The 419,864-nt window shown below is 49.8% G+C and overlaps 4 protein-coding genes across 12 annotated transcripts; 3 read left to right on the forward strand and 1 right to left on the reverse strand.

Annotated features, from left to right (window-relative positions):
* The first annotated feature begins 32,897 nt into the window (after positions 1–32,897).
* On the forward strand, positions 32,898–72,096 carry IL4R (interleukin 4 receptor). 2 transcript variants are annotated; one of them, XM_087417177.1, is made up of 11 exons: positions 32,898–32,994; positions 48,877–49,314; positions 52,538–52,619; positions 54,393–54,531; positions 56,092–56,243; positions 57,269–57,420; positions 62,061–62,217; positions 65,153–65,252; positions 67,142–67,220; positions 68,648–68,697; positions 69,504–72,096. In XM_087417177.1, exons 3-11 carry the CDS (start codon positions 52,556–52,558, stop codon positions 71,041–71,043), a joined length of 2,433 nt encoding a protein of 810 aa, XP_087273303.1. In that variant the 5' UTR covers positions 32,898–32,994; positions 48,877–49,314; positions 52,538–52,555; the 3' UTR covers positions 71,044–72,096. The 2 variants fall into 2 exon arrangements, with proteins under 2 accessions (XP_087273303.1, XP_087273301.1); XM_087417175.1 differs by lacking the exon at positions 48,877–49,314.
* A 32,233-nt stretch (positions 72,097–104,329) lies between these two features.
* Positions 104,330–140,265, forward strand: IL21R (interleukin 21 receptor). The gene is made up of 9 exons (XM_087417186.1): positions 104,330–104,888; positions 125,642–125,705; positions 128,559–128,661; positions 131,036–131,235; positions 133,847–133,992; positions 134,997–135,174; positions 135,637–135,736; positions 136,831–136,915; positions 138,655–140,265. Exons 2-9 carry the CDS (start codon positions 125,657–125,659, stop codon positions 139,417–139,419), a joined length of 1,626 nt encoding a protein of 541 aa, XP_087273312.1. The 5' UTR covers positions 104,330–104,888; positions 125,642–125,656; the 3' UTR covers positions 139,420–140,265.
* A 1,271-nt stretch (positions 140,266–141,536) lies between these two features.
* Positions 141,537–226,983, reverse strand: GTF3C1 (general transcription factor IIIC subunit 1). 2 transcript variants are annotated; one of them, XM_087417178.1, is made up of 38 exons: positions 226,726–226,983; positions 224,043–224,252; positions 219,298–219,474; positions 218,521–218,664; positions 215,908–216,004; positions 211,943–212,066; positions 197,198–197,365; positions 195,453–195,568; positions 194,024–194,339; positions 193,195–193,412; positions 190,392–190,528; positions 188,862–189,015; positions 186,005–186,108; positions 185,007–185,191; positions 183,373–183,651; positions 182,972–183,117; positions 181,599–181,696; positions 180,991–181,087; positions 180,696–180,873; positions 177,727–177,877; positions 177,176–177,311; positions 176,642–176,723; positions 176,322–176,510; positions 174,163–174,320; positions 172,089–172,231; positions 169,873–169,954; positions 167,685–167,797; positions 165,345–165,407; positions 164,504–164,597; positions 158,125–158,297; positions 155,777–156,064; positions 154,752–155,011; positions 153,277–153,557; positions 151,209–151,761; positions 150,392–150,443; positions 149,254–149,446; positions 148,037–148,233; positions 141,537–143,562 (listed from the first exon to the last, which is right to left on the reverse strand). In XM_087417178.1, exons 1-38 carry the CDS (start codon positions 226,944–226,946, stop codon positions 143,559–143,561), a joined length of 6,381 nt encoding a protein of 2,126 aa, XP_087273304.1. In that variant the 5' UTR covers positions 226,947–226,983; the 3' UTR covers positions 141,537–143,558. The 2 variants fall into 2 exon arrangements, with proteins under 2 accessions (XP_087273304.1, XP_004439572.2); XM_004439515.3 differs by lacking the exon at positions 141,537–143,562 and having other exon boundaries at positions 147,024–148,233.
* Positions 226,984–227,074: 91 nt separating this feature from the next.
* KATNIP (katanin interacting protein) lies at positions 227,075–418,595 on the forward strand. 7 transcript variants are annotated; one of them, XM_087417181.1, is made up of 29 exons: positions 227,076–227,235; positions 247,441–247,496; positions 278,225–278,301; positions 286,052–286,221; positions 288,049–288,146; positions 299,823–299,954; positions 304,728–304,856; positions 323,766–324,033; positions 330,508–330,639; positions 341,946–342,124; positions 343,127–343,192; positions 344,719–344,825; positions 346,435–346,537; positions 350,256–350,471; positions 362,072–362,209; positions 378,613–379,492; positions 386,028–386,747; positions 387,555–387,760; positions 390,243–390,321; positions 396,699–396,876; positions 401,250–401,415; positions 404,616–404,773; positions 406,891–406,955; positions 408,213–408,323; positions 409,997–410,136; positions 412,068–412,169; positions 412,716–412,876; positions 412,985–413,073; positions 413,700–418,593. In XM_087417181.1, the coding sequence occupies exons 1-29, from the start codon at positions 227,229–227,231 to the stop codon at positions 413,756–413,758; spliced, it is 4,992 nt and encodes a 1,663-aa protein (XP_087273307.1). In that variant the 5' UTR covers positions 227,076–227,228; the 3' UTR covers positions 413,759–418,593. The 7 variants fall into 7 exon arrangements, with proteins under 7 accessions (XP_014650075.1, XP_087273307.1, XP_087273310.1 ...); XM_014794587.2 differs by having other exon boundaries at positions 227,077–227,235; positions 386,025–386,747; positions 413,700–418,592; XM_014794589.2 differs by lacking the exon at positions 304,728–304,856 and having other exon boundaries at positions 227,075–227,235; positions 386,025–386,747; positions 413,700–418,595.
* The last annotated feature ends 1,269 nt before the right edge of the window (positions 418,596–419,864 follow it).

Raw genomic sequence — 419,864 nt, forward strand, 5'->3', positions numbered from 1 at the left:
GATAGCGACCATAGACGCTATCAGAGAGGAAGTGATGGGATCAGGTTTGTCTTTTAGAAAAAGAACATCAGCACCTACGTTCTTTTCAAACATACTTGTTTTTTTTTTTTTATTTTATTTATTCATTTTTTCCCCTAAAGCCCTAGTAGATAGTTGTATGTCATAGTTGCACATCCTTCTAGTTGCTGTGTGTGGGACTCGGCCTCAGCATGGCCGGAGAAGCGGTGCGTCGGTGCGCGCCCGGGATCTGAACCCGGGCCGCCAGCAGCAGAGCGCGCGCACTTAACCACTAAGCCACAGGGCCGGCCCATCAAACATACTTGAAACATTTACAGAAATTGACTATGTACTGGCCACAAAGGAAGCCTCAGTGAATTCCAAAGAATCTATAGACCACTGTCACGAACTGCAACGAAGTAAAATTAAAAGTCAACAACAAAAAGAGAGCCAAAAGGAAACCCATACAACTCACAGAATACAACTTAAATTAGTAACTGCAGTTGCTTCTAAGGAGGGGCCAGGAAGACAGTATGATTTGTTTTTTATCATGTACATCTATTACTTATGAAAAATAAAAAAAATTAAAAGCATACATTTGAGTCTTATTTCTTAAGCTAGGTGTTCATTATTTTAATTTTAGATCTTTTTTATGTTAAAAGATTTTACAATACATTTTTAAAAGAAAAAGAACATACATTTTGGAAACTGAAAAATACGTACGCATGAAAAAGAAAACCAATATAGAAATTACAAAATATTTAGAAATGAATGACAATAAAAGCCTGCCATAACAAAACTTGTGGGATCCAACCAAAACAATAACCAGAGGGGAATTTATAGCCTGAAGTGTACCTATTACAAAATAAGAAAACAAAATTTAAGTGTTCAATTTAAGATGTAGAAAAATAACTAAATAAGCCCAGAGAAAACAGAAGGAAGGAAATAACAATAAAGCAAAAAGCAGAGATAAGTAAAATGAAAAACGAAAGAAAATGGAAACCTAAAGTTGGTGTTCTGTTAAAGACTAATAAAACAGACAAATTTTATTTGATCAAGAAAATGACACAAACAATATTATGAATGGCAAAGGAAACATACCAGAATAAAAATGTTAGAAAGCATAAGAGTATACTAGGAACAACTTTATGCCAATACCTTTGAAAACCTACATAAAAGGGATAATTTTTGACAAAAATACATATAAAACTTGGCCCAAGAAGAAAAGTAGACAGATATCCATCAATGAGATTGAAAAGGTAGCAGAACTTCTTCTGCTCCAGCTCCCCAAATGCCTAGGCCAAGACAGTTTTACTGGAGTGATACACACAAAAAATGCAAAACCCAAAAAAACAAAACTATATCATGCAAACTGCACGGGAATATGAACAAGACAGAGAAATCCAACACATTCTATGAAACTATTCTAATCTTGATACCAAAACGAGAACAGCAGAATTAAAGAAAATGCCAAGTCTGTCTATATCACAAACGGATGCAAAAATTGAGTCTCCCAGGGGATCAAAAGACTGTAACTTCCAGAAGAGGACATTCAAATGGCTAAAAAAATGTGTGGAAAGCTGTTCGACCTCACTGTTAGTTGGAAATAAAAACAAGACACCAATTTTCCCCATAAGAATGACAAAATGTTGCCAAGGGGGCCGGGAGACCTGTATTCCTACATGTATATGGTGGAGTAGTAACTATTACAGCCGCTCTGGAGAGCATTTTAGTGTTATCAAAATTGAAAAAGCTCATCTAGCAATTCCACTTCTAGGAATTTAACTGGAGAAAACCTTCCTCGTGCTCTTGAGATCTGCTGCAACAGTGTTGGCAATACAGGAAAAAATGAAAACATCCTAAACATCCATTAATAAGGAAATGAAAAAGCAAAATATTCATTTACAATGGACAATCATATAACATTAAAAGGGATGAATTAACTCACAAATATCTACATGGATGAATCTTAAAAGCATAGAGTGGAGTGGAAAAAAGCAAGATACAAATATGATGCAGCAGAATTACCATTTATCCAAAATTGAAGACATGCAAAATAGCAATATTTTATATTTCCAATAGATAAATATATGCACATAGAAGTATTTCCTTTTTAAAGTTGGAAATATTGTCACAAAACTCAAACTCAAGGACCTCTAGAAGGGGGCAGGAGGGTTGGAATGGGATCAGAGGGTAAAAAAGTCTTCATGTTTATCTGTGGTGTTCTAATTTTAAATTAAAATAATAAAACTATATGTTTATAGAGTGTGTACTTTTTCAAATACTAACTTTAAAAAAGGGGATAGTGTTAAAATGTTAACAGTGGCTAATGTTGGATGGTGGGAAAATGGATGACTGTCATCTTTTTCACTTTCATTTTCCTGAATTTTTAAAAATTTTTAATAAGAGTGAAAATATGAAAAAGAATGAAAACCATATTTTTAATTTTTTAAAAAGTATATGGCAATAAATGGAGAAGAGAGTGAAAAGGGGAAGATTCGAGATCAGGTTTTGCCACAGCCCAGGTCAAACCCTTTCCATTTTTTCATAATAGTCCTCTGTGGCATCTATATACTCACACAATTTTTGGATTCATTACAGTTGAAGTTTGATCCGGTGGAGGCGATGGGTATGAGTTGGTGGAGCAGAAAAGGAAAGTGATTCCCCTCTACTCATCCCTCATCTTACAGAGCCCAAAGGTCAACTTTAAAAACGGTTCCTGTTTCAAGTCCGGGGAAGGCTCAGACATGGGACTGAGAAATATGCACACTGCTAGAGGCAGTGTAGACTGTTCAGTCTTTCTCAAGGGCAATTGGCTGTGCTCATCAAGAACCTAGACATGTCATGTTCTTTGACCTCATAATTCCACTTCTGGTAATCTATCCGAGGAAATGATCAGAGATGCACACAAAGGTTAATGTACAAAGAAGTGCATCATAGCCTTAATTCTATCAGAGAAAAATGGCAAAAACTTAATGTCTCCAAATAGTTAAAAAGCAGAATGGTTGGAACAAGTAAAAATTCTGCAGAATATTATGTAGCCTAAAAATCATGTTTTCAAAGAATACTTGAGGTAAAAAAAAAAAAACAACAGAATGCAGAATATTTTAAGAGAGAGAGAAAACTAGAGGAATATATACCAAAATATTATCGGTGGATATCCCTGATTGGGGAGATTATAGGTCAATTTTCTTCTTGTCATTTTCGTATCTTTTCCACCTTTTCTCCAAAAGCATGTCATTTTATAATCATAAGAAATATTACTTTTCAAAATAAATTGAGTCTGTGTGATCATAAAGATTTTAGATATAATGAAATTGATACTATATAAAATTGAGTTATAGTTACAGCCATATTTATCCAGCATCATCAGAGAATTGTTATACATCAGCGAATTTTCCATTTAACTAGATAATCCCTTTAAGCACTAATATTTTAAAACATTTTTCTATTTTCTGAATAATTCTAAAATATATACTTATCTGCCATCTTAAGCAAACAATGACTTTTCTTGATGAGTACAGGGAGATCTTCGAGGACAAATATTACATCTAGGGCTTTTTGCCTTTAAACAAAACACCCCAAGACTATCTCAAGTTTTTAACTATAGCATCAGCTTTTCATAGTATTTCCATTCTTCCCTCTGTCAAGCTACCAGCAGTCCTAATCTCTTCTTATAATTGCCTTCTTTTAGTGCCTCCTGCCTGTGCAAACAAATGGGGAGCCTTGTTGGAAAAGTGGCAAAAAAAAAATAAGCTAAAAATCAGTACAGCGCACACGTTTTAGTGTGTAGAATTTGTTACACCTATTTTCACTTCTCAGGCCTCTGTTTTGCCTGCTTCTGTGTACACAACTACTTTCTAAAGAGATAGTGAAGTTACCAGAAAAGTGATTTCCAGATAAGATACAAGGTCATGGTGATTTCCTAACCGACTTAAAGAACACTGATCGAAGGTTGAATTCACGGCAACTTGATCCAACCCCAACATTCATTGTGGTCCCAAGGAGGCCTTTTAAGAGCTCTTGAATTGCAGTAGCTATTCTTAGCACACAAGGAGCATCCTACAGTTGCTCTTCCCAGGGTGGTCCGTGGACTAGCAGCATTGGTATCACCTGGGAGATTGACAGGCCTCTAACAAGATGAGTCTGGGGCCCCACCGTGACCTACTAGAACAGAATCTGCATTTTAACAAGACCCCCAAGTGAATCACATGCATGTGTAAGCTTGAGAATCACTGACTTAGAACACACTTAAATTTATTCATACATCCCATGTCCCATGCCCTTAAATGTTATTCCAATAAAAACATTTTCTCTCTCTTTCTCTCATTGGGGGCAGGTTGTAAATCATTTTCACTTCACGTATGTTCCTTTTAAAACAGACAAAAATAGAGAATTCCCTCTTCTCCATGGTTCTTCTTCATTGGTCCAGCAGCTTCCCAGGACACTTTTTTTTCTGATCTGAAAATTATTAATTCCCCTGAGAACAAAAGACAAATAGTTCCAAACTGCAACTTCTCCCTCTGTCTACTATACGATGTTAAATATCAGGATTGGGAGTGCAGTGGGAAGATGACAAAATTAAAACTCTACATGTAGTGTCTGTCACGAATGAAGAGCTCAGTGAATATTATCATTCTGATGTTTCAAAAGTATTTTACTCTTTTGCATTTAATAAAGTTTTTTGAAGTTATGACAACCAATTATATGATTGAAAACATATATACATATATATTTGTATATATATATACGTGTATATGATGCCATCATCATAAAAATAGAGGTGCAATCATATTTTTAAATTTCTTTTAATTAAAACTCACTTGAAAATAGCTTTGGAAACCAAGGTAAAACAGCAAGTATCTATTTGACTCATCAAATTTTTCATTTTCATTCCGTTTTTGCATTCATCCTAACCAATAATTACCAAGAGCCTTATAAGTGTGCGGTAGTGTGATAGCAAGCAATGATGAATCTTAACACACCCTAGAGTCAGGCTGCTCTCAGCCGATAAAAAAAGTAAGATAGATGGACATTAGTAAGTGTAATCAAAGAAGAAACTGCTAAGTTCTGAGAATTTATCAGTTATGCTATTTTAGGTGCAAGAAAATGACTCTGGGTAATTTAAGCAAGAAAAAGTTTACAGGTAGGATATTGGGTATATATTATTCAGGATAGGCTCAGTTACGGTGCTGTAACAAACATCCTCCAAATCGTTATTTCTAGGTCATGTGACATATCCTGTGTGGGTCAGCAGAGGCTCTGCTCTGCACTCACTCAGGGACTCAGACTGGCAGAGGGTCCAGGATCTTGTAGCCATGTCACCTGACACATGAAGCCTCCTTGGTGACCAGGCAGGGTCTCTAGAGATTGGAGGTTTGCAAGGGGCTTTTTACTGCCTCAGCCTGAAAGTGACATGTGTCATTTCTACTCTAATGTCATCAGTCAGAACTGGTCACATGGTTTGCCCCAACTTCGGGGGGCTGGGAAATGTAAGGGGACAAATGGAATAAGGGGTGAGCTTACCATCTCTGCTACAGGGGGCTTCAGAGATGCAAAGGAAAGGTGAAGCATCAGCTCTTGCTCTGAACAGGATCAGAGCAGCTTGGGAGACCCGCCCAGCAGGAGCTGATGGAGATGTGGTCAGAGGTCAGCCATTTGCAGTGCCATCTCCCATCTCAGGAGTTGCACTGGAGGGACAGGACAGCTGATTGGCCCAGTCTGGTTTTAGGTCCCACCCAGGTCAGAGGTAAGTGGACAACTTGATTGACAGTTCCACCAAAAGGGAGAGGGACCATTCATCCAAACAAAATTAGTGTGCTGTTACAACAGAAAGGGAGGGAATGCAGGTGGGCAAAGACACAGACCCGCTCCAGAGCTGGGAAAATACCCAAGGATTCAGAGTTGACAGAATGGAGGTTTATAGAAGAGGTGGCTTTCAAGATGAGTCTTTTTTATTTCTTGAGGAAGATCAGCCCTGAGCTAACATCCATGCTAATCCTCCTCTTTTTGCTGAGGAAGACCGGCTCTGAGCTAACATCTATTGCCAATCCTCCTCCTTTTTTTCCCCAAAGCCCCAGTAGATAGTTGTATGTCATAGCTGCACATCCTTCTAGTTGCTGTATGTGGGACGCGGCCTCAGCATGGCCGGACAAGTGGTGTGTCGGTGCGCACCCAGGATCTGAACCCGGGCCGCCAGTAGTGGAGCACATGCACTTAACCGCTAGGCCACAGGGCCGGCCCCTCAAGATGAGTCTTGAAGGGTGGGATAAATTTGAAGAGAAGGAAAGCTAGTCTAAGCTGAAAGGGCAATATAAGCAAAGTGGGGACACAGAGGAGTCATCTGCAAGGAAGAGAAGACTAGTTGAGTTTGACTAGAAGAAGTAGTTTCAGTTAGTTTTCCCCCAATGTACCCAGCTTGTCTTTGCTCCCCATGGCGTCAGCTCAGAGGACACAAGCAGGAGGGGCCAGCTGGAATGGCTCAGCCTGCAGCAGGAGTTGGGGCCTGGGCCGCCGTGCTGGCTGAGATTCTCGCTTCTCCTCCCCTGTGGTTAGCTCACACTTCCTCATGGCACAGGGGCCTTGGCGCGGTTGGACCGCTCACCCCGCGGCTTATGGCTCCTGAGGGTGCAAAAGCCACGTCTGCTGGGTCGTCCTGGCCCAGACTGGCACAGCATCAGCCTGTCTGCATTCTAGGAGTCAGACTACTCCACAGGACCAGTGCAGATTCGGAGTGGGAGGGGGCTGTGCAAGATGATGAATCCTGGAGGACGGGGTTAATTGGGGCCATCTTGGGAGCTCAGCCACCGTGGAGGACATGCCTGCACTTGGGCTTCCTACCCACAAGCTCCAGCGAGAGGTATGTGGTGGGCAGTGGGCAATGTTGGAGGAAAGAGAAGTTGAGGGCTATGTTGTACAGCCTAAAGAGTTTAAACTTCTAAAACAGAAAGGAAAATGATGGTAGTGTGTATGGGGGGATGGGCAGAGGTCTTTTGCTTCATGGGCCTCTTTCCAGATTTCCCCCGGATGTCTTACTGGCCAGAACTGAATCACATCAGCACCCCTCCTGCAAAGCAGCCTGGGAAAGTGAGAATCTGTTAAAGGGAATGGGCTTGCTGGCTTCAGTCAATCACGATTCATTCTCCAGGCGTGGGCCACTGCAGCCTGAACGCCGTGGGAGGGCAGAAGGGGTACAATGGTCCTGGGTAGGCTTTAACAGAGGCTGCCACCAGCAACAAAAAGCAGGGAAGGACGTTACTTTAGTTCAGGTGAGAGGGAGTTAGGGCCTAGACTAGGGCAGAAGCAGCAGGGAAAGCAAAATAGGCCAGATGTGAAAATGAATACAGAAGTGGAGTGGACAGACTATGGTGGCTCATGGCCGTCTTTCATGAGAGAGGGGGGGAAAGAAAGAGAGACAGAGAGGGAAACCAAAGATGACAACATCGTTTCCAGCTTGCTTAACTGGATGACATTATTAATGGAGACTGAGAACACAGAAGGGGAAGCAAGGTTGGAGAAAGATAATGACCTTGGTCTTGGGCATTTGGAGTTTGAGGGGTCTGGGAGATAGCTAGGGGGAAATGGCCACAAGGTGTGGGTCGTGAAACACTAGGACATGGGAGGACCGGCAGGGCCAGTGTAGAGACTGGGAATTATCAACAATGAGCCGTAGTCAGAACCGTGCTATCGATTTATGTCTCAGCTTGTACAAGGTCTGAAAGAGTGCACATCTAAATACTCAGAGAGGTTCCTTCTGGGAAGAGGGATTGGGCAGAGGAGGTTAGATCCAGGGGAAAATGTTCACTGACTTGACATACTTAAATATTGTTGAAGCTTTGATAATAAACATGTGTCCAATACGGAAAAGGTAATTTATAAATGAGCTGAACAAGAAGGAGAATGCTCCAGGGAAAACAAGAGGACGAGGTGAATGATTCCATTTAGAGGAGGATGAAAGGTAAGAGAAAAGGTGATCAGAGAGTCAGTACTGAATCTTGTAAATCAACGCACGAGAACATTTCATGAAGAATGAGCGTCTGCAGAGGTGGAGGAGACTGGATGAGAACTGGAGAAAAAAGCCTTTGTGTGTATGAAGCTGTCGTGTTGACCCTGGAAAGTGCAGTAAGTATGGAGATGAAATATGGTCATAAACACAGAGATATGGTGACAGAAGGAGAGAACACAGCAGCTCATGAAAGCATCGGGGCAGAGATATGGTATTTCTTGGCTCCAGGAGAGCAATCATATCCTTAAAATGTATTATCTGACCACTCCTCACTTTTCAGCTTGTTTCTGACCTGCCATGGGACCAGCAAACAAGAAGTGTGAAGTCTTACATGCACCTGTACAAGGAACACACAGTTATTCCTGCAACATCCTGCACCACCATGGGACCGGTAGTTGTTGTGGTAAAAATATGTCGTGCATGTATCTTTCCCACGAAATTTTTTCTAGCCACAAAATTCACTAGAAACAAGAGAAGCCTAACCTCTGCCCGCCTTTTCTCAGCAACAGAGAGACAGAGCCTCTGATACAAGAGAATGAATAACGTACCACAACTAGGTTAGAAACACCGGGGAAACAAGGTCAAGATGATATGCACTGGTTTCAGACTGAACCCCATGTTGCAGCTTAGATTACAGGATACCCCAGATTAAGTGAACGAGGCTGTGTGATAAGACCGAGCAAAAACAAAGCCTGAGGATTTTGGATTATTCACTTGTGAGTGATCGCTTCCAGCACTTTCTTGTCGTGTGTTCACTTGCTTTCCTATGGACACACCGAAGAACAGCCCATGAGGCCAATGCACGCACTGGTGGCCAACAAGCGTTACCCATCTACGACCTCAGCTGGCAGCCAGCTCTTGTGTTAACGTGAGTCTGGGAGGGAGAGTGAGGGCTGGACAGTAGGGGCGCTCATCAAAAGCCCACTTCCTGGGACTTTGGAGTCCAAGATTTCCATCCTGGCATTGCCACTTTCTTTCAATAGTTACTGAGTATAAATTTTTATAATAATGTATTCAATGGAGTACTCTCAGCTGCTAATACCAGAATGCCCGACTAAAAGTGGCCTTCATAATAAGGACATTTTATATCTAATTTAACAAAGTGTTCTAAGGTAGGAGGTGCCAGAGTTGGGGCAGCAACTCAACAATGTCATAAAGGCCCCTGACCCTCCCATCTTTCTGCTCTGCCATCTTCAGCATGTTGACGTTCATCCTTAGCTCTGCCCTCATGATCACAACATGGCTGCCAAGCACCACCTCCCTCCATGACAACGTCCAAATTCTCTATCTCTCTGTCTTTTTATCAGAGAAAAAAATCTTTCTCAGAAGCCTCTTGCACACTTCCATTCAAGTCCTATTGCCCAAGACTGGGTCACATGCCCATGGCCAGCAAGGCTGTGAAGGTGAGTACTTTGCATTTTCAGACTCTATAGTGGAAAAAAGGAGCTGAGGATGACTGTTGGGTAGACAACCAAACATCCACTGCAAGTAACAATAATGAGAATAAAAAGTAATAATAGCAGATAATATATATATATTTTGTGTGTGTGAGGAAGATTAGCCCTGAGCTAACATCCATGCCAATCTCCTCTTTTTGCTGAGGAAGACTGGCCCTGGGCTAACTTCCGTGCCCATCTTCCTCTACTTTATATGGGACGCCACCACAACATGGCTTGACAAGCGGTGCGTCGGTGCACGCCCAGGATCCGAATCTGCGAACCCCGGACCGCCACAGCGGAGTGCGCACACTTAACCGCTATGCCACCAGGCTGGCCCCCATAGCAGCTAATATTAATTGAGTCATTGGTACGTGTCAGATACTGTTCTAAGGGATTAACATGCATTAGCTTGGTTCATCCTAACCATACTGCTACGAGATTGATATTATCGCTGTCCCCAATTTACAGGCAAGGAAACTGAGGCTCAGAGATGTTTAAAAACTTGCACACAATTAGAAAGCCCACCCTTGGCCTTTTGGACACCAAAGTCAGTAAGATAGTCCTTGGCCTCAAAAACCTCATAGATCAGAGGAAGGCCCAGGCAGAGAAATAAATCACTGCCACGTGGTGAGGTAAGTGCTAATTGATGTGTAGCAGAGTGTGAGTTAGTAAGAAACCGGCTGGCCTTGGCATCCCTTGCCCCCTCCTCTAGGCAAGCGAGACCAACATTGTGTTTCCAAGGAAGCCTCCCAGGGAGGAAGGGACCAGAGAGAAGTGCCCTGGAAGACGGGCAGACGCAGGCGCCTCGGGAGGGGGAGGGTTCCCTAAACTGGAAGGGGGGGTGGGGGTATTTTGAGGTTGTGGGACAATGCCATGCTGCCTCATGGTGCCCAGGGAGGTGACAAGACCCCAGTGGGAATGACTGCGAGATGCTATAAAGGGAGGCTGCACCCAGCCACTGCTCGGTGGTGCCTTTTGCAGATCAGAGCTTAGAGGGCTCTTCATAAGCGTCTGTACTGCATATGCTCTGTTTCACCCTGGAGGCAGGGAGAGACTCCAGCAACCACTGAGAATAATTTATTATCCTCTGGGGCATGAGGACTTGGCATCAGACTTAATTTTATTTGGAACAACAAATTCCTATGGCATTTCGTACATCCAGAGAGAAAGCCAGCCTGACTTTACAACTGCATGCACAGATAGGTGGAAATGCAGGTAAAGGAATCACTGCCTCTGTCATAAAAAGAAGCAATCCAGGGAAGTCTCTACAGATGAGGTGCAGCTTAAGCAGGGTACTGAAGGATGAATAGGAGTTCACCAATGGGACAAGAGAGAGAAAAGGTCTATGCAAAGGCAGAGAGGTATGAAAGACACTGCTCCTTCTCAGAACTGTGAGTATCCTGAGCATTGGGTAAATGGCACAGGAGTCAGGAGATGAGGCTGGTAAAGAGGACACTGAGGTTTTATCCTGAGCTCCAAGACCATGGGTAGGTAAGTCCCATATGCAGAAATAAGTCTGAATTGCAGACTTAAGACTGCAGAAATGAGTCTGAATGAGAGGCTTCCAAACTTGCACTTTTAAGTAGCAGAACATTTCTTATTCATGAACCCCTTTATAATTTGAAATTAACTGTAACTCCAATATATAAATCAGATATAATAGAGATAAGTTTTTCCCGGACCACAGTGGGATGCAGGAAACATGATTTTACTATTAAATTAAATTAAGCCTGACTCTGTGTGCCCAGTGACAAGGCTGGTGGGAAAGCTGATCTCTGCCATAACGGGAGGACCCGCTCCCATCCAGAGTCGAGTGAAAATCCCAGGTATGACCCAGAGGCTCGAGGAGGGCCGGCAGTTTTCACCCACACAGACGATTTCAAGAATGTCAACTGTCCTCTGCTGTCACCCCAAGCTGGCTCCATGATGCCGGACACAGGATTCTTTCCCTAGTCCAGCGCCCCTGGGGACACCAGACAGCTATTTCCCTCTGGGCTAGGCACAGCTCCAGCGACTCCTCAGAACCTTCCACTAGCCCTGGTCCCAGGGCAGGGAACCCGCCCAGCTCAGCCCACTTCTGGAGGCGCGATCTCCCCAGGCTCTCTTAGTTCAAGTTCAAGTGCCTAACATGGCCTAAAGCGGTGTTTTTTCAAACTGAAGGTCATGGCCCATCAATAGCTTGTATAATCAATTTACTAGGTCATGACCTGTAATGCTTTAATTATTATATTTATGATTTATTATTGCTTAAGACTTGAAGAGCGAAATGATTCATTATTTTTAATTTAATTAATTGTTTGTTTGCGTTATGCCTACATTTATTTATTTTTATCAACCAACCTAACATCTTTTTGATATTTTTTGCCAAACAACTGATTACGAACATGTTCAAATATACCAAAAGGTTGAAAGAATTGTATGGCAAATTCGTATATTCCCACCATCTAGAGTCTACCATTAATATATATTTTTTAATTTTTTAGATTAAGGTATAATTTACATACAGTAAGAGTCACCCTTTTTAGTGCACAGTTCTACGAATTTTGACGAACAGTCGAGTAGCCACTACCACAGCCACAGAACACGATATAGAACAGTTCCTTCAATCCAAAAAGTTCTCCCCTGTGTCTTTGTATTGCCCCTTCTGCCAACCCTGGCTCCTGGCAACCCCTGGTCTATTTTCTCTAGCTATAATTGGTCATGTAAATATGAGTCATACAATATGTTACATTTTGAGTCTGGCTTCTTTCATAATGCACAGGGTATTGGAGATTTTTCCACAGTGTTGTGTGTATCAAAAGATTGTTTCATTTGGTTGCTGAATAGTATCCCATCTTGTGGAGGTAACAAGGTTTGTTTATCCATTCACCAGCTGAGGGACATCTGGGTTGTTTCTATTTTTGGCAATTACAAATAAAGTCACCGTCAACATTTGCAGACAGACTTTTGCGGGAACCTAAGTGTTCATTTCTCTAGGGTAAATCCTAGGAGTAGAAAAGTGGGTAGTGTGGTAAAACATATGTTTTATGTTTATAAGAAACTGCCAAACTGTTTCCCAAATGACTATATCATGCTTGCACTCTCACGAGCGATCTATGAGAATTTCTGCTGTTTCCATCCACACCATCACTTGGTATTGTTGGTATATTTTCTAAATTTTAGCCATTCTCATATGTGTGTCGAGGTATCTCATTGTGGTTTTTATTTGCATTTCCCTAATGACTAACAATGTTGGGCATCTTTTCATGTGCTGATTTGCTCTGTCTATATTTGTTGCTGAAATGTCTGTTCAAATCTTTTGCCCATTTTTAAAAATTGATTTTTCTTACCACTGAGTTTTGAGAGTTCTTGATATATTCTGGATACAAGTCCTTTATCAGATATTTAATTTGCAAATATTTCCTCACAGTCTGTGGCTTGTCTTTTTATTTCCTTAATAGTGTCTTTTGAAGAGCAGAAATGTTTAATTTTGGGGAAGTGCAATTTATCCTTTTTTTCATTTATATCTACATTAACATTTTTGAACAACTCTATTGAGATATAATTCATAAACCACAAATTCACTCATTTAAAGTGCACAACTCAGGGGCCGGCCTGGTGGCGCAAGCGGTTAAGTGCGCATGCTCCGCTGCAGCGGCCCGGGGTTCACCAGTTCGGATCCCGGGCGCGCACCGACGCACTGCTTGTCAAGCCATGCTGTGGCGGCGTCCCATATAAAGTGAAGGAAGATGGGCACGGATGTTAGCCCAGGGCCAGTCTTCCTCAGCAAAAAAAGAGGAGAATTGGCAGATGTTAGCTCAGGGCAGATCTTCCTCACACACACACAAAAAAAGTGTACAACTCAGTGACTTTAGTATATTCACAGAGCTGTGCAACCTTCACCACAATCAATTTTAGAATATTTTCATCACTCCAAGAAGAAACCCTGCAGCCCTTGACCGCCAGTCTCCTACTCTCTGTGCCCATTTTCAGCCCTGGGCAACACTAACCTACTTTCTGTCTCTATAGATTTGTCCACTGTGGACATTTCATATCAATAGAATCACACAACATGGGATCCTTTGTGGCTGGCTTCTTTCACTTAGCAGGATGTTTTCAAGGTTCATCCATGGTGTAGCATGTATCAGGACTTCATTCCTTTTTATTCCCAAATAATATTCCCTTGTATGGATATACCCCATTTTATTCCTCCACCATCAGTTGATGGACATTTGGCTCGTTTCCACCTTTTCACTATTATGAATAATGCTGCTATGAACACTGTACAAGTTTTTATATGAACACATTTTCATTTCTCTTGGTTACAGTCATGAGTCATTTAATGACAGGGATACATTCTGAGAAATGTATCATTAGGCGATTTTGTGGTTGTGCAAATATCATAGAGCATACTTACACAAACCTAGATGGTATAGCCTACTACACATGTAGGCTATATGGTACTAATCTTATGGTACATGATTATGTATAACTATTGTATATGCGGTCCATCATTGACACGAACGTTATTACGTGGAGCATGACTGTATATACCTAGGAGTGGAATTGCTGGATCATATGGTAACTATGTTTACTCACTTGAGGAACTACCAGACTGTTTCCCAAAGTGGCTGCACCGTTTTATATCCCCACCCACAGTGTATGAGGGTTCTAATTTCTCAACATCCTCACTAACACTTGTATTGTCTGTCTTTTTGGTAATAGCCACCCTAGGGGGTGTGAAGTGGTATCTCAATGAGTTGTATTTCTCTGATGATGTTGAGCATCTTTTCACGTGCTTGTTGGCCACTTGTATATCTTCTTTGGAGAAAAATGTCTATTCAGATCCTTTACCTATTTTAAAATTGGATCATTTGTGTTGTTATAACTGAATTGTAATCATTGTTTACATATTCTAGATACAAGTCCTTTATCAGATATCTGATTTGCAAAAATTTTCTTCCATTCTGTGGATTGTCTTTTCACTTTCTGGATGGTGTCCTTTAAAGTGCAAAAGCTTTTCAATTTGATGATGTCAAGTTTATCTATTTTTTTCTTTTGTTGTTTGTGCTTTGGTGTCATAGCTAAGAAACCATTGTCTAATCCAAGGTCAGGAAGATTTACGCCTATGTTTTCTTCTAAGAGTTTTATAGTTTAGCTCTTACATTTAGGTCTTTGATCCATTTTGAGTTATTTTGCATATGGTGTGAGGTAGGGGGTCTAAATTCATTCTTTTGCATGTGGACATCCAGTTATCCCAGCACCATTTATTGAAAAAGGCTGGTCTTTCCTCATTGAATTGTTTTGACATGCATCAACATTTTATTATATTTGCTCTATCACATATCTGTCAATCTTTCCATTCCTCTATCCATCCACCAATCTATCTTATTTTTTGATGCATTTCAAAAAGTGAGGTGCAGACACCAGAATACTTCCTCCTAACACTTCAGCATGCATATCATCAACGACCGTTCAGTATTCGGCCAAAATTATTTTCTTTTTGATGTAAAATTTACATACAATGAAATGCACAAATCTTAAGTGTGCTATTCGACAAGTTTTGACAAATGCATTCACCTATGCAATGCAAATCCTTTATCAAGATATAGAACATCAACACCACCCCAGCAAGTTCCCTCCCATGGATTTATTTTTATGTGTTTATTTTTGACAAATGCATGTGCCCACGTAACCACCGCCCCAGTCAAGATATAGAACATATCCATCTCCCAAGAAAGTTCTCTTTCATTTCTTTGCAGTTAATCTTGCCTCACCCTGTCCACACCCCAGGCAACCACTGGTCTCATTTCTACCACTATAGATTAGTTAGAATTTCATATAAATGAAATCATATATTTACTATTTTGTGATCAGCTTATTTTGCCCCTGACCAATATTTTAAAAACAAAATAGAACAGAATAGAAAATACCAGACTGAACGGCAAGTGGCAGGGTGAAATACTGCTTTGTTGATCTTTGTTTCAGACATACACGTATAGACGTGTGTGTATGTGTGTGTGTGATTGTACCGTGCCAAAATAGAAAATGCTTTTCTTACTGTGCACTGTAACAAAAACCATTTAAAAGCTTCTGTTCTCCTGGATCAGGACCCTGTGTTCCTTTTCTATTTGTTTTCTCACTCCCCTTTTCCCTTCAGCTTCCCTGATCTATATCAATTACCCCAGTGATTCTTCTCACCTTCATCCCTTTGCAAATTCTGTTCCTTCCCTGAGGTCACTCTCCCCACCTTGTCCCACTCACTCTCAAACTGGAGAACTCCTACTCGTCCATCAGATGCCTGCCTGGTTGGCCCTTCCTCTAGAAAACCTTCTCTGTTCCCATGCTTCCCTCTAAGAACTGGTAGCATGTTGTACCCCAATTACTTGGTCACTCTCTCTTCCAGCTGACCACAAGCTCCTTGGGGACAGATGTCTTGTTCACCTTTGCAGTCTCTAGCTCCTAGGATACGATGACACATAATAGGCATCCATAAACATTCATTGAATGAACCCCAGAGTTCTGGGTGACAGGGTTTTAAATAAACCAGCCTGATTCTTTCCCAAGGCTCCATTCCTGCTTATTTTATTGTCCCAAATGACTCTGATTTCTTAACCACCATGTTTTATGACCTCCTTCAATTGCCCCGAGACCTCAGCCTTCATTCTTCTCTCTCCACACCCAATACTAGTCCTTTCCATTGTTGTTACTTCCTCCCAGACCAGCTGAGGCAAACAACTGTCATTACGAGGCTGACATTAAATCCTTATCTCTATGGCCTTTGCCTCCACACCTTCCCCCATCTTGCCAAAGTGACATTAGTTCTGTGACTCTGGATATGGGAGGAGGTGTGTATGACGTGTGTGCACTTGCGCATGGAGAGATGTTCACCAAAATGTTACCAGTGGCTACCTCTGAGATTTCAGATGATTTCCACTTAACTCTTTATGCTTTTCTGTATGGTTTCAACTTTCTGATTAAGAACTGCATCAATTACCTACTGCTGCAGTAGGTGCTGCCACAAGACCTCTGTGGGCTACAACAATAAGCATTTATTGCTTCCGCTCAGTGGTTGGCCAGGAAGCTCTGCTGATCTTGGCTGGGCTCTTTCATGTCTGAGCATTGGCTGGCCGTTGGCTGACCTAGACTTGCCTCAGCCGGGACAGTTGAGGCATCTCTGCTCCACATTATCTCATCCTGTGGGTGAGCTCAGCCCAGAGACACCCTCGTGGTGATGGCAGACGTGCAAATAAGTCCAATTATGGAAGCTAATTTTAAGCTTCTGTCCCCATCACATCTGCTAACACCCCATTGTCCAAAACAAGTCATGTGGCTGAGCTCAGAGTCCAAGTGACAGACGCTTATAAGTTACATGGCAAGGAGTGTGGATATAGGGAGGGGTAAAGAATCAGGGCCATCACTGCAATCTCCTACAAAATCTCCATCATTGCAATCTCCTATCTTCATATTCAGAAAGAGCAGAAAGGTGGCTTCAAGCAAGCTGGCTACCAGAGCTCAGCCCTATATCCTCCAGGTGGTATAGGTGAGAGACACCTGTAGAAAGGGCAGGCGACTATCTCAGACCTCATTGGCTCTGATGGGTCGCATGCCCATCTCTGACTGAATCACAAGGCCCAGGGACCGCAGTGTTCTGACTGGCCACTTCTGAGTCACCGGCCCACTTTGGGAGCTGGGACGGAGTCAGTTCCACCTGATTTATATGGACCGAGAGCTGGGGAGGGTGGTTCATCTGAGGAATATCAAGGAAGCTCCCAGAGGGGCCTGACTTAGACCAGACAGTCCCAGAAGTCCCTGGGCCATGTTGTTTACGTGTGAGGTGACCCCAGAAGGTGCCGTGAGAATGGGGAAGCGAAAGGGGGAAGGAAGGAAGCCAGCGCAGGTTCACGAGCAGGTTAGTGCTGGGGGCCTGGGGCTCAGTCTCTCTGGACCTCTGGGAGACGGATGAACGTGCCTCAGAGTTGTCCCCCCGACATTCCCTGAGAGGAGAGGAGACTGGGGTATTTATCTGCCGATTCCAATCGTCATTGGCTGAGGGCTGCTCCTGTGGGCAGTAACTCTCTGGCACTTCTGCATCCCCTCTGCACAGGTTAACCAGGCTCCTGTGGCCAGAGAATGCCTGGGGCAGAGTCGCGGGTGCTTGCAGAAGAAGTTGGGAGCAGTAAGTGCTGACAGGATGGGGGGGACGGGGGGGGAGGGACAGACAGCATCTACTACAGGGAAAAACACGTCACAACGCTAAAAAACTGTTAGGACATTGGCTCATTTTGGTCTGGGTCCTGCCCTTGAGGCAAGGAAGCCCAGAAGTGCAGCCTCCAGACAGAAATCCCAGAGAGGAAGTACAGCAGAGTGGGTAAGGGCACAACTGTGGAGTTGGGGAGATACGGGGTGCGGTCCGCTTTTGCCACTTACTAGCAGTGAGACCTCGGGCAAGTTACTTAATCTCTCTGAACCTCAATTTCCTCATCTATAAAATGGGAATATACAGGGTTCTTTGAAGATTAAATGAGACGATTGATATATGGCACTGGGCACGTGGTAAGTTTCTAAGAAAGGAGAGCTACAGGGCTCAGTCCAGTCTGGAGCAATGACAGTTCTCAAGAGGTATGTCCCAGTGTACTGAGACAAGGAGAAGGGAGAACTGAGCCAGGGGTAAACTGAGTTAAAGACCAAAGACTTGGATGGCACTAAAGGACCAGCAAAGGATGTCACCAAGGACCAGCAGCACTGATGGTGCCAGAGGCTGTGAGAAGACCCAGGAATAAAATCTGGACCCAGGAGGCCACTCCATCTGGGAAATGTACTCTGGGAATGCAGGGCACCTGTTGCCATGTCCCTTGTTCAGAGAATCGGGTGCTATACTGCCTGCTGTCTTCCTGCAAGACAGCCAGCAGGCAGCATTAGGGTACCATCCTGTTGACAGCTTTGCCATGGTGCATTCCTACTCCCTTCCATTGGAAATGGAACCAGTACAAATATTTCCTCACCACAGGTTGAGCATGCAGTTCAGCATGGCAAGAGTTAAGATTAAAAATCCAACAAACTGGCTTGAAGAAATAACCAAAATATCCAGGGTAAGATTCTTCTGGCTTCAGGCCTGGCTGGATCCAGGAGCTCAGACAGCGACCTTGGGACCTAGTTTCACTCTCTCTTTCTCCATCTCCTGACTCCATTCTGTGGGTTTCCATTTATAGAAAGGCCATCTCCTGGTGGTGGTATAAGATGGCACCCAACAGTAATGAAGTTAGAATCCCACATCTTCCACACTTAAATCCAGTACAAAAGGGTGTAAGTGCTTTTGTACCAGCAGTCCCACAGAAAGTCTTGAGGTTCACCCTAATTGGACAGGCTGAGGGTGCTTAGGTCACATGCTTGCCCCTGACCAAGCTCTGTGGCCCTCTAGCCACATGGCCAGTGGAACTGAGTGCACTGACTAACTTAGGCCTGGGCCACACGCTCCAATCCTAGGCTGGCATGGAGCCTCATGCAGATATGTGGATGGAGGGACGTGTAGAGTGGGTAAGTCCCCAGAGGCAAAGCAGGGCTGTTGCCTGGCAACAAAGGGACAAGTGTGTGTGGGTGTCAAACCACCCACATCCACTACAAACATATCCACAGTCCCCATAGCTTCGGCCAACTAGCTGAAGAGGCAGAGCCACGCCGGCTGACAGGTGGTATCCTGCGGACAGGAGAGGCTGCTCTGGGAAAACCTCATAGAAAAGCATCTGACGTGGAGCCCCTTTGTGCCAAGAGCTGGTTTCCATGTTCCTTAACTGTCTAGGCTTCAGCTCCTTCTCGGCCACTTCCTGCTGGGCAGTCGTGGGTGACCCACTGAACCTGTCTAGGTCTCAGCCACCTCAACCATCCCACTGTTCATGCAATCATTCATTCATTCATTCACTCACTCGCCCTCTGTGGGTGCTGTGGGTACGAGACAGCTGTTCACGGCTATCTCAGTACCTAGCATAGTACCCAACACATAGTAGGTGCTCAATAAACACTGGTTCAAGGAATAAATGCACAGGACAGACAAAGCCACAGCCCGCAAAGAGCTCGCTGTCTAAGAGAGAAAACAAGCACAAAATTACAGTGCGCCCATTGCACCCATCCAGGGACCCTGGATACAGAGGATGGGGCCTGTTTGGGAAGCTCGAGAATTCTCCACTGAGGAGACACTGGGCCTCTCGAAGAAGAGGGTGGTTCCACGGGCTGAGGAAAGGAGGAAGGGCACAGCCAGCCCAGCGAACAGTGTGAACAACAGCACAGAGCTGGAGGGGGGAAACTCATGTTATTAATCACTTACCATGGCCGGAAATGTTATATTTACCTTTACTCTCTTGGAGAGGATTGAATTTATCCACAGTGAAATAGGATGCTGCCTCTTGGCGTGCCTAGCATCCTTCTGCCTCTTGCTGTCCCCTCTGCTGGGCTTCTGCTCTCACTTGGATTATTGTGACACCCGTCAGCTGGTCACCAGCTGTGTCTCTCTCAAGTTCATCATCCAAGCAGCTGCCAGAGGGACTGTTCTAAAACCCAACGTTGAGCCTCTCGTGCCTTGGTTTGGAATCCTTCCACGTTCCACATCACTCGAGGCTGGGGTTCAAGACCATTTGTAATATGGCCCCAAGCTGCATCGCTTGCCCCACCCTGGCACTCCCCCAGATATGCTTGTATGCCTCCAACCGTCCTCGTGCTGCTCCTTACGCCTCGGATGCCCGTGTTCCCTTCCGCCTCGTCAGCACGCTGCCCTCCCTTCACCTGCAGCTCCCTCCTCTTCCCGATGCCCTCAGAACCCACTGCAGAGGCCTCCCTCCTTGGTAATCCCCATGCTTCCTGTTTGTATAGTGTTATGCCCGGATAACAGTCTGGTTGTGTTCAATTTGACAACTATTTCTTGAGCCCTCACTGCTATGAGCTACAGATCACCCTTGGGGGAAGAGAAATGAGACAAGTAAGGCTGGGTCTCCACCTTTGGGGAGCCCACTGGCTGGTGGGAGAATCTTCTGAGAGCACTGTGGTCAAATTACCTTTTATAGGTTGGAAGCCTATTTCCTTTAACCCAGTAGTTCTAACCTGGGGGCCATTCCCCCTCAGGGGATACTTGGCAAAGTCTGGAGATATTTTGGTTGTCACACTACAGAGATGCTTCTAGAATCTAGTGGGTAGAGGCTAAGGATACTGCTAAACATTGTATGGTGCACAAGACAGCACCTCATGACAAAGAATTATCCAGCTCAAAATGTCAATAGTGCTGAGGTTGAAAAACTCTGGTTTAACCTTTAAGCAAGAGAGTCAGCTCTGTGAACTCCGAGAGCTGACTCAGTGGTGGCCTGGAGGAAGGCAGCCCTGGAGACCAGTGCAGTTCAGGACTTTATTTCCTTTCTCCTAGGAAATCAGTGACATAAGCAGGAGTCTTTTGATCTTCACCTAGAAACACTAAGCGCTGTGTACATTCCTCCCAGATGGCAAATCATACATATCGCAACAAGCAAAGTGAGCGCGTAATGTCTGTTAGGTTCCTGGGTGAAGATTCCTCTCCTGAGAAAGGGTGCTCACTCAGCACTCACCAGCAATGGGATCTTGAGCAAGTTACTTACCCTCTCTGTGCATGTTTCCTCATCTGTAAAATGGACCTAGTAAGAGTAACTACTTCCTAGAGTTTTTGTAAGGATTAATTAATACATGACAGGAGCCTACAACAGGGTCTGGTACATTGTGCCATACTGCTATGTAAGTGTTAGATCTTAACATCATCCTATTACCACCACCACAACCACCACCATCAGCATCCCCATCATCATCATCATCAACATCATCATCCCTATCACCATCATCATGATCAATATCATCATCCCTACCACCATCATCATCATCACCACCACCACCAACATCATCAACCTCGTTATCCCCACCACCACCATCATCATCATCACCACCACCACCACCACCACCAACATCGTTATCTCTACCACCATCATCATTATCAACATCATCACTAGCACCATCGTATCATCATCATCATCATTTCCGTTTAGAGACAGGCTGTTTATTGCACCTGCCTTCCCTGAGGTATGATTGGATGTCATTCTGTGCCAAGGGTGGTAGCAAAAGGGATCGACCCTCAATCCCTTTGACACAGTCTCCTGGCTATGTCCAGAGAGTTTGGCTCAGGGTTGTTGGCAATCCCTCTGTCTTCACCTGCCAAAACCAAGTGCGCCTGCCAATTTGGAGGTCCTAGATGGCGCCAACTCTTGAAATAAGCCCACTGGGTCTGTTCTGTTAAACTGCAAAATAACAAAAAGCCAAGCAACAGAAGCATAAACAGAAGTTAACATTTCTCCTATTCCATGGAGTCTGGAGGTTGGCCCCGGCTGATGTGGTTCAGGTGCTCAAAGACGTCAGGGCTCCCATGTCTGGAAAATTCTTCTCACCTTACAAGAATTCCAGATGTTGGCTATCACTGGAGTTGGCTCAGTAGTTCACAGATGTCAGGGCTCCCACACCGCAGTTGTCTTGGCCTTCCCTCGTGGGGGCAAGAAGGCCCGTGTTCACAGCAGGAAGACCCCTTCTATCAGGAATGCTCACATCTCCCCAGAAGCACCCACACACAGACTTCCATTTGTGCTTCTCTGGCAGAACTGGGTCTCTCAGCCACCCCCAGAACAAGGGAGGCTGAGCAAGCTGGAATAGGATTGTCATGATTGGCTGAGACAAATCATGATCATCACCTTGCGCTGGGAACATTGCTGCCCCAGATGAAGTCTTCCATTGGCAAGGAAGAACACAGGAGGTGAGTATTGTGGGCACACAGCACTTCAAGGTACTGTGGCTGAAAAAACTATCCCCAGACTTACTGGCATTTATGTTGCTCATGAATCTGTAATCTGGCAGGGCTCAGTGGGGACAGCTTGTCTCTGCTCTGCATGGCATCAGGTTAAAACAACAGTGACATTTATTTTGCTCATGATTTTGCAATTTGGTCAGAGTTCAGTGGGCTCAACTCTTCTCTGTTCCCCTTGATGTCAGCTGGGAGGACTCTGGAGCTGGGGGCTGGAACCATCTGAACGCTCACTCACTCACATCTGGGCCTGGGCTGGAAAGTCTCAAACAGCCAGGGTTCCTTGGGCTTCTCTCTCCATCTCCACGTGGACTCTCAAGGTGCTCTCTCCAGCATGGTGGCTTCAGGGTAGCTGGACTTCTCATATGTCAGCTGGAGGATCCCAAGGTGTGAATGGAGAGAGAGAGAATTCCTGGTGAAAGCTGTATCTCCTTTTTTAATCTAGCCTTAGAAGTCACTGCAGCATTTGTACCACATTCTGTTCATTAGAAGATAGCTACCGAGGCCAGGCCACAATGTAGAAGAGGGGAATTAGACTCCCTCTTTTTGTGGCAGGTAAATCACTGGGTGTGTTTTAACAGTTAACTGTGTCTGCCACATCCACCAACCATTGACAGACAGCTAGAAATACAATGGACTGTAAAGCGTTATGTTGGATGGAGAATTAGGGAGTGGTTGAAAAATTACTTGAAATACCTCTCTCTCTTCAGATACTGAAACTTATATCTCTTTGACTTTAGAAGAATCAGGTTTTATTCAGAAAAGGAAGTAATTCATCATTTGAGAGGCAGAACTCCCCTGTCACAGTTAGTTCCCTGCCCATGTTCCATCAGCCTTGCCATCTCCATGCAAATGCCTGACTTCCAACCTCCAGCACCAGCAGCTCTCGGCCGGAGGGCTTGTCTCCTGGGGTTGTTGGAGCCTGCTCTGCTCCCCCTCCAGGTCCCTGTTCCCACACAGCCTGCCTGGAGGTGCTGGGATAATAACCACTTCCACCGCAGCAGCCCTGACCAGTGACTGAGAGAAGTAGGTGTATAAATACCCCAGCTCTCTCCCCTTGTGGGATAACTCTCAGGTGCATGTTCTCCACTGTGTCCCAGAGTTCCCCAGCAGAGGTGAGGCCCACTTGACTACAGGAGTTACCTGCTCGATGATGCAAACTGTATTAACTCTTTCCCTTCCTAGTCTTACCTCCCCATACCTCTCCTGGATTTCCAGGGATAACTGACTAAACAAGCTGCTTGCATTAGAATCCTAGTCTCAGAGTCTGCTTCTGGGGGAAACCAAACTAAGGCAACCAGGTTTAAAACTTGGAAGACAGGGCTTCCAGTGTCAGCTCTGACATGTAAAGAGCATGGAACGCATCACTCCCATACTCACAACACAGGAAAACAACAAGACAAAGCAGCTGTTAGGACCAGACTCAGATATGACATGCATTTGGGATTATCAGATAGGGAATTAAAAATAACTACAGTTACCATGTTAAGGGACCTAATGGGAAAAGTAGACAACACACAAGCAGAGAAACTAACTCTAAGAAAAAATCAAAAGGAAATGCTAGGGGAAAATACATCATAACAGGTATGAAGAATGCACACATCAGTTGACTGGACACAGCCCAGTGAGCTTGAAGATATGTCAATATGAACTTCCCAGACTGAAATGCAAAGAGAAAAAGAATGAAAAAAAAAAAAAGGAACAAAATATCCAAGAACCGTGGGACAATTACAAAAGGTCTTGCATATGCATAATGGGAAAAGCAGGAGGAGAAGAAAATGAGACAGGAACAGAAGAAATATTTGAAGTAATAATGGCTGAGAATTTTCCAAATTAACAACAAACACCAAATAACGGATCCAGGAATCTCAAAGAACATCAAGTAGGATAAATGCCAAAAAAATCAATACCTAGGCATACCATACCATACACCAAAGACAGAAAACCAAAGACAAAGAGAAAATCTTGAAAGGAGCCAGACTGGAAACAAAAAAAAACACCTTACCTGTAGAGAAACAGACTTCCTGTCAAAAAACATTCAAGCAAGACAAGAATGGAGTAAAATATTTAAAGCATTGAAAGAAAAAATCACCAACCTAGAATTCTGTATCCAGTGAAACTATCCTTCAAAAGTTAAGGAGAAATAAAGACTTTCTCAGACAAACAAAAACCAAGGGAATCTGTTGCCAATAGCCTGCCTTCCAAGAAATGTTAAAAGAACTTAGTCAGAGAGAAGGAAAATAATGTCAGAAACTCAGATCTACATAAAGAGGAGTGTCAGAGAAGGCATATATTAAGGTAAAATAAAAATTAAACTGTAAAAAATTCTTAACTGGCCTAATGAATAACTGTTTGTTCAAAGTAATAGTAGTATTGGGCGATTATAACATGGAGAAGTGAAATGAATGGCAGCAATGTTATAGGGTGTGGGAGGGAGGAATTGGGACTACTCTGTTACGAGGGACCTGCACTACACGTGACACAACACAGTATTAACTGAAAGTGGATTTAGATTAGGTTGTCAATATATATTGCAAACTCTATGACAACCACTAAAACTTTTTTTAAAGAAATATAATTGATATGCTAGAAGAGGAGAGAAAATCGAATCACATAAAGTGCTTAATTAAGGCCAGAGAAAGCAGAAAATGACAATTTTTTTTAAAAGAAGAAACAGAAAAGCAAGTGCCGTGAACAGAAAACAGTTACCAACATAGTAAATATTAGCCCAATTATATCAATAATCACCTTAAATGTGAATGGTCTAAATACACAAACTAAAAGACACAGACTGTCAGCGTGGATTAAAAAAACAAGACCCAACTATATTTTGTTTATGAAAAATCCATTTTAAATACAAAGATGCATTTAGATGAAAAAGGGATGGAGAAAGATATACCATGCTACCACTAATCAAAGGAAAGCTGAAGTAGCTTTATTAATTTCAGATAAAATAGACATCAGAACAAGGAATATTAGCAGGGATAAAGATGGGCATTACATAATGATAAAGCGTCAGTTCTCCAAGAAGACGTAACTATCCTTAATGTGTATGTGCCTAACAACAGAGTGTCAAAATACATGAGGCAAAAACCAGTATAATTGTAAGGATAAATAGACAAATCTACTATTATTTGTTTAATAATATTATAGGGTAATAATAATATTGGAAGTTGGAGACTTCAACACTTCTCTTTCAGTAGCTGACAGATCAAACAAGCAGAAAATCAGTAAGGATATAGTTAAAGTGAACAGCTAACTGAATCTAATTGACACATAGAACACTTCATCAAACAGCATATTCTTCTCAAGCTCATTTGTAACATTCACCAAGACAGCCCACGTTCAGGGTCACAAAACAAATCTTAACAAATATAAAACATTAGAATACATACAAAGTATGGTCTTAGTCCACAATGGAATTAAACCAGAAATCAATAACAGAAAGATAGCTGGAAAATCCCAAAATATTTGGAGATGAAAAAGCACACTTCTATCTAACACATGAATCAAAGAAGAAATCACAAGAGAAATTTAAAAAATATTTTTAACTAAATGAAAATAAAAACGTAACTCATTAAAATTTGTGAGGTGTAGTGAAAGAAGTGGTTAGAGGGAAATTTATAACATTGAATGCAGATATTAGAAAGGAAGAAAGTTCTAAAATCAATCATCTAAGTTTCCGCCTAGGAGATTAGGAAGAGAAAAGCAATATGACCCTAAGATAAGCAGAAGAAAATAAAAAATTATAAAATTAGAGCAGAAATCAATGAAATTGAAACTAGAAAATTAATGAAGCCAAAAGTTAGTTCTTTGAAAAGATCAATGAAATTGATAAATCTCTACACAGGCTAACCAACAAAAAACAAGAAAAATAGAGAGGAGACACAAATTAATAATACCAGAAATGAAGCAAGGGTTATTACTACTGATTCTATGCATATAAAAAGGATAATAAAGGAATATTATAAATAATTCTATGCCCACAAATTTGATAACTTAGATGAAATAGACCAATTCCTTTTTTTTTTTGGGGGGGGGGGGTGAGGAAGATTGTCCCTGAGCTAATATCTGTGCCAATCTTCCTCTATTTTGTGTATGGGACACTGCCACAGCATGGCTAATGAGCAATGTGTAGGTCCATGCTGGGGATCCGAACTGGTGAACCCTGGGCCACTGAGGCAGAGCGCACGAACTTAACCACTACACCACTGGGCTGGCCCAGACCAATTCTTTGAAAGACACAAACCAACTCTAACAAAGGAGAAATAAAGAATCTGAATATGGTTATATCTATTAAAGAAATTGAATCAATGATTAACAAAAAAAAAAAAAAAAGAAAGAAAGTACCAGGTCCAGATGGTTCCAATGATGAAGTCCACCAAATATTTAAGGAAGAAATTATACCAATTTTCTACAATCTCTTCCAGAAAATAGAAGCAGAAGGAATACTTCTTAACTCATTCTATGAGGCCAGTATTACCCTAATACCAAAACCAAATAAAGACATTACAAGAAAAGGAAACTGCACTCATATCTCTCATGAACATAGGTGCAAAAATTCTCAACAAAATATTAGCAAATCAAATCCAATAATGTATGAAAAGAATTATACCCTACAACCAAGCAGAATGTATTCCAGCTATGTAAGGCTGGTTCAACATTCACAAGTTAATTAATGCAATCCATCACATCAACAGGTTAAAGAAGAAAAACCACATCCTCATATCAATAAATGTAGAAAAAGCATTTGACAAAATCCAACATCCACAAAAAACCTACAGCTTACAATATACGTATGGTGAGAAGCTAGATGCTTTCTCCTTAAAGATCAAGAACACGGCAATGATGCCCCCTCTCACCACTCAACCAGTCAACATCGAACTAGATGTCCTAGATAATACAATAAGACAAGGAAAAGAAAATAAAGGATAAACAGATTGAGAAGGAAGAAACAAAACTGTTTTTGTTTGTAGATGACGTTATTGTCTATTTAGAAATTCCCAAGGAGTCAACAAAAAAAAATCTGGCACTAAGTGTTTGTAACAAAGTTGCAGCATACAAGGTTAATATAGAAGAGTCAACTGCTTTCTTAAGTACCAGCAATGAACAATTGGAATTTGAAATTAAAAATACAATACTATTGGTGCTGGCTCGGTGGTATAGCGATTAAGTGCACGCGCTCTGCTGCAGCAGCCCGGGGTTCAGATCCCAGGTGCGCACCAACTCAACTCACTGCTTATCAAGCCACGCTATGGCGGCGTCCCATGTAAAGTAGAGGGAGATGGACACAGATGTTAGCCCAGGGCCAATCTTCCTCAGCAAAAAGAGGAGGATTGGCATCGGATGTTAGCTCAGGGCTAATCTTCCTCACCAAAAAAATTAAAAAAACACAACACTATTTACATTAGCACCAAAAAACCCAACAACACTTAAGTATAAATCTAACAAAATATATACAGGATCTACATGAAGAAAACTATTATACTGGGATGAAAGAAACCAAAGATCTAAATAAACAGAAAGATATTCTAGGTTTTCATGAATAGATATACTCAATATTGTTAAGATGCCAATTTTTCCCAACTTGATCTGTAGAGTCAACACAATCCCAATCAAGTCTCAGTAAGTTAATTTGTGAATATCGACAAACTGAAGTTTATATGGAAAGACAAATGACCCAAAATAGCCAACACAATACTGAAGAAGAAGAACAAAGTTGAAGGACTACACCCAACTGCAAGACTTATGATAAAGCTGTAGTGGGCCGGCCCCGTGGCTTAGCGGTTAAGTGCGCGCGCTCTGCTGCTGGCGGCCCGGGTTCGGATCCCAGGCGCGCACCGATGCACCGCTTCTCCGGCCATGCTGAGGCCGCGTCCCACATACAGCAACTAGAAGGATGTGCAGCTATGACATACAACTATCTACTGGGGCTTTGGGGGGAAAAAATAAATAAATAGAATTTTTAAAAAAGCTGTAGTAATCCAGACAGTGTGGTATTGGTGAAAGAATAGACAAATAGATCAATAGAACAGAATAAAGAGCTCAGAAAAAGACTCATAAATATAGTTGAATGATCTTTGACAAAGGAGTAAAGGTAATTCAATGGAGAAAGGATAGTCTTTTCAACGAATGGTGCTAAAACAACTGGACACCCATTTACAAAAAAAAAAAAAAAGAAAGAAAACAAGAATCTAGACACAGACCTTCTACCTTTCATAAAAAATAAGTCAAAATGGATCACAAACCTAAATGTACAATGCAAAACTATAAAAATTCCAAAAGATACTATAGGAGAAAATCTAGGATCTAGGTTTGGCAATGAGTTCTTAGATACAACCAAAAGCATGATCTATGAAAGAAAAAATTTGATAACTTGCACTTTATTAAAATTAAATACTTCTGCTTTGCAAAAAACACTGTCAAGAGAATGAAAAGAAAAGCCACAGACTTGGAGAAAACATTTGCAAAACACATATCCAATAAAGGACTTGTATCCAAATATACAAAGAATTCTAAAAACTCAACAATAAGAAAACAAAACACCCAATTTAAAAATGGGCAAGATTTCAACAGACAAAAAAGAAGACATACAGATAGCAAATTAGCAGATGAAAAGATGCTCAACGTAATATGTCTTTAAGGGAATCGCAAATTGAAACAATGAGATACGATTACACATCTACTAGACTGGCTAAGATCCAAAAAACTGACAACACCAAATGCTGACAAGGATGCAGAGCAACAGAAACTCTCATTCATTGCTGGTGGGAATGCAAAATGGTACAGCCACTTCGGAAGAAAGCTTGGCACCTTCTTACAAAGCTAAATGTAGTCTCACCATGTGATCTAGCAATCATACTTTGCAGTATTTACCAAAGGAGTTGAAAACCTATGTCTACACAAAAACCTGCACACGAGTGTTTATAGCAGCTTTTGTTCACAATTGCCAAAACTGAAAGCAACCAGGGAGTCCTTCAATAGGTGAATGGGTAAATAAACTGTGGTACCTCCAAACAATGGAATATTATTCATTGCAAAAAGAAATGAGCTATCATGCCACAAAAAAACATGGAGGAACCTTAAAAGCATATTACCAAGTGAAAGAAAGCAGTCTTAAGAGGATATATACTGTCTGATTCCAATGAAAAGAAAGAGTGAAACTTAATGTAAACTGTGGACTTTAGTTAACAAGAATGTATTACATACCAGTTCACAAATTGCAACAAATGTACCACATTAATGCAAGATGTTAATAATAGGGGAACTTGTATGCAGGGGAGGGGGGTTTATGGGAGCTCTCTGTACTATCAATTTTTCTGTAAATCTCCAACTGTTCTAAAAATTTTTAAGTAATTTTTATTAATTTTTTCAATCCTGGAAGATAGGCTTGAAAACAAGTAAGTGTGTTGTGAGGTCACGTATGGAGGCAATGCTTGGGAAACCCCTGGGTTGTGAGCCTGAGTTTTATTATTTGAGGGCCTCCAGGTCCCGCCTGGCGCAGAGCAGTTGCCGACAGAGTTTGGACGGCTTGGGCAGGAACTTGAACAGTGGAATGTACACGAGATGACACACTTCACATTTATTACCTCTCTGGGGCCTCAGGACAATGCCCTGTTTTCTTTAACTTTTATGTTGACATAATTTCAGACTTCCAGAAAAGTTGCAAGAAAAGCACATAGAATTCCCGTATTCACTTCCTCCAGATTTCCCAAATGTCCTCACATCTGACCACATCTGCTCTATCCTTTCCTGTCTTCAGCGCTATTTTCAACCCTATTTTACAACTAAGCAAACAGGCTGACGGCCCAGGCTCTGACTGGGCTTCTCTCTCATCTTTTTTTTTTTTTTAATTTAATTTTATTTATTTTTCTCTCCAAAGCCCCAGTAGATAGTTGTATGTCATAGCTGCACATCCTTCTAGTTGCTGTACGTGGGACGCGGCTCCAGCATGGCCGGAGAAGTGGTGCGTCGGTGTGCACCCGGGACCCGAACCCGGGCCGCCAGCAGCGGAGCGCGCGCACTTAACCGCTAAGCCACGGGGCCGGCCCTGGGCTTCTTTCTCATCTTTGTTCCAGTAAGAACAACAGTGACCATGAACTGAGCGCCTAGTCTGTGCCAGGTGTTGTTCCAAGCCCTTTTCGTGGATGTCCTCATTCACCCTCACACGGCCCCACGAGGCGGGGGTCTATCACATCCCCACTTTGCAGATGTGGAGGCTGAGGCACAGTGAGCCAGCCACAGTCAGTAAGTAGCAAAGCTGGTCTGCAGAGGCAGGCGGTCCCGGGGCAAGTGATGAAAGTGTGAAGAATGACTTAAAGATGCAGAAAACAGGGTGGGAGCCCAGTCTGGAGGCCAGGAGGGCAGACAGCCCAGGCCACACATTCCCCAAGCGTGACTTCTGCTGTCATCTCCAGATGAGACTGGGCGCAAACTCAGAGACACCAAGACGGCGCAAAGGAAGGTTTCGTCTTGACAAGGGGAAGCTTGTGGCATTAATTCTAAACTGCCCCGGTTCAAACACCAACTGTGTGTGGGTGTGTGAGGGAGTGTGAGTGTGTAAGGGAGTGGTGCGTGTGCAAGTCTATGAGTTTGAGTCCGTGTGTGTGGGTGTGAATGTGTGAGTACATGAGTGTCAATGTGTTTGGGCAGGCGAGGATATGAATATGAGTGAGCGGGTGGATGTGTGTGGGTGAGTGTGAATGTGGGTGAGCTTTTCCAGGCAGGAACAAACCTTTCTTAGCGAAGCAACCCGCTGCAGCCGCCCGGCGTGGCTTTGTGGAATTCATGTCATATGCAGAATTCCCATCTGACCTGTTGGAATTCACACCTTGTCTGGACAATTCCTACTCCCTTTTGGAGCCCAAGCTTCTGGGTCCTTCCTGAGACCTGTCCCCATGTCGGCCTGTGCTCCCTCTCACAGCGTTCATTACACTCAATTGCTTGTGTCCATTTACTGTCAGGGCCCCAACCAGACCCCCAGGGCTAGGAAAGCGGGGCCTGGGGCTGTCTGTCTCTCACTCTCTACAGCCCCCGGCTCAGGACCTGGCGCATGGAGGCATAAATAAACAGATGCTGAATAACTGTAGGTTTTCCATCCCCCATGCTACACTGACCTCCAAGTGTTTGCTCACGTTGCCCCCTCCACCGCCTATCCCCTTTTCCCCACTGACCCTTGGAGGCACCGCCAGAGGCCGCCTCCTCCAGGAAGCCATCCCTGACTCCTGGGGACTGAGTCCACGGTACTGTCATGTACTTGAGGGTCGGTAGCTGTCTTGCCCGCTTGGTTGTAAGGTCTCAGAGGGCAGGGCCCATGTCTGTTTCGTGTCTTCATATCTGCGTCCTCACCACTGTCACAGGGTTGGGCGCACAGCAGGGCCAAGAAAGAGTGAGTGAGTGAAGAATAATGAAAGGTAATTGAAGCGCTGCGTCCCCTCCCCTAGGAAGCCAAGCCTTACCTGCCACAGGCCTGGTTGCTTCCCTGGCTCACCCTCCTCTGCAGCAACACTATTGGGCTGTCCTTGGCTCCTAGGAGTTTGCCTCCACTCTCAGAGGCTCCTCGAGGGCAAGGTGGGGTCAAATTACTCTCCCGGTCCCCAGCACCGCCCAGCCTAAGTCTGCACATCTCCTACCTCGCCTCTTTCTGCTCTGCCCTCCTCAAGGCTGTCCAGCCAACCTGGCTGTCAGGCAACGCCTCAAACACGCCAAGTCGGTCCCCATCCCAGGGCCTTTGCCATTTGCTGTTCTCACTCCCTAAACTAGTCTTCTCCCACATCCTCTGCAGGTTCTCAGCTCAAATGTCTCTTCAGGGAAACCTTCCAACCACCAGCCCCACTGGCCTAACAGGCCCCTCTCTGTTTTACTCTCTTCTTGGAACCTCTGGTTACCTGAAATACTTTATTCCTTCGGTAGGTTTCCCTACCTTCTGGCTGCATGAAGGGCTTTCATGGTGTCCAGTGGTTAGTGGTCTACGAAGCCTGGGTTCCAATGCCACATCTGCTGCGTGATTCTGAGCAACTTTCCCCCCAGAGGTTCTGTGCCTCAGTTTCCCCGTCGGTAAAATGGGCGATAGTAATATAGTTCCCGCAGAGGGGAGTCGTGAGGATTAAATGAGTCAATAGATGCTGTGCCTTAGAACAGGGCCGTCAGATTGTATTAGTCTTTGGTTGAAGAGTTGCTATCAACATTTTCTGGAGCCTAGCATCGAGTAGGCGCTCAGCAAACACTTGTGGAGGGACCGAGCACACTGGCATTTATCAGCAGCTGGGCTGCTGGGGAACGGGAGAAGGATTAAAGTTGCCAACCCATCAGCCCCAAACGCACTTGCCCCCTGCAGAGCGAGGCCAAGGGCCCGGGGGGCGAGGCGGGGGGGCCGGCCCAAGCGCAGTCGGGGAGGCTCTGTCCGGCGCCGGGCTTTTATGCGGAGAGCGAGGGGAACCACTGCGACCGTCTCCGCGGGGAGCCAGCGAGGCGGGGAGCCGGGGTCGCCCGCAGGACAGGACTGCGGCCGGGCCGCGGAGGGCGCCCGCGGCGGGGGACGGGGCGTGGCGAGGGGCGGTGCATGCAAATCGGGGCGCGGGGCGGGGCGGGCGCAGGAAGCCGGGGCGGGCTGGGCCCCGCGCCCAGGAAAACCCCCGCGCGGCGCGGCTGGGCCTGGCTCCCCGGGGTCCCCACTTCCCGCTCCGGCGCTGGACGGCGAATGGGCCAGGGGCGCGCAGGTAGGACCCGGGGCCGCGCGGATCGGAGGCGGGGGGTCGCCCCGGGCACGCCGCGGGCGCCCGGGAAGGGCTGGGCCGCCGGGGGGACCCCGGGACCGCCCCGACCCGCACGGGGAGCAGCGGCCGGCTCGGGCCGTGTCACCGGCGGGCAGCCGGGGCGCGGAGCTGGGAGGCCGGCCCCTGGTGATCAGACCCCCGGCGCGCCCTCGACACTCGTGCCGTGCCGGAGAGGTCAGCGGGGACGGCCTCTGAGGGACTTGGGGACGTCGTGAGCGTGGGCAAGGCAGTCTGGGGCCCCCTGTCTGGGCAATCCCCCCTGCCCCGCGCACAGGAAGTTGGTGAGGATTAGGGGGAGAGGAAGGGTGGGGAAAGTTCTGAAAACTGACAAGTTGGATACTCGGTGAAGGGGTCTGGGGAAACAAGACCCTTTCGCCCTTTGGTCTCCTCGTCTGAATATCGGATGGACCCAATAATAGCGATCGTTTACTGGGACATATTTTGGGAGGCTCGGTCCTGAAAAACATTGAAGGTATTCTGAGTTAAATCTCAAAATAACCTCTCTGGTCGGTGCTGTGTATGTATTGTGGCCATTTGGCAGACGGGGACGCCGAGGCATAGGCAGCTTAAATAACTGGAAGGTTCGGAGCAGGATTCGAACCCAGGCAGTCTGATGCCAGAGCCGCTGCCCTCCATCTGTCAACAGTGTTTGTCAAACTCCCCCCATAAACTAATGCTCCAAGGACTTTGATTAAAATGCAGATTCCCAGGCCCCCTTTCGTGAGAGTCAGATTTAATAAACCCAGGAATCTCTTCTTCTTCCCTTTTTTTTTTAAAAAACAAAATTTATATTTCTTACAATCAGGAGACACTGGGGGCCAGCAAACTCGGTGGCCGCTGCTGGACTCACAGAGTGCCCCAGGCCAGCACTAATCCTGCTTGAGTCCCAGTGTCTGCCCTTCCCCAGCCCTCTGCCAGGTGTGGTCCGCTGCAGCTCCTCCCCTATGGGTGGCCTTTCAGGAGCCAGGGCATTTGCTGGGACATCAGCATCTTTAGTAAAATCCTACAGTCCAGTGGAGAAACTGAGGCTCGAGTGTGCATTTGGCCAGGGTGTCCCGCACAGTCAGGGGATTCCGGAGTCCTGCAGAGAATTCAGCTAGCCCGACCTGTGCTGTCAGATGAGGATGCGCAGGTGTGGAATAGGAGGTGACTTGCGCCGGCCGTTCGTCCACTCAGTGGCCCTCACTGGCTCCTCCTGGGTGCTGCTCCAGTGTTGTTCGGGGCGCTGGTGTTGCCCTCAAGGAGCTCTCCATCCTCGGGGAGTTCTGAGGAGGGAAGAAGCACAATTGGGGGTGATCAGCTCTTCACCGGGCAGCGGGACAGGCTTCACGGAGCTGGCATCTCTGAGCAGCCTTAGGAGTAGAGGAGCCTGGCAGATGGAGGATGGGAGGGAAGTGCATGCTGAGCAGTGGGAACAGCATGGATGAAGGCTGGGAGCTGTGAAAGGGTGCTGCTTGTGGCGCCTGGGGACGGGGGAGAAACTGGAAAGGTGGGCCTGGAAGGTCTTGAATGCTGTCCTGAGGAGCTGGGCTAGTGTATTTCAACTTTGCCTAAGCCATAGAATCACAATGCGGATTCCTGGGCCTCACCCTGGACCTCTGGAGGGAGGCTATGGGAAGGCAGCATGGAGGGAAAACCACTGGTGGGTTGGCTTGGTTACAACACACCCAGTTACCAGCACATCTGGGATGACCTGAGAATTTCCAGATTCCAGGCAGTGACTCAGTAACTGGTAGGTTTTGTACGACACAGTCCCAGGTTTGCAGAAAGCCCAGGCCGGGTGGGGAGGCTGTCCTCTAAGGCATTCAGTTTCCTGAGGCTCAGATTTAGAAAAGGAGCTGAACCGATGTGTCAGACAAGTGAGAAGAAAGAAGCTTTCCTGGACCTCCTTCCCTTCCTATGCCACCCCCCACCCCCAGGATGGAGGAGAGACTGTGGGATCCAACCACCCAAGGCCCTCAGCCGCCCTTGATGGCACCTAGGAGGGGGCAGGAACAGGAGCCCCCGGGTGCTTTGCTTCCTCACGTTGGTAACACTGGGCTTTCTTGAGGGTTAACAACATCATGTTTTGTAAGATACCTAACATAATTTCCACCCCATGGTCTGTCCGCGTTAAATGTTCCTGTCTGTTCTCACCCATGGAGAAATAGAGCTTGGAGGTTAAGAGCATGGGCTCTGGAGCCAGGTCGCCAGGTTAGATGCTGGCTTTGCTACTTCCCGTGTAACTAACTTCTCCGGACCTCAGTTTCTCCCTTTGTGAAATTGTAGTGACTGCTTTATGCCATTGCGGTGATGACTGAATGAATTAATGAGTGTCAGGTGTACAGAACAGTGCCTGGTACGGAGTGAGCCCTGTGTTGGTTAACTAAGTAAATGAGCCCCATTGGGTGGGATTTAGTCTCCCCATTTTGCAGGCGAGGAAACGGAGACGCAGAGATGCGTGCAGTGGCCTTGCCTGAGGTCCCACATCTAGGAGTGACAGAGGGAGGGATCTGACCCTGCTTTCCTTCCCAGCCTGTGTTCTCCCCACTGTGCCAGTTTGCTGGGGTGACCAACAGGGACATCTTTCCCAGCATTCCCTGTGGCTGGCTCTGTGGAGACGTGCCCAGTCATGTTCAGCCAGACTTCGCTTGGCTAGGCTGGAAGAGAGGCCCACGGCTTGCCTGGATGTTGTATGAACTTGCCCGTGTAAGAGCGTGGATCGGAGAACCCCAGCGGAGGCTGGAGGGCCCTGCGGGGCCAGGCAGTCCAGCATCAGATGGGCCGGCTCTTCCTGCATCATCAGATGGGCTGTATCCCCGATGCTCTCTGTGGGACTTCCAGCAAGTCATTCTGCTTCTCTGAGCCTAAGGCAGCAAGAAGGGCACAGGCTTGGAGACAGGGGCCCCAGGTTCAAATCTGGGAAAAGCTTGCTGCTTCCTATCTGTGTGATCTGGAGGAAGTTGCTTAACCCCTCTGAGCCTCAGTTTGCTTGTCAGTTAAATGGGTATTGGGGGGCGGTGTTCATGAGATACTTTTTACGGACACCTTGCCCGCGTCTCAGTGATTGCTGTTTCTCTTGTCACTGAGGACAGAGTCACCTCTCCGTACACAGCACCTGGCTGCCTCATCCACTGAGCACCTGTGTGTGCCGGGCACTGCGCCAGGTGCTCTGATGGAGCGCGGAACAAAGTCCTCGCTCCCCTGGAGTTCCAATTGCTGGTTGAGAAGACAGGCACAGAAGCAAGCAAACAAACATATTCGGCTACGCCCCTTTTCTATAATTTTGAAATCCACAAGTTCTGGAAACCGAAAATGTTTTCCTAACTCAGTTGGAAGGGAGACCTGCTGTGACCGGAATGTGAGGCTCGAACGTGAGGCTCTTTGGAGGCTCTGTCCTCCTCGGCGTGGACGCTCCTGTGTGTCCCCGCAGAGGTGTTCATGTGACACGCTGCTCTGGACCCGTGGGCGCGGACTGGTTCTGTCCGGCCGTGTCTTATAAAAGATGACCTTTCCTGGACCCCCTCCCCTACCTACGCCCCCCACCCCCACCCCCAGGATGGAGGAGAGAGTGTGGGATCTAACCGCCCACGGCCCTCAGCCGCCCTCGATGGCACCTAGGAGGGGGCAGGGACATGAGCCCCCAGGTGCTTTGCTTCCTCACGTTGGTAACACTGGGCTTTCTTGAGGGTTAACGAGAGATTCTGACCCTGAAACCGGCCTGGCCCGGATTTCACACGGGGGAAGGCGGGCCCTCGGGGTCGGGTCGGGTAGGGAGGTGCTGGAGGAGGAGTGGGGCGGGGGACGGTCGAGTCGGGGAGCCTCGCTGTGGGGGCGTTTACAAAGACAAGGGGCGGAGGCTGGAAGCGTGTGCCCGTGGAGGGAACTGCAGAGCGTGTGGAGGAGGTCTCGTCCACCCCCAGCCCCACGTCCGGGCCGCCGCCGTCCCCGGCCCTGCGCGCTCTGTTCTGTCTAAGTGTGCGCATCTCCACCTTCCAAGAAGCCACGCTGCCTCGGAGGTTTCGGGTCTGTCTCCGCCTGACTCATTCTCACTCTGGGCCCCCACACGGCCTCGTCACGTCCTCGAGGTCGCTGAAATCCAGGGTCTTTGCCAAAGCAGCCCGGGCGCTGGGACTCCGACGCTGGGGACCATCACCAGCTGGGCAGCCTCAGAGGCCCCCCGCTTCCTCCTCCAGCGAGAGAGGGAGGAAGTGGTCGGGGGAGGGAGAGGAGCTTGGCCCTAGAGGGTTTGGTGGAACAGGTTTCCTGAGCGGAGGGGTGTCCTTCTGAGGAGCGCGTTTATAAAGGAATCAACAGAGGCGCACGTCTTGAGTGCCAGCACTGGGCTCACTATTTATACTCACTCAGCAAACATGCCAGGGGCTGGGGACATGGCAGTGAATAGCACAGAAGAGAGTGTCCTGGTAGAGCTGATGGTCTAGTGGGGGAGGTGCCTCTGAGGAGGTGACTTTTGAGTTAAGACCTGAAGTAAAAAAACATTGGCTATCCGGGAAAGAGTGATCCCAGCAGAGGGAACAGCAAGTGCAAAGGCCCTGAGGTGGGAATGAGCTTGGTGGGTTTGACTCACAACAAGGAAGCTGATGTGGTTGGATGGAACTGAGCAAGGCGGAGAGGGCCGGGCACAGAGATCAGGGAGGTAAACAGAAGCCAGACACCTGCATTATCTCATTGGACTTGTAGAATAACCCTGCAAAGAAGGAACTACTCGTATTCATGTTTTACCGATGAAGAAACAGGCACAGAAGGTTCTGCCTTTTCAAAAGAGGAAACAGAACTTCTCTGGAGAGGAGAGATGCCAGATCTCTGGGCCTGCAGCCCTCTAAGCCTGCAGAGCCACAGAACTCCTGACAGTTTCCCTCTAATGATGGAGCACAGTCCTTCCAGAAGCCAGATTTCCACACTTGGACAGCTTTAACCTCTTTCCTGCGGTTTAGCCAAATTAGCTTTCCAGGAGCTTTTACTTTCTGGCTCCGGTCTGTCCCTTGGACGTAGTAACCATCTCCTTCCAACTGCAGCCCAATAGTTCTTGCAGTCATTCTTCCTGACTTGGGGAATTGTCAAGAATTCAATCTGGCTTTGGACATGATCCGATTGGTCAGAGTCCCACATAAAACCCATTGCCTCCCCCAGAGCCTGCCTAGTCGGAGAGGAGGGAGACTATCATCTCCTTGGATGTGGAGCCAATACCTCTATTGATGAAACCTGCAGTCATATTTCTTAGTGGCCACATCCCACATGGGTCTCATATTGGACTTGTCAACTAAAACCTCCAGATCTCTCTTCTACCTGAGCTGGTGTCAGTCAGAGTTTCTTCCATTCTGAGATTCCTTGTTTCAGGCTAACTATTGTTCTCAGTCTTTCTTGTTTTCTAATAAATCTACTTCAGGGTATAATTTTTTTTCTGAGTACTGCTTTGGCTTTATTTCACAGGTCTTGTTACACAATGTCGTTCACTGCTAAAATAGTTTATAATTTCCTTTTTGATTAAAAGTGTTATATGCTTTAAAAAGTTTTTAAGGTGAATATAATTTTTTAAAGTTATCTTTTTATTGTTGATTTCTAAGTTTATTGCATTGTGGTCAATATTTGTGGCTTCTGTGATATCAACAGTGGAGAATTTGTTGAGATCTTTGTCGGGTTTTCTGGTCAATTTTTCTATATGTTCATCTTGTATTTGAAAAGATGTATATTTTCTGTTGGGTGTAAAGTTCTAGAAATGTATCTATTAGATCAAGCTTGCTAGTTATATCGTTTACCTTCTCTGGTTTTTATGTGTTTTTCTCCATCTGATTGATTTCCTACTATGATGGAGGATCTGTTCGTTTCTCCTTGGCCTTCTCTTCTTTCTTAAAGAGTTTTTGAAGCTGTGTGGTTGGGAGCATGTGAATAGGATGGATGATGAAAAGAAGGGTTCATGATGTTTATACCTTCTTGGTGAATTGCTCCTTTTATCCGTACAAAGTAGCGACCTGTCTCTCTCTTAATACTTTGATGTCTTGAATTCTATTTTATTCTGTATTAATATCCCTATACCTATTATCTTCCTTTGCATTTTTCTTGACTAATTTTCCAATTCTTTATTTTCTTTTCTTCCACCTAAAATTGTAGGACTTTTCTCTAACCCAGTCTGGTAGCCAGATGAGTTTAAAAAAAAACAACAACTCGCATCTCAGTCTCGGTTCTGCAACCCTCTTGTGTGGTAACCTTGAGCAATCATTTTCCCTGTTTGCGCCTCGAATTTCTCATCCATTACATGGGGTTATGATTCGCTTTGCCCTTCTCTGGGGTTTTGTGAAAATAACAATGATAGTGAATATGGAAGGCATTGCAAGCATCCCTGTACGGATGTTAGTCACTGGGTGTACATATTAGCTCGAATTCCAGGCAGCCGGAATGGCATGTGCAAAGGCCCGGAGGTGGGAAAGCACCCATGATGAGGCGACTGATGACTGCAATTTGACCACCGTTGGTTGGCTGCCTCCTCTGTTCACAGTGAAACATGAGTAAGACAGAGTCCGTGGCCTGGAGGAACTTTCAGTATGGAAAGGGGGAGAAATGAGAGACACAGCTCACTATTCCCAAATATGTTGGGACAGAGGGACAGGCGGAGCCGTGAGGGGGGCTGAGGAGGGAGCAGGGCTTGAGCAGGAATATCCTGAGGGGTGGCATAGGAGGAGAACCCCGAGAGGCAGGGCAGACAGCCCAAGTGAAGTGCGTAAGTGGGGCTGTCTGGCGTGTTTAGGGTCGGCTGGGCGGGGCTGGAGAGTGCAGGGTTTGCAAAGACTGCTTTTGGTCCCCTCGCCCTCCCCCTCTGAGGAGGGAGGCAGTGGGGCTTGTAGAATTCTTGGAGTCCTCACTGACGCAGGATGCTGCTCAGCCACAAGAGCAGGCGATGGGGTGTCTCCAGCCCTGCTCCCTTCTCATCACCGTGACAACCGCATCCCGTCAGGAGCACGAGGTAACAGGGACAGAGGGAGGGAACGGGTGAGAAGCAGCCTTACCCCTTGGGGGTGCTTGGGGAGGGTGCAGGGTCTCACCTGTTGCTCCCTTCCTCTTCTTGGTGTCTCCCGGCATCTCAGGTCACCCACCCACCCAGGGGGACACAGCTGGTGATCGTAAGCCCAAGAAGGACCACAAATATGGGATGAGGTTTTAAAAAAACGGAACTGTTTCCCAGCATTTAAAAATCAGGGTGACACGCAGAAACATCTGGATCTCCAGATATGAAAAGTCAAAAGACCTAGCAAGGCCCAGGCTTTCACTTTCATGTGGCAAAGAGCAGCTGAAGCGGAGTGGCGGCTGCAGGGGCGGGCCGGCGCTCCCCCTCGCCCCTCTCTGCTCACTGAGGGCGCACACTTGAGTTCTCTTGGATGTCTGCGTTGACTCTGCGGAGTGGCCGTGAGGGGCGGCTGTGAGCTGTCCCAGCAGCAGTGGGTGCCCTGTTGCTGGAGGGGGGAGGCAGGGGGTAGATGGCCCCTCATAAGGGCCCAGGGGACCTGAAGTGTCCTCGCAGTGGACTAAGGGTCTCTGGGGTCCTCCCAGCCCTGAGGATCCATGGTTCTAAGATCTTTGCTGATGCACCCCAACAGCCTAGATTGCTCACTCCACCCTCTGCCTTCCCTCTCATCCATCTTTCTTTTCTTTTCCTTTTTTTTTTAAAACAGTTTTTTTTTATTTATTTATTTTTCTGTGAGGGAGATCAGCCCTGAGCTATCATCCGTGCTAATCCTCCTCTTTTTGCTGAGGAAGACCAGCTCTGAGCTAACATCTATTGCCAATCCTCCTCCTTTTTTCCCCCAAAGCCCCAGTAGATAGTTGTATGTCATAGTTGCACATCCTTCTAGTTGCTTCTTTTCCTTTTTATTGCAACATACGTGCAGACAAGTGCACGGCTTCTTGCATTTTCACAAAGTGAACACGTGTATTACCTAATCAAGGCATGACCAGCCCCCCACAAGTTTCCCTCCTGCCCCCCCAAGGACGCTGTCCTGACTTCTAACCCCAGGATCGGTGGGTCTCCTTTTGAACTTTATATGAATGGAATCAGCGTTGTCCTTCTGAGCCCAGCCTCCGTCATTCAGCTTGTCCTGTGGGACCTGTCCGTTCTGTTGTGGCAGCCGTCATGGCCTCAGGATGTCAGAGTGTCTACTTGGAGGCGAACTTTTGCCACCTGCTCTGTCAACTCTGTCCCACTCTCTTCCACCCAGCGCTGGTCTCTGCCTCCTCACAACCATGCTGAGAGGGAAGGGGTCCTGCCCTCACTTCACAGATGAGGAGACTGAGGCTCTGAGAGGACCCCAGCTTGCCAAGTTCTCCCAGCCGGTCAAGGTGGGGCCCGTACACTGAGGCCCAGAGTTATGCTTCCGTGTCTTAGATGCTCTGGGATCCCTGCCCTCGTGAGTGGCCCGCCAGGTCTGTGTGTCCCCGACCGTGCCAGGAATGATGTGGGGTGAGACACAGGCAGAACTGGAGGGAGAGCACCTCCCCCCATGCCTGTCTGCAGAGAGTGAGCAGGCAGCTCTTATCTGTGCTGTTGTGTCCCCGGCTTTGGGTTTGCCCAGAGGGCAAAGTCCTGGTCACTGTTGAGACAAGTTCACTGGTGAGGGCGAGGCAAACAGGGATGGACGCCAAGGTCTAGCTCGATCACTTCCTGCCTCGTCACTGCGGGTGATTTCTGGACCCCTCTGAGCCTCAGTTTCCCCTTTGTGCAGGGGGCGTGTTTGGCCACATTGTCCACACGGGGCTTGCCAGGAGGAGCAAACAGAGAGGCATATAAAAGGAGCAAGTTTATGACAACCTCCTTTATGCCAGGTGCTGTACCGCGGACTCCAGAGCCGGAAGGTCCAGATTCAAGTCCTGGCTCCACCAATTACTAGCTGTGCATCCTTGGGCAGGTTCCTGAACCTCTCTGGGCCTCAGTGTCCCCATGTCTCCAATGGGGATGATAATAACTGCACCTGCCGTGTTCCTTGGGTCTCTGTCAGGGTTAAAAGAGTTGGTGAGGGTCAAGTACAAAGCAGAGTCTGGTGCAGCTGAGACTGAGGCTGGTCTGTTTGGGGGCGGGGGTGGTGGGACCCATGGGCAGAAGGGCCCAGGACATGGTTTCTATTGGCTGGAGGAACTGGGGACACGCGGGGGCAATGATGGTGACCTCTGCGGACCTCAGGAAGGAGGCCCACTGAGCCAGTGCCGGTCACTAAGACGGCCCAAATCTAATCAGCATTCTGGGGCCAGACGTCGTGCGTCTGCTGCTCAGGGCAGAGAGAAGTAATCGTGGTAATGCCCCAATTACCAGTGCTCTGGAGGTCAGCTCCCCGGGGTGGCTGTGGTCAGTGCCTGCATTAGGGTATTTAAGGAGACTCTGAGGCAGAATTGGTCATTGTTTATCCAGCAGGGAGAGGTGGAAAATTCCAGTTCTTGGGGCTGTATCCCTGCCTCCCTCAGGGGCGGCTGACACAGCCAGGGGGGTTGTTCATTCATTCTTCCATTCGGCAGGTATCTGTGGACCGTGCACATGTGGCAGGCACTGTGCTAGGCTCTGGGGCTACCGCCGTGGACGGGGTGGACACGGCCTCTGGCCTCGCGGGGGCTGGCGTGCGGGTGGGGCACTGGGACAGCGAGCGGGACCCGTGCGTGTGATGTGCTGCAAGGAGTAAGTGCTGGGCAGAGAAGTAAGACGAGGAGGGCTGCAGAGTGACGGAGGGGGGCGGCTGCTCCATGGGGGCGTCTGGATGCCGGTCCCTCAGGCTCAGCCTCCTCCTCAGCCTCCGGTCCCTTCCGCAGGTGGGCGTGGCTCCCAGGACCCCAGATGGAGTTGCCTGGGTGCCTCCCCAGGGGCCCCTTTGGTCACTTGGACTTAGTGTGTCCGAAGCCAACACAGATGTCCACATTGCCATGAAGTGGCCATTGGCACAAGATGCCAGCCTGTCCCTGCGATGGTGCCCCTCCAGGGCCTCTGGCCCAGCCGTGTCCCATGAAGGACTCTGGTCCTCTCCTGTCGCTCTCAGACAAGGCCTTGTCTTATCTGCACACCCCCTCCGGGCTTCACCCACAGCTGATGACCCTCAAAGTCTGTCTGCTGCCTGAGGCTTCCTTCTGAGCTCCGGGCGCGCGTGCTCTTCCCCAGCAGGCCGTCTTGTCGCAGGGAGGGGCACCACCCAGTGCCCCCCCTCCGAGCTCCCCGCCAAGTCCTGCCACGTCCGCCTCCCAGACAGGGCTGGAGTCTGCCCCTCCAGCTCCAACAGCACCTCTCTTCTTTCCCCTGTGCTGTGCGGTCGCCTCCTGACCCGGCCTCCTCCATCTCATCCCTGCGGTCGCTCTCCCCACAGTTGGAGTGGGCTTTCTGGAAAGCAGCTCCTCTCCTGCTGATTAGCCTTCAGTGGCTCCCCATTGCCCTGGGGACGGAGTCTGAATCGCTTACCATGCCTGGTAGACAGCGTCATCTTGTGGCCCTGCCGGCCTCTCCTCCCCATCGCTGCAGCCAAGGCCTCCCCTTGTAGGGTCAGAGATGGGCTGTGCCGTTCACTCACTCTTCACTCGTCCCTTCCCTGCATCCTCCGTCTCTGAAGATCCTTCAGAGTCTGTAAAGTGGGTTTAGTGATTGTGCTCATCTCACAGGGAGGACTTAAGCATCTAGAACAGTGCGTGGCACTTAGGAAGCACTGTCTAAGTGTGAAAATAAGAAGAGAGGAAAGCACGAGAGATCGTTTATTGAGTGTCCGCGCCGTGCCGGGCGTTCTGGTCACAGAGGATGGGACACGTCCCCTGCCTCTTGGAGCCCTCACCGCCTCCCATGGGACATTCCTCCTCCCTCTCCACACACTGCCCCTCGCTGCCCGAAGGATTCTCGTTCATCCCCCGGGGAGACTTGACCCTGTAGGACCGCAGTGTGGCTGTTCCCCGCCCCTCGTCACAGACGGCGGCCTCCGCACAGCCTCTTTCAGATCCGAGGATGCTGTTCCCGGGCCCCTCGCCGCCTCTTCTCACACGGGCCCCTCACAGTCCGTGCCCTCTTGGTAAATGGCAGCTCCATCTTTCAGTGGCTCAGACCAAAAGCCTGGAGGCCTTCTTGACCCCCTATTCTTTTTCTCTCACCACCCCCCAAAATCCATTCTGCCAGCAAATCTTGTTGGCTCTACCTTCAAAACAGATCTGGAATCCAGCCAGTTCTTCTCGCTCCTTCCCTCCGACCCTGCACGAGCCCCGCACCTGTTGCCTGGACCAGTCCGGGCGCCTCCTCACTGGTCCCTGCTTCTGCCCTTGACCCCATGGGCCAGAGGGATCCTTTGAAAAGTCTCGTTATGCCACTTCTGTGCCCCAAGCCCTCCAGTAACTTCCCTTCTCACTCAAATATCTGTTAAAGGAAGGAAGGAAGGAAGGAAGGAATGGCCTTTTTCGCCTCTGCAGTAGCTGGCACATAGTAGGTCCTCAGGAAACACCCGCACCGAGAACACAGGAGCGCATGAGCGAGGGCTGAGCACACAGTAGGTGTACAGGGAGCCTGGTGGGCTGGTTGGCTGCGGGGGCTGATTATTGCTACTGGTGGTGGCAGGACCAGCCTGCGATCACCCACCCCTCCCCTCGCTGAGCTGGGGTGGGGCGGGCAGGCAGCACCCAGGCCATTTTGGGGCCCTGGCCTGGCTGCCTCACCCTTCTGGGCGGGGCTGCTGACGTGGCGGCTGGTTCTGGGAACCCCAGCCTGGCGGCAGTTCTGGGAAAGCTGCCCTCCTGGGGAGAAGAGTGTCCCTGGGCTGCTGCCAGACCGGCCCAGCTGTCTGGAGGAAGCTCCAGGCTGGCTTAAGGTTGGGGAGTTTAGGGGTCAGCGGCTCCCAGGGGAGGCCACCGCAGCCCTTGCCCTTGTGGCTTCCCCTCGTCTCGCCTCTTGTCACGGGACGGGCTGTGTCCAGTCTGCAGATCCAGTCCCCCTGCCCCCTTCCAGGCGGTTTGCAGCCGAGAGAGGGCAGAGGAGCAGGAGGCCCGTGCACCCCGCGGGCTCAGGAGGCCCGCTTCCTTGCTGCCAGACCGCCACTGGCTTCTGACCTTTCCAGACACCCCACTCATCTACCCCAAATAAGAAGAGTGAGTCCCGCGTGTCTCCCCGCCCGCAGGACTGTTTCCCACTCCCAGTGCTTCTGCTCTCTCCCTGCTCCGGCCTTCATTCGCTTTGCCACTTCCGACTCCTGACCGTGGACTTGCCCTCTCTGGGCTTTAATTTTCATCTTTGGCAAGAACACCACATCCCAGGGTGGCGGGCACGGCATCCACGGTGGTTAGGTGCGTGGACTCTGGAGTGAGACTGCCTGGGTTCGAATCTTCTCTCTGTGACCACAAGCAAGTGCTCCGACCTCTCTGAGCCTCAGTCTCCTCATCTGTCAAATGGGGGTTTTAATGGCACCTGCCTCAGAGTTGTTGTGAGAACTGAATTGATTCCCGTGTTGTGAGCACTTAGAAGAATGCCAGGTGCCTGATAATCTCTACATACGTGTAGCAATTATTATGGGCAAAAGCTTGGTACATACTCCATGTTAAAAAATAGATTATTGAATTTGTTATTGTTGAATTTTAGCCAATCATTCATTTAATAGGCATTTATGGAGCAAATACTATGTATGTGTCGGGCACTGTTAGGCACACAGCAGACATAGAGCTCTGCCTTCCTTGCATTCTCTTGGGGGGGGCGGGGAGAAGACAAACAGTGCATATATAGACAAAGAAACAGTTTAAATTTTACACGTTCTCTTTTACACCCCTGACTTCATGAACCAGCAGCGGTGAGAGTGGCTATTTCATATCTTGCGGACACAGACTACTTCTTTGGCGAACCAATTATGTCCTTTGCCTATTTTTCTTAAAGCAATGTTTTTCTTATTGATTTGTAAGATCTCTTTATATATTAAGGCCATTAACCCTCTGTAATGTAGATTGCTGCCTTTTTCTACCTCTTCCTTTGGCTTGCTTGCTTTTTTTTTTTTTTATGGCCTGTTTTGATCTGGGGAAGTTGAAAACATTTCTGCAGTCAAATCTTTCTATCTTTGCCATCTACATCCTGAAATAAAATAAACATTCACACATGTAACCTCAGTGATAAGATTAGAGATGGTGATAAGTATATGATAGAAATAAACAGGTGCTGTGATAAGTCACAGGGAGCCCTCATTAGATGGCGTTTCCGGGTGTAAAGGCTGCGAGGGAGGAAGGGGCCGGGGTGTGTCAGGGTGCTAAGGGGCCAGTGGGACCCACGGCTTGTGGGGGAGGGAGGGTGAGATGAGTGGCAGAGGCTTGTTTTTTTTTGTTGTTCTTGTGTTTTTTTGCATTTTCTTAAACTTTTAATTTTAAGATAATTGCAGGCTCACATGCAGTTGTAAGGAATAATGGGGAGAGATCCCCTATACCCTCAGTTTCCCCCAAGGGTAACGCCTTACAAAACTAAAGTACACATCACAACCAGGATATTGACAGTGATACGTGCCGCTGGTCCTGTTCCATTGCCTGTGTGATACTTGGACTTGTGCGTGTGTGTGTGTCCGTGTACTTAGTTCTGTGCAGTTTCATCGCGTGCACAGGTTGTCTCCACCACTGCAGGCAGACAGAACAGTCCTGTCCTCACAAGGATCCCGTGTTGCCCTTTTATAGCCACACCTCCCTCCCTGCCCGCCCCCCTTCTCCCCTGCAACCACTAACCCGTTCTCCATTTCCATAATTTTGTCATTGCAAGAATGTTGCGTAACTAGAGTCACACAGTGTGCGCCCTCTTGGATTGGCTGTTTTATTCGGGGGCTTGGATTTTATTCTGAGTCAGAGATGCTCCTCTCCGATGGGCCGTGAACCCCGGCGATCTCTGGCCCCCCAGTGAAGATGCCCTTCAGGAGCGTGAGCAAGCAGCTCATGGGCTGGATTCCAATTTTTAAATGTCTGGTGCAGCGTGGAGAAGAGATGGGGGGATACGTTTGCAGCGACTGGTAACTGCCCCCCAGGCTCCCCCTCATCCGTCATTCTCTCAGCCCTGGACGGGGTTTTGGAAAATCTTGCCACGACCCTGTTCGGAGACCCTCAAAGACTGCTCATCCCCTGCCTTTGACCTGGAGTCCTTACTTGGGCTTCGGGGATCTGTGAACCCCAAAAATGGAATGCAAAATTAAACGTGTGCACTTTTCTAGAAAGAGGGTTTGGGGTTTGCATCAGATGTTCAGACAGGTCAGTGACCTCCAGAACATTCAGGACTCTGGCTTCTAGACACACATGTGGTTAAGAGTCGAGGCCCTGGAGCCTGACTGCACCTGTTCAAATCCCAGGACTGTCACCACTCTGCAGCCTCAGGCAAGTCACTTAACTTTTCTGTGTCTTGGTTCCCTCATCTGAAAGTGGGGAATACAATAGTACATACTTCGTAGGGCTGTTTTGAGTATTGAATAAATTAATATATGTGAAATGTTTAGAAGGAGACTTGGCATGTGGCCAATATTGTATGTTTGTTAAGTGAAGGATGAGGATGCAGGATGTAGGAGGGCAGAACCTGTCAGGCAGAGACCTTCTAGGCCCTCTGGGGTTTTGGGGTCTTCTCTGTGTTGGTTGTCATCTTCTCAACAAGCCGCAGATCAGCAGTATTTCTTCCAAAGTGATGCACAGGTGTGGTTGGGCACCATCACCTCCCTTGTCCTAGCTCTCACATCTCTGGTAATGCGACTTCAGCTGACTTTTTGGTTTTTTTTAAGCTGCTGCTTCACCTGTGGCTCATGGGGAGTTTGCAGACAGTAAAAAAAGCCCTGGGTCTTTGCTGCTGCTCAGTCAGGCTGTGCAGTCCTGTGTTTGGACAACTGATGTTTGCCATTGACAAGCAGGATGGCCAGCTCTTCCTGGCTCATTTCATTTGATCTGTCGGGTTCAGTTTGTGGTTCTAGGAGGAGAAGTCGAGGAAGTTGATACATTGGAATGTACCTTGGGCTCAGAAGCCAGCACACCTGCATTCTGACTCTAGCTCTGCCCTCTCGCCAGCTATGGGACCTGATGGTCAGGTTATTTCATCTCTCTGGCCTCTGCGGGGAAACCCCATCCAGAGGGTTCTTGGGCAGATTCAGTAAGGTAATGCTTCTAAGGCACGTAGCAAAGTCTCGAGCCCAACGTGAGTAACTGACAAGCAGGATTTTGTTTACGCAGATCCTTGGCTCAACATAAGGAGGCTGTTTTCAGTGGTCAGGCTCTGCTCAACCACGGCCTGGGGGTGAGCGCCCCGTCTGTGGCAGGGTACAAGCAGAACCTGGATGGCAACGTGTCAGAGACGGGATATTTGCAGGGCGTCCCTGTGCCGTTGGAAGTTGAGCCAGGCAGGCGACCCCTGAGACCCCTCCCAAGTCCAACATGTCAGGAATCCCGTGACTGAGGGTGCAAACCTGAAATGATTTCCTCTTGCCACATGCCTGCCCCTGATCACCTGGGAATTATTCTTTTTCATTCCTCTACTTGTCTGCACCTTGTCCTCCATTCCCTGTGATGTTCAGGGAGGCCTTTTCTCTCGCTGTGTCTCTGCCGCGGTTTCCCCTGCAATGCAGCACCCACACACCCCTGTGAAGCCAGCTAGAGTGTCTGTGGGTGTGCACGTGCACAGATGCACGTCAATGTGCCCTCTGAAACAGATCAAAGATGACATCCCCGACTGCCGTGGACGTGATGTTTTAGTATACCCTGTGGGGTTGCTGGACTCGTCCACCCTCCTTTCGAGGACTTTACCACGATAGCCCCTCTGCTCTGTGACCTTGGACATGCATCTTGACCTGTTTCTCTTTGTTCAAAATTGGGGCTAAAGCGACACCTTTGCCTTTTCTGCCACAGGATGCTGTGGGCATCTGTGAACTTGTGAGAGGGAAAGTGACTGGGACTTTGCAGAAGAAACCGACGTCATGGACCCACCAGCCCACGCCCGCCCGTCCTTCCTTGATCTTCACTAGACTCGCAGCAAGGAAGGCGCCTTGGGGCTTCAAGTGGATATTGAGTCTCCTCCTAGGGAGAGCTTTCCAGCCCTGTGCAGGGCCTGTTAGGGGCCCCACATCACATCCAAAATGACTTTATGCGACAAACGTACTGAGCACGTGGGACGCGCCCGGCGTTGCTGTGGGAACGAGAAACTCGGCCGTGAACAGGACACACACCAGCTACCAGCCTGACGGACAACTGAGAAGAGCCCACTTCTCCACCATCCTTGCCCTCTGCCCCCGGGGGACTTTTTGAAGAGGACAGGCCAGTTCCTTTAGAGACCGCCCCTCAGTTTAGGTTTGTCGACGTTTCCACGTGATTTGGGCATTGGGGGCAGGAACACCAGAGAAGCAGTGTTGTGTTCTTCTCAGGGCATTGGTTTCAGAAAGCCTGTGACCTTGATGTATCCCATTCCTGACGATGTTAACTCTGACCACTTGGTTAAGGAGGGTGTCGGCCAGGTTTCTGTATCATAAAGTTAATTAGTAAGTATTTTGACTCATTAATTGATGGATAATTAATACGAGTTTTGTGGGGATACTCAGAGGCCGCCGTGGTGGAAGGGAGCTGCCCCCCACTTAGCGATCTTTTTCTCTGTAGACTCCTGGACCCCTATTTTAACGGCAAGGGTTACCGTTGGTTACTATAGTATTTGTTGTGATGCTCCAATTTGCCTATTTTGGCCAGAGGGCACCTGTCAGGCTGGTTCCTGTGTCTTTGTGACGTGTTCCCCTCATTCTTGGAGCGCTCCCCTACTTTCTGGCACAACAAGAACTGCAGGCGTCTTTTGTACTTTCCTGCTCCTGGAGTGAGTCATTTCTGCGAGGATCCCTGGTTCCTTTCAGTGCAGAATTGTGTTTAGAAGCCAAGACCCGGGTGCTGGGGCGGCATGCTAATCAGATGCAGTGCATGGTCCCGACCTGGATCCTGGACTTATAAGGGCATCATTGAGGCCATCAGCAAAATGGAAGTCGGGTCTGTGGATTAGAAGGCAGTAATGCATCATTGGTAATTTCCTGATTTTGATGATCGTATTGTGGTTATGCAGGAGAGTGTCCTCGTTTTTCTGAAATATACACTGGAGTATTAAGGGGTAATTTATCCACGATGAATAAATTAGAGAGAGACTGAGAGAGAGGGAATATGAATGGAAGGACCGCAAGAGGAAAGTCTGGAGGCAGGATGAGTTCGGTGTGTTTGGAGAGCAGCAGGAAGTGAAGACGTGCGGGTGGCAGCAGCTCCGTGCACAGGTGCTGGGCCAGGTGGGGAGGGAGGCAGGCTTGGCTGGGCAGGACCTTCCAGTGGGACGAAGTCACTGGAGAGCTTCCAGCAGGGGTGTGGGCTTCTGACGCGGCATTACGCCCTTACCGCGCTCCGCACACCGTGCAGGGTGCTTTAGGTACCCGCCGCCTGTCCTCCGCGGTGCACCTGTGAGGGCGATCTTGGTGTCATTCCCGCGTTGCAGGTGGAGGAGGCCAAGCAATGAAAGATAGAGTAACTGTCTTACCAGCACTTGGATACTCAGTAGCCAAAGGAGGCCTGGACGCTGCTTTTCCGAATATGACCCCAAGATAGAGACCCCAGCGGGGACAGGGCGAGGGGGGCGCTGTCAGCATTGCCAGGGGTGTATGCCTCGGGACACTGCTTCTTAGAGGGCATTTGGCCTTATATGCCAGGAGTGTGGGGGGAGAGTGGACGCTCTCTGACCCCGTGGGAGTCTGCTCCTGAGCATTTTCCTTAATGATAATCACTGGTGACATTACTCGAGTCGTTACAGTGTTCAGGCCACTGTTTGGGGACTCTACGTGTGTTAGCTCAGTTGATCCTCACAACACCCCAGCAAGATGGGGCTGTTAGCCCCACTTTGCAGATTGGGAAACTGAGGCACAGGGGGTGAAGCAGCTTGCTCAGGACTCACAAGGAGTAAGTGGCAGAGCAGGTGTTTAAAGTTAGGGGACAATCAGAGAAATGTGTAGGATGGCTCTCCAAGGACAGGTGCATAAACCGAGCTGTGTGTAATAACAGAGTAATAAAAGTAATAAATCCGGGCTAAAATCCAGTGGTAGGCACACAGTGGAAGACTATTAATTTCATGCTTTGGATCTAAATTGAGTGGCATGGAATGACATTAATGGTATAATAAGTTTAAAATTTAAGTTTTAGTATGGAGAGGGTGCTGCTATTTTGGTAAATAAAATTCGTATTTATCTCCTTATTTTTATGGAAATAAATCTGGAAGAATAGATTCCAGTGTGTAAGTGGGCCTTGATTTTAGGGGGATTTGAATTGTGTTTTCTTTCTGGATGTCTGTACCTTCTAATGTGTATTCCTCAGTCGCATTATGGGATGTCGTTAACACAATAGGAGCGGTGCACGATTCCATTTATAGAAACTGCAAAACAGCAAAAGTAGCCTGTGGGATTAGAAGTCAGGGTGGCGGGGTAAGGAGGGAGGGGAACAATAATAACGCCGTGTGACAAACAAGCATGAAACCTCAGGGGCGTACAGCAGGTGACACTTATTTCGCTCTAGTTTTGGGGGGCAGTTTACATGGGCTTAGCTGATCTCGCTGGGCTCGCTCCTGCATCTGTGGTCAGCCTCGGGTGGGCCACACAGCCCTGCTGATCTTGCACAAGCTCAGTCGCATGATGGGGGTGGGGTGGCTGCCTGCTGCCTGCTGCAGAATGAGGTTGCTGGGGCTGTTGCACGTCCCCATCCTCCAGCAGGCGAGCCCAGTGTTCTCAAGGTGGTGGTCATGCAAACGCAGGCTCTGCCTGCATCACTTTTGCTAATGTTCTGCTGGCAAAGCTAGTCTCTGTGGCAAACCTGGTCTCTTGAGCCAGAGACCAAGGGGGGAGGCAGGGAGAATGCCCTGGCCGGAGTGGTGGTGGTGGGGGCACTGCAAGGTTACATGGGTACAAGAGGAGTGAAGAATCAGGGCCATTAATGTGGTAGGTCTAACACACTCAACAGCATCATTTTATACTGCATTGCGTAGGTACAGCATCGTTTATTTAACCAGCTCTGTACGGCTGGACCATTAGATTAGCATTTCCGAAGAACATTTCAAGGAATTGTAAATCCTTCAGGGGATTAATTGGGGTTTTGACACACACACACACACACGCAGAAACTTGAAGGTTGGGTATGGAAATGAATTTGGTAAGCATTGGGTTAAATGAAGAAAAATAAATTTCTTTACTGCAGGACTTATCAGAACCTTTACACACAAATGTGCGTTATGAACTTCCGAAAGTCTGAGGGGTTGCTCACACTTAGCAGGCCATGGGATTTTTTTCCAGAAGCGTCTCTTGGGACAGGTGTTCTTGGCTCTCACTCTGGGCTTTGTGCATTTGGGTTGTGTTTCGTGGTTATAAACAGCTCTGGTGAACATGGAGTGCTCATTGTTGGCCGGGGGAGGATTGTATCTGGAGGAGATGAGCCCTACAAGCTGCACTTGGGGTGACGGGGATGGTAGGAACCCTGGGTCCCACTAACTCGGCTCACTTTCTCTCGGCAGGTGCCGTTGGATCTCCCAATGGGGCGGCTCTGCTCTGGGCTCGCGCTCCCCATGAGCTGCCTGCTCCTGGTCTGGGCGGCAGGTAAGCCAGCACCTCTCCTTCCTTCAGTCATTCAGCAAATGTGCGTTGCTTGTGTCCGCACCAGGCTCCCGGGATAATCCGTGAACAAAATGATGGCCCCTGGCCTTGAGGAGATTAGACTCTAATGGGAGGGGGCGGCCAATGACAGATGCTCCTAATTATGAGTAAATTCTAAAGACTGTTGGAAGATGATGGAAAAGACCGTGTAGAACCCGGTAGGGAGGAGTGGGGAGGCTGGGTAGAGTGGGAGGATTGCAATCGAAAATACGATGCTCAGGGAAGTCCTCACTGAGTGACAGTTGAGCAAAGACTCGAAGGAAGTGGGGAGCCATGCAGATATCAGGGTGGGGGGAGGATCTCAGTGGAGGCCCTGGGGCGAGAGGCTGCCTGGAGCGTTGGAGGGACTGAAGGAGGCCGGTGTGGTGGAGGCGGGGAGCAGGAGGAGGAAAGGGATGAAGTCAGAGGAGTAACAGGGTGGCCAAGTCAAGAAGGACTTTGCGGGTTTGGGCAGAGGATCCGTCTGGCGGTGCGCACGAGGGTGGAAGCCGGGGGCCAGGGAGGAGGCGCCATGGTGAGCCAGGGGGGCTTGGACCAGCAGAGGAGATGAGAGGGGATGGGCTTCTGCATCCATCTGGAAGGTAGATTTGAAAACACTGGAACGGAGGTGAGAGAGAGGTGTCAAGGATGACTCCTGAGTGACTGGGAAGGAGGCGGTTGTCATTTCTGAGAGGCAAAGGAGCGTGTGTTTTGGGGGCCAGGGAATCGGAGTTAGTTTTGGACATGAGGTGAGTTTAATATATTTATTAAATATCTAAGAGTCTCCTTGATATGGTAGGTCCTGTATCCAGCGACCAAATGCAAATGGATGCCAGTGGTGGTGGGGTCCGGCGCTGAGGTGCGGGTGGTCTGGAGCTAAAACGGCTCTCAGAGGATTTGGCAAATTCAGTATACATCCCGCCCGGTTCCAGTCCTAGCTCTGCCTCTGCCTGGCTGGAAGGAGTACCCCAGCCTCTCATCCCGCCCTTCAATATTGGCCGAACCCAACAGGAAGCCAGAGGACGAGGGGTCAGCATCCTGAGCACAGAGAGGGGTGGGGAATAGGTGGGGGCAGGGAGTGGGCAGGTGAATAGCAGCGCCTGCCCCACTCCCACCTCCGCAGGGCAGACACATGTCGTGGAACAGCACCCCTTAGACTATCACCATTTTTCCTTTCATTTTCCTTTCGTTTGCCTCAGATGAGGGTACATTTGGTCCATCCCCACTGACGGACCCTGCACCCCAGGGTATTTCTTCAGCCTCAGGAGTCACCCCAGTGCCAGCTGGGGAGCTCCAGGAGCTGTGGGCCCGACCCCACTCTGTGAGGGCCGGGGACTGTGGTTTCCTTGTTTATGGTGGGCCCCTTGGTCTTGTCTGGGCTGATTTACCGGCCTCCCAGAAGATGTGGAGAGGTGCCAATTCAGCTCCACCTGTCCTGTCTGTTGTCAAATGCTTAGCTTGGGTGGAAGTCTCCTCATTCCTGAATGAATGGGAGGAAAAAAAAAAATAAAACTGGCCCAGCCCTCTGTAACTTCTGCCTCATAATGGTATGCAAATGGTGATGCAAGTAATTAGCATTAGTAATTAGAAAACGTGTTGGAGATACTGACGACCTCTCCCAGAAAAGCCATTCGCATCCCGAGCAGCGGAAAGCTTTGTTCCTTTGCGGCTGGTTTCCGACGTGTCCCTCTTGTTTGTGGGGCTCCGGCTGCTCAGAGTGCTCCTGTGTCTCCCCAGGGAGCGTTAAGGTCCTGCATCTGCCCGTCTGCTTCTCCGACTACATCCACACCTCCACCTGTGAGTGGGAGATGGACGGTCCCACCAACTGCAGTGCCCAGCTCCGCCTGTCCTACAAGCTGAATGACGAGAACTATGAGTAAGCCTGGGCCGGGGGCGGGGGGCGGGGGGGGGTGTCCGGGGAAACTGTGCCCCGAGGGTTTGCCCCAGGAGTTCCCCTGGTCTGGGTGGCGCCCTGCAGTGCGTGATGCTAATGCAGTTTGCTGGGGCTCCCTGGCACAGGGTCAGAGGCGAGGCGCCCTGGGGCGCTGCGTATGTAGGAGACCACGAGTATGTCACAGTGCCCCGAGCACACTGTCCCCGAGGTGTGTGGCATGTGGATGTGGATGGAATATTGCACTAGACCAGCAGTTCTCAAATTTTTGGTTTCAGGACTCTTTTGCATACTTAAAAATTAGTGAGGATCCCAAAAGCTTTTGTCTAGGTAGCTTATATCTATCAATATTTACCCTCTTAGAAATTAAAACAGAAATTTTAAATCGGAACAGCACACAAGCCCACGTTCAACAAGCCGTCAGAGCAGTGACCTTGTCACGCGTCATGTAGCCTTTGGAAAACTCCGCTGTACTCTTGTGAGAGAGAGAGTGAAATGGCAAATAATGTCTTAGGATTATTTTGAACATAGTTTGACCTAGCGGCCCCTGGACCACACTTTGAGAACTGCTGGGCCAGACCATTGTTTGGGGGTACAGTGTTAGTGGTGGAGTTCACTGTGATGTGGGCGGACCATGGAACGTGGGGTACATTGTTCCAGGTGGGTCACTGGGATAATCGATGGCACACGAGGTGCTGTTACAGGTGGTGATCGTGGGTACATATTCGGGTACACGAGCGTACACACTGGGATAGACAGCACACCAGAATATAGGGTACACTGACAGAGGTGGCATTCCAGCATATACTAAGGTGGATGGGCTGTGCTTCTGCATGTGGTACATTGGCCTAGACCAAGGATCCCCAAACTATGGCTCTTGGGCCACATCCGGCCCACTACCTGTTTTTATAAATAAAGTTTTATTAGCACACAGCCATGCCCATTCGTTTATGTACTCTCTGTGGCTGGCTGCTTTGGTGCTACATCAGAAGAGTTATGTAGTTGGGACAGAAATGGTATGGCCCTCAAAACCCAAAATATTTACTATCTGTCCCTTTACAGAAAATGTTTGCCAGCCCATGGGACGCAGGGTTGACTGTTTTTGGCGGCGTATTAGGATTATGCTGTGGTGCACAGGGCGTGTGCCTACAGGCAGCATGCAAATCATGCCATAGTTTGCTGTACCCTGGGATAAATGTGCCACCCAGAGGTACGCTGGGACAGACACACAGGTCCTGATCAATTCTTTAATGCCACGGGTTCTTCCCTTTCACTGGCTTTCCGGGATGAGCTGAGTCCCGGGAGCAGGGCTGCAGCCCAGGGCATATAAGAGTCCATGGTGGATGTGGGAGGGGCGTGGCCAGCAGGGAAGGCGGTCCTCGTCCACTGTCCCACCACACCCTGGACACTCTGCCCCCAAGTGTCCAGATCTGGTCCTTGAGGCAGGGTGACCAGGAAGCTGGAAGAGCGTGTGGCTCCTTGAGGCATGTCCCCGGGACCCCTGTGGGTCGCCTGACCAGACTAACACAGCACCTGTCTCGGCAGCAACCTCACGTGTGTCCCCGAGAACAAAGAAGGCGCGGTGTGTGTGTGCAGTATGCTGATGGACAGCATAGTCAACGAGGACATCTATCAGCTGGACCTGTGGGCGGGGAAGCAGCCACTGTGGAGCAGTTCCTTCATGCCGGGCAAGCGTGGTGAGCGGGCAGGGCGGGGCGCAGGTGTTCCCGCAGCCGGCTGGGCTCGGGGGCAGGGGGTGGGCTCCACTGGGGGGAGGGGGGTCCAAGCAGCCTTCTACCTATTCCCAAACCTGGTGGAGTTCTTGCTGCTTTCTGGGGCGCAGTCCTCTCATCTTTGAAATGGGGTTGGGCTCAGCAGTATATCAGGCTCCCTTCAGTAGACAGTCTGGACCACGGAAGGCTGACATTATCCTGGTACCCAGAGTCCCCACAGGAATTCCCCATGAACTTGCTGGGGTGTAGTGACAGGAGTTGAAAACAACGTTTATTGCTGTGTGACCTTGGGCAAGTCACATTACCTCTCTGAGCCTCAGTTTCGAGAAGAGAGTTATTATTCCCATTTTGCAGTTGAATCAACTGTAGTACAGAGAAGGCAAGTAACCTGCCTAAGGTCACACAGCTCCTAAGTAGCAGGTGCAGCATTCTCGCAGAGCTCACATCTTCGCCCCACCATCAGCAGTTCCTGAAGGGCATACTCATCCCGCTGGTGGTCGGGGAGTTATTTAAATCGACCCACGAACGAATTCATGAATGAAAATAATTTTTACATGTGTATGTTGATTTTAATGCAGATTATGTACCTGTGATCCCAAGGATACGATGGCTTAAAAAGAGACTAAGTTTTAAAACACATGAATCAAAATAAAGAAAAATCCTTAGTAAATAATATAATATACAGGTATGGCCACAAGTGTGAAGGATGAGAGGAAAGAAGCCGGAGTTTGGGTTACTTTGGCTTCTGCATTTTGCATTCACTGAGGAGGGTAGTTAATAATCGCTAACGTGCTTAAGATGAATTTTAGCAACCTAAGTGTCAGTGTTGTGATTGTAATTCTCTGTTATGACTCTAAATCTATGTGGTACCCATACATGTCCTGTGGATGTGGTGTTGGCTGACAATCCCAATGCCCCGGGGTCTGCAGGCCGGGTGGGCCGCCTCCTCCGCCCAGCCGAGCCCCTCACCAGGCATTGCTTCTCCGCAGTGAAGCCCAGGGCGCCCAGAAACCTCATGGTTCACGCCAACGTCTCCCATACGTGGCTGCTGACGTGGAGCAACCCGTACCCTTTGGAGAATTACCTGTACTCTGAGCTCACCTACCTGGTCAACATCTCCAATGAAGATGACCCCGCGGATGTGAGTGGCTCCCCAGGGGGTTTCTGCACCACCTCTTGGGCCTACGTCGAGGGAGAGACTCAGCCCTGGGCCAGAGCCCTGGCTTCTACCCTGCCTCTGTGCAGGGCCCTGATTCCCAGTGTGCAGAGAAGGGGCGTTATTTCTGGGCCCTGCCCCTCATGTGTAAAGGAGAGGTCTGGGCCAGCTCTGTGTTTCCCTGAGACTTGAGGTGGTACCTCCAACAGCCACTTAAGTCACCAAGTTCCAGAGTGAGACAGTTCTTCCTCGTGGGCTCCCCCTACCCTGACTGGTCATGAGAGGTGTCTCAGCTGAGCTGGTCGGTTTACTAACCCCAGATGATGTTTAACAGAGAGAGGAGACTGCAGGCTCAGAGCCTCCCCCAGGAAACAAGTTCAGCTGTAATGTAACATCGTTGCTTGGTTCCTGGTTCCCGTTGCATTTACTGTTATGCGATACTCAGGGCACCTGATGCTTACTTTCCAGTCAAAGCAGTGACAGCAGGTTCCTTTTTATTTATTTATTTTTTTAATTAATTTTTTTTTTTTTGAGGAAGATTAGCCCTGAGCTAACATCTGTTGCCAATCCTCCTCTTTTTGCTGAGGAAGACTGGCCCTGGGCTAACGTCTGTGCCCATCCTCCTCTACTTTATATGGGACGCTGCCACAGCATGGCTTGACAAGTGGTGCGTTGGTCTGCGCCCGGGATCCGAACTCGCGAACCCCGGCCCGCCGAAGCGAAGTGTGCGAACTTAACCATTGCGCCACCAGGCCAGCCCCAGGTTCCTTTTTAAATAAATGTATTGACATTTTAAAAAAGAGTGCTGATTGACAGGAGACTCTCAAGTAAGTCATAGCAGGGCAGTCCATAAGGGCTGGCTTGGCCCCCTCTATTTTAGTTGCAGGTGGGGGTAGAGATCATTCCCCCCCACCATGTTCTCCCCTCAGACATTCCCGTTGGGGGAACATTGGAACACCGTGTCCCTGTGTCCTACAGAGCTGGGTTCCAGTACGTGCCCTGCCATGTGCCCACTATGTGACCTTGAGCATGTCGCTTAACTTCCTTGTACCTCTGTTTCCTCAGCTGTAACGGGGTAACAGGAGTAGCTGCCCCTCGGGCCTGTTGAGAGCGCAGGGTGTGACAGAGACACGCACCCCTGCCTGGCACAGAGAACGTCGCCAACGTCCTCCTCCTCTCTCCTGAGGCCCGCAGGCCTCAGAAAGCCCATCCGCCTCGCCCCCACGCCCTGGTCTGTAACTTGCTCGCTCAGAGTCATCAAGGGCCTGCTCTGAGCTGTGTCGTGTCCTGGGACCCAGGCTGCCTGGCCTCGGCCACCGGGGAGCAGGCCCCAGACGTCTTAAGCTCCCACCTCAGCCTCTGTCGCTGCCCCCTCTCTTCCTGGCCACCAGAGGAGGTGTGGGTGTCGATTTACATCTCTCAGGTGTGGTTTCCCCCTGGCGCTGGGCCAGGACGTGGGGTTTGGGACAGGAAGTGGGCAGCCAGGCTGACAGAGCGGAGGCTCGAGGCGGCTGGGGAGAGCAGGGTGGCACAAACGCCAAGGCAAGAGGCAGGTTCGGTTTTGTCGATAAATCTCTCTCCCGTGTCAGGGCCCGTGCAGGGCTTGGTTCAGGGGATAGGCTGGAGGGAAGAGAGGGGTATGAGCCGTGGGGTCCAAAGAAGTGGTATTTGTGTGTGTCATGGCTGGATCCAGGTTCCAGGCATCTCCAGCCCTTGGCCCTGCTGTATTCTGTGCTGGCTTCATTTAGGCGGGCTTTTCCCTCAGGTCGTGGCCGATATGCCCACTAGCAGCTCCGGGCCTACATCCCAAAGCCGCAGGGGGAAAAGTTTTTCTTTCCAGGTAGTCCCAGTAAAAGTCCTGGGGCCAGGGCTCAGTTGCTGGCTTGCGTCACGAGCCAGTCTCTGAACTGGTCGCAGGCTGTGGGCAGGGGAGAGGGTGCAGGTGCGGTGCTCTGATTGGCACCTCTAGAGCGGCAGGTGGGGTCAGCTCATCTCAAACCAGATGGGCTGAGAATGAGGGAGGGGGGCTCCCCAGAGGGAACTCTGAGGAAGAGGCGGCAGGGACGGGGCTGGCGGAAGCACAGCCAGGTTTAGGACCTAGTGCTGAACTCCAGCCAGTGGATAGCATGGGTCAGTGTGCCCGGGCTGTGGCTCACTGGTCGTGTGGGTGCTCGGGGCTGGCCCAGGCAGAGGGAACTACATGAGCAAAGGCTTGGAGGTATGAAAATTCATGGCATATCTGAGGATTATGGGGATGTGGGAATGTGTGCAGTGAAAAAGCAAAAACTGAGGCCACAAGTCTATTCAGGGTCATGAGTGCCACGCTCCTGATGGTTATGTTTACCATTTCTCATGTGCCCACTATGTGCCAGGCATGGCATATATTATCACCCGTGGTTGTGAGAGCCCTGCGGGTAGGAAGGTGTTCGTCTCTCCGTTTTAGTGATGAGGACGCTGAGGCTTGGAGAGGTGGAATGCTCGCCCAGGGTCCCACAGCTGAACATGGCAGAGCTGGGATTTGAACTCCAGAGCCTGTGTTGTTTCCTCCCCTGGATCTTTCTCAGCGGTCTCCCGAACACCTGGCCTTTTGGTTAAAAAACAAGCAAACTGACAGAAGTTCCTGGCAAGCTCTGACTTCTCTTCTTTTCCTTAGTAAAACATTTCCCAGTCTCCTGCTCCAGTCCAGGGTATGTGATTCCTTTGGTGAACTAGGTCCAGCTCTTGCTTCCTGCTTACCCATATTTGGAAAGAAAGGAAGACAGAAAGTGCGAGTGTCCTCTGCCTGCCCTGGTCTCCCCCCGCAGCTCCCGCCCCATCCTCAGCTCCGCTGGAAGCCCCAGCTGCCCTCCACTTCTCCGGCAACCTCGTTGTGCAGACCTCCCCTCAGCTCTCTTGACACCATTTCCCCAAACAAGCTTCCAACCCGCAAACAGAAGCGGAGCTGCCAGGAGCTGGGAAGGGGCCGCTGGGGCCAAAGGAGGAGGGAGGGCTGCACAGGGACGGACCCTGCTGGGGGAGGAGCACCAGGCAGAGGATTCAGGCCAGTCTTACCTTCTGTCAGAATCAATCTGGAACACAAATTTTACTTCATTTTTTATTTTTTAAAGTTTTTTTTATAAAAGTAATATTGACATACAGTAAAAAATTCAGATGGTACGAAAGGACTTAGATAGGGAATATGTTTCTCCCTCAACCCTAACGTCCAATCCCTCTTCCAGATGTTGACCTCTGCTCCCATCTCTTGCCAGGAGGGAAAGGAAGGCCAGGCTAGAGCAGGCAGAGGCCTTGGAGGCAGGCGTGTCCTTCCAGAGAGTGTGTGCCTATACAAGCAAACGTGTGTTCATGTTGGTGCTACACAATACACGATACAATAGAAAAGTAATCACTGTGTTACTTTTCTCTTGCTACATAATAACATTACCACAAAGGTAGCTGCTTTGAATGGCACACACTTATTGTCCCACAGTTCCTGGGGGTCAGGAGTCTGGGCACAGTTTAGCTGAGTCCTCTCCTTAGCATCTCACAAGGCTGCAATCAGGAGTCAGCCGGGGCTGCGGTCTCACCTGAGGCTCAACTGGGGAAAGGTCATGTCCAAGCTCTGGTGATGTTGGCAGCATTCAGTTTCTTATGGGCTGTTGGACTGAGAGCCTCAGGTTCTCGCTGGCCTTTGGTGGGAGGCCGCCCTCACTTCCTTTCTGGTGGCCTTCTCAAGGCCAGCAAAAGAGAGAGTCTCTTAGGAAGCTGGAATTACAGTCTGACCTGGAGTCATCACATGTGTGTAATCCCTATGCACCTGTGACCTTTGCCATGTTCTCTTGCTTAGGAACAAGTCACAGGGCCCGCCCACACTCAATAAGAGGGGGTTACACAAGGTGGGGTCACGGGGCCATCTCAGAGTCTGTCTGCCACCGTCACTGCCTGCTCCCTTTTTTTTTTTTTTAACATAAAAGGCAGCAGACAGCACACACTAATCTTCATGTTACCTTTTCCACCCAACAACAGATCCTGGAAGTCCCTTGCCCTGGGGACTAGGTTGGATGGGGCTGAGATTCTAGGCCAGTGAGTTTGGGCCTGACTGTGGAGGCTCGAGAGAGCTCATGAAGGAAAGAGAGGGACGCGGTGACCCTATCTGTGCTTCAGAAAGGTCACTCTCGTGCTCCGCGCATGCCAGGCCCTGTCCTAGGTGCTCACCTGTATTAGCCCCTTTCATCATCACAGCAACCCCGGGAGGTAGGCACTCTTATTATCGCCGTTTTACAGAAAGGACATTGAGGTGCAGAGAGGTTACGTCACTTCCCTAAGGTCACGCAGCCAGAAAGTGGCAGTAGGGTGTCTTATCTTCGTTTTACAGATGAGGAAACTAAAACTCAGAAAGGTTGCTCCGGTCCTGTCACGTGGCTGATCAGTGGGGGAGCCAGAGGGAAGGCTGATCCCCTGCCCCATCTCGCTCAACTCTGGTCACAGTAGTGGAGGCGGCACCATAGGCCTGAGTGGAGGGAATAACCAAATACCCAGGCTGGTGGCTCTTAAACCCTGCGGGGTCATCTCAGGACGGCAGCCAGGGTGGGAGCTGGTACTCCCCTCCCCCATAGCTGGTGTGCTCATGTCTCCCTTTCCTCTACCAGTTCAAAATCTATGACGTGACCTACCTGGATCCCGTCCTCCGCATCGCAGCCAGCACCCTGAAGTCTGGGGCTACCTACAGCGCACGGGTGAAGGCCTTGGCTCAGAGCTACAACGGCACCTGGAGTGAGTGGACCCCCAGCGTCAAGTGGCGTAACTGTGAGTATCTCTCGGTTAGAATCTCTGCTCCCCATTTTTACTCTGTGGACAGACACTTCCCAGGGCTGAGCCTCTGGGTCTCCGTATCCTAAGATGCCTCTAACTGCGGGTAACAGAATGACCAGCTGACACGGTGTACCAGTCAGGGTCGGCAGGGTAGGCTATAGTAACAAATAAGCCCACAAGTTCTGTGGCTTAATACTGTAGAAATGTATTTCCTGCTCCAGTAACAGTCCAACGTGAATGTTGCTGGTTTGTGAGTGGTTTTCCTCCCTGTGGAAATTTGGGCACTGGGGCTCTGTCCATCATGTGGCGCCATCATTCTCTAGGGCAAAGATTCTTAACCTTTTTGTATCCTAGACCCCCTTGTGGCAGTCTGGTGAAGCCTGTGGATCCCCATCTCAGAATGTTTTTAAATGCATAAAATAAAATACATAAGATTACAAGGGAACTAATTTTATTGAAATGTGGTTATAAAAATATTTTTAAATATATTTGTTATCTGGGAATATATGCTTCTTTATTAACACTAAAAACAAGATCTAGTGGTAGTTCTCATAAATACTATAATTTCAGAGTAGGTGAGCATAAATGCTGTTTCATGATACTGCAGCTGGAATGCAATACGAGAATAGCTGTGATTTCTATTGGGGGCTGAGGGGCTGATGCTATTGCTATGGTTTGCTCCCTGCATTCCTAGTGGGAGGAAATGCAAGGTGGCAGAGGTCAGTGAAAATAAAGTCATTTCTTTCCCATTCAAGTTCCCAGACCCCTGAACTCTCTCTGCAGCCTTGTTGGAGGTCCGTGGACCCCAAATTAAGATCCCTGCTGTAGGGCCCTGCCATCGTCGGCCTCCAGCCAGCAGAAGGGGAGCGAGAGCAGGGAGACCACACCTGCTTCTTAAAAGCCTGAGCCCAGAAGTGACACACATCACTTTCTCTGGAGTTCCATTGGTGAAACTGATAACGCGCAGACACATGGCTGCAAGGGATTCTGGGACATGTAGTCCCTCTCTTGGTAGCTGCACCCCCCCAAACAATCTTTACAACTCTATCACACATGGCTTTTACAATAAAAATATTAAATTATCTCACATGACATGAAGTCTTACAGGTGGGCCTTCCCAGCTTTACACAGCAGCTCAGTGATGTCACCCAGAGTCTTGTCTTTTTTCTCCACCATCTTTAGCATGGTGGCATTTTATCCTTAGACTTGTCACCTCCTGGCCCCAAGTTGGCTGCTGCACACACCCTCATGCCCCAGGGCCCAAAGGAAAGGAAAGACTGCCACGAGAGAGTGCACCTCCCGAATCTTTCTCTTTTATCATGAAGCAAAAATCTTTCCGGAAGCTTCCCTAGCAGACTTCCCCTTGTGTCTCATTGGCCAGGACTGCCACGTGGCCTCTCCTAATGGCAAGGGAGGCTGGGAACTCAAAAGTCTGGAGAGGGGAATAGAGTAATCATGAGTGGCCAGACCTCAGGGTGGGCACGTTGCTGCCTGGCAAGGAGGAAGGGGAGGTGACTGGTGGGTAGGGGCGGCTGCCCCCATCTGTACGATGGGGAGGAGTAAGGGCTGCCGTGAGCATTCAGTGGAAGAAGGATTCTTCAGTGTGCTGGACACAGTGGCGGTTGGCAGTCACCCTGACCCAGCCTGCGACATGTCCCTCTCAACATTGCTCATTTGTCCCATAGATATCTCTTGACCCGTCTGTCTCCCGCTCTGGGCTGGGGCTCACAGGTAGGGTCCACTCTGTCTGCGTCTCCAGTGCCCAGCACAGGGCTGGGCGCACAGTGAGGGCTGGGGAACGTGTTGTTGAACTGATCTGATTCTACCATTGACCTGGGGAAGGGAAGAGAAGCAGCTTGTATGGAACAGATACCACGTGCTGGACGTGCATTCATTGTCTCCACCATATTTACTGAGCTCCTACTGTGTGCTTAGCCCTGTGCCAGACATTGGGGAATCAGCGGTGAACTAGACGAACATCTCTCCTCTCATGGAACTGACGTTCTGGAGGGGGAGACAGAAAGTAAACGAGTAAACAAACAAATCAATCAGTGAGATGGAGATCTGGAAGACAGTCAGCCTGGGAATAAAATAGAGCAGCGTCAGGGGATGGAGTGATGGGAGGGGCGACAGTAGAGAGGGTGTGGGGAAAACTTTTTGGAGCGGGTGACAGGGAGGCGAATGAGGAGAAGGGGCCAGCTGTGCGAAGATGAGAACAGCAAATGCTTACGGACGTGCGGGCGCTGTCCCGCGTGCAGTGTCTGTAAATCGTGTAATCCTCACAGCAGCCCTACGAGATGACCCCATGGTACAGATGAGGAAGCCGGGGCACAGAGAGGGTGAGGGACTTGTCCGGGGTCACCAGCAAGGATATGACAGAGTCGGGCTTGGAACTCAGGTCGCCCAGCTCCAGGGGCCCTGCACATGACCTCTGTGCTTCAGGAGAGAGGGAGCAGCAGGTTCAAGAGCCTCAGGTAGGGCCGGCCCTGTGGCTTGGTGGTTAAGTGCGCGCGCTGCGATGCTGGCGGCCCGGGTTCGGATCCCGGGTGCGCATCGAGGCACCACTTCTCTGTTCATCCTGAGGCCGAGTCCCACATGCAGCAACTAGAAGGATGTGCAGCTACGACACACAACTATCCACTGGGGCTTTGGGGGGAAAAAATAAAATAAATAAAATCTTTAAAAAAAAAAAAAAAAAAAAAAGAGCCTCAGGTGGCGCTGAGCTTTGGAGGAGCAAGGGACAAGGAGTATGATGAGGGCTCAGCGCAAGAGGGGGAGAGTAAGAGGGGATGCGGCAGGGGGGCTTGGTGGCCGCCAGACCACACAGGGTGTCAGAGGACACTCTCCTGAGGCCTCGGTCCCAGCTCTGGGAAATGGAGACCAGCGTACGTAGCCCGACGCAGGCTCACAGCTTCCCTCCTGCTTGCAGACTACCAGCAGCCCTTGGAGCAGCGCCTCCCGCTTGGCGTCAGCATCTCCTGCATTGTCATCCTGGCCGTCTGCCTGTCCTGCTATTTCAGCATCATCAAGTGAGTCCCGCGTTCCGCACGGGATGCCGCCGAGCGAGCCCCTCTGGGGTGTGGGGCGGGCGAGAGTTCTCCTTCTGATCTGTCGGCTTGCAGTCCTTTCGTCCAACAAGAAATATTTATTGAGCAGCTACTGTGCACGAGGCACTGAGGCAACAGCTGAGAACAAGACCGACCAGGACCCTGTGCTCCTTGTGGGCAGACAGAGGTGCCAGGCCAACCAATACCGACGACCGTTTTCCATGCTCTGAAGGAGATGTGCCAGGGCGAGGGGAGCTATGTTCTGGGGTGCTGTTTTGGATCGCGAGGCAATATTTGAGCTGAGACCTAGCTGGGGGAATGAGCTGGCCAGGGGAAGAGCTAGGAAAGGACCTTCCTTTGGCGGAAGGACATCCCCCTGGGTGTCCAGGGTACAGTCCAGAGGCTTGGGGGCACATGGCCATAGACAGAGGAATTCTACACTACTGCCCTGATGGAGTCAGGAGTCCTGGGTTCGGATCCTGGCCTTGGTCTGGGTTCGGATCCCGGAAGTCGGTAGCTGTGTGACCGACAGGTTGCTGAACCTCCGTCAGCCGTGGATCCCTCCTTTGCAGGTTGAGAGTAACGGGGAGAACATATCTCGTCAGTCCTAAGAGTCCTAAGAGAGTCCTGGTCACGGTGGGTGGAGGTAGAAGGAGCCTTGCTTCCAGTGAGTTCGAGCACTTGGAATTGTGGAGTCTTAGAGGCTCAGGCCTCCCATCTCTGAAATGGGACTAGCAAGTCCCAGCTCCCCACATGAGGATTGGCGATGGCCGAGGATTGACGTGGGCGTGTGTCCCGCACTTTGCCGTGCACACAGTAGGTGTCAGGGAATGAAGTTGCCCTCTCCACGTCTTGTTGCTGATGCCTCTGAGCGACCCTCCTCTGAGCCTCAGTTTCCCCCTCACCTGTCCCTCTCCCACCCCACTCCCTATGTTGCAGCCCTCCAGCCTCCTTGCTGTTCCTTGAATGCACCAAGCAGGTTCTTCCCTCGGAGCTTTTGCGCTTGCTGTGCCCCTGCCTCAGAAGCCCTTTCCCTCCTCCACCACCTTCAGTTGCTGTTCAGAGGTCACCTCCTCCGAGAGGCCTTCCTGGATCACACTCTCCATTCCTCTCTATTCCCTAATCTTCTTTATTTTTATGCGTGATACTTATTGCCATGAATGAATGATGTCATATAAGCATTTCTATATCTGCTTGTCTGTCTCCCTCTTCTAGAAGGTCACATCTGCGAGGGCAGGGTTTTTGTCTGTCTTGTTCACTGTAGTGTCCCCGAGGCCTGGCACAGTGAGTGGTACATTGTAGGTGCTCAATAAATGCGTGTCAACTGAGTGGAGCAGGCAGAGGCTCATCCAGAGATGATCGGAGAACCTTTCCTCCCAGCCTGACGCTCTCTGGCTCCAGGCAGACCCAGGGAGAGAGAAGGAAGCTGTTTCCTCCTGGGTTCCCTCAGCTTCTCTGGCCACCCCAGGCCCCTGTCTGGTACCGTGCCCTCCGCTGCTCCAGAGAGAGGGGAATTGACAGGGAAACCCAGAAGTCTCTTTCTGCAGCTTGAGTCTCTCTTAAGTCCCTGGGGCTTGTTCCCACTGAGGACAGAGGTGACCACGGTAGGAACTCCATTCTGGGCAGCAGAATGCTGGAGCGTGACCCTGGCTCTTCTGCCTGCCAGCTGTCACTTTACCTCTCTGGACCTCAGTCTCCTCATCTGTAGGAGGGGTTAGCAGTAGAAGCTGCTGTGGAGTTAGGGAGACATCCAGAAACAACCAGCATGGTCTCTGACCTCTAATAAGTATTGGCGACCATGATGATTTTTATGGGAGGAGCATCAACCTGTCAATGATTGAAGACCAACACCTTTTCCTTTCCTTTTTCAGGATTAAGAAAGAATGGTGGGACCAGATTCCCAACCCAGCCCACAGCCCCCTCGTGGCTATTGTCATCCAGGATCCTCAGGTAGGAGAGTCGGTGGGTTAGGACGCTTTGGCCTGCGCGTGTCAGGAAATATGATTCAGATGTCTGGGATGTTAAGGACATTCATTGGCTTTTGGAATTGCGCGTGAGAAGTCAGGACGGTTTCAGGGTAGGTTGATTCAGCAGCTTAATGTCGTCACTAGGAGCCCAGAGGCCTTCACTCCCCTCCCCTCCGCTTCCATGGCTATTCTTTCAGCCTGGGGTTCCTCTGGGGTTGGTCTCTTGGTTTTTTTCCCTCCCTTGGGAGGAGATCATCTCCTGGAGGGATGCCTGGACCAGAACAGGAGGCCAAAAGGAGAGGAAGAGGGGACAGGCTTCCTGTGTCTTCCTCTTGAGAGCAGGAAACTGTCCAGAAACACCAGCAGATCTCTCCTCAGTTCTCTTTGGTCTGAATTGCTCTACATGCCCTTTTCCCAGACCTATAAAAGAGTGAGAATACCTTGAGACCAGCCAGGTGGTCCCCCCGGAGCTAGGGGTGGGGTCAGCTTCCCCAACTCGATGGCCACGTGGGGTTGCCTGAGTAGTATCAGGGTTCCCTAGGAAGGAGGGAAGGGGAAAACAGGCCCTGTCTAGAACAGAAGGTCTGAGGTCCTCCGTTCTCCAGGGACCCTATGGCAGGGTCTGGAGTCCAGTGGGGCTGGCCCTGAGCCCCGGCTCTGCCCCTTACCTGCAGCATGGACTTGAGCAAGTTGCTTAACTTCTCCAAGTCTCAGTTTCCTATGTGGGTTAAAGTAGCGTTTACCTAGCAGGGCTGATGCTGGAATTCACTGAGACAATATGTGTAAAGCGTATATTACAGGGTCCTGCACATGGTAAGTGCTGTTTATGTGTCAGCTAGTTTTGCCGTGTAACAAATCGCCCTGAAATTTAGAGGGTGAAAACCACCATCATTTATGTAGCTCTTGCTGCTGCAGGTCGGCAGTTTGGACTCAGGGCGGTGGTGTGGGTAGAGGGATCCTGGGCTGGGCTGGGCAGACCGTGGCCGGGCCTGTCCCCAGTGGCCTCACTCGCAGCTCTGGCAGTTGCTGCCTCTCACCTGGGGCAGTGGAGGTGACTAAGCCAAGTGCCTCTCATCCTCCAGCAGGCTGGCCCCATTGGCGCAGTGTCACTTCCACCACGTTCTGTGGGTCAAAGCCAGTCACGTGGCCAGGCCAGATTCAAGGGTGGGGGGAGCATCAGAGTACTGTGGCCATTTTTGCCATCAGCCACAGCAACGCGGTATTAGGGCAGTCTCTTTCGTTCTCAGGACACTGAGGCTCGGAGAGCTAAAGTGACCTGATGGGACCTCAGACCTGGTGACGTCAAGGCTCACAGTCTCTCTGCAGCAAACACTGACTGCGCGCTGCTGTCCGCCGGGCTGGGCTGGAGGGCCACTCGGCTCTGTTTCATGGGCTGCCTCTGTGTTCTAGGTGCCACTGTGGGGGAAGCGGACCCGAGGCGAGGAACCAGCCAAGTGCCCGTACGTATATGCACTTAGGTCGTAGCCCACGTGGATTTGGAAGGTGGTGGAACTGGGGCAGTGGGCCCCACCTGGAGTGTGGAGTCAGAAACCCACCTCCACGTCTGCCTTCTCTTTCTCGGCATTCAGCACTTGTCCTGTGATGCTGGGCTTCGAGGGGTGGCAGGAGGAGGGGTGGTGTAGGTAGGTGGGCTGCTGGCTGGGCCCCCTGAGGTTCAGTGCCTGAGCGGGGCTGATAGAGTTTACAACCAGCACAGCTGTGCCAGTTGTTAAAATGCTGACGTAATTGCATACTGGTTCGCAAATGGCCACTATCCTCAACCCTTGAGTATCCTACCATCATCCTGGCCTCCTTAACTCCTCCCTCAGGTCCTCCTGGACTACCCACAATCCAGTAACTAAAGGGTCTATTCTCAGCACAGCAGGGGACTCAGGACGCTGCCCCAGCCCTAGGACTCCACAGCCATTCTAATTGGTCATGACTTATGCTGTGGCCTTGATAAGTATTTTAAATATCATCCTTGACAGACTTTTCCTTATTCAATAGACTGAGTTTGTATTAGGTGATAGGTTATGCGCCAGGCTCCAGAAATCCCAAAGTAAGACACAGGGCCTGCCTTCAAGGAGTTCCCACTCCAGTAGTGAAGATAGACTGATAGATTATTGAATATAAAGTCAGGAGGCATGTCTGCAGTAGATAGATAGATATCAGTGCAGGGCGATTTCAAGCTGGGCTTTGAAGGATGAATAGGAGTTTTCTAAGTGGAGAAACTGAACCCTGACCAAACTTGTCTTTGCTTTTGCAGACGCTGGAAGACTTGTCTTACCAAGCTCCTGCCCTGTTTACTGGAGCACAGCCTAGAAAAGGATGAGGATTCCTCCAAGGCTGCCAGAAATGGGCCTTTTCAGGGTCCCGGAAAGTCAGCATGGCACCCTGTGGAGATCAGCAAGACGATCCTCTGGCCAGAGAGCATCAGCGTGGTGCGGTGTGTGGAGCTGTTTGAGGCCCAGGTGGCAAGTGAGGAGGAGGACATGGAGGAAGATAGAAGGAGCTTCTGCCCATCGCCTGAGAGCAGCGGGGGCAGCTTTCAGGGGGGCAGGGAGGGCATCACAGCCCGGCTGACAGAGAGCCTGTTTCTGGACCTTCTCGGGGGTGAGAGTGCCGGCTTGGGGGAGTCCCGCCTTCTTCCACCTTCCGGAAGTGCTCAGATACCCCAGGCCGAGTTCTCAAGTGCATCGTCCCAGGGCAAGGAGCAGCCTTCTAACCCGGAGTCGAATCCTCCCGCGACTCTGACCCAGAGCCCAGCCGGCCTGGCTTCCATGGAGGCGTCTGCTGCCACGGCAGACAACCCCGCTTACCGTAGCTTCAGCAACTTCCTGAGCCCGTCCCCCGGTCCTGGAGAGCTTGACTCCCAGCCACAGCTGGCCGAACACCTGGGGGACGTGGACCCCAACACCCCCCCGCCCCCCCAGCCCTCTGAACCACCCCCTGCGCTCCAGCCTGAGCCGGAAACCTGGGAGCAGATCCTCCGCCAGAGCGTCCTCCAGCACGGGGTGGCCCCGGCCCCCACCCCGGCCCCCACCGGCGGCTATCGGGAGTTTGTGCAGGCGGTGAAACGGCGCAGTGGCCAGGATGGTGGGGCGGCGGGCTTCGGCCCTTCTCGAGAAGCTGGGTACAAGGCCTTCTCCGGCCTGCTGGCTGGTGGTGCCGTCTGCCCAGGGGCGTCTGGGGTTGAGGCCAGCAGCGGGGAGGGGGGCTACAGGCCCTTTCAGAGCCTCACTCCTGGTGGCCCTGGGGCCGCTGCCCCAGGCCCCATGCCCCTGTTCACCTTTGGACTGGATGTGGAGCCACCTCCCAGCCCTCAGAACTCACGCCTCCCCAGCAGCTCCCCAGACTGCCCTGGTCTGGAGCCCGTGGGGAAGGGGGAGGACAGACAGAAACCCCCGCTCTCCCCGGAGCAGGCCACAGACTCCCTCGGGGACGACCTGGGCAGTGGCATTGTCTACTCAGCCCTCACCTGCCACCTGTGCGGCCACCTAAAGCAGTGTCACGGCCAGGAGGAGCGTGGCGAGGCCCACGTCGTGGCCAGCCCCTGCTGTGGCTGCTGCTGTGGAGACAGGTCCTCGCCGCCAGTGAGCCCCCTGAGGGCCCTGGACCCCCCGCCAGGTGGGGTTCCCCTGGAGGCCAGCCTTTCTCCGGCCTCCCTGGCACCCTTGGGGGTCTCAGAGGAGCATAAATCCTCACTGTTCTTCCAGCCTGCTCCCAGCAGTGCTCAGAGCTCAAGCCAGAGCCCCAAAATGGCAGCCCTGCTCTCCACAGGGCCCCCGTGCATGAGCACTTCCTAGGTGCGTGCCCTCTGGTTGCTGAGGCCGGCAGGTGAGGACTGGGCCTTACCCATGCCTGCGAAACGCCTCCCCCTGGAAGGCAGCGGGCTGCCAGAGAAAGACTCGGAGAACCGTGGTATGAAGCTGTGAGGCTGTCCCATCTGGGGCTACAGAGACCTGACCCCCCCTGCTCCCGACCTTGGCCTGAGCTCACCACTTCCCGCCAGGGTGGAGAGCGCTGGGCAGCCACGCCCACAGCAGGCGCCTGTGGGGGTCGGGAGGTCCCTGGGCACCTGGGCTTGTGAACGAGCCATTGGCCACTTCATCGGTCCACAGCTTCTCCAACGTGCTGTCCCTGTCGTCCCTGCCCAGTGCGCACTTTGTCCACCTTATACTCTGGTACCCATTTCTGGCCCCATCCCAGGATTAGCTGCCGCCGTCTCACTGGATTAGACACTGAGCCTAGAAACTGATCACGCTAACGGGGGAAGGACTCAGGAGGCCTTGGGAAACTGATGGGAAACTGAGGTCCCGGAAGGGTGGCTATTTGCCCAGAGGTGCCCATTCATTCAGCAGAGCTTCATTAGGTTGCACCTAGGAGGCAGGATCTGGGCAGGATCAGGGGTGCTTAACCAAGTGGGGGTAACAGAGAAGGACACGAAACATTGTGATTAGCACGTCATGACAATCTGCTGTCAGGTCCCCACACAACTGTAAGGCTGGGGGCTCCTTTTAGGTATGGGATCCCCAGAGTGAACCTGCCCAGCTACCTTGGGGCTGGTCCGTGCCCCCGGGGATACCGTTGCTGGCAGCCACAGAGACCAGAGAGCGTGGCTCACATCCCGTGACCCGGCTGAGCGGGGCATTCCAGACAGCGGACCAGCACGTTTCGCCGGCACGTTGGCCCAGACCTCAGGTCGAGGAACACTTGTTTGTGTGCGTCTCAAAGATTGTTTTGTCTCCTGGTATTTGTGTTTGCTGAGGAGGGTGGAACGGGAGGGGGTGGAGTTTTGTGTGAATGAAGGTTCTTTCTCTCCTTTTGTTTTTCCATTTATTAAACAAACACACTGCTGGGTTCTGTTGCGGGCACCTCATCTCTGCTAGCTCATGGAAACCTCCCGTCAAGGGAAGCAGGACCAGGAGGTTAAGGAACTTGCTGTCTCTGGGTTCCCCTGAGACAGGGAATCAAGTGCAGTTAGTTGATTCGGGAGGTGATCCCAGGAAACCCTGCCTGGGAGCGGGGAAGGGAGGCAGGGAAGGGCGGGAGGCAGTAAAGAGCGTTACCAGAGTGCCGGCGTGCACAGCTGACACTCAACCCCCCTAGGAGCTCTGGGACCATGCACAGCGCATGCCTGGAGGTGTCCGCACAGGTGGGGTGCTAGGGTGCCTGTCCACCAGCTCCCCTCTGTCTGGCTGAGGGCTGCTTCCAGGGGCATTAATGCCCTAGCACTTCCCGCTGCTCCAGGAAATAGGCCCTCAGACTGGCAGTTGGAGATGTTGGAGCAGCCTTTGGTGCATCAAGGAGATGCAGCTGTGGCACTGGCAGCAGCTGCTACACTTTGCCGAGCGTCAAGTTAGTTTTCATGCAGCTAGTTCGTGGCAGGCTGGTAGCTGAACCCAGGCAGTGTCTCCATTGCCAGGCTCTCCATAGGTGATCTGTGCTCGACATCCGGGCAGACAGCGTGATGGAGTGGGCCTGAGACAGGCAGGCAGGAGACCTTAAGGTCTTTGTCTGTGATCACTCTGGTCTCTGAGTAGCTGCCCTGACGGCCACACTTGCAAAATGAGGGGCGTGGCTGTTTGAGGTTCCTCCCTGCTCTGCATTCTCCACAGTGCACTAGAAGTGATGGGGAGCTCACTACCTCACATGCAGCCTGATGTTTGCTAGAAGTGCCTCCTTCGTGCTGAGCCCAAATCTATCCCGTTCACTGCTGGGGTCACCCTCTCCACACGATTTTCAGATGGGGAAACAGCGCTAGATAGGAAGAGGGACTTGCCCAAGGTCACACAGTGAATGGCAGAGTACGAACTAGCTCTCTGGACTTTTTCCTTCAAGAGCTCTTTATAATAAAATATAATAATTTAAAATAAAAATAACTATTTATCTAGGGCTAAGCAATCTGCTAAGTGCTATACATCCCCTATGTCGAAGCTCTAGTGGGCAGGTTCAGTTGTTATCCCAATTGTGCAGATGAGGAAGCAGGCCCAGAGAGGTTGGGGTTTAGCTTAGGACCACACAGCTAGGAAGTCCTGGAGCCAGGATTTGAACCCAGGTCTCCCAGCCACCATGGACAGCACGGCACCTACTAAATGTCAGCTCCAATCCACTTTGTCTGGGCATCTCAGAAAATCACATTTTAAAGTTAAGCAGCAAACAGAGAAAATATGTTTGTGGGAGTGGTGGAGAGGTGGGTGGGTCGGAAATCCAACACAGAACTGAGGCTGGACTCACTGTTCTGTCCCCAGGCTCTTAGGAGCAAGAGACCCCAGCTGTCAGCCGAGGCTCACGTTACAGCACTGGCTGGGCTTTGGGAGGCTAGAACGGAGGAGGAGGCAGAGACACCCCCCACCTCTCGCCCCAATGTAAACCCACGCTCCCAGGTTCAGGGAAGCTGGAGAAAGGCCACTGCTCTTGCTTTCCCAACCCCCTTCTCCAGCTTATCACAGGAAGGAGGAGGCAGAGAGGCAGAAAAGACAAAGGAAAAGTTGTCGACACTGAAGGGTGCTATGAAGAAAATAGGGGTCTGAGAGTGGGGAGCTAACAGGGAGGTCTTTAAGGAGGTGACATTTGAGCCGAGCCCTCAGTGACTGGAGGAAGGCAGGACAGACAGAGGAAGAGCTTTCTGGGCAGAGGTTAGAGCAAGTGCAAAGGCCCTGAGGCATGAGGAGTTTGGCATGTTCACAGTTCAGAAAGATCAACTACAGTGCAGTGAGCCAGGGACAGTGGTGGGGAATAAGGTCAGGCAGGATGGGGGCTGGAGTGAGCAATTTACATTTTGGCCTAAATGCACATGAGCCCCAGCCACTGAGAAACACGGTCCAATAGAAACCAGTCTCTCTTCAATCTCCCCAATCCTCAAACCTAAGCCACCCATAAGCAGGAGCCAATGAGAGGAGCCACTGGAAATGTTCCTCCAGTAGGGCTCCCTCCCACCTTGCAGAAGTGGAGGACCAAGGTTCCTCCTGCCAACAGTGGCTGGGGTGGTTGAAATCCTCACTGTTGATATTCTCACTCAGGACTGAATCGACTCCCACCAGGAGTGAGCTGATTCCCATGGGGGAATGGCTGGCTGCCAGGGCCTGTCTTGGAACCTCTTGACAAAAAGGACTTTTTAAAATCTCCTGAAAATCTGGTCCTCAGCCTCCCAGGCACTAGCCTCCAAATTAGGCAAGGAATCCCAAGGCTCTTTGGGGCGTGAAGCCCCAGACCCCTTCTCTGTGTCCCCTTTATCCTTAGCTTTCTCAATTGTAAAACAGGAAGGATAATAAAGCCTGCATCGTAGGGTGGTCCTGAAGACAGTCTCCGTTACCATCATCTCCATCATCCCTTGGGCTTCTTCCAGACGGGCTGGGGCACAGATGACAAGAGTGAGAAGGTACACACAGCCCAGGTATCTAGAACTCTCAGCCCGGCCAGTGCTCTGGCTTCCTCCAAACCTCCCTGGTGAGCCTCTGAGGGCTCCTCTGCTGCCGGCTCATCCCCACGGGGAAGCTCCATAGCCCGAGCCTCCCTCAGGCCCTGTGCTCTCTGGCTTACACCACGTTCTCAAAGTGTGGATCAAAGCTGTACTTTAGATTTGCAGGAAGGGAATCAGAAAAAGAAAGAAACGTTGGTTCAAAGAGCAATTTTAGGACAGGATTTTAAAGCAAGACCAATGTCTAGAACAGCGCTATCCGACAGAACTTTTCTCTATGATGGAAAGGCTTCACGCCGGCCAATACAGTGGGCCAGTGTGACTGAGGATTTTTAAATTGTATCGACTTAATTAACATTTAAATTTAAACCATGTGACTAGCGCTTACAGTATTGGACAGTGTGGGGCTAGATCATTTTAGTGCAACGTACCTTTCTCAACTGCCACAGCGTGGAGGGAGAGGAAAAGACCCCGAAAGATGAGAGAGGAGACTAACACACTGCGCCACGTGTTCGTCCCAAGAGCCATGAAGGGGCGGGGGTCTGGCGGATCAGGTGGGCCCAACTCAGGCCCGCCCACTCAAGCTGGAAGTAGGCGGTGGGTGTGGGCGGAGCGAGATGCTGGCGGCGGGAGTTTCCCAGCGCCCCCCGCGGGGCTGGACCAGACAGCAGGAGGGGCGCCCGAGGTAGCAGCGCGGGAGGGGGCTGGGCGTGGCAGACCCCGGCGGCCTCCAGAGACGTTTATTTCGGGGTCCCTCCGCCCCAACCCCGCACGCCCCCAGCCTCAGTTTTGCAAAGATTTTTCCCGGGAGGCTGGGTGGTGGTTGCTTCCGTTTTAGTTGTTTTTCTGTATTTTAACAAAAACCTGTTTATTGCTTTTCTCTGATTACTAAACTGGCACGTGCCGGCCTTCTCCGATTCAGAGAAAACCTGAAGTTATAGGGAGGAAAGTGAAAGCCACCGGAAACCCCATCCCCCGCCCCAGCACCTGGCGCCATGTGGGCAGTCCCAAAATGAATGTTTGTTTTTGAAGGTGTATCTCTTAACATCCTGTTGAATAACCTTTCTGACATTGTTTTCCCACGAAAGTTATTGATTAAAAAAAAACCCGAGACGTTTTTGAGCCCCCACTGCAATGGAGACATGACCTCACTGGATCCCACGGCAGCCCTATAACGTGTGGGACTTCCTATGATGCACCCTGGCTCCTCACCACGCCTGTCCACCGCTTGCCGGTGTTCTCATACCCTTTTACGGTGAGAACCCTGAGGCTCCGAGAAGCAAGGGCTCTGCCCTCCCCCTGCCTCGGTTTGCACCGGCCTTTGCCATTTTGGAGCTGTGTGACTGTGGGCAAGGCACTTGACCCCTCTGGGCCTCAGTGTCCTCCCCCATGAAAGACAGATAAGTACCCAGCAGCCTCCATGGTGGGGTGAGGAGCAGATGTCACGATGGTGAAGGCCAAGCGGTGCCCAGCTGCTCTTGTGATGAACTCGCCTAAGATACCTGACAGTGGCAGGACAGCCCAGTTCTTCCTCAAAATCCCACCCTTTTCCACGATGTTTATTGACAAGCAGAGGGCAACTGGCCAGCTGAGGGACTGGCTGCCTCAGATTGGCTGGAGGCCAGCTCCTTGGTCCCTGCTGCCCCCTAGGGGCCTGCTCTGGCCCCAGCGCCTGCCTCCCTCGCAGTGGCTCTGGGTCCAGGCCCAGGTCCGGGGCTTGGGAGATCCCCAGCCACCTGACCCGCCCCCCCCCCCGCGCCCCCCCCCCCGCTCTGTTTCACCTCTGCATTTCTCCCCCATCCCCTCCAGCACCTGGCCAAAGGGCCTAACCTAACATACATCAGGACTCAGGGTGCTCCAAGGACCGGCTGTGTTGCTCAGGGCCAGTCCCCTAACTTCTCTGTGCTTGCTTCCTCATCTGTAAAATGGGAATAATGATAGAATGGACCTCATGGAGCTGTCGTTAGAATTAAAGATTTTATTTATTTTATTTTTGCCCCCCAAAGCCCCAGTAGATAGTTGTATGTCATAGCTGCACATCCTTCTAGTTGCTGTATGTGGGACTCGGCCCCAGGATGGACGGAGAAGTGGTGCCTCGATGCGCACCCGGGATCCGAACCCGGGCCACCAGCATTGCAGCGCGCGCACTTAACCACCAAGCCACAGGGCCGGCCCCTGTCGTTAGCATTAAATCTGTTAACACGTCAGGCTTATGTGTAGCGTGCCTGCATACAGTTAATCTTCTTCCTCTTATACTGAATGGGTCTGTGGATGCTGTGGAGGTGAGGGTATAAAACATAATTAAAGGAAATAATGACCCTCTAAATTTAATGTTACTTTATCGCAAGAAGGACAGACTGGAACAATGAAAATCCAAGACAAAAATGGTCCCAATGGCATGATCCCACCAGCTCATGTTTGCATCTGTCCATGTCACATCTGAATGCTGTCCATATCCGGAGTCAGTGTGTGAAGGTTTGCAGAGGTTTCAGTCATGCATTTCTCACCATATATCCATACACATTATACATATATTTTCTCCCTCCTGCACCCTTCTGAGGTCCCCTTCTTGAAATTCTTAATTTTATCTCTGAATTTGTGTTTGGTAAGGGAAGTCCAGTGGGACGATGGTGCATGCACCAAGGGCTTGGAGCCTCAGCTCACACGCGGTCCCTCCTCCCACCAGCTGCCTCCCTCCCTGGCGCAGGTTCTTGGCCACCTGCTCCTCCACTCCTGGCACTTTGGACCCAGCTCAGCATGCCCCTGCCCACCCCCAGCCAGTGGCTGTGCTGCCCTCCGCCCCTGGAGGGAGCCCGGGCACAGACACGGGGCAGGGGCAAGGTCAGCTGTTCACCCCGTGGGGTCTTGGGCAGGAGTGTGGCATTGGCCGTCCCTTCCCCAGGCATGACTGCCGGGGGCCAGAGGCCACAACTCAGCTGAGTCAGCGGGTCGAGCCTCTTGCCCACTCCCATCTGAGTACCAAGAGTCACCATCTTGAATTCTTTATACTTTTGAACAAGAAGACCTGCATTGTCATTTTGCGCTGAGCCCCTCAAATGATGTTGCTGTTCCTGACTTAGGGTCATTCCTTCTCTCCAAAGCTGAGCCCGTCACTCCCTCTGGACCCCAAAACACCATCACTCCCCTGTGTTTTCAGCTGCTTCCTTCTACGGGCTGCTTCCCAGCACCGTGTCTATCTGTTCAAGAATGCTCCATCTGCAAACAACGGAAGGTTGCCACCACCCCGCCTCCTACTTCTCCCTCCCTCTCTCTCCTTCCCACCCCGGCCACCGTTCTCGAAAGCTGTCTCCTCTCTCTCTCCACTTCCTCCCTACACACCCACTCCTCAACCCTCTCTGTGCAGAAGCTGCCTGCACTGCTGCCATGAAAGGGCTCTTGGGGACACCAGTCCCCAAGTCGGGTCTGTTTCAGGCTGTATGTGGCTGCAGCCCCAGCCTCTCCGTGTTCTGACACCTCCGCCTCTCCTGGTTCTCCTGCGGCTGCTGCTTGCGCCTGCGCAGGCTCCTTTCCTAGGGTTTCTCCTCGCCCTCCCTTAAATATTGGGGGGCCTCGGGGCCCATCCCCAGCCCTACACACACACACACTCCACGTGCAATCTCATCCATTTCATCAGAGTTGACTACAGCCTTTACTGAATCTAGGCTGGAGTTTCATGAGGCAGGGGTGTCGCCCAGCACCCAGCACAGTGGGTGGCACATCGAGTGTGCTCAATGAATGTTTGTTGAATGAATGAATGATGTCTTCTAAATATATCTCCCCAGCCCTGATCTCTTGCCTGCACTCCAGGCCCATGTATCTATCTCCATCTCCACATCTCCACCCAGACACGTCACATGTCTTAGCTGGTACACATCACTACCTAATGTGACACATATTATGATTTATTGTGTATATTATTAACTCCTTTATTTCTCATCAAATCTCCCACATCTCCCCCTCTAGAAGGTAGGCTCCATGGGGACAGAGATTTTTGGTTAGTTGGGTCACTGCTGTATCCCAGGGCCTTACAACAGTATGTGGTACCCAGTAGGTGCTCAATAAGTACTTTCTGAACAAATGAATGGCTCTCCACATGGATGTCCCCACATCTCAGACTCACTGTATCCAAAACTGAGCGCTTCATCGTCCTCCTCACACCTCCTTCTTGGTCTTGGTCTCAACGCCCTTGGGCTCCCGTTAGCCAAAAATGTAGGACACATACCCCCGTGGTCACCCGGGTGGGGGACACAAACTCCTTGGGGTTCCTAAGGTGATTTGAGGTGGCACACAGGTGTGGTGTAAAAGGGCATTAAACCAAGAAGCAACTCCTTTTTCAATTGTCTTTCTCTTCTTCTGACCAGCCTTCCACAGGCGACAGCGTCTGGCCAGGCTTGAGAGCTCGGTTTTGGTTTCACTGTTTTTGTGTTTACAGTTCCCTTCTGTTCATGATAAAGGAGGCTGTTTTTTCATTCCTGATGGTGACAATGTTTCTTTTTAAAATAAAGTTACTTAAATAAAACAAGTAAGTCAATATAAAGGAAAAATTTAAGTAAATTAATGATGGAGAAAAAATGTAAATACAGAAGAAACGATTTGTGGCAGTGCGCACGCAGGTGAAAGTTTGGGAGAAGCTGGTCGACGGGCCTGAGTCCAAACCCTTTGCAACCTGGCTCCTGGCTCCCTCCCTGCTCATCTCTTCAGCCCAAACTACTCACTAGACACTGTGACCTGTCACCCCTAGACACCATGACCCAGGCACCCCAAGAATCCATGACCAAGTGTGATATTGTGATTTATAATAAGAAATATATATTTGATCTTCCTCCTTGTTCCTGGCACAGAGCTCTTAAAACCCTTGGGATTTCCTAAGTGATGAGAGCAATAAGCCTCTTTTGTTATGTTAATGAGATGACCTTTGGGAAGCCCCTGGGTCACCTAAGGATGGGGCTGGTTGCCAGGGGAACCAACCTTGTTATGAGAAGGTTGGAACTGCCAGTCCTACCCCTCAACCTCGGGAAGGGAGAAGGGTAGAGGTTCAGTTCAGTCACCAGTGGCCAATGATTTGATCAACATGCCTGTGGAATGAAGCCTCCTGTGGAATGAAGCCTCCGTAAACACCGGAAGGATGGGATTCAGGGAGCTTCCAGGATGGTGAACATTTGGAGGTACTGGGAGAGTGGCTCACCTGGAGAGGGCACAGAAGCTCCGTGCCCCTTCCCCACACCTTGCCCTGTGCGTCTCTTCCATCTGGCTGTTCCTGAGTGATATCCTTTTATAACAAACCAGTAATCTAGTAAGTAAAATGTTTCTCTGAGTTCTGTGAGCTGCTCTAGCAAATTAATCGAACTGAAGGAAGGGGTTGTAGGAACGTCCCATCTATAGCCAGCCAGTTAGAAGCACAGGTGACAGCTTGGACTTGCAAATGGCGTCTGAAGTTGGGGGGGGACAGTCTTGTGGGACTGAGCCCTTAACCTGTGGGAGCTGCTGCTGTCTCCAGGAAGACAGCGTCAGGATTGAGGTAACTGCTTGGTGGTGTGGAAAAAAAACCAACCACACGCTTCAGAATAGGTGTCAGAATCATACCTGGGCACCTCTAGCCAGCATGACCTGGCACCCTTTGACACCATGACCTGTTACCCCTAGACACCATGCCCTGTCGCCCCTAGCCACCGTGACCTGTCACCCCTAGCCACCGTGACCTGGCCACAGTACCCAGACCATACTACGCATCTGCAAAGCCCCAAGCCTTTACCGTGGCCTCCCTTCTCCCAAGCGTGCCCTCCCCAACTGCTCCATCAGCCTCCTCCATCCTCCTGCAGAGGGACTCTGCTTCTGCCCGCCCAGCGTCCCCTCCTCCTTCTGATAACAGTACCTGGTCTTCCTTGGGGACAATCTCTCCCTCCTTCTACTTCAGGCCGTCTCCATGGAACTGATCTCACGCCCCACTTTCCTGTAGGGCACCCGACTCAGGCTTGGCATTCCTTCCCCAGTCTATACAGTGACTGGTCCAGGGGCAAGCGTGTGATTAAAACTGACCAGTGAGAGCCGCCCATGGCTGAGCGGTTAAGAGCACGTGCTCCGCTACTGGCGGCCCGGGTTCGGATCCCGGGCGCGCACCCACGCACCGCTTCTCCGGCCATGCTGAGGCGGCGCCCCACATACAGCAACTAGAAGGATGTGCAGCTATGACATACAACTATCTACTGGGGCTTTGGCGGGAAAAAAAAAGGAGGAGGATTGGCAATAGATGTTAGCTCAGAGCCGGTCTTCCTCAGCAAAAAGAGGAGGATTGGCATGGATGTTAGCTCAGCGCTCATCTTCCTCACACACACACACACACACAGACACACACACACAAACTGACCAATGAGAGCCTTTCCCGGTATGATCATTGGTACCATTAGAAAAAAGGTCTGTCCTTTCCTTTGTGCTTCCAAAGCTGGTAGGTTATAAGCCTGGACTTCTGAGGGCCATTTATTTGTTTATTTATTTTGCTACCAATGAGTCTCACTCAGCCTGTTTGATAATGAAGCCAACACAGAAGAAAGCAGATCCCAGAGGTGGAGCTTTCCAAGCCAAAGAATTCCTTTGAGCACCTTGATCCATCCATACCTGAACTATGTTCTTGAACTAAGAAAAATTTTTTGATGAGCCAGTAAACCCATTTAAAAAAGCTAGTTTTGTCACTTGCAACCACAAGTTTCCTGGTTGAAACAGCTTATTTTTTTTATTGAGCTAGAATTCATATAACATAAAATTCTCCATTTTCATTTAAAATATACAATTTAATGGGTTTTGGTTTATTCACAATGTTGTACACCTATCACCTCTATCTAATTCTGTTACCAATTTCCCCCTACAGAAAAAACCCTGACACATTACCAGTCACTCCTGATCCCCCCCCAACCCCCGTTCCCTGGCAACCACTAATCAAACATCACCTTTCAAGGCCCAGTTACAGTGGGCATTTCTCTGTGAAGCTTTCCCTAAACACAGGGCAGAATTGTTCTCTCTTTTGTGCACATCCTTTTATTATCACTTATTGTAATTGTCCATTTTATTTTTTGTTTCTAATGATGGAATACTTCAAACATACAGAAAATCACCACTCTTGTGTCTCTCCCACTAGACTCCTGGAAGGCAGGGCCTATAATCTATTTCTTCTTGTGTCTCCCAGCCCCCAGCCAAGGGCCTGGCTCAGACGAACTATTCAGCAAAAAGAAACAAAATAAAACAAAACAAGACAAAAAGTGAGCAAGGGCTCACTCAAACATCCCAGCCCTGGGCCGGGCCAAGACATGAAGATACCGGCAAATGTTTGTTGACTGGCTGATTGACTGATAACAGCTTCCACCAGGACAATAGTCTTGCCTTGCTTCTGTGTGAAGAGGCGTGGGGGAATATGCATTAGCTGAACTGATCACTTCCCACACTCTGACATTTAATTAAACCCAAAACTAAACCTACAGCTGGTTGCTGTGTCTGGGTACCCCCTAAAATTTCCCCAAGCCGCACCCATTTCAGATGCTTAGAGGTGGCATAATGGGGAGGCAGAGTGAACCAGCGATTGTGGGCATGTTGACTGAATTCTCCCAGTCTCGGTTGTCCCATCTGTGTGATGGGTTGAAAACAGCAAGGGTCACCTGAGCATTAAGTGTGAAGACTGGTACAGCACTCAACATTGCTGGCTCATTCAAGCTCATTGAAGAAGTCCGGTAAACAGGTTGCTTTTTCTGGGCTAACCAAGAAGTGCATGAGATCGCTAACCGTCGCACATGCTATTTCCTCTGCTTAGAAATAGCTGTTTTCTACCCCTTACTCACTGCCTCACTCCATTACATTTTAGCTTAGATGCCACCTCCTCCAGGAAGTCCTCTGGTTCTGCAGGCCTTGGTTAGGTGCCCTTACCCTGGGCTCCTCAGCACCTGTGCTTCCCCATCAGCACAGGCGGCAGTGGTCTGAGACACCTCGAGGTGCCCGGTGTCCAGCACAGGGGGGTGCTGAGTTAATGAAGGCACAATCAGAACATGCATTGAAGGATGAACAGTGTTTTGTTCTCGTCCCTGGCCCTTCTACCTGGGACTCTTGCGCTGCCCTGGGCACCAAGGCTCTGGCTCCGTCCTCTGTGTGTCCCTGGGAAGAGAGGGTCATGTATCAGTGGTGTGCTGAGGCCGGTCTGCACCAGCTCTGGAGAGCCGACGTGTGCGTCTTTCTCAGCTCTGCGCGCCGTGACATTGCGTTGGTAGCTTGAAATTGGCCGTGGCGGGAGTACTAACACCCAGAAAGCAGCAAACACCACATATAAGGTTTTTGTTTTTTGTTGTTTGATTCTTGGCTTACCAGCACACCACCAGCTGTGATTTGGGGGCCACAAGAATGCTTGTTTTGGTCTGACCGGGGCATGCTTTCCCATCACCAGGTTTTGTGCATGCAGCTCTCTCTGCCTGGACACACCCCACCCCCCACCCCATGCTAACCACAGCTCCCTCATGGCCCGTGGTCTTTTGTAGGACAAGGCTTGAGCTTATTCTTGTCTTTTCCCTGCTGCGCCCAGCCCAGGGTGCAAACTGCAGCTGTCAGTAAATGCTTGTTGACTGACTGACAGACAGTTCTTGGTAAATATTTTTGCGAGTTTGACCTTTCGCCCATGTGAATGCAGGGAAACCACGGCAGCCTGAACTTTCGGTAAAGAGGAGCCTCTTTGAGGAAGGGAGTCTTTGCAGAAACTCACCACAGCTGCCTGGAAGCCAAGTCATTGTAGCCCTTCCTCCCTGTGCGTGCAGCCTCTTGGAAGACCCAGGTGTCTCTGGGCCCTGGCTCCTTAGAATGCAAGATGGGGGAAGAGGAGGCAGCTGGGGACATCGGGGCAGGGGCTCTTGACGGGGTGGGAGGCCCCGGGAGGCCTGGGGGAGAACTGGGGGGCTTGCACACACACGAGCATACGTGGGAGTGTGCATATGTCTGTAAATGCATGTGGCGTGTGTCACTTAGATCGTGGTCTGGGCTCCGGGTTGACGGAGGCTCGGGGACCCTCAGACTACGGGGGTGCTGGAAATGGCACTGATCTCTGTCCCCTGACCCCCGCCCCCCGCCAAGACCCAGGCTGTATTCTGAGGCTCCTGCAGATGGGGAGGTGTGTGCCCGTCTGCACGGGGGGACGGTGCTCGCAGGGACTCTAATGCACGGGCGGGCTCAGCTCGATAACCAGGACCCGTCTGTCTGACAGGACCATTGTCCGTGTGTGTCTCTGCATGCATGTGCCCTGCTAGATTACACGCCCGGGAGCGTGGGAGCTCTCTTCTTCCTCTCTGCCGTATCCCCAGCACAGTGCCTGGCACACAGTGAGTGGCCATGAAGATGTGCTCCTATGCAAGTGTGCACGTGTCCACACACGTGCCGGTGCTTACATGACAACGTGCGTATACCTGTGCTTGTGTGAACTGCGTTGGATGGGGATGCTGCACGCGCTCTATGCAAACGTGTGAACAGGGACGCGCAGGCCTGGGTGGGAACCTGCTTGAAGAGCATGTGTGAGTGAGCGGGGGAGTCCACATGACCACGCGTGATGAGTCTCCTCTACGTGGGGGCCTGTGTCCATGTGCTTGTTGCATGTACACGTGGGGGCATGAGTGAGAGCGTGGCTTCACGTGCACATGTGTGTGCATGTGATGTGCTCATAAGTACACAGGGGTTTGTGTGGCCATTTGCGGGGAAGATTCTTGTGTAGGGGTCAACAGCTCGGGCTCTGGAGCCAACTGTCCAGGCTCGGATTCCGGTCTCATTTCTTCCCATCTGTGTGGCCGTGGACAAGCTACTTCAACTCTTCGTGCCTCAGTTTCTTTATCTGTAAGGTGGGGATAATCACAGCACCCGCCTCCTAGCGCTGTTCTGGGGACTAGATAAGACGCTGGCACCTGACACACAGTGAGTATTTCTATTTGTGTGTTGCACAAGCCTGTATATGCACATCTGTGTCCCAACACGCCCCCCCCCAGCCCTAGGGAGATAAGGAGCCTCTCTGCTGGGCGCCAAGATTTGCCTGTGGGTTATGGGGAGATAATCAGGCTCCTGAGAGTCTGAGATGACTGGGGTTGCAGGTGGGGGAACTGTCTGGACTCGGAGCATCGCAGCCCCTTCTCCTCAGCCGTCCCTCCTCATCCCTCCCGGAGGAGAACTCGGTCTTTCCTGGGTCGCCTGACTCCACCCTCCCACCTGGAGAGGTCATTGTTTGCCAGGCCAGCTCCCTGGGCCCTGGGAGGGTGGGGGTGGGGGTGGGGAGGGTTGGGGGGGATGCAGAAATGAGACCAGGGGTGAGGGGCTCACTCCCAGGATGTGCCCATGGTGAGTCCATCTGGGGGTGGTTCTGGGTGTGCGCATCAGAGGCCCATTAAGCCAGATTCTTCCACAAATGCCCATAGGACTAGAAGAGCCAGGTGCCTTTGAGGAGTCTGAAAGGAAGGAAACGTCGTGCCTCGGAAGAGTCTGAGGAGACTGGCGCCTACCAGGGGGACTGAGGAGGACGAGGGCCTCCCGTCATTCCTGCCCAGGCCCCGGGAGGGGCTGGAGGACAGACAGAAGTGACCACGCAGGCTAATTCAGAGTGTTCGTTCATCCACGTGTTCACTCAAGTCCCATTCCTTGAGTCCCAGCACTGCTGTAGGGCCTGGGGGCTACCAGATGGGTCCCTGCCCTCGTGGAGCTCGAGGTCAGTATACAAACACCAGGAATGCAGCGTGGTTGTGACGGGATGTGGAAGCATGGGCCCAGGGGAGGCACAGCTCGCCCAGATTTGGGGCATCAGGGAGAACTTCCTGTAGGAGGTGACAGCTCCACCAAACTCGGAAGGGCCAGAACTAGTGTTCCAGGAGAGGGCAGGGGAAAGAGTGCCCCAGGAGGAGGGCACAGCACATGCAAAGGCCTGGAGGAAACAGCCTGAGCTGGCGGGAGCACGTAACACGAGGGGGTGAAGGGGGACGCGAAGCAGGATGGAGAAGCAGAGCCGCGTGGGCCGCACGTGGCGTTTGAGACTGAAAGGGCCTTGTCCTGTGTGGGCTGGCCTGAGTCGTGCTAACGGGGAGACTGTCTCCTGAGTGGGGTTGGGGGGCGCGGTGGGGCTGACTGTGGAGAGGAGGGATTGAGCTGGCCATCCAGTCACTCAACAGCAGTTGGTGAGCGCTCACTGGGTGCCCGGCGCTGCCCCAGGGCTGGGGCTCTGCAGGGAACAGAACAGACGCACCCCAGCCCCAGGGAAGCTGAGCGTCTAGAGATGTGCACGCAACCCCAGCACAGTGTCGGGCAGCATTGAGTGCTGTGCAGAACAGGCAGGGTGGGCGAGGGACGGAGGGGACAGCGGTTGCAGGAGAGCAGGCCGGGCCTCGCTGAGCAGGGGACGTTTTGAACTCAGCTTTGCGTGAAGTAAGGGAAGGAGCCATGCAGATATCTGGAGGGGTGGGGAACGGGGAGCCTCCCAGGAGGAGGGAAGAGCCGGTGCAAAGGCCCTGAGGAGGGGACGGTGTGAGAGAGAAGCCACAGGGAGGCCAGCGTGCCTGGGGCGGAGAGCAAGGGGGCAAGAAGGAGATGAATTCTGAGTGGGGGGCCCAGCATGGAGGGCCTTGCTGGCCACAGGGAGGACACTGGATTTATTCTACAGATGATGGGAAGGCTTCGATGGGCTCAGAACATGGAGGTGATGTGATCTGATTGCTGTTTTAAAATGACCACCCTGGCTGCAGGAAGGAGAACGGGATGCTTTTGGCAGAGGAGGCCCGAAGGTAGAAGAGGGAAAACCAAACAGAAGTCGGCTGTAGGGTCCGGGGGAGGGATGCTGTGGCTCGGGGCAGGAAGAGGTGCTGCTGGCATCTGGTGCGTAGAGGCCGGGATGCAGCTCAACATCCCGCCAGGCAGGGGACAGGCCTGCAGCAGAGGATGATCCAGCCCAAATGTCAACAGTGCCGAGGATGAGGAACCCGGCTCACAGCTCTAAAGCAACGTACCTCCACAGCCTCCTCCCAGCCTTCTAGGGCCTTCTCAGAGACCACCTTCAGTAGCCCCTTCCTGAAAGGGAAGTGAGCCGGTGCCGGGGTGGCCGTGGGCAGCCGGCAGCTGTGCTGGCCGCCGGCCCCATGACAGAGGCTGGTTCCTGGAAAACTGAACTTGGCTTCCTTGTGGCTTTTCTTCTCCTTTTCAATCAGCCCAGGCATCTGGGCCCCGGCCCCTCGTCTGCAGACGGTCTCCAAGGGCCCGGCCTGTTCCCAGCCCACTACCCTACTGAGAACCTCTCATGGCTCCCTCCGCCCATGGGTGGGGTCCTGGGCACCATCCTCCCCTCCAGGCTGTGGTCTCCCCACTTCCCTCTTGCTCTCGTGGCCTCCTCTGCCCAGCCCGCCCACACCAGGGCCCTCATTCCCCGAACAGGCAGAGCAGCCACACCCCTGTGTCCCTGGCTTACCAACCACCAACGTGGGGCCGTGTTGACCCTCTGCAGGGGACACTTCCTTCCTCTTTCAATCTGTTCTTATCAGGATGATTTTCCTTCTTTTACTTTCTTCTGTGTTTATTTTGCTGCTCTTTTTCTAACTTTTTGAGAAGGATGTTCAGAACGTTCGTTTTTAGCTTTTCTTCTTTTCTGATTTACAAATTTTAAGGCTACAAATTTTCATCTACGTATCATTTTAGCTGCAGCCCATGAGTTTTGCTGTGTACTTTTCATATATTCAGTTCAAAATGTTTTCTAATTTTTCCAACGTGATTTTCTCCTTGTCCCTTGGGTGATGTAGGAGTGTCTTTCTTGGTTTCCCCACTCAAGTGTTTTGAAAAGTTTTGGAATGGCCTCTCCTTTCTTTTCAACAGGGTGAAGTGCTCTTCATCCTTTGAAGTCCACTTCAAGCGGCCCCTCCTCCGTGAAGCCTTCCCTGGACACTCCCTCCACACCATTCCAGGTGCATAATTGTAGCTGCCTCCTCTCTGTTCCCACGGCACTTCGTACAGACCATCGTTATAGCATTTTCAGGGCACACAGCAATGTATCTGTGAAGACGCTTTCAGTTTCAACTGAAAGACTAATCTCTGGCTGAAACCAAAAGGGAACTTACTGGCTCATTTCACTAAAATGTGCAGCTTTCAGGTGCAGCTGGATCAAGGGGTCCTGATTCTTGATGACTCAATTCACCTCTGAGGTCATTTCCTGTATGTTGGCTCCATTCTGAGGCAAGTTCTCGAATTCTGGCCACGAGACATCTGCAGTAGCTGCAGGTAGCACATCCTCTCTGCTCCTGGTCAGGAGCCTTTGCCCCAGTCATCCCATCAAAAGTGTCATGGAGTCTCATTGGTTCTGACTGGGGCACATACTCCAACCAGGTCAATTCATATGGCCTGGGGAATCCAGTGGACTCGCTCAGGACAGGGTCATGCGCTCCCCCAGGGAAAGGAGAGAGAGTGGAGGAAGGGTGACATCCCAGCAAAGATCAGGATGCAATTTCCAGAAGAGAAAATCAGTGCTGGAAAGACAAAAAAAAAAAAAGGCAATATTACTACTGCTAATAACAACAACTATAAGTCACTCTCACACTCATGCATGCCACTGTCCCAAGTGCTTTACGTTTAGTTCTGTGTGTCCCTTCCCCACTGGACCTGAGACCTTCGAGAGCTAAGAGAAGGTCTGTTCTATTAACAGAAAAACCAGAGGCGGCTGGGGAGGGAGGAGATGGCAATTCCTCCTGGACCCTAGTCAGCCGCCCTCTGCACCTGGAGCCCAGGATCCCTGGGGGGAAGCTGGCAGGGCGCCTGCTCAGGGCGGCTGCTCAGTAACTCTCTGCCTTAGTCAGCCCGGCTGCTGTAACGCAATATACCACAGACCGGGCAGCTTAAACACCAGACACTGACTTCTCACAGTGCTGGAGGCCGAGTCCGGGATGAAGGTGCATTTCCTGTGTCCTCACGTGGCCTTCCTTGGTGCGTGTGGAGAGCCAGAGAGCAGGTGCCCCAGTGTCTCTTCTTATAAGGACCCTGATCCGTCCTTAATGGCTTCCTTGGAGGCCCCGTCTCCATATACAGCCGCCGTGGGGGTCAGGGCTTCAACATGGGAAGTTTGGGGGGACGTGAACATTCAGTCCATAATGCTCTCCTTTCAGGGTAAACCCTCCCACGTCTTTCCAAAAATCAGAGCCGCACAGACACTCAGCATGAAAGGAGCCTTCGTGGCCCTGTGGTCCAACCACACACTCAATCAACCCAACCATGCACCCACATCGGCAGGTGGCCAAGCCTTTGTTTGCATACCACCAGGGACAGGAAGCTCACCTTCTGCTCCAATTAGGCAACCCTGACTGCACTGGTCTGGAGCTAAAGGTCAGCTCCCACGTCTTCCACTCTGAATCTTCTCTTCTTCAAGCTAAATACCTCTGCCTTCTCGTGGTTTTCAGACCCTCTTCACACCCTCTCCTCTCCCCTTCTTAGTTGCCTTTTCTAAATATGCTCCAGTTTGCCAATGCTCTTCAAATGAAGTCCAGAACTAGACATAGACTGCACATGTGGCCACTGCAGTGAGGCTCACCTCCCTCATTCTGGGCACTATACCTCTATTAATGCAGCCTCAGTGAGCTTCAAGTTTCTCTTGGCCATGACACACTCTTGACTTTGGGAAAAGTACCCAAGCACATGTCGCCTCAGTGGTTCTAAGCCTCATACACGTGAAAGAAGTAAAGAACATCGCACTTGTCTTTGGTCAGTGTCTTTGGAAGGACCAGCACTCACGTCTCTATAGATTTTTAATGCCCGCCCTTTTGCTGTGCCCTTTCTGCAGCATGCAGGTGCTTTGTGACCTTCTTTTTTTTTTTATTTCTAAAATGGAAATAGCTTTATCGTTTTTCTCAGATTCTAGAAGGAATATATCACTTAAAAAATCAATAGAGAAAAGTTAAAAATAAAAACAAAAAAGCCCTTGGAACTAGACCGCCCAGATTCACATCCTGACCCCACCACTCACTAGCTCTGTGGCCGGGGCAAGTTGCTCAGTCTCCTGCACTGCTGTTTCCTTGTATCTCAAATGGGGACATAAAATGTGGTGGGGATGGCTTAGCACAGTGCCCGTGAGATGGTAACTTCCTTAAAAATGTAAACAATTTTGTTATTTTTGTTATTAATAATTATTCAGTCAGGATTCTGTTTCTCTGGAGAACTCTGACTAATACAGATAAATCTGTCTTAGCTTCTCAGGCTGTCATAACAAGATACCACAGACTGGGGGCTTAAACGACGGGAGTGTATGTTCCCGAAGCTCTGGAGGCTGAAAGTCTGAGATCGAGACGTCAGCGTGGTCGTTTTCTGGTGAGTCTCTTCCTGCTTGCAGACGGCTGCCCACTTGCTGTGCGCTCACAGGGCAGAGAGCGAGCTCCGGTGTCTCTTCCTCTTCTTATAAGGCCGCAGTCCTGTCAGGTTAGGGCCCCACCCTTATGACCTCATTTGGCTTTAATTACCTCCTAAAGGCCTTATCTCCAGGTGCAGCCACATTGAGGGTTAGGGCTTTGACATATGAATTTGAGGTCGGGGGACACAATTCAGTCCATAGCAGCAATATTAGTATAAGTAGCAGCTGCCGTCTTTGTGCAGCATGACGCTGCACCCCCCCCCCAATTTTGTGATAACCACAGGGATGGGTGGCAGTGACCCAGTCATACCTCACCCCCCTTCCTCTGGCCACAGCGGCTGGTGCAGAGGTTGCCAGGGTGCCCAGGCTGAGCCACCATTGACGCCAGACTGGTGCACAGGTTGGCCTGTGATCCAGTCCAAGCCGATGCAAATAATTCCCCAGGACTTTTCTGGTTGGAGCCTGCGGGAAGAATTCCTTTCCTTTCTGACTGCAGAGCTGGTGAGAGGGGAGTTCAGAGAAAGTCCGCCTGCAGTGGGAGAGGATGTGGCTGGTGCACAGAGAGCTGGAGACCAGAGGCGGGCAGAGACGGACGCGGGGGTGCTCGTCGCATTCTGAGCCCCGACGGTGTGCCCGAGCAGCTCCACCCTTTCTGAGCTCCGGCTTTCTGATGCAATAAATTCCCAGTTTTGCTAAGCTTCCTTGACTTGGTTTTCTACAGCTGCAACTGACATGATCGTGTGACTAATGGGCCCCGAATAATAAAATTTGTTTTGCTTTATTTTCTGGGAGATGACAGAGATTGTGAGCTGCCCACCCAGAGTCAGTTTCTTCCTCCTTCTGGGTAGCAGGCCCTGATAGCCATCTACCCGCCAGTCAGGATTGCATCTACAGCTATATCTTCCTCTGCGTCTGCATCCACATCCGCGTCGAAATCTGTATCTGCGAGTATTAGTTCAGTTGCAGATAAGGGAAATCCAGGCTGGCAGTGGCTAAAATAAGAGAGGTTCCTCCCCCGTGTCACAGTGCGGGGGGAGGTGTCCAGGGCTGAGTGCCCCACAACGTCACCCAGGGACCCAGTCTCCCTCCGCCTTGCTGCTCTGCCACCCCTAGGCTATTGCCCTTGTCTGCGTTGTCGGAGATGACCACCGCCATGCCCATGTTCCCGGCAGCAGGAGAAAGGAAGAGGGAAGAATGGGAGGTCACGCTCTCTCCCTTTATTTATTTTATTTTGTTATTATTATTTTTTAGTGGCTTTAAACAACCATTTTGTCATGACCACGGATTCTGTGGTCAGGAATTTGGACAGGACAGAGCAGGGCTGGGTTGTCTCTGCTCGGTGTGTCTGGGACCTCAGCTGGGGAGATGTGAAGGCTGGGGTGGCTTCACAGCCAAGGACAGGAATCATCTGAAGGCCCACTCGCCCACATGTCTGGCACCTGGGGCGACAAGGACAAAGACAGCTGACTAGAGAACCTACACGTGACTCTCTGCGTGGCTTGGCTTCCCCACAACGTGGCCGCCTCAGGGGGCTTAGTCTTCTTGCGTGGCGGCTCAGGACTCCCAGCAGAAGTGTTCCAGTCGTCTCTTATTTTTAAAAACTTAAAAAAAAAAGACCAACTAGTCAAATATTTTATCACCTATCTATATTTATTTACTTTATATTTAAAATACAAGGCACCTCCGTATAAAGATATGACTCTGAATTTGCACGTGGCTCTTCCGCTCACATAACCTGACTTTCTCCATTGACATAGTACACCTTTTGGTTTTAAATGATATAGGATATGGATTTATTTGTTTTTTTGGTGAGGAAGTTTGGCCCCGAGCTAACATCTGTTGGTGATCTTCTTCTTTTTGCTTGAGGAAGATGGTCTCTGAGCTAACATCCGTGCCAATCTTCCTCTATTTTGTAATTTTATTTATTTATTTTTTTTCCCCCAAAGCCCCAGTAGATAGTTGTATGTCAAAGTTGCACATCCTTCTAGTTGCTGTATGTGGGACGTGGCCTCAGCATGGCCGGAGAAGCGGTGCGTCGGTGCGCGCCCGGGATCCGAACCCGGGCCGCCAGCAGCAGAGCGCACGCACTTAACTGCTAAGCCACGAGGCCGGCCCTCTTCCTCTGTTTTGTATGCGGGATACTGCTGCAGCATGGCTTGATGAGTGGTGTGTAGGTCTGTGCCCTGGATTCCCCAAACCCGTGAACCCTGGGTTGCCAAAGTGGAGCATGTGAACCTAACCACCATGCCACCAGGCTGGCCCCAGGATATCTATTTCTATATCATCTATGTTTATACACAAATTAATTATCCCTTATTAATATCTGCAGGTTATTCAATTTTATGAATGTTTTATAAATTTATTATTAATTTATTAATTCAACCCTTTCTTCGTGGTTTGTTTTAACTTCGTCAGTATTTTTATATGTACCTGGCATAATTTGCTTCACCACTTTGGGTATAAGAATAAGCCCCTTTCTCTTTTTGATAGTTATTCAAGCTGCTTGTGTGACTAGAGGTTGCATTTAGATGCTATAATAGACCAACCACAGTGGCTGAAATACTTAAGGGTTTATCCTGTGTAACGTGAAGTCTGGAGGCATGTACCTGCTGACATTGGCTCACGGCCTGTGATATCAGGGCCGAGTTCTCTGTGATTCTCTCGGTCTTTCCCTTTGGTTCCAAACGGCTGCTTGAGCTCCAGCCATCACAAACACTTTAGGCAGGAGAAAGGAGGAAGGGGGAAAGTTGAAGGACCAAAGGATGCTCTCATAAGCTCCATCTGAACACTCCCATGACTAGCTGCAAGGGAGGCTGGGAAGTGGTCTGTTCGCTGGGCGTATCGCTGTCCAGAATTACACTGTGGCTCAGATATGAGGAAGAAGGGCAGGATGGAAGCTGGGAGACAACCACAGGCCTACGCCCTGTGGCGGGTGCTGGAGCCTCACCCGTCTCCTCTCAGCTCTACGCACCGAGGCCTTCTTTCTGCGAACATCTGCAGCTTTCCGCCTGAGGGCTTGGTTTTGGCTGCAGGTGCACACATTTGGCCAGCTGGACGTGCCAGAGAGTTACGCCCTGGAAGCGGCCCTCTACTAATGACAGATGGTCTTGGTGAGGAAATACCCTAGCCTCTTTGTTCCTCACCCGGGACAATTTGGAGGGACGTCCTACACAGTCTCCCAGAAGCCCTCAGTGGAATTAAGCTCTGGTTCCCACAGCAGTAACCTGCTCCTTAAAGCACCCCCTTGTTTTCTTTCCCTGCCCTGCCTCACTTCCCCTCTCCCCTACAAGTGTTTCCTGGGATCACCTCCCAAATCCACTACTTGAATCTTTGTCGTAGAAATTGCTTCTGGGGGAACTCAACCAAGACTCCCTTCATGCCTCAAACATCAGTCAATGTGACCAATGGCTGGGGGATCTAATCAGCCCAGCAGGAAGCCTGATTTGGGGAAGAGATTTACAAAATTCTAAGACATTCTTATCATCTGCTTGAATGACACACCTATTGGTGCAGAGATGATACAAACCAAGGCGAGTCTTTAAAGCAGGATAATCATATCCCTCCTGTGTTGCTCATAACTGAGGGTACTATTTACTAGTTTTTCCTTTATATTAAGCCATTGCTCTTGAAATAAATCCACTGTATCAGGGTAACTGAGTGAAAAGGGGGTTCCCAGTCTCAGCCACACGTGTGTGCAACCCAGCCCTCCTGCCATGACCCTCTAGATGTCGCCTTCCTTTGCAGGAAGTTCCCAGTGAAACGCCTCCTGCCCTTCCTTGGCTGTGGTCCTCAGCAAACTGTTTGATCCAGCAGAGGAGGCCCACAATGTTGGATCTCAAAAGGGAGTGGGTGACAAAAGAGGTGTCTGAGAGAAATTTTGAAAGATCTAAACAAATGGAGAACTAGTCCATGTGCATGGATCGAAAGACACACTATTTTTAAGATGGCAAGTCTCTCCTAATTGGTCTATAGATTCAATACAATCCTCGTCAAAATCCCAGCAGGTACTTTTCCAGAAATTAACAAGCTAATCCTAAAATTTATATGGAAATGCGAAGGACCCAGAATAGCCACAACAATTCTGAAAAAGCAGAATAAAGTTGGATGACTTTCTCACTTCCCTTTTGAAAACTTACTTGAAGCTACTCTAATCAAGACAGTGTGGTACTGATTGGAATATGGACAGACATAAAGCCATGGAACAGAATAGAGAGTCCAGAAATAAACCCATACATTTACAGTCAATTAATTTTCAAAATAGGTGCCAAGGTAATTCGGCAGGGAAAGGACAATCTTTTCAACATATTATGATGGGACAATTGGATATCCACACTTAAAAAGATAAATTTAGATCATTACCTCACACCATACACAAAAATTGACTTGAAATGGATCATAGTTCTAAACATAAGAACTAAAATGATAAAACTTTTAGAATAAAACATAAAGGAAATCTCCATTACCTTGGGTTAGGCACAGTGTTCTTAGATATGGCACCAAAAGTGCAATTCACAAATGAAAAAAAATTGGTAAATTGAACTTTAATAAAATTTAAAATATAGGGAACTCCAAGGATTGGTCTTTCCATGGAAGCAACCATTAAGCTGGCAAAAAATGTCAGTATCAACTTTTTTGGAACTCTGGAATCTATCAAAACTGTACAGCAACCAGGAGAGTGCTTAATGAAGAAAGAGACTGCTAATCATCAGTAAGAAGGTGTTGTGGCAATTTTTCTTATCCGCCTGCCATCTACCATTCCCCAGCTCAGTGGTGGCTGTGGGAACAGTGGCCTGCATTCTTGGTGCAACTTGCTGGTGCCAGAAAGGGCAATACAGACCTTGTCCTCAAAGAATTGTGGTTGTGCATTTTGATCTGTCTGGTAGCTTCTTGACGGACTGGTTAAGGCATTGCCTTTGCTTTGCCCCCCTTGAAACTCTCTCAGGACTGGAGCTGCTTCCTAGCCAGTGTCTGTTGAAATAATGTAAAGACATATACAACCCAACTAGGGCAAAGGATGATGGACAGAGCAAGCAGTTGGCAGGCCAAAAAGCCTGGGAAGGAGGAGGCTGAGGAGGAAGATACAAGGGCTTTGAAAGGCTTCCACATAACAGGGAATCTGGAGTATGATACATATGCCCAGGGCTGACTGCACACACAGAAAAGATCTGAGAGGAGCCTCGGCTTGCACCTCTGGCTGATCTTCGGGCTCTTCACAAGCAAGCGAAAGCTAAGACAGAGTTGTAGTCAGCCTGGTTAAGCATTGAAGAAGTGCCCCGGCTCAGAGTCAATCTGTAAAGACAGAAAATATTTTTTGTTTTGTTTTCTTTACATTTTGGTTTCACGTGTTTAAGGAAACGTTTATCATATCACCAGCTGACACTGAGAAAATGGAACAGAGACTTCAGCAAACATACATGACAAGAACTACAGTATTTGCAAAAATAGATCAGAAAAATCACTAAACAAATGAATGGCTGCAGCCTACAACAAACAACAAAAGCAAGCCGTGTTGGGGCAGAAGGGCGGGGGAGAATGTGATTTCCAGAGTTATCACATTATAATATTCAAAATGCCCAGTTTTCAACAAAAACTTTTAAGCCATACAAAGAAATAGGAAAGCATGGCCCATTATTAAGGAAAAAAAAAAGAAACTCTCTGAGGTAGTCCAGACACTGGACTCACTAGACAAAAATTTTTAATTTGTTGTCTTAAATATGCTCAAAGAGCTAAAGGAAACCATGGATTAAGAACTAAGGGAAACCAGAATGATGTATGAGCAAGTAGAGAATATCAAGAAAGACAGAAATTATTAAAAAAAAAAACAAATGCAATTCTGGAGCTGAAAAGTAAATACTGAAATAAGAAACTTACCAGAGGGGTTCAACATCAGATTTGAGGCACACAGATGAAAGAATCAGTGACTTGAAGAGGGACAAATTGAAATTATCCAGTTTGAGGTGCATAAAGAAATGAGTGAAGAAAAATGAACAGAGTCTAAGGGACTGTGGGGCACCATTAAGTATATTAACATATGCATTAGGAGAGTCCCAGAAGGACAGGAGAGAAAGAGACAGAAAGAATATTTTAAGAAACAATGGTTAAAAACATCCCAAATTTGATAAAAGATATGAATCTACACATCTAAATAGCTCAGCAAACTTCAACTAGGATAAACGGAAAGAAATCGACATCAGGACACATTATGGGGCTGGCCCAGTGGCATAGTGGTTAAGCTCGTGCTCTCTGCTTTGGCAGCCCGGGGTTCGCAGGTTCGAATCCTGGGTGTGGACCAATGCACTGCACATCAAGCCATACTGTAGCAGCGTCCCACATACAAAACAGAGGAAGATGGGCATGGATGTAGCTCAGAGCCAATCTCCACCCCCAAAAAAGAGGCATTATACTCAAACCGTTGCAAGACAAAGACAGAATGTTGAAAGCAGAAGAGAGAAGTGACTTATCACATAGAAGGGATCCTCAATTAGATTAACAGCCAATTTCTCATCAGAAGCCATAGAGGCCACAAAGCAGTGGGATGACATAATTAAAGTGCTGAAAAAAAAACTGTCAACCAAGAATTCTCTCTCTGGCAAAACTATCTTTCCAAAATGAAGGGGAAATTAAAACATTCCAAGGTAAGTTAGAGTTGAGGGAGTTCATCACTAGTAGACCTGCCCCACAAGAAATGTTAAATGGAGTGTTTCAGGTTGAAATGAAAGGACACTAGGCGGTAACTTAAAGCCATATGAATAAAGAACTCCACTAAGGTAAATACACAAGGAAATACACAAGCCAGTATTGTATTTTTGGTTTATAACTCATCTTTTATCCCCCACAGTATTTAAAAGATAAATGCATAAATAAATGTTAACGGGCACATAATATATAAAGATGTAACTTGTGACAGTAGCAACGTAAAGGAGTTGAGGGACAGAGCTGTATAGGAACAGAGTTTTTGTGTGATATTGAAGCTAAGTTGATATCAATTCAAACTAGATTATTATAAATTTAGTATTTTACTTGTAATCCCCAGAGTAACCACTAAGAAAATAGCTAAAAATAGACAGAAAAGGAAATGAGGATGGAGTCAAAATGACACACTAGAAAACACCAAACACAAAAGAAGGCAGTAATGGAAGAACTGAGTAATAAAAAAAGATATGACATATACAAAACAAATAGCAAAATGGCAGAAGTAAGTCCTTTCTTATCAATAATCACTTTAAATGTAAACGGATTAAACTCAACAGTTAAAACACAGAGATTGGCAGAATGAATAAAAAGCATAATCCAACTATATGCTGTCACTTTATATTTAAAGAGATTCACTTTATATTCAAAGACACAAATAGGTTGAAAGTGAAAAGATGGAAAAGATATTCCATGCAAATCATAACCAGAAGAGAGCTGGAGTAGATATAATAATATCAGTAACATAGGTTTTAAATCAAAATTGTTACAAAAGACAAAGAAGGATATATGTGTTGATAAAAGTGTCAATTCGTCAAGAAAATAATTATAAACATATATGCACTAAACAACACAGCCCCAAAATAATAAATGAAGGGCAAATATTGAGAGAACTGAATGGAGAAATAGACGGTTTTACAATAATAGTTGGAGACTTCAATACTCTACTTTCAATACTGGATAGAACATCTAGATAGGAGACTAATAAGGAAATAGAGGATTTGAACAACACTATAAACCAACTAGAGCTAACAGACCTATATAGAACATGCCACCCAACAACAGCAGTGACTTCCAAGTGCACATGAAACATTCTCCGCGATGGACCATATGTCACCCCACAAAACAAGTCTCAGTAAATTTTAAAAGATTGAAATTCTACTAAGTATCTTTCCTGATCACAATGGAATGAAGCTTGATATCAATGACAGAAGGAAAACTCGGAAATTCACAAATATGTGGAAATTAAACACACACTCATAAACAACCAATGAGTAAAAGAAGAAATAACAAGGGAAATTAGAAAATACTTAGAGACAGATGAAAATGAAAACACAGTATATCAAAATGATGGGATGCAGTGGAAGCAGAGCTAAGAGGGCAATCTGTAGTTGTAAATGCCTTCATTAAAAAATAAGAAAGATCACAAATCAGTAACCTAACCATACATCAAAAGAAACTAGAAAAAGAAGAGCACGTTAAATCCAACACTAGGAGAAGCAAGGAGATAATAAAGATTAGAGTGGAGACAAATGAAATAAAGAATAGAAAAACAATGGAGAGGATCAACAAAAGAGAGAGTTGTTTCTTTGAAAAGATCAGCAAAATTGACAAACCTTTAGCTGGACTAAGCAAAAAAGAGGGGAAAATGCAACTAAAATCAGAAATGGAAATGAGGACATTACTACCAACCTTACAGAAATAAAAAGAATTATAAGAGAATACTATAAACAATTGTATGCCAGCAAACTAGATAACCTAGATGAAATGGACAAATTCCTAGACAGACAGAAATTACCAAAACTGACTCAAGAAGAAATAGAAAATCTAAACAGACATATAAGAAGTAAAGAGTTGAATCAGTGATCAAAAACCTCCTAACAAAGAACAATCCAGAGTCAGATGGCTTCACTGGTAAATTCTACCAAACATTTAAAGAAGAATTAACACCAATCCTTCTCAAACTCTTCCACAAAATAAAATAGGAGGGAACACTTCCTAAATCATTCAATGATACTAAAGCCAGATAAAGACACCAGAAGAAAAGAAAACTGTGGACCAATATCCTTTATGAATATAGATGTAAAATTCTCAACAAAATACCAGCAAACTGACTCCTAAGGCATCTTAAAAGGATTATACACAATGACCACGTAGGATTTATCCCAGGAATGCAAGGGTGGTTCAGCATAAGAAAATTAATCAATGTAGTACACCACATTAATAAAATGAAGGAAAAAAATACATGATCATCTCAATTGAGTCAGAAAAACCATTTGACAAATTTCAGCACCCTTTCATGATAGAAACACTCAGCAAACTAGGAATAGAAAGGTAATCCCTTAACATGATAAAGGCCACATACGAAATACCCATGGCTAACATCACACTCAATGGATGAAAGACTGAAAACTTTCCCCCTGAGATCAGGAACAAGGATGCCCACTTTCACTGCTGCTATTCAACATTGTGCTGAAAGTTTTAGCCAGAGCAATTCAGTAAGAAAAAGAAATAAAAGAAATTGGAAAGGAGGAAGTAAAACTACCTCTATTTATAGTTGACATAATATTATATCTAGAAAATCCTTTAAAAGCCACAAAGAAATTATTAGAGCTAATAAACAAATTAAGCAAAATGACAGGGTACAAGATCAACATGCAAAAATGAGTTGTGTTTCTATACGCTAGCAATGAACAATCCAAAAAGGAAATTAAGAAAACAATTCCATATGCAATAACATCAAAAAGAATAAGATACTTAGGAATAGATTTAACCAAGGAGGTGAAAGACTTATACACTGGAAACTGCAAAACACTGCTGAAATAAGTTAAAGATCTAAATAAATGAAAAAACATCCCATGTTCATGTAATGGAAAAGTTAACATTGTTAAGATCGCAATATTCCTCAAAGCAACTTATTGATTCAATTGCATCCCTATCAGAATCCCAATAGCCTTTTGTTTTTTAAGAAATAAGAAAAGTTGATCTTAAAATTCATATGGACGTGCAAGGGACTCAGAATAGTCAAAACAATCTTTAAAAAGAACAACAAAGTTGGAGGATTCAAACTCCCAATTTCAAAACTTGCTACAAATCTATAGAAATCAAAACAGTGTGGTACTGGCATAAGGATAGAAATAGAGATCAACGGAATGAAATTGAGAGTCAGTAAATAAGTCCATGCATGTATGGTCAATGATTTTCGACAAGGATGCCAAGACAATTCAATGGGGAAAGAATGGTCTCTTTAACAAATGGTGGGACGACTGGATATCTACATTCAAAAGCATGAACTTAGATCCTTATCTCACCACATATACAAAAATTAATATAAAATGGATCAGAGACCTAAATATAAGAGCTAAAGCAATAAAATTCTTAGAAGAAGACATAGGGGTAAATCAATCTTCATGATCTCAGGTTTGGCCATGGATTCTTAGATATGACACAAAAAGCATGAGCAACAAAAGAAAAAAGAGATAAATTGTACTTCATAAAAATTAAAAGCTTTTGTGCATCAAAGGACACTATCAAGAAAGTGAAAAGATGACCCACAGAATGAGAGAAAAGATTTGCAAATCATATATCTGATAAGTGTCTAGTATCCAGAATATATAAAGAACTCTTTCAACTCAATGACAAAATGACAAACAAACTGTGTTAGTCCGTTCAGAGAGCTATAACAAAATACAGCAGACTTAGGTGGTTTATAAACAATGGAAATTTATTTCTCACAATTCTGGAGACTGGGGAGTATAAGATCAAAGCGCTGGCAGATTCGATGTCTGGTGAGAACCCACTTACTGGGTCACAGTCCACTGTGTCCTCACATAGTGGAAGGGGCAAGTTATCTCTCTGGGGTCTCTTTTATAAGGGCACCAATCCCATTCATGAAGGTTCTGCTCTGATGACCTCTCAGAGGCCCCACCTCCTAATACCATCACACTGGCAGTTAGGATTTCAACATATGATTTGGGGACAGGGGGACACAACCATTCAGTCTACAGCACAACCCAATTTAAAAAGGGGCAAAGGACTTGAACAAACATTTCTCCAAAGAAGATATACAAATGACCACCAAGCATATGAAAAGATATTTAACATTGTTTGCCATCAGGGAAATGCAAAGCAAAACCACAATGAGATACCACTTCACAACCACTAGGATGGCTATAGTAAAAAAAAAAAAGGAAAACAACAAGTGTTGGCAAGGACGTGGAGAAATTGGAATTCTCATATACTGCTGGTGGTAACGTAACATGGTATAGCCGCTGTGGAAAACAGTTTGTCAGCTCTTCAATAAGTTAAACATAGAATTACCAGAAGACTTAGCAGTCCACTCCTGGGTAACTACCCAGAAGATTTGAAAACGCACCTCTGCACAAAGATTTGCATGGAAATGTTCGTAGCAGCGTTATTCATAATAAAGACAAAGTGATTACAATCCAGAGGTCCGACAGCTGATGAATGGATAGACCAAAAATGGCATATCCATGCAATGGGATATTATGCAGCAGTAAAAATGAATGGAATACAAGCTACCACAAGGATGACCCTCACACACATTATGCTAAGTAAAAGAAATAGACACAAAGACCACATGTTGTATGATTCAGTTTATATGAAATGCCCAGAAAAAGAAAAAGGAAAAGCAGTAGAGACAGAAAGGAGGTTAGCAGGGCAAGGAGTGGGAATGAAATTCACGGCAAACAGGTATGAGGGATATTTTTGGAAATGTTCCCAAACAAGATTGTGGTGATCTCGTAAGTCAGTCTTGAGTCAGTCAGTCAACTTACTCGAAATCATTGAATTGTATGCTCACAATGGCTGAATTTTATGCTATGTAAATTATACCTCAATAAAACTGTTACAATAAAAATAAAAAAGAGGAAATGAGTTGAAGGAGGAGTTGTCTTAATTATTTTTTTTCCCAGTAGGCCCCTTGGCTGAAATGCAAATTTAACCACTTCCCATTGACCAGCTCTGAATACTGAGGGGTGTTGGGAGGGTGCAGAGAGATCCTATTACACCCTCCTCATGGGACCTTGGGACCCACACTCATGAGACGTGCACAGACCCAAAGGGCCCCCACAAGGACCCTTCCCTCAACACAGATCTATTCTGAGGGGACTCGCGTTCACCCCAATGGACGTGGCAGCTGTTAACTTCCACCTCCAAAAGCATCTCCTTTCTGCACAGGGGGACAGGTGGCCCCTGATAAGTCCCACCCACCCCCTAAGTCCTGGCCCGAGTACCCTTTTGAAAATGTAAACTGGATTAAGCCACTCCTCTGATGGAGACCTCAGATGACTTCCAGTTTCCCTCGGAACCAAATGTGCCCTGCTCGCTGGGTCCCACGAGGTCCCACGTGCTGTGCACGTTGTGTGCCCTCCCGCCTCCTAGCGTTCCCTCGCTTAGTCGCTCGGTTCTGACACACGTTCCTGGAGCCAGTCACACTCCTTCCCACCTCAAGGCCTTCACCTGCGTTTGCCTAAAATGTTTCCCCTGTGGCTGGGTCCTTCTCATCATCCGGTGTGCCCCTAAATGTCACCACCTTGACCTCTCCTCAGTTTTCGATGACACTTAGTACAATTTGCATCGAGTTTGTCCGTCACATCTTTTTGTCTGTCTCTCCCCGCTAGAATACAGGCTCTATGCGGTCTGCCACTGTGTACGTTTCTGTGGGTAACCCCAGTGCATAGCTGGGGGCCTGCTCAGTGTTGGCGGGTAGAGGCAGGAAGGAGAGAATGGATGGGTGGGTGGGTGGGTGGAGAGAGAAGGGGAAGGAGGGAGGAAGGCAGGCAGACTGGAGGGAGGGAGGAGGGGTTGAATGTCCTTGTGTTAACATACATCAGAAGCAGTGAAGTGAGTAATGGAGAACATAAGCTTACGAGCCCAAATGATGAGTTCAAATCCCAGTCTGCGACTCACCAGCTGTGTGACCTTGGACAAGTCATGCAACCTCTCTGAGCCTCAGTTTCCTTACCTGTAAAACAGAGATGATGATGATGATGATAATTGTAACTATCTCCTCGGGTTATTCTGAGGTTTAAGTAAAGTGATGCACCTTCAAAGTCTTTAAAACCCTGGCAGAGAGGAAGCGCTCAGCAAATATTAGCTCTTTTTTAGCCCTTTTTTCTCTTGATCTTTCAACCACCACAAATTTCTGATACACAATATCAGGAAATTCACCCTGAAGATCAAGAGAAAGAAGAAGAGACGCTGGCTTCCTGCCAAGATCTGTTCTCCAGAGAACACGAGGTATTTTGATGGTGGGGAAGAGAATCTCTCCACCAGCAAACATCCTTCAAATCAGCCGTAGGGGAATTTGAACCAAGTTCCTCAAAAACAGCCAGAAAAAGAAAAAAAAAAAAGAAAAAAAATAAATAAGATGCTTTCTCTTTTTCTCTGGAGCAGTCATGTGGGCTAGCTGCAAATTGTTTCCCAAAAATGAGTCAGCTGGGGAGAGATGGCATGTTTGTCTGAGCCGACCAGTGTCATCAAAACAGCCCCATCCGCCCTGATAACATTTCATCCTGGTTTGGGCCTGTTTCCACAGCCTGGTGCAGGCTTAGGAATCAGGTTCAAATCCCAGCCATGACACTTCTTCCCCCCACGGAGCCTCGGTTTCTCCATCTGTAAACTGGAAATAGTTTTGTCTGCCTCCCAAAATTTGTGGGATAAAATGAGATCCTATGGCTGCCTAAAATTTGCAGGATAGTCAGTAATAGTAGCAGCAGCAACAATCTTCTTGCTCTTCTTTTGAGGCTGCGGGGGGTGACTTTGCTGAATTTTATCCTCTGGCTTCATAAGCATATGCTAGAGACATTTGACCCTCTCCTGGGCCCCTGGCTTGTCTGCAAGATGAAAACTCTCTGGAGGATTTCTTTGCTCTATTTTCTTCCTGAGCTCCCGTGTGTTCATGGCTGCCCTCTCCCTCGTGGCCGGTTGTCCCCATTTGAGAGATGGGCAAAGCGAGGCATTCGGAGAGGGGATGGGACATGCCCGAGGGACTCTCTTTTCACGGGCATGGAGACGGGGTCTTGCTCCCTGCAGCACGGCAGCAGAAAGCTGGATCCAAAGGAAAGGGGGGCAGAGGAGGCTGGGAGGGGGTCCCAAGCTGAGACCCCACCTGGGCCAGGCAGGCAGCGTGAATGAGTGAAGCAGGCTAGTTTGCTATGGTGGGCTCACTGCCACTGCCTCTCTGGGGACCTGGGGCAAGGCTCTGGCCCTGGGCCCTCAGGCTTCTCTGGGAGCTGAGAGTTGGACTCGGCCACTGTGGGCCTCCCGGGTCCAGTGATGCCACCTCTGCACCCCTCTGAGCCTCGGTTCCCATGTCTGTGAGAAGCAGCGGCTCAGGGCCACCCTGCCTGCCTCATGGGTCATGACCGTGAGGCCTGTGGGGATGATGTCACCCATCTGCAAGAAGCAGATGTCACCCTGGTAGCCTCAAATGTCTTCCCAGCAGGTGACCTTTGGCAGCGGTGGGCCTGCCAGGGGCCGGGCCCCCTCCCACCTCTTTCTCACTGGCTCCGGGGAGGAGCCAGCTGCTCTGTGGGCGGGGCTGCCTGGAGCCCTCACCACATCCTCCTCTTCCTGCCCACCCTGCACACGCGGCTGGGGCAGGGATGGCAGCCGCCACCTCTCACAGACCCGCCGGCGTCTCTCTGCCCAGTGACCGACAGGCTCGGGGTCTGACTGTCTGCCTGCTTCTCCCTGACTGTGACTGACAGCCACGCGGCTGTCTGCCTGCCTGCCTGTCTGTCTGTCTGTCTGGGTGTCTGCCTGGCTGGCCACCTACCTGTCGTCTGTCTGTCTGCTTGACTGGCCCCCGTCTGCCGTCTGTCCATTGCTGGTGCAGCTGATTGGGCCCGCCCCATAGGCTCTGTCTTCTGTCCGTGTGTGACCTCTCTGGGAGGTGACTGACCGTTGTCTGCGTCCCACTGGCTCCCTCTGTGAAGCCCGCCAGCCCGGAGCCCAACTGCCGACTGTCCAGGTGACAGGTGGTATGCTTGTCTGGTTGGTGACTCAGGGCAGGTGGTAGATTCCCACCCAGACCTCTCCTGTTGTCAGACTCCGTCTCCCACCCCACGCTGAGCCCAGCTGCACCCCTGGGAGCCCAGTCGTTTGCCCCGAGCACAAGGAATGGATTTCTGAGGGAGCAGCTGGAACAGCAGGTAACTCGACTCCAGGCACCGTTCTCTGCAGGGGCCAGGGCGCCTTCTCCACCCAGGAGGGCTCATTCCGTGCCCGAGGTGGGGGGACGCAGAGGGGTCCTGCGCCCTCCTCGCAGGGGAGGAAGTGAGACCAGCAGAGTCGGGGCTGGAGTCTCTGCTTTTCTGTGGGTCTGCAGAAGGCCTGGGGGCATGGAGGCAGGGGCATGACTGAGCTGCCCCCATGAGCTGTCGGTGGAAACCAGCCTCCAAGAGTCGGCGAGCTGGGAGGGAAAGCTGGTTCCAGACCGAACAAGACACGACAGTCCCCGGGGTTCTGGGCAGCCGATCAGGTAGGGACGGGCATGGGTGAGACCGTGTGATGCTTCTAGGGGTCCCATTTGCGGGGGAGGGCATCAACTTTGTGCCAGGTTCTGTGTTTTTTCTCCTTTATTTCATCCAATCCTTCAAAACAGGGGCTGGTGTGCCCACTTCACAGATAAGGAACTCAGGCTCAGAGAGGTAGAGAGATTTTCCCAGGGTGACTCAGCCAGTACGTGGCAGGGCGGGCTGGTGACTCAGGGGCTGGTCCTGCCCTCCACACACCATCTCCTCATCTTGCTCGTGAAAGCACAGGGGACGGGCCCATGGCGAGAGGCAAGCCGGTTCTGTGTGTCGGTGGAGGAGAGGGAGCGCATGAGATGGGGGGAGGCTGAGCCTTGAAGGATGGGTTGAATTTTGATGTGTGAAAAAGAGGGGACAGGAAGGAACAGGCAGACACATTCCTGGCCGAGGAGCCAGGTGAGTGAATGCCTGGAGGGGGAACTTGTGGAAGGAACAGGCAAGCTGCTGTTCAGCGGGAGCAGAGGACCCAGGCAGGCGGGCGTTACAAGTCAGGGGCTGCTCCTGGGCAGACATCTGCATTCCCCTGAGGGGAAGCTCGGGGGTTTTAGAAGCACATGGCGGAGTGGGGAAAACCTGATGAGTTCAAAACCCAGCCACGAAACCTCTTAGCTGGGCGAGCTTGAGCAAGTCTCTGTGCTTCTTCTCGCCTCGTGGAGCCTTGGTTTTCTCATCTGTAAAATGGGGAAGAAGACAGCTCATCCTTGTGGGGCTGGCTGTGAGGGTTGGAGGGCATGAAAATGTGAAAACTGCTGGCCGGAGGCCTGCCCAGGAAGGGAGTTGGTGTCATGAGGAAGCTTGAGCCCGTGGAGGAGCAGGGCCAGTCTCCAAGAGCGGCAGAAGGTCCAGGGACATGCTCGGGCACCTGCAGCCCTGCCCCCTCAGTCCCCTGGGCTCTGGTCCTCCTGGCACCAGCCTTCAGCATGCTGCAGGCACTTGAGGGTCTCCATGATCCCCCAACACCAGATGAGGCTGGTGGCCCCATTCAGCCCATTGCACAGACGAGGAGACTGAGGCTTAGGGGGGAGGACCTCGCCCCAGACCAACTGTGACTGTAAAATGCCGAGCTGAGGTTGGACCCCCAGTCTGTTTGGTGGCAAGGCCACAGCCTGCTGGACAGGATAACGTAAAAGCCAGACTTCTAGTTGTGGGGCACCTTCTGAGAGGGGACGTTGGATCACCCAGAAGGGCGGCCCTCATCACCTGTTCCCTGTGGTGGGTACAGCAGAAGCCCTGGTCCCGCCCACCTGGCACCTGCCAGGGTGTCTGGATCCTTACAGCCCCGCAGTGGAGGAGACTTAGAGCCCCTATGTCAGGAGGTGGGCAAGATCCGGGGCCAGGAGAGGTGGGGCGAACAAGACATGGCTGAGCCCTGGGCTCTGTGGGCTCCCACCTGCCCAGCAAGGAAGAGAAGGGGGCCGGAGCCCCTAAGGGGCTTGTGGGCAGTGGGTGGGGGCGTCTTGGGGGAGGAGGCCAGTTCAAAAGAAGATGGGAAGGGGAGAGCAGGCCACCAGAAGCTTGGGGAGGCACCAACTTCTCTGCAGCATCAGGACCGCCCCAGTGCCGGATAAATAGATGAATGACAGGCAGGAAGGGCCTCCCTTTCTTCCATTGCCAGGGAGGGGAGCCGGTGCCTCCAGAATCCCAGCAGGCGGGAACTCAGCAGGCAGGAATGATGGCTCGTCCCTTCTCCACACAGCTGGGTGGTCTCCGTGGTCAGCTGGGGGACGCGGGCCCTGGCTTACCAACACACTACCCACTGTAATTAGGGGCTTTGGAATCAACCAGACCTGGGTTCAAGTCCCAGCTCCACCAGTTAGTACCTGAGTGACCTCGAGGGAGCCACTTAACCTCTCTGAACTTCAGTTTCCTCATCTGTCATGTGGAAATAAGGATGCCCGTCTCGGGTGTGTTGTGAAGTTTTATCCAACCTGTATTTATTGCATCAAGCACTGTCCTGGGTCCTGCGGATTCCGTGGGGCACAGACAGGCAGAGCCCGAGCGACGACAAGGGGAAAAGAGCTTAGTGGTGGCTCGCAAGAAATAGAAGCTGTTGTGTTTTACTTTAAATATTGCTGGTAATAATCTTCTTGTTATTAGTTAGAACACCGGCACGGCTTCTGGCGTGGACCAAGCCCTCAATAAATGATAGCTCTCATGAGAATTCTACTCCCCCTTTCACAGAGGGGGAAACCGAGGCGCAGAGAGGGGTAGGGGTTTTCTAGGGTCACCCAGGGAGTCATTTACAAGCAGAGGGAAGGACCCTGTGAAGAGAGGGCACAAACACTTCCTCAAGGAGGAGGGTCTTCCCCCCACCATAGCCCCTTCCCCACATGCTTGCCCTCAGTGCCCCCCAAACCTGAGGGGTGGGGGAGGGGGAGCTGGGTGGAGCCCCACCCGCACCCCACAGCTCACAGGTGCCGCCGCCCCCACTCTTCACCCTGGCGCCTGGCCAAAGGGACTTTTTACGACAGCTCAAATGAGAGCTCTGAGTAAACTTGGAACTTCTGAAACGACCTGAGAATATTCCCCAGGGTGTGGGCAGGGGCCCCATGGAGGGCCCCCGAATGGTCAGGGCACCTGCAGCAGGGACCCAGCCAGCTGGAACTACAGCCCCTGGGGAGAATCTGGCCACCCAAATTGTCCCCGGGGAGGTGGGGCAAGTGTACCAGCCTGGCTCCCTGCTCAGGTCCTGGCCCCTCCTTGCCATGTGACCACAGGCAAGGCTCTGGGCCTCTCTGGGCCTCTGTCTCCTCATCTGCCAAGAGGGCTTGATGAGGTAGACTGGGATGGGACCTGCAAACTTTCTCCAGTACGAATCAGTAACACTCAGTCTACTTTCAGAGCCAGGGCAGGCTGGTGGGGGCCTGCCGGGCAAAGAGGGGACGAAGGGCAGGTTGTCAGCTCTGCCCCACCCCCCACCTCTTGACCTCGAGCAGCGGTAGTTTAAAGCATCCTTTCTTTCTCTACCTTACAAACCAGCCAGCCCTGGTCTGGGGGAAATGGAGCTAAAGCGAGGTGTGACTGCAGAAGCTGAGAGAGGCTGCACCGTCTGGGCGAGGTTGACCAGCGTGGTGGAGGTTGCAGGGCAGATAGAGATTGCACAGGCAGGGAGCGGATGCTGGGAGTGGGACGTGCTCCTCAGCTAGGAGAGGTTGCACAGGTTGGGAGAAGTTCTAGTAGGGAAAGGTTGTTCAGGCTAGGACAGGCTGCATGGACAGGTCCATGGCTCTACTGAGAGGGAGAGACTGAGAGGTTCCATGGGCTCAGAGGTTGCACAGTCTGGGAAGGGTCAGGCCCTTCCCCTCATGTTCAGCTCCCACTGACTAAACTATAACCCCAGGATCGTGACACACCTGTCCTCAGACACCCGCAACCCCGCCTCACCACTGGCAACTAACACCATCCACATACCTGCAGTGTGCCTAGCACCTGCCTCACGCTCCCTCAGCCAGGGAGGCCACTGCGCCCATTCCACAGATGAGGAAAACTGAGGCTCAGAGAAAGGAAGAGAAGTGCCCAAGGTCCCACCACGAGTTAGTGGCAGAGCCTCCTTTCTGATCCAGGGCCACTGGGCTGGTTCTTCCCCAGCCTGAAAGCTCCGCTTAGGTAAGAACTCGCTGCGTGACCCCGGGCAACCTGCCGTCCCTCTCTGAAAGTTCCTTGTTACTAATCTGATGACGGCAGTCACGATCACTCAGACCCTGGGAGCTGAGGGTGCTGCCCAGGGCGGGGGGAAGTTCCTGGGGACAGTGACGGTGCTGGTAGGGAAACCAAGACCTCTCAGGGGCTGCCTCAGGACCCGCTCCTGTATGACTGGACACAGCAATTCTGAGCCCCGTTCATTCATTCCCCGTTCTTCCTCAGCTACTTGTTGAGCACCTACTGTGTACCATGGCCTGTTCTATGTACTAGGGGTACTGTGGTGAACAAAACAGGTAAATTTCCCAGCCCCTGGGAGCTTATGCTCCAAGACGGAGACAGGTCACAAACACAAAAACAGGCACATTTACTACAGTAATCCTAATATTACAACTGCTAAGAAGGAGACAAACAAGGGGCTGTGTGGCGCGGGGAACTGCAGAAAGACCCATTTCAGATGGAGTAGTTTGCTTCTTTGAGGAGGCAATATTGAAGCTGCAACCTGAGGACAAGGAAGCAAAGAAGCAAGAGAAAAAGTGTTCTAGGCAGAGGGAATGGCATGTGCAAAGGCCCTGCTGGGGGGGGGGAGGGAGTTGGAGCATTGCAGCTTTTATCCTGATCAAGCACAAAAAGATCCTCAATGCACTGAATTTAAGAAAGAGGAGTCAAAAAGAGTAAGATTTCAGTTTGGAGTGTAGGGTCTACACAGGTTTTACCACTGAGAGTAAGCTTCAGAATCTGTTATGATAGAAAGCGTTCTCTTTCATTTAGTCACTCATGTAACCAATGTTTTGAGTACCTACTGTGTGTCAGGCACTGGTTAGCCACTGGCGATTCAGCAGTAATCAGAAACACACGGCCCCTGCCTAGATATTGCTCAGAATGTTGCTAAAACACCATGAGCAGGGTGCTCTGTGGAGGGATGGACCCCAGAGGAAAGAGTGACTCATGCCCCTTGGAGAGGTCAAAGATTTACAAAGGAGATGACATTTGAGCTGGATTTTGAAGACCGAGTAGGAGGCTGACAGCCAAGGAGGTAGAGAGTTCCGGTGGCTGAAACAGCACGTGTGAAGGTGTAGAAGCCTGAGGAATGGGGATGTGGGTGAAGCCGTCGGGAACCTGGTGTTCCTGGAGTCCAGGATGAATGCCAGGGCAGATCCTGAAAGTTCTTGAATGCTGGGCTGAGGAATTTAGGGTCTTCTCTGAAGGGTAATGGGAGCCACGGAGAGATATAGATGGAGTGATGACTGGGTTGGAGGGGCCACAGCTGGAGGCGGGGAGACCTGGGAGGGGGCAGTAGGAGGGCAGGTGGGCAGGAGTCCTTGAAGACCAGGGATAAACCAGGAGCCCTTTCTTCTGTGTTCCCTCTCGGGAAGTCCCTCAGTCTCGACACTTCTCCTTCTGGCGACTTGTTGGCTCTTGTTTCTGGCATCTCTGGGGAGTCCCTCTGCACCCTCCTCAGTTCTTCTTGGTCCCCGTGGGAAACGGGCCATTTTACTTTCACTACGACCTCGCCTTTCACTTTCAACCCCTCCCCACCTGTCACACTGGAGGCGATGACCAACTTGAGGAACTAAGAGGATCCCATTCCTGAATTATCAGTGAGAGAAAAAGCGTGCAGGGAAACCAAAACTTGGGTTCTTTCCAGTTTGGGGAGGTTGTAGACGATGCTGCTCTGAACTCTCCGGCACATGTCTGCTTGTCCACATGTGTACATTTCTCCTCGGTGCAGGACCTAGAAGGGGAATTGTTGGGTCTCCTGTTAAGCGGAAGCTTTCCAAAGTGGTTGCAACGATTTACACTCCTACCAGAGAACTGAGCAGAGATTGAGAGTTTCAGTTACTCCATATCCTTTCCAGCCCTTGGAACTGTCTTTTTCATTTTGGCCATTCTGGGTTCATGAGACTACACAACCGCTGTGTAGGGTATCAGGGTGTAAATTTGCATTTCCTTGGTGAGTAATGATTTTGAGCACCTTTTGGTATCTTATTGGCCATTTGGATGTCTTCTTCTGTGAAGTGTCTGTTTAAGCTTTTTGTCCATCTTTTAAAAATTGATTTCCATGTTATTTATTTATTATTGTTTTGTAGGCGTTCTTTATATGTTCTGGATACAGATATATATAAATAATATAATATATATAATTTAGGGCCAGCCCCATGGCTTGGTGGTTAAGTGAGTGCGCTCCGATGCTGGTGGCCCGGGTTCGGATCCCGGGCGCGCACCAAGGCACCACTTCTCTGTCCATCCTGAGGCCGAGTCCCACATGCAGCGACTAGAAGGATGTGCAGCTATGGCATACAACTATCTACTGGGGCTTTGGGGGGAAAAAATAAATAAATAAAATCTTTAAAAAAAAAATTTAATATATATAATTTATAAAAAGTTTATAAATTATATATAATTATATAAAAGAAACTTATATATAAATAGATATAGATATAGATAGATATAGATATAATCTCCCATTTCAGTTTCTTTTCCGTTCTCTTAATGGAATATTTTGATGGACAAAACTTCTTAATTTTAATGAGGTCCAATTCATAAGCCTTTTGCTTTATGGCTAGAGCTTTCTATGGGCTGTTTAAAAGGTGTTGTCTGCCCTCAGATCATGAAAATATGATCCCATGTTTTCTTCTAGAGGATTTATTGTTTTGTTCTCACATTTAGGTCTATGATCTATCTGGAATTCATTTTTATGAATGATGTGAAGTAGAGGGTCAAGGTTTATTTTTTTCCATACGAATATCCAATTAATCTACCACCATTTTTTTTAAGCATAATTTCCTCACGGCTTTGCTGTGGTGCCTTTGTTGAAAATCAAGTGGCTATATATGTGAGTCTGTTTCTGGATTCTCTATTCTTTTCCATTGGCCAGTTTGTTTTTCCTTTCAACAATGCCATATTATTCTTCAAGGTTGCCTAAACTATTCTCAGCCCTTTGCATTTCTATATAACTTTTAGAACCAGCTTGTCATTTTCGACCATTTGAACCTTGGCATTGCTTCAAAACTTTGGCTCAATTTGGGGAGAACTGACATCTTTAAAATATTAAGTTTCCCAATCCATGAACATAGTATGTCCCTCCATTTATTTATAGTTTCTTTCATTTATCTTACTACTGTCTTGTCGGTTTCTGTGTAGAGGTCCTGTGCATCTTTCAGGAGAGTTATTCTTGGGTATTTGATTTTTTATGCTAACATAAATTGTATAATTTTTTAAATGTCATGTTTGTTCTTAGTATACAGAAACATGATGGATTTTTTCTCACACTTTATTAACTTTGTTAACACACTTTTTCAAGTTGGAGTTCTAGATGTAGGAAGAAACAGCTTCCAAACCCAGCCCACTTCAACTGGCCACCAGTCGGAGACTTCCTATCTTTGTTTTTGTAACATTTGAAGACCTCTTCCTCTGCTAATCCCATCAGAAAGGGTATTGTGGTGCAAAGAGAGCATCCCAGCCTTGGACTTCATAAACCAGTAGATATGTTTTACCTTCTTAACAATTTTTAAGTGTACAGCACAGAACAGAACAGTATTGTTAACTTTGTGCACATTGGTGTACAACACGTCTCTAAAACTTTTTCATTTTACGTGTTCTATACACATTGAACAACAACTCCCCGTTATTCCTTCCCTCCAGCCCCTGGCAACCATCATTCTACTTTTTTTCTGCTTCTATGAGCTTGATACTTTAGATATGTCATATAAGTAGAATTATGGAGCATTTGTCTTTCAGTGATTGGCTTCTTTCACTTAGCATAATGTTGGATCATATGACAGGATTTCCTTTTTTTAAGGCTAAATGATATTTCATTGTATGTCTATATGACATTTTCTTTATCCATTCATCAGTCAATGAATTTAGGTTGCTTCCACATCTTGACAACTGTAAATAATGCTGCAATAAACATGGATGTGCAAACATCTTTTCGAGATCCTATTTTCAATTCTTTTGCATATATACACAGAAGTGAGACACTGGATTACATGGGAGTTCTATTTTTAATTTTTTGAGGAACTTCTATACTGTTTTTCATAGCATCTGCACCATTTTACATTCCCACCAACTATGCAAGAGATCCAATTTTTCCGCATCCTTGCCAATATAGTAGCCATCCTAACAGGTGTGAAATGATAACTAATTGTGGTTTTGATATGCATTTCCCTGATGATTAGTGATGTTGAGCATCTTTTCATATACCTGTTGGCCATTTGTTTATCTTCTTTGGAGAAATATCTATTCAAGTCCTTTGCCCATTTTTCAATCATGCTATTTGTTTTGTTTTGTACTGAGTTGTAAAAGTTCTTTATATCTTCTGAATACATCCAATATAAGCTTTGCAAATATTTTCTATCATTCCATAGGTTACCTTTTCACTCTGTTGGTTGTTTCCTCTGCTGCACAGAAGTTAATTAATTAATTTAATTAAGTTTGATGTAGTTCTATTTGTCTATGTTTGCTTTTTCTTGTGCTTTAAGTGTCATAGCCAAGAAATAATCTCCAAGGCCAATGTCGTGAAGTTTTCCCCTATGTTTTCTTCTAGTTTTATAGTTTTGGAGCTTACCTTTAGGTCTTTAACTAATTTTGAATCAATTTTTGTATGTGATGTAAGATAAGAGTCCACCTCGACTTTTCTGCATGTGGATATCCAGTTTTCCCAATACCATTTGTTGAAGAGACTATCCTTTCCCCTTTGCATAGTCTTGGCACCCTTGTCAACAGAACGGTTTATTTCTGGGGTCTCTATTCTATTCCATTGGTCTCGATGCCTGTTTTTATGCCAATACGTACTTTGTCTGTCTTTATACCAATACCTACTTTGATTACTGTAGCTTGGTAATATGTTTGAAATCAGTAAGTGTGAGACCTCCAGCTTTGTTCTTTCTCAAGATTGTTTTGGTTATTTGTGATCCTTTGAGATTCCATATGAATTTTAGGATGGTTTTTTCCTATTTCTGCAAAAAATGCCATTGGGATTTTGACAAAGATTGCATTGAATCTGTAGATTGCTTTGGACATTTTAACAATATTAAGTCTGCCAATCCATGAACATGAAATTTCTTTCCATTTATTTGTGTCTTTAATTTCTTTCAGCAATGTTTTATAGGTTTCAGTGTACACGTTTTTTGCCTTCTTGGTTAAATTTATTCCTAGGTATCCTAATCTTTCTAATGCTATTGTAAATGGTATTGTTTTCTTAATTTCCTTTTTGCATTGCTCGTTGTTAGTATATAGATATGCAACTGATTTTTGAGTGTTAATTTTATATCCTGCTGCTTTGCTTAATTTTGTTTATTAGTCTAACAGTTTTTTTTGTGTGTGTAGAATCTTTAGAGTTTTCTATATATAAGATCATGTCATCTGTGTACAGAGATAATACTACTCCTTCCTTTCCAATTTGACTGCCTTTTATTTCTTTCTCTTGCTTAATTTCTCTGGCTAGGACTTCCGGTATTGTGTTAAATAAAAGTGGTGAGAGTGGGCATTCTCGCTATGCTCCTGATCTTAGAGGAAAAGATTTCAGTTTCTTGTCATTTAGCTGTGGGCTTTCATATATGTCTTTTATTATGTCGAGGTAATTTCCTTCTATTCCTAGTTTGCTGAATGTCTTTATCGTGAAAAGGTGTTGAATTTTGTCAAATGCTTTTTCTGTGTCAATTGAAATGATATGTGATTTTTGTTCTTTGTTCTGTTATTGTGTTGTATTTTTTATATGTTGAAACATCCTTACTCCCCAAGGTTAAATCCCACTAAGTCATGGTGTATAATCCTTTTTAATGTGCTATTGAATTCAGTTTGCTAGTATTTTGTTGAGTATTTTTGTGCCCATATTCATCAGAGATATTGGTCTGGAGTTTTCTGTGTCTGTCTTTGGTATCAGGGTAATACTGGCCTCATAAAATGAGTTTGGAAATGTTTTCTTCTCTTCAATTTTTAGGAGAGTTTGAGAAGAACTGGCACTAATTCTTCTTTAAATGTTTGGTAGAATTCTCCAGTGATGTCAATTGGCCCCGAGCTTTTCTTTGTTGGAGATATTTTATTACTGATTCAATCTGCTTACTAGTTATAGGCCTATTCAGATTTTCTATTTCTTCATAATTCAGCCTTGGTAGGTTATATGTTTTTAGGAATTTATACATTTCCTCTACATTATCAAGTTTGTTGGTGTATAATTATTCACAATAGTCTCTTAAAATCCTTTATATTTCTGTGGCATCAGTCGTAATGTCTCCTCTTTCTTTTCTGATTTTAGTTATTTGAGTCTTCTCTCTTTTTTCTTAGTATAGCTAAAGGTTTGTCAATTTTTTTGATCTTTAGAAATACAATAGATTTTTTATATTGATCTCATATTTGGTGTCCTTGTTTAATAATTATTATTCTAATAGTTTATCTGTCGAGTATCTGGACTTGTCTAAATAGTCAATCCTTATATCATTCCAATCCTTATAGTTTTCTAATCTTTTTAAATTTATTTATTTTTCTTGCCGTATTGCATTGACTAGGACTTCCAGTACAAGATATTCTTGTCTTTTTCCTGCCTTCAAGGAAAAAGTGTTCCAAATTTGGCCATTAGGGATAATATTAGCTGCATATATATTGTGTATGCGTGCGTGTGTGTGTGTGTGTGTATTTGTGCTCCTTATCATATTAAGGAAGATTCCTTCTATTCCTGGTTTTCTGAGAGTGTTTAAAAAATCATGAATGGGTGTTGCAATTTATTAAATGTGTTTTCTGAACCTATTAAATCACCATATAAATTTTCTTCATTCTGTTAATGTGATGAAATACGTTACTGATTTTCAAATGTCAAACTAACCTTGCATTTCTGAAATAAACCTTCTGTGATAATGATGTATATCTACTTTTGTGTATAGCATTAGGTTTGATTTGTTAATATTTTGTTTAGAATTTTTGTGGGTCTATTTAGGAGAGAGATTGACCTAAAATTTTACTTTTTTTTAATGTCAAGTTTTGATATCAAGGTTATGTCTTTAATTCCAGTGTTTAGTTCATTTACGTTTAATGAAAGTACTGATGTGTCTGGGATTAAGTCTGCCATCTTGCTATTTGTTTTCCTTTTGACCCATCTATTCTTTGTTTATTTTTTCTTCTTCTTTGTCCCATTTTTTAGAAGAATAAAGTTTTAAAAATTATTATTTTATATTTCCTGTCTATTAGTTTGTTATTACTCTTTCTCTTATAGTTATTTTAGTGCTTATCTTAGAGATTATAACATGCATACTTGATTATTTTGGAATCTACCTTACATTAGTACTTTTATCACTTTCCAGGCCATACAGTGATCTTTAACTTTATTCACCCCTTCTTACCTTTGGGGGATCATGGTCATGTATTTTAATTCTTCATATAGTTTAAATTTCATAAGACATTATTACTATTTTAAGCAATTAATATTCATTTATATTTATAATACTCTCTATTACCTTTCTACAGTACTTTGCTTCCCATCTGGGATTATTTTCCTTTTCCCAGAAAAACTCACTTTAGTATATCTTTTGATGCAGGTCTACCAGTGTCAATTTCTCTCAGCTTTTTTTTTTTTTCTGGTCTGAAAAAATACCTTTATTTTGCCTTCATTTAAAAAAATTTGTAATTCAGATCTAATTCACATACCATAAAATTCACTCCTTTAAAGTGTATAGTTAAGTGGGTTTTAGCATATTCACAAAGTTGTGCAACCATCACCACTATCTAACTGCAGAACATTTTCATCACTCCAAAACAACCCCATGCCCAGTAACAGTCACTGCTTATTCCCCCCTCCCTCCAAAGTTCCAGCCCCTGGAACCACTAATCTACATTTTGTCTCTATGAATTTGCCTATTCTGGACATTTCATATAAACAGAATCATAGTCAAATTTCTTGGTCATGTAGTAACACTATGTTAACACTATATTAACTTTTTGAGAAATTGCAAAACTGTTTTCCATAGCAGCTGCACCACTTTACTTTCCTATCAGCAATGTATAAGAGTTCCAATTTTTCTACATCCTCACCCACACTTCTTATTTTCCTCTTTTTAAAATAGCCATCTAGTGGGTGTGCAGCGGTATCACATTGTGGTCTTTATTTGCATTTCCTTAGTGACTAATGATGATGAGCACCTTTTCATGTCTTTATTGGTCATTAGTATATCTTCTTTGGAGAAATGCTTATTCAAATCTTCTGCACATTTTAAAGTTAGGTTGTTTTTTAGATCTTGAGATGTAAGGGTTCTTTACATATTTTGAATACTAGACCCCTAATACTATGATTTGCATATATTTTTTCCCATTTTGTATATTATCTTTTCACTTTCTCAGTAGTGTCTTTTTTTTTTTTTTTTTTTTTTTTTTTATGGAAGACCACCCCTGAGCTAACATCTGATGCCGAGCCTCCTCTTTTTTTCTTTTTGCTGAGGAAGACGGGCCCTGGGCTAACATCGGTGCCCATCTTCCTCTAGTTTATATGGGATGTCGCCACAGCATGGCTTAACAAGTGGTGCGTCGGTAAGCGCCTGGAATCCGAACCGGCCAACCCGTGCCGCCGCAGTGGAGCACACGCACTTAACCACTTCCGCCACCAGGCCGGCCCCCTGTCAATAGTGTCTTTTGAAAGACAAAAGTTTTAAAATTTGAATAGTCCAATATATCTATTTTTTCTTTGGTTACTTGTGCTTTTGGTGTCATATCTAAGAAACTATTGTCTAATATAAGGTCACGGAGATTTACACCTGTATTTTATTTTAAGAGTTTAATAGTTCTACCTATTACAGCTAGGTCTTTGGTCCATTTTAAATTAATTTTTGTATATGGTGTTAGATAGGAGTCCAATTTTATTCTATTGCATGTGGATATCCAGTTGTTCCAGCACCATTTGTTTTAAAGACTATTCTTTTCTCCCATTGAACTATCTTGGCACCCTTGTCAAATATCAATTGAACATAAATGTATGAGCTTCTTCCTGGACTCTCAATTTGATTCCATTCATCTATATGTCTAAAACATATAAGCCAGTATCCCACTGTGTTAATTAGTGTAACTTTGTAGTAAGCTTTGAAATTGAGAAGTCTGTGTCCTCCAACCTCATTCTTCTTTTTCAAGATTTTTTTGTCTTCTCTCGTCCTTTATATCTCCATATGAATTTTAGGATCAGCTTGTCAATTTCTGCAAAAGAGCCAGCTGGGATTTTGATAGGGATTACTTTGAATCTATAGATCATTTTAGGAGTCATCTTAACAATATTAATTCTCCCCATTCATGAGCATGGTATATCTGTCTATTTATTTACATCCTCTATCTTTCTTTCAACCATGTTTTGTAGTATTCAGTGTACAAGTCTTGTATTGCTATTGTTAAATTCCTATTTTATTCTTTTTGATATTGTTGTAAATGAAATTACTTTCTTAATTTCATTTTCAGATTGTTCATTCTTGGCGTATAAAAATACAACTGATTTTGGGGGGCCAGCCCAGTGGCGCAAGCGATTGAGTGCGCACGCTCCACTGAGGCGGCCTGGGGTTTGCCAGTTTGGATCCTGGGCACGCACTGATGCACCGCTTGGCAAGCCATGCTGTGGTGGCGTCCCATATAAAGTAGAGGAAGATGGGTATGGATGTTAGCCCAGGGCCAGTCTTCCTCAGCAAAAAAGAGGAGGATTGGCATTGGATGTTAGGTCAGAGCTGGTCTTCCTCACACACACACACAAAAAATACAACTTATTTTGTATATTCATCTTGTATCCTGCAATCTTGCTACACTCACTTATTAGTCCTAATAGTTTTTGTTTGGTTGTTTGTTTTGTTTTATTTTGTATCCTTAGGATGTTGTATATATGATATCCTATCATCTGCAAACAGAAACACTTTACTTCTTCCTTTCAAATCTGGATGCCTTTTATTTCTTTTTCTTGACGAATTATCTTGGCTAGAACCTAGTACAATGTTTAACAGAAGTCATGAGAGTGAACATCCTTGTCTTGTTTGTGATATTAGAGGAAAATCTTTCAGTTTTTCATCAAGTATGATGTTAAGTGTGGGATTTTAGTAGACCCTTTTATCATATTGACTTTACCTTCTTTTTTTGAAGGATATTTTTGCTGGGTATAAAATTCTAAGTTAACTTTTAAGTATATCTTTGTCTTTATAGTTTTAAATAGTTTTTCTATGATGTGCCTAGATGTGGTTTTCTTTGTATTTGTCCTTTTTGAGGTTTGCAGAACTTCTTGAATCTGTGATTTACTGTCTTTTGCTAGTTTTGAAAAATTCTTAACCAGTATCTCTATTGTTGCTTCTGAGTTGTTCTCTCGCCTCTCTTTCTTAACTCCAAATACATGTATTTTGGACATTTTCACAAAGTCTCATCTGCTCTTTTCTGTATTTTTTAAACATTTCTCTCTCTGTGTGCTTCAATCTGGGTATTTCTTCTATAGACCAGCCTTCCAGTTCACCAATCCTCTCTTCTGATGTTTCTTTCTTTTTTTTTTTTGTGAGGAAGATCAGCCCTGAGCTAACATCCATGCCAATCCTCCTCTTTTTGCTGAGGAAGACCAGCCCTGAGCTAACATCTATTGCCAATCCTCCTCCTTTTCTCCCCCAAAGCCCCAGTAGATAGTTGTATGTCATAGTTGCACATCCTCCTAGTTGCTGTGTGTGGAACGTGGCCTCAGCATGGCCAGAGAAGCGGTGCATCGGTGCGCCCCCAGGATCTGAACCTGGGCCACGAGTAGTGGAGCATGCACAGTTAACCACTAAGCCACAGGCCAGCCCCTCGTCTGATGTTTCTAATCTGTTGCTAAATCCATCGACTCAGGTCTTATAAATTTCAATTATTGTATTTTTCAGTTCTAGGATTTCTACTTTTAATAATTTTATTTATTTATTATTTTCCCCCCAAAGCCCCAGTAGATAGTTGTATGTCATAGCTGCACATCCTTCCAGTTGCTGCATGTGGGACACGGCCCCAGCATGGCCAGAGAAGCGGTGCATCAGTGCGCGCCTGGGACCTGAACCCCGGGCCGCCAGCAGCGGAGTGCGTGCACTCAATCGCTAAGTCACGGGGCCGGCCCCTAGGATTTCTACTTTTAAGTAGATTCCATATTTCTGGTGGAAGCCTTGAACACACTAATCATAGTTATTTTAAATTGTGTCTGATAATGTCATTTTCTGAATCAACTATGTGTCTGTTTCTATTGTCTTTTTTCCTCTTGGTTTTTGGTCAATTGGTACTGTTTCCTGGTTTGCCTTGTCAAGTTAATTGAATGCTGGACGTGTGAATGAAAAATATAGAAGCTTTGGATGAAGCTAACTTTTTCCAGATAGATTTTAATTTTCTAGCATAAATGTCTAGCAGACATACAGCATATAGGCAGGTCGCCTCAATGCAGTCAAGGCTGAACTATTTCTGATTTTTCCTTCTTCCCAAGGCATAGCCTTTCCTGTATAACTGGGTATTTACCAGGACCCATCTTTCTTGCCAGGCCTTGAACTCCAATTCTTCCCTTAGCATTGTGAAACTGCCAACATCTCTTCTCAGCCTTTTTAGCCTATCACCTATGCTTTCTGCTAGGTTTCTTGGTATGCAACTCATTTGTAATGACCTGACAAATCATTTGAGGGGAAATTGCATGCAGAATTTCGATGCATTTTCCTTCTCTCTGGCACCTTGGCCTCTCAAGTACCATTTCACTTGATTGGTGTCTCATGCTTGCTAACAGTTTTTTCTTGCTTAGTTAGTAGTTGTTCTCGGTAGGAAGGTTAGTCTGACACCAGCTCCTCCATCATAGCCAGAAGTGAAAGTCCCCCTCCATATTTTATCTTACAAACCTAAGATTCACTTATGCTTAAAATGTTAGGAAATAGTCTGAACATACAAAAAGGTATAAAGGATAATATAATCAACATGTATGGTAACTTCACTCAGTTTTACCAAACTATTGAGACCCTGGAATACCCCCCACCATTACGTCGCCTCCTTTTCTACACTATTCAAAGCTTGATGTTGTTCATCATCCCCTTGAATTTCCCTATACTTTCAGGACACATGTATGTTCATCTTAACAATACATAGAGCTGTTGTACATGGTTTTAAGTGTGACATAGAGGGTGTTATTATGCATATGTTCTTCTCTCATTTTTTTTTCACTGTATATTTTGTTTGTAAGAGTCATTTGCTTTGTTGTGTGAAGCTATGATTCATTTTCACATTGAGTGATTACACCACAATTTATCTTTCCATTCTCTCGCTGGTGGGTATTTAGGTTGTTTCCAGTTTTTCAATATTAAAATCAATGCTGTTATAAACATTTCTGCGTATGCTTCTTGCTCACATGGAGTGTAGTAGTGTACACAGGAGTGAAATTGCTGGGTCTTAGGGCAGGCACTTGCTCAGGCTTCTTAGACCATGCCAGACTATTTTCCAGACCAGTCGTATTAACTTACATTTCCACTAGCTGTGAATGAGAGTTCCCATTACACCACGTCCTCAGCAGCATATGATGCTGTCAGACTTTTAGTTTTTGCCAATCTGATAAAATTAAAATGGCATGTCATTGTGGTTTTTATTTGCATTTCTCCGTTGACTGTGAGGTGAAGCACTTTATAGTCTCCACGGCACCTACTTCAATCTGATTTCCTACTCCTAAGCTTCTCCTCTTCCCCAGAACCTCCTGAAATTTTGCCGACTTTTGGTCTGAATTACCACAACCCCAGAAATCATTTCTCAGCACTGGAGCCTGGTGGGTAAACACCACTGCAGGGCTCCATCCATCCAACCCTGTGCTGGAATGCTCCACATGCAATGATGCATTTAGTGCTCACACAAACCTGCAGCAGAGTCATGACCCCCTTCTTACAGATGAGAAAACAGAGAATCAGAGGGGTCAGGAACTTACCCAGGGACACACAGCTGGGGCCTGAAAGACTCCAAGCCAGGCGCTCTTCACTCCTCTGTGCGAGACTGCAGAGGTAGGTGCTGCTGCAGGGGCTCCCATAGCAGGAAGGCCTTTGGGGCACTTCTAGCCTTCGCTCAGGAGGCACAGCTTGTGGTCTGGTGTGCGTCTGGGAAGTAAGTTTCAGTTGCCCTCAAGAGTCAGCCTGAGTGGGGAGACCCATAAAGGGGTAGATTCAGGGCAGGGAGGACGGTGGCACAGGGAGGAGTCCCCACTTGGTGTGCGGGAGCACGGAAGACTTTGTTGTTCAAGGATGATGCTTCCTATAATTGAGTGGTTTGTTTTAGATGATAAATATCGTCATCTGTGGAGATAAGATCCATTCTATGTAGACATTCAGCATCACGGAGCAAAGACTCGGTGGGCCCCCTAGTGAGAGAGCTAGACCCTTTTCAACCTTCTTTCAATCCTCTGATGGTGGAGGAGTGAGACTGTTTGGTCCTAGGATGTCTTAAACGCCTCTCTGACACTCTTTGATCCTGCTTTTTAAACAAAGGCAGACCAGGTCCCCAAGTCCTAAGAGTCCCAGGCAGGGGATAATATCTCCCTAAAAGTCAGCTACTGTCTTCTGTTTTCCTTATATTTAGTTTTTACATTTCATTGTATTTAGTTTTATGGCAAGTTGACTGTTTTGCTTAAGAAACACTTATATAACCTCTACTAAACTCCAGGCACTGTTCCAAATGCTTTACAAATACTGACTAATTTAATTCTCCAGGGGACCCTGTGAGGTAGACGCTGTTATTATTATCTCCATTTTACAGAAGAGGACCCTGAAGCCCAGAAAAGTTAAGCGAACTTCCTGAGGTCACACAGCCTGTAAACAGTGGTGCTGGGATTTGAACTGAGGCAGGCTGGCCCCAAGTCTGTTATAACCACGGTGGTACACACTGCCTCTCCATTTCATACTAGCTGTCTGTTGATGGTAGTGATATTATATTTGCTTTTGAGACATGTTATTGGGGCAAAAACTAGGAGATAAGATAAAGATAAATAGCAAGTAGATAGCACCAGTGTAAACCTTGAAGGCAATAAGTGGCAGGAGTTCTAGAACATTCCAGTGTGGCTTCATGGTGCAAGGATAGAGCAGGTGGGTCAAGAAGGCTGAGTTTAGAGTGATGGGAGGGGGAAAAGGTGGTCAAGGAGAAGACTCAGCATGAGAATTTGCCTCACGCAAAAGCAGAGAGGCATGACAGGGCCTGGGGGTCTGGGGGCTGGTGAGTCATTCAGAGCCACTGGCCAGTAATAGCAAGAATCCAGTATCTTCGTGTAGTATTTCACAGTTCACAGGGCACTGTCATCTCTGCTTTCCCACCGACTCTTCTTAACTGCCAGCTGCAGTGGGCACTGTGGTCCCCATTTTAGAGATGATCACTGAGCTTAGAGAGTAGCAGGGCCAGAGAAGAGCTGTTATGTGCTCCAAGATCTTCTGGCTTCAACTTCTGGGCACTTTGTTCTATTTCACTGTATCAGGTATCTTTGGCAGCAAGCAACAGAAACATAGTTCAACACCGTTGAGCAAAATAGGTGTTTTTTGACTTATGTAAATGAAAAGTCTAGGTATGGACATCCAGTATGGCTGGATCCAGGTCCTCAAATGGTCCCATGGGAACTCTGGATCTGTATTTCTCAGTATTGGCGTCATTCTCACGCAGGCTCTCTCTAAGAGGTGACAAAGAGAGCTACCCACTTCCAGCAGGCACCCAAAAAAGTATCTCTTTACTAGAGTTCTAGAAAAACTCCCAGGCTGCTCTCATTGGCTGTGCCTGGGTTGGTGTCCACCTCTGATCCATTCACCGTGGCCAGGCAGGTGGGGTGCATTACTGGCCAGGCCTGGGTCGGGTGCCCGCCCTATGGAGCAGGGGTTCGAGTCAGCTCCACTCAGACCATATAGGGGCAGCTCCAGTTTGAGGAGCTCTTTATATGAAGGCAAGGGATGCCAGGAAGACAGAAGCAGCAGATGGCTCCTCTCTGTCCCCAGGGGCCTGTGAGTCATTTGTGCAGAGCTGAGGAATTTGGAGGGATGAGGAGCCTTGAATGTGGGCAAAGGATTTTGTGCTTTGTTTATCCTATGGTCGAGATGGACCCGCTGGGGAGGGATGTGGCCAGAGCTGTGCCAGGCCTTGTGCTGGGGTTGGGATCACAGGGCAGACGCGCTAGGGAGTGGCAGATACGGATGGGAGGCTGAGTCCTCAAAGTGTGATGAAGGGCTCCTGCAGGGCTTGGGGCCAAGCGAGATCAGTGTTCCTTAAAGCAGATTGAAGTGGTATTTGCCCCATTATTTTATTTTAATAGTGATGTTATTCATTTTAAAGTGTTTTGGGAAAAAAATACACAATAATGGATATTATTGCTTAGGACGAGGTTGGAGTTAAATTTTTAAGTGAATTCATTTATAGGGAACACATTAAATAAATAACAGTACACATGATCTACAAATATGGCCAACATTTAGAAAGTGAGAAATTTTGGGACCTCTTGGCTAGATCACTCTGGGGCCCCTCCATTTCTGATGCTCTGAGTGCATGTCAATCACGGCTGTTTCTTGAGTGTGTACATGTCAGGGGTCATGCTCAGAGCTTTCTGCAAGTCTCTGCCTTGAATTCTTGCAAGAATCCTGGAAGTGGGCTTTACCATCTCTGCAAGGCTCAGAGAGGGGAAGTGATGGGCCCGGAGCCACATGGCTGGTAATCTGAACCTCTCTGTGCCCTTCCCCACCGCCCGCTTGGTGACTTGTCAGGGAGCTCAGGGGGAGCTCTTGATGGGGCCAGAGCAGGATCTGGGGGAACCCAGGCCTTCCCACGTGGGCTCAGGGATGGTGTCTGGAAGGAACCGTGCGTGTGACTTGGTCCTTGGGTGGGTCATCCCTCTAGGCTCCAGTTCCAGCTACACCCCTGTCCGTGGGGGTGGTCTGGAGAGTCTCCGGGGCCTGGGCGGGTGGACCCACTGGCCTGTGGTTGGCACCTCCCCAGGCAGCCACAGAGCTGGGGGTGTAGCAGGCAAAGTGCCAGCTAGAGCCTGACTTTGCCACGTGATGGGTTGCTCCTCTGCCCAAGGCACCAAAGTCCACTCACCCCAGATGGGCTCATTCTGTTCTCCAAAGACGTCTCTTCTCCATCTCATCCAGAATCGGCAAGTCCAGGTCACCTTCATTTGTTCGAGCCCAAGTTCCCAGTGTGCTCCCTAGTGGGCTAACCTGGGCTTTGGATTGAGTAGGAAGGCTCATTATTGGGCTAACCTTATCTTAGTCTTCAGTAGGGGTCTCCTTTGTGGGCTGATCTTGAATTTGTTATTCAGTAAGAAGCCAATTTATTGGGCTAACGTCAGCACGAGTATTTCACGGGAAGGAGGACTCAAGATTGCTGCTCGTCAAACACCACTTTCCAAAGCAGCTTCCCCTCCCGCCCTCCTCCCCACTCCCTCCTTCTGTTTTAGATGGATAAATGCCCACATTTAATTCCACACACGAAGCTGCTTCAGTAGGCTTGGGAGGGGCAGAGGAGCAGCGAGCTCCTCCCTCTCTGAATTCACCTCTCATTTGTGACTGTTAAGGGCGACAGGAAGAAGGTGGGGGAAGTGGGGAGGGTCCCGAGGGGCAAATCAGCCACATCTAGGGGCAGGAATCCTTAGGAGTGTCCATGGGCTCCTCAAACTCTTGTTTTTCCGAGACAAATCCAGGAATCTGAGGCAAGTCTTCCCAGGAGGGGGTGGGGACCAGAGGGAGGCTGTCCTTTGGTCCCCAGGCCCGGGCCCACCCCTCGCTGTGCGTCTCTTCCAGGCCCCGGGAGTCAGCATGCTTCGTGTCTGGGCCACCCCTTGGATCCTGCTGATGCTCCAGGGTGGTGAGTAGCTGCCCCACCGTCCACAGATGGGGAGGGGCCGGGCTGGCCTGGGGGCTCCAGGGCACGCCTAGAGGCCACAGGGTGGGGGTCTATGGCGTCTGTCCACTGGAGGCCGACACAGGTTGGGTAGCCAGCTCTCCATTAACCAGAACCCCTCCAACCAGAGAGCTCCATTAGCCAGAGCGCTTCACGCGAGTCTCAAGTGGCCCAGCCCACTGGCCTAGGTCTTCACGGCTCAGCAGCGGGATGAGAGACTTCATCCTTCAGATCCACGGCTCTCTGCCTTGGCTGGTTCCCGACGCTCAGAGTGAGGAAGTCCTGCCTTTGGTCTAACCTCAGTTTGTCCTCGTGTAATGACTCTCCTACACATTCTTCAACAATCCCTGGATCCTCAGCAGGCACTGAGGTTCCTCAGAGGGAGGAGACAGGAGGTGCAGACAAAAGTAGCCAAAACCTGGGAAGGTGGCCCCTGGAGGACCAGAAGATGTTGCAGTCAGAGGGAGCGATGTTAGAGACCGAGCTGGGAAAGGCCGGGAGTTAGATTTTGGGGTGCAGCCAGGGCCGGGAGATCCAGGAAGCCTTCCCCAGCAGAGGCTCGAGCCAGGCTGGACGGGGGCAGGGGCCTCGGCCGCCGCTCTGCTGCCTCATCAGCATTTCTCTCCAGTTTTTGCCAAAAGCCCCAGAGCCTCAAATAGCTCCTCCAGGAAACAGATGTCGGGCTCCTTTATTTTCCCTTTCTGAGCGACCAGCATCCCGTCCTGGCTCTGAAGGGCCTTCAGGTCACCCACCATGGTCCGCACCCTGTGGGCACAAATAACAAGCCCCTGCTGTGTCCTGGGCACTGAGCATCATCTATTCCATTCCCCCGACGGTCCCGTGCAGTCCAAGCTGCAGTGACTCCCAGTTCTCATTGAGGAAACCGAGGCTCAGAAAGGATGAGGGACAGGTCCACGGCCACACAGGCGGCCAGTGGCAGAGCTGGGACCCAATTCCTGTGGTCTTAACTGCCTTGCTTTGCTGCTGTTGTGGAGTGAGTGCCCCGTGCAGGCAGCGTGGGCCGCACGGGGTGACATCACTCAGCACCCCACACCCTCCGATCTGGACAGTGTCCCCAGCTTACAAACAGGGGCTCCGGGCAGTCGTGAGTCGTGTCCACTGTTCGTGCCTCTCACTGCCTCCTGCGCTTTGACGTCCCCGGGCAAGGGACGGCCCTGGGGCTCTCGGCCCGGGGATCGGGGTCCTGATCAGGTAACCGGGTTATTACTCCCTCTGGTCCCTGATGCCGCCTCCATGCCAGTTCAGGGGCTGCTGTCCCCTCCCCAGTGTTTCATTCCAAGTTTGGGACACTTGCTGCCCCTGGTGGCCTTGAGCCTAGCAATGAATGGCAGGTCCTCTCGAGTTCTAGAACCCCGAGAGAGAATGACCAGGATATGAACTCCGAGAAGACGCAGCCGCACGGTGGCTCCTGCAGCCCTGGGTTCAGGTCCTGCCACAACCAGTCCTCTATCCTCCCCAGAGTGTCTGAACTAGCCCCTCTGTGCCCACTGACAGGCCCAGTGTTCCTCCCTGAGGGAAACCTCCTCCTAGAGCAGGGCTCATTTCCGCAACTCAGATCCTTGGTAGTGTCTGCCAGAAGAACTGTGTTGAGAAGGATTCTGAGGCCACACCCAAGGGAGAGAGTGCCACGATCGATTAGCAATGTCTGCCACGTGTGTGCGGATGTGAAGAACGAGCACAGACTAGATTCGCCTTTCCTGGGTGAGGGTCTCAGCAGCCCAGACCACGAGAGACAAGAGATGTGGTGCAGTCTCAGAGCCTTGGGGTTCTCATCTATAAAATGGCAATGACAGTGGACTAAAGGATGTTTCCAGCAGCAGTGATCTTGGCTTCGAATCCAGCTTCTGAGCTAGAGTGAGGCCCAGGAAGGGAACACACCACCACCCCCTGGACCTTCATTAGTCAAGGAAAAATAAGGAAAAGCCACTAAAAACGAATCCACTTAAAAAAGGGAACAAATTTCTGGTAAACACTGGGGGGCGGGGGATAGCAGAGTCGGCACTTTATCTTACAAAACAAGACTAAACTAAAACTTCAATTTATTTTATCAAACACTTAAACAAAATTTAGAGTATGATTGTTCCATTATGTTTTTAGAACAAAGAGGGAAGTGATTAAGGTTGCGGGTGAGGGAGCATTCAACCTTCCAACAGAACTGCTGGGCGGGCTACACGCGTGTCACCGGGTGGTTTGGGCAGCGGGATGACACAGACATTTCTGCAAAAGTATTCAGGGCTGCTCCATTTTCTGATGTTTCCCTGCTCCCTGGAAGCGCTCCCGGATTCACTGAGGTCCACGTCCTGTCTTGGACCAGCTGCCTTGGAGCCGAGGGCCCCTCCTTTCCCGTTCCGGGGCATTTTCGACAGAGCTCTCACTGACTTTGTGAAGCCCGACCCCCTCCCGGGATGTGCGGGTTCGCGCTGCATCGAGGGGGGTCGGGACGCACCACGCTGAGAGGGAGACAGGCCAGGAGGGACGCTGACCTGGCCGCTGGACACGAGGCTGGCGGGGAGAGCGCTGAGCAGAGGACTCACTCAGTTTCTTATGCTTCGCATTCCAAGGGTCTGGTCCCATAGCCAGCCTTGAAACTTTGGGGGCTCAAGCAAGGAATTCTCTGGTGGCAAGGACCCCTTTGCCCTAGGCCTACATCTTAGTGGCCTGTGGTCCCCATATTCATCCTGGGCCCTGGACCCCTGCTTCTACTCATCCTCCACCCCTCGAGGGGGTGAGGGAGTGGGGAGCCCCGGAGCCCCAGGCCAGCCCCTCACCAAGACCTCTGTCTCCCTGACCCTCCAGCCTGGGGCTGCTCGGACCTCGTCTGCTACACAGATTACCTCCAGACGGTCACCTGCATCCTGGAGACACGGACCCCCCACCCCGGCACGCTCATCCTCACCTGGTGAGTGGTGAGGCCTCACCAGCCCTGGGGATGCTACTCGGGGTGGGGCGGGACCGTGGGAGCCCGCAGACTGTGTTGGACCTACTGTGTGCCAGGCAGGTGGTTTAGCAATAAAAATGATAGCTGCCACTTCCTGGAGGCTCACTCAGTGATTTCACCAACGGCATTGGGTTTCACCCCAAGAAAGACTGTGAGCTGGCAATCACCGTGCCCTTCTTACGGGACTTGCAGTTGAGAGGCCTCAGGGCAGCTCTGTCCAGCTCCAAAGGCCGTACACTCTCGTCCACACAGGCCTGACTGTGGTTTTGAAACCCCGAGACAGCCAGACTCCCATGTGATTTTTCTGAGTACTTAGTACATGCCAGGCACCCTGCTATGTCACTTCCAGTGCTCACAATTACTACTCTCATTTTACAAATGAGGACACAGGTTAGGAGAAGTTATGCAACTTGTCCAAGGTCACACAGCCAGTGAATGGTGGACCTGGGATTCAAACACAGGCAGCCTGACTCCAAAATCCATGGGCCTGTATTAGTCCATATTATTAAAGAAAAAGTTATTCATGACACTTGTTAGAGAGTGGTGAGGCAGACTTTATTCAGGCCATCATGATAGGTGCGAGGATCACTGCATGGGGTTTTGCAGTTGGGGGAGGGATTGAGATCAACCCCAATTACAACAAGGAAAATTGGGAATTTATAGCCAAGTGACAGGGTGGGGGTCAGTGGGTGGAAAATTACTAGGAGGAAATATCAGGGTGAGGGGGGTTCTGGCTAAAGCAACCTAACAGGATTCTTGCTGAAGGCAGCCGGGTGATCAGGCATCACCTGGGGGATGGGGGGGGATGAGGGACCCGATCAGATATCGAGGGTGGGGGATTCTGGCTAAACTGACTCAGCAGGGTTCTTGCTAAAATTAGACAATGCAGAGACCAGCATGGAAGCCCAAAAGCCAGGGCCTAGTTGAAAAGAGAGCTCAGAGGAGCCTGCGTGGAGTTTGGTCAAGGAGAGACTCCGTCAACATGCTGCTCAGGATAAAGAGTAGCTGGCTTTCATTCAGTCATCATCAATTCATTCATTCATTCATTCGTTCGTTCAGAACACATTGATTAAGCTCCTACTAGACACTTGTAGTCACTGTGGGCTCAGCAGAGCCCAAGACCGACAAGGTCCCGGATGTCCTGGAGCTGACGTACGGCAGTGGGGAACGGCTGGGATACAGACGATAACATGTGAACGAACAACAGGATGCTTTCTGATGTGGATGAGTGCTGTAGAGCACCGGATCCTGGACCATGGGTAGAGAGCGAGTGCCAGGGGGAGGGTCTGTCTTAGCCGGGGGGCCAGGGCAGACCTCTCTGCACGAGAAGCAGGCACCAGTGAGCCGGGGAAGGGTGTTCCAGGCAGAGGGCACTGCACGTGCAAAGGTCCCGAGAGGGGAAGAGCTGGTGAGCATGAGGAATAATGAGGAAGTCCGTGTGCCCGGAGCCGAGTGAGTCAGCATGAGGGAGAATAATAAGCGAAGACGGAGGGAGGTCAGCAGGGGCCAGATTTTATCGTGTGGGTGGTGAGAATCCACTGGAGGGTTTCAGGCATGGGGGTGACGGGGAGTTTTTAAGGTCCCCCTGGCTGCTGTGCAGGAGGGATAGATGGCAGGGAGGGCAGGCAAGGCAGGGACACCACCAGACAGCCATTACAGCAGTCCAGGCCCGAGGCTTGGAGATCGTTTATTCAGCAGAAGTTCCTAGTCCAGCAAATATTTAGCAGAGAACTGAGTCCACACTCATGTTGGCCCTGGAGGGTGGTCATGTTCAGAGTCTGAAGATGTAGGTAGGGAAATAAATATCTGATGGACTCCTATACATACTTCCAAACCCATTATTTCTGCCCAGTGGGAGTTACAAAGCCAGAGCATTTCTCCCAACCCCATACCAGTAGCCTCCTGGGAAGTTCCCCCAGAGCAGGGGATGAGGTTCATTTGGCTCTTATCTTGGCTCTCAGCACAGGCACTTACTAAGTATTCAGTGAGTGTTAGACAGAAGGAGGGCAGGAAAGAGACCTGAAATGCTCAGCCCGCTTCCTCTAGGCCAGTGATCCAGTTGATGAAACTGACAGGGACAGATTTAGTCTCGGTTCAGGCAAGAATGGCCCAAATTTCAAAAGTTGAGAGTTGCTGCCCTAAATGAGGTGGTGAGTTCCTGGTCTCTTGGAGGCATGTAAGCTGAGCCAGGACACAATCCATCAGGGATGCTCCAGGGAGGGCATACCCACCCTGCCTCAAATCCCTCCCGGCCCCAAGATTCTGGGCTTCTGCCCTGGCCCTGTGCCCTAAGCCCCTCGGGCCTCCAGCCATGACCGCTGTTCCGTCCCTGAAGGCAAGACCTGTACGGAGAGCTGGAGGACGAGGTCACCTCCTGCAGCCTCCGCCCGTCCACCCACAATGCCACGCACGCCGAGTACACGTGCCACATGGAGGTGTTCCACTTCATGGCCGACGATGTTTTCACCGTCAACACGACAGACCAGTCCGGCAACCACTCCCAGGAGTGTGGCAGCTTTGTCCTGGCGAAGAGCAGTGAGTACCCCGTGGCCCCCAGGGGCTGGGCCCCGTCTCCCTGGGCCACCAGCCCCCCATCAGAGTTGACCCCTCCTCCGCCCTCACGGCTCCTAGAGTTCTGTGCTTCAGATGCTCTGCTGCTCCCGAAGGTGATGGGGTGACAGCTAGGTTTGGCCTTCCCCAGAGAGGCAGCAGAGGTGTGAGAAGAGGCTGGACGGGCACCCAACACCAGTGCCTGCCTGTGACCTCGGACTGGTTCCCTATTTGTAGAGTGAGGGCCCTTTGAACCCTGACCTTCTGGGATTCTGTCTCCATTACGAGGCGGGTGGGGACAACGAGAGTCACAAGAGAAAAACCTCTCTGAGCTTTCTCCCTTTCCTGAGCTCCAGTGAGGCCCGGAATTTCCCTCCAGGCTGGATGGAGGGGGAGTCCAGGGGCAGGAGGGACGTGGCTGGTGGAAGCCGTTGTCTCTGGGGGTCCAGAACCAGGGCAGGGTGCAGCCTTTAGTGTGTGTGTGTGTGTATGTGTGTGTGAACCCAAGTGGCGTGTCCAGCGAGGGGGTGAGAGGCCGGTGCCCAGAGGCATGCAAACACAGACTGCAAAGAGAGTTCTGCCCCTGGGAAGGCCCAGCCCTGGAGGTTTGGGAGTTTCTGTCCCTGAGTCCCAGCGGTGGGGCAAGCAGATATGAGAGTGTCTGTCATTCACACTCTGGGGGCGCAGGTTTGCACCCCTTTGCTGAGGGGGTGTTGCACCACAGAGGGTGTGAGTGAAGCTTCACACACACCTAGACACACCCAGACTCTCTCACACACACACACTCATAAATACATCTGCAAATGCATGGATGTCCCATCACCGCCTGGCCTAGATAGCACGGACACTGATGCCCACGTTCTCTCTCATACACCTGCACACGCACACACATGCATGCACACAGGCTCACTCAGCCGTTTGGATCCCAGCGTGGCGAGCTCACGGGGCAGGTAGCACCCTTGCCCTTATCCTGCAGGGAGAGCGCAGGGCAGAGAAGGGGCTGCTCCAAGCCACATTTCTCTCTGGCCCCACCCCCAACCCTCCCTGTCAAGGTCCGAGGCCAGGCCTGTGCCCAGATGGGGCAGGAAGCGGTGTTCTGCTCCCCCAGCCCCACCCGGGCCCTTCCTGCTCCTGGCCCCGGGCCTCCCTGGGCTGCGCAGCCCCTGTCCCTGACCTGGGCTCCCCAAACGTCTCCCAAGTTCCTCCCAAATTGGTCCTCACCACCAGCCGAGGCCACACAGGGAAGCGGAGAACCAGGCCTCCAGCGGCCTGGGGAAGAGAGAAGCGCGCTTAGGAACTATCCAGAACAAAAGGACCCATCGCTGAATCAGCAACAATAACACACTGACCGAGGCCCCCACGAACCTCCCCCTTCAGGACACAGTGCAGGGTCGGGAGCAGCTGCAGAGTTCCTTTCTGGAACCCCTGAAAAGTTCATTTGTTGATTTAAAATATTCCTGAGGGCCTACTGTGTGCGGGCTCTGTCCTAGGAGCTACGGGCGCAGCATTGACGGCGGGGGGTGGGGGGGTAGGGACAAAACCTCTGCCCCCAGGAGCTAAGATCCCAGAAAGGGGCGATGGTGAAGAGGACCACAGCGGGAGATGCAGAGAACGTGAGATGGAGGCACACAGAGCAGAGAAGGCGGGTGGGGTGTGGGGCCTGTGCCTTCTCCCTAATGCTAACACAGCACAGTTATTTGGTTCCCTGAAGTGACCTCCTTCTGCTACTTAGTTTCGTTCCTGGGAATCTTCACCCCACACGATAGGAACGGGGGCCCTTTCCAGGAGAGGGAGTGAAGACTCATAACACGTCGTGTCCTGCTCAAGTTCATAAACAAACTTGGGACGGAGCAGAACAAGCGGTTGTGACCTTTGCCTGGGGGTCCCCAGAGGGCGTGGTGTTGTGGCTCTGGCATTTTCCAGAAGATGTCTGTGAGAGGAGAACCGTAGCACCAACCTCACAGGCCACTGCGGGGTGTCAAACTGCTCAGTGCAGAGTGGCCCAGCTGGCACTCACTCGCGGTGGCTTTCATCATTAGCATTAATTAATGATAAATCATCGGCATGAATGCTAATTAGAGTCTTTTGATGTCTCTGGGAAGCTGGAGTTAAAAAAAAATGATGCCATCATTTAGAACAGAAACAGAGAACAAGTGGGTCTGGTTACACGTTGCTTAGAAAGTTTCTGGATTAGTAGCTGACTTGAACATTTGAGAGATTTCCCACAATAATCTGGATTTCCAGGTTGTCGGTTTTTGGCCCTGGCCGCCCTGCTCTGCGTTCCTGCCCGGCCTGTCTGGCGGTGGCCCCCTTCAGACCGGGAGGGCTCTTTATTTCCTCTGTCCCCAAACCTGCTCACCAGCTTCTGTTACCTGCCTGCCCCTGATTTGCAACCCCAATCTAGTCTAAATCTCTCGTTTCTCGGATGAGTAAACTGAGGCCCGGAGACACGGGATCCTCGCCCAGAGTCACGTGGGGTTACCAATCCTGATCCCATCCACGGTGGGTCGGGTGAAGGGGGACTTCCTGTCACTGCGTCCTTGTCAGCTGCTGCAAAATCTCACCCCGTTTTATCTTTCTGGCTTTTTCCTTTAAGTCAAGCCATCTCCCCCTTTCAACGTGACCGTGACCTTCTCGGGACGTTATAACATCTCCTGGAGCTCCAACTACGATTCCTACGCACTCAAGGGCAAGCTCCAGTATGAGCTGCGGTACCGGAGGCGAGGAGAACCCCGGGCTCTGGTGAGGCACGTGGGGAGCAGACGGGAGGGCAGGAGGGGCCGTGCAGAGCGTCCAGGTTGGGGGGTGGGTCTGAGAGACAGGTGAGCTTGTAATTCACAGCCAAGAATGCAAACCAAGGACACACCAAGATGGAAGCTCTCCCTTACACTAGCCCACTCGGCGCTGCCCTCTCCCCTTTTCTCCATGGGGTAGGAGACCCCTTAAAATTCTTTTCTTCCTGTCCTGTTTCCTCCCCTCAGCATGCCAGAGAGGAAGGGATTGGCGCCTCCCCAGATGCCACCTCGAGTCTAGTACAGTCACAATAGAGGAAGTTTCAGAAATGGCCAATCTGGAACCTTCCCACTTTGCTTAGAATGGCCAGTGTTAAAGAGTTCCAGAAGTAAACCAATAACTAAGAAAATCTGATGTTAGAGGGGCCATTGTTTTAAATATGAAGTCTTCTGGAGGTGTCCTTTGTTTAGAGTGTTGGAGAGTTCCCGAATGCCCCACTATTTACAACAGTCTCAGCTGAAGAGTTCTAGAATTATCCATCCTTTAGAATGGCTGCAGTTGAAGATTTTATTAAATGCTGTTGTGTAGACTGTCCCCAGTGGAAGACTTCCAGAAACGCCCACTATTGAGAATGCCCAGTGGTAAAGAATTCCAGACGTGTCCACTGTCTGGGATGCTGCCAGTTCAAGATTCCCAGGAGTGTCCATTGCTGCTTCTGGGACATTCCCCAGCCCAGCAGGGAGGGTCCCCTGCCAGGACTGTGCGTGGGTGAGCTGGGATGAGAGAGAAACAGAACAGAGCACTCATCATAGACAAGGCTGAGGCAGTGCCCATGGCTCTGTGCTGCCCACACTGGGGTGGCCGGAACTCAGGCCTGGGCCTGATTCTTGTGGAGGCAGCAGACTTTCAGGAGAAGCTCAGCCCCGTTCATGGGGGCTGGTAAGGGGTGGTCCTGCTGGAGGCGGAGGCTGGCCTGGCTGATCCTGACCCAGGGCATCCTTCCATGTGCGCAGAGTCCAGGGAGAAAGCTGATCTCGGTGGACTCGAGCAGTGTCTCCCTCCTTCCCTTGGAGTTCCAAGAAGACTCGAGCTACGAGCTGCAGGTGCGGGCAGGGCCCCAGCCCGGGTCCTCCTATGAGGGGACCTGGAGTGAATGGAGTGACCCAGTCATCTTTCAGACCCAGCCGGAAGGTAGGTGTGGAGCTGGGGTGGACACCCCACTCCTTGTACCAAATCTTGTCCTAGTCCGGCCGCCCTGAGCCCTGAGATTTCCCGCACGGCTGAAGGTATCCGCTCGGTCCGCATCCCCGGTTGTAGCCATTCCATGACTCCTATGGAGCCCCTGCTGACCAGGCCCTGCATTGGGTGCCAGGTGCTTCTCCCGGCAGGGCGTTGGATCCTCCTGATAACTCTGTGAAGTGGAGATCATTACCCCCATTTTGCAGATGAGAAAACGGAGGCTCAATGAGATGAAGTCGCTTGCCTGGGTGGGGGTGGGAGCAGGATTTGAACCCAGATCCATCTCACTTCAAGGTACCAGCAGCCTTCCTACCCCTGTCCACTCTACCCTAGACCCACTGCCCACCACACCCTCTCCCCGTGGGCTCTAATAGAGGCTGGTTCGACTTGATCCAGTGTTTGCTTCCTTCGCAGAGAGAAAAGGAGGCTGGCGCACTGACCTGCTGTATCTCCTCCTGATCCTCGTGCCTCCCATCCTTGTCTTCTTAGGCCTGAAGATCCACCTGCCTTGGAGGTAAGGCCAGGGATTCAGGGAGGCAGGGAGGGGGTCCGCCTGGGCCACAGCCCCTGTATGACCCACCTAGGGTTGGGGGACACAGCTGTCATTGTGACAGTGATAGTAACAGTGACGGTGATAATAAACAGCTCCCGTTTGCCACGTGCTGGGCACAACGCAGAGCACTCACTTTACCGTCACAGCAGCCCTATGAGCTGGATACACACCAATTACCTCCATTTGACAAATAGGGAAGCTAAGACACAGAGCCGTCGAGGAACTTGCCCAAAGTCACACAGCTGTGAAATGGAGGAGGTTGCTTTGAAGCCTGTGCTGTTAACAATGACCTCGACTATGATCGTGTCCAGTGAATTTTAAGCTTTGAGTCCCCAGGGGCACGAGGGGTCCCAGGTGGGGGTGAAGGGGTTGGTGTGATAACCCCCGTTCCTTCTGCTTCAACCGGAGGTTTTGCCTTTATCTGTTTATGTGTTGGGTTTCTCCTTAACATTGCCATTGAGAGAAAGAGCGCTGCTGATTAAAAATAAAACGTGAACTCTCCCGGCCTTCATGAGTGCTGCTGGCTGAGGCCAGAATTGCAGCTCCTGTGTGCTGAGCCCCACTAAGTGGCAGGTGCTGGGCAGGGGCTCTGCATACCTGGCTCATCTCGTTCATCTTTATCCAGAGACTGAGGCAAAGACAGAGAAGCTTGAGGGGCGAGAGAATTGCGCTGATAACAGAGATATTGCGAGCACCCTGGTGTCGGGTGCTGGTTCCCTTCCTGGTCCTGCCCACAGCCCTGTGGAGTCTTTGCCCATCCCCTGTTGTAGAGGAGCAAGTCAAGGCTCAGAAGGGGCAGAATTTGCCCTGCACAGCATAGGCAGCCAAGCCCTTAAACTCCGTGCACCTTTGGGAACCTGTGGGCGAGCCTGGCTGCTCCCATTCTACAGATGTGGAAACTGAGGTCCAGGGCAGGGGGTGGGGTGGAAAGGAGGTGTCTGGGCGTGTCTGGGAGGCGCTGAGTCTCTTGCAGGACAAAGTTGGGGAGCGTCTGAGGGGGAGGCCAGGTTGCCCTCTGGGAGGTGTGGGGGCTCACCTCCGTTCTGCCCTCCCAGGCTGTGGAAGAAGGTGTGGGTGCAGGTGCCCAGCCCAGAGAAGTTCTTCCAGCCCCTGTACATGGGCCACAGCGGAGACTTCAAGGTGAGTACCCCCACTCGGTGACGAGCCCCCCGAGCCTCTTAGCCTCTCCCGGAGCCCACCTCCAGCCTCGCATCAGGACCCCAGCCCCTCTACAGGCCCGAGCACCCAGGTCCCAGCCAGGCCTGGGCCAGCCCTCATTCTCTGCGTCTGCAAAGTGCAGGACATAATCCCCGTGGAGCAGGGTTGGCATAAGAATCAAACAAGATCGTGCAGCATTTCTCAACCTACGGAGCCAGACTGGGAGAGGACGTGAGCCAGGTGGTCCCTCGAGCCACAGACTCGCCTCCTTAGAAGCCCTTGATAGGGGGCAGAGAGGGGGTGGGTTCTGGGAAGGATATGGCCCTGCCTGCAAAACACACCAAGCCCCTGCCAAGTCCAACCACCGCCACCACCTGCTGCCACCCACAGGGTTCTCTGTGCCCGACACCCACCCAGGGGCGGGAGGGGCTGCTACAGAGAGGGTGTGGTGACGGCCAGGAGGGGCGGCCCACCTGCTCCAGCCGAGCCTGGAAGTCAGGAAATGTGGACTAGAGCATTGATTGAGCTCCTGCTGTCTGCCTGGCGCTGCGCTGAGCACCGTCTTTCCCCTCCACCCCTTCCATCCTCGCAGCAGCCCCTGCGGGCTGGTTGCTCCCTCGTCCCCAGGGTGCCCACGAGGAGATGAGGCTCAGAGCAGGGAAGTGGCTTTAGTGGGGCTGGGGAGGAGCCTGGACTCCAGCCCACACGGGAAGGACCCTTTCCTCTTTCCTCTGCACCTTCCCTGAAGCTCAAATAGCACATCTATTTTGGTTCATTTTACCAATACTCACATGGCATTTGCTGTGTACCAGGCACTCTGCCGGGAGCTTCATAGATATTAACTCATTTAGTTTAAGTACCTGTGGGTACTACTGTGGAGTGGGTACTACTAGCAGGCCCATTTACAGATGAGGAAACTGAGGCCTAGAGAGGGTAAATAACTGGCTCAAGGCCGCACAGCTAAGTGACTTCAAATCAGTGGTGGTGGCCACTTCAGGGTTCTGAGATGAGCTTGCCAAGGAGGATGGGCCCAAACTGGGCTAGTCTGGTCCTCAGGGATTTTCTCTGCTGATCGGATGGAGCCCCTGTGTAACCCCTGACAGGTGAGGGCACGGGGACCCACTACCTGGGTCCATCATCCCCCCACATCCCAGGCACGTGGGATGCAGAGGCCTTTCCACGCGGCTTCCTAATTCATTTCGTTAATAAACATTGACTGGCACCTCCTGTGTGCCAGGCACTGTGGGAGCCTCTGGGGATCCAGGTGTGACCAGAGAATTGGGCCTCTACCCTGGCCGAGTGTTCCTTCTGGTGGGCACACAAGCAGGAAAATTCTGGGCTTCAAGAAACGTCCTGAAGGAAATAAAACAGGGGATCTGGTGGGGCCTCTGTCACTCAGACCTCAGGCCCTCCTGCCCCCGTGTCCCCACAACTCGGCAGTCTTGGCCCCTGTACCCACACAGACCCCCGGCCATGGAGCCACCGATTGTCTGAGCTGGCAGGCTACTGAGGGCTGTGGCTCCCTGCTACAGGTGGGGAAACTGAGGCCCAGGGAGGAAGGGACAATGGTGGGGACCGTCCCTGATCCCCTCATCTCTTTTTATCTTCTGGCGTCTTTCTCGCTTGCTGTCTCTTTGTCTCGTCTCTCCATCTCTGTCTGTCTGTTGATACCCCGCCTAGCCCCACGCCCAATCCGTGACTCTCCCTGTTCTCTCTCACAGAAATGGGTGGGCTCGCCCGTCACTGCCTCCAGCCTGGAGCTGGGACCCTGGAGCCCAGGGGCGTCCTCGTCCCTGGAGGTGCACAGCTGCTGCCCACCGCAGAGTGCCACCAAGGGGCTGCAGCCCACGTCGCTGCCGGAGCTGGCAGACCTGGTGGAAGCCGACGGGGTGCCCGAGCCAGGGTCCTGGGGCCCAGCGCCCTCCATGGCCAGTAGCTTGGGCTGTTCAGTTTACAGCCAGGAGAGGGACCGGCCGTACGGCCTGGTATCCATCGACACGGTCACCGTGGTGGACGCAGAGGGGACATGTGCCTGGCCCTGCACCTGTGGGGATGACGGCTACCCAGCTCTGAACCTGGATGCCAATCTGGAGCCTGGCCCCAGCACTGAGGACCCGCTCTTGGGCACAGGTGCCACAGTCCTGTCCTGTGGCTGCGTCTCGGCCGGAGGCCCTGCCGGGCTGGGTGGCCCCCTGGGCAGCCTCCTCGACAGGCTAAAGCTGCCCCTTGAAGATGAGGCAGGTTGGGTCCCGGGGCCGCCCTGGGGTGGCGGGCCACCCCAAGAGGTGTCTGACAGCGAGGCGGGCTCGCCCCCAGCCGGCCTGGACATGGACACGTTTGACAGCGGCTTCGCAGGCTCTGACTGCGGCAGCCCTGTGGAGTGTGACTTTGCCAGCCCCAGGGATGAAGGGCCCCCCCGGAGCTACCTCCGCCAGTGGGTGATCATGGCCCCTTCTCCTGCGGGACCCGGATCCCAGGCCAGCTAGTGAGCCGGCTGTGCCACTGTGGGGCCCCTGAGCCTGCTGTTTACCACGTGCAGGTGGGGCTCAGGCGCACACCAGTGTGTCTGCATGTGTGAGCAGCACACGTGCTGGTGGACATGGAGCATGCCCATGGTGATGCCATGTGCCCAAGGCCACCCGTGGGCCTGGCCTCTGAGAGCTACCGTGGCCCGAAGGTGAGCAGCGCATGTGCCTGTGTGCACACGGCGACGGCCTCCCTCCCTTCCAGCCACATGGGTCGCCCCGGGCCACGTGCTGAGAGGCTGGTCCAGCGCTCCCCACAGGGCCTGCTGGGACCTGGGCGCTGCCTGTGACAGACACCAAGCCCAGCCCTCCAGTTCCTGTGCCCCCAGGAGCTGCAAGAAGTCCATGCTGTTCCTTGTCACCTTTCAGGGGGAGGGGAAAGGGATGGAGCAAGCCCACGGTGACCCTAGGGGTGGGAAGATTTTGGGGGACCCCGTGGACCTAGGTCTGAATTCTGACTCTGACACCTCCTGGCTGTGCCACCTTGGGTGAGTCGCTTCCTCTCTCTGGGCTGGGACTTCCTGTCCAGACAGTGGGGATGGCCTGACCTACCTCAGGGAGAAGTCGGCGAGGTCGCCCACATACAGTGTGCAGCCCAGAGCAGACCCTCCATAAACGTCAGCTTCCTTCCTTCCGCGGCCAGGACCGAGGCTCGTGCTGGAGGAGGGCGGGGCGAGAAACCAGCCACAGCCTGGGTGCCCGTGGGCCCTCCCGCCCTGCAGAGGGACACTCGGGGGGTTTCCGGGCTTAAAATCAGTCAGCCTGGCCTCTTAGAGATGGCCCCCACCAACAAGATTTCTTTTTCTGGCTTCTGCTGCCCGTGGTTTAATTCCCTTTCTGCACCCAAGAGATATTTATGAGCACAAACGTGTCGAGCATTGTGCTGGTGCTGCGGACACGGAGGGGAGTGCGACGCCTGTGTGACCCTCCCCTTGGCACCTCTGGGGGTCGGGGGCAGACAGGAGTCTGCAGTAACGGCATAGCCCTCCAGTCCCCCGGCATCTTATCTACACGTCCTGGGGAGTTAGGGGGAAGTCAAGCTCTTGTTGATGATTTCTCAGAGAGCCTGCTGAAATGCAAACTAAGAAGCCGAGAAAACACTTGGTGATGTTCTGAAGGCCCCTTCCTCAACAGCAGTTTTGGACAGGAGCTGGATATAAATGCTACATATTTCAGACAACTCATACTTTTTTTTCTTAAGAAAATAGATTGTTTTCCCCCAAAAGGTATTCACCTTTAGAGGCGGCTTTTCCAAGACCACCAAGCAGGGTTAAGGTGGCAGAGAGCCTGATCTCAGAGCCACCTGGCCCGGAACCGCCCAGAGGCTGGGCTCAGGGCAATGCCTGAAGGAGACAGCTCTGGCTTCTCTCTTCTTTTGCACAGAAGTCAGTCCTGCTGAAGGCTTCTCTGTGACTCCTCTGTAAAATGGATTGGTTGGGAGAGGTCACCGAGAGAACACCTGAGTCCTTGGTGTGGAAAATTCTAGAACATTGATGGTTTTACTAGTGGGACTATTGACTGGGATCATGGTGTATGAGGCTGCGATGGGAGCACGAGCGTGAAACCACAGCTCTGCACCTGTGAGCAGCCCACCATCCCCCAGCGTCACCCTGGAGACACTTGGGCCAAGGTGTGCTGTGGTTTTCACACCTTCTTGGGGGCAACAGGTTCCAGGAGCCACCTGGGCCACAGGCTGCCCGGGGAAGCAGTTCAGCTCTCCAGCACACGGAGCTCTGGGTGGGGGGGAAGGGACACCTGGGAGACTGACTGACGCCAGGCCTGGGGGTTGGACGGGGGCTCTGGCCTGGGCCAGACATGGCTCTTCACAGGCTCTGTCTCTGAAGGGGCTCAGCTCATAAACATGGGTGCAAAATGGAGGCAAGCACTGACCCACTAGGGAGGGTGGATGAGTAGGAGGCGGGCAGATGGATGATGGATGGATCAGTGGGTACACTGGTGGGTGGATGGATGGACAAGTGGATGGATAGACGGATGGTGACAGGTCTGAAGGAAGAAGAGTTGGATGGATGGAGATAAACAGATGCTAGAGATGAAGATGATAGATCAAACATGAGTTCCATGGGGGCAACGACTGTATTTTGTTCACTGCTTTATCCCCAGTCTGACACAGAGTAGGCACTCAGTAAAGCCTGATTTGTAGTGCTTGCTTATTTCCATGGTGTAAACACTTCCACCATGGCCAGTTTCAAGCTACCAACTTGACTCTAAACACAGAGTTGGGAGGAGATGCACACAATCGACTCCTAGCTGGTAGGAGCCAGCCCCAGCACACCACTGACGGGAGCCCAGAGCGGGCATCAGGAGGGGAGCGGAGGGGGTTCCAGGGAGGAGGTGGTGTCTGCTGGACTTTGAAAAATGAATAGGCATTATTAGGTACACCAGCTATTCAGGCAGAAGGAAGAGCCTGAGCAAAGGCCTGGAGATGTGACCAAGCCCTGAGCACCTAGAGGTGTGACCAAGCCCCGAGCACCTAGAGGTGTGACCAAGCCCCAAGCACCTAGAGGTGTAACGAAGCCCTGAGCACCTAGAGGTGTGACCAAGTCCCAAGCACCCAGAGGCATGACCAAGCCCCAAGCACCCAGAGGTGTGACTAAGCCCTGAGCACCTGGAGCTATAACCAAGCCCTGAGCATCTAGAGGTGTGACCAAGCCCTGAGCATCTAGAGGTGTGATCAAACCCCAAGCACCTAGAGGTGTGACCAAGCCCCAAGCACCTAGAGGTGTGACCAAGCCCCAAGCACCTAGAGGTGTGACCAAGCCCCAAGCAACCAGAGGTGTGACCAAGCCCTGAGCATGTAGAAGTGTGACCAAGCCCCAAGCACCCATAGGCGTGACCAAGCCCTGAGCATCTAGAGGTGTGACCAAGCCCCGAGCATCTAGAGGTGTGACCAAGCCCCGAGCACCCAGAGCTGTGACCAAGCCCTGAGCACCTAGAGCTTTGACCAACAAGCCCCAAGCACCCAGAGGTGTGACTAAGCCCTGAGCACCTGGAGGTATAACCAAGCCCTGAGCACCCAGAGATGTAACCAAGCCCCGAGCACCCAGAGATGTGACCGAGCCCTGAGCACCTGGAGGTGGGGAAGGTGGTTCCTTGTCACCCAAAGTCCAGGCCAGAACTGCTAATGACCCACTCTTAAGAGGCAGGAGGATTGATAGCAACACCCTTTCCACAGTTGTCACATTCTGCTCCTGGCCCAGCCATTTACCATCTGCAGGCTCTGAAGGGGCAAGGGTGTCCATTCGACAAACGAAGTGAAGATGCGGAATGGGCAGGTGACTTGCCTGAGGTCACATCTTGGATTAAAGGTCAGAGTTAGAACTTGAACTCTGGTCTCCTGATCCCAAGTCCAGCCCTTCCTCACCTTGCTGTGCTGGAAGGGACATAGGGAAAGAGGTGAGAAACTCCTAGCAAACACCTGTGGGTGTCTGTTGCTTCCGCCTGTGTAGCATCCTGTAGGAGTGGCTGACCCCAGCTCCAGAAGGGGCTACGTGACGCAGGCATGGCCAACAGAGCATTCCATCCCCCTGCCGCAGTACTGGTTCATGGACAGACGCGTGACCTGAGCTGGTCCATGTGCACTTTTGCTGGGATTGCTCAGCTGTAGGGATGGACTAAGCCTGCAGCTGCTGGGAGGCACCAGGAGAGAAGAGCTCGCTTGTGATGAGGCCAACACACAGGAAAGCAGAGCCAGGAGATGGACACATATTCCTGACAATATCTTCTGAGCTCCTGGATCCAGCCATGCCTGAAACTACATTCCTCCTGGACTTTTGAGGTACATGAGTATGGAAGTCATTATGTTGTTCACCAAATATTTCCAACTCTTGGCCTTCTGGTGAGAAGGCTTTCTGGCAGGATTGTACTTACTTGCCCCTTTGTGGTCAGGTGGGGTCACATGACCTGGACTGGCCAATGAGTTGTGAGCAGCAGTGATGAGTCTCAGTTCTGGACCAGAGCTTCTGACTGACAGTTGTGCTGCCCTCTAGAGCGTTGTTGCTCTCTGCCATGGTGACCAGTGATGTTTGAGATGGTGGCTGCTCCATCAGCCTGGGTCCTCGAGTGAGGAGACGCAGAGCAGTTCACCTGTGATGGACAAGTATCATGAGCAAGAGATAAACCCTTTGTTCTAGCCCGCTAAGGTTAGGGGCTGAGTGTTACCCCAGCACAAGCGCCCATCCCGACTGGATCAGCGAGCTGTGAGCTTCCCTTTGTTGCTTAAGTGGGTTTGAGATGGGTTTCTGTCCCTTGCAGTGGAAAGTGTCCAGCATTATTCTCATCTCGCCCCTGCGTTGAGGACTCTCCTCCCATCCTAAGGAAGGACCACAGCCAGAGGGACTAGAGCACCAGCCTCCATCACTTCTCATGAATGACATTGGGCAAGTGGCTCGCTGTCTCTGAGCCTCAGTTTCCTCTTTTGTGAAGTGGGGCAGGAATCAGCCTCTGGGCTCACCCCGGGAGTGAAAAGACAGGATGAGGACAGGAACATTAGATGTGCGTTTGCTTCTTCCTCTGTCTTCACCCTGACTGACCTCCAGGTCAGATGAGGGTCCCAGCCCCTCCCCAATCTCCTCCCCAGAGAATTCAGGAGCGCTTCCAACCAGGATGCCCTGAGGCTTACAACGCCCTCTGCCAGGATTTAAAGAACCCGAGAACTCCAGCTTCCCGACCATTCCCCACCAGTTACAGCGAGGTCTGGGCCTGGGTGCTGTCGGGGTGTCCTGGACAATCTACTTTGGGGAGGAGGGAGATGGTGCAGATCAGACCCAGCCCTTCATTTACCCCTGGGAAATGGAGGCCCAGAGGGGAGTGACTTGCCCAGAGTCACCTGGAGTCTGTGCACCCCACGCCACGTCCTGGGCTCCTTTTGACCTGCTGGAGGGAAAGCCTCTTCCTTCTCTCACCTGGGACGCAGTTTGGCCACTGGCACCAGGGGCAGCACATCCCCTCCACAGCCCATCCCGCTGCAGCCACCCTGGATGCGCCATCAGAAACTCGGGAATGAGCAGTGGCGCAAGCAGTTAAGTGCGCGTGCTCCACTGCGGTGGCCCAGGGTTTGCCGGTTTGGATCCTGGGTGCGCACCGATGCACCGCTTGGCAAGCCACGCTGTGGTGGCATCCCATATAACGTGGAGGAAGATGGGCATGGATGTTAGCCCAGAGCCAGTCTTCCTCAGCAAAAAGAAGAGGATTGGCAGATGTTAGCTCAGGGCTGATCTTCCTCACAAAAAAAAGAAAAGAAACTCGAGAACCGCCTTCCCCGGGAAGACGAAAGGGTGACACGCACTTCCCCTCCGGAAGCCCATTCCACCAAGAGTAAAGGAGGCAGGAGTCCAAATTCTCAGCAAGGTGGGAAATGGGAGAGGGTCCACTACAGCCAAAAAATGTCAACACAGGAAGGGAAAACGAGGGTCAGGTCTTTGCTCAAACGTCACCTTCAAGATAGGACCTGTCCTGGCCCCTACTCACAACTGCAGCCCCCACTCTCCCAGTCTGATTTTGTCCACAGCATTTAGTATGCTCTAACACACGTCTCTTACTTGTTTATCGTATTTACTATCCACCCCAGCAGCACGGGGATTCTGTCTGCTTTAGTCACCGGGCTGTCTCAGAGCCTGAACAGCGCCCGGCCCCCAGCAGACGCTCAACACACGCGAATGAATTGGTCGGTCATCAATGAATGAACGGATCAATCAGTGGCAGAGTTGTGGCTGACAAAGCAGTGGGCAGAGAGGAGGGAGGAGAGCCATCTGCCCCCCAGACCTGGAAACGCCACAGAAGGGGACATGAAGACAAAGCCAGGGGTCTCCCCTGGAGTCGGTAAATGGCGCAGGAGACCCTGCCCCTGAGGCAGCTAGGGGTCTTCCCCACCCCTACCGGCAATAAACTTGGGTTTTTTTTTTTTTTGAGGATGATCGGCCCTGAGCTAACATCTGCCAATCCTCCTTTTTTTTGCTGAGGAAGATTGGCCTTGGGCTAACATCCATGCCCATCTTCCTCTACTTTATATGTGGGACGCTGCCACAGCATGGCTTGCCAAGCGGTGCGTCGGTGCGCGCCCGGGATCCGAACTGGCAAACCCCGGGCCGCTGCAGCAGAGCGCACACCTAACCGCTTGCGCCACCTGGCTGGCCCCGGGAGTTTTTCTTTTAAAAATTGATGGCCCCAGAGAAGAAACCTTTGCATTCTGCAATTTAAGGGGTCTCCCAGCATAATGCTGGCTCCCCACCCCAAAGCAAACCCCATCCCTGGAAAGTGGTGTCGAGGGGGAGGGCTCTGAGGTGGACGGCCTGAGGTGGAACGCGAGCAGATCCACTTACTAGCTTCCAACCTGCAGACACTATTTTACTGCCTTGTGCCTCAGTTTCTTCTTGGATGAAATGGGTATACCGGTCAGACATATTTCCTAGGGTTGTTGTGAGACTAGTTCATACGTGTGAAGCACCAAGGACAGGGTCTGGCGTGTCGCAAGTGCTCAGAAAATGTTATTACTTGATCATCATTTTGGTGGACAAGTGTCCCTCACCTACGTAAAAGTAAGCTTTGACGACTTCAACCTTACACAAGGATGGACAACGAGCTACGGACACCTGGAGACGGAGATGAACCAGCAGGAAACATAGATGTTGGGCTGCTGCTGCCACCTGCTGGTGACACGGGAACGTGGCTGAAGAGTCGGCTGAAGGCGGTGCCCCCCCATTCTGCTGTCCAGGGGGACTCCCCTTACACCTGCCAGGCACTGTGTCAGGCAGCTTACACAGGCGGCCCTCAACAATCGTCACAGCAACCCTCTGTGGTGGGAACATGGTGATGAGGACACGGGGGTGGGGCAGTGGTGACTGGGGGGGCATGTTCCAGACTTAAGTCACAGGCCGTGTTGTCAGATCTCTCCATTTTTCAAGAGTAGAAATCTAGATTTTAGGGGCGGCCCCGTGGCTTAGCGGTTAAGTGTGTGCGCTCCGCTGCTGGCGGCCTGGGTTCGGATCCCAGGCGTGCACCGACGCACCGCTTCTCCGGCTATGCTGAGGCCGCGTCCCACATACAGCAACTAGAAGGTCGTGCAGCTATGACATACAACTATCTACTGGGGCTCGGGGGGAAAAAATTAAAAAAAAAAAAAATCTAGATTTAAAAAAAATGTGAAACCACCAGTTTTTAAAAAATGTTGGCAACTAACTAAAAAAAACGAAATATGCATTAAAGAGAACTTCCACGGACCAAATCCATGCCACAGGCCTTGTGACCGTGGCGGCCTGCCGGCCTGGTACGGGCCATGCCGACCGGCCGTAGGCCCAGCACTGAGCTGGGCGCTGCCTGACAGACCTGCGCGAGCGCCTGTGTCAGGCCAGCGGGGGCTGGCTGAGTCCCCGGGGAGGGGCTGTCAAGGCAGAGCAGGCAGGGGGGCTGCACCTGGGCTGGCAGCGCACGGCGCAGCACCTCCCTCTCCTTCAGTTTTACGGGGAACAGCCTTGCCGGCCTGTCCTGCAGCTGAAAACAAGGCATCTCCTTGGGGATCAAAGATTCTTTAGGAAACACACAAAACTAAATGCTTTTTACTTCACTTTAATTAAAAAATAAATAAATACATGCCAGGGGATTTTTTTTTTTTTTTTTTTTTTAATGAGGAAAGAGGCTGAAAGAACAAAACAAACAAACCCTAAATCTACAGGACTCCTGGTTTCTCGCCAGCAGGAGGGAGCTCCCGTCCCCGCTGGAGGCCTGCCAGGCAGCTTGCCAGGCTAAAAAGGGAACCGGCAGGCTCCACTCTGGGTGGCTCAGTCCCAGCCTCGGGGGTCAGATGTCCTGCCTGGAGAGGAATAAGCCTGTGGGGCCCTTGGTGGTGGGGCACACAGACCCCATTCTGTGACATGTCCCCCACAAGGCCATGCCACTCAGGGGTACTTGGGCTTTCTGGGGAGCCAGGAGTCTGCTGTGGTGGCTGGAATCTGGAATGTGAGGTGTGCACAGATGGGGCAAACCCCAGAGGCCCAGAGCTGGGCCCCTCACTGGCCCACAGACAATGCTGAGGTCCGTACAGAAGGCTTGGGGGCCTGGGCAGGCAGCTCTGTTCCCAAATGGCAGCCACATCTTGGAAGCCTTTAGAGGACAAGCCCATTAGGGCCTCTCAAACGCACCCCAACCCAGGTTCCAGAAAGAACGGCTGGCAGCTCCCCTAAGAGCAGAGAACATGCCTACAGCAACGGCCGAGCGGCCCTGGCAACAAGAGGAGAATGGGTGGGGACCAGAGCCTCCGTGCAGCTGCCCCCCCACAACTCCCAGTGTGACGACGCAGGGTCCCCAGGGCCAGCCTGGGAAAAGCCCGGGAGCAGGCGGGCTGGTGGCCCTCTTCCTAGAGTTCTAGGCTCGAAACCACGGTTGCAGCTGGGGGTTCAAACCAGTCCTGTCCCTGGCACCAGGCAGGTGCAGGGCTCTCTGTGTCCGGACCACACCAGGCTGCACACACAGGCAAAAGGCCCACCCCCAGGGCGTGCGCCGGCCATGGGAGCTGGCGGTGGGAAAGGAGGGTCGTGATGACCACGCGCCTCAGAAGTGGACCCACTTGTTCCAGTTGACCTCGTGGGGGAACACGCGGCCCAGCCGGAGGGTGCAGTCCAGCGTGGGCTCGTAGAACACCGTGGGGCTCTCACTCGGGCTGGAGGGTGCCTCTGCCTCTTCAACTGCAGGCTGAGAGAAGAGCGAGACGGCCGCTGGCTTTCTCAGCACGCGCTTTTTAATGCAGCCAAGGAATTCCAGGCCCTGCAGACACCAGAGACACACAGGTTCACAGGTGCATTTACAGACCACGTCCTCGTACCGGAGCTGCTTCCCAGGGCGAGGAATACCTGGACTCGGCCTTGAGCGGCAAGAGGGAGTTTACTAGGAGGGTTTAGGCAAAAGCCCAGGGCAGGAGAGAGCGGTGTGACCAGCGTTTGTACAGCGGGAGCGTCTAGCAGGGGTCGCAAACTGGCTTCCCACGGGCCAAAACCAGCTTCCAGATGGGGTTGGGTTAGGCCTATATGTGCTTTCAAGTTCTGGAAATTCCACACTGAACTTTAAGCTTCTGAGAGAAGCTGGAGCCCCCGGGCACACGGGGCGGTGGGAGTGCAGGGCGGCAAGCAGACCGAGCTGGGAGCCGTGGACACACCCCAGCTCTTCTCGTCACCCACGAGGGCTCGGCACTCATTTGCCAGCCTGCCCCTGTGGGCCTGTGAGCTCACGACCCCTGGTCAAGAGAAAGTGTCGGAGATGAGACCCTGGGAAGGCCGATCTGTAAGCCTGGCAGCAGCACGGGGCTGGTGAATGATGCAGGGAGGGACAGCCCGGGCCAGGAAGCGAGGGCAGGGGTTGACAGCTGCAGGAGGCTGAGGGAGAACAGTGCTGAGAACCAAGGCTGGGGGCCAACCGTGCTAAGGAGCAGAGAGGCCAGAGGCAGGAGGATGGAAAACAGGCGTGGGGCTCATCGGCTGGGTGTAGCTGCCCCAGAGGGCAGTGGGGCAGACCTCTCTGTGCAGGGCTGAGAAGGGAGGTGACATAAGCAATATGGAGAGACACCTGGCTCTTCTGAGGAGCCTCTCTGTGAGGAGGCCGGTGAGCCAATCTCTGTGTCTGCAGCACCCCTGTTGGTCGAGCCTATATGCAGCGGCCATCGCCTAGAAATCACCGGTGCACCCACCACCCCCAGCCCTCTGAGACTCAAGCCCCGGGCCCAGAAAGAGGGAGCTGTGGTGGGAGCCGGGGAGCCAGTGTGGAGCCCTCCCCAGCCCAGCCTGGCCGCACCTGGAGCAGCTCGAGCACGGCGACGGGCTGCAGGACGCCCTGGTAGTGCTGCAGCAGGCAGCTCTCGGGCACGCCGGGCCTGGTCATGATGTGGTACAGCACAGCCTCCATCATGCCCTTGCACACTGGTGTGTTCAGGTGGCCATCCACGATGCGCCACGGGCGGCCGATGAAGCAGATGCTCTCGCAGGCCCTGCAGGGGTGGCCAGACAGGGGAACGGGGAGACAGCTCGCTCACACGCTCCACAGATAGGACACAGAGGCTCGGGGAGGCCCGGTGTGCCCAGCCAAGGTCACAGGGCTGGGGACCATCTACCTTCTGCTCTTCGACCTCCCCTCTCCCCTCCCACCTGGATAGAGGGATCTCAACTCCAGGGCCCACGAGCACCGGCCGAGGAAAGCCACGCCACGGGGACCTGCTCCGATTCAGCCATAACTGAGGCTGTGATGAGCTAACAGCCCCCACGTGCGCCCACACTGGCAAGGGAGGGAGAAACTTGTAACTTCTGGATTTACCAGCTCTATCTGGGACGCTGGGCCAGTGGCTGCCCCTACCCTCGGGCCAAGCTCCCAGAGGTCTCTGCAGAAGCTCTCCTGTGTCATACGTAGGTGTTCCAGACACACTTTCCTTAGAACAAAGGTTTCTGCTAAAAACTAAACCAGCGACTGGTCTGCCACACAGGGCCCAGGCGTGGCCCAGGCCCTGGACTAGCTGGACATGGCTCTGACTGCCATGATGGGGCCCTGGGAGGGCTGGATCTGAGCCGGGAGCACACAGCCCCACCAAGTGAGGGCGGTGTCCACACGCGGGAGGCCCTCTCACCAGAAAGGCTCCTGTGAAACCCACTGTCCAGACAGACCTAGGCACCGCAGGGTCTGGCACTTCTGGCCCTCGCCCTCCACATGCAAGGAGCACCTGCCTTGTCCTCACAGTGAGGGGGACAACCGAACAGTCCCACACATTTCCAAGCCCCGCTGGCCGAGAACCACTGTGCCGGGCAAACCATCCAACACCGCACCTCTGTGGAAGATCTTCATGTCCTAATTAACCCTGGGTCCCTTCTGGAAACCCTGAGGACAAGCTGCCCACGCTCACCGCCCCCACCCCAGGCCTCCTGCATCTGAACCCCACACTCACCTCTCCCGTGCTGCCTGGGAGAGGCGGCCAGCCACAGAACTCTCGGCAAAACCTGACAGAAGAGGGAAAGGATGTAAGAGACTTGAAGAACAGGTGGGAGCCCACCTCTTCCTCTCCTACTCATTCGACAAGTACTTCTGGGCTCTGGGGATAAAGCAGCGGACAGAAGGACAGCATTCCACTCCTCACGGACCTTCCACCCTCGAGTGGTGGGGCCACGGAGGCCGAAGCCAGCACACCCAGAACAAAACCAAGACAGAGAGCGGTGTGCAAGTGTGGGGTGCTTGTTCCAGGGCCCAAGGAACCCCCACACCAGGGGAAGTGAGTGAGCATCTCACCTTCCATCCAGAAGCCCCCACATAGTTGTGTGTGTAAAACTCCTGGGCAAAAACTCCCCAGAGAAAACAAAAACGCCTTTAGAAACCACAGGAGGCGGCATGCTGAGACCAGAAGGCAGGGTTTACACGGGAGGAGAGAAACATGGCAGGGCTCAGTCAGTGCACGTCTGCCAGTCCTGACACAAGGCGAGCCCCCTATTCCTGCCGCTGCTTCCTTCCGCCGGACACGCCAGCAAACACTGCCCTCCAGGACCACCGCTAGTGTCTGCGCTTGTAATGCACAGATCTGCGTAGCAGTGTCTGAAGCCTCCTGCTCTCGAGTGGAAACACTTAATGTAAACTGGCAAGATCCACCCCTCAGGGTTAGGCTATGAAGAGCTGAAGGCCCCTTCTGTGGCCAGTGGCAGGTTCCCAGTCTCAGAGGAAGGTGTGAGGCCCGGGGACAGAGAATGGGCAGGGTGGCGGACAAGGTTCCATACCTCTGGCGTCTTCAGAGCCCTCTGGAAGCTGGGCCTGACAGCTCAGCTGCTCTTGGCCAGGGGAGCTGGGGACCGCGATGCCCTCTTGGTCCTCCTGCCCAGCCTCCACTGCTCCTGGGGGAGGCTCCCTTGCACCTGTGTCTTCAGGAGCTACGGGGAGAGCAGGTGCCTGGGTTTCTGGCCCCTCTTCTGCTCTGGGCCCGGGGCTGGGGGCCAAGCGCACATCCTGGAGCATGGGCCTCTTTGCGGGGGGATTCTGGGTACTCTCGGAGTCAGTCCCCCCGCTCTGACTGGCTGCATCAGTGCTGGCCCAGCTGGCACGCCTCTTGGTGCTCCGGGGGCCCTGAGGAGGTGGTGCCTGCCTCTCAGCAAGGCCGTCCTTGCTGGAAGGCCCCTCCAGGGGTCTAGCCTGAGGGTCTTCTCTTTGAGCATCAGTGTCCTCCTCGCCTTTTAGCTGCACCGAGTGCAGGAGCCAGGGCTGGGCAGAGGCCATGGTCACCAGGCGAGCGGTGTTGCCGCCGACTTCCAGCACCTGGTTTCGCTCCAAAAGGTCCTAGGAAAAGGAGGAGACACACCGGGTCTGGGCGGGACCACAGGAGTATGCGGGTTTGCTTCCCCTGCCTGATGTGTTTAAGCGTCCTGAGCAACGGGCAAGCCCAGCTCCCTCGACAACTCGAGGATGAGGCCTGGCTTCCAGCCCCGGGTGGGCCACCAGCTGGCGGTGTGGCCCTGGACAGTCCTGTCCCTCTCTAGCATCAGTTTGCCTACATGGAAAATAAGCCAGATGTATAAACTTCTTGGAACCAGGGCTGCGCCCTCGAAGCTGACATGACTTCATGAGTCTCCTGCCCAGCGAGCATCCCCCACAGCGCTCAACACCCCACTGCTATCAAGGCTCTCTGCAAACGCCATCCTTATTCCCACACAAGCTACGACTCCTGCCCTCAGATCCATGCCACATCCTGCTTCCAATGTCCTCGTTCTTTCTTTTTTCTGGTGAGGAAGACTGGCCCTGAGCTAACATCTGTGCCAATCTTCCTCTATTTTGTATGCAGAATGCTGCCACAGCGTGGCTTGATGAGCGATGTGTAGGTCCGCACCCAGGATCTGAACCCACAAACCTCGGGCCACCGAAGCAGAGCACATGAACCCAACCACTATGTCACCGGGCTGGCCCCTCAATGTCCTTGTTCTTATCTAGGAGCTGCGCCAACTCTGGTGGCACATGGGTTCACCATCATTTTCTGTTTATTTTTATATTAAAAAACCCACAAGTCAGGGTTCAAGGAAATTGCCTGGAACCAGGACTCACATCCTGATTGTGTGGTTCTGGGGAGGGTTTGCTGTGGGCACTCGCCCTCTGGGGCTCTGGGCCAGGCACCAGGGAATAGAGGGAGCTGCTGGACCCGTCGCCTCTTGACAGTCAGTGGGATCTGCGGCCTGGGCTCCAGCCCTGTCCCTCGCTGAGGCTTGGCTCGCCTCCCAGGGCTCCAGCTGCACTGAGAGTTTTACGAACCATCAAACACCACGTGAACGGCAGTCGTCACCCCCAATGACTTCCTGCCCTCCTAAGGACTCGTCTGATAACCACAAACGCTGGCCTCCCTTCTCTTTCCCCGTGAACACTGCCAGGCAGCGTCTCCACAACATCACTAACACCTGACGCGCATCCTACTGCCTCTAACTAGAGACACGCGGCACAGGAGGGCAGGCCAGGGCCCCAGGCGCTCGACTTAACAGGTCCGTAGCTGTTCCATTCTTTAGGTTCTGGGTCAGGGATGCAAATGCCCAAGCAGGTGAAGTGGTGAGTGAAGGGGGCGGGACAGCCCTATTTGGCTCCGGCCCATTGCACTGAAGGAATAGGGCCCAGCGTGGCGAGACCGTCTCACATTCAGGAGAAGCTGGGTTTTAGCCAAAACCTCCCCTTTTTAAATGTTGACAACGAATTCATTTTTTTTTTTTTAATTATACTGTATGTCCCAAACCAAGCCCATCTGCTGTGTGCCTCTGGCCTGTGAACTGCAGCTTCCGCTGCAGCCACTGCAGGCCACCTGCGAGCAAGGCTCACCTGGACGTAGTCCGTGAAGGTTCTGCTGCGCTCGCCGTCCGTCCTCTCAAAGGCGGGGAACCGTCTGCGCAGCTCCACCCTGTCCACCCCGAAGCACCCCGCCGCTGCAATGGCGCCCTGGACCTCCAAGGCGGCGGCCACGTCTCCAGGCGTGTACCCAGACAACTCCACCTGGTGGGCAAACTCCTCCAGGCTGCAGGCGCCCTCTCGGCTGCTGATCAGCCTGGTGAAGGTGGTGGGGAGGCAGGAGGCTCCCACTGTCAGCTCCTCTAGAGAAGCGGCTGTGAGGACAAGAGGCCCAGAATCAGCCCTGACAGGAGCCCCCCAGACCAGTGCACTGGTGACCCCGAGGCGGGACATGCTCCAGTGCCAACTCACTGCTCCCCAAACAGCAGGCGGTCACCTTCCGGGTGGACACGGTTGGGCCCCTGACTGCAGCCAACTGGGCTGCATTCCCCAGGGCCAGTATGATTCTCCCACTCAAGACTCAAAGGGAAGGGCTCAGAGGCGGGGCTGGGGTCCGAAAACCGTAACCCCAGAGCTCTGGGAGGTCCTCAACTCGGCCTGCCCCGGGCACACCCTTCCTGACGCTCCCGTGTTCACTGCTCCTCAGACCCTGTGAGGCACCCACAAACTCCTGCTTTTGCTTACACTGGCCAGGGCTGGCTTCTGTGGTCCCTGTAATGGTGTCTCTGCTCAGACCACAGTCTTAGGTCATCACTACATTTTGCTCGGGTCAAGAGCCAGACAGAGCACAGAACACTAACGGTGGTCATAGCCGAGGACACGCCATCCACCTCGACTTGTAAAGACAGAGGTGATCAGACAGAGGCAGGAAAGGGGTGGGATGGAGGAAGAGAAGTGCAGGGAAGGGAAGGGGCCTGATGACCTCATTGTATGCAGCGGAGGAGAGACTGCCTAAAACGGAAGGTACGGGAAATGGAGCATTAGGGAAGTTATAGTTTCAAAGGTGATCAATACAAGAACTAAAAAAAGTGTAAAAATTGGAAGTAAAGGAGGTGAGAGAGAATGAATGTAAGCTGAATACTCATCTTTCATAGCAAGAAGTCAAAAGATAATACTTAAAAATGTCATAAAAGGGCATAAATCAGTTAGGGAGGGACAGGCATGAAAAGGCTGTCCCCGGAGAGCCGGCGGGGTGTGGGGGCGGTGAGGGCCTGCTGCTTTTCCCTACCCACCCCCACCTGCCTGCCAACACTGCACGGCTGACTGACGAACAGGAAAAGGATGCCGCGATAAGCTGGACCACGGAGCGCGAGCACGGCAGGGGGCTCCCCAGGCGAGTGGGCACTCGGGAGGCCCCTGGGGATGTGCGTCCTCCAGCTGGCTGCCAAGGAGGGGAGTGTTTTTCCTTGCTTCTGTTTTAGCCCCGACCAGCTGTGGCTCCTGCACTCGGCCTGCAGAGCAGGAGGCGAGCATCAGGGTCAGGGCGCAGGGCAGCGGGGCAGACTCACCAGCAGGCCCGAGCCTGGTGGGCGCGGGGCTGCGGCGGAGCCCGAACTTGACCTGGCAGGAGTTGACCACGATGCTGTCGTTGGGGTTGAGGTTGCGGGTGCTCACGATGCCGGGCGCGCAGTAGCCCCTCATCAGCAGGTAGTTGGTGTGGGACGCCTGGCGGGCTTTCACCTCGATGCCCCGGCGCTTGCCCCCTGAGCCTTCGTCCAAGTCTTCCTCTTCGTCCTCGTCCTCTTCCAGGGCCCCGTCCTTCCCCAGGCTAGGAGAGGAAAACTGACTGAGATGACTGAGCACAGGCCGAGCCTCTGCGCTCCACTGCCCCTTCCAGTGCACACCATCTCCCTCAGAGAGGACCCTCTGCGATTCGGCCTGAGCCATGGCCTGCGGTCACTACGGACACTCCCCTGGCACCTGGCTGTGAAGGTCAGCATGGACTGCTGCAGATTCATCTCCTTCATCCACCTTCCATACACCACACTCACCTGTTCACATATCTGTGTCTTTGCACGGGCTGTTCCTTTTGCCTGGAAACCCTTCCTAGTCTCTGTCCAAAAAATACCTACGCTTCCACTAAACCCCAGTTCAGCTACTATGCCCTCAAGGAAGTTTGCCACTCCTACCTTCTCTGGTTACCCCTCCTTGCCACACTGCACCACGTCCTTCTCTTTGGCACAGCCAAGTCACTCCCTCCCCTGCTCCCCCAGCACCGGAGGCACCAGCGGAAGGAATTGTACTGGACATGGTACTGGAATCCCTCGTTCACAGATGTTGAGGGCCCGTCCCGGGAGCTCCCCAAAGGCTCTGCTTACACCCTGCTGTCTTTGTAAAGCAAATGCCCGCACAGTGCCAGACACAACACCGAGAAACTCAGCACGTGATTGTTGAATGAATAAAGACGAGACGACTGAGTAAATGAAATTACAGCCGTTGAGAGGAAACGATGATGTCTGAAACTCCCAGCTGCACTCAGAGGAGAGTGCTCGGCGTCTGACATGGGAGTGGCTGCTGACCGCATGGCTCTCACCTCTTAATGACCTCATTCTCCACCATTGAACTGTCCACCACTACGATCTGCTCAGGGATCCTGACATCCACGGAAATAAGGCCCAAAGAGAAGAGGGTCAGGGCGGCTGCACAGTGTCCTCCAGGGCCGTCCAAAGAAAATGCCACCAGGTCACTTGGGGAGTCATTATTATCCTGGTCTTTGAAGGAAAAATTATCAAGCTGGTCGAACTTGCCGGCAGCCCGGATCCTGTCGAAGAACTGGAATGATTCTGTGCAGACGGTGCTCGGAAATCGCCATGTGAAAATCCTACACAGACAAAGAGAAGGTGAGGGCCTTTCTGAGGACAGGTGTAAGGAGCCTTCATCTGCAGGGGCTACGGACTCCTCAAACCACGACAGTCAAAACTGAACACACCAGTGTCTCCTTCCAGCCCGCGTGACAGCGCTGCCCTTCAGCCTCACTGTATGCATCTTCCCCTCACCCAAGCAGAGGCAAGATCTTGTTATCTAACTCTACGCCTTGCAGGCTCTCACTATAAACAGGTGCTGAATTGGGGAAGATGAATGTCCTTTTTTAATAATAATCTTTACACAAAGCCAGCCCTGAACCCCTACAGAGATGGGAGGACGTGTGTGCTCAATCTCACTGTCTCCATAGGCAACTGCAGAGACTCAAGCCCTCACCTCTGTCCAAAAGTCTAACTTTCCAGGACCCTGCAGCAACAGAGACAGAGGGACCCAAGAGGTCAGAGAGAGGGACCCAAAAGGTCTTCCTCATCTGCTGACCTCCCCCGCGTGGCTCACAGGCGAGGATGCCACAGTCAGAGAAGTGGCTTGAGGTCGAATGGCCTTGTTGGACTTGGACCCATGTCTTCTGCTTCCCAGGCCAGGGCTCTTTTTACTATACCAGCCGCTTCCCAGGAAGGCAAAAGAGACTGAGGGTCACTCGGGATGGGCGTTTAGGAAAGGAGCAAGTGTGCGGAGTCAAGGGCAAAGAGATGGATAAGAGAAACCAAACAATACTCATTCTGTTATCTCTGTTTCTGAATGCAGCCTCCATGCAGGCCTGAGGGCTGGTAAAGAGGTCAGCATGGAGAACGGGAAGCCGGCCAGGGCTGTCAAGGAGAAACGCCTGGGGATATTATAACAGATCTTCTCCGTGTGGTTAAGGAGGCTGGTGGTACAAAATGTCAGACTTGCAACAAAGACCAGCCACGCCTGCTGCTGGCGTGAGGCCACGCTGCGAGGGGCGTTCCTTTCACGAGTGGCCCCAGGAAGGCGATTCTCAACATTCCAAACCACGCTCAGACTCCCATGTGCTGCAAACTGAGTCTGAAAAATCCGTGACGGCTTCACAAGGACGTGTGTGAGCATGAGCCTGCAAGACAGGCACTTGTTGCAGCTCCGAGCTGAGAGGATTAGAGGCTGAGGTGGTGCCCAACGGGGAGGGTGCACTTTTAACTGGACCACTTATTTTTATTTATTTTTTTTTTAAAGATTTTATTTATTTTATTTTTTCCCCCCAAAGCCCCAGTAGATAGTTGTATGTCATAGCTGCACATCCTTCTAGTTGCTGTATGTGGGACTCGGCCTCAGGATGGACGGAGAAGTGGTGCCTCGATGCGCACCCGGGATCCGAACCCGGGCCACCAGCATTGCAGCGCGCGCACTTAACCGCCAAGCCATAGGGCCGGCCCTGGACCACTTATTAAATTAGAAACCTAGGGCCGGCCCCATGGCTTAGCGGTTAAGTGCGCGCGCTCTGCTACTGGCGGCCCGGGTTCAGATCCCGGGCGCCCACCGAGGCACCGCTTCTCCAGCCATGCTGAGGCTGCGTCCCACATACAGCAACTAGAAGGATGTGCAACTATGACGACGTACAACGATCTACTGGGGCTTTGGGGAGAAAAAAAAAAAAGGAGGAGGATTGGCAATAGATGTTAGCTCAGAGCCGGTCTCCGTCAGCAAAAAAAGAGCAGGATTAGCATGGATGTTAGCTCAGGGCTGATCTTCCTCAAAAAAAAAAAAAAAAAAAGGTGGAAAAAAAGAAACCTATTTTACCCGATTTGACAGGAAAAGGGAAACAAACTACCTGCAAAAATGGTAAATGCCCCAATGCAGAACACCTCAAGCATTAACCTTATTCCCACATGAGGAAGGACAGGTGTTGACAAGGAAACAAGTTCCCAAAGGCTGCACCTCTCACCCGAGGTCACAGGAGACCCAGCCTTGCACTCTCTGATGACAGATGTCTGGTTCATTCTACTCACGTGTGCCACTCTTCGCAGAGCGGGCCTGGCTCACCCCCTGACCTGGGGTTCCTACCTTTCCCCAGCCCAGGCCCAGGCCTCCTGGGTGGGTGCTCACCTGTAGTAGGTCTGGGACAACTGGTAGGACATTGGCACAAAGGGCAGAGCCCGGTTTTTCTTTGGGCCCAGCATGTGGTTAACCCGGCGCCGGTTGACCAAGCTCCTTTTCTGGTACTCCATGAAGGCCTTCACGAGAATCTGGTCCTTATACTCCTGGTACAAGCGGAAAGTCTGCAACACAGCAAGTTGTGGGTGAGCAAGGTTCTCCAGCCGGCTGGGGGAAACAGCCAGAATGTGTGGATTCTGAAGCTACAGCTGATCATCTATGGAGGAAGTAACTGATACAGGACGAGGAGCGGGAAGGCCAGAGCAGACACCTGGGGGTCTGATGGGGGAGAGCCTGGAGGAAGCCAGCAATCCCGTCAACCTTCACCCCTACCGTCGCATCACACCTGAGACCACAGGGAAGGACAGGCAACTGGAGGGAAAGGAAGGCTCTGCCCCATGCCTTCTTTTTTGGATGTGAAGACAACAGGAGTCAATGCAGAATCATCTCTGGTACCACCGTCTCTCTCTCTAACCCCTTGCCCAATCCATCACTATGTCTGGTTGGCTCTCCTTCAAATTAAGTTCCCAAATGCATCTGGTTCATGCTGTCTACACTGCCACCATCTAGTCCACACCACCATCGTTTCTCACCGTAGCCTCCAGCTAACTGCTCTCCCTGCTTCTACACTGCCACCTGTCCCCAACCCTTGACCATTCGCCACAGCAGCCAAAGTAATCCTCTTATGCCTAAATCATACCACAAGTTCCTTCCCCACCTCAAAATCCCATGGCTGCCCTCCACAGGGAGAACATTCAGCCCTTACTATGCCCGACAAGGACCCCTGTGAGCAGTACCTTGCCCACCACACTGGCCTCGCCTCCTACAAGTGCACCCCTGGCTCAGCCCGCTCTGGCCTCATTGGCCTTCTCACTTTTCTTTTCTTTTTTTTTTGGTGAGGAAGATCAGCCCTGAGCTAACATCTGTCACCAATCCTCCTCTTTTTGCTGAGGAAGACTGGCCCTGGGCTAACATCCACGCCCATCTTCCTCCACTTTATATGGGACACCACCACAGCATGGCTTGGCTACGCCACCGGGCGGGCCCCGTTCTCATTTTTCTTGAAAAAGCCACAGCCTTCCTTCCCACCTCCTCGCGGCCTCTGCATATGCCACTCCCATTTCTTGGAAAGCACCTCCCCCAGATCTTTGCAAGGCTGACTCCTTCTCAACATTCAGCTCTCAGCTCAAATATTTCCCCTCAAAAAACAAATCCTTCCCATCCTACTCCTCTGCGGTCAACTGTACACATTATCCTGTTTTATTCTCTCCATAGCGACTGTCTCCACCTGAAATGATCTCATTTGTTTATTTGCTGTCTATCTCTCCCACAGGAGTGGGAGTCCCATGAGAACAGAACTTTTACTGCTGCCACAGTAAGTACAGCCTGGTACCCAGCCTGGAGCAGGTGTGGAGGGTGGGTCTGGGGCCCCGCCGCAGAGGCTCCTCCTGCTGGCCACGCCACCACGGCTCCATGGCCCATGATTTGGACCTTTCCCAGAGGAAGAGCAGCCCACAGGACTGCAGGACCAGAGGGGTCTCTGTTACTCCAGTTTTCTGAAAAGAGTTGGCTCAACCAACCAACCAACAGTTAGTGAATGTCTAGAATACGCCAGCCTCTGAGCAAGTTTCTGCTACACTGTCTCCTCAAAAGCACTGGCCAACAAAAACCACAGTCACGGGCTAAGAATTTTAGGCTTAGAAGGTTCTCTGCGACACTGACCCCAGGACCTCTGAGTGACAGAGGAGACAGGCTCACAGATTTTAGGTGATCTTCCGAGGCCTCACTGCTGGGCAGGGGTGGGACCAAGAAGAGAACAAGGCCTCGTCCTCCACTGTGCCACTGCAGAGGGACAGGAGGGACTGCGAGCCAAAGCGGTGGTCAGTCAAGGTCCTGGGGCAGCACCATGTTCTCCCAGAGCTGGAGATGGGGGTCTGGGCACACATTGCGTCTCGTCGGTCCGAGGCCTGCACACCACCCTTGATTTCTCCAGACAGAACTTCTACATCAGTCCTGGGGGCACAGACTATCAGGCCTGACAGGGGAACACTCATGGCACAGACAGAAAGAAGCGGGGAGCAGTCGTATGTCATCATTGCTTCCCCCCAAGTGGAAGTGGAAGCTGGGATCCAGCTTCTTGTGAAACGCCTTCTGTGACCTGCTCTTCTCCTCCACGTGAAGACGGTTACAGGATGGACATAGCCCCAGACAACTGCTGACGTGCAAGAGGAGCACCCAGTCCATCCACAGTGAGTGGGGGAACGTGGTCCAGCCCGTCAGATTTCCCAGAGGCTAGGCTGTCACAGACCCAGTGCACCATGGCCGCCTGGGATGCTCATGACTTCCCTGCAGTGTGCTTCTTGGAAGCCTGGGGCTGCAAGGGAGCCTAGGGGGTCCTGAATGACCTCTGACCTCATCCCTAATGGCCTTCCAGTCATCACTGCCAGACTGGAGGGAGTCACTGAAGAAGCTCCCTGCTTCCTGCTGTGGGCCAGGTGGCCTTGCTGCACGCAACTTCCCACTCCCCTAGGGGACAGGGAGAGTGATGAGCCCTGTGGCACCATCCACCAGAGCCTGGACGCCACGTGGAAATGGAGCTGAAGGAAAAGCAGTGGCATGAGGCAGGGGACAAGGCCCCGGCTGCGATGCAGGGACCTGGCTTTTGTCATTAACTTTGGGCCTGGGATTCCTCGTGTGATGGGTGGTTGAACTGACCCCTGAGGTCCTGTCCAGCTCTAACCCCTGCTGGGCAGGAGAGCTGAAAGGTCTACTCTACAGCCACGTAGAAAGTTGAAAATTTAAATTTTTATGTGCAATGTTGGGAGTAAATTAAAGTTTTTTTTTTCTTTTTAAACAAGCGTGGGCCCAACCAAACATCCAGTAGTCAGACTGTGAGCTGGCTATTCGGGACTTCTGCCCGACTACCCTTGTTCTCTGCCTGTTCAGGCTCAGACAAGGCTTTACTCTTCATCTGTAAACTGCCGGGGTGGCAGAGGGGGCATGGCACTGTGACCAGCCTCCCTCTCTGAAAGGCATACACTTGAAGTGAGTCAGCGGGTTAAAGTGCTACATGGCAAAGGTATATCAAGAACGGATGACGGGACTCTCTGACACAATGCACCTCATGGTGATGGACTAAAACAAGACATGTGGTCTACTTTCATTCTTTTGCATGTGGCTGTCCAGTTTTCCCAGCACCATTTATTGAAGAGACTTTCCCCATTGTATGTTCCTGGCTTCTTTGTTGAAGATTAGCTGTCCATAGACGTGTGGTTTTATTTCTGGGCTCTCGATTCTGTTCCATGGATCTGTGTGTGTTTTCCTGCCAGTACCTAGCTGTTTTGATTACTATAGCTTTGTAGTATATTTTGAAATCAGGGAGTATGATACCTCCAGATTTGTTCTTTTTTTTTGAGTAAGATTAGGCCTGAGCTAACATCTGTGAGGAAGACTGGCCCTAGGCTAACATCCGTGCCCATCTTCCTCTACTTTATACGGGACACCGCCACAGCATGGCTCAATAAGTGGTGCGTAGGTCCACACCCAAGATCCAAACCCGCGAACCCCAGGCAGCTGAAGCAGGGCATGTGAACTTAACCACTATGCCACTGGGCTGGCCCCCAGATTTGTTCTTTTTACTCAGGATTGCTTTGGCTATTTGGAGTCTTTCATTGTTCCATAAATTTTAGGACTCTTTGTTCTATTTATGTGAAAAATGTCTTTGGGATTCTGATTGGGATTGCACTGAATCTGTAGATTGCTTTAGGTAGTATGGACATTTTAACTATGTTAATTCTTCCAATCCATGAGCACAGAGTATCTTTCCATTTCTTCATGTCTTCTTCAATTTCTTTCAATAATGTCTTATAGTTTTCAGTGTACAGGTCTTTCACCTCCTTGGTTAAATTTACTCCTAGGTATTTTATTCTTTTTGTTGCCATTGTAAATGGGATTGTATTCTTGATTTCTCTTTTTGATAGTTTGTTGTTGGTGTATAGAAACACAATTGATTTTTGTATGTTGATTTTATACCTCTATGTTCATTGCAGCATATTCACAATAGCCAAGATGTGGAAGCCACCTACGTGCCCATCAGTGGATGAGTGGATAAAGAAGCTGTGGTACACACACACACACATACACACACACACAATGGAATACTACTCAGCCATAAAAAAAAGATGAAATCTTGTCATTTGTGACAGCATGGATGGACCTTGAGGAAATTATTCTAAGTGAAATAAGTCAGATGGAGAAAGACAATTTCCGCATGACTTCACTCATAGGTGGAAGAGAAACAAACACATAGATACAGAGAACAGACTGGTAGTTACCAGAGGAGAAAGGGGCTGAGGGAGGGTAAAAGGGGTGAAGGAGCACATCTGTATGGTGACAGGTGGCAACTAGACTTTTGGTGGTGAACATGATGCAGTCTATACAGAAGTCAAAAAACAATGATGTACAGCTGAAATTTATATAATGTTATAAACCAATGTGACCTCAATAAAAAAAATTTTTAAAAAGTGATAGAGTTAACACTCAGTCTTGGGTTTGCAGAGGCCTGGCCACTGCTGCAAAACCACTTGGCCTAAGGCGATGCTCTGAAGCACTATGTTTAAACCTGGCCACTTGTTATCCTTAAATAGTTTCATTTCGGGGTCAGCCCTGTGGCGTAGCGGTTAACTGCGTGCGCTCTGCTGCTGGCAGCCCAGGTTCAGATCCCGGGCGCACACCGACGCACCGCTTGTCAGGCCATGCTGTGGCAGCGTCCGATGTAGAGTGGAGAAAGATGGGCACAGATGTTAGCTCAGGGCTGGTCTTCCTCAGCAAAAAGAGGAGGCTTGGCCTGGATGTTAGCTCAGGGCTGATCTTCCTCACAAAAAATAAAAAATAAAACTTAAAAAAAAAAAAAAAAAAATAGTTCCATTTCCCTCAGCCCCCCTCAACTCCCCTGTGGCCAAAGTAACAAGTACCCGCCTAGGAAATATTTGTCATACCCAAGCTGAGTCTACACCATTGTTTCCCCAAGGTGGTCCATGGAGCCTTCATCAGAACCCTGGGGATGGGCAGCACGCACTCGTCAGGGTCCCAGGCCCTCTATTCTTGACTGCAATCTCTGGGGGCGGGGCCTGGCATCCACGTGCTAAAGAGCTCTCTAGCTGACTCCCAGGCATCACAAGTAAACAGACCAGTGGGATTAGAAATAACACCAGCCATTGTTTAATTTTTTTTTTCTTAGGTTCCAAACTGGGTTGATTTGGCAATGTAAGCCATGGGAGCTAAGTTTTAGGTTTACAGATTAAACAGAAAAGCAGACAGGTTCTACTTGGAATACACTTGTGTGATTTTATACTAAAAACGAGGGGGCTGGCCCCGTGGCTTAGCGGTTAAGTGCACGTGCTCCACTACTGGCGGCCCGGGTTCAGATCCCGGGTGCACACCGATGCACCGCTTCTCCGGCCATGCTGAGGCCATGTCCCACATACAGCAACTAGAAGCACGTGCAACTATGACATACAACTATCTACTGGGGCTCTGGGCTGGTAAAAAAAATGGAGGAGGATTGGCAATAGATGTTAGCTCAGAGCCGGTCTTCCTCAGCAAAAAAGAGGAGGATTAGCATGGATGTTAGCTCAGAGCTGATCTTCCTCACAAAAAAAAAAAAAAAAAAGAAAAATGAGGGAAGCCCTGGCTTGGGGAGCAGGGAGCAGGTCCCTCTTAGGACTTCCCTGCTGGGGCCTTGGAGCCACATGGACTCAGGTTTGATGAATGAGCTGCGTGATCTTGGGCACATGTTTTATCATTTCTTTGAACCTCAAGTTTCCATATTTGTAAGAGTATTAATACCACCCCCTTCTCAGGCTCAAGGTAGAATTAAACGAGATTTGCCTTCCCGTTTCATCCTCATTCAACCACAACAGAGCAGCATTATAGTTCTAATCAGTTCTCAGGAGATAGATAAGACTCATTGCCTGCAGAAGGCAGCTTTCCATGTGGTGATCCCTAACAATCAGAACACTTTGATACTTGTAAGTTAGAACTTGAAAAGTTCTGCTGTATAGCTCAATACAGTCTCAGTTCTTCTGTCACGTCTCAGTTCCTCTTCTGCCTCATTTTCTGTCTTAAACATGAGCCTCAGAACCTCAGCACTGGGAGGGATTTTGGAGGGCCCTGGACCTTGCACCCACACTTCAAAGATGAAAGGAGTGAGGGCCCCCTGACACTCCACAGCTGAGAAGAGATGAGCAAAACCTCACACAGCACCGGGCTCTGAAGGGCCCCAAGTCCCGCAGCGCGACCGCGAAGCTGACGCTGGGTCTCTGACACCCACCTGAAACGACTGGCAGGACTTCATCTGACGGTCCGAGAGGGCCAGCGTGCTCTGCATCAGGTTCTGGAGCACGAGAAAGTGGACGTCGTCCACGCTGGAAGAGAGGGGGTGGGGGAGAGCAACATGAGGCCACGGGCTGCAGGCCGCCGCGCATCTTGGGTAGGTTCAGTTCTCCTTAAAACAAAGTTATCAGTCTCACGACAGTGCCATGAGTGCCAAAACTATTCATACACCAAAACAAAATAAACGACGTTTTTTAACTGGTCAGTTTTTGTAGGAAAATAGTTACAGTCTAGTGGGTAAGGGTGTCAAAACCTGGAAACAAGTTTTCATAACAACTGACAAATGTGGTTAGTGCTTTTATTTTCTTTTCATCCAATTTTAAACAAGTCTTTCTTCAAAGAGAATCGGCTTCTCACTGAAATAGAGCTAAAATCAAACTGAGTATTGATTATCCAAGATGGAAAAAAAAAAGCTGAGCTTTCTAACCAGAGTTCTGCTAACAAAGCTCATGGGCTGAGTTCCAACCCTCTCCACCACCTTAAGGCTCCGCCAGTGGTATGCAAGGTTAGGGGCCAGCAGACTTTTCCCGTAAAGGGCCAGACAATAAATAATTTAGTCTTCATGGGCTATATGGTCTCTGCGGCAACCACTCAACTCTGACGTTACAGCAAGAGGGCAGCAGAGGTAAGACACAGAAGGGACATGGCTGTGTTCCAATAAAACTTTATTTACAAAATCAGGTGGCAGGCTAGATGTGGCCCCAGATGACCCCTGTGCTAGGCTGCAGGCAACTCAATTAAGCAGCTGAGGAAAGCACACCCCGTATGTCAGTACTTGCCTACTAAGTTCATCCTCTTTCCTGAGGTGATCTTTTTCGTCTCCAATCGCCAAAACTCGGTATCTATAGAAGAAACAGAAGAGCATGTCAGTGCAACAAGGTAGACCTTCACTAACCAAGCTGCTGCTTGCCCAAGATGCCATTTACGGGCTAAAATGTTGAAAAAAATGTTAACTCACTAAAAATTCAAACATGTTCATGTAAATTAAAATGAGAAAATACCATATTCTGCCCATCAAATGCATATGTTAAAAAAAAATGAGGGTTGAAAAAATGAGAAAATGTTCCTTTACTGGACACTTATGAAGCAACAGGGAAACATGGTAACTGGCAGGGAGCTACTGTTAACTGTTAAGGGGGGAGGACATAAAATTGTGGGCTCATTATGACTAAAAACAAGCACAAGAAAGAAAACTGGAGGAAAACCCCCAAAAGGGAGTAGCTGTGTTAGGTGTTGGGATTGCAGATTACTGCCCCATCTTTTTCTCTGAGCTTCATGTAATGCTGTTTTATTGTGCTCATAACAAGCAAATAAATACAAGAATAAATCGTAGAACTGACTTTTTAAAAAACACGGCCATTTATTTGTAAGACATTGCTTTGGTTTCTATAAAACTAAAGACAAAATTCATCTTTGCAATAGTAAATTCAAAAAAAAGTACCTTTTCAGAGAAACATGTGAACTATTTTTAGTAAACAAGGAAATATTTGGAAACATTTTCTTTTTTGCCTGGCTTGCCAGAATGCTCAAAATCAAATTTAAACTGTTACAACTGAAATTTTTTTCTTCCTTCTAAATGGCTCATGAACTCTCCTCTAAAAATATTTTAACTGTCTTCTTTTAAAACTAAAAGTTGCCCCAGGGCCGGCCCCATGGCTTAGCGGTTAAGTGCACGCGCTCCACTGCTGGCGGCCCGGGTTCGGATCCCGGGCGCACACTGACGCACCGCTTCTCCAGCCATGCTGAGGCCGCGTCCCACATACAGCAACTAGAAGGATGTGCAGCTATGACATACAACTATCTACTGGGGCTTTGGGGAAAAAAACAAATAAATAAAATTATAAAAAAAAAAAAAAAAAAAAAAAGTTGCCCCAGAACTTAACTGAAAATATGTGCGGATGTAAATTACAGACAGGTAAACCGGACCTTTGAAACATTTTTAAGACTGAATGTAAACCATGCCATTTGGGAATTCTGAGGAACAGTTTACTGCAAAACCAAAACCCAAAAAATAGCTAAAGAGTGTCAGATCTGAAAATGACTTCAAATTGCTCCTCAGGCCTGGCACAGCGGGCACTACACAAATTATTTGTTGGATGAATGAAAGAATGAGATCAACTAAAACACAGAGGGCTAACTGCAAAGGTACTGCAGAGGTCACAGATAGAAACTAATCGATGAACGTCATTAGGAAGAATTCAGAAATACAGTGGCTAGAGGGACTGTTTGTTTGTTTGTTTGTTTATTGTGGTAACATTGGTTTATAACATTGTATAAATTTCAGGTGTACATCATTATACTTCTGTTTCTGCATGGATTACATCATGTTCTCATGTTCACCACCCAAATACTAACTACAATCCATCACCACATACATGTGCCTAATTATCTCTCTTTCGCCCTCCTCCCGCCCCTCTTCCCCTCTGGTAACCACCAATCCAATCTCTGTCTCTATGTGTGTGTTTGTTGTTGTTATTATCTACTACTTAATGAGTGAGATCATATGGTATTTGACCTTCTCCTTCTGACTTATTTCACTTTGCATAATACCCTCGATGCCCATCCATGTTGTCCATAGAATGACTTTTTGATGAGGATGGTGAAGAGAAGGGTTTCACGTTTAGATTAAGCAGAGGAAATAGGCCTGGCTTACAGAAATCAAGATTTTAAAATTTTACAAATTCTGTGCTCAAACCCATGTACATTCTTCAAGACATCGAGTGGCTGAGTTGGAAAGAGCTAGGGCTCTGGAGTCAGACCCACCTACGTTCAAATCGTGGCCTGCTGTCCACAAGCACCGTGACCTTGGGCAAGTTCCTTATATCTTGGAGCTTCCTCATATGTCAAATGAGCAATCTTGGCAAAAGCACACCAGCCACCTGAGAAAGCCTGAACTAAGTCAGCAGCAGGGCCCAATGGGAGAGTGAACACGAGTGCCTGGTGGGTATGGGGATGGCAGTGGCCTCCCCATTTTCAAGCTGCCGTGAGAGGAGATGAGGTGGACCAGAGTCAGGAGGGACAGCAGGGTTAGCTGCAAGGCCAAGTGGAACTGCTGACCAGGGCAGACTTTTCCTCTTGTCACGCAAGGACCACACAGAACCTTCCCAGAAAAACCTTACTTGGCAAACAGCTCCTGGAGTGTGTCTGGGATTTCAAGGTTCGGATTCCTTAGGGCTGAACTGAACTTCTCTTTAAGCTTCTCCACAAATTCTTTAAACTCGTTGGCGCAAACCTTTTAACATGAGAGAATGAGATGTTAAGCTCTTTCTTTCCCCGAAGGGAGGTATCGCTAAGAAACATCAAGACACGTCTTGTAACCAGCTCCCGGGGCAGCGAGCTCCCAGGACCTGACTGAGAAGTGCCAACTCCTCTGCCTTCCTGTCTCTGCAGCCCACCAAGTCCATCCGGGAAGGAGACATACGCTCACCGCTCTGCTCAGGGATTTGGAGCACCTGCTGCCAAGCAGGCACCCATACGCCGACGGCCCTCACACCTGTACCGCCAGCTCTCTCTCCAGAGCCCCGGGGGGAGACACAAACATGTCCCACACAGGCCCCAGAATGCCCACCGCACGCCTCCAGTCAGCAGGCCTGGGCTCCCATCACCTCCCTCCTCCCAGGTCTGCTCCTCCCTGGCTCACCCTGTGAGTCCCCCTCCTTCTTCTCCTGCACGGCCACACTCAACCGTGGACCCCAAATCCTCCCCCTCGTCTACACCCGCACTGCGACCCTCCCAGTCCAGACTCAGATCGCAGCGCAGCCTCCTCACTTCCCCACTGCCTCCAGTCTCACACCTGCAATTCACCCTCCACAGTGTGGCCAGCAAACCGACCATGTCACCTGGGGTCCAACACAGAATTCTCGCTCCTCCTCTGCTGCACCTCACTACAGCTGCCCATTACTGCGCCCACAGGCCACCTTCCCTTCTTTCACTGCCTTGGCCTCAGCTGGTGCCTCATCTCTGAGTCTGGGTTCAGTGCCGACACCTTTGAAAAGCCCTCAGAAGTAGATGCTGTGGGGGCCGGCTCCGTGGCTTGGCGGTTGAGTGCGCGTGCTCTGATGCTGGCGGCCCGGGTTCGGATCCCGGGGGCGCCCTGAGGCACCGCTTCTCCGTCCAACGTGAGGCCGAGTCCCACGTACGGCAACTAGAGGGATGTGAACCTATGACATACAACTGTCTACTGGGGCTTTGGGGGGAAAAACTGAATAAATAAAATCTTTAAAAAAAAAAAAAAGAAGTAGATGCTGTGGGTCGCCCACTTTCTTCATCCTGCTCTTTCTTAGTAGCAGAGCCAGCCCCGACTTGGTTTGGGGGAAGCAGGCCCAGCCCCCCAGGATGAGTCAGGTCGGGTCTAAGCTGATGACGGCAAGCTCAGGGGCTTCTAGGAAAGGCTGTTTCCTCTCTGATACAAGGGCCCGGTGGGCCCAGTGGAGCCCCTCTCCCCACTTCTTCCTGCCCTGGGATTCTGCTGTGAAGACCTGAGCTCCAGCAGGCAACTGGCAACCATGAGGTGACTGGCATGAGGATGGACAGGTGACCACCAGGGACTGGGAGTGAAGTGACGGTATGAACCTGGGTCCTTGATGACAGCTCTGCTCTGCTGCAATTGCCTGGGACTGCCTAGCTCCAGGCTGCTTGGCATGTGGGAAATGGAAGCCTTAAGCCCCTGTTAAGTTGTTTTTCTGTCACTTGCATCAAAAGCACTCCTGCTTTCCCTTGGTGACCTCCGTGGGCCTACACTTTCCTCTCAGGGTGACCGTGCTGTTCTGAGGTGCCCATTTACTTCTCTGCCCATCCCTCCGCCCACGGCTCCCGGAGGGAAGGGCTGGATCTCCACTTTGATTGGCCTCGCCTGCTGCAAGTCCCGACACACACAGTGCACACCAGTGTTAGCTCAACGGCAAGGGACGAGTGGACTCTGAGCCAAAGGGAAGAGAAGTCTGGGTCTGAAAGACAGCTTTCTTCCTTGTCAGTTACCGTCCCAGCCCCCCCGGGACAGAAGACTCAGAGAAAACACGTACCCTATCCATAAGCTTTCCAGGAAGTCTAGTTGTCTGTAACTTCTGAAGAGCTACCCTATTTTCTTAACAAAATAGGCCCAAGGCACAGCAGCACTGCAAATTCTACTCGTCTTTAAAAACTGATGTGGGAGCCACAGAACCGATAAGTTGATTTCCCGAAAGAGCAGGAAGAAAAGTCCATGTTTGTGAGGCTGGCAGAGGCACCATGGGACCCAGGGGACCAGACTAGAACCTAGAAACCCCTGCCTTCAGAGCAGGCTGAACTCAACAATTGCACGGGGCCTACCTTCGGGTTGTCATAGTCACATTTTCGACTCATGAAATCTCCAACAAGTGCCTTATCTTGGTACACCTCGGCTAGGCAGACCCTGCAGAGAGAGACCAAAAGAAAGGCTGGGAATTGTAATGATGTCTCGTTCAGAACCATCAGAAGGTTTCTGTTCTAACACTTCCGGCTTTGCCTAACCCTGAGGTAGGATTTACTTATATACCTGTTGGGTATAGCTTTTAAAAATGAAGGATTTGGGGTCAGTGAACCTGATCCAAGCCAGGCCTGTCACTGCTCACACTTTACATGCTGGCTTCTCTGAGCTTCTGTCCTCCACGTGTAAACTGACAACAGTAACGCCCACCTGCCCCTCACAGAGATTTGGTCAGGACCAAACAAGACGACCTATGTGAAAGTAGACTGTAAGTTTAAATATTATCTAGGCACTGGTGTTTATTATTACTGAGAGCTCTAATCTCCTCCAAAGCACTGTTTGTCCACTCCACAACTCCTCATTTCTCTATGACATAAGGAGAGGCTGACCTGGCCAAAAGGACACACAGGGAAAGACAAGTGTTTGCTGGGCTCCTAGGAGCTGGGCACTTCACCCTGCAGAAAGATCTTGCAAGGTAGAGACTGTCATTCCATTTTGTAGCTTGGTGAGAAGAAGGGGACCCTGAGGCCACACATGTGCCGAGGGCCGAGGCAGGTGTGGTTATTATAGGTATTAGCATCCTGTTTACAGGTGAGGAAACAGCCTCCGAGGGGACAGATGCCCTGTTCCAGGTCCCACAGCTCTGAACCGCACGAAGATGGAGCCCCCGGCCTGTTAACCCCGCAGCCCCATGTTCCCCTCCCTGGCTGCTGCGGGACAAGAGGAGGAGCATCAGGCAGGGCCAGGAAGCCCAGCTTCCAGATCTCACTTTACTGCCAACTCACTGTCACCTTGACCAACTCGTGGCCTCTTTCTGGCCTGTTTCCACTCTGAAAAAGGAGTTTGGACTAGGTAATCATAGCCCTTTCAGACAGAAAAGTCTAAGATTCTATGCACAGGGGAAAGTGGCTTCACACAGGAAGGCCCCTTGGTATGTGTAACCCAGTGGTTCTCAACTGGGGTGACTGGGCCCCCCAGGGGACTTCTGAAGACATTTTTGATTGTCACAACGAGGGCGGAGTGTGCTACTGGTTAAACATCCTACAGCACACAGGACAGCCCCCACTACAAAGAATTATCCGGCCCCAGATGTCCATAGTGCCCAGGTTGACAAACTTTGGCTAGAGTCCAGTTTCCTCCACAATCCAAGGCTGGGCCGATTTCTCTCTACAGTCTGGCTGACAGCAGCAGCCCAAGGCTCAGAATCCACCCGGAGACAACCTCTCCTACGGACCCATGGCGTGAACGATCAGTTGGTGGAGGTGGTTCTTCCCGACCCTGCCATGTGTCCCCTCCCGGGCCCACTCTTATGCTGGCAGCTACACCTGGGCACCTCCCTACACCATTTGGATGCTCTCTGGTCCTCCCCACTCAAGCCCAAGCCTGTGGAGGAGTTGTAGGAGCCTGACGAGGCTGACAATGGCTTTATGTCCTAGCCCTGCGAGAAGGAGGGGAGTGGAGCAGCCTCGCTGGCAACAGGCAAACCACAAGGGGATGCTCTGCGACTCCCAGCCAGCTGCCATCCCACACAAACCAGGCCGTGGTCAGGAAAAACGTAGGGAACACCCAGCTCTGCTGAGGACACGGCTGAGTGCGCTTGGTCCAATGACTGCGGTCCTGTCTAGCTTCTTCCTGGAGGGACCTATGTGACAGGCCACCGACACAGAGATCAAGAGCTGCTCTGGAGGGCTAAACACAATAGTGACACTCAGCAGATGCCTCTGCCTCACCACATGCTACAGATGTGACATCCAGTAAGTCATCTAACCCGTTTAGCCTCCGTTTCTTTATCTGTAACAAAGGATAATAGCATCTACTTCACAAGGCTGTTCTCAAGTCCAAACAATACCCTGCGTGTGAAAGTGCCGGAATCAGGCCCAGCCCTCCAAAAACCAAGGACAATCTGACTACCAAACTCCAGCACTTGGACGGACTGTGGGTGTGCCACTGGGCGACTCAGAGTGCCCTCTCTGGATTTACGCTGGGCTCCTAAGTAAACGGGGTGAAAGAAGAGCGAAGAATGAACGAGGAGCACGCAACCACCTTGTCCTGGAGTCACGAAAGTTCAAACAAAGCTTACTTATAGTTCAGATAGGCTTGTGGGTTTTTGACTATGTAGCGAGATCTTCGTCCAACCGAATGCGATGTTTTATCCAAAGACTCTTCAAAGGTTGCGTGCAAAATGTCCCGCACGACCTGCCAGGGGACAAATGGGCCCTTCACCTGGATCAAACAGAGCCAAGACGGACAATCAGTATCCTCAGAGCCCACCTTATGGGTCATTAACATAAAGGAGTGGGGAAAAGACACCCTGTGGAGCCTCTTTCCTCAAAGATACTCAAAACTGTCACCTTACACATGTACTCCATCACATTTACTGGGCACTGACCATGTGCCTGGCACTGAGTGAGGTGCTGGGCAGAGAAGAATAAGGCAAATCCTCTAAGTCCCATGGGAAAAGAGTGCCTTTTGACAAGTCATGGAGGTGCTCAGAGGGTGTCGGGGACTACGGACTGGAAGGGCAATATGATAGGGTAGATTACGAGAATATAAGATGTGTTCAGTTAGAGGGTTTTACAGGCTTCATTATTTTATGTGTGCTCAGAAACATTCTGTGTACTGTCCCTGTAGGTCCTACTAATGGAAACAGAATGCACTACATTAGCAGACTCAGGAGAACGTCACAGTCAACACACACAGGAAGGCAGAGTGGAGATAAGGAAGGGGCTTGATGACAAGATTATTTTCTTATAGCCCCAGAACGAGGTGGCCCAAGAATATGGTGTAAGTTCACGTGAGGAGTGGAGGCTCTGCTGACCCTGACCCGTGCGGGACTCTCCTGGCTTCTCCAGCTACATCAAGGATGGGTGAAGGGAGGCACACTCCTCCCACCATGTTGTGATGAAAAAGCCATTGTAGAGGCAGGGAATGGAAATCGGGGACGGCAACACATCACCTTCAGGTTCTTCTCTGGAGAACGGACTGGGTTGGAATTTAGGAGGGAGTGGAGGGGTGAGGGAATCCGGGAAAATGGTCAAGAAAAGGCATCCAATGAGCCTGCAGGCAAAGAGCATCCGGGGCTCAGGACCTCTAAGTCAGTTTCTCGTGGCTGGTATGGTTGAGAACAGGAAACACAAATGGGGCTCTTAGGAAGCTGCCTCACCGACTCTACTTGGGGTATCACCACCTGGCAGGGGCCCTGGACTGCACGATGGCAGAGCTCATTCTCCTGGGGGCTTCTGTGAACCAGTGTGACCGGACACTTGCCCACCTGGATTGCTCTCCTCATGCCTTGCTGCAAACTGAGACGATGAGAACAGCACAATGTGTGAGAACAGACAGACTAGGAGTCAGTGAAGCTGCTTTGGGAACGTGGTGAGGAGATGAACTCTGGCTTGGGCTGTGGAGCCTTCTTGGAGGCAGTGACATCAGAGGAAAGGGGAAGAGTTTGCTAGACAGGAAGCAAGTCCCTCCCCGCTTGCTGGGGATCCAGAGACACAGGCCGGGAAGACACATGAGTACGGGGACGTGTGGCGCAGAAGGCAGGGGAGAGAACCATGAGAAAGCTGGGGAGCCAGGCCAAGGCCATGTCACCGTTCCACACTGATTCAGTGAATACTGACTGTGTGACCATTGTGTGGCAGGCACCATGCTAGGGGCTGCAGCTATGAAAACAAACAAGAGTCTCTGCCTTGAGGAGCAGCCACTCCAGTGGGCCAAGAGGTGCCAGAAGCAACAGAAGCAGCATGAAAAGTTTATGTCCAAGGGACGGAGAGAGAACACAGTAATTACTTCCATTTGGCAGGATCAATGAAGCCTTTCCAGAGACAATATGCAGTTACTGAAAGATAAATAGGAGTTTTTCAGGCAGATGAGGGGAGGGGGGAACAGGAAAGGGTTAGATTCCTGGTGAAGAGAGAGAATGCTCTGAGCTCTTTTGCCTGCAGCTGGCAAAGCTTGAAATGTCGTAGCTGAAGGCTGGAAAGAAATATACAAAAACGGGAGTGGCATTAATTTGTAGGGTCCTGGGAAATGCCTAGGAAGTGAGATGAGCCTCCCTGTGCAGGTGGGACGGGAAAGAGCTCCCCCGAGAGGGACAAGCCGATCTGCTGGCTGGAGGCTGGGGAGGAGCAGGGGCCCGGTGGGCCGAATACCTTGGTGTTGAGGACGTTGCTGGCAATGCGGCAGAGAATGAGCAGCCCGTCCTCCTGCATGGACCAGGTGACGCGCAGCCGGGTCATCCTCTGCAGGGCGCTCTGGTCGGCCTCGTCGTGGTAACGCAGCTTTTTGCTTTTCTCTTCTGGGAGCTCTTCTAAGAACACCGGGGGAGAGGAAAGGGCGCCTCTAACAACTGGTGTGGAGGTGTCACTCTGAAGAGGGGAAGGGTCCCCACCCCGCTGTTAGATGTGACCAAGGGGATCAGTTATCAGAATCTCATTGTGTTGGAAACCATGTGAACTAACCACAGACTCAGCCCTTCCTGACGGATTTTTTTTACCGCTTTCATCATTTCTCTTTGGTCACATTTCATGGTGACAGCCTGAGCAGCCTGAATGCAGTCTCTTGTTAGCTGTCTGCCAATCTTCGATCCTTCCCACGGTGGCGCTCAGCCCTTTGAAGGTGCCTTGCACAGAAGCTTATGGAGAGTGCTCAGGGCACGTTTGCAAATGAGCGGGCCCCCACCATTCCCCTGCTCTGTGACCTCAGAGACATTGTGCAAACTCTGGGGCAGCGTGGGGACAACAAGGCCCATCCTACAGGGCTGCCTTGAGGATTGAATGAGACTGGGTATAAAACACCTCGTGCAGTGCCTGGTACAAAGTAGCTACTAAATAAACAGTCGCTAACATTATGGAATATTTACTATGTGCCAAGCACTGGTTTAAGCTTTTTACATGTATTATCTCATAATTAAAATAATACTTTGCAACAACTCTATGAGAAGGATACAGTTATCATCCCCATTTTGTAGTTGAGGAATCTGAAACACGGCGAGATAGAGCACCTTGCCAAAAGTCACTCAGCCTAGAAAGCAGCAGACTCAGGATATGAACCCTGAGCTCTTAACCACCGGGTTTTCCGAGGTCTCCTCCCCTCAGGTGAGCTACTGATGGCAGTTTCACAAGGTGGCACCATATGCTATTGCCAATTCCAGAAGACTGTCTGCTTAGCGAGTTTCTCCCAAATTAAGGCAGAAGAAGAGTAGAGCAAGAACACTGGGATTCCAGGTGGCACCATCACCATATTTCACCTTGTAATGAATTCAGGTCTTTGTGAGCCAACTGATCTTATACATATCTGGATGGGCTACACTGAGGGGCCCTTCCAATGACGCAAGGCTATCTGTTGTGAACACCAGCCAAGGGAACCACTGAAAACAGGTTCCAGGGCCGGCCCCGTGGCGTAGCGGTTAAGTGCTCGCACTCTGCTGCTGGCAGCCCGGGTTTGGATCCCGGGCGCGCACTGGTGTACCGCTTGTCAGGCCATGCTGTGGCGGCGTCCCATTTAAAGTGGAGGAAGATGGGCACAGATGTTAGCCCAGGGCCTGTCTTCCTCAGCAAAAAGAGGAGGATTGGCATGGATATTAGCTCAGGGCTGATCTCCCTCACAAAAAAAAAAAAAAAAGAAAAAGAAAAAGAAAACAGGTTCCTGTTGAAACATTCTGTCTTCATCTGAAATAGCTGTAGCTGTCAGATCGTGGTTAAAACACACAGACCACTTAGGGGATATAAAAGTGGTTTAAAACACAGACACTGGTCTCCTCACTGCACTCCTTCACTATAAATACTACCCAGATGAAGAAGCCAAAATGGCAATCTAACAGGCACCACACATGAGGGGTTCATGAGATCTGAAGAGATTCTGTAGGCTTAAATGACTCCCGTCTTTCCTCTAATTTAAAAATACAACATAACTTTGAACTTGGGCCTGATTAGCATAAACGCAGATGTTAAAACGTAAACCAAAAAAATAACAGAATTTTGGCTGGTTGTGATGAGGAATTTACTAAGGATTTTTCAGTTGAGATGAAATTAGAAATTTGAACTAGGGAGGGAGTTACTAAGTAAAAAGCCTCTATGGAATACAAAGACAGAGAAAGCAAGGGAAGCATAGAGGAAGTTCAAGGATCTCTCAGTCTGCCAGCTGGATTTGGAGAATAAAACAGCAATCACAAAGTTAGCACCACAAATCAAGGGAACATGGAACCCCGAGTCTGAGGGCACAGCTCAGGCCTGGCGGCAGGGAGACGGTATATCTCCAAGCTGGACGTGCAAAGACAAGGCCTAGCAAATGCCCACGATCGTGACGGAACCTTTTTTCTTTCTCTTGTTCTTCTTTCCAGGGTCCTTCTTCAGCCGTTTCCGCTTCTGGCTTTTCCCACCCCTCACTCTCCGGTTCCTGTCCAGCGTGGGCTCTCGGCCAACCTCAAACTGCTCTTCCCTGCCAGCATAGAGCTCGGATCCTGCTCTGGCTTCTCCCCAGAGATTCAACCGGCCATTGCCTAGAAATAAGCACAGGAGATGAGCGTTTCAAGATGAGCTCTGTAAGGGCCAGAAGCCAGATTAAACGTGGTGGTGTCGGCCCCGAGCTGGGACCAAGTCTATTTCTGGGGTGAACCCCCAGCACACATACCTCCAGCACCAAGTGGCAACGGGCGCTTGGACAGAAACGTCTGGAGCCTCACTGTGAGCCCGTTCTCTGAGGTGCTGTTCTCCTACAAGACAAGTACATCACCGGAAGGAAGCTCCCACAGACCCCCAGGAGCCCAGAGCGACAATGCACCGAGGCGTGCAAGTCTCTGCGGAAGAAGCTGAGGATGGCTGTGCAGTGACCGCCAGGAAGCTGGCCCAGCACGCCTCAGGGGGTGGGGCTCTCCAGTCCAGCCACTCTCTCATTGCACACGCACTCCCTCTTGTATGACCTCTGTCTCGCAGACTTTCACTCCTTCTTTAACAAGGAATACCTGTTCGCCTCACAGAATTGACAAATAAATAGGCCAGGCAGATACTGAAGGGGCCTGACACACTTGCAAAACATATGGAAGTAAACATTTGCGTCTCTGGTCAATTTTGGTTTGACCAATTCAGAAACCGTGAGCCGGGAGAGAGAGGAGGAGGAGCAGTGAAGGCGATCCCTTGCAGTGGTGGTCTGTGTGTGGATGCCCACCTTTTTGGCGTCGTTGATGATATAGCTGGTCCAGATCCAGTTGCGCTTTATGTGTCCGTAGAAACTGGAATCGAGCCCAGCGGCTCCCAGCCCATCTCCAGGGATCAAGCCTTCATCCACAACATCACGGCTGCCCCTGAGAAACGGGAAATAAACAGTAAAAGAGCCTTCCTCGGGAACTGACAAGAGAGCCCATGGAGTGGGTGGGGGCATTTTTTATAAGTAAATTTTACCTTCCTATAAAAACACCTGACAGGTAGAAGTGAAGAACTTGTCAAAAGCCCAGATTTTTATGTAAAAATCCCAATTTGTGAATTTTGGCAACTAATTCATTTTTTGTTAACAGTATGTTGGGCTAACTAAAATAGGGCTGGAGCCAGATGTGGCCTGTGGCCACTAATTTGCAGCATCTGCACCAGAGACTCTGGTCCTCCGGGTCCAACATCCAAGGCATGACACGGAGGAGCTGGAGTCTGGGACGAGGACCCCCACGGCCTTGCACTGGGCCAGCGTGTCAAGGGATGGGAGCACGTGGAGGGACGGGGACGCACGTGGTGTACTGCATCATGGCGCTCTTGCGCTCCAGAGCGTGCTCCAGAGTGTGCTTGTCGATGGCGCTCTCCTGCTCCTTCTGCAGACTGCCCTCCTCATCACTGCCCTGATCGGGGCTGTTCTTTCTGACACGTGGGTAGCGCACCACACCTAGAAAACCAAACACAAGCTGCACTGGTTGACGCCTCCCTGCTGCAGTCCTGGCAGGCCACGGTGGGCTGCTGGGTGAGAAGAGTGGACTCTGTTCTGTGACTAGACTCCCCCAACCAGAGGAGAGGGTCTGAAACCGGCAGAACCTCTTTGTACAAAATGCCTTTTAACAGGGTGGCTGAGGGAGCAGAAGGAAGAGAGTTAAAACCCTGGTGGGTGAACCCGAGAAGAGTCTGCATGCAGGCTGAACTCTATTAAGAAGGGAAGGCAAGCAGGCACCCGGAGAGCCCAAGAGGCTCGGGGAGTCACGGGCAGAGGAACCTGTGCCTTCCTTCCTGGGGGAAGCCCCTGTGGGTGCCAGCACAGAGGAGCGGGAAGTGACAATGACTGCACTTAGTGGCGGCGGCAGGGGTCAGGGTTGGCAGGGGTCAGAACAGATAGTTCGACACAGCATCACACTTTCCCTGGACTCATTAGGCTCCAGAGCAGCCAGATGTTTCCTGAGTGCCCAAGAAGCGTATTAATTTAGCTGAGAAATTATGTTTAGTTATTCCACAATAAAGAAAATTGCATTTCTTGCAAGAAAACATAAAACACTACTAAAACCATTGCTTGAATAAGGCAAAGGAAGGTTATAATTTGCAGACTATCAAAGACCTCCTCAAAACACACTCAGCTGGAGACTTTGGCCTGGGTGGGGGCGAGGCGCAGTGCGGAGAGCTCACGCCCTGTGGCCCTCAGCTGGAACTTACATAAGACATCTGGTTCAAGCTTTGCCTCAGCCCCAGAAGGCAGCGGTAGTGGTGTTTCCAGTTTAGAAATGAAGAAACTGAGGCTCAGAGGTTACAAAGAGTTTGCCCAAGATCATCCATTTGAGTGGACAATTGAACCTAAGAGGACTTAAGGCAATGCTTCTCATGTGCACCACCAAGCTGACCGCTAGAAATGCAGAATTAACTCGTCCCCAGGTCTGCTGAACCCAGATCTCTGGGCAGGGCCCAGGAATCCACATTTATTTCAGCACGCTCCCAGGTGATGCTGTGCACACTCAGGTTCCGGGAGCCCCTGCTTTAAAGGATGCTCACGTGTTATTTACACAATGCTTTTCCCTAAGTCCTCAGGGCAGAACCCCTCAAATGTTTGCTGAATGAAGGGACAATCAATGCCTGATTAACAGACTCAATAAGCCTTCCACATTTTTGCTCAGGAACACTAAAAGAGATGGAAATTAGCCAGCTGTCAAGCCTGAAAAACTCTGGTGCAGATAATATACTGGTTCGCAAATTTTTATCTAGGTATAAAATGCAGGGGAATTAGGGCACTTTAAAAATCTAAAATGGTAAAAGCCTAGCTCACTACTGAATGCCAGAGGATTCTACGAAACACACTCTTCTAAAATTTGTGTGGACCCATTAAAGGTTCTATACAACTGCTCATTACCCTATTGGCATTAAACAATTCTAAATATACATGGGACTCTTGCTTTGCAAAAATCGAAGTGTAATTCTGATCTTTCAGCTCTGTGACAGGAGGAAGAGAACAGGATTCCTCTCCCAGATGCAAATTGAATGCAGCATCCTTTTTCTCCTGGTAGAAGTGGCAAGAAAAGACCAGATGGAAACTGGCTTAGAGGAAAAAACACTGGACTGGAGATTTTCTAGCCTTCTACAAACCCTCCATTCATTCGATAAACATTTATGGAGTGTCAACTGTGTACCAGGCACTTTGAGACACCCTGGGGATGGAAGCCAAATTTTCTGTGATCAAGGAAATCACAGAATGAAGTCAGACGACTGTAAAGATTCTGGAAAGGCTTTCTCGAAGAGGTGATGGTTGAAGCAGGAGTGGCCATCAGCGAGGTGAACGTGGGTCAGGGGACATTCCAGAGAGGAAAATGACACAAGCAAGGGCCTTACCCAAAAGCCCAAGTCATCCAACCCACTGGCAGGTCTGGTCGGTTCTTTCTCCAAAATACCTTCCAACCCGCCCCTGTCCTTTACTGTCACCAGAGGACCTCTTCTGCACAGTCACAGCCCTTAACTGGACTCCCTGCTTCTATCTTGTGCGCCTCACACCGTTCTCCACATAGCAGCCAGGGTGAGCTTTGAAAGACGTAAGTGACCTTGCTACTCCTTGCCCACAACCATCCAACGGCTTCTCGCTGCTCTTAGAACAAACCCAAACTCTACCATGTCCTGCAAGGGCCCCAGAGTCGGACTCCTGCCTGCTTCTCAGTCTCAGCTGCCACCCTCCCTCCCACCCACGCCGGCCTCTTCTGTTTCTCCACCACCACTCGGGGCCTTTGCACTTGCTGTTCCCCCTGCTGGAATGTTCCTCCCCAGCTCTGGGCACGGCTGGCTCAGCCTCGTCCATTAGAACTCAGCTCAAATGTCTCCTCCTCAGAAAGTCTGCTCCTGACCACCCATTAAAACATCCTTGACTCATCCCCGGTGTATCTCCTCCACAGCACCTATCACACTCTGGATCTCTCTCTGTGCTGTGTGTCTTCTCCACAAGAATGTCAGTCTCACTGCCGCATGGTCAGGCACAGGAAAGGACACAAGGTGTTCAATAAATACCTACTGAATGAACAAATGAAGAAAGACAGAAGTGGAGCTGCTTGGGCTCACTGGGGTGTGGGCTGGGAGTCGCCCCATTTGAAGCCCACCCCTCTCCTTTCTAAGGGAGCCCCGAGGACACTCTAGACCCCTGGGGAGCAGTATGAAAACAGCAAGGTTGGGCGACTTCTAGTCTCTATATTCCAGTCAACCCCCAGAACGGAGGGAAAACACTGAGGTCCAGCAAAGACAGACGATACCTAGCGGGGTATTGAGGCAGACGCACTGCAGATCAAACCAATAGTTTTCCACATCCTGCATTGAGTTCAGGACATACAGACGCCTTTCAAAGGGCCGGCTGCTGTGGGCAAGGTTGTAATGTGGGTCACAGATGGTGGTGTCAACGATGACGGCATTCTTCTTCAAGAAAATAAAGACCTGCAAGAGAGACAATGGATGGGGTGAGGCGAGAACCTCAGAATCAGCAGCGGGTTAGCTGGCTGGAAACTGTGCTGAACAGCAGGACCATCTTCATTTGGCCTTGAAAGACATTACCTGATCTTTATCCTGAAACTTTTCTGTGGGACCAAATTGCAGCAGCCCCATGTAGCACAGCTTCTGAAGGTTCTCCACCACCGAGAAGATGTACCGTCTGCAAAACAGGGGGGAGTGCAGGCTCCAATCACACCACACTCAGCTGTCATTGGGGGTCTGCATCTGGGGCGCGAGGGATGCAACTTGCTCATTCTCCCCTTTCTACCTGCGGGGACCTGGAGGACTGGCTTGGCCTGCTCTATACTGAGCCCCAGAACCACCTTCTCAGCACCCAATGAGGGCAATGGAGCAGGGATCCTACACCGGGGGTTTGGTTTAGAAAGCAAAAGAAACAAAAGGAGAAAACCACTCCGATACTGTAGTCTTTACCAGCAGATTTTACTTTAAAAGAACCTTGAAATCAAGTACTAAAATGTACCAGCCCACACTTCATTTGCCCCTGAGCTTTATTCAGAAGGCTCACAGGTGGCTGCGTTAATGAAAACCGAGTCTTTACAACCCGGAAGGCAGAAACCTTCCCTCTTCCCGGTGAGCGATTATTCGGAACCCTAACTTTAAGGGGCTTGCTGGGACCCGCGGCCACTCTGCGTCAGTTTCAGGGACCTCACCTCTTGTACAGAAGCTGCTGCCGGATAGGCCTGGGGAGAAAGCGGATGAGCGTGTGCTTCTTCAGAGGGTCATTCAGAAACTCCTCGAGGTTGTCCACCTAAGAGGTGATTTTCAGGTTCAGCTCACCCTCAAGGCCAGGGTGAATTGCAAGAACCGTGAAAAAACACTCACCTCTACTTTCTGGGCTATGGTCTCTCTGAAGCTGCCCATCGGCCCCCTGGTGACAAAGCCCCCTCCTTCCTGCCCCCCTACACTTCCCACATCTCTGCCTTCAGTCTCATCACCCCTCCCTTCCAGCCCACCTGCCACACTGCTGGGTGCAATAACTAGGAGCCCTCATATACTGCTGGTGAACATACAAATTGCTAAAACATTTCTGGGGGACAATATAGGAATATATTTATTTATATTTAAAAAAAAGAAGAATGCTCATTCCCTTTGAAGCCAGTGATTCTACTTCTATCCTTACCTTAAAGAAAAAATTTTGGGGTTTCCCTTAAATATGTCTACCAAAAGGTATTCATCAACATGTCATTTAATACAAGAAATTGGAACCTAACAGAGTACTGGTTAAATAAATTAGGGTATGTGCATGAGAAGAAATACTAGGAATTTACTTAATATCAAGTTAAAATTTGATGTGGAAAATACAATATATCGTTCAGTGGAAAGAAAAGATAAAAAGAGCAAATACAGTATAGCCTCAAATTAGTTTTAACAAAAGGCAGATCTCACATACACACGCATGTATGTACACACAAACATGGCACAGGAAAACAGGACCAGAAGAAAATGTACCAAAACCACTAGCAGTGATATCTCTCTAAGTGATGAAGTTATGGATAAGTTCTATGATAATTTCTGTTTTCTTCTTTTTCTGTATTTACCAAATTTCTAAAAACATATTTTACTGTTACACAATAATTATTTGTCTTTCTGTCTATTTGTCTGTCTATTGATTGATCTACCTGAAAGAACAAGTCTTTGAAATATTTCCCTTGACCCACCAACCATCCATCCAATGTATTATCTATCTATCTATTCATCTATCCAGAAGAACAAGTCTTTGAAGTATTTTCCCTTGACTGACCATCCATCCATCCATCCATCCATCCATCCATCCTATCCACCCATCCATCCATCCATCCTATCCACCCATCCATCCATCCTCCATCCATCCTATCCATCACCCATCCATCCATCCTATCCATCCATCCATCCTATCTATCCATCATCCATCCTATCTATTTATGCATCCATCCATCTAAGCAACTGCAAGTCTTGAAGTATTTTCCCTTGACCAGGTGATTGTAGGCCCTCCAGCCTGGAGCTGAAGGACCAGCCCTCATGATAGCCTGGGAGTTGCCAGTACCTTGTAGCTGACTTGCACAATCTGGACAAAGATGGAGAGCGGCAGGCAAAGGAGAAGGTCACTGACGAGAGCCCAGCCGAAGCCAAAGTCCCTGTGGACTGGGAGGGGAGGGATGTAGCGCATCCATGAGGCTTCATCCACGTATACTAGGAGAAAATCAGAGACAGGGGCCCAGTCATGATGGTGATATCATCTCCCAGTAGGTCTTGATTCCCTCTCACCACAAACTCAGGCAACCCTACTTATCAGGCAGGAAGCCCAGAGGTTCAGGAAGTTTGCATTATGTCTTTATTTTGATCAGGGCAGTGTGGGGATTCAGCCAGTTCAGATGATGAGGACAAGGAATCATTGTGATTCTCCCCTGGATCCCACTGTGGCTTGCCTGCCCCGGGGCATCTTACCTGTCTCCGTGGCGAGCTCCACTTCAGCCTCCCGGCTGGCTCCATCTAGGCTGTCCTCGGGTGGGGCATCAGAGGAGGCCTCCAAGTCAACTGCGGAGCAGGGCTGGGCTCCCACCCTGCTCGGCTCCTGCTTTCCCGTTCTCCTCTCACTGCTGAGGCCCAGATTCTCCACTGCGTTGCTGGCAGGGTGCCCGTAGATCAGGTACCACAGGAACATGTGGACCCTCCGGAGGCGAGGCATTTTGGGCAGAAACCCTAGAGAACGCCCAAGTCCAGGAACTGAGGCAAGAAAGGGGAAGGATGGTGCTTGAGAAATCCCAGATTCAACCCAGTTCAATTCATTCAAAAACTATTGAGTGCCACTACATCCCAGCTGCCAAGGAGACAGCAAATGTTCTTACTCTCATGGAAGTTACTTTCTAGTGGGAAAGGACAGACAATAACAAAATACCTAAAATAAGACCTTAGAAGGAAGATGCTAGTGCAGAAAATAAAGCAAGGAGGCAGGGAGGAGGGCTGTAATTCCACACAGAGGCCAGGAAAGACCGCACTGGGGAGAGGCCTTGAGTGAAGTCCTCAAGTCGGTGACGGAGCGGGCCATGCAGATACCTGGGGACGTGCATCCAGGGCAAATGCAAAGTGCTTGAGATGGGTGTGTGCCTGGTACATCTGAGGAAGGGCCAGGAGGCTGGAGTGACGGGGTGCAGGAAGGAAGGAGAGCACAGGAGATGAGCCAGTGTAATGGTGAAGGGAGCCACCATGGAGGGTCTGATAGACCACTGCATAAGGACTCCTGGCTTGATGGGGACTGGGCAAAATATTCCAAAATCTAGGTTCTTTTAAGTAGCTTATTTCTTTGTTGACACCAAGTGTTCCTTGGCTTTCCCAGTGAGGGAGGATAGCTGAGAGACAAAGGAGACACAGGATCAGGGCAGCAAGGACAAGTGACCAGAAGACCCCTCTCCACCGTCACGTGGTGCCCATCTGAGGACCACCCTCGCTGCCTTTCATCTACTCAAGAGCATGTGTTGTTCAGCTGCACACACCCATGCCCGTGTTTCTCCTTCAGTCTGTACTTTCTACTGTGAAACCTTGGGAGAAAAGGCCACACTGCGTGACTGGAACCCTTAGAAAGGGCAGTCACAGAAATGACCTCTCCTGCTTGCAAGCCCCGGGTCTGCTGTGTTCCCTACCAGGACATTTTCTGCTTGACAGCAGTCTGTGCCCTGGTGAGTCACCTTTGCCCTCCTCCATCAACATGCACGTTTATGGCCAGGAGAGGAGCAAAGCACCTCGATTAGAAGGCCCTGCCAGCTGCAATTGCCCTGCACAGGTTTACATGAGAGCGGCTTGCTGGGGGATGAGGGAGGAGGCAACGCTCTTAGAGACCTGACTCTGGGAAAATTCTATGAACACTCAAACTTGTCAATGAAGGCTTGAATCATCCCCGTTTTGCAGATGGGGAAATTGATGCCGGCAGAAGTCATGTGACCAGCCCCCCATGACCCAGCCAATAATTCAGACCCGATTCCCTGACTGCAGGCCAGTGCTCAAATGTAGAACAAGTGACTCAAACATGATCACGCAAACAACAAGTGACAACAATCAGACATCGACAAGAAGCTGCCTTTTACCTACAACAGGCTTATAATTTTTAAGCTGGGTTATGCCCATTTTCTTATCAGCTTTTTTCACCCGTCCACTTTCTGGTTTAGAGGAAGCGTTTGGCTGAGAGTCTTCTGATCCACTCGGACCCTCTTTTCCTTGACTTTCTTCTTCAGCCTCCTCCTGAGGCACTGGAGGCTGGGGCACTTTAACTCTGCAGTCCAAACACGAGAGCAATACTATGATGAGAAACCCGAGGGCTGAGAGAAAGGACAAGGTCTGTCCTCACGAGTCAGATGAAGCCTTCCGGCCCCAGCATTTCAAACTCAACTGCCCACGGGGGCCAGGCAGATAACGTAAACAAAAAAAATGTGTCAGGCCACCAGACATCTGAGGATGGTGGGGACTGTGTTGAACTGGAGAGTGCACTCCCACCTACGGGGCAGCTGCTACCTTGTGAGGAGGAGAGCCCACTATGTGAGGTCCTCGGACACTTGCACAAACGCCAGAAATCAGGAATTTGATGTGAAATTAATCGGCAACTGATTCAAAGTATATGTGGCCTTCGCTTGGTAGGCCACACAAACCAACGTCTGCAAGTCAGATCCAGCCCTCTGGCCACCATGTGGCACCGCTGGTTTAAACTCAGCTAAGAATTTTCTCCCGGCCCTCAGTTTCCTATCAGTCCATGAGGTGATTTAGGAATAAAATTAGAGAAGACCTCAGAAAGGCAACTAGAATCATTCTGAGCTATTATGAGACTGAGCGAGTTTCATACATCACAGGGCCTATGATTTGGAGCAGTCTGTCCACAATTAGAATAGAATTAAAAATGTTAGGATTTTTTTCTTAAAGAATCCAGAAACTGATCCTTGTACAGAGTAGAGGATTGTGAACCACAACCCCAAACCAGCGAATTCACTGATCTCACACTGTATAAGCAAAGGGCTTCTGTGAAAACTGCTTCAGGAGTGAACACGTAGACCCAAGCACTTTCCTGTGGTTCTTATGGGGTGTTGCCACTTGCCTGTTGGCTGTGCTTGAATTGGAGATCCGGAAACGAACCTGCTCGATGGCACTTCTCACGAGAGGGTCGTTCTGGTCCATGGATGGGTGCACTACCAGATCCACCTGCAGAGAGGGGTCAGAGTGTCCCAAAGGGCAGGGGAGGAACTGAGGGAGACTGAGTTCCACAACTTGGTTCCTTGGTGGAACACTGGTTACACCTGTTTTCACTGACATTTCCAAAAGACAGTTCTGAAACTAACGTAAAATGTGTTGCTGAACAGTCTGTGGTTAGTTACTGGCATCTGAACCCCTCAAGTGACCGAGTATTAACGCTCTGCCAGCAGTAACACGCTACTTTGCCCAGGTGAGGCATTCTGGCCTGGACACAGAGGGTCTGCCCTGCAGTACCCGTGCTGGGCTGTCACAGCCCACCGGTCTCTGCTGCTCCCTGGTGGGCCGCTCCCGACGCCCTGTTCCTGCTCTCTGAGAATTTCCCACAGTTGCTCATGAATCCTGAGGGCTTCCATCTGGAAAAGGTGAGCAGTTTTCATTAATCTCCCCTCACTGAGTGCCATCGTGGGAAACCTGCCAGGCGTGCTTCTGAACAAATGGGCAGAGGATTTAGAGCTGCTTTTGTTGTTTTACCTTTTCCAAGGTACTGAAGCTGAACAGTTAGGGTGGTTACCATTCCAGGAGAGATATCTAGGATGACAAATGGAAATAACTTGGTGGAGGTGAGCAGAACGGGTGTGAGTGTGACAGCTGTGCAGTAGAAGGCAAGGCATGCCAGCCTGGGCCCCTGGAGAGCCAGGCTTCTTTTTTGTCTCTGTTACTGGCAGGACAGAGCAAGGTAAGGTTTTCTAAATGTGTAACTCTGGCCAGCAGGCTTCGTGCCAAAAATGGCCTGAGACAGGCCCAGGGAACAGGGAACAGGCAGCAACGCCTGGACAGGGGCTCCACAAGGCCACACTTGGCTCAGTCTCTTCTGCTCCTCATTTGTCAAATGGGGACCCCTCCTCCCTCCACGCCAACTTTTTTTGTGGTTTTATCAGGCTCAAATGAGATACAGTTAGGTAACACCTCAAAGAATTTAAAAGCACGGTGTAAAGACAAAGCATTCCTATTTCCTCATTTCCCACAGCCAAATGGCCCAGCCAACTTCCCAAAGGCCCAACGGACAGGGCCAGATGCAGGAGCAAAGGCAAAGCCTGTGGGCACAGCAACTCCAGCCAACGTGACTCCAATAGATCAGAAGGCTGCCTGCTGGCAGCACGTGCTCTGGGAGCCAGAGACCATGCTGCCGAGAAACTTAAGCCTGTTCTGGAGGCAGGTGTGCACTACTACAGCCCGTGCCGGCTGGACAAACGGGCTGCCATTCAGCGGTACCGCTGCAGTGGTCCCCTGTGGCACGAGGCCCCAGTCCTGGGCACCTTCAGTTTTGAGGCCGTGTGATCCTCAAGGTTTACCTGCGGCACTTTCTCCCCACCCCCAACCCCTGCCTGCTCCCTCCAGTACAGCCTGCTGGACATGGGGCCAAACAGGAGCGGGGACACAGCAGAGACCTCCGCCAGACTGCCCTCTCCACTCCTAGACTGGAGGAGATCTTGCCCTCAGCGACTGCCCTGAGAAGGCTGCATGCCAGGAAGACCTGCTCTGTGAAGATCAACAGAAACCAGAGGGGTTGCTGCTGATGGGTGGGGGCTTTGTTGTTCAGTGAGAGAGACCAGCACAAGGACCTCACACCACTGCTCAAGGGGATGGGAGGGGGGCAAGCTCAAGGGCACTCACAGCACATGTAAAATCTGAGGAGAGCTGCCAACTTGGAATAGTAGAAACTGTTTCTTCCTTTTTTTTTTTTTTTGGTGAGGACGATTGGCCCTGAGCTAACATCTGTGCCAATCTTCCTCTATTTTGTATGTAGGACGCCGCCACAGCACGGCTTGACGAGTGGTGTAGGTCCACACCTGGGATCCAAACCTGTGAACCAGGGCCGCCAAAGTGGAGCATGCCGAACTTAACCACTGTGCCACTGGGCTGGCCCTGAAACTGTGTTTCTTAAGTCGTTTTTTGTACTGCTCTATGTTTTTCAAATTTCAAATGTCTCAAAAAATAAGATAAAGTAAAAAAAAACAGAAATGACCTTGACAGCTTATTAAGAAAACAAAACATCAAAGCAGAGCTTTCTTAAGGCAGAGATTTAAAACATAGAAAAAAACGTCAGGAAATGACAAGTGACTGTCCCCACAGCACCGTTTCCTTTCGGCCCAGTGCTGGCTGGGCTCTCTCAAATTATTCCAACCCTGAAAAATTTATGCCTTAGAATATGTGCTAAGCCGCTGAGCTACAGTTGCTATGGGAATGGCCCCAAACTTTAAATTTTACAGAAACAGATAAATTGAGACAGAAGAGATATATTGTTCCCCATTGGATAACCCCAGCAGCATACTCTAATTGAGTCGCTGCCATCATTTCCTCTGGGATACGTTTCCTCAGCTCTCCACGGAAAATGTTCTTGCTGCTTAGTCTAAATTTTCCACCTTCTAAATGTTGCTTAATTTCTCCCAACACTACTCTGCTGAACTTCAGCGTGCCTCCACCTTCCTTCCTCTCTTTCAAGGCTGGCTACAGGGCTGGACACTTGCCTTGAGCTGTACCTGCTGCTCTAAGATCCAAGCAAGTTATTCCCCTTTTCTGTTTCCAGCTTCCATAGAAAGCTGGGATGATCCCTGTTCCCCAAATTAGGAGGCCTAACAGGAAATTCCGAGTTATTGGCAACAAAGGAACAACCAAGATACAACAAGGACACGAGAAGCCAGACAAGAAAACGTCCAGCAGCATGCGGTTGGCTTTGTGGGCGTCACGAGAGCCAAGGTTACCTTCTTCTTGATGCCATCTTGAATAACCGTAGTCCGAAACAGTCTCAACAGACCCTCCTCCGACAGGTTCCGCACCAAGCGGACAATGGACTTCTTACAGCACTTGGTGGACACGCCCTCTTGCTTCTCCTGATCCATGATCATTTTCTGAATCCTGGGGCATCACAAAATAAGCAGTTAATATTCCCAATCTCATCGTGGAAGGCCTTTCTCAACCCAGGCAACCGAGACACGCCTAATGGTATCCAGTAGAAACTAGGGAAGAATTAAAGTGGGTTTCACCACTGAAAGGTTGACTTCCTGAGATATTAAAGATCATCTCTCTTTGTGATAAATGATTTAGCAAAAGACAAGCCATCATTCACAGCAGCTTCACATTCTGAGCCTTTCACCAGGAACTAAACAGACTACATGATTTGTGACAATGATGGCAGGGAAAGTGAGCACCATGATGGAAATCTGTCTTCGCTAAGTCGCCGTGCTAATTTAACATCCAGCTAAAGAATGTTCCAGTGTACCACTGTCAACACCCACAGATCTGAAGCTCTTCTTGATTCCTCTCTTGACACATCTCACTCTCCAGAGAGTACTGAGACACTATGGTGTTGTTTCTAGATCACCAATCATTGAATGGGAGAGCCAGAGGGGACATTAGGAACACCTGGCCAAATCCCTCACTGCCCAGAGGAGGAGACCGAGGCAGCAGTATCTGAAGATGGTCTCCCATCCCCTAGTTAGGGAACTCACATCCCAGGCTCCAAGGTAAGCTCCTTCTAATTGAGTGGCTCTCACACTGGGTGTCTAGGAAGCCTTGAAGATGCTGCCCAGGAGGTGGTGGTAACAATGGGTTAGAAGGACCAAACCAGAGTTTAGAGCCTGTGCTCCACCCCAAACTCAGAAGTTCTACTTGTGTCTCTTGTGTTTTTGCTTTCATATAAGACATTGTTTAACAAAAGGCTCCATAGGGCTGGCCCCGTGGCTTAGTGGTTAAGTGCGTGCACTCCGCTGCTGGCGGCCCGGGTTCGGATCCCGGGCGCGCACCGACGCACCACTTCTCCGGCCATGCTGAGGCCACGTCCCACATACAGCAACTAGAAGGATGTGCAGCTATGACACACAACTATCTACTTGGGGCTTTGGGGGTAAAAATAAATAAATAAAGTTATAAAAATAAAAGATAAAAAATAACAAAAGGCTCCATAAAGAACCAAAAACAAAGTTTGTAAGTGGATGCTATTATCTGCCTGAGTTTCTTCTCACCTCTTCCTTAGCACCAAGTTTCCAAGGAAGAAGAGAGGCAAATGCACTTTCCCCATGACTTCCACTTCTTGCTCAGTCATTTTCTCCCTGTCTAGTGTACTGATATTCCTCACTGTCTACACTTTCCAAATCACACAAACAAACGGATACTACGAGAATCTATACAGCGGAAGAGAGATTCAAATGCCTCTTGGGCATTTCTGCCGCTTGGGATGACTAACTGGCATGAGATTTAGTCAGTCCAAGACAGAGAGACAGACTACTCCTTACGTGAATAAGCTCTCAATTAAGCGGAGGTTGGTGACAGCTTCTATGATCAGATTCCTGCGTTTCAGCAGTCGGTAAGTTTCATGGGGTTTGTCTTGGCCTGGGCCGTGCTTCCCCGTCTTCTGGGAACCGCCACTCTCCTAGAACAGGGACCAAGAGCACATGAACACCATGGGCTCAGCAAGGTTGGGGGTCAGACACCACTCCTTCAGGTGCACTTTCCCTTTTTATGGAATTTCTACACCCATGTTTCAAGAAGTAAAGTCAAGAGGACTATTTCCCCTACTGGATTCCACCACCCCACAATTTCAGTGCTTTGAAATAGCAAAGACATCTGCCAGCAGAGGATCCTAGAACTTTATGAAGATCAGCTGGTTTCAGAACACAAATTAGAGGCATCTACTGCAGCACCTCCTGAAGATGTAGAAAGCCTTCACTCAATCTCCTCTTGGTTCTTCCACAGTGGAAGGGAAGAAACCAACTTACTGAGAGACTACTCCATGCCAGTCACTCTATTAGGCTTTTTTCATCAAAAACTCTCAAACCACCTTATTATTATGGTTCCCACTTTACAGAAGAGGAAACCAGGGTTCTTGTAGATGATGAACAGGTGAAGTAACCGTCCAGGGTCACAGAGTATGACTGTGCAACAGGATGGGCTTCTGCCTCACGGGCTTCTGCCTCCAAATAGAGGAAGCCCAGGGAAGGCTCTCTGGGAATATAAGATAGAAGCAGAGGCAGGCTTCTGAGTTCGGCACAGGTTGTCCCTAGGTAAATGAGGATGAGTGGGGAGAGAAAGACAATGAGAAGAGAAGAGAGATCAACGCTCTCTCTCTTACTCTTGCCAAAATGCCCACTTCTCTCTTCATGGCTCCTTTCTGTCTTCCAGGAGCTTAAAATGAACTTGTCCATCTGCCCTCGGATCAAGTACGTTAAAGCCCAAATGTGCACCCTGAAGGGAAAGGAAATCCTAACTCTAACATATTTCTCGCAAATCACTTGGCACAAATCAGCGCCACATAGCAGCCCAGGGCCTGTTTTGCTGGACGCCCTCCTCACTTGGAGCAGTGCTGTCACGGAAGGAGGCTACTCGGTGCTGGTGTCAGAACAGCCAGACTCCAGATCACCTCCCTGCTGACTGATGAGCTCCAGGGAGGCACAGTTTCTTTCTTGAAGGGGGAAGGGCTCAAGGGGTGAAAGATGCAAAGAATCGAGAAGGGGCCCAGAAGTGGCAGAAAGACCTTTGTGTCCTCTTGCATGTCAGAGCACACATTTTGGAGGAAAACCATCTGGTTGCTTTCCATAGGGCTGCTGGATAGCAAAGTGCAAACGTGCTTGGCCAAGCACCCTCCAGGTAGTAGTTGATGCCGCTCTTCTCCACAGGTATTTGAAAAGAAGGGCAAGCTTCTGCCATTACTTTGGGAATAGATTTCTAAGAGGAAGAGAAAGAGCTGACCTAGGAAGCAACTGGAAGGAGCTCACTGCTGGAGACATGTGGACCTGATTAGAAGGTGCAAAGGGGGTGGTGGGCCAGAAAGACAGGTAAAACCCTTGAGAACCTGCTGGGCTCTACCCGCCAGCAGGCCCAGGTTCTTCAGTTAGAGACAATACCAATCATGACTTGATATGATATGAGTTGCAGCATCTAAAGAAAAAAGGCCCAGAAGGTTCTAGAAAAACCCACAGAAAACCTTCCCCACCCCACGCCCCATCACTCTTGCTGTACGGATAGTACCAAAGCACAGGCCTCCATACCAGAAAGGGAGAAGCAAGGCAGGGTGGGAACTCCACACATGTGGGTTCTAATCCTGGCTTTGTCATTAACTGAGCAGGCAAGTCACTCAGTCCCTAGGGGCCTCACTCTCCTCCACCCCGACCAGAGCTGACATTTATCTTATAGGGCTGCTGTGAAGCCTGAACAAAACGGCAGCGATAGCGTCAAAAGCCACCCCTGACCACAAGTCTGCTCTGTGCTGGGTGCCTCATCCTCTGACTGTGTTTCTCAAGTGCAGGAGGTGCCCCTGGCAGTATCAGAGGCACTTTCAAGTGACAAAGCACAGCATTACTGAACTGAATCATGTAATGAGAAAGGCGTTCCTGTGTCAATTGTCTTCTAATTACACTGATGAAAGAGTACTGGTTTGATTCTACTGTGTACATAACACTGTGACATACAACAGAATCTGGCCAGGATGTTTTATTATATCTATTTTATGATTACCTTCTTTTTACGGTAAATGATGTTGGCTTTCATTTAAAGTATGATTCCTCAACCTTGGCACTGTTGACATTTTGGGCTGGATAATTCTCTGTTGTGGGTTGTCCTGCCCATTTTAGGATGCTTAACAGCATCCTTGGCCTCTACCTACTAGATGCCAGTAGCACCCTCTCCCCCGAGTCATGACAATCAAAAATGTCTCCAGACATGGCCAAATGTTCCCTGGGGGCAAAACTGGCCCAGAGTGAGAACCACTAATCTAAACTAGCCATACAAATTTTTCCTCCAAAATAAATTTATGTAAAAAGAGTAAGTTGTTGGAAAAGAAAATATTGTGTAAATAACGGTGCAGGTGATTTCTGGCAGGGCATGATTCCTGTGTAACGGTGATAGATAAATGAGCACAGTGTTACTTCCCATGAGCACCTAGCCCACTGCCTGGCACGGAGCAAGCACTCAGCAAGTGGCGCTTTGACTGTTACTGATTTTGTTGTTGTTGTGATTCTTAAGTACCGAACTGATAAGGTTGACATCCACCTGCCACAGGCTCCTTATTAGAGAAAGTGCATTCCCACTGTGAGCACTCACCTTTGGGTTTTCAAGCCTGACCTCTTCGATCACAGCTATGTCACCACTCTTATTCTCCATGCAGCAGGAGCCATAGGACACGCTGGGGTCTGTGGAGCTGTTGGTATCCAGGAGGCTGTCCCTGCTGGCAGAGCTCCGGAAGGCTTTCCCCTCAGCAGCTCCTGGGCAGGATGCCGACTGCTTCTTCAATGGGTGTAGGTTTACGACTTTCCACCCACCTGTGGTGGAGGGCAGGAGTAGAATGAATGAACCATGGCCATGTCAAGGGGGAAACCGACAGGGGCATTTATGCTCGGCAGCCAAACCAGACCCATGCCGGCCAAAGGATTCCATGTGGTCATTTTAAAGACTAGTGTGGTGGGTCAAGCAAGCAGCATGGTGCCCCTCCTCTTAGCGGATTCCAGATTTGCAGATCTGTCTTTGGTACCATCCTTCACGCATTTTTAAAAAGTCTTCTGTAACTAAACTAAAAACCTGCAGGGTTCTTAAATAGATTGTTGGAGGGAAGAGACTAGAGGAAGTTTATGGAATTCCACCCCTTTAATAGTAAAAACACAACAAAACAAACAAAACATTTGCCAAGAATTGACTTGCAAGCAGCCAGGAGACAGACCACATGACTGTCTCCTCAAACTTATGATTATGTGATGCGAGTGACACCAACAGGTCCCAGATTAGGACATACCAAGGAGCTCCTTAGGTGTCTGCTGAACTGAACGGGTGTTTTTACTGAAGATATCCAGGGCAAGGCGGGATCGGCAGCAGCTCAGATTGAGGGCAAGCACCCCCTGCCCGCTCTCCCCCAGCCCGCCCCGAGAGTACCGCCTACCCTTGGCTGGGGTGGAGTGATGAGGCCGAGTCCTGAGACTGAGGCTGGAGGAGGACCTCACATTGCCCCTCGGTCCTCTGCCTCTCCTCTTGCTGCTGCTGCGGCCGCCCTCCTCCTCACTGTCCGACTCGGACAGGAAAGTGTCCTCCCCTTCAGGCAGCAGGGACTCCTCCTGCACGGAGGCCAAGCTCACAGTGGTCAGGAGCTCATTCCGGGCCTTCTCCCTCTCGTACTGCCGGCTGAGGTCGCTCTCTTCTGCAAACACGCAGGAGATGTACTTGGTGGTCCGCTGCCGCCCTTCATCTTCCATGAACCCCTGGAGGGATGAGAGGTGTTTAATCACACTCAAGAGGGTGCTGTAACACAAAGGCACTCAAGCGACCCCTGGGTCTGCAGGGTCTACTTCCTTATCACTCCTGCGCTGACCTGCGTCTCTTCCCTCTCGCTGCCTGGGCCCCAGGTTAGGCCCATCGATGTTCCGTCATGGGTCTTCCTGTCTGTCATCCCTCAAGTCCCACTTCCACAGCCATGTGGGAGGTGGTTTTCTAAACTGCAATCCTGACTGTGTGTCTACTTGACAAGACCGTGAGCTCCTTTAGGGCAGGGCCCTCACTTGGTCTTCCACATGTCCTCAGTGCCTGACACAGCACCAGGCCCACGAGAAATGGTCAGTGAACAGAGTGTTTGCTACGCAGAATTCAACGGTTCATAACTGTTGTCACAGACTAGTGAGTCAGGGCCTGGAGGTCACCAGCTCCATTCAGGCCCTGCCGTGGGGAGTGATGACAGGTCATCACCAATCCATGCCCATTCCATCTTCTAGGACAGGGGAAAGGGGCTCTCCCAGGGCCCTTAATGGCCAAGAGTAACACCTTCTATATAGCACCAGACACCAAGGACAGTGCTAAGGGCTCTGCAATCATTAGCTCGACTATAATACTGCCTTTCAGCAAAATGGCCAAATAGTTGACAAGAAGAAAATGACACACAAAGGGCTGAGACAGCAGGTCTGAGTTCCAAAAGGGGAGTGCCAGACATGCATAGTTAGCCAACCTGATGTCCCTAGGAGCCAAGCAAGTATATAAATGAGAGGGAGGGCCAAATGGGGACCGTGGAACCCTGGAGAGCCCCCACTTTGTCTCAGAGGTGGTGAGATTTTAGCCAGCTTCAGCTGACTGTCCCCCCATGGCAGTGTGCTCCCCATGCTGCCGCATCTCCTGCTGACTTTTCAATGTGGACAACTCATTCCATTTTTAAATTGTGAAAACCACAATGAAGGGGAGACTAGCTATGCCCAGGGGCTGCTTTCAGGCCCCGGACAGCCATCTGCCTCCTTGACAGAGACGGGAGGCCATCTGAGACATTCCTTCATAATCACACTGCGTGCAGGTCCAAAGAAAAGAACTGTGCGGGTGACTCACGGCGTTACCTTGACAATTTTGAATCTCTGAAGAAGGCGACACAGCATTCTTGCTTCCAGTTTCCCCACATTCATGGCCACTCGGATTTCAGCTTGGGAAATTCCTTTCGTGCCTCTGCGCTCAACTGTGTGAAACAATGTACTTGAACCCCAAGCTCCGCAAAGGAGCTGCTCTGCATAAGTCAGTTCCCACCCACCTTTCTTAAGCACAGACATTTCAACGCAGTGAAACCAACAGAATAAAATATATGCCTCCTCTCTCCCTCCCCTCCCAAGAATCTCTGAACACTGCTACTGATGGCTAATTTTTAAGTGCTCACTGTCTGACTCCTCCATGTTAAAACAGTAAATGTCAAGTGATCAACTGCTGATCTGCTAACATTGTTTCTACTCAGCAGCAGGCAGTTAGCCTTTTCACATGAAAGGACTTTTTCAGATAAATGAAATTGACTCTTTTAAAAAGCATCAAAATAATTTTAAATTAAGAACTTTTTTCATGTCCCTGTCTTTCTCGGTAGCCTTGAAGGCATTATGGACACTGATTATCGCATTGTCCTGTTAACAGCTGTCAGCCAGCAGGGGCTACGGCAGGACACAACGCTATCTGGCCCCGTACTAAATGACCAGTGGACAACTGTGCTCTACTACGTGCTCTATCTGGTTTGCTGGCTCCCGCCCTGCCACACGCTGTCATTGCTCGGTGCTATTAGCGTATGTGCCTCTAAGAGGCCCTGTTAAATTTATTGGACTGCTCTGGGACTGGGACTCCAGGAAGGAGCCGGGTGGGGTGGGGTGGGGGTTGCAGGGTGTCCCTCCGGTAAAACACACGAACTACAGGGCGGACTTTGCGGCAAGCGTTGCAGCAAAGCCCTTTGATGGGTCAGAAATATTCCCCCCTTTATTTCCTGCTGCGTCACACGCTTGAGGCTGCCAGGCAAAACCAAGCTGGATAAAGGCGGTTTTGCTGCCTCGGACATGCAGAAAAGTAAACAACAAAATGAAAAGAGGTGACCAGGATGTGCTCTCATATTGAACTAATAACATGCTAAAAGTGGGGATGAAAGGATTAAGGGCAGCTTTTCCCAAACTGTGTTCTGAGGAACCCATTCTGAGAGATATTACGAGTTGATAAAGACTGCCACACAGCCCTCCAAAAACGCTGTGCCAATTCGCCAGTCTAGTTTTGTACCTATTGGCTGAATCAGACCTGCAGCCACCTCACCTCTACTCTGTCCTCCTCCCCACAGGGACCTGCGGCCACACCATCTAGGGCACTGGGTCACTGCTGTCTTACATAGATGTTAGCAGATCTAGGGGAGCAGGGAGGCAGGGGGAGACAGTTTTTCCCCTCTTCATCACTAGAATTTCCAGCCTGCTCTGACTCCAGACCAATTTTAGAAGACAGTAGGGGACTCAAATCTTTAAGTGACAATACTAACAGCTAATTTTTGTGAGTGCTTTCTAAGTGCCAGGCACTACCCCAAATGTTTTAACCCTGTTCCTCAATTAGCCCTTATCACACGTGAGGGTGGACATTGTCCCCATTTTGCAGATGAGGGAACTGAGCCTCAGAGACCTTGTTAAAGTCACACAGCTGGCAGACAAGGGGCAGAGCCAGGATTCAAACTCAGATCTGACCCAAGCCTAACCCCTCAAGGGGACCAGGTGCTTGCCATTGCACTACATTCGCAACAGCAGAGCCCCTTCTAACACGTGGGCAAAACGCTCCTCGACTCAAATGCTCAGGAACCTACTGAGTTCATAGGTCTGCGTGAGCATGTCCCGCTCATACACAACGTCCACCGGAGGCACGGCCTTGGAGATGACCTCCTCATCCTCGTCGTCGTCCTGGTCGTGGTCGTCCTCCACCTTCCGTTTGAATTCCTTCAGCAGCTTGAGGCAGCGCACCATGACGTCGGTCCCTAGGACACAAGCACATGTTCCCAGCCGTGAGAAAACCAGGGCCGTGTGGGAGGAGCTGAGGGTCCTGGCACGACACGGCCGACGTCAGCAGAGACACAGACACACAGAAAGGTCACACACAGCAGCGAGTTCGGAACGTTTAAAACTGCACACCTCGAGGCACAAGACCTGAAAATTTTCTCCAAAAAACTGCTTTTTAATATAATGAGTGAACAAAGAAATGCAAATGACAGGAATAATAAGGTGCCCTGTTAGTGCTATTAAATAAACAGCAGCCTTCTGCTTGAGACAAACTCCATGACAACAGGAAATGTGCCTGTCTTTTCACATCGTCTCCCCAGCACTCAGAACAGAGCCCAGTACACGGTAGGCACGGAAGCAGCATTGCTGAAAGAACGCAAAACATCTTTTTCCTTTTAGGCCAATACCCACCACCGATAAGGTGTGGCAGCAGTGTGCAGACATTCCACACCCTTCCAGAGCCTTTCAGGGGCCCTTTAACCCACTGATTCCAAGTGTGGGACTTTATTCCAAGAAAACAGCTCAAAAAGAGGTGAAAGCTGCCAGTCTAACAGGCCTATACAGCACTCTTGACAGCACTAGCTTTTACGAATAATATAAAACAATGACGACGGGGACAAAGTGGTGGTACAGCGACAAGCCACCACACTCTGGACTAGCACCTCCTTCAGACAATCACACGCGCCTACACTCAACCTACGAAAGCAGGAGGTGGGTAAAAGGACAAGCTGTGCCTACGGCTGGAACCAGAGACAGGCAGAAGAAAGAGCAAACACATCTCGACATGTGATGTGCTAACTCATTTGATCCTGGAGGCATTTTACAGATGAAGAAACCGAGACACAGAGGGGTTAAATAACTTGCCCAGGCTCCCAACAGCTTCTAAGTGACAGGGGCAGAGTTCCTTAAGCAGGGTGACAGGTCTCCAACACGAAAGAGATGATTCTGCAATAAGAAGTTCTATCATATATGACAGTGTGCAGCAGGATGTCTACACCCTACTCCCTAAAACCTACGAATATGTTACCTTCCGTGGTAAAAGGGACTTGTAGGCGTGATTAAGTTAAGGCTTTCTGTTGTGGTGGTGGTGGTCAAGGATTTTGAGATTATCCCGGATTACCTGGGTGGGCCCAGTGTAATATCACAGAGTTCTTAGAAGAGGGACAGAGGTAGGCAAGAGAATCAGAGTGAGAGATTGGAAGATGCTATGTCCCGGCAGTGAAGATAGAGGAAGGCACCATGAGCCAAGGAATGCAGGTGGCCTCTACAAACTGGAAAAGGCCAGGGAATGGATTCTCTCCCAGAGCCTCCAGAAGGAACACAGCCCTGCCAACAGCTTGATTTCAGCCCAGTGAAACCCATTTCAGACTTCTGACCTCCAGAATTATAAAATATTAAATTCGTGTTGTTTTAAATCACTAAGTTTGTAGTAACTGTTATGGTGGGGATACAGACAGTTTCTCCACCAGCTCTCATCAGCAACCGGGGTCAGAATCCTTGGGTACCACCGTAAGGAGGCGTGGCAGTAAAGCTGGTCTCTGCAACTCAGTGCCGCCTGTGCAGGCACTATGGCCACTGAAGGCCTTCCTGTGGGATGAGAAATGCCCACACCAGAGCACCGCAGATCGACGTCCAAGCAAGTTCAGGTCCAAAACCCCAACTCGAACAGGGGATTCTCGTGGGGACAGCACGCGGCCTGCAGGTGACGTTCACAAAAAACAGAGCATCTCGGGGCCCTGAACTCATCAGAGACTTACCCACCAGAGCCCTCCCGGAGGGCAGGCCTGGGGCAACAATCAGCAGAAATGCAGGCAGCCTCGGCAGTCCCCAGGCCCAGCCTGGTGCTGATTCCCTCCATTCCTCACAGCGACAGAAAACCCCCAGTTCATGACTTTTCAACGGAAGAAACAGGAAGCCCGAGGCCCGGCCCAGGCCTCCTCACACCTCGGCTCCCTGCCTGCTGGGGCCTCTCAGCTTCTCCGCAGCTTTGCCCTTTGCTCCTCTCCCTGTTTCTCCCTCCCAGGACGGCAGCCTAAATTTAGCACCCAGGAGGGGGGACATGGGGACGAGGGGACTCTTGGGCCCATCTGTATGCGTGAGAACTATTTCCAGGCTCCAGTGACCAGGACTGGGTTCTCTGTGAGCATTTCCTTCAAGCGGCTGCGGCCAGAGGCACCTGGTGGCCAGCACACCAGCACGCGGCAGAACACTGACCGCCAAACCGTTCCCCACTGGTCCTCCTCTCTGTCCTCTACTCGAGCCCCCTGCCCCACCCCCCTCAATCCCCATCTTACCCCTAAGCTGGTGCTCACAGAGCAACCTGCTGCTCATAACAAAACTACTACCATTCCTCGAATGTAGGCAGGTCCTAGACGCAGATCTAAGCTCTCCACAGCCTTAGGAGGTGGGTGCTACCATCTCCCTTTCACCCTTGAGAACACAAGCAGCTGAGGAATTTGCCCAAACCCCCACCTCTTAGCAAGTGAGGAGCTGGGATTACTGGGATTACTTTGATGACCTATGGCCCCTAATTGAAAGATGTCATGTGACTGAGAACAGTGGGTGACACGGGGCCAGGGACTCTGGCTTCACATGAGTGGTGGCACAATGTAGCACTTAAGGGAGGCAGACTCACAAACTCTTAGCAATGCCCTGACATTACCTCTTCCATTCCTTTTTAACTTCTGTAAGAGGCTAATTAGCCAAGAAAAGATACACAGACAGCCCTCAAAATAAGCACAAGAAGAAGAGGAGAAACGTTACTAGTACACTCCTGGACTCAAAAAGCAACCAAGGAGAAATGCTCTTAGCCTTGGCAGCCTCTGCTCCTCAAGCCTCAGAGATGACTGTTCTCACCTCTACAGCACTTGACGCCTGTCGTTGTCCCCACCCCCCAACCCCCGTCAGAGCCTTCTCCAAATGACAGAGCTGCCTCCTCTGCTGACAGCCAGGACAGACAGACGTTCAGAGGGAGTGTGGGGATAAAACGGGCTCCAGGGGCAGGCAGAAGTGGGTCAATCTCAGCTCTACAAGTTCCCATTTCTGTGACTTTGGGGAAATGACAGTGTGGCTCTGTTTTCCGCTCAGTAAAATGAGATGACAACGTTCTCTACCTCATGGGTCAGTGTTCAGATGACCCGAAATAATGTCTGTACAGAGGCTGGCACAGAGCAATCATTTGACACCAACACCCAGCACTTGTTGTGGGCCAGGCATTGTGCCAGGGGCGTTATAAGAATACACCCATAAAATCTCACAATCCGAGGCTGGCAGGCCCCTGTAGGCCCCATGGTACAGATGCAGAAGCTGAGGCACAGAGAGGTTACGTGACTTGCTCAAAGTGACGGAGCTATGAAGCGGCAGAGCTAGGATCTGAGCCCAGGCTGTCCGAAGCTCTCAATCGGTATAGCAGTTATTCTTCCTGGTATCATCAGCACCTAGCACGGTGCAGAGGCCTGACAAACAGCAGTTGAATTAAAGATAGTTGGTCCCTTCTTGCCAGGTAGGAAAGCCTCATAGCTGGCCTAAGGTCGTGGAAGCCTGGCTCCTAGAGATGTGTGAGAACTCGCCCCTGCTCTGGCTCTGAGCACGGGGTCAGGAAGGCTTCTGGACAGGCAGGTTGTTGGCCTAGGGAGACTGGGGGTGATGCATGAGGACTGAGCTGCTCCCTGCAATCACAGGGGGCACTGTGAGCCTCAGGAATGACAAGGAACTTGTGAACCAGGGGAGGCGAGTCTCTAGCACATCTTGAGCGAGCAGTGGGTGATCTCAAGCATCTGAGGCTGGGCCTAGTATGAGGCTGTTGTGCTTCCAGAAGGCCCGGCATGATTCACTCAGATGGCTGCTGGTGAGGTTTTGGGCCATGGGGTCTGCAGCTCGGCTGGTCCTAGAGCATAGCTGATTTCTCTGCCATGAATCCCAACTGCATGGACTTTCTTCTGTCTCCATAAGACAAGGAAACCTGATCATGTACTCAGATTCTGTCTGTGTCTGATTCTCAACATACTGACCATGGAAACATCTCCCTTTCCCCATGTCATACCATACGCATCTTTACTTTGGAAAACCTTGTGTTAGACAGGCGTGCACAGTGGTTACGAATCTGGACTCTCCCGCCAGAGCTGGTATGTGAACCTGGGTGAGCTGGTTGGCCTCCCTCAGTCTCAACTGTTTTGCCTGTAAACTAGGGCTAATGACAATGTGTAGCCTCATGGGGTTATGGGGAGAACTGTAAGAGGTAAGGGAGGTAAAGGATGGAACACGGCGCAGTCTGTGCCTCATGATCCCAAGAGTTTCACTGGCCCTTTATTGCTTTCCCATAGTTCTAGGGTTTTACCAGACTCAGAATTTCAATTTTTATTATTAAAATTCCTTCAGCTCATACTTGCCTTTTTAAAGGAGCCTGATCCAGACCACAAGTCGGCTAAAGCCAAAGCAGAAGGGGCCAGAGGGAGGCCCCCGCACACCCACGCAGGCGAGTGCAGCCTATCACTCCATCCGAGCTGCCTCCTCGGTTACCCGCAATACCCCTGGAGGAACCGCGGGCCTATTACAGCAACCACTGACCCCTGGGTGCAGGGCTTTCTTTCCAGGGACAAAAGGCAGGAGAGAGATGACCAGCCAGATCACTGCACAGGCTCTCAAGCACATGGAATTTTAGGCATTTTAAAGACACGGCACATGCTAATGGCAGCAGTTCAACACAAAGGAATCACACAGTTCTTTTGTGTCCGAGATCCAGGACAGGCTCCACCTTATGAAGCAAGAATGGCTTAATTTAGACATTCTGGAGACCCAGAAGAGAAGGGAAGGAGTGAATCCTTACTGAGCACCTTGGATGAGCCAGGCACTGTGTTAGGTATTTTCAGAAGCTATTTTACTTAATCATCGCATGGATTCTGCAAGTTATTATTGCCATTTTAAGAAAAAGGAAGCTGAGGTTCAGAAGGATCGAGGGATCTAACGGATGTCTTAGATCTAAAAAGTGGCCTTTCCTCCACACTAGGCTACCTGGCTAGGCTAGAGTTTCAAATTTCTACCAGAAAGCACCGTTCATCATGAAGGAAAACCCAGAGTGGCTGTGAAGTGGAACCAACAGCCTGTGTTTCTCACATTCCCAATGAAAAATCTCATCTGACCTCCTAGCAGAATGGTACTTCTCAATTGCGATCAATCTGAGAAAGAACAAAAGCAAGATGGGAATAAACGAGCACTAGAACAGACTTCCTCTTGAAGAGTCACAAACACAGGGCAAGTTCTACTGGTGAGCCAGGCAGATGTCACATAATTCAGAGTTACTCCCCTCCCCCCACCAACACACACACACACACACACACACACGCACGCACGCGCGCGCTGGGCTGGTCAGCGTTAGGGAGTCATTCAGATGGTCTGGGACTCTGAAATGATAAGCTAGCCAACAGGACAACCTGAGCAGGTTAAGTGCCTCAGTACCTGCAGAGGCCTGAGCAGAGGCTGGAAGCACAGGACTCAGGGCAGCACCCAGAATGATGGAGGTCACCGCAGCCCACGCCCCAGGGCGATGACGTCAGCCCGCCTGGTATGAACCTGCCTCTGCCCCTCCCCAGCTGTATAACCATGGCTGAGACATGACCTCTCTGTGCCTCAGGTTGCTCAGCTGTAAGATGGGGACAGGAACAGTCTCTTCCCCATGGAGTGCTCAGGACAGTGCCTGGCATACAAGTAGCACTCAGGAAGTAGTGCCTGCTACTGCCTGTGCCATCACTACAGCCTTGGAAAAACAGCTCTTGAGGATCAAGTGTCATACCAAGTTGCCCCAGCTGAAAACCTCAGGAGATTGCTTGAGGCCTTTAATTCGGTTTCACAGCCTTGGGGCCACATGAGTAAGACAGGGTCCCTGCCCCTGGAAAGGGTCATGTCTGAGAGAGGCCAGGGAGCGTAGGAGGACGGTGTGCTTAGGCTTCACATGAGCCTGGGTGTGAGTTCTGTCTCCACCATGGGTGACTGCTAACCTCTCTGAGCCTCAGGCTCCTTCTCAATACAACGGAGGCAACTCTAACCGCATGTCCAGTCTGACCCGGGGGTGAGGACTAAATGGTGATGCACGTACAGGGCTCAGCATAATGCCTGAAACAACACCGAATGCTCAGCACACGCCATCTAGCTGGATGCCTACCGAGAAACAAGCTACTACTTCCAGCGCACAGAGCTGGTAAAGGAGAAAGACGCAGGATGGGGCTGGGCAGGGGAAGGTAGTGAGAAGAGGTGACATTTGGGTGGGATATATTCAAGGATACGTAAGAACTGTAACGGCACAAGAGGCCAAGCATTCCAGGCTGAAGGAAGGGCACCAGCAAGGGCACAGAGGTGGCAAAGGCCAGGTCCATTTGGGGAAGTGGGGGTGGGGTGGGGTGAAGAGGAAGGTAGATTGCAGAAGGTTTATATGCCAAGCAAAGGATATTTCCTTTTTTATTTGGTAGGCACGTTTGCCTTTAGTCTATAGGCATGACTCCAAGCTATTTCTGTGCCGGAAACGGAAGACGGCCTGAAGGAGGAGTCCAAATCTTCTCCTACCTCAGGACTCTCCTACCTCAGGAGTGTCCTAGGCTGGCCTCACCTGCAGCCCCCGCCCCTCCCTCAGGCCCCAGGCCCTCGCCAACCCTGCTTCCATTTCCTGTTAGTTCAGCCTAGTCTCTGCGGGAGGCTGCGGAGGGGCCTGACTAACAAAGAGGCTCCAGAGTCACACTTCCTGTGCTCAAACCCAGGCGCCAGCACTCCCCAGCTCTGCGACCTCAGGCCAGAGATTTCTGCTTCGGTTTTCTTACCAGTGAAATGAAGAAAAACAGCAGTACCCGTGTGATGGGGTAGATAAAAGGATCAGAATCAAAGAACTAGCGTTTGGCACAGCATCTGGCATGTTACCTCCGCGGTTCTTCTACCTCTCTCCCCCACCCCCACCCCAAGACTGACCACAAAATGGGATACAAAATGGTGCAATCTCCTCCAGTTCCTTCCTCTTTTTACGCCCTAAGACAAGCCCTGTTTCCTCCCAGGAGAGAGCCTAGAGGGAAGGAAAGGACTGCTCCTCACCAAGGGTGCTCCCCTAAGATGCCTGCGCCCCTTGGAGAGCTGCCTCAGCCCCGTGTGAAGTCACTCTGGGCCAGGAATCTATGCCATTGCAGATTTGACCCCTTTCTCTACTCTTTTAGGTTCTTGCCTTTAATAGTTTTTGCCTAAATATTAAAATGTCCCTTTCTTTTATTTATCTTAATTATTAATGATAGTAATTACTTCTCATTTTTTAGCTAGTGTCCTTTAGTCACCTCTGTTGCTTTTCACTTAAAGAAATCTTGCTTTTTTTTTTGTGAGGAAGATTAGCCCTGAGCAAACACCTGTTGCCAATCCTCCTCCTTTTTCTGAGGAAGATTGGCCCTGGGCTAACATCCATGCCCATCTTCCTCTACTTTATATGTGGGACACCTGCCACAGCATGGCCCGAGAAGTGGTGCATAGGTCTGTGCTCAGGATCCGAACCTGCCAACCCCAGGCTGCCAAAGCGGAGTGCGCGAACTTAACCACTACGCCCCCAGGCCGGCCCCTAAATCTTGCTATTTTTAACTGTTTTCCCCTTATCACCATTGATTTTCTAGGTTTTAAACTCTTCTGACAATTTTTTTTTATTCTTATGTTTATGCTCACCTTTTACCTTTTTTTTTTTTCCTGAGCAAGATTTGCCCTGAGTAACATCTGTTGCCAATCTTCCTCTTTTTGCTTGAGGAAGATTCGTCTTAAGCTAACATCTGTGCCGATTTTCCTCTATTTTGTATGTGGGTCACCGCCACAGCACGGCCAACAAGTGGTGTAGCTCCATGCTCAGGAACCAAACCCAGGCTGCGGAAGCAGAGTGTGCCTAACTTAACCACTAGGCCACAGGGCCAGCCCATCACCCTTTATTTTTTTGTGTTTCTGATTTTCAGTCTTTTTAATTCCAGGTTTCTGGTTTTAAAGCTCTTTTAAACCTTTATATTTACTTTGCATTTTAATCCTTCCTATTGTGGCTCATTTCTCTTTTCTCTTAGCTTGTATACTTTAATCCTACTATAAGTTTTTAAATGTTCCCTTTTGCCATTTTAATGATCTTAATTTAGCTTACTGTACCCTGTTCTGTGTTCCCTGGTTTTATTTTTCATTTTAATTTTTAACAGCTTTATTGAGATATAATTCACATACCATACAATTCACCCATTTAAAGTGTACACCTGAATGGTTTTCTCATATATTCACAGGTATGTGCACCCATCACCAGTTAATTTTAGAACATCTTCATCCCCTCAAACCCTTTACCAATCAGCCCTCTTTGCCTGCCTCCCAGACCTAAGCACTCTCCAATCTATTTCTAGATTCCCTATTGTGGACCTTCCTATAAATGGAATCCTACAGTAATGGCCTGTTGTGATTGGCTTCTCTCTCCATTGAATGGTCTTGGCACTCGGTGGAAATCAGTTGACCACAGACGAGTTTATTTCTGGACTCTCAGTTCTATTGCATTGATGTCTAAGTCTATCCTGTGCCAGTACCACACAGTCTTGACCACTGTTGCTTTGTAGTAAGTTTTCAAATTGGGAAATGTGAGTCTTCCTACTTGATTCTTCTTTTTCAGGATTGTTTTAGCTTTCTGGGTAGTACCTTGCAATTCCATATGTATTTTGGAATCAGCTTGTCAATTTCCACAAAGAAGTCAGCTGGGACTCCAATAGGGATTGTGTTGAATGTGAAGATCGGTTTGGGGAGTATAGCCATCTTAACAATATCAAGTCTTCTGATCCATGAGCAGGGGATGTTTACCCATTTACTCAGACCTTAAGTTTCTGTCAACAATGTTTTATCATTTTCAGAGTATATGCTTTGTATTTCTTTTGTTAAATTTATTCCAAAGTACTTTATTCTTTTTGATGCTGTTGTGAACAGAACTGTTTTCTTAATTTCATTTTTGGATTGTTCATTAAAGTGTATAGGAATACAACTGATTTTTGTATACTGATCTTGTGTCTTGCAATCTTGCTGAATTTGTTTTTTATTGTTTAAGAGTCATGGGGCAACCGCTGTGGAAGAGTCCACATCATAAACAGGGAGGTAGAGATGCTAGAACCCCCCATCCTCTTCAGTGCTGGGTGCACCTTGTCACTGAACCTAGAAAACCTGCTCAAATTGAGACTGCCTCAGTCATTAGCCTCAGGGAGCACGACTTCTGTCAGCTGCTCCCGCTGGGGTCTTTGTCTGAGGGATTGCAAAGTTAAACTTCTACTTCTCTTCCCTTCTGTTCTCAGCACCATTTAGTTAGCACAGAATGACTGGTAAACACTTGAAGAAAATAATCGAAATTTGCAAAACAGATCAGTTCAGGGTGACTGTTTTCATTACCAAGGTTTTTTTTTTTTTTTTTTTTTGCTTTCTGCAAAACAGATCACTGCCGCTTTCTATAATGCATTTGAAATATGCCTAGATCCAAACTCTTTGTTTATAGGCTTTTAGAAGCAACTCATATATCCAGGCACACCTGTAAATTTACTCGAAGTAATACATCATCTTTATTTATTATTTAAGCCTTGTCTACTCCATAATGCCTCAGAGGGAAGGTTTTATGTTAATTTTGCAAACTGGGATGACAAAGCTCAAGGCAAAAAAAAAGACAAACTGTGCATTCATCCCTTGTCTCCTGCACAAGGAGAGTAACTGAAGGGGCACCTAATTAAATTAAATTTGCTAAACATTTACTTAGCACCTACTCTGTTCCAAGCAGACACTGCACAGGCATTAAGGAGAGAAAGTACGAGGTGTGCTGCCACAACCCTTGAGGAGCTCATGACCTAGATGGAAAAAGTCACACAGATAAATAAGGGAGACACAGTGTGACACGGGACATGGACAAGGGAAGCCTAACAATGAGCCTGAGCAGCAGAGGCGGGAATGAGATGAGCCTCCTGAACAGTCAGAATGGGCTCACTGTGTGTGTGTGCGCAACAATCTAAAAATTCTGATTGTCATCGTCTTGGGTGACAATCCCATAAGGAGCCAATAAGGAGCCCAAGCCTCACTACCCTTAGTACCCAGTCTGTGCTCTGAGTCATCCTGACCCTTCTTGTCAAGAGCTTCTCTTCCCAGTACAGGCCTCAAGAAAACTAGGATGACTCACTGTGTGACATGGACACACCTTCAAGGGTCAGGCGGACAACGTGCCAGGTGAAGCCCGCTGTGCGCTACACAGCAGGAAGAAGCAGGGTGTCCTTGGTCAATGGGGAAGGTGGGCTCCATAGAAACAGGGCAGCACCTCTCTGCCCAGCCAATTGCTATTAAAGAAATGCAGCTCAATGTTGCCTAATTTCATTTTTACAAGTGGGAAGGCTGACTTTTTAGGTGAAATTTCTGACTTTTTCTTCCCTTTTTTTTTTTTGTGAGGAAGATCAGCCCTGACCTAACATCTGTCGCTAATCCTCCTCTTTTTGCTGAGGAAGATTGGCCCTGGGCTAACATCCATACCCATCTTCCTCTTCTTTATATGGGACGCTGCCACAGCATGGCTTGACAAGCGGTGCATGGGTGCATGCCTGGGATCCGAACCCAGGCCACCGCAGCGGAACACGTGCACTTAACCACTACACCACTGGGCCGGCCCCTGAAATTTCTGATTTTTAAATACCAGCAACTGGGCCGGCCCCGTGGCTTAGCAGTTAAGTGCACGCGCTCCGCTACTGGCGGCCCGGGTTTGGATCCCGGGCACGCACCGACGCACCGCTTCTCCAGCCATGCTGAGGCTGTGTCCCACATACAGCAACTAGAAGGCTGTGCAGCTATGACATACAGCTATCTACTGGGGCTTTGGGGGAAAAATAAATAAATAAAATTAAAAAAAAAAAAAATTTAAATATCAGCAACTAATTCAATGAAAACAAACACTGTGAGCTAAATAAAATACGCTCCTGATGTGTCCATCACCAGTGTGTGGCCCTGCTCTGTGCACACTGTCTCCTGAAGCCCCACAACACTCTGCAAAGTTGTATTATTATCCCCAGATAATCCTGAGGAAAACACTGAGGTGTAGAGAGGTCAAAACGTGCTGCAGGTCACCCCAACAGGAAGTGAGAGGACAAGAATTCTAACCCGGGGCTGTCTCATATCCAAGTCCACTCCCGGGGACTGTAGTGTCAAGTGGCCTCAAGCCTGGGAGGAGCTCTGCTCCATGGCTGCCTGCCCAGCAAGAAACGTTCTTGAATGCTATTTCCTTCTTAGTTTCTCTTTACTTTAAAATTAAAATTACTCCAGCCTGTTTATTTTTAATGCCTTTCTTCCAATAAATCGGGAAATAAAAATGACTAATAGATCCCCAGGTCATTACTATTTTAAGCATTCAGATAATCATACTTCCAAGTCAAATGCTGGGGAGCCTCTAATAGTCAAGTCCCCAGGACACCCCTCAGTTCCTGGAAACTTTTCTTCCTGCCACAGCACCCAGCAGCCTTTAAGTCGACAGGAAGTTGACTTAACTTGGTTAAGTAAGTCAGCCAAGTTTACCGGCTTCCTGTCGACTTAAAGGCTGATGCCACCCACTCTTTCCCCTGAGGAATTCCAGTCATTCAACCAGTTAACGCACTTACCCAGCACTGAAGGGACTCAAAGACAGGTCACTCTAGGGGGGCGTCCCTACCTCCCAGGTGCTCCTTCCTTTCTTTATACACTTGTCGTATGGTAAGATCTGTGTGTTACCATCTTCTCCACAAGACTTTTCTCAGACACAGGGAAGCCAGACAGGGTGGGCAGTGATTCCATCAGCTAAGTGAGGAAATAAAGTCCCTCAGACCGACGGTTCAGTCACTCAACAAACACAACTGCCCACCTCCTGTGGGCACTGAACTATGTCGTGGGTGCAGTGGTCTGTCCTCATTCAGCACACACTCTCCTGAGCTGTGGTAATGAAGCCAGTCTCCACAGGTTACCTGCTATGCCCACAAAGTCAGGCAAACAGGCCCTAAGCTTTTTTTCTTCTACACCTTTTGGTGTCCCTTGGAGTTTATAACTTCATTCTTTTCCATTTGCTTGGTTTTCTACAGATCTATCACTAATTCACACTCAGACTCTCTGCCAAAGTACAACTTTCCCTAGACACACTCACATGCACTAGGCAACTGATGCTTTGCGTGGACTTCCATCCCCCCTGGAGGCCTCTTCCCTACTCCCATCTGGACGGATTGCTCTTGGAGCCTGTCATCATGATCTCTCTCTCCATCGTCATCTGCCCAAGGTTTTCCTTGTCCTCTCTGCTTCCTGGACCCGATGTTTTCCTGCCTCTTGGCTTAGTCTGTCATTTGATGGTGTCCACCCCCCTGTAGCTTCCTAAAAGGGAACATGGGAGGTGGGAGATGAACTGTTTCAGAAGAAACTGTCCTTCTTCTCACACCTGCTAAAGGTGGAAAAAGAATCCCAGACTGGAAGTCCATTCCCCTCAGAATGTTGACGGCGTTGCTCCAAGGTCTTCCAGTGTCAGGTACTATTGGGAAGTCCGATGTCTCCTCTCTTAGCCCCAGATGTCTGGAGTCTCAGGAATTTGGATCTTGATGTGGTTTCTTTACATTGATCATGCTGGGCACCAGATAGGTCTTTTGATCTAGGACTTATGTCCTTCACACCTGGGAAAATTCCTTGTGTCATTTCCCCTCCTCTCCTCCTATTCCTCTGCACACATTCCCTCTCCCCCTGGGGACCCTACCGTGTGGATGTTGGACCTTTTAAGCTCAACCTCTTCCTTTCAACTTAGCTTTCCTATTTTCCATCTCTTTTGAGTTTCTGTTCTTTCTGGGAAATTTTCTCAACTTTATCTTACTATCTTCCCTTCCACTAAATCTTCTCTTGTGATAGTCATATTCCTTTGATTTCTAAGAGCTCTTTTTTATTTTCTGCATGTCCCTCCTTTACAGCCTCTTTCTCTGATTTCAGGGATACAATATCATCTCTTCTCTCTTTGAGGATTCTTTTATGTTTTCTTCTGCTTCTCACTTTGTTTCTGTTTCCTAAATTTGTTTGTTTCTCTTACATTCATAATAGAGTTCTCAAGTGTTTGGTGAAGCTTTAAAATGCTGCTGCAAAGCCCTGTGTTTTGGCTGTTTTGCAGGGTAGGGAAGAGGGAAGGAGAGGCTGCCATTGTGTGGGCTTCTATGAAGGGTGAGCAGGCAGGGGCCAGCTATTGTGTTGGGAAACCCCCAAGTTTCAGTCTCTAGAGGACTTCTCTTGGACTAGTCAGTTTCTGCAGAAAAGAAGCCTCCAGTCTCTGGCCTAGGGAACTGTACGCCTGGCTGCTAGCATTCTAGGAGCCAAACCGAAAATGTAGCGAGGGGACTGTCACCTTTTAGTGTATGGAGATTGTCACATAACCCCCATTTTCAGCTCAGCACCCTGTCCCCAGCTGGATCTCATGTCTGTGAGTCTAGAAACCCTCCAGCGCATAGCTTCTCTTGAGATAAACCCAGACTTCTGTCTTTGTGCAAAAGGGCTTCTTCCCCGGCTATGCAAAGCAGGGACAGAGACTCAGGGGTGCAACGGTTTTTCACACAGACTATCAAGCAATCCTCTTGTCGCCAGCCCCACCCACACATGTGCTTTCAAAGGTAACTGGAACCTCCAAATTTCTAGTCTATTTCAGGTCTGAGGTGTCAATTCTTGGCTATTGCCCTCACTGGCATTTAGCTTTCGCAGTCTGCTCCGTCAGTTACCATTTGTCCATCCGCCTTTGAGCACCAAATCGTTGCTGATGATGCTCTCTACTGACATTTCCTGTCCTGTTCTCTTTGTACTTGTGGATTTGTTCCTTTTATATCCCTCATCATCACTAAGGAGGATCTGGGGAAAAGTGCAGACAAATGCATATATTCCATCTATCATCTTTTACTGAAAGCTCTGACCCTCAGCTTTTCAAATGACTTTGGCTAATCACAAGGGGGTAAACAGCATGGGATAAAAATCAAGAATTGAGAAAAACAAAGGACTAAGGAAGGTTTTAAAGTTTCACAGTCTATTGCCCTTAGCTTAACTTCTTTCGCAGGGTCAAATCCAACCTCTGCCGCTTACTGATTGCTTAACCTGTGTAAGTCACTTGGCATCTCCTAACTTTAACACTCCTGCGGGTGAAATGGTGACACTACCACCCACCTTGCAGGGCTGGATAAGGAGCTCATACAACATGGCTTAGGCACTTAAGAAATGCTGGCTGAAGACTGAATAGTGGCTCAGCATAAGGAGGAGAAGATGAACTTGTGTTTTGGGACACCATGAATCTGAGATGTTGGCGGGCCACCCACAGAGAGACGTCTGCTGGAAGGTAGCGCAGCTTTCGTTCAGCAAACACTTCCTGAGCACTTTTTATACACAAGGTCCTGAGCCAGGCACTGAGGACTAAGGAGTTGACAAAATACGTGAAACCATCCCACTGCAAGGCAGAACGTGATACGGGAGACAGGCTGGAGCTTAGTGGGGAGAAGTGAGGGCCGTCCGTGCAGCCCAGGGACAGAGGCTGAGAGCGCCCTTACCTTTCTTTGTCTTACAAGGTCCACGTTCAGGGTGAATCTCCTGTAAGGGAAGAGACACCACCTTTGCTAGGCCAGCATTCAGCATGTACTGGTACAGACGCTTAAACGTTCTCTCGCACAGCCCCTGCCAAACAAAACGTACAGGCTACTGTTAGGTAAGAGCAAGGCATCTGAAACTACTCAAGAGCCATGCAGACGAACACAAGCTCAGGATCCGAGTTCACTGATTATCTTGAACGAAGAAACACTGAAGGTCCTGAGAAGGAAAGACCGCTAAGCTATGCTGTCACGGGAACAAGACAAGGTCCAGAGCAATATATAAACGATCCTGCCTTTTGATTACGAGAGGGGGAAAGAGATTTGCCTAAAAGAGATCCTGAAAGACAGGTGAAAATGAGGCAGATGGGGTACAGACAGAAGGAGACTGCCCTGTACACCTTTTCTGGTTTTTTAACCAAGTAAGAGTATTAATTATTAATACACACACACGCCTCTCCCACAGGCAGTGGCAGAAATAGAAAAAAAATTGAATTAAAAAAATTTTTTAATTTAGTCTATCTGTGAAGTTTCAACAAAATGATGATGGGTACATCCACTCTGTCACTCATATTGCTACAAGGTGATACAACCACAATGATAATAAGTACGTCCTAACTGCAGGAGTTACCAAAGAGCAGCCTCCAGTGTGGGCCATATTTTTTCACCTACATGTTTTTTTAAAAAGTAATCTACTTGCCAACACTGTAAAGTGAGAGATTTCATATAAAAATCCAGATTCTTGCTTCCCTTGAAAAACAAGATCTGGCAACAAATCCCAGGACTGCAGTTCCTCCCAGCAGCAGTCAGCAGGAGCGAGGACCAGCTGCTCCCTCCAGATAGCACGCCCGTCTCCAGGGTGCATGGCTTTCATGCTCCCATCAGACCCTTGCACACTGAGGCTGAAGGTCAGTGTCCATTTATCACCATTTTTGTGCTGCTTTTCTCCTTTGGTAGTTAAGAGGAAAGTTAAATTATTTCTTGAATCCATACTGATATCAAAAAATTTTTTTACGCCCGGCCAATGTCACTCATGTATGTCCTGGCCACTGCTGGCCATTGGTTCTGCAGCCCCTGGAAGAGTGAGGCAGTTACCGCTGCCGTAAGTCAGTTATGGCCTGAACAACAGGAGGCACTCAGGACCACGAGTTATTGAGTCCTCTTACACTTTGGGGGAGGGAGAGCGAGTAAATGTCCGTGGGCTGCTGCTGCCACGTATGTGTGATCAGCTCTCAGACTAGCCAGCACTCTAGCCACTGGGCAACAGAACATACGGCTATCATAGAAATACAGATGACTCACATACTGCACATTCAAACCCACTGGCTTGTAAATAGCATCTATGGTTAATCTAGCCATACCCCAGGATCACGGAAAGACCCTCTGGAAACTCATCCATCAAGCCCCTCAACATATGGTCCTAAGCCCTGGACCAACCTAAGCAGGGGAGGAGGATGTAGTCCTTCCTTCTGGGGGGCTGCCATCAAAGACTCGCACAATCTGCCCAGCAATAAGAGAAAGAAGCAATAGGAGACCCCCCTCCTCAAAAAAGACAGCATCTGTATTCACGGCATCAGCCTCATCTATAGGCTAATTATTCACCAAATCCTGCTCAGTCTCTCCGCTCCTATTTCCAGCTGCCAACTGAACGTCCCAGAAGATCTTCATACTCAATAAATCCTAAAATCAGATTTGTCGTGTGCCTCGTCCTCACCCAGACTTGTTCCTCTTTCTGTACTCTCTCCTTCAGTCACATATCCATTCACAAATATTGACTGAGCGTCCACCGTGGGCCAGGCACTGTCCTCGTGGTGGGGGTTTGGCAGTGCTTGCTCTCAGGAGCCTGCCCTCAAGCTCAGTCCACTTCAGGGAGGGGCAATCACTCGAGCCAGATGACAAGACCCCTTCTCCTTTCACCTCTACGGCCTGGCTTCAGTCACTCACCAAGTCCTGCCAGTGTCACCTCCAAAAGAGCTCAAACAATTCAAGCCCCGGTGGTCACCTACCCAGCCTGAGGCAGGAGCACCCACCCTGCTGCCCCACCTCCAATCTCTCTCTTCCGTCCACCAGTTCATTTCCTAAACATTCTTCTCTTCTTGTAACTCTGGCTAAAGACTAAAGTCCCAACTCCTCAGCCTGGCACTCAAGACCATTCGTATCTGGCTCACCTTTTTTTGCATCCACATTTCTTACCACTCCCGCCCAAGCACACTGCCTGCAGGACTACTGCCGACCTCTAAAGCGTCCCATGGACTCCTATGACTCCATGCCTTTGCTCAAGCCATTCTCCTTTGCCTGAAATGCCTTCTCTCCTCTGTCTGCCCCAGGCACACTTACTCTTCAAAGCCCAGCTCAACAGTAACTTGCTCTATAAAGCTTTTCCCAGCTCTCTGAAGAAAGCACCATCTCTCCCTTCACGGAGCTCAGACACATCCTCTAAGTAGCAGTCTAGCCTAAGTGTGTTCACACAAACGTTTGCCCCTCCAATTAGATGGCTCCACGACAGCACGAGACTTGTCACCTTCATTAATTTTTGGCATTGTAGTGCGGAACACAGTTCTGACTCAAACTAGACGCTCATTAAAGTATTTGTTGAATAAATAAACAAAACAGTGTCCTGTAACAGTCAAATCTTATTCCTTAGCTAGTCCACAGTGCTGATATGAGACCAGGCCAGCATGGTGTTCCCACGCCTGAGTGACTCAGTAGGGTGGAGGGTTTCAATCTCCAATGTCTGCATGGGCTTGACAGGCAATATAAGAACAAAGTAGGCAGATATCTGTTTATCTAACATGTAGGAATTTTCTTCATTTCTACTACGGTCTCTCAAGAAGAGGTCGTATCAGCAAACCTTTTATTTTCTACTTTTGATAAAGACTCAGATAAATATTTCTCTTCTACAGCAGTGCCCACGTAATAACAAACGGCACTGACCCTCTGCCTCAGTGTCTGAGAGGTGACAGAAGTAAGGGGTCTGGGGGGAGCTGGCCAGTGCACAGCTATCTCCAGCTAACTGTTGTCATGAGAGACTACAGGCCCAGGCTTGCCAGAGCTTCTGATATTTCAAGGGAAGCTGGAAACCTAGGTTTTTATGTGAATCTCAAATTGTAAAAAATGCTGGGTCAAATTTATTAACAATATACAGGCTAAACCTGACCCAAAAGCCTCGGTTTGTAACCTCTGCTTTAAAGAGACTTGGGCATGCAACGAATCTAGCAATAGGGAAGAGACTCCTTCCCCTCTGCACAACGAAATCAGATGCAGCACAGGGTGAGGGGCAACAAGGATTATTCTGGTGTCTACAATCAGACTCTAAACCACATTCCTCTGGGGACAAATTACTATTATCCAAAACGCTTAACTTTAAATTTTAAGGTTTAATTTCTACTTTAACCTACAGGGCAGTTTTACTTTGCTCCCATTTCCAACGTTGGCTCTCTCCTAACTTCCCCTGAAGACTGTTCAGCTCAGACTGGAAGCAGCGCCACCTCCATGCTTTCTTCCTGTCATGCTCACTGCATCACTGCCCTATTCCTGGGCCCAAAAATGAAGCAGGTCAATAATTGTTTTTCTCTCTATGTTGTCTCACCTCCTTCTCAGTGCAGTCCCTGTCATTTCAGTATAAAACCAGTGGGAACAAAATTACAAGCTCGATTACAAAAGTATTCCACATGAACTTTTATAGCAGGTCCTAGAGCAAACGCCAGAGGACAGTGGAAGGCAGTCAAGAGCAAGAAGGATTTAAATTAAGGACTGAGCACTTTCTCATTCTGTAAAACAAAGGAAAATCCCCCTTGTTTCATGGTTAGGGATAGTCAAGTCCATAAAGGGCTTTCAATTGCAATTAATTTAATCTGCCCTTGACCAAGATCTCCACGCTGTGGTACAGATCAGCTCAGCCCTGCACAGGGGAAGCCCCGGCAGCTCACCAGTTCTTCCCTCAGCTTTCCCAGTGTCTCGATCTGGTTACTCCGTGTGCTCAGCACCACAGAAAGCTTCTCCATGAGGATGTCGTATTTGCTCCTCCTGTGAGAAATACACAAGAGTTCATTTTTTCAAACCTATTGCAGTCGCCTGTTTTTCAAAGATGACAAGGTAAGACTTAAATGACAACATCAAGCTACAGAACCTTGGTCTTAGGTCTCAGAGATTGTCCAGCCCAACTCCTGCACCTTACCGCCAGGACACTGCGCCTCTGAGCATTCCATCATACAGCCAAGGGCATCTGACGAGTGGCAGTGTACAGACTAGACTCTGGCTAAAACTTTAATGATTCTTTAAAATGCCTTACATTTTTATAACACCTTAAAGTTTAGGAAGCACCTTATATATTTCCTTATAAACCACTGGTGAAGAAGGATGGGGACTGTTTCATAAAGAAGTTAATAGGCTTCTCTAAAACTCAGGTCAAGACGTGAACCTGAGTCTTCTGAATCCAGTGCTCTCTTCACTATGTCATGATGCCTCTGCTTCTGAAGCCCTGGTCTCTACTCTGACTTCACTGGTGTGATCAATCCCACCTTCCATCTCATTTTTATTGTGAAATGGATATCATAACAAATGCTTCCAAGCTAATGGCCCCCCAAGGAAGCTACTAAAGAGAGCAAATGGCCCCTTGACTGTGTGTGCCTGGGGGAAACTGGGGGAGGGACGCAGGGAGGAGCCTTGTTGCCAGTGCGGCTGGGGAAGGCGAACCTGGCTTTAACTGCGCACAGGCCTAGGGGCAGGGAGGGCATATGTATGGGATCCAGAGACTGCACCCACTTCTTCATTTTTACCACTTCTCCATTTTTACCACCTCTCAACGCATGAAAGAATAAATGAAGGCACAGGTATTTACCGTGTAGGACCTAGTACCAAGTACCAAGCTGTGTCATGGCCATTTATTTATTTATTTAATTAATTTTTTTAAAGTCAAATTTCCTAATTTATTTTATCTATTAGCATTATTTATTTATTTTTTTTGGTGAGGAAGATTGGCTCTGAGCTAACATCTGTTGCCTATCCCTCTTTTTTTGCTTGAGGAAGACTGCCCCTGAGCTAACATCTGTGCCAATCCTCCTCTGTTTTGTGTGTGGGACGCTGCCACAGTATGGCTTGATGAGCGGTGTGTAGGTCTGAGCCCAAGATCTCAACCCGCAAACCCCAGGCCACCAAAGCAGAGCACACAAACTTAACCATTATGCCACCGGGCCGGCCTCTATGGCCCTTTTATAGAGGAGGAGACAGTGGTTCAGAAAGGTCAAGTGACTTTGCTCACGTAAGGGGCAAAAATTTAAATACAGATCTTGACTTGGTCCATTGTTCTCTCTCCTACCCACAGCTGCTACCTTATGTTTTTTGTAGACCACAGGCTACACACCAGTCATGAGTTTGGTGTAAAGGTATTTAATCAATGGACAGTATGACTAAATAATTAAAATGCAAATTCTTGAAGCATCATTCTAACGTAGTATTTCTGAAACATAGCTTTGAAGACAAATTTGGAGATTTGACAGGAGTACAGTGACATTTTCACTCCTGGAAATCCTTAGTCAACAGTCAGTCTACACAAGTATATCAAGGACTTTCTTTGGGCCAAGCCCTGTGCTATGTAGTGGGCACCGTAAACTTTAAAACTTACACTTAATCCTGAGTGTTCAGCCCACCTCCCTTTTGGAGGGAGTGCCTGGCCACTGCGTAAAGAGCAAGGCCTCTGTCACTCGACCAGGGGAGAACTGCCAAGCTGTTCCCACTGGTCCAGGGAAAGGGTCTGCTCTCTGCCTCTCAACTCTCCACCTCCACCACACAGCACTGTGGGGCAGGCACTGGGGGGGCCTCCCACCTTACTCACCTGAGGGTCATTTATCTTAGGCTCTGCACCAGCTCAACTCTTCCCCACCCTGGTCTCTGCCCCTCCCACAAAGGAGGACATGGAGTGTGAAGTGCAGGCTGAGACCTCTCTGTAGGGTGGTGGGTCATTTCTTTCCCCCATTCCTATGCCAGGTAATTAGTCACTCCCACAGGGAGGATTCGAGTCAGAGACTCACTCCCAGAGATTCCCTGGTCCTCAGAAGGGAATGTGCATATTTCACCACCTTGCTATATTGTTTGGACTACAATACACAGCTAAATAGCAACATCATGCACAGTAATCTTTTAGCACAACTTCACCATCTCAACCATATAGATTGATTATGATGGTTACATGTTGGAAACACATGCCAATTTTAAATTGATACAACTCCATCTCAACTCGGTCACCATAAAAAATCAAATTTGACTTATTTACTTTTATTTTCACACTCTTCCTAGCTTTCACCAAAATGTTAACAGTCTCTATTGCTGTGCTGCAGTTATAGGTATTTTTGCCCTTCTTTTCTGTATAATTTCCAGATTTTCTAAATAAGCATGACTTATTTTCATAATCAGAAATAGACAGAAAGTATTTTTTTAAAAAAGCTATCGTCATATTCTGATTTGGCCTCTATGACTTTTAAAGGCATAACACACATGGCTGAAACACAGACGTAATAAAGTGTTCTGATCTCTGCACACTGTACCTGTCCGCATGAAACCGGTTCAGGAGGAGGAGGATGGAGTGCTGCTGTGCCCCAGTGGGTAATCGGATCACGTGTGACTGCATCGTAATGAGCCCGTTTTTGTTCAAAATTTTCCTATGATAGTGGAGCTTCCCAGCATCAACCCTGCAGAAAAGGAAGAGTGGGCTGTCATTTGGCTTTGCTGGTTGCTCTCACCCCACAATGTGAAGAGCCTCTCACCTGGACATAAATACCAGAGACACACACCTCCTATCCAGCCAATCTCAGAGAGCGGTCGCTATGAGACAACAGCCTTGGAAGGAGCAGCCGTGCCTCAGCCTAAGAGCACGCCCCAGGCCTCCAGGAGAGGCAGAGGGGGAAACGAGGGAGAGGTACGGGAAGTGGAGTGGGAAGGGATGGCTTGGGTGGGAGACAACAGGGGTTAAAGAGGAGGTGATCAGATATGGATCTCTAATCCTGCTGTGGCCAATAACCAGGGTGACCATACACCCTGCTTTGCCAGGTGGTCCCGATTTATGCCCATTGCCTCGGCACCCCTTCTGGTCAGCTCCACCTTCCACTCTCAAATGTCTGGTTTGGACAAGAAATGATAGAGGCACCCAAGGGTCTCCTCAAAAAGAAAGCATTGCACTCCCAATCACCATGGATTGTGGCCTCCTAGGCGGCAGGGATGAGAGGAACGGGAAAGCCAAGCCAGCAGACCCCTGTGTCTGCGGGCAGGGCACAATGATCAGGGAGCCCTATCATTTAAAGCAGAGAAGCAAATAATCCCCTTACTTGAAAGCAGTGCTGTGGAGGTCTCGCTGGAGCTCTCCTTGCCACCGGGACCGGCCTAATCGCTCCAAAATGCAGTAGGAGAAGTCGGGGAGCTTCAGGTCGGGGTCACCCTCCAAGCCTATCAAGGCCCGATACCGCATGTCCTGGGAGGCAACAATGATCAGCTTCTTCCCCCACCTGCAAATCAGAAACAACCACACGAAGAAGAAACTTCAACTGATTTTAAGAAAATAGAAATATGAAAAAGCAGAACCTTGGAGAATCATCATTTTCTGCTGCTTCTGAGAGGTTAAAAGTCCCCCCATTAAGGAGGTTTCAGTCTTAGAACTGCACGGTGCTCAGGGTGAAGAGAGCCCATTTCATCATTTCTTTGCTTAAAGCGCTCCCAGGCCTCGCCAGGCTACTCACCCCAGAACCCAAACGCCCCAGCAGCGCCTGGAATGTCCTACATACCTTCCAGGACTCTGCCCCGACCCATGACGGCCCTGCTGGTCCTGAGACAAGCTGTTTCCTCTGCCCAGCTGCTCTGCCCCCAGGGCTTCAGGTGACAGATTCCTTCTCATCCTTCAGGTCACTGCTCAGACATCAACTCCTCAGGCCTTCCCACAAATACTAACCAGAGTCCCTTCCCCACCTATGAGCATATTCCTCACAGACGTAGCACTCTCTGAAATGGCCATAATTTTTTGTAGACATTCCTGTCTGTCTCCCCTCTTCAAATACCAGCCCCGTAAGAGGGGGCACATCATCGACTTGTTCACCAGGACATCCTCAGTGCCTAGAATAATTTTGGTGCACAGTAAGGGCTCTGTAAACATTTGTTAAGTGAATGAACTGGCCTACTGAACTGGACAAATAAACTTCGGAGTCAAAAGCACTGAACTGTGTAATCAGTGGACCTGCAGCCTGTCGAAGACCAGGCCTCGGGCAAATCATTAGTTCCTCCTACTGACTTGGTGTGCGAAAAATAATGCCTGAAAAAAGGCCAAGGACACTTCCCAGTAAGGCACTTCAAGACACCCTGGCTGAGAATACTGATCTTCCTGCTGAGGACTAATAGTCTGCACCACTTAAGACTGAGACTCCCCCACAGTGCCTTGCCTGCTAACTTAAATGGACACCTCGGGCAGATCGGCCCACTCCATTCACACACTCTCAGGGTCCAAGCCCTGCAGCAGAGATCCCACGAGGGTGTGCTGGCAGAGAACCCATCACTCACTCACTCACTCCTTGGCATCGAGATACACCCACTCGGAAGAGCTCCTTTTCTCGGATGAACGAGTTACCCACGGTCCAACCCCTCCCACCTTGAGCCAGCATCTCCTCTTCCCAGCCTGTTGTTTATAGACACCTGGCACGAGGTCTGTCTTCAGTCACAACACTCAGTCGGACTGTTCTCCTTCCTCCTACCCCACTCAGATGTCTTGGCTTCTCCCACCAAATAGGCAAAAAGAAAAAAGAAGAGGTTGTCTTCCTTTTAACTTAACTGCAGCTTCCTTCACATTGTTTTTGACCTATAATTAGTCTTCCGCAGAGTCACAGAAGTGTGTATAAACCATCTTCAAAAAGAACGTTAGGTTGTGAATACCTGTGAAAGAGAGTCAGTCTACTTTCTGTGTCTGCAGGTCAGAAACTTAGGACCTATGCTCTCCTGTCTCAAAACAGCTCATTAAGTTAAATTGGAAGAGGTCAGTTGGGAAAAGAAAGTTTGAAAAAAGAGGAACTGGTTTGCTGCTTTTTAAATTTACTCAGATTCATTTACTACCTTGTACTATCATAACTCCAAGGTTTCCAATTAGCTGACTCAATGACTCCTGCTAGGCCTAATCTGTTGACTGTGGTCATCAGACAGGTTCTCAAGTACCGATTAAGCACTACACCAAGTATCAGAGATACCAAGATAAATAAAAATGGTGTATACCTTCAAGAAGCTCATGGTCTACCAAAAGAGAAAGACAAGAAAACAAACAATTATGCTGTGGTTCACTAACTGATCTGACAGAGAACAGCTCTGGTGGCCGAGGCCATGAAATGACACATATGAGGAGACCCAATTCAAGCCTATATGTGTGACTAGAGCCTGTGCATAGTAATTAGGGAAAACTCTCACGGGAGGTGATTCTTGAGCTAACAGTAAGCTGGATGGGAGAAGGGGGGCAGGGCAAGGAGGCAGAACCTGTAAGGTTCCAGGTGCTTGAAGCAGCATGCCTGCTCTGGGGGGCGAGTGGTGTGGCACAGCCAGGAAGTCTGGTGTGTGGTAGCAAACTAGGAAGCAGAAGGAAGAAAAGCCCAAGGGGTCAGGGAGAGCCCACATCCTGAATGGCCTTGTGATGCCATGCTGGGAAGTTTAGACTCCATGACATAGGTTGGGGGTTACAACTGCAAACCCAACAGTACAGTCAACCAGTCAACATGCATTTTTAGGAGCCGACTTTGTGCCAGGCACATTGCAGATCCTAGAGGTACAGCTATGAACAAAACAGACAGATCTCCTGTCCTCAAGGAGTTTACAGTCTGGTGAGGAAAGAGTGACATAAATAAATACTTAAGATCAGGGCCGGCTCTGTGGCTTAGCGGTTAAGTGCGCGCGCTCTGATGCTGGCGGCCTGGGTTCGGATCCCGGGCGCGCCCCAAGGCACCACTTCTCCGTCCAGCGCGAGGCCGAGTCCCACGTACAGCAACTAGAAGGATGTGAACCTATGACATACAACTATCTGCTGGGGCTTTGGGGGGAAAAAAATGAATAAATAAAATCTTTAAAAAAAAAAAAAATACTTAAGATCATTTTTGTACCGAAAAGAGTAATATGATGGTGCCTGGGCAACAGGGAACACTTTTTGAGGAGCCAAGTTGAAGGCTGGATGAAGAGAAGGAGGTGGAGACGTGAAGAGCTGAGGCAGAACATTCTAAGCAGAAGGAAGAGCAGGTGTCATTGCCCTGAGACAGAAACGAGACCAACACGTTCAAGCCAGCGCATAGTGTAGTTAGGCAAGTTGAGGGGGCTGAGGCCAGAGAGCTGGGTGGGCAGAGGCCAGGTCCTGAAGAGCCTGAGGGGCCACAGTCAGCAGGGCGGGACATAGCTCATGGCTCCAACCTACATCACCTAGTAAAAATTTGGTCCCAGTGCTGCTAGACCTTGTGATGTTTCAAGAGAAGCTAGAAATCCAGATTTTCAAATAGTAGCAATGACCAAAATTAAAAGCAAACAAAACACCATGCTGGTTAAACAAAGTGTGTCTGTAGGGCAGATGTGGTGAGTTTGAAACCTCTGCCCTGAGGGACCAGGGCACCTTCCATCACAATTCCATCTGAGAAAAAAACCCTCCGTGTAGCGTGGAAAGTTAGAAATAGGAGAGACAGCAAGAAGGGGGGCAGTCAGGAAAGTAATATATTAATTCCAGGCCAAAGCGGGTTTAAGAAAAAGTTAGAAGCTCAAGTCCACAGGACTTGGTGGCCAATTGAACGCAGAAGTCAGGGAGAGAAGGGGCCTAGGAAGAGTCCCAAGTTCATGGCTTTTAGAGCCAGGGGCATGGGAATACCTCTTACCAGATAAAGAAACAAAAGAAGAAAAGAAAAGGAAGAGAAGGCAGGTTTAGGGTGGGAGAGTGACGCTCTAACTTCTGGGCACACTGAATAAGAGCGGGGGAGGTTATTAAAATATCACACATGGCCCTTGGGAGGGGGTCTGGGGACTAGACAGAGCCCTTGGGAGCAGCCAACATTTAAGAGGTGGAAGGAAGTGGGGAAGTCCACAAAGGAGCTGGTGAGGATCAGCTAGGAGAACAGAAAAACAAAGCGGGAAGCCATAGGGACAAAAGCTTCAAGAGTCCCTAACAGTGTAGAGGGGTCAAGGAAATGAAGGGCCTAACAGTGTCCACAGGCGTGTTAATAGGGATTGTAGAGGAGGAGACTTTGGTGAATTGATAAAGGCAGAAATCAGGACTGCACTGGGCAGAGGAGTGGACGGGAGGTGAAGAGGGAGAAAGAGTGAGTATAGCTATTTCTTCCAAGAAGCATGGCTGCAGCAACAGAGAGAAAGCTATAGTTACAGGGGATCCAAGGTCCAGAGAAGGTCCTGTTGTCAGACGGGTGAGTCACACTAATGCACAGAGGAGAAACCACCAGTAGACAGGCAGAAATTGAAAATAAAGGAGAAAGACGAGCTAACCGACAGGGGTGGGAGCTGGGCTGGGGAGGAGGGGAGAAAAGGAGGAAGAGAAGCATCCAGAGCACAGCCCTAGACAGGGCCACTGTTTCTTGTCTCCTCTGCGATGAGGGAGGGGGAAAGAAATGTGGAAAAGTCTGCATGTTGAGGAAGAAGGTGGAAGTCAGGAGAGTTCACTCGGGTAGCTTCTCCCTGCTCTGTAAAGTGGGAATGCAGGTGGGAATGGGGGCAGGGGCTTGAGACCTTCTGGGAAATTGGGACACTGACTGAAGACTCACAAAAGGACTGCTGGGCAGCATAGGGCCCAGCTTGGACAAGAGAACAAAAGGCACCAATCCAAATAACGGCTGCCTGCTCTGCCCCACTGTGCTAGGACTGGACACAAAGGAAAGAGAAAGCAGGCTCCCAAGCAAATTAGCCCCAACAGGAGTGGAGGGAAGAAGGTAGAGGACTGGCTTAGCGCATGGCTGATGCACTCTGACAGACACTGAGGCTGCGGACCAGTCCTGATGCTCTGACTACACCCCTGACTTCTAAGCAGGAAGATACCCATGAGTGTCTGATGGTGCAAATCAGTTACCTGCCAAAGGCTTCCACCATTGTACAACGGGGCTGCAAAGACTTGGTCCTGATGTCATTGGTGATGTTTTTCCTCTCCTTAAAATACCGGCATGAGCCCTGGATGCCATCCTTATTCTCTAAGATCATATGAATGGGGTAGACATCCTCCAAAGGGACCGGGTCCCTCCTGGACTCCAAAATTCCAGTTTCCAAATCGATTTCTTCATACCTAAGGGAGAAAGCACAAATATCAAACCACAACTCAGCTTCAGAAATAATGCACGCTTGACGTGTTCTTCTGACAACCTCTGGCGGAGATCAGAGAAAAGGAGTGAGATCACTCAGTCCTGCCTTACAGGTGCAGATCATCTTGACAAGCAGGGTTCCTGCCTCTCCATCCCAGAGAACAGAGACCTTTCCAGGATCCCCCAAATCCACCCCAGAAGCTGAATGCTGGAACCAGAACCACCTTACTGGCCCAAGTCATGGCCTTCTGGTTTCCCTCCAAATCTGGTGTCTGCATCTCACCTTTGAATCCTCAGTCCTGTCTTTCTCCCCAAACACCAATCCTATGTCTTCAGTTGTCCACCAAACACCTCAAATTCCATGAGATCAAAACCAAAGTATGACTGCCTCTCCCCACCTCCAATAAAGGCCCTCCTTGCGCTTCCTTGGTACCACATTCTCCCAGTTGCCTCCTATCAACTCCATGGCGACATCTTGGACTTGTGTTTCTTCTTCTATCCAGTCAGCCAAGTTTGTCAAGTTTCCTTACAAATCTTGCTCACATCCTGCTCTCGTCTAGTTGACGATAAATCCCATATACACTTTTCAACCCCTTTCTTCCTTGTTCTTTCTGTGACCTCTGTACTACTTAACCCTCCATTCTCAAATCACATCTTCCTCCAGCTTCCAGGTCACCACTCTGGACTTCTGTCCTCTACCTCTCCAGCCATACCTCCCCGGTCTTCTTTAGAAGGCTCTTGGTTCTCTATCCCGCCTTTAAATGTAGGGCCATGTCTAAGGCTTCCAATCACACTACACTCTCAGGGATGATCCTAGCCAACAGCTTTAATTACCAACCATATGGGATGACTCCACATGTCTAGTTCAGTCCCTCACTCTGGCCTGCGTTCTCTTCCATGAAACCAGATGTTTACTAAACAGAATCTCCACTTGCATAACTACAAGGAAACTTGAACTCAGTGTGTCTCAAAGTACATTCAGCGCCTTCCCCAACTCCCCCCAGACTCAACCACCGTGCTGCTCTTGTGTTCCCTACTACAGTGAAGGGCATCAGTATTCACTCAGGTGCCCAAACATGAGGAACCGAAGGGCATCATCCTGGTTCCTACCTTTCCTTATATCCCACATCCAATCAGTCACAAAATCCTCTTGATTCTTCTGCCTCTTGTCTTGATTCCATTTGCTCCTCCTCTTCATTCTTATCCCCACTATGGTAAGCCAAACCATAACTGGTTGTTTGTGACCAGATTACTACAAATCTCTCAACTTCACTCTTTGCCCCCACTCGATGGATTAAAACACCACTGATTACCTCACCAGTCCAATTTGGTTAAGGGCAGGGTGGATTTGTACTTAGACTTCCTGGATTCAAATTCTGGGTTCTGCCCTTGCTAGCTGATGATCTGGAACAAGCCAACGTCTGTGCCTCAATTTTCTCTTCAGGAAAATGGGGATAATACCCATCTCCTAAGGTTGTCGTAAAAATTAAATAACTTGCTATACGTCAGGATCTTAGAACAGTCCCAGCTCACAATAAGCATATATACAAGCGTCGACTACTATTCGTCATTCTCTACCTCCAATTCTACACTTCAACTAAACTTATTTCTCTTCCTTCAAGCTTTCACATTTGCTGTTCTTTGTCCAGAATACTCTGCCAACTGGCCACCTAAATCCAAACTTTAAGTCTTGTTTTGGACACCGTTACCTCTGGGAACCTCTCCTCTTCCTCACAATATGGCTCCAGATGCTGGAGACAGATGGCCTGGGTTCAAATCAACACTCAGTCACTTACAATCTCTATAACTTTGGACAGTTTACTTAATCTCTCTGTGACTCCGTTTCTTCCTTTGCAAAATGGGGAGGATAACAGCACCCACCTCATAGGGTGACTGTGAGTGAGGATCAAGTGAGTTCAACCTCCTGAAGCTCTCAGAACAGGATCTTAGACTAGTACCAGGCCAATAATAAGCACTCAATAAATGCTAGCTATTACTATTATTGCCAAACTTGCTGTTAGGTAGATCTCCAGTTGCGTTAGGCTCTCTAGTCTGGCACTGAATGAATGCTCCATAAAGGTCTGATGAACTCAACCGTCTCCAGTTTTGATCTCAACTGCCTTCCTGCTCTAATCGTATCCTCTACTTTAAAGGAAATATTCTTTGAAGCGCGAAGAATATCCCCCCAGTCCTGCTCACAACCACCCCAAACACACACACGGACTTAATGTGACATAACCAGATGACCCCCAACTCCATTAGACGCCGGGGCTCTGCCAGGCCAGAGGGACCCCAAATCAGCCTTACACTGCGCCGCCCATCAGACTCCCGGGCCTCCCTCGGCTCCACTCCTTTCCCTGGCCCCTCCCGTCAGAACCTGGTCCCCTCCTCCAGGCTCCAGCAGACCCCGGACGTTGCGCCCGCCCGCCCTCCCGCCCGCAGGGCCGGGCCGCTGACCGGTCCTGGAGCTGGAGGTCGGGTCGCTCCCGAGGCTCCTCATAGAAGCTGATGCCCGGGTGCGTGGCAAGGGCCCGCCACAAAAACTCCTGCGTGTGGGGCTCCAAAGGCAGCGGGAAGGGCGGCACCCGCGTCTCCAGACGGCTCCACAGTGCGGGCAGACACAGGCCATCAAGCCCCTCCAGAGCCACCTCGTCCAACAACGACTCCAAGGCGTCCATGACCACTTCAGTTGGCGGCGCCCGGAGCGCCTGCGCGCCACGCCGCCCACGGCCCCGGCCCAGCGCGCCTGCGCACAACGATCGGCAGCCCAGGGAGGCGGGTCGGACCCGGAGATTGGAGGAGGAGTTCCAGCGTGCCGGCGTGACGTATCGCCCTTTGGGGGCGGGCTCAGTCCGTGGAGCTCCACAGCCATTGGTCCGGAACCCCGCAGTAACCAGGGGAACTGCAAACAGTGTAGGGGCCGCTTCCGGTTCGAACACCCGGAACCGCCGCCTCTAGGGATGGACGGTGAGTGTCTGTGGGCCCCTCCGGGAGGTCGGGCGGTTATTCTCTCATCCCTCTTGAGGCCCCTCCGGGCAGAATCCTAGGCCACAGACCCCTGGACCACCACTGCCTGACCCGAGGTGGTGTCCAGTCTGAGGAAAAGGGAGCCTTAGTGGTCCACTATAGGGAGAAGAGGCTGGGGGGAGTGGTCAGTGGTTTGGCCACGGTGCCGAGCTGTGGTCGTGTAGGAACCCGGTACTGGCCGGGGGCTCAGTGAAGGGGTTTAGGGTGGGAAAGGAGAGGTAGAGATGTGAGGAGGGTCTTGTGTGTCTTGGGATGTGGCACTGGTGGGATATGGGAGTTGGTATGGGGGTAAGCGTCATCATGGGGAGTGCGGTCATCAGCTACTGGGAAATGGGACTTGGGGAGGGGAGTGGGGGAGACCAGGGAATACTGTCTTTCTGTGCTTTGATGTTAATAATTAGTACTGTTCCGTGCCAGGAACTCTAATGCTGTCAAGCAACACCTCGTTAAGCTTCCTAACAGCCCTTTGAGGTCAGTGTTGTTATCCCATTTTACAAATGAGGAAACTGAGGCTCAGAGAAGTTAAGTAACTTGCCCCAAATCAAACAGCCAGCAAGTGGCAGAGTGAGTAAGGAACCCAGACACTCTGTCTCTGGAGCTGAATTGTGGAATTTGAGATTTGGAAGAGGTTTTAAGGCCCTTCATTCCACAGGTTGCAGATCTCTGCAGGGGCAAGTCTAGTGGGCTGGATTGGGCTGTGACTGAAGATCAATTCCCCTTCAGGAAGAGAAGCTTCTCAGTCAGCAATAACCGTTTATTTTCCTGGGGCACTTCTCAAAATACCAAGATGGCCAATCAGTCTGCAGGCCAGGTGCAGCCTGTGGGCCACCATTTAGGGGTCCCTGGTTAGAATCATGGAATTGACAATTGGAAGCAATCTAAAAATAGGCTACTCTGACATCTCATTCCCTAGAGGGGAAGACTAATGTCTAGAGAGACTGGTAGGGTCTGTGCCAGAATCCAGATCATTTTTCTCATTTCACCACTGTCCCTCACTTCTGGGGAATTTGTTCCTTTGTAATATCCACTGAATACAGTGTGGAAAAAAAATTTTTTAATTGAACAATCTGTTACTTGCTTAAAAGACATCTTTGCCCTTTGTACTTCAGAGGTACCATAAAATGTCATTTGCCACTTGGCCCTGTGGAAAGGTCAAGGTAATGGTGCCATAGAGCAACAGTTGTCAAATCTTTTTGGTCTCAGGACGCTTTTACGCTCTTACATCAAAAGAGGTTTGTTTATGTCTGTTATATCTGTGCTATTTACCTATCAGAAATTAAAGCTGAGAAAATCGTAAAACATTCATTTATCAATTCATTTAAAAATAAAAATAAGCCCATTATTTCTGAACATAAATAATACTTTTAATGAAAAACAGTTATATTCCTCCCCCAAAAAAATTAGTAGGAAGAGTGGCTTTGTTTTACATTTTCTCAAATCTCTTCGATATCTGGTTTAATAGAAAATAGCTAGACTCTCATTTCTGCTTCAACAACCAAACTGTTGTATTGTTATTTTGGCTGATGTATGTGAAGAAAATTGGGCCTTACACGGATATATAGTTGGAACAAGGAGTATTTTAATTGCCTTTTCAGATAACTGTAGACATTCTTCTTTGATACTATACCAAAACTTAGCGAGTGGTAGTTTCTTGAAGGTTAGTCACAATGTGGCATCTGAAACCATATTAGTGAACTTTTGAACTCTGTTACCTTAAAATCCATTGGTCTATCCTGCCCTTTGATTGGATATTTTACCCATGTATGATTTTATAACATTAGGCATTGGTCATTTGGAAAATGTTAGTTCACTGAGTTATGCAAATCTTCTATGCAATCTATGAAATTGAAAGTTTCATTACACAGTATCAAATGGCATGTCATGACACAATATCAATGAAACCATATTCATTAATATCACCACCTGTCTCATTTTTAAAAAAGAGTTTAAATATTAGAAAGCTATTAAACTCCAGGTAGTGGAAACAAGTAGAAAACGAGTTTTCACTTGAAAGCTTGAATTTTATCATTGGCAACAAATACTGCCAGTTGCTTCCTTGAAGTGAAAGGCTCACTTCTTTCATATTTGAGAAAATGTCTGCCAAATACCGAAGTCTGAATAACTATAGTTTGTCTAATAGTTGTTTATTCAAGTAAAAATGACATTCTGTACAATATGTGGCTAGTTCAGCTGGCAACTCAAAACAATCCCACAGGTGTTTTCTAGGATCACCCATTGTGCTCTGTCTTGTTGCAGAAGGGCTTTAAGTGAACTTCCCATTTTTTCACACAGAGTATTAGGAAGATGCGTACTCACGGGCTGAGATTTAGTAAAATTAATTTTTACTGTTTCATCAGGACCTTCTTAAGTGAAAATGATTTTTTGTTTGTTTTCTTGTGCGTACATGGCAGTAAAGAATATAATGACCACTAGTACAGTTTGGTGCCACTGCCTTGTAGCCACTCAGGCCTACTGTCGCTTTTGCATCATCAGTGCAAATATCAACACAGTGAAAAAGTCTTCGTATTATGATGAAAAGGATTTTGTCCTTGGGAACCCCTCTTCCTCCCAGGATCTGTGGAATACACTTTGAGAAACATTGCTATAGACCATTTTCAAGAAGTCTGCTTGGTCACTTCTAATTGGTATCATCTCAGCACTCCTAGAGCATTGTTATGGCCCAATAGAGGATAACTTTGTTCTCTTTAAGAAAATATTTGCCCTAAGATTAGATTTAGCATTTAAAGGATCCCTTTCTCCATTGCAATTTTTAAAACTGTGATTTACACGCAATTTTATAGGCATATATCTTTTGGGTAAAGTGAAGCATACTTTGATGAATTGTGATTCTAGCCAGCTAGATAAGCCAAGCCTGGCCTTATTAGAAAGGTATTTACTTCCTAAACTCACAAAAGCTTAAATATCTACCAAGTATTGCCAGATTGGATTGTAGTTTGGTTTATTCTGCATGTCCAAATCACCATAGCTTTTCACAACATATTTCCTGGCCCATTGGCTTTGACTTTGGGCAGGTTCTCTCTGGCTCTGCAATGCAACATGGTGTAATGCTTATGGGTTTGGGGGCCATATAACCCTGGATTTGAATCTCAGCCGTGTGCTCTGACCTTTCTGAGCCTCAGTTTTCCTGTCAATAAAACAGAAATGATAACAAAGCTTACCTTGTTTTGCTTGGTAGTCCATTGGTGAATCCATCGTTGTGTATTCAGTGAGATTATGCATGAACACACTTAACACCAAGCCTGGCATATAAAAAGCACTCCTGTATGGTAGCTAATTATCTGCAAATGGACAGACTTCCTCCACACTGTTCCCAGAGAGGGAGGAGGGAATCTGATGAAGCTTTCTACCAAATAATAATCTTGGTAATTAGCTCACTCTTTGTTTAAAAGGAAACCCAACGTTTGACATTTTTATTTACACGAAGGTAAATTGGCAATGTGAGAGTCTTCTGCCTATGAAAATGTTCACCTTTAGCTTAAAGTCGAATTTCCTCCAGTGCTTTTAAAATATTTCTACTCAGTTTTCGAGGAACATAATAATTAGACAAAAGTTCAGCACGTCAATATAATTAGAAAGGATTTTAAAGCTGTTCGTTTGCTTTTGCTCCCCCCAGAGCAAATATTCAACATTTCCCCTGAATATACTGTTCATTTGCTTAACAAACTTTCTCAAAGAATTAATAATGCCAAGATGAAATTTAGCCTAGCTTGTCTAAATAGTCCCAAACTGCGAAACGGGTGACAGTTTGTAAGTTGAATTTGCTGAAAGTTCACTGTCAGCGTGGCTGGTCTCTTCTGTTCTTGTATGGCATTTACCTGGGATCCTGGTGATTGGTCTTTTTAAGCCAAGCGAAAAATAACAATAAAGTAAAACAAAGCAAGCATTCAGCAGGCAAGATAAATGTGTGGTCCATATAGTCTCTGTATTGGTTCTGTTTTCCTTCCTTCTTTGCTCCCATCCTTCTCTCAGATTCATTTCTTTTCTCTCATTATTTTTCAGCACTCATTCCACCATGTCATTTTAGCTTACAAGAATTTGTCACACTATGTTTTGCTTATTTTTCCTTAGGGCATTCATTCAGTGACTCCACAACATTTCAGTGCCTTCTGTGCCCTGAAGTCCAGAGATATCAAGATGAATTAGATTGAATCCAGGTGAATGGCAGATGGGAGTTCATTGTACTATTCTCAAAACTTTTCTATAAAGTTGATTTTTTTTTTTTTTTTTTTTTTTTGCTGGGGAAGATTCACCCTGAGCTAACATCTGTAGCCAGTCTTTCTCTTTTCTTTTTTTTCTCCAAGTCCCAGTACATAGTTGTGTATCCTAGTTGTAAGTCCTTTTAGTTCTTCTATGTGAGCCACCACCACAGCATGGCTACTGACAGACGAGCAGTGTGGTTCTGCATCCAGGAAACAAACCCTGGGCCACCAAAGAGGTGAGAGGGCTGAACTGTAACCACTAGGCCATCAGGGCTGGCTCTAAAGTTGATTTTTTTTTTTTAACATGTAAGTTAATTTTTTTTAACCTTAAAAAATAGAGATGTAGCAAATTTGAAAATGAATTCTTTTTATCAGAGGTTACAAATCGGGAGCCTCTGACCAAATCAGCCCACAGACATGTGTATTTGACCCATAATGTTTTGTTTTTTAAATTTTTGAATTAGTTGTCAACATTTAAAAATTGGGAGATTTCTCGTAAATATCTGATTATGGTATTTTCTTAAAAATATCAGTAAAGTCTGTTAACGTTGAATCACAATTCTGCATGGCAGCAGTTCCCTCACAGCTGGTGCTGAGTGGAGAGGCCCCCTTTGGAAGGGAAGTGCACTTTCCAACTCGCCACAGCACCTACCTCACTGGCTACGCTCATTGTATCTGGTACTGCTGGGCCCCATGGCATTTGAAGTTACAATCCTGCTCTCGTATTAACTTGGACCATTTTGAAAATCCCTGTGGACTTCATTGTGTGCCATACTGTGCTATACTTGTTCTTTTAGTTTTGTTTTTTTTTTTTAATTTTTATTTATTTATTTCTTCCCGCCAAAGCCCCAGTAGATAGTTGTATGTCATAGCTGCACATCCTTCCAGTTGCTGTGTGTGGGACGTGGCCTCAGCGTGGCTGGAGGAGCGGTGCATCTGTGCGCGCCCAGGATCTGAACCCCGGGGCCGCTAACAGCGGAGCGTGCGCACCCAACCGCTAAGCCACGGGGCGGGCCCATTGTTCTTTTAGTTTTAATCTGAAAAAAAAAAAGAGGGAATATATTCTCTGCCCTTAAGAATGTCACAGTCTGGTGAGAAAGCCAGACATAAACAGATCTAAAATCCAACATGGGAGTCCCCAGAAGATCACATTTGTAAAGGTCTTCCCCTTCCTTTTCTGCCCTCTGCCTGCTATTGTAAATAAAGTTTTATTGGAACACAGCTATGCGTATTTGAATACGAATGCATACAAACAGTCTCTGGCTGTTTTCGTGCTTCGGTGGCAGAGTTGACTAGTTGTGACAGAGACCATATGGCCCACAAAGCCAAGAATGTTTACTATCTGGCCCTTCACAGGAAAAGTTTGCTGACTCCTACCATAGATGATCCGATTTAGTTCTTCACAGGGCTCAATATGATAATTACTAGAATTGTGTCCATTTTACACCACACAGCTAGTAGGTAGCAGAAGCAGGACTCAGCTGAATAAAGTCCACACTCTGGTATGTCATCAAAGACTTGTCTCCACCCTGTCCCTGCCAGTGTGGCCAGCTTCTTGCGCCTGGGGAGTGAGTCTGGGGCGAGGCCTGCCCATTAGGCCGCTGGAAGAGTAAACACAGTTTAAAAGACACTGCCCTTGACTACTTTCTCAGCTCCCTCGGGATCTGACCCTGTGGCCGCTCCTCTGTTTCCATGGAGAAGAGGGCTTACAAAGAGCAATGTGGTTGGTTGGAAGGAGCTTGGAGCTGTTTACAGAGCACTTTCTATAAGAATAAGAAAGTATCAGTTGTTCTCAGTGCCACTGGACTGACTACTGATGCCCCATGGGATTTTGAACAGCCTGACACTTGTAGACTTAACAATTGCCCTGTAGATATAGCAACTTTAGTTGGAGAATTTCCCTGGGGAAGCAGCTTCCCTCCCCTGCCCCATCCCTCGGTGAGTCTGCTGATCTCCAGCCTCATCTTTAGACACTCACCCACCCACTCTCATGCCCAGAGGTTTTATACTTGGCTGAATTGGGTCCGTATTTAAAAATAGTGATTTCCCAGGGTCAAGCCCGATGGCGTAGTGGTTAAGTTCACATGCTCCACCTCGGCGGCCCGGGGTTCGAAGTTTTGGGTCCCAGGCACGGACCTATGCACTGCTTATCAAGCCTTGCTGTGGCGGCGTCCCACATATAAAGTAGAGGAAGATAGGCACAGATGTTAACCCAGGGCCAATCTTCTCAGCAAAAAGAGGAGGATTGGCAACAGATATTAGCTCTGGGCTAATCTTCCTCATACGCACAAAAAAATGTAATTTTCCATAAAAACTTGGACTTTTCAGTCTCTTGATAAAAGGGTGCTTTAGCCTGACTGGGCCTGCCTTCCTACACAGCCCTGGTCCTCTAGCACCGAACAGTGGCCACCCCCTTGACCTTGGACATGTGATGATGATTTGACCGAATCTTCTGGCTGGTGGTGCCAGTCATCAAGTGCTCACTTCTTGCATTGAGAATACTGGCCTGACCCTCAGGCATCTGAGATTTCAACCCAGCCCAATCCACACCGGAAAGCTGGCCATCTCTCGAGCACACCATATTCTTTCCCACCTCCCTGCCTTGCCCTTGCTGTGTTCCCTGCCAGCTGTGCCTTTCTTTCAAGTCACCTCCACACTGTAGATTACAGTGACTGCCGTCACCTGCACAGTTAACTCCTCTGCATCACAGGATCCCATAGCCCCTCATGCTTGGTGCAATATCACAGGTTTTGGGCTCCATGCCTTTCTCTCTCTTTGGAGGTAGAGAACCACTCTTGTTCCTTTGTATGCCCAATGCTTGGCCCAAGGACTGGCACAGGGAGATGCCCATGAGTGTTTGCTGGGTTGACTTTGTAACCAGGAAAGAGATGAACTGATTTGTGCCTTGGTGAATTGCTGGCTGGTCTCCATAAAGCAGACAGAGAAAAGAAAGGCCCTTGTAGGTGAGCCTCCAGGCCAGCCTTCCAGAGACCTCGGCTGGTTTCTCTTTCTCTAGTGGACAAGGATGGTTCCCCCAGACACTGTACTTTGGAGTGGTTCATCCCAGTCCTAATAACACACCCTGGCCTAGCTACCTTTACTATACCCCACAGCCTCTGTTTTTCTTCTGTTCTCTCTCTACTTTCAGTTAGCATTCCCATCCTCCCCTCATTGCCAATCCCAGTGAAGTCCCTGTCACTCCCACCTCTCCTCATTCTGGAGCCCGATGATGCCTTGACCACCCTTAGCTGGTGGATTCTCTGGTGACAGCCGTGACTTAATCTGTCCTTCGGGGACAGGCAAGTTACGGATGAATGCAACACCCAGTAGGACGTTGGAGCACCACAGGTGTCTGGTCACCGACCTCAGGACCCCTTCAGGGACCACAACGCTTTTCTAAACTCTGAGTGAACTTGCAGTGCATTGTGTGTGTGTGTGTGTGTGTGTGTGTGTGTGTGTGTTTCCTCTTCAAGGAATCCTAGATGAATTAGATACATTTTATGAACCCACCTAAAATCACTGAAGGTTAGAGCTGGAAGGGACTTGACAGATCTAGTCTAGGGTCCCATTTTGGGGACCCTGATATATCTCAGAACTCTGAGAATCCTGTGCAGGGGTCATAAGTTTAGAAGCCTGCCAGGACCAGGGACCATTATGTATAAATGGCTGCAGTGGCCAGGGTTTATTTCATTATGCTGTTTTGTGTCGGGTTCTTTCAACACCTAAATACACTTTGCATACCTGGGAATTTCATAAAGAAATCTGTTATCTACTCCTTTCTTGAAGCATGTGGCCTCCTCCATATCTCTGTCGTCTATAAAATAGAGATAATAAATATATTCATCTCCTAGGGTGGTTGTGAGAATTAAATGCATTAATAGACGCACATACGTACATATGTAAGTATGTTACCGCACCAGGTCTGTTTTTGCCCGCTGCCCAGAAAGCCAGTCACCGAGACGACGAGATTGCAGAGAGAGAGGGTTTCATCACAAGGCAGCCCAGTGAGGAAAACGGGAGAACAAGTCTCAAATCCGCCTTGCCTCTCTGAAAATAGGGACTCAGGGATATTTATGGAGAAGGTGTTCTGAAATGATTGGAGGTGAGGAGAGATGAGGTAATTGATGATCTGCGCAAGTGTAGTCAGCCTTCAGGCCTCTTTGTAGGACACACGTTCACAGAATGGCGGCATTAGCATGCCCTGAGGGTGGAGTTCCAACCTCTTGTCATCAGAAGGGCCCAGTTGGTGGCCTCAATCCGGCCTGAAGAGGACAAGGGGTTCACTTCCTGAAGAAGTAGCTCAAACACCCATTACCATGGTGACCCAGGCTCCAGGGAGATGTCATCTGTAGGAAACTAGTGGGAGTCAGATAGCATATTGCCCAAACAGCACAGTTAACAATGAGTAAGTTTATCATGCAGATTTAAGTCCTCGCCTTCCATTCTGATAAGTTTCTAGGTGAGGTCATCCCCCACTTCTTCCTGGTACAGGGAAGAAGATACCTTTACAAATGGAGATTTTCTTTACAAATGTAAATGTATCCTATAAAGGGTAGCCAGAACTAAGAATGGGTTTAGCACGACCCACCCAGGTACCCGGAGATATCTATAGTAATGGCCTTTTCTGGGGGCAGGCCTCCCATCCCAAACTCCTTTGGTCAGTTAGTGGGGGTGGGGGTCAAAATGTCATTCAGGCAGAGACATGTTTTGAGTTCGCAAATTCCAATCCCCCATAGTTACTAGCTGTTTAATCATCAATGGCTGTTTGCGGGTTTCAAGTACTTACCATGATGATGATGATTCTCACTTTTGCTGGAGTTGTGGACACATGAACCTTCACTTTCATCTTTGCTATGGGCAAAGATCTCTCAGAACTGCTGATAAATGGCAACTTGGACTTGACCTCAGTGGCAGGGAGACAACTGGGGGTAGGGAACCAGAGGGCACCATACCATTTGGCAGGCCACTGCCCTCAGCTCCTGACCACTGTTGACAGGCGGGAATGCAGGCGCTGTGTTGCCACATCTTTCAGTTTTTCAAAAGAATTCAGAACTCAGGATTTTTAAATGTGAAATCTCCCAAGCTTTAAATTTTGGCTGAAAAAAACCTTTTTTTTTAACATTCGGGAGACCAGACAAACATCTGTGGGCTGGATTCAGCCAGTGAGTGACTTAGGATCTAGTCTGATCACTGTCCTGTATCAGATGTGGAGGCCAAGGCATGGGGAGATAAGTGTCCCTGATGGGCAATCCCGGGGTGGGAGAAGAAGGCCCAGCTCCCTTTCAGTCCAGCACCGCCCCTCCCCCCCCCACCACAAATCTCCCTCCTAAGGAGCCCAAGCAGTGGGAAGTTCTGCCTCTTGCCTCCTTTGAGATGGAGATTTCATTTTAAGCCTGCAGATGGGATCCGTGAAAAACCAGGGCAAAGGATTAGACTCTTGTTTGCTCCTTGTCTTTGTGTTGGTGCTCACATTGGGAGCCTTCCCCATTCTGGAGAGGAGGGGAAGGAGCAGGGCTTGTGGAGTGGATGAAGGGGTTTGAATTCTGAAGGCTCCTCCTACCAGCTGGGTGACCTCAGGGGAAAGAGTTACTTCATCTCAGTGCCTAGACTCTTACACGGTAAAATGGAGATGAATAGTAGGACCTTCCTATAGGGCTGCTGTGAGAATCAGATGAATTCATCCTTCTAAAGCCCTCAGAATGTTGCCCAATACTTAATAGGTTCTCAGTAAAAATTAGCTTTCAGAGGCAGGAACACATTTTGTCTTTAGGATTCCTGGGGATTGTAGACACCATTTCCCATGTTTTCCAAGGTAGTTTGGCAAATCATTTTTTAAGGGAGAGGCAAATACTCAAAAGACACTTTAATTTGGATACATACATGCAGACACACGTTTTCACAAATGCACTGTCTTCACTTGTATTCTGTGGGGAGTTGGGGTATGGATGGAAATGGTTCTGGAGCTTGTATGAGGGATACAGAGGTAGACCAAAGTACATTTTAGCCTGGGAAGCATGTTGTCACCCAAGCCACTGATTAGATTACAGAAATGTGGCATTTGCTTATCTTCACTATTTCAAATGAAAAAAAAAATCAATATTTTCCAATTGTCCCCAATGGTGTATTAAACTTACTTTGTCATATTTCGTTTCACCATCCCAGAAGGAGCTGGGGGAAGGGGTCAGGAAAGCACATTGTGAGAGAAGATGAAGTCCTTGCAGCAGTTTGTAATCATGCCTCCTGTCCCTTCCAGCATTGTCCATTCAGAAATTTGGTCATTCACTCATTCTTCAATTCCAGCATGTCTACTGGTGCCTAGTTCACTCCAGGCACTGCTCCAGGTGTGGAAAATTCCGTGGTAAAAAAGCCAGACAGCAGCCTCTGATTTCATGAAACTGATATTTAGTGGGTGAGACAGACCACAAACACATCATCAAGAAAAAGATCAGATAAGTGCTCTGCAGAAGATTAAAGTAGGGAGGATGGGGGCTAGTCCACTCTGAGGAGGTAGGTCCTTTTAAGCTGAGATCTGATTGATAAGAAGGATCCTGCCTGAGAAGACCAAGGGGATGTGTGAAAGGCATCCAAGGCAGGAAGGAATGTGAGTCCAAGGAGCAGAAGGAAGACTGGGGGGCTGCAAGGGTGTGAGCATGAGCAGGGGGAGAGGGAAACACACTGGCAGGCCAAGCAGGCAAGTGATCTAGTCTTCATTTTAGTTGGCTGCTGTGGGAAAGGCCCAGTAATAGTGGAGGCAGGAGACCTACCAGGTGCCTATCGAAAAGATGACAAAGATGACAGGGCTCACAGAGGGATGATGCAGGGGAAGGGACAGGTTCCGGATGTTTGGGCACCTGAGTTCAATGGAACTCGCTGAGATCCACGAATAGTCAGCTGTTTCTGGGGGAGGGACCCACTAACTGCTAAGTACCTACTATGGGCAGGGCACTGTTCTAATTGTTTTCCATATACTAACTTAACCCTGACAATTGACTGAAATAGCAGTGGGACTATTAGGATTCCCAAACTGGTAATGAGTGGCTGAGCCAGACCGGCTGATCCAGAACCTACCCTCTTAGCCACTGCACAGTGTGGGAGATCAAGATTTGGCCACCCTGAAATCTCTCTCTTTACCTTGATTGTTTTCTCTGAGGGACATTTGACCTCCCCCACTACCTGCCTAAAGAATTTGACATAGTAACTCCTTCCTGGAACAGATCTTCTATCTGATGGCTGTAATATAATGTAAAATAGACGTTACAATAGAAAAGGCATCAACAAGCCCATCTTATGTCTCTCTGGCCACATTCTCTGGATGGCCCTGCAAGGAGTTGCCAGACAATCATTTATATTTATAAGGGAAATCTCCATTTGTAAAGGTATCTCCCTCTCTGTATAGGGAAGAGGGGGGATGACCTCATTTCTAGAAACTTATCAATGTGGAAGGTGAGGCCTTAAATCTGCATAATAACATTACTCTTGTTTATAGTGCTTTAGTGGTAATCTCCTGTAACTGACACCCCCACCCCCAAATCCTCCTTTGTCTTTAGCTGAACATGGTATTTAAGACGAGAATTTCTGCTATTGTGTTGAGAAACGCAGTGTCCCTGCTTTCTCCCATGTATACATGTTATTAAACTTGGTATTATTTTCTCCTGCTAACCTGTCTTGTTAATTATTTGGCCAGCCATAAGAACCTTAAAGAAAAGGGCAGAGGGAGATTCTCCCTCTCTCCCAACAACAGCATTGACCCCAGGCTCTCATTTAATTATGAAGCTGCCAAAAGAATGCATGGCTAAGCATTTGTAAACCAAGCAAATGCTCGTAACAGTGTGCAAGTTATAAGTAACCATTTCTAGCTGCCATCTGCTGTTTAGGTTTGGAAAGGAAAAGAGGATCTTAGCATGACTTGTTTATGTCAGGTAATTTGGCAGTAAACTGGGCCCCGGGAATTTGAGTTACATAGAAAATGCAAAGGAAGAGTGACAGGGACATTGTTTCGGGCTTTCAAAAGACAGACTGACTTAAAGGCCCAGAACCAACCTGGAGGCGCATATGGGGAATTGGAACAGGAAAGTGCGTCCCAGTGCCAACCTGGCTTCCAAACAGTCACGCTCTTTGTCTAATAGATTTCTGTTATTATGATGAGATTTCCTTAAAGAGGTCGTACCCCGACCCCCAAAAGGGGTCCATGGTGTAGCGATAAAGACATAATGAGAGGAGCGTGAGATTTTGCAGTCTTCTGCTTAGTTACCTATTAGGTTGGAAACTAGAAGCCTGTTTTGTTGGGCCTGTACAGAGCTTTTAAAAAATCTCTTGGGGGCCAACCCGGTGGTGTAGAGGTTAAGCTAGCGTGCTCCACTTCGGTGGCCTGGGGTTCACGGGTTGGGATCCCGGGCATGGACCCATTCACTGCTCATCAAGCCATGCTGTGGTGGTGTTCCATACATAAAGTAGAGGAAGATTAGCACAGATGTTAACTCAGGGACAATCTTCCTCAAGCAAAAAAAGGAAGATTGGCAACAGATGTTAGCTCGGGGACAGTCTTCCTCACCAAAAACCACCAACCAAACAAACAAAAAGCAACACTTAGTTACTTATCAACATTTAAAAATTAGAAGCGTCTCATAAAACTGGACTTCTCTGGGGGCCGGCCCAGTGGTGCAAGCGGTAAGTGCGTGTGCTCCACTGCAGCAGCCCGGGGTTCGCCGGTTCGGATTCTGGGCGTGCACCAACGCACCTGCTTGGCAAGCCATGCTGTGGCAGCATCCCGTATAAAGTGGAGGAAGATGTGCATGGATGTTAGTCCAGGGCCAGTCTTCTTCAGCAAAAAGAGGATGATTGGCAGATGTTAGCTCAGGGCTGATCTTCCTCACAAAAAAAAAAGCAAAACTGGACTTCTCTGGAAAAATCTAATCCAACAAAACTGAGGTCACCTTCCTGCGTGGAAACCAGCGGCTAGAGCCAGATCGTGATTCTCCGTTAGGGTGGCGGGTGCTCTCTAGGCTGCCCTGCCCCACGCTGCCACCTTACTCTGCCTCATGTGTCTTTACAAAGGCTGTAGGTGAAAGCCAGGATCAAGGTTCAGGAAGCTGGGATGGGGCTGAAGGTGTGTGGGGGTGGGGGTCGTGATGACAGTGGGCTGGGGTGCTCCCATCCCTGGACTTGATGAAGGGCATGCAGGCAGGCAGGCAGCAGGGTGTAGTGAACACTGGATTAGCAGCCAGACTGGCTGGTTGCTAACCCAAGCTCTTCTCCTTCCTTGCTCTGTGACCTTGGGCAAGTTACTTTGCTTCTCTGAGCCATGTGGCTTTGTTGTTGCACATGATAATGGATCCCAAGAGCTCTGCCCTTGGGAAGAACCTGACAGTGGTAGGTGCTCGGTAAGCACTAGGAAACCACAATTTCCAGACAACCCATCTGGACAAGTTTCAACTTTCCTTTCCTTTCTCATCTTGTCTAGCCATTTCATAAAAACTTTGCCCTCAAATAAATGAGCAGGTCACCAATAGCCTATTGCCTTAGCTAAGAAACTGTCGTTTCAATTTCCAGAAACTATATTTTGTCATCATTTCATTCTTATCTCTCACACATTACACATTGATCTCTTAAAAGAAGGCAGTTTGTCCTCCAAAAATATTGTGTTCTCTTTCTGGCAAGCTTAGGGGTCCCGAGGTTCATGGAGGCTACTCCATCTCCCTCCAACAGACCATCCCTTCTTGGAACTCCGATGGGAAAGTCTACAGCTTTTCTCATTATATTATATTTTTTAAAAATTTGAATCAGCCTTTTGGACATTTAATGTTTTAAGTTTATTTTAGTTTCTTGAATAGGAAATAGATCCAAATAAATGATTCAAAAATAAAAATGATGTAAAAAGTGTAAATTGAGAAGTCACTCTTATGCGTGTGCCTCTGGCTGGTTAGAACCCAATATAAGTGTATAGAACATAGAACCAATGTGAGTATATATTCTTATGTTTTCTCTTTCTTAGAGAAAAGATTGCATACTACATGTACTTTGTGCCCCTTGACTTTTTTACTTAACGCTTGGCTGTCTTATAAGGATAGATAAGCAGCTTGCCCATTCTTTCTTCCAGCTTCATAGTATTCCATTCCATTGTGTGGGTTCACTGTATTTATTCAGCCAGTGCCTACTGATAGACTTATGGGTTATTTATAATATTAGATATTGCAAATTACGATACCGTGAATACCTTGTGCATGCATTTGTTTCCTGTTTGTGGAGGTGTTGCTTCGTGGTAGATTCCTATAAGTGATAGTGCTAGCCCAAAGGGAAAATACATTTGTACTTTTGATGATATTGCCAAAATACCTTCCAAAGGGGCTGTGTCATTTTGTCCTCCTCCCAGGAATGCTCAAAAGTGCCTGCTTCCCCGCTCTTGCCAACAGTATACTGTCAGACCTCTGGATTTTTGCGAGTCTGATAGGTGAGATTAAGTGGTAGCTCAACGGGGTATTTGTCATTTAAATTAAATTACATAGATAATAAAATGAGAGCGAGCCCTCGTGTTTGGACAACAGAAGAAGTAAGCTCATTTTAGTCACCTAGTGGAAGCACCATCACCCAGTGGGGAGAAACAGGTTCTTTGTTCAAAAGTCCTTTGTGGGGCCGGCCCCATCGCTTAGCGGTTAAGTGTGCGCGCTCCGCTGCTGGCGGCCCGGGTTCGGATCCCAGTCGCGCACCGACGCACCGCTTCTCCGGCCATGCTGAGGCCGCATCCCACATACAGCAACTAGAAGGATGTGCAACTATGACATACGACTATCTACTGGGGCTTTGAGGGGGTGGGGAAGGAGGAGGATTGGCAATCTCAGAGCCGGTCTTCCTCAGCAAAAAGAGGAGGATTAGCACGAATGTTAGCTCAGGGCTGATCTTCCTCACACACACACACAAAAAAGTCCTTTGTAATGGGGAGGTCCCTGCACGGGCCCTCTTTGTCTGCAGGATTTCCACTGAGTCACTTTTGTTCCCCAAAGTCCAACCCTGCCTGCCAAGGCTGAGCATTTTACCCGAGGAGATGGCAGTGAGTGTCCAATGCCGAGTCTGCCTTTCCACATTTGGCATTGTATGGCATTTATCCAGCTAGGAGGGAGCTCCATTTTCCTTGACTCTTGAGGAATTATTTTCTTCTAATTCCCTCCTTAATTGCTCTAGGAGTCCAAACTACATTAAAAAGCTACATCACAGAAAGAATTCTTTAAATCAAACTCCCTCTCCAGCACATTCTGGCCTCTTGTCTTTAACTACCTGACTGAGGGGCGGTGTAGCCTAGTGGTTAGGAATGCAGGCTCTGGAGCCAAACTGCCCAGATTCAAATCAAGGCTCTTCTACTTACTAGCTGTGTGATATTGGGCAAATTTCCTAACCTCTGAGTCTCAGTGCCCTCCTCTGACAAGTGGGATAATAACAGTACCTGTTTTGTGACTAAATGAGTTGATAATTGTGTAGTTGGCCTGGAGCTCAGTGACTGGCACCATCACGCTAATGGTGATGACGATAATGATGGTGGTGGTGATGGTGATGATGATGATGGTGGTGGTGGTGAAGACAGCGATGGTGATGCTGGTGATGGTGATGATTATAATGGTGGTGGTGAGGACGGTGATGTTGATGCTGGTGATGGTGATGATGATGGTGGTGGTGATGATGATGATGATGATAATGATGGTGGTGGTGAGGACAGCGATGCTGATGACGGTGATAATGATAGTGATGATGGTGATTAGGAGCACACTGAGCCCTACCACTTACAAGCTACATTTTTGTGACCTTGAGCAAGCAACTCAATCACTCACCCTGTTTGTTTCTCGTTTCTTCATTGGTTTGTACCAATGAGAATAGTACTATCCATCTAAAGCAAATGTCAGCAAAGTACATCCTGTGGGCCTAATCTGGCCTGCTGCCTGTTTGTTTTTGTGAATAAAGTTTAATTGGAACACAGCCACACCCATTCATTTACATATTGTGTGTGGGTGCTTTCACACTACAATGGCAGAGTTGAGTAGTTTGACCAGAGACCTTATGGTCTTTTTTTTCTTTTTTTTTTCTTTTTGGTGAGGAAGAGTTGCCCTGAGCTGACATCTGTTGCCAGTCTTCCTCCTTTTGCTTGAGGAAGGTTGTCACTGAGCTAACATCTGTGCCCATCTTCCTCTGTTTTGCGTGTGGGATGCCGCCACAGCATGCCTTGATGAGCGGTGCGTAGGTCCACGCCCAGGATCCGAACCTGCGACCCCCAGGCCACCGAAGTGGAGTGTGCCAACTTAACCACTATGCCACGAGGCTGGCCCCGACATTATGGTCCTGTGACCTTATGAACTATAAAGTAAAAAATATTTACTATCGGCCCCTTCACAGAAAAAGTTCACTGACCCCTGATGCAGGAGATGAAGCCTGTGCACGGAACTTGGCACATAGCAGGTGTCCGGTACAGTGAAGTTGTATCAACCAAGCATCTAACTCTCGTGAAGTTGGTCCCCGGCTCTTGCCCCCACCCCCATCACTCTCCTCCTACCCCAAGAGGAAAAATAGAGTAATTACAATATGAATAGTTTAATTAGAAATACCATAAAATTATGTTTTGCATATGTATTTTTATCATCTACCATACATTTCCATATGCACCGAGTATTACACATGCATATTAGTCTACAGCAATGGCTATAAAAAGCTGTGTCCTATAGACTGTACTTTACAGGCGGTTTAAGACTCTTTTTCAAGGGTAATTTTAACACTGATTTTCCCTTCTCTGATGACTTCAGAAGCTAACATCCAAGGAAGATGCAACTCCCTTCTAAATGATAGCGATGAATATTATTATCTGCATCTAGAGCAAAGTAAAAGTGAAGTGTCAGAATCTTCTAACCGTTGAAAATAAATCCCAAGTACAGATAAAATCTCTCTGACATCATAAGTGGGAGAATAGTATTATATTTGCAAAAAGTCAGTGCATTCACTTTTTTTTTCTTTTCCCCAGGCACACATCTGTTTTACAAAGTGAAGTACACACGAATCATTTACATTTGGCCTTATTTATTGTTTCATGGCTGAAGCTGGCAGGTCACCTTGCAAAATGCAGAGGAACACCCCCTTAATTTTGCAAGCAGCGTATATTGATATTAATGTTACCTTCCTCCACCTCCCCGAGTTGTTGTGAGAATAAAATGAGGTGTAGGTGGGAAGATACTCAGAGATGCTAAGTGCAGTAGACAGGCGCAGTGTAATCTGGTTCCTTCCGTCCTTGGCGAGAAGGAGCTGTCTCCACATCGAGCTACCTGGAGGAGAGAGGGGCTCAGTGGTGTGAGGACGGGGGCGTTAGATAACAAAGCACATAATTAGAGCGAATTATCTTCATTGGGAAATAAGCAAATTATTTTCCAATTTAATGAATAAGAAGCTTCTAATTAACTCCAGTAGGGAGATTTGCTTTCATATTTTAATAGTTTAGCTCTGTGTTCTTTGTATTAATATTTTGTCTTTATGGCCCACTCTTATGTGTTCTTTTTTACTGTTCTTTATTGGTGTAACAGAATTTTAGAGATGAAAAGCAAACCCAGAGGTGATTCAGCCTAACTCTCATAAAGAAAAAAAATAGGAAGAAAATATGGCGCGGAGAGATCCTGTTGGATCCTGTGACTTATCCAAGGTCCTACAGCGGGTCACCTGTCCATTGGACCGGATCCCCAGGGGTTGTCTGACCAGCACAGGGAGGGCCTCAGCCAGACGCGGGTCTGCCATGTTCACCCCTGACTAGCCCTGCTTCCCTCCTGCTCCTTCCCCTTGCCCTGAGCCCTGCTGGGCCCTGCTGGCATCTTACTTGCCTCAGTGCTGCTTCCACTTCTAGAACACCGTGGTCTGTCAGCACCTCTGGCCTCCAACCTGCTCTGTCCCCTTCCTGCCCCGGGCCCATTTCCTAGCTCCCGTCTCTGCGTTACATGGCCTCCTACCTGGCATGTCATCCTCTCCGGCTGGCCTTTAGGGCCAATTCTCAGTCCCTCGACTGACAGCCAGAGCAGGTGTGGACAAGGGTTTGTGGGAGCCGTCCACCTTAGCTCCTGCCCGAGAGCATCAGGGGGCAGGAGGTCGGGATAAAATTGGCCCAACGATCCAGATCACCTGATCCCTAAATCCTGGGCTCTTTTTTTTTTAATTAGTAAACTTTATTTTTTAGAGCGGTTTTAGGTTTATAGCAAAATTGAGTAGAAGGTACAGAGAGTTCTCGTGTGCCCCCTGTCCCTACACATATACAGCCTCCCCCACCGTCAACATCCTGCACCATGGTGGTACATTTTCCTGGGCTTTTTTTCACCGTTAAATCCTAACTTCTTTGTCTAAAGGCAAAAAAAAAAGAAAGAAAACACACACACACACATATGCAGTAGTCTGTCTAAGTGGGTGTCTGTGGAACACAAAGATAGGCCTGTAGCCAGTTTCAGATCAGTTTATTCTGTCTTGACATTCTCTGTTAGTCTGTCCCCAAGGCAGATGGCTGGTGGCTGCTCACAGCATCAGAGCTCACACAGGGAGACAGCCCTGCTCTGGACCTCTATCCTCTCTGTCTCTCAGAATCAGTTCCAAGTTCCTGGGGCTGGGATGCTGACTGGTTGTGGTTGGGTCAGGGGCCCATCCCCAGTGCAGCATACTGGGGTTTGGGGTATGGGGTCATGTACAGTCATGGCTGCCAGGGGACCCATCCTGGGGAAGGGGAGGAAAGAAAGAGAGAAAGGGGCAGTTTAGGGTGTCATTACGAGCTGAGCAGATAACCCAAAAGAGGTTTACAATAAATACCATGATACTGTATAATCCAGGGTCTCCTACAAATTCTCCAGCTGCCTCTTTTCTAAATCCTTTTATGTATTGGCCCCACAGTTTGGCCGTTGCCAGAGGTTCATCTTTGGGCCTTTGCTCTTCCCCTTATTCTCACTTTCTTGGAAAGAGCATCATCCCTTGACTTAAGCTTTATCACCAGCTGTGGGCCCCCTGCAACCCACTCATGTATAGACCCAGTGGAAGCAACCACATCCAGAGACAAATCTCTTTCCTCTGAAACTCGGTCCCCATCCCTTTCTTGCCTATCAAGAAGTCGTCACTAAGCCTTGTTTCTCCTGCTTTCAGAGTGCTCTTGGCTGATGGGACATGAGGTTGTGGCATTCTCACGATTGCCACCTGAGGGTGAAGTTCGACAGTTTGTGAGACACATTGATAGTGTTCAGGGACTCACATTTTATATTTTAAAACCAAGGCAATCCATTAATTTTCCATCAAAGAATCCTTTTATAATGGACATTTCCATAAAAGTTGTGAAAACTGCATTTGGAACAGCATATTTAAACGTTATGATGTCGATCTGTTGAATTTATACATACCTTCAAATGTTAGTCTTCTAGTTTTCCGAAAAAAGCAACAATTCTCTCTGAAACTGCCCATTATGTGAAATGCGAGTGATTACCACTAATTCACATCTGTACCATCACCTGTGTGGCAAGTTTGGGGTTTGATGCAACGCACTGGTATGCACTCATCAAAGGTTATGTGTATGCGCACGGTGGAAGTCATTTTTGTGGAAGGCATTTTATATAATTCCAAACAATTTAATAAAAATGTAGTTCGACTGGGAAAACTACAGTCTGTCAGCCCTTGCAGAGTGCAGATAATGTTCCAGATTAAAGAGCTGAGGCTTGCTTCATTATAGTCAAATAACGTGAGTGTGTGAATTACCATTTTCTTGCCATTGGTCTATTTCAAGAGTATGCCATTTTCCTATTATACTAATAGGCTACGTTTTCTTAAAATCATTTGATTATGATGAGTCCTATCTATTCGGTTTGCAAATAAAAAGCTTTTGCGGTGATGAACTAGCTGTTTTAAAACAGCCTTAATCTCTGGTTCTGCTTTTGAACTGCTACAGGTCAGACTCTGCGAAAGGCTGAGAGGAGCCGGTCTTGCTCACGGGACAAATATGAGGTAAATGTGTCACTGGTGAGGGCTGGTGGGAGGCAACTCTATTTGAAGGGACCCCGAGGGAGCAGGCTGGTGAATCAGTCTTCCTGGATCTCCTGCTCTTTTCTCTCTGAGTCCCAAGCTTGAATCCCTGACCAAATGATAGCTGGCAACTAGAGTTATCAACCCACTGTCACTGGTAGTAATAATCACTTACTGAGTGTATCAGTCAGTTTTGTCTGTGTAACAAATCACTCTGAATTTTAGTGACTTAAAATAACAACCATGCGTTTCACTCATGATTTTGTGGGTCAGCAGTTTGGTCCAGGTTTCCCTGGGCAGCTCTGCTGATGGGCCAGGCTCTGCGGATCTCAGCTGGCCTTCACTTATGTGTTTGCAGGTAACTGCTGTGTCACCTAGGGGCCGGCTGAGTATCAGTTAGAGTGCTTTAGTTCTCCTCCAGTGTTCTCCCATCCTCTAGTAAGCCAGCTAGGCTTATTCCCATGGTGGTTCAGGGGTTCAAGAGTATGAGAGTGGAAGCTGCAGGACCTCTTGAGCCTTAGACTCAGAACTGGCATGGGGTCACTTCTGCCACTTTCTTTTTCTTTTTTTTTTTTTTTGTGAGGAAGACCAGCCCTGAGCTAATATCCGATGCCAATCTTCCTCTTGTTGTTGAGGAATTCTGGCCCTGGGCTAACATCTGTGCCTATCTTCCTCTACTTTATATGGGACGCTGCCACAGCATGGCTTGACAAGCAGTGCGTTGGTGCGCGCCCGGGATCCGAACCTGTGAACCCTGGGCCACCAAAGCAGAGCAGGCAAACTTAACTGCTGTGCCACCGGGCCAGCCCCTGCCATTTTCTATTCTCAAAGCAAGTCACAAAGTCAGCCCAGACTCAAGGGGTGGGGAAATAGGCCTCACCTCTTGATGGGAAATCTATAAAATATTGTGGCCATTCTTGAAACCTACCACACTGAACCCATCTGCTATCTGTGCCAGATACCAGGGCCAGGACTAAGGGACCAGTGAGACACAGTCCTGATCTCAGGGTATGCACAGGATAGTTGGAGGGATGTGCAACAAGATTATTATAATACAGTGTGAGAAGTGCCAATACAGTGTGAGAAGGACAAAGAAAGTAGAATTTCAGTAGAGAAAAGGGGGCACCTGACTCTGCCAGTGGTATCAAGAAAGGCTTTGCAGAAAAGCTGATGTGCAGGCTGCCTCTAGAAGGCTGAGTAGGAGTTTTCCAGGCCAAGTAAACAGCATGGTCAAAGTCAGAGAGACATGAATAAGGGAAGCTGCAAGATCATCGAGCCTGAGGTGGGAAGGGGTAGCAAGGACCCACAGGTTACTGCAGGGAGGTCTCAAGCTCATGAGAGTTTAAATCTGAGTCTTATTTAGTGGCAGATGGGTGCAAGGGTGTGAAGGTGTGTAGTTCATCATGAATATCAGCCAATCCTGAAATTCATCAACACTTCTATACTAACACTCTTGATTGTAAAGTGACGTAGTTCTAGTGAGGAAAGGGAATTAGCTGGGTCCAGGGGCTCAAAAATGGCCACAAGACTTGGTCTTTCTCTTTCCATGTTTGGCTCTGCTTCCTCTGTGTTGGCTTCTCCTGCAGCGAGCTCTGAGGGGTTAGGTGGGGGCTGGACTGCAAAGGGCCTCGTGTGCTTTGCTGTGACTTTCGTCCTCTCCCCTGTTGTCTCCTTTCTCAGTTGTAGCCACAGCAGCCACTGTGGGTTTTCTTCTTATTCATCGACTTACCTGGGATGAGGGCTGGAGATGACTTAGGAACTTTGATGCTGCTGAAAGGATCTAAATGTCAGCCCCAATGGGCAATCTAGAAGCTGAGCTCGGGTGGGTTTTCCCATTCCTTTCTGGCAGGGACATTTTTCTGGAGGCAGCAGCAGGTGTGCCTGTTTCCCCACAAAGTCCTTCCCGAGACCTGGGGCGGAGGAGCCAGAAGGGGAGTGAGCACAGGCCTGCAGGTGCCTGGCCTCCCTCGATCAAGTGACCAAGCGTGGAGACCAGCCCCCCTAAGCCAGGAATGAGCTGTTTAAACATAACCGAGACCTTTGGTCACAGACTAACAGCATCCCCCTGGTCCACATGAAGAAATTGGGAATCTATGGAGCAGGGCGGCAGGTAACTGGTTGAGATCCTTTCCTTCTCTCTCTCTCTCCTTGGCAACCTGGCTCCCCTAACTGCTGCCTTCCTGGCTACTGCCATCATGCCAGTCGCCTGAGAACATTTCAGATCACTCCTCTTCTGAAAAGTGCTTGAAGTGAGAAAAAACAGAGTGGGCTTGTTTATTACAATATCCAAGGTTAACCCTGAAAGATGTTTAAGATGGTTTCAGGCCCTCTGAAAAAGAGGGTGCTGACTCTCTTAACAGGGCTTTTGTTTGGTTAGAAAAACAAGAGACAGAAACTAATAGCAAGCTGCCAGGTTGCTCATCTTGATGTATTATAACGTGCCTCTTCCGTGTACCTCCTCTTTCTGCCTCCCTCCCCACCTCGCCTGCGAAATCTGTGCTTCCTAACACCCTGTGCCTTACACAGGATGCCAGGTATAGATCAAGCTGTATCCCTATGTCCCCATGAAAGGCAAGGAAAAGACAAGCTGGTTAGAACAAAGAGATGGGGACATGCATCATGTTCGTGGTTATGTGGGCCAGCTCACAACTTGGCAGGTGCATGGTTTCCAACCTGGGTTGGGATCAGGTACTTCTCTGTGTGGCCGTGGGCCCACGCGGCAAAGGGAGGAGGGGAGGCTGTTCTCAATGAGCTTGCCAGGCCACATTCAGCCCAAAGCTGTGTTTTATTTGGCCCATAGCCTATTACAATTTTTAAAAATTAGGTGTCCACATTTAAAAATTGGGAGATTCCACATAAAAATGCAGACTTCTGGCTTTATTGGAAAAAATGGACAATGACAACACCAAGTGCTCATTCCTATTAGGCAACAATGGGCACTGGCTGTTGTGGAGGATGGCTGTCCCCTTCCGATAGGGCCTCCAGTCTGCCATCCCTGCCCCCCCCCCAACAGCGCACAGGTGTTGGCCACTGGGCTGTATTGGGCCCTGTGCCGAGTGCTTTATGTCCGTGGTTCACAGACGTTGCTGCACATTAGAATCGCCTGGGAGCTTTTAAATACCCCGATGGCCAGGCCTCTTTCCCAGCCAGTTAAATCAGAATCTCTGGGGATGTGACCCAGGCATCAGAATTTTTTAATCCCCCGAGGGGTTCCAACGTGCAGCCACAGACGAGAACCAGTTCTTTACACGTATTAAAGTGGCTCTCCACCCCCGTGCTTCCCTGCACACTACATGCCCGTCCAGCCCCAAGGACGCCTCCATTCTCAAGCCCTCTCACAGACACAAACAGGCACAAATCACGGGAGAGAATGACGGACTTCATAGAGGAGACCCAGATACAGCCCCCGGGGGGCCAGAAGATGGAGAGAAGACTTCCTGGAAGAGGCTGCTTGAAACAGGGCTTTGGAAGGGTTATCACTTCTGAAAAATGTGTCTTGGATGGTTGGCTTGAAGTTGGTAGACACTTTTGGTTTAGCTGGTAAAAAATGTTCTCAGTCTCATCTCTAACAAGTATTCATGGTTCCTGCCTGTGGAGGTTATATAGTGTTTATGGGCCTTGGTCATGAATTATTAATAATTTTGAAATTGTGGTCATTGTAGTTTACTCAAAAATCATTAGGAAGTAAATTTATCATACAGTGTTTAAAAAAAAAGGCAACCACCCAGACTAGGGAAACTAAAGAAAAAATAAACAAGTGGGACTTTATCAGATTAAAGAGCTTCTACAAGGGGCCGGCCCCGTGGCTTAGCGGTTAAGTGTGCGTGCTCCGCTGCTGGCGGCCAGGGTTCGGACCCCGGGCGCGCACCGACGCACCGCTTCTCTGGCCATGCTGAGGCCGCATCTCACATACAGCAACTAGAAGGATGTGCAGCTATGACATACAACTATCTACTGGGGCTTTGGGGGGAAAATAAATAAATAAATAAATCTTTAAAAAAAAAAAAAAAAGAGCTTCTACAAGACAAGCGAAACCAGAATCAAGATGAACAGACAACCCACCAGCTGGGAGAGTATATTTGCAAAACATACATCTGACAAGGGGTTGATCTCCATAATATATAAAGAACTCATACAACTGAACAACAAAAAAACAAACAACCCGATCAAAAAATGGGCAGAGGAAATGAAGACACTTCTCCAAAGAAGATATACAGATGGCCAATAGGCACATGAAAAGATGTTCAACATCATTAATCATCAGAGAAATGCAAATCAAAACAACACTAAGATATCACCTCACGCCTGTTAGAAAATGGCTATAATCACCAAGACTAAAAACAACAAATGTTGGAGAGGATGTGGAGAAACAGGAACCCTCATACACAGCTGGTGGGAATGCAAACTGGTGCAGCCTCTATGGAAAACGGTATGGAGATTCCTCAAAGAATTAAAAATAGAGATGCCCTATGATCCAGCCATCCCACTACTGGGAATTTATCCAATGAACCTGAAATCAACAATCCAAAGAGCCTTATGCACCCCTATGTTCATTGCAGCATTATTCACTATAGCCAAGAAGTGGAAGCAACCTAAGTGTCCCTTGACTGACGACTGGATCAAGAAAATGTGGTTTATATATATAATGGAATACTACTCAGCCATAAAAAAAGACAAAATCGTCCCATTTGCAACAACATGGATGGGCCTGGAGGTTATTATGTTAAGTGAAGTAAGCCAGAAAGAGAAAGACAATCACTGTGTGATCTCACTCATATGTGGAATATAAACCAACACACGGACAGAGAAAACTGTATTGTGGTTACCAGGGGCAATGAGGGTGGGGAGTGGGCACAAGGGGGTGAAGGGAGACATATATATGGTGATGGACGAACAAAAATGTACAAGCCAAAATTTCACAATGTTAAAAACTATTAAAACATCAAAAAAAAAAAAAAAGGGCAACCACAGAGGAGGAAGAAATCTTTATTCATCACCGCCCTCCACAGCACCCAGACTGGTGCCCACGGGGCTGTAGGGCTCACGGGGATGGCGCTGGTCACGTGTCCTCCTACTGCACAGACACAGAGGCCCCAGGCGACTCCGTGAATTAGTACCCGCAGTGTGCTTCTGCCTCAAATCCCAGTCGTGTGACCGTGGACGAGTCTCTTGACCCCTCTCACCTCGTTTGATATTACCCACTTTGGAGACCTGGTATACGGAATAAAGGCAGTAGTGTATTACCTAGCATAGTGCCTGGCCCATAGTAAGCTTTCCATAAATGTTAGTTGTGACATGATTCCTTAGAGTGTCTAGCGTTTAACAGAGGGATATTCATGCCCGTGGACAGAAAAGGAGCACTATTGCACTTCTTACTGAAGGGGTCTCCCTTGCTCCCGCTGGACTTTAGGCTGATTCCAGCCTTCCAGTGTCCTGGCTGTGTGCCCCTGGCAAGGGGGCCCCAGACCGGCTAGCTCCAGGGCCCCCACTGTAAACTGCTCTGAGAGCCTCCTATGGTAATGGACTGCCTTCTTTTACAGCTAATTGGAGATCTGAAAAATGCTGGTGACAGCACGCTCATCTACTGAGCTCGCTTTGTAAAGGACTGCAAAAGTCCTTTAACTCAAGCACCCAGAAAGTGTTAAGCCTTCCCTTTGCATGCACGCATGAGCACACACGTGCACACACACGCAAACACTGTCTGCTATTAAGCAGAGTCTTTTGGTGCAAGGACTAGAGACTCCTGTCTTTGCCAAGCAAAGGAGGAGCCTGGGATCTCAGGGGAACCCAGCAAAGGAGGGAGTCCAGGATCGAGGGTGCCTCCAGGGACAAGGATAGCTGGACAGTCCTCTCTGTGTGCCACCATGCTCTTCTGCTCCGTTCTGGTCTCGCCTTGTTGTTGTCTTCATGCTCTTCTCTACCAGCTGTTCCTTCTCTCAGTTCAGAGGTCAGAGAGAGAGTCTGGTCGACCTGGCTAATCAATACTAAAGGGCATTTAGAGGGCTGGCCCCGTGGCTTAGTGGTTAAGTGCGCACGCTCCGCTGCTGGCGGCCCGGGTTCGGATCCTGGGCGCGCACCGATGCACCGCTTCTCCGGCCATGCTGAGGCCGCATCCCACATACAGCAACTAGAAGGATGTGCAGCTATGACATACAACTATCTACTGGGGCTTTGGGGGAAAAGTAAATAAATAAATAAAATTATAAAGGGCATTTAGAGGATACAGTGCTTCTGACATCAGCACCCCCCCGTTGCCCTCTCAAGAGGCAACTGCTGTAATCAGTTGCTTGTGTGTCCTTCCAGAAATATCCTATGCAGAGCATATCTATCCTTCTCTGCCCCTCCCCCTCCCCCCATTTTTTTAACACAATGATAGCATGCAATATATGTTGTTTTGTTCCTGGATTTTTTTTTTCCACTTAATAACATGTCTTGGAGAGCTTTCCAGAGCAGGACGTATGCACAGACCTCATTCATTCTTTTTTTCCAGTTTGTCTCTTAACAGTGCATGAGAGGGGCAGAGCTTTCTGTTCCAGGCCTGCTTGTAGAATACTGGCCAGATTCAAGTGGGGCTGCCCTTGGCTGCAGTACCCACACCAGAGTTCCCTACTCCATTTTTCTCAGCAGGGAGTGGGAGCAGGGCAGTTGTCCTGAGATGGACCTGGGGGCATGTCCAGCACCTCGATTTCTGAAAGCTCTCTCTCCTGGGCCCTTAGCACTGAGCACCTGTCTTGGCTAATGCAGGAGGCCAGTGGGTGACTCTTAGCAGGAGTTTCAGACTCGAGCAGCATGCAAACAGCAGACCCTTCCCTTTCCTCATTTCAGTTCCCAAGGCTTTTGCAAGTTCAGCCTTGGGGAGATACCCCTTCCATATTTACAGATCTCAACTGCTTTGTTTAAAAATTTAAAAAATAACAAAAAAAGGAAGAGAGAGAGAGAGAAAAAAGACAATGCAAGCTGATGGTGCCACATTACAAGAGCCTGCCTGATATGACAGCTGACATTCCAAATCTGCACTTTTCCCAGAATGAAGCCTTTCAGTTCACACTTCTGGGCAGAGAAGAACTGAATCCATTTTACTTCCAACTGCCAAATGCATTCCCAGTTGTGAAGTTATCGTTGTCAGTCCTGCTGCTGCTTGAGGTCTTGGTCTCTGTAGCTTTGAGAACTTGCAGAGTGGGGCCCCTGGTGACACTGATGACTTCTGATTTCTGCAGGGCAAATAAGTCACACGGCAGGATTAATTAGAAGCAGCTTAGCAAAGTAGTTGAGCCTGTGAAGCCGGGAACTAAACAGCCTGGATTCCTAGGCTGGCGCCATCACTCAGACGAGTTACCTATGCTGTCCGTGACTTGACTGCCTCTTCTGAAGAGTAGGGATGATATTGAACCTGCATCATAGGGTTGTGGTAAGGATTCAGTGAGTTACTACACATAACGTGCTAACAACAGTGCCTGGCATATACTGGGAGCTCAATAAATGTGGAGTATTATAATTTAGGACTGGCAGTGGCAAAATAGCCTGTTTAAAAAGCTAATCCCTTCGGAGTCAGAGGCGGATAAAAAGTCTTGCCAAGGAAAAGCTGGACATGGATTGGGCCAGAGTTCCTCATGCCTTTGGTGCGATGGAACGGCACCTAATCCCTCACATCAGAATTACCTTGCACCTGGGCCAGCCCCGTGGCTTAGCGGTTAAGTGCGTGCACTCCACTGCTGGCGGCCCGAGTTCGGATCCCAGGCGCGCACCTACGCACCGCTTCTCCGGCCATGCTGGGGCCGAGTCCCACATACAGCAACTAGAAGGATGTGTGGCTATGACATACAACTATCTACTGAGGCTTTGGGGGGAAAAAATAAATAAAATTATTAAAAAAAAAAAATTACCTTGCACCTGAGTCACCAGCCTACTCCGAGACCCCTGCACTCGGGCTGGGAGCTGCAGGAAGCAGGTCCTCAGATGCAGCACCCGTAACCCAAGTTGAACAACAGCAAGGCCAAGACTCGCGCCTCGAAAAGCAGAGAGAATCAATTTCTGATAAAATGCCAGGAAAGAGATTGACATGTCTAAAACCTTCCTGGTATCAGCTTAGCTTCCAGCACAAGATTAAACTCTAGGAGAAACCCATCAGAGAGCTGCAATTTGTGACCAGAAAGAGATAGTATTTACAGCTTCCCTTTCCCGAGTCTGTTTTGGATAAGCAATGTGCCCTTCAACGGAGCATCATCAAAATTTTCTATATCCTCAGATCTTAGACATGAAATTGCCTTGAAAGTGTCTCCCTTTATGTCCCCACCCCCTAAATCACTTCATAGAATACAGAATATGGTTAGAAAAAAGAAGGATACTAAGAGAAGGAGGTTCCTGCGAGTTACTCAGGAAAGGTGTGTCTTCTGTGGAAAACAGGCCCGTGAGCACTGTCCCTCGGTCTGGGGACACCACTGGAGGAGCAGGGCGAGGGCCATGCGAGTGCCAGGCCATGTGGGCTCCAGTCCTGGGTCACCACTGCTGATTGTAGGCACACTTACTCTCCCCTCTCTGGGCCTCCGTTTCCTCTGTGGTCCCCCAGGTCTGACAAGAGCCAACGGTGCTGTGACTTCAACTTCATTAGGGTCCACAAGCCATGTCTCTCAGACTGTTCAAGTGACAGAAGCCCTTCTCAAACCAGCTTCAGCAAAAAGGAAATTTGTTGCCTCACCTAGCTGAAAAGTTCAGGGGTGGTCCACACCAGGCATGGCTGCATCTAGGCACTCTGACTCAGTTTCTCTCAACTCTGCCTTCTTCCGTGAAGGGGCTACCGTTCCCTCTCGGTGCCAGCTGGCCGCCAGCAGCCCCAGGCTTGCGGCATAGAAGCTGGATAGCCTGTGCGGGGGAAGCACAGGCGGTGGAGCCGGACGGCCTGGGGCTGAATCCTGGCTCATCACCTACCCAAGTGCTTAACCGCCTCTGAGCCTCAGTTTCTGCATGTGTAGAGTGGGGATAATAGCGGCACCTACCTCATCGGGTCGTCGGGTGCTCTGAACAGTGCCTGACACGTAGTAAGCCCTAAGTAAGTGACAGGTGCTGCTTCTTTCTCTTCTCCTTCTCCTTCCTGTCATCATGATAATTCTCTCAGTGACTGCAGCAAAATTGAGCAGCTCCGTGACCACAGTTCAGCCGAGGGTCCAGATTGAGATTCATGGCCGGCCCAGGGTTGTGCACCCACCCTGGAGATGAGGCTAGGGTGAGGTGGACCCGTGTTAAGCACATGATGAGGAAGGGGTGTTTTCCCAAAGGAACATCAGGATCTTGTTAGCAGAAGAAGTGGGAAAGGACAGTGGGCAGGCAAAAACAACAGCTGTCCACCACCGGGCCATTTTGTGTCAGGAATGGTAAAACTGACGAATAGCGCAATTGTTAAAAATTGCTTTCACGTGCATCCTCACAGTACCCCATGAGGTAAGCAATATTATCCTCCTCCTGCACATGAGAGAAGCTCGGTGGAGACCCATGAGGCGACTGCCCCAGTTAACACAGCAAGCGCAGGGCCCAGCTGATATTCCACGCTGTGTGCACTGCGGCAAGGTGGTAAGAGCGTAGATCTCTTTTGGAGGCCGGGGGCCTTAGGCCGGGGGCCCTTAGGCAAGTTCCTTAACCATTCCGAGGGTCACTTTATTCATCTGTAAAATGGGCGTTATCAGTCGTTCCTCCCCAGGTATCTGAGGACTCAGTGAGGTTGAGGAGATAAGCACGTGAAGCCCAGCCCCACTTGGGACACCGCTGGCTCTCATACAGGCCCCTTTCCCTCTTCTCCCACGGGCCCTGCTGCCAGTTCTGAGCTAGACAGGAGGACCTCGTCCTCCTGGGACCACAGGGCTGGGCAGATGAATAGGAAGGCAGGGACAGCGACTGCCAGATCAGTGGAAGGCTCAGTTTCCTCGCCTGACAAGCCAAGATAGTGTGATACTCACCTCCCCCAGCTAAGTGTAGTTAATGATGCCTGGATTTCGTTAGAGGCCACTGAAGAGATTACGCCCCCCACAATGTAATTCAGAACAAAAACTGAAATAAATGTAAAGAGGTTCAACAAAGTTCTGAATTTCTTTTCCCACGATGACTACTTTGAAGCCCCCTCCCCTTTTTTTAAAATATAGAAACCCAAACTCTTTCAAAACATATTCTTTGGGCTGCTTCTGCTTTGTTGATGCCCTGGGAGATGGCTTGGCACCTGAGAGATGGAACGGCAGAGTGGTCAAGGGCAGGGGTCTGGGTCGGACTGCCTGGGTTTGCATCCTGGCTCTACCATTTAATAGCTGTGTGGCCTTTGGCAAATTACATAACCTTTCTGTGCCTCAGTTTCCTCATCTGCGGAATGGAAGTAAATATATAGTACCAGCTCATGGGGTTGTTGAGAGAATTAAAGAATAATACATGTGAAGTACTTAGAACCACGCCTGGAAGTGCTGTTTCAGTGTATGCTGTTATTATTCAAGCTCCACCACTGGGTCCTGTCCACCTCATGTCCCATCAGCTGGGGTAGCTGGGGAGGCAGGGCTGGTATAGTTGACACCTGCAGGCACCCATCTCCATGTGGCCTGTGTTAGACATTTTTAACCTCTTTCTGATTCCAGAATTAATGCATGCTGATTGCAGAGAAATTAGAAAATACAGCAAAGTACAAAAATAGTCATTATCCTACCACCTAGGTAATCATTATTACTTGTTTTTATGCTTCCTTCTAGTTTTTTTCTATGCAACTACATATATTTCAGAATTAGGATCATACTAACCGATAATTAAAAATACCTACCTTCCATTATTCTTTTTTAGTTTTTTATTTATTGAGGTATAACTTACATACAATAAAGTGGACAATCCTAAGTGCACAGTTTTACAAATTTTTATATATGAATACACCTGTGTTAGCACTACCCACATCAAAAGAGGACATTCCTAGCATCCCATGAGGCATCTTTATGCCACCTCCCAGTTAACACACCTCTCCACGGGTAACCACTATCTTGACTCTAACAGCATAGATTCGTTTTGCCAGTGTTTGAACTTCATATGAATGGAATCACAGAGTAAGTACTTTTTGTATCTTTTTTAAAACATATCTGTGAGATTTGTCCATGTTTTTAAGTGTATTAGTAGTTCACATTTTATCACTGTGGTGTAGACCTTCAATTATTCTTTTATTAGAAAAATTAAATTGCAAAACAATTTGAGTTCATTGTCGTTATTTAAAAAATTCCAAGTTGGTGCATTAAGTAAAAATTCCCCTTCAAATTTACCCTCATCTCATTCCCCTCCCTATAAGTAACCAGTTATTAATTGGATGTTCATCTTTCTAGACTTTTTCTATTTATACAGTTCTGTTCATTGTTTCAGGTGGGAGTGCATTGGGCTGCAAATAACAGAGAACCCAACTAATAATGGCCTCAACCAAGGGTCAGGAAGCTTTTTCTGTAGAGGGCCAGATAATACATATTTTAGGCTTTGTGGTCCACATTGCCTCTGTCACAACTACTCAGCTCTGTCACTGTAGCATGAAAGCAGCCATAATCAACACGTAAATGAATGAGTGTGGCTGTGTTTCAATAAAACTTTATTTATAAAAATAGGCAGTAGGCCGGATTTGGCCTCTGGGCTGTAATTTGCTGACCCTTCGTTTAACAATAGGGGTTTGTTTGGCTCACATGGCAAGAAATCTGGAAATAGCCTCATAAGAAAAACCTAGTAATTTACACTCCTATCGAAAATATTTGAGGATGCCTGATTGCCTAAAACCTTGCCAATAGTGGATATTAACAGCTGTTTGTATTTTTGCCAGGACTCTTTGTCTTTATTCCTGTGTTTTGAATAAATGCCTTTGCTTGATCTTCCAGCTCACCAATTTTCTCTATATCTGTATCTGTTCTGCTCTTTAGTATCTTTTGATTTTTCTATTTTGATGATTAAATTGTTTATTTGTGATTTCTAATTAATTCTTTCCCATAAGAGGCTGTTCTTGTTTGATGGAGTCAATGTCCTCTCCTATCCCTCTGAGAATATTAAATATATTTTATTTATTTATTTTTCTTTTTGTTTTTTGCTGAGGAAGATCAGCCCTGAGCTAACATCCGTGCCCATCTTCCTCCACTTTATATGGGACGCCGCCACAGCATGGCCTGACAAGCAGTGCGTCAGTGCATGCCCAGGATCCGAACTAGTGAGCCCCTGGCTGCCGCAGCAGAGTGTGCGCACTTAACCGCTTGCGCCACCGGGCCGGCCCTTAAATATATTTTAAATGTCTCTGCATGCATTGTTATCTCTGTTTCTCTGGTTGTTAGTTCTTCTGTTTGTTGAGTTGGCCCCTCTCTTTCATGATGGTAGTTTTCCTGGAGTGTTTGCTGATTTGTGAGTATGTGCTCTTCTCTGTACTGTGATCTCCTGTTTTCTCCTCTGAGGATGCTGTTTCTTTTTACTCTAGTTTGCTGCCAGTGATTGTGGGCGGATGGACAGAACTTGCTGCCAGAAGTGTGGTGCTAATAGTTTCTTTTCTGAACACAGGATCTTCCTTTTCCTTCTGGATATGTCCTGCCTTTCTGTCCCAGGGACCTACAGTCACAGCTCCTGCCATCTGGGTGGCTCCAAGGGTCACCTCCTGGTATCCCCACAGGAGTTCTCAATCAGTCTCTTTGACCTTTGCCCTTGGGCCCTCGCCTCTCCCTGGAGAATGTGTTGCCTCTAGGTTTGGAACAGCCGAGGACCACCTTCACCTTTCACAGCAGTCCTTCCTAGCTTCTTATTTGGCCTGTGTTTCTTTTCATTCATTCAATTCTGTCTGCTGTCCATTTCTCAGGGATTTCTCAACATTTTTAACCTGCCCATGGCACCCCGCCTTATTTCCCTGTGCTGTTATAGATTTTACATGGTGTCATTTCTGTGGACTTGTGTAGGAGAGGCTGATGTGTGTACTTGCTCTTGGTCTTCCCAACTAGATCCAGTCTCAGGGTGACTTCTTGTTAGAGTTCACCTTCTTGTTCACCTTCATCTGACTAGATCATCTTTCTCTAAAAATCCACTATCTCAGAACCAAACTGAATATTCCAACTATGAACTAGTCAATGTAGAATATAGGGATGGAGTGTACTTTCTAATAAGAACCGGCTCAAATAACTCTGCTCTCAACTGCATTGGTCAAGTCCCTTCACTTCTCTAAGCCTTCACTTCCTCACCTGTCCAATGGGAATAATAATTATAAGACCTATCTCATAGCTTAACGAGAGTGTCAATTGAAATAGTGTGTCAAGTGTTTAACATGGGGCCTGGCACACAGTAGGTACTAAAACACGTTAGTTCCCTTCTTCTCTCTCGTTCTGACAAAATTTCTAACACATTCATTGTGTGTGCTGTGGTGGTGGTAGTTTTTGGCAGCCACACCACACTGTTAGCTCATACTGAGCACATTAGCTAACAGCCCTGTCTTTGTCTCATGAACTTTTCTCAAGCCAGACTTTCCTCCCAGTGCCTCTCCTTGCAGAGGACCTTTACCTTGACTGTGATGCATTTTATCAAGCTATTCTTGATCCATCCGTAGCCTGTAGAAATTGATCTGAACCCAGATTTCGTCATCCAGTTTATTCTGTGTGCCTCCCGTGTGAATGTCATCCGCAGACTTAATAAACAGCTTTCAACAGCCAAATCCAGCCATTGATAAAATTATGACCTGGGATAGGACCGAGGACAGAACCTCATGGCGTGCTACCCTTAGATGACTGGGCAATAGGATTAATTTGTCTAGTTCCTGTAATAGTATGTCCTTGTAGCTTGATTATAGTAATAATATTAGCAACCATGTACTGGGTGTTGTTTACCATGGGCCAGGCACTAAGGTAAGCGTTTTTCATATATTACTTTTATTTCTTATAACAAGTCTGCAAGATAAATACTTTGTTACTTAGGACTTAGTTAAAAAAATAAACTCAATCTAACTTTAGCAGAAGGGAGACTATGTTACTTCGTTACAAGGATCTAAAGAGTGGGTACTTCACAGAAGCCAAGGGCAAGGATGCATCTGGTTGTCAAGATGTCAAGAATAGTGTCAAGGATGGTGAACCGGTGCCCTCTAGGGTCCCAGAAAATCCCCTCTCTCTGGCTCGTATCTTTATGTCTGTGGGCATCTGTGTCATTCTTCTCACTTGGTGCAAACTAGCTTTCTCTGTTTCTCAGTTCACTTGGCAGAAAATAGTCCCACCAGCAACTCCTGAGTTGACTTTCCCCTTTTCAAGAGAGCAGCCAGATCTTCCTTGAACCTTTTAGTCCAAATTCCCCAGGATTATTGGCCCTGCTTATGTCAGGTGCCTGCTCCTGGGCCAGCCACCTGTGGCCAGTGGTGGAGTCACACTGTTTGGGCATGGCCTCCAGGAGTCTCATTTCTGTAACCCTGTGGCCATGGGGCAGGGCAATGTCCAGAGTCCAGCAGCATGTTTTATAAGTGAAAGGGAGACCCAAAGTCACACAGCTAGTAAGTAGAGGACCCAGGACTTGATCCAGATTTTGTCTGATGCTGCAGCTCATGTTGTAAATGCTCTGCTCCTTGGGCTGGGCCACATTGTCCCAGGGTGGTTCAGTGGTAGTGTCAGTGAGGGCTGGCCAGTGTCTTAGGCCCGGGAGCTCAAAGACCCACCTTGTGCCATCACCATGACCAGGGCTCTGAGATCCTCGGTTGGTTGATTTGCTTGTTTCTTTGGTGACTCAGCAGATGCCTCAGCCCTGGCCACCACAGAACCCACAACTTCGTGGAGGGACCTGATACGTAAGAGCATAAACACAGACTTTGGGGTCCAGTAGAGCTAGGTTCCAATTCCAGCCCTGTCGTCTTTTCACGGGCGACTTTCTGTGCCTCAGTTTCCATACCATAAAATGGAGATAATAATAACAACCACTTTACTGTTGTTGTGATGATTCAATGAGATAAAACACGTAAACCACATGTGGCCAGCATAGAGAAATTGATTCTATAAATGGTAGCAGTTTATTAACTCTGGAACAGTGGGAAAAGTACAGGAGTCCAGAGGAGAAAGCCTTTTACTCGCCCACAGGGAGTGGGAGGTGAATCAGCCAGGGTCTCAAGGAGGAAATAACATTGAAGCATGAGTAATGGAGGAGAGGACTGGAGTAAGGGCAAGGCAGAGAACAGGCTCAGACACCTGAGTACACAGGAGTTTGGGGGACCAGTGTGTAGTTCATTGCGATAGAAGCAAAGAATAAGGATTGGGAGCAAATGGGGGTTGCTGAGGCTGGTAATGCAGACTGGGGCCTGCTGGGGAAAGCTTTGTTTGCTCATTCATGCACGCACTTAGCAAATATTTAGCAAGCACCTGCTGTGTGCCAGGCACCACCCTGGGCCTATAGATTCCACCGTGAACAGAACAAATCCACACACATCCACGCCCTCGTGGAGCTTATGTCCTAATGGTTAGAGGCTGACACAAAGCAGATAGATAAGATATAAAGGGTGTCAGAGAAAAAAATAAAGCAAGGAAGGGGGTAGGAGTGCGGGGAGGGTTGTTGTATTCAGTAGAGTCCTCAGGAAGGCCTCCCTGGAAGGAGCAGCTGCTGAAGGAAGTGAGAGGGAAGAAAGCACTTCCGCAGAGGGACAGCAAGGACAGGAGTCCTGAGGGTAGAGCCCTTGTGGCTGGATCAGGGGGAATGCGGGGCAGTGAGGTAGGTGGTGAGGACCGGGGGATGATGGCCAGGTTGTGTAGGGCCTTGTGACCATTTGTAAGGACTTGGGCTTTTGTCTGAGGGAGGCGGGAGCCACAGGAGCATTTTGAGCGGAAGAGGGCAGGACATGCTCTCCAGCTGTGTGCGGAGAATAAACTGTGGGGCAAGGGCAGAAGTGGGAGACCAGTCGGGGCTATGGCAGAGTCCCTGTGATGATGGTGGCTCGGATCGGGGGGCAGCAGTGGAGGTGCAGGGAAGGCACCGGATTCTGAGCATCGTGAAGGGAGAGCCAACTGGATTTGTCTTGGGATTGGATACAGGCCAGAGAGAAAGAGAGGAATCAAGAAGCACTTTAAGTTTTGGTCTAAGCAACCAGAAAGAGAGATTGGTCATCTCCTGAGATGAGAAAGAGAGTGGGAGCAGGTTTTAGGGAGAAGATCAGGAATTAAGCTTAAAACCTGTCAAGACCTCTGGGAATCTGGTATTCAAGGGGAAAGCCACGTCAAGCTGTGTCTGTCTGGAATGTGGAACCATTGATTTTTTTTCTTTTTTGAGAAGGGTTGTAGGGTGGGTGGAGGTTATTAGTCATATAAGCAATACATGAAAACAGCTTCCTTGAGAAAATTGTTTTTTAGCCTTCTAGATAAGGCTAAAATCCCTTTTGCCAATTCCCACCCCTCCCTAATCCCCAGTCTTCCCCTCCTTGAGTAACTGTTGTCACGAGCTTGGCATGCCTCCTTCCAGACCTTCTTCTGCATTTATATACCAGAGTGTATCCATAAAATATATGTGGTGTCTTTTTGTGTACGTATTTTAACGTAAATGATGTCATAATGAATATGTTCTGCAGCGTGCTTTTGTAACTTGTAACTTGCCTATCCTCCGTGAACTCTGTGTCTTGGAGATCCATCCTTGGTGTTATAAATAAATCTAGTTCTCTATTAAAAAAACGTGTTACAATATGGTATGGACTTTGCAAGTTATTTAGCTGTTTTCCAGCTGGAGGGCGTTAGCGTTTTGTACATTCCCCCTCAGGCACCTGTGTGAGTCTTTCCGGTAGATTCCAAGGAGTGAAATGGCTGGGTGTGAGTAGATTGAAGCTATGCGGGGTTTTGTTTTGTCTTGTTTTAGTGTTACTGCCACATTGCTCCCCAAAATGTCTCTGTCACCTTACTTACCAGCTGTTGCAGGTTTTTAATGAGGGAAGCTCGGAGGTCTGTGTCTTGAGAGCAAAACACAGTGGTGGGCTGTGGGTTGGAAGAGACCATGGAATTTGCGGGCTGCTGTTCTGCTCTTAAGAATTCACCTTCAGAGAGGACACAGGTTTCTTTAGGGGCTGCAAGAGACTCTCCCAGTCCCTTCCTTTCCTCTTGAAAATAGAGCAGCACAAATGAATGCTGTCTCTTCTGCAGCCTGCATGCCTGGCTTCTTCCCTGTCAGCCGCTTCTATTCCTAGACCTCCTCACCATCCTGAAGTCATCCCCTTTTGACAAACACCAGTTGAGACATTATGAAAACGCTATTTTTATTAGAGCAGACCAACTCGTCTGTCACCAGGCCCTTATTCTGCCACCAGCTTGATAACATTCTTTTCTTGCCACCCGCGACAGCACGTTCAAGGGTTGGTGCACAACCGAGATTGTGATTGTCACCAGCCCAGCGCCTGTTCTGAAGGTGTGATAGCAGCCCCTCTCTGGAGGCAGACAAATCCTACTCCCAGCTGCTCTCCCCAGAAACACTCTAGCTCAGCCACTTCCTACATGGGCAAAAGGAAGTTGCAGCCTCAAAAAAGTTATGTCATCTCTTCTTTGCATGAATTTCAAGTTGGCTTTAACTTTATGGTATAAGATGCCTTCAAGATTAACTCAGGGAGCTGGGTCTGGGATCAACTATGAGTTCAGATTTTGTATCATCATAGTTAAAAACTTGTAAATGTTTCTAATCAGCATCATCTTAGTTGCTAACATTTATCAAGCGTGTATTATACACCAGGTAGTATTCTAAGCATTTTTTGTTTATATGGTGGATGCTTTTAATCATCACCCCAATTTTTTTACATTTTTTAATTAAATATAATTCAGGTAACAAATTTTTTAAAGTGTACAATTCAGCGCTGTTAGTATATTCACAACACTCTGAACCATCACCACTATCTAATTCCAAAACATATCACCCCAAATAGAAACCCTGTACCTGTTAGCAGTAACTCCCAATTCCTCCCTTCCCCCATTCCCTGGCAACCACTACTCTACTGTCCATCTTTGTGGACTTGCCTCTTCTGGACATTTCCTATAATTGGAGTCGTACAATACCTAGCCTTTGTGTCTGGCTTCTTTCACTTAGCATAATGTTTCCAAGGGTCACCCCTGTTGTGACATGTGTCAGTGCTTCATTCCTTCCTATGACCAAACAACATTCCATTATATGGACATGCCACACCCTGCTTATCCATTCATCTGTTGATGGACAGTTGTGTTGCTTCCACTTTTTGGCTATTATGAACAGTGCCGCTAGGACATCATCCCAGTTTGACAGCTGAGGACACTCAGGCACGAGTGCCATTTCCCACTCACACAAGTGGAGTTCTTACCCAGGCGTCTGGCTCCACAGCCGAGCCCTGACCAGCCTATTCTGCTGCTCAGCTGTCGAATCAAGACACAGGAATTGAGAGCGTGTGTCACATACCTCCATGGCAACCATATTTCAGAATTAAAAATTGGGCCCTGTGGTTCGAGGAGTTCCTTGTACTTTTGGGACTTGAGTCTGTCCTGTTTGAATTCAGGACCATTGTGGAAAGTCATGGCTGAGTCAGGATTGTACATTCAGTTCAAAATGCATTTATCAGTAGTCTTTAGTGTAACAATACTCAGCCCTGCCCTGGGAGCTCATGGTCTGGGAGGAAAGACGTGCTGTCTTAGGACCCCAGGAAGCAGACTCTGGGATGCAGATGTGCGTGCAGGAGTTTGTGGGGAAAGCTCTCAGGAACAGCACCTGTGAGGGGTAAGGGGGGCAGAGGGAGGAGATGAACTGCGATGCAGGTCTCAGTGATCTCCCGGGAGCTCTGGGCATGGGTGGCCCTTCAGTGATGTTCCAGTTGAGGCAAGGAGCCTGAGTCTTTGTACCCTTGGCATCAACCAGTATCAGAGAGCGGGCATAACCTGGGGCAAGCACAGGCTTCTTCCTGGGAAGGGACACAGCTGTGAGCGGCCAGCCATCAGTGCTCCCAGCTGGGGTGTGAGTGAGTGAGTGATCCAGGCCCGTAGCACAGCATCCGTTACACGCGCCTCGGCCCCTGTCCGTGGATGCTTGGGTAAGTGCTCCAACAGAGAGCAGTCTGGGGGAATGCTTCAGGGACACGTCTGAGGGATGGGGGTGAGCAGAGAGGAAGGGGCATCATACCTGTGCCATGAAGCCTTGAACCCCAAACCTGTACATCCAGGAACTGCTCCTCTTGGGTGCCTCAAAGACTCCTCAGCCCAACTGCCCCAAACCAAACTCAGCCCAGCTCCTCCTCCAGGCTTCATCTCTGCAAGGATCGCGCCGCCGTCCCTCTAGTCACACAGGCTCTGCGGAGCCATCCCCAGTCCCTCCTTTTCCCAGCCCATCCCTAAGTCATACACCATGGCCTTGAGAATATCTCCTCCCTGCCTCTTCCGTGTCGCTGACACCTCTGGTCTGAACACCCGCAGCACCTGCCCCCCAGCACCCACTCCTAGCCACCTCCAACCTCGTATTCCAACGTCCGCTTCCTACCCCAGTAACCCACTGTGGCTTCCCCTTGGTCCGGAAGGGCGAAACTCCCTGCTGTGGCTTTGGTGGTCTGGACTGCTCAGTCCCCTGTCATCCTCTGCTCCCCTTGCCCCCCGGCTCCAGCCCCTCTGCCATTCCCTGTCCCTCCTACTCTCTGCTCACTCTCGCCGTGTGGCCTTCCCATGTGCATCCACTTTGCTTAGAGCACACTCCCCTCTCCGCCCCTAAATTCACTTGTTCGTCTCTCAGATTTTGGTTTTTTTGTTACCTTTCATGAAGCTTCGCCTGACCTCCCTGCCGAAGCCACGCTTCCCTTTGGAAGCCGCTCAAGGCGCCACACACCCACCTCCAGAGCACTTGAAATGATTGACGACGTACATTTGGTGGTGGGGTTATTTGTGAAAATTGGCCCCTGTCACTAGACTGTCAGCTCCATAAGGCAAGGGAGCTTGTCCTGGTGTGGAATAGGAGGTGCTCCGTGAACCCGAGAGAAGGCAGGAAGGAAGGGAGAGGGGAAGAGGGAGGGAGGAAAGGATCTGAGTCCCGCATGCTCAGGGAGGGGAGGAGGTGAGAGGGAACTAGCATGAACTGTCTCCTTTATCGTCCTAGATCTATGTGACCTCGTATGGCAAAAATCTTGACTGTAGAGTGTGAGAGAACATCAAATTTGGGACCCCTGAACCCCCTGCACGGCCGTAGACTTGAGCGTGAGGTTTCACTCCCTACCTAGGGTTTCCCCGCCTCTCAGCACCTGTCACTGGCACAAACAGGCTTTGCTCCTCATTGGGCTTAAAGCAGGCCTGGAATGTTGGAAGCCAGGTCCCTCTGGCTGTCCCCTGGGATCAACCAACGTGCTCTGACGACTCTCCATCCCAGCCCCAAGACAGGCTCCTGGGGTCTCCTTGCATTGTGTTTTTGTGCACACTGTTCCCTGCCTGGATGCCCTTCCTGTCCCTCCCCTGCCGACCCCACTCCACCCGGTGAGCTGCTTTATGGTTCAGCACCATGACCTCTCCCCTGTAGAGCCTGCCCAACCCCCGAGCGATGCCAGGCACCTGTCCTCTCTACCCACCGCTCCTGGCACTGGTGCTTCCCCCGATGGCATCTACCTCCTGGCACTGGAGCAACTGTCTTTCAGTGGCCGCCTCACTGAGTTCCTCGAGGACAAGGATCTTGACTTCCTGCCTTCCTTTCCTCCTTTTCCTCCTTATTCCTTCCTTTCCACAAATGATTTGTAAGCTTCTCGTGTGTGCCAGGCTCTGGTCTGGGCCTGGGAGATACAAACAGTGAATGAGTGGGCACTGGCCCTGCCCTCATGGGTCTGGCATCCCAATGGGGGAACCACAAGGAAGAAAGAGAGAGTTTCCGAGAGGAGAAGTGCTGCCACTCTGTGGAGGCCCAGGAAGCCTGGGGTCATCGGGAGAGGCCTCTGGAAGGGCTGCACATGCCCGCAAGCAAGGAGGAAATCTTCTAGGCAGGGGAAACAGCAAGTGCCCCGGCCCTGAGGAGGAAGGGGCCTGGCTTCTCTGAGAAAGAGCTAGTACGGCTAAGTGGCTATTGGGCTGAGGGATTGGGGGAAGGTGGGAATGAGGTCAGGGAGGGTAGTGGAGCCAAATTACATTCATCTCTCTCTGTCTTTAGCCCTTAACTCAGTGCCCAACCCAGAGGAGAAGCTCAAGGAATATTTGTTGAACAAATAGGAAGAGGCCCCTGCCTGTTCTCCCCTCTTCAGGGGTCTGGAGCAGCCCCTGGGGGGTGAGCGTCTGTTCAGGCAGCCCTGCTGGACAGGTTCGGTCCAGGTGACAGATGTGCTCTGTGGGAGCTTCCTTCCCTTAGAAGGAAAAGTTTGGGGAAGCAGAGATTAGTGGAGGGAAAAGTCCACCTCTCCCCCTCTCTCCTCCTGTCAGGCCAAGTGGCTGGTCCTGCAGGGTTGGGAGGCTCTGACAGGGAACAGTCACCCTCAATCAGTCTAGCACCCGCCTGGGAGTGCGGAATTGGCTGTGCCTCTTTTCCTCCTTAATAGTCAGAGGCTATTTAAGCTGCAGACCGTGCTTCCAGGGGGCCTTGCCGGCCTCAGTCCTCTCCAAGCTCTCCTCAGGGAGAAGGGCAGCGAGGTGAGGAGGGTGGGGGCAGCCTTAGCCCATCTTGACTCACTTAAAACCTAGGGGAAATGATGTCAGCTCTGCTCAAAACCATCCCTCAGCTTCCTGGCCGCCTCAGAGGAAGACCCGAGTCCTTCCCGTGGCCTCTGGCCCCTGTCCCACCGTTTCACCTGCTTCCCCGCCTTGCTCTCTCTGCTCCGGCCACACCGGCCTCTGTGCTCTCCTCAGACATGCCAGGCACGCTCCCACCTCCCAGCCTTTGCACTGCCCTTCCTGCCACCTGGAAACCTCCTTGGTCCAGATTCCCGATGGGTTCTCCTTCACTTCCTTCAGTCCCCGCTTGAATGTCATCTCACAGTCCTTCTCTGCCCCCTCTGAAATAGCCTCCCCCCCAACACTCCCTCTGCCTTCTCTGCCTTCTAGTCTCTGTGGCACTTAGCACCACCTAACAGACTTCCTATCCTGATTTTTTATCGCCTGTCTTCTCTCACTAGGATGTGAGCTCTTTGATAGCAGAGACTTTGATGTGCTCCCTGTGTGTCTCCAGAGGAGGTGTTCAATAAATATCGAGTGAACGAATGAATTTGTAACACGAGGTCAGCACCACCCACTTCGCAGTGTTGTGCGGACAGGAAGTTCCAGCACCGAGTTGCCCAGTGTGTGGTTTGCATACTTCTGTGGCACTGTAGGTGGCACGTAAACATTTACTGTTTCAGTAGGTGTGTATTTATGTTTGCAACTACCTTCTATTTATGGCAGGTGATAATGATTTTCCGTTTATGGTATTAATATAAAGTTTCCTTTTTAAAGTAAACTCATTCAAGATTAAAAAAAGAGAAAATCTATATTTGCCAGCCTAAAAGATATAATACACATCGCAATCTTACAAGAAAACTTCTCTGAGAATAAAAGGAAATGCTAATTATTTTCTATCAGATGTCTATTAAAATGTTTTTTTAGATAGCTGTGTAAGAAAAACATTTTCATAAAGATACAGCAATTGTGTCCCAGAGTCCAGGAGGAAATCTTAGATTTTGGATCTGCATCAATATTCTACAGACCCTGAAACTAAGTATAAAATCTCAAGGTATGTATTGATAGCAGTAAATAAAGGTACATAGCAGGGTTGGGTAGTAATAAATGTAAATCTGAGATATTTGAAAAGTAACGCAAACTCTCCCTTTGATTATCCATCTAATGTGTGCATAGCATGTGATGTTGTTAGCACGCCTACCCCAGGGCGTGAGAGACTCACATTTTTGCTGCATTGTTTGTTTTGCGTTGCTTCGTTCCACCTCTAGGGGGTAGTATTAACCATTGCTTTAGGCCTTTGTTGCTTGGCTTCTGTTTGCACTGTGGGGGCTCTGAATGCAGAGTATTTGTTGTTCCTGGTTTGAGGATGGGTGTACATCTGATAAGTCAGCAAATGCGGTAAAAGGCAATCTCAGAACTATACTTTTTCATTCAACTAATATGCACAGGACTTACTACTCAGCACTGGGACACAAAGGCAGAATCACTGGGAGAACAGAGCAGTTGGCACTTGGTGTGGGTTTTGAAGGGAGAGTAGGAGTCTTGTACTATACGATACATTTGGATAGTCTCTTAATGTGGGTTTAGGGCCATCATTGAGAACATTCATTAAGGTATCGTTTTAAACTTCACCTAGGGCCGGCCCCGTGGCTTAGCGGTTAAGTGCACGCGCTCCACTGCAGGCGGCCCAGTTCGGATCCTGGGCGCGCACTGACGCACCGCTTCTCTAGCCATGCTGAGGCCACGTCCCACATACAGCAGCTGGAAGGATGTGCAACTATGACATACAACTATCTACTGGGGCTTTGGGGGGAAAAATAAATAAATAAATAATTGTTAAAAAAAAAACTTCAACTAAATGCTTCTCTGAGCCCTAGGACATGGCACAGTCCTCGGATTCAGACACCCTTAAGTATTAGCTCTACCACTGTACCACCCAGAACTCACTGAGGCGTGGATCTCACACACATACACACACACACAATTCAAGCTGGTTTGAGTAAAGAAAGGAATGTATTAGCTCTTGTGACTCAAATGTCCAGGATAGTGCTGGCTTCAGGCATGGCTGGATATGAGGGTTAAACAGGGTTAAGAGGATGTAATTTCTGTCTCTTCTGTCTCTCCCTGTCCTCAATTCTGCTGCCTCTGTGTTGGCTTCACACTGGGCAGATCTCTCCATGGAGCATACAATGATGCTCACATTGGTGAACCTAATCAATTGATAAGAAAGGACTTCTTTCTTTGCGGTGGCCCTAGCAGCTCGGCTCACATCAGCTCGTAGTTCCAGGGGAAGAGGGATAGGAACTTTCTCAGCAGCTTCCACCAACCCCCGGGTTGAGTCTGCTACCCTGGCTTGGGGTCCATGCCTGACCCTGAACCAGTCACATGGTCAGGGAGCGAATACCCCGATTGGCCAGGCCTGGGTCATTGCCCCCCTTGCAGTGTGGGAGTGTTATTTCCACCCACACCACACGGACTGAGAGTGGAGGAGGGGTGGTTTACCAAAGGAAAATCAGGTGATGTCACCAGGAGAAAATGAACAGATGCCAAGCCGACAGAAACAACAAATGTGGCCTTCAGGCAATTTGCTTCAGCTTTCAAAGCCTCAGTTTCCTCCTCTGTAAAATGGGGATCATGATCCTAGAGCATAGAATTATTGCAGGAAGTAAAGCAGCACCCACAGAGAACATAATCAATGGCAGTTGAGGTGGCCTGAAGAGCTGGGCCCCAGTGACCTGGAGCATTTCACTCGTCACGCATACGTTGTCCTTCATTTAAGATGTGGAGCTTGGGGGGAGGTAACTTAGGTGTGTGCAGGTGCTCTGTGAACTCTGCAGTGCCCCCAACACGGTGTTTTCCCAGTCTCATTATTAAACTCTTTAAAGGTCCTATTCTTCTCTGCTGGGCCCTGACACCTACAAGGTTAGATGCCCAACGTTCTCAAGCCCTGGAAACCATCACTGTGGCTCTCAGCTGCTCGTTAATGCAGGCCTGGCCCTGGCACTCTAAATCAGCCCTGTTTAGGAGAATTCCAATATTCTGGCCTCAGAGGAATACGTGATCCCTGAAATATAGACTCTGTCGAGCTCCTTTAAGCATAACTGGTTCTTGGCGTTTCCTTCCCATTCCATTTTTTCCCCCAGAGAGAATTAATAATATGGCCATTGATAAAATTCACCATCTCTGGGGCCAGCATTAGGATAAAGATGATAAGGACAACAGAAATAGTGATGTGACTTTGCTTTCATGTCACATCCAAATTCCGTAGACCCTTTGCCGTGCTTAACTTGCACCTCCTCGGGACCTGTCACTTGGCATCCGTCACTCTAGGCAAACCCAGCATCTGCTCAGTCTGTGAACGTCTCAAGCTTTCTCAGGCCCCCCAACCTTTGCCCACGCTGATCCTGCTGCCTGGAATGCCCTTCTCTTTTCTTGTGGCCTAGCAAAGCTTTCGGCTTTCAAATCCCAACCCAAATGTCTCTTTATTTATTCATTCACTCAGCTAGTATTTAGTGAGGGCCCACCGTGTGCCAGGCGCGTCCTGGAGGCTAGGAATACACAGGTGATCAAAACAGACACAGTCCCTGCCTTCATGGAATTTCCATTCCAGTGCAGGGGACAGCCCAATAAATAAGAGGCGTAATGAATAAGGTGAAGTAGGTATTATGTTAGTGGGGGATTGGGAGTGGGGGTGTGTGTGCACAGCTTGCAATTTTAGGTAGGGTGGCCGGGGAGGACGTCACTGAGAAGGTTAGATCTGAAGCAAGCCTTGAAGGAGGTGAGGAATCTGGACATTTACCAGGAGAAGAGAACTCTGGGCAGAAAGGAATGGTGGGTCACAGGCCCTGAGGTGCGAGCGTGCTGGGTGTGGAGGGTATTGGAGTGAGGATGACAAGTGAGGGGCGGGGGTCAGAGACAGTGAGTGGAGGCCCAGTGTGCAGGGCCTGGTGACCCCTGAGGGTTTTGTCCTTTTCCCTGACTGCGACAGGAGCCCAATCAACATGATTCGACTTACCTTTCATCCGGACCTCTGGCTGCAGTGGGGAGAACAGATTGCAGGGGTGAGGGCAGGAGCAGGAGCCAGTGAGGGGCCTGGACCAGGGTGGTAGGGGGAGGAGGGGAGAAGTGGTCAGATTCTGGATACACAGGCGTTTTCACGTGGAGCTGATGGATTGGATGTGGAGTGGGAGAGGGGCGAGGCTTCGAAGACCATCCCAAGGATTGGGACCTGGCCTTGCCTGTGGAGGCCTTCCCAGGTCCCTCATTCAGATCCTTGGCATCGCATTTTATATCATTTGTCTCCTTTTTTTAGTCTCAGATGCCTTTGGTAATCTGATGAAAGTTATGGACTCTCTTCTCAGAAAAATACCCTTGTGCATTCAATGGAATGGGTATTTCCAGAACCCCCTGCAGGCTATCCCCCTTGTCAGGGATGCCACCCAGTGTGTGTTTCCTTGACTGGATGCACAACAGCTGGGGGCGCCACTAACACCACATACAACATGAACGGGGCCAGAGTCATGCAGAGTGGCCCCTGACTGGCAGTTGAGTAGAGCCTACAGACAACTTGGTATCCGAGTATACACTGGGTCAGAGCTTTTGTTCAGCCCTCACGGTAGGGCTGAAGCCCTCAATGTAGCAGCCACACAGTGAGCACTTGATAAATGTTTGCTGAAAAACAATGATAATAAACTTGGCGCTTGACACAGGATCTCACACCTTTGTGGGTGCCTTCAGTATTAATGCCTCTATTTTATAGACAGGCAAATAACGCCTCAGCAAAGTGAAGTGTGCTAGGCACAGAGAGGCAGTGCCTCGGGTCTGACCAGGGCTGTGGCGAGGGTTAACTGGGTTAGTTCTTAGTTAACTTGAGCAGTTATCATCAGAGAGCTGGATGGCGGTGAAGCTGAGACCGGAGCCCAGGACTTCAGGCTCGCCATGTGGTGTTCCCCCTGCTGCCCGATGGTTCTGCCCTCCAGGAATTGATAATCCAGCTGGGGAATCAAGAAGAAAGAAAAAGATCCTAAATTTCCACTTTTCTCCTTTAATCCTTAGAGCAGCCCTGTGAGGTAGACCTTATTAATATTCCCTTGGGGCCGGCCCGGTGGCGCAAACGGTTAAGTGCGCGCACTCGCTGCGGCGGCCCGGGATTCGTGGGTTCGGATCCCGGCGCGCACCGACGCGCTGCTTGGCAAGCCATGCTGTGGCGGCGTCCCATATAAAGTGGAGGAAGATGGGCACGGATGTTAGCCCAGGGCCAGTCTTCCTCAGCAAAAAAAGAGGAGGATTCGCAGATGTTAGCAAAGGGCTGATCTCCTCACGAAAAAAAAAAAATTCCCTTTTTACAGATGAGGAAACTGAGGCTCAGAGAAGGTAAGGAGCAGAGTTCAGGGCTCACCCCCAAGTCTCCAAATCCCCAGATAATTGGTGAGCAATATATCTAGTTAAATGCTAACAACTTAGCACTTAATTATATACTATTTCACACTGTATTGTGTATAATTTAATACTAATTGCAGGGTTTCAGAATGAGCTGAAGTGAGCCGTGGGGGCGGTGAGAATGGCAAGGGAAGGCTTCATGGAGACTTTGGGAACTGAGCTGGGCCTTGCAGAGGATTTGGAGGCTGGAGGGGGATGGAGTGGATTTCAGGTAAAGGGAATAGAATGATCAAGGCATCAGGGTAGGAGTGAGCATGGTGGGGGTGGGGAGGGGCTGGGCTAGTGCTAGTGTTTAAATAACGGAGTGCTATGAATGCAAACGTAAGGTTCTTTGAGAACTTTGTAAGTGCCAGGTCCTGTGCTAAGTCCCCTCCACTGTTATTGTATCCAATCCACATCTAACCCGGGAGGGAAAGGAGAATGCGACCAGACAGTGCTGTGGTCACCTCTCTTCTACAGATAAGGAAACTGATGGCAGTGTTGCGACCTGGAGCCAGGCCTGGACTCCGGCGCTCATGTTCTTCCCAGCTGGAGTTCAGGGACCATCTGATTAGAGGTGGGCGTGGTGTGAGTAGTGCAGAATAAAGTGGGCGGGTTTAGGGCCTTGCTACTCAAGGAGTGGCCCACAGGCACTGCCTGGGAGCTTGTTAGAAATGCAGATTTGGGGCCCTCCCCAGTCCTACTGAGTCAGAACCTGCATTTCAACACAATGCCCAGGTGATTTGTGTGCACATTAGCATTTGAGAGGCACCGGGCTGGCGAGAAGTTTGGCTGGATATATGCCTGTGCTCTTCAAGTGTTTCTGATGACATCTCTCCCCTGGCAGAGGAGAATAAATGCGTTCCTGGAGGAATTTGAGGTGAAAGCCCAGGGCAGCCCACCACAAGCTGAGATCTCTTTGAAGTCTCATATTTCATCTAAAAATGTCATTGAGTGTTTCATTCCATACCATAATATATCAGTGGTCATTTTAATACTTCAAAATGGTTATGTAAATTGCCACGGAGCAGGATCCGTGTTCCCGGAAGATGCATGGGATGGGTTTCCTTGTATCTTAAATGGGGTAATAATAACCACTTCAAGGGCTGCTGTGAAGATCAAAGGAGGATCATGTATATGGAAATGCTGTGTAAACTGCATGATACACGTTCTGTTATTCTGGAAGGAACTGAGAATCCTCCCCAGACCCAGTGCCCTGCAACCCGCTCCTGAGAGCTGAGGTTGCACATGCCTTTCTCGTGCTCAGGGTGAGGCAGGGCTCCATTCCGGGGGGGACAGTTCCCTCTCTGGGTGTCTCAGGAAGCCGGGGAAATAAGAGAATAAGGACAGATATTGCTAGTTTGTTTAAATTTCTTATAATTTCATAATATCACCCTTTCTCATTATTCCCCACTTCCTGATTGGCCAGATTAGCTAGTGGGAAAACCCCAGTAAAACTTGCAGGTTTCAGAGATATTAGGATAGGAAAGAAGATGGGAGTACTGCATTCTGTCCCCAAGTGGGCCTAGAAAGAGGGGAACCTGGGAAGAAAAGTGGGGGTGACAGGGAAAGAGGTAAGCAGATGGCAACAACTTGGAGTCCTACCGGAAGAAGGAAGAGGAAGGAGGCGTGGGCTGTCAGCCTTGGAGTAGGAATGACTGTCTATGTTCCCCATCAGGGGGGCCGTTTCCTTGTGATGGGAAGTAAAGACAGAGGGAGAGAGACCCAGAGAGGTGAGATGGACAGAGACAATGATCATCCACATCTGAAGCCAAAGGAGGAAGGGTAGCCAGAGAAGGCACAGGCAGACAGCTGCGAGGGAAGGGAGGCTCACTCAGAACTGCAGAAGCTGATGGAGGAGAATTTGGGGAGGGATGGGGGGTCAGCAGCTCCGCATGGCCCGGAGCAATTGAAAAGAATGAAGACAGGAAGAGCTATTATATTTGGTTAAGGAGGTTCTGAGTCACCCTTGGGCAGGGTGCTGGTAGGATAATGGAGTTAAAGCCAGATTTGAGAAGTTAAGAAGAGAATGATGGAGGGGCTGGCCTGGTGGCGCAAGCAGTTAAGTGCGCAAGCTCCGCTACGGCAGCCTCTGGTTTGCCGGTTCGGATTCCGGGCGCGCACCAACGCACTGCTTGTGGAGCCATGCTGTGGCGGCATACCATATAAAGTAGAGGAAGATGGGCACGGATGTTAGCTCAAGGCCAGTCTTCCTCAGAAAAAAAAAAAAAAGAGGATTGACATCGGATGTTAGCTCAGGGCTGATCTTCCTCACAAAAAAAAAAAAGAAGAGAATGATGGGGATTCTTTTTTTTTTCTCTTTTCTCCATGATGATCATTAGGATTTTCACACAAATTGCATTTCTATTACAAATGTCTTACTCGCCATTTAAAACTTAATCCCTGTAATTTGTGACTAGAACCAGGTTGATACTGTCTCTTTAATCCTTTCCTTGGCAAAAAGTTAAGAAACATAGAAAATTACAAAGCATTGTTTATAGTATGATCCTATTTTTGTTTAAAGGAATGTGTTTGTGTGTTTATTTATAAATATGTATATATGTATATTATAAACAAAGAAAAATATTTAAAGGAATATATATCAAATTATAATGGGGGTTTTACTGGCATATACATATGTCATTTTAAATATATGTAGTTTATTATACATTAATTATCCCTCCATAAAGCTGTAAACAATTTTAATAGAGGTTATCTCTAATGGTTAGATTATGGTATATGACTTATAATTCTTTTGGCTGCAAGTGATAGAAATTCAGCTGAAACCTCTAAAGCAGTAGCTAAATCGTCCAGATACTCCTTCAGGCATGAGTGGATCCAGGGGCTCAAATGATGTCGTTAGGAGTCCCTCTCCATCTCTCGGATCTGCTGTCTTCCTTATTGCCCTCATTCTCAGGCAGTTCCGGGCCTGCATCTCAGCAGCTTAGCACCCCAGTGGAAAGAGAACAGCTTTTTCCCAGAGTATCAGCAAGGTCCCAGGGCTGACTTCAAGGGCCCGGCACGGGTCACGGCTGTCCCTGGACCAGTGAATCTTTGTGGCTGGTGAAGCGCTCTGATGATTGGCAAGGCCAAGGCCGAGGTCATGTGACCCAAGCGGAGAACAAAGGATCTTTCAAGGGCATCTGAGGAAGCTGGGGAACTGAAAGGAGGAGCTGAATGGTTCCCCAAAGGAAATCCAGAGCCCTGTTGCTGGAAGAGGAGGTGCAAAGCTGCAAATGTCTGCTCTAAAGGGGCCTTCAGTCTCTGGGTGGTATATTTTTGAAAGGACTGAATTGTTTATAAAAAGCATGCATTTCTCTTGCAATGGCAAGAGAAAAATGAGATCCCTCTTAAACAACTGATTTGAGTTGCATCTGGTTATCATAGTTGAGATAACTAAATAATGAGTGTGGGGAAAACAGGAAGCCCAAATCTGGTTAAAGCCCTTGATTTTATAGGGTGTGGGAGGAACGAATAGCGGTGCGACTGGGGAACGACCTTCTCCTTTTCGTAGATTGTTAGTTGTGTATGATTAAGACCCACTGGGCCGTCAGACAATCTCTGGGGCTCTGGGTCGCCAGAGTGATGGGCCTGGGGAGCCGGGCCTTCGTCAAAATCAGCCTCTGCCTCTCGGCCTCCTGCGCGCTGTGTGCCGTGCCCCGGCCTCAGTAAGTGCTTCCCTGCATTCCGATATCACACTGCTCTGTTTCTTCATTTCAGGCTTACACTAAGGACATGGTGACAGACTTTGATGAGAAACATGATGAGTATTTAATATTGCTTCAGCAGAGGAACCGGTAAGATGAAGCCGCTTGACAGCAGCCCTTAATATTAGCCAAATAAAAATCCTATTTAGATTTATTAACAGCATGCAGACTCTGTTTCACATAGGAATGGGAGGCAGTCTCCCTCCACTCGGAGGCTTGGATATTATCTGCAATCCCAGCTGCTATTTCTCCATTCACTGATTTAATTGCACCTTTTGATTGAGCTGTAGCAAACCGTTCGACGTGTAAATGCCGCCTCTTGCCTCCCTGTGTCTGTTCTGGGAGAAGGTGGGTTTGTCATGAAAAGCTAGAATTTGGCAGGGCCTGTGCATGAGTCACCTGGATAGCCCGGTCTGTGATCTTCCAGGCTATGCCGGTCCCTTGAAATCGGAGCCTGTCATCATGCCTCGTTACGTAAAGGTGGAGTCGTTTTACATTTGTGTTTGAAGTTGGTCGATATGTCATTTAAAGTTTAGTACCGATTTTGACTCTGGAGTGCTGGTTCTTGAAAAAGCCTGCAGTAGATGCAGTGTTTAGTGACCAAGGTCAAAGCAACACGGTCTGGTTTGAAAGAGGCGTCATCTCCTCAGCGCCTTTGCAGGGCTGCGGAAGGTCATTTTCAGCTCACTGTGGTTTGCCTGCAGGCCCGGAACCTTGCAGGAAGCTGGGTGTGCAAACTCAAATGCTAGGAGGGCCCAGACAGTGAGTGAAGCTGGCTCAGTGGGGCCAATGGGCACCTGCAATCCTCATGTCCAAGCTGCTCAACTCAGGCCAGTTGTCGTTTGTGGGAACACGGGCCCAGGCGTCCGTGTCCTCCTAGGTTGCCGGAGAAACTAGAAATCTGGATTTGTGTTGTGAAATCTCCTGAGTTTTAAAATGTTGGTAATTAATTCAAATTAAGGCACAAAACAAATGGAAGAACGCTGCAGGCCCCTAAAACAGACCTGCAGGAGGGGGAAGGAGGGGGGCACTAATTTGGGCTTTTATGTTATGGGAATGAGCTTATAGTCTTGCAGGCAAGAGAGTCTGGAGGTTGTTATCCTGCCTGTGGATTCAGCCCTTGTCTGACTGGCAGGACTCCAGGTGGTTGTCGACTGGGGCCCTGGTGGCACGTTGCGTGGGGCAAGTTTTTATGATGCGGGATTGTCCTCCGTGTTGTAGGAGTTTAGCATCCCTGCCTCCTGGCCCCTTTACTGAATTCCACTAAGACCCCTGGTATCTATGACAACACCACTCACCCGCATTCCAGATGTGCCCTAGTGAGGTGGTTCCACCCCAGTGAAGAACCTCTGAGTAGACTAACTCTCCAGGACCAGCCAGAAATGCTGGGTGGTGTCCTCTGTGCCCAGCTGCTCTGCGCTCATCTCTCTCCATCCCAGGGGCGACCTCAAACTAGCATAGTGGAAGGCCTATGCTGATTAGACCAACGTGGGTTTTTATCATCATTAATGCCACAGAGAAGGGTTGTTTTCATTCAGTTTCTGGCAGGCTGGATGGTGCCACCAAACAGCTGGGTGATCGTTTAATCATATACAAGTGACTTGTCTGGGAGGAGAATGTCAGAGTTCCTTGTGAGCAAATTGCTTCTCATTAATCAAGGGATCAATAAATGTGTGATCAAAGAGGTACAGCAGATAGCGTATATGAGAATATCCAGAGACAAGGTTGCAGCACAGAGGCAATTAAAACATATATCAAAACTGAGTTGCCATAAAATTTGGGAGACGTGTTCTCACCGAGAGGGAGCTGGCTTGATGACAGATGTGAGAAGGTAGAGCTAGAAAGAAACACCTCCAAATGGAGACATATGAAGAGTGGGAGTGCTCCTGAGCTATCATCAGGTCGAGCCTTAAAGGCACATTTTCTGGCATGCCAGCCATGTGCCAGGCGCCTCACACCCATTGATTCATTTTATCCACACACGACCCAATGAGGCGACCGTTACTGCACCCACTTTACACATAGGGAAGTGGAGACCCAGAGCAGTGGGCAATTTTCCCAAGGTCACACAGCCAGGACGTGGTGGAGCTGGGCTGTCCTTTCTTTTTTATGTTTTGTCTGACATTGTCCTACGTGATCAAGAGGAGAGAAACCTGCCAGGGTTGCCAGTGGCTCTAAGTTCACGAAGGAGGGATTTGTGGGAATGAACTGCAGTTTACCTGGAGATCTAGTTATATGACCGGGTAGAAAACCAGCCCTGAACTGTGCACTGGGCAGGAGAAAGGAGGGAGATGAAAACCAGGCTGCTTATCTGAGTTGCCTTATAACCCGAGAAGGGGGTGTTCAATCCCTGGGGCGAGTTCTTAGGGGAGATCTGCCCGGAACACAGCTGCCCACAAGATGCTGGGTGAAGTTATTCTTTTATTCATTAGCAGGATTTCACTGAGTGCCTTCTCAGTGCCTAGCGTTACCACTAGTGTGAAGGAGAACATTGGGATGAGGAAAGCACAAGCTGTATTAGTTAGTGCTCCTTTGGTTGTAAGGGGCAGAAACCCAAGGTAAATGGATTTTAAGCAACAAGGAAACTTATTGGCTCATGAAATTAAGAAATCTAGGATGATACTCTGGCTTCAGGCATAGCTGGATCCTGGTGCTCACATTATGTCACTGAAATCAGTCATTCTTCATCTCCAAGCTGTTTTCCCATGTTGGATTCATCTCAGGCAGGGACTTCCCTCACAGTGGCCATGGCGGCCACTGGAAACCCCACATTTACATCCTACCTCAAAGGGAAGACTGCACTTCTTTCCTAATAGTTCTAGCAAAAGCACTGAGGAGGGCTCCCAGCGGCCTGGCTGGGCCCCATTCCTGTCCCTGAGCCTGTCGCCCCCTGTGCCCGGGGAGGGGGCATGGTCTGACTGGCCGCTCCTCGGCCACCCCATGAAGCTGTGTTTGGAAGATGGGGGAGAGTTGCTGGGCAGGCAAAAAGAACAGGGGTCCACCACACAGCCCTTGCCCCTGAGGAGCTCTCCGACAGTGGCAGGTGAGCACAGGCCACCTATGACTATGCCAGAAGCAGCAGAGAGTGATCCTGTGCTCCAGGGGAGGACCTGGAAAGGGCAGGGGGAGGCTCTGGCGATGTAGCAGCCCTGGTTCACCCCTGTACAAACCCTCCCAGAGGATGCTTGGTGATTCCGGTCACTCAGCTTCATGAATGATGTAATCATGGCCGACAGGACTCATGAAAGAGCGACCAGAGTGGTCAAAGGGCTGAGATATGAGGATCGACTGAACAGATTAGGGCCCTGCGTCTGAAGAGCTGTCGGCCAAGAGTGGCTGTAATACACCCCTCCAGATTGTGGAGGGTGGACCAGATCCAAGAATCCAACAATGGTATTATTTGTTTTTTGAAAAAGGTCATTTGAGGGAAACTTAAAGAAAAAGGTGCCCATAAGAGAGGTGAATCCACTGCCCTAAGAGGAGATTCAGGCAGACAGAAGGAAGGGGAGAACCAGCATGCAGTGGGGGCCTCGTCTGGGCCGGCCTCTGAGCTGGAGCTTCAACCTGGTACCCCATTCCGTCCTCATGACAACCCATGGAGATGTGGGCGTTCCTGGTCTCGTTTTGCAGAAGAGGAAATAGGCTCCGAGAGGTTTAGGGACTTGCACAAGGTCGTGCAAGCAGGGGAAATGGCAGAGCCTCCAGGATGGAGCTGCGTACTCCATACTATGTCACCTCCACTCGCACGGATGGGGGGTGGTGACATCCTAGAGGACAAATGCCAGATCCCCTGGGCCACCCAGGTTCCCGGAGGAATGGCAGGCTTTTTGCACCACTGCCCTCCGCCTCTCCATCCTTCGAGGCTGGACGCAAATGCCACCACCTCCTCTGAGCGCTCCTTGCTGAGAGCCTTGTGGTGTGATACCTGGGGAGGAGATGAGAAACAACAGACTGGAGCGGCTGGGAGGCAGGCTCCCGGAATTTAAATCCTGGCTGCTTCCTTGGCTCTCTGACCTTGGGCAAGTTCATCTACAGAACAAGCCAACGGGAGGACCTAAATCTCAGGGCCACTGAAGGGTTAAGTGAGACAGACACTTGAAGGTCCATAGTAAGCCCACCACCCAAGTCCGCTTTCTTCTTCCTCATCGTCATCATTTTAATGTTAAACGTGCCTTCTCCCTGAGCTGACGTCCAGATAACCTTGAATGCCTGACACTTAGAGAGCCCTTCAGTTGACCTTGGGGTGGCTGAGGTCCAGAGGAGCCGTGTGCCTAGCCCACAGTCACACAGCACCCACAGCACTCACACACCGAGACAGTTCAGCCGTAAACCCAGTCACTGTTAGGCCCATGAGAACGCGGCTGAGTCCTCCCACCACCTGAGTCCCTGCTTGTGCCCCCACCACCCGGCCCTCAAGTGTGTCATGTCCCTCATCACACTTCCTGATGACGCCCTGTGCTCCAACTCACAGTGCCCCCACTTCCTCTTCTGTGCGAAAGAGCTCTCTGTACAAGTGACCACAAAGGCCAATACGGGATAAAACAGAAATGATGCCTGCGATGTGCATTAGACACATGATAGCTGCATTAGGATGCACATCCGTGTCTTCTCTCCCCTGCTAGACCTTGAGTTCCTTGGGGCCACTTGTTCCAGAAGTAGGTATGAAGAGCATTCCTCACTGTTCCTCGCACTCAGCATGGATCCCATGCCCAGGGGCTCCGATTCCGGTGGGGAGGGACGGAGAGTAAACAGAGAACAGATACTAGACTGTAGTGTGAGGCAGTGAGACACGTGCTGTGAAACAGACGAAACGAGAGAACAGAGTGTGACAGGGCAGCAGGTGTGCAGGGCTCCGTTTTCAACAGGGCAGGGACTCAATCTGATTTTTCTGAATCCCCTACACCTAGGGCAGCTTTTTATGCAAAGTAGGCTATCAATTAAAAAAAAAACCCACTTTGATGCCACGTGAATTTACTGATGTGCTCAGCTGCAGTAGGGAAGTTCCTTTAGCGATTCCTTTCACAGTCTGAATAATTATCTCCTCATTTATCAATTTCATAAATCCACATTTTCATAAATCATGCTGCTTAAAGAGCGGCACACGTGGAGTGCCGGCCCCGGATGCTGGTAAGGGGATGCCTCCGTAAGGTAGCATCAGGAGATAGGACGGTCTCCGGAGGGAGGCTGAGGCCAGCAGTCTCTGCCTGGGTGGTCAGATTTTCCACTCCTCCACCTACCGCCTGTCTCGGGGCCCCCTGGGGTCTGGGCTCCCTGCTGTCTCCCCGGAGACTGCCGGGCCTGCTTCGCTTTCTGATTGTTTTCTCCAGCGAGTGCAGCTATTGCCATGTTTGGAAATCGTCTCTTAGTTACTTGTGTTTTCCTTCTGTTTTGTGCTGTGGCCCAACAATCAGGCATCTCCCAGGCTTCTGAGGCTGGCAAGAGATAAGCAGTCTGTAATAAATGTTCCTGCCACGATTGTTGAAAAGATGGATGTATCAGTAGCTAAAGAAACATTTAAAAAGCAAATAAAGAAATCACGCATGATGCCAGCACCCTACCTCAACAGCTGATTTAATTTTCACATTTATCACCTTCCACACTGGGTCCATAAACACGCTTTGTTCCCACTTTGTACTTACCACATATGTACCATTTTTATTCTGCCCTTTTCACCCCTACCGAACAGATCACAAACAATCCCTGTGTTTCAACACTCTTCATAATTATTATGGCTGCTTGAGATCCCAGGTTCTGCTTCCCAGGTGGTGGGCACTGGATTGCTTTCAGGGTTTGTTATGACTGAACACTGACCGTTGTTCCTGATCAGGAATGTGCTTACTAGGCAAAGACCAAGCATATGGCATTGTCTATGTTTTTATATTTCTTCTGAGAAAGCCGTGTACGTTACCAGCAATGTCTGAGTTTGCCAATTTCAACATCATCTCGCTAGCTTAAGAAGTTGTCTTTGTTGTGGTGAAGACTCTGGAGCCCAATTGCTTATGTTTGCATGCTAGCCCTGCTACCATACTAGCTGTGTGACCTTGGGCAAGTTACTTAACCTCTCTGTGCCTCATTTTCCTTATCTATTAAATGGGGATAATAAAAGGAATTACCCCATAGGGTTGTTGTAAAGAGTAACGTCTCAATACAGTCAATCCTTGTTACTCACAGATTCCGTATTTGCAAATTCACCTAGTCACTAAAATTTATTTGTACCTCCAAAATCAATACTTGCAATGCTTTGCTGATCATTCAAAGACGTGTGCATAGTGGCAAAAAATTTTGGTTGCCTGACACACACGTTCCCCGCTGCGGTGAACAAAGGGACGCTCTGCCTTCTTGTTTCAGCTCTCACACAGTAAACAAGTGTCCTCCTCGCGGTCTACTTAGTGCCACGTTGTTCGTGTTTTTGTGCTTTCTGTTGGTGGTTTTGCTGTTGAAACTGGCCCCCAGGCATAGCGCTGAAGTGTGTCTAGTGTTCCTAAGCTCAAGAAGGCTGCGATGTCCCTCACGGAGAAAATGCATGTGTTAGGTAAGCTTCATTCAGGTGTGAGTTCAAGTGCTGCTGGCCGTGATTCAGTGTTCATGTATCAACTATGTACTAAGTAAAAAGTGCCTCTACACGGAAACACACACAAAGCAAGGCTATGTATTGATCAGTTGATGAAAATGTTGTGACCACAGGCTCACAAGAACCAAATCCCGTATTTTCCCCTAGCAACAATGGCTCAGTATTCACTAGTTCAGTGTTTGTGGCAACTTTATAGACTATAACTACCACGAATAACAAGAATCGACTATATGTAAAGCGTTTAGAACAGAGTTTGGCACACTATACACACCCTTTATGTGATTACTATTAATTACTATTATTTTAAAAAATTTACATTATGCTAACTTGGTAGGAACTTATTTAATCCCTGAAGGGGATGCATGCTTGTGGCCATGGTGGTTGGTTCTATTTCTTCTTGTGCGGAAATAAATCTAGTTGAGGTGGGGTGCGGAAGGGTGTTTATAAAGACACTGAAGGGCTTGGTGTCAGATGGGAGCAGTTCTGAGGAGCCGAAGAAGACACTGTGCACTGTCTATGGCAACGCAGTTTCAGGAGTGGGGCGAGGACCAGGCCAGGTGTGAGGCTGGGCCTTAGAGAAGGCTGATCTAGAGGCCCCGCATGCTCAGACTAAGAACTTTTCAGCCAATGGGTGTGATAATCATATCATTAATCTTGAACAAATCTTGCATTAATGTGTTTTTCAACCTATCAATAAAAGCATTGGAAGATAAAATGATGGTGTTTGAGATGTCAGGGGTGAGAGTTTGAGAACACATCTATTTACTGAAGCAAAGAATCAGTCTGCCTGGTCAGAAGAAGCGGGTTTTCTGATTTGCAGATGTGTTACATGAGACCTCTCTCACAAAGGCTGAGACCCTATACCACGCTGCGTTCCACATTGAACAAAGTGCCACCATCACACAAAGTAGAAGTGCATGAAATCAGGGCTGTCCCCAGAAATCCAGGCCGTGTGGCAGCAGCGCACACGCATGCCAGCTGTCTGTCTCAGTCACCGTGGGGCGAGGGTGGGGGCCTACGTTTTGCTAACGTGCGTTTGAGCCTCTGAAGGAGAGCAGAAAGACCCCACAGGGCCCCCAGCAGTCTCCCTCGCTGCTCCTCCAGGTGTGTAATGGGCCTCTTGGAGGCTGTTTGTAGGCGAACAGGTGGGCACCCGCCTCCGGCCTCTGGTCGTCAGAGCGCGGTTCTCTCTCCTCGGGGGTGGGGTGGGGTGGGGTGGCGGCGGCGCAGGCTCGTATAATGAGGAGAAAGCGGTCATTTCTCTTGCAGGATATTAAAGCATTTGAAAACCAAGGACCCCGTGCAGCTGAGACTGGAGCACTTGGAACAAGGGTTCTCTGTCTACGTCAACGGGGCCAATTCGGAACCGAAGACGTCGCCTCGGAAAGCCATCCACTGCCCCTTCTCCAGAAGCGCCTCCCACGCTGAGGGGACACAGGGTGAGCACAGGCCCTCCCGGGCCCCCCAGCAGCTCTGTTCGTTAATTACGGACAGTGGAGCCACATCCTGTGCACATAAACTCACCAGCAGATAGCTAGTTAACCTATACAAGTTAACTGTACCCACTTGGCCAGAAAGAAAGAGCATGAGAGTGAGCAAGACAGAGAAATCCTTATTTATTCCTTGTTAAACTAGTCTCGGCCTCCACTACCCCAGGGCAGACCTGGCCAGAGCAGTAATTCCTGGCTTTTACATTTCCTAGGTCTCAAGTGCCAGTAATTTAAGGAAATGTCCAGGATAATTTTGATATACCTGATGTCTTAACTTCAGTCCCTAACCCTGTGTGATATTTGATTCCACTGTTCGTTTCTGAATTCAGTTAATCCAGACTCTGCCTACTTTAGACGGATTTCATGTGTCCTGTAATAAAAGCACAGAAAATCTGTGAAGTGTAATAGAAAGCGCCCAATCCAGTGGCTGGCCCGATATAGGCACCAAAAATGATCTGGTGGTTGACAATGAAATGGCAGAGCTCATGGAGTCAGGTCCCAGTTTGGCAGTGTTACTTTGGGGAAGCCATTTTGTCTCTCTGTGCCTCTGTCTCCTCATCTTTAAAATGGGACTGATGGGCCGGCCCTGTGGCTTGGTGGTTAAGTGCGCGCGCTGCGATGCTGGCGGCCCGGGTTCGGATCCCGGGTGCGCATCGAGGCACCACTTCTCCGTTCATCCTGAGGCCGAGTCCCACGTACAGCAACTAGAAGGATGTGCAGCTACGACACACAACTATCCACTGGGGCTTTGGGGGGAAAAAATAAAATAAATAAAATCTTTAAAATGGGACTGATGAGGGTGCCTATCTCCAGGGTGCCAGAGTGCCCTTCAAGGCAGGCCACTTTGTCTGAGAGGCCAGTGTGCTACCACATTACAAAAAGAGGATTTGGAACAAGGCAGAGCTGAGTTTGAACTCTGTTCTGCCACTTTCTAACTTGAGACCTCTGCCAGTTGGGTCCTCTCTGACCCTCAGTTTCCTCTTCTGTAAAATGGGAATAATTATGCCCACCTTGCCAGCTTTCCAGGAAGATTAAATGACGTAAGAAATGTACAGTGTCTGGCACACAGTAATCTCTATTTGTGTTGTTCTGATTCATTGCTTCACAGGCATGGTAAGATCCCAAGCCATTAACAGACACTAAACGTCAAAATAACAACAGGGGGATAAAAGGAGAAAGTGATGTCCCAAAACCTTCCTCCAGGAGAGTCACTGCAGTTCAGCTTGGAGTTTAGCATGAGCTTCCCAGCCCCCAGGGCAAAGAGGGAAATGGGATGACTGTTCTAGCTTTCTTGGAGGAGGAGTTGGCCAGACCTGCTGCTAGTTAGGAGAAGCAGGCCTTTGCTGGTCCTGGTTTCAGGGAGGGGCAGATAACAGGAGTCTCAGTACTTGGGCCACCAGCAGTACATTTATTCATTCAACAAACATCTCTCCACTCTCCTGGCTTTTACACATATGCTGGCCTATCGTGCACACCGGCCTGTTCCCTGTTTCTGCACCTCGGAGATTATTCCTTTCATAGATAGACCTGCCCGATTCAGCTGTGCATTATTACACCTATTATTGCATAGCATGGAGTTATTCCCCATGCCCTTTTGGCTGGGCATTGTGCTTGTTTTCTAATGCCTTGCTGCTACAAATGGTGCCACAGTGAATAGCTTCACATACAAGACTTCAGACACAGCGACGTGCGTTTTAGATGTAAGTTACAAAACTACCCTCCGTGTGAGCTTGTCGCCGGTGCCTCACCAGGTCTCCTCCCTCATCTCTGGTGCAGATTGCGGACGAAGAACCCTGTTTCGAGAAGCTGAAGAAGCTTTAAGACGAAGTTCACGGACAGCCCCCGGCAAAGTCCAGCGCCGGGGATGGCACCAGGTCTGGAAACCCTGGGCAGGGTCAAGACGATGGCCCAGCTCATGCTTTAGAATAAGGAGTGGGGTTATTGTGGGAACAGAAACATAATCAGAGCGTTCAGAATCCCCGTGGGCAGGGCGTGGGTCTGGCTGGGCACCGCAGCAGTGCCCTCTCTGTGTGGCGCTGGCCTCTGGAGAGCGGAGGAGCCCTCAGCACCCTCCAGCCCTCTCCACAGCATGGCCCTCCTTTCTCGATGTGTAGGCGTGTCCACGGTCAGACTCGCAGCCCCGTCGTGATGACTCACTCATACAGCACCTACTGTGTGCCAGGCACGCACTGGGTGAGTAAGAGGAAGCCCCTGCCCCACAGACCTGAGATGCCACTTTGGGTCACTGCTGATGCTGCCCATGCCAGCAGCTTGTACCTTTGAGCACATCCCGGGCACCAGGCATGGGCTAAGCTCCCCCGTGACCCCTCTCCTCCGCCCTCACAGCAGACCTGCAGGGTAAGTTCCAGTGTCCTCCCTCTTATAAGGGCACTGAGGAGATGGATGCTCAGAAAAGTTAAGTGCGCTTTTCAAGGTCAACAGCTAAGAGGCAGAATCAAGTCTCAAACCCACATCTTTCGCTGCAAGCTCGGTGTTCTTGCCCATATAGTCCTTGTACGTTCCCTTGCAGTCCCTCATTCCTTACCTGGGACCAGTGTGTCTCAGCCCCACTGCACATTCGAATCGCCTGGGAGGCTTTAAAATACCGATGCTCAGGCCCACCCCCAGAGAATGTGACTCGCTTGGTTTAAGGTGAGGCTTAAGCAGTGGTGTATATATACTGCTTCATACTGTGGTCCCCAGGACTGGGACGTAGTGCCTCCTAACACGTTGTGCTGTACCAGATGTGTAGATCCACAGTAAATACTTTTATACGCTCTATCAGCCCGTCTTTGCAAAAGCCCTGTAGGTCTGTAAATATCCTCATTGTGCCGCTGGGGAAATGGAGGCCCAGAAAGTTAAGACAACTTGCTCAGAGTCACATAGCTACTAAGGGAGGAGTGTAGGCTGAGATTTGAACCCTGGACCTGTGACTCCAAACCCAGTGGTCTTTCAGTTCTCCGCACGGGCATTTATGGGTCTTGGATTAAGTGGGGAAGGGTGTTCCTGCCTGCTAACTCCCAAAGCCTTCTCTCAGTGCTGATGAGCCAGGGCTGCAGGGCACACAGCCTGGAGGCTCCTTTTGTCCCCAGCAATGAATGTTAATTTCTCATTAATGAGGCCCTTCTCCACTTTCTCACTTCAGACAGTCCTAGTTGTTTCGAGTGCCTTCTATTATCAGGAGCCATATTTGTGTCTTAGACTGTGACATAATGGCTGGCCCCAGAGTCTGTGCAATTTAAAAGACTTGGCGTAAGATTAATTAGCATCCCTCCGTAGTCTCTCCCTGTGGTCCCACACTTCACAGGGCCTAATCATGGCTAATTTCCTGGCTTCCTGATGCCATGAAGGCTGTAATTGTCCTTCTGCACTGTATCAGTCAGGGGTCAGTCAGCGCCTAACAATAGAGACCTCTCAGGCTATTTTAATCAGAAAGAAAGTAATGCAGGGAATCAGGGGCTTATCAAATCCTTGGGCCAGTGAGAGGATGGGCTCTGAGCTGGGCCTCCAGGAGTGGCGCCCAGCATCCTAGCATGGGCCTGCCGGGAAAGCCGTTACCTAGGACACGGAGAGGAAGGCAGGAGATCAGTATCGGGAATGCATCACCTTAGCTGCAGTCCAGGTTCAGGAAGCCACTGCTACAAGGATTGGCCTCAGAGTGACGCTGTGCCTGCTAGGGCCAACGCTGTGAAGAAAGACCCTGCCTGTAGCTTGTCCAGTCTGGGTGGGACATTGTTGAAAAACCCACTGTGCTCAGCACAGAAACAGCCAACCTGTGTCCCCTCCTCTCCTCTCCTCACTTCTGCTTTCCTTGTCCATGAGGCCATCTGATGGGCAGCACCTAAGTTGCCTCCAGAACCCCAGCTGAAGGGGAGTCTGGGAAATGCAGTGTCTGGCTTTCCGGCCTGTGCAGAAAGGCACCCTAGGGAAAGAGTGGAGTGGGTGCTGGGGGCCAACTGTCCCCCACCACTACCACATCAACTCTGCTCCACCCACGTGCGGTCCCTTGGGGACCACCCCTCAGAGATGTAGACAAGCCGGGGAGCATTCAGAAATGGTGAATGGACTAGAAGCCACGTCATGAAAGAAATCATCCATTCATCTAACACACGTTTATTACCATGGGCCAGGCACGGTGTGAGGCTGGGGTTACAAACAGAGAAATCGAGTAAGGCTCGGTTCCTGCCCTGGCAGATCCTGCCGTGATGACATGGATGCTGCTTAACCTGGGAGGAGGAGCCACAACTGTTTTCAAACACGAGGGGGACCAGCCTGGTGGAGTCCAAAAGTTAACAACTTGAAGGCTGTGGGCCGAACTTGTACCCCAAATAATGTTTTTTGGACATTTTGGACTCAGGGTTAAAGCCTGAGTCACTTGCTAACATTGAAATTCAAAAGATTTTACATATTAAAAAAAAACAATCTAGATTCCTACCTCACTGGAAAGATGGAAAGATCTGGCCCCCACGCTGGGCTGCCCTCCCAGGAGGCAGCCAGCAGCAGAAGCCCAGGAGCGGTTGCCCACTTTAGACAGGGCACAAGCCCTCCTGTTTGCCACAGTCCCCACCACTCCCTTTAGAGCCCCAGAGCTGAGGCCGAGTGGCAGCTGCAGTTTGTTACCATGCTCGGGCTACTGTTTCTCTTACACCAGGTAGCTTCCCACCTTTCCATTTCCCTACGGGCTCATTGGGGCATTTGAACTTGAGGCCCCTGGAGAGTGGAAGGGAATGAGCTTTGGAGTCAGACAAACTACTTAAGAGCTGTGTGCCCTGGAGCTGGCAATGTGACCTCTGAGCTCTGGGTTCATCATCAGTAAAACCTCCCAGGGCTGCTGGGAAGGAAGGTGTGCACAGTGCGTGTCACAGGTGGTCCATCAGCAGGGGCTGTCTGCTTCTTCAGGTTGGAGGACCTGGCGGCAGGTGACAGAGAAGTCCTGAGAAATGGCTAAGAGCACAGACTCCAGAACCCAGCGGCCCGGGTTCAAAGCCTCAGCTGCACCACTCACTAGCTGTGCGGTCTTGTATAAGCTGCTGAAGCTCTCGGTGCCCACTTTCTCGTCTGTAAAGTGGGCTGGATAATGGTACCTGCCTGATAGGGTAGTTACTGAGGATCCAATGAGCCAGTGTCTGTAGAGCGTTTCAAGCAGTGCCCAGCACGGAAGAAGCAGTTGGTAAATGGGTGTAACCACAGTTATTGGTGGAGGGCAGATGCAGAGGGCTGCCTGGCCTGGAGACCCCGGCTCTTCACTCTAGTGTGCTCCTTCACTCATTCCGTCCCTCGGTCGCTCTGTGACCATTGACTGAGCACCTACTAAGTTCTGGACACCTACAGGTGCTGGGGTCAGAGCCCTGCTCTCCTGGAGCTCAAGTTTCCGGGGCATGGGCGGGGAGGCAAAGGACCAGAAGCAAGCAGGCAAGTAAGTAAACAAGTGGTCTGAGGGAGAGAAAAGAGCGAAAGGAGATGGACAGTGTCTGGGGAAGAGTTATCTGGAGAGGGTAGGCAGCAAAGTCTCCCCAGGGGAGACAGAGCCAGCCCTGAGAAGATCTGGTGGGAGCATCTCCCAGTGGGGGGCACAGTGAGGGCAACAGGAAGCGGGATCAGGCTGAAAGGAGGCTGGGGTGGCCGTGCACAGTGGTGGAGAGGGTGGGCGTGGGGGTCAGGGGTCACAAGTCGGAGGGGCCGATCGCACAGAGCCTAGAAGACCCCAGGAAGGAGTTTGGATTTCATTTTAAGTGTGAGGAATCTCCTGGAGGGTTTTCAGCAGGAGAGTTACATGTTTGGGTTCCTGTTTTGGAAAAATTCCCCAGCTCTTGTGTGCAGAGGGCTGCCTACAGGGCCGAGTGGCTGCAGGAGGCCGGATGGAGGCTTTGAAGCCCGGGTGTGGCAGGGCTCCCTGGAAGCCTGCTCAGTGTTTTTCTCTCTGCCAGCCATCCCCAGCGCCCACCTCCGCACCTCCCTTCCATCCCCCAGCTTCCGCTTACTCCGGGGCCCTGCCGCCTCATAGCTGCGGCTTTCCCCAGCCTTCTCCATGTCACAGTTTTTCACTCCCTTGGTATTCGTCTGTTGAAATTTTCCAAGAGAGACCATGTGACTTTCTCAGCTTGTCTTTGTTACTCGGGTCAAGGCCTGGACTCCTGCCCCAGTGGACTGTGACTGCGGGTGGGGCCCGGTCAGCAGATTCAAAGCTGCCTGCCCCGAGCTGCACCCTGAGCAGGGACTGGGTCCCCTAGCTTCTGTCGAGGAGGCTGGAGGCAGGATAGTAAATAGACTCCATGTGCCAACTACACTATTGTTATTGTCAGGAGGAAGAGAGACTGGACTGGTTTCCTTTGTCCCCAGGAGCTGGAGGAGTTAAGGAGACAGTTTCTCCATGGTAGAAAGCAGGTGGGGACAGATTTGGGGTCCGTGGGTTAGAGAGGAAGGCAGTCTATCCTTACGTTTTTTGGATGGGCTCCACCTTCTTTGGAGGCAGCAGGGGTAGGCAGAGTGGTCAAGGCAGCAGAGTCCCCAGTGGCTGGTGGTGGCCAGTTGGGCCCTGTGGTGGCCCATCAGGGACCACAGCCCCGTCCCAGCCCTGGGGTTTCTCCCATATGGCCGTGCCCAGCAGGAGGGACAGCTGGGGCCACGCAGTCACCCGGTGCATTCGCGCTGGCCCTGGCCAGGTCGGCAGGAGATGCAGTGGTCACAGTGCGCGGTAAGCCCTGCGGTCACAGCCTACTCCCCACAGGCGCCACTTCCTCTGCGTTGCCTCTCTGCACTCTGACTTGTCTTGCCGGTTTTCCTCACCATACCCCTAAACTCTCCCGAGTCGCACATCGCCTCCCTGCTGACCAAGCCCAATACCTTTGCCTCGTCCAGTAGAACAGATTTCCGTTTGTAGGGTCTGGCCCAGCACCTAGGAAGCGCTTTTGGGTAGAGCCGCGCGCGACGGAAGGGGTTCCTGAGGCCCACAGGCCCGAGGATCCCTGGGCCAGAAGGTCACAGAGTCATCCAACTGCTGGCTGAGAGGCTGACAGCTCCACCTGTGAAACCCCTCCCGGGACTCGCCAGTGCTGGGGGGACCAGGGAGGTGCATGGCGATGGCTGGGTCGGGCTTCCAAGCAGCCACCCGCTCTGTGGAGTGGGCTGGCGCTGATAAATGGGCTCTGGTTGGTCCTGTCCTTTCTCCCCCCACTTCTCGGCCTTAGATCTTTCTGCTGCTATCAGTGGATTAAGATTTATGGCTTCCTCAGCCTTGTAATACTTGGGTGGACAGCGGCCTAATCAACAGAGCCGTCGTTTACCAAAATGCTGTCAGATTTGATGAACGTCATCAGCTCTTAGCATTAAATTGGTAGTGAAGGGATTGGCCTTCCAGCAATTTACTGTGGGGTGGGCTTTCCTTAAAGGCCTGGAAGCAAGCGTATTGCAATTATTAAAGCAGAGGCTTTGCTCCCGCTCAGCGGCTGTATCCGGTTTCCTGTTGAGGGCGAGGCAGCCTCAGCACCTCCAGGAAAGCTCGCAGTGAAAATGGGGAGGAGGGGGCCCTCTCCTTTGTTCTCCTCTTGTAAATTTCCGGAACCCCTGCAGTGAGGACAGTAAATGAAACAACCCATAAAGCATCAGCCTTTACGGTGACCTTGCACGATGCAGACTGTCAGTGTCGAGTGCTGTTATTTGTATGAGATCAGACAAATCCGGGAAGAACATGTCAAATAAGGTAGATTTACTCCGCACCCCAAACCCGCCTGTCAGGGTTTTCAGAGCTCTCCCACCTCCAGAGGGAGCCATTTACATACTATACAACCTGTGCAACCATCCAGGGCAGCCCCCTGCCTTGCTCTTTTTTTGTAAATGACAATAAGCTTTAATGCACACCTCTTAGAACGCTTGCTAAGACGGGTGGCAGATCCATACAAATAACTCTGGGCATGACACTGGGCTGAGTGTGGCTGAGTACAAAAGAAGCTGGCCTTGGGCTCGCAAACTGGAACACAGGTGTTTGGGTGTCGGGGCTTTTAAATCCTGTCCAGGTGTATGGTCGATACTACGAGGATCTACTCAGGTCTGGGCGCTGCGAGCAGGCGGGAGAGAGCAGCCGCTTAGAAACGCCCACTCCAGGCAAAACAGCATGCCAAATGGGGAGCCAGCCAGGAGCTCGGGCATCATCCTTGCAAGGGCGTGAAGGTGGGAGGCCGGGAGCGGGCGCGGCTGGGGGCTGGGTTGGAACCCGCCAGCCTTGCGCTTCTCCTGGGGAAGTGGGCGTTCTTATGTGGGCAGGGCTGCTTGCCTCTCCTCCCAGTAGTGTTAGAGGCGCCTCCCTGGGGCTGGGGCGGGGGAGCAGGCCAGATGGAGGGACTATTTATTCCCCTCTCCGGCACCCACTCAGCATTTAGAAACTCTTTCTGGACCACATTAATTTTGTCACATGTTGCTTCATAAACACATTCTTCCGTTATGTGTGGTGTATGAACTCCTTGAGGCCAGAGTGTTGGTTTTTAAATGTTTTATGTCTTGACATTTTTCCAGAATCTTGTATGCAGTCAGTACTCGCTAAGGACTTGCTGTTTAAGTGCCTTAACGCCTGCTGCAAACTGTCTACTGACATCTTGGTGAGGGGAGCAGTTGTGCTAAGCTCCTAGGAAGGGAGAGGGATACTTCCGAGGAAAGGGAGGGTGGGAAAGATGCAGAAGAGGGAGACACACGTGGGCTCTCCTCCTTCAATGCTGGAGCTCTTTCTCATGTTTATAATTCGAGTCAGAGGCCAAGAGAGCTGTATTAATCCCAACTCTCTTACTTGCCAGTAAGAAATTCCCAATTCAGGCATGGCTGGATCCAGGTGCTCAGATAATGTAACAGAGCTCATTCTCCATCGCTCAACTCTGCTTTTCTCCATATTGCTCTATGTGGTACCAAGAAGGCCACCAGCAGCTTCCAACTTACATTCTGTCACCGTGCTGTTGCATCTCTTCGGCTCCCCTGAACCAATCACCCGGTCACTGTGGGCATGATCTAGTGCTTAGATTGGCCAGGTCTGGGTCATATGCTCCACCCACCCCTGGACTCAGTTCCACGTGAACACTAGGATTGCGGGTGGGGAGGGGGAGAATTTTCCAAAAGAAAGCCAGGGTGCTTTTTACCAGAAGGCAGGGGAATGCCTGCTGGATAGGCAGAAACAACAGCACCCACCACAAAACCTCACAGATCTCCTGATCTTGTGCTACTCAAACTTTAATGTGCATATAAGTCACCTGGGGTCTTGTTAAAATGTGGATTCTGATTCCTCCATCTGAGGCTCAGGTGGGGCTTGAAATTCTGCGTTTCTCACCAATTCCCAGGAGAAGCCAATGCTGCTGGTCCATGGAGCGCACCTGGAGTAGCAAGGCCCTAGTCTAAGCCTCTGTTTCTAGATAAAGAGATAGAGACCCGTGAGGGGCCAGGCTGCACCCCAGGCCTGGGCCCCCTTGCCCCCGCCCTCTTCCTCTCCTGCACTCTCAGCGTTTGGCGATTATTGCATGGTTCCCGGGGAGGCTGGAGGCGCACGCTCTCCCGGAGGTATCAAGGTATCGTGGAAGTCCATCTCTGATGAAGTCAGGGCCTTCACACCTTCATCCTGGCCCGAGGCAGAAAAGCCCCCAGGAGTCTCCTGGCCCAGAAGCCCAGGTTTTCTGTATTCTGAATAGTGCTTGCCCTCCACACACCCTGCTGCTGACGCTAAGAAATGCTCTGAGGGCGAGTTGACGAAGCCTGGGAGGCAGCGAGGCCACCCTTGGAGCTGGGGCCCAGGGCAGCGAGGCCAATGGTCGAGAGGAAGGCGGAGCAGACGTGCGGTTCCAGAAACAGCAGGGTGCGCTCCGAGTCTGGGGCGCATCGCCAAGTGCTGGGGTCTCCTCTGGGAGGAAGATGTCCCATGGCGCCTTCCTTCTGCACCTCCTCCTCCTCCCTGTTCTCCTACCGGGGGTACCCTAGCTGCCTTTTTCAGCCCCTTACTCTCTCCAAGATCTTTTCCTCAAATGATCTGTAGCCCAGCCCTGCCTCCTTTTTTTTGAGTGTTAATGTCAGGAAATTCTCTAATTTCCCTCTGTTCTCGCCAAAGGCTACCATAGCCCAGGCTGGACACATTTATCTTCACATGCCTGTGGGGGGCAATGTAGCATGGTGGTTTAGAACCGGGGTCAGTCAGCAAACTACAGCCTTGGGCCAGATCCGGCCATGGCCTAGTTTTGTAAATAAAGTGTTTTGGGAACCCAGCCACGCCTGTTTATTTAGGGTTATCCATGGCTGCTTTCGAGCTACGATGGGACAGTTGAATATTGTGGCACAGAGCGTATGCTCACAAAGCCTGAAACATTTCCTCTTTACAGGAAACGTTGGCCCATCCCTGGTTTAGAGTAAGGCCTCTGGAGCCACCCTGCTGGGGTTCAGATCTCGGCTCTGCGGCTTCCCAGCTTGTGATCCTGGGCAAGTGGCTTACAGCCGTGTGCCTTGGTTTCCTCCGGGGTTCCCGTGAGGACTAAATGAGCAAACACACCTGAAGCACTTGGAGCTGCGCTCACTCTGCGTTAAGTGACGTGGCACCTGGTGTGAGGGGCTGATGGGGGTGGGGTGGTGTGGACAAGGGTGAGAAAGGGGTTCTGTCCTGACTCGGCGAGTCCCGCAGGGCAATAGGCTCCGCATCTGGTTCACCATCAGGATAATAGCTCCGTTCACCAAGCTCTGGGGTAGCTGAGTCTTACTGGGTGAAGGTTCTGACGTGGGGCCTGGGGGTAATATGTGATCTAAATCACTGTCCCTCCGCGGGTCATCGATTCACACACACGGCTTGTGGGCCTCTTCCTTCTCTTGGTGACAGGGCCCTGGGGTGAGGCCCTCACGCTCAGACTGGCACACATGCAGGGCACTGGAGAGGGGCACCTCCTTAAACATTGCTCCCTGGGTGTCCGCTTGCGCCACCTGGTCCCAGCCCTGCCCTCCAAGTCCAGCACTGGAACAGGTGGCAGTTTCCTTGCTTGACCATGTGACACCCTGGGTGTGCTTCTAGGGGCCCCGGGGATGAAACGTACACCTGGGGGGAGTCTGGCCCCTGTGTAGGGTTGATGCCACATAAGGTGGACAGTACAGCACCCCCGTGCTGTGTGTCGCAGCCCCATGCCAAGGGCTCAGCCCGCGTCACTGTGGGTCCTCCTCACGGCAGTTCTGCAACGGAGGTGTCATTAGTGCCGCTTTAACAAGTGGAAAGTGGTCCTCAGGGAGGTTATGTGACTTGCCCAGGGTTGCACAGGGAATAAGCATCAGAGTTCCAGGAAGTGAACTGGTCTGCCTGAGTTTGGAACGCAGGTCCTTCTACACACACAAGCAGCTCTAATACAACCGCAAACCATGGCAAGTGCCCGAAGGTTACACGCGCTTCAGCTGCATGTGACAGACACTGGACCCCTGGAGCTTAAAGACTCCCACTGTTCTTCTCTCACATAAACAAGGCATTTGGGGGGCAGCCAGGCAACCAGGCTGGTGGGACGGGTGGCGGATGCTTCCAGGGACCTGGGCTCCTTCTGTTTTTCCACTCAGCCGTCCTAAGCATGTAGCTTTCTTCCTTATTCTCACGAGATGGCTGCTCTGCTTCCAAACATCACATCCACTTTCCGTCAGCAAGGGGTAGAAAGATAAAGGGCAAAATCCCATGTCACTGAGTTAGTCTGGTTAGCAGGAAAACAGCGGCTTCCTCAGCAGCTCCGCCCGAACACTTCCCGCCACTCACACCTGGCTCACGCGGCCATCCCTAGCTGCGAGGACCTCCAACGATGTGACCATCCTAAGGGGGCACATTACCACCTCAGTGGAGTCAGGGCTCTGTTCGTAAGGGTGGAGAGGGCAGTGGATAGCTATTGGGCAGGCAGAGTGTCTCCAAAGCTTAGGTGGCATTTGGATACATGGGGAAGATTTGGGAGAATGGCAGTAAGGTTGGTAGAACAGCATGAGCAAAGGCACAGAGGGGAGAGAGTTTAGGGCACAGACAAAGGTCAGGATTCTGTCACAACACAAATCTTATTCACATTGGCTTAAGTGAAAAAGAGAAAGTTTTAATGGTATCTTGCTTCAGGTGTGGCTGGATCCAGGGGTTCTGAACAAATCCCTCAGGACTCTGCTTCAGTCTCTCAGCTCTCTTTGTCTCTGTGTTAGGGGCAGGATGGTCCCCAGCGTCTCTTAGCATACCTCCCTTTAGTCTGGCACCCCTGCAGGAAGAGGGCACCTCCTCCCCACAGCTCTGGCAGGAATCCTAGGGCTACTCTCATTGCTGTCTTAGGTCATTCCCATCCCTGAACCAGCTGGCCAGGGTGTGTTGTGAGGGGTGGAGTGGGCTGATTGGCCAGACCTGAGTCACATTCCCACCTGGGGCCACAGGGGGACTGAGAGTCGGGGAGGGACATGGGGCCCGGAGGAAAATGAGGGAGGTGTTTCCTGAAGGACTGGGAATGGACGCTGGACTGACAAACCTGCAGATACTCGGTACCGGAAGCAGTTCTGCTTGGCCCACTTGTCGGGTATGTGACCGGACGCACAGGAATCAGTGTAGGAGAGACAGGTGGGGCCAGATTGTAGAGAACTGCGCATGCCAGGTGTACCGTGTAGGGTACAGGTTTGGCTGCTAAAGCAGGGAGACCCAAATAACAGTGGCTTGAACAACGTGCAAGCTGATGTCTCTCGGACACAGCGGTTCCGCGCTGCGCAGTCACCTGCTCCGAGAGGTCACGGAGGAACCCAGGCATTAACTCTTGTTCTCCACCATCCTCTAGATGTTGCCTCCTTCCCACAGTCCTTGGCAGCTCACCACCACCTCCGCCCGAAAGGGAAAGGGGGGCTCTCCCTTTCCCTTTACGGGCGCAGCCTCAAAAATGCACACACCCCTCCCTCCCACCCACTCCGTCTGGCCAGAACATGTTCATGGGATCCCTCCCAGCTACAGGGGAAGCTGGGAGCGCCAGGTGCACGTCTGGAAACGGGATTCAGGAGAGGAAGGGAAATGAACACTGGGGGACAGCCTGTATTCTGCCACACCAGGCCAAGGAGTGGGTTCCCCAAAGAATGATCCAAGGAATGCTGGGAGGTAGAGAGGCACCCCCGCATACCATTTCCATGGCCTCAAAAGTTTGGGAAATGTTTCATGCTGTGTTTTATTTTAGGATATCCACAGTGTGGGGGGGGCGGGGTTGGGGGAGCATATTAAAAGCCTTGAAAGGTCCTGAAGAAAAAAACCCAGGGTTTCCTAAACTTATTTTATCGCAAAGTCCATTTTGGGAAGTTTAACACCTACTAAAATTCTACTGATAAGTCCTTTCAAACCAAAAAGTTACTAAAAAATTCTACTGAACACACTTTGGAGAGTAGGAAGCGGTAAAGACTTGAATGAGGTGGTGTGACCCGTCCAGGCTGGCCTGCGTGAGAGGATGGCGGGCAGCGTGTGTCGTGACACCACCGCTGTCGTTCACAGAGGTGCCACCTTGCAGGCCGCCCCTAAAGTGCTCGCTCCTCAGAGGAATCGTGTCTGAAACGCTCTGAATCTTTGTGTGCAGAAGTCTGTGCAGATCAGAACGGAAGCGGGCCCGCGGCTCCACATTGAACCTCCTCTGGACTATTCTGAAGACTTTGAGACGTGTGGGGACGTGACTGTCAAGGCAAAGGATGCTTCTGGAGATCGTCCACAGGTAGGACAGGCCTCAGCTCAGGGCTATAGCGGCTCTTGGGGGCGCTGTCTAGCAGTTACTTATCTCTTCCCTTACTCACGCCCCTGCCCTTTTGCAGTCTCTCATTCATTTCCCACACTTGAAGGAGCACACAGACCACATGCTAGACGCTCCGCCAGGCACCTGGTCAGTAAGGCTGGTGTCTGACCCGAGAGAGGCCACAGCATACCATCCCTCTACCGCCAGAGGGAGCTGAGAGGTGGGGCAAGGTGTGGCGGGACCAGGAGGGAGAGTATCCAGAAAGGCTTCCTGGAGGGAGTGACATTTGCCTGGGTCCTAAAAGCTGGGTGAGAGTGTGAGGGCAAGGAGGTGAGGGTAAGCAGGCAGAGCTGATACTCAGCCTGTCTGCACCTGTATGCACGCGCCTGTTGTTGTTAATTTTTTTTTTTTTAGTGAGGAAGATTTGCCCTAAGCTAACATCCGTTGCCAATCTTCCTCTTTTTTTTTTTTTTTTTTTTTTTGCTTTAGGAAGATTAGCCCTGAGCTAACATCTGTGCCAATCTTCCTCTGCTTTGTATGTGGGATGCCTCCACAGCATGGCTGATGAGTAGAGTAGGTCTGCGGCCAGGATCCAAACCCGCAAACCCGGGCCACTGAAGCGGAGCACGCGGAACTTTAATAACTACTCAACCACGGGGCCGGCCCCTGTTGTTACATATTTTGAATTTCACCCCTGGGGCAGCAGAAGCCACACGTGGAAACACCCAGAAGCCCTGTGTAGCTGTAGCTCAGAGTGCATAGCCCTGCCGCAGCTGACGATGCTGACGACCGGGGCGTTTCACTCCCCTTGCGCAAACATCATTTCCTTTCTGAAATCCTGGGAACTGTGGTGGTACACCCCAGTCTTCCCTTTGACCAGCATTTGCCAGGCACCTACTTGTGAGCGTCAGGCCCTGTCCTAGGCACCAGAGACACAGAAATGAACAAAACTGACGAGGGGCCTATTCCTCAGCAACTTAACGTTCTGGGAGGGAAACGGACAGTGAAGAATAAAAAGATAAAGAAAGAATAAAACCAAGAAATAAATAATGAGATAATTTCAGGTATTGATAGGTGTTCTGTAAAGAAAACAAGAGGGAGATGGGACAGCAGGTGGTGTGGGGGAGAGGGCAACATTAGACAGGGTAGAGAGGGAAGGAACGCTTCTCTCAGGTATGACAGTTCGGCTGAAACCTGACGGATAAGAAGGAGCCTGCCTGGCAGCGAGCAGTGGGAAAAGCATTCCAGGCAGAGGGAACAGCAAGGACAGATGACTTGAGGCTGGGCTTGTTCAAGGAGCACAGTGCAGGCACCACGTGAGTGAGGGCGAGTGTAGAGTGAGGTGAGGCTGGAGAGGTGGGGGCAGACCCCCCACAGGCAGTGCACAGTGACCTGGGCGCAGGCAGGGGTGGGGGCGGATGGTTGGATCTTATTCCAAGGGCATCATTTTTATACGTAGAATGAATGAGTAGGTCATCTTTGTGGTATGTACGAGCAAAATTATCGAAAGGTGGCTGGTCAAAGCCAGTGCTAAGCCAGTCCCTGCCCCGTTTGCCAGAATGCATTTGTTCAGCTGTGGTCCCAGGCTGCAGATTTGATAGCCTCACCAGAAGGACGGAATCTTTCTTCCGCATGTCTCTTCTGTACCAAAAACCTGCTCTCAGGAAATGAAAATCACGCATAAAGGCGATGGGAATGTTGTCCAGGAAACGTTCCTCTGATCAGTGTTGCATGCTGCTGTTTCCGTCTTTGCTCAGAGAGGAAGGACAGTTAAGGAGCAAGGGATCGCTTTATTTCACATCCCGCCTGCAAAAAGTCTGAAAGTTAATTGGAAATGTTTGCCTTCCTGGAAAAAGAAAGTCCTTTTCTATGGAATGACCCAATGACCTTGTTTCTTAAACAGTCCATAGAAATGGGATTTTACATAAGCAAAATTGTGGACTTGATTGCCTTTAACACACGCCTCCACATAACACACAGACACACACACACACTTGCCTTTGAATCAACCACACCGTCCCCTGCTCAGGATCAGTCAGTGCAAAGAGCCTTCAGTTTCTCTTGGTTTGGGAGGCTGGTTTTTAGCCCAGTTCAGTCTGTTCCAGTCCCAGCCCTGCCCCATGTCACAGGCTGTGTGCTACCCTTCAAGCAGGAGGCGTGGTTCTTCCCTCTTCCCCTTTGGCCCAGCATTTGGCACCTCCTGTTAAAAGAACATCTCTTCCTTCCTTTGCAAGCCCCCAAGCTCCCTGCAACACAAGGCAGCCTGTTCCTCACCAGCTATTAGGCTCCATTAGCATTCCTGTGTGCATGTGCTCCGAATCAGCATCGCTGTGCTCCGCCAGCACTTAATTTTCTCCACTATGAGTGCTTGATTGTATTTCTTTCTTTCCCTTTTTTCCCCATCTTGAGGGGGCACTCCTTACGGCTTCACAGTCAATTTCCCCTTGGAGTTATTTTCCTGCTAAGTGAAAGAGTAAAATAGCATCATCGCCAGTTTTCGGCAAAGGCAGAAGCCTTAAGAGATACAATCTGAACAGGGAAAGAAAAAAGTGCGCAGCTAAATATACTCAGCCACCTCGCCCTGTTTGCAAGTGCAGCCTGAAATGGAGCAAAAGGAAATGCATGTCCGCGTGTGTACTTTTCATCTGACCTTCGCTGTTGAAACACACCAGCCTTTTCGCCTTCAATCATATCCTTAGTGAACTTCAATTTCTTGGCGGCTCTGGGTTCACAGACTGGCACGCTGCAGACATGTTCTCTTGGCCTCCACCCTGTTGACTTGCACAGTGCTTTTAAAAGATGTGAATTACTAGCTGACATTTAAGAATCAGGAGACTCCATGTCAAAATCTGAATTTGGGGCTTCTCTTGAAAAATCGGAAGATTTGGGAACCACATTCTTACACAGCAGCAATGACTAGAGCTGAGGAGCAGCCGTACCCTTAGACAAGTATGTGCACTCCAATGTGCCATAGTCCCTACCAGGGGTCCCAGGCAGTGTTCTAGACACTGCAGATAGAACAGACAATAAACAAGTATATAATACACCCGCAGGTGATAGGGCTTATAAGCGAACTAGAGCAGAGTAAGGGGCTGGAGAGAGATAGGCAGGGATGGGGCTTATATTATATGGGACGGCAGAGCTTCCCCTTTTTGGGGCTACGTGAGCAGAGGCCTCGAGGAAGCCAGGGAGTGAGCCACGTGGAGAAGAGCAACCCAGGCACAGGGAGCAGCAGGTGCAGAGGCCCTGAGGCGGGCGGACGGCAGGGAGGCCAGTGTGGCAGGAGCTGAGTGAGCGAGGGGAGGAGGAAGAGGAGGTGAGGCCAGAGAAGTAACCAAGGCTGAGATGGCAGAGGGCTTTGAGGGCCATGGTAAGGGGAGGGATTCTACTTTGAGTCAGAGGAGAAGCCATCGTGGGGTTTTGAGCAGCTGAGCAACTCCGAGGAGAGGAGGGCACCTCTGTCCAGAGAATTCTGCCAAAGTGCCAGGTCTTAGTCCTGTTGGCTGTGCTTGGGCTCTGTGCTGCAATGGATGATAAGGCTCCATTTAAATGCTCTCACTCCATTTAAGTATCAGGACTTAAACAAAGTGTACATTTTTTTCTATTATTAAGATACCTTTTTTCCCTGATAATGCTCCATCAATATAAAAAATTCAAATGATATAAAGAAAACAAAAGTCCTTTCATAATCCCATTGCCCAGAGATCGTTACTGAGAATAGATGGGAATATAAGCATCCAGACTAAAAATTGCATATATTTATTCTATTTATTGTATGTATATATTAATTATATCTAAGAGGAGATAGTCTGGAATGTTCTGGTCCTGGCCTGTTCCCAGTGGGTGGTATTTCCTGAGTTTAGTTATCTTATCAGTCCCTGAGAGCGTGACGGGTGATGGGAAGACTTGACCACCCCAACATCTTCTAGAATGCTGTCTCTGTGGTTTTTTTCCATTCTGTGGATCCTGGAGTGGGGTGAATTGGATATTTGCCCACAATTACAATTCAGTGTTTTAAAGCATTGTTACTTGATGACACATGCAAACAACTAAAGACTTCTCATAACCCCTGTGCCATCGGCAGGAGTGCCGTGTGTAGACTCTGCCGTGGCCCGGGACAGCTCGCTCACCCATCGCTACTGTGTAGATTAGGCGGTTGTGCCATCCAGGCCAAGCATCCCCCAGTGGAACACCCCGCCCCACCCTGTCCCAGGCAGGGCTCCTCAGCAGATCTACTCGTTTGCCCTTCATTCATTTCAATGGCAAGACTTGAAAAATGAGGGATCATTTTAAGGCATTTCCATTGTCTGGGTACTTCTGCTGTTTTGGATTGCCATATAAATAACCTTTGAGTGAGTGCCTTTTTCTTCTTTATTTTTTATTGTTATTTTCACATAAATGGGATGATACCATCTACAGTATTTGGTAATCCCACCTTTTTTACCCAGCAACGTGCCATGGCCATCTCTCCACACTGGTGCTCACTCAGCCATCTGAACTCGGTGGCTCAGAGCACTGTTGAGGCTGTTGGTGGCCTCGGTTGAGTCCTGGTCCTCTTACTGGCTGTGTTCATGCAATGGTGTTGGTAAAGCAGGGATGAGTTTGATCGGATCAGTGTTGGGAGCGAGAGCAGAGAATGACTTAGTGAGGAGAGACACGGGAGGCATGGAGACCAGTAGAGAGATCAAGGACGCAGCACATCTTCAGGGACAGAAGTTGCTTTTACCACGCCCAGTTCTCTCTGCTTGTCCCTAGGAGACCAGATCTCCCAGCAGCACAACACCCTGTGATTCTAATTTCTCCCTTCTGAATGCACACGGACGCCCTGACCCTCCAAGCAGTATGGACAAAGAAAGGATCCTCTTAACTATTCAGGATATAATGGTAAGATCGATTTTCCTCATCCTAACTGTGAAGGGCCAGGGTCTTTTCTGTAGCCAAGCAGCTGGGCCATAGGCTAGGTGCCCCAAGAGGTTCTTCATTTACACCTAGGAAAATGACACAAATAACAACAGGATTTGGCTTTAACAAGAAGCCTTTGCCCACCCACCAGAAGGTTTAAAACAACACAAGAGAGATTCAACTGAATGAGATTATTTTGTTTTGATGATAATGAAAGCTCACGTTAAATGAACACTTACTGAGTGCCAAGCACTGTGTGGAGTGTGTAACATCCATCTCTGCATTGATCCTGTGAGTTAGATGCCTGGTATTTTTGTTCCCATTTTATAGTTTGAGGAATAGAAAAATGATGTTGCTCGCCCAGGCCTCAGAGAAGCCCAGATTGGAAACCCAGACCCCATGACTCCTTGTTCCTCAGAATTAACAATCACAGGTTGGGACCTGCACTGACCTGTTTTTGCTTCCCAAAGCGCCCAGCTCTCTGTAGGGGCACAGTCTGTTGTGAGTATTATTGATGTTCTGCCTGGGAGCAAGGTGTTCAGAGGTGGCCATCCATCAGTTATGCTTAACTGTTTTAAACAATGATCAAGAAGATCTCTCCTCTGCCAAATATCTCCCCAATGACCCCATAGCTGGGAAGGTTGATGAAAAATGTTTTTCAAAAATGAAATCCAATAAGGAAACAACCAGACAAAGCCAAATTGAGGTACAGTCTATAAAACAACTGGCCTGGAGTCTTCAAAAGTGTCAGTGGCCTGTGAGACAGAGAAAGCCTGTTCCAGATTAAAGGAGGCTAGAGAGATGCCACAATAATGTGATATGAGACCCTTGGGGAGGGGGGTTGCTATAAATTTAAGGATGGTTTTGGGAAACAAAATTTGAATATTAACTATTTTAGATAATAATATCATATTGATGTTAAATTTCCTGACTTTGACAATTATATTGTGGTTTTGTAAGAGAAGGTTGTTGTTCTCAGGTTTTCTGAGAATCAGTGAGGAATTGGTGAATGTAGGTGAAGAGTATTTTGGAGTTCATTATACCCTTCTATTATACTATTCTGATAAATTTTCTGTGGGTTTTACATTTTTTTCAAAATAAAAAGTTTTTAAAAAGAAGGAGGAGATAAGCTGCTTCAATAGAGCTAAGCATCAGCAAAGGAAGAAATACAGAAAAGTAAAAAAGGAGACCTGGTTTAAAAAGCTTAATGGGATTGTATTCGTGTCAGTTTCCTGACTGTGCTATTGTGCTACAGTTGTGCAAGATGTTACCATCAGAGGAAACTGGATGAAGGTTGCCTGGTATCTCCCTGTATTATTTCTTATACACGGCATGTGAAATCTACAATTAGCTCAAAAAAAAAAGTGAAAAACTAAATAAATAAACACAAATGCCCAGGTCCTGCCACCCAGAGGTCCTGATTCTGATCCTGGGTTTGGGCTCAGGCATGGGTCTTTTTTTAAACCCGTGACTGTAATTTGCAGCAATGTTGGAGAACCACAGTTATAAGGAAAAGATAGAACTGTGGATCTCAAAATTTGATATGCACGAGAATCACTAAGGATATTTGTTTAAAATGCATACTTTGGGTCTAACTTTTCAGCTGACAGAGTTTATACATAAGAGGTGTAGGGGGAGTTTTTAACAGAAGAACTGCTGGTGATTCTCACCCAGAAGGTCTGAAGCTTAGTCTACCTCAAGGGGAAGGAGAGTCTTGGAAATAATTTGGACTTTGTGATTTGGATTTGGGGACTATAGAAGAAAGAAATTTAAAAATTCTAAGTTAAAATCTCTTCTACGTCACACAAAATTAAGATAACAGTCAAGTAAAAAATAAAATAAAACAACAACAAGAATCCACAGAGAATCACAAAAGCCAGAAGGGGATGGAAGGGGGCTCTGACCTTGTCTTCAAAACCACATCCTGCACTTCTGGAAACTCAGGTGGAAGGGGATGTCACTTAAAATAATAAACGAGGGCCGGCCCCGTGGCTTAGCGGTTAAGTGTGCGCACTCCGCTACTGGCGGCCTGGGCGCGCACCGATGCACCGCTTCTCCGGCCATGCTGAGGCCGCGTCCCACGTACAGCAACTAGAAGGATGTGCAACTATGACACACAACTATCTACTGGGGCTTTGGGGGGAAAAAAAAGGAGGAGGATTGGCAATAGATGTTAGCTCAAAGCTGGTCTTCCTCAGCAAAAAAAGAGGAGGATTAGCACGGATGTTAGCTCAGGGCTGATCTTCCTCACAAATAAATAAATAAACAAACAAACGATACGGAAGCACAATAGCTCCTGACAACATCTCCTGTGTCACAGATTGATTCCTATCCAGAATATTGACCATTAGTATCAAGAAAAGACTAAATTAGGGCCAGCCCCCGTGGCCTAGTGGTTGAGTTCAGTGCGCTGCGCTTTGGTGGCCCCGGTTTGGTTCCTGGGCGTGGACCTACACCACTCGTCTGTCAGTGGCCATACTGTGGTGGCAGCTCACATATGAAAACAGGAAGATTGGCAACGGATGTTAGCTCAGGGCGAATCTTCCTCAGCAAAAAAAAAAGAAAAAAAGAAAAGACTAAATTATATTCTACATACTTTTTTAGGAAGACAAGGAATCTTAATATATTTTAGAAATATTTTTATATAAAATTATTTTATTTAGGTTTTTGAATATTTAAAGAGGTGAATTTTAGATAAATAGAAAATTGATTTTGTATTATATTAAGAATGAATATACACTCCTCATATTTGGTTTTTCTCACTTTGGTCACATTCAGAATATGTCTTAAACTTGAGAAAAAACAATCCAAAGAAAATAGGGGCGTGTAGGAGAGTTAGTTATGACTTGAAAAAATTATGCTCAAATTCAAGATAAGGGTAGGAACATAGTAAAGAATGGTAGAGGGTGTAGCTAAAGGGGAGGGCCTGGACCCATGACAGCAAGGACCAACTTTAGCTCATAGATGTGTTTTGTTGGCTGGCCTGATGTTGTGCTGTGGTTGTCATTGTTGCTGTCCTATTTTGAATTAAAAACTTTTATTCTGAGTGTGCACCAGTTTGCCCTGGTCCCCACCACTCCCTATTGTGTGACAGAGACTCACATGGCCACTTTACACTACATTGCATCTTCTGAAGATGCTGGAGTTTGTGACTTCTGTTTTAGGGAGTAGAAAGAGCAAGTGACTGAGACCCAGCAAGCCTGGAGAGGGTAGTTTGGGCTTTTCCATAAACTCTATGGGGCCTTGGCTAAGTCACACTCTTTTGGAGCCCCCATTTCCTCCCCTACGACAAGAACGGTTAGATTAGGTATTTCCTGTGCCTGTCGGCTCTGAAATCATAAATCCTAGGTGGAGTTTATAGGTGTTCCCATACAGCCATACCTCAGAGATATGCGGGTTTGGTTCCAGACCACCGCAATAAAGCGAATATCACGATAAAGCAAATATCACGATAAAGCGAGTCACACGAATTTTTTGGTTTCCCAGTGCATATAAAAGTTATGTTTACACGGTACTATAATCTATTAGTATGCAATAGCATTATGTCTAAAAAAACAATGTACATACCTTAATTTAAAAATATTTTATTGCTAAAAAATGCTAACCATCATCTGAGCCTGCAGCAAGTCATAATCTTTTTGCTGGTGGAGGGTCGTGCGCCTTGATGTTGATGGCTGCTGACTGATCAGGGTGGTGGTTGCTGAAGGTTGGGGTGGCTGTGTGATAAGATTCTTAAAATAAGACAATAATGAAGTTTGCTGCATCGATTGATGTTCCTTTCACAGATGATTTCTCTGTAGCATGGCAATGCTGTTTGACAGCATTTTACCCACAGAACTTCTTTCAAAATTGGAGTCAGTCCTCTCAGACCCTGCCAATGCTTCATCAACTAAGTTTATGTAATACTCTAAATCCTTTCTTGTCATTTCAACCATCTTCATAGCATCTTCACCAGGAGTAGAATCCATCTCAAGAAACCACTTTCTTTTCTCATCCAGAGGAAATAACTCCTCATCTGTTAGTTTTATCATGAGATTGTAGCAATTCAGTCACCTCTTCAGGCTCCACTTCTAATTCTAGTTCTCTTGCTGTTTCCACCACATCTGCAGTTACTTCCCCCACTGAAATCTTGAACCTCTCAAAGTCATCCATGAGAGCTGGAATCAACTTCTTCCAAACTCCTGTTAATGTTGATATTTTGACCTCTTCCCATGAATCACAAAAGTTCTTAATGTTATCTAGAATGGTGAATCCTTTCCAGGTTTTCAATTTACTTTGCCCAGATTCATCAGAGAAATCACTATCTATAGCAACTATAGCCTTATGAAATGTATTTCTTAAATAATAAGACTTGAAAGTCGAAATTACTCCTTAATCCATGGGCTTCAGAATGGGTGTTGTGTTAGCAGGCATGAAAACAACATTAATCTCATTGTACCTCTGCATCAGAGCTCTTGGGTGACCAGATACATTGTCAATGAGCAGTAATATTTTGAAAGGAATGTTTTTCTGAGCAGTAGGTCTCAACAGGGAGCTTAAAATATTCAGTAAACGTGTTGTAAACATGTGTAAACAGATGTGCTGTCATCCAGGCTTTGCTGCTCCATTTATAGAGCACAGGCAGAGTGGAGTTAGCACAATTCTTGAGGGCCCTAAGATTTTCAGAATGGTAAAAGGAGCATTGGCTTCAACTTAAAGTCACCAGCTGCATTAGCCTCTAACAAGAGAGTCAGCCTGTCCTTTGAAGCTTTGAAGCCAGGCATTGATTTCTCCTCTCCAGCTATGAAAGTCCTAGATGGCATCTTCTTCCAATATAAGGCTGTGTCATCTACACTGAAAGTCTGTTGTTTAGTGCAGCCACCTGCATTAATCATCTTAGCTAGATCTTCTAGATAACTTGCTGCAGCTTCTACATCAGCGCTTGCTGCCTCATCTTGCACTTTTATGTTATGGAGATGGCTTCTTTCCTTAAACCTCACGAACCAACCTCTTCTGGCTTCAGACTTCTGTTCTGCAGCTTCCTCACCTCTCTCAGCCTGCAGAGAATTGAAGAGAATTAGAGCCTTGCTCTGGGTTAGACTGTGGTTTAAGGGAACCTTGTGGCTGGTTTGGGGATCTTCTGTCCAGACCACTAAAACTTTCTCTATATCAGCAATAAGGCTGTTTCACTTTCCTATCAGTTGTGTGTTCACTAAAGTAGCACTTTTAATTTCCTTCAAGAACTTTTCCTCTCATTCACAACTTGGCTAACTCTTTGGCACAAGAGGCCTAGCTTTCGGCCTATCTCAGCCTTCAATGTGCCTTTCTCACGAAGTTAATCATTTCTAGCTTTTGATTTAAAGTGAGAGATGTGCACCTTGAACATTTGTAGGCCATTGTAGGGTTATTAATTGGCCTAATTTCAATGTTGTGTGTCAGGGAGTAGGGAGGCCTGAGGAGAGGGAGAGAGACAGGGGAGTGGTTGGTTGGTGGAGCAGTAGGAACACACACAATATTTATCGAGTTTGCTGTCTCATATGGACATGGTTCATGGCACCCTGAAACAATTACAATAGCAAAATCAAAGATCACTGATGACGGATCACCATGACAAATATAATAATAATGAAAAAGTTTGAAATATTGCGAGAATTACCAAAATGTGAGAGACACGAATGAGCAAATGCTGTTGGAAAAATGGCGCCAATAGACTTGCTCAATGCAGGGTTGCCACAAACCTTCAATTTGTAAAAAATGCAATTATCTGTAAAGCACAATAAAGCAAAGCACAATAAAACGAGGTATGCCTGTATGGCAAAATCCACAGGAGTAGAGGATACATGATAGTTCATGGAGCCCCCACTCATCCAAGGACTATTTCTGTAGGTCATTTGCAAGTTACATATTTAGGGCTTGAAATACCCTTCCTCCACCCCAGATCTAAGCTTCATGATGGCAGAGATGTGCACTATCTCATTTCTTGCTGTGTCTCTGGTCCCTAGAAAAGTGCTTGGCATAGAGTTAGTTTGCAAATAAATCTTTGTTAAGCAAGTGAATTGAAGAATTGATTGACTCATTGAGGGAGGGAGTGGTGTAGATGTTGCTAGGCACCCTGGCCAGCCCACACAGCTGAGTTCAGTCATCACATCGCTGAGTTATAATTACAGTGACAGTATTTTCCAAACTATGAATCAGGACACATAATCTGACAAAGAATTTTTGTGCTGCTTGAGGTAGAAGAGTCAAGTTGGGAGATGTAGTTTGGATCCTGAAATACTGGATTTCTGGCATGCAGTGCTAATTAAAACGAGTGTTGTAAGTGACATGAGTGAGGCAGATGGGGTCACAAGCACAGCACTTGACCTGGGTGTCAGGGCATGGCAGGGACTGGTCGGGATGTAGGGAACTGTCTCTGCACAGCTCGGCTGACTGTCATCCTGTGGAAGTAGGGGCCCAGTGGTATCAGGCTTTCTAGTTTTAAAAGAAGCCAAGTATCTGGGTTCATATTCAATTTCTCCCAATTTTTTTACGTTGGTAACTAATTCACGATTTTCTATGGACCAAACAAAATATGCCTGCTGGCCAGATTTGGTCTTCAGATCACTGGCTTAGACAATGAAAGCTTTGTCAGTTCCTGACAAGAGAGGAGGAAGAGGTCTTTCTCCTTCCCAGTGGTGCTTGAATTAGCCCCTCTGGTACCCAGAACCATCAGGGGCATGGTGTCCTGAATGCACCCAGCAATGCCCAGCTGGACAGCTCAGACCAAAGGACCACCTGGCTGATGGCATGAGGCAGGGCCCTGGCAGGTGGGTCAGACAGCACAAGGGCAGCTGAGCAGGAATAATTCAGTGACGAGCGTGAATGATTCATGTGGAATGATGCTGAGCAAGCACTAAATGCCCATGAAATGCGGGTCCAGAAGTGAGGGATGCAGTGATCCTTTCACCCAATAGAGCACTTCTATAAGTGAAGACACTGGATGGCATCTGACTTCCTAAAGCATCTTTTGCAATTTTAATGAAAATAAAGAATGACTTCTGAATCAATATTAGAATAAGTAATCTTTTTTATTTCTTGCATTTATAGCCTACTTAGAATTTCTTTGGCGTTTTCACATTTTTTGTATCATTTTATATACTATCTAATGCATGAGTGCTTTCTCATCAGGAAAGATTTGAACAATTAAGAAGTAAACTGAGTAAAATATGAAAAGCTCTCTACCACCCAGCCAAACCATGCCCAGCTTTTAGTTCTATTGAGCATTTATACTTTATTTTGTCATGCATTCATTCATTGTTTTCTATTCTGTTCATTTGTACTTTTATCTTGATCCTTCCCTAAACTTTTTGGTTTAATTTATGGCTTTGTTTCTCCCCCACCCCCACCCCATAACCTGGCTTCTGAAGTTAATTGTTTAATTCATTTATTATCAGTCTTGTTTTCTGATATTTCAATTTTAAGGCTATAAAATTTCCTCTGAATACTGCTTTGTCCTTATCTCAGAAATTTTGCTTTGTACGCAGTGTTTTCGTTGTCATTTATTTCTATTGGTTTGTGATTTTAGGGATTTTTTTTCTCTTTTTTTTATTTAGAAGAGTTTTTACAAATGTTCCACATAAAGAAGGTTTTTTGTTTTGGTCTGTTTTGGAGGTTTTTCTGCTATCTCTCTATGTTAATTTTTTTTTTTTTTTCGCTGAGGAAGATTCAGGCTAAGCTAACATCCGCTGCCAGTCTTCCTCTTTTCGTATGTGAGCTGTGGCCATAGCATGGCCACTGAGAGGCAAGTGGTGTGGGTCCACACCTGGGAACCAAACCTGGGCCACTGAAGCAGAGCATGCCGAACTCAACCACTAGGCCACTGGGGCTGGCCCGCTCTATGTTAATTTTTAATTTTACTACATTATGATTAGAGATTGGACTATTTGATTTCTGTTTTTTGGAAGTTTTTGAGGTTTTGTTTGTGGCTTACCAGATCATTTTTATGAATGCTCCATGGTATTTCAAAAGGATAATCATTCTCTTTTTGGTATAAAGTTCTCAATATATCTATTAAACCAAGCTATTAATTGTGCTATTTAACCTGGTGATTGTGTATGTCCCAGTATGGTTCCAGGCCACCTATATCAGAATCACCTGGGCTTCTATTAAAATGTAAGTTCTCACACCCCCTCAAAGATACAGATGTGGGTTTGGAGGGGGTGTAATCTGCATTTTTAGTAAGCCTCCCAGGAAATTCTTATGCTTATTAGCAAACCACTGCAGTAGATCCCTACTTAACTTTTGTCTATTTAATCTGGTTGATTTCTGTGAACTTGTTGATTTTCCCTTATATTTCTCTGTTTTTGCTTCACATGTTTCAAATCTGTCATTGTGTGCATATAGAGTCCAAATGTTTTCTGATAGAGTGTACCTTTTATCCATATGAATATATCAGTATCATTATCTTTGTCACATTTAAAGTACTGGCTGGGCCTTTTCAGTCTAAAGGTTTGTCTCTTCTTTTAGCACTAGAGAATGTTCATTTATTATTGTTATTATTATTTTCCATTGTTTCTGTTCTGTCCTCTGGAGCTTCTGTTGGACAAATGTTGGCTAAGGTCTATCCTTCAAGTCTCTTAATTTTTCTTTCATATTTTTCTTTTTGTCTTTTTATACTATGTTCTTGTAAGATTGTTTGGCTTGAATTTCTAGCATGCTTAATTAGTCACTTTTTAGTTCTTTCTGCTATTTAGTTTATCTTTTTAAAAATGTTAATGGTAAAATTAAAACTTTTAAGATTTCTAGTTGTTTCTTTTTCATAGATGAAATGTCCTCTTAAATTTCTCCTGAGATATTAATTTTCAGTATTCTAAAGTCTTCCTTTATTTGTTCTATTAACTCTCTTTCATTAGATGTTAGCTCTTTTGTTAATTAAGTTTGGTGCCGATCTTTCAGAGTTGATTTTCCACAAATTTTTGGTCATTCTTGGTTGTCTGCTCCTCTTTGTATTTGAGAATCCCTCTTCCTCTGCCTGTTCTATTTGATGTAACCTGCCCCTGGTGATTGTGGGGTTGGGGCCCAAAATGCTCCTGGAAGCTGTGCACCTCAGCTTGTCTTCCAGGTATTGGAGTTCCTAGCCTGTCTTGGGGACATTGACCTCGTGGGGCGTTGCCCTGCCTTCCTGCCCCAGTGCCCACACTCTGGGCTTCAGCCTGTGGGTGAGCACCTCTGTACATAACACAGCTGGGGAGGTGCTGGTAGCCTAAGAGCAGCCCCCAATGAATGCCCCAGGGCTTCCTCTTACTCCACCTTGACTCTGGACTCAGCTATACACATACACACTGTTCTTCCCATGGAAAATTTTACTGCCCATGTCTTTGATCTGTAGTTTCTTCTACTTTTACTTCTTCACAGATGTGATCTCTGCTCTCTGTCTTTCAGGAATTCCTCAAAATGCCTAGTCATCTGGCAGCGTTCTTTGCCGTTCGGTCTCTATCCCGCCGTCCCTGTCCAATTTCCCTCTGTTGATCCTTCAGCCAGCCCCCTGCTCTGGGCAGGCTCAGGTGAGGCAGCCACGGCACGCTGATGCCGAGGGGTTTGCTTGTGGCCTCACTGCCAGGAAATGGCTGGGCAGGCTCCAGAGCCCTTCTGCTTCCTGAGTCTGTGCTCTTTCTCTTCCATTTCCTCTTCCATCCCTAAGACAAGGATGGCTTTTTTGTTCATAATAATGGACATTAAAGACTGAATTCTGAGGTACTTCACAAGTAAATTTAGCTTTGAATGAAAATTAATAATAAAAAATCCAAGGTTGAATGGGGGAAGTAAGAAAGTATCAGAAAACTAAAAATATTGCACAGGTATTTAAAGCTTAGGTATAACTCGAATTTTCTTAGCCATAGTTTCATCAGAATTGATGTAGGGGAATGTGATTTTAAAAATACACAGTGTGAGGGGCTGGCCTGGTGGTGTAGTGGTTAAGTTCGCACGCTATGCTTCAGCAGCCTGGGGTTTGCAAGTTCAGATCCCAGGCGCAGACCTACACGCCACTTATGAAAGCAGAGGAAGATGGGCACAAATGTTAGCCCAGGGCTAGTCTTCCTCAGCAAAAAGAGGAGGATTGGCAACAGATGTTAGCTCAGGACTAATCTTCCTCATCCAAAAAAAAAAAAAAAATACACAGCATGACCCCTAAAGTTAGGGCTCAGATCACTTTATTTTGGGAAGTTTGTGATCTAGGAGCCACCAGGCTTGAGGCGTGGGCTGGTAAGCCTTAGGTTTGGTTTCTTGACACTCTTTACACTTGTAATTTCTTATGGAATGGCTGTCTTTGTTGCCAGATTATAAATTCCATGAGAAAAGGGACTCTGTCTTATTCATCACTCTATCCCTAGCACTTAGCAACAGACCTGCTTGTGGGGACAAATATATTCAACAATAAATATTTGTTGAATAAGTGAATGAATGAAAAGAAGAACAATTAGTCAATTAACCCCTCAATGCAGGGTAAAAATCCTTTCTGGGCCAGGCAGGTTACTTTCAATGTGTAAAATGGCTCATATAAGGCGATAGGAGTTAGTGGGAATTATTGCAACTAACAGTGCATGCCAGACTAAAGGCATTCAAATCCCAATTTTATAAAACTGCCAACCAAATGAGAGCCATTATTGGGGGTTGGCGGGAAGGAGGGGACTTGGCTGCACATCAGTGACCTCTACCCCAGAGATTGCTGCTTCCTCTTGGGGACTATCTTAAAGTATCCATTGTGGCTCCGTGGTCTAAACATCTGATCTTCTTGTAGACAAAATCACTAGGGTCTGAGAAATAATGAAGAATATGCTGTCATCTGAATTTTAAATTTTCTGTAAAAACAAGACCCCTTAAAGCAATCACGAAACACTAATTCATAGCTATTATCTCATTGCATCTGTTCAACAACCTTGTCAAGTTGTCAGGGCACATTTTCCCACATTAGAGCTGGGGGTTTGAGGCTCAGAGACTTGCTTGGGGACACAGGGCCTCTGGAGTTGGGCCCAGAGCCCAGGCCCAGAATTTAGACCAGGCTGTTCCCCTTTCTAAGTGTAGTTAGAGGTTTAATGCTTCATCCACTAACACTTAATACACACTGTAACACGTTTAGTGGCCTCAAGGCAGCTTTGTGTTGAAAGCTCTTAAGGGCAGGTTTCATCAGTTCCATGCAGGCCAGTGGACAGTCGCTGAGCACCTGACTTTCATCCTGCTGTAGAGACCACTTACTTCCAAAGCACTGGTGCCAGGCAGGGAATAAACCTGGGCACATGGCGAAGAGCTTGGTCTTTGGAGTCAGACAGTCCTTCATCCAAACTGGCTCTGCTAGCCGTGTTGCTAGCCGTGTGACCTTGGGCTGGTCCTTAGGTGCCCTGAGCCTGTAAGACAAGGATACCTACCAGGGTGGTGGGAGGCTGCAATGAGATAAGGTGCATAGAGAGGTTAGCTTGGTGCCCAATAGATAGCAAAAGCTTCGTAATTGGAGGCTGCTACTGCTGTTGTTATAGTTCTTGTTCCTATTATTGCACACATCTCATGTTTTGTGGTCTCTGGTTTCGCTTTTTTCCTAGCCCAGCAGAAAGAGACAGATCAGGCATGTAAGGCACTGATAGACTGACCCTCAACCTGCTGCTGCGTCTTAGTCAGTGGTCCGGCATCCGTCCCTCCCTCCGCTCCTCCCCGGCTCTTCAGCAAGGATGCTCATTTGTGTTCAGTCCCATCATCAGTTCTTCACCTGCAGTGTTTGCAGCCTGGCCTCCATGCACAGGGCTTTCCGTGGAAAGGGCTTGGACTTAACATTTGAACACTGAACGTTGAAATTGCAGATAACAAGGATTAAAGCAAAGTTATAAAGGAAGTTTTCACAGAGACATTTCTGGGTGACAGCTTCAAAGCAACTGGTAGACCCCCCAGCGTGGCTTCCCTTTGAAGCATCGGCAGGTTGGCTTTCAAAGCTACCAACCCAAGGTCCTCGTCTTTCCAGACAGAAAGGTTTTGAATGGCTTTCTCGAGGGAGCATTGCTGCTTAGTTCACCTCCCTTTGCCCCTGGAACAGATGGTTTTAGATCACGTGGGCATTACAAGGGCCTGGGTTCCTAAAGTTTGCTCACCCGGTGTGAGCAAATGTATTATTTTCCTTTGTGAAGAAGATACCAGCCAGGCAGAATATAGGCTTCCCTTTTATATATATTTTGTAAATACAATTATGGCATTTAAATTTGCATTAATTTGACAGAAGACAAACCAAATCGAAACAGGAGGAATTATTGAAATTCAAATTTATTTATCACAAGCGATGTTATTTCTTAAAATATCTCATCAGTTTAATAAATTATGAAAAAAATATCAAAAGGTCAGAGTTGCCATTTTGTAAACGTGTTTTCATTTAGGATGGATTTGAATTGACTGTCTGCTATGGAGGATGAGGCCAGGGGGGCACCCACACTGCCTGCCCTCTTGTGGTTTCTGTCAGCTTAGCTAAGGGCTTAGGTTTAGAACATTACTTTCTGGCCCATGACTGGAATGGGCACAATTGTCTAGTATTTATTCTGTCTCTAAGTGGCTGCAGTCTTCACCGTTAGACTTTTACTGGCTTCTCCGGGTCTGTGTTCTTTATTTGGATTTCACTCTTCATTGTTTGAGTTTTGTCCTCTGGGAGGGTTTTTCTGAGACGGGCTCATGGGTGGTCTATTCCCTGAGTTTCTTGCTATTGAGATTGGTGGCCTGTTTTTTCAAATCTGGACCACGTGATCAGATACGCTAAGTTCAACAGATGCTGCTCCATCATCTTCCAGCATCAAGCTGCTGTTCGCCACTTTCTGAGTCACTCTTTTGGGGACAGGATGTATTCCAGGGCTAGAGATCAGTGATTTTCAGACAACTGGCTGTCCAGGGTCCTCCACACCACTATCCCTACCACTCCTGTGGGGAATTTATTTATTTGCAGGAGGGACAGGATTTAAACATAAATGTAAATATATCATTTTTTTCTAATTACAAAGTTGGAAACATGCTTATAATAAAAAAATAAGTGAAGCAAAGCGGAAAAGAAAGTCCCCATAGTGCTACCTCCAGAGAGAACATTGTTAATAGTTTGGTGTTTATTTTTCCAGGCTTTCTGTATGTATATGTGCATACATACATACATACATACATACATAGAAACTAATAATTATTTTTAAAATTGGGTTTATACTATATGTACATTTTTTGACGTGCTTCTTTTTACTTAAACATATACTTGCTATCTTTCTGAGTAAGTGCAGACGATCTTCCTCATTCTCTGTAAGGCTGCCTGAGGCTCCGTTGACTCCTGTTTTGTTAGTAAGTTAATCCATCTCTTATTGGTGAGCATTTGGATCATTCTATGTTATAAAAGATGCCTCAATGGTCTTTGTATACCTAAGACTGGAGGATAAATTCCTGGCGGGCTGGGTTGGAGGGTATGCATATTGTTAATTTCTAGTCAGCCGTTTCTGTCATCTCAGCCTCCAAATACGTCTCAGAATACATCTCCCATCCCCACCTCTGCTGCCACCCTCATCTTTCACCTGCTACTGCAGCTGCAACTATTTGCCCTGTTTCCACTCTGGCCCCACCTCTCAAAATCCACTTGGTATCCAAAAGCCATAGTGATCTTTACAAACAGAGATGAGTGGGGCAGGCCTGGTGGTGTAGCAGTTAAGTCACGTGCTCCACTTTTGCGGCCCGGGGTTCACAGGTTCACGGGTTTGGATCCTGGGCGTGGACCTACACCACTCATCAAGCCATGCTGTGGTGGCATCCCATGTACAAAAAAGAGAAAGATTGGCACAGATGTTAGCTCAGCGACAATCTTCTTCAAGCAAAAAGAGGAAGATTGGCAATAAATGTTAGCTCAGAGCCGATCTTCCTCACCAAAAAAACTCCCCCAAAACAGAGATGAGATAATGTTGTGTCTGTTGTTTCTCTGCACCCTTCAGTGACCTCTCATTGTGCATAAAGCAAAATCCAGACTCTGCCCTGAGGCCTACAAGCCCTGCCCGTGTGTCCCTCCTCGCTCCCTGCCCTCCCCTCATTTGGTGTGCACTGCCCTGCAGCCATTGCTGCCTCCTGGCCTTTGCCTCTGCTATTCCTCCTGCCTGACTCACTGGTGCCGCAGACACTCACTGGGTGGTTCTTCTTCATTCAGCCTTCCCTGACCAGCTTTCCTCGGGGGCTCCTTCAGCCTGGTCACTGTCTGTCCCCTCATCCAGGCAGGCTCTTGCCTTCACAGTCCTGGCCACATCTGAAATGCCCCGTTTCTTTTCCTTTGTGCATCGATTGGCTGAGGCCTTGCTATCTGTTCCCCACCCTTACGTCAGCCCTTAGCACAGCGCCCTTAGCACGCCTGCATGTATGAATAAGTTAGCAGTAGTAGTTGCTGTATCATCCTCCCCGTTGGTTGGACCATGGCAGAATGCAAGAAAGTCTGTTTTACACTCGAATAATCTAGAAGGAGCAAGGAGCAGTGGCTGAGGGCAACAAGTCATGGCTCTGCCACTTAATCACTATGACAAGTTGAACCAGCTTAAAGGCTCTAAGCCTCAGTTCTCCAATTTTGGGGGACTCCCCAAATTCAGTCACTTAAAATGTGGGGTGGCAACATTGTGAAGGTAATGAAGAGGCTGGAGGGAGCCTGCTCAGCTGACCATGGTCTCAAGAATCCTAATGCCCCATCCAAATCCTTCCTGGAGCTGGCTGTACTTGGTGGCTCCACTCTGCCTTGGACATCAGTGGGGATGATTCTGGGCCCCAGAACTGACTGGGATTTCCTGGACAGTGACAGTGGTCTCCCAGCTAGAAATCTCTCAGCTAACTGGCACCCATTTTATCATTCTGATCCACAACGAATGGGCAAGAACACTGGGGATGCAGAGAGAGGGATTCTCCCACCATCTTCCCACCTAGCCTTGCCTCCTCCTCTGCAGAACTTAAGAGCTAAAGCTGACCCCATTGGAGAGTGGGTGTCAGGCTGAGAGCAGGAGCCGATAGCCTATCCTGTTTTAATGGAGTTCGTGTTATCACCGGGTTTCACTCTACCCCTCTATCTTGCAGGGTTATTGTGAGGATCAAGGGAGAGAAGGAGTTGAAAATGTTTTGTGAAGTATAGAGCAATATTCCACTGTAAAGGATTACTAGTTTTACAGTCATTGAAATTGCTGTTAAACAGCAGGCCACCCGGGAACTCCTGTCTCCCTGTGGAGGAGCAGTAAATCTGTTGACCCTCCAACTGCCCACCACAGTCTGATTTTGAAGACATGAGCCGTGACCTCAGGCTGGCTTCCATGGAGGTTGTATGGACCATCTCAATACCCTCAATTAGAAGACCTTGTTGTTATCGTTTTTATATGCCATTGGTGAATACGTACTCACTCTAGTACAGGGTTTCTCAACCTCACCCCTCTTGACTTTTGACCACATGATTCTTTCTTGTGAGGAACTGTCCTGCACATTCTAGCATGTTTAGCAGCATCCCTGGCCTCTACCTACGAGATGCCACTAGCACCCTCTTCCCCCAGTTGTGACCAAAAACATCTCCAGTTATTGCCAAATATCCCCTGGGAGGCAAAATCATCCCCAGTTCAGACCACTACTTTAATAAAACAATCTTTGAGGCAGGGACTTCTTAGCACATTTTTATGGATGTCAAAATGCAGATCAGAGGAGTTAGGTAACTTGCTAAAAGTCACATCGCTCATGCCATCTCCAAGGCATGTGGGTGCTCTCCACTCCTGGTTCCAGCCACTACTCAGCCACTGACATGATTTAGTCATTCAGCAAATATTGTCAAGCACCTACTATGTTCCAGGCAGTGTTCTAGTTGCTCAGTAAATACTCCATACTTGGTATTGGGCAGAGTGGGAGGGAGAGAGGGTAAAAGATAGACAGCTGTATTAGTTTCTTTTTGCTGCTGTAACAACTTACCACAAACCTAGTGGTTTATCTTACAGTCCTGGAGGTCAGAAATCCAAATTCAGTCTCACTGGTCTAAAATCAAGATGTCAGCAGACCTGTGTTGCTTCTGGAGGCTCTAGAGGAGAAGCCATGCCTTGCCTTTTCCAGCTTCTAGAGGCCACCTACATTCCTTGGCTTGTGGCCCTTTCCTCCGTCTTCAAAGCCAGCAGTGTAGCATCTTTTCTCCTCCCTGACCTCTGCTTCCATCCTTATATCTTCTCTTTCTGACTCTGATCTTCCTGCCTCCCTCTTACCAGAAACCTTGTGATTACAGTAGGCCCACGTGGATAATCCCGGATAATCTCCCTATCTCAAGATCCTTAACTTAAACACATCTGTAAAGTCCCTTTGCCGTGTAGGATAACATATTCACAGGTCCCAGGGATTAGAATGTGGACATCTTCAGGGGGCCACTTATTCAGCCTATAAGAGTCCGCCCTCTGGCCCCCAAAGATGCATGTCCATCCCACATGCAAAATACATCCATCCCATCCTAAGTTTTCCAGAAGTCTCAACCCATTACGGTATCAACTCAAGTCTAAAATATGATGTAAGTCTCCTCTGCTCAGAACTCCCAAATCTCATCATCCATATCATCTAAATTAGGTATGGGTGAGAATCTGGGTATAACCCATCGTGGGGCAAAATTCCTCTCCATCTGTGGACTTGTGAAACTAAAAAACAGGTTATCTGCCCACAAATACAATGATGGGTCCAGCACAGGATACCAGTTATAGATAGTCCCATTAAAATAGGGAGAAAATGAAAGGAAAGAAGGAGTCACCAAACCCAAGCAACTTTGAAATTCAACTGGGCAAACTCCATTAGTTTTCAAGGCCTGGGAATAATTCTGTGGCTCAGGGCTCTACCCTCTGGGTCCATGTCTCTACCCTTGGAGCCATCCTTCCTCTTTATTGAAGAGTAGCAAGTGTTTACAGCTGAGTAGTTTTATCAGCGTGTTTCTTTTTTTTTTTTAATTTTTATTTATTTATTTTTTTCCCCCAAAGCCCCAGTAGACAGTTGTATGTCATAGCTGCACATCCTTCTAGTTGCTGCGTGTGGGACGTGGCCCCAGCATGGCCAGAGAAGTGGTGCGTCGGTGCGCGCCCGGGATCCGAACCCGGGCCGCCAGCAGCGGAGCGCGCGCAGTTAACCGCTAAGCCATGGGGCCGGCCCTATCAGTGTTTCTTATTTGTAGAGTTCTGGGAGTCTGACAACTTTCTTTTATTTTGCCCTTTCTCTCTCCCATTCAGTCTGAGCTGGCAGTGTTTCTGCTGATATATCATTCTCAAAAACCATGTGGGTCTTCTGTGTATGTCTCTAAGATTCAATCCATTAGACAAGAGGCTTGTCCACACATCTTTTCTGGGTAATCCCATCTCTATTCCTGGCTTCTGCTGAGATGTCTCAGGGGACCCATGAGTCACACGTCTGATCTCTTCAAAGGGCCCTCAGTGGGATTGAATACTCTAAACTTTGGGTCCTTCTGAGGTACTAGCAAAAGACTGTCCAGCCACGCCCTTGATTCTCTCTCCAGAGCATGCTTTTCTGACAGCAAATCTCCTAATTTTAGCGTCTTTTGCAACCTGGATAGGCTGAGAGTTTCCCAAATCATCAAATCTCAGTTTCTTTTTACTTCACAGTTCTCCCCTCAGTCTATCTCTTTCCTCTCACATTTAACTCTAAGCAGCAAGAAGAAACCAGACTGCATCTTCAACACTTTGCTTGGAAATCTCTTCAGCTAAATATCCAACTTCATCATTTACAAGTTCCACTAACCACATAACTGTAGGATACAGTTCAGCTAAGATTCTGCCACTACGTAACAGGGTTCCCTCTCCTCCAGTTTCCAATAACATGTTCCTTATTTTCTGAGCCCTCCCCAGCAGCGTCTTTAATGTCTATATTTCTATCATCGTTTTTTTTAGGATGATTTCTCTCAGATGATCAAAGTTTTCTGTATAGTGCTTCTCACTTCTTGATGAGCCCTCACTGATTCACAGGGTCCAGGGGTTAGAACTTGGACATCTTTGGGGAGTCATTATTAAGCCTCCCACAACAACTATTAAGTTTATTGGTCAACCACCAAACCTTTACTGATTGCTTCTCATTTTCTCAGAACGATGTTAGATACTACGAGGGCTACAGGGTTAGTGTAGCTAGGCTGACCAAACATACTGGTTGGCCCAGACAGTCCACTTTACACTATATCCCAAGGTAAATGTAGTAGTACCCTTTTCCCCTTTCAGAAGTACCCTGGCTTCGGTGATAAATTTTCTGGTCACTCTAAGTATAGATCCTCACGCTTGGCCTTAAAATTGGAAATCTACAATCTCATGGAGACAGAGCACATATGACAAAATTATCAAGCAGTTGTAGTAAGGGCTAAATATTATGACATTTAGGTGCTTCTAAACATCCTTCAGTACACAGGACAGCCCCCCACAAGTAGCTGCCAGACATTTTATTACCTGGAATTTCAGGATCGTTTGGGATTTCATATTCAAAGTGTGGTCCCTGGACCAGCGGCCTCAGCATCGCTTTGTTAGAACTGCAGATTCTCCGGCCCCATTCAGAACCCACTGAATCAGAAACTCTGGGGGTGGGACCCCACAATCTGTTTTAACCAGCCCCAGACCAAAACATCTGTTACACACACACACACACACACACACACACACACACACTGTGTAGCATCCCAGGCATGTGAACACCACAATTAACACTGTAAACACTGCTCTGTCTGGAAGTTGCTCGTTTGTCTGTGCCCTTTGTTGTCTCATCTTCAAAGAGATGACAACACGTGGGCTGAGATGATTTTGTAAATGTTAGTTTGGTGGGAATAGTTCTTTGGTTCTAATGATCTATTTTCACGTGAGGTTTTTCTCAAAGTAACATATTTCATTTTTCACTTCTCTTCCTGACTCTTGGCAGGAGCTAAGAAAAAGCCTGGAACGTAGTATAAATCTACAAAGGACACAGAGGGACAGTTCCAGTGACGAGTATGACTCTATCGAAGAAGATGTACTCTCTGAGCCCGAGCCCGAGGACCAGGCGCTGGTGGGCCATCCCAGAGATGACCCCCCTCTTTCCAGCGTGGACTTGGCACAGAAGGATATTCCCGAGGACCGGGAGACAGAAGGACGCCCTCCCCAGGGCCCAGACGCCCTTGTGGTGCTGGAATTTAACCCAGCTTCCAAAAGTGAGCTCTGTCTTATGTGGCATTTGTTTGCCTGTGATGTCTCTGAATCTAATAGTAGGACTTAAATTTCCAGCAGTACTTTGAATTCAGCTTTGGGTAGACTGTCTCACAGGCCGCGGACGTGTATCAGTCAGGTCTCTGCTGATTGCAAGAGGCAAAGGCTCCCAAAGGCCTGCAAATGACAGTGAAACTCCAGATGAGAAATGTCTAACAGATAGTTTTTGGGGGCTGTCCTGTGTGTTGTAGGCTGTTTAGCAGCATCCACGTGCCAACTGGCTAATGCAAACTGGCTTAAGCCAAAGGGACTATTTACTGGCTTGGATAACCGAGGAGTCCAGGGCCGCAGCAGGACTTGTTTCTCTGCTCTCCTCTTCCCTTCCTTCCCTTCTCCTCCCCTTCTTCCCTCTCATCTCTGCTTTTCTTTGTCTTGGTACCTTGTCTGAGGTAGGCTCTCCACTTGCAGACGCAGAATTGAGACACTGGCTTTGCAATCCCTTCAGAAAGTGGATTTCTCTTCCTAAAAGCTCTAGCAAAAGTGCCAGGCCTGGCTCTTGAACCCACATTGGGTCACATCTCTGAACTAGTCACTGTGGCTCTGATTGGCCAGGTCCAACCAATAGGACTATGGGTGTGGCTGTTGTCATCCAAACCACGTGGAGCGATAGTGCTTTCCAAAGGAGAATCAAGGTGAATCTGAAGAAGGAGGAGAGCATGCTGGGTAGGCAGAAACAGAAGCTGTCCACCAGAGGAGGTTTTTCAGAAAAGACCCTGGAAAGTAGAGTAAATGAAACAATTGGTGGGGGGCATGGAGGGCGCTGCCTGCTGCAGTCCTCGTCCCCTGGTCCCGAGCTTTGCCTCAGACTGGCTTGGCCTCTCCTTGTGCCTCCCTCTCCATTCTGAGCGCATTCTTCTCAAAGTTAGGTGTGCCGTATTTTCTGAACCAAATGTCAAGACTGGCCAGCTGGGAAGCATGAGTGAACCTAAGGAGAGAGACATGAGAGAGGGCTTGAAATCAGGCAGTTTCAGTGTACTTGGGCTATGAATGCAGACCGGTGCCACGGAGTGGGGGTGGCTTAAAAAGACAACAGACATCTGTTGTCTCCAAGTTCTGGAGGCTAGAAGGCCAATCAGGGTCTGCAGGGTTGGTTTCTTCAGAGGCCTCTCTCCTTGCTTGTCCATGGCTGTGTTCCCTGTGTCCTCACGTGGTCCTCCCTCTGTGTGTGTCCCTGTGTCCTCGTTTCCTCTTCTTGTGAGGACACCAGTCTAACTGGATGAGGGCCTACCCTAACAGCCTCATTTTACCTTACCTGCCTCTTTAAAGACCTGTCTCCAAATACAGTCACATTCTGAGGTACTGGGCTGAGGACTTGAACATATGAATTTTGGGGGACGTAATAATAGGCAGCCTGGAAAATCCACACCCAGTGGTTGATATCTCCAGGGAAGAGAACATTTGACCCTCAAACCTGCTCTCACTGTGTTCTCTCACCTCCAAACCCTTGCTTGGGCTGTTCCCTCAGCCTGGATCACCACGTTTCCTTTCCTCTCCACTCTGAACCCTGAAACCTGCCTCCCTGCTTTCTCCTCAAGACTCAGCTTAGAGGCTGCTTCCTCTGAGAAGCCTTTGTGCTCCCAGCACAGCCAGGTAGGTGGGTGCTTCATCTGCTCCCGTAGCGTCATCGTGGCGCTGGTCTTGCTGACCCCAGTTGTCCTTCTTCCTGCCCCGGCCTGTGAGCTCTCCAGGGCACAGGCGAGCTCTTAGCTTCCACCGCATCCCCAGCATGCAGCACTCCCCTGGCACGTTTGAGCCACTCCGGGTATCTTTGTCAAATAAATGAAGGAGTTATGCCACCGGCTGCAGCGTCGTGGTCAGGGCGATGTTAATATGCTTCTGTGGGCTTGCAGTGGATTGTGTTTTCTCCCAGAGGTGGGGAGGGAGGGGGAGGACTGAGGAGCTTGGCAGAGGAGCCCCTGCCCTGGAAACAGTGGGGTGGTCGGGGGGCATGACAGTCACTTCCGGGTGTGAGGGACCAGGTCACAGAAGGAGAGCACTTGGACCCCAGGCACAGTTTGAGAGTGATACTAGAGCACAGAGTGAAAAGAGAGAACTTCACTTTCTTGACAGTTTACATTTTTAACAATTAGATAGCTTGGCAGGCCCTGCATGGACCGCGGTGATGTGCGCCGCGGGCAGGGGCTACCCCGTCCGCAAGTGAGCGCAGAGAGGGGCAGCGCATGCCTCCTGCTTTCATCTGCAGGCTTTCATCTGCAGCCTCTGGCCGCCTTCTTTAGCCCCAGCAGGAGACAGACTCCCTCTGCAGAGCAGGCGGGAGGCCCAGGGCCTGTTGTAAGGTCTCCCCAGACCCCAGCGTGGGATTGGAGTTCTGAACTAATCCTGAGCATTTACTTAAGAGCCGTCAGCAGTAATTGAAAAGATGTGCTTGGTTCTGGGCTCTCCGTTCATTCATTCACTAGGCACGTATCATGCCCCAGGCGCTGTGCTGGGACAAGATGGGCCTGTCCCTTCTCCTACACTTAATCCTAGCAGGGAGAACAGCACATAAACACATAGATGGTAATGATTGCCAATATTTATTGAGTTTTTATTAACATGTGCCAAGCTCTATTCCAAGGGCTTTATGTATAGTCCCTCATTTAATCCTCACCACAACCCCAAGAGAGTCCTATCATTGTACTTGTTTTACTGATGGAGAAACTGAAGCACAGAGAGGTCAGAAACTTGCCCAAAGTCACACAGCTAGGAAGGAGCAGAGTGGGATCGAATCTCCAGCAGTCTGAGCCCAGAGCATGAGCTCTTAATCCCTGGATAAATAAACCAGATAAAGTTACAAAGGGATAATTGGGCTGTGAGAAGCCAATAAGTAACCCCACCTCCCTGATTTTCCCTTCTAAGTTGTAAAACAAATGAGAGATAGGCATGAGACTCTGATAGAAGGAGAGCAGATTATCACCTTTCCAACTGATAAGAGCTGGATTGGTGACTATTCAGTACTGCCCCTCTGAAGTAGACAGACCTGGACCGCTGATGGCATCAGCATAATGGAAGGGGGCTGTGTGCCCTGAGGGCAAGCCCGCTGGAGGAGGGAGGGGGAGGGCTGGGGTCAGCCCTGATAGCCTCCTGCCTCCACTCTCCCCCCTCCCATTTGCCCTCCTGTGAATAAGGGGCAGTGAGTGAGTGGCACAGAGAAAGGCAGAAGTTACTTTTCCAGTAGCTGGAAAAGGAGAAGGCCAGGTCATCAGCCAGGTTAGGAATTCAGGGAGGAGGAGAGAATGAGGCCCCTGCTGGTTTTAAAAGTCGTGAAGATTATAAAACAGGACACTTGTAGGCTTTGGGGGTCAGGGCCACTTAGCTGGAATGGTCAGGGAAGCCTTCTCAGAGGAGGTGATGCTTAGGCTGGACAGGAATGAAGAAGCAGCAGCAGCTATGGGAACAGCATTCCAGGTGCAGGGAACAGCAAGCACAAAGGGCTCGAAGAGGGAAGGAGCTTGGTGTCCCCAAGGACAAAGAGAGGTCCAGTGTGACCAGAGCCGAGTGAGCAAGGGGGAGCGCAGTACGAGACGAGGCCGGTGGTGACCCAGCCCACTTTCCATGAAGACCTGAGGGCTCTGGGGTTGCACCAAGAGTCTGGGTCCTTTGGGGCCCGAGAAATATCCTTGCGTAGACTTTGGATGGTCAAGGCAGACCTGGCCACGGTTTTTGGAAGGCCGTCTTCTGGAGGGGAGGGGGCCAGGAGACAGGGAGTAAAGTGGTTGAGGGCAGGCCTCCGGCCAGGCAGGCCTGGTCAGGTCCCGACTCCATCTCTTCCTGGCTCTGTGACCTTGGACGAACGACTTGAACCTCAGAGCCCTACTCTGTGATAGTATGTATTCGTTTCCTATTGCTGCTGTAACAGATGACCACAAACTTGGCGGCTTACAACAGCACGAATGTATTATCTTGTGGTGCTGTGGGTCAGAAGTTTGACATGAGTCTCACCAGGCTAAAATCACCGTGTCAGCAGGGCTGCGTTCCTTCTGGAGGCTCTAGGGGAGAATCTGTTTCCTTGCCCTGTCCAGCTTTTAGGGGCTGCCGCGTCCCTTGGCTCGTGGCCCTTCTTCCATCTTCAAACCCAGAGACGTTGCATCTCTCTGTGCCCTCCTTCCATAGTCACTTCTCCCTCTGACCCTCCTATTCTGTGTGTGTGTGTGTGTGTGTGTGTGTGTGTGTGTTTCACTGTGGTAAAATATACAGAACATAGAATTGACCATTGTCACCATTTTTAAGAGCACAATTTAGTATTATTAAGTACATTCACATTGTTGTGTAACCACCACTACTATCTGTCCTAGATGTTTTTCATCATCCCAAACTGAAACTCTGTCCACTTTTAAGGACCCTTGTAATTACATTGGGTCCACGCGGATAATCTGAGATAATCTCCCCAGTTTAAGGACAGCTGATTAGCACGGTTAATTCCCCTTTGCCTCGTAACCTAACATATTCACAGGTGCCAGGGATTAGGATGTGGCCATCCTTGGGGGGCCTTATTCTGCGTACCCTAGGATGGGTGGGGGAGTAAATGAGACAAGTGTGCCTAGGCACGCAGGGGGCTGAGCCGAATCCATGCTGGCTGTCACTCTTACCGGCCTCAGTGTATTTTCAGCACTTGGGGAGCCAATTTGCGCCTCTCCATTCTTTGTCTTGTCCAGTTGGACATACTGGGTCCTCTCTCACACACTGGTCTGCTCTTGGGTCCCGGATGTTAGGCCAACCAGGGAGCAGCTACGTCAGAAAGTGTAGAGAAACATGTGTCCTTCTTGAAGTCAAGAGGGGTTGGTGGAGAGGTTAGTGAGTCATACAGACCCCATACGAATCCCCAACGTCTACCACGTGCTCCCAAGAGCCCCATGGGGCCCTTGATCCTGGGATGCCCTCTCTTTGGGCCACCACGGGCCCCAGGTTTTCCTCTGCATGTCACACTGCACTTCAGCAGGCACTTCTGGGTTTTCTCCCTTCCGGGCCGGGAGGTCCCAGTCAGGGGCCTAATTGTTCTCCCTGCTTGTTCTCTACTCCCTTTAGCGTCCCGCCTCGTTGCCTACAGGCTGCTCCTCTGCCTGGTGGTCCTGAACATGTCCTTCTCGTGCCCTGAAACCTTTGCTGGCTCTGAGGCCCTGGAGCCGTTTCCTCTGAGCCATTTGCAAACCTTCTGCACAATTTTTTGCCACCTCCACAAATCACTCGTACTATTTTTTTTTTTTAATTTTATTTATTTATTTTTCCCCCAAAGCCCCAGTAGATAGTTGTATGTCATCCTTCTAGCTGCCGTATGTGGGACGTGGCCTCAGCATGGCCGGAGAAGCGGTGCGTTGGTGCGCGCCCGGGATCCGAACCCGGGCCGCCAGTAGCGGAGCGCGCGCACTTAACCGCTAAGCCACGGAGCCGGCCCTCACTCGTACTATTTTGTAGCTATTATTTAAACCAGCACCTTTCTTTCTTTCCTCCTTTCCTTTTTTCTCTCTCTCCCCCCACCCCTTCCTTTGTTTTTCTTTTCTTTCATAATTCTAGGATTGTGCCAAGCAATAATATTCGTGAAATCAAGGGTTTGGTATGCTGGTTACATATTTTTTCCATACACATTAAGATACATAGTTGCTTAAAAAACATTTGCCCACGTAGCATCTGGCGTCATCTCCTGTTCCATCAGTGGTCCAGGCGCCCCACTTCGGGAAACGTTGACTCTAAAGCCTGGCCTCCAGCCCTCACTGTCTGGCTTCGCTCACCAGCCCAGGCCCCAGCTGCTCGCCTGCCACATACCTTCCAGCTGTCATACCTTCCAGCTGTCAAGCCTGCACACATGCTGTTCCCTGTGTCTGGAATGCCCCCAGCTCCGAGCCCCTGGTAACATGCTCGTCACCTGTAAGGGCCCTCTTCACTGCTACACACCCGCCAGCTGTGTCCCCCAGGCTGTGTACTCCTCCGTGACCTGGTACCAGAACCCTTCTGTCCCAGCCCTGCTCTCTTATCCATTCAACCGTCCTTTTCCTCGGCTAGGAAAAAGTGCCTCGAGGGCAGCAAATGTGCTTTACTGTACTCTTTCCAGTCCAGTGTCCTTGGTTGCTGCACCATTATTTTATGTACCACGTTGCCAATTAAACCCAACACCTCATCGATTGTGAGACTTGTCTCTATTCAGAAATGTTAAAATTTGAAAGCCTGGGTGTGTCCTAGAATATTTCATTTATTTGCCAAAATGTGGTGCTTGGTACACAACGGCTGTTAGCAAACTTGTTTTGTTGTCTGCGTTGCTCACATCTCTAATCCCAGACTAGCATGGCACCTGGCGCAGAGTAGGGGTTCAATAAATATTTGTTGAATAAACATGTGAAAGAACGAATAAACAGATAAACCTGAGCAGAGTGTCCCAACTCTGCTCACACTCAGTGTTTGACATATAAACAATTGTTTTCCTACAGGTAATAAAAAGGAAAGGAATTTGTCTGCTAAGCGGAAGGACAACGCTGAGGTCTTCATTCCCAGCAAACCTGAGCCAACCCTGAATCCCCAGCCCCCTACTGTGTTCCCCAACCAGGAGAGGGCATGCTCGAGTAAGATTCTGGGGCCCTGAGCAGGGCGGGGACAGCCTGGCTCACTCTCAGTGGGGTGCCGTGATGGAGGAGTCCTTGCTTCCTTACCCTACTCCCCGAGGCCTAAGCTGCCTTTTTTTGTAGCAAATGTATTGTTAGTCAAGGTCTCCAGAGAAACAGAACCAATAGGATGTATGTATAGAGGGAGAACGAGAGGAAGAAATTTATTATGAGGAATTGACTCATGCAATTATGGAGGCTGGCAAGTCCCATTTGCAGGCTGAATCAACAGGCTGGAGACCTAGGAAAAGCCAGTGTTCTAGTCGAAGGCCGTTAGGCAGGAAGGGCCAGTGTAGCAGATGAAGTCCAAAGGCAGTCTGCTGGAGAATTCTCTCTCCAGGGGAGGGTCAGTCTTTTTGTTTGTGTTTGTTTTTGAAAATCTATTCAGGCCTTCAACTGATTGGATGAGGCCCACCCACATTATGGAGGGCAATCTGCTTTATTCTACCAATTAAAATATTCTCATCCAAAAACACCCTCTCAGAAACATCCAGAATAATGTTTGACCAAATATCTGGACTCCCTGTGGCCCAGTCAAGTGGACACATAAAATTAACCATGATAGCTACTTTCTGGTTCTACAGCCACCATTGTAAACTTTTACTTCTTATAATTTACATATATATTATATAATTTACATATATATTAACTCTATATGTAATTTAAATATATAAGTAAATTATAATTCTTATAACTAGCCTTTGAGGTGGGTTTTGCGATTGTCCCCATTTCACAGATGAGGAACTGAGGCAGAGAGCAGGTGTTCGCACAGCTGGGAAGCAGCAGATGTGGGCCATGTCCCTGACCAGCAGACTGCACACAGCCTCATGCCCTGGGTCGAATCCAGTGGCTGGAGTGACTCTGGGGGGGCTACTTGCTTCTGATTTCTGTGACCCAAAGGACCTCAGAGAGCTCGAGGCATCCTAGTGTCTCGAGAATTTGGGACCCTGGGGTGCCCTAGGCAAAGTCCAGCCCCAGCCAGCCCGCCTTGTTAGACAGGCAATTGGTCTGAGCCATGATCACTAGATTTTCCATATCTGATTAGTGACATGAGGGGTCAGCACTTACAGAGCACTGAACCAGGTCCCAGCCTGTGATTTGTACCACATACGTAATCTGGCGTTTAATCATCCAAACAATTCTGTGCAGTAGTTACTGCTATTATCAAAACCATTGTACAGAGGAAACCAAGGCGCAGAGAGGTTAAGTAATCTGTCCAAGGTCACATAGCCAGTAAGTGGTGAAGCCAGTGTTTGAAAACCTGGCTGCAGAGTCTCTGCTCTTAACCATTCCACTGCATGGGCCTGCGTTTGCCAACTAAAATGTTATCTGCTTACTACATACCCACATCAGCCTAGTGCAGAGCTATAACATGCCTAAAAATCACAGGTTTGAGTTACTTGTTCTATGTTTTCCAATGTTCATTAATATAAATATATAACTTAATATTTTTAAAGTTAAACCATGTATCAACTAAAATCATGTTGAGTACTGTATTCGTTTCCTAGGGCTGCTGTAACAAAGTACCACAATCTGATTGGCTTAAACAACAAAAATGTATTGTCTCACAGTTCTGGAGGCTAGAAGTCCAAGATCAAGGTCTCGGCAGGGCCATGTTCCCTCTGAAGTCACTGGGGAAGGTTCTGTTCTAGGCCTCTCTCCTAGTTTCCAGTAGTTCCTTGGCTCCTGGCAGCGTAACTCCATCCTTCACGGGGCGCACTCCTGTGTGCACGTCTATCTCTGTGGCCAAGTTTCCCCTTTTTATAAGGAGAGCAGTCATGGTGGATTGAGGCCCACCCCAGTGACCTCATCTTAACTGGATCATCTGCAAAGACCCTTTTTCCAAATAAGGTCACATTCACAGGTACTAGGGGTTAGGACTTCAACGTCTTCTGGGGGGACACAATTCACCCCATAATATAACACCTTCGTGTACAGCATTTTGAGAAGTAGAACTTGATTAATTAATGAATTAATTCATAATCTGCCTTCCTCCAAAAAGTTATGACTTGTTCTAACAAATTACGTAGCGCAAGACTTTAACAAACGTGAGGAAGTGAGGGTGAAGAGAAAACGAGAGTAGGAAGGTAAGAGATTTCAGGGGGTGAACAGAGGAATGCCCGAGGGGGTCACAGCTGTGACTCTGAGCTCCTGGCCACCATGGCAGAGAAGCATGCATTCATGTGAAAATACGGGTCACTGGGGCCATCTGATAAGAATCAGATTACTAGCTGTCCCTGCTACTTGGTTCTTAGAGCTATTTGTCCCATCAGTTCACTTAGAGAGGACACTGAGGTGGTGGAATTTTCATTTTGAACAAGTTTGGAACTCAGCCTTTATCTGTTAAATATACCTGGCCGCTACGTAAGACAAGTTGGAAGAAAGGAACCTTAGAAACCACGGCATTGTCACTGCCCTCACGCTGAAATGGGATTACAGTGGAGCCATATGTTACCAGGGGATTAGTTTCCAAAGGTCACAAAAAGTGCAGGTGGGCAAAGCTACTCTTGAAAATCCCTCAAACTGGTGATTAAGTGCAGCATAGATGGCTCTGTATAGACGAGCCCATACAGACAGATCATCTCTCTGTACACCCGTGAGAGTGGTCTCTCCTCCAGAGTGGGGACAGTCAGAGCTTTGTGGCTGAGCCCCAGATGAAGCAGTTGACTTTGTTTAGGGTCTGGGTTGTAGGGAAAATGTGTGTTCTTAAACACTTGCATTATGCTGAGGGTTCTGGAAGGTTGACACCTCCAGAGGAAGCTGAGACTTCCTGAGGGGACAGAGGAATCACAAACCAGCTCCCCCTCTTCTGGGGGGGCTGTCTTTTGTGGGGCATACAAAAATCAGCCTTCTTATATCTTCCTAGTGAATTGAACTTTTTATCCCCATGTGTTGTCTCTCGTTTGTTCTAGTAATGCTTTTTGCCTCAAAGCCTACCAGCTTTCTTTTGGTTAGTGTTTATGTGGTGTATCTTTTTTTTTCCTTCCACTTTTAAACTTTCTGCATCCTTACGTTGAGGTTTGTCTCTTGTAAGCAGCATGTAATTGGTTTTTATTTTTATCCTCTCACAGTCTTTGTGTTTTAATGGGCACATTTAGTCCATTTACATTTAATGTAATTGCTGATCTATTTGAGTTTAAATCTACTATCTTATTGTCTGCTTTTCATTTGTTCCGCCTGTTTTATATCCCTCTTTCTCTGCTTTCTTGCCCTCTTTTGAACTGATTACTTTATATTATTCCTCTTTTTTCCTCTCTATTAGCTTGTTAGTTATATATTCTCTTATTATTCTTTTAGTCATTACCAGAGATTGCAACATGCATTCTTGACTTATTAGAGTCTACTTGAAATTAGCAAGTTTACCACTTCTCATTCAGTGAGGACCTTACGTCTCCATAATTCCATTTACTCCCCTCCCAATTTAAATGCTATTATTGGCATGCATTTTAATTCTCTTTAGGTTTTAAACCTCACTAGACATGGTCATCATCATCATTATTATTACTGTTATTTAAACAGCCAGTAGTAATTTGGATTTGCCCACATTGTTACCCTTCCTGTACCCTCCAGTCCTGGCTCTTTCCAGGTCACCCTGACTCTGTCTGTAGCCCCGAGTCTGTCGCCAGCTCCGCTCAGCTTCCCAGCCTCACAATAGCTCTTACCAGCATCAGCAGCACCTCGAGGGGAAACGCTTGCTGGGTGCTGGTTCACCTCTCTGAGTTTCCTTCTGCCTGTAATTCTTCACAGCCCTGTTCACTCTCCCTGCCTTCAGGCAGATTTTCATGATATTTGGTCACGGTGTCTAATTGCGCTCCAGGGAAGGGTTGGCCTGGATTAGCTAGCCTGCCATTACAGAGTGTAACCTGTGGCCTGCACTCTTTAAAGAGTTATTTCTCCCCTTGCCCCTTTTTCTTTCACCAAGCCCATAAAATTGAATCTGAGTCAAGTAAATGCACGTGTGGTGCGACTCCATGAGAGCCTCATTCCTCTCTATCACTGTAGTTGTCCCTGGTTCTAATGAAGGATCCTCGTGTGCTCTATTACTCCGGTCTCTATCCATAAGCCTTCCAAGAAACTTCCAGAGATGAAATTTCTGTTGTCTTCTTGAGGGTGAAAGAACATTAGTCTTTAATGCAGAAAGTTTACTGTCCAAGTTGTCAGAGTGGTCTAGGGCAGTGATATATCTGAACCACTTTCCCCAGAGAAGCTGCCAACCACAGAAATAAAGTAACACCCCTTGGCATGAGTGAATTAGAGGACCCTGACAGCCCTGCACTTAGCATTTCACTCAGAAAAACTTGCAGCAGAAAGACCATTCTGCCCAAGTCCAGGGTCTCATAGCATATTAGTCAGTGTTTGTTATTAATAGCAAGTGGCATAAATCCAAACTGGCTGAAGCAACAAAGGAAAATGTATTGCTCACAGACCTGGAAAGTCCAGGAATATAGATTTGGCCTCAGGCATGGTAGGATCCAGGTGCTCAGATGATATCACCAGGAAGCTGTTTCTTCATCATTTAGCTCTACCTGCCTCTATTCCATTGGGTCTCAAACTTGAAGTGTATCAGAATTACTCGCAAAGCAAATTAAAACACAGATTGTTTGGGGCCCAGCCCCAGTTTCTAATTCAGTGCATCTAGGGTGGAGCCTAAGTATTTTAATTCCTGACAAGTTCCCGGGTGAAGACTGATGTCACTGGTCCAGGGACCACACTTTGAGAACCACATCTGTAGTCCCAGGCATGGCCCAGAGATGGCCCAGTGCTTCATGCTCCCTTTTACCTCAGCAACCCCAGGGGAAGGAGACTGCTCCTTTCCTCATAGTTCCAGCAGAGTCCAAGAACCAGCTCTCCCCTGAACCACTCTCCAGTCTCCGTGGTCAGGAATAGGCAGTTCTCTCATTGGCCCAGGCTGGGCCAGGAGTGGGGTCAGATCCATCCCCACTGTGTAGACTGAGAACAGTGGGGAAGGGGTGTTTCCCCGAAGGAGAACGTGGGTGCTGGGAAGATGAAAGCAACATCCATTCACGTCATATGAAAATTAACTACACAAACATTTTGCTATAAATTCCTCAGAGGCAGCGTATAGAGCAAAGGACTGTAATAGCCAAGAGGAAAGAGCAGAAGTCATTTAGTCGGGGTGGCAGGAGGATCCCTGATTGCCTTCCGTGAAAATCATGTGCCTTCCTGGGCTGAAGAAGAGGCAGCAGCAGCAGGATGAGTGTTGAGTTACAGACACCTGCACCTGCCCATCCAGAGGCTCCAAGAGAAGCTTTGGAGATGAGAAGAACACGCCTTGACAAGCCATGTGTATCAGCTGTTTATTGCTGCCTGACAATCTACTCCAAAATGTAGTGGCTTACAACAACCCTTTTATTATTGCGCAGGAGCCTGCAGGCGGGCTGGGCCGTTCTGCGGTGAGCTAGTGGGCACTGGGCTGGGTCGTCTCAGACAGCCTCACTTACGTGTCTGGCAGGCCAGTTGGTCCAAGGACCTCAGCTGGGACGACTCGTCTCTGCTCCATGTGGTCTCATTATCTAGCACATGGTGGTCTCGGGGCAGCAAGAGAAGACACGCCCCGATGTGTAAGTGCTTCTTTAAGACTCTGCTTGGTCGTGATTGCCAACGAGCTGCTAGCCAAAGAAGGTCACCAGGCCAAGCCCAGCTGGAGAAACAGACTCCATTCTTGATGGGAGACGCTGTGACATCACAGTGCAAAATGGCACACGTCGGGGGGCGGGATTTGTGGTCATTTGTCGTGGTCTCTCACACCGTGGGCAGCTTGTGGCCTGATGAGGCTGAGCCATCTTGAGATGGTGGAGGCACTGGAGTACTCAGGTGTAGACCATTAGCCCAGTTGGCTTTCAGAGGCGAGTGTGGGCATCTCAAGACACAACAGGGCTAAGTCAGCTGTTTCCCTGGACCTTTGGCCACACAAACTGTGTACAGTTTCCATGCTGACAGGCACGTGACAACTGAGGGGCGGGGTGCACTGTGACTAGAGGGCTTATGCCCCAGCTAAAGGGGGCCTCTACCCAGCTCCAGCCTATGATTGCCTCATGGGAATGCCAGTCCAGGGTTGCCAGATTGTATGATTTTTCAAGAGACGTCAGGAATCCCAACTTTCAGGTGGATTTTCTCTTTTTTTAAAGCTTCAAATCTATTTCCAATTTGAAAAAAAGTAAAAGTCACACAACACAAACTTTAGGCTGGTTTTGGCCTGTGGACTGCTGGCTTATGATCTCTACGATAGACCCTCGTTATTCCCAGACTTCATATTTGCCATTTCAGTGGATTCCCAAGTAACTTCAAAGGCCCCTTGCATATGGTAAGGGGTAATTTTGCTGAGAGTCTGAATTTGAGCTTTTCGTGTCACAGCTGGTGGGTGAGAACAAGTCACCTGCTGGTGAGCCGACCAGCAGCCCCGTGTCCTTCTGTCGTCTCTGTAACATGTGTTGCATTCATGGTAAATCACTTGAATTGATACGCTCTTTGTTTCTCTGTAAGAGAGAGAAAAGCCGAGTTCTGATGAAGCGAAGAGAAAGTGAATTTAACAGAAGAGGGATGGTTTTCAACCAGAAAAGATCAGTTTGGGATAAATTAAAATGTGCAATTTGGCTTTTGCTGGTGGCACAAATTTATCGCGTGAATAAACCCACCATTCTCTAGATCTGTGATGAGAATAAATCCACCCTCAATGTGTGGTGTTCAGGCCAGCGCAAAAGTGGCTCCCCCCAGTGAGCAATGAGGATGTCACAAAGAGTTAAAAGGTGGTTACCTCATGTGTTGTGAGGAAATGCACAAACAGGCCCGTCAGCAGAAGTGTGATTCAGGAGAACGTGGACGCTCTGTACAGACATTTCTGGGAAAGCTCTGGTAGTGGAGCTGCTGAGTTGGCCTTCACTCCGAGAAAGGGCAACTTAATTTTTGAAACATCTTCTTAGCATGACATGACTCAAAGGGCACAGGAAGCGCCTGATGACCATGTTGCCGGTGGAGCATTCCTTCCCAAGTGAAAGACGCTTGGGGCAGAAGGGTTTGTGCAGATAAAATTGGACCGCGCCGGAAGAAAATGCCTTCCTTGATATCTTTTTCCAAGAAGAGGCAAGCATGGGATTGCAGCGGCCAAGGACAGGTAATTATCTCAGGCCCACTGTCCCGCCCCTGCCCAGACCAGTGAGGCACGAGAGGACGGGCCTCTTGCCCGCGGATTGGCAGTAGAAAGGCAGGGGTCACCACACAGCTGTTTGTAGACTGACGTTAATAAGTGCTCTGTGCAGGAAATGGAGAAGGAGCTCGTGAATTCCAGGTTGGGCTTGTCCTGGCGCTGCCCAAGCCTTCCACCAGCGCGGGGGTTTGCACCCCCGGTGTCAGTGCTGGCGCATTTGTCCAGCTTGATGCACGATCTTAGTCCTTTATTTATAGGATCACCTCTAGGATCTGAAGGGGCTTGAATTTTCCAGCTCTGCTTTACTGCAGATGGTGGAGGAAACAATATACTTTAGTGATATTCACAAATGCCAAAACTGACAAGGTTTAGGGTTGAAATCATTTTCCATCTATTCATTTAACAAAATCCATAATGGCAGGTGCCAGAGATGTAATTGTAAACAAGAGGGGCATGGCCTCCTGATGGAGCAGGAGGGCTTGCGTGGCCTTGGGCCCCACGAGAACTGAATCTGAGCCTCTTCACCCTCACTGCCCACCACGCTTCCCTGCGCTCCCCCTTTCCAGCCGCCCTTGCCGTTCCTCAGCATGCCAAGCCCGCCCACCTGCTGTTCCTTGGCCTGGAACAGCCTCCCATTATGGGGTGTTCACAAGGCTCACTGCCTTCGGGTCTCCACTCACATGTCACCTTCCCTGACCGAGTGTCTCAAATAGTGACCTTCCCCTCCCGCCATCTATCTCTAGCCTTTAGCCTGCCTTGTATTTCTTCCTAGCACTCCTCATCACCGCCCGTATGTCCCATGTGCACCCGCCTGATCCGTGTCTCTGCCCCATGACTGTGAGGTCTGTGGGACGAGGGTGCCTGCTCCACCCTCCTCTGTACCCCACACCCAGAGCAGCGTCTTAGTCCAGAGAGTGGGGAGGTCGAGAGCTGTGTCATTACTGCCTGTGCCGTGCCGGGAACCCGCTTCTGCGTCAGCTCCCTTGGGGCGAGCGTGTGTTTGCGCTTCTGGATTTTTCAGTTGCAGCTCCCCTGTAGCTCGAGACCACATCCTTCGCTTCTTTTCACTCCTTTTTGCTGTCCTCCCAGCTGCTTCAGGGACCTGACTCCTGTTTACACTGAGTGAGAACGATCCCAGTGTGACCCTCACCACCCCTTTACCCATGGCGTTTCTAGAACAATAAGGGTCCCCACCTCCATCAGCTTGTTAAACAGGCTCATTCCAACTCGCACCTTCTCTGCCCCGTGTTGGCTTTACCTTCTCATCCCTCCAGCTGCAGAGCAGGCCAAGTAGTTGCTACGCGGGGCCAACAAGGCAGGCTCAAGCAGCCTTGACGGCTGAGCGGGATCTCGGGTCATGTTGCCAGCAGCTCCTGACTTTTCTGTCCCCAGGAGCACCAGTGGGGCTGTGACAAGAGTCTATCAAAGTCGGAAAATGTCCCGTTGCTGTTTATCACCCAGGCCAGCCATCTGTAGGCACACCAGGGTTCCTTTGGGTGCCCTTGACCCTCCTGGGGGAGCAGCCTAGACTTGCCTGTATCAGACCAGCCCTTGGGTTCTGTTGGCTTTCACATTTCTTAGAAACTGGAATAAGTCATGAACAAATAAAACTCAGGGGACTTCACATAAATTTCAGATTCTAGCTTTTCTTGAAAAAGAAATTGGCAACAGTGGGAGCACAGCCCCGTGTGGCAGGTGTCGTCTGCAGCCAGGCGGTGGCTCAGCCCCCGCCTCCTCCCGACATTCAGTCTCGCTCACCTCTAAGGCACTCTGTGCCTGTCCCTGGTCCCTGGGCGTTCGCAGTCATGGCCCCTCTCCCGGATGCCTGGTAGAAATTGGTGTCCCCTCGTTTTAGCTTAGCTTTTCCATAGAAACCCATAGTGCCCATCAACCAGTGCCATTCTTCATGTTGTTCCTTGAACTCTCATCCAGACACAACATTCTAACAGAACATGCAGGAGGGTCAGCTGCTCCAACAGGAATCTAATAATCGACGGTGGTGGTTTACTGAGGTCACAAGGATGGAAGGATGCTGTTTTTCAACAAGTCTTGCACCAGGCCATATGTATATATAACACCCGAGAGGTCATACCTGTACATTCCCAATTGGTTTGTTATAGACCATTAGTGTCAGTCTTTGATATTTTTGTGAAATGATGCAGTCCAGTTGATGAATTCACATTCCAGCCTAGACCTCCCTCCCAAACTCCAGGCTCGTGCGTGTACGTGCCGACATGACAGCTCCACTCTGATGCCAGAATCATATCTTGGACCCAACCCATCCAAACCTGAGCCCCTGTGCTTCGCTTCCAAACCTGCTCCACCCACAGCCCTCCCCAGCTCAGCTGAAAGCAACTCCATCGTCCGCTTCCTCAGGCCAAAACCTTGGAGTCAGCCTTGGCTCCTCTCTTTCTCTCCTAGCCACATCTACTCTGGCACCTTTCACCCTCACATCCCTTCAGTCTGTTCTCCACTCAGCACCTTGGTCAGGTAGTCACCCCCTGCTCTGACTCCTTTCGTGGCTCCCCATTTCCCTCAGAATAATGGCCTTACTGTGTTCTCCAAGGCCCTGCGTCGCCCAGCCCCTGTCAGCCCCCCTCAACCTGTCCCCCTCTGCCCCGGCTCCCGGCACCTAGTGCTCGAGAACGCACCACAGGCCATCACTTTGTGCTGGTGCCTGGACCGCGCTTCCATGGTGCTCCGTGAGGCCCTCCCTGCCGCCCCACCCTCCGCATCTCCCCTCCCCTGCTCTGCTTTCCTTGTTCTTCCGTGTCATTTTCTGTTGTCCGACACCCTCTGCTCTATTGTTTCTCTGGCTATTGTCTCTCTCCACAGGGGCGGGGGTCTTGCTTTGTCTGGTCACTGCTGTGTTCCCAGTGCTGAGAACAGAGTCTGGCAGAGTGGCACTTAATATTTGCCAAGGGGATGAAATTCAGTAGGTAAAAGCCTCTTTAACCATCCCAATAGAAACATTTTGAGCAGTTCTATTTTTAAACAGATTTTTTTTAACATAGAATCCAAACATCAGTAATTGAGGGGATGTTGTAGTGGGACCCCGTGTATCCATTACCCAGCCTTGGCAATAGTCAGTTGCTGGCCAGTTTCATTTCATCTACACCCCCGCCCACTGTACACATGGTTATGAAGCAAATTCAAGTCTTTATATCATTTTATCTGTGGCTATTTTAGTATGCTTTTCTTTTGACAGCTGCAAAGTATTCCATTGGGAGGATATACCATAATATATTTTATTCAACTAGTCTTATTGGGTGCTTTTTTCATATCACTTTATATTGTACAAAACCAGTTTTTCTTCCAGAATCGACTGTAGCTTTGCAATACTTTTTTTCTTAAATTGAGGAGTAATTTCTTTGTAATTCTTGTGACCCATGCAAAACCAAAACAAAATAAAGCAAAAATATTCCAAAATACCCATCCTCCTCCATGATATTATATATTATTCTTATAAGTACTTTGTTAGAGGGTTAATGTTTTAATAACTTTTTATTTTGATACAGTTTCACACTTAAAGGAAAGTTGCAAAGATAGTACAAATGACCTCCCATATGCCCTTCACTCGGGGTCACCAGCTGTTAACATTTTGCCCCAATTGCTTTATATTTGCATGTGTGTGTATGTGTGTGTGTGTATGTATTTAAATCATTTGAGATTAAGTTGCAGACCTCACTCCCCTCTACACCTAAACACTGCAGTGTGTCTCTCCTAAGAACAAGGGCGTTCATTTGACATTGCCACAGTGCACTTGTGCTGGGAAATGCAGGATATTTAGCATTAACACAGTACTGTTATCTAAGCCGCAGATTATGGATTTCACCACTTGCTACAATAATGTTCTTTACAGCAATGCTTTCCTACCCAATATCAGGTCCCAGGATCGCCACTGCGTTCACCTGCCACGTCTGCCCAGTCTCCTTTAACCTGGAACGGCTCTCCAGGCTTTCTTTGTCTTTCATGACTTTGACATTTTTGGAGAGTACAGGCCAGTTGTTTTATAAAATGTTCCTCAGTTTGGGTCTAACAGATTCTATGCTGCACTCTGAGAATGCAATCTGAAGGAGCGTCCCCTGTTTTCTGCCCCCAGGACCCGGAAGCCGACGAGAGAGACCCCTGTCAGCCACCCGAAAACCCGTGCGTGAGGCTGAGGACCGAGAGGAAGACGCCTCGGCCGTGCTCAGGGCCATCCAGGTGGAGAATGAAGCCCTGCAGAGGGCGATCCTCAGCAGAAAGGCTGAGCCCTCCGCCAGCCCACCGCAGGTGCAGGTGCGTTCACGGGCAGGGGAAGGACCCAGGAGGACTTGGGCTGCGTGGGGACCAGGCGGTGTCTGAGCAGCGCTTGGAAAGAGCACGTGGTGAGGAGGGAGACCTAGGCATTCCTGACCTCAGACTGATCTGCACATCCACTGCTCGATGTAGTCGCACACTGGCCTGCCAGAGGCCCCATTTCCTCCACATTCTGTTTTATGTTTACTTCAGGAAGCCTAAGCTGGAGGCTAATATGCCCCTAGTCCTTGCTGATTTCTCTGCAAACCCTGGATACCTTAGGCCAGGATTGCAAACTGGTGGGTCAGAGAAAGCATGGAGTAAACAACAAGCTCTGGCTTCTCTGGAAAGATCTCATTCCCCAGAGCATGAGCCCTTCAGGCTTCCCCAGTCCTCACCGCTCCCTATTGTCCTGCCCCTGGCCCACTTCACCTGTCTAGGCCCTACAGATGCTTGAGTTCGTGCCACTGCCTTCGGCTTTGAGCAACAAACAGGAGGATAAATGGTGGGATGGAGTAGGGCCCTGGGGAGCTGGAGGCCTTGGACGTCCCTCAATGTACACATCCTCTCTCAGAAGCATGTTCCTTGACTCAGCTGTTGAAACCCTTCATCTTAGCTTGTCCCACTTGATGCCACAGCAACCCGGAAACAAGCAGGGCTGGTTTCATTGCCCCGTTTTGTCGATGTGGCTGATGGCCCCCAGAGAAGCAAGGTGGCCTACTCGGGTCACGTCTCTGGCAGTGGCCAAGATCAGCCTGCCTGCAAGCCCAGGCCCCGTCCACACCACCAGTTGTTCCCCAGGCTCAATTGCGGGGCTGCTCTTTGGGGTATTCGTCGAGCAGCACCTGTTTTGTTTTCCTGGAGCTCAGTCGTTTGCCCCTGATGTTTGCATCTATGAGATCTCGAGACGGCCCCTACGCCTCTGTGCTCTCGTCTGTCAGTGAAGAGTATGCAGTGGATGGCTTTATTCTGACCTCAGACCATGTCATTACATCATTCCAGGACACGGAGGTACCGCTGGCAAAATCGTGGACCAGTCTGCTGAAGGAGAAGGAAGAGACCCCTGAGGTCAGTGGAGGCCTGAGAGGACCCACAGAGCCCCATGCCCACAGCACCCGACGGCGCCCAGAGGGCTGTGCTCACACAGTCCCGCCGGGTCCTGCCTGTGGTTGTTCTGCTCATTTCCCAGATCGGGAGACTTGGGCTGAGTGGCTTGTCCACGGTTACAGGCAGAAGCCAGCACTCACTCAGGCCTGCTGACTCCACTCCTTGTTACGTTTCTGCTTCCTGACAAGACGGCACAAACACGGATCTTAGTATCCTGAGCAAATAAATGATATCTGCATATGCCTAGGTCAGTTAGGCCTATTTCAGCAGAGAGGGCTCAGCAAATACGGACGTGCATTAATAAAACTCCCAGGAATGTCCCTGTTAGACTGTGCACAGGTCCAGTCCGTGTGCTCAGCATACAGAGGTGGCTGTGTCGGGTCAGATTAGCCCCTGGCCTCATGCAGCTTGCAGCCAACAAGCAAATACAGCCATAAATAAACGAGGTGACTTCAGAGAGAGATGACAATCAAAGCTGCTAATGAGCGAGAGAGTGTTGGGTTGTGGGATGGTGGCTACCTCCGACAAGAGGCCCCTCGGAGGGCATCCCATTTGAGCTGAGACCTGCCAGTTACGAAGGAGCCCGCCAGCAGCAGGGAACAGCGTTCCAGGTGGAGGAGCAGGGGAGAAGCTTTGAAGTGGAAATGAGCCTGGCTTCATCGGGGAGCAGGAAGCAGCGTGACTCTCGATGGGGCAGGGGAGGGGGCAAGGGAGGGGGTGGGCAGAGGAGAGAGTGCCCGTGGGGTAGAGTGGTGGGCAGGATAGCACCCCAGAACACTGTAGTGTTTTTCTTTTTGTATCCCTCCTACTTGCTCTGTTATTTCCCAATCATCTTAAACTATCACCAGCCCATATTTCTGACAGGCCTGCAACCCTGCCCACCATGATCTGGAATTCCGGGATGACCTGACCCCGACCCACAGAGCCTAAAATCATTTGCGGATAGAGAGCAGAGCGCGTTTCTAGTTTAGATGATAAATGAAAAAGAGGAGAAACAGGCTTGGAGGATTAAAAGTGAAAGAGCCTAATGGTGTCACTGGAATTCTCCATGGAGTCCAGTTAGTTTGTAGCAAACAGAAGACAGGTTCAGTTGAGATGGAGAAAGGTTGTCTGCAGCCATAGCACCCTGAACGCGCCCGATCTCGTCTGATCTTGGAAGCGAAGGAGGGTCAGGCCTGGTTAGTGCTTGGATGAGAGATGGGGAAAGGTTTGGATGAGAGAAATTTTTCACTACCTTGTTGAAGCAGATGGTTTCCTGGGACCCCCCAGATCATAAGAAACAGATCTCTGTCTTTTTGCAGAGGTTGAGTAAGGGGATTCTAGATCTAAATAACCCTAGGCAGATACTGTTACTCTCATTCCTGTTCTCTGCTTCCTGCAACGGGACCGATGGCCGGCGAAGTACGTCCCTTTGACCGTGGCTCTGGGGTGGCTTGGGCCGGGTGCGTGGCCGCAGACATCTGTTTAATGAGCTTTTCCATCCTCAGCTGCTCCGCATCACCGTGGCAACCAGCGCGCAGGAGCCGTCCAGAGCAGCAGGGGGAGCCAGAGCCGTCAGCGAAGCCATAGACAGAATTGGCCTTTTGGGAAGCAGGTACTTATCAAGAGGGCTGCAAAACAAAAACAAGAAGCCCATAGCGAGGCAGCCATGAGGACCTTATTAACTGAGGTGTTTCTTTGCTTTTTCTTTATTATTCCAGACCATTTAAAACTGCTCCCTTAGACTGTACCCTCCCTCTCCCTCCCCTCAGCCCTGAAGCACAAAATTGACTTGATTTCTTTCAGGCACATGCCCCTTTGCTTGTTCAGCTCTGTCCAACCTGTGTAAAACTGCAGCCTCCTCAAAGGTCTCCGCCAAAGTTCCCCACGCTGCACAGTGGAGAAATTGTTCCCAGCTGGCCTGGGGGTGGGGAGGGGGACCCAAGCAGTGTCCTTTGAACCTTCTTTTCTTAAAAGTTCGTTCAAATGCAGCATTCTGTTCCATTAACCTGTAGCATCAGTTATTAGAACTGTCAAGTTTTATTATAAAATAAAGGCTTTCCTCTAGTCTTCAGGCAAAATTGGTCTTCAGAAAGATGCGCCAGGTCGAGCCTATAGTTTGAAGCATGCCCTGGCACACAGCCATGCTCCCTGGGCCACCGCGGGGAGCTGTGTGCATTGTGGACTGTGCAAAGTGCCTGTGCCTGGCTGAGGGGCAAGAAAGGGCTGAAATCCAGCCTGTGGGCTGGTCACTAAGCTGAGGTCCTGGCCTGGAACTGTGTCAGCCCAGAAAGGGGGTGGGGTCTTTTTCTCTGTATGAAGGAGGAACTTCCTAGCCAAGCTGTGCACTCTCCAGGTCTGTGTCCACCCAGAGGGAGCTTCCTTTTTATAATCTGTAGGAAAACTCTGAATAGGCTGAAGGCAGTGCAAGCCATCCCTCTCAGAGTCTGCAGACCCCAGACTGGAAGCCATGGCTCTCTACCATCATGGCCATAAATAAGAACCCAGGGTTTCCCCTGCGTGCGAAAGTGCTGGGCCTTGAGGCTACTTTTACATCTGATAGAGTTTTATTTATAGGCAGCACACATCACCAAATGCTTCCTTCTTCATCATCGAGATCCTTTGTGCCTCAGGGTCTTGGGGTGGTACTCAGCCTTCAACAGCACATGTGAGATGCATTTGCAAATGACACTCTGCTGGGTTTGGAATGCCTATGTCCTCAGAAACAGGAGATGCAGAGCAGGTCTCTAGACTAGGAGTCAACAAATTTTACAGTAAAGGGCCAGATAGTAAATACTTTAGATTTTGCATTTTCGGTTGGCTTGTTTGTTGTAACAACTCTTTGAAAACGCGTAAAAACCATTCTTAGCTTGCAGGCCACACAGAAACAGGCCCCGGGCTGCGTTTGACCTGCGGGCTGTGCTTTGCGGACCCCTGCTCTAGACTCTTACAAGTTGTCAGTCAGCTTAAGGAGGTCGGCTGACCATCTTGCCCCAAGCACTTTCTTTCACTTGGCTCTGCTTTCATCACTTATTGTACAGATATTTCTAAAGGGAGAAAAACAGCCTGGGTGCGCCTTTGAACTGCATGTGGGGTGCATACTTTCTTCTCACCTTGTTACGTCTCTCTGAAATAGAAAGGTAATTGTGGTACCCTTGATGAGGATGGTCTCTTTTGAGGATCATTTGTTACTACCTGTTTGCTAAAACAAAATCACCTTTCAGACAACAGCAGAGGCTTCTGAAAGTCCTCCAGGCCATCGAAAGTGACTCTGCCCATGTCGGCCAAGTTGTTTCACCAACTGAGGAGCAGGTGCCTAACCCGGAGGTGAGAACCTCGACTTACGGGGATTTCCAAACGCGTTCAGTGTCTTGCCTGACAGCTGAGGCTGGAAGGGCCCCTTAGTACAATCATTTCTAGTCAGTGGGGATTGCTCTGACAGCGGGAAACTTAGCATCTTTCTGCCCAAGTCTCCAGCTCCCCTCCTCCCCAGCACACAGACGTACATGTGATGGAGCAAGAAGTTTCAGCAGAGAGAAGCCTGTCCACATGAAAGGAAATATAAATAGCATGTAAGGCCATAGGAAATGTCCAACATCGCTGGTAATCAAGAAATGCAAATTAGAGCAACCTTAATGTCCCATTTGATATCTGAGTTAACAAATTATTTTTGATAACTTCTAGTATTGGCAAGGTTTCAGTAAAACTGGCAGTCTTACCCTGCTGGCAGCATAAATGGGTGGAACTCTCTTGAAAAGCAGAAAGGCCAGACTTAGGAAGAGCCTTAGAAATACTTGTATCTTCCAGCCCACCACTCCCACTTCCTTACCGGAAGGGAATCCCTCAGCAGAAATAAAAAGCTGTAGGCACAAAGATATCTGTTGCAGACTACTGAAGAAGAGGAAAATGAGGAAAAAAAAATGGCAGGCAGAAATAGCATAAATGTCTCATAATAATGGAGTTAATCAGGAGAGTATGATATATCAGCACAGTGCAGTAGTATAAAAGGACGGAAATGGTCGTTATGGAAATTATGCAGATAGAAAATATTAGGGATGTAAAGTTAACTGCAAAAGGTGATGTTACTCTTCGTCGAGTCCAATATGATTGCAACAACTATGCTAGCGTGCTGATGGAACTGAGGCATAAACTACAAAAGGAGGAGGGGGCACCAAGGTGTAGGATGACAGGTGATGCTTTTTTCTTTTGTGTCGAAAGGTTTGTGTCTGGCACATCCCTCGCACCCCTTCCTTTACCCAAGCCTTTCTTAGGATTATTTGGTACAGTGGTCACCAATGTTATAATTGGCCAATGAGGGCTTAACATGAAGCCCTCCCAAAGCCACATGTAAAACTCACATACAACAGAAGGAGCCCCAGCCAGGCTAGACTGGAGTTCCAGCTTTGAGTCTGGCACCATCATTTAGAGGTCATGTGACCTCAGACAAGCCTCTTCAGCTCTCTGGTCCTGGGAGTATGTGGCTGTCAAATTGGGTAAGTAACCCAGACCCCATGGCCCGCTGTGAGGCTGGAACAGGAAAGGCCTGTGAGGGCGGGCAGCTCAATGCCTGGCATGGGGCAAGGAGGAACCAGTAAATATCAGTTGAAGGTTTGCCGTCTAGAAAAATCTAGAAAAATCACAGCTTTGTTCCACCTTGCATGGAATAGTTGCTTTCTTAGCTGTGAAGATCCTAAGTGTGGTAAAACTTCAGCCACATTAAAAAGAGCCTGGGTTGATCAAGTCTCTTTATATTATAGGAGACAGAAAACCCAGGGGAAACTGACTTACATAACAAGGAGAAGAAAAAGGACAGACTCTTGTAATAAATGCCACAGTTGGGACCAGGTGGGGCTTGATCCAGCAGCTCAAGTGTCTCCTCAGTGTGAGCTCCATCCCCACCCCAGTGCCCAGGCCCAGCTCTGCTCTCTCCCTGCAACCCCTCTGGAGCTGGAGTGGTTCCCCGCTCTCGCCTCACGCCCTCAGACCCCACAGTCAGGAGAGAAGAGCGGTTCCTCCACATGCGGATCTGAGGTTGGGTCACATGCTCATCACTGAGCCGCTCCCTCCCGGTGGCCCAAGGGACAGACACACTGGTTCTGTGGACTAGTCAGGCTCCTCCTTGGAGTGGGAAAGAGTCCATCCCCCTGTACCCTATGGCTGAGAAGGGGTGACTCCCCCAAATGAAAAGGAGGTGTTCTCTGTGGAAGAGGGGCTGGGACCAGGAGCTTCCCAGCCAGCGTTTGCCTCGGGGCCCTGTGAAGCATTCTAGATCAGGCAGCTCCAAGGCAGGAGGGGCCCTCAAGGTGCAATGCTGACAAGTTGTGACACTTCCTTGTTAATAGACCCTTCAGCTCCTTCGTTTGGAAGCGTCACCGCAGGAATTTGCACATTTTAGATTGCATTGGGCGTGAGAACCAGCAGCCCCTCTGCTCCCATCTGGCCCTCCTCCCTCCTGCCAACAGCCAAGGTGAACAGTGCGGCTTCCGCACCCTCCCACACCGCTCCCCGAGCAGGACCGCTCCTCACAAACCCAAGCTCGTTAACCTCCCAGTCCCCCCGCGTGAGCCAGGCCAGTTTAGGTTTATCACCATCCTGCAGGCCTGGGACTCAGGCCCAGGGCAGCTGAGGGCTTGGCCACTGCCCGCACAGCAGAGGAGGAGGAAGCTGTGGGGTGTGCGGGCCGAGCTAATAAAAACAGGCCCTGGGTTCCTTCTGGGAGCTATGAGCTGACCTCCCTTCCTCCCCATCCCCATCCCCATCGTGTGACAATCAAGGCTGGTCCAAACACATGCTGAGAGCGATAGCACGTCTCGCTGGCTATTAATTAAAAAAATAAGTAGGGAACAGTTGCTGTTCATTTGCTCAGCTCCCTGCTCACAGAACCATTGCAGATTATGAGTGCTAATTAACAGAGGGCATGTGCGCGTGGGGAATGCACCATTTTATGAGCGACTGATCCGTGGCGACCAGCACTGCAATCCGGGCCCAAAGGGGCCTCAGGAAGCCATTCCGCAGTGTGGCCGTTTATTGATGGCATTCACGCAGACTCGCAGACCAGACAGCCTACCCATGAAGGAGGCAGGCATTAAAATCAGTGAAGGAGAGAAATGGGAGGAAATGGACACGTCCAGAGCGCACGCAAGCCGGGACTTGTGACAGGGTCTTCTCCATGTTGGTATCTCACTTCATCTCCGTGACAGGGTTGTCAGGTAGATGGTGTCATCTCTTGTTCCCCAGCTAGGCTGAGGGATGTCCAGTGACTTGTCCAGGGTCCTGTGTTACCTACTGTATTCGCTTGCTGGAGCTGCCATAAGAAAATACCGCAGACTGAGTGGCTTAAACAACAGAGATTTATTTTCTCCCAGTTCTGGAGGCTGGACGTCCAAGATCAAGGCTTTGGCAGGGTTGGTTTCTCCTGGGGCCTCTCTTCTTGGCTTGCAGATGGCTGTCCTCTCGCTGTGTCCTCACATGGCCTTTTCTCTGTGCCTGCACAGCCCTGACGTCTCTCCAGACGTCCAAATGTCCTCTTCTTATAAGGACAGTGGTCAGATTGGATTAGGGCCCACCCTAAGGGCCTCATTTTAACTTAATCACCTCTTTAAAGACCCTCTCTCCAAATACTGTCACATTTTCAGGTACTGGCATTCCGGCTTCAGCATTTGAATTTTGGGAGGGGCACAGTTCAGCCCCTGACACCTGCTCAATTCAGCAGAAGTTGTGACATGCCTGTAGGACATGAACACTTGGTAGTGAGGGAGAGAAGTGCACATTCAGGCAGAATCTGATGCCTTTTAAACGTTTTTGTTATTTGCAAACTCTTATAGAAAATATTAAGTGCCAGGGCTCACCGTAACTGTTTTAAATGCTTTACAAATATGAGCTCATTTAATCTTCATAATACCCATATGCAAGGCGTGCTTTTCTTATGCTTATTGTATGGATGAGGAAACTGAGGCACTGAGAGGTTAAGTACCTTGTTTAGTGATAGAGCTGAGTTCAGCCTGTTGTATTTTAATCCTTTGGCATTATTTTTCTCTTCGTTAAGGACAAATCGAGAATGAAAGCAGAAGAGATCAAAGATGCCGTCTACGTGACGATGGAAATCCTGTCCAACTGGGGCAACGCGTCGTGGGTGGGTCTCACAGAAGTCGAGTTCTTTGACCTGAACAACACAAAGCTTTACGTGTCGCCTCATGACGTGGATATCCGGAACACGGACACACCCGGGGACCTGGGCCACCTGGTCAATAGGAATTTCGTTGTAAGTGGAGGCGGCACTGGAGTGAGGCTTGGCCTCGTGGTGGGATGCATTTGCTCTGCCCACGATAAGTCCCTGATAAGGGGGTGGGACTGGGGAGGGGAAGGATGGGGAATGTAATCTTCCACTGTCATTCATTTGGGCACAGTGCGGAGAGGCTGAGGGGAAGGTGCAGGTAGAGGCCTCTACACTGTTGTCGTGTCCCCCCCAACCCACCCTGAGCCCTCTCCCAGATCCCTGCTCTGTGGGTTTTTCTTGGGGGGTGGCAAGGAGGAGCCAATTCACCCCCTTTTATCCACCTTGCATGGGACCTCAGGGGTCATTGAGGTCAACGCCCCCATCTTGTAGATGAAGCAGCTAAGGCTTGGAGAAGGGCATTGACTTGGCCAAGGTCACACAGCTGGAAGGTGGTGGGGCCAAGTTCATATCCTGCAGCCTGGCCCAGAGCCCATGCCCACACCCTTTCAGAGTCCTGCCTCCCTAGGGCATGGAGTATGCACCCCACAAACATGGAACACTCCTTTCCTTTAAATAGCTAGCAGTTTAAAAAAAAAAAAAAAGCACTGACATTCTTTTCCTGCCCCTTGTAAGCTGGACACAAGAGACTCTGAGCTAAACTGAGACAGACTGCCCAGCAGCGTCCTCTTGACTGTGCTGGGCTTTGCAGCCTGGGAAACTGGGAACACAGGTGGCCTCTGGGCCACAGACCTGGGTGGCAAAGGGCCGGCGCAATAGGAAGACTTCCCCTCGGGTACTCTTTCGCACCTTTTAAATTTCCTGCCATGTATATGTATTCTCTATTCCACAGAACAGATTGTTAACTTTTTAAAAAGTATTGAAAATGAAAACCACATGTTTATTCTTGCCTTGTGCACGGTGCTCAGTGCTTCATCCGTATAATCATATTCATCCCTAACAGTGCACAGCCTCGAGAAGCTGAAAGCCTGGGTTCACAGCTTACCACTTACAGCTTCATGACCACGGGCAACTCACCTAACCTCTACTTTAGTCTCCTCCTCTGTAAAATGGGGATAGTAATAGTCCTTACCTTGATGTGGTGGTGTAAGGATCCAATGTAAACATAAAAAGCCTGGCACCATGCCTGGCTCTTCCTAAGGCTCTGAAACATCAGCTATTGTTGTTTTCATTGTTATTATTATTATTATTATTATTAAAAGTATTAATACCACTGAGAAGTAGATATTATTCCCATTTAAAGAAGGGGAAACAAGAAACAGGGGCTTTGAAATCCTCACTTCCAGAGACCCCGGTTCTGGTCTTGAGTCTGTAGCCTTGGGCAACTTACCTGCCTTCTCTGAGAGGGGGTTTTTCTGCCATCTGTAGAATGGGAGTAGAGGGCGTGGATAATCCATATGATTCTTATTTTGGCAGCAAAAGAAACTCAGTCTGGTTCACTTGAGCAAATTTGTTAAAAAGAAATTTGTTGTAAGTCTTGGGAGCAGCTGGTGAATTCACTGTCACTTGGGCCGGAAGACGACAAGCCCCCGTGGTCGTGTTGGGGTTCTAGGTAGCATCCCAGGATGCAGGAGCACTGAGGGTTTGGTGTTTTTTGGGGGGTGGGGGGCAGGCAGGGTGCGTTGGTTGATTGGTTGGTTCGTTGGTTTGTCATCCTGTCGCTCTGCTGGAGATGTCCAGTCCCAGGAGAGGAAGGCTGGTGGACCAACCTGGCTGGCAGGGCTGGGCACTGTGATGCCAGTTCCACCAAGATGCCCCAGCGGAACAGGGAGGGAATTCTTGAAGAAATTCGGGTTGTTACTGAAAGAAAGGCAGAGTAGATGCTAGACAGCCGAGAAACACCACTTGTCTGCAGAGTTGGACCGGGTGGTGTCTGAGTCCTCATAAAGATCAGCAGCTCTGTGATCTTGAAAGAAACAGGTTCCATAGGCCACGGCTGCTTGGATGCTCTGGTCTTGTGTTCACTGCTCTGTGTCCTGCTCCGAGTCTGTGGGCTCCCATGTGTGCTGCTGGGGCTTGGACCAGCCCTTGCCGCCCCCTCCCATCCCCCTTGTGCACAAAGCAGTGGCATCTTGGAAGCCTGCCGCACAGAACAGAGCATACCAGGGTGATAAAAAGCATCACTAGATTTGATGGGGACCAATTCTGATGATGACTCTCCCTTGTCCTCTGTTTAGCAGAGGCTGATGAGCTTTGCCATGGGGTAGCAATGAAGACTTTGGGTTTTGGTGGGTTTGGGGTTATTTTTTGGCCCTGAGGTTAGGACGTGAGGCGGCTATCTCACCCTGGGCTGCTGAATCTCTGGGCCCAGCTGTGGTGGGCTGGATTCCCCCTGCTGCCCTGGCGTGGGGTCCCCCTGATAGTTCTCCTGTGTGCCAGGTCTGGGGCTCCCAGGACACACTGCCTCTCGGAACCGTCCAGTTTCACTGGGATTTATTAAAGACCCACGGTGTGCCAGCCAGGGCCTCAGACATCCCTCATTTAATCCTCGCATGAACCTTGGGATTACTCTCCACATGTGATAAACGAACAAACCAAGTCTCAGGGAGCGTAAGTGACTTGCCCCAGGCCACACTGCATGGAGTGGTGGAGCTCGCTGAAAGCGGAACACGAGGTACCTAAAAGTGGAGTCTGGGTTTGAGAGAGAAGTCGCTTCAATGGAGGTGAATTAAGGGCATGCCGGAAGATGTGGGAGTGCCCCCTGCCCAGTGCAAACCCTCCTGCCTTCTGTACCCACACCATCTCTCTTACTGGCCTCGCCCAGGCCTGTGGCTTCAAGATAACTCCAAATTTATATACCCGGCCCTGTCTGCTTCTCTGAGGTCCTGACTTGAATGTCAGCTTCTTGCTTGACATCTCTTCTTGGATGTCTACTGGACATCTCAGACTTCAGAGATCTAAAACCTAAGTTTTGATTCCCCTGCCCATGCCCACGTCTCTTCCTCCTCCAATATTCCTTTACTCCGGAAATGGCATCGCTGTCTGCTCAGCTGCCAAGCCCACCACTTAAGAGTCTTGCTTGATTGCCCCACCCCCTCTCCGCCGCCTTCCAGCACACCAGCAAGTCCTGTTGATTCTACCTCCAACAGAGAGCCTGGATCTGCTTTTCCACTGGTCCCTCCCAAGCCCGATCCGCGGTCTTCTCTCCCTGGCACTATTAAATGGCCTCGTAGCTCGTTTCCTTCTTTCATTATTGCCTCATCCACTCTTTTTCCACTCAGTATCCAAAGTGATCTTTTACAAGTATTGGCTTGCACCCCTCTCCTACTTAAAACCCCTGCCGTGACTTCCCATTACACTTAGAAATAAAATCAGATGCCTCACTGTGACCTGGGAGGCTGTCTGTGAACAGGCCTCCAGCTCCCTCTCTGCCTGCTTCTTACAGCCCCTACCTCCCCCACAGGGCTCCAGCAGCCACAGGGCTTCCTCCTGCTCCTCTGACCTGCCAAGCTCATTCCCACCTCGGGGTTCTGCCCTTGCTGCCCACTCTGCCCAGAACATCCCTCCTCCAGCTTTTCATGTGGCTGCCTCTTTTTCCTCAGTCAGATTTCAGTCCAGATATCACGTTCTCAGCAAGACCTTCCCTGACTCTACATACTGGAGGAGTCCTGTCCCCTCCCCAGCCCAGTCTCTATCACATCATCGTTTTTGATTTTCTTCAGACCACTTCTCACTATAAAAAATGATCTTGGGGGGCTGGCCCCATGGCCTAGCGGTTGAGTTCGGCGCGCTCTGCTCCAGCAGCCCAGGTTTGTGGGTTCAGATCCCGGGCATGGACCTACACCACTCATCAGCCAGGCTGTGGCAGCAACCTATGTACAAAATAGAGGAAGATTGGAGAGAGATGTTAGCTCAGGGCAAATCTTCCTCAGCAAGAAAGAAAAATGATCTTGTTCACTTGTTTATTGTCTGTCTCTCCCCCATTAATCTAAGTTCTTGTCTGTCCTATTCACAGTATATCCCCAGCACATAAAAGTGCACAATACATTTTTTTGAACTTTTTATTTGGAAATAATTATAGACTCACTGAAGTTGTAAAAAAGATTTTGCAGAGAAGAGAAGAACAATAGAGAAAAATCAATGAAGCCAGAAGTTTTTTTGAAAGGATCAACAAAATTAACAAACCTTAGTAGGCTAAGTAAGAAAAAAAGGGAAAAGATCCAAATTACTAAAATCAGGCATGAAAGGGGATATTACTACCAACCTTACAGAAATAAAAAGGATTACAAGGGAACATTATGAACAATTTTATGCCAACAAATTAGATATCCTAGATGAAATGGACAAGTTCTTAGAAAGACGTAAGTTACCAAAACTGACTCAAGAAGAAATGGAAAATCTGAATAGACTTATAGCAAGTACAGAGATCGAATTAGTAATCAAAAAAAATTCCCACAAAGAAAAGCCCAGGACCAGATGGCTTCACTGGTGAATACTACCAAATATTTAAGGGGTTAACACCAATCCTTCCAAAATCTTCTAAACTGTAGAAGAAGAGAAAACAGTTCCCAACTCATTCTGTGAGGCCGGTGATACCAAACCCAAAGACATCACGAGAAAAGAAAACTACAGACCAATATCCTTTATGAATGTAGGCGTAAAAATCCTCAACAAAATGTTAGCGAATTGAATTTAGCAGTTTATAAAAAGATTTGTACATCAAGATCTAATGGAGTTTATCCCAGGAATGCAAGGGTTGTTCAACATGTGAAAATCAATCAATATAATACAACATATTAATAGAAGAAAGGGGAAAATAACCACATGATGTCTTAGTAGACACAGAAAAAGCATTTGACAAAATTCAACACCCTTTCATGATAAAAACAATCAATAAACCAAGAATAGAAGGAAGCATCCTCAACCTGATAAAGGGCATCTGTGAAAACCCACAGCTAACATCATACTTAACAGTAAAAGACTGAAGGCTTTCCCCTTCAGATCAGGAACAAGACAAGAATGCCTGCTTACACCACTTCTATTCAATATTGTCCTGGAGATTCTACCCAGGGCAGTTAAGCAACAAAATGAAGCAAAATGTTGGAAAGGAAGAATTAGAACTGAACTTGCAGGTGATATGCTCTTATATATAGAAAATCCTAAAGAATCTACAAAAATTACTGGTAAAGCTAAAATCAAGTTCAGTAAGTTTACAGGATAAAAGATTAATATACAAAAATTGGTTATATTACTATACACTAACAATGAACAATCTAAAAAGGAAATTTAGGGGCAAGTCCCGTGACGCAGAGGTTAAGTGCTCGCGCTCCTCTTCGGCGGCCCAGGGTTCGCAGGTTCGGATCCCGGGCGCGCACCAACGCATCGCTTGTCAAGCCATGTGTGGCGGCATCCCATATAAAGTAGAGGAAGATGGGCACGGGTGTTAGCCCAGGGCCAGTCTTCCTCAGCAAAAAGAGGAGGACTGGCAACGGATGTTAGCTCAGAGCTAATCTTCCTCACAAAAAAAAATAAATATGGAGGAAATTTGAAAAATAGTTCTGTTATAATAGCATCAAAAAAATGAAATACTTAAGAGTAAATTTCACCAGAGAAGTGGAAGACTTGTACACTGAGAAGGACAAAATATTGTGGAAAGAATTAAAGAAGACCTAAATAAATGAAAAGATATCTGTGTTCATGGATTGGAAGAGTTAATACTGTTACTATGTCAGTGTTCCCTAGATTATCCACAGATTCAGTGCAATCCTATCACAATTCCAACTGCCTTTTTTGTGGAAATTGACAAGCTGATTCTAAAACATTATATGTAAGTTCACAGGACCCAAATAGCAAAACAATGTTGGAAAAGAAGAACAAAGTTGGAGAACTCACATTTCCCAATTTCAAAACTTACTACCAAGCTATAGTGATCAAGCCTGTGTGGTACTGGCATAGGGACAGACATATAGATCAATGGAATAGAATTGAGAATCCAGAAATAGACCCATACATCTATAGTCAATTGATATTCAACAAGGATGCCAATACCATTCAATGGGGAAAGAATTGTTTTTCTCAACAATTGGTATTGAGACAACTGGATTTCCACATGCAAGAGAATGAAGTTGGACTCCTACCTCACACCATATACAAAAACTAACTCAGTGGATCAAAGATCTTAAAACTTATATAGTTTTAACACTATAAAATGCTTAAAAGAAAACATAGGTGTAAATCTTTATAGCCTTGAATTTGCCAAGAGAATTGAAAATATACATTCACACAAAAACTTAGTTTTAGTCTTAGTTATGATACCCAAAGCACAAGCAACAAAAGAAAAAATAAGTAAATTAGACTTCATCAAAATTAAAAACATTTTTGCTTCAAAGGACATTATCAAGAAAGTGAAAAGGCAACCTACAAAATAGGAGAAAATATTTGCAAATCATATATGTTATAAGGATCTAGTATCCAGAATATGTAAAGAAAAGAACTCTTAAACTCAACGACAAAAAGACAACCCACTGAAAATATGGCCAAAGTACTTTGAATAGACATTTCTCCAAAGAAGATATACAAATGGCCAACAAGCACATGAAAAGATGCTCGACATCATTAGTCATTAGGGAAATGCAAATCAAAACCACGAAGACATATCACTTCACCCACCAGGACGTTATAATTTTTTTAAAAAGGGAAAAAGTATTGGTGAACATGTGGAAAAACTGGAACCCTCACACCTTGCTGGTGGGAATGTAAAAGTAAAATGGTATTGCAATTGTGGCAAACAGTTTGGCAGTTCCTCAAAAACCCTCATATGTAGAGTTACCATAGGACTTAGCAATTCCACTCCTAGGTATACACCCAAGAGAATTGAAAATACATGTTCACACAAAAACTTGTACACAAGTGTTCATAGCAGCATTATTCGTAATAGTCAAAAGGTGAAAACAACCCAAATGTCCATCAACTGATGAATGGATAAAGAAAATGCGATATATCCATACGGTGGAGTGTTATTCACCCATAAAAAGAAATGAAGTACTGATACATGCTACAACATGGATAAACTTTGAAAACATTATGCAAAGTAAAAGAAGCCAGACACAGAAGGCAACGTATTGTATGATTCCATTTATATGAAATGTCCAGAATAGGCAAATACATAGAGTCAGAAAGTAGATTAGTGGATGCCAGGGGCTGGGGGAAGGTGAGAACGGGGAGTGACCGCTAAAGGGTACAGGGTTTCTTTTTGGGGTGATAAAAAATATGCTGGAAAAAGATAATGGTGATGATTGCACAACTTTTTGAATATATTAAAAAACCACTGAATTGTACACTATAAAATGATGATTTTATATACATGAATTATATCTCACTTTAAAAAAAAAAGTACAGAAAGGTCCCATGTGCCCTTGCGCAGCTTCCCCCAATGGTAACATCCTGTATAACCATAGTACATTATTAAACCAGGAAATGGACATTAGTATGCTGTGCACTTTTGTGCACTCGTTTGTGTGTATAAGTTCTATGCAGTTTTATCACATGTGTAGATTTGTGTAACCACCACCACATCAAGATACAGAACAATCTTATCACTGCAAAAGAATTCCTCTTGCAACCCTTTATAGCCACACCCATCCCTAAGATTGGTAACCACTGATCTGTTCTCTATACTTTTTGTCATTTCGAGAATGCTGTATAAGTGGAATCATACTGTATGTAACCTTTTTGAGACTGACTTTTTTCACTCAGTATAATGCCTTTGACATCCATTTAAAGTGTTGTGTGTATCAATAGTTTGTTCCTTTTTTTTTTTTTTTTTTTTGGTGAGGAAGCCAGCCCTGAGCTAACATCTTGCCAATCCTCCTCTTTTTGCTGAGGAAGATTGGCCCTGGGCTAACATCCGTGCCCATCTTCCTCTACTTTATAGGTGGGACGCCTGCCACAGCATGGCTTAATAAGCGGTGCGTAGGTCCACGCCCAAGATCTGAACTTGTGAACCCCAGGCCACTGAAGCAGAGCATGGGAACTTAACCACTATGCCACTGGGCCGGCCCCCTAGTTTGTTCCTTTTTAATGTGATAATTTATTAAATTGGGGCTACTTCTGAGGGCAGTCCAGCATCTGCCTGGGGGTGAGTTGGTCGGTGTTAGGCTGATGCTGGAAGAGGACATCACCTTTGTTAGAAGTTAGAAAGTTCCCTCCTGAGAGGGGCCTTCTCTGACCATCCATTCTAAAGTTGTCCTTCCATTGGCCATTAATAATTCTCTCTTATTTTCTTCATCGAATTTATCCCTGCTTGATTTTTTCCTTGGCAGTTTTGCTTGCTTGCCTTCCCTACTACCACAGAGCTGGGACCTGGGGGGCCAGACTCCCCCGCCATTCCTGCGTCTAGCTCCACACCTGCCCCACGGGAGGGACTCAGTATTTGTTGGGCAAGTGGGTAGCAGATGCTGTCGGTGCCCCCCCAGCCCCTTGCCCTTCCCACTTCAGTGCATGCTGGCTGCTCTCCCCACTGCCAGCACCCGTCTTTCTCCGATGGAGGATTTTATTTCTGGCCTCCAGGGCCCACTTTGCCTCCCCCGCAGCAGGCCATAAGTGGTGGGGAACTGAGCCCCCAGGAGCAGCCCACAACCTAGGCTGATGGGAATTGGGGTAGGAATACCCCAGATCCCTTGTCCCGCGGGTGGAGTCCCTCTGAGGCATGTTCCACACTGGCTGCCAGATTCCCTGGTGGCATTGTGCTCCAGGCGCCCACAGGAGGGTCAAGCTTGGTAACACACTCTTTATAGCATGCCTCTCCTCCCCTCACTTCCCCGTGCTCCAACTGGAGTTTCCTTCGCTGTCTAAATCAACTCCTTATGCTCGAATCCTTCCCTGGGGTCTGCTTCTGGGGGGATCCAAACTAAGACAGAATGAATTAATGAATTACAAACCTGGGTTTAAATTCTCACTCTGCTGCTGGGGCAAACCACACCCTTGCTGAGCTCTGGTCTTCCTTCCGTGACATGTTACAGCAATACTCACCCCCCAGGGCTGTGAGAGAACCAAGTGCAGCGCGGAGGTGTCCTGATTCTCGTTCTGCCATCTTTGTTACCACCTGCGATGGGCAGGCACAGCAGGTGCTCTGCCTGCTGGCATGGCACTTGGGGGTTTGCCCAGCATGCCCTGGGTCAGCCGTCGGCGGTTTCCCGTCGGCCTTTCTCTCAGAGACTCTGTCTGTGTGAAGGAAACATCAGAAGCTCGGTTGCTAATGAGGCGCTGAGTTGCCTGCAGGTTGACGTTCTTTGACTTGGAACACCACGATTCCCACTTAGCCCTCCTGTTATCCCTCCTGCTGACAGAAATGTGGTGGGAAATCAATTACAGCCTCCTCTCCTGCGTCCAAGGGTCAGCTTTCAGTCTCTTCCTTTGTCAAGCAGCCACAGTGACCTATTTTAGGCCCCAACTTGGGGAAGGAACGAGACTCCCCCGCTGGATTCTGAGATGTGGTATCCTGACCCCTGGCAGCTGCCCAGAGCACTAAAAGTTCTCGCAGAGCTTGAGAAAGTTGCCAGGGTAAGTCAGAACCCCTTGAACTCATCTCTCCCCCTTAACAAAAGCCACCTCCTTCCTCCTGAAAGGCGCCGTTGTCACTGGAACAAGCCACCTTTGTTCTCCCTCGCAGCTGGAGCCTGGGCCTCGAGTCTCCTGGGGGCCAGTAAAACCCCGTCAGCCAATCTCCTCCTTCCCTGGCTCTGTCCAGTAGCAGGCACAGTCCGGTGGCAGGAGTCTGTTGAGATGTTCTCAAATACAGGGAGATGCTCCTTTTAGATAAAAGGACAACTTCAGCCAGTGTCAGAGGTGTGGTGGTTGCTTATTGGCAGGTGGAACTTGCTGCAACTGTTCAGCCCCTAAGCAGGGACCCTAAACTCAAATGCCTGCAGGGGCCAGTCAGAGGCATAACCGGGGAAGTAAAGGGGGTGTAAAACAGTAGGGAGTGGTGGGGACTGGGGCACTGGAGAGCACTGGCCATGGCCACGGCAGTGGTGCACTCAGCTCCAGCCAACAGCTGTCAGGGACCCCATGTTGCCACGTCTTCTAAGTCTACAGACAAGATGGAAATCTAGCTCTGGAGGGGGAGGGGAAAGCTCCCCATCTTTAAGTGTTGGCAATGAATTTTTTTTTTTTTTTTGTGAGGAGATCAGCCCTGTGCTAACATCTGCCAATCCTCCTCTTTTTTCGCTGAGGAAGACTGGCCCTGAGCTAACATCCGTGCCCATCCTCCTCCACTTTATATGGGACGCCGCCACAGCATGGGCTAACAAGCGGTGCCTTGGTGCGCGCCCGGGATCCAAACTGGTGAACCCCGGGCCACCTCAGCGGAGCGTGCACACTTAACCGCTTGCACCACTGGGCCAGCCCGTGAATTATTTTTTTTTTAACGGCACCTTGTGAGCCAAACAAAATAGCTCTGCGGGCCGGATCAGTTTACAGTCTCTCCTCTAAAGTTTCAATGAGAGAACAGATGTTAGGAGGCAAATTTCATTTATCCATTCATTTACTCCTTCGACAAAGATTCTTTGGCATTTACCATGTGCCTAGCTAGGAGCTGTGCTGAATGCTAAGGGTTCTGGAATGAATTAGACATGGCCGCTTCCCTTAAAGGGCTACAACTGAGTGGGGGGTGACGTGGACGTGAAAACAGGTAATCGTGGGACACTGAGGAGAGGCTAACGTCAGGTGGTGCAGGGAACCGTGGGCGCCTGGAGGAGAGAGTATGTCGAGGGAAGGGGTGACAGTGGGGGTGACAGCACGTTTGGGCTGAATTTCCCAGGGTAAGAAGGGCAGGAAGAATATTGCACACAGAGGCCCACCCCTGCAAAGGCACAGAGGCCCACCCCTGCAAAGGCACAGAGGCCAAGCCAGCGTGGAGATGTTTGGGAGCAGCTGGGAGCTTTGTCCAGACAGAGGAGAAGGGGTAACCGATGAGACAGGAGAGAAGGCAACTAGAGCTGAAAAAAGTCCCCTGATTTGGCTTTTCCATCTGCATCCAAAGCACTCACTGCCTGAAATTTTCTTGGTGCAAATGAAAATGACAGCGAGGCTTCCCTGCGCCTCTGACCCTCTGGCCTTGAGTGGGCCCTGGCAGCCTCGCCGGCGGGCGGAAACTGCACACTGGGGTCCTGAGGCTTGGAAACCCTGAAAGGGAGCGGAATCAATCCCGAGGCTCAGTGCCAAGGCCCCGTCCCAATGAACGCCTGAGCCAGTTTCTTTCTTTTCTATTTTTAAATTTTTAAAATTCTACAGGGCTTTACAAAAGAAAATCGAAGCCTCTGTTTGCCGGGTTAATCCAATAGCGCAAGTGGCGGCTCTTTCCCCGTGCTTCCCTCCAGTCCCTCCCCACCCCAGTGCTCTCCTCAAAGCCGATTAAGTTGATCAAAAGAAAGCCCACTGCATTTTAAATTCAGTCTCGATGGCAGAGCAGAGGGGCACAAGGGGCAAATTTGTGGCAAGGACGAGAGTCAGTGCCTGCTGCAAAGTGCAGTCCAGGCCGGTGAGGTCTAGGACCCCGCCCCGATTGTGTCGAGAAGGCGGCCTGACTCCCGCCCTCGGCCGTGGCCTGGTTGTCCTAGTCACTGCCCGTTGACTTGGGGGAGAGGCAGGAACGTGCCGACACCTTCCTTCTCTTGCTGGCGTTTCAGAGCAAGAAAGACGCTTCCTTGTGGACGTGCCCCTTCCACCCGCCGCTCCAGCTCTTCTTTGTTCTTCGCAACACGAGGCAGCTGCGCGACTTTGGTCTGGCCGAGATCACGGTTTGGAATTACTGGACGGCTGACGGCGTAAGTAAGGGGCTCTGAGTCCTCGCCGGGCGTTTGGTTGAGGGAAGCACTTAGCGCTGTCTGATAGCCTGATTCCTGAAGTTGCGAAAAGGGTGCAAGGAGGCGCTGCTGCCCTTCCTCATGGAGTAGCAGGTGCCCGCTGGGGGACTTCACACTGCACTGTCGGAGCCTCCAGGGGCACAGCCTCTGCTGGAGAGGCTGGGAAGTGAAGTCAGGCCACCCTTTGGGGGACCTGGAAAAACAGGAACTGAGACTCAATTTTAACCTATAAGGAAACACACACACACAGAGTTTATGTAACGAGCCCCAAGTCACACAGCCAGTAAGCATCAGAGTGAGAATCTGAAACCGTGCAGTCAGATTCCAGGCCCATTCGCTTAGCCAGCACTTCTCAAACTTTAATCCGTGACAACGCACCTGGGATCTTGCTAAAATGCAGGTTCTAATACAGCAGGTCTAGGGCAGGGCCCATGATTCTGCGTGTCTAACCAGCTCCCACGTGTGCCAGCACTCCTGGTGTGTGGAGCCCGCTCTCAACAGTCTTAACCTGCGTGCTGGTCTGCCCCTCTCATATCAGAAGCCCTCTCCTCCTTTCTCCTCTCACACCACTTCCTACACCCAGGCCCGCATCCTTTCTTTCTTCTCTGGACTATTGCATTTTTTACTGCATTCAGCATTTAGTATTGAGCACGTACTAGGTGCCACCAGGCTTCATGATCAGTTCTGAGGGTGCTGATATAAAAGGCACAGTCCGTGTTCTGGAGGTACTCCTCATCTAAGAGCTGGCAGACAAGGAAACGTAGAAATAGAATGCAGTGTGATGAAGGCCTTGATAAAAGTGAGCCCAGAGCGCCAAGGGTTTCAGACGGAAGCCCCAGGGACTCAGCAGGGAACTCAGTGGATGAGGCAGGACAGGACTTCCTCAGCCCGTCTTGTTTTCCCTCTTGTGATAGACGTGGGGATGAGAACGGTTCTATCTACTTTTGAATCCGCCATAAGGGAAGGGGGTGTACGAACGAGAGGAGACATGGGAACTGGTCCTCAGCCTCAGTCTTGTTAGAGAGACGCTAGGGTGTGGTGGGGACTGTGGCAGAATGGCAAGCACGTGCCCCAGGTAAAGGGAAGGCCCCTTTTCCGCTTCAACTAACAGTTGCTCTGTAGGAATGCTCGTCAGTGCCGCTAGATCTGAACATTCCCAGGGAGCTGGGAATCTGGATTTTGCTCTGAGCCTTTCTGGTTTGTAAATGTTGATGGCTAAGTTAAATTCTTTTCAAACCACCATACAGTTCAAACCGAACTCGTCTTTGGGCTGGAGCCAGTCTGCCCCAGACTGCAACCACTGGAGCGTGGAGGAGAGAGCCTGCCTCAGGCTGGGAGAGGTCACAGAGGGTCCTTGAAGGAGCATACGCCTGAGCTGTAGTGGAAAGAGACTGTAGCACTGAGCAGAGGCAGAAAAGGAGGAAGGGCATCCCAGGTGGAGGGAACTGCATGTGCAAAGGCACAGAGGTGTGGAAGAGTACCGCCTCTTAATTGCTCTCCCTGACCCTAGGCCCAGGCCTCCAGTCTGTTTCCATCAGCCACTGGGGGGGTCTGATCATGAGCCTCTGCTGCTTCAAACCCTCGGAGGCTCCCCTTGATCCAGAGACTCCGGGTCAGACCCCTGAGTGTGGCATCAGAGCCCCTGACTCCCTGTGCCCCAGGGCCAGCCTCTCTCTCGTCAGCACCCGCCCCTTGCTCACACCACCCTCCAGAGTGTCAGCTGCCTGTGGCTCTCCACCACCCTCCATGGTAGTCACACCTTTGGTCCCTGGCCCCTCCCATCTCGCGCAATTCAAAATGTCGGCCTCGGCCTCAAATTCCTGGAAACCCCAGACATGGCTTTCTCCAGGAAGCCAGCCCTGACCCTTGCACTGATTCTGGACCTCTGAATATGTTCCGTCACCCCTGTACCGGGAATGACACTTGCCTCCCCCACAGCACAGTGGGCCTCTTGGGAGCAGGGCCTGAGTCGTCTCCACCACTGCCCTATTCAAAGCAGAAAGACATGGTTGTCAAATGAATGAGTTCCTTCCTTCCCCAAGAACCTGTAAGCAGTTGTCTTATCCTCTCTCCAGCCGAGAGACTAAGAGAGGTGAGGGCGCTCACAGCTCATCCAGCAGGTTAAAGGCAGACCGGGAATCAACCGGGAGAGTCCATGCCCCCTCCCTGCTTCCCATCTTCCCTTCCTGTGCTTCTCCCACCCACCCACCTAGCCATCCAGCTACCTAGTAAACATCTCTAGGCTCTGCGGATCTGGAGGCTAATGTGGCAGACACGGTCCTGGCCAGCTCTGCTCATGGACGATGCTGCCTCAGAGAAGTAACAAAAACTGTCTCTGATTTCTGTTTTTTGAGATTTTTTAAACAAATGCCTAAAGTTTAAATTTGAGAAAAAGTCCAAACCGCTGGAATAAGTGAGGAAGTTTCTGTGGGCGTGCCAGCCTCCCCTCCCCATTGCCGGCCCTGGCCCCTGTGTGCTCAGGGCTGACCCCCGGGCCCGGAAGCAGCCCTGGGCAGCCGCAGTGCACTCCCGGCGTGCAGGGCTACGTCCTCTCCTTCCTGAGTCCACCCGGCCCTTCCTGGCAGGTAGTCATCAGCATCTTCTGGAATGGGTGAGGAAACAGTGCTGGCTGCCTGAGCCCGTGCCCTGTAGCTCGGCCCTGTCATTGAATATATCTCAGGCCAGGAAAAGCAGATTTGATGTGCTGGATTACAAAGAAGATAAGCTTCAGCTCTTTAGCCGAGACCCTCCTTTAACCTGCACCCAGCCTTGCGTGTGTGCTGAGAATAAAAGAGGAGGAGGAAGGCAGGGTGTCGTTGCAGGTGCCATGGGAGCCTTTGGCTGCAGGGACTAGAGACTCGAGGTCTTTCTACATTCAGAGCGGAGGGTGGAGGGCTGCAGTGCTGGACAGGGGCACGCTTATGTCACGCACACCCATCTGTTGCCAGAATTTACCCGGGGCAGAAGGCGCACACAAATGCAGCTGCAGGTCGGTGTGATTTAAGAGTCTCCAGAGAATGCTACTACTGTGTGTTTTAGAGGAGATAAAATGAGAGTTTATAGGAAATATAGCTCAGCCTGGTCGACACGGCTTGTTAATACAGTGTTTTGTGTATGGGAATCCGAGGAAGAAAAGTTAAATGTGGGCAGCTAATCCAACCACAGCTTATTTAGAACAGAAGAAAAGAAGGTGCCAGAAAAAGAGGAGTCTCTTTTATTGGAAAATATGCTGGCTGTTAAATCCTCAGTCTAACTTTTATGGGCTCCTTTCCCCCTCATTAGATGATGTGGTGAGTGGGAGCCAGCCCAGAGGAGAGGGACAGCAGGGGAAAGTAAGGACACACAGGCACACGGAAGGCAGCAGGCAGATGTCTGTCCTTGTCACAGCCGCCATTTATCCAGTGCTGCGTGTATCAGGCTGACGTGAGGCACCCAGTAAATGTAACTGAACAAATGAGTCATCTCAGTTAACCCCCTAGCCATCCTACAAGGTGGGTGGTATCAGTCCCCACCTCGTAGATGAAGAAGCTAGGGATTAGAACAGCAAGGTCCTATGGGGCAGATAGACTGCGTCTCTTTTGCCAACTCTGCTTGGAAATGGCTGCCTGGAGTGCTGTCTTAGAAGGATCTGGAACCTTCCTTCTGGTTCGTCAAGAAAAGGGTGTGTGATTGATCAGTGATGTCTGCCTTGGGCTCGGGATGAGGACGTGATAATATGTTTGTCACATTTTTTGATGTTCCCCGGATTAAATGACTTGCCCAGCTAGCAAGCTGTAAGGGACAGAGCTGGGAAAGGAATGTGAATTCTGTTGGTTTCTCTCAGCCCTACTTTCCCCTGCAGAGCGACATCTGTTGAGAGGAAGGAACCAGTAGTCTCATTCTATAGTGGGTAATAACCCGTCCAAAAGCGGACTTGCTGCAGCTCCCCAGGGTCCATCTGTTTTCCTGTGTAAGACGCGTATTACTTATCTGCTATGTGGTACCACCCTTCAGTAAAAACAGGCACACCGTTACCATCTTACCCAGAACATCACCATGCAGATGCCACCCCCAGCCTGGTCACAAAAGCCAGCGAAGCAGGACAGGCACTGAGGGGCATAGTTTGTACACGGAAATTGTGCTCATTAAGTAGTTTTTGAATGAATGAATGAATGAATGTTAGATTTCTGCGGTGGTGTATTTCTGACATGCCATGACAGTCTAGGCCAGCACTGCCCAATAGAGCTTTCTGTGATGATATTAGTGTGCTATATCTGCCCAGTCCAGTACAGTAGCAACTAGGCACAGGTGGCTATTGAGAACGTGAAATGTGGCTAGCACAGCTGAGAAACGGCATTTTATTTTATTATTTTTAATTGAGATACATAACATTGTATTAGTTTTAGATGTACAATGTGATGATTTGATATATGTATATACTGCAGGTGATGACCACAGTAAGTTTAGTAAACATTCATCACCAAACAGTTGCAAGTTTTTTTTCTTGTGATGAGAACTACTCTCTTAGCAACTTTCAAATATGCAATACAGTATTACTGCCAACTATAGTCACCATGCTGTACATTACAGCCCCAGGACTTAGTTATCTTATTACTGGAAGTTTGTACTTTTTGTCCCACTTCCCACCTCTGGCAACCACCAGTCTGTTCTCTGTATCTGTGAGTTCAGGTTTTTTAGGTTCCACATATATGTGATACCATACAATATTTGTCTGTCTCTGTCTGACTTATCTCACTTAGCATAATGCCCTCAAGGTCCATCCATGTTGTCACAAATGGCAGGATTTCCTTCTCTTTTATGGCCGAGTAACATTCCATTGTATATACACCACATTTTCTTTACCCATTCGTTTATCAATGGACCCTTAGGTTGCTTCCATGTCTTAGCTATTGTAAATAATGCTGCAGTGAACATGGGGTGCGGATATCTTTTCAGTATAGTTATTTAGTTTCCTTCAGATAAATACCCAGGTGTGGAATTGCTGGATCATATAGTAGTTCTATTGCTAATTTTCTGAGGAACCTCCATACTATTTTCCATAGTGGGTGCACCAATTTACACTCCCACCAACAGTGCACGAGGGTTCCCTTTTCTCCACATCCTTACAAACACTTATTTATTGTGAGAAACTATGTTTTAAATTTTATTTCATTTTAATTTTAATGTAGGTAGCCCCATGGAGCTGGTAACTAGGTACTGGACCGCCCAGGTCTTGGTGCTCAGGGTACTGTGGTGAACAAATAGACAAGGGCCTGTCCACACAGCCCTGTCCCTTCTCCTGGGGAAGGGACAGTAAACCAGGCCACAAAGGAATCACATAATTTCACGTAATGCTAAGTATTCTGAAGATGACAAAATCGAGTAATGGGGGAAGGAGGCGGGGCTGTGTTGAACAAGGTGGTCAGAGGCCTTCCCTCAGGTGAATATAGAGAAGGAGCTGCCCCGGAGATAGCTGTGGGAAGAGCATTTGGCAGGGGGTGGGGTGGGGTGGGGTGGGGGGGGATCACAGCAAGAGCAAAGGCCCCGGGGCAGGAACATGCTCAGGGCTTCCAGGCAGTAGTTTAGGCATTGGCGGGACCTGGGGAACAAAGGAGAGTGTAAGGGCTTCCAAAGGTAGGCGGGAGCCAGGTCACGTGGGCCTCGCTGGTTTGAATCTTATTCTGAGAAAGGCAGAATAGAGGGATGGTCAGAGCAAGGGCGTCAGAGCCAGCCCACCTGGCTCCTCCTCTTCCTAGCTGTGTGACTTGGACATGTTACTCCACATCTTTCTGCCTCAGTTTCCCCATCTGTAAAATGGGGTAATTATTGTTCTGGCTGTTGTGAGCTCTGTATAAGTGTCAGCTGTTAGTGTCATTGTTGGAGGGTTTTGAGCAGGGGGTGAGATAATATGATTGAGGAATTTAAGAGATCATTCTGGCTACTGTTTGGAGAATGGATCAGAGGGAAGGGGGACCCTGAGAGGAGGCTCTTAGCATAGCTAAGGGTGACGGTGGCATGGATGAGGGTCATGGTGCTTATGGGGTGCACCATGGGTAGACTCCATTCATCCCAGGACAATATTTGCATTTTCAGCAACGCCTTTTTTGGAGGGGAAATATTTGAACAAATGCAAAAGTGAGGAGAGTAGTTCAATAATGACCCGGGTACCCCTCACCAGCTTCAACAGTTATTAACACTCTACCTTTCTTGTTTCCTCTCTCTCCGTAACATATAAAAATAAATGGTAGCTATTGTACCATTTTACTCATAAACTCTTCAGTGTGTATCTCTAACAGATAAGGAGTTTGTTTTTATAAGACCCCAATGCCGCTATCATATCTGACAATAACTATTATGCTCTAATACTTAGTCCATATTCAAATATCCCTAATTGTCTCAAAATTGTTTTTTATAGTTGGTTTGTTTGGATCAGAATACAAATTAAGACCAAACATGGCAATGGCTTGAAGTCAAAGGTGTGACCTTCATTTGGCCAGCTGGGTCAGTGTGGCCTGACAGCTCTGCCCCGTGGTGGGGTCTGGGCTGCCCTCAGGCCTAGGAAGCATGATGGCATCTTAGCAGGGCGGCTGGTGGGGATGGACTGACCCAGGGGCATGAGAGCTTTCCTGAGGTGTTGACCTCCGGAGAGTGCTGCCTGTTGGGTGTGCTGCAGCTACTGAGCTCTGTGGGTGGAGTCCATGCCCTGGAATATACAGCATGGGAGCCTCGAGGGTCCCAGGAGGCTCAGGTTTGAAGCAGGCCCCCAGCCAGCAGGGCAAGGGGAGGTGAGCAAGATTTCAGCCTTTGGAGAGAGGGCCCAACGAGGCGTTCAGGCCCCAACCCGAAGGCTGGGATTCAGAGCCAGACTCTACTCCCAGCAGGAATAGAGCACAGGTGCAGAACCAGGAAGGAAGCTGAGGCCCGTGTCCTGTGCTGTGCAGACGGGGGACGGGCTGCAGCTGGGGCTGGACAGATGTCTGAGCAGGGAGGCCTGATCACCCCTGTGCAGGTGCCGGCCTAGGGCAGCGAGATACATCCCAGACCCCCTAGGAGCTGGGGCTTCCCCTCTCCCACCTCTTGCCCACCTTGGCCAGGACTGCTTCAGTAGCTAAATCTATTGCTTGAAGTTCTCGGTCCCAGGGCTAGTGTATCATCCAGGATTCTCTTGGTAGCTAAGGACAGAAAACCCAATTAAAACTGGCTTCGGCACAAAAGGGAGTTCTTTGGCTCGTGTAACTGGAGAGTATGGGGTAGCTAGCTTCAGGCATGGCAGTATCCAGGAGTTCACATGACATCAGCAGGAGTCTGCTTCCCTCCATCATGTATCTTTGCTTTCCTCTGTGTTGGCTTCATCCTCAGGTTCCAAGTGGTGGTCCCTGATGACATCAGACTCACTCTTTATTTCAGCAGTCCTTGCAGAAAGGACTGTCCTCCTGAAAGCCCTAGGTCTAGGAGCTACAGGCCAGGCCTGGGTTGCAATCTGGGGTGGGGCCCACATTATGCCCATGCAGTGAGGTTAAGGGAAGGGTAGATTCCTCAAGGAAGATTGAGGTGCTATCTCTAAAAGAAGGAAAGATCACTGGGGAAAGTAGAAAATGATACTTGAACTAGGTTCTTTTCTTTTTCTCTAAGAACACAGAAGTCACGTGGTGTTGAATTTATTCATCAGCTCCCAAATCTAAACCCCCAAGGCTTAACTTCTAAACCAAGCATCAGTCCTGGCCGTCAGATACTTTCCTTTGGCATTTGCGCCCGGCAGTGCACTGACCCTCCAACTCGGCATAACCAAACCCAGCCCCTCTGCCCCACGCACTCCAGGCCCCCATACGTTCTTGCTGCCTGCAGCAGCACCTGACTCCCGCCCTGGAATCCTCTCTCCTCCCTTCGCCCCTCACTGCCAGTCATCTCTAAGTCTACCATTTCTATTGCCAAACCTGTCTCCGTCCAAACCCAGCTCCTCGTTCCCCTTCTGCCTGCCACCCCCCTTGGGACTCATCACTGTGAGCACCAGCCTCATCCCTCTCCCCACTCCACTCACTCATCTGCTCAGTCCCTCCGTCTCATCAGCAGAAGCTTATCGATCGCCCCACACTCAGGCATTGTGCTGGGCCAGGAATCAGACACGCTGTCTGCCTCCGTGAGCTCACACCCTGGCAGGAGGGCCCGGGGGATCAACAGCAAACCACGGTTCAGTGGGGCCAGTGCGGTGATGCGGGATGAGCCGAGAGCCTTGAAGCTGCAGAATGCCTCAGGGGAGCAGCCACAGTCCACTGCCACAGTCCACATGTTTCCTGGTGCATCCTGGGAAGATGGCCATGATATAGAGGCTGTACCTGTCTGTGACCAAAGGCAGCTCACAGACACATTTCAGCTGGCTCACATTTTCAGAATTCTTTGAATTAATTGCCAACATTTAAAAATTGAGAAGTTTTCAATATGGATTTTGGGAGGTTTGAAAATATGGATTTTTGTCTTTTATTGAGAAACTGGAAGATCTGGCAACACCGGGCCGCATCCACACCTGGGAGCTTTAGTGCAGCTGAATCACGGTGCCGCAGTCCCCACCACTCCCGCTCGTCCCCCCGCCACAGTGGTACAGTTGTCCTTGCACCACATCACCTCTCCCATTTGCGATCCTCACCTGGACCCTGCCTGCATGTGTGTGGGTGACCTCCTCCACTCTTGGACCCCAAAACTGGCTCTCTGGCTCTTCCATCCATATGCAACTTTTATCTCCCTCTGCCCCCCGTAAATCTCTTCTCTCCTCTGTGCCTTCGCGCCTGCCATTCCCAGCACATGAAATGCCCCACCTGTCTTATTACACACCTGTCTTTTGAAAGGTCAAGGTTCTGCTTATGTCTGTCTACACGCACACGCCTCTTGCACACCCCTAGCCTGCCCCAGGCCCCTTCTGGTGCCCTCCAGCCTCACCCTTCTGGGCACCAAGTCACAGGCTTCCCTAGAGTGTTCCAAGGTTTCCTGAGCCTCCGATGTCCCAAACTGGTGGCCCTGGCCAAATCCATCCTGCAGATGTGCTGTTTGGCCCTCACGGTGGTGTGCAGCTTGTGAAACATTTGACCGCATGTGAAAGTTGGCTTCTGATGAGATGGTAACATTCCCTATGTGGTGTCCGCCAGCTGGAGCCGAGTGGCCCCTGCCCTCTGGATGTGCGGGCGTGCGTCCTCCAGCTCACCACAGTCCCCCCCAGCACCCCCAAGACTGGTGCCACAAGCATTTGAGTTTGTGACCCCTTAATATACAGGCTTTCATGAACTCCTCAAGGAGAGGAGCCTTGGTTTCTTCTCTTACATCCCACACAGGCCAGGACCCTGCAAGGCCCCCACGTGGGCGGTGTTGGATTGAAGAAAATTGCAAGAATTTCGTGTTGGGACCTCAGCCCAGATCTGGGGGAGTCCTGACCTAAGTCAGCGAGAGTAATGCTAGGCCCCACCCTAGAATGGATGGCGTTCCTCCTGTGCCTGTGCCAGCCTCTGCTGGGAACAGGGGGATCACTGCCCTGGGTCCTAAGGGGGCAGGGAGTCTGCAAGCCACACTAGCCCTGAGCAGCCAGCCTTGGCGGGTACACACGTCCAGGCAGTGGATTGGGTGCAAGACAATGGTGGTAGCTCATGTTTCTTGAGTATGTGTTACGCGCCGGGCAGTATTCAAAGGCCTTTACACATACCAGCTTGTTTATTCCACACAGCAGTCCTATGATGGGTACTGCGATGATGAGCTCCATCCTACAGATGGGGAAACTGAGGCACAGAAAAGTGGAGCACTTTGCTGTGGTCACTTGACTACCAGGCAGTCTGGCGCCCACCCCATGTCCTGCATTTTAGTAGAGAGAGACTGTGGTCACTGGAGGGCGGAGCCCTGCCTCGGGCCACCATCACTCAGCACTTCGACACTGGCCCCGTCATGCCAGATGGCCTAAACTTTCAAGAGAGGCAAGAAATGCACATTGTTACGTGAAAGCTCCCAATTCTTAGATATTGTCAGCTAGTTCTGAAAATTTTAACTGCTCTGTGGGCCAAACCAGCACAGATTCAGCTGTAGGGCTGCCAGCTAGTGACCCAGTCTGTCAGGTCCCATCCGCATCTCTCGTCCTCTGAGTCTGAGATGTTGGGGGATTGGAAGTGGTTGGCTCACAGCCCAGCATGTAGCAGGTTAAATGTAGCTTGTTACTTGTCACGGTGTCCCACCATCTTCTTCAAGATTCTACATCACAAAGAATGGTTTTCCTTGATATTCTTCCCAAGGGATGTGTAAAAGGCCATTGAGGTCTCCTCCCTGATAAAACGTTCAAGGTCAGGTGCTCCAGGGAAGGAGCGAGTTTAGTTCCCAGAGCTGGGCCTCAAGATAGATAGGAATACGCCCGTCCCCCATCCTTGAAGGTCTCCGTGTGGGCGAGGACAGGTGTGCACATGTGGACAGTCCCTGGGTCGTGGGTGCAGGGATCCGGTTGCAAGCCCAGCCCTGAGAGCCCAGAGGAGGACCCTCGACTCAACCTGAGGAGGGGACGAGGCGGATGGGGAGGGCCAGGGGCTTCCTAGTCTGCTCCTGAGCCGGGTCCCAGAGCCTGCATGGTAGCTCCCTCCCCCAAAGTCCCCCAGGCCCTGACAACCTACAGTCAGGGTAAGCGCCCTCCCAGTCAGCCCACAGCCCCAGGTCCCTCCTGTTCTGGAGCCAGCACTTCTGAGCAAAGAGCGACGAAGGACAGTGGCTCGTGTTCTCCCCGTGTAGCGGGGCCAGGTGGACTCCCAGTCGGTGACAGGGCTGCGAGAGTGCAGACACCTGCAGCGTGGCCCGCAGGCTGTGCGTGAATGAGGTCCGTGGTGTGCATCTGGGCCGCCTCCGGCTGTGCACCCACGCTGAGGAAGGGTTTGCCTTCGTGGACACTCCCCAGCGTTCGGCATCGCGGCCTAGCAGTGCTTTGCTCCCAGTGTTTTCTTCACGAGTTGTCGGCTGTGCTTAAGACAGGCATTCCTCTCCGGGGAAGGCGCCTTGTGAGTGCGAAAGCCCACACCTCTGCTCGGGTGGTTGTCACAATGGAACCGCCACCAGCAGTCTTTGCTGAGCAGTTCACGTGTTCATCGGAAGAGACGTGTCATTCGATGCCGGGGCCAGGGAGGAAAGTGGCCTTGCCAGGTCAATTAAATTACTCAGCTCAAAATAACCTTAACGTTGTTGTATTAAAAATGCATTACAGTCTCAGCGTGGCTGGTTCTCACTGGCTGTAAAGAAGGATGAAGTCAGGATATGGACCAGGACAGGTGTTCCCATCAGCTACGGGCCAGCCACAGAGCTTCAGAGGGTCCTTTTCAAATCTGTTGCAAAAGGGGTTTGAGGCAGCAACAACAAAAGGCGTAACAGTAGCTCTAGGTAAACAGGGAAGAGAATATTAGCACCGAGGAAACCACAAGGGCACACACGCATGCACGCACACCCGCACGCACACAGGCGCTCACACACGCACGCGCACACACACGCACGGGTACACACACACACGCACACACTCAGTTCTAAAGAAAGGTTAAGGGGTCGGCAGTGGAGCTTTACCCTGGACCTCTTGGGCGCCAGGGCAAAGGTGGCAGCAGTCGGGACTAAGGCCCTGCTGCCTGGGAGGGAGGCAGTGGGCTGTTCTTCAGGAGCGACAGGAATCTCCTCTGGGTCCATTCCCAAAAACGTCCTTATACAGAGCTTTACTGAGGGGACACCGAGGAATACAGACCTGCAAAATCCTCAGCCCTGTTTTCTCCACGGTACACGTGTACATCTCACACGGCTTCTAACGCACCCGTGAGGTGTGAGACCGTTACGTCAATATTTACATAAATACGTAGGAAAAGTCTGGAAGGACACGTGTGTGCACACTCCTCACCAGTGCCTGCTGTGATTGCCTCTGGGGAGTGAGGGGGGAGCCAGGATGGGGGTAGGACAGAGCTGGTCCACGGGGACTTATTAAAAAGTAGGGGTGGGCTCAGAGTTCCACCTGGTGCAGGTGGTCTGCCAGTGGTCCGGCTAGCATGGGCCGAGACTGAGGCCTTCTCTGGGTCTAGCTTGACCTGAAGGGAGACGGCAGTAAGACCTCGGGCGTGCCAGCCAGAGTGGCTCACCGTGCACCAGCTGTGTGACCTCGGGGAAGGCTGACCTCAGTTTTTTCGTCTGTAAGATGGATGCTAATGCCCACGTGGCGGAGTTGTTCCAAGGACTGCCTGGGACAATGCAGCCTTTTATTTCTCACATTTGGAATCCCAGAGAAGTGACTAATCCTTGTTCCCCGCCAGGGATCCCACTCTGGTGATCCTTGGGCCAGATCTGCCCACGGATATGGCTTGTGTGGCCGGCAGAGTGTTGGAAACTTTTCAGATTTGAGCACCAACAGGCAGGGCCTGAGCCTCGCAGCTCCCCGGGCCCCCACCACTCCCTGCGGTTTCCACCCTAGCCCACTTCTCTCTCCTACCTGTCTGGCCCCTTTGGGGGTTGGAGGGTGCACCCCTGCCTCAGCCTGCTTCCCTCACTCTGTCCGCTCAGCCACACGTCTTGGAGAGCGCCGGGCAGCAGACAGCTAGAGGTCAGATGGTGCTCCAGAGCGTTCATGGAAGGTAGACGAACACATTTTGGAAGCCAGACATCTCATTATGCAAGCGAGGATGCCCACCTCATGACTGTGCTGGACTGGGAGGCCTCCCCACCACCTCTTTAAATGAGAGTGTTTCTGTCTCGCCAGATGTTTCCATGGCGGTAATTTTGCGGAACTAGCCATTGAAAGCTGCCCAAGCTGTCCTTCTCGAATAGCTATTGCCTGATTAATTCACAGCACGCACTTGCTCTGTGCCTCTGCTAAACAGAGAACACATCCATATAAACATGTAAAAGAGTGCTTTGAGAATCGACTTTTCTGACAGTCGGCAAATAGTAGCCTGCCATCCTGCAATTGGATGATTGAAGCTGAGTTCCTGTGGTGTAACACAGGCTTGATGGTTCTCATTCTAAATTGCTACGGAAACATCCGTAGCAATAACTGGGCGAACTAGAAATTTAGTTAGAGCTTACTCACTCAGCTTCAGGAAGGCTCAGTCTAGATGGACACCTCTGGGGTCTCAGATCCATATCCCAAGAGCAGATCAGAAGCCAAAGCAAGATGGAAAATGACCTGGGGGTGAAACCAACAGGCTACCATGTTTCTGATGAGGTTTGTTCTCAGAACATTGTTAGAGAGCGGTGCTGTGCTGGGCGAAAAATACCTGTGTTTATTCCCTTATCACTCCAGAGTCATTGTTGAGTATCAACTATGTGCCAGCACCTGCTGGGCCCTTGGATAAGATTGGTAGGGCCTCTGCTGTCCTGGAGCTTAACTTTGAGTGGGGAGACAATAACTAAGTTGAAAAGCTGATAAACAAGGCTTTTTCAGAGACCAGAAGGAAATAAAACAGAGCAATGGGATAGAGAAGGGACTGGATGGGACGGGGGCTGCTCTAGAGAGAGTGGCCAGGAGGATCTCTCTGAAAACAAGAAGGAGCCAAGCTTGCAGTCATCTGGGGCAGAGCATTCCAGGCAAGAGCACAGGTCTCAAGGTGGGAATAAACTTGACAGGGTCACGGAGCAGCAATCAGACCAGCGGGTGGGGAGCGGGGGGAGGAGGGGGCTGTGAGGTCAGAGGGACCAGATCCCATAGGCCTCACTGGCCACTAAAGGGAGCCAGAATTGATTCTCAGTGTAGTAGGAAATCACTGGACAGTTTTAAGCAAGAGACCACCGTGATCTGATAAGTTGTTTTGAAAAAAAGACTGGCTGCTATGTAGAAGATGAAGTGTGTATGTGTCGGGTGGGAGTGCAGGGACTGTGTGGAGTGGAAGCAGAGAGACCAATTAGGAGCCTACAGTGGTTGTTTCAGGGAGAGATGACGGTAGCTGGGCCAGGAGGCAGCAGTGCATTCAGGGAGAAGAGATCAGATTTGGGATGGGTTTTGGAGGGAGAGCTGTGGGACTTCTGATTGAATGGATATGTGAGAGAGAGAGCAAGAGGAATCAAGGACTCCTAGGTTTGCGGCAGCTGATTGAATGGTGGAACTGTTTTTAAAAGGAGAAAAGACTAGGTGTGGAAAGTGAATTAAGAATTCTGTACGGGGCATTTGGAGGTTGAGACGCCTATTAGATATCCAAGAAGAGAAGTCACTTGGACACTTGGGGCTTAGTGGAGAGTCAGGGTTGGGGATTAAAACAATCGGAGTCATCAACACAAGGATGCTATTTAGAGCCTTGGGCCTGGAAGAGACCACCTAGTGAGAGAGCGCAGGAAAATCAGGGCCCAGGATGGAGCCCTGGGCAGCCTAGCCGTTACAGGCCCAGCTGAAGAGGAGGAGCCGCAAAGGAGCCTGGGCAGGGCAGCGGCCAGAGCAGGGAGGCAGGAGGAAACCAGCGAGGGCAGAGCCCAGTGGCGGGGGATGTAAATCTGCTGAGGAGGTGTGGCCAACTGTACAGACACTGCTGAGCCGCTGCCCTGCCTGCGGAGTGTGAATTTCCAGGCCAGGATGCTGGAGAGTGGAAGAAGGGATCTATGAACGATGACCGGGACAACAGGAGTAATCAGGGTCGTCCCAGACAAACAAGGGCGTTCCATCACCCCAGTATGGGCGCCCTTGGCAGAGTGGGTTCCGTCTGGGGGGGGCATGGGCAAAGGCCCGACGGGTGGGGCAGGCAAGGGAGAAGGAGGGGGCGCAGGGTGACAGTGACACTCAGAGTCTGCTATAAGGGTAGACAGACAGACAGACTGTGGGGCACCCCACAGTGGGCTGCTCCTCAGCCATCGAAAGGAATGAAACTATTAATTTACACGACATGGATGAATCTCTAAGTAATTATGCTGAGTGAAAGAAGCCAGGCCAGAAAGAGTTCATAGCGCGTGATTCCTTTTACATAAAAATTCTAGAAAATGCAAAGTAACCCGTAGTGACAGAGAGCTGATGGGTGGTTGTCTAGGGATGGGGGAAGGAGGGGAGGGAGGGGTGTCAAAGGGGGACGAGGGAACTTTGGGGGTGATGGATGTGTTCATTTTCTTGATTGTGGAGATGATTTCATGGGTGTATACGTGTGTTAGAACTCATCACATCGTACACTTAGAATACGTACAGTTGACTGTGTGAGGTATGTATTGTATTCCTCGATGAAACTGTTCTTAAGAGTTGTGCTGTAAAGAGGAATGGACGGCTAGGGCCGTAGCAGGTGTGATTTTAATTTAATTTGATTGGATTTGATTTTAAGCCTGACTGAAGGAGCATTGAATACCTGTATGACATAGGGCACGTGTGTTGGGAGGACAAGGAGACAGCAGGCTAGCCAGGGACCCTCTCGTGAAGGTTCCGGCGTGTCATGCCTGAGGGGTTTGGAGTTCATCCTCTCGGCCTGAGGGTCTCCACCCTGTGTGCAGAGGAATCATCTGGAGAAGCCGTTACAAGTGCAGGGCCACACCACATCCCCTCGGCTCCCTCTGATGGCCACTGCAGCTGAGGTGGCACAGCCAGGCCTGCTGACAGGGCGCCACCTCCAGGGCTCCTAGGCTCTCTGCCTGAAGTCACCAGGGCCTCAGCTTGTACATGCGGTGGGGAGCCCATGCCCCCAGGGGCGTGCTTCAACAGCGGGGAAGGGAGTTAGGGGATAAACGCCTCAGCCTCCCGCCTTCAGAGGGACACTTCTGAGGTGTGCTGCGGGTCCCTCAGAGTGCCCCAGTGGCCTGGAGCCCCAGCTGCCCACAGCAAGGACCAACTCAAAACCCTTTTGGGATTTTCTCCTGCCCTATCTGACTCTCCCCACTCCCTCTTGGGAGCACCTGTCAACAAGGTCACGTCCTTGTCTCAAGCTCTGCTTTCAGGGCACCCAGAATGTGACACCCGTGGAAGCCAGGGAGTCTGCGTTTTCTGTGCATGCCGAGCTTTTCTGACGCAGAAGGCCCGAGAACCACACTTCAAAGAACGCGGCTGTAGGCAGTGAAACAACATGAAGGATTTCACAAAGGGAGGTGGCTGGGCCAGATCTGCTCTTGTAGAGAATTAACTGTGGTGGCAATGTGAAGTCGAGGTTGAAGTAGCAAGAGACAGGAGGCAGGGAGACCAATTAGCAGGCTATTACCAACGTCCCAGAAGGAGGTAATGATGACGAAGGCAGCGGCGAGGCCGTCTCTTTGTGAAAGTCCTCTGATTTATAGAGTATGTAACGCTTCGCACAGAAATGAGACTGAGCCTTATTTAACATCCCCAGTGCTGTAGTTTTCTAAAGCTCATGTTTCTACGGGTCCACATTTCTCTTTTTTATCTTCTGCTTCCAAAATTTGATACATCGGTCTGATGCCACGTGTCTTCATTTTGTTAAATTTTGTGTTTTCAGGACCTTGACATTGGTGCCAAGAACGTGAAGATTTATGTCAACAAAAACCTCATCTTTGATGGCAAATTAGACAGAGGAAGTGGAGAGGGCCCAGCTGACCAGAGCATCCTGCTTGGCCTGAAAAATGAGAAGAATGAGAGAATGGAAAACACTGTGAATGCCCAGCCAGAAGAAAGCAAGGATGCCCGCACAATGGCTGGCACGGATGGGGACAAGGAGCCCAGAGTCGGTTACTCGCCATCAGCTGCAGCAGTGGTGGATGTGAAGGTTTCTTCACGAGGAAATCAACTTGGTGAAGGGATGAACTCTCCTGATTGTGTGAACGACAATTTGTCCAAATCAGAGGAAGATTTCAGCGTGTCGGCAGCCCCAGCCTCGATGGTAGGCATGCCCGGTGCCCCTCCCCCGTCCCCACCTGGAGGGTGCCCTTCTCTGGACCAGGAGCTCTCGCTGATCCAACAGCTGGAAAACCTCACGGGCAGAAAAGTCTCTGAGCCGCCAGGGAAAACCCCGTCCTGGTTACAACCTTCTCCCACAGGGAAAGGCAGGAATCAGGGGGGCAGGAAGCCAAAACCCCTCTGGCTGAGTCCTGAGAAGCCTCTGGACTGGAGAGGCAGGCTTTCATTGGATGACGTCATTGGTGAGGGTCCTGGAGAGATGGAGGCCGGGGACAAAGGCCCCAGGCGTGAGCAGAGGAGAGCGAGCAGCTGGAATGTCATCACCGACGGGAGAGCCCAGAGAGGGACCCCCAAAGTGTGCGGTGAGGACTTCGACATCTTTAACCAGCCCTCCAGCAGGGAGCGCCCTGCCAGCGGGAGGAGGGCCCTGAGGAAGGACGCCCTCAGCAGCAGTCACGGTGATGGCCAGCCGGCCAGCAGAGGTAAGCTCAAAAGGCAGTCTGGCTCAGGTGCCATCATCCCTGCACAAGGGCCACTGATGGGCACGAGGCCATTTTGCTCCCTGGACCTTAATTTCCTCATCTGCAAAATAAGGGGGTTCTTCTCAACCAGGGGTCACAAATTCACTGTCTCAGGGGCCACAGAGGTGACATCAGTGAGTGAAATGGGCAAGACACACTTTGCATGTTAAATTCATAGATATATTTGTCATTGCCACCAGGATATGTCCCTTTGCCTATTTTTCTTGCAAGACATGGCTTTTCCAATCTAGACTTGTTATTCCACCTCTGGTAGAGACATCAATCTCTAGTTACTTCACTTTATTCTTAACTGTACCTATAGAAAAATAACACAAGTGTGATGATAAATAGCAATTGACCCTTGCCTGGGTGTTAGAAGGACTATAGGGAGTAGTGAGGACTGTGGCAACCTGGAGAGCACAGGCCCATCTAAAGGGGGCAGCTGCTACTCCACTCAAGCTGCTTTTTGGCATTCAGGAATGCAAGGCCAATGTGCCAGATCTCCCTTTTCCTTTTATCAAGAGAAATCAGAAATGTAGAATCTTCTTATTTTTCAACATTGGCAACTGATTGAGATTATTTTTAAACCAGTGCGTGGGTCAGAAAAAAAATACACGTCTGCTGGCAAGACTCACCTGCTTCGTGAACTTTGCAGTAGATTATCTCTAAGGGCTCTGAAAGGAGGGTGCCAAAGGCTGGGTTTCTGAATGTTTGCACTCAGATTTGGCTCCTGGGAAGGAGTGTAGCATAGCAACTAGGAGTCACGCCATTTGAATCCAAACTCTGCTACTTATAGATCTGAGACCTCTAGCCGGGCACTTCTACTTTCTGAACCTCACTTCGTCTGTAAAATGGGAATGTAGCCCCACTTCTCAGTGTTGCAGGGAATGACTGAGACGACGGCTTCAAAATAGTAACCAGAGCCTGGCGTGTGGAAAGTGCGCCACGAGCGGCGGCCATTATTTCAACACTCGCTTGTATGTCCTTTATCGTCCACAAAGCACGTGGACCTTCCAAGGCAGGGCTCACTCCTAGATCCTCTGAATTTAACCCCAACCCGCACCACCCAGGAGCATGAGCCCTGGAGTGAAACTGCCAGGACATGTATCCGGGTTCCCCACCGCCAGCCTACACCAGGGGTGAGTTCTGAAATCCCTCTGAGCCTCAGTTTCCTCGTCTGTAAAATGGTGCCGGTAATACCCATCTCGTGGGGTACGGGGAGGATCAAATGAGATCATACATGAGCAGCGTTTGGCACAGTTCCTGGCACACAGGGGCACCTAACAGATGTTAGCTGCTGCTATTTATTGTTATTCTTGTCATTATCATCATCATGACTACCGCCACTCTGTGACTCTGCCTCTTGGGTTTGATCTGCGTGTGAAGTCAATGTATGTATTTTTTAGTGACTCAAATCAGCATCTACTCTATTATTGTCTAGTAGACAGACCCTGGCGGGGCCACTTAGAAATGTGGAGGGTTCGTGGCCTCTTTCAGACCCCTGTTATGTCACCTAGGACGCCAGAGCAAGTCCCTCTGACTCGGAGTGCCTTCCCACGGTGAGCGACTGGCTCCCTTCTCCCAGGCAGAGCTGCCCCTGCTGGCTCCCAGCCTTACAGACTTCTGCTGCCCACTCCTGCCAGGACTTCACCCTGAGCCTGGGGATCAGGGAGGAGAGCAGAGTGGAAGAGAACAACCAGGAAGCTCTTCGAGGGCAGGGACTGTGTCCTATCTGTGTTGGGACCCCCAGGACCCAGCTGCCTGGCTCATGGTGGGTCCTCTGCGGGGTGGGAGGAATGACGGTAAGAAGGGACTGCAGTGGCTAGATGGGGGCATGTTTGCTGTGAGCCAGGCTCTCATCCAGGCGCGTTACTCAGACGAGCTCAGTTAATTAAGACTCATGTCAGCCCCATTTTACAGATAAAGAAGGTGTGAGGTTTAAGTCACTTTCCTCAGGTCACACATCCAGTGAGGGTTAGAGCAGGATTTGAAGCCAGGTGGTCCTGCTCCAGCATCCGTGATTGGAGCCACTAACCTACGGTGCCCTGTTTCCACAGCTGTCCTCGCCACCCGCCCTGGGAGAGCCAGGCAGTTCTGAGCTTTCCTGTAAACAGACCCACAGAGCCTCCAGGAGTTCCAAGGTGACAGGCATTATTCTAACTTGTCCACGTTCAGAAGACTTTGTCTCATTTTAATTTCTTTCCAGACATTTCTTCTGCTTGGCTCCACGACACGTTAAGAACCGAGCCCTTGAGATTTAATGCTTGTTAAGCCAGTCATGCTAAAAAGAAAAGTTGCTTAGAAATTTTAAATTACCCATTACATAGAACCAAATCCCATAGCCGTGCCCTTCAGGAAGGGTGCAGGCTGAGCCCCCCAATGATGCTTGTAGAATGCGTGGCTGCGTGAGCTCCTCCCCAGCACTGGAATCGTGTTGTCACCATAAGACAGAGCCTGGAAATCCTCTTGTCCAACAGAGCATCTCATGGTAATGACGCCTGCATTTTGGAAGTGTCTTGGCTACAGGTGAATGAAACCTCATCAGCCCAGTGTGAGCAGTAAAGGGTGTGATTTGGAGAATGCTCAAGATGCTCCTGGACCCCCGAAGGCAGGAAGTGTCGCTGCTCATCACAGGGGTTGGGAGGAGGAACCAGCAAGCCGGCAGGCACCACAGAAGCTTCTCTCTGTCTCTCCAGGGTGCTGGGCCTGCCTTTGCCTCTCTGCAGGCCCACTTTCCCTCACTCTTCCCCGTGAGACCAGCTGTCTCTACTCTGTGCTCACAGCGGGAAGTGGCCTCCCAGCCCTAACGTGACACAGTTTCTCGGCTCTAGCTCCAAAGTCTCAAGGGAGAAGCTGATTGGCTGGCTTGGGTCAGGTGTCCACTCCTTGTCTAATCAGCTATGGGTGAAGGGCAGTTCACTGAGAAGAAACACGGCTCTGTTATATCTCACTGTGTACTTTTCCATTTCCTATTTTAGTAGCAATTAGCGCATCCTCGTGGTGGTGCCGTTGATTTTTATAAACTCAAGTTCAGAACTTCATAGTTCACATTAGTCTCCAGTGATGAGGAGTTTTGCATCTTTGATCCCATCGTCTTGTATCAGCGGTCCCTCCCAGACTGTGTTCACTGCAGATTGAAGCAGCAGCTTTCTGTGGTCCATTCAGATTTGTGGGTAGGAATGTTGACAAAGACAGGACAGAGCACCCCAGCAGCTCCCCCACTCCCAAGGACTAGTGAGAGGCGTGTTCTCCTGCAGACAGAGGGAGACGTGCGCCTCCAGCCTGCTGTCACATCTGGGAGGTCCAGGAAAAAGTCCACACCTCTCTGCTTTTATTTTATTTTATTTTTTTTTAAATTTTTATTTATTTATTTTTTTCCCCCAAAGCCCCAGTAGATAGTTGTATGTCATAGCTGCACATCCTTCCAGTTGCTGTATGTGGGACACGGCCTCAGCATGGCCGGAGAAGTAGTGCATCGGTGCACGCCCGGGATCCAAACCCAGGCCGCCAGCAGCGGAGCGCGCGCACTTAACCGCTAAGCCATGGGGCCGGCCCGGCACCTCTCTGCTTTTAAAACCCAGCATGTACATCTTGGGGAGAACAGGTCAGAAAGCAGGCGCAGAATGAAAGCACAGTCCTGCCTCCCTTGCACACACCCAGGCAGAAGGACACAGGCTAAGTCCCTGACACATGACGTTTGGGGCTGTCTTCTCAGTGCACTCGCAGACCAACCCAGGCCATCCATTTCAGCCAGTGGGAATCACATCACAGTAAACTGAAGTCACGATGACCCATATAGGAGGTTCCTTCTGCCAGATGCTAAACCTCACGCCTGGGGGGAAGGATGGAAGAAGGTCCTGGTGCCTTTTTTAATGGCAGAAGAGAAGGAGAGGAGGGGAAGGAGAGATGCGGGAGAGCAGACATGGAGGGGCTGGCCCGGAGCCTCCAAGACTAAACACGGGTGTGTAGTGATGGTGCCAACCAGCCATCTATTTACTGGCAAACATTTATGGAGCACGTCCATGCACCAGGTTCTGTGCCAGGCGCAGGACACAGCAGGGAACAGGGCAGAGAAGTCCTCTCCAAGAAGGAGGGTGACAAGAAGAGCCAGCTACATGGGGATCTGGGGAAGAGCATTCCTGGCAGAGGGCACAGCAAGGACAAAGGCTCTGAAGCAGGCAGAGACTTGGTGTGTCTGTTGGACAGAAAGGCGGCTGTGGCTGGAGCAGGATGATGGTGGGGAGAACGGTGTGAGGTGAGGTTGGAGAAGGGGGCGGGGCCACGCTCAGGGCCCTGTGGGCATGGTGAGGAGTTGGATTTTCTTCCTTCTCAGCATAGCAGAGACAATGCCAATTAGAGGGGTTGATGACAAACTCCATTTTAGGCACACAGAGTTTGAAGAGACAGCGTGGACATGTCTGGACCTTCCAAGGGGTCGTTGGAATCGGAAGATGGTGCCTGGGGAAAGACGCCAGAACTTGGTGTATAAAATCGGGTGGTGCCTGCGTAGGAGCCAGGAGCCGCGTGAGGGCAAAGAGGGGTGGCGGTGTTGGGAGAGGACTGGGTGCAGCTGAGGCCCTGGACGCTCCCAGACGTGGGGTGTGGGGAGGAGCGGAGGCCAGTGTGATACAAAGGGAGGAGCTTTGGTGGTGGGGGAAGTGGAGAACCAGAAAGATGTAATATCTCGTAAACCGCTGGGGGAGGGAAAGCCAGGTGGATGAGCCCCGCCTGGGACGTCAGATATGAGGACTGGGAAAAGATTGTGTACTTGGAGAAAGTCGTCGCAGTGGAGAGTTATGGGAATTGTAGGACTCAGAGAGCCACCAGGGATTTGCCTTCAGGCACAGCTGGATCCAGGGGCTCAAATGATGTCATCAAGACTCTCTCTCCATCTCTCCACTCACATTCCCCAGGTTGGCTTCATTCTCAGGCAGACTCCCCCGCCCCACAGAGTAGCAAAATGGCCACCAGCAACTCCACACGTACTCCTGCCAGCTTAGCAGCGCCAGTTTAAAGAGAGCCCCTCTCTCCTGTAGTTCCTTTCGTGAGCCCAGCTTGGAAGGATGCTGTCAGCGTTCACCTCCTCTGGGTGGCCTGAAGGTGGGGGAGCCCCGCAGGAACATCAGGGTGTTGTTCTAGGAGAAGGGGACATGGAGTTTGGGTGGACAAAATAATAGCTCTGTCAAGAGGAACCAGGTGGCAGGGGGTTGAACAGGTGGTGGTGAGGAGGATGCAGAGCATCTGCAGTGAAAGGCGGTTGGAGGGAGCCACAAGATTGGGTCGGCTTCCTTTTCCTTTCAGGTAGGAGAGATTTATGCGTGTCTGCAGGCAGAGAGAGGGGAAGGTGCCAGTGGGGAAGGAGTGATTGAAGATTCTGGAGAGAGGAGATAATTGATGGAGCCAGGCCCCCTAGGAGACAGGCAGAAAATGGAGTGCAGGGCACAGTGTGATATGAAAGGAGAAAAAACAGAATGTCAGTGTCATCAGCTGCTGTTTTTCCAGAATGACACCCTAGGATGGCAGTTAGCCATGGCGTGGCTAGGAGGACAGGCCGCTGTTTGATGAGCACGCCGGGCTTTTATATTCTGCAGGGAGGGGAGTGGGGCCTTCAGAGGCACCCCTCCGAGAGCCAGGCCCCTGTTCTCCGCATGCTCGGGCTGCAGCTTCAGCCCTGGAAGCCCGTTAGCCACATGTAGAAGTTGATTCTTTACCTTGTAACATACCTGGGTTCTTTGGTTTTTTAAATAGCATTTTCCCTGATTATAAAAATAATATATGTAGGGAACTTAGAAGGTAAGGTGACAAAGAAGAAAATAAAAGTCCTTCCTATGCACCACCCAGAAACGATCATGTGAACACGATGGTGCATACTGCCCATGCTAGGATACACCGCATCTAAAATGGCTAGATAAGCTTTTCTCCGTGTAGCATTCTTTTATGAGCCTTCCACCTGCCATCAGGCAGTCTTTGACAACACCTTTAGAGTCACGTGACTGTGACAGCCTCCAGAGCAGACCCTGGGGCTGCTGACAGACGCACAGGCAGCAGCGTTGCCTGGGTCTTATGAGTCTCAGAAGTGTATCTGGCCAAGGTTCTAACACAAGGTTCTTCCCTTGATTTGCATGGTAGTTGCATGCTTAGAAAATTCAAAGTACCTTGAAAAATACTTGGCTTTTTGTAAAACAACTTCCAGATTTAGGTAACCATAAACAATTTTTTTCCAACCTGAATGTGGCGTGAGACAGGAGACCATGCTCTGTGCCTGGACCATCCCAGGCAGTGCAGGATATTAACATCCCTAGTCCCACCCATCAGGTGCCAGTGGGGCCAACAGGCATTGAGACAGCCAAGAGCAACCCCACAGGTTTCTAGAATGTCCCCCTGAGGGCGAGCCCACCCAGCTGAAAGCCACTGGATGAGACAATCTCTAAGGGTCCCCACTTCTACATGAGCCACTAATGGGGCTTGACCCCTCCCGTGTCCTCTCTTCCAGAAGATGCCTGGTCCACCAGGATGCCGCCACGGTCTCGGTGGTGCAGCGAGCAGGAACACACGCTGCATGAGTCGTGGAACTCCCTCAGCGCCTTCGACCGCTCCCACCGGGGACGCATCTCCAACGTTGAGTTCCAGGGGGACATCCTGGACGAGTTCCTGCAGCAGCAGAGCAGCCGGCACAGCGAGCAGCCACCGCCCTGGAAGGAGGAGAAGCCAGAGCCCGCGAAAGGGCAGGACAGCTGCTTCCTAGAGACTGATGATGCGAGCGACTTTAAAATCCCCGTCTTGCCTTATGGACAGCGCTTGGTCATCGACATCAAGTCTACGTGGGGGGACAGGCACTATGTTGGCCTTAACGGAATAGAAATATTCAGTTCCAAGGGAGAGCCAGTGCGAATTGCGAACATTCAGGCAGACCCCCCCGACATCAACATTTTACCAGCCTATGGGAGAGACCCCCGTGTGGTCACCAACCTCATCGATGGGGTGAACAGGACCCAGGACGACATGCACGTCTGGCTGGCGCCCTTCACGCCAGGCAAGTCCCACTCCATCTCCATAGACTTCACGCACCCTTGCCAAGTCGCCCTGATCAGGATCTGGAATTACAATAAATCACGGATACATTCCTTCCGCGGCGTGAAGGACATCACCATGCTGTTAGACGCGCAGTGCATCTTTAAAGGAGAAATTGCCAAAGCCTCCGGAACCCTGACAGGAGGTACCGTATGTCCGTAAGAATGTTCTTGAAGCCCCTGTCTGCTCCTTGCTGAGGCTCTGAGGAAAAGCTAAACCCACTTGTGAGCCAGCGACAGATAGGTCTCTCCTCTTCCAGAGACCGGGCCCCCTCCTCACCTTTTACAGCACGAGTGTGCAAGAGCTGACTTCATTTAAACTCCTCCCCTGGGCACCAGCCTTCTCAGCTTCCCTAGGGCCTGAGCCTGAGCAGGGGGTTCTCCTGCAGGGGTCTGGTTGAGCAGTGCTCTCAGGAGAGCTTGGAGGGCAGGGAGGGGGCAGGACATGGCAGGGGGAGAAGCTGGGCAAGGATATGGTCCAGGGGAAGCGGGGCCTGATCCAGAGGGGAGGTCTGGAGCATAAACTGCAGGGTCTGCCCTGCCCTTGGGCAAAGCTGCAGGGCTTTGGCACCCTGCAGGCTCCCCGGGTTGGGGTGTAACTCCCCCACCCTTTCAGGCAAGGCCCCCAGTAAAAAGGATCAGCAGGGACCTGGGTGGGGCACCCACAGCGCCTGCTACGGGGCCTCACCCATGCCTGAGAAACCTCACCTATTTCCTGACAGAGCACAGTGATTCTCGTCAGGTTAGGCCCCGTCATTAGACCTTGCAGTTCGTACTGTATGTGAATTCTGTTGGCAGATATGTGAAGAATAATAAGGCTCGCGTACACAAATCAAGACCTGTTAGTAGTTTGGGATTTGATAGCACAAAGGCTGATGGGTTTAGGTTCCTGGTCTACAGATCATTGGGATTTGCCATGAGCAGACTCTTCTGTCTTCTGGTAACCCCTTCAGCCCCAGAGCACTTCGGAGACACGATCTTGTTCACGACCGACGACGACATTCTCGAGGCCATATTCTGCTCTGACGAGACGTTTGGCGTGGACGTGGAGAGCCTCTGCAGCCTGCGGGGCGACGAGGCACCGCGGAGGCCCAGCACTGCCGACGGCGGCGGGGAGGAGAGACCCTACACCCAGGCCGGCTCGTGGGCTGATGACCGGGTAGGACTGGAGGGGGTGGGGGCACCCCTGGAGAGATTTATTCTCCTCACTCAGAGCAGAGTGGGGAGAACGAAGATGGATTTCCTTCAAGCTGCTTGTGCTACTGTTTTGACATTTCCCATTTTTCTCCTTCATTTTTGGTCCCATACGTCATATTTCATTCTCTAATTATTTTTATTTTTTTTTAACCAAAGTGAAGAAAGTATTCAAATTTTAATCAAAGCGAGGAGAAATCAGTTCTGTCTCATCTCTCTAATTTACAAGTTGGCAGTCTCAGGGGAGTTTTCGCTTTCAGTTGCGTTTTGATCACTCGCTGCTGTTTTTGGTGGAAGGACTAGAAATGCTTTTAATAGGCAGACTTAGAATTAAAGTAATGACATGCCCGGCCATCGTCTCTTGCTCCCATGTGGAGCACTGTGTGACCGTGTGATCATGTTTAACCCTCCTGACACCCTGGGAGCAGAGACCATTAATATCCCCATTCAGGAAACCAAGGCTCAGACAGGCCCGGTGACTCAGCCAAGGACACATAGTGGGAGAGTAACAAGGCTGAAACTTGAAAGCAGGACTCCAAAGTCTGTGCTTTTAATTGACAAGCAAATTTTTGAAAAATGAAAGATGACCTTCAGGGCAAGGGTCAGTCCAAGTTGAAGACCAATAATCAAGGTGAAGAGACCCCAGCGTCTCCAGGGATGTTCTTGAGGCCAAAAGGAGAAAGAGGAGATGGTTCAAGAGGGTGGGGGAGGGGAGTAGGACCAGTAGAAGCCAAAGGACAGAAGGTTCGGCCGTGGGATGGTTGTAACCAAGGCAGTGCAGCCACATGGGCTGTCAGTCCCATGGTGGTCACCAGGGTTGCAACTCACAGGGGCTGGGCAGACCATCGTGCAGGGTGGAGGGAGAATGAGGCCCAGTCAGCTGGCGGGGGGGCCCTCCCACTTCTAAGGAGAGCAGCTGCCACTCCGCCCAGACCGAGCAGGCTAGCCCGTGGCGATAGTTGTCCTGATTTTTTTAAATGAAGCCAGAAATCTGGATTTTTATATAAAATCGACCAATTAAAAACTGTTGGCGGGGCCGGCCCTGTGGCATGGTGGTTAAGTTCACACGTTCTGCTTCGGGTGGCCCGGGGTTTGCAGGTTCGGACCCCAGACACAGAATTATGCATCGCTCATCCAGCCATACTATGGAGGCGTCCCACATACAAAATAGAGGAAGATGGGCACAGATGTTAGCCCAGGGCCAATCTTCCTCACAGAAACAAAACAAAACAAAACAAAAAACTGTTGGCAACTAATTTAAAGTGTTTTTAAGCCTTCTGTGGGCCACAAAACATGTCTGTGGTCTGGATTTGATCCATGGCCTCCAGGTGGGAGTTGACCTTGAGGCTTTCATTTGCCCAGCGTTTTCCACATGATGAAGTCCCTCCTAAGGGACTCTGGTCAGATCCAGCCCTGTGAGGGGCAGGGAGGGATCGCTCTCTCCGTCTTGGGGACGAGGAACCTGAGCTCAGGGAGGCCAGTGTCATGGTCAGGGTCGCACCCCTAGTGAGGGGCAGGATGAAGCTGTAACCTGCTCATCTGGGTGTCCAGGTTAGTGCATCCACCAGGGGCGTCCCAGGAGGCTCAGGGAGGACAGGGTGCCAGGGAGGGTGAGACAAGGCACATGGGCGCAAGGGCAGCACCATGTTCCCTGATGGCCCGAGGCTGCCCAGCAGCCGGGGTACTTCTGGCAGGCCACCGTCCTCCCCCTTCTCCCCATAGCTGGGCAGGGGCCTGGAGAGGCTGTCCCTAGGGGCTGGGCCATGGGGTTCATCAGGTCATCACTGGGACTGAAACACCATCCCCACCAAGACTCTAGGATCCGGACAAGTGACTTCACTTCTTTCTGCATCTCAGCTCTCCTATCTGTAAAGGCACTTGGACCCCACCTTACGGTGCAGAGATCTAATGAGCAAAGTTTACACGTGAGACCCGAGGAGCAGGGGGTGGCAGCCCACTCTGACTGTCTGTAGACCAAGTGTTCTTTATCCTGGCTACCGTGGGAATCACCGGGGGAAGCTTTAAAATGCAGATTCCCAGGCCCCCGGGTTGAGAATCACTCTCTGTGGTTTGAGTTCTCCCTTCCTCCCTCTTTTTTCTCTCCCTCCTTCCCTCTCTCTCCCTTCCCTTCCTTCCTTCCTCCTGCTCACTAGATAAACGTGTATTGGGTCCTTCCCTGTTCCGGAAAATCAGATCTTAGCTGGTAGTGTCAACTCCTGCCCTACCAATGGGAGCTGCTGGCAAGGACTCAGACTCACGTAGATTTCTGGGCCTGCCGATATCACCAGTCACAAGGCCTCCACAAGGACGGGAAACACAAGGAAAGACACAGGGCTTCCCTGGGCACAGGCTGGCAGCAGGAGCTAGAAACACGGCCAGCCAGCTGTGTGGGTATACCGACCAACATCACCCCCTCTCCCTCTGCTTCTCCCCCAACCTGTGTCCAGGTCCCGGAGCTAGAGCTGCCACCCAGTCCCCCTGTCCCCGACGTCACCACTCCAGAGCCGGGCATCTACCATGGGATCTGTGAGTACCTCTCCTGGGGCAGTGTCAGTGGAAGGAGGACCTTCAGGGGTCGGGGGAAGTCGTGGCCACTGGGACAGGGTTTCCTTGGACAGTCGGGCAGGTTGTACACTGCACAGAGAGGCCAGGTCATGGGGTGAGTGGCAGCTGAAACCAGCCCGTGCTCGGCCACCAGCCCTGGCAGGGCTGCATTACTTCCGAGCAGGGACCCCTCTGCCGTTTGCCCTCCCGGAGGGGCACATGTACGCGCAGACGCCTCATGTGTTAGCTATGGCCCTGACCCGGGAGGCTGCCGCTGGAGCCCGGGAAGTGTAGAACAAGAAGACACAGGAGCCAGAAGAGACCTGAGGCGTCTGTCAGCCCAGTGGTTCGAGCTGTCCCTTCAGACTGGACCGCAGAACAGACCATGAGCAAAGAAACCTGCGTCCTCCCTGCTCCAGGTGGGGCAGGGCGGAGGAGTACCGGCCAGGGTGCCAGGTCTTCTGAGAAGTCAGAAAGGCAGATTTTTATGTGAAATCTCCAGATTTTGATGACTAATTTTGTAATATTTTAAAACACCACATGAGCCAAAACAAAACACGTGTATTCGCCCAGCTGGCTGCCAGTTTATGGCCTCTGAGCAGATCCCATCTGGGTGTCACTGTGTCTTGTCTTCTCTTTTCCTGTTTTCCCTTCCAGCCAGTTCCTCTCTTAGTCCGTGCATGTGCCCGCCAGCACCTGTGCGCGCGTCCTGGGGAATCTCCAGGCCCGAGGTCACGCTGACTGTGATCTCCTCCCTCCCGTTCCCTGTTAACAAGGGTCTGTCGCTCACTTGCTCCTGGCAGCCTCACCTCCTGCTCTTTCTTGCCCCCTGTGCATGTCATCCGCTTCCAGTTACCTTCTGACAACAAGGGATGTGCCGCGCTGTCACGTCCCTCTCCCCGTCTTCCCGCCATCGTCCCCAGAAGGAAGCCTGAACGTCCCAGTTCAGCCTCATCCTTGCTCCTCTCCCCACACCACCTCCTGCGCCACCTGCAGGCTTCTCTGCCAGCCACACCCGCGGCCTGGTGTGCCCTCCCTCCATCCCTGCCTGTGAAGGGATGGCACTGGTCCCTGATTGGGTTCCCAGGAAGCAGCCTCTGAGAAGGCGTGCTCTTGGGGGAGGGCAGGAGGCAGGCCTGGAGGAGGGAGAAGCTGGGCCTCGTGCAGTCGCATCAAGGCCTCCGCCAGCTCCGCAGGGAGCTCTGGGGCTGTGCCGCCCCGTGGAGTTGTCCTGAGTTGAGTGAGGAGGCCAGGCCTTTATAGGCCTGTCTCGACATGTCCCTGGATACGGGCTGCCCCTGGGGAGGAGCATCGCCAAGGGCAGTCACAAGTGGGGACTCAGCTGTGAGCTGTGAGCACTCCCAGGCCAGGAGGAATGAGTCTTTCAGTCCTGGGGTGGGAGGTGGGATCTGGGCAGTGCCCCACAGCATCCTCCTCCCTAGGAAGCCTTCCCTGTTGTGCCCGGTGAGAATTCCTCTCTCCCTCACTCACTCCACAGAGACAAGTTATCGCTCAGAAAAGAGCAAGATGCCTTCCTTTGAATCCTCACAACCCCTTATATTCTAGGACACTCTGTCAATCACTTCAGTGCAACAGAAAATTTTAAAAACCAACTTAATGTAAGCCAGTGCCTGGTTTAGGGCTCGGTCTCGTCTACCATTCAGGTGCTGTGCGGGGACTTTCCCTGCCTTATCTCACTGAATACTCTCAGCTCTTATTCTCTCCGTTTTCCAGATTAGATTAGGAAACAGGCTCAGAGAGATTGACTAACCTGCCCAAGGTCACACAGCTAGTACAGGAGCCGAGAATGGAACCACGCATGTCTGAATTTAGAGCCCCTCTCCTCACCACACTGCCTTAGGGCTCTCTCTAAGAGGCTGCCTCCCATCAGAGGTGTTTGTGAAGAGTCAGCATCCTGCACGGAGCTGTGAGGTCCTGGGAGACAGCAGTCATTTCTTGTTCAGTCTGGCCTCCCCTATATTGGTCAGGATTTATGTGTGTGTGTGTGTGTGTGTGAACAATGGAAATTGAATTCAAACTGAGTTAAGTGAAAAAGGGAATTGGTTGGCTTATGCAACTAGAAAGGTCAGGAGTTGCTGGTTTCCCAGACAGCTGGATCCAGGTGTGCACATGACGTTGTCAGGCCGCGGGGTCTCCCTCCGTCTCTCTGCCCTGTTTCGTGCTCTCTCGCGCTTCTCCCCTTCAGACTGTCCACCTGAGAGCTCCTGGAAGCTCTGGGTTTACATCCACCTCCTGCCTGGCAATCCGAGATAAAAGAGAACTTCTGTATCCCAGTGAGTCCGACAGTCCTCCCAGAATTGAGTCTCTTCAGCCTGGGTCATGTGCCCGTCCTTAAACCAGTTGCTGTGGCTCACCGTGGCAGGGAGGGAGTGGGGGTGTGAGATGGAAAACACGGAGTAGCCAGCCTGGGTCAGAGGCCACCGCTGGAGCCAAGGGTGAGGGGTCAGCCCCCAAACAGTGTTCCGGAGGAGGTCAGAGTGCCGTAACCAGAAGGAAGGATGGAAGGCTGGCCAGAAGCAGCCACTGTCCCCTTCATCTGATGATTTCCCCAAAGACGCCGTCTGCAAATGTCTTTCCCACTGAACCGGCTTCTGACCTTTCTCAGAAATGTTATTTCAGTGCCTTTGGGAGTATTTCCCTGGAGTAGAGCTCAGAGACCTTTTTGCTGCTAGAAAAGTATAATTTCTATGCTTCTCTAGTCAGTAGGAAGGCAGAAGAACCTTCTGGCCGAGCACCCTCTGCATGTCTTGAAGCCTTGGATTCCTGGATCTCTCTTCGCTGAACCTTTGGCTTTTCCCTCACTGTATCCAAGATCCTAGACCCACTTTACCAGTCTGTGCAAATGGAGAGAGCTTTGAAAAAGTGACCCAGGGGATGCGGTGGGGTTGGTAAATAAGGCCAGTCCTATTAATGTTTTGAAAGGGGATATATGACTTGCTAATTTGCAGATGACACTAATTTTGGAAGTTTTGCAAATATCAGCAGTGATGAATAGGAAAGGAGCTGAGAGAGTTTGAAACATGGGAGAGAAATAACAAAATTAATTTCCATTTATATAAATACTAATTGATACACCAGAGCAAAATGAATATGGAACGTGGATATTAGCTCAAAAAGGAGAGTAATTGTTTTCAGAGCAGCCCCAAATTAGATGGCATCCCAGTGCATCTTGCCAGGCAAACAAAGGATGGCACAGGCTTGGGAGAGGCTGGGGTGCTGTCTCTTGTTTTCCCAGGGGGAGGTGGTATTACTCGCTCATGGTGATCCCTCTCACCCAGATCTTCTCCCTCCTCTGCCCCCAGGCCTTCTCTCCATCTCAGCAGTGGTACCCACAGCCACTCTGCCACTGGGGCAAAACGTCTTCTCTTTCCCTTATTCCATACAGGCCACTGAGGATCCTGGCGGTGCTGTCTCCAAAGCAGATCCTGACTCTGTCCACTTCTCCCCCATTTTCACTGCTACCACCCTTGTCCAGGCCCTCAGTATTGCAACAGCCTCCTCCCTCATCTGCCACCAGAGTCCAGCCCGAGTGTGCTTTCCAAGATGCAGATAAGATCATGTCACTCCCCTGCTTCGAAATCTAACCGTCCGTAGCTCCCCACGGCAGAGAAGAAACTCCAGACCTCATGACGTGATCTAGCCCCTGCCCAACCCTCTGAGCTCATTTTCCTCCACCTTCTCCCTCCATCACTTGGTTCCAACCACAGGTCAAATTTGTTCCCAGCCCGGGGCCTTTGCCCTTACTGTCCTCTCAGCCTAGAATGTTCTTCTTCCAGAAATGCTGAAGAACGGTGGCCTCCTTCTCATCAGCCAGGTCTCAGCTCCAATTCACCTCCTCAGAGAGGCCCCCCTGCAGCCCTTACTCCTGCTCGGTCCCCGCCTATCCCGTCTGTTTTATTTTTTTGGTGGTATTCATGACTGTGGAGCCATCGTGTTTATTCGTTATATGTTCACTGTTTGTCTTACTACAATAGAAGCTCCTAGAGTTCAGGGGTTTTGCTGTGTGTTTACCCCTATCTCCAGTGCCCAGAACAGGGCTTGGTACATAGTGGGTGACCAATTAATATTTGTCTACCATTGACTATGAATTTGGTGAAACTCAGTGGTTTCATTTTGGTTCCTTTAGCTGCAGGTATCTGCTGACCACCTACTCTTCAACCCATCATTTATTTAAAAAAAGGGCCGGCCCCGTGGCTTAGCGGTTAAGTGTGCGCACTCTGCTCCTGGTGGCCCAGGTTTGGATCCCGGGCGCGCACCGATGCACCACTTGTCTGGCCATGCTGAGGTGGCGTCCCACATACAGCAACTAGAAGGATGTGCAACTATGACGTACAACTATCTACTGAGGCTTTGGGGAGAAAAAGGGGAAAAGAGGAGGAGGATTGGCAATAGATGTTAGCTCAGGGCCAGTCTTCCTCAGCAAAAAGAGGAGGATTGGCATGGATGTTAGCTCAGGGCTGATCTTCCCCACAAAAAAAAAAAAAAAACTTTGACCATCTGTTTTTCAGGCACTGTTCTAGGCTCTGGGGATACAGCAGAGAACACAGCTCACAGTGTCCCTGCCCTCAGTGAGTTTCCATCTTAGTGGGGAAGATGATGAAAACAAATAAGCAAATGAGCATAGAACACGTTGTCAGGTGGTAATAAGTGTTATGACAAAAAATGAAGCAGAATAAGTGTTTAGAAAATGATGGGGGTGCTATTTGAGCTTGGTTGGTTAGGGAAGGCCTCTCTGAGCACAGACTCATGATGAGAAGGAGCGTAGCAGTTAGCTTTTACTGCTGAACAAATCAACCCAAAATTTAGTGGCTTAACGACCACCATTTATTTGTGATTGGCTCATAATTTCAGTGGCTTGGCTGAGCAGTTCTCACCTGAGCCGGCTTGGCAGGCCTATCCTGGGCCTGCTCGTGTGTCTGGTCAGCTGGCAGATGGGCTGGCAGCTGAGTGTTCTAGGATGTCTTCACCCGCACGTGGGGAGATGATGGGGCGTGGGAGAAGAAGCCAAGCTTCAGGGAGGTTGCATGGCATGGCCTCACTTCCTAGCCACAGGGACGTCCCGTGACCTCCCTGGGCTTGCACCCCCTCCTCTGAGCTGAAATGGGTGGGGCTACACGACATCCAGGCTTCCTCCTCTCAGCACCCCAGGGCTGACATTCTGTGAAAGTTGTAAAGATTGTGAATCTTTCAACACAGCCACCCAAAAGGGTGATAAAATTGGCTCCAAATTCTGCGCGGGTAGAAGAGTTCACTGGGCTTGGTCCTGCTCGAGTGGGAAACCATGAAGGAGAGAGACGTTCCAGCCAAATGTCTGATGGGGCCTGACGAGCAGATTCATGCAGTTTCTGGGCAAATGGATGACTCACCTGGGCTGTTTTGCCCCAGGACCACAGAAGATCACTTCTCAGTGGTCTCTGATGGAGCAGGGGCGGGGCAGGGGCAAAAAGATGGAGGTGCCACCATAGGTCACTTCCTCTACCCTGAATCCACGTGAATCCTCACAATAGTGGCCAATTTGCACAAAATGTCCATTTGTGATGTTGTGGCGTCCTGACGTAACTGCCTCCGTTAGTTACTTGTTTCATCTTTCCATCTGCACTGAGCTCCTACCATGTGCCAGGCACTGTGCCAGCCTTTGGGGACAGGATGGTCTAACAAAACAGATGAGGTTTCTGCCCTCAGGGAGTTAACTGTCTGGCAGGACGGACGGTTATTTACCAAATGATCACAGGATCACAGTGGGGACCCGGGCATGGAAGGCGAGGTTCATGGCAGGCTATGAATGGAGGTCTGATGTGGTCCAAGAAGGCAGGAAGGCTTCTCTCAGGAAGTGAGCTGGGATCTGAAGGATGAGCACAAGTTAACCAGGCCATGTGAGTGCCAGAGAGCGAGAACAGCATGTGCAAAGGCCCTGTAATGGGAGAGAGGAATGTAAATATGAGTGACCAAAAGATAATCTGAGTGGAGCTGGGGATGAGCTGAGAGAAATAGGTAGAAGCCAGATGGGTAAGACCTGTTGGCCAAGCAGCACTGAAAGCCACACTAGGGTGGTAAGCATGGGGTGAGGAGACATGATGGGTAAGCGGAGAAAGGATCCAGGGCTGTGTGCAGGTTTAAACGACACTGGTGTGTTCATCCTACAGACATCAGCAGTGTCCCCAGCCCAAGGGCCACCAAGAGGAAACGTGCAGAGCCCACCCTGAGGGCACTTTCCTTTGAGTCTGGCTTTTCAAGTTGGTAAAATGCAGAGGCTGACGGTCATTCCTCTTCCCGCCTCCATCTCAGGTTCCTCCTCTGGAACCTCTGCGGTTCACGGGCTGCTGGTCTTCCTGTTGCAGGCCTCCAGCTGAACTTCACTGCCTCCTGGGGAGACCTGCACTACCTGGGGCTCACGGGCCTGGAAGTGGTGGGCAAGGACGGCCAGGCACTGCCCATCCACCTGCACCAGATCTCCGCCTCCCCCAGAGACTTAAATGACCTCCCCGAGTACAGCGATGACTCCCGGACCCTGGACAAGTAAGTGTTTGTCAGCAGCTGCCTCTCAGGACAGCAGGGGCTCGAGGACCTGTTCTGCATCTTAAGACTTCAGACTCAAATATCAAATAGCATCTCCCATTCCCCCTTCTCCCAGCCACCCCGTGAGGTCTGTGGTCTTCCCATCTTATAGGCAAGGGAAATTGAGGCTCAGGAGAGGAAGGGTGACCCTCCCAGAGCCACACAGCTGGGGGTGGGAGACAGGATTCGAAACCAGGTTCTCCTGCTTCCAGACGTGGTTGTGCTTTGTTTTCTCCACATGCTTCACGTAGGGCCTTGAACACAGTGGCTGCTCGGTAAGCCTTTGCGGTGACGGCTCTGTGTTTAAGCCTGAGGGACCGCATCTCTCAGGGCTGAAGGCTTTCTCCTCCTTGAGGTCGGAGGTGATTGCCGAGAAGTCTCTGCAGGTGGCTGGGGCTGCACTGTCCTCTGCGTTTGTCGGATTTCATAAGCCCGGGTGGAGTCAAGTCAGTAAGTGGACCAGCCCGAGATATAGCATCGATCCCACACTCTGCAGATGGGCGCTCGGCCCCGCTGCTCAAGACAGCTGTTGGGCCTAGGCCCTGCCTGGTGGTGTGAACAAGAGGAGTCTAGGGGAGTCAGAGGGATGAGAGTTCAAATCCCAGCTCTGCCCCTTGCCAGCTAGTAAGTAAGTTTCTTAACGTCTCCAATAATAATAGTAATGAAAATAATAACTAAAATTAGAGCTGCCAGTTTTTCAGCACTTATTAAATGCCAGATGCTGGGCTATGTTAAACAGATTACAGATATTCATCCATTGAAACGTTCAACAGCCCTAAGAGGCCCCCACTTTACAGGTGAGGAAACTGAGGTAGAGAGAGGTTAAGAACTAGCCAGAGGTCACCCAGACTGGTTGAGTGGCAGAACCGTGATTGGAATGCAGGCCCACAGGAGATCAGCATCCATGCACTTAACCACTAAGTTAGATTGTCTTCCCCTGCCTCAGTCTCCTTATCAGTAGAAGGGGGACAATAAATCCCATGGCTGGGGGCAGGAAGGGGATTGTCACATCACAGCTGTACCCGCTGCCTGGCCCAGAGCACTTGTGGGGTCAGTGGTTGACTCCTCCCTGCTCTCCTGTAAGGCGCCCCTCCCCCGCAGCCGTCAGGCCCTGCGGTCATTGCCGCTCACGGCCACTCTGCGCTCCGAGCCGTGGCCGGTCCCACTCCTGCACACTTATTCCTGGGGCCCAGAACCCAGCTACTGGCTGCGAAAGAGATCAGCTCGTGCCGCCTGGCGTGTTCATCCAAACCCCCACAGCTGCCTCTCCGCCCAGGTTATGTCATGGCAAATCCTGAGCCTGGTGGCACTCCATCTCTGCATATTTGAGTGTATACTCTAAACAATGAGACTCTAAAAAGAAAACATAATCTCGGTACCACTATTACAACCAAAAAAATTAATGCTGATTCCTTAAATGACTGGATGCCCAGCCTGTTCCTGTTTCCCTGCCAGCCCCCCACCCCTTTTTAAACAGTTTGTTCCTTGACTTGAGATCCAGATAAAGTCCATACGTTGTGATTGGTTGATATGTCTCTTAAGCTTCCTGTAATCTCTAGATTCCCTTCCATCGTTTTTTTGTTTTTTCTTGTAAATTATCTGTGGAAGAAACCAGGTTTTTCCCTGAAGAGTCTGGATCTTACTAGTTGCCTCTCTATGGTGTTATTTAACCTGTTCCTCAGGCCCCTGTATTTCTTGCAAACTGTTCACTGGATCTAGAGGCGTGATCAGATGGAGGTTTGACCGTTAGGACAAGATATGACTGCTGGGGCGTGGATGTCACTGTGTATTCCCTTCAGGATGTATAAAATGTCTGGTTATCAGGCTTTTGGTGATGTTGGCGGCAAATGATGCTCAGTGGCTAGATCCATTAATTTATTAGGGGTTGCAAAATGGTGATACACTGATCCTATCATTCTTTTTTCCAACAATAAAGAGAAAATTTCACTCGATTATTTGGTTACTCTAAGGTACAATTCAAACAGGAAAGGCAGTCTAGATGCTGATTCTTTTCCTTTATTTTTCAGTTTTCAAAATTAATTGTTTCTCTAGCATCCTTTAAGATATTTATTTGTTTTTGACTATCATAAACTTATGGATTGAAACATACTGTGTTTGAAGAGTTTCAACGTATTGCAGTTTTTATCCTATTGATGCTCAAATTGTCCCCCTCAGATACTGGGAGCTTCCGAATCCTTTTTTTTTTTTTGGTGAGGAAGATTGGCCCTGAACTAACGTCTGTCCCCAGTCTTCCTCTTTTTTGCTTGAGGAAGATTCGCCCTGAGCTAACATCTATGCCAGTCTTCCTCTATTTTGTATGTGGGTCACCACCACAGCATGGCTTGAGGAGTGGTGTAGGTCCACACCCAGGATCTGAACCCGCGAACCTGGGGCCACTGAACTTAGCGCGCTGAACTTAACCACTACACCACCGGGCCAGCAGCCCGAATCCTTTTTTAAATAGTCGTCTTTGGCAGCTTCCCTGCTTTCTGATATGACAAGATATTCCAGGCTCATCTTGTATATTTCTCATCCCAGTCGTGGAATCAGCCATTTCTCCAAGAAGCCCTGGTTCCTTCTAGTGGGAAATGGTGTTTAGAGACCATAATATAGCCACAAGGGATGCTCATTGCTACTGGGTCGGTCGTCGTTTCTAGGCTTTCCTGTGGACAGAGCTAGAAAATATCACCTTGGTATTCTTGAGGGGGGTCTGTAGGGACCTCCCTTCACCATCGGCTGTAAACACTTCAACAATTCTCTCCACTCTCAGAATTGGGCAACAGTTTTGCTATGGAGGCAGCCCCAGTACTAGGACAGAGAGGTAATTGCTTTTGGCAGAAAATAGAAGATTCTCTAGTGGTAGCCCCCAGCTTAATTCCACGAACACCCCTGTGTTAAATTGCTGAATTTCCTCAGTTTCAAGGTGCCAGCAATTGTAAGACACACCATCCATCAATTTAATAACAGCCTTTTAGAGGAAAAAAGAAACATTACCTCCTTGGATGAACACTTAGATTGTAAGATTTATTTCAAATCCAAAACTTTAAAATGTAAAAGGAAAAAATAAAGTTTATTTTAAAATCTAGGAAACGTGGCAGTAGCCTGAGTTTCTCCCAGTGCAGCAGCTTCAAAGTCACCAGGGAATGGGAGCGAGAGGGGAGGGGTTGCCCAAGTGGCTGAGGGTTGGGCCCTTGTCCCCGGGGCAAGGCCTCTCAGTGGCAGTGCCAGACACACGGGCCAGAGCCTCGAGGATAGGTCTGGGGTGTGGGCAGAGGCAGGCTGAGCAGTCCAGGGCAGCCTGTGGCAGGATGGTCTGGGACAAACACAGGCAGAGTTGAGGGGATGAGGCAGGATGTCTGAGCAGGAGAGCCAGAAACTGGCCAGGGTGGGCGTGCAGCGTGGGCAAGGTGACAGGTTCATTCAGAAGGGCGGCCGAGAAGAACACCAGGGTGCTGGGGGCTCCCTCCCAATGGTGCGGGCTGCACCAGGAGACCCACGCTGTGTGGTTACAGGCCAGGCCAGCTCCCCCAACAGGCACCTGCCCCTTCTTGTACTTGTCCCCCGCCAGGAGCTGCCAAGTTCACCCGGGGGGCTCTTCTCTCTCTCCCCCAGCATGAGAAAGAAGAGAGAGAATTCTTTCAAAATGTACCATCAAGTCAATACAGCATTTTACAGAAAGTTTGGAAAGTAGAGAAAAATAGTCACCTCCCATATCCTCTGACACAAATGTGGTTTTTACTTTTGCATAATCGCTCTGCTCCCTGTCCTCATTTGATAGCATTGAATCAGTGCCCCTGCCACCCCATAGCCTGCCTTTTCCTTGTCACTGCGTCTTCCTTGGGATTATCATTTTCACAACTGTACACATTTACTTAACCTTTTCCCTATTTTGAGGCCTTTTAGGTTATCCTTCTTTCTTTCTTTTTTTGCTAATATAAGTAACGAATATCTTTGTGCAGATAGCCTTTCCAACATGTTGAATAAATTTTCCTTAGGGGGAAAAAATTCCAGAAATGGGATCGCTGGGTTAAAGGGTCCTGAAAAATGGCACATTTTCCCCTTTTTTTTAAACCTTGTTGATTTCTTCACCGCACCTTTAACAGCATAGACTGTTATTTTTTCTCGTATTTTCTTATTTTGTCTAAGTTCACAGATGAGAGATGGCCCCTCGCTGTCGCTCTCATTAGTCTCGCCTCCCTGGATGCTCCTGATCCAGCCAGGCTCGTGCAGGCAGGGCCGCGGCGGGGAGATGAGTGGGGGCGGACCCTGTGCTGTCATTTCTCCCGAAGGACTGGGCCACCCCCATCTCACTGCTCCTTCCCCGCTGCGTGCAGGTTAATCGACGGCGCCAACATCACGACGGAGGATGAGCACATGTGGCTGATCCCCTTCTTGCCGGGGCTGGACCACGTGGTCACGATCTGCTTTGACAGAGCCGAAAACATCGCAGGCCTGCGCTTCTGGAACTATAACAAATCTCCCGAGGACACCTATCGAGGGGTAAGCCAGGGAACAGTGGCCCCGCTCAGTCCCCTGTCAGGGAGACGGCACCTTGATGAATGGCTGGCATGGCTGCCGGAGAGGAGCATAAATCCTCCAGAACTTTCCAAATGGAGCTGGGGGGCTACAGCCAGGGAGAGAGTGCGCTGCTGTTCCCTTCTGCAAACAGCAAATGCAGACTAAAGAGCAGGGCAGACTTGGGAAACCACGGCACCTTGTTCCTTCTGGGGGCTCAGGGGTCCTGAGCAGGCCCAGCCCCCAACTCAGAGTGGTCAGTTGTGGTCCTGTTCTTGGAGCACTTTGGGGGCCTGGCCCTGGGCTGAGGGCTTCACATGCATTTTGTCATTTCACTGGACTCTGGTCCCAGCCTCTGGGGTAGGTATTATTACCCCCATCTTTCAGGGTATTAAAAACTGAGGTTCAGAAAGGTCCAGTCACTGCTCCAAGGTCACAGAGCTGGAGCCCCACCCACGTCTGCTGGGCTTGGAGTCCACACTCTAATTTCCACGTTGTGCTCTTCTTCTGCTGGGTGTGAAAAAGCGGGGGCCTCTTTTGCATCAGAGTGCCCCTTTCCTTGGGCTTTCCTGTCCTCACATGACTGCGAAGTGTGAAACATCTGTCCCCTCCCACTACGTAGAAGGGATGATGATAAGGTCGTCTGAAGCACAGCGGTGCAGTTAGGGCCCTAAGACACAGGGCCCTGCATCTGAATCTCAGCTCTGACCCTAACCAGTTGCGTGACCTTGGCAAGTGGCCTGCTTTCCCTGGGCCTCAGTTTCCTCATCTGTAAAATGAGGAGGAGGAGGATGCCTGCCTCGGGAGGGTGGTCTTACCCTCTGCCACACGAAGTTGACAAAGCCAGACTTGGCCTTGGGACATGTGAGCCCCCGTCTGGGCACCCTTCATACATGCCAGAATCCTTCTGTGGGGCCTGTGGGGCCATCAGAACCGTGGTGGGTACCTTGGCGGAGTCGCAGCCCCCAGCACCCCAGGCCCCCTCCTCCGGAGCACCAGCTTCTCTGAGTGCGGTTCACAAACCCTCCCCAGGCTGCCCTGGTGTCTTTGTAAGTTGCTCTCAGTTTCAGCAGGTTTAAGAAGTCAGATATATTGGCGTTAAAAAAACATTTCTTCTGCCTCAGCTCATGCCTCCGGGCTTTTACATTCCCTTGAGCCAATCAGTCTTTCCAGTTGAGCTTCCATGACCTGGATTAACTGCCTGGATACGTTGGGCTCAGAGCCCCTGCTTCCCAGGTCCACCCCCACCAGCCTCGGTGCCAGTGACGATGGCCACCGTGGGATGAGGGAGATGGGGAGAGGGGCTCCACCTGAGAGGGCAGATCCCAGGGGGCAGTGTGATGGAAACTATGGCCCCTCCCCAGGAAGACGCATCGCGTGCCTACCCCGCAAGGCCCTGTTGGGCACCGTGGGGCCCCTGGCATGTGGTTAGAGCCAGGCCTTACACTCTAGGAGACGGGGCTTCAAATCCCTCCAGTGTGTCCTTGGGCAAATTGCTTAGCCTTTCTGAACTCCAGTTTCCTTAGCTACAAGATGGAGGTGATAATAGAAGCGCCCTCCGGGGGAATGAACAGAGGCCTGGGGTAGTCAAGGATGCTTCCTGGAGGAAGTGGTGGCGCTGACGAGGGACAAGGACTTCCTGGGCCTCTGCTTTGCTCTGTTGCCAGCTTCCCTTCAGTTGGCTTTCTCCACAGGGCAAACCTGGCAGCTGTAGGCTTACATCCTGCGTGCCCCAAAGTGGAAAAGAACTCCTCTTTCAAGGCGAGCCCGCAGAACCCAGGAGTCATGCTGATTGTTCTGGTCGAGTTCCATGACCCTGAACCAGTCACACGGCCCGTGGGTTACAGTTGTCAGTTTGGTCCGGCCTGGGTCACAGGTCCAGCCCTGGGGCTGGGCTAGGAATTCACCTAGGGGAACAGAGTGAAGATGTAGGGACAAGCTTTAGGTCCCCATATCCAGTCGTGCCTGAAGCCAGTCACCCTGCACTGTTAGGTTTATGTGTCCTGTGACTAACCGACTGACACAGAGGGGCTCCCTAAATGCTGCAGGAATGAAGGCCCCGGGGCCACATTAGTTGTCCATGAGACCCAAGGCAAGGCCCGTCTCTTTCTGCACAGAGAAGCCCCCTGCATCGCCCAGAGCTGATAGCCCACTTGGTTAGCCCCAGTCAGCAGCTGGGCCCGTGTTGCTACCACAAAGATGGGGTAAGGTGCGAGGAACCCTGATTCCAGAACATGTAGTCGGAGAGAGGGTGCTGGCTCGTCAGAGCCCCTCCCTGCTCCCCTACCCCTGCCCAGGGAGACAGAGCTGAGCTAACTCAGACCTGCCATTAAGGCTTTGAGATGTACTGGTAGGTCCTGGCCATCCGGCTGGTGAAATCTGGCCTAGAACAGGGGGACATGCTGGCCCAAATCCCGCTGATTCAGCAAGCTCTTGGTAAGCACGTGCTGTGTGCCAGCCCTGAGGCCCATACAGCGACGGTCCAGCTGGGGTACCTGTCACCAAGGGAGACCCAGAAACCACTGAGGACACTGCTAGGGAGTCCATGCCCTAAAAGGATGAGCTAAGGGCTATGAGAAGGAAAATCAGGAAGGGGCTCATTCTGTCCTGGAGGAAAGTGCTAGGAGAGGTGGTGATGTGTGATCCGGGGTCTGAAGAAGGATCAGGACAGGCTAACACTTACCGAGTGCGTAGTCTGTGCCAGGCACTGTTCTGTTCTAGATACTTTATATAAGTCAACTCATCATTGAGCCCATTTAACAGATGAGGAAACTGAGGCTTAGGGAGCTTAAGTAACTTGCACAACCACTAATGGTGGATGTCAGAGCAGCTGAGTCCATGCCCTTGACCACCATGTCATACCACCGCAGGCCCCTGCTGCTGAGTGGACCAGAGAGTGTCTGTGTGTCCACTGTGGCAGGGCCTCACCTGCCTTGTCCCCTGCTTTCTGCCCAGCGGCCAGCAGAGCGCCTGACACAGAGTAGGGATGACCCTGGAAAGTGGGCCGGGCCAGGTGGTTCCGGTCTGGGAGAAAGGCCAGACCAAGCTCTCTCCCAAGCATGGGGGCCCTGTGAAGGCTCTCCGTCGTAAATGCCAGCTGCCAGCAGCACCGGCCATGTCAGCACACATGGCTCTCCTCCACGCTGGCTCCTTTCCTCAGGCATATTTTTTCTTTTGTTTGCTAGGCCAAAATCGTCCACGTCTCCCTAGACGGCTTGTGCATCTCCCCTCCAGAGGGCTTCCTCATCCGGAAGGGGCCGGGCAACTGCCACTTTGATTTTGCTCAAGAAATCCTCTTTGTGGACTACCTCCAGGCTCGCCTGCCGCCCCAGCCGTCCCAGAGGTGAGGGGGCGCCATGAACGACCCTCCCCGCCCGCGGGCGCCGGCTTTGCGCGGTGCTCTGAAGTGTACACCGAAAGGGTTTTGAAATGATGATCAAACGCACTGCTTTTCAACTTGGCCGTTTTCAAGCTCAGTGGAGCCTCTCCGGAAGCCTGGGGGATGTACCCACCTTGTCTGGGGATGTTTGGGTTTCTCACAGTCTGGAGTGCTTGAGATTTTAAATGCTTCGTTGTGCTTCCTGCTGGGAAAAGAGGCTCTGGCCTGCCTTGATTCCAGAAATGCCTGCCAGCCGATTCGGGGAAGGCCTTCCTTCTCTGGTTTCTATGTTCCTGATTTAGAAAGATTCAAAGAGACAAATAGAGCCTCGCGTTTCGTGGATTCACTGGGATTTCTCGGCCCCAGTCTCCGCTGCATTAAGTTCATAACAATTTGTAAATGCCACGTTAAGTTTACTCATTTAAACCCCCGATGTCCAAACGCCAGAGGCCAAGCTCTCGAAACAAAATGAGTTTCCCTCCACTGACTGGGATCGCTTCTCGGGCCAGTCATGGGAACAGTCACTTAATTATAACATTGCCCTTGAAATTGAAGGGAACCAGGCCGGAGCAGGAGGGCACTGGCTGTGGACCAGAGAGAGCAGCCCCGTGGGGAGGAGTGTGGAGGGGAGCTCTCCTCCCAGTGCTCCCTGGTGCCAGATGCCTTGTATTCACCCTTCAGGGAATCCTTCCACCTGCCTTTGGAAGTAGGGATTATTATGCCCATTTTGGAGATGTGGGAACCGAGGCCCCGGCTAGTGAAGCCGCTTGCTCAGGATCACGAAGCCAAAGCCTTCAGGGCACCCCCCACCTTCCAGCCTCCTCTCCCTGCCCTCCTCCCATCCCACCCTGCGCTCCAGCCCCTGGCTGTTTTCTGGACAAACACCAACCGCCCAGCCCCTTCCCACCTCAGGGCCTTTGCTCTGGCTGCTCCTGTGCTTGGAAAGCCCAGCTCTGACTCTTCCCACGGCTGCCTCCCTGACCACCCCAGGTAGCCTGCCCTGGCCCAGCACTCCACCCTGTCACCCCATCATGGGTCTTGCTCGGCTCTCAGCAGTGTGGACTTGCCTTATTCATGAAGGGGCAGTGGAGTGGAGTGGTTAGGAGAGTGGACTCTGGAACCAGACAACCTTGGGTCACATCTCAGTTCTGCTACCTAACAGCTGTGTGACCTTGAGCAAGTGACTTCACTTCTCTGTGCTCCCGTTTCCTCATCCACAGCCTAGGGATAGAAGAGTACCCACCTCCTAGGGTTGTTTGGGGGTCACAGAAGAGTCCGTATCGGTGAAGCCCGAGAATGCCCTGTGCCGGCACTGGCGGTGACGGGGCCTCCCCCAGTAGCATGGGCGCTCCCTGCGCAGGGCCCCCCAGGGAACGGGAAACACCACGTCTGCAGTCTGTCGCCTGGGGAGTCACTGGCCAGCGATTCTGGCCTGTTGTGATCTTCTGCTTCTGTTACCGAACCAAACGTGCGTCCCTTCTTGGGAGTTAAATCAAACTGCACCAGTAGTTGTTTCACAGAGTAGAATTTTTATTTGCGGCATGCAGCAAAGGAAAACGGAGACCATAGGGAATAATTTCACAAAGCTATGGCCCCCCGAGCACAGGGAGGTGGGTAGAGAATGAATATTCAAGGAGAAGTTGCGTCGGCGCGTGTGGAGGTGGGCATAAGCTTGCAGGTGCGTGGTTTGAAATCACGCTGCTACATACATCGCATGAGCTAAAAATGGCTGCTGCGCCCCGCCCAGGGGAGGGGAATTTAGGATGTTAGTGAGGGCAGGTTGCTGAGTACAGCTCTCTACCTGTCTGCACAGGTGTCCGTCTTGCGGTTACGGGCTGGGCTGGGCTGGGCTGGTTCACAGCGCCTGGGTCCAGGGCGGCTGTCGCTTAGAGCTTCTTCCTGGATCAGCTGAAAACCGCGTGAGCTCAGGGTCCCATGGTGTCAGATAAAGGAACACCTGCACCTTTCCAGAAGACAAGAGAATTAGGTCAAAGACAAAGGTCCGAGTTGAGGCAGGACAGGAGAAGCGGGTCAGGTGCGTGTCCGCTGACACTCCCTGGTGCTGTTTTGTGTCTCTTCAGGCTGGACGTGAGAAGCCTGGAGCGGGCGAGCATGGACTACGAGGCACCGCTGATGCCGTGTGGCTGTATCCTTCCGCCCCCAGCACACCCCGGGCCCTCGGGGGCCGGGCCGGGGCCCAGGGAGAGGGCGAGGCCCTTGCCGCCGCCTTGCCAGCCCTGAGGCGAGGTCCAGGCCTCAGCTGCTGACCAGGGTTTCAGGCAGGCCCCAGCCGAGGTCGCCGGGGCGCCGTGCAGGGAACCTGAGGAGAGGAGGGGAGGACTCGCAGGCCCTCGGGCAACTGAGTGCTGCTGGGACAGGCCCGGGCAGCAACACCGGGTCAGATCCCGCCCCCTGGCGGGCTGAGGGTGCAGGAGGGGCCCGAGAAGCGGGAATGGACCCGGGACTAGACTGGGGGCTCTCCTGGGAGCTGGGCAGGGAGGGGGTGAGGAGAGAAGGACTAATCGCTCAAATTTACGGGACCCTTGCCGCGGCCGGCACCGTTCGCAGTGGGTTGCCTGTACTAGCTCAGTCCTCACCACAGCCCCATGAGGTGGGCCCGGCTGGCACCCCCATTTCACAGCTAAGGAAACTGAGGCACAGAGGGGCTGAGTAACCTGCCCACGGCCACACAGCTGGGCAGGAGCGGGGCCGGGTTAGCGAACACAGGCAGCCTGGTTCTCCCACTAGCCCATTCTGGAAGGACCGCCTCTGGCTGTGCCATCGCCTGGGAGCCACCCTGCTGCTTCTCAGGCTTCCTGCCCTGCCTGGGGACGCCAGGAGCAAATGGGGACAGGGCTGAGGAAGGGTTGATGCCTGGGTGTGTGTGTTTGACTGAGGTAGCAATGGCGGGTCACCCTGCCACGACCCATCCCTCCTGGTGCTGCCAAGCTCATGCGTTCCCGCTCTTAATCCCTGCACACTTGAAATGGATGGAGGAGGGAACAGGTGCTCTGTTCTTGTCATTCTAAGCCAGGGAAACTGAGGCATGAGATAGCTTGAGGCCTAGTCAACTTCAGCACCATACAATGAGTTTGTGACACAAATCTTTCCCCTGCCAGCTCCCTGGAGGGCACCCTCCCCTCCCCTCCTGTCCTGTCCTGTCTCCCGGAGCAAGGTTTTGAAAGGTTCTTAAAACACACACAGAAATACGCAGTTGAAATTAAAGAAAATCTGATGCCACGTATGTTTTCATAGGCTTCGGTCTTAGTGAGAGGAAAACATGGTTTATTTCTCTCGTTCATCTCTATAAACCAAAACAATAGATATCTGCGTGCTCTCTCTGTCACTGTTTGACTTTGTTCTCGGAGAATTAAGCCTGTGTTTCCTGAATGGCGTGTCCCAGTCATCTTCCAGTTTCAGCTTCTGACCAGCTGGGGTGACCCCTATTACGTCGGTCTCACCGGCCTGGAGCTGTATGACGAGCGCGGAGAGAAAATCCCCCTGTCGGAAAACAGTATCCTTTCTGGGCAGAAGGGGGCTCCGCTCCGACTGCAGGAGCATAGGAGCATCAGGGGAGGGAGCCCTGGATGTAGAGGGAGACGTCCCTGTGGGACCCAGACCCTGGATGAAAAATGCCGGTGGGTTCTGCTGACAGTCAGATGCTGGCCCTCGTGATGGGCACAGCCGTGAGCAGCTCCCAGCCACACCTGCCAGGGCACCCGTGACAGGAGTTCCACAAAACCAGGAGTCCTGTGGTGCAGGGAAGGGGGAGAGGCTACAGCTGCAGCCCCTCCCGGAAAACCACAGGCACTTGGCGTTCTAGGGGCTCTGACAAGGCCTGCAGGGAGCACCCTGTTGCACTGCGTTCAACTCACTGCTTCCTGAATTTATTAACCATGGAGCCCTTTGCTCATGGAATGCCCACACCAAAATGTGCGAACTGTTAGCCCAGTGAGTTCTTAAATATTTTAAATTAGTTGCTAATATTTTTTAAAAATCGGGAGGTTTCATATGAAAACCCTGAGAAATTGGCAGTGTGAGGCCACAGTCAGTGCAGCGACGAAGGCTGGACCGAGTGTCCACTGGCCTTTGAGTTGATCTCAGTCCTCACTCATCATTATCTACTAGGCCCCGAAACACCCTGTTAATATTTACCAAGGGCTCACTCTGTGCCAGGGCCGTTGCAGGGTACCATCTGCCCTCATTGTGCAGGGAGTGCTGTTACCCCATTTTACAGATGAGGAACCGAGACAGAGAGGCTGGGTGACTTGCCCAAGGTCACACTGGCTCCAGAGACCGGGCTCGTGACCACTGAGCTGTCCTGCCTCTCTTCTGTTAACCTGCCTGACCCCTCCGGGCTCTCGATGGTGATCCCTGACCCACTACAGTTAGGGGACTGTCAGAACAGGTCAAACCCCAAAGCCTTCCTGGCATCGATTTGGGGTCCCTGGGTTCCAGTTTTCTGCCTGCCGCCGGTGACACTATCCTCAGCTGAGATAAAGGATTCTTGGTGTTTTTGATGGTTCTTAGTGATTCCTGGGGTGGATAAGACTTTGTTGATTTTAACAAGAGCGCCTGCATCTGGTGTCCTCAGAGATCCTTCATCAATTCTGGGGCATAGGATGCTTCTACTCATTTCACAGATGAGGGAGCGGGCCCAGAGATGTCACAGGAGTGGCAGAGCCAGGGCTGGAGCCCAGCTCGCTGGATCCACAGCAATGCCCGTCAGTTGAGTAGCTGGGTCAGGCTCTCCTGCTCACATGCTGAGGCAGAACCCAGCTGTGACCCCGTCCCCTTGCAAAAGAAACAAGCCCTTGCAGAGTTTGCCCTGCATTCGCCAGAGCAGCAGCAACATTTTTGTCCCTGCCCCCAGCAGTCCCATGAAACTCCCCTTTTTCAGCCAGCTCTCTGCCTGGCTTCTGCCCCTCTCCTTGAAACTGGCCACCCCTCCACACACACCCCCCACCCCCCTCAGCCTCCGTGCTCTCATTTTCCCCAAAACGTCTAATTCGGCTGTCACTTCTCCGGCGGCCCAGAGCAGCAGACGGCCGCTCTGCCCGCCAGGCCCACCAGCCCCGGTGTCCCCCGAGCCGTGCCATCAGCGTCATGGAGGCTGGCGGCCGCCAGTGGCACGTGGTGCCGGCCAAGCACACTGCTTCGGGTTATGACAGCTTAGAGGCCTCTCAGATATCGCAGCCTTCCCCGACAGCGTGAACTCCCTGGAGGGCGTGTGCGGGGACGTGCGGACCCCTGACAAGCTCATCGACCAAGTGAACGACACCAGCGATGGCAGGCACATGTGGCTGGCTCCCATCCTGCCGGGCCTGGTGGGTTCTGGAGCTCCCAGCCCTGGGGTGGGCAGGGGACTTTCTGTCCCTGGTCTCAGTGCCACATCTTTCTTCCAGGCCAAGTTAAGCTTGAACAAGTCAAAATGCCCGGGGGCTGTCAGGAAGGCTCAGGCCTTCACTAATGGGGCTGGCTCTTCCAGGCCACCGTTCTTTCTCTTTGCTCCAGGCATGGTTGTTATATGGGGACACCCGGGAGATAAAGGGCCACGTGGGACTCTGAAGCCAGGAGCCCCAGTGCAGCAGGCCTGGGGGCTCGGGCATCCGTCGGTCCCTGCGGCCAGCCCTCTCTGGTTCTCTTTTCTGCCTCTGTTTCTCTGCAGTCCACCCCGTCCTCTTCCTCCCACCCCGTCCTCTCCACATTCGCTGTTTCTGCTCCTTCCTTGTGTCACAGCCAACCCTGCCCTCTCTCTGGCCTCACATCTGTCTGCTCAGCTCTTCCGGCCAACTGACTCAGTTTCCCAGATCTCGGACCCTGCAGTTGGTCCTGCTTATCTTTTTGCTCCATGGCCTGATGGCGAGCCTAGGGGCGGGCCCCACCTGGGCCTGGTCAATGGTGGTCAAGAGGGAGGAGAGGGGCCAGGAGATGGGACAGGTGGGTTTAGCACCGGCCAGCTCTCAAGACGCCTGGGGAGAGATGTGCAGCAGGGTCTGGGGCATCTGGGTGACCACTGGAGTGTCCCCTTGTCCACTCCATGTGATTGGACAGGAGGATAAGGGGGTCCATTTTCCTCTCAAAACACAGGAAGGGGCAGCATCAGCAGTTCTGTGACAGAAGTTTCCATAACCCACCCAAATTCCCCCCCACTGAGTGTCCGTCAGCCTCCCTTGAGCGGAGGCCAGCCCCTCAGCCCCCGTCCCACCACTGCAAAGGGGAAACTCGGAGCTCTATCAGCCCTCAGACCCGGGGCCGCAAACCTGTGGCCCCCTAGCCAGTCTAGCCGCTGCCATCTCAATCTTGGCCAGCCGGCGTTCATCGTCTCTTGTGGGAAGGCCGTTTGGTGCGGGGCAGATTCTCCAGCTGTCACTCTCCCAGCTAGACTCAAACATTTGTATCTGCAAGAGCCCCCTGGGCAACTGAGTTTGAGGACTGCCATCTAGACCTTTATTATTTCCATGGTACAATCAGAAGGCGGACCCTCCCCTAGCCACACCCCCTCCCCACCTTGGGGCATTGTGAGGATGACCACAGGCCGAGACCCGGGGCCTGGGGCAGAACAAAGACTGCAGCCTGTGGCCAATGCTGAACACTTAGTGCTTTATCCTGTCTTGCGAGGGGCCCCTAATATCAGAGAGTCTTTGTTGGGTGAGGGTGGGCTGTTGGAGGCTGCTGGGTCCCACTTTACCTGCTGATTCTGCCTGGGAAGCCCCCTCCCCACTCCCCAGCGAGGCTCACAGACCCGTGCTGGAGATTACCCAGCCGCTCCCTCAGGCCTGTCTGCTGCACTTTTCAGTCCTGACTGGGGAAGGACAAACAGGGGTCAGGGCTGAGCTGATTGCCGGGGGTGGTGCTCCTTGACTCTGGAGTTGGGGCCTGTCCCCTTGGCCCACGGAGCCCCAGCCTGTGTTTCTGGCCTGACCTGTGTTTCTGGCCTGACCTGGGGAAGGGAAGGACGCACCCAGTTCTCCTGGGGTATTTAAATGAGGGCCACACCAGGCCCTCCAAGAGCCAGCTCAGCGGTTTGTTGCAAACGCAGCCACACGTGACCGGACTCAAGATGGGCTTTGAGGAGCTGAAAGGCGGCGGGAACGCCACGCACCGCGGCCTGAGCAGCCCAGGCTGGCGAATCTGGGCCGGCGCTGCATTGGGGCACCCACCAGGCTCTCCCCGTGCCCACGCCCGGCACCCCTGGCCCAGCCCAGCGCCTCTGTTTCCAAACATGCCTGTTTTAATTAGTTCTTCTCTCTGACAGGTGAACCGGGTTTATGTGATTTTCGATCTGCCTACCACCGTGTCAATGATCAAACTGTGGAATTATGCGAAAACACCCCATCGAGGGGTGAAGGAGTTTGGCGTAAGTACTTATTAGCTGGGTTTTTTGAGATAATTATGCTCGTTGGTAATTAGGCCGCCGGCAATTATCATTTGTCGCAGTTTGATTTACTTCTCTCTGTTGCAACCTCAGACACAAACGCCTGGTCCTCGGATGCGGGGAAATTTGCCATCCAACTGTGAATCCAAACCTCCTCCCCCGAAAAAACAGAAAGTGGCTTTTCTTTCATCTTTTCTTCCCAAAGCATACCGATTTAGGGAGTTCTTTATGCCGGGAGGCGAGTCTGGGGTGTGGAGAGCAGAGACCGTGGGGCTGAGACCCGAGTTTGCCTCCCACCTCTGCCCCGTGTGCTGAAGGTACTTAGGCCCTTTGAGCCTCAGTGTCCTCATCTGCAGCATGGGCTAATGGCATCACCTTTCTCGTGGTGTGAAGATTGGAATCAAAACGAAGGCCCGGCTCACACAGGCGAGGCTCTGAGCAGGAACGCCCTTTGCCCGAGGTCACATGAGGTCACATGAGGGGGGTCCGTGGGCCACGCGCTGCAGCCCCTCCTTTGTGTCTGTCCAGCTGCTCGTGGATGACTTGCTTGTGTACAACGGGATCCTGGCCATGGTGGGCCACCTGGTTGGGGGCATCCTGCCCACGTGCGAGCCCACAGTGCCCTACCACACCATCCTCTTCACCGAGGACACGGACATCTGTCACCAGGAGAAACACACCACCATCAGGTGCGCCCGAGCCCGCTCACAGCCTCCCCCACCAGCCCTAACAAGGACAGATGGTGAGGACACGCCCTTGGAGCCTGATCGAATCTTCAGTCTTCTCCCTCCCCACAGGAATCAGGTGGGGGATCAGGACATGCAGATGATGAATGAAAACCAAGTCATTACCACCTCGAAAAGGAAGCAGAGTGCGGTGGACCCAGGTCAGTGTCTGTTCTCTGCCCAGAGTGTCCCCCGCTGCCTGCTCCTTCTCTGTTCAGACCAAACTCTCATCACACCTCCTCCCTCGCCCCTGTCTGCCCTCAGACACCTCTTCTCCACCCAGGAGCCTCCCTGGGGGCTGATGGGGGCAGAACCCCGGGAGCAACGTGCCGCCTTCTCCCTGCAGGCACCTTGTAGCATGATGCGGCTTCCTGAAAGGCAGGCCTTGCGGCTACAGAGGGAAAGGGCCGTTAGGAGCAGAAGTGCTATATCAAAGGGGCTGCCCTGTGCCATGGAAAGCCAGTAGAGGACACCCGAGGCGAGGGCTTCCCAGAGGAGGTGGTGTTTGGGCTGGATCCTAAAAGATGCACGGAGTTGGCCAGCAGAGGGAACAGCATGGGCAAAGGCCTAAAGGAGTGGCGTGGCAGAGCCTGCTTCAGGCAGAGGGCATGGGTCAGTGTGCCAGGAGTGCTGAGCTCAGAGGCTGCTGGGAGCTGCAGGCAGTGGCCAGGTCTCCAGGGGCCTTGGATGGCAACCCAGGCAGTTTGGATTCCACCCAGAGGGCATGGGACAGCCCTCAGGAACTGAGGCTGGCTAATGTTGATCCCTCTGTGCTCTCCCTCGACAGCCTTACGCCCCAAAACCTGCATAAGCGAGAAGGAGACGGTGAGACGGTGGCGGTGCTGACTGGCGGAGGAGGGAGAGCTGGTCCTCTCAGCCAGTGTGGGGCCCTGTCGCTGGCCCCCGCTCAGCACGCGTGTCCCCTGCCCTGTCCTCAGTGTCGGCCAGCCAGGACCCCAGGGCCTGAAAGACAGCTGCAGCCTGGAGGGGAGCCTGCTGGGGAGAAGGGGCTCAAGGGGTGGACGGCCCTAGAAAAGGCAGGAGTTATGACAGGAGGAGGAAGGGGCCGCTGCTGCAGGGTGTGGTGTGGCCTTCCCCTCCCCTGCAGCTCTGGGGCCCACTGCAGGGAGCCCAGGATGCCTGGCTTGGTGCCTCCCCTGTAAGATCCAACAGAGCAGGGCCCATGTCCACTCAGGCCTGTCATGGGATGCCGGGGCTGGGCCTGACTCGGGCCAGGACAGTGAGGTGGACCGGGGGGACCTCCTATCCAGCCTTCTCAGGGCCCAGAGAATGGCTGAGCAGGGCAGGGGGGCCCAGGCCTCAAACGCCAACACCAACACATGTGGGTGTGCCGGGCAGGCTCTGCCTTCAGAGACCCAAGCTGAGGCGCCAACAACCCTCTGCCACACACCCCGGCTTCATTTGGGGGCTAGTGGAGCAGCTGAGAGGGTGGAATTGTTCTCTGAACTCCAGAACCATCTAGCCAGGACTGCTATAACCCCTCAGTCATCCCCGTCCCACCCAGGCCCTGTTGAAAAGGAGGGATCCCCTCGGGGAGCTGGTCCTGCAGGGGCCTCTGACCTCTCGTCAGACCTGAGAGGATTGGTGAGGGCATGCATCCTGCTGAGGAAAGGCGGGGAGCTGTCCCCCCACCACCCAGATGCCCTCTGGACACACCGCAGGGGAGGCAGAGGCCCAGTGCCACAACCCACCCTCGGGCCCCAGAGGCCCCCTCCCTCCCCCTTGAGCTGTGTTGGAGGGCGATGGCTGCTCCCTTGTTACCTGATGGCGGCTTTTCTTGCTCACTTTCTTCCTCTCTGGCCGTGCCCCGTGCCCTGGGAGTCAGGCAGTGAGGTTCTTGTCTGGGCCCCCCCACCTCCACCCCCTTCCAGCAGCTTGCCAGCAAGTTGGAAATGTGCCTCGCACCCCCAGCTGAGTGAAGACCAGAGCGCATCTATTTCCATCGATGTAACAAGCTCGGATCAGGGACCTAATTGGTTTCCCAGTGGTGGGTAATTTCTCGTTCCCGATATTAATCCGTTGTTTTCCTGGCGCCCAGCCCGGCCCGCCGTGGTACTGTACTCGAAGTACGTTCCTATGCAACCGAGAGCCCCAGCAAACACTTGATGAGCTTTGCAGCTTCAGCCAGAGCAGCTATGCAAATGCGCTTTTCATTTGGAGCCCTGGGCTGATGTGGAGATAAGGCATTGTTGCTCCGGAGATCCATCGTTTCTGTGGCTTCCAAGCCTCCGGCTTCTCTGCCCATCTCCCAGATGTGGGGAGCGCCGCGGGCCTCCGGGCTCTCAGGAGAGCTGACGCCTGGGGGAGCCGGGGGCTGATCAAACCAGCTCTTAGGGCCCAAAACCGGTGCCACTGCTTTAAAGGGAGCCCAGCCCTCCTTTCCTGCCCGAGCTCGGGCACAGGTCAGGCTTGTCAGGAGATTGCACGAACACCACACACTCGCTCCAGAATCTCAGTTGATGTTCATAATAATTGTGTGTACCATGCAATTTAGGAGGGAAGAAAGGCTCCACAGGCATTAACTCTAAAATAAATTTCTATTTTTTTCTCTTGAGAAGTCAGTGAAGGATGTTATTAAGAATATAGTCTGATGCACTGGATCTGGGGTCAGACAGATGGAGCACATACTGCCTCCAAGAACTGAGTCAGTCTGCTAGAGGCCGGCTGAGTGACACGGGACAAGTCCCCTCTCTGAGCTCCCCTTTCCCCGCTTGCAAATGAGGTCATAATCGTAAAACGGTTAATAGAAGCCCTTACATATACAGTGGTTATTACGTGCCTGACTCGAACTCATTTAATCCACATAACACCCTAAGGAGTAGGCACTATTATTATCATCTTCATTGTACAGATAGGGGAACTGAGGTACAGAGAGGTTGAGTATTTTGCCTAAGACACAGCTTTGGAAGCTACTAGTCAATACACAAATTCTGAGATAACTGCAGGAGAGCTGAGGTGGGGTGCAACCCCTTGGGTCTTCCTTCAGCGTGTGTGCATCCTGGAAGCTGACACCCAGAGGCCTGGCTCCTGGCCTCGTCCTGTGGTTCCCTACCCCGCTGCTTCCTTCCAGGGTGAGTGTTGGCAGCTCTTGGCGGCTGGATAAAGCAGCCCTCAGTGAGAAGGAGATTCAGTTGAAGGGGATCTGAACCGCAGCTCAGGCGCCAGCAGTGGCCTTGGTGCTGGGTAAGAGGGCCCTTTGGGTAATCCTGCCTCCCTCCCTGTACCAGGGACTGGGGAGAGTCCGTCTGTCCAGCCGGCCTGTGGGGAAAAGGGCAGGGCCTCTGGCAGCCCACCCTGCCGCCTGCCTCCCTCTGAGTTCCTGCGAATGCAGGGGCCCTGCTCTGTCCGCCTCCCTGGGGTTGCCCGTGGTTTATCTCTGGGCCAGGCCCGGAGACCCTTGAGGGCAGGCGGGCCCGTTCAGCGGTCCGTCTGTGGGTCTAGAGGACAGGCGGGGCATCCCTGCTTCTCAGCCTCTTATTCAGGGCCAGGCAAGTGACATCAGGGAGCAAGCTGACCCGCAAGGACCTGGTCAACAGGGCACACAGGCTTTCCTTGGGCGCAGCTGCAGCTCAGTGCCAGCGGTCTGGCAAAGTCCATGATTTTCAAGAGAAGCCAGAAAGCCAGGTGTTTTATTTATTTTTAATATGAAATCTAACTTTTAAATGTTGGCTCAGCTTAAAGAATCAGACACCCAGTGAGCCAAACCAAGCCTGTCTGCAGGCAGCCTCCGGCCGGTTACAAGTCCTGGGAACCGACCCTCTGCCCCAGCTGCCACCCGCCTTAGCAGGACAGCAGCCCCCTCCCGTGCTGCCGCCCCAAAGCTGCAGTCCCCAACCTGTGGCTTCATGCATGTACCAGGGCTGGTTCCTCCCAGCCCTCTTTGCCTCTTCTGGGAGGAAGAAGGAGGGAGGGGATCATTCCTGGACCCTCAGCTCCCATCCCTCAGCCCCCCATGGGCAGAAAGGCAGGGGTCAGTCGGGTGACCTTGGCATGCTGGAGGTGGCAGGCCCCAGCCTCAGCCTTGGTGGGACAGCAGAGGCCTCCTCTCCCTCCACACCCTGCTTCCCATCCCCTCCATCCCCCAGCCCACCCCATAAGCACCGAGGTGTAAATTAGCCCAAAGCTGCAGCTGTCAGGGCCCCGGGGCTTGACGGCGCCCAGGTGTGGGTGACTGGGAATGACTCTTGGCCACAGCGGACAAGAGGGTTCAGGAAGAGCAGGCACGGGCTCCCAGAGGAGTCTCCCCATCAGGCCTCCGTCCCCTTGGGGACCTGCGCTCTGTCCAGCAGCGGGGGACCTGCCTCTATTGGTTCAGGGTGGGTGGTTTGGCTCCAGACACCTCGGCACTGGCACCACAACCTTGAAGGGCCCCAGCGGTTCCCCAGCTCCTGCCAGGGCCGGTTCTGCAGCCAGACAGGTGGCAGGTGCCCCAGGCCAAGGCACATTTGCCGAGACGCCCTGAGTCCCTCCCCAGGCCTCAGCTCCCACCCCACCTGGGCTGAGTGACACAGCAGGTCACAATATGGTAGCTCAGGCCACTCAGGTTTGGCTGCCTGTGCTGATCTGGACAACTCCCTGCTTCTCCCAAAAATTGGAAGATCTGGCAGCTCGGGGCCCATGTTACTCGAAGGCCTGGGGCCCGGGCAGGTGCTCCTCAGATCCCGGTCCCCACAGCCCCTCCGTCTCACGCTTGCATCACCATCACAGGCCCACAGCCATCGGAGTTTGCACCCCTGAGATCGAGGCGGGTAATGGGCGTGCAGGAGCAGGAGGGGACAGGGTGACAGTGCTGTGGGGCCTGGGGGTGGGGAATCAGGTCCCACCCGCCCATTGTGCGGAGGGCTCTCCCGGGGCCCTGGGACTCGAGCCTCTGGCGTCCAGTCAGGCAACAGGCAGGCAATTGGCTTCTGTCCAATAGGTCGTGTGTCCCTACGTGCCCATGGGGATGCCTGGATGTACAGGCATGTCCCTAGACCCCTGTGTGACGTGTGGCATGCATGACACCACTTCCAGGCTCCCAGCCTCTGGGAAACTGCTCCACTCACAGCCCTTGTGGAGGGGGCAGCCTTCATCAGTCATATTTTGTGATAAAAACAACAAAAACACTAACACCAATACACACTAAGCCCTCGCCCCGCACTGGAGGCTCTGTGGGTTTCATCACTGAAGGTGCGTGTCCTAGACTCTGAGCCCAGACACCACGGGGACCCTTTCCCCAGCACGTTGGTGATGAGGAGCAACGGCCCTGGGGCCAGCCGGCCAGGTTCAAGTCCAGGCTCCACTGCTCCCAGCTGTGCGGCCTGGACTAGTGACTTTACACCCTGTGCTCCCCCGGCTTCCTCTCCAGGCGGCAGGGATGCTCTGGGATGGAGACATCCTCGCTGTTCCCCATCACCCTCGTGTTACAGGTGTGCAAACTGAGGCTCTCCCCATGAGAGAGGGACCTGGGGCTGAGATGTGACTCCAGGCTGCCCGGCTCCAGAGCACCGGCTCCACACCAGAGCTACACGGTACCACCTTCCACCCGGACTCCGGAATTTCAGGGGCACTCTCCCAGCCCCAGCTGGGTGCTCCGAGAAGGCAGGGGCCTTAGAGCAGCTGAGCCCAGGCTGGGCGGAGACTGACGTCCCTCCTCGGCCAACACTTGCCCCTGCTCCGCTGATTCACCCCATCCCCTGCCTCCTCTCCCTAGCCCACCCGCCCGCACCCCCCACCCCTGCCCACACAGGCTCACCCTGGAAGTTCCCTCCTGCCACGGAGCTTGTCCCATGCAGAGGCCCCTTCCCGCTCCCCCTGGAATCCCAAGGTCCTCCATCCTAGCCATCGTGGCAGCTGCCCACTCCCCTGCCAAGCCTCCGGCCATCAGCCCAGCCACTGGCCTCCCCGAAGGCAGAGGCTCAGACGGTATTGGTCCAGGATGAAATGCGGCCCCAGAAGCAATTACTAGGGTAGCGTGAGCTGGGCCTCCCTGGAGACGAGGTGGAGGTCCCACGCCATGATTTCCTGTCTGTCGCTGCAGTAAATCCCCACGCAGAGGAGGTTGGCTCTTCGTCATGACTGATGGTCCCTGCTGGGCTGCGTCTGTCCTCAGTCCCATGGCAGGGCCGTCCACTGGCACGGTGATCCATCTGTCACTGCCCCACAGCCCCTGGGTGACGGGCAGAGTGGGGCTGAGCTCCAGCCCCCCAGCTGTGTGCTCTCGAGGTTTGGGGACACGAGCTTGTCTGCCTCATTCACTCAGAGGACACCCTTCCCTGATGTCCACCAAGGCCCCGTGTGGCCCGCAGTGTCCCTGGCCGGACAGCACCAAAGCCCAAAGAGGAGCCTCAGGGAAAGGCCAGCCAGTGCGGCAACCCCTCCCTTGCTCCCTCCCCGCTTGACAAGCCACACTGGAGCCGCTCCTCTCCAGCCCTGGTGCCAGCGCAGCCCAGGCCCCCGCAATCTCCCTCCAGGACCCGCTACAGCCCCCTCTCTGGTCTCCCTGCCTCTGCCCTGCACCCTGTGTCCCAGGCCTTCCCCACACACAGCCAGGATGATCTTCCCCAATGCAGAGCTGATCGTGTCTGCCTCTTAGAACCCTCCTGTCAACAGCTCCCTGTGGCCTTCAAGGGGAAGCCCAAACTCCTTGTTGTAACTCACAAGGCCCCACACACTCTGACCCCTGTCCACTGCTCAGCAGCAGACCTCGTGCCCTTGCCCCGAGCTCCAAGCTCTGTCCTGTCATAGGGCTGCACGCAACCACACGGTATTCCTCTCCACGCCAGGGCCTTTGCACATGCTGTGACTTCTGCCCACACTTCCTCGCTGCCTCCTCTTCATCCTTCAGTCCCTGCTGCGATGGCCCTCATCCCTCCCGGGTAAGTCAGGTTTTTTCCTCAGCTCGCCTACATAGCACTTCTCACAGGCTGATGCGATACTTTCATCGCTAGGA

The sequence above is a fragment of the Ceratotherium simum genome, chromosome 26 (genome assembly GCF_057802395.1).
Source record: "Ceratotherium simum simum isolate JZ-2026a chromosome 26, ASM5780239v1, whole genome shotgun sequence".
Classification (NCBI taxonomy): domain Eukaryota; kingdom Metazoa; phylum Chordata; class Mammalia; order Perissodactyla; family Rhinocerotidae; genus Ceratotherium; species Ceratotherium simum.

Coding starts and splice junctions, on each gene's coding strand:
- IL4R (XM_087417177.1), top strand. CDS start 52,556: ATGGGGCGGCTCTGCTCTGGGCTCGCGCTCCCCATGAGCTGCCTGCTC. Junction 56,244..57,268: donor CTTCATGCCGGGCAAGCGTG/GTGAGCGGGCAG, acceptor GCTTCTCCGCAG/TGAAGCCCAGGGCGCCCAGA. Junction 65,253..67,141: donor TGCTATTTCAGCATCATCAA/GTGAGTCCCGCG, acceptor TTCCTTTTTCAG/GATTAAGAAAGAATGGTGGG.
- IL21R (XM_087417186.1), top strand. CDS start 125,657: ATGCTTCGTGTCTGGGCCACCCCTTGGATCCTGCTGATGCTCCAGGGT. Junction 131,236..133,846: donor CTTTGTCCTGGCGAAGAGCA/GTGAGTACCCCG, acceptor TTTTCCTTTAAG/TCAAGCCATCTCCCCCTTTC. Junction 135,175..135,636: donor CTTTCAGACCCAGCCGGAAG/GTAGGTGTGGAG, acceptor CTTCCTTCGCAG/AGAGAAAAGGAGGCTGGCGC.
- GTF3C1 (XM_004439515.3), bottom strand. CDS start 226,946: ATGGACGCCTTGGAGTCGTTGTTGGACGAGGTGGCTCTGGAGGGGCTT. Junction 195,569..197,197: donor CACGCAGACCTATGAACTCA/GTAGGTTCCTGA, acceptor TGTTTCACACAG/TTGAGCGCAGAGGCACGAAA. Junction 177,878..180,695: donor CTGCCTCAATACCCCGCTAG/GTATCGTCTGTC, acceptor TTGGTTTTCTAG/GTGTGGTGCGCTACCCACGT.
- KATNIP (XM_014794587.2), top strand. Junction 350,472..362,071: donor TGGTCAATAGGAATTTCGTT/GTAAGTGGAGGC, acceptor CTGGCGTTTCAG/AGCAAGAAAGACGCTTCCTT. Junction 387,761..390,242: donor GCTCGTGGGCTGATGACCGG/GTAGGACTGGAG, acceptor ACCTGTGTCCAG/GTCCCGGAGCTAGAGCTGCC.